Below are 576,716 nucleotides of genomic sequence, written 5' to 3'. Positions count from 1 at the left end.
ATATACACACACACATACATATACATATATATATATACATACACATATATATATATACATACATATACATATATATACATACATATATATATATATATATATATATATGTGTGTGTGTGTGTGTGTGTGTGTGTGTGTGTGTGTGTAATATAGTCCTGGAGATTAAACCCAGGACACATTACCACTGAGCTATATCCCCAGTGCCTTTTTTTCATTTTGGGACTAGGTTTTGCTAAATTGCTGAAGATCTCACTAAGCTGCTAAGGCTGGCTGATCCTTCTTCCTTAGCTTCCCAAAGTCCTTGGGATTCCTACTGTATGATAGTAATCTCCATATCCAGTTCTTTAGCATAACTTTTGTTCTCTTTCCAGAGTTTTTATTGGTGCATTATAGTTGTGGATAATGATGGAATTTGTTGTTATGCATTAATACATGCACACAATATAACAATGTAATTTGGCCAATATCGCTCCCTAAGCATAACTTTTTGAAGAAAATTTGACTAGATATGAAATCTTAGTCATTCTACCCTAGCATTTCTTAAAAACATTTCTCCATTTCTTCAATTGTCTTGATTTGTATATTGCTATCAAGAATTCCAGAGGTGAGCTGGTATTCCTTTCTTTTTAAGTGGCCTTTTAAAGTCTGAAAAACCTGAAGAAAAAAAAATTAATCCTTATAGTACACTAATTTTACTAGAATATATTTCAAAAACAAATTTTTCAGTGTATGAAAGACATTTATCAATGTGTATAATCATGTCTTCTTTTATTTCTGGGAAATTTTCTTAGATCATCATTTTAAATTGTAGTTCACTTCCATCATCACATTTTTTGTTGTTCTTGTTCTTGGACTCCAATTACAACAGTCCCTTTCTCCATGATTCTCTGCATTGCTCTTGATCATTCTCTGCATTGCTCTTGATCATTCTATTCTTTCAGCTTTTTTTGTTCTCATTACTATTTTTTTTTTACTTTTATCAAATGTACCTATTTTCCCGTGGGCACATTGTAATGAATCTGCATTATTGATATAGTTATTCTTTCCTTAAATAATTTCCTTAGTTTGGTCAGCTCTTATTTTTTAAAATTTTTATTTTTAAAAATTTTTCCAATTAGTTGTACATGACAGCAGAATGCATTGTGACTCATTGTATACAAATGAAGCACAACTTTTCATTTCTTTGGCTATACAGGATTCAGAGTCACACCATGCATGCAATCATAAATGTACAGAGGATAATAATGTCCATTTCATTCACCATAGTTCCACGCCCATACCCACTCCCCTACCCTCACACCCTTCTGCTCAATCCAAAGTTCCTCCAATCTTCCCTTGCCACCTCATCCCATTATGGATCAGCATCAACATATCAGAGAGATAATTTGGCCTTTGGTATTTTGGGGACTGGCTTATTTCACTTAGCATGATATTTTCCAACTCCATTCATTTATCTGAAAATGCCATAATTCACTCTTCTTTAAGGCTGAATAATATTCATATATATATATATATATATATATATATATATATATATATATATATATATATTCATTCTTTCTTTCTTTCTACAGTTTCTATATTCATTCATTTATTGAAGGGCATCTCTGTTGGTTCCATAGTTTAGCTGTTGTGATTGAACTGATATAAACATTGATGTGGTTGTGTCACTGTAGTATGCTGATTTTAAGTCCTTTGGGTATAGACTGAGGAATGGGATAACTGGGTCAAATGGTGCTTCCATTCCAAGTTTTCTAGGGAATCTCCATACTGCTTTCCAGAGTGGTTGCACTAATTTGCAATCCCACCAGAAATCCCCACATCCTTGGCAACACTTATTGTTGCTAGTATTCTTGATAATTGTCATTCTTACTAGAGTGAGATGAAATCTTAGAGAAATACAAATAAAAATTGCTCTAATTACTAGAGATGTTGAACATTTTTCATATATTTTTTATAGATTGTATATATTCTTCTGTGAATTATCTGTTGAGTTTCTTAGTCCATTTATTGATTAGGTTATTTGGTTTTTAGGTGTTAAGATTTTTGAGTTCTTTATATATCCTAGAGATTAGTGCTGTATCTGATGTGTGTGTGGTAAAATATTTGCTCCCATTCTGTAGGCTCTCTGTTCACTTAACTGATTGTTTCTTTTGCTAAGAAGAAGCTTTTGAGTTTGAATCCATTCCATTTATTGATTCTTGATTTTAATTCTTACACTACAGGAGTCTTATTAAGGAAGTTGGGGCCTAATCCAACATGATGAAGATTTGGGCCTACTTTTTCTTCTATTAGGTGCAGGATCTCTAGTCAAATTCCTAGGTCATTGATTCACTCTGAGTTGAGTTTTGTTCATGATGAGAGATAGTGTTTTAATTTCATTTTGCTGCAGATGAATTTCCAGTTGGTCAGCTCTTATTTTACATTATTGCTTTATGTGTCTGTTTTGAATCTTATGGTTTGGGTATATATTCACAGATGGTCTAATTAATAACTGAGCATTTTCCTGTTTCATTGGCTCTTTATCATCAAATTCTTCCTCTTTTTTCCTTGCGTACAAAAACCTTTGATTAATACCTCCTATTTCTATGCTGCTACTTGATCTCACAGAGGTACTATTCTCCTCAAAAGTGACACATCCTCTGGTCCAAAGCACATTCTAAGTTCCTACCTTTAATTTAATTGTACTCTTTATCAGGCTTCTTCATAATCAGCCTCACACAGCACTGGCTAACATGTTTCAAATTGCATCCACAGTGGTATTCCCCTCTCATCCTCCTTTCCTCTGTTCAATCTTTGATAATTCTCTGCTTTCTTAAAAGGTTCAGAACTTTGTTCTTATTTTGAATGTTGATTTGCTCAATTTGTGTGAGTTGAAACTTGCAGTTATCTCCCCCTAGTTATGTCTAAACATAAGCTATGGCTAATGCTATTTCCTTTTCTCTTTCTGCATGGTTTCTTGGAGGCTTTGTGAAAAGATATGACTTTGGGATTCAGCCATTATCTTAGAAGAATCACGAAATGCCAAGTAATAGAGCATTAGTACTCAACTAAAATAAAGGTCATTAAAAATCTTTTATTAGAAGAGTTATTGGAGAGTCAGAATGTTAATTGATTTACATTTCAAACTATAAGAAGAAGTGAAAGATCTAACATTTGGTGGTACTTTCAAAGAAGTTTGAATACAAAATTAGCTTAAAATAATCACTTTTTCCACAACTCAACAGATGAATGCATAAGTACAAATATGTGAATTTGGAAATTGTACCAATATTTCAATATCATAAAAGCCAATAGATCAAAATGGTACACAATGTTGTCCCTATTCAGTAGATTATCAATAGTGTCTATTGAAACATTTGGTCTCAGAGTATGATACTAGACATATATCACAAAAGTTCCCATCACCACATAGAAAATGTGGTAATTTATAAATGTACTTAAAATATACTCAGTATAGATTATATTTTAAATATTTTTAAAATATTAAAAATAAACTATCTAAGTAGAACATTATATTTAAGCCAAGGAACATTATTTCTTTTCATCTTTTCTAAAATATTAGATGAATAATGATGAATTGTTGATATTTCCTAGTTACTGTTGCTAAAGTCTGGATTCATAATTTCCACCTCATGATCTGTCCCTTTCCCTCATTCCAACTTTGAAAAAGAATATACTCTGACCATACTTTGCTTTCTCATTTCCAAGACTCTACTTATGGAATTCCTCCTTTCCTGAAAATTAGTTTCGTTCTTCATTTCCTGGTAAAGGCTCATTTATCCACATAATTTTTGTTTAAATTTATTTCCATAAATATCTCTTTCATGTCTAATCTCTACAACTCTAAAGTTTTATTTCTCTACAAGACTCTTAAGACTCACTGTAGGATATGTTAGTCAGCTTTGCATTCTATAATGAAATGCCTGAGACAATCCTATACCTAGAAGATACAAAAAAAAAAAAAAAAAATTCCACCAGAAGACTGCTAGAGCTGATAAACTAATTTGGCAAAGTAGCAGATTACAAAATCACAAACAAAGATCAACAGCTTTCCTATATATCAACAATGAATCTGCTGAGAAATAAATCAGGAAAACAATTTTATTGACAATAGCCTTTAAAAAAGTCATAGGAATAAATCTAACCAAGGAAGTGAAAGAACTTGACAATGAAAACTTTAGAATATTGTACAAAGTATTTGAAGAAGAACTCAGACTATGGAAAGACTTCTCAAGTTCATGGATAGGCAGAAATAATAGCTTGGTCATAATATCAAAAGCAATATTTATATAATCAATTTGGTCATACTATCAAAAGAAATATACATATATATATATTTATATATATATATATATTTTTTTTTTTTCCCAATGCAATCTCCCATCAAAATACCAATGATATTCTTCACAGAACTACAAAAAAGTCCTAAAATTTATTTTGAAGGAAAAAAAAGACACCCAGGATAGTCAAAGCAATTTTAAGCCAAAAAAAAAAAAAAAAAAAGCAATAATAGAGGCATCACAATACCTTAAAATTATACTATAGAGCTATAGTAACAAAAACAGCATGGCACTGGCATAAATACAGACATATAGACTAGTGGTACAGAATAGAAGACAAAGAGACAAACTCATGCATCTTGTTATCTAACCCTTGACAGAAATGCCAAAACATACACTGGAGAAAATACAGCAAATTAAACAAATAGTGCTAGAAAACCTGGTTATCCATATGTAGAAGAATGAGAACTAGGAATTAGACCAGAAATGATACAACTCCTAGAGGATAACTTTGGTTCAAAACTTCAGGGTGTAGAAACAGGCAATGACTTTCTCAATAGGACCCTTAAAGCTCAGGGAATACTTTTAAGAGTTAATAAATGAGGTGGCATCAAATTAAAAATCTCTGCACAATAAAGGAATCAGTTCAGAATGTGAAGAAGTAACCTATAGAAAGGGAGAAAAATCTTTGCTAGCTACTGTTCTGACAGAGGGTTAATATCTAGAATATATAAAGAACTCAAAAAACTTCACACCAAAAACTGAAGTAATCCGATTAATAAATGGGAATGAATTAAACAGATACTTTTCAAAGGAAGAAATACAAATGGCCAATGAATATTGAAAAAAGTGTTCATCATCATTATCAATTAGAGAAAATGAAAATCATAACTACACTGAGATTTCATCTCATGTCAGTCATAATGGCAGTCATCAAGAATACAAATAACAATAAATGATGAAGAGAATGTAGAGAAAAGGAACATGTTTACACTGTTGGTTGGATTATAAATTAGTACAACTACTATGGAATCAATAGTAGTAGTAGTTCCTCAAAAGACAACCACCATATGACCCAGCTATACCTCTGCTTCATATTTATCCTAAAGAATTAAAGTGATTATACGATAGTGATACATGCATACCCAGCTTATAGCAGCACAATACACAATAGCCAAACTATGGAACCAGCCTAGATGTTCGTCAATGGATAAATGAATCAAGAAATTGTGGTATATATACACCATGGAGTTTTATTCAATCATGAAGAAAAATGAAATCACGTCATTTGCAGCAAAATGGATGAATGCAGAGGCCATCATGTTAAGTGAAATAAGTCAAAATCAGAAGGTTATGGGTGGTATGTTCTCTCTCATTTCTCTAGCAGGAGCTAGAGAGGAAAAAGGAAAAGAAAGATGTGGGTGGATCTCATGAAAATTGAAGGGAGATCAGTAGAGAAAATGGACCAAGGTGGAATGTGAAAGGTACGTGGGATGGAGGGGGAAAGTACTGGGGTGTGATATTGGCCAAATTATATTATTATATTGTGTGCATTTATGAATATGTAACAACAAATACCACCATTATGTACCACTATAATGCACCAATATAAGTGTGGGGAAAATATGTTTTTCACATCTAATTTCTACAACTTTAAATTTTTGTTTCTCTACAAGACACTTGAGACTAACTGAAGACTACAACTTGAGACTACAGCTTTTCATTGCTATAATGAAATGCCTGAGACAACTTATAAAAAAGAAAAGGTTTATTTAACTCAAAATCCTGGAGTTTCCAGTCCAAGAAAGTTTGGCTCTGTCACTTTGGGCCATTAGTGGGGATACCAGATGATAATGGTGCAAGTCACATGACAGAGTAAACTTCTCACATCAGGAGCCAGAAAACAGAGAGAAATGAAATTGGGGTCCCACAGTCCCCTTTGAGGGCATACTCCCAGTGATCAAAAGACCTCCTATAAGGGTCCACCTCCAAAATGTCCACAGCACCACCTAAAAGAACATCCCTGAGATCAAGCCTTTAACAAGTGGATCTTTGGGAGACAGGCTTAGACCATAATAAATCATTATAAAATCTTGTTAAAGATAATCTCACTATCAGGTTTCATGTAATAATCCCAATGTTATTTTATTAAGCAATATTGCAGAAAAAATATCTAATAAAGAAAAATTGATCATGTTAATGGGTACCCATGAATCATGAAACTTCCTTAAAAACTTCACAAACTTAAAGTAAGACTTGTGGGAAGTCACAGAGATGTCATTAGTGGCTCACTACAAACCTTGAAGTTATAGCACCATATTTCATAGTAGTGGTCAGCATCAATCATTAATTTATTAGCTATTTTAAAATATTATCTGTACTGTGAAATTGAAGATATTCTTTAATGTTCTGACAAAAGCCACATCCATCCCTTGAGCTGTGTTACTACCTCTTTACATTTCCTCCTTTCCCCACTCTTACCCCATCTTCACCAAATAACTCAAAGGCTAGTAGAGATATTGAGATAGTTGCTCCATAGAGCTAGCACACTTCTCATTCTCTTCTCTTCTATGTATGACTTAGACTTCTTTTTATATTGCTTTTACCACCTGTTCACACTCAGCTTCCTTATTGGAATCATATCAAGTCACATCCCAATAATTTTACACCTGATATTGTGTAAGCATGTAATATACATAATAGGAGATGGGAAAGAATAAGGACATTGTCTAAGCTTTTCTAAATGGAAGTTATAAACTAAGGGTTATAGGCAAAATTCTGATTCTATCAACAAACATCAAAAATTCAAATGCTTCACACCAAGAAGGAAATCAAAGATCAGGGAATCTAGGATCTTAGAATGAGAATGAAACTCAAGAGACTTTCCCACTTTCCAACAGTTTAATTCTGATTTACCTATTTTACAAATGTAACCACCACACTTCCCAAGTACTAAATAGATAATATCTGAGAGGTGGTATCAGGTGAGGAAAAACATCTGTGCTCTCCTATGTGGTTTTGCAATGCTCTGTCCACTCTATAACAATGACCATGTTAGTTTAAGAATTAACTAGGGACAAATAATCTTTTAATAAATTTTAACCTACTAGTATTAGCTGAATCGTGAGTAATTTGATAGGAAAAATTAAAATGGAACCAATAAGAATTATTTCATCAAATACACTAAAAACATAAAAATAATATTAATAAAAACCAATTTAAAAACTATTAAATAAAAGAAAAAACAGGCTAGAAGCATGACTAAGTGATAGAGCACTTGCCTAGCATATGCGAGGTCCTAGGTTTGATTCCCAGCACTGCAAAAAGAAAAAAAAAAAAAAAGAAATATAATATGATCATGGGGCTATGATGTGCATTAAGAAAAAGGTAAAATAGATAATATAACAACATAGGCAAAAAGCAAATATCTGAACAAAAATATTTTTGTGGTGTATAATAACTAGTAATATTATCTAAACTAGATATAATCAAACTAAATATAATCAAAATATAATAAAAACTCAATATTTGAGATATAAAGTACTTTAACCCTTGATATAAATGCATAAAAATTAGGACTTCCTCATTTTGAAACATTCTAAGAAATTATGGGGCTTAGGTGTGACTCAATGATAAGACACTTGTATAGTATGCTCTGGAGTCAATCACCAGTATCATACACATACACAAAATCTTCAAAGAAAGATGTAACAGGGTTAATATGAACTTTGGATATGAGTTATGATGAGGACAAATATAATAAGAAAATAGTTGATTTTTATATGTAATATTAAAAATTAAAAACTTACAAAAAGCACAAAGCCTTATGTAACTGGTAATAATTCAATCATAGTGTATATTTTCATTGAGAGAAGGGTTGTTAAAGCAAATAACATTAGGTTTATCATCTCAGAACTAAATGCTAAATAGCATTATATTTAATGAATAAAATGTATCTAGTTCACAGTTTAATCATATCAACTCAAAGAACACTATTGTTTTGGATATTTTCCTAATGTCAAAGATTACTAGCTAGAATTTTAAAGTCTTATTTGTTAAAACCTTTGAAGACTTTGAACATTTATTTTATCAACTTTGAATATCTTATACAGTATAAAGTGGTTATATACAAATTTGTCGCAGATATAAAGAAATGTAAGGACAAGGAGATCAAAGAAAGAAAAGTCTCTTTCATCCCATGTAATGCAACTTCTTCAAAATGAAAACAATGGAACTGTTTTCTGTGAATATTACAGTTACTTTTAAGTAAGTGATTCTTATAATTAAAACTACTGGTGAAATAAATTATCAAAACAAGTAACCTTCTACCAAATATTGCCATGACACCATGCATCGTGGAGTGTTTCTTTAATTATTATTCTTTGGACAGAAGAATGAAATGCCATACTTTAAAAGGGGAAAAGAGTGCTGTGGTTTTCTTCTTAATACTACAGTGGGAACTCATGATTCACACTATGCTTAAGTCTGTTGTTGACAATATGTGCAAAGCTGATACTTCTTTTCAGATTGAGGCCACTTAAGCAGGCACCATTGATACTTTTTATTAATCTAAAAGAAAGTATTTATTATCTAACATTAGAAAAAGCCTAGAATAGAAGGAAAATATACACTAAAATAACATTTCTAAGCAAAATCTATGAGATATTAAACAAATACAACATTAAATTACAAATGACATGAGTGTATCAAATCTTGGGTGAATTGGGTTATGGTAGTGGTTTTTAAATATCACTTTGAAGCAGTTTCTAGTGTTGTATATGTGTACATGACAGCACTTCCTGAGCTTCCTTTCATAACACCTTGGTGACACTCCCTAATCTGAACCCAAACATGAACTAAGCATTCTAATAGATGAATATTCCCTGTTAGGAGAAGTTCCCTGGAACTTTTCAAACCTCCAAACTCACCTTTCTCTTTCATGTTCTTGTTAAATTTTGTAAACACTCATTTATATTATTATACATTTGGCAAAGTTAACCAAATCTCATATATATTACATAGATTCTAAACACAGAGTTCACAATTGCTTTTTTCGTGTGATAAAACTCTCTTCAAATAAAAACCCAAGGTCCAATACTGGAATGGTGTGAGGTCATGGATTAATCATTACTCCTTGGACAGCTAATTGAGTCAAAATTGTTGCTAGGAACGATCTGACCTTGTTCTCTCAGTTCCCTCACACCCGAGTTCCAGCCAATCACTGAGTACCTCCATTTCCTACAAAGAAGAAATTTCCTGTCTTTGAGGAGCACTTTTATATTTGAGAGCAGTTGGCTTCAAGTTTTTGTTCAGAGTCATTCTTCCATGTCTCTATTACCCCAGGATTACCAAGAATATAGCTCCCCATATGCTGATCCTACTGTATCAGAATCAAACAGCAAGACGAACAATGCAGGAGTGAGGAAAGAATTCACAAGATATAATGCCAGAGTGGAGCCTAATATTCTGGACCTGGAAAATCAGAATGAATATTGACTATTGTCTATGATAAACTATTTTGAATTAGAGTGTTTTAGAATGGTTTCAATTTGCAAATGCTAAGCTAAAGATTTTCATTAGTAGTTAAGTAAAAGGATAGCTTTATTTAATGGGTGATGAGTTTGAAAATTGTCCTGAGATTTGTAATTTAAAACCACTGAGGAGACACTTTAATGAATATCAAACTATATTAATAAGACGAAACATGGGACATAAAGGACCCGATATTACTTAATCTGACAAATGTTCAACTAAAAAGACATGAGTTGCTGTAAAAGGTCAGGAAAGACTACCATGCCTAAGTGGATGGTGATCAAAGGAATTACCTTAAAATATATTATGACAATTTTTCAATTAAAGATCAGCATTAGACATTTATTATTGTGAAAATCGTTTGAACAGATTTAGAAATACTAAATAAATGATAAGAATAATCCCCCAAAGTTTTGGATGTGTATCATTACCTTACTCCTATTTTGTTTGATATTTTTAAATATTCATTGATATATTTGATTGTTTTGGTCAGCCTTTTCACCACTGTAACTGAAAAGACATGACAAGAACAATTTTAGACAAAGAAAAGTTTATTTGGGGATTCAGAGGTCTCAGTCCAGAGATGGCTGGCTCCATTTCACAGGACCTGAGTTAAGTCAGGACATCATGGAGGAAAGACATAGCAGAGAAAAGCAGACTAGGACAACCAGGGCATGGCATCAGAAAGCATAGACAAAGAAAGACTCCCCTTACTACAGACAAACTATATACCCCAAAGGCAAACCCCCAATGACCCACCTCCAGGCACACCCCACCTGCCTACAGTTACTACCCAATTGATCCCTATCAGGGGATCAATGCACTAATTAATTTAAGGCTTTCATAGCCCAGTCATCTCACCTCTAAACTTTCTCACATTGTCTCACACATGAGCTTTGGGGGGATATTTCACATCTAAATCACAACATTGACCATCATAAAAGTCTTGAGAAATAGAAAGACAACCTGATATTTGACTGAGATATCTCAAGTTTAGACTACTACAAATGAAACATGCCCATTTTATTTTTAGTATTCCCCAACATGCTGCAATTTAGACTAAATTATATGAATAGTATGGATATAAATTCCTACTTTATAAAAGAGGAAACCAAAGTTCTTATAAGAATAATAGATAATAGAACTGGCACTGACCAGGAAGCTTCTGATCCTCCATTTTTAAAGGTATGTTCTTCCAAGAAACAGGACTAGATAATTTCTAACGTGTATTTTTATTTTTAAATAGATTTTTCCTAACAGAATGACTACTAATTGGCAACCAAGTTTCAAGACTTGTAAAAGTGTATAAACAGTTACTACAACAAAAAATTTCAGATTTCAAGATTCAATTTGTTACAGTTGATTAAAAAGAGAAAATAAAAGTTATGATAAATTAGAAATAACCAAAAAGAGTCTTTGAGACTCTTCCCAAAAAGAAGTGGCTCTATGTTCACTCAACTTGAATCTGCCTGGGTTTTGTGACTGTTCTGAGTAATAGAATATACTGGAAGTATACCCAAGTCAGTTTCCAGTCCAAGGCCTTAGAAGACTCTCTTGAATTCTTTGTCTCTTCAAATACTTTGGGAACTTTGAACTGCAATGTTGAATCCATCTACTAGAAGAACTCAGTGCTAAGACGAATGTGTTAGGTTGAAAAGTCTCAGAAGAGTCAGACCAGACCAGGAGTCAAATCAAAGGCTTAGGGACCAGGCATGTTTGGTAAGAAATCACAAAACATGTCCAATATCACCAAAAAAGGCAATACAAAGTAATCTTGACTTTGCAGACTATCCCATCTACCAGATGAATCTTAGCAAATGGCACTGTTCAACATCATAAATAGAAGTATGGGCTATATAAGCCCTATCAAATTAGTGAGTCAGAAAATCATGAAATATAATAAATCATTTTTGTTATAAGCATCTAAGTCCTAGGGTAATTTGTTATTTTAGAAATAGATAACCAGGACAAAATGTGATACCTGTAAATGTGTTGCTATTATAAAAAAAAAAAAAAAAGTTTCTAAAACAGAGTATTTGAAACTCAAGTTGTATGGTGGGCAGGAGCTAGACGGAACTATTGATGAACCTTTGAAAGGCCTTAGGGAGACTACTGGAACATTATGGATGATGAGGAAAACATTATTAAAGGCCAATATAAAGAACAGTTGAGTTATATACAGAGAGAGCAGCTAGCAAAACTATTGTTTACAATAGTATGGAAAACATAAAAAAAACTTTGTGATCTCAGAAATCTTGCTAAGATTTGCAGGCTCAAATTTTTCTAACTTCCTATGACAAAATGAAAGATTAAAGAGCTAAACTGCTGAAAAACTCTGGGAAAAAATACTAAGATCTCAGGACATCTTTTCCAAACTAAAAAGTAAGAAATATACTCAGAGAAGAGGTCACATGCAGGTCCCTCTTAGTAACGCATGGTCTGAGGGTGAAAGTGAAGCCAAGAGTGAACGTGTAAAACCCTTTTTTAAGACCTCAGCAAGACTAAAGGTGTTTTTTCATGGTTCCTTTCATTTGGACCAAATGACTACTAAGGACAAAAAGAAAAAAAAAATCTTCTTAGGCAAAACCTGTAGAATATATTTGTTAAAATAGTAGGCTTCCAAAAATCTTGAGGTCATCTTTTTAACTTCACAGAGTGCTCTAAGTATAGAAGAATCTATTTTGAAGATATTTGTGGGTGTAGTGTTGTCTGTTGGAATGAATTGTAAATTAATACACATAAAGTTTACAAAGCTTTTAAAAGATTTATACCAGTTGGACTGGAAAAAGATAGTTACATTACAGAATGAAAAAGGCAGTTGGGTCTCTAATTTTCTGTAGATAAAAATAAAGCTGAGAAAACTACTCAGCTACAAACATAAACCGTGTTTTATAGAATGGAAAGATAAATCCAATGTCCCAGATGAGAATCTTATCCTTCAACAGCACTGGACTCCAATAATTAAAATGGCCACATGTACCTGACTAGATTTCACAATTGCTATGGGCCATACATTACCATATGCTTCCTGTTTTTCCCCTCCTTTTTGAACAAACACGTCTATTGCTCTTTTTAATGACTATATCATCATTGTATATTGTGTGTGGAGAAAAAAAAAGATAATTTAGCTCTTAATCACAGGTTAAGCTCCAGAGAAGCCATACATAAAACTGTGTAATACATACCAGTCCTCATTTCAAGTGGAATGAAATTTTGGAATTCATAATAATACTGAAAGAGGATGAGACTGTGAGATTTAGAAGTGAGTATATTTTCCATGTAGAACAAATATAAACTATTTACAATTCAAGGCAAACCATGATGGATAAAGATGGCTGCATATTTGAAATACCTCTCATGATAAGAGTGGACCTATCATCCTTCTCTTTGAATTAAGTGGACTGTATTATTGCTTTAACCAATATAATTCAATAGAAATGACACTAGGCCTATTTAAACTCAGAAAACTCCTTCAACTCAATAAAATTTAAAAAAGTATACAAATAGCCTACAGCAAGTATATTGTATCTAGTAGTGAAAAGATTAGACATTTTCCCTCTAATATTGAGAATAAGACAATGATGTCCTGTCTTACTACTTCTATTCAAGATCACACTGAAAATTCTAGCTAGTATAATAAGAAAAAGAAACAAAAAATTATACATTTTACAAAGTAAGAAATAAAATAATTTCCACATTGAAAACTCCCAAAGAACCAGCAAAAAAATTAAAATGGGACTGGTTAATAAGTAAACCAACTTCTCAGGACCCAAAGTCAATCTCAGGCCAATTATCACTTTCTTATAAGCCAAAAATAAATAGTTAATATAAGAAATCACATAACATGTTCAATATCACCAAAAAAGGCAATACATAGGTACAAAATAAAAAAAAAACTACATATAGGATTTGTATGTAAAAACTATAAAACATTGATGAATTATATCAAAAAATGTCTAAAAATTGAAAGAAATTCCATGATCATGGATTAAAAGACTCAACATTATTAAATTCTTCAAAATTTTATCTTCTTTTGCAACTTCTTTTGGAGAAATCAACAAACTGATTTTAAACCTTAAATACAGAATCAAAAGACCCAGAGTTACCAATAAAATACTGTAGAAGAAAAATAGTAATAACTAATTCATTGATTTCAAGACCTATTATAAAGCTAAAGTAAATCTACATATACATATACAATATATACATTAAGGTAAAAGAATATACATCCTATAAATAGACTCTCAAAAGTAGTCAACTAATTTTCTTTGAGAGAATGTGTCTCATTATGTTACCTAGGCTAGTTCTGAGCTGCTGAGCTCATGTGATCTTCCTGTGTCAGCCACCTGAGTAGGTGGGAATAGAGGCATTCGCCACCTGTGCCTGGCTCATCTAATTTTTTTTATAAAGTCTTAAAAACAATTCAGTGAAAATATGATAGACTTTGCAACAAAATTCATTGAAATAATTGAATATCCATATAAAAATAAAATAACACAGATGCTATATCTTCCAATAAAGTTACCTAAAAATGGATTTTAGACATCAATGAAAAACTAAAAACAAACAAAACTATTTTTAAATATTGCTAGAGGAGAACATTGGAGAAAATGTGTGACTTCCATTTAGTGATGAGTTCATAAAATAAATACAATATAAAATCATAATCCATTAAGAAATAATAACTTAGACTTCTTAAAATTAAAACTAAAACTTCTGCTCTGAAAACACACTGGTAAGAGAACAAAAATGGGGCTGGGTTTTAGTTCGGCGGCACCACACTTTTCTAGTACACACAAAGCTCTGAGTTCAATTCCTAGCACTGCAAAAGGGAGAGAGAAGAAAAAAAAAAGACAGAAACTGGGAGAAAATATTTGCAAAACACATATCTGATACCAGATTTATATTCAAAATATTTGAGGGTCTCTTAAAGTTCAACAGTAAGAAAAAAGTAAGCCAATTAAAAATGAACAAAAATGTGAAAGGATATATAGGTAGCAAGCAATCATATGAAAAGAGGCTTAATATAATTTGTATTTAAGAAAATGAAAATTAAAATAACAATAAGAAACTACTAAACACCTATTAAATGACTTAAATCCAACATTCTAACTCCATGTATATATGCCAAAATATATTTTCCTATCATGAATATCTAAAAAGAACAAATAAAGTAAATTAATTAATTTATAAAAATCCAGTATTCTAAAAATACCAATTCCTGCAGACCTGCAGGAACTCTTATTTGTTGCTAATGAGGATGCAAAATACTACAGTCACTTTGGAAGACAATTTGGCAGTTTTATACAAAGCTAAACACAGTTTTATTACATGATCCAGCAATCACATGCTTACGTGTTTACCTGATGAATCTGAAAACTCACATACACATAAGAACATGCATGTGAACATTTGTAATGGATTTATTCATAATCACATAACTGGAAACAACCAAGAGGAGCTTCATTGGGGCTGGATAAACTATTTGGATACATTCATACTATGCAATACTATTGTTATGGTCTGAGTGTCTTTCCAAAATTCATATTTTTCAATTTTAACCCTGAATTGATTGTATTAGAAAGTAAGGCTTTCGGGAGGCAATTAGATCATGAAGGGTGGGGAGCATCGTGAACGGGACTAATGCCTTAAGAAAAGGCCTGAGACAGCTGCTTGCCCCTTTCACCATGTGAGTTTGTGGCAAAAAGATGGTCATCTAGGAAGCAGGAACTTGCATTAGATCTGCTAGTGTCCTGTTCTGAACTTTTCAGTTTCTAGAACATGAGAAATAAATTTATGTGGTTCATAAGCCTCCCATTTTAAGGTATTTTGTTATAGAAGCCCAAACAGACCAATACAATCATCTAGTGATTAAAAAAAAAAAAAAAAAAAAAGGAATGAGCCCTTCAACCATTGGAAGACACGGGTGAATCTTACTTGTATGTTGTCAAGGGAAAAAAAGATCGACCAAAAAACTTCTACATTGTATTGTTCCAACATTTGACACCTGGTAAAGACAAAACTATGGTTACTCTACCAAGGGTTGGAGAGGGAGGGTTTAATGAGTGATGCCAGGGGATTTTGGGGGTCATGAACTTAATCTGTATGGTAAGATTATAGTGGATACATGATACAATGCATCTTTCAAAACCAAGAGAACTTTATAGCAACAAGAGAGAAGCTTAACATAGTCACTTATTTAAAAAATAAAAATAAAAAAAAAAAGGAAATAGAAGTCACAGGGCTCCAGGATAGAATACAAATGGACAAAACAATGTAACTGTATTACAGGTGTCTGAAGCCAATTCACTGAAGGGATTGGGGGTAGAGGGTGAGCTTACCTTAGTAACTTGGGAAATGATAGAATCTGTAAGACTAATGGCAGAAGGAACTATGCATAAGCATTATACTTTAGTTGACAAAACTGCTTCCCTGAAGGTATAAGCTTACAATTCTAGAATTACTTTGCATAAATACAGAAACTGAACACATAAGTAAGTGGATGGCAGACAGCGTTAAGTCAGTTTTCTCATTGTTGAAATGAGAGATTATAGAGGGTAAAGGAAGGAGGCTAGAATGAATCATGTGGAAATGGATTGGAGTTGGTTTATGAACTCGTGTTTAACTTAATAAAGAGACCGAAGGTATAGAAATGTTTATAGATATGTATATACATATTCATGTCTCTGCTCAATTGGCTAAGAGGGCCTAGAAGCAATAATATTACTAGAGTAACAAACATGCTTAGGACTCAGATAGTAATTTCTAATAAGATTCTCCAATGAAATTCTAGGATTCTGAGAGAAATGCCATATTTTAGAACTGAGCAGTAAATATACATGATGAATTTGGAGCATGATGTAGTAAAACTCCTCCCCCCAAAAAAGCAAACTAAAGCATCTTACTATGATGGAATAGTCAATGGGAACAGAAGTCCCATTGGCCAAACCTGGATCAACAAAATAAACAAATTAGCATTTCATTATTAACCAGTGTATAAACAACATATCCATAAATAAATACATTTTTATTTATTGATATAAATGATTTCATAAATAGGCAAATGAGAGAATATCCTGTGTAGATAAATTCCATATAATTTATATAATACTCCCTTAAGGAGGTGGTCCCTAACACAAATCAGGTAATCAAAGTAAACATCAATCATGTGGTAAATCACATTGATAGTACATACCCTTCATAAACATCAAGGTATGCATAGCACACACCCATCATATAACCTTGATGTCATGAAAAAAGCACTTTACTTCTGTGTCTTCCTCCTGAAAATACATTCCTTCAATCTGATCATGAGAAAAACATCAGACAAATCCAAGCCAAGATATATTCTATAAAAGACCTGATGAGTACTCTTCAAAACTGTCAAGGTCATTGAAAAGAGGAAAATCTGAGAAACTGACATTTATAGCCAAGAGGAGTCTGAGAAGACACGCCTACTAAATGTTCTGTCGTTTGCTGGATAAAATCTGTAACAGGAAAAAATGGCATAAAGGGAAAACTAAGGAATATGAATGATGTATAGACAGCATTTAATGATAATGTATCAACAGTGTAGTACTAATTGTGACAATGTACCAGATGCTCATAATGAGGAAACCTGAATATGGATTATATGGGAACCTCTGTCATGTTCTCAATACTTCTGTAGGTGTAAAACTGCATTAAAATAGAAAGTTGAATTTTAAAAGGAGCAAGTTTGGAAAATTTACAGTATGTGAATTCAAATTAACATAGGTTGCTAAACTATGATAATAAAGACTGGTGTCAGCATTAAGAGACACATAAGATGATGGAATAAATACACAGTCTAGAAATATATTCACATTAATATTATCAATTGAATTTTAGCAAACTTAATAAGGTAATTCAATGAAGAAAGGGTTTTTTAACAAATGGAAATGGAAGAGTTGGATATCCATACACACATAATACAAAAAAATATTTTGTTTGTGTTTATAGAAAAGTAGATAAATACCCTTACATAGAGACATGTATACAGAGAAATCAAATATCATTTTAACTATTGAAAAAACTATATATGAGCATTCTTTTCACTATTTTTGAAACTTACCTGTATGTCTGAAAGTTGTGAAAACTAAATATTTGGGGGGGGGAGAATAAAATAATAGAGTCAAACAGAGAATGATAAAGGCTGCACTGCTGGGAGCAGTGACACAGCCTGTAATTCCAGCAACTCAGGAGGCTGAGACGGGGATCACAGCGTGTAGGCCAGTTTATAACTACAGAGACCTGCCTCAAAATAAAAAAAATAAAAATAAAAATAAATTTTTTAAAAATTAAATAAATGGATTGTAGATGCTGCTCAGAGCTAAAGCACCCCTGGGTTCAATCCTCAGTACCAAAACAAAACAAAACAAAAAAACCGCTTTATAACACTTCTCCAAATGCCTTGAAATAATTAAATTTGACTGAATTAAATATTCTAGCTACAGCAATCAATGGCTTTAAAATGAAACAAAAGGAAGTGGTAAATGCTGACAAATATGCAAGAGATTAGAGTAAGACAATGACAGAATAAAAATCCATTGAGTTTAGCATCATGAAGGTCATTTTTAACTTACAGGAAAGTAGTCTCCATGGGCACTGAGGGTGGAAATGAATTGTAAGTAGATGGGTGTAAATAAACGGTGAATAAATAAAAACAGCCTAGCAATAACCTCTTTGAGGAGATAGATGCAAGAAATGTTTCTTTTCTAGCAGGACAAAACCAGGAGGAAAGGGGTGCAAAAGTAAGGTTTGGGACTGTGGGGGGAGATGGCAGATTTTACATTGGTTGGCTTCTATTTTTTAGATGGAGAATGAAACAAAGGTCTTCACATTAAATTTAATCTGGAGAAATCGAGAAGCCTGAAGAGTTGGAAAGTTAACTTTTTAGAAGATCATAGTAAGATTTCTGCGCTATTGTGGCAGTCCAGAATGAATTTGTAATAGAATATGGAATATTCATGGATGTACATAAATTATTGTTAATTAGGTAGCAGTGTATGTTTCACATTTATCTGAGAGAAATTCTAACTATGTTCACTCAGAACACTGTATAGAAATCATTACAACAGATTTAATTATCAAACATCTCAAATGTCTTTCAACTATTAGATCGGATACATTCATACAATGGAACACTACTTACCTTCAAAGAGGAAGAAACAAAGTTCTGAAACATGCAGCAACATGGAAACTAAAATGTCTTATGTTAAGTGGAAGAAGGCAGACTTGAAACAATGCACAATGCAGAAATTCATCTACATGAAGTTATAAAATATGCAAAATGATAACCTATAGAAAATAAACTAGTATTGACTTATGGCCCAGGGATGATAATGGAGTAGGCTACATGGGCATTCTTGGGCATTTCTTATATTGATGAAATGGTTTTACCTTTTGATTGTAGTGATGCTTACATGGCTCTATGTGTTCATCAAGTCTCATAAAACTCTACACTAAAAGGAAGACTCTTACTATATGTAAGTTAAATAATTTTGCAGGTTTTTTCTCATTTCAAGAATATGTATTTTTATCTTTTTAACCCAACAAGAGTTTTAATACTAGTCCTAAATTCTTATTTTATTGGTTCTTCAATATTAAGATACAATATCTTAATATTAAAAATGTAGAGTTTTGGACTTTAGATATTGCCTGAGGAAAATAAACAATTTCATGAAATCTGATAAAAGTGGTTTTGACAGTCTCTCAAAGTAGAAATTCCCACTGTCCTTCCAAGTGGATGTTACAGGTGTATCAGGGATGCTGATCTCTTGTAGTTCCAGGGGCAGCTGAGTAGACCTTGGGCACCAGTGTTCCTAAACTAGCCATTTCAGCAGGAAGCAACTTCAACAGTTGACCCTATAGGGATGCACACATATTATCATTGTCTGTTTGCCATGATGTGAGGAAACATGCAAATACCATTTTGGAAAGTGTTGGGGCCACCTCAGAGGCAGATAGTGCAGCAATTCTGACCATTTCATTAAGCCATGGCAGAGCTCCTAAGACAATAGCACCTCAGTGATGAGGGAGTACTTCTGCTCCAGGTTCCTTATGGAAATCCAGTCCAGGTAGCAGAAGAAGGTACAAAAGCTATTATAGTCTATGTACAATATAACAGCATGAGAAAAGCCATACAAGGAAACACAAAGGATCCAATCCAGGCTGTGGTTTGAGGAAACTAATACTCCTAAAATGCTTTTGTTGTTTAATAAGGAAGAATAAAATTCAATGAACTTGGCATTTTAATTCAGTAGATTGGAATGGGGGATTGAGAAACAAAATTAATTTAACAAACAAAAAAGTCATAAATTAAAGGCAGAAAGGAATACATTTTTAAAAGAAAAGATATAAAGATTTTATACACAAAAAAATGAACTTGCAAATAGAGGAAAAATATTTCAAATAAAAATCAAAAATAGATTAGCAACAGTTTCAGCAATAAATAATAATATAAAATTGTCAGTAAAATAGTGGGTTTCCAAGATTTTTAAAAATCACTAAAATTGATCCAAAACCTATAAAACACAAATAATTATCACCCAAAGATATTGGAAAAGGTGGCAAAAATTATATTTAACTTTCCTGTGTTATATAAACTTTTCAAAACACAGAAAATTCTGTCAAGGCTATCTGGAAGTAGCAGCAATTTTTTTTTCTGTATTTCACAAGTATTCTAGTTAGTATGTGTGAGTTTTGAAATCAGAAACAAAACACTAAATTTTATTTTTGAAAGAAATAGTCTTGACTATGCTTCTGTTACCATTATTAATTACTTTGGCATTTGGCTTTTACAACTCCACTACTCAATAAACTAAAATCAAACTACAAGTTTTTAAAAAATCATCTTCATTCTTCCAAGAAGAAATTTGCATCTTCTCAACAAATATATATCACAATCTGCTAAAAGTAGTACACTTTCTTAGGAGTAGAAACTTGTTTAAGAACTTTATAAACAAATCACACTTACAGAGGCCTGGATGGTCATATGTGAACATGAACCACAGGAATTGTCAAATGAATCTGTTCAAAGAGCCTGTCTCCAAGTCCTCCCTCATCAGATAACTGTCAGATGACTGCAAGTGTTGAAATATAAACTCCTTCTGAAATCTAAGTTGTATTTTTGTCAGATTTAAAGAGTTTCCACATTCTGACAAGGCAATGGGAAATTTATTTTTTCCTCTAAACATAATGAACGTGTAAAGGAAAGATACTGCTACACATGTGCTATGCATGCTGAAAGAAAGCCCCTACTTGTCATTGCGGGTGTGGGCACAGTAACATACATGACAGAACCAACACTTCTATATGGGTCTGTACAGTGTCGGTAAAGTAACAATGAAGAAGGTAAGACTCTTTTTTTTTTTTTTTTTTTTTTTGTGGTGCTGAGGATTAAACCCAGGGCCTTGTGCATGTGAGGCAAGCAATCTACCAACTGAGCTATATCCCCAGCCGAAGAATCACTTTCGTAACAGGAGAAAAACTAGGGGAAAAAATGCAATAGCATTATGAAGAGGGAAACACTAGAATCAACTAAACATATCCTCGGTTTTTTATTTCCTATTTCCTCTTTTTAAGCTGAATAACAGTTTTCAAAATTATCTAAGATAAATTATTTTAATTAATGGAGGACTATCGATATCTATAGGTATTGAAGGAAATGGAGATGAGAAGTACAGTAACATGAGTGAAGAAATAATTCCAAGGAATGATTTACATCTTTACCAAATGAGTACCATGGGAGACATGTACCAAGGAATGCAATTACTCCAGGGCCTTGAAGAATTTCAGAAGATGTGCTCTATGTAAACTAAATTCCTTTTCTGTGATGGAAAGGTAGTGCCAGCAAGAAAGTTATCATTGCCTGGTTGCCCATTTCTCAGACAGCTTTAGAGATCCTTCAAGTTGGGGATGAAGATGTGGGAAGTCATTAAGGAAAAAGTATCTGAACTTGATCCTTGGAATCATGATAGGTAAACAGATATTTATCAAATTATTTCATATGTGCCCTGAATATACATCGCTATAAAAACTTTACAAGGAAAATATTTTAGAATAGTCAAACAGAAAACAACAGAAGGGTAGCCAGCCATTGCAGATAGGAAGAGACCATTTGAAAATGGGGGATGATCATTTATTTTCCAATATGGAAAATTTCTGTATGGGATTGGATCTAGACATATTCTATTGCAGAAAGATTATAAGAAGATATAATTTTATAACTGCTGTGAGAAATCATAGAAGACAAAATGTAGCCAAATACTGCAAACAGTTTCCTGATTTTTAAATCAGGGGACAATATGGATTTATTCATTCACCAAATATTAATAAACACAGAATACATGTTAGTTCCCATGATAGATTGGAAACTAGAACAATGAAAAAGAAACATTGATTTTCCCTTGAATTTGACTGAATAAGATAATAGACATTAAAGTTGGTGGGAAATGAGATAATTCACTAGGGTTGGAAGTTAAGTACTACAATTTCTCTTTAAATTCTCAACTGTAAATAATAAATATATAAAGCTATACTAATATTTAATGTACAAATTGACATGAAATTTCTTTTTGAGCCCAAATGTAAGACCTCATATGTGCTGTATAGCTTCTTGAGATAACCTGATAAAACTGTGGGAGTTCAATAAGACAGGTGACCTTGCTCCAATTTGAACTGTTATAATTTGAGCACACTAGTTAAGCATCTCGACAGATCATATTGTCTAGTTTTAATAAAACACACACCAAAAATGAGGAAGAAATCTTAAAAGATTTTTACAAAGTAGTCCACAAACGGCAGGCAATTCTCTTAATATAACTGAATAGTTAGAAACTGATAGTCTAAGATCTTGATTCTTCTTCATTTTTTTATCAGACACTTATGAGTTAAAAATCAATAATACTTCCATGAGATCTAATATAGTAATGTACATTAATAGTATTGATATTGACTAAAATATAATTTTAAAATCTAATGAGAAAGTTTTCTACTAAAACAAAAAAGAAAATAATTAATATTACATTCACCTTTTCCTCATTCTTTTTCTATTTCTGTAATTTGCAAAGTTTTATAATTAGATATCATATATTTTATTATATTTATATTTTAATATAGGCCATATTTATATATTGTGTTAGCTTTTCATCACTGTGACAAAATACCTGATAAAATCAACTCAGAGAAGGAATGATTTATTTTGTCTCACAATATCAGAGATTTCAGTCCAAGGTCACTTGGTGCCATTGCTGTGGGTTTGAGGTAAGGCAGAACATCAAGGTAAAAGAGTGTATCAGAGTTGCTTACCTCAGGGAAGCCTGGAAGCTCTTGCCTAGCATGTGTGAAGCACTGGGTTTGATCTTTAGCATTGCATAAGAAAAAAAATAATAATAAAAAAAAATAAATGTTACCTTAAAAAAACAAAACAAAACAAAAAAAAAACAATATGTCCTTCTAGGACATGTGTCTTGTGGCTTACTTCCTCCAACCAGGCCCCACTTCCTACAGTTTCCATCGTCAATACCCAAAAATGCCAAATTATAATTCATCAATGGGTTAAGCCTTTTGTGAGGTTAGGGGCCTCATGATCTAATAACTTTCTCAAAGGCCCCACCTCTGAACACTTCTGCATTGGGAATCAATCCTTCCATTGGGGGATATTCTAGATTCATATGGTAACATATAATTAAAAAGTTAGTATACAAATTCATGAAAATATTTACTTTATGAGAGGCACATCAAAAACATTTTGTAAATATGAGTTCAAGGAAACTAATATCAATAACCAGGAATATGATAAAAGAGATGTTTTAGGGACATTTGAAAAGCAATGTGAACATGATACAAAGAGTGTAGTAATCATTAGAAACCAACATGACTTTTCTTAAAAAAAAAAAAAAGCACACAACTGACTTCATTTATCTTTTCAATATCATTCTTATATTTAGAAAATAGATTAAATATTACCATATTGTTTTGAGCAAGACACTCAAAAAAAATCAAGATGTGAATAAAATAGCAGACTTTAGATGACGCATGCCAGGAAGAATAGCTTGTATGATAGATAACCAGAATAATCTTTCCGGCTCACTTCCTCTAGACCACAGCCCAAATTTCTTCGATTACCCTGAGAATGAGGTCTACAATCCATTGATTCTACCACCCTTCACTGACCCCCAAGTGATGCCTTCACTACCCTATTTAGCCAGTTTAAATTTCACAGCTCAATCATTACAATCACTCTTACTAGGCCCTTAGCTCCCTTGGCTCTTGCTGGCTTTCTCCACTGAACTTCCACCCTCTACACCTATATCTATGATTGAATCTTAACAAGGCTACAACTGAGCTAGTCTCAATCACATATCCAGTATCACTTTAAATTCATGAACACATATTCTTTAGTACCACAAAAGATCACAATATTTGTACAAATTCTTGTTTGTTCACATTCTCACTCTCTTTAATAAGAGTTTTAGACATTTTTGTCCTTTCCAGTCATCAATAGGTTTTTCTCCATCCCTGCTATGTTTTAATAAATTTGCCTCCAATTGAATTGAGATAACTGGAGTTATCACAACTATTCACATCTATGATCATAAATCCTACTTACCCTTCTGTTAACATAGAAAATTGCCCAGATCCTAGATGTTACCTGTCAAGAATTATGAAGTTTATTTATTTATTATAATTATTTTTATTTTATTTTATTATTTTTTATTAAATTTATTGTTTTAATTTTAATATATTTAAGTTTAATTATTTATTTTACTTTGAGCCTGAAAAGTTAGCTTACCAAAAGTCATGAGAGTCTTGGTTTCTATACAAAGCACAGTTTAGTACTCTTAGAAATTTCAGTACCTCATTCATTCATTGCTGGTAGGACAGCAAATTGGTGCAAACACTCTGGAAAGCAGTATGGAGATTCCTCAGAAAACTTGGAATGGAACCACTATATGACCCAGTTTTCCCACTCATCCACATTTACGCAAAAGACTTAAAATCAGCATACTATAGCAATGTGGTCACATCAATGTTTTTAGCTGCTCAACTCACAATAGCTAACTATGGAACCAATCTAGGTGCCCTTCAATAGATAAATGGATAAAGAAAAAATGTAGCATATATACAGAATGGAATATTTCTTAGCCATAAAGAAGAATGAAATGATAGCATTTGCTAGTAAATGAATGGAACTAGAGACTATCATGCTAAGTGAAATAAGCCAATCCCCAAAAAACCAAAGGCCTAATGTTCTCTCTGATATGCAGATACTAACTCACAATAGCAGCAGGGGGCAGGGGCAGGAATGGAGGTTCACCAGATTGGATGGGGGGGAGGGGGTGGTGGGAAGGGGAATGGGAATGAAAGAGAGAGTAGAATGGATTGGACATAACATTCCTATGTTCATAATGGTTACATGACCAGTATAACTTCACATCATATACAACCACAAAAATGGGAACTTATACCCCATGTATATATGTCAAAATACATTCTACTATCTTGTATAACTAAAAAGAACAAATTTTATTTAAAAAAAGAAATTGCAGTACCTACTCTACATGCATTTTCTTGTGATGTGTCATCCTAATCAGGCCATAGGGGCCCCACATATTTGTCTAAAATTATTTTGGGGTATTTCTGGTAAATATGGTAGTTTAAATTGCAGACTGATGAAAGCAGATTGCCCTCCCCAATGTAGGTGAGTCTTGCCCAATCTGTTGAATGCCTGAATAGAATAAAAGTCTGAGTCAAAAAGAATTCTCTTTTTTTCCCCATTTACTATCTTCAGTCTGGAACTACAACTACACCATCAACTTTCTTAGGTCTCTAACTTGTCAACTGCAGATCTTGCACTATTCGGCCTCCATCATTGTGTGAACCAATTTGTTATAATAAATAAATAAATTTATCAATTCTGTTTCTTTGATACCATGACTAATAAAGTTCCCTTGGCCCCAATTTCCACAGGGCTTTGTATTGAGAATAAGCAACATCTGTATATGCAGTGGGTTGCATTACAGGAAAGGAATTTTGAGTTTAGGGAACCTGAATATTTTATAATGGGATGTGAACAACTTCTCTTGACCTGTACCCAGAGGGAGACATTATCTTTATTATACTGAACAGTAAGAAAATCTATCTAACTTTCTGTGCAAACATCCTTGAAAAAATAGTCCAGAACAAAAGAGAAATATGATACTTTTCTCTCAAGACATATATGAATTTGAGAAAAGATGAAGAATTCATTTCTAACTTGGCCAACCCCTCAACCTACATGTTTACTTTAACCTGTCCCCTATTGCCTACCCAAGAATGTTACACAAGTAATTTCCCCTTCTCCCTCCTGAGTGTTTTTTTTTTCTTTCGTTTTTTTTCAATTGAATCGTTTCTATTTACATAAATTTCTCCTATCTTAAAAAAATGGACTCATTTTCCTCTCATTAACATCCTCATCTCTTTCCTTTCTTTTATACCGAATCTCACAAGGAAAAAGAAAAACCCTATTTAAATTCATTACTCCCAGTTTTCTTCTTCCATTATCTCTGTAACTCATTATAACTAGGTGTCTTCCTTCCAGTCACTCAACCAACCTCCTCTTACCAAGATCACCGTCTTAGTCCATATAGCTGCTGTGACAAAATATCATAGACTGCATATCTTATAAAGAACGGAAATTTAATTCTTACAGTTCTACAGGCTGAGAAGTCCAAGATCAAGATCACAGTGGATTCAATGTCTGCTAAGGGCCTACTTCCTGCTTTATGGAAAAGTGCCTTCCTGCTGTATTGTCACATAGTGGAGAGGGTTGAGCTAGCTCCCTAAGGTCTTTAGTGTATCAACTATGTGGGCTCTGCTGTCGTGACTAATGACTAAGGCTCAACTTCCTAATACCACCGTTTTGGGAGTTAGAATGCCATCCTATCAATTTCTAGGGGACACAAACATTCAAACCATAGTAACCACCAATGACTTTCCTGTTGTTAACTCTGATAACAGTCATCACTTCTCATCTTGGTCTAGTGGCAGCACTTGCATCTTTTGGGTTCTGTGTCCATTTTGACCCCATTATTCTTGGAGCTTTCAGGAAACCATTTCACCACATTTCCACTGCTCTCTATGACCAATATTTCCTAGACTTCTTGGCCAGTTTCACCTCTTCTCTAACTTCTAAATGCGGAAGTGCCCCAGAGATCAGTCCTTAGATTTTTTTTTTTTTTTAATTTCTATCTTCATTCATTCTCTTGATCATTCATCTAGTTTTATGATTTTTTAATAGCATCAACTATATGCTGCTGACTCCCAAAGCTATCTATCTTTCTGGCTCATATTTCTTGCCAGAACTCTAGACTCATATGTCAACATGTTTTTCCTGAATATTCACTTGATCTCTCAAACTTAGAAGCTGCTGGTAGCTCCTGCTTGCCTTGCTTCTATTGTAGTCTTCTCCATTTAGAAGACTTCTCCATTTAGAAACTCTTAAGTCATCCATGACTTCTCCATATTCTGCATTCTATCCTTCAGCTGATGCTTCCTATTTTTCCTTAAAAAATATAGAAAAGATAGCTGATCTTTACTACTTGCACTGTTACATCCTAATCCAAGCCACCAAAATCTCAAACTCCTCTCCCTATCCCCAGAGAACCTGGTCCTTCCTTTGGCTCATGGCCAACTTTTATTTATTTTCAAAAGAATGTCCCAAATGATCCTGCTTTAATGTAAGTCACACTATGTCAATCTTCTTCTTAACTTGTCTCCATGATAAGAGCTCACATCCTTTGCAGTGATGTATAAAGTCATTCTTTTTCCTCTGATCCCATGCTAATCTCCTTTTTTTTTTTTTCATATCACTTCATCTACACTATCCCTGTCTTGCTTCTTGAACAAACCAGAGAGGCTTTACCCTCAAGACTTATCCCGGAATGATCAACCCCCCAAAAGTCAATTAGCACTATACTGTTTCCTTTACATAGTAACCATACCTGGCCATCCTATCTAAAATTCTAACACCTTTCCTCTTCCCTCACAGTGCTATCTCTCATTACATTCCCTAACATTTATTTGTTTACATTCCATATCTCATTTATTTACTATGTTTCTTGCCCACACTAGAATGTGAGCCTAATAAGGGAAGATAAGTTCATTGCTCTGTGCTCAGTACTTAGAATAGCAACTGGGACATGGAAATGGCACTCAACATTCATTTACAATAGTCAGTCATTCAATGAGGAGTTCAACAAACAGGGATGGATTACATTTAGATGCAAAAATCATGGGTGAACTTGGATAAGAATATTCTAAGTGAAATAATTTAGTCACAGGAATACACCACAAGAATCCACAAATGTGACTTATAGAAGCAGAGAATAGAATAGTGGTTGCTAGGGTTGGGGGGTAGAGGGAATGGGAAGATGCTGTTCAATGGATATACAGTTTCAGTTATGCAAGATGAATAAGGTCTACAGATCTGCTGTACAACATGGTACTATAAGTTAATACTGTGTAATGCACTTAAATTTTTAAGGGGCTAGATCTTATATTAAATATTCTTGCCACATATGAGCACAAGAAGGTAGAGCACATGGACAATTTGGGATGTGATGTTTATTGCCTTGATGGAGGTGCTCAGTTCAAACTCATCACATGGTACACATTAAATATGTATATTTTCTTATATAAAAATACCACAATAAAGCTGTTTTCAAAAACCTATCACAAAAATAAAGGAGAAAACTTTATTTGACTTCTCTTGCAATTTTCCACACACAGTTTATTTTGACTCAGTGACTTTGTATATGCATTTTTTTTCTGCCCTACAGTCCCTTTCTTCTCACTACTTACATCATAGGTTTCAATTGCTCCATGAAATCTCTCAGGTTATTAAATGGATGAAATCCTTTTGTAGCATGCCTCTGTAATATGTTCAGACTCTAGCTGTTGCCCTTAGTATGCTATATTGTAATTATTGGTCCTGAGCTGTCTCTTAATAAGCTATATGTTCCTACATGCTAAGATCCATGTTCATAATATGCTGCCTTTCAAATCCCTGTATTCATAGTACATAACTATTATTCAAATGTAAATAAATTTATGATTTTAAAAAAAGCTAGAGTGAAGTAATTTTCCAAGAGCTTTAGTATATGGCAAAATTGACAATAGTAGATATTCATTATCCAACTATGAAAAGTAGATATGAAATACTGTGCCCCAAACACTGCCTTATGAGATAGTGAGCCTCCCATCAATGTGGAGCCTCCCATCAAGAGGAGCTTGAATGGCCAGTGCTCAGGGATCTGGGTAAAAGATTCTCAGATCACAAAGGGAATTATACTGGGAAAGCTCTCCTGCAGGATCTGTAGAATTCTAGTACCTCATTCTCCAATTTTTCTGTTTTTAAATTTATGGTACTCTGAGGTTTTTAGCTTTCTATACTATCCTGATTTAATACAATTTGGATCCAACTTAAGGATTAAACACAAAGTTAAATGTAAATCTATACTGAATACATTTGCTCAAATAGCCTAAATGACTTTATAGTCAAAATATAGTTTATTTGTTTGTTTATATATTTATTTATTTATTTATTTAGGTACCAGGGATTGAACTCAGGTACACTCAACCACTGAGCCACACCCGTATCCCTATTTTGTGTTTTATTTAGAGACAGGGTCTCACTGAGTTGCTTAGCACCTCGCCATTGCTGAGGCTGGCTTTGAATTCCAGATTCTCCTGTCTCAGCTTCCTGAGCCACTGGGATTACAGCATGTGCTACCGTGCCAGGCAGACTATATTTTAAATTTAAAGGTCTCAATCTATTTTCATGTCACATGTTACTTTTTACATTATTAAATTTAGCTTTCAAACAATATTTTGCATTTCTAAAATGTTTATTACTATTAATATTGTCTTTTAGTTCTTATTCCCCAATTTTTCTTCTTTTCTTCCCTCTTTTCACAATTGAAATTGAAATGCTTTAGATCTTTCTATGTAATTTTAAAATGACTTAAAATGATTGAATTTAGAAGCATCATTTAAATACTGAGTGCAATACTTTAGAAAAAGTGCATTCAATCATAATAGTGTTAATGCTTTAAGAGTTTTAATTCTATTTTGAAATACCTTAGTGACTCTTAAAACATAAAAATAATGATTTTATTGATACTTTATCATACACCATATTTTACAAAGTGGTTATTTTTCTCAACTTTGTCCTTAAAAAAAAGTATCAAATGTAGATGCTGCTGTCTTCATTTTATGCTGAGTATTCTAGCACACAAAGGATTAAATGTCTTGTCCAAGATCATATAGAATGTCATGGAAGATTTAGAAGTAGAATTTTTTCCTCATTTTAATCCTGAATTCCATTTAAAAGTTTGATGTCTAATTTTTGGAGCTCAATTGATGGATGGGTAAGTTTTTTTTTTTTATTTTTCCCCCAAGATTTCCCTCAACTTATTTAAGAAAGAAAAGTTCCATTTTATTTTTTCTTAAACTAAATAAAGAAAATGTATGATATGTATTTTAACTAAGAATTTTTCAATTTACTAGTTACCCAAAAGCCCAGACTAGACTCCTAGAATGAATATAATAATCTGTCCTTGAATCACAGTACTCCACTAATATATGTTTTCCATTAATCTCCCTCACTTTCTACTCATCTCCAATAGGATGCCTTCAAATATAAATTCCCATCTGTCAGAAGATCAATCTATTCCTGATTTTAAAGGAATCTGACATAACTTAAAATAATTTAAAGCCAAAATAGTGCACTTAATTTATTGACTGGTTATTTTCTGCTTTTTATTACGAAAAACTACAATGACTTATTTCTTCTAATGTAAAATAAGACAAGTTACTACATATACTTCACTAATTGTTAGCAAAAACTGCAAAAAGAAAAGAAAGCCATAACTATAAGTTGCTAACACAATAAGTTTTCTCTGAGGACTAACTTCTGGAGTTCAGGAAATTGCAGAAACTGTGAAAATATTCCATAAAAGTATACGTCTTATGATTTCAAATTCCATTTGTTTTGCTTAAATTCATACATTTTTCTACTGAGATATTTCTATCACAATAGCAACATATTTTTTTAACCTCACAGTATGAATGGAATGGGAATAAAAATCGTGAACCTGATAACTATATACATTATCATACAGTAAAAATCCAAATCTCCCAAGAATATAGACAATTATTTGAGGAAATTAGTAGAGAAAATTTGAATTGGACACAATAACTTTGTAAGGACATGTGGAATTGGAATATAAATCACATTTTACTACAAGGTATCTTCATGTGATTGCCTGAGACATATACATGATATCTCTCAGATTTTCCCCCTCTACATAAAACCCAAGTAAAGGAAAATCAATCTGTAGAAGGCAGATATCAGTCTGTCCATAAACAAAACTGCTAACTATTTGTTAAGTATCTTAACTTTGCTATGTTAGCCTTCAGCCCCTAAGAGAAATAAAGAAATGGATGTAAATTAAAATGTTGCCTCATGATGGGCAATTTTTTACTATGATATTTAAGAGCTGTAATAAGTGCTTAACTTTTTTAAAATAATTTTTAGTTGTTGATAGACCTTTATCTAATCTATTCAATGGACAATCAATCCAACTAAACCTATGCCAGTCATTTTATAGTCCCTTGTACATCCAGACAGAAGGAAGAAGGAAGGAAATGATGACAACAATCTTCCAATACTTCTGTATGTCAAGAAAGAAGACACCCATGACCAGAATCAACTTCTGACTCCTTAGCAGAAATGTAATCAACAAAATAGGGAGCATGATCATCTAAATAAGGTTTTCATAAAGAAAATGGAATTCAAATCAAAGGCATTCCTGTATATCAGCGACAAATCCTCTAAATGGAAATGAGGACAACCACTCCATTCACAATATCTTCAAAAAAAAATAAAATAATTGGGAATCAACCTAACAAAAGAGGTGAAAGACTTATACAATGAAAACTACAGAACCCTAAAGAGAGAAATAGAAGAAGATCTTAGAAGATGGAAAAATATACCCTGCTCATGGATAGGCAGAACTAACATCATCAAAATGGCGATATTACCAAAAGTTCTCTATAGGTTTAATGCAATGCCAATCAAAATCCCAACGGCATTTCTTGTAGAAATAGAGAAAGCAATCATGAAATTCATATGGAAAAATAAACGACCCAGAATAGCAAAAACAATGCTAACCAGGAAGTGTGAATCAGGCGGTATAGCGATACCAGACTTCAAACTATACTACAGAGCAATAGTAACAAAAACAGCATGGTATTGGTACCAAAACAGGCGGGTGGACCAATGGTACAGAATAGAGGACACAGAAACCAATCCACAAAACTACAACTATCTTATATTTGATAAAGGGGCTAAAAGCATGCAATGGAGGAAGGATAGCATCTTCAACAAATGGTGCTGGGAAAACTGGAAATCCATATGCAACAAAATGAAACTGAATCCCTTTCTCTCGCCATGCACAAAAGTTAATTCAAAATGGATCAAGGAGCTTGATATCAAATCAGAGACACACCGTCTGATAGAAGAAAAAGTTGGCTACGATCTACATACTGTGGGGTCGGGCTCCAAATTCCTCAATAGGACACCCATAGCACAAAAGTTAATAACTAGAATCAACAAATGGGACCTGACTTACTCAAACTAAAAAGTTTTTTCTCAGCAAAAGAAACAATAAGAGAGGTAAATAGAGAGCCTACATCCTGGGAACAAATTTTTACTCCTCACACTTCAGATAGAGCCCTAATATCCAGAGTATACAAAGAACTCCAAAAATTAGACAATAAGAGAACAAACAACCCAATCAACAAATGGGCCAAGGACCTGAACAGACACTTCTCAGAGGAGGACATACAATCAATCAACAAGTACATGAAAAAATGCTCACCATCTCTAGCAGTCAGAGAAATGCAAATCAAAACCACCCTAAGATACCATCTCACTCCAGTTAGATTGGCAGCCATTATGAAGTCAAACAACAACAAGTGCTGGCGAGGATGTGGGGAAAAGGGTACACTTGTACATTGCTGGTGGGACTGCAAATTGGTGCAGCCAATTTGGAAAGCAGTATGGAGATTTCTTGGAAAGCTGGGAATGGAGCCACCATTTGACCCAGCTATTCCCCTTCTCGGTCTATTCCCTAAAGACCTAAAAAGAGCATGCTACAGGGACACTGCTACATCAATGTTCATAGCAGCACAATTCACAATAGCAAGACTGTGGAACCAACCTAGATGCCCTTCAATAGATGAATGGATAAAAAAAAAAATGTGGCATTTATACACAATGGAGTATTACTCTGCATTAAAAAATGACAAAATCATAGAATTTACAGGGAAATGGATGGCATTAGAGCAGATTATGCTAAGTGAAGCTAGCCAATCCCTAAAAAACAAATGCCAAATGTCTTCTTTGATATAAGGAGAGTAACTAAGAACAGAGTAGGGTCGAAGAGCATGAGAAGAAGATTAACATTAAACAGGGATGAGAGGTGGGAGGGAAAGGGAGAGAGAAGGGAAATTGCATGGAAATGGAAGGAGACCCTCAGAGTTATACAAAAGTACATACAAGAGGAAGTGAGGGGAAAGGGAAAAATAATACAAGGGGGACAAATGAATGTCAGTAGAGGGGGCAGAGAGAGAAGAGGGGAGGGGAGGGGAGGGGAGGGGGGATAGTAGAGGATAGGAAAGGCAGCAGAACACAACAGACACTAGTATGGCAATATGTAAATCAATGGATGTGTAACTGATGTGATTCTGCAATCTGTATATGGGGTAAAAATGGGAGCTCATAACCCACTTGAATCAAAGTGTGAAATATGATATATCAAGAACTATGTAATGTTTTGAACAGCCAACAATAAAAAATTTAAAAAAAAGAAAGAAAATGGAATTCAACAAAGTTTCCTTCATTAAGCCTGTGTAGTATGTAATGTGTATGTGTATTTTTTTGCAGTGCTAGAGATTGAATCTAGAGCTCACATATGCTAAACAAATACACTACCACTAAGCTACATACCCAACCCTATATGTGTATATATTGCATTTGTCAGTAAATGGATAGAGTTGGAGAATATCATGCGAAATAAGCCAATCTCACAAAACTAAAGGCCAAATGTTTTCTCTAATATGTGGATGCTAATTCACAATAAGGCGAGGTGGGCACTAGAGAATAATAGCGTTACCTTAGATTAGGTAGAGGGCAGTGATAGGAGAGGAGGGGATGGGATGTGGGGATAGAAAAGATAGTAGAAATAAACAGACATTATTACTGTATGTGTATATGTGACTATACGACCAATATGATTCTGCAACATGTACACTCAGAAAAATGAGAAGTTATATCCAAGTATGTATGATATATCAAAGTGCATAAATTCATTCTACTGTCATGTGTAACTGACTAAAACAAATTTAAAAATTAAGTTAAAAAAAAGAAAAAAAACATACTAATAAAATATATGCCCCACAATTCTTTCAAAACCTTTGGACTAATTTAACATGCTTGCCTATATAAAAAGTGATTGTGTTCAAAATTCTTAGAGCCTAAAAACCTCAAAATTTCATTGAGTACAAAACACAGGTCAGACAAAATACACAAAACAAATCTTATGCAAGTAAGTCTATGGGATTTTCATGTATTTCCTGAAGATAGTATACACCTTTCAATTCCTTATATAACCACCAAAAAGAAAAAAAATGAATCTAAATTAACAAAGTGACACTCTCTGCTGTTTTTGTCTTAATGATAGAAAACAAGAAGGGAATGATTCATTCCTTGGATGTTTAAATCATCCAAAATATCCTGTTCTCATGGTACACTGTGACTCCAGTAAAGATGTATCCTTAGATTCAAGTGGTGTTTTGCTAATTTCCCTAGGTCCTTTGCTTTCTGATTTTTGTTTTATTTTCTTCCCTGACATTTCCTCGGCACTTTCTCCTGCTCCCTCTCCCTCTTTTTCTGCCTCTCCTTCTCCCTCTCCCTCTGTCTGTGTCTCTGTCCCCCTCCCTTTCTTTTCCTTTCCCTCTCTTCTAATTAGGCCACATCTTTCTTCCTATCATTCTTGCTCTAAATATACTTGCTAAGTCCATCGCTGCTACTGCCTCTTTTCCACGTTATCTTTTTTTAGGCACAATGCCAGTGCCATTTTTCTTGTGATTTGTGAAAGTCTTTCTTTCCTGTCCCTGCCCAGGCCTCCTACCCCCTGCCTAAGCTTTTCCTTTTTCCTCTATTATCCAGTACGCTCTCTGTTATATTTCTAGCCCTTAAAGTTCACAGAGCTCACGAGAAAAGAAAACTACAGCTATGGTGAAACAACAGAGGTTTGTCCAAAAACTACCCTTGGTTATTTGGATCTAGTTTCCTATGTTGTTTCTAAACAACAGCTTAATTGCTCAGATGTGAGGGGGGAAAGAAATGCAAAAATCAAGTAAAAGCCCTGGAGAAAGCACTAGTAATCTGTTTCTTCTTAAGTCTCAGGGCCACTCAATTGCCCCATGCCTGCATTCATATGATAAAACAAGACATATTTACATTTTCCCTTTTGCTTACTGGGCAGTTGAATAAAAATATTTCTGTTCACCCAATTACCATTAACTCTTAGTAGCAATATGGGGCAAAACATATGCCATCTTAAACAGCTAGTACTAAGTATAAGGAAAATACATTTAATTTGAAATTAATGGGATGTCCGCAGTCTTCTTCAAAACACTGAGAAAAGTAATGAAGTTCCTGATGCCTGAACTCCTAGTGACACGTGCAGAATCTTATGGGCTAAAGAAACTCCTAGTGGACAATAATAGCCAGTTTAAGTTTTTTACCTTTGACGCAATTCTGTGCTTAGATATGTATTGATTTGAAAGTCTTTAATTATACCACTGTTATTTTGTATTTTGTTTTTCTATAACATCCTTTTGTGTTCTTTTTATGGCTGGATTAGTTACCTAAAAACATTTTCCTTACTCTGTAAGCACAAGGTACCAGGTGAATTTGCCTCACTACTGATCAGAATTTTTATTTTCCTTTCACAGATGAACAGGTTTTTTACATGCTTTGAAAAAAGAATAAATATATTTAAAGTCTTAATAGGGAAATTGATCATTACAAACATAATTGGATCCCTTGCCTTTCTCATTTTTTTACTCTACATGCATCTTCAGTAGTCTATTCACCTGCTGACCCACAGAGAAAACAAAAATCTTTCTGATTATAACTGGATACATTTTTAAAAATTCTATATTTGCAAAATCAAAATAACCAAAAATGATAGCACTGGGAATGCCAAATTAAGTTCTCTGTATGCTATAACCAGAAGTTATCAGTGCAGACACAGTAAATTGAGCTGAACTTATAAAAACATCTTTTTACACAACCACACCTGAATTAGCCTTATGGGAAAGAAGGGAAGCAGAAAATATATGGATGCTGAATAGATCATTAGGAAATTAAAGATGAACAGAATAGACAATAAAAAAGAAAAAAACAAAAAGCAGAAGTACAGCTATTCAATTAACACTGATGTACAACTGCAGTTATATCTATAGTATAGATAGAAATTCATACTCTAAGAATCTTCTAAAGAGAAATACTGCTGTGATAAGAGAAAAGGGAGCATTAACACTGACCAGCTTTTGAACAGTTACATTTTGCCCTATGAAGTTCTATGAAAATTGCACTGTACCAGTAATATTTAATTGTAGCATAAAAATTAAACACCATTTACTTGATATAAAATAGGGATAGTATGTAAATTAAGTAAGTTTCAATTCATGTCTTCTTACTCACATCTGTTGGCAGTTTAAATAGTTTTAGTGTCATTAATTGTTATAAAAGTGCAAGATTTGCTGTATGCTTGCCACTTAGGACCAAAGGCACAAAAGTCTAATTGAACTAAGTAATTAGTAATTTGTCATTTCCTATTGTCAGCAATTACTTTCCATTAGAAATCCTCACTGAAAATTCTAATTTGAAGTGAGGTTTGCATTTTATTGCTGTCCATCCAAATTAGTTTAAAATTGACAGCTACATTTTCATTTAAAAATGTAAAGATATTAAATATTCTTGAGAAAGTGGAGCATACTCAGCTCCACAGAAATGCACGTGCACGTGTATGAGCGCGCGCGCGCGCACACACACACACACACACACACACACACACACACACACTGAGCCAACACCAAAGGAGGTGCTTTTATTTCCCCAAAAGGGAGCTGCAGTGGAAATATCACATCATTGTTGCTTCTATAACACTCCAGGCTTCTGGTTTTTAAATTTACACACAGACCCCTGCCGTGGTGCTCTCACCTGCACACAGACAGACAAGGAAACAGCACACTATTAGACTTCTTTCTGGAGTTTCAGCTCCCCTGGGATATATGGATGTTGGACGGTTTTCCATTTGTTCTTTCTTCATGCTTCACTAGCCAATCAACACTCCCTTTCCTAAGTTCTGAGCACCATATAAAGCAAAGGGGAAACTTTTATCAGCCCTCAAAAATAATACTAAGAAGGCAACTTATAATTAGCATGTGTCCACTGGTGTACTTTAAATTAAGGGCAATTCAGTGAGTCAAGGTTATGCTTCGTTTCTTTTATAAATGTTGCAGACCTGTATATTTTCACTAGATATTCTTCCTCTATTAAAGCATAACATATGTTTCCTTTAAAGTGCAGCCAGATTTCTTAAACAAAGACTAGCTTTTCAATAGTCAAAATTTGAAATTTAGAAATGAATTTTGCATATTTCTCTCTGCCCCATAGTTAAAATCCCAAAGTGTACAGCAGATCTTTAACTAAAAGCCTTGAGTTAATATGTACATACACAAAGGCCCAGTATCTTAGGTGAGACAAACAAAAATTATTTGGGGAAAAGTATATTAATATATTTATTATGATAAAGCTGTCAATGTTCATAAAGAACAGATTTGATTTATTAACCTAGAGTTGGGATTGCATTAGAGGGCAAAAGACAATGAAATTTTACAATTATGTCTCTAATAATTCAATAACTAATAAGACTGGTATTGAATGCATCTCTGTATTAATTTAAATGATAAGGTTACTAATTTCTTTTTCCCTAAATTATGTACATGTTAAAATTGACTTGCAACACTGGAAATGATAATGAATTTCTCTTATTTTTAAAAATGACACTCTAATCATTAATCTTAATTCATATACTTTCACAGAACAAATTTTCTACAGTTACTCATTTGGTAACTAACTAGATATATCACACATCTGTAACACTTAAGTGAACATTAATTAGTGCTAATTTACAATCAAATTCCAATGGAGAAGCAAATTATTAAGCTTTCTGGAACATCAAAAGTCTTCATGACTATTATTATGAAGAATGCCAGAACAACTTAATTATTTCTGCTTATAAATAATGTTTCCCACAAATCTTCAAAATGCATAGAATACTCTAGAAAGAAAAGGATGCTAGTCTCATTGTAATTTGGTTTTATGTAGTAATAATCCAGTTTACTTCAGTAACTGTCTTTTTCTTTTCTTTTTTTCATTGCAGTAGAGAAAAAATTACCTGAAAATCCAACAGAGAATTTTTACATTGGGCTTATTATTAGAGATGTTTTGAAATAGATTTAAGAAATTTTACTATACTTCTGTAAGATTTCACTACATGAATCTGATATTGCGCATAATATTCCACTATATATGAACCAAATATTAAATTATACATTTTCTTCCTCCCATGATTCATATTTTACATATTTCTAAAACAGTATGCTTACATAAGCCGCAGACACAAACTCCTATTCAGCTCATTCTAAAATTGTGTATAATTGCCAATAAGGCACTGAAGAGGAGAGAGAATTAAATTAAAAGTTCAATAAACACTGATCAATATGCTTGTAAATACCAAGTCCATAAAATGATCTTCCCTTTAAGTGTAGTTATGCCACAGGTACATGTTCCGTATTTTGGAAGTTGACTGATCATTTTTAAATCTAGTTAAATCTGTCTCTAATAGAAACATGCCAGAAATCTAGGAAGTCTGCCAGAGAGGATTTATTAAAAAAAGAAGAAAGAAAAAGCAAACACCAGTGTGGATACTCAAACTGTCACTGCCTCCTGGTTTAGCATTAGCTCACAATCAGCTGAATAAAGAAGTCATCTCTGTCTAAGATGTAAATAAATCACAAGCCTCAGTTACTTTACCACTAGCTGTTTGTCATTCAGGAAAATAATGGTTAATCAATGTCTAATCAATGAAGATGTGTAACATATTAGTTTGCAGTCCTTCATCATCCTATTTTCTTGAATTGCCTGGGGGTTTGTGTTCAGTACTTACAGAATCGATTACAATTGAGAGTGATCATTCTGCTCATGTTGAGAGCTGTCAGCTGTGCTTTCCACGAGGCCGCTTTACTCTTGTTTCATATGAGATGCTAATATTTAGCTGCATCTGACAAACTAGGTTCCACAGTGGAACATTTTATGAGAAGTGCTTAAGTAACTAATTGTATCACTACATGTCACTTGATGAAACTAAACTTTTCCTGACTTCACAATAATCATAAGCATTACTGGCTTGCTGTGGAAAATTAAAGGGAAATAGCTGCCTGCTTGAGTCTGATCATGCCTGCAGGGAAGGTCTAAGAAAGGCAACTACCACTGACGCCTTTATAAATAACCACGGGAGGTCGGGGGAAGGGAGGGGATTCTTCAATTTTCATATAAAACAATATTTTTCAACGTAAGCATGGTGTATACTCATGTGCAAGCATACTAGCATGCTCACAGTGTCTCACAAACACTAGGGGAAAGGTGGACCGCAGTCTCTAGACACATTTGTTTTAAGAAACAACCTTTTGTGGCTGTGTGCCTTTAAATTGCAATGAAAACGTTAATTGCCTGACAAGACCGTTTTCCTTACCATTAACAACAATGCATCACCAACCTATATCTCCAGAAGAGAGGGAAAGTACTGAAAAGGGTAGAGGAGGAGGAGAATCTTGATTTCAATAACAAATAATTGTTCAGTGTGGAGTTCTCAGCTTGAATTACTGTTTTTGTGATTTATTTTGGAAGTTATGCAAAAGAGAATCACAGAGCCCAATGTCAAAAACTAATAATAATACAGTATTTCATTCGAAACACTTTTGGATCTTGATAGTATTGATTTAAAAGAACAAGTTTAGTTTTCTCCTAGTTAGTATGAGTTCCAAGAGCACCCTCTAGCGCCCATAGATTTGAAGCATCCTGTAGAAAGTGGGAAAAAGTCATTTGTACGCAGTTCAAGCTCATTGACACTTGCTTTATGGCCAATATTAAGAAACTTTAAAAAGCTTATCTATCATCACAAGTGACCTAAAAAGTGCTCTTAAACTTAAAAATGTTTTAATATAATTCTGTGATCAAGCATACTGGAGAAATTTTAAATGATTCAAGATTTTTTTTTTTTAAGTTCTAATAGTGCATTAACACTATTAGGGTATTACTTTAGTTATACATTGTCAAGTTTTATGGATATTTCGGGATATATTTTAATTGTTTAAATTGCTTGAAGAACTGAGCAAAGCTTAACTAATGACAACACCTTAAAGATAAAGGTTATTTCACACTTGATGCCAAAATGTACAATGAAACATTGAATTTACATTGTTTCCAGGAACAGTGGGAAAAGAACTTTATCTTTGATTCACAATTTTTAATGAATCTGATATGCTAGAATAAGAAAAAAATATAAAGGTGAGTAAAAACGGAGACCATCAAATTATTAAATCAATAAGTTTTTCTTGTTTTAACTCCCTCCATTTCACAAATAATTCCCATTATAGGCTTGAGTACATCAGACTAAAATGGTCCCCCTGGAGAAAAATTAAAGGAGATGTACACAATACTAGGTATGGAGGCATTTTGAAATAGAATTTCATTGTCCAAAAGTACAGATGCAGGGAAGATGTATATTCAATATTAAAGGATGTATATGCATTTCTGAGTTGATGGGCTAATTGTGTAAAAAATGAAGGAATAAGAAATCATGAATTTATAATAATATTTTGATGCAGGAACATACTGTATTCAGATTTAAAAAAGCAATTTAGCTAACCTGATCTAAAAAACAATAGAAATCTCAGCTTTTAACTGAATCAAAAGTGTCAAACCAAGATAGTTTTGTGCTTGGAGAGAAAATAAGGAAAGACTGAGGATAAAATTGCTGGAGGTACCCAATTCTACAGAGATTTCCAATCCACAAAAATGCTAGAATTTCATCAAAATATACTGGATGGTGTTTTCCTCCTTTATACCCCAATTTCTTAAGGAGAAATAGTTCATACATTTATATCCTGAGGAGTTTCAGCAAATTTCACCAGATTATTTCTAATACACATTTCTAGTAACAATTAGAGTATTTCAAATGATAAGAAAACATTATGCACTTATAAAGGATCAGTCTCCAGGAGAGGCATAAATGCAAGTTCTAGCTCATGTAGAATAAGATCCTGATCAAGAAAATACTTTTGGTCAGCATTTCCTAGAAGTTTCTTTTTTTTTTTTAATTTCCATCACTCACATTACTCAGACTGTGGAAAAGGCTGTTAGCTGGATGTCTTATAAGTTGGGCTCACCTATCTGTGCGCAAATATTTATAGTCTTCTTAAATGACACTTTTACCATCTGTGGTACCGAAATCAAGCACATATTCTAAAAAAGGCAAACCAACAAAGAGGTATGTAAAAGATCTTCATCTACCTCTGCACGGCGACCAGGGCGCAGGTGAGCTCGCCCCACGAACATTTGTACTTTGATATGACAGCTGTGATAATGATGAAAAGTTAATGGATTTTTATCGACATCAACCTGATGATCATAGACTTTGTTATTTTTATTATTTTTAAGGAGATTGGTGCTGCATGAATATGAAGGCATATATTCACAGAATTTCTTAGATTTATAGGTACAGGCGCTACAAAGCCTTCTCTCTCCTCTCTGAGGTAGATAAATTGAGTTCCATGCAGTTTACTATGTAGGGGTCTTTCAAATGAGACCACAAAATCTCAAATCCTTCCTCTCCTGTGTGGACATTAAAGATCCCATAGCAGTTTTCATAAGAGTAGGGGCTTGTCACCATGCCACTGTGCAAATTCCTAGGACCTACCTTAAAGTTCAACAGCTAGCTTCTCTCCACAGGATATTAGTGTATTAGATACCCTGAAAAGTTCAGTATATTTACTCAATTTATTAAAAATGTTCTCCTAATGATTCTGAAATATCTTTTTCCAAAGCAAAAAAAAAAAAAGAACCAAAGGTCTCCTTAGGTAAAGTGACAGTAATGTTTGTTACATGAAATCAAACTTCCTTCCAAAATATTTGATTAGTCTCTTTTGAACACAAATGCCTATGGTATTAATTTTATTAAAAAAAAATAAAAACAACCAGTATGTAATAAAAAAATCTTATAATCCATGATCCATGCTTTCTGATACAGGTAATGTAAAATAAATGATATAATCTACAAAACAATGACAAATGAAAGACTTGGAAAAGGTTATGGTTTGACAAGGTAACATTTTTGAAATCTGGACACCAATCAAATTGATGTAGCTATTGGTGATGCAACACTCTCTGACACTAAAGTCTTTACCACTGTCCAAAACATATAGAAGAGCCCATTGTGATTGCTTAATGTCAGCTTTTGTTCATAAGCTCTTTCATAAAACTGAAACCAGGAAAATGATTTAAAGCAGTTCAATTTGTCTATTTACCTTAATCTTTAACTATTCCCATATGTCTGGCTACATGATGTATGACTCTTCATAAACCAATTTTTCAAAGATATACACGACAGAAAAAAGTCAGGCTCCTAACCTTTTATGTGCTGAACTTTTATAGAGCTCTGGAAAACAAAATGCTTTTAGGTTTCAGAAAAGGGGAACAAAAATGAAGAAAGGTTATTTTCTTTTCCATTCTTTTTAGTAAATATTTGCATCAGTGAAGATAGAACATGCACTAATTTCTAGGCATATGAAAAGTCCTTTCAGAGGTTCCTCCCAAACATCATGATAAAGGTTTTTGCTTAGAAATATATAAAGTTATTTTTAAAAAATGAAGATTCATAAATTCACATCATTGAGCTCCCACAGATTCTACAGTTGAGGAAGGAATATTGTGCTAGGTATAATACCACTCAGCAAGGATATGTAAAGAATAAGAAATGAAGATCAGGGATTCCTTGACATGAGGAGTCTGAATATTTAGAATATTTAGAATATTTAGCTTCAATCACAGAAAAAAAAAACAGTACTCAGAAAATTTATTCAAATATTTATATTTGAAATAGAAAGTTCTATGTTTTTAATCACAAGATCATTAAATCAAGTTTCAAATAAATTAGAAGATGAAAATAAAAGAAAATTATATCTCTTTGTCCATTCAAGTAGCCAATATTTACAGGGCACCTATTATGTGCTTGGAGATAGAAAAACAACTGTGAGCAAGGCAAAGTCACAACTTTGTCCTCTTGGAACCTATGTAGTTTCAAACTAAAAACCCAGCTTCAGGACCATTACTATCAGGTTATGATTGTGAGCCAGTCTAGAAGTGAAATTTTTCTAGTACCCTTAGTCCTTAAAGCCTCTTGAGCTCAGTTCTTATGCAAATTTTCTTTCTACACCCTGTGTTATTTTCAAGGTACCTGTAATTCCCCAGCTGGTTCGCTTAAATTAGAAAATGTAGTCTTCTCTCATAGAAAGGCACAAAACCTTAGAATCTTTACAATGAATAGAAAGAGAGAGTTAGCATTTGTTCCCCATCTAATGATCCCACTTCCAGGCACTTTACATATGTTCCACACAGACATGTTCACAATATGCAAGCATTAACATTTTTCACTGCAAACATTCACATCTTTCATAAGCAGATTAAATCAACTAAGTTGTTTTATAGAATAGTATAGTCTTTATCTTAACATTGAAGAAAGTCCAATAGAACAACCAATTAATCTTTAAAATTAATTCAGTGTGGATTAATTAACTGTGTAAAACCACTATTTCTACACTTAGTTAGATAGATAGCATTTTCTTATGCAGATTTTGTGAAGATCTTAATAAATTATTAAATAATAAATCATGAGATTTAATACAACTTCCCAAAAGTAGTAGCTTATATCTTTAAAAAGTAAGCATGTCAACCAATATGGAAAAAAAAATTAACATTCACATTATCATCAAGTATTATTTAAATATAAAAAACAAATTGCATCAAAATATCAACCAGATGCTGTGCAAAGCTTATCAGAGCATGTTATTCTCAACATCACAGTATATCATCTTTGTTTATATATTTGTCCATATAATTTGACCAAATTAGCATAAATACCAAACTTAAATTTTAGAATCAGCTTCTAACATTCAATGAATTTGTCTCATGTATACATCTATCTATGAAACATTGAAAGTATCTTTATACATATGTATGTATAATATTTACTATAGTATGTTTAAGTATACTTGTAGTCCTTAAAATACCAATGAAACTACCCTTAAAATTTTGAAAATTAGAAACCTAAAATATGCAAATTAGGTGCTAGAATTTATCTAATCAGGTGCCATATAAATGCACATCTTTTAATGCATTAAAACTGTGAATAAAAAAACTCTGTGAATGAGGAAGACAAGAAATTTTTATATTGCCACACTAAGAATATTCCATTTTGTGTTATTTTTTTCTGTTGGTAGGAAATCTAATTTCTAATCTCATTCCAATTTTAGGCTAGCAAAGTTGTCATCTTCAAGCAATCTGGAATAACTAAACAAATAAAACCACCTAATAATTAAAGAGTATAAAGCTGATATGTGCTTAGATGAAAATATACTGGCAATTCTCATAATGTAGTAGAAAGAAAACATACTTGTGTGACATTTGGTAAATGGCTTTAATCTGTTTACTTAGAAATCTTGCCACTTAACTTGCTCTTAATCCAATAATACAATAAGGAAAAAAACAATGTAATAGAAATAAGACAGACATCACAAAGTGTGTATTTATAGATGGTTATTTGTTGTTCATTAATCAGATTTTAGGAGAGTGAAGTAGATGAGCATTTAACTATACATACACAATAGAAATATTATGCAACTTTAAATATTAGAAATTATTTTTTAAATACAGTAATTTTAAATGAATTTAACCTCCAACAAACATGTTAGATTTTGCTGTTTAACTCATTTGAACTAATACATTAAAAATTCTTTCACACACACACACAAAAATCTTATTTAAAAATAGATTTTTAAAAAAATTCCTGGCTTTTTTTAATGGCTCTTTTTAAAACTTCAAGTATGCTTGAGAAACTGACTGTGGATCATGTATACAATGTAGGGTCAATGCTGTATTGAATTTCTAGACCATTTTCAGACTACCTTCTGGCAATGGAAGCATTTTGACCACTGACACTCCCTATGGGTATATCTGACTATCCTGGTACAATGCACCATTCCCCATTATTGAATCTACAACAAACTGCTGTAGGTTATTCATTGATTGAGTGTTTAAGTATATTCTTTAGGAGCAAATAGAGAACTAATCTGTAAGCAATCACATAAAATAAAAAAATCAGCAGAATCCCTACTTCAAAGATGCTTTGAGCTACAGCACTTAATTATGTGCATTCTTTGATTATATTGTGTCACATCCAATAAAGATATGTAGGAATTCTATTTCTTTATATCACTGGATTCTTCTCAGCACTTCATTTTACCATGCAAGGAAATTAAGACAGCACCTGCCAAACCAACCCTAACCAGTTAAAGCACCCCCATTCGTTTTTTAAACTCATGTTTTAGGGCCTGGATCAATCATAATACTCACCAGAATGTTTATTTAACCAACAAAGATGCCAACAGTGATTCTATATTTTCTAATACACATAAAACTATCAGGAAATACCTGTATGTGCATGAATCTGCATTCATCTTAACTACATGGTATTTCAAGAATAAGATTAAGGGCCTCTTGCACAGTATTCTTAAACAATGCAGAACCTGAGCGAGCATGTGGTGGCATGTGTGAGAGAGCAGACAGCTCTGCATCCCTTCACAAGGTCCTTCTGTCAGTGTGTATTTAGGACAGCTTTCTAACATGAAATCCGCTCAGCTGCAGTGTCGATTTCAGGGGGTTCTGAGAAAGAGAGAGCGAGAGGCAGAATTCTTTAGCTCCTTAAAATGCATTTTCCTCTTTTCTGAAAACTGAAATGTGTTTCTGATTCTCAAATAGTGACTTTGTGAGCATATATCTGCTGTACCAAACAGATTTCTTTTTCTTTGAATCAGGTTGGTAGGCTTTGAATATTGTAACACATAAGCATTTAGAAATGTTTCAGAGGAGAATAAAATCTTTAAAAGATCTGTGCTTTCAAAAAATAATATAGAAACATGTTTACCACAACACCTGCATTTTAAAGGAAGTAGGAAGAAAGTGCAGTGGAAATATTTTTGCAATCATATATTATTCAAATTTTTTTATTTTATTCTTTTGTAAAGCATACTTTTATTTGGTTAGGTCCTATGTAGGTTCTCAATGAAGCCCCCTTTTGTGTAACAAGGAACAAAAGAGGACAGAATGAGACAGTGTTAATATCAATAAACATTAAAAGCCACAATTTTGTCTAAATTCTTTTTCTAGAATGCAACCAAAGCACTTTTTGAATGTTGATACTTTTTTATTTACTTCATTATTTTCAATATAATAGTAGCATAGGAGGCATGTGAAGAAAGCTATTCATTTGTTGCCTTTATAATACAAAGTTCAGAAAAATGTAGAGCTCATTCTAACTAATGAAATGCTTTGGTATTTTTAGAGATTACTAAATATGGAGGTAATTTATTGTTAATGAAAGCTTTCAGTAATATTGTTTTTCAAGTGAAAAATAACCAGGGAATAAAAAACAATTTTAAAATACAAGCAAACAACAGAAAGAAAGAAATAAGAAAAACACCATGGTTGATGTCACATTACAACTCACCTCTGATAGAGTTTATAGAGTTCTTTAAGTCTAGCAATTAATGCTCCAGGTCAATTACTCTACATGATTTTGCTGTGGGGACCTATATGTGTAAGAGAATGTGTCCCATTCACAAAGGACATTGCACTATGGCACAAGACAACAGAAATGGAAGAAAGTTGCTTATAAAATAGTAAAGAAAATATGCTAGCTTAAAAACAAAATACACTGATGATATGGAATGTTAGTAAAAATGATGTATGTTCTTCTCTCAAGATGCTTTTCTTACATTCTCATAATTTTAAAAGTCATTGAAATAAAGTGGGAGGAAATGGCATGCAAATATTTTTTGCAATCCTTTTACAGTATCATGCAAATTTTTATTCCTTGGTAAATTATGCTTTGGTTGGTTAGGTTTTGTAAGGACACTGAGAGTACTTTCCATCTTGAGGTCAAGCTATTACTTTTATATATATAATAATTTTATTGTATGGAATTTATTAACTCTATCTTTTTTATTCTGTGAAATACATATATTTAACTAAGGTATTCACTCAGAAGGGCATTGGGGAACTCTCCAATAATTTTTAATAGAATCATTTTGATTCTTTCAAGGAAGGGCTTTTCCTCAATTTAAGAAAGATTCTTGCTTAAAAGGTAGCCTGCTAAAGGTTAACATACATGTAGATATGCCATGTCAAACACAATTTTTAAAGTTGCAGCCACCAATGACTCTCAGCTACCGTTGTCCTACTGGCATTTTTGGTTAACAATGTTTATTCCCTTATTAGATTGGATTATTATATGTTATATGTAACAGTCCTTATAAATGATGAAGCTTTGAAAGATTTGAACTGTATTTCATTCAAAGTTTAATTCAGAGAGGAACGTGTAGCAAATGTGTAATCAGTATTTATGGAAGGACAGAATGAGACAGAAAGAGAAATGTAGGTGTTAATGAAGGAGGGACAGACTTGAATAAGAAACCTGAATAACAGGAAAATCCCAAAGATAAAGAATGGTATAAAATATGTAGCAGGACTAAGTTAAACAGCTTTTGCTATCACACATGGGATAGCATTAAGTCACAGACATAAATACGGTCAAAAGCTGACAATTTATCTATTATTAAGAATTTCATAAACAGTAGAGCATGTGCTTTAGCATCAAGGCCCTGGATTCCAGCATCCGCACAGACACTCACATGACAACAGATAAAAGACTTTCAATGTGGAGTTTTTTATGATATAAAGTAAGCTTATTTCATCATAATTTCTCAAGAATGCATTTTATGATAGTGGATTTATGCTTTTCTTTCAAATAAAGAGATTGCATCCAACCCATCACTATCTAGTTTCTCAACCATATTGATATAACTGATTTTCTCTTCATGTAGACTCATAAGAACATCTGTGAATCATAATGCCACTCTCCCCCCTTGGAAACCACTGTACAACAGCAGCAGGCAGCAGCATACCTGGGCTCCAAGTCCTGTCACATGGAAAGACTATGCTAGCAAGAACCTTCGACCTCAGGTCTAACAGGTTTGTAGTTGCAAACATCACCAGTTTCTGCTACCAGGGTCACGAGCACAGAAGCAATTGTCACATAGGTACTGTATGAAAATGAATATTGTCTTCCTGGTGTATTCATTTTTTTGAATTACTAAATATAAGCAGGGCCTTTATAAAGCATTTTTGAAATTTTGACACTCAAATTTCATTCAATCGTAATTTAAAGTTCTATATGCTACAGTTTTCTGCCGGGCATGGTGGTGCACGCCTGTAATCCCAGAGGCTGGGAAGGCTGAAGCAGGAGGGTCACGAGTTCAAAGCCAGCCTCAGCAAAAGCAAGGCTCTAAGCACTACTCAGTGAAACCCTGTCTCTAAACAAAATCAAAATAGGGCTGTGCATGTGGCTTAGTGGTTGAGTGCCCCTGAGTTCAATCCCTGGTACCCTGCCCGCCCCCCAAAAAGTTCTATATGCTACAGTTTTCTGACAAAGAGTAATATATTTTCATCTCAAAGCTAATATGGATTCCAACTCTACCACATGATATGGTTTATGCTTTGGTCTAGAACAGGCATCTTTCATTTGGCATAGGGTCTGAATGCATTGTTTAAAACTGCTTAATATATTTCCCTTGAGATTGAAAAGCTAACAAAAATTAATTCCAGTGTCCTAATATATAGTCAATGCATTTTTATTATAAATAGTAAGAAAATACTTCAAATTATAAAATAAGTTAAAGGCCTGGGAAACAATAATAAGATAACTCTATAAACCCAGAGAAGACACATAAAATGCTTAATTCTATAGGAGCAGAGTGGAGTCTAATTATTTGGAAAGAGGAGAGGAGTATGCTTAATTTCTTTTGAGTCTTCCCAGTTTTACTAATTTTTAGATACTTTGGATAATTTTTAATAAAAATCATTCTTTAGCTCAATTATATCTGACTTGAAAGAAGTGTGTATATACTTTCTACTTCAGTAACAGAGCCTAATTCTCTATATATACAATATATCTTGCTGAATTTGTTGCATTTATTTGAATTGAATGAGGGATTGGGTCACTTTCATCTGGTTTACAAATGATGAGAATGCATGCTGAAAATAGTGAACAAGATTTTGAGAATTTGTTTGTGAAAAGAGAGAGGTTAAAAGGAAATTATTAGTCAGATAAGCTTTAAGCTGAGCTGAGAGAACCTCACTAAAAGATTTCATGAAGGTTTATTTGGTATTGACATATACATGTGTTTCCCTCCCAGCTGGAATGACTCCAAAAGGGCTGTCATGGTTGGTTGAGTAAATAATACATGCTTTAAAAACAATTATAAATCTGTATTCACCTGATGGACTTTGTATTCATTCCAGTCAATTGGGCATATAATACTCATTTAAAAAATAAGTACATATAATGCATTAAAAACTGCTTAAACGCCCATTTAACCGGAGGGGCCAAAACAGCTCTAAAATGGAGCATGTGATTAACACTAATGGAAGTTATGCATATGTAATGAAAGGAGAACCCCAAACCCTTTTAAAGAGGACTATGACAGGAGAATGACAGCTGGGAAACATGAAGATTTAAGACTACTATTGTTTCTAAAGTAGTCTCTGTCCTTGTAGCAACCAGTAACTCCCAGAGTGGTGAGTCTTGGGGTCCAAGGCAATAAATGTACTGATATTTAAAATAAAGCATTGCTAAAGGGAAGAGCATAACAGCCTGATGATAAATAATTCAGCAATGTAATTGGATTGCATCTCTGTACTTAAACAGCTATTTACTTATGACGGTTCCTGTCCTGCTTAGAGGTCTTACCCAAGACTCCTTCTTTATAATGTTAAACACAAGAGACACTCATACCATACTGCATTTTAAGTTGTTAATGAGCCTAATTTGAAAATAATCTCACAATATTTTAGATTAACAACATTTTCTTTTTAAAGAGGGTGAAAGGCATATGCAACAGTTGGCCTAAAACACATAATAATTCTGGCTCATTTCTCTTTTGGTTGGAGTTTTAAGAGAGTATTTCCCAAATGGCTACATAGATGGTGGAAATTCAGAAGCAATTATGAATCTACCTATTGACCAAAAATTTTCTCCTTTAGCCTGAAAAACATGTTTGACATTATCAACATGGGTGCTTTTTAGGGGGTACGGGTTGGTTAGGATGTCCACTGTTGAAATGCAAATATATTACCTAGACACTATATATATTGAATACTCTTCAGTCCATCAATTCAATTTTCAGACAAACCATCCATTACCTAAGAAAACAGAGTGGTCTTGTCTGAGTGTGGGACACAGGAGCAAGTGGCCTGATGCAGAAAAAGGCCTAAGGAATAAATATATAGTGTACTCGCAGGTTATGCAAAAAGGCTATGAACAATCAATGGGCAGAATGAATGCTGAGACAGTCTCAAGAAAACCTCAAAATAGACTTTCATATTCTCATCCATTACCTTGCTGATCACTTTCAAAATTATATCACAATATCAGATTACGTATAGGGAGAAACAAATTTGGATTTCAAAGTGATATCACATTGGTAACTACTTGAATTCCACCCCAGTCCCAGGCTCTTTTCTATTTCAAATACTAACAACAGCGGTTTGAATGTTGCTACAATGCATGCATCTGGAGGACAGAGACATTTGTGTGTATGGTATCTAGGCAGTATTATTGATACAAATAAAAGCACCTGGAATATAGGAGGTTCATAACAAATATTTGTAAATGAATGAACTGAATGAACAAGAGTAAGTATGGTAAGCCTTTCAGAAGCATAGGATCAGAAATTAATATCAAAGTCAAATGATAATGATAAGTTGGCTTCTCACTTAATTTTGTCTTCTAAGATATAATAAAGATAGCTTCAGCTCTAATAGATGCTTTGAATGAGTAATAGCTTTGACATAGAAAAAAGGAAACACAAAGTAGAAAATAAGAAAACTTGCTGCCTTCAAGAGGAGAATGGAGAAGAGCAAAATAAATAAACAAAACCTCAAAGAATGTCTTAGAGTGCCATTAACAGGAGAAGATGGAAATGAAGATCTAAAAACCAAAGTCCCATCAATATCCCTGAATATAGTTCTGGTCTCTGCAAAGACTGGCTTGTTATGAATACTTATTTTATATTCCCATGAGATAAATGCTGCCTTCCGAACTCCCAGTATAGCCTCACAATAAATTCCTATAACCTGAGCCTAGCAAACTCAAGGTCCCAATCCTCTGAGAGACACAAAATTCTGGGTGCTGTGCAAAGGGCAGAAGGCTGTCCTTCCCAACTCTGTTTTCCTTTATTACCCAGGGACAGTCTATGCTGAAGCATTCAACCACTATTGCCTCTCTGTAGTCACCAAATCCTAGTCCCAGAAATGAAATATGAGCTTATGCAACCCTCCAGAGATGCATAAGTGACACCATTTCATTTCTCCTTCTCTTCTGTCCTATGGATATCATTTATTAAACCTTTTCTCTATCAGTGACATAATAAAGCTCTCAAGTGAAAGGAAACAAATACTGGGGGAGTGGGTGATGAAGGGAATACAATGGTCTAAAATAAGAATAGCCTGCTGGATGTGGTGGCACACGCTTGCTTGTAATCTTAGTGACTCTGGAGGCTGAGACAGGAGAATCTCACATTCAAATCAGCCTCCACAATTTAACAAGACCCTAAATAACTTAGTGAAACGTCTCAAAAAATAAAAAGGGCTGGGGATGTGACTCAGTGGTTAAGTGCCCCTGGTGCCCCTGGGTTCAATCCCTGGTACCAAGTGTTAGTAGATTAATTAACTAATTAATTAATTAAAACTTAAAAAAAGAGTAGCCTTTTACTACCCCTCTATGAAGATTATCCTCATCTTTTATATGTGGAAACTTAGACTAAGTTAAGAGATGAAGTAACTCAACTAAGAATGTTGTGAGCATATTCCATGCCTTGGCACTGGAAGCCCAAATTTCAGCCAAAAAGACATGGTCCTTGCCCTCATGGTGCATACTGAATAGAGAGAAAAGAGCAAGTATGATATTAAATTAAACATGCTACAGAAGTGCCTAAGAGAATTCCTATCTCTGACCTGGGGAGGGTGGTGATGGGAGGTTAGAGAAAGTGTTGATTATCTTGAAATACAAGATGAATTGGCAGGCTGGAGCTGTAGCTCAGTGGTAAGACTGCTTGCCTCACATGTGTGAGGCACTGTGTTCAATCTTTAGCACCACATAAAAATAAATTAAATAAAATAATTTTTTTAAAAGATGAATTTGATTTATCCAGTCAAAAAAAGCAATGAAGGTATGTATGCTTGCCTAGCATGCACACCTCTCTGAGTTAATCCCTAGCACTACAAGAAAAATTCAAAAATAAATAAATAAGCAATGAAAAAAGTCCTTGTAGAAGAAACAATATGTACAAAGTCCAGAGATAAGACAAACAATATTATAGGGGTAGAATGTTTCAAAACAGGTACTAAAGAAATCACTACAGACCAGATCATTCAGGACCTTGTAGGTTACAAAAAGGAATTTGGAATTGATCTCAGGTTTAGAAAAATATTATTTGGGGACGATTTCTCTGATTGCAGTATGAAACAAATGAATTTTTAAAAAATAGAGTAAAATATTTAGATGGGATTAAATAGATCATCAGTACGGGTATTCTGTCTGACATAATTGCCAATTTCACATGGTTTACTCTTAATGGTTATGCAGCTGTTGTTTCCACTAGAGGGAGAATAGAGAGATCTAGATGATTTCTATTCCTTCAGCAGCTATTTATGAGAAAACAGAAGCTGAAGATTGACTGGATATAGCTAATAGAGGAAAAAAGGCGGCATCAAGAGGAACCATCCCCAGAGGTTTCTAAACAGAGCAACCATATAGATGGTGATGCCAAATTTCTATGCAAGAAAAGATGTGAAAGAGACCAGGAGAAGACTACAAAGAAATGGATTGATCAGAGGAGTTTACATACTCTAAGAATCCACTATAGGTAGAGTAGAAGAAACGCTTTAAAATGAAAATTCTGATTTAGCAAAATGAGTTTTTTTTTTAAAGGGTGATACCGTTAACAGAGCTATCAACTCTTTTATATTAAAAAAATAAAACCCTTAAGCTAAATTGTCAATCCCTATCTTTCTATAAAATACGTATCTTTCTCAATCCATAAAATATAGGCTTTTATTTTTGCATAGATTCATAATCTGACCTTCTCCAAGTTGCCAAAGCCTAAGAAATAGCTTCAAGACTATAGATTAACCTTTATAGGCTGTACTTGACATGAATTTTTAAGAGATATAGTGTCTTCAAATAAATGATCCCAACACAAATTTAAGATTCAATCAGCATTAATGGTGGTATTAGAAATGATAACTTCAATTATAAGCATAATGCATTTTCCTTTGGGAGATTAATTAATTTAGAGTAGGTACTTGGAGTTTGCCCTAGCACAGCCATACTTCAAGACTGCTTATGACCAAGGAAAGGCTCTTGTACTAGCTTGATTTGAGCTAATAGAATATGTTTTAAAATATTAATTTTATGTAACTCATTTCCATAAATTTATTTTTCTCCAGTCTTCTGAAAAAAAAGGATTATAAGTTAAAATAAAAACAAGAACTAATTAAAGAAATCTCCAATTTGATCTTCATGTGAATTTTATGTTTATGATTTAAGAAGAAATAGCTATGAAAATGGCATTGTGTTACATAAGAATAAAATAAACAGTTTCCCCTCAGTATTATTTTTCACCATTTCACTTTCTGAAAGAAAAAAGTTATTTTAGGAGGTGTACAACTAAAATCATAAGTAATTTTTAAGGATGTTGAGAGCTATGTTCAAAGTGAGGATCATTACAGCTTTCCTGGAAATGAAAACAAAAATGTTTATGACATCAAAATTATCCAAACTGCAAACTCAAAATAATTTTCTTCTCTATTTAGAAAAAAAAAAAATGTGATTAAAAGAAACTGTTGTCAGGGCCATGGTGGGGGTGGGGGAGGATTTGACAAGGTAGAATAGACGGATATACATACATTTCTTTACAGTGTACAATAAAATAAATGGATTAAGTTGGGAATGGTGGCCCATGCCTGAAATCTTGTTGGCTTGGAAGGCTGAGGTAGGAGAATTGTGAGTTCAAAGCCAGCCTCAGCAACAGCAAGGTTTTGAGCAATTTAGTGAGACACTGTCTCTAAATAAAATACAAAAATGGCCCAGGAATGTGGCTCAGTGGTTAAATGCCCCTGGGTTCAATCATTGGTATTTATGAATTAATATAAATTTGGATAATATAAATTTGATAAATTTATATGTTAAATTAACTAGAATTCCTTTAAAGGCTCAAGAATGCTAGAAATTATAGATAACATTTACTAGCAATTTTTATATGCCATATAAAATATGTCGAATGAATTAAGTGCTTTGACACAGATACAATTATTAATCTCAAATAAGAAATAAACAAAACTGGGGTTTGTTACTCATCTGAATTCTCTCAGTTAAGGAACAATAAAGTCAGACTCTTATGCCCATTTGCAAACCTCCAAAACATGAGCTTAACTCCAACATGCTATATATTGACCCTCTTTGAAAATCAAGGGCAACCATTTACCACAATATTTGTATTAGATTAGTGTATTTTATTGACAATATCTAACCAATGAGGGAGGGGTGTCACAAATGCAGGGAAGGGGTAAATATCAAATATTCTTCTGGCTTGATCACTGAGATTATGCCAAGTTCATAATTCATCCATTCAGATTGTGTACCTACTAAATGAAAATTAAACTAAATTATAGAAGGCCACCATTCTACAGAAGTGATATTTTTGGTGGTGTTATTGGTTGTTATGCAAATTCATCATATAATTTTAACCATTTAAGTGAAAAATCCTTCATAAAACTTAACTTTAAAATAGTTAAATATAATATGCATTAATTCATCCAACACATACTTTCTATATAGTCAAAACACCTTGGTAGGTACTTTGAGAAAAATAAAAGTCAAAGACAGTCTATTCTTTCCATGATACAACAATCTACTTGCATGGCTTATAAAAAAATGCTGTTAAATTTTATATATAATTATTAACATTCAAATAATACAAAACACATGCTTTCAGCATAAAATTCATAAGCGATTTATAAACCAGTACAAAATAATGTAATAAAGTATTCACCTATGAAAGCAGAGAACATGAAATAAAGACTTAGCAATGTGTATAGGCATGACAAAGAAAGAGGATTGGAAGGATGGGTTTTCATCTAGAACATCAAAAAAGTGATTAAAAAATGAATGTCTGAAGAGAAAAGTGAAAGTTTTGGTCAGCTTTTTTGCTGCTGTGACTGAAGGAACTGATAAGCACAATTGTAAAGGGGAAAAGGTTTATTTAGGGGCTCACGGTTTTAGAGGTCTTAGTCCAAAGAAGGCTGGCTCCATTTCTTGGGACTCAAGTTGAGGCTGAACACCATAGTGGAAAAATGTGGTGTAGGGAAGCAGCTTACATGAAGATCAGGAAGCAGAGAGAGATACTCTATGCTCCAAATACAAAATATATACCCTATAACCACGCCCCCAATGAACCACTTCCTCCAGCCACATCCCATCTACCTCCAGTTATTACTTAGTTAATCCCATTAGGGATTGATTCACTAATCAGGTGAAGGCTATGACCCAATCATTTCTCCGCCAAACCTTCTTACATTGTCTCACACATGAGCTTTTGGGGGACCCTTCACGTCCAAACCATAACAAGGAAGAAGGCATGAAAATTTATATTTGAAACTAATAAACTTATAGAGGAAGTAAGAATGGAAAAGTTGGTGAATAGCAACTGCCACAGGCCTTGAAGATCATATGATACAGATTTAGATGAAATAAAAACAACTTTGATTTTATTTGGTTCTTCAAATTACTTTACATTTTGGAAAAAAATCTAATCTAATACATTATGCCCCAATAATATTTTTAATACCATTTGCCCAAAGTGCTTGCCTAACATACCTGTCAGATAGATGTTTCATAAGTTGCTCTCCCAATTTCACTCTAAACATAAACATATTCAATGAGATTATCAAACCCAAATATTTCCAGTGCAAGTTGAAAGGTAGCTCTTCTTAGCCAAAATCTTTAAAACACACATACACACACACACACACACACACACACACACAAAGAGAGAGAGAGAGAGAGAGAGAGAGAGAGAGAGAGATTTGTACACACACACATTTTTTTTTTTACATTTTTAGAGCTTAAACTATACATTTTCCTCCATTCTCTTTAATACTACCTTAATGACAGATGTGTCTTTTGTTTCAATTTAATCTCCCTTGTGTAACTTTTAATGCTTTCTGCAAAATTCAACAGTTCAATCTGGAGCCATAGAAATAAAACCTTGATGACTCTTAAAGACTTTAAGATTAATGCAGGAAGAAATTACCTTGGTTAGTCATGCCTATTCTTATTAGTAGCCTGCAGTTTGCCTTTACTGAAGAACTGGTGGGAGTTTGATGTGAAGCCAAACTCAGCGGATCATGTTGTGTGGTTGGTTTTTAATCACTGAATTCAAGGAGAAGCCAGAATTGCATTTTGAATGATTATATGATTGTATATGCTATCAAGTAATAGCAAACAAGATAAAGACATTAATATACATAATAAACAGAAATGAACACCATTCTTCGTATTTAGATTATGTCAACAAAACAAGTAAGTCATTCTATGGTGAAGAAGCAAGTTTAGAGGAATTTTTAATGGAAGCCCACATATAAATGTCATGAATGTCTTTCTAAATAAGAATATTGTGGACAGCTAAGCAACATCAAGACATCTATTACATCGGGGAGCTTGTAATTGTTCTTCCAGAAGTGCACTTCCACTGCAGTGTTTAATCAATTAATCATGCAGCTGCTATCATGCAAACCTCTACCAGGTGAACTGTGAGTGTATCTGCATACTGTGCATGAACTAAGAATGATAACACAAAAAAACAATGTCTTTTTTTAACCTGCTTCCCCCTGTTCAAAGCAAAAATAGCAGAGCCAATTGAAACTCTGAACTAAGAATATTCATACATAACTGAGAGAGTGATTGGAATCTTCTCATATCTACTTTATTTAATATATAATAAAAATACCACTCACATTTTTACCAATGGACAAAAATAATATCTAATTATCTACTGATAATTGCATGCAAGATACAATTCTGAATTTTTTGTGTATACCTCAGTATTCCTACTAAAACATTTCTGTAGTGGTTTTCTTCTAGCACCATTTTGCTTCCAGGGACATTCACCAATGTCTGGAACCATGCTGGTTGTCAGAACTTTGGGGAATGGTGGTGCTATTGGCATATAAGAGGCGTAGGTCAGGGATGCTGCTAAGCATCCTTCAATGTACTTGACAGCCCCCACAACAAAGAAATCCAATCCAACATGTCAGCAGTGTAGAGAGTGACAAACTCTGCCCTATTTTCATCTTCATTTAACAGATGAAAGAACATGAATCTTAAAGAGTACATAGGCTGCAAAAGGTTCAGTGGCAATAAGCAGTAGAGCAGAAATTCCAGCAAAACACAGTTCAACTTCAAAACCTATGTGCTTTTGGTGTGGTTAGGGCTGTAATCTACCCACCCGATCTTCATGACCCATTCAAATTCTTCCCAGCAAGCTGGGAATTTATAGCTAGAGCTTTCTTGTTTCTCCTAACTTTCTATGGTTCTAACTATGAACCTTCTAGAAAGGTTATCTGATTGTCTCTCCATTCCTCCCCTGGGTGTGGATGAGGCCTTCCTAAGGTTTTGCCCTACTGTTACCTGTTTCTGACCAAGCAGTAGAGGATTCCCTGGAGTGGCCTCTGCTGGCTTTCCATCTTCTCTGTGGAATGGAATCCTCTTTGGTGAAGTCATGGACCACTTTTTTCACCTGTAGGAAACAAGCCCCACACTACTTGGGAAATAAAGAGGATTTGGCATTGTCCTTTCCCTCCAGATGCCTCTGCAGTATCAGATATTAGGGAAACCACTGCAAAGTAGTAAAGATTCCTAGAGGAGGAAATATACAATCTGACCTCCAAACCAGACAGCCAAGAGCCCAGTTCATGTTGCCCAGTGACCTGAATGCTCTCCAGGGACCAATTCAAAACAGCCTAACAAAACTAACAGTCACCATGTACCTGGGTTCCCCATGTCCTGGGTTACTTTACTTTTATACCAATTGCGGAAGTAACACACATGTCCCCAAAACAGCAGCTTTGCTAAACTACAGCAACAGGAGCTAAAATTTGTCTCTAAGCATAGATTTGAAATAAAGCAAACAATACTTCCTATTATGTGCCCTTTTGAGGTTTCTTTCTATTGAAAATGGGATGGGAAAGAACATACAAGAATGCACTAGGATATCAATTAGAACCAAACCCATGAATCAGGATTTCCTTCCCAACAGCAGCCACAGATGTTATTGACAGAGGATTTCTGACTCTTTAAATGTACCAATATAATCCAGAGGTGATGGGTCTATCTGAGCTGAAACACATCACTTTCACACACAGACCCCATTTACACATAGCATTTGTAGATAGGTAGATCATGGACTAGTCTTCATAACCAGATCATTGAAACCCACATCAAAACCTGAACTTTAACAAATAATTTCTTTTTAATCTCCTTCATTGAGTCATTCCTCAGATGTGCCCACAACGATCAATATATACAAGGTTCAGTACACATTCCTTATCTCCACCAAGCCAGCTTCTCCCTGGTAAAGATTCAAATGATGATTAAATTCCAAGTAGCAGAATAAGAGAGCAATAGGAACCCTACGACATCAAGATACTTGAAATTTCCTGCATCTTAATCATCCATACCATGGAATCTCCCTTATGTACTCTTACCTCCAATTTCACCTCACCCAACTCTGCCTGGCTTGGCATAGAGTCTGCTTTCATCCCTGCTGAGGGAAGCAGGGACCTGCTCATTGGAAATGTCAACACAGTGCAGAAACTCAGGCATGTTCCCCATCAGAAAAACAATCAAAGATAAGACAATAAGAACCTCCTCTCTGGCCATGCTACTTAGAGTGCTGGAAACAGTCAAGTTCCCTGTATCCCACAGACCATATGGCACGTTACTGGGCACTGAGTGCAGTACCACTATCTAGATGGCACCCTTTCCTTTGTGTGAAAACCCAATCAAACACCTTAGAAATAAATCACAGTGCCTTTCTACTCTTTGAGACTTGGATTCTGAGGAAGTGGAATCAGCTTCTTCCAAGGAGATAAACTGATTTGACTCAAAATCATTCACTTCTTTCTAGTCACTCCAACATGTTCCTGTTTATGTGCACGCATGCACACACACACACACACACACACACACACACACACACACACACCAATCCTCTTATTCCATGTATTTCCATGTATTTGGTGGGATAAAAGTGAGCCAGTGAGGGACTGCAGGGAGGTCTGTCAGAGCTTCCCCCTCAGACATACAAGTCTGCCAAATTGCTGTAACTGACAAGCCATCATTTGCCCAGAGCAGAGGCTGACATTCAGGGTTGCTCTAGAATGTGGACAGGGGTCTTCACAGCCAGGAAAAGACACCCAACTCCTCTGTCTCCCCTCCCCCACACCCTGCTCCGCAGTTGTGGCTCCTCTAAGGCTTGGATACAGGTCTCCAGAGGTGAAAGGAGCGTGGATTAGCCCACTGTGCCGCCTTGCCCACAGCATAGTATAATATTAATTAGTCACCTTCCTTATTATTCAGTCAAAATATGCCAGACTGAAATAAATTACATTCTTAGCACATATTTCACACCCCTGGATCAAGTCTTGCAAGGGTTTTCTTTTATTATTTATAAGATCATGTGCTGTCTTCCTGCAGAAAATGAGATGGTCTGCATGAGGAAAAAGGTAGAAGAAATGCAGAGAAATGAAACAATCAGATATTCCCTAATGATATTTAAAAATAGAAAATTTGCTACTGTTACATACAGCATGTTCCATCTTTTGAGATTTAATGGCTCTCTTGTGGTTTAATGGAGAATTACTTTCAGTAATTGATTATTAAAATTTAAAATTGCTAACCATCTTCATTATTAGATGAGCGAACATGTTATCCTTGTAATTAAAAAAGCCCGAGACTCACTTTCATCCTGTTGACAGAGCGGGCAGACTGTCTCCACACTCAGACTTGATGGTTTCAGGCTTCTTGTTTGACAAAAATAGCCAGGCAGTCATTTGATGATGAAAATGCAGAACATCCACAGAGACTGAGCAGAAAATATAATGAACAAAAAATAAAATAATAAAAAGCCCTACAAGCTAATTAAAGTTTTCAGTCCCTACTCATTAAATGCTATGCATCACTTATGTGATATTTCAGTGTGCCCGGCTCAGGTATCACAGGGCACTGTCACTTTCTCCCAGCCTCCCTCAACGTGCCCTCAGAAGGCACACAGCCATTCCCTCTCCTCATGAGACAGCGCTCACCCTTTGCTATTTCACCTCAAATGTTTACCGTTGTAAATTGTTGATTTCGGCAACATACTACACAAAGTGGGCACTGGAACAATCCAGTACAATGCCCATTGTCTAAAATGTGTATAGGGAATCTCTAGGTTTTTGCACACAGAGCTCCAAGGTTTGACCCCTGCTAAGTCAAAAGAGAAACCCTTCCAAAGTCTACATCCCGAGAGACAAAGTTTTGCCAGTTTCCCACGCATTGGGGATAGGGGATTGCCAGTGTGGAATCTGGTGTTTCCTTTGAAGTTTCACCATATTAGAGTTCCATTTTGTAACAGCAGCAGGCAGTGATTTCCAAAAGGATCTTTTATAACTGGCAATGAAAAGAACCTATCCAAAAAGGCATTTTCACAGCCTAAGTATTAGACAGATGTCAGCCTTTAGGAAAGGAAAATCCAGCATACCTAAGAAATACAAATTTGAGTGAAGCAAAGATTTTTGTTCATGAACAGGTATTCTGGAAATCAGGAACGACATTTGAGTATCAGCATTCCCACAGAGTCTCAATTGTTTAGCTCGTAAAATCCCTGCTTTGAGTGTCAATTTTTAAAAATTGACTTGTCAATGAATTGCCAATATTGTTTTAAGATCCAAGCCCTCAAGGATGTCCTCTCTGATTCAACCCAGCCAACCCTGATTATTCTTGAATGCAAATCATCTCCCTACCCTTTGTCCACATTCAAAGACTAGGATATCACTGGGCAGTATTTAGATCATGCTGTGAAGCTGCTCTCATGTTTTTGTCCTTGTGTTTGTCTTCCCAATTAGATTATGAAACCCTCAAGAGTAAAAGCAATTCCTTTTATTTCTTTTGCTATTTTCACTTACCTACAGTCTCTCACCTGATGTCGAACTTAACAGACACCAGGCCAACCACCCATCTACCACCCATCTTATTTGCTTACAGAGTTAGATATGAAGGTTTGACAAGAAGCTGAGCTCGACTATTCTAATTAAATATAACCTTGAATTTAGGATACATACAAATATAACCTTGCATTAGGACCCTCACAGACTGGATCAGCCTTTCTCACCATGGAATTATTTTCTCAGTACTCCCAAGGATGGTAAATAGCTAGCACCATTCCACATACAGATGAGACAAGTGAATTCACTGCATCACTGAACATAAGGGTTTGAGAAAGGCTAGTCTAGATCATTATTTCAGATTATTTAAACAATTTCACAAAGTCATTAACAAAAAAGAAAATTCCTTCCCTCCCCCATGGACTTTCTGGCTTTGGTAATATGACTATTCATCTTGGGATATAAAATGTCATTCCATTTTTATAGCCATATCACACATCACCCCCTCCTAATCACTTTCCTATACCCCAACATCATGGTACCTTATCTGTTCTAAATTACCAGGTAACACTATCCTATGTGTGTCGATAGCATAATTCACAATTGAGCATTTTCCTACCTCTCTGGGCACCTAGTGGAGTGCTTTTAAAGTATAAGAGATTATAGTATATACTACCTGAATAATAAATGAAACCAAGGGGATGGCTTCACCTTGGATTTTCATGTATTTCTCAATTTTATTTCTTAAATTTAAGCATTGATGAAAATAATTACTCAATCAGGAATTTTAAAACATCTAGAAATTCAGAAAACATTTCCTTCTCATATCAGCATTAAAAACTTATCTCTGCAAATAAATTCCCATCTCAGTTGATGGCAATTCCATAGTTTTAGTTTCTGGCTATATCCTCTGTATCACCCTATAATTCTCTATATCTCTCATTCCCCTTGTCCACTCCATTAACAAAGTGTGTCGAATCTTCCACCAAAATAGATCCAACACACGCCTGTAATCCCAGGGGCTAGAGAGGCTGAGACAGGAGGACTGAGAGTTCAAAGCCAGCCTCACAAAAGCAAGGTGCTAAGCAACTCAGTGAGAACCTACCTCTAAATAAAATACAAGATAAGGCTGGGGATGTGGCTCAGTGATAAGTGTCCCTGAGTTCAATCCCCAGTACCAAAAAAAAATAGATCCAGACCATTTCTCACCATCTTCATCACTAGCAGTTTGTTCCAAAGTATCATCCTCCATCCCCTGGTTTGTTCTATTGTCTTTTAAGCACACTCCTTATTTATCTTCATAAATATCCTCTTGTGACATCACATGGCTCAAAATCATTCTTCTGTCCAAACCCTCTAATGACTCCCCATTTTTATTACAATGGCCTACAGCAGGAAATCTCCTGTACCTCTTCACCATAATATCATCCTTTACCACTTTTCCTCTCCTGTATTTACACTAGGCATGCTGGCTCTCTTGCTATTCCTAACCAAACACCTCACTGTCTCAAGAAAAGCTTCAAGGGTCTGCACATACTCTTTCTTCAGCCTCCATGCTGATCTGAAAATAGAGGTTTGCTTCCTCACTGTCTTCAGATTACTGTTCAAATATCACCATATGATAAGACCTCCAAGAGTTGTATCAATCTGTTTTTTACTAAGAGTAATTTAATCCAGTTAGTTTTATCAAAGCAGATTTATAACGGAGAAATCCTAGAGTTTTAAGCTATTTGCTGATTATCACCATGTCAGAGGAAGATAAAGAAGATGACAGAGTTTGGGTCCATTATGTGGGCACATTATATGGAAATGTTATGGCTTCCTAGAAGGGGACTGCTGGAAATGCATTTTCCACTGCATTGTCTTTGTGTCTCTTCTCTTTCCTCTTCCACATATGAAGAAAATAAAGAAGTGTTCTTAGGAAGCTGCCAACAACTGATAGAAATGGTTTATACCACTCCCACTCTCAATTAGTGACTACATTGTTTTGATTTTCTCTATTTTTCTGCATGGTTCATGAAGGAAGAAAAGAAGAAAAAAAAGGGAGAAAAGGAAGAAAAAAAACATTTTTATAAAGAAAAAAATTTTACTACTTCTTTGTAGTCAAACAGAGTTTAAAAAAATTAAGTGGAAGTGAAGTATTTTCCCTCAAGTTTTGTTTTTGTTTATGCTTATTTTTTTCAAGTTCTTACCACTCATTATAATATCCTGGCACCAATACAACTGATAACAGTCTGTTGGCATTAAAACAATTTTTAGAAAGTACTTGTTTCCCAAATTATTACAACCTTACATGCTATGTGGGCTACACCAAAACTGATTTTTATGTTGAAGGAAAGATTTTGTAGTAGAAACTTTTTCTGTTGAGTGACTTCATATATATATATTTTTAAATTCCACAAGTATCTGAAAATTTAACCTGAATGCAACATTGAATGATTTGCCTCCTCATTTTATAGATGAAGATTCAAACACTAAGTACAATTAAATGGTTTTCCTAGAGCATAGGGTTTGTTACCAGGAGAACTGAGAATAAAATTCAAGTTCCTTGGCTTCTGAATCACTGTTTCTGCTGCTCTTCATTGTTCTGTGTCTTATCAATGATTGTGCCATTTTGGTTCTCACAACAGAAATTCAACTAATATCTTCCCTACTTCCTAGAAAGTTGTAATCGAAAACTTGAAAGTAAATAATAACATGGAAATAATCATAGTCATAATTATGATGAAACAGATCTACCAATTTCCAATTTATAATCTTCAAAATATTTACATATTTATTACCTCATTCTGTCCTTGAAAGAATGTTTCACAAATTATATAATAGAAAACATTATATAAATATTAATAGACAACACTTAAATAATTAAAGATTTTCTTGGATGGTGATGAGAAAAGAAAGTCACCATGGCTTCTTAGATGGATGAATGAAATGTTGCTTTCACCATCTGTACTAGGTTTCATTAATTTGGCTTAACGAATTAACCTTTATATGTATGTGTGTGTGTTTGTGTGTGTGTGTCTGTGTTTATATGCTGTCTGTTCTCATATTCATATTTGGAATTCACTAATGCTTTTTGCCATTTTCCATGTGTCAACATAGATGAAAGCCATCTCAGGGCTCTAGAAATGGCAGATTGTGAATCATTAAGATCAGGCATCAAGACATTGACATGTCATTCACTGGTAACACAGAGGGACAGGATGCCAATAGTACTTTCTAAGTATGCCACCAATGGAGGAAATTCCTAGATCCTTAATAAAATTGGCCGCTATACATAATGGATACTACCAGCCATCATCTGCTTTCTACCACATGGTTTGTCTCAAAATTATGAAGGAAAAAAGATATTGTCCATTTGCTTATGGAATAGACACCCATTTATTCCATGAAATCTGAATGGAGTCAGGCAGGGCCTCTGGTCAAAAGTATATCCCTCAATACCTGCCACACTGCCTGAAATCCTACCGTTATTGACTCATTCCTTTGTGCATTGAATCTTTTATTTTTTAGCCCTTAATCAAACCCATTAAAATGCATAAACCCATAGCACAACCACAATCTCCTCTCAGATCAAGCCTTTAATTTATGGGGACCCAATAAATCAGGAATAAGGAAAGTGATAGTAGAGGGAGTTTTAGAAATAATGCAACATAAGCAAATAATAATTCCATACAAGGGAAATTGGCCTAGGTCCATGCTACATATGAGAATGCTGAAAGGGACTTTTCTGATTGTCTCCAAATGAGCACCAGGGTCCACAGATGAAAAACAAATGACAAAAAAAAAAAAAAGAAGAATGCTTAAACTCTAAAGAGAAAAATCACTAACCCTCTGCATCAGGCAGTCTGATACCAGGCAGGAGCTTGGGATTCTTAAGAAGTACCTGGAGCCTAGTTTCTGGAAAGGAGTCCAGAACAAATCCTCTATTTAAAAAAAAATTAAAGTAAGCTTCCCCTGACAGTGAGAAGAAGGCCCTGTTTTTTATAACCCCCGTGAGTCCCTGTTTGAAATCCTGTATGCCTACCAATGAGTTGTTAAGAGCAGATTATGCAATCATGAATAGTTCTATTTTTTTTTCCTCTCAGAAAAATCAAATTCCATGACAAGCTCACCACGTGGGAAGACCTGACTCTAGCTGACTCAATGTCATTCATGCTTGGATTCCTAAAATCTAGTTGGTTTAACTAATATGTGACCATTAAAAGATATTCAGTTGAATCATTTGTTGTGAGATTAAGAAGGTAAGGTGGACAAAGAAGCACTATGTAAAACTCCTGAGGAAGATGTGGCAGCAAAGTGACCGTGAGAAGTGTTAGGATTCTTCACAGTCATTTCACACTCTTGACAAACTCACACAGGCCTCCCACTGCCGTGTACTAAGGGAAATAAGAATGGGGATGGCCGAGAGCAGGAGGATATTGGCAGCCTACTGTGCAGAGCCAAGAACGAATGTTTCTATTCTCTATTGCATCTGTTCATTTGACCACTAGTAGGTAGAGAGGAAATGTTGCCCTAGATCCTCAATTAAAAAAAAAAAAAAAAAAAAAAAAAACTCTACTTATGATTAAATAAAACCGTGGCTGGGTTTAAAACCGGTTGTGACCCACTTGAATCTAATGTATGAAATATGATATGTCAAGAGCTTTTTTGTAATGTTTTGAACAAGCAATAAAAAAAAAAACGGTTGTGATTTTGTAAAGAACGAAGAAAATGGTAGTGAAAATGCAAAATGCAGTAGACTCCAGTAGATAGTCTTTCTGGCAAAACCCCTTCAGTCATACCAGTCTGTGATGAATCTCAGGAAGCAGCAGCTCCTTTGGACAAAAGATGTTTCACGACCCCCAGTGGGACAATGAGGCCATCAAGGACAGATTCTACAAACCTAGACAGACAGAGTGGGGAAAGGCTCTATTCGCTCACTGGAATTTCCTAGCACTTCCATAAATGTCAATAAACACTGGTCTTAGGGGCATATCATGTTCCAATATATTTTGGTATAAAAGTTGTAACCAAGAGAGTCTTAAAATGAAAGTACTGAAGGGAGATGTGTGAGTCTGTTGAAGAAGGCAGGCCATTCTCAAAGGCAGTATATAACTGCAGGGGGGGTGGGGGGCGGGCTTGAGTGCCCTGAAGCCAATTGAATAATCTGTTTCATTGACACAATTATTAAATCATTGATTAGTGTGCTGAGTGGTCTGAATCTGTTGTCTTTATTACAGGTGAATTGTAGTCATTGCCAGCTGTTTCTGTGGCAAGTTCTTCAGCTGCAGCAAAGCTGGCATTGTGCCCAGATGCAGCCTGGGAGCCCCACAGCTTCAAAGTGTTTTTTCTTTCCCCCAGCGAGTGCTTCTCCCTGTCATTACATGGTTTCCCTGTGCTCTCATCATTACAACAATAGAATCCATAAAACCAAACGCAGAAACAAAGAGATAACTTATTGGCAACTAATGAAACACAGGAAGATTGTTCAAGCGTTGTAAATGCGAAAGGGCTTTGAACCGTTTTAAATGATCCACTCTTATTCCATCGCCCCATTGTTAACACAGGCGTGAAGGCAAGTGTCTCAGCCTCATAAAACTTGTACCATCTTTGCCTTAAAAGTCTGCTCTTTTGTTGCCTCTACTTCTAGAACTCTTTTTGGACGACTGCTTTGCTTTCTGTCCACTTGCCCAAATTCTACCCACCAGTTGAGGATGACTCATCTGGCAGTTTTTTTCTGAAGAAATTTTCCCTAGACACTGCAGACTCGACTGAGTTTTCCTTCCTTTTCATTTCTCCAATAACTTAGTCATGTGTCACTCACATAGTCAGCAGATGCTAGGGGAGGATAAGAAATTATAGAATCCATGTCACATCATAAGTAGTCCAAGGTGCTTCCCTCTGATACCAGATGAGCACTGAGAAATTTTCTCAATCAACTCTCTTATTAGCTTGCTATGATGTGAGGTGCCCTCCAAAAGCTCATATGTGAGACAATACGAGAAGGTTTAGAGGTAAAATGTTTGGGTTATGAAAGCCTTAACCCAATCATTGAATTAATACCCTGATAGGGATTAATTGAGTGATAACTAAAGGCAGGTACAGTGTGGCTGGAGGAGGTGGTACATTGGGGCTGGGTCTTTGGGGTATATATTTTGTCCTTATTGAGCAGAGCTCTCTCTCTGATACCTGGTGAGATGTCTTGAGATGCTTTCCTCCACCACATTCTTCTGCCATAATGCCCTGAGAAATGCAGTCAGCCATCTATGGACTGAGATCTCTGAAACTGTGAGCCCCAAAATGAACTTTTCCACCTAAAATTATTCTTGTCAAGTCTTTTAGTCACAGCAGCAAAAAAAAAAAGCTGACTAAAGCATAGCTCCATCAGTGACTCAGCATTGACACTTGCGACGAAGTCTCTTTTCCATTCCTGATGTTGAGGAAATTGGACAGGCTGTGGTATCAGACCAACTGGGATTCATACTCCAGAACAAAAGCTTATAAAGTATGCAATCATGGTTTTTGCTTTTTTATTTTTAACCCTCTGAGACACAGGGTTTTAATCTATGGAAAAGAAATGGTGGACCCTTCCTCACAGTGTAGTGCATACTGAGCATCTGGTACACAGTATACATCTAATATATGTACATTTTCTATTCCCTGGGCCCCTACCAACACTGTTCATGTATTGCTAACTAGGTCTTATCTGTCCGAATAAGTTTTAAGTCTCTTGGATATAGGGCTACAGAAGCTTATTTATACTAAGGCTAAATGTATCTATCTATAATCTCAGGGTTTTTATCCTATTTCCTAAAATGGTAAGTATTGACTGGAAGAAATTTAGTTGATTTTATGAATGAAAATAGGGGATTAATGAGCTAATATTTTCAAGCAGTTGATACCAGTAATATAATAATTCTCCATAGGGTTTATGATATAAAGATACATAATCGAAAATCCTGCCCATTTATAACCCAAATATGTAACAGCCTTAAAAATCTGCTCGTGGATTCCCGTCAAAATTCTGATTCATGCTTTCAGTGTCTCAATAGGGTCTGCTCAAGTCTAGAGATGAGGATCCTGATATGGTCAGGCATAGCTTTGACAAATGGCAAATGAGACCCACATCCACCATATTAGCCTGATTTGTTCCTGCCAAATTGTACTTGAAAACCACTTTGGACAAGGACTGGAGTTAGCACAGATGTCAGGTTATTCTCTTTGAGCAAAGAACTAGCCTATCATGGACATAAAATTGCACCTCTAACCAGGGCCAGAGGCATTTTTTAAAAATACTTTCATGCCCCCACCAACTGCCTCAATGTGCCACTACATGGGCAGGTTACTATAAGTAGTTCAAAGTATATTAGAAATCAATTTCTTTAATTCTAATATCTATATCTACATTTCATTTCCCTTTCAAAATCAAGCTTACGTACAATTTGTAAGTAAAATTTCTAACTTTCCAAGTTAAGTTTCCTTTGCTTCCTTTCTACGTTTGGCAATTGCAAAACCTTTGGTAACTAAGAAAAAAAAATTAAGTAATCATAGAATCATAGAATTTTCAATGCTAAAAGAGACCTTAGAGATCATTTAGTCCAACCCCCTCATTTTAACAGACGAGGAGACTGATGTCAGTGGAGGAGTATAGCCTCAGGGGTAAACCAGAGTTCATTAACTCATCTTAGAAAGGACCTGTTTTTGTTGTTAGAATAAATGATTAAATGATTCCAATTTCATGCCATCTCCTTTATTCAGAAAGTTTACCATTGCCTTCTCCTTTTGTCCATGTAACCATGACAATTGCTGGAAATAATATAGCTATCAGTATAAAAATAGCCTCATTAGCATCAACAAGGAGCCCGCCAATCAGCTTGGACCTATTAAAGGGCAGATAACTGCCCTCCCTGCCTTGTAGTTTGCTACATACCCACTCTCCCACTCCTCCCTCAGGCTGGCTCTTTCCTCTTCTGAAGCTTCGTCCCTCATAGTTTGACAGCTGGATTTACAAGTGATATCCTACCTGAGAAAGCCCTGTTCTCAAGCAGGCTCAACTGCCTCTTTCCCTGGGATTTCTGGCCTGCTCTGCTTTTGAGATCCCCTGATGCCATGTCTAAAGTGAAAGTGAACATTTTCCCTCTGTGTATAAAAAAAGCAAAGGACAGAGAACAAATGAGTATAATTTAGAAATTGACATACTTATTAGCAAGAAATCTTTAGAGGGGTTTTAGTGTTCATTTCTGTTCTTTCCATAATCTTTCCACCATTGCTTCTCACCCCACATGAGTAATTTGATGATTTATGCTGACTTGTATATATTTATCTGCAATAGAAAATAGTGTATCACAATGTTTCAGGGGCACCTCCCCCTCCTCTCAAAAGAAGCACAAACCAAATAAAATGGAAACCGGGAACAGAACTGGCAAAGGGCAGGAAGAGGGGCTGGGGTTGTGGCTCAGTGGCAGAGGGCTTGCCTGGCATGTGTGAGGCACTGGGTTTGATTCTCAGCACCACATATAAATAAATAAAGCCCATTGATAACTAAAAAAATATATATTTTTTTAAAGGCAGGAAGAGATTTTTAGAGTAATTGTGATCACTGGCTAAATTCATTTTGTCTAACTTTCACTGAAAGAGAAAATTACACTGAGTTTCCCTGTTGAGCAACACGGAAAGAGGAGGAGATGGATGGAAAGACAGTCAACAAGCTGCCTCAAGAGTTAAAAGTTTTCAAAATATATCACAGCCTTAAAGTTCACAAATAGAATAAAGGACTAGAGTGGAGAAGAGTCCAAAAATGGGTCCACCCATCAATGATCACTGATTTTTTAAAATGATGCTAAGAAAACTCAGTAGTAGAGAAAGAAATGGATTTTCAACAAATGGCACTAAAGCAATTGAATATACCTATTGCAAAAATATAAATATTCATTTATGCCTTTCACCACAGGAAAAACGTTTATTCAAAATGACTCATAAATCTCAATGCAAAACCAAAATCTATAAAATTTCTCAAAGGAAACACAGGAGAAAATTTTGTAATTTTCAGTTAGAAAGAAATCCATAAAAAAATTGGTATATTATAATTCACCAAAATTAAAAACTTCTCCTCAGAAAACAGCCACAGAAAGGTGAAACTATTGAAAAATCATGTTCCCAATAAAAGATTTTTAATCAAAACATTTAAAAAACCCTCAAAAATCAGTGATGATAAAATAATGAACTCAAAGGGAGGGGGCTAAGTATTTGAATAAGTACTTCACTAAAGAGGATATGAAGAGGAGGAAGAAGGACACGGGAGTCGTTAGAGAAATTAAAAATAAAATCATAGAGAGATACCACTATGTCACTCTTAAAAATAGCCAAAATTAAAAAGATCAACCACGCCCAGTGTCCTGGGGCATATGGAGCAAGTGGAACTCTCACATGCTGATGAAGAGAAAGGCGGGACACAAGCTCCTTGGGCAGCAATTTAGCAATCATTCGACAAATTAAACCTATACCATATGATCCAGCCCTCCACGCTTATGTATTTCCCCAAAAGAAATGAAAGCACCTGTCTGTCCTAAGGCTTGTGTTTGAATGCTTAGAGCAAATTTATTTGCAACAACTTGAAACAATCAAAACAGCCAACAACAGGTAAATGGAATGATAAATACTGCTGTGTTTATACAATAACTTTCACAGCAAGAAAAAGAAATAAGTTATGGATACCACCCAACAAAATGGATGCATCCAGTAGATACGATGCCTCATGGGGGTCAAAATGTTTACCTTAAAAAGAAATCTCCAAATAATTATGCTACATGAAAGAAAGCCGATCAAAGTACCAGCAAATGAAAGAGTAGATACTGGACAGTTCTACTTATATAAAATGCTGGGGAATGGAAACTCCTCTATAGTGACAGAAAGCAGATCAGGGGTTTGTCTAGGGGTAAGAAGGTACAATGGGAGTTGAGGTGCTGAGAAGAAGGGGGCAGGAGAAAGAGGAGGAGAAAACATTTGGGGGTGATGGATAAATTCATTAATCTGATTGTGGTAAAGATTTCATGGGTACAAACATATGTCAAAGCATCCAGTTTTAGAGCTTGTAAAAAACAGAGGAGAAATGATTAGACTAACTATACCATGGGCTCATTTATTTATGTCATTCCCTTTGATGATAGAGGGCATAGGTCAAGGAGAAGGCATAGGTCAAGGAGAAGTAAAGTAAGAGGAAAGCCTGAATAAAGAATATTTAGCAAAGGCATTACATAGGTAATTGTTGTTCTTATTTCAACTTAATTTGTGAGTCGGGTTCTAGAATCAAGCTTCTTAGAACAGCAATTGTTTCTGTTTTTTTTTTTTTTCTTTAATTTGTCCCTCCCCACTTTAAGCTCTGTCCTCTACTGTGCATTTACTCTGTACCTCGAATTTTACCAAACACTCTAATGCATTTTCTCCCAGCAAGCATTCTTGCACCCATTTTACAGAAGAGTAAACAGAGGGACCTAAGAGATTAAGACCACACTTGAAATCACACAACTAGCAAGTATCAGACAGAACCAGGAGTCACAAGCAGGTCTGATTACAAAACTCCATGCCCCCAAATGTGCTGTTCTTCCTTGATTATTCAGAAGACAGGAGCACTATACTGGGTTTGAAAATAATATGAGATTTTTCTGACTTCATGAATCTATCCCCTAAAGGGGCTTGCCTGCTCGAGTGCATGATCTCCCCTTCATATGGCTCACCAGAATGCATCCTACTCCAAAATGCTTAGCAGAGTTGTATTCTTCAAGGCCTGAGCACACTGAGAAAACTTGCTTTTCCCTGGTAGTAAAATGTAAAGACCCATGAAATTGTGAATAAAAATAAGTGGAGATAAGTAAATACAGATAAGTAAGATAAGACATGGAGCCACTAAAAGATGGCATGTGCAGCTGTACAATTCATTCATGGAACAAGGGCTTGGGGCTGAAGGGATGCCCGGGTTTTTGTACCCCAACTCCATTTACCACCCCTGGACTTTTACCCTTGCCCAAAGCTTCCTTGACACAAGAAAGGGCATTCTCTAAAAACATCTGCATAGAGCTGCTTCATGAACCAGCAATGGCCTTGATGAACAGATTTCCTTTGTTTGTCTTTTGTTCTTCCACTGTCTTCCAAACTCCTGGCCTTACATTACCACTTTGGATTCTGTATTATTCATGTCAGATAACCTGCTAAATAATGTGTCCTAGAAAGAGCAATCTGAACCAAGGTAGTTCACATTAAAAAGAAAAAAATACTGGCATAAATGATAAATGAAATAAAGATTTTAAAGAAATTTTATGGTATTTAATTAATCTACCAGTTTTACTAAGTTGCTTTCAAGTGAAATGGCTCTTTACCAGCGCCTTTTGAAAAGGTTAGAAGTGAATTCCCTGAGCTACAATCATTAGCATATAGATGTCTCTAAGTGTTAATTTCTGTTTTCACTGAATGAATGTAATTTAAAATGAGGCCCTTTCAAATCAGTTAACTTCGGCCATTTGAGAAAGATAAGAAAAATGGACTCACACATGAACCCCCAGCAGAACCTGCTTCTTCGGGATAAGTACTGTATGCCACAGCCACGCACTACTTTGGGAAATTACAGATCTGTTCAGAAAGAGAAAGAGGGTTTGAGGTGAGCAGGTTAAAAGGACCCCAAACATTTGCTTTTGATTTAACTAATCATGAAAAGGAAATTGAAAATGAATGAAGGAATCAATTTTGAAAAATATGGCAGTTCTGTCCCTGTCGGAAACCCAGTAAGGTTGGTAACAAAGCCCAACAGCCCCAGTGTTCTGTTTGGCACAGTGCTTGGCACATGGCTGGTACTCAGTATGCTTCAGCTTAATGGTGCCCTATAAATGAAAAGTTGTGCCTAATAGTTGTGCTGTGAGGATTTTATTCATGCTCTCTTCATACCCTATCTTGCTCTATTTGCCATAACAAAATACCTGAGATTCAGTAATTTATAAAGGATAAAAATTTATTTCTTTTAATTCTAAGGTCTGAAAGGTAGGTAGATCAAGGCATTGGCAAGTTCAGTGTCAGGCGAAGGCCCTTTCCCCAAACACAGTGTCATCTAGGTATTCTCATGGGGTGGAAGAGCAATAAAGAGCCTACTGGTTCCCTCTAGCCATCTTACAAGGCACTAACCCATCCACATCCACCAGGGCAAGGCTCTCACCATTTAATCACACAGCAGAAGGCCCCTCCTCTTAATGCCACCATGAAGGGAACTGAGTTTCAACACATAAATTTTGGGAAACACATTTAGACTATAGAATGACCCCCTTCCCTTTACTTTTAAAATAACTCTTTAAAAATATAAACCAATTCCTGTAATCTTATGCTTACAACTCTTAAACAACTTCTCTTTGTTTTTTTCTTAGAATAAAACCTTAACTCCTTTGCATAACCCACAGATCCACATGACATAGCTGCTTGATCCCCCTCTCACTTGCATCCTGATTAGGCTCAGCCTCACAGTCTGCCTCAGTTTTTGCACGCACACCCTTGTTGTACCTCCAGCCTGCACTGTGCCTCTCTCTGAACAGGACGCTCTTCATGTAGCTCTGCTGTGGACACAGTGTGCACATCCCTCAGCTTTCAGGACAGACCTCACCTTTCTCTGGGATCCTCTTTATCAGTCAACTACAGTGACCCCACCACTCGAAAGGACTGTTATCTCACTACTCTCTTTCTATCACAATACTTATCAAACTGGGACATTGTCTTTCTTATTAAACATCTGTCTTTCTCATAGATGTAACAGCATTGTAAGAAGAGAGAAGTTATCTCTCTGTTCACAGCAATATTCCCAGTGCCTAAGACAGTGTGCATAGTGCCTGATGCTTTTTAGGAGGTCAAAAATATTTTCAGATTTGATGAGCGAATGGTAAACGATAGATATGCCAGTCCCATGTTAGATTTCTAATGGCATATAGACCTAAGAATATACACAACCCATTGCTTAGGTCTGTATCTGTTAGAAATCTAACGTGGGGCTGGCATATCTATTTATTTGCCATTCACTCATTAAGTTAGAAATTAAATTAGAAAGAGTATAAAATGACTGAGTTCAAAATGCTATTTTTAAAGTCAAGTTGTGTCTATGCTCCCCTACTGTACTTACAGCACACTGTAGCAAAATGGAACTTCATATACCATGCTAATCTGCCTGCCATGTTCACACTACACTTACCTGTTTATGAACCCCTCACATGCCCTAAATTAGAAGATGTGTTCAGAAAGAGATCACACCTTTCTTGATTTTTGTACCCTCCATAGAGTTGCTTGCACATAATAAATGCACAATAAATATTTAATTAGTTCTCACCTTTACCACGATTCAGACACATTGTCACTTGAAGTTTTTCTCTAAAATGACTTCATATTCACCATTAATTGAGTCATCAATTGATGACCTTCATACATATATGAAACTATTAGCATGGAGCTCCAATCCATATGACTGGTAACTGATTCTTCTAACAGATCTCTATTAGAGAGAGCAGGATTATCAATTCATTCATTCACTCATTCTTCCTTTAACCTACCCACCCACTGTGTTCTGGACAATAAGTGCTGACTACATCACAATATAAAAAAGGCAGATTAGGATCCCTCTTAGATCTTAGTCTAAAACCACACACAAGCAAGTATAAATAAAACCCATAATTCAAATCGCAAAGAGCTTTATGAAGATATCAATAGGGCTAATGATAAAGAATAAGACGGCCTAACTCATACATAGAACCTAAATTGGATGCCCACATGGGAACAGAGAGAAGAAAAGTAGTTACCAGAGATTGGGGGACAAAAGGTTGCCTGGAAGGTGGGGAGAGATTGGTCAGTGGTACAAAGTTCCAAGTAGATTCAAGTAAGTGCTAAAGCTAAGTGTTCTACTTGCACACTAGGTGACTGAGATTAACAAAGATGCATTTTATACTCCAAAGTAGGCAGAGGACAGATTTTGAACACTCTTACTATAAAGAAATCATGAATGTATGAGATCATGAGATTGTTAATCTTCCTAACTTGCTCATTATATAGTGCAAGTCATCACACTGAACCTCACAAATATGTAAGATTATGTAAATTTAAAAAAATTAAAAAGAATGAGATGTGTAGGGGTCTCTCTGAGACAACATTGAAGAGGAGACTTTAAAGATTAGAAGGAAACATTCATGCATAAATCTGGAGGACAAGTGCCCTAGGCCAGGAGCAGCATGCGTGACAACCCTGAGGTGTGAAGATTCTGGCTGCATAGAGAGAGCTTTGGCATTTGGCAGCACAGTTGAGAGAAGAAAATGGATGGCGATGCAAAGGGAAGCAGAGCCTGTGTCCAGGGGACCTCGTAGGTCACGGTAATAACTTTCTATTGTACTCAGTGCAATGGAAATTCATTGAAGGTGTTTAAATAAAGGCATCACAGACTGTCTTATTGTTTTAAAAGATTTTTCTGACTGATATGTGGCGAATGACCAATTTTACAATAGTCTCTCTGCCACTTGTCAACATTGTATTGTGCGTAACAAAATCTTCTCTTGACTGATGGGACCTCTGCTAATACTCTCAGAAATCTCCACTGAGGGTCCCTCAATTATCTGGGTATCCGATTGCACTGTTGCACTCATCATAGCTTCTGCATGCACAGGGACACAGACACTGGGATATTGCTGAGTCTATTGCCTTGACACTGGATCTATAATGGAGTACTTCATTCTTTTGAGAGGAGGTCATTCCTTTTGTGATTGCTTGCTTCATGTTTATTTTATTTTTGGTTTGTTTACCTAGGTTTGAGTTCTATAACTGTAAGGTCACATGTTTAAAGCCAGCAACTTCAGACACTATAACATCTATCTCCCACTGTATTGCTCAGCCAGTTCTCCCAATCCTTATTGACAAAGACAATCGTGGGTCACTCTGCACACACAGACATATGCGATACACACTTGGGGCAATGGATGAAGGGAACCAAAAGTTTTGTAGTTTTGTTTTCCTTTTTTCAGGGGCAAAACTAGAATAAAACCTTGAAGGTCACATAGCCACTCAATGGCTCAAATCGCCACTCTACAATAGCTCCTTCCTTCTGCTTGAAGAGCTATTTAAAGGATTCAATTCTCTGTATGTCCATCCTTCCTTCAGTTCAGAAAACACCAGCGCATAAAAAGCATCCATTCTCTGTGCTCTAAATAATATCCTAGGCAACCTGATTTGATGTGTCAACTAAGATGACAGAGAATTACCTAGAGAATTCATGATAAAAACATGCCACTAGTTGGTCAATTCAGAGTACAATCTGCTTCATCTGTTCCTCTCCCAGCCTTATTTATGCAACAAACATGTATATCACTAGGACAGTACTGACCTTAGAGGATAAAGATAATAATATTTATAACAGCTAATTTACATTGAGCAATTCAGACACTTAATCCTTCTAGTATAATATAATGATGAATTAACTATTCCCATTTTACAGAAGAGAAAAGCTGAGCTCCACAGCCTATATAAAGTGCCAAGGTCACATTTTTACTATATGACAGACCTTGATTTGAAATCCTAGGTGTGTCCAATCCCAGGTACAAATTCTTAACCATATACAAATCAGTTTATTGCTTTAAGAAGCTCACAGGGGGGACGTCAATCATGAAATCTATTAATGTTCACTGTGCAATATGGTGATCACGACGACGATCTGGTAGATGTTCAGACAAGACTCTCTGGGTGGGAAAAGAGTTGCAAGAGCCAGGGAAGGTATAGCTGAATCCTTTGGTGCCAGTGTAACATGGAACTTTCAATATCCTGTTCTGGAGTTGTCTGTACTTCAAACTGTTGTAGGCTTCTTAGGAAAAAAAAAATGATTCAATATTTCAGCATAGCAGTTTTTCCATATATCAAATGGGAATGATAACTACCTGTATTATATCAGCTCCATGGGATGATTTAATGAGTTAAATCGTATCATGTGCTTAGACCAGTGTTTGGCATATAGTAAGCATGCAATTAATGTCATTTTTTTTTAATCTATGAAAACATAGAAGGTTATCACCGTGGATTAAATGTTGGCAAAAATGGCTTTCTAAAATGAAGGGACACAAATGCCTATAAGGAAGAAAGTGACAGAGTCAAAACCTTGAGACATTCTATAGGTTGGAATTTTGGGGTTTCCGTGTGTAGAGGAAGGTGGTATTATCACAGACAGGAGAGGGAGATAGTATCATAACATCAACAGCATAAGACCTTTGTATTAAAGAATTTGTACTTAGTGTTCTCATCAGTAAAATGGCAGAATTTGATGATATGATAGAGTGACCCCTGGCAGCTCTATTAATAACCAAAATCTATAATTCCTGTACTCTATTATTGTAAAGTGGATGGAATGGACTTGTGAGTCTTTTTTGATCTACCTGGCCACTGGGCACTCTTACTAAAGAATCCTTAATCGGTTGATGTAAATAGTGGACTTAACATATAATATCATCAAGTTTAGTCATGATTGTATCCCTGTAAGAAGATAATGCTGACATTTTGGTAACTTTTGTAGTTTTGTAAAATTTCTGGTCACTGTTATGGTTTAGATATGAGGTGTCCCCAAGAGCTCATATGTGAAACAATGCAAGATGGAGAGATGAAATGATTAGATTATGAAAGTTGTAACCTAATCAGTGGATTAGTCCACTGGCATGGATTAACTGGCTGGTCGCTGTATGCAAGTGGGGTGTGGCTGGGGGGCATGGCTTTAGGGTTTATATTTTGTCCTTGGTGAATGCTTTCTGACTGTCATGTCCTGAGCTGCTTTCGTTTGCCATGCCCTTCCACCATAATGGACCCAGACCTATAGAGTTCAGCTGACCAAGAATTGAACTCTAAAACTGTGAGCAAAAATAAACTTCCTCTCCTTTAAATTGTTCTTATCAGGTATTTGGTCACAGCAGTGCAAAAGCTGACTAAAACAGTCACTAAGCTTTTCCTCACCAAAATGTTGTCAATTTTGACATGGCGTCTTTTTTAAACAAGTCTGTGATAAAGCTATAAATACTCTTCAGAAATAATAATAGAGAGAAACGCTGGGGACATAAAATACTAATATTATTTAATGCCAAACAGTAATGTGTATCTAACAAATATGTACAGTGTGCTTGACATTTCTCCTGGCATCAATTTATTTTATTTAGGGTTTTTTCCCACTTATGGTAGTGCAAGTACATTTAAACAGTAAATTTGCTTTACATTTAAAATGTTCAAACTCAACCTAAATTATATATATCTTGTTTTAATCCCTTGTTGACTCTTTTATGAGAGATAGATCCAGCACCCCATATCTGTTCAAAGGATTGCCATTAGGGAAATTGTTTGTTTCCAGCACGTTCAAGTCCTGAAAAAAAAAAAAAAATAGAGATCGCCATTGTGCTGTAGATACTGCATTATGTTATTTATAAAGTGCTGCAGTGGAACAGAACAATGCCATCCATCAGTTTCCAATCAGCAATGAAGTTGGCAGAGGGAAGTGGGGTGTACAAGAATGCATTGGCACAGACCATTTAAACTGGCAGATTCTAGAGCTTGAACTTGGCAACAGTTTTTGAAACTAATTTATTTGTTATTTGCGGGAATGGGTTACCACTTTGAAACATACTCAAAAAGTTTCCAATTTCAGGACATTGAAGAGTCAAACAATACAACTAACACTCTGTGTGATTTCTTTCCAACCACCCGCTTCCCCCATCCACATACCTGATAAAATGTCATTTCATTCTCTGCCATGGTTACATTTTTTTGCTCATTCTCTATTTCTGTTTTTAAAATTGAATCCTCTCCAAATTCTTTTCCATTTTTAAACACCACCTGCTCTTCTTGCTAAAGTACCTTCAACACAGGTTCACGTTTCTTGAGAGTCCCATTAGATTTGGAAGTGATGCATTCCTGCTTTTTCTTGCTTAGCTTTAAAGGCCAGAGTAGTACTGATTCTTTATTCAAATATATTAGCATTATGTGGACAAGTCAAAATGCCATGGGCACCCATAAATTCAATGCCATTCCAATCAAAAGCAAAATAGGATTTTTCATATACCTTGACAAACTGACTCTTAACTCCATATAGGAGCACAAAATGCTCTAAGACTTGACAAACATTTCTGAGCAAATAATAAGAAACAAACAAATTTTGCTCCACTAGAAATGAATGTTTTTAATTTTAGACCATGGTCATTAATATAATATTTTAGTCTATAAAATGACAAATTGATTCATGGGAATTAATTAGAATCTCATAAACAAAAATACACAATATAAGTGAATTTGTTAAATTATAGAAGAGACTTTGAAAATACATTATCACCAAACAGTTCATGAAATGGCTTCTGGGCTGGAGATGTAGCTGAGTAGTAGAGAACTTGCCTAATATGTGCATGGCCCTGGGTTCTATCTCTAGTACCAAAAAGAAAAAGCTTTTCATAATAAATGATGATGATGATAATAATAATAATAATGATGAAATCAGACTCAAATAGGTGTATGTGTGTATCTATACACATATGCATATATATATATATATATATATATATATATATATATATATATTTCAAGAAGATTGAAACATATATAAAGCCAGGTATAGTGGTACATCCCTGTAATCCCAGCAGCTCAGAAGGCTGAGATAGGAAGATCTCAAGTTCAAAGCCAGGCACTAAGCACTACTCAGTGAGACCCATCTCTAAATAAAATACAAAATAGGGCTCGGGGTATGGTTCAGTGTTATAGTGACCCAGAGTTCAATCCCCAGTATAAAAAAAAATAAAAAGAAAGAAAGAAAAGAAAAAGAAACTTGCATATAAAAACAAAAATAAAAATATTTGTAGTCTTAAGATTTTAAACAAGACAGCATAAGTCCACACAAAGATCTGTAATACAGGTGTTCAGCTTGGTTTTACTTCTAAGAGCCAAACACTGGAAACACCCAAATGGCCATCAGTGGCGAACAGACACATCCATAAAATAGAAAACTTTGAGCACGTAAAGGAATAAACTACTGATATAATCAGAAACAGAGGTAAATCTCAAAATAATTACACTGAGTGAAAGAAGCCAAAAAAAAAAAAAAAGAGTAAAAGAGTACATGTGATACAATTCCATTTACATAAAACCCTAGAATAAGCAAACCAACCTACAGTGACAGCAGATCGGTAGGTCAGTGGTTGTCTGGAGAAAAGGACAGAGGACCATGAGGATAGGAGTACAAAGAAATTTGGGATGTTGATGGATTTGTTCATTCTCCTTATTGTGATGATGGTTTCATGGGTGTGCATATGTGTCAGAACTGATTAAATCATACACTTTAAACATGAAGTTTATTGGATGTCAATTAGACCTCAATAAAACTATCTTTAAAAAGTTAAAAAAAAAATGAGTCATAAAAGAATGGATGAGTTAATTTGGCCAGATCCAGGTCAAAACTAAAACGAAGTTTAGGGACAAGGCACATACAAAGGAGAAACATTTGACACACGTGTCACAAGAAGTTGGATTAAAATATGATTGTACAACTCTTGTATGTGATTAAAACACAGCCAGATAGTAAAATGAGCAAAGGATATAGATAGTCACCAGAAGAAGAAAGTATTTTTAATTATCATAATCCCATGCAAGGGATCACCACATGTAAAATTTGTGAAAGTGATTACCTTTGGGAAAAAAAGGATAGAGAAGGCTATAATGCTTTACTTTAAAAAAAAAATAGCATGAATCAAATATAACAAAATGTTATTTATTAATTCTCAAGGATATGTAAAATATCTGTCATGAAAAATAAAACTGAATTGGAGGAAGTATATCATATTTTTGCTTCTTACATAATTGAGGAGTTAATATTATATCTCTGTTATTGTGTGTTTTGCCTCCCTGAACTAGATCTATGGTTATTTTCACATTGCTTCTTGAAGAAATTATACTTTAAAAATTTAGAATATCTTAAATTTAAAATTTAAGAAGAAACTGATTGTGAGTTTACATAGATAGAAGCTAGCAGGAAAAAAAGGATTATGTTTTCAGAAAGCACTAGTATTCCATTGGTACCACGGGAAAAAAGTGGGGAAAGGCTCTCACTCTGAATTCATTCTCCCCTGCCAATCAGCATAGAGCTATGGCTGAGGTATAGCTAAGCTATGTCTGAGATAGAAGATATTCTACCGACATGCATTTCCTTGCATAAGAATAGCATTACCTTGAAACACTCTGGCATCTGCCTTCCCATTGCTTTCTTTCCTACCTCTAAGGTGGAGTATATCTAGTAATATTTTCACATAGATTGACTTATTTCTTAAATGTATTTCTTAAACACCTTTGTAATCTAAAGAAACAACCAGCTAAGATAAAGATAGTTTTGATAAAAAGTGTAGGAATGGAAAATAACCTGCATTTATTTATTAGGTTGGACTACGTTTTGCTTAGAGGAGAAGATTCCGAAAATAACTCCAGAAGTCTAATTGGTTTTACATAAAATGTATGTTGCTTATGTCATATGCACAAAGCAGATTAGTGGAGGGCTTCTTTTCACCAAGGAATACAGATGACAGAGGCTGCACTATCTTGCAGCTGTGCCATCAAGAAGATGCAACCTTCTCAGTCTATTGGTCAGGTGGAGAACAAGTGTAAAAAAGCAGGCCTTTCACTATCAAGCTTTTTTTTTTTTTTTTTTTTTGTCAAAGGAAGTCCAGAGCCCAGGGAATCTCTCTGTCATGTGCCAGGCATGGGAGAAAATTGAATGTTGGGGACAGCTAGTGATATCCACCAAGGTCTGGGTTGCCAAGGGGCAGCTAGAGTGGACACCTAGGAAGAAGGTAAGGGTAAAGTTAAATGAAGGTTGAGAAGGCAAAGAAAACAAACTATCTCAATATTTGTATCTTTCATAGATACATTTTTATTGACATAGAAAAATTAAGGGAAAAAACTGCTTGAAGTCCAATGTTTTTAGTGTAGAATTTCAGTGAAATACAAGACATATATTTTCAGTATTTTTTTCCTCAGAAAATTCAAGTCAGATGTCTTTTATTTTGCTGATGGATACAATTGACAAATAGATGTTAGATTTTTCATAATTTGATATGAGAAAATACAAAAATCAAAGAAAGGTACTCGTTCTCATTTTTTTCCTCTTCTTTTTATTGAATTCACCATAAGAAAATGAAAATTTGCTAAAGTGCCATACATACTTTGAAAGAGTTTTTACAAAGATCTTTTGAGGGGATTATATTGTTTATCTCCAGTGATGGCTACAGTTTGCACAATTACTTCTAAAATTAATCACATTAGGATGAGTCTTTTTACTCATTTCATTTATTACACTATAGCTACCATAAAATATTTGATTCACTTCTGGTTTAGCTAAATTGTGATCATCTATACTGGCAGTTCTCTATGGGAAGTTGCATAGTAGGTATTTTTAAATCCAAGGCAATTTAACAGAGCTTGTCTGCTTCCTTTATATTTTGAAAAAAAAAAAAAAACTATTGGTAATTGCAAAAATAACATAATCTCTCCTCAAGCATAATATTTATCTATTGGCTCATAATTTGTTATATTCAGTGGAGCAACTATAATGAGTTTATTCAATTTTGCATTCAGAATCAAGATTTTGGGAATAAGTAATCTTCTTACATTACTGTTCATAACTAAAATCCAAAGCACTATTATCAATTTGTTAAGATGGCAAAACCTCAAAGAAATTTCTGCAGTCAGCTAGATCTGTAGCCTTAATTTTGACAGCAGAGATAATTTGATAAACTTCTTCAGGAATATTTTTTTTACACCTAATTTAGACACACTGCATTTATTTTCAAAATTTTCTCTGAAAAAAAAAAAAACATTTCTCAAAAAGCATTCCATCTCCTTTCTCCTTTTTTAATGGAGAAACAAAACTAAGTCAAATGGCAATTTTTGTTCCCTCAAACAAGAGCAGCAGGGCCTTTTAAGGACGTTCATTATTTTATGTGAGATTGTTCACAGCTCTCAAATTTATTGGTACAGCTGTCAACATGTATGTATAATTTGATAGTAATGTTCCAGCTTAACAAGTCCTCTTGGAATTATTTATTACTAAATTTCATTACTTCGTACAAATGTTCAGGCTGATTAAGCCCACAATTTCAGGTTTCACCACACTTAGACCAATCACAACATCATGAGATTGTAAGATTTCAGCTAGCTCACTTTCTACAAGACCTATCTTGTCAAGGCTTCACATATAATTCAATGAAATGTCTGTTGATATGGCTACAGAAAATAGAAAAAAAATTTTTTAAATCACCAGCTGTTCCTGAGATATATTTGCAATCAATGAATGTTGAGAATCACTTGTACATTTTGGACTACCTTTGTGTGGAAAGAATTATCAAATATTCTTCCAAATTTACTCTGCAATGAACATGGTACATCTTCCCTGGAGAACATGTCTTCCAAGACTCAAATCTCTATAAACATGTCTTGAAAAGTATTAATTTTAATAAATACTTTTCAAGCTGTATAAATTTCATACTTATGAACGTTTCAACATGGAATATCAAAATACTAAGATTTTTCTGAACTCAATAAATAGGAAAGAAAAGTATGGATGTCAGGTAGAGGTACAGACCCACTTAAAATCTTCATGGGGAAATGTAGGACAATATCTTAATTTTGAAAACAATGACAGCTAAGAGCAGGTTAACTTTACCCATTTGGAGTGCTTTCATTAAACTTATGAGTCCTATATTCGTACCAACATTATTTTCATATTTATATGCTAATGGATTTGTCCTAATTTTTTATGAGTTTTTAGAGAATAAAGATCTTCTCTTTCTTATGTTTCATTTCCTTAGGGGAAAAAAATCGAAAATAAAACAGGTACTAAGTGGGTGGAAGTGTTCAATAAATATTGAATATATGAATGGAAGTTGAAAAAACAATCACAGTCAAAAGTTTGTGAAATGTTCTTATATTCTAAATTGATTTAAAATTATTTTATAATCCTAAAAAAGAAAAGATTAAATATCTAGAGAGAGAAAAAGAGCAAAATTATTTCTATAATCTTGAAAAGGATTATTTTATATTCTCCCTGATATGATTTAGTTGGAGATATATCAGCTAATATTTACATGTCTACCTTACTAGGTAGCATTGAGAGGACACTGACATGAAATACATTCCCTAAGAGTCTACCTAAAGGGGACCTTATATTCTCTTTCAAACACATGCTAATTTGACAAGGCACTCTTGAATATGTCTTCAGAAATGTAAAATTTTCAGAGAGCTGTTTGCTGTGTGAATCTTTTTTTTGGAAGGCTTCATGGGAAGGATATATTTTAAGTTGTTCATTGAAGCACAGCCAGAGTGTGAATAGCAAAGGAGAACTTGATGGACAAAAACCGACTTCCAGGGGTGGATGTGAGCAGAGGAACTAGTGCCTGCCTAGAAAGAGCACAGTGTTCAGCACAGGGTAATTCAGAGAGGTGTGGGGAGGTTTTCAAGACAGCCTGCAGAATGGAAGAAAATCTTTGCCTGCTACTTTCTGACAGGGGAGTAATATCCAGAATATATAAAGAACTCAAAATATTAAACACACACACACACACAATCTAATCAAGAAGTGATGCATGAACTAAACAGGTATTTCTCAAAAGAAGAAATGCAAATGACAAACAAATATATGAAAAAAAAATGTCCATCTTTAACAATTAAAGAAATGCAAAACAAAACTACACTGAGATTTCATTTCATCCCAGTTAGAATAGCAACCAAGAATATAAATAATAATTAATGCTGTCGTGGATGTGGGGAAAAAAACACATATTGCTGGTGAGACTTCAAATGGATACAACTGCTGTGGAAATCATTGTGGAGATTCCTCAGAAGACTAGTCTACTAGATATTCCACTTCTTGGAATTTATCCAAAAACCTGAAATCAGCATATTATAGTGATACATGCTTTCTGATATTTATACCAGCACAATTCACAATAGCCAAATTATAGAACCACCCTCATTGTCTGTCAACAGCTGAATGAACCAAGACAATGCAGTCTGTATACACTATGAAGTTCTATTCAGCCATTGAGAAGAATGAAATTATATAATCTGTTGGTAAATGGGTTGGACTGTAGAAAATCACACTAAGAAAAACAAAGCCAGACTCAGAAAGCCAAGAGTTGAATTTTTTCTCGTATGCAGAAGCTAGAGAGAAAAAAGAGGAATTTTTTTTTTTTTAAAGAGAGGGGGATCACAGCAAAATAGACGGAAGATCAGTAGAGTAGAAGTAGGAAACCAAGGGGGAGGGAGGAGAGGAGGAAAGGGGGAAAACTGGGGAATAAAATTAACCAAATTAATTCTATACAGGTATGAATATATTATTATGATAATTGTATTAAGTTTTTAAATCCAATTATATATAATTGTGTATATATACATACATATATATATATATATATATATATATATATATATATATATATATATATAATTTGTAGAGTAGAGGAAGGGGATCAGGGAGGGAGGAGGTTAGGAAAAGAGGAAGTACTAAGAAATGAAATAGAGCAAATAATGTTATGTGCCTATAAGAATGTGTCACAAAGAATCTAGCTACTATGTATAATTATAATGCAATAATAAAATCTTTGTAAAATTTGGAATATGAGATAATGAAAGATTATGACAAGAATGGACATGATAAATCTATAAATAGGTTTAAAATTTGTTTATGCAGTACTTTATAATTTATCCTCCTAACCAAAATTTAGTGAAAGATTATTGTGTCCACAAAGAGAAAGAATGAATAAAATAATTTAAAAATACTACTTATTGACCTATTTTATTCCAGGTCCAAACTCTTATGTTTTGTATATATTATCTCAATCATTATGATGATTCTCTCTATAAAGCAAAACTACAGTAAAGAGAGATTATTTGTCTCTTTGTAATAGAGTTAGTTAAGTGGGCTTGAACTCTCTGTCTTTCTGTGCCTAAAACTTCTGGTCTTTTTATCCATGCCACCGCTCACATACATAGTGCTTCCCACAAATTCCTTCCAACTGAAACATTCATCAACAAGGTTCCTCTACACAAAGATCTTATAACCTATTTTTTAAATAAAAAAGATAAAGAGATACATGATAGATTCCCCATTAGACAATTGAAAAACAGCACATCTGAGCAATAGCAAAATAAAGCAGCTTCATCAACATTTCATAAACAAATAAATCTTAAAATATGAAGAAAAAAGGCAACACATTACTTCACCAACATATTTGTTCTAAAAATGCACACTGTTACCTTCTTATTGAACCTAGTTGAAACCATTTTATTATTGCTATTCATCCACAATGTTTACCTACACATGTAATTGTGTCATGCTGATGATATTAGAGCTCATAGTTAAATATTACCAAGCAAATATTATAGTTAGGAAATTAATTTAAAAAATTTCTACATCAGAAGTAGGCTCAATAATCAGCTTCAAACATGTAGTATCCAGGGGCCTTACATGAGAAAAGCTGGTCAATGCTAGGGATAAGTTCAGATTCTTGAAATGACCTTAGAACCATCATTTATATTCACTATGGTTCTTCCATCTTTAAATTAAGTTTGAAAATATCTTCCACAGTTCCCTGTCTTCTATGACAATGCTTCAAAGCCTAATGTATAAACGTTAATGTTCCACTGGTTCTGACTCCACAGTTTCCAAAGTGTAGGTAACTAGATTCAATGCTATGGGTCAGCAGAGACAGAGCCTACTTCAAAGGGCTCTGGAAGAGGCTTAGCAGGTACTTTCTGTGCTCACATTGAGGCATGCACTGCCAACCCCTAGCCAACACATGGTACGTGGAGGCAATTCAATGCAATACCAAGGCCTTAGAAAGCATGGCAACAGCATTATTGACTGAACAGAGCCCTTTTAAAAATTCTTAGGCAATTGAATCAGACACCCCATGATTTGAAAGTGAGCTTTGGATTTCTGTTTTCTCTTCTGTGATACTAGAATAACACAGCTTCTTTTATAGGATTTTTTTCAATGATTAAATGAGATAAACTAAGCAAAGAGTCTATGAACATTTAGCACAGCCCCTCCATCCCAAATAACGACGATTCCTGGTATTGTTTGATTTGCCCTGTAAAACAGGGAAGAAAAAAGATATGTAAGGATTTTAAATGTCTTTTCTACTGTCACACAATGAAAAAACCCTGGACTAACTCCAAATGTATGCTTATAGTAGAAAAGAATCCATGATCTAAAGAAAAGCACATTTTAAAACTTAGAATTGGGGGGTCAGAGTTGCTGAGTGCAATTTCTTAAATTTACAATTAACTAAAAATAGCTTAGTTGTAAGCCCAGGGATCTCCACAGCAGCCCCAATTTGATCTGGTCATCTATGCTTCACTGCTTATACTTCACAACAAACCTTCAAATGGCAAAATTCACTGGAATAATGAAGGTTTTAACTGGAAGCAAAAGTATACAATTCACAAAATGTATTTAATTAGCCCTCAGGCCACTCACTGATTTAATATACAATTTCTAAAATAAATTGTGGAATTCTATAACATAAAATTTACTAAAAATGATATCAACTTTTTAAGACCAAACAGTTCTCACTTTCTTATAGGCTATATTCTAATGAAATAATATTCTTACTTCTTGGCATTTAGCCTGACTCTCTTTAAATTCTCATTTTCCTTACATGCTTTCAAGCTTGTTTTTTATTAATTATACAAATCATGAGCATTAAAAGGCAATATAATAGTTTCAAAAAGTAGATTCAATGACTATCTGCATATTTAATCAACTGCTCTAAATTTTTAATCATTTGAGTCCAGGTTCTTCTCTTGAAGCTTAACTTGATAACAAACCTACCAACTGGTAAAACTAATTGGTACAGAATCAGTCAATAATTTATAAGGAAAGGAAAAAAAAAAAAAAAAAACAACATTGGATTTCATGAAGGTATAAGTCCACCAGCCAGTTATTCCTGAGAGGTAACAGCAAAAACAACCTTGGCTCTACAAATCCATGGCGCAGTAGTGACATCCACTGGCTGTCCCTTAATATTGTGTAGATTCTTTGGACTTTTAGTGTAAGTCTTGTAAAAAAGAATCTGTATGCCCTACATATTTATACCTTTGCTTCATGTTAACTGTAGTTGCATTCACCTATACATTCACTGCATTTAGTGCTTCATGTGTCTCATACTTAAATCTTGAAATTCAATAACAGATGAGAAATATTCTGTGTCTTCAGAGTTAGAGGGACTCCAATAAACCTCATCATTATGAGACTGAAAGGAAACAAACTAAATATAGTGAGAGGGGGAAGCATCTTTACTGGTTGTTTAATCAATGAAAAAAATCAATATTGTCATTTTACACTACCAGAAATTTGGTGCATTGCTCTGTTACTATGATTTTGAAAATAGTGAAGTATTTAGAAAAGATGAGCCATGGACAGAACTTGTCAGGTCCACTAAGGCAGTACTTTCCAAAGTTTAGTAGGTGTTAGAATCTTCTGGAATGCTTACTACAAATGCAGATATCTGAGCCCCTTTGCATAACTGTAGAAGAATCTTCAAGAGACAATTTTGGTGCCTTTGGTTGGCAAACCACATTTTGAGGAACACAGCACTGATAGGCCCTATTATCTTTAGTGTTCCAATACTGGAATCTCATGCACAATGCAGATCACATGCTGTTTTGAATTCCTTATTACTGACAACCTAGAGAACAGGTTCAAGTTTATCAGGGGGACAAACTCTTCAGAAATACTGTATTTTGTACTATGCCACTTACTAATATTTCATCATCTAATCAATTAAAACTTACAAAAATATTTCCACAGATTTTCCAGGCAGTGCATAGAAAACAGGAATAGTTTATGATTGCTTATAAGTAAAAATCAGGTACACTCCAAAGATGAGATTAAATAGATGGGGGGTAACTAGTATGAAATGTTCAATGATAGTACAGAATGTATTTTCACTGTATATTTTAATATGTTAGCAATATCACATCATCTGCTGGTGATGAAACTACAGCTGATGTTTTTCCCAATGTTGCCTAATTTTTCTGTAATGAAGATGTGCTATGTATGTGATTTGTTTTAAGGAAGCATATCCTACAAGTTTTGGGGAAAATTGTGGGTGTCAGGGAGGACTCAATGCTGCATTCAACATTCTTGCAATATTTAACCAATCATCATCATCATCATCACCATCATCATCCCTCTAAATCTCACAACAAAGCTCTCAATTAACCAGAAGCTTCATGGATGATTTGAGTTATTGCACAATAAATTTGGGTACTTACTCGGAAGCTGTGATTTAATAACCTTTCAGTTAATAATTGTGACATGGAGTAAGGACAATTCTGAAAAGCACTGAGGAGGTAAGAGACACAAGGGCAAAAAAGCACAAAGGCTAAGCTATTTTCTATGAGAAACCAAGGAAAAGGTATTAAAGGGATGGAGCTATAAGATGACAAGAACTGAAGAGAGCATCTAGAACTTAGAAGGGAGGAAAACAATTTTTTAAAAATTTTCTAAAGAGACTAAAAATTAACCAAGTAGATTGCAATTCCAGATAAGCGACTCCCTCTTCCTATAGAAAAGTGTTAAAAATCCAATGTGCAGCAAGAAGAAAGTAATATCCTTTCTGAAAACATGTTCAAATAACCCTCAGCCTCCCCAGTACCTGTGTAGGATGCATGTGCATTTAGGGTAATGATGCTAGAAGACGACTGGGGAGTTTGATGCTAAAGCCAATTTGTAATTTTCACCAAGCCTCCCAGGTGAAAAGCTGGGAAAAGCCTGGCTTCAGAAGTTAAAAATAGGTCTCTTTGCACAAAAATTCTTAGGCTCCTTTGAGTTACCAAGACCACAGACTAGGGAGAGAGTCTAAATTTAGATTCTTTTCCTTAAGGAATAGGCAGGCACCTGCCAAGATGCATGTTCATCATCCATAGAGAATTAATGGAAACTAATGAATCTCCATATTTTGGCAGAAAACTAACATGCTCAGGCTCAAACTCTGGATTGTTAGGATAAGACAGCAATAACACAAATGTGCATTTTACCCAAAAAGATTGCCAGGTCACATTAAGAGCCGACTAACAAATGTGGTCAAATTTAGAAAAGTAGGGAGAGAAAATAAACAATTTAAATAATTTCATCCTGTATAGGCAAGTTTGTCTTTCTTCCTAAAATGAAAGGTTGTCAGTTTCTTTTTACTAACTAAAAACAGCATGCCCATTCATAGGAAAGCTACATGGAAGGAAAAGATAATGCAATTTATAAAGTCACCTCCATAACCCACTAATTTTATGTGATAGGGAGAGCCAGGCCAACTACTTCTATAATTTTGTTCAGATTTTTCTAGCATGGACACATACAAACATACAAGCTGGCCTTGAACTTAAATCCTCCTGAATCAACCTCCCAAGGCAAAGAGCTTTTACATGCATACACACACATGTTTTTTCTCATTGTAGTAGAATTTTTTCCTAATAAGTGTAAGCAGATAAATGATCAATTCATTATGATCCCTATCAATAAGTATTTGGTTTGAAAATTTTCACTATTATAAATGGCATTATGGGAAACATCTACTCTCACCCAGTCTCAATCCATGACCCACAAAGCTTTAGAAGGGATCTTATAGGAATAGAAATCTTATTTTATCTTTTTCATTTGTTTGTTTAAAAGCCATTCATGGAATTCCATTACCATTAGAATTAGGCTCACACCCCTTTCCATGGCCTAAAAGATTAGAATGTTTCCTGTATCTTCACTACCATCTTTACCCACCATGCCCACTGATGCTGATCTTTTATTTTTTCCTCAAATGTGACATGTTATTTTTTGCCTTGGGGCTTTTTACACATGCTCTTTCCACTGCTTAGAAAGCTCTTTGCCTTGGGGATTGATTCAGGAGGATTTTAAGTTCAAGGCCAGCTTCAGCAATTTAGCTAGGCCCTGTCCCCACAAAAAAGAACTGGGGATATAGCTCAATGATAAAGTATTCCTGGGGTCAGTCCCCAGTACCATAAAGCAAGCAAGCTCTTCATCCAGAGCTGTCTTTAATCTCTCAGTGTTCATCTTTCCATCTTTCTCCTCAGGTTCAACCTTCTACCATGTTATTGGGCTCTTTATTTCTGTCTCCATTCTTCATCTTTATGCCCCAGTTCTAACTTCCTGTGTAAAACAAGGTCTCAGGTCTTAACTATTCCCTTCAGCATGTGCCGTAAGGCTTCCCCTTCTTATATAAAGAAGTTCTAAATAAAAACAATTCTTACTCTAAGAATTCTCATGATATGTTAAAATCAATTTTTCACCAACATGAATATCCATTCTCCTAATCTCCTTGACCCTAAAGAAACTGTTTTCTATACCTCCCTTGCTGCCTCCCCATGCCTCTCATCCAGTGGCGTGTGATATCACTGACAAGTTCTCCTACACAAAACATCTCTCCATGCCCAGACTCTGGAGCAGTCTCTTCTGGTTATTGCCAAGAATATTCAACAGCTCTCTGCTGGGTTCTCCTCCTGTGCTTTCCTTCTCCACCTTACTCATCAGACCACGGTTGCCCTTCTCCCTCCAGATCATCAGACTCCTTCTAAGATATAATAAACTTACACATTCATTCATAATTTTGAGAATTTCTGATGTGCAGGGCAGAGATAAAAATTTAAATAAAGCCCCCGTCTATGATTTCAAGCAGGTGAAGTGTGCAGGGCAAAATACTGAAGTGCCTGGCTATGGTTTTACTTAACTGGAGTATCAACTGTTTTGCCTATCATTGGAACTTCCCCTAATGCAGCAGGAGCTTGCCTGTGTTCCATTTGCCATGACTTTCCTTTCTGTTATACTGTTCCACACAATTCAGTTACAATGAAGTTATCATTTGCTGAAAAACTCTTAAATTCAATCTCTGTCCTTTCCATGCTGGCTGGCACTGTCCCCTCCTTTTGATGACACTGCACAGTCCTTTCTACAGTGCTTTGTAAATCTAACTCCTACAGCCTTCCAGAAAGCCACTTCCCTCCTCCCATCTTTCAGCAAGTGTAACCAATGTCCCTCTCACTTTGTGTTTATAGTAGAACACTTACCCAGCCCGCCTTCTAGGATAGGCACTTGTACATCTGTACTGTTATTGAATTTTGCATCTCTAAAAGTGTCTTTCACATAACAGGCACTCAATACATGCTGGAGTGAACATAACAAGCACACAAGGCAAGAACATCATTTTCAGCTCATAATCACATTGCTAACATTAAAGGAGCCTGCAAAGGGATCTGGATTCACTGTGAGTATAAAATCAGCTGGAGAGACTAAATAATACACTGTTGAATGATGAATGGATAGTAGAAGAAATCAGGGATGAAATAAAATACTTAGAGGTAAATGAGAACACTGATACAACATATCAAAATCTTTGGGACACTATGAAGGCAGTATTAAGAGGAAAGTTCATTACATTGAGCTCATTCATTAAAAGAATAGAAAGTCAATGAATAAATGGCCTAACATTACATTTCAAAGCCCTAGAAAAAGAGGAATCAACCAATACTGAAAGCAGTAGAAGACAGGAAGTAATTAAAATCTGAACTGAAATCAAAGAAATTGAAACAAAAGAAACAATTCAAAAAACTGACAAAACAGAAAGTTGTTGTTTTGAAAAAAATAAATAAAATTGATAAACCCCTAGCAATGTTAACAAAGAGAAAGAGAGATAAAACTCAAATTACTAAAATTTGTGATGAAAAAGGAAATATCATGACAGATACTACTGAAATACAGAAGATAATTAGAAACTATTTTGAAAACTTATACTCCAATAAAATAGAAATTCTTGAAGATTTGACACATTTCTAGAGACATATGACCTTCCCAAACTGAATCAGGAGGACATACTCAATTTAAACAGGTCAAATTCAAGTATCGAAATAGAAGACACCATCAAAAGTCTACCAATAAAGAAAAGCCCAGGACTAGATGGATTCTCAGCCGAGTTCTACAAGACCTTCAATGAAGAATTAACACCAATACTTCTCAAATTATTCCAAGAAGTAGAAAAGGAGGGAACTCTTCCAAACTCATTCTTTGATGTTAGTATCATCCTGATATACCAAAACCAGACAAAGACACATCAAGGAAAGAAAATTTCAGACCAATATCTCTGATGAACATAGATGCCAAAATTTTCAATAAAATTCTGACTAATTGTATACAAAAACATATTTAAAAGACAGTGCCCCACGATCAAATGGAGTTCATCCCAGGGATGCAATGTTGGTTCAACATTTGGAATCAATAAATGTAATTCATCACATCAATAGACTTAAAGATAAGAATCATATGATCGTGTCAATAAATGCAGAAAAATCACTTGACAAAATACAGCACAACATTCTAGAACTAGTAAATGATTTCAGCAAAGTAGCAGGATATAAAATCAATACCCACAAATCAAATGCATTCCATATTCATAAGTGATGAATCTACTGAAAGAGAAATTACGAAATTAGAAATTACTACCCCATTCACAATAGCCTCAAAAAAAATAAAATAATTGTGAATCAATCTAACAAAAGTGGTGAAAGACCTCTACAATGAAAACTACAGAACACTAAAGAAAGAAATTAAAGACCCTTGAAGATGGGAAGATCTCCCATGCTCCTGGAAAAGCAGAATTAGTATCTTCAAAGTGACCATACTACAAAAAGCACTATACAAATTTAATGCAACTCCTATTAAAATACCAATGATGTTCTTCAAAGTAATAGAAAAAACAATCATGAAATTCATTTGGAAAAATAAGAGATCCAGATAGCCTAAGCAATCCTTACCAAGAGTGAAGTAAGAGGCATGACAATACCGGACCTTAAACTATACTACATAGCAATAGTTACAAGAAGAGCATGGTGTTGGCACCAAAACAAATGTGTAGACCAATCATACAGAATAGAAGACACAGAGACAAACCCACATAAATACAGTTATCTCATACTAGACAATGACGCCAAAAACATTTATTGGAGAAAAGACAGCCTCTTCAACTAATGGTATTGGGAAAACTGGAAATCCACATGTAACAAAATGAAATACAACCCCTATCTCTCACCCTGTACAAAACTTAATTCAAAGTGGATCAAAGACTTAGGCACTAGAACAGAGACCTGTGCCTAACAGAAGAAAAAATAGGCCCATATCTTCACCATATCCTCTTAAGAACTGACTTCCTTAACAAGACTCCTAAAGCACAAGAAGTAGAATCAAGAATCAATAAACAGGATGGGTTCAAACTAAAAACTTCTTCACAGCAAAGGAAACAATCAACATGAATAGAGCCTAAAGACTGGGAAAAAATCTTTACCAAGGAACCTCAGATAGAGCATTAATCTCTAGGGAAAAAAATCTTTAACATTAAATAAATAAAAATAACCCAATCAATAAATGGGGTAAGGAATTGAACAGACACTTCATAGAAGAAAAAATACAACTGATCAACAAATATATGAAAAAATGTTCAACATCTCTAGCAATTAGAGAAATACAAATCAAAACTACACTGAGATTTCATCTCACTCCAGTCAGAATGGCAATCATCAAGAATACAAGCAACAATAAATGTTGGCGAGGATGTGGGGAAAAAATACACTCATACACTGCTCTTGGGACTGCAAATTGGTGCAGCCAGTATGGAAATCAGTATGGAGATTTCTCAGAAAACTTGAAATGGAACCACCATTTGACCCAGCTATCCCACTCCTTGGTTTATACCCAAAGGACTTAAAATCAGCATACTACAGTGACACAGCCACATCAATATTTTTAGTAGCTCACATTAGCTAAGCTATAAAAACAACCTAGGTACCCTTCAACAGATGAGTGGATAAGGAAAGATGGCATATATACGCAATGGAGTATTACTCAGTCTTAAAGAAGAATGGAATTATAGCATTTGCAGGTAAATGGATGGAGCTAGAGAATATCATGTTAAGTGAAATAAGTCAATCCCCCCAAAACAAAGGTTGAATATTTTTTTTTTCTGATATGAGGATGCTAATTCACAATGGGGGCAGGGAGACTAGAGGTACCTTGGACTAGGCAGAGGGATGTGAAGGGACAGGAGGGGGTATGAGGGTTGGAAGGATAGTAGAATAAATTCAGACATCATTACCCTATATGCATATATGACTACACGACCAGTGTAGCCATGTACAACCAGAAGAATCAGAAGTTATACATTTATGTATGATGTGTCAAAATGCATTCTACTGTCATTTATAACTAATAAGAACAAATAAAAAAATAAGAGTTAAAAAAATCAGAGGAGGGCACATTCACATAAAAGTTTGCTAATTCCTCCAAGATGAACCAATCACCTAGAAAGTGTTCTTTCGGCTTCCCTACACTGTCCAGGCAATTACTCTAAAGAAAGTCTTCAACTTTCTCTACTTCCCATCATATCAACCACTATATTTAGAAAGGAAGTAAGACAATATATAAGAATCCCAAATCATATTTTTATCCTTTTAATCACAGGTAAAAGAAACCATGGTCATCTGTGGGATCTAGTATAGGTAGGCACACTTTGATTGTCTACTCAGTCCCACAAATGGATGGCAGGACCCTGCTGCAGTGCTCATGGGTACTTTCATCAAAGCAGACTCATCACAATGACTGAAACAAGGGCAGAGGCACAACATGGAAAGTACAGTGTATTGCTCCTGCAGGAAGGATAGACGAGAGGTAGCACAAAAACTGCACCACATGGAAAGAAGAATGTTGCGAGGTGGAGGACCTAAACATACAATGACTAATGCAATAATAACATACATTAGGATTCTAGACAATGTGTTGAGTGTTTTATTTGAATGATTTCATTTAATTGCCAAGACAGTTTCAAAAGTGGTGGTGATGATGGAAATAGCAGTGCTTAGTGGTGGGGGTAGTTCCCTCTAGGGGAAAAATAAACCCAAAACACTCCTTGACTAAGCTTTAAAGCTACTCAGAATGGGCTAGAATTCAAATCTACAAAGTATGACGGCAGAGCTAAAATTTCAACTCTGGTTCCTGGGGCCCTGTGTATTGTGTGGCTCTGAATTAGAAGGTGGTGAATTATTTATACTTACAAAGGATATTGGCATGGCAAAAAACTGAACACTTGATACTCCAACTGAGAAACAAGTATTTATGACAGTGAGAAATTCATTTGAGGGATTTCTGCTATGAACTTTTAGATCATTATTGTGATGTGCTCCGCCAAAAGGTTGGCCTTTCTTAAGGCCATCACTAAAATCCTTTTTAAATAATGTATAAAAAATCCCTCTAATTTGTGATCTGTGGAATATGCAGTTAGAGACATTTTAAGCAGTACCCCAGTTATGAGTGTTCCTAAAGGTCCCAGAAGGTCTAAGTGTGAGATCCAAGACTGGCACAAGGTGACACACTCTACAAGAGGTAAACATGGAGGTTTGGCTGAGGGAATATTCAGTGAATGTTACAATAACCCTACATTTCACAAAAACTACTCTGTGCCCCAATAGTAGTATGAGTAACACTGTGAATCACCCACCTATTCCCAAATGAATATGGGACAGAAAACTGTAAGACTTATATGGACAAGAGTCAATACAGCCAGAAGTAGACACAGCAAGGCACAGCACAGCAGGGTTTCCACCACATTGATAGTTATGTCTCTATATAGTTCATGTGCTTTGAAATTCTATTTACTTTACTTTACATGTTTAAAAACATTCTATCAAAGGGGTCCGTAGGCTTTACTAGACCACCAAATGGAACCAAGGCACCACAAAGCATGAGAATTCCTAGCAATGGAACAGCTTTAAATCAGTAAAGCCAGCTTGGAATGCCAAGCTGTAACCTTTGCCAATGACAATCATTCCCCCTCAGGGTAATTAGGATCCAGGGAACAGTCTGATCTGCCGACCAGAATACAACCACCACGAGTAGAGTTATCCTTGTTGGTGTTCAAAAGACAGAGACCACATGGATTAATTGATGCTGAGCACCCTGAAACAGAGTAAAATAAAAGTCTACTCATATAAATCGGAACTTTCTAATACAGGTGAAACAAGTAATTATTTCAAATTACAGCACTCCTTATAATTTTAATCTTGTTTGATTAGTTCTTCCAAATGTTTCAAAATAGTTACCTATTCCTTCAATATATGGAAATAAAAAAGAACATCAAGGATTGGATGGCTGTGGCACTCCCTTCTTTCTGAGAGAGTGAGGCATGCCAACTCCCACATATGAACATAAATAGAAGAAAACAGAGCTAATCTGTCATCATTCCCATCCAGACTGGGGCAAAATAATATAACATGGCTAAATCACAATGGAAAGGATTCCAAATGTAATTTACATGTTCTGGGGAAAGCATTTCAACACTGGAGTGCCTGTGAATGTGTCTGATATTCTAAGATTTAATATCATAGTAAATTTACACACACACACACACACACACACAGCCACACAGAGGTAAGTACCCCTTTTTAAAAGAAATTAAGAAAACAATAATTTCCCTCCGTGTTGTGGGTTTAGATATTAGGTGTCTCCCAAAGGCTCATGTGTGAAACAATGCAAGAAATTTAGAGTGAAATGATTGGGTCATGAGAGTCTTCAACTAATCTACTGCATTAATCCACTGACAGGGATTAACCATAGTCAGGTAAGGTGTGGTCAGAGGAGGTGGGTACCTGGGGATGTGCCTTTAGGGTTTATATTTTATCCCTGGTGAGGAGAGCTTGCTCTCTCTCCGCTTCCTGGTGGCCATGGCTTTCCTCCACGACACATTTCTGCCATAGTGTTGTGTCTCATCTCAGATACCAAAGAATGGAGTCAGCTGTCTATGGACTGAGACCTCTGAAACTGTGAGCCCCCAAATAAACTTTTCCTCCTCTAATTGCTCTTGTCAGGTCTTTTGGTTGCAGCAGTAAAAAAGCTGACTAAAACACTCCATGACCCTTTCCTCAGTAATTTTGACTTTTGATTTAAAATTAAAGTAAGCAATTTCATATAAAATCTGAGCTCCCCAACAGTAACTTTAGATTAGCAACGAAGTTAGAAACACAAATAACAAATACAAGCACAAATTGATCAAATTATAAGAATTTAGTATTTTAAATATTACATTTTATGATATTTGTTTGAAATGGAGATATCATGAGAAATATATAATTCATAACACAGAATGTTTCTGTAAATTGGAAATAAATCAGAAATACCCAGGCCCATGATGAAAGTTTAAAAGGGTCAAGTGTGGTTACCTCCCACTATTCCACCAGCAAGTCCTGTGTCTTTCAGGGTTTGTGGACACCTGACCAGTAATTTATTTATTTATTTTAAATTTTTTATTAGTTGTTGGTAGACCTTTTTTCATTTATTTGTTTATATGTGGTGCTGAGAATCGAACCCAGTACCTCATACATGCTAGGCAAGCGCTCTACCACTGAGCCACAACCCCAGCCCCCTGACCTGTAATTTATAACAGTAGATTAATGTTCTAAGTTTCATTGTTTTAGGAGTTAGATTTGCACAGAGAAGTGAAGTGAATATTAAAAATCCAATAAATAATTCTTTTTTAGTGATGATTGATTTTATTCACATTTCATGAATGTGTTCTATTCTTTGTTAACAAAAATGTATAGTTTGTAATCTAAAAGTGAATTACGCAGTTTTGAAATATTGATTTAAAAAAACCTATCTTTCCCACAAGATTGTTACAGTTAGAGGGGATGGGCAATATTTTGTATAACAATGAGGTTTACTTGATGTTTTGTTTCTCCTCTTTTTTTTAAAGAACAATGATTATTCTTCCCACCAAACTGGGAACAAGAATCATAGAACAACAACAACAAAAACAACAATGTCAAAACCCAACCAAACAAACAAAACTAAAAAGAGAAAACATCCCAGATTGTCTTGGAGTGGTAACAGGGAGGTTACTGTCTCAAGTTTTCAAAATCTTTGGCTTCCATATTGATGTTGCCATGCTAAAAAACTAAAAGGGGCACAAAGAGAAGAACAAAGATTTACCTATTAGGATCCTCATAGGTCTTGAATCTTTCTTTCTACCTATTTTGATTGGTTTACTGAATTACTAATGAAAGGATCTAATGAATGTTCTGAAAGAGCATGAGTTGAACATGAAATATTAAGGTGACAATGTTATGTTATCATAGTTTATATATCATAAAGTGTGTGCAAATTATCAAAATTTTTTCAATATTTTGATCATTTTCTTAAAAATAGATAATCTCAGCCAATTATTAAGAAATGAAAAAAGTGCAATTAACAATGTGCCACCAATATGTACAATACTAGTATAGATTTTTATGGTACAGTTAGTAATTCAATGACTTTAATGAAAGTTTTCTAGACAAAAAAAAAAAAAAAATTTACTTCAAAATAATTTTAAGCTGCTACCACAAAGTATGATTTGATCTTTTGACTATAATAAAACCAGGGAACATACAATTTAGAATTGTTTTTAGTTTTATTAACAAGTCATGTATAGTTTCTTTTAATTAATAACTAAAGATTTTTCATGCTTCTTAATATTAAAAAAGTAGTATAACTGGAATTCAGTTTGCAAAAAATCATTCTGAAACCCGATTTCTTCTTCATATTTGGTGTTTGAGAATTCTAGTGCTGTCATATTTTAAAAAGGAGCAGATAAATGTTTGAAGTATGCATATTTGAAGAAAATACAGTAATATGAAACCACACAAGAACACTCCAAGTCATTTTTTCCTAAGGTTTAATTTCAACTTAACAAATTTTAAATGATGATTGTAATGCCAATCCAAGTTTTTGCTTATTTGCAATGCACGAACTATTTTTTATAACTTGCAGGTGAAATATTCCTTTCACCACAGTATGCTTTTACCCTTATTTATGCTCTCTTTTTAATTTTTCCCCCTTGAGTCTTTTTTCTTCAACAGTTTAACACATCACTTCTGGTTCAGCTATAGAGCAATCCTAGAACAATAATGTTTCAACTTGCAAGGAAGAACGCCCTTGTTGAGTTGGTAGAACTCCACCAGCTGGATTAGATCCGTAAATCTAGTATGGCCATCATCTAGCGTGTGGAACATTTCACCATCATCTTCCACCTGCAAGAGGAAAAGCAACAAGCTGGTAAAGAGAGTAAAGAATCCAGAAGAATGATGGTTGTTCCACTGCAAGCTATGTCTTCATGCCAAAATTGACAAGTTTATAAAATTAAGGACTGTGCAGAGAACAGCATGGTATGTCCACTTCTTTTTTTTTTTTTTTTTAACTTCACTTACATTTAAAAGAAGTATCATCTGATCCTTGGATAAGAAACATGCCTCCACTTTCTCTACATCTAATTCTCCCAGAGTTCTGTTTAGTGAGGATAGTTTAACTATTTTGAGTCAATGAACAGAGAGAAATCTGTACTATTCAGTGTAAAAGTAGACAGGAGATTTTAATGCTTCCGTGTATAGAAATTAATTTCTATTTCTAAACATTGTCTATTTAATGCCTCAGTATATTAAAAAATGACTATTCACATAACTTTTATCAGCAAATTCATTCTGAAGCAATGAAATATTATGCTAATGGAATGTCAGTTGACTTTTTTTGTTTGGTGGTGAAGTCTTCTAGCATTAAACGCTCATACTTGCTGGGAACACTGATCAAATAATCAAAGAAGCAGGGTTGGTACTCTATATGGCCTTTGGATGATTTCAAAAAGAGGCAATTCAAAGGAAAGCACCAGAAATTTAAATAAGATCTTCCTGAAAGTAGACTGAATCTGTTTTACTCTGCCTGATTCCAATATGCACGCACATATGTACATATGTGCACATGTTGACACACAACAGCAGAAGCAAAAAAAAAAAAAAAAATCCCAAAGCAAGTTGAGCCAGCCAAAAACAGAGTCACAGATATTTTAAAAATGTTCCCAGGATTATTTAAATGTCCACCAATTTCACAGTTCCTGTGTTTCTATACAAATAATTTAAAACAAATGAATAAAAACTAGCAACAATAATAGCAAAAAATGTCTTTGAGAAAAGAGAAGAGAAAGGGTTTTAAAATAACGTTTTTTTAAGGAATGGTTAGAACTCAGAAAAAAGAATCTTTAGTGGCCTTTTAACAATAGGTGGCATGGGGTCTATACAATATTGCTAAATCATATTTTGTGGAAAAAAGATAAATTTAATTTTTACAATTCCTGTATTTCTTATATTAATTCAGGCTCATAAAACCATTTCTGCCAAACTTAACTCTGGTCAAAGCACAAGCTCCCACATTATATTTAATAAAAGGAACAACAGAAAAACAAAGTTTCCAAAAGCTTATGCATTAAGATCATATCTAATATACGAATGTGAAATCACAAATTACTTACCGGTATAATTTGAAAGTGCTTTATTTTTTGTCCATGACTCATTGACAGGACGAAAGTTTTGGGGTTACTCTGACTATCCCGCACCAAGAAAACTCTAAAGAGAGAGAGGAAGAATTTCAATGTTTCTACATTTACTCACAGATTTCATAGAAACATAGCATGTAACAAACCCAGGATGTGTACTCATAAAAGCTGTAGCTGGGATCTCCTTAACTGTGTATTCAGTGGGTATGATTATTCAACTTGGTGAATGATATGTTACAATATAATCTCATACTACAAAACTGTCATCAGTGCTAATGTAATTTTAATAGGATAAATAAACAGTCTATTTGTGACATTGTTTGCTTACAATACCCAGCATAACATTCTGTTGGCATCAACAGTTCATGTTGTCCTTTTTCCACTGGGAAATTGGGTATTCCCATGTAACTACCAGAAAGAATAAGGGATGAAAAAAAATAAGGGATGAGTGTGTGTGTGTGTGTGTGTGTGTGTGTGTATGGTTAGTTAGGTAGGTAGTTTATGGGTCATGATAGGCCCCTGAAAGGACATAATGATTTAGAGTAAAATCATTTTTTACCCCCTTTTCTATACTTGGTCTGCTTTCTTCTTTTGATTCTGGCTTCTACTGTTACACAACAGAAAATAAGAAATGATTATATCCTTAAAATCCATCTTTAAATTGTTTATTAAATGTTTAAGTAAAAATGTTTCAAGTTAAAAAAATATATACCCAACGTGCACTTTAACCTTGAAGAATGCAGTGGGAAAGCCTCTATTAATGTCAGGTTACAAAAAGAAGACGTGGCCTAATGGTCTCAGAGAAAAAGGCTGCCGGGCATGGATTCTTATTTACTGGCAATGCAGTGAAAAGCCAGTTTTGTATTAATTACTGGCAAACACACTGTGTAAGTGGTCCCCACTGGTGACTCCAATACTAATCTCACTGTGCCTGGGCAAAGAGGCAGCCAAATCTGAGGCATCACAGATGTCTGATGAAATTATCCATTTTATTTGTGAGACTCTGACATTACATCATTGGGAGACAGGACAAAGGGCATTTCACGGGAAAATTAAGCAGTAATTCTTCCCCCTCCCAAGCAGATCACCACTACCACCTGGTGGACCGCCTGACACCTTCACAACTTTCCAAAGGAATACCAAAATAATAGAAGCAGGCATGATTACTCTGTACAATTAATTATTTTCTCCGGGTTACAAATTCATAAATAAAGGGAATTATAATCTTCTAAAACATTTAAATCATTCTTTCTTTTTTTTCTTTTCCTGACCTCATTGGATTGTAACTCTGATCACTGTTCAAATTTATATCCAAAAAAAGACCATGCTCCAAGCAGAGAAGCATATTAAAATCCTTTCTTATTTAGAGTCTGGTGAAATGCTGACTTGTTATTAATAATCTTCCATGTGAAGATGCATTTTTACCCAAATGTCAGTATTAAATCTCCTCAAACCCTTGTCATCATCTTAAGTCAACCTTTGAAGATAAAAGATTCTTTCTCCAGTTGTTTAAACTGACAACGGTTTCATTTCTCACCCAATCCTCAATAAAATGTCCTCATTGTACTGCATTTGGGAAGGAACTTACCAGTATTAAAGTACCTGAAACTGAGTAATGTGAGAAGAAAATCCTTCAGATTAAAAATCTCTTATAAAATATTTTATGCTTCTCTTGTGTACTCCATGGTATCCCATTAAAAGATAACACAAAAAAAATCATCAAAAAGTACTATTTTAATAGATTCATATTTTAAGCTGTTAATATTTAGAGAAAAAGCAATAGGGATGTAAACAGAAATAAAAGCAAACATTCAAAATATATCAGAAAAAAGCTTTCTACTTAATATACCCTGCATTATACCTAAAAAGAATTACAATGTAGAGGATAATGTCATAATGTAAAATTCATATTTTAGAGTCATATTAATTACTTGTTCAAATTAAAACATTGATTACCCAAAAACAAGGTTAGTTTTTTTTCTCTCATGAATTAATATCTAAAATGCTAGAATTGGCACAGAATGGATAACATTAGTACTCATAGTCAAGAACAAAGAATCCTATTCTCTGTTAATTTATACACAAATACTAAGCACACTCTGTGTACTAGCTATTATACAGATATTGCTAGAATTCAGTGATAGCCACTCTTACAGAAAAAAGTAATTTCTGAGTTATGATAAGCCAAAATTAAAAACACTTGGTGTGTACTGAATAAATTATTATTATTTACTGGCAAAATCCAAACCAAATCCAAAATCCAAACCCAAATTCTACTCAACACTAAAAGTATCAAACTTACCCATCCACAAGTCCTTGCTGAATAATCAATCGCTGAGCTTCATCTCTGGAAATCTTGTGGTGAAACCATGGCTGGGACCGATGGATGGCTAAAGAAATAAAACGAATGAATACAAAGGTTTGCTTGCAGTGACTGCAATTTCACTACATATATGCCCCCCATCACTTAGTGACCGAATGTCATTAAAGTCATGTCAAGCTGCCCATCAGCTCAGTGACCATGGCTAGGAGCAGACATACCCATGTTTGTGGCAGAGGTTTGTGAGGAGGCAGTGGGGCTACCGTGACTGCCCAGGCGCAAACATCCTTTTTTCTGATCAAGGAATGGGAAAACAAATCTCAGTTTTGGGAGTGAAACAAACTCAAATTAAAAATTCTTTCAAGAAAGTGAAATTATGAGTACCCTCCAAGCGAGTCCTTCTTCAACTGCAACTGAAAGAGCTTCGGTGGGATTTTCTATAACTCTGCTTTTCTGACCTGAGAAGTCCATTGCTACCAGGGAGTTCTCTGATATACTTCTCTGGAAAAAAATTTTTGAAAAACAAAACAAAACCAGAAAACACTTGCAAGTCATGAAAATCTTCAAAAGTAATCGTTCACTGTTTTGCTGGCAACATGCTTCAATTTGAGACTGGGATTCCTAAAGTGGCTATCAGGAAATTAAAAAGTTAAAAGTACATATTCAATATAAAATGATGCTATGGAGAACTTTGATAAATAAGTTCAATGGCTATTTGTTAGGATAACTGAATTAAGTGTTGAGTAATGTGATGAAAATCTTTGAAAGAAAGCATGTCTTTCCCCTAAAACAAACCTCTTTTGCACATTATCTCCTAATATGGCAAAACTCCAATTGAGGAAGAAATAACCCTTCCTACTGGCTATAGAGAACTATCACTTCTGAACTCATCTCTGTATTAAACTTTATGTCAAATCCACCAACTTTGAAGCCACGATTTTATGATTCAAAATATGTAAAAGCTATAACTTAGATACACATCTTCTTAGAAATAGTACTCAAGTTTTATAAAGGAGCAAATTGGAGTATGTGTTTTGAAAGCTTATCATGTCAAGTTTCATTTCATTTGGAAAATAAAATTTAGCAGAATAATAATACATAATATTAGATTTCATATTAAAATTTTTATGATAGGGCTGGGGCTGGGACTCAGCGGTAGCACATTTGCCGGGCTTGTGTGAGGCACTGAGTTTGATTCTCAGCACTGAATACAAATAAATAAAGGTCTGTCAACAACTAAAAAAAAAAAAAAAAAATTTTAAATTTATGATGTAACATATAAACACGTTTTCCTTTTTGAAGAGATGGGTGGCCAAGTTAGTGCTGCAAAAACAACTCTGAATGACAGAAGCACAGACATGAAAAGACATATTGAAATAAATGTAATCAAAACAATGATAAAGTCAATGTTTTCACTAATTACTTCTTATATTCCTAGTCTCTAAAGGGAAAGTAAAACATATAAATCCTGGATCTTATTTTTATTTTCTTTTTTCTGACGTCCTATTTTGCAATCATCTTTCAAGAAACAGGCATGCTATCCCACAATGAGTCATGAGTACTAAAAAAAGAGAAAATTGCCAAACGCTCTAGTCAAGAGTCTCACATGTCTTATACACTAGGAAGATAACTTAAAACTAAACAAAATAAAAAAAAAAAAAAACTAAATGGAAGTGTGTATCACTTATTCTTCAATAATTAATAAAAGAACAAAACCCAAAGTGAAATTACACTGGTAAATTATGAGCCAACCTGCATCTGGAGACTTGTGGCTTTCACACACACACTCTCTCTCTCTCTCTCTCTCTACCTTTGGAAAAGATACTAAAGTCAAATGTGGGCTTCAAACAAAACCTTATCCTCAAGAAAAAAAAAAATTAGGTTTCTTTATCACTGTCTCACACATCCCATTTTATTAGCATCTGTTATTTTCTCTTCAAACCATGTGATAGTGGCCGACAATCTTATTATGGTCCATCTATATTTCTAGAGATCTGGCGTGCAATCTTTCATTTGTTACAGGAGCCTTTATAACTGACAGCTGCTCTTTCCAGACAGATGCTGTCTCAGTAATCTCTATTTGCTGTCACACCTTAGTTTGCCCTTCTCACCCTGTGATCTTCCGTGCTGGGCTGTGGACCAGTTGGATATACTTTTGCTTTCCCAACATTAATGGAAAGTGTCCGCCTGCCCAAATCAGAGTAACTAACCTGGATCCTAATGATAGATTTATCCTTATAATATCTTTAACTTCACATGCCAAGATGGGTTCTATAATGAGAAGTTCCTGATAACATAAAAATACTGTGAGGAAAAAAATAAAATAAACAAGCTGTTGTTCTCTCCCTACCCAATACAGGGGACCAGATGTACAATAAGATCCCATGTTCCATAATTATTTGACAAACAGAGAATACAAGACAATTAAAAAATTTTTCCATTTGCTACAATAACTACACTAGGAGGAAAGAGGAGTGTAGTAAATGTTTTCTACTGAATGGCAGGTGGTGGATGAAAAATTAATAGTTTACCTTTGGTGGACAAAGAAATGGAAGTAAAGCAGAGTCTGACAAACCCAAAAGGTCATTTTCAGCACAATTTCTTTCACATAGGAAAGCAATGCTGGTAACATTCAGAACTGGCTGTATTTCTCAAATATTTGTTCCTTTTTCTAGCTCTTCTTACGGGATGAACAGGGTAGGCCCTAGCAAAAATGATCCATGATTTTAATTGCATAGCCTTTCTCTCTAAGAAAGGAAGCCTGGGTGTACCCTGGATTACCCAGGCCACACTCTGAGACTGCTTGTATCCACTTTTAGTGAGGTTTACATGTAAAATGGTTTTTAGGCAATATAACTACATGGCAACTAGCCATGCTTTCTCTGTCACTCTATTTGAAGGATCTTGATAAACCTGCAGCTCAGAATGACTGAACAAGAGGGCAAAGAATTCCTCCAGATATGGTTCTCTCATCTGCTTCATACAGAGCCAAAGGACACCCCAGATGTAAGAGTCAAGAGATTATGCAACTACCCCCTTCTTTTACACTGCAAGACACCAGAGATCCAACCAAGATCACACAGCTTATGGTAAAAATAGCAACCAATATGTCCCATCTAGGGTTCTTTCAAGTGCCACATCGTGGGAGGTAAAGGAAAGAAACTGCAGCTTAGCATGTCTAGCCGAGGGTCAAAAGTAAAGACTAAAAAGAACTAAGCAGACATTTTCTCCCAATCTCCTCACTCCAGCCAGGAACATATTAACAGACACTCCATTAAATGAATTACTTCTTTACCCTAAAATGAACCACATCTACCTGGCTTCCTAAAATATCTGCTGACGATTCTCATTTCAAAAGTTGATATAAGTGGCTGTCACATGGTATTATGGCTAGGTGCTCCCTTTGGTATGAGAACTGTTGTTTTGTTTCTCTTTTCAAAACATGGACAAGTTTAAAAGAGAATACTGTTACTTGAGAAAGGTAACTAAATTATTCTAACTTTTCTATGTAACTCACTGAAAACAGTTCCTGAGTAGAGAGCAGCAGAGACAGGTGAGAGGCACCAGCACCATTCAGGTCACTGATTCCTCTGTAATCATCTAGAAAAGCGGGACTCTCCATAGACACAAAAGTAAACACAAATACCTCCCCAAACATCTAGGTCTCCTTCACAGACATTAAGAATAGCATAGATACAGTTCTCAAGTGCTACCTTCTATGATCACAACTCCTGTTTAGAACAAGCCCTTACCATGAGGCACTGGGACCTCTCACCCCTATCACACCTGATTCCAGTCAGATTCACTCAAGGAGCAGTTCTTTTTACAGTTGGGGTTGAATAAGCAAAGACCGGCTAACCAAATTCAGATTTGCCGTGATCAACAGCAGAATGACTTTCAATGGGAAAAGGTAAGAATTATATAACACTTGTATGCTAACAAAAGTAATGAAAATGGAAAGGACTTTATTTATAACACTTTTTTCCTATGATTAAAAGGACACTAAATAATAATTGCTTCCAAACGTTTGGTGCTATTAACACGTCCATGCTAATAACTTTAGATTCTAAAAGAAAATTTGGAGGGATTTAGGAAAGGATTAAGATAATAAAATTCATTATTCTTTTTATATACAGATGGATTGAAAGATAAGAGTAAGCTGACAAACTGTAAAAAATATTCACCTTAAAGTGATTTCTATTATAAAAATTCATTACATTCCTTAGTTTCTTATTTTAGGGTTTAAAAGTAATATGATACAAAGATGAAAAGTTATTCTTCCATAATTTAAAGCAACATAACTACAAAATAGGGGCTCTTTTTCTATATCGTCTATTGGGCTTCATAATCAACATTATTTCATGCCACATTCCTGGAACTGAGCATTTCATCTGGCACATTACATGTGGGTAAATGTACCTTCCTTGGTCATAGTCAGGAAGAACACATTTTTAACCTAAGTGGAAACACAGTTTTCAGAAATGTGCATTAACTGATTTGTAACACAGGCACATACATCTGAATTTCTAATATACTCAATATTAAGAAGTGCAGCAAGAATTGCAGAATATAAACTTTAAGTTCAGAAATAAATTTCTGTGTTAATGCACAGGAAATTAAAATTAAGTGCTAAAGAAGGTAAAAGATGTGCCTGTGTGTGTCTGCAAATAAATATCCAAGTTACATTTGGTAAAACTCTGAGAAGCACTGCATAGTTAATGTAATGCATGACCTATATTTTGACTTGTAGTTTTTGCATTTCCTGGAAAGCAGTCTGCTTTTTAAGGACCTGGAACTTAAAAAAAGAATTACTGTTAGAAAGCCAGAAAGTAAAAGCATGCACATGCGTATATTACAGTTTTTAAAATTTGAAATTATTGGCATCTCTATAATAGGCTACAAGAATCCCAGAATCAGTATTAAAATAAATAAGCAAACCCACAATCAAAGAAAATTAATTTAAAAAACACATAATGCCAAGGAAAATATTCTACAAATTATCTTATTAAGAATCTAATCCTCAAATGATGTAATAACATAGAATATACATTCCTTCAAGTATTTAAAATGTTTTACTAACATAACATTATGTATTATAATTGAATACTTCATATATGTCCTGTGATTTTTATCACAGACTGTACACATATGCTATCCAAATATAAAAAATTCAATATAACATCATATATACAAAGTATAACTTTACTTGACCAAAAGAAAATGGTAAATGTATTGTAGTATATATTTGTAATGTAATAGCAAATTAACATAATATAAATATAAAATAAAATATAGGTTCAAAAAAATCTGATCCTTACCATGGGTGATATACTCTGAGAACTGCAGCCACTTCTGCCTTGATATGGATGCATATAATTCTGGTACAGCTGCATGCCATACTGAAAAATAAATAAACAAAAACATAATGCTACAACTTTTACTTTACTACACTGGTAATTCAATTAAAATATTCTTTCATTAATCATATGTTATCAGTATAAAAAAATAATTTTGTGATTTTCCTTCAAACAGATAAGTAAAGCAACCAAAATTTTGACAGAAAATCTTTTAATGCCCTTCAACGATGCATTTAAAAAGATATGTTTTTTAATTTGTTTGTTTTACTGAGGCTCCCAAATTAAGGTCTTGCTCACCAGTATTACTTTATACTGGTATTACTGTATACTGAGACTTACATTTCTACTTACATACTTTGCAGCAAAATCATTTGGACTGGTACCTTGTCTCATGAAAAGAAGGCTCACTTGGGAAAGGTGTCATGCTGTACATTCCAAAGATTTAAAAAACCTCACATACGTCCTAAGCAACACTGTAAAATTCACTGTCATTCTGATGATTGATGAATTAATTTGTCCCTTTGGTAAAACTATAAATTGGGACCTATCTAGAAAATTCTTGGCACTATATCATTCTTGGTTAAATATTCTTTTAACCAAGAATAATTTTCTCATAATAATTTTGGGCTTCACATTCAGAAAACCAAAGCAGTGAGGAGTCCAGCTGATTTCAGAGTTTCAAAATCCAATGTAGCAGATTAGAAATGTGGGGTCCTCACTTTTAGGAGGCAGCATCTTACAGACTGAGCCAGCTGGCCATAATGGGAAAGTAGGTCTGAATTCTAATGGGATTATTAGTTTGAGAAAAATTAAGACTGCTAACTGCCATGAGCAAACTTGTCCTGAGGAATCCTCATCTGAATCTGGAAATTACTCCTTTAGATTTAAGCTATTTTGTTGGGGGGGGGGACAATTATATTGGCAGCTTTTAAATTATTTATATTTATATATATTTATTTACATTTGACTACACTCCACAATTCTTTCCATTTCATGAAGACATAATGAACTTTATGTTAGGTCTCAGCAGCCCTGTTCCATCTACTGCCTCCACCTTCGTGATGCTGGCATTTGGCAGGGTGGTCACTGTGTTCTATCACCTCAAGGCCCCAGCAGCACCTGAGCCAGCAGGTGGCTGGGTCTCAAATGGGCCTGATAGTGGAAGCAGATATGGAAGGTGAGGAGGATGACTTTGAAGAAGAATGTGCTGCTGTTGATTCCATGTTGGCCTTGATGAACTATCTTTACCACCTGGAGGAGAATGACCATCTTCATGCCTGCCTCCAGGGCTGCCAGAATCCAGCTGATAAGACTACAATTCAGTGGCAGGTCTAAAAAGCCCCTAAAGGTGCCAGCCCTTAGGTTCTTCAAAACCCCAACCAGCCACAACACTGCTTCCTGGGGTCAGGCTCTAGCCTAGGCACCACCACCTAGCTCAAGGTTTCCCAGTGGGTTTGCCTGCCTATGCCACCCTTCTGGCACCTCCCTTTGGTCCACCTGGGCCAGCCCCTACTGACCTGCATCCCCTCTGGCACCAGTTATGGGTCTGTGACCCACATATCTGTCTACACAACTTATGAGCAACACTTACTCTGCCCAGTACTTGAGTGTCTACCTTAAATGGGCTTCCTTCATGCACCCACACACGTGCACAGACACACACACTCACAGACATGCATGAGTGCACATACACACACAAAGAGTACTATATAGAAAATACTGAACAATACCATGAAATCAAATCTTACCCATAGGATAAATTCCATAGAAACAGTTCAACAGTGCTATTTCTCTACTAGTTCCTTGATACCAATTCTAGCAAAGTGGATATATTTGGTAATTAGGCAAACAAACAAACAAAAAAAATTGGGGGGAGGGGATTAAGAGAATCATTATTTCAAGATTTTGCTTCTAACATGAATACAAACCCACATTCATTTAAAATTCTTACTTCTTTATCCAATTACTTCCCAACTTCTAAAAATTATTTTTTAATTCAAGGTTTGAATGACATTAATGGGACCTAATGAAATTCACTTTAAATCAACTCTAAGCCTACAATAACTTTAAAAAGAAGACAGAAGAGCTTAATTCCTAGTCAAGTTCATTATGAAGTATAGATAATAACCTCAAACCAGCACTTTCACAAGGAACATGATGATTGGCCACCTTCTTCATTGAAAAACCTGCTACCTACTAATAAGATGGTTATCTTCCTAGATGTATTGTTCCTGACACCTGCAGGGTTAGGTAGGTACCTAGGTGCCATTGAAGACCTTTAGTAGGCATTTAACTCTTGTCAAGGGTAGTCATGGGCCAACTTTAACATTTCTCTGTCCTATGGAGGGGCAGATAAAAGAATGAAAAGCCATCAGAGTTCTAACTGAAGAAAGACAAAGAGAGAATATGTAACTGGGATACTCTATGTGAGCAATCCACTTTTCTAAGTCTTCGATGTTCTACAATTCTATATGTAACTAGAATTTCTCCAAAGAGAGGCCTGATCTGTTAATATTCAAATGTAAGACAGACTGTGTCACTTTCATGTCTGGTTTCTCATTGGCTATAGGTTAAAGGTACTCCTGGATTGTTCACCTCCTTTTCTGGCATCATCTGGAAAAGTTTTGTCATTGAAATAAACAGGGAACACTGATATGATACACAGAATAACCATCCCAGAAATATGTCCACATCCTAACCCTGGAACCTGTGAATATGTTAGGCTACATGGCAAAAGGAAACTGAGGTTTCTAGCCAAGTGACTGTGGGATGAGGATTATCCTGGCTTCTCCACGTGCACTCAATGCAATTACCGGGAGCTTAAAAGTGGAAGGGAAAGGCAGAAGGGACAGAGCTAGGGAGTTGGTAGCATGAGAAGGAATTGGTGTGATACTACTGTCTTTGAAAGTGGAGGAATAGCCACCAGCCAAGGTGTATGTGTGGCCTCACAAGGCTAGAAAGGACAAGGGAAGTGTTTCTCCCCTGAAGACTCTAGAGGGCAGGCAGCCCTGCCAAGCCTTGACTGTGACCTAGTAAGACTCATTCTGGACTTGAACTAAAAGAGTACAGGATAGTTGGGAGGAGTGTCACATGCCTATAATCCCAGTAACTCGGGAGGCTGAGACAGGAGGATCACAAGTTTGAGGCCAGCCTGAGCAACAGGGGTATAGCTTAGTGGTAGATTGCCGAGTTAATTCCCCAATACTGTCAAAAAGAAAAAAAGAATATAGGATAATAAGTTTGTGTTATTTTAAGTCTCTAAATTGGGGGTAATTTACTATACCAGCTATAGAAATCTAACACAATGAAGCATCTTTGAATTGGAAATCTGACTTGAAAGGGTCTATAAGAATAATCAGATGAGAGGAAAAAGCAAGAAGGGAACAATCTTCCAGAAACTAAGCATCGCCAAGATGGAAGAATTAAAGGAAATTTTTGGCATATTTCATTGATTCTTGCACGTGCATTTCAAAATACAACATTTGTCTCTTCAAAGATGGCACAGAGCCAGACATTGTGTGGAAAGTAACAGGTATCCATGACTCTGAGATGAAAATGATTCAGGAAAGCCAGACTTGGAACAGAAAGAAGTTTTACAGAGATCTTGACTAATTTATTTCATTTATCATTTCATATATACATATGCACATATACATATATCAATGTCTACATATATAGACATGTACATGTATATATAAGTAAGTCTGTGCATGCAAAAGTGAAATATGGCAAATTTCTATTTAAGTCTAAATAAGTCTATAATAACTATTTAAATAAAAGTAAAACAAATGGCAAAAGTGATGTGAAAGTCACCTGTCGTAATTATATTGGCATCATTTTTTTTATTTTTTGTAATATCACAAAGTGTATCCTTGTAAATTCAATGGCACCTGAGATTCTCTGAGATACTGCTTAATGGGTACATTTTGTGATGATGAAAATGTTTTTGAATTATATGGAAGTGATGGTTGCACACTTTGAATGCACTAAATGTCAATGAATTGTTCACATTAAAAATAGTTTGATTAATTTTTAATATCAGAATTTTACCTCAACTTAAAAAATTTTTCAAAATAAAAATTTCCTCCAAAGCTAGTCTGATTACTAATCTGATTATGATTGTTCTATCCTTCTTTACCCTGATCTCTCTCTTACCCAGGATGCTAGTAATGATTTGAAGAGCTACCAAGTGGCAAATATGGAAATGGCAGCAGAAATACTTCTAGTTCCAAAGTGGACCTAGAAAATACATAAGCTGAGAACTTGATTATGAAGTGAAGTGTACACTCTTCAGCCTAACGAAAGGACAGGACCCAGAGATTCTACAAGACTCCATTTCTCTGATGTTAACTTCTAAATATATCAAAAAGCTAGTTTTAGTACACACACTGTTAATAATCTAAATCTTTATGTGGTAATAAGTGAATCATATATATATGCTATGCATAGAATGTGAAATCTGTAAGTTAATAAATTATATTAGTGATCAGGCATGAATTATAAAGAATATCTGGGTAAATGCTGAAGCTTCTATTTTAAACAAAGGATTAAGAAAAATAGTAATTTGTATACTTTGTCAACTTTGGCAGTAAATGATATAAATAAAGTGAACAGACATACTCTTTGTATTTTACTTTTTCAAAAACAACAACAAAAAAAAATTCATGATTTTTACCCCAATTGTGATTATCAAAGTAGTGTCTTTATAACGAAATGGGTAATTACTTTTATAACTGTAAAGTTGTATAAATTTACTGGCATGTAAGTTTCAAAATAAATTGAATAAACATGTGCTTTCAATACATTCTGAAAGAAATCAGTTCTATATCTCTTTTCTACATGTATCTACCTTTAGAAGGTTCTTACTCATTTCCAAATGCTCATCAACAAATTATGCTTATGGAAGTTGTAATTTCCATTTAACACCCAAGTGGATGATTTAAAAATATGTTCATAGGAAAATTGTACAATTTTTTTGATGTTCTACTAGAAGTAAATTGTAATTCTTAAGCTAGAATGTAATTTATAAAACACTTAAATGGAACATAAAACAATTGCATGAAACATATCCAGGCAGACATGTTTTAAACACACTTCACACTGAATTGTAAGCAATGTTGTATAAACACAGACTAAGTTGTATGTGAGAGACATCCATTCAGTTATACTGGCTATGGATATAATACTCTTGCAAAAATAAAAAAATAAAAATCAGAGAATTTCTAGAAACAGAATATTACTTCATAAACAAAAGATAAAGTATTAGCCCATTCCACTTTACTCTGCAAGTGTTTATCTTTTAGATTAAAAAATACATGCATTTGGTGGTGGCTATTTTTCTTCTTTCTCATGTAGTCACAAAGATTCATATTAGGACCCACTCTTCTTTGCATTTTCAACTACAGATATTTTCAAACTTTTATGGTACTCACAGCATTTAATAGAAATTCATGCCTCCAGTGAGATTACCTTAAGCAATCTAATCGCGGTCACCCAGCACGTCCTACTCTGCTCTTCTTCTGCACAGAGCATTTTCAGGTCTCGGGGCCCTCCTGCTTTGTTAGGCTAGAAGGCCACAGCACATTGTTTATCGTTAATGCATATCTTGAAGGTAACACCTGTTGAAATAAAAGCCACTAAAATTCTCCTATATATAAAAGAAAGCTGTCTCTTTTTTTAAAGAAATTAAAAGAAACTCAAGCTTACCTAAAAGGCTGAGGCTTGCTTTATTGATCTATCAAAATATTAAGCCTGTACCTTAAAGCAGAATCCATAGTTAGTCGGTGCTCCGTGTTTTTTTTTGCCCGCCAGTGACACATAAATATCACTAGTGCCGAATTCGCTGAAAAACTGCAAATGCCGTGGTTCCTTAAAAAATATATAGGAGTGTTGAAATGGATACATGTTTTGAAATATTTCTTTTTGTATGTTTATAATGTTACATAGTGTATTCCTTGGGCAAACATTACCTAAATACAATTTCAATGTAATATGACAAAAAGAAAAGAAATTAAAAAAAAAAAAACAAAAAACCTATGTCACTACACCCTTAAATAATCAGGAACTTGATACAGTTTTATTAAAATTGACAAGTGACAATTTCTTTATAATGTAACACACACATATGTGCGGGCATACACATACACATTCTATTTTAAACTCTCTATTCTCTTTATTCATCATTTCCAGGATTCAGAGAGAGAAGATAGGAAACAATGACTTTTGAACATGTTTCCCTAATCCAGGTTTCAAATTATGGTATCTCTATAAAGGTTTGAGCTTCTGTAGAGTTAGGAAAAAGGTGAAAGAGACCATGTTTCCTGCTTCATTAGGCTACAACCATGCCTCATAGTTGTGTACTACGTAATACACCGCAGGAAACAACCAGAAGGGTTGTGTGACTATCTTGCTTTACAAGAAGGAAGCTCCTATGGCTGAGCTCAGGGAAATTATCTGGCAGTGGACTGTGTCTGATTTTCAAGGCAAAGTGGAAACATGAACAGCTATTTCTTCTCTGGGAAATCTATGAGATTTAGAGCTGGTCATGGGAAATCACTAGGTCATATTATTCTGTGATAGGTTAATAACTTGGAGAAGTACTTAATTCTGAAGTTCAATGTATAATCAAAATTGGACAAAACGCATCTGTTCTCTAAAACTTTGCCATTAGCAGTATGGTCTCAGACCAGGAAAATCTTTATCCTCTAGGATCTTTTTGAAAATACAAATTATCAGGTCCCACCCCAGACCTAGTGAATCAATATCTGCATTTTAACAAGATCCCGCTGATCCCATATGCACTAAATTTTAGTAGCAGTGTGGGCGTGGGCACGCGCACACACACAAACACACACAGAATGAGAGAGAAAACATTCGGCAATATTAGCAACCTTATCCAAAGACAAAGAAATTTAATTGTCATTTATAAATAGGCTTTCCCATCTCTGACAACTAGTAGAGCAAAAATTTCTCTGTATGTCTCTGTTCTTAAGCATTTTAATCTAATGAATGACCATAGTTCTTAAAACAACTGATAAATAAGGCAGAAAAGAAAATAACAAAGATGTAGCATAGGGCCAATGGAAAAATGGGGAAGGAAGGAAAAATGTACTCTTACTGTTATGTTCTTTTTTTTAAATGTATTCCTTGATAGACACTGATTTGCTAATGTCTGATTTATATGAACATGGGATAAAACCATCCCTGTCCAGTGATGCTGTAGAAGTCAATATAACTCAATCATTCAAATGAAAGGAAAACCAAGCTTGAGAAACACTGGAAGGCAGTAAGAAGCATGATGAGTCTTTTGTCTTGACCAATTTTTGTTCTTTTATTTAAGGCATAACACTACAAGCCTGGGTTGGCATGGTTAGCAGTACCTAAACATGTATATGAGGGTATAAGGGAAGAGATGGAAAGATAGGTAGAGATTTCTCTGCAAATCTAAGTTACAGACACATCTCCAACACTTACAGTAGAGGTTATTAACTCCCAAACAGCTGTTACATCTTTACAAAGTGAAATTCAATCAAACCTCCTCCTCGAGAAGGACAGGACACAGCCTCCATACCAGGTAAAAATGTTATATTTGACTTTAGATAATCTGCACATTTTGTATCACAATCACTGAAGAGATCTAACATCCTCACATTTTTCCTTTGGCAGAGAACATAAAGTCATTTCCATATATCAACTGAAACATGAGCTAATTAAAAGAATATTATGTACTGATGGATAGCAAAGTCAGACCCTGAATCTGGTAGAAGGAATACGGCCTGTTCTGTTATATAATTAATGAGTGGGAGGGGAAAGGAAATGAAGAGTAAAGTGAAAATAAAATGGGCTGTGGGTTTTAATGAGAAACCTGTTGAAGAAGTAAGAATATAGGAGTTAAAGAGACATTATCACATCTTCCAGTCAAGAATCACTGGGGTAAGAATGAGATAAACATGACTGACTGGATTGAGAAGCCATTTCTCTCAGTCTCTCCTTCTTCCTCTTTTGCAGAACTAAGGATTGAACCCAGGGCCTCATGCATGTTGAACAAGTGTTCTTCCCCTGAGCTACAGGTCCAGCTCTAGAAGCCATTGTTCTCATAAATTAAAAGTAAAACGTTAATCCCAGCACACATTTGTTTAAAATATACCTGTTATGTTACTGTATAAATTAGGAACATTTAAGAAAAGAGCAACCTCATTGAAATGGTTAAGATGGAGCTTAAAACCTTAATAATAAAAGTAGACAGTTATTCATCCTAACATTATAATGGAAAAATTTGTAAACTAGTTTAAAATGCCCAAGAAAAGATAATCACAGAATAATGGATTCATCCTTCTGGAACTAAGATTACTGTTTCTTAGAGAGTGACTTCTAATGATTTTTTTTTTTTTTTATTGATTTTATTCCTTTCTTTATTTCTTTCTCCAGGAACATTTACCTAGGAACATTATTAACTGCTTCCTCTTCTTTTATATCAGCCTGGCCATGTGCCATTTAATCTGGCAGCCATTCCTCTCTTCTCCCCAGTGCTGTCCATTCCAGGTCAGATTCCACCACCTCCACCATGGATTACTGAAATGATCTTCTAATTAGTATCCACACCTCTGGTCAATTTCTCTCTCCCTTTTTCCTCCAATACTTCCTCATTGCCTCCCCTGTTTCTGACCCCTGTTTTTTCTCTCTCCCTCTATCACTTTCTCTTCCTGATATCTTAAACTCCTCTCTGTGCCTATCTTAATCTTCTTAAGATACTCATTTGATCATTTCTCTCCCTTGTTAATGCTATTTCAATGGCTTTCAGTGGTGGGTTGAATGGTGGCCCTCCTGCCCCAAAAGAAATGTCCATATCCTAACCCTGGAAACTTTGAATGGGACATTATTTGGGGAAAAAAATAAAAAATAAATAGTCTTTGGAGATGTGGTTAAGATAAGGATCTTGAGATAAGATCATTCTAGATGATTCAGGTGGGCTTTAAACATAACTAGTATCCTTATAAGAGATACAAAAAATTAAAGAGAAGGACAAGTAAAGACAAAGGCAGAGATTAGAGTTAGCCACAAGCCAAGGTATATCTGGAGTTACAACTGGCCAAGACTAAGAATTTAAAAGGTCAAATGATGAGAATGGGGAAAAATTGTCAAATAAACAATAAATGAACATCTCCAGGACAAAAGAAGAATATGAGTTTGCAGATTGCATGTGTATGCAGACAATCAGGCAAGATTTAACAGACTTATTTCAACAGACCTAGAAATACAGCAGGAGAAATTGCCAAACACAAATAATTATAAGAATAATCATTTCAGAGAAATGACAGTTCATCCAAAAAGAAGGAACAGTGTTGTTACTGACAGTAACAAATTCATGAATACAAAATTAAAATACCCTCTTATGAAAATCTTCAAAGGAATATTACTTGAAAAATATCAATACATTGCATAAAATATCAACACTTATAAACCACAGACTATTAGGGGTCATAGACTATACACAGAAACATAGAATAGATAGCGCTAAAAGCTATGGAATATACATATGTCTGAGAGACCATATGTGTGGGTGTGAATATCTCCACATGTATATCTTTGTAATGGTGTGTGTAGGTCCAAACACACCAACAAACAAACACATCTTTCCTGATCATAACATCATAAATTCCTCTAGGAATTTATCATCTAGGTAAGGAAAGACAACAACACACACAAAATAACTAAATAGTAATAAAGGACTCAGATGGGTGTTACTAACTGTTCTGTTGATGTTGATGAAGAGAAGGTCAGAAGTGAGCTAGACCATTCTTATGACTGGGATATATGGAGAAGTTGTAGCTGGGCACAGTGGCATACTCCTGGAATCCCAGCAATTTGGGAGGCTGAGACAGGAAAATCCCAAAATCAAGGCCCACTTCAACAACTTAGCAAGACCCTAAGAACTTAGGAAGACCCTATCTCAAAATAAAAATATGAAACTGACTGGGGATGATTGAACACCCAATCTTCAGTACCAAAAAGAAAGAAAAAAGGGTGAAGGTGCAGGGAGAAAATTAAAGGTATAATCTATGTTGGACCTCAAAACCTTCAGCCTTAGATAAAGAGAAAGGAGTAAACTCGGGTGGGGAAAAATGAGCAACATATGTAGTACAGAAATAAGAGCAAACAGATATCCTCAAAGATATATAGAAACTAGTGTGAAATAAAACTGAACAATTTTTAAACAGATCATGATAAATCTTTAGAATACAAAAAAATGTCACCACCTCCTGATATCAGGTAATAAAGTCATAAATATAACGAAGTAAAAAGTCTGTTTTAATTTACAGCTAATAATCTTACATAACATATCACAGATACTTAATTTACCTTTGATGTTCCTTTAGTAGAAAAATATAAACCAGATCTTCTTAGGAGGAAGTAAATTTTTTTCCAGGACTTCTTTCCCTGTTCTTTCGCATGTAAGAAGCCGTGGATTTCAGGATATGTGCTTGAACTTAGAAACATCTGGAAGAAAAATTAGACTCTCTCCTAATATTATGGAAACGATGATTTTGTAGCCTTTTACCAATCAAATGTAAGAATGAAAAACTAAATAATATCAATATCAAACATCAAAATTATAAACTAGTTGATTGTCTATTTGTAAAGCTGGATATCATCTATAGGGTGAAGTCCTATACTTCTCATCCTTTCCCATGTTTTTGTGTGTGAGTTGACAGGTTTACCTATCGATTTCCTTGTGTTATACCATAGAAGACCACAATCCTGACTTCAATTATTCAAGACAAGAAGTTGAGCCAAGTTCACTTTGCTGATGAGAGTATACAATTTCTTATCTTCCATAGTTCTGTCATCGGACAGTATGACAGGCTGGGTTTTTTCCAAAGAGGACTGCAACCATATTTCCCATCCCACGTGTCCTTCTGCAATGGCATCTTGGCTATAAACCATGAAAAGGCGGAGTTTGTTTCCCTGAATCAGTGTAAGCCTGTCACTGCTTGGACCAAAATAAAATTGTAGAAGTAACCCTTTGCCAGTTCTAGATATGTCCTAACCTGATGGCTTTCAAATCAACTTGACTTCTGCAAGTCAGATGCCACACAGGAAATGTGATTATCCGGAAACCCCATGGGTGAGAAGCCCAGTGAAACTGGAGAAGCTCTGGAGGACGAAACACCACACAGAAGGAGAAAGAGAGGACAGGAGTTGAGTGTTACCGCATGTGTAGTAAAAGGGACAGCTTAGAAGGGGACCTTGAATCTTCTCTAACCACTGAGTCAAAGTGCTTCATAGATGAAGCAAACTCTTCTTAAATTCCTGCCCCTCAAAATGGTTGGCAAAATGCAGGTGGGTCCTTTAAACCATTAAGGTTTGGAAGACTGTGTTATACAGTAGTAATTAACTGAGATGGGGGCACACATTGGTCAGGGAAAGGAGAATGGAAGGGAGTCACTCTGTGTGCGTGGCCATGCTCAGTGTCCTTAATAAGACACTGGAAGTGCATTAGTGTCTCATTAAAAGAAGAAAATAGAAATCCCTATGAATAAACAAATGGAAGAACTGAAAGTAAGAGAAATTATTAACTAAAACAACGTACTTTATTTTTAAAGGCTATTCAGGGAAATGCCAATAATACATATTTACATTTTTTAAAGTAATTTACTAAATTTTTTTTTAATTTAATGAGCCACGGATATTAATTAATTGACATGCAAAACAGGCAAGTAGGTTTTTTAGTTTGAGTGCTTTCCAAGTTATTAAACCAAACCAATTAAATTTTAAAAAGAGAGTCATGGAGGTCACACTAGAAAAAGAAGAAACCTTTTAAAAAGTGGAAACATTGCCTCAGTGGAGAGAAGAGGTCAGGGGCACATGCAGGACTATCTAATTCCAAAGCCTACAATTTTTCTTGTTTTTATAATTTAGCATTAAAGCAATATAACTATGTTAGAGAAGGATTTGGGAAAGGAGATAGAAGAAAACCTCTACCCCACCACCGAGTCACAATACAATGGTGAAGCCTGCAGGGAGCTGAGAGTTGGGAGTCCTGAGGTTGTCATTTACCCTAACATTCAGATGGGGGGGGGGGCTCTGTGAAACCCAGCGGCATAGAAGCAGCCTTCAGAAAAACATCTGGGGATTAATCATATTTCTAAAATATTCTGAAGCATGAAAATAAAGCATGCCATATTGAAAAGCCCACAGGAAACAAATCTATGGTAGATATGCCTGACTAATATATTAAAATCATATTGTATTGGAAATATTAAAAGTTATCTTTATGAAATACCAGAGAATACTGAGTGAGTTCAGGAATGCCTAAAGCTTAACTTCAATCCTTATGAAGACACAGCTCAATATTAACCTGTGAAAAACAACTGCAGAGCTTCTGATACCAAATCTACCAATCTATCAAAATTAAAATAAACTGTTCATTTATTGCAATGACAATATCTTAGGAAAATGCCCCCTCAAATAACTGCTAGTTTGGAAGAAATGAATCTAACAGACACAAAAGTAAGGAGATTTTTAATTAGATAACCAGCATTCATGATTCAGCTAAGAATATCTTACAATTCTATGCCAGTATTTCTGTCACAGCTATTACAGATGCTGGTATATGAAACAGATATATCTGTATATCCCTCCATTCATTTGATTGCTAAGTATTTTATCACAAATAGAATTGAAGGTGTTTAATATGAATGCTAATACTATGTATCTATTGATAAAATGTCTTCAATTTACTGAAAATTTTGATTTTTCAAAGAATAACATAACCCATACACACATCACAAAGCAAAACTCTAAAGTTTCCTTTCATAGCATACATTTTTAAATGTTTAAAATCCTTTGCAAATGGCCAGAACTGGGAAGAAAAATATTTTTTAGGGGGATATACTGATTTAGGGCATTCTTTACCCAGCTTTTTGTTTGGTTTGTTCTTTGTTTGTTTGTTTGTTTGGTTAGCTTTTTGCCCCCCCCCCCAAAAAAAATTAAACATTCAAGTCAACATGTCAAAATGTGAGCATGCTTTATAAGGACCTAAAAGTTTCCCATTATTATGCGATTTTTTACGTATTTTAATGGAAATATATATTTACCTGTAAAATTTGTGTTGGGGATATTTCACCATTGTTTTCAGTTGCAAAAGACACCATATGCTCTGGAAAAAAATACTGACAAAAAATAAAGGTTAAATTATCGCTAAACCCATGCTAGAAAAGTTTCAATTATGACCAGTATAGAAACCTAAAGCAGAAGATCCTTAAGCCAATGTATCTAAAATCCACATTAAGTGCTTCTGAAAATGCTGGTCCTTGGACTGAACCCTCAGGCATCTTCCCAGGTACAGCTGGGCCCAGATGACAATGATGCAGAGAGATGCTCCGACCTGGAGTCATAGGACACTGCCCTCAGGTTGACAATGAGCTTGTTCCCACATCTCTTCTCCAAGTCCTCCAACTATTCTACCAGGTACGAAAAGACTACTGACCCATTTTACAAAATCAAGGCTCACAGAAGTCAAGGGCAAAGGCTGTACCCAGGTTCACAGTCAAGAACATAGAGAAACCAGGACTCAGTGTGGGAAGTAAAAGTCCAATTCTTTCCACCTACTGTTTTTCCAAACTTGTTTAATCATAAAATTCACCCACGGCAGTTGTTTAAAATAGGAATTCCCAGACCTCATTCCTGGAGTTTCTGATTCAGTAGGTCTGGCCAGGTCTTGGAGTCTGTGTTTTTAATAAGTACTGGGACTCCCTTAGGTAAATTTTATGATCAGACAAGTTTGGAAAAATATATTCTACTATATTTCCTCTAGGACAGGGTTTTTCAACAGCAGTTCTACTAACATTTTGTCTAATAATCCTGTGTTGTGGGGCTGTCCTGAGCCTTAGAGGATGTTCAGTAGAATTCTAACTTTGCCCACTTTGGCACTGCTCCTGCTGACCCCCACCCCACCCCCAGTCCTACAACCAAAACTGTATCCAGATATTGTCAGATCACCCAGTTGAACCATTGGCTCCAACTATACAAAGTGAATGTCTCGTCTTATTTAAATTACAAATAATAATAATAATAATAAAACAGAAATGAGCACTAAACCATATTTCTTTAAATACAACTTTTAAATTCTAGCTTTTAATAAAGATTTGCAACAAGAAAACACTTTCCCTTCAAATCTATTTAATTTTTATTAGAACTCTTATTTTCTTTGTCAAAGATCATCCCATTATGTTTCTATTAATAGGTTAAAATAAAAGAGAATGTAAGAGGTCTTTCAGGGTTTGAAAATATTCTATTATGGTGTGTATCATATATTTTTCATAAAGGATCATTTCAATCCAATTATCCAAAACTTAGTGTAAAAATATGCTACTGCTGCAGAGACAAAAACAATTTAAAATAATGAGCCCAGAGGCTATTCTGACTTCTCTAGATCCCTAGTCTTCATTAGAATGTGACATACATTTATTTTCTTTTAAAGAGAATTATAATGAAAGTAGTATTTGCTAGATAATATGCTACCCTTTATCTCATTTCTATTTAGCTCAAAAATTATTTCACTAAAAACAAAATAATTTGAAGCATCAAGATTCATGTCAATCTTAAATTTCTGGCTAAGCTACACATTCCCAATGATTACCAATCTATTTTTGTTTTAGAAAGTTTCTTATTTAAGTTTCCTAAATATTGTGAAAAAAAACTTAAACTACATTCTGGAATACATTTGAGGACCTATAATAATTTATCTCAAAGTCAAATGTACAGTTGCTTTGTCTAGTTTTCCTCTAAGGCAAGAAAAAAAAAAAAGCAATAATGCCTCCAAAGTAGGTTTACCTATATTTTTTAAGTTAAATGACTAAATGCATCTCAATTGAGATTCTGCCAGTAAGGCTAAAGAAATGTTTTATATGTGTCTGAACTTCTTGTATCATGGTGACTAATCATTGTTAGAATAAGAAATGTCAGTATAATTTTAAAGGGCCACAATCACTAAATGGAACTGTATTTTATTGATAGTGACCATATTCTTCATGTAAAATTTAACTGATTCATTTAATTTTCATTGACTGTTAATGGAGATTTCACTTACCATTGGGTTTTTAAAGAATTCATATTTGGCATAATTTTTTCTAAAGTACAGCTTATTTTCTTCTTCCATTCCCCAGTTAGACAGCACTTCGATCACCAGCTCATGGTCTTCTAGTGTTCTTTCTGTGAATAATGCTTCAGTGAATATGTTAACAGATAAACAGATACAAACACAAATAACTACAAACATTTAGAATAGATTTTGTATACATGTCTCATATGCATAGAAAATTTCAACTCAAATCCTAAATATCCAGATTGATAAAAATTTCTCATCAATTTTGAATTAGTAATTCAATTTTTATACCAAAGCAGTCATCTGAAAAGAAAAATTACATATCACAACGTACATTTTGCTAATTCTCGATTTCCTTTTATTGCTATGCAAATTATGATATAAATTTAATAACAAATCTGCATTAAGATACAAAAGCTATTCTTCCTCCAACTCATCATGGTGCCAAAATTAAAATATTTGTTCCAGGGTTGAACAATTCACCTCATTAAGGGATGAAGAATTTTGACAGATTCAACACACATTTAAGAGGCATAATTTGGGTAGACGAGAAAAAAAAAATTAAAATAGAGGCTTTAAAAAGAAAATGTTAATGAAAGTAAATACAGATTTTTTAAGAACCTCAATTCCTTATGGTACTTTGTACTTTCAAAACTAATATTAAGGAAAATATATATTGTATTAACAATAAAGATAATTAGGTAAGGGGGGAAGCACTGGGTAGAAAAGACACTTGAATGATTGAAGCAATGGCAACTTAAATAGGTAAAACATAATATCAAATTCCTATTTCAATAAGAAACTGTAATGATGTTCATAATAGTATTATTTATAATAGCCTCAAACTGGAAGTTACTGGAAAGTCTAGTGACTTGCATATGAATATGACGTGAAAATAAATAAGTTGTATAAAAGCATTCCCAGAAACGTGGATTAATTTCAGAAACATTAAGTGAAAGAAGTCAGGCACAAATAGTACATGCTGCATGATTCCACTTATATAGATTCAAAACAGGAAAAATTATGCTATGGTGACAGAAATGCGAACAATGCCGATACAGGATAAATGAGGCATGCAGGGAACCACTGGGGTAAGGTCAGTGCTGTGTTTCTTGATCTGGGTGTTGATTACCTAGCTACATGACACTCTCTGAGAAGTCATAGAGTTATCCACGTTAGCTTGCTCACTTTTCTTGATGTGTGTCATAATTCCATAAAACATTGGGGGAAAAAGTAACTGTAAAATTATTAATGCAAAAGAGGAAACGGAGAACAGCCAACAAAAGAATAAGAGATTCTCTGCTTTTTTAGTATTTCTAGGACCTTTTTGAAAAGTATCTATGCCTCAGAAATTCAACGCTCAGTAGTGATCTGTGACCTACTGCACCTGAACCCTTGAAAGTAATGTCATCCTTAAATAGAAGCTTATTCATCTGAAAAGAAGTTCTTGACAGAGTACTCAATGAATATGGATGAGTTTGAGTTAAGTGTATATCAACACTCTTGGTTCTGTTCTTAACTCTGATTGCTCCTTTTCTGTCTCATTGACTGGCTCCCTTCACTGCTTCTCTTTCCTACGACTTGACTTAGTCCTTCACTCAATACCTTCCTTTGTCCTTCCTCAAACTAATTCACTCCCTCCCCTTTTTCATCACATCTGGGAGGTTCCTTGAACTGCAATGTCTGCCCAGAAGTACCTTCAGCAAAGGTCCAGTCTTACCTACTGACACTCTCCACCAACTCAAGCACAGTTCACCTGAAATGAAAGTTAGTATGGTGGTTCTTCAAAATAGTAAACATGGAATTGCCATCATACAGCAATTCCAGTTCTGGGTGAGTACCTCAAAGAAGTCAAAGCAGAGATTTAAAGATATTCGTACAACAATGTTCACAGAAGCACAATCCATAAGAGCCAAAAGGCTAAAGCAACCCAATGTTCATCAAGAGATGAATACATAAACACAATGGAATACTCACTTTAAAAAAGGGGGTGAAGTTCTGACATTTGCTACACCATGGATGAACCTCAAAGTTACTATGATAAGTGAAATACTACAATCAGAAAAGGTCAAATACTGTAATGATACCATTTACACAAGACATCTAGAACAGCCAAAGACAGAAAGTAGAATGGAGCTTGCCAGGAACTGGGGGTGAGGGGGACAAGGAGTAATTGTTGACTTGGTGTAGAGTTTCATTATGGGAAGATAAAATGTTCTAAAGATAAATAGTGGTGATCATTGCATGACAACATAAATGAATTTAATTCTGCTGAACTGCACATTTAAAAATAGTTAAAATGGTAAATTTTATGTTATACACATTCCATAATTTTTAAAAACACCTTAAAACAAAATAAATTCATCTTTCTTTTTATGTCTTAGATTTTTCTCCACTATGGTAAGTGTTATTTTTACCACATTCTCTCAAAGAAATGTAGAATTAAGTCACACTTGCATTTTTCTCAACCTCCTCTCCAATATCCTTTACTCCTGATATCTCCAGCTACCAGGTGTTCTTACTCCAAGTGTCACTCATAACCAACAACACACACACACACACACACACACACACACAAGCTTTTCTACCATCACTGCTATTGTATGGACCTTCATTTTTTTCTTGTAAAGTCTCTTTTTTCTTGTAAAGTCTCCAAATTTCTTCCAATCCAACCTGAACACTGTTATCACAGCAACTTCTTGCCTCCCAAGATAGTTGTGTAAATGTGAATCCTGCTTAAAAAATTTGTCTGCTTCTACTTGTTACAAGATAAACCAACGTAGTTTGGTAGCTGTAAGTTATTCATCCATTCAATGAACAAAGATTTACTAAAGGCCTGCAATTTATTAGGAACTCCTCTTAGAGCTGAGATTTTTATAGTGGATAAGTCAGTAAGAAATAATTGCCTTCATGAGGCTTTGGGGAAGAAACAGATGATAAATAAAAGGTAAATCTTAAAAAGGTGGCAATAAACTCTACAGAGAAAAATGGAACATGGAAGAAAGAAAGTGCTAGTGCTAACTAGAAAAGGGTGGAAGGAATCCATTCCCAATAGCTTGCCACAGAAGGGCTTATTGAGAAGGGAGTGTTTAAACAAGACCCAAGGAGAAGAGAGCATGAGCCCAGGGGATACTTAGAGGAAGAAGAACAAAGCCACTGAGATGAGACCAAGGCTGGTATTTCTGGAGCTCGGCAAGGAGGTTAATGCCGAGTAAGCACAGGGGACAGTACCAGGAGGAGAGGCCAGAGAAATAATGGAGATGAGACGGGAGGCTGTATTGGGCCCTGCAGACCTTAGTAAGGACTCAGCTTTTCCTCTGAGTTACGTGAGAAATCATGCTGAACACAGGGAAAACCTGAGCTGACATGTTTTAACTGGATCATACTCGCTACTGAGTGAAGAAGTGACTTTAAAAGTTGTAAGGGTTGAAAACACACAGTCTATTTCATAGGCTACTTCAATGAACCCAGAATGAGGGTGTGGCTTAGATGAACATAACAATAGTCAATTTTGTAAAAAACAAACAAATAACAACAACAACAAAAAAAAATAGGCAGACTCTGGATCTATTTTGAAGATGGAGCCAACAGAATTTGCTGGAAAATAAAATAGGAGTGAAAAAAAGTGTACTTAAAGAAGACACCAGGTTCCGGGTATAAGCACTCTGAAGGGCTGTATTATCAAGACATCAGACGGGAAGTTGCATCCTTAACAATCTTCCAATCCCCACTTGACTCTTATTTCTCACACAAACCCTGCTGGGATTTTAAAGTTTATGAAACACAGGTATGCACTAGTAAGTACTGTAAGTGCTGGAAACTGTATCTATGATCCTTGCAACTACACTGAGAGAATGTGCAGGAAGGAATCAAGATGCTGGCTTGTTTGCTTTGCAGACCTGTTTCTTTGCAACCATTTCTATCCCACCAAGGAAATATCTATGTTCTGTCTTCAACATACACTTTAAAGAAAGGAAAAAATGACAAAGAGGCATTTTTTTCTTGGTTTTTGAGCTTCAAAGTAGACTTTATTGATATTTGGCAAATATAACTGCTTAGAGAGAATAAGAGCAAGGCCAATTCTCCGTTTTCTCTTACAGGGATGCACCCTCTGCTTCCTGGGAAAGAAACTAGGATAAAGGAATTGACAGGGGATGGGGTGAAAGAAAAAATTAGAGATAGACAGTAACTGTATGGTGCTAGTCCCAAGTGACTCTATATCCTGCCCCTTTCCAGCACTAGAACGATTTTTGGTTGTTAAAAGCCCAATAGATTTAAACATGTGGTGTGGCTCAAACCATAGTCTAAAGAATATATTCTCAAAGGGCTGGGGATGTAGCTCAGTGGTAGAAGGTTTACCTAGCACATGTGATGCCTGGTAGGTTCAATGTACACCAGCACAGAACAAAACAAAACAACTCTCCTCAAGAAGCCCTGCATCTAGCAGAGTGAGAAGCAATTGCTGAGTCAATGTTAAGTCTAATCAAAAAGCATGGTCATCTCAAGTGCCCCAGAGGGGAGGGAACACAGAGAGCTAAGAAAAAGCCATGAATATAAGGGTCTTTATGCTTCAGGCAGTAACCTTGGAAGGAGCAAGAGTTTGCAGACAAAAAAGAATTGGATAACAATCAGACAAGTACCTCGTTTGGGACTTACTTGCCCGACCACAATGTCAGAAATGTGAAGGTGGGTCTCAATGTTCAACTCAGAACATTTTAGACCTGTATGCAACTCACTGATAGAATCTAAATTATTTACCCCAATAAGTCTAGAGAGTGAGCAAACAACAGAAAACTAAATTGTCTGCAAGGGCAGGAGAATCAGAGTGCAAAATTAGTTCCACTTTGTGAAATAAAAGTTGCATTTTGGCTCCTCTCAGTCTGAGAGCTGTTTCACTGCTATATTTGATTCTTATAACACCTTTAAGTAGATGAATAGCGGCCCTAAAGATATCACATCCTAATTCATGGAACCTGTAATTGTTACCTTACATGGCAAAGCTTTTGTAGATATTATTCAGGGCTTTGAGTTGGGGAGAATATTCTGGATCAATCAGGTGGGACTTAAACCGAACCAGAAGCATCCTTTTAAGGTACAAGCAGAGGAGAATAAACACAGACAGAAAAAGAAAATGCAATAGGATCACAAAAGCAGACATTCAAGAGGTGTGACCACAAGCCAAAGAATGCAAACAGCCACCAGAGTCTGGATGGAGCAAGGAACAGATTCCCCTTAGAACTCCCAGTAGGAAAATAACCCTCCAGATTTGTGAAACTAAACATCCCTATTGTTTATGTCACCAAGTTTGTGGTAATTAGTTATAGCACTCTTAGGAAATTAATACAATAATCTAATGAGCAAGCTGTATTTCCATTTTACTGATAGTAACTGAGGTTCAGAATAGCCAAACTTCCCCAGGTTGAATAGTAGCAACATATCTGACCCCATCTGATGCTCTCTCCCCTGCACAGCGTTACTGCTACCTGCCTGGAGCTTCCCAACCAAGAGACATTCCCTGCCACCTCCACTGTGTCTATTTATATCACACGCATTCTTTCTGTATCAGCTAAAATCAGTTTCTTGTTTTCTTGCAGTTTTCATTGCCTCAATTTCTTTTATTTTGAAACAAATTCAAAATATTTGCTAATTAATTGAAAATAAATAACCACATTTTAAATGTAAGGTAAAAGTAATGGGCAACATTTCAAATTATATCAATCTTCATCTTCCATGAAAGTAATTATAAATCTTTTCAATTTGGACTGCATTAAAAGGTAAATACAACTACACTTTCATCTCCCTCCAGTCAGAATGACAATTTTCAAGAACAGAAACAATAATAAATGCTGGCAAGGATGTGGGGAAGGTACACTCATACACTGTAAGTGGTGATGCATATTAGTATAATCACTCTGGAAAGCAGTATACAGTAACCTCAAAAGACTAGGAGTGGAACCGCTACATGACCCAAATACCCGCCACGTTGGGAATTATCCAAAAAAAACTAAAAGCAGCATACGTCAATGTTTATTCACAATAGCCAAATTCTGGATTCACCCAGATGTCTACTGATAGACAATTGGATCAAGAAAATGTGGTAAATATACACAATGAGGTTTTATTCAGTTATAAAGAAAAATAAAATCATGGGGTTTCCCAGTAAATGGACAGAAATGGAAAACATCATGCTAAGTGAAAAATGCCAAACTCAGAAAATCAGTGTTAAATGTTTTCTCTCATATGTGGAAGTTGTAGCAAAATAAGGGAAAGAAGGGGGGGAAACTGAATGTCATAAACGCATAGGGAAGATCAGCAGTACAAGAATAGGAGTACAAGAATGACATTGAGAGGGAGGGAGGAAGGATGGGAAAAGGGAGAAGGATGGAATGAATTTAATAAAATCAGATTATATCCACATATGACTATACCACAGGGAATTTCACCTTTATGAAAACACCAATCAAAAATAAATAAATAAATAAATGAGCAAAATGAAGATCAGCGTAATAGAGGAAAGAGCACAAGGGAAGTGAAGAGGGGAGTGTAAAGAAAGGGAACAGGGATTGAAATCAAATTTCATGCACCATGCAACTTGTCAAAATGTCTCCAACTACCATGTAGAACCATAATCCTCTAGTTATAAAAAAATATAAAAAAGTAAATACAAAAAGATTCAAAATCAAGCTATAACAGATGTGTGAACAGCTATAACAGATGTGTAACTAAAATAATAATAATAATAATAATAATGATGATGATGTAATGCCCATGGACACCAAAAAGTGTAATCTGATAACCAGGTTTTTTTGTTGTTGTTGTTGACCACATGGAAATAAAGGTCAGAATTCCAGTCTAGAAAGGAAAAATAAGGAATAAAATCTTTCAGAAAACTTCACTGAATGTTTAAATAATGCCATTATTGGCATCAGGAAAATATTCTCAATATTAAGAAGAAAAAAAGTCTTCAAAAATGTCATAAACTAGAATACATGTAAGAAAATAAAAGATGTACTTTCCATTCCTTCAAAGAAAATTTCTGGTACCATCCTACTGAAAATTCAGATAACAGAGGAAGCAAATTAAAATCCAGAGGTTGAATACAATTGGGATTTTTGCCTCATACATAAGCCTGGTGTTGAAAATAAAATTTTCCTGATACAGAATCTGGCTTTTAAAGTCACATTACATTAAATATTATTTTTAATGTACACATTATTATCTCAATTTGGATGCATTGTCACATATTGTCCCCAAAGCAATCTCATGACATTAAGTATTAAGGCTATAATAACCCAATAAACCCAGGTGGCATAATTGATTACCAGTAAATCACATTTTACATTAAAAATAGTATCTGTTATTTAACAAAGACAGCTATCTAAATACAGGCCTTTATAGGCAGAAAATTCAATAGGAACATACAAGATGATGAAGTGGATTACTTTACCAGAAAAGAAAAACACTTAAAGGGAAAGTGAAAAGTTGCTGGTCACCAGCTTTATCTTGCCCAGCCCTGGATATAAAATATCATTACCAAGAACTTAAGGAAAGTGCTGGACCAGCCAGCTTCTTATCAATAAGCTTTCTCTTGACCATCCTTTAGCATCATTCTAAATGCAAACAAATTTTAACCTATCAAGTAATCCTACTAAGAAACTTACAATGTATTTTTCTAAATACCAAAAAGAAACAAATTAATCCTACAACCAGAGGCTCTTTGCTGCAAAGTTCAAAACCAAGATGAACTCAAACATGGAGTTATTAATATTTGAGAAAAGACCCCAGGTAAGTTTCACACAAATTCAACATAATTGTTTTAAATACTTTATTTTTTGAAAACTTCATGAATTTCATTTAAAATATCATATTAAAACATTATTAAGACTTTAAAGACACATTTTTAATCATTTAAATCTTAACCTCATATTTCCTACCCCCAACTACCTGATCAATAATTGATTAATTCTATTTTTAAACATTTTTCTGAAATTATTTTCCAGACATTGTAAAGTGAATTATAATTATCAAATATTACATATATGTAGGCAGAAAAATAGGAAGAAAGTCTTCTTAAATTACTTGAAAATAGCAACTATGAAGGGTGAAAAGGAAAGAAAAGATTCAAAGAGTTTAAACAGCTTCTTTAAAACAAAAACAAAAACAAAAGCTTCATACTGTTTTTAAGTTTTAGTTTTGTTTCAAATATATCAGTGAGCTCTAATGGTAATAGGAAAAGAAAACTGTACCAAATAATGATAACTATGTGTAATTCTGTTTAATTTTCAGGAACTTTACTTCTAAAAAAGAAAAGGAGAAGAAGAAGAAGAAGAAAGAAAAGTTTCTTCTGAAACTGTTGATTTAACTTCAAAGTCTTTTAAAAAAACCTCAATCCTCCAAGAATGGAAAGTGCTCACCTGTGACCTTCTGCCTGGATTTCTTCGCTGAATCTACTGAAAGTACAGCGTGGGGCTCAAATAGAAACCTGAGTCCCTACTCTTCTCATCACTTGATAAGAGAAGAAACAAAAGTGGCTTTTACCTCTAATTCGCCCAGAAAACAATTCTTTGTGTACCTTTGTTACAGGAAACTCCAGGAGACAAATGGTCCTTGTACTTCTCTGCACTGGGTAGAAACTACATACGTTTTTGTCAATCTTATTTTCAGATAAAAATGAACAGCCTCTGACCAAGCAAAACAAAAACTGAAGAAGCAAAGAATAAAACAGGGCTCAATTTCTAAAAGGTTCCTTAACCTAAGAATACTACTTAATACCGCCAGGATCTCCCAGAAAATTGCCACTGCCAGATTCATCTCCCCGAGTGTGATAATAGGAAAATTGTGACACTTTGGCTTGATGACTATAAAAGCCCTGTAGTTGGTTCTCCAGTGAATTGAAATACACTTTGTATTAACTCAGACCCCAAAATCACCACTTACATTCATAGAAAGCCTTATTCTCCACAAAATGTTTGCATATATGTTATCTGAAGATGACTGGGTAAATATCAGAAGCTCTATAAACAGCTTCCATATATTCCAAGCTATCCAGTGCATCCTTAAAGGATTCAGAGTAAATTTCCAGCTGGGCATGCCATGTGGTTTCTTTGGCCTCCTTTCTAAGCCTCTTCCATTTCTGTATTTTTGCAATCCATTCTTTAAATAATAACAATTATTATTATTATTATTATTAGTAGTAGTAGTAGTAGTAGTAGTAGTAGTAGTAGTACCAGGGATTGAACTCAGGGGCACTCAACCACAGAGTCACATCCCCAGCCCTATTTTGTATTTTATTTAGAGACATGGTCTCACTGAGTTGCTTTGCTGAGACTGGCTTTGAATTTGCGATTCTCTTTCCTAACCTCCTGAGCCTCTGGGATTACAGGTGTGTGCCACTGCGCCTGACTCTTTAAATTATTTGATATAAATATTTTACAGTTTAGTACAACTTAGTTTAAAACACACTTATTTGTCTTTGACCATAAATTTCAAAGATGTATGTAAGTGCAGAGTCCTTGTTCCCATAGAATTACTGTCTAATTTTAATAATATGATTATCATTAAGATAGTTGTAGGAAATGGTATAGAATTTGGCCTACTTTGGGGCTTCAGGAAGATAACTTAGCTAAGTCTTTTTAAATTTCTTTATTTTAAAATTGTCTCTGTTTCTTATTTTTCTTATTTTCTTATTACTAAAAGGATGCATTTTTATTAGAGAAAAGAAAAGTGGTAGTCACAATTCATGTTTAAATATATCAATCTGGAATAACCTCCTCTTGTCTTTTTCTCTGGTTCTACAAGAGGGTATGTGTGTGCATTTTTCATAAAATTCAGGAAACATTATATATTTGATATGCTATTTTTATTTAATCATCATTACAAATTGTATATTTTCCCACATCAGTGTTTAAAGAAGAACTTCAAAAACATAACCAAAAGCTATATGATCAAAAATGTTGTAGCTCATGAATATACAATAATTTATAACATTCTTCTATTATACCATTAAGCTTCACTTTCCTGGTTAATTGATATTGTAAATAATTTGCTTTGAATAGCCTAATATCTAATTCCTATCCAAAGTGCTTGTTTCTCACTCCTGCAGATAGCATGTACTTGTGGGAGCAACACCTCCCAGGACACAAAATATTGCCAACACTCCTAATGCCTCCTATACTTCTGTTTTTCAGGATTTGCAATTTCCCAAGGGATGTATGAGAAGAAGTGGTTCCAGCAAATGTGCTGATCATCTCAAGAAATAGCTTCAGAGCACCTGTAGTGTGCATCTAGGGGGAGACACATCTGTGAAGGAGGTAGATGTGTCTCCCTACTTGCTCTCAGATGGAAAAAGTGACTATGATAGGTTGAATGCAAGAGGCTCCCAACTGCTTTTTTCTTTTGAACCTCCTCAGACTGTGGTACTATGTTAGCTGTCACTCACCGTGAACAGCTGAAGGTTTCATTTTTACTTTGTTTTCATAGGTATCTTAAAGAAAGGGCTAGCTGAAATAACTAAGCCTTGGAAAATGCATAGTAGTAAGTCAGATAAACATGGGCAGAAAAGGGATTCCTGGGAATCACAACAGCAGGAGCAAGGACACTGAGAAGAAACTGCAGTGCATCAGAAATTTGTAGGCAGTTCTTGAACTGCAAACGGTGAGGCTAGATGTGACATGGGCTGCAGATACAAGGGGCAGGCAGGTCACAAGGTACTATAAGGCCCACAGAGGAACTTGGCCCCATATGGCATAAGAATCATGTCTGCCTTCAGATAGATAACCTTGGTACAACTAGAAGAAAGAGAACCAGGAACAGAATCCTGAGGAGAGAACTGGTGGGATCTGAACTCAAGCAGCCGAAGCTATGAGAACATGTGGAAGGAATATTGGCTGAATCAGGAGGTGCATGCAGGCAGAGCAATTGGTATTCTTGTTGCTTAAGTATTTTTTTCATTTCCAGCCTTACGTGTGCTATCGGGACACTATGGTCTTTTAAAAGCTGCAAGATCAGGGCACATGGTTCACTATACAGGAGCCATACATCACATGTTCCAAAGGCTTCAGGACTTTTTTTTGCTGGTGATAAAGGTGACCACAAATCTGAGAGTCGGTTAGTTATACACAGCACAGAAAGCACAGCAACCTATCAGCCCCAGAAAACAAGAAAACACTGCCTGTTTTGTTAAGAAGGAAAAAAAAATGTGAAGGAGCAACTTGAAAGCAGGCAGCAGTGAACTGTCCCCTCCCTGCACTGTACATTGCTTTTGTCTTAAAGAGATCACGTGGACGTGGCTGCACACATAAAAACGGTTTCATTAAAAGCCTCCAGTCATTCATTTTGCTTATTAAAGCCACTCTACAATGATATCCACAATGGAAATCTCAGCTGTTCCTAGTAATAATACTAAAATACAATTAATTCCTTTTCCCAAGGAGTCTATAGGTATGTGCTGGAGGTATGTGCTAATTGCCACTGCTTCGTACCATGGCTTCAATTAGGAATCAAAATGGGAGCAAGACAAACATGGATCCCATTAAGTTCCAGAGGACTTGAAGCTGAAGTCCACTCCCCCACCAAGTTCCTCTTACAGTAATTATACAAAAAGAGTACTCCATCGGAGGAGCTATAGTGACATCCAGTGGTTATTGAGCAAAGCACACCAGTTACAAAATCTGGTATATTACAACATAAAAGAAGGGAAAATATTTGCTGATACAGTGACATTTAAAATTCGATAGCTATTTTTGACTGGAGAGAACTGTAGATTTGGAATATTTGTCATAAACAAATAATGAGAAGCCAAAAAATTCAATGTCTATAAAATAGTGTGTACATCTAGAGTCACAGTCTAACACGCACTCAAATTAGGCAATTCAGAGAACAAAATTGGGGTATTTAGTTGCTTTAAATGATTTATTCTGCCTATTAAAATTCTCAAAATCGGGCTGAGTGGATACTCAATGGCACAGTGTGAGTTTAGCATACATGAGGCTCTGGGTTCTGAGCATTAGCACCAAAAAAAAAATTCTCAGCAGCATATATTAATAATTATGACCAGAAGATATGACGTGTCACTATTAAATTCAAAGTTCCAAACATAATATTACTATTAAGTTATACAAATTCAAGAGCAAGCGATTTCCAACATGATTTCTCATGTTGTTCAGATAAAATAAGTTATCAGCCTTTTTATAAAGTGAACCAGATTGGCTCAGTTTGATCTCAGTAACTTTAGTACCACCTTGGAAAGAAAGTCTATGTGAAAATGTTCTTGGAGTTCAAGATTTAGATTACAGTATGCCTGAGTGACAGAGATGTAGAATGAGACAGAAAGAAACTCACCACATAATCCTAGGAACATGAGCTTTGACCAACTGGAGCGAGAGAAAAACCCTCAACTCTCTTCTATTCTGAAAATCTAAATGTTCTTCCCTATAAGGTCTCAAGATCTCTCAAAACCACTAAATTTCATAAATATGCAGAATACGTGTAAATGGGGCACAATGGGTCATGCACAACTAGCACAAATGAGAAAGAGAGGCAGGGATAATTTCCATAAGCCACAGGCAGTTTGCTGTAAAAGCAAAGCAAAGTTGCTTATCCTCCAAGGGTCAAAACTTTAATTCTGGCCTCTTTTGTGGATCCAGCCCAGAGTCTCACACATGCTAGGCAAGTGTTCTGTCACTAAGCTACATTTCCAGCCCAGTAGTATATATTTAAATTAAATCAGATCATATTGCTTTCTGGGCTCAGACACCCCTAATTGCTTTCTCTCTCTCTCAGGATAAAATCCAGGCCTGCTTCATGCCTATGAGGCCCTATAGGATCTGGTCCTCTGGTGGCTCTGTGCTGTGTTCTGCCATTACATTCCACTGTAGTGACACTACTCAAGGTACACTGGCCTCTGGGCTGCTTCCTGCATACAAGCACATTGCCACTTTGGGCCCTTTCCATTTCCTGTCTCCTGGATCCACAACAATCTCCCTCTGGCCTGCTAGCTGTGTGCTTCAGGTCTGCACTCAAGCACACCTTCTCAGAGAGGTCTTCCCATGCCTCTATTTAAAGCACATCTCTCCCACCCACCTCCACTTGCTGTCCTTCACCCAATCTTCCTTCCCTGGAGTTTATCGACACCTAAGAGAGAACAAATATTAACATTCTTATCCTTCTTTCCCTACTACATACTGTGTCTCCAGGATCTACAAAACTATACAAAAGTCAGTATAAACCTGTCTGTAAATATTTGCTAAACTGTTTAGGGAAGACAGCCAAGGGAAGCTGGGGAAGTTCCTATGTTCCTACATTATGTGGAATCTATGAAGTGAAATGGGGGGGGGGGAAGAAAAAGAACACTCAAGGGTTTTCTTTTATGCACAAAAAAATAAAAAGGAAAGCAGTCTACAAACGTGAAAACAAAAGGAGAGTTTGTTAAAATAGGAAAACTATTTAAAGACATTTTTAATGCTAACAGAAGTTATTTCAGTGTTGTAAAATTATGGATAATTATGTTTAATTCTTAAGATTATTGTTTATTTCTCAGTTATTTACAGTGAACTGATTTATTTTTGTATTTGAAAATATTTTTTAGGGTTAAGGGTGTAGCCAGAGGTAGAGTACTTCTCTGTTTTGCACAAGGCCTTGGGTTTGGTCTCCTGCATCATAAATTTTATCAATGGAAAACTTATCACTCTAGTCCAAAAGAGGTCAAGGATGTCTCCTGAACAACATGCAGAGCTAACTAGCTGGTCACCAAACTTTTGGCAAAGAGTTTGTCCTTTGGTTCTTTATATCAACGGCACTCATTAAAGACTTATAGGGAGGTGTCAGGAGTCATTCTATTGACAAAGGATATCTGTCACTGCATATCATATTTAAGGAAGAAATAATAACCTCATTCTACTTCTTTTTATTCATTTAATATGCAAATGCAAAAAAATGTTTCTTAATTCCATTACTTGATTAAATATATATTGCAAGAGTATTTATAGGTTTGTCAAAAGCACAAACAATAACAACAACAAAAACATTTCAAAGACATATTTGTTTATATTTGGTGTTCAGGAAAACCACACCACCTCCATAATGGTTATTTTCCTATTACACTGTTAGACAAAGAACTGGAGGCTGTGTAATATTATAAATGTTAGCATTTGGGTAGAATTTATGTTTGCAACTGTTTTGCTTTAATAAATAATATGAATGCAAAAAAAAAGAAAATGCCAGAACTAAAATTCCTTCTCATTGTTTGGTCTAAAGCACTGTTGATGAAACCAGGAGATATTATGCTCAAATCTCTGATTTTATTTCAGCAACTTCTAGAAAACACAGTAATGGAAAAATACATTGATATTATTATATGTTTAAATTTAGTATGTAGCTCAAATTAATTTTGCAATGTTCCATTTTAAGCTTTTCCAATAAAAGACTTGTACATTTCATTCTTTAGTATAAATAATTTTCAGTGTTCTCAATGAAAACTGCTACTCGATTTGCAGAGCAGATCTATGTTACTGAACTTGAAAGCTATTTGCTAGGGATAAATTGTAGTGATTATAACCAAAAGAATAATTTTAAAGTTCCCCTCCAAAGAAAAGAGGATGAGGTACTATGGCTATATGTGATGCTAAATAAAGCTATATTCTTGTCAGTATAAGTAAATTAAATAATTTGGAGATATGGCAGATATCTTTTGAGAGCATCATAGTTTGTGAGATTGATTATCACAAAGAGAAGTTAAATTAGTCAGAAAGGACAATGAGGAAAATACACAGTGAGCTTTCTCTGTCCTAGGAGACAGGGAGCCGAGCTGGCCACTGCAGACTGCTTCAGAACGCAGGCTCTCTGGCAGGTATGTAACCATCCTCACTCAGCTGTCACCATCAGCTGGCACTGCTGCAACTCATCAGCTGTCAACTGCAGAGGTGCTCAGGTTCCAAATCCCCATGGAGACTGTGGAACTATTTTAGCTTCTTTTCCACAGGTTTCACTCTGTCCTCTCCTCGGGTTTCTGACATGTCCCAGGACAGTCCTCATCAAACCCGAAGTCTACCAACACTTTTTAAGGGTTCAGGGAATGCAGGCAGCGTGAGGTACATCAACTTCACAAGGGTCTCTTCAATATGAATCCTCCTAAGAACACACTTCTGCCAATATCATTTTTTAAAATTCTGTTTCATCAGAGAATGGCAAATCTCTCATCTGACTAGAACCTTACTTTGGAAACACTTCTCTGGGGTGTAAACCCTGGAACCTATCAAACAAAGGGACAATTTTGTATACTGGCAGTCAGATGAGAAAGTGAATGACTCTAATGACTAGTTATAAAATTCTTTCACAATTCTTCAGACAAATTGAAGGAAGTAATTGAGCTGTCAATGATAAGTTATTTAAAATGATTTTGATGACTTATTACTAAAGTTTTTAATGTATAATGAGAAGGAATTTGCAATAGGATGAATAATAGCTCCCCAAAATAACTCCATCTGAATTCCTGTGAATGTCACCTTCTATGAAAAAAAAAAAAAAAGACTGCAGATGTGATCAAATTAAGGATCTTCAAAATGAGATTTTCCTGGATTATCTAGGAGGGCCCTTATAAGAAAGAGGGATTATATTTGGTGCAGACAGAAGAGAAGGCACGCAGACAAAGATTAGTGTAAGGCAGCCATGAGCCAAGGAATGCTTACAGCCTCCAGAATCTGCAAGAGGCAAGGAATATACTCTTCCCCAGAGTACATGCCTGCTGACACCTTGATTTCAACCCACTGTTACTGATTTCAGATCTCTAGAGGTGTAAAAGGAAATTTTCTGTTATTTTAAGCAACAAAGTTTGTGATAATTTGTTATAGCAACCACAGGAAACTAATACAGAGTTCAAAGAGTTGAATGGTATTGTCATAACAAACTCCTTCTGTTCTCATCTACTTATCTATAAACATGTTTTTTAAAAATCAATATCTATAAAAATAAATAGGGAATAAAACTATTGTTGAACCCTGTCTCCCTTTAGTAATGGATTCTTTATAACTTATTAAAAGAAGCTTTAAAAACTCTCCATGGTTCATAATACAAAACCTCATTTCCAATTAAAAAACAGAAGTTCAGTGGATTAGACAAAAGGGGAATGAAGGAAAGGGAAGAGGATAAGAATAGGAAAGACAAGTGGTTTAAATCTAACACAACTTTCCTATGTACATATATGAATAGAACACAGTGAAACTCAACATTGTGTACATCCACAAGACTAGCATCTGAAGTAGAATAAGACATACTCCATGTTTGTATAAATAGGACAAAATAGACTCTACTGTCATATACAATTTAAAAGAACAAATAATTTTTTTAAAAAATTGAAAAGTTAATCTTTATACCCTCAAAATGTAAAGAAGTTCTCTATACTTTTCAAGTAAAATCTACGGTGCACATCACTATTAAGAGAATGACAAGCCGGGCACGGTGGCACACGCCTATAATCCAACTGGCTGGGGAGATTAAGGGAGGAGGATCGTGAGTTCAAAGTCAGCCTCATCAAAAGCAAGGCACTAAGTAACTCAGTGAGATGTTGTCTCTAAATAAAATACAAAATAGGGCTGGGGTATGTGGTTAAGTGCACCTGAGTTCAATCCCCAGTACCGCCCCCCCCCCAAAAAAAAAAAAAGAGAGAGAATGACCATTGGGAATTGAGGGTATAGCTCATTGGTAGACAGCATGCATGGCCCTGGGTTTGATCCCCAGCACCACAAAAAGAGTAAAACAAACAAGAAAGGAGGGATGATGGGCAATTATAAGTTTCCACTGTGGATACTTATAATTGCCCATACTGCCATCAACATAAAAAATAGTCCAAATAACATTCTGTTTTGTCAACTTCTCAAACAAAGTTTCATTGTGTTTCCAAAGATCATTATTAAATTTCTTTCCTTCAATTTGAACTCAGAGCTGGGCATGGCCGTGTGTGTACCACCTATACTCTTGAAGTTGAGGCAGGAGAATCCCTTGAGCTCAGGAGATCAAGATCAGCCTGGGCAACATAGTGCAACCCCACTTAAAAAAAAAAGAAGAAGAAGGAGAAGGAGAAGGAGAAGGAGAAGGAGAAGGAGAAGGAGAAGGAGAAGAAGAAGAAGAAGAAGAAGAAGAAGAAGAAGAAGAAGAAGAAGAAGAAGAAGAAGAAGAAGAAGATTTAAACTCTATGGTTTAGTTCTAAAATTCTGGTATATCATTATTTAAACAAGGAATAATGCTAAATTTATAATATTTCTATTCTTGTTTCCATTTGGTGATACTTTCATGACCAATCACCAACAATGAAAAATAAAAAGTAAAGAAAAGATCTGATCATATTCCCTTTTGTTTACTTTTATATATCTGAAGAAAATCTTTGCCATATGACCTACAGGGCACAAAAAATGATGCAAGATTATGATTCTTTAAACTTACCTAGACCTATATGAGGCAGGTGTTCAAAAAGGGTCCAACTGTGGTCATCGATGTAATGATTCTTCAGGATCAACAGCTGGCAAACATCTCGGGCAGTTATGTCACTGGGTATCTCTAAAGCCCTGCTGGTTTCATCTTCACTGTACACTTTAATCACCTGTGTAAGGAGAAAAAAAGAGCTAAAATATTCTTGTTTGTTTTTTTAAAATAAATTTTATTGCATACGTTAAAGGTATACAACATGATGTTTTAAGATAAATATAGTTAATTAAATAGTTATTATAGTGAAGTGAATTAACATATCCATCATCTCACATGGTTACCTATTTCTTGTTTATGGCAAGAACAATTTAAATCTATTCATTTGGTAAAAATTCCAAATACAATGACTAATTTAGTCCTCATGATATACATTAGACCTTTGGAAATGTCCACATCCTATATATTTGTTAGTTTGTATCTTTGATCTATGTCTCTCATTCCCCTTCTCCTCACTCTGTCCCTGTTTCTGTATTTAAATTTCTTAATAAAAGAAGATACCATGTGCAACTGAAATCATGCAATATTTTTCTTTCTATGTCTGGCTATTTCACTTAGAATAGTTTCCACCAGGTTCATACATGTTGTAGTGAATGACAGGATCTCCCTTTTTAAAGCTTAATAAATATTCCATTGTGGATTTTTATATGCATATACAACTGAGTATATGCACAAATCCACAGTTCTTTTTATCTATTCATCTTTGATGGAACATTTAGATTGTTTCCATATTTTGGCTATTATTATTGATAACGTTGCAATAAATGTGGCAGTGCAAATATCTTCAAGAGGTAGTGATTTTATTTCCTTTGGGCGTACCCAGAAGAGAGATATCTGGGTCATACGGTCATCCTGTATTTAATTTCTCTAGAAACTTCCAAACCATTTTCCAAAATGCCTGAACTGGTCTAAATTCCCACCAATAGCATAAGCATTTCCCTTTCTTTATATCCTCACCAATACTTCCTTTATCTTCAGAACAGCCATCCTAAGGGCTTTTTGGTGATATTTCATAATGGGTCTGCATTCCCTGATGGTTAGTGATGATCTGCACCTTTCCATATCCTTGTTGGACATTTTTCTGTCTCCTTTGGAGAAATGTATATTCAGGACCTTTGCCCATTGTTTTTCTGCTATCAGGTTGTAAGGATTGTTCTTTTATATATTAACCTTCATCAGATATGTGATTTACAAAGATTTTCCCCAATCCATAAACAGATTTTTCACTAAAATATTTAATTAAAATAACATTCTAATAAGCCAGTTTACTAGTTGAGCTGATTATACTAATTTTCTTATACACTGAATGCTACCTATCCAAAAGTTATTTGTCAAGGTCACTTTACCCAACAAACTCCACATTTTTTGTATTGTCTAAACTAAAAGCCATTCAATGATTATTCAAAAAATTTTCCCCACCACTTTGCTCTATTTAAAAATCTATATATCTCTTATCAATACTTTAAGTTTCCCATTCCCTATTCATATCTTGTACATAATCTCTGTAATGTTAGTGATTTATTCCCAGGTGCACTTATGTAGTATGGAACAAAATCAGACTGTTTGAAAACATTTTTCCATTTCAGATATAGAAGTTTGGGCAAATACTGGATAGATGCTCACCACATCCTTTTTCTTTACTCCCTTGCAATTAATGTTGCCAGGGGATTGAGTTTGAGTCAGTGGAATGTGTGCGTAAAAACTGCTGCACTTCCAGGATGCCATAAAATTCTCCCAAATTTCATCCCCTATTCCCTTTCACCCCTCCCCCACTGAATGGAAACAGCTGTGTGGATAGCCCAAGGGAAAAGGAAAATCATGGGAAAGAATGAGGTTTTGTCCTTAAATGACTTCGAGGAAGATGTTTAACTGGGAAAAGTCATTATGAAACACTAACATGAGCAAGAGATAAATTTCTATTGTGCTGACTCACTGTATATTAGGATTTATCTATTAGATCAGCCAGTGTTACCCTCAATTATACAGAGTCAGAGTTTTATATAAAATACCCCATCAACATTTATCAAGCTGAGCTCTGGGCTCAAGAATTTCCAATTGTAACTATTCTATGTGTTAATTAAGTAAAAGAAGATAAATGTCTATGACAATAGTATGGTAAGATCACATATAAACACTCAACTGGGAAATGAGAGGAAAATTCAATATATGAAGTATGTCTATTGTAAGAACATTGAAATATCTGAATTTTTAGAAATTTGAACAAATGCTAAACAAAATGATATTCAATTTTGTCCTATCAATTATTTTTTAATTATACTTAATGACAATATAATGAAATAATTACTTTCCTACAATGATGGGAATGATATAAAGTGGTAAAACTATTTTGTACATCTATTAGAGAATATTTATTAAAAGCATTAAAAAGTCCATTCCTTGAACATAGTAATTGCACATAAGCAAACTATCTCAACAAACCTGTGTTAAGTGTACAAAATGGCTTTGGGCATTGACATGTCCAATGAAGTATTATTTAGAATTCTACCAACTTAAACATTCAACAGTAAAAGAAAGGTAAACTTTCACAGAATGGAATATTATATGATCCTTAAAACTGTTATCCAAAGAAACTACTTAAGAATGTGTACAAATTCTTAAATGGAATAGTACATACTTACTTGTTGGCTTTGGGTACCTGGCACCACCCCTCTTTATGGCACCATTTTGATTTCCTTTTAAAGTACCATGCCCTCCCTCACCTGAAATCCTTGTGGTTCTGGCAGCTCTTCCTTCAGCCCACAGATGGTGTGCTGGAGCTGCTGCAACTAGCCTACAGGAGCTGACTGTTAAACATTCAGGAATCATGCAAGTCAGGCATCTTCAAATCAGCCATGATGGAAGTATTTATACTAAAGAAACTAATAAATGCCACAAACACTAAGGCTTTTAAAAAGCCTTTTTTTTCTTTCTAATTTTTAAAGCCAATTTATAAGTGCATAACTGCCTCCAGTCCAACCTCTGCTCCAAGGTGGAAGATTATTTCCTAGTTTGACCAATCAGTATCCAGATGCCCCTGACAGCAGTTATTATTTAACAGAGGCAAATGACCTACTCAGAGCCAGAGCCAATGCAAATTTCTGTTCCATAACCATAGAAGGGACCCTCTTTTCCACTGGGCTTAAACCTGGGAAGATAGTAGGCCGAAGCTGTGACTGTTAGTCACTGTTGGTATATAAACCATACTGCAAAAACTTAAATGCTTGTTTCACCTCAAATTCTTATGTTGAAACTCTAATCCCAAAGTGAAGGTATTTGCAGGTGGGACCTTTGGGAGTGATGAGGTCATGAGTGTGGAGCCCTCCTCTATGGGATTAGTGTCTTATGGAATAGGTCACTCTGTGATAAACACTTGCAACCCATTCTTTCTTGATTACACATGTGATATCCTCCACCTGGAATATATTTCAATGCTTCCATCACCAATAACATGTTTCCTTTGGCCAATTCCTACATAAATTTGACCACAGTTCCAATAGAACTGTCTCCAGAAAGTCTACCCTAACTACCCAAGGCTTTATAATATGCCCTTTCACGTGATTTTGTTTTGTAATTATCTGTCTGCTGTCTTTCTCCTCAGCCACGCTAACAAGCTCCTTTAAGGAAAATCTCCATTTATTCACCATGTATGACTGTATCATGGGGAACTAGCCTGGGCAATGCTGGCTTAATAAAAGTCTTCAGAGTGAGTGAACTTTGGGCTCACTGCAAACCTGTCAGCATTTTGCCCATAACAAGTACTCAAAACCTATTTATAACATTTACCTTAGAAATATTTTCTGTCATGAAGTATGTGATTTTTACTTGAAATTTCTATGCTTAGAAAATTAAACTTCTTTTCAGTAGAAACAGAGAGGCAATTTTTCATCATAAAAAAATTTTAGGTAAGAACTGACTCCAGGTTGCAAATCTGGGTTTTAATCTTTGAGATGGCTATAAAGTCATATGAACAAGATCATGAAAATATGTTTTTGAAGCCAGTTATGATTGTCTCCGAATCTGCATTTACTTTTTTACCTAACACATGCAGGTCACTAAGATGCCAGGATCTTTCTGTAGTCTCAGCATGGCCCAGGTTTGCACCTGGGTAGACTATGTTTGCAAGTATTGCATCTGTGCTAGAAAACTGGTGGCATTCTAAAGGATGCTCCCACTATACATTCACGCTGTTGTAGTCAAACTGACTGGACCAAGCATGGTGGGTGCTTCTGACAAAAGCAGTGTAAAGATGCCCACTTCCGAGAGGACAATAGGCTGCCACTCTGGACTGCTCCTTCAGGTGGAGCAATGGTAAGTCACTGCTGCAGCTCCTTGCTGCACATACCAGGCCAGGAATGGAGAGAATGACCAGTGGCTACTGCAAAGGTTCCCTTCACCTCCTCACTATTCCCATGTATTTTCTTGCAGGAAAAGCTCATCACCTGTGATCACAGAAGCATGCCTCTTATTTTACATGCTCTGTCTTCTACTTTAAAGAGGCTAAGAACATGTAAAACTAGGGCATTCTGAAGCCTCAGCCAGAATAGAAAAGAGGGTAAGAACAGAGCAGGAGGTAAAATTGGGGAAAGTGAGAAATTTAACTAACCAATCGGGAAATGTCATTGTTTTGTTCAGACTATGTTACTGCAAATGTGAAAAAATAAATAAATTGCTGAGAATTGAAAGACACAAATTTAAGAGGGTGTAGGCCAACTTAAACTTCTGGCATAAGCACACATATTCATTTCTAAAATAAATAAAATCTACTGAGAGAAAAACTTAAGACTTTTGTTTGAACTCCATTTCAAACCCTTATTTTTAAAAATCCTATTTAATGCTGATATTTATCCAAAATACACATTTGTCTATGAATGGTATAATTATACCTAGGTTAATATTGCACAGGAGTAAATCCTGTCATCTCTGAGATTCATTCAGTGGATCTCATTATGAAGACTTTTTTCACTACCAGTGGAATACCACTGTTAAAAACTATTTTATTTATATCCATTTCTCCCTTAAATATGTTAAAAAGGAAACATCAATCTAAGCCTTATGTCTCTAGAAGAGTTGAGTGTTCCTTTTGCAGAAAGTATGCTCAGTCTTCCTGTTTCAGGAAAAAAGTCAACTCATCAGAAACACTATCTGACTAATATGTATTAATGCTAACTTTCATGATTCTGTAAAAACCAAAGACCTTTTCTTAAGAATCCTTATAATGAAATATCAGTATACTGTTTCCTCCACATGCTGTCAGAGAAAAAGATTTTAAGTTTATATAATCATGCTATTTAATAAAGGGATATTATATATTTCCAGTTCAGTGGTCCAAACTTCCAGTTTGCTTTATAAAGTGGGGAAAAAAATAAAAAGTATGAGAGTATTACTCATAACACTTTATTTATAAGATTATTTGAAATTGCATGCCAACAGGAAGAAAATTTTCCTGGGCCCCAAATAATTTCTAGAATGAACCTTGTTTCATCGATGGAGCAGAATGACTAATAAGGGAAGTACAGCTCAGAAAACATCTGTTTATTACATCCCACCAGCATGTAGACAGGGCTCCCAAGAAAGCCTGAGTGTACACACCAGCTAAGTTGGGAACTCTTTGGTGCCACTGTTTTGCTGGCAATCATGACAATCTTGACCTGCAGAGTAGTTTACAACTTCAAAACTTGCTCTAGGGGCTGGAGTTGTGGCTCAGTGGTAGAGTGCTCACCTAGCATGCATGCATGTGGCACTGGGTTCGATCCTCAGCACCACATAAATGTAAAATAAAGATATTGTGTCCACCTAAAACTTAAAAATGAGTATTTAAAAAATAAATAAATAAACTTGCTCTAGGAGCATGTGGCAGGTAGCAGTGAAAAGTCAATAGCCATAGGAATCCCTGAAGGGATGTGCTGGAATGTGGGTGGAGCCCACCTGTATTTGGGCACAAGTCCTATTGAAGAGGTGTCTTTATGCACTTTACATACCAGCTCCTCCACTGGACTGCCCTCCATAGAAAGTAAGTGGAGGAAAAGACTCAAAAGTGAACCTATTTTTAAAGAAGAAGACAACAATATTACTATTCAGTGAGAAAACAAAAAAATTATAATGTTCAGGGAGAAGTTTGAAGGCCCTAAAGTCTCCAGGTTAAAAAGATAAAACATTTATAGTGTAGGCCATAGGCCATTTCTTTAAAAAAATATATATATTTGAAAATAAGCAAAAGATAGAGAAATTGAAAGTTATTTCAATAAGCCTAGATGTGCTCCCAGAGCACGCTCAGTATCTCTCTGTAACAAACAATCTTCTGAAATTTTGACTCCAAGAACGAATTGTTTGGAAAGCTGTAAGGAAAAGCTGATTAAAGACTAAGCAAACAGCTTTTCTTCTCCTCCCTGATGACCCCAAGGAATGCGATGAAATGGGATAGGCAGCTCCTGTCAGTCTGGGTCCATTCTGGAATATTTGCAGTGAACTCAAGAGTTCTCAGCTGGTCATTCAACAGTTCCACAGAGTAGCAAGGGGGCTTCAGACCTGCCAGGACTGGAAAGTAATTAATACTCCATAGGTTTGCCCCACTTATTCTTGTTTCTTCAGAGGATAGTACAGAGAAGAGGGACCCATTGTTGTTCAGCAGGAAAAAAAGAAAAAATAAATAAACAAGCACAGAGTAACCATGAAAAAAAAAAAAAAAAGAGCAAGAATCCATATGATGAAATGAAGGAAAAGAAAAAAAGAGCAAAGTGAAGAAAAAAGATATTTGGGTCATAATTAGCACTGGTTATCTTCTGTATCAAAGTTTCCATTTTAGGAAAATTAAAATTTAATTTTAAGTTAATATAACTAATTAATATTTAGTTTTAAAAAATTTAAACCAATTAAATATGATGATATCATATTGAAAAGTATATATTGTTATGCAAAAACATAATTTTGTTAATTATTTCTTATATCTATTAATGATATGTACTATTAACACATAATTAATAGGAATTTTTAAATAAAAAACAAGTCCCAAAGAAACTTCCCATGCTCAAGGCTACAAAGCACAGCTTATTTCTATTATTCTTTAAAAGTTTATCACCCAACTAAAGTAGGATTCTAATGTTTTAAGATTGTTTTGTTATTGTTTTTAATAGATAGGCAATGTACCTAAAGCATGTGAAATATTTTTATAACGAGGTCAGAGTAGCCCTGGATTTTTATATTTTTCTAAATAAGGAATGCAGTGTTGTAAGATAAGAGGAGACATTCTTAGATATTTTGAATTAAGCAATTCAGTGTGTTCCCTCGAAGGGAATGGGAAGTAACATATTCATTATTACTTATTCCAAATCTCTAACAGTGTTTTTTAAATGTTATATTTTAGAAACAAAGACTGTTCCAAAAGACCCTAATAGTTCAAGAAAAGCTGTTGCTTTCTTATTGCCATTCTGTATTATTTTGCGAGCTGTCAAATATTTACTAAGAGCAAAATAGTACATAGTGTAGAGAAATCAGGTAGCAAGAAAAGTCTTAAATTCTCCCTTTCAAGGAAGATATTCAACAACACATTTTACATGAGCATTAACAATACCCGTGTAAGTAGCTGATTCAAAATAAATACTGTGACCAGTATCATGATTATAGGAATTGACTGACACAGCAGGTCCATAGCCTTAATCTACCCTTCAACTTTATTCCCTACAATCTCTTCCTTATTCTCTCACTCCAACCACACTTTTTTTTTTTTTTCTGTTTCCTGAAAGACCTATGCTCCTTCCCAACATAGGGCCCTTGAGCATGCAACTACTTCTGCCTAAAACACTGTGTCCTTGCCTTCTATTTATTCTCCTCCCTCAGATCTCAAACAAACCATTGTATCTGTGGGAGAGCTTTCAATGACCCTCCAAGTGTGGATCCAGGCCCCTCCATGTCCACACATGTACAACTATGTAATCACCATCTATAACCCTTGCTCTTCAGACTGCTACAATACACCAGGGCTCTGGTAATGTTGCTTCCTATGATATCCCCAGCAGTTAGCACAACATGGAACCTACACTGGAAATCAAAATATTGCTCCAGTGTGGAATGAAATCATGATGTATAACCCTGGGTGAGACAATACTAAGGTTCCTAAAATAGCAGCTTTGAAACCTCAAGAAATTTGGAAACTGCTAGGGAAGAAAAGATACATGTTGACCAACAAGAAAACAAAGGCATGTTCATAAAATTTGCAAATGAAACTGAATTAGGTGACTTATGGCCCCTTTTAAGACTTGGATCCTGTGATAATTAGAGAAGAAGGTAGGAAAACATCTGAGGATGGCAAATATCATGAGCAAAAATAGCAAGGAAGAAGGAAAACCAATTTTGACAAGAAGAGTTAACAGCCTACCTTGCAGACAGGGGAAGGACTGTGTTACCAAGAACAGGTGAGGAGGTGAGGCACAGGGCCAGCAGCCCCATGGAAAGGGCCTTCACCCAGGGCTGGGCACACTGGCTTCCATCAGCACAATCTGATGAAGGGGCCGCCACAGAAAGGGATCATTTTAAGACGAGCAAACTACAGGGTACATTTTAAAAACAGTTGGCAATGGAGAATTAAGTTTTAAAATAACAGTTTTACATGAATATGATTACAAAGTGGAAAGAGAATAAGGATAAACAACCTTATGTTGACTTAATCATTTAGGAAAGGGCTCAGCTACAAGCAATAGAAAGTCTACACTACAGTGGGTTAACCAGATTGAACTGCTTTCTTTTCTCCTCACAACTGAAAGCAGAGGCAAGCAGCTCAAGGTTTAGTTAGGCAGGTCCATCTAGCTCCCAATAACTGGAGCTCATTCTGCTTTTCCCTGAATCTGTTATTAAAGTCACCAGATGGATAATTCTCACAACACCTCAGTAAAAACACTGGCCTCGTATTTATTTGCATGTTACTAAGTTTCAATAGGAAAAATACAAGGCATGCCTCAATAAAGAGATGCACTGATTCAGAACTAGACGCCCATATTACTGGGGATCCAAGGAGAGTGTCTAAGAGTTCTGGATATGAATTCCAAATGCAATGACGGAGTTTTATGGTGTACTCTAAGTTTCCCATCCAGTCATCAGGCTGAAGAATCCAGTAGCCTCACTACTGGAAATCCCCTAAACTTGGCAAGCAAAGGGATTAGTATTGCCACACCTGACAGCTTGGGTCAGTGACACTGCAGAATCATGACATATCTAGGCTTCCAACCAAGAGAAGAAAAACAGCCTTCAAGCAAGGAGAGGCTCAGAATAGTTCCTTAAAGACCCACCAAGCCACTCAGCTTCTTCTTCCTGGTCTACCTTTTCTGATCTCCTTATCTCAGGCCAGATCCCTGGTGAGGGCTCCTCCCTCAAGGTTGTCTCCTACAAGGGATAGAGAAACCCTAACTCAAATGGGGGTTCAATTTTACAGAGTAACTGGAAGCCCTTTCAGTTTGCTCTGTTATGCAACAATAACCACCCAAAAAAGCGGGGGTGGGGGGGTGGGGGGGAAGCCTAGGCTGTAGCTTAGTGTAGAGCACTTGCCTAACAAATGTGAGGTGCTGGGTTCCATCCTCAGTACCACATAAAGAATAAATAAATCAAATAAAGGTATTGTATCCATCTACAACTAAAAGTATTTTTAAAGGCAAAAGATAGTGATCCAATTTCATTATTAAAAAAGCAAATATTAAAAGCTAAGTTAAAAATTATCCTGTGCTAACCCCCCCACACACACATATATTATTTTTAAGTATATAAATTCAATATGAATAACAGAGAAATAAAGAGGGTGTCAAATCACAAATCTCGCACTAATGTTCCCAGTGACTTCATCAAGGAGTGTTCTCTGAACTGTCAGTGTTTTTACAACTTAGGCAATTCCTGCTGAGAGGCCAATACTGACTAATTCATCTTGAAATAAATCACAAAACAAAAAAACCCAAAAACCAAAAAAATAATAATAATAATAATAATAATACCTCACAAGTGCTAATGCTTATTCATATTTAAAACAGAAAACCACTGGTCATGCTTATATTTGATGCAATGTTATTACAGTATCTCATTTCAGCTTTTAAGCAATAGTTTATTCCCAGAATAACCATAAGATATGTCTAAGGGAAAAAGTTAAAAACAGGTTCACACAGTGAGAAAAAAGAACAAGTTGGGAGGGTGGAGGGAAAAGTGTTTAGACCAGAGAAGAGGAAAACATAAAGAGAGAAAAGTACTATTTAAAATTGTTCAAGACACATCAGACTACTGCAATTATTGAGCAGTCTGGCATCAATGGTAGTACTTTCAGAAACTATCTTTTTTTCATTGATTTTTTTTTGAATTTTTTTAATATTTATTTTTTGGTTTTCGGCGGACACAACATCTTTGTTTGTATGTGGTGCTGAGGATCGAACTCGGGCCGCATGCATGCCAGGTGAGCGCGCTACCACTTGAGCCACATCCCCAGCCCCTTCATTGATTTTTTTAAAAACATATTTTTTTTTCACATTTAACCTCTCTGAAATTTGGATATAACACACTATCAACTGTGTGTTATACTTTAATCAGAAGACTGTAAAATAATGATTTTTTTTGTAATTTAAGGTATCCGATCAATCAAAGATGCTAAGTTCAGTCTGTTTGGAACACTTGAGGGTATTACTTTCTAAATTTTATTATAGTATGTAACACCACGGCGTTGTGATAGCATTAGTACAACTGATGTATACCCATTTTGTCATTTTAATCTTATTTTTCTAAATATTTATTTTATATCACTGAAAAACATGTATATAGTCCTATAAAAGAAAGGGAATCAATACTTTCAGAATCATAAAACCTTAAGGGTTAGAAAGCTTCTTGTAGAACATACACTGAAATCCTCTCATTATATAATATAAAGAAGCGAGGCTGGAGAGGGTCCACTTTGTCCAGGAACCTCCAGCTAGCCAAGCCCCTACAAAGCCAGCCACAGAACCTGGCCTTGGGATCAAACCCAGGGCCTTGTGCATGTGAGGCAAGCACTCTACCAACTGAGATATATCCCCAGCCCAGCTCAGCAATTTTTATGCTGCTTTAAGCTGCTGCTTCTACACAGCATATTGGGTAAAAGTATTAGATAACTAAACACTAGAATTTAAATATACATATATGTCCCTAAGTACTTAGTTTTAGGAATGTTTAAAAATAAAAGCTGTTTTTCTTTTCTTTTTCTTTTTTTTTTTTTTTTTTTTCACTTTTTTTCACCATCTTGCCAGAAAAATTGCAAATACTGAAACAACCAGCAGAGGGAGATTTTATTCTCAGTTGGTGCAAATAAAGAATGAACATACCTTGTTTTGAAATTTTCAATCATAAAATTGTTAAGGCTATGGAATTCCTGTTTGATATAATTACAAGTTTATAACAAAGTTGAAATATTTTTTTTTAATTCTTAACTAGTTGGCTTTTTAAGATAAATGATTTCCATGTATTTTGATATATGTAACATACACACATATTAATGTTGTTTATGTTTATAGATACACACACATTAACGTCTGTTCGTGTGCATTTGTGCTTGTGTGGCCTTACCAGGCAGGAATCATTACCAGGACTCAAACTTGAGGTTCTCCTGGAATTTAGAATGGTAATGTCTAACTTTTTCTTCAAATCTTGAAAGAACTACATAAACTGATTTTATTTTAGAAAATACAAAATAATAGTCCTAATATTTTCTCAAATACACTTGAATGTGTATGAACAAATATGCAGGAGCCTATATCATGTATGAATAATGAGGAGGTGATAATCACTTTCTGACAATGCAGTTTCTGCCAAAACAATTTTTAAATTCTCTTTTGGAACTCTGTTAAGAATACGCATTTTTACTACTGTACAGGGGCAGAAATCTTTATCCTTTCAGGGAGTTTAGTTTCTGAAATTACCAAAACTCTTGCTTCTTTCTTCTGCCAAAAAGAGATTCTTATTTTTAAGATTTGGCTTAGGGTACTGGGACATGGCCAGGAGAGCCAGCCCCACAGACTGCCCCAAGCAACAGTCTGAGACCGTTCATCAGCCCAGCTATTTTTAATCTGCCTTGGCTGCCAAGCATGGGCATTATAGTTTACAAAATAATATGAGACCCAGTGCCTATTTTCATGGAGTCCAGTCCAGGTGCCCACAGTGGCTGGGAGCCTCTGGAGTCCACTCTGTGATCAGATCCTAGACCACAGGTTTATTATCAGCTGTGAGTCTTAGATTCCTCATAGGGCAAAGTGGGAAAAACACTGGCAAACTGATAGCATCCAGTGTTAGGGATTATCATGATAAACTCTGGAAAACAATAAGGCAGTTAGGAGTAAGTTCCAAGAGACCACTTAGAGACACATTTTGTTCTAAGACACTGATATGTCCGTTCAGTCATGATGTCTTTGAGGCAAGTTTGAGGGCACAGTAAGGAAAAGTAAATAGGAGAGAAAAAGGCAGACTGCAGGAGAGGTGAGGCGTGCCCCATGAGTAGGGCACAGGTAGAAGAAGAGGCATCAAAGGCACGCTGTGGAATGGGGGCATATGTGTCTCCTCTGAGAGGTGCCTCCTGTGCTGGTGAGCCAGAGGCCTGGATCCCAGTCCTGCCTCTGCCACTTATTAATGGGAGCTCAGGGAAGACATTCAACTTCTCCAAGCCAATTTTCCTCATCCAAAACGGGTTTGGCCACAAACCTTGTATGGTGCTTATGAGGATGAAAGAGAATGTACAATCAGTCCTGAACAGACTGCAGCTGTTGTTATTTTTATTGGTCTGTGTGGAGCACAGTGAGTGGACCAAATTGCCCACAGCAGCAAGCTAGAGCTGGATAAAGGTGATGGAAAGTCCAGAGTGGGAGGCTTTTTACCTCAGGGATGAAATTCAGGGAAAAATGAAGGAAAAGCAACATGGAGACAGATGTCGAGAAGAACATACCAACAGCAGGTCAGTATCACAAAAGCCCAAACTTATTTTTACTGAAACTGTTTTTATTCAACTAATGGTTATAACCAGTTGAGTATGCCTTATCCAAAATCTGAGGTACAGAAATGTTTCAGAATTAGGATTTCTTTTTATTTTGGAGTATCTGTATATACATGAGGAAACATTTTGGGGAGGGGACCCATGTCTAAACACAAAATTCATTTGTGATTCACACACACACACATGCACACATAGTCTGAAGGTGATTTTCTATAATATTTTTAATACACTTGTGTTTTGACTATGACCCATCACACAAAGTCAGGAGTGGAATTTTCCACTTGCAGTATCACATTGTCTCAAATCATTTCAAATTTTGGAGCATTTGGATTTGGGATTTTCCGATTAGGGATGATGAACCAGTAAATACTAATTCTGTTCCTTCTCAGTGCTAGACACTTGGGTCTGGTGATGATCAAGGGTGATACAGCCCCCACTGTCAAAAAGCTAACCTTCTAGTGCCTCCTCTTATCTGCTGAACCAAGTCTTCATGCCAGATACATTTTTCTCTCCCTCAAATAAACAACCTAAAATTCCCTGACTAGTACTCCCCAAGATTTTGAAAGGAGGAATAATCTAACCACCTCTCATGTTGATTTAAAAAACAAAAAGTCCTCAGCACATATTAATTGGATTGAATTTCAAAAATTCAAATTAGAGTCCTTCTCAAGTTAAAGAAAGGGAGCAGTGGGAATGAGCATTTGAAAACTATACATTCTTTCTCTCTGGTGGGATTAAATGAAAAACAACCACTTTTTTGTTACATTCATTTGCTACAAGAAAACTTTTGTATATCTACTTTCGAAGTATGAAGTACAGAGAATTTAAATTCTAGTAATAGGGAGATCTATAAGATCTGAAATTAAGAAAAACATGACATTGCATAGGTGGAAGGAAAAGAGGAATTCACATTTTTTGCTCAAGTACAGTTGCATAATTATGTTTCATCCCCTCAAGTATTCTGTGAGGATGCATCAATATTCTTAAGATAGAGAAACTGATTCTCAGAAAGGTTTAAAAGAATGCACTCAAAGTCACACTGCAGATTAGTGACGGAGCTGAGCTCAAACTGAGGGTTTCGAACTCACAACCACACAATCTCCACTAAGGCCCCCTTCCTAAAACTCACTTCTCAGGAAAGAAAACATTTTGTGAAGAACAAAAACAGTACTGCGTGGCAGTCTTCCTGGGTAAATTCTCAACTAAGTGACCCCAGGAAAGGAAAGAAATCAAGGTTTCAAAAGAATGTAAACTCTGTAGGAAGAGCAGTAATGATACTCACTACCTTTCACCACCATCTACCAGGCAAGCACACCATCTAAACTCAACCAGTGAACTACCATTACCTCCTCCTCCCAGGAAATCTGCTTTTCCCCCTGACCACACTAGTGTTCCCATACAAGTCATGGAGTGCATTTGTTCAAAAGCATAATTATATCCTATATTGGGCATCATAATGTTAACATCAATGAAACAAGACTTCCAAGGCACATGTAGTAGAGATGGCTAGTTGCCCACAACAGCCTCCCTTTCCTTTTCCATCCTATTAAATCTTGATTCTGCTGAAGAGGGCTATATCCTGGACTCAGACCTGCATTTCCTAACTTCCCTTCATGTCAGAGTTCCCTGGATGACACAATCCCACCTGTAAGTAGAAGCTCCTGGTTATTCCAGTGAATCACTTACATGGAATAAAACTAGCCAGCCTACCCTTGTTCCTTCCCACTGTCTGTGCAAAGACTGTGCACAGGGTGGCTGGAGATATGCATCTCTCTCTCTATAAAAGGTAAAAGGACCTAGACTAGGAAAGAAACAATAAAAGCAAAAAGGAACCTGGTTGCCTAAGGACACTGTAAAAGTGCTACATCAGCTTTGGCCTGATCCTTCTTATAAAGTGAAAGAAAAATAAATCTCTTCCTTGTTTAATCTCTGTCCTTTCACTCTTCTGGTTAAATGAAATTAAATTCTGCCTATAACTGACAGAGTACTTTATTTACAGCTCTGCTCCCTTAAAAATAGCAAAATCTAATTGTTAAAAAAAAGTTTTGAAAAACAAATATTGCAAGGAATACAAAATTAAAAAGATACTGGAAGACTGAAAGCCAAATGTGAAAAGCCAAGAAACATAAAATACACATCAGAGACAGCAAATACAATTCAAATATTATAAAAGTTAATATTAACAATTGGTGTCCAAGGGAGGTAGTTGCTAAATTGACAAATGATGTGTCCATTGACTCTGAATTAAAACACTTCGAAGACAAATATGAAAAGAGTCTTAGAAGGCTTTAGGATGAGATCAGAGCCTGAGATGGGATGTAGATAATAGCAGTTCAATAGCAGCATTAGGAAAAGCAAACAGGAGCCTGGAGTAGCTGTAAGTCACAGAGCACAGCCCTGGGAGTAGAAGTAGAGACACAAATGCTAAGTGTCTTGAAGTGCAAGGTGGAAAACTGTGTCAAGTGGAAGCACCCCATAAAGGTGGGCAGGGTGAGGGGCATCCAGGCCCCCAGAGTATGCACTAAGCGGGTTTGCACTGATTTTGTACCTACTTAAAAGTTTCTGGGATAAACAGTAACACGATGATCTGCAGTCTTTCCTCTTCAAAATGATTTTTGGAAAATTATAGCATTGACTCTGATCATTTGAAGAAGATAGTTCTAAACTATTATCCTTGTATGAATGGGGAATTAGATCTTATAAATGATATTGCATTATACTATATGATTTTCAAAAGAACTTAAATATTAAGAAAATATATATTATGAAAAATTTGGCTTTTTTCTCTTAGATTTTTGAAGATTTCTGTGTGCTTATGACAATCTTGTGTAAATGTAATTTGGATAAAGAATGTAAATACGCTTGTAAATAGTTTTCAAAATAATGCTAATCTAATAGAACCATGGAACATGTCTACCCACGGAATCAAGACATGGACATCTAGCCTTTATTCTACAAAAGAATATAAATGTAATAATGTGTTTAATTTAAACTTTACAGTGCTGGAGTCTTTTGTTGTTAACTCTGGGACCTTAAAATGTTTTCTTGATGGTATGTGCCAATCTGGAGTTCCAGGTACACATTGTCTTTCCTGATCTATTTTGCTTCTCTACCCCTCTTTTTCTCTCAAACACACACACACACACACACACACACACACACACACACACACTTCTACACAATAGCTTTCTACATAAAATGTTTTCTGGAACATATGGGAGTTGGTGGAGGTGCAGAGGAAGATGAAAGGATTTGCCTAAGCTAATTCCAGACTTGAAGTTGGTAATTATACACACCATAAGGCAATTTCATTAAACATATTAATTTCAGGAGGTAACATGTATCTAAGAGAAACACATTGGAAGTCACAAGACCCAGATTCTATTTCTAGCTTTGCCATTGACCTTCTTGGTGACCTTGCTTAAGTCACTCAACACCCAAGAGACGTAGTCTTCTTATTTAAAAAAAAAAAAAGAAGAAGAAGAAGAAGAAAGAAAAAGCTAGAACCTAGCAGTCATCTCAGAAAAATGCTATGGAGTAAAAGATTCATTCAGCGTGTTTTGGTCGGGGATATGATGAAACCTTCTTCACTAAAACTCTGATTCACTAGAATCCAACAAATCAGATCCTAACAGAATTGGATGAAGTAAAAAATCATTTCCAATTTACTTGACAGAGTCTTCCAAAATACTCTATTCCTTAAAGATCAAACTTGCTCTGCCACAAAGAAGAATCATACCATGTTAAGTACCATGTTTAAAATTCACCTTCCCCACTACTTCCAAGAGAATCTTACGGCCATTTTGATCAGACACAAGGGCTGATAAGAAAATTGCTCCCAACTGCTTTTGAGCACTTTCAAAAATATTTTTGGCCTTTCAAATGATTAAGATTGTGATTGGAAAATTACCTTGCAAGAGCCACTCATTCAGGATGAGCGATCTTTTTGCCAAATCTGTGAGAAAAGCACAGAAGACAATACAGAGCCACCCAAATACTCTGAGGAATGCTTGCATTTATTTGTGAGATCTTTTTAAATCATACATACAGAAAATGACAAGTTAATTATAATTGTGAAATAATTTCCTATCATGAAAGAAACAATAATTGTAGTCATGGTGGACCAGCGATTTAGTCAGAAAAATATACAAGATATAAAGATATTCAGGGAAAAAAAAAAAGAATAGTCAGATGGATCATTTGAGGGTTAAAATGTCAAGAGAAAGAAGCAGCCTAAGCACTTTAAGCAAATAAAGATGCATTAAATTATATAAATATTTCATGGTATACTCACCAAAGAGAAACAAATTGGAGTTGGGCTTAGGGAATTTTGACTTATGTAATTATTCTAATGGAAACCTGACAAGAAATTTATTATTAAGAAAACAAAGAGAAATCATAATGATGTGTCCATTAACAGCTCAGATCTAACATCAAGGATAATCACAACTTTCCAAAGTAATCTCATTTTTCTCTTTACAAAAGACCAGAAGCTCTTTTGCAACCAATGTTTACTCATAACAATTTCTCCTAGACTAATTGCTCAAAGTCCCCCAAAATGATGGCATTAAAAAAAAAAAAACCCACACAAGAAATTATTTAAATATTGACTATGACCATGAAAATACAAAATGTATTATTACCCGATTCATAGAATTATAGACACAAATATCACTGAAAAAGATGGTTTACTAAAACTCCTCAGTGATTTTCGCACAAGTAAGAATGTGAAGACTCCCAGAGTTTAAGTGATTTGCCCAAGGTCATGCAGCTAGTAAATGGCGAGTTCACAGGGTATGCTTTCCCTCATACCAACATATCATCAAAAACAAGCCACATGATAGCAATTTCTTGCTTAATCTAAATTTCAAAACTAACTGGATTAAAAAAAACTCAAACATAAAAACACACATTTGATATATGCTAACATACCTTTTTACATTCTCAGGCAGATGGCCTATATTGTCATTACTAATGCACAGCTAAATACAATTCACCATAACCAGTCAACCTCAAAGCAAAATATTTTCAACTAAATTTACTTAATATGAGAGAAAGACATCAAGAAAGACAGAGAACACATGTTGGAAAAATTACCAGATAGCTATTTCAACGTGAAGTCAAATGTCCCTAGGAAGTAAATAGTCAACTGATAAGAAAATAAACTGAAAACCTAAAAACTAAAAGCAATAAAAAAGAGACACTTGAAAAACAAAGCACCTAAATGTTTGATGGCTCGTGTCTCAAAATAAATTAAAACATGACCTTTGACTTAATGGAATGCTCTTAATAGTTAACAGTTAACTGGTGAAAGTCAAGTACAGAAATAAACATAACAGTTTCTAGTGTCACCAAAACCATTCAGAAAGCATATTGCCTAAAATGTGCTTTCCTTTTCTAGTGCTTTCTCTTTCAATGCAGCAGATTTAATTCTTCCAGAGTTTAGTGCAATCCATTTTGCTTGGTGTATTTACAAGAGCAGTTTAATGTGGCTACATTACGCCGTGCGTATTTTGCCTTATAAAATGTAATACTGCAAGTAATAGATGACAGTGATCTTTACAAAAACTAATAAATATTTTCATAGATGGAATCAATTGCATTAATAATTAACGAATTTAATGGAAAGTTTTTCTTAAGCAAACAGAAAGAAACTCAATAGAAATGGGTAGAAACTTGATAATGAACTGGTACCACATGTTTAAACAGGAAAACAAGTATACAATCCATTAAACAATGAAGATGGATGCATTATGGATTATACTGTGACAAAGAAACTGTTCCTTAGTGAACAAACATAAGAAATAATAGTTAGCAGCAGATTTCCTATTAAAGATTAAAAGGCCTGAAGTTACAGTAGAAGACAGAGAAAAGAATAGCTTCAGTACAGTCTCTAAGTTACAATGACCTTAAATTGAGACCTATGCTTTCACATAGAGGTATTTTTACAATAGCGATGCTTTGTCACAGCATTTTTTTGCCCGGTTCAATTCCAATTGTATGTTCTTTAAATGCCAGTACCCCCAATGAATCACAGTCTGTCTTAAGGATACCTAAGTGTCTGACATATTAATAAACACACAGTAACAGAGGGGGGGAAAAAAAGCAGGAAAATTTAAAGAAAAGAAGTGAGAAGAAGTCACGTACCCTTTTCTGCAGAACAATTGGCGTTATTGCAGGCAGAGTGACTCTTCTTGCACTCAAACTCATGCCTGCTCTTCCCAGAACAAGCCCCTCTCACAGATCATGGACAAAACGAAAGAAATCTTTTAACGGTTACTCCTTGAGAATCTCAAGGCTCAGTGCAAAGAAACAACCAGGGAAGTAATAAATGTCACCCTGCTTATGTGATTCCAATCTACCCAAAGCCAATTAAGGATGACTGCGGGACAGGGCAGGGCAGCAACCAATCAAAGCCAGGAAAACTCTGCCTTTGTCCTTGGAAACACATTCTGATACTTTTGTTTATGATATTTAAAGAACCAGATTAACAGGCATCTAGTTCACTTAACGTTTTTTTTTCCAAAACAGTGCAATTCAATGCCATCTTTGTTGACTAGGCAAGTTATGTTTTCACTAAAGCATTTCAACATATGGCAGATAAGAAATTGTTTACATTGGTCTCTTTAAAGTGTATAAATATGTAAATGAGATAAATTTACTTATGCTATTCACAAAATTAATGAATGGATCAACTGGAACATATTACATGAGGCACAATAAATAATCCTGAAGTTAGAACTGGTACAAAGTGTTAATTTAGATGTTATAATAGAAAAATTGTAATATATATTGATACATGTCATGTCTTGGGTAGCTAAAACTTTTATATTATGGACATTTCAGCATCCCGGAGGTCACACCTATTGAATATTACCTATTCAACATTATCTTAACAAACTAAATAATAAAGTTATTAATTTGATAATTTTATTTAAATGGATCATTAAAGTACAATAAATCTTAAGCATGTGTTTTTAAAAAGCACAGATCTGTGTAATTTAACATGTTTCATTCCATTAAAAGCACTTAAAAATAGCCAGAGTTCAAAAAAAATAAAAAGCCCCTGTTCAATGGTATCTTAAACCTTTAATAACCATTTTTTTCTTCTTACACTAAAATTTTTATCCTAGTATGGGGGTTAAAGGAAGTTCACAATTAAAATATTGATCAATACAAGAAAATTTTCAATAAAGTCTAAATAAAATATTGCCATGTTAAAATTAAGCTGATCTTTTACTATTGTAACATTCCTTTTGGACAGACACCTTGACAAGCTTTACTGAACCTACTCAGTGCTTCTCAAGCCTGACCCCACGAAGGGCCCCAGGCTTCAGCAGGACAGGCATTCCCTCCAAGTTCTAGAGAATAGCGTGATTGTTGTAGTAACAAGGGAAAAAGGAAGATTCTGGGCAACCCAGACACAAACTTTCCATTTCGTTACCCAGACTGCACTAGGCAGGGTTCGCTTTACTGCTTTATGCTTCAGTGTGTTTTATATGCATAGTGAGCTCACATTTCTTAGTGGAAAGAGACAGGACAACTCCTGGTACCCTCCTTAGCATTTCAGTTTATTCCTCAGCATGGTGGTTCTGTGGGGTACAGTTAATATGAATAGTCATATAAAGTCTCTTTGGGGGATATTAATATAATCCTTATTCCATTAGGGTTATCATGGCCCTTTAATGATAATTACCCAAAATATAAATAAATAAATAAAAGTCTACTCATACAAGGATGAAGATCACCACTTGGGAAGTAAAAGATATTGGTCTGTAAGCCAATAATAATGAAGCCCACAGTAACTATATAATTACCAGAATACTTATCATAATGTTTGATTTTTTTTCTCTTTTATTTCTTAATTTAGGACTGAATATTACAAAAAGTTTCTCTAGTCTCAAACATCTTATTTGGGTTCCACTATAATCAAAGTCATTTATTTTACTAAATCATCAAGCAATGAACCCATTCTGTGCCACACTATGTTAGATAGTAAGAACATACTGTTGAGTGAGATATAGCTGTTTTTTCATGGTGAAATATTACTTTTAAATTAAAAATTCACACTCTTGCAGGTTGAGATTGATAGTAATCAAATGCCAACCACCAGAGGTGCACAAGGAAGACACAACTACACATTAGAGTAGATCCAGGCAGCCTTCAAGACAGAAATGACATTTTCTTTGAAAAATAGGTTAGGGAGAAAGAATGTGCAGAACTTGATGTGCATACAGAGTGAAGGTCTTGAAGCTGACTTCAAGGTTTGAAGTCTGGATGATTGAGAAGTTAGAAATGCTGTTTTATGTCATACTTTAGGACCTGCTAAATGCTAAAATGAATCCTTCATGTCAAAACAGAACACAGGTCCCATTTCATTACAGTGCAATATACCTGCTCTCTAAGGGCTTTAAAAACATCTGACAGAAAACTAAATTCTGAAGAGTGAGAGCTCTCTTTGCAGCAACGGAAAACTGCTGTTTCTAAATTTTCGGTGAAAACCCTGAAGAACAACATTTGGTATTTTATAACACTATGTTACCAAAAAGGCGACTCTTTGAAAGATGAAATTGACACATACATTTGTGCTTGTGCACACTGCAAGACTAAGGGGATGGCAGCAGGGTTAAAACAGGTGCAGTCTCATTTTTCAGTAATCCTTTTCAGGTGTTCATACTGACTGATTGTTCTTTATCTTGCTTCCAATTTATTTTTGACACTAATTCAAAATTAAACCTCAGCCTATCCTTTTTAGCATTTATTAATTATAAATAACTTTGTCACAAACTAGCCTTGTCACCTGAGCCTTAATTTCCTCAGCTCCAAAATTAGGATAAAAAACTATGGTCAACACTTCAGAATTTCTGTGAAGATCAAGGAAATCAAGTTAGTATAATAGACTAAGCAGGTGCTGAAAAAAAATGCTCGAACTCTTAGTACACAGTTAGATTAAGACTTTTAGATAGATCTTTTGTCTCCAAAAATGAAATTTTGACATAATAAGAGGGTTTTTTTCCTACAACTGAGTCAATTACAAAGTATTGTATACTAGCACTATATTTTGAGTTTTGCTCAATATTTGAGTAGATTGAGAATACATTTTGTCACTCAATGGATATCAATATTTTAATCAATAAAAACAAAATAGCCATTATTGTGATTATTACTAACATGTATGTGAGTATCTAGGATGTGCCAGGTGCTGAGCTGTTTTCCATTTTACCCTCACAGCTATGAGGAAGACACTGGTGATTTATTTAATAAATAATGAAACTAAGACCAAAAGAACAGACAGCTAAGAAATGGTGTCAGAGCCCAGCATGTACTGCAAAAGAACGTGCCTACATCCATGAAGTCCATAAGCCAATAAGCCAGGGTCACAGTCCCATCTCTCCAAACACTCCAATCTACCCCTCCACAATATTCAGTCTCATATTGTCCACATACTTAGAAACAACTCTGGCATGAAAGGCCATATTCATCCAGCCCTATGCATTTGTTCCATTAACATGCTAAACAAATATATATTGAGGGCCTTATTTTGTATTAAGCACTCTGCTATTTGCTATGAGAAATTCAAAGTTACTCAACTTCTAACTCCTATTTACCACAGGATCTGACACATAGTGACAGGTAAACGATTAGCCAAAATAGGTTCCAGGTGGGATCTCAGCAGAAAAGGAACATTCACCAGCCAATCTCTGGTTCCAAGCCCATCTTTCAAGCCTCTTCATCCACTTGAGTTCAACAAGAGCTTCCTAAAGTTCCTCCAAACACACCTATATCCCCATCTATTTGTAATGATGTCCATTATTTCACTAACCCCCACAAATCGTTCATGGCTCAAGTCACACCTCTTTTGAAAGTTTCATTTTTCATGCATCGTTCAAGAGTCTCTCCTTTCCATTGCAATCTGAGAACTAAAAGGTATCTAGAGGGAGGGAAACTCAGGTCCACTAAACATGAAGAGCTAGGTGCTACATATATGCTATTTTATAGTATTTTAATAAGCCTGCAGAGTAGGTATCACGTAACATATTCAAACCATCTCTGGTTATTTCTGTGTTATTGTTTTACTCCTTATCATACATCATATTTGAACTTTTGAATGTGGTATGTCTAACTTCTCTACCCATTAAACTGTCTATTTAGTGGCTTTATATTAAAAAAAAATTATAAGGCAAAGGAATGCTTTTTTGATTACCAAGTCCTACAGATACTTTTTTTAGCCAACCAATCTTCTGCTTTACACAAAACACAACTTTCTCTTTTTATCTATCCCTGTGCAGTGTGTTAGTATATTACCCATTTGAGGCAGCTACCAGATTCATCCTCTCCTTCCAAAACCCAGATCAAAATTCATGCCATCAAGAGTCAGTCTTCCATCTAAATTATATCATTCCTTGTTTTGTACTTTTTTGTACTGTTTTGCAGACTTAAACTTTTCTGTTTCTCATGTTTTTACTTGTACTTACTCATTCGTTGTGCTTTGATAACTTATAAATCTCTTCTTAGTTCCTTGTTTTTTTTTTGGTCCTAGAAGAACATAATCCTTCATGGTGGAACCCAGGCTCTTGTTTCCTTTGCTTCTCCCAGAACACCTAGCAGAGGGCCCTCTGTACACAGTAGGCATTATACTCATGTACAATCAATGTGTAAAGAAACTAGTCACTCCAGTTACACAGTGGAAAAGCCTCCTTTCTCATCTTAACAATTGTTAGCTTTATGATTTATTCTGAACAAAAGTATATGGTCTTCTTTCCAGGAACAATGAATATTCTTTTGCTACCTGACATAGTACATTGAGTGGTCACTAGAATGAACGCTAAATCAAGTACTATCCTGAGAACACCAATTTCAGAGAAAGCCTTAAAATAGATTGTTGTGGCAATTAACATATAGCCTAAATCATTAGACATAAACTCAGAATCCCTAGTTCTATCAGCTCCTATCACTCTACTAAGACACTTTATTTCCCTAAGGATGTGGCATGTACTTGACAAGCTTTATCTTATCCATTGATAGTCCATTCTCCCTTTCACCCCTAATGGTATCTCTTTGATCAGGAATGTCTAGAAGGTCTCAACCATTTAAACAATTTACAGTGAAAATTTCTTCTTTCAGAGAAATTATTGAATAACATTTAAGTCACAGGAATGATACATATCACCAACCTACAGTTCATTCAAGTGTTTTAAAATATGCCTACCAGATCTATACTGGAAGTTGTTCCCCTGCCTTTCAAGGAACTACTAGGCAGGATAGATACTGCCTAGAAGAGGGCAAGTGGATAATTAAAAAATACTTATGACAATGTGCTAAGTTCTAAAACTGACCATAAAGAAAGTGCTAGAACCCTAAAAAGGAAAGAACTTCACTTTATCATGAGATACCAGACAAGTGTCCCAAATGGACAAAGGATTCAGAACTGAAAGTGATTCCAGGTTAGAAACAAAGAAAACAAGCAAACCTATGTACAAAGAGGAGCCTGGGAAAACATGGAGGAAGGGGTAAGATGTGCAGGGTCACTCTCTCATGCTGAAGATCTTGACCTCGCCCTGGAGGGCAGAGATACTTGATTAGGGATGAATTTTATTTCAGTGCAGAAGATATTCATGATTTTTCTAGGAATGCTAAATAGAAACAAGAATGGTCAGCAACACATAGAAGGGTCTGAGAAACGGAAATTACCAGATCAGGAAGGCAAACTTTCAGAAATGTCAGGCAGGAGGAAGCAGCAGGATCAAGTGGTCAAATATATACAAAAGTCATCAGTTTGTTTTCTGAATAGTATGAGCTTCCAAAAAAAATACAAATAATAAACAGAGAAGACAGAAAAATATAAACATTTTGCCTACTCAGTCTTCAAAATTTCTTTACTTTAAGGCTATTCTTTAGAAAAGTTATCAGAAATTTCAGAGAGATTAGATCAAAAGAACAAGCAAAGCAAGTGCCTGTCTTTCCTTATGTTCTCCCCCAAACTTAAAATACCATGAAGAAAAAAGGAAGGAAGAGGAAGAGGAAAAGAAATAATTTTGTTGTTAAAAGAGAAGAACTTTTACTTGGGGGCTGGGATAAAAAAAAAAAAAAAAAAAAAAAAGATACTCTGAGTTTAGACCATTAATTAAAAGAACTTCTAGAAACTAGAAAGTTATTGTGATTAGATTGCTCAAAAATATGTGAATATCAGCCAGAACCTGTACATGTGAGAACTGATGGCAAGGATAGGTCCAGAGAACCTGTATGAGAGGCAGGATGTGAGAGAGACCTGCAGGAGGAGAAGGTGGGCAGAAAGTCAAGACAGGAAGACCCCAGCCCTTTCCTGTCCCTTTAAACCTCACTCTAAAAATCACAGGGTGCCTTATAGGAAGGCAGTAATATGAATGCAGAGGCCAAGGGAACCTGGGGCATCCTAAAAAGATACTGCAAAAGGCTCAAATAGGAGTTCCACATGGCTAAAATAAAAGACAAAAGACAAAATGAAACATCAGCAAACAGAGTGCAAAAGATTCACTGTACACCAGATTCTACAGAGAAATCCCAACTGAGGTGCATAGATGCAAGAAATAAGACAGAAATTGAAGCAAAAAGAAAAAACTGTTTCAAATTTAAGAACCACTAGACATAAACTGAGAAATCTAAAACCAAGTAAAGAAAATCTAAGTGCACATCTCTGGAATCACAAAAGAAAAACAAAACATTGGAAGAAAAAATATATATATAGGATAAAACAAAAGAAAACTTTTGCAATAAAAGACCAACTGAAAGGTCACACAGTTCCCCAGATAAACTGTCAAGAGTAGGACATGTCCTGTTAAAGTTACTAGAACTCTTTGAATAACAAGGCAAAAAAGTTCTAGTAACTTATAGGGCAGAATAGAAATCAATCTCTTTTGCATTTGTCTAAAGCAACATTCAAAAACAGGATTCAGTGGCCACCACTGCCTTCCAGTTATTCTTCTGGATGGAGGAATGTTCATGAAATTGTGGAAGAAGAAAATATAGATGAGGTTTTTAAACCCAACCAAACTCACTAATTGTAAAGACAACAATGTTCAAAAATATATGAACATATAAAATCTTGTTCTCATGGTGTCTTCTTGAGAAATTTACTAAAAGATAAACTACAGTCATCCAAGAGATGGCTGGAATAAATACTAACAAAGAGTGGAAAGACTGGCATAAACACTGAAACTAATTATGGCACTAAATTCCAATCAAATGTGTAATTATGTTGCTATTAAAAATGTAGGTAATTTAAGCCATAACAATATGGAAATGATAAAATTTACTAAAAAATAGAAAAGCTGAAGAAGCAAGAACATGGTCTGTAGTATATATAGCATTAAGACGACTCCTTTAGTAACTAAGACCAAAGATATTTAAATCTGATAAATCACAAAAGAATATTAAATTATTTGTCTTATAATGCTAAAGTCAGCTGGCAGAAAAGGATCAGTGAAGAGAAAAAAATATTAGTTTTATTAAGGATCATCAGTGAGGAAAACTGCATGATCTTTAAAGCAACAAGGAGCTTAAAGGTTTTTCTACAGTTACAACAATTACTACGTTTAGAATGGAAATAGAGACTATTCTAATAAAAAGAGAGCAAACACAGAACTAAGAAAGCAGAACACCTTGTGAAATGTTGTTGAAAAAAATCTATAAATTGGAGAACGTGATATAAAATAAAGTACTAACACCAAATTTATGTTGTTCAGACTGTTAGAATCAGACTCACCCACGGAAAGGAAGCACGCTTTCAGTTGCATCACAGGCAGATTCCACTCCATTCTATAATCACCTGACTGTTGAATCTTGAGAACAGAAGGACAGTCAAAGAAAGACATGAGATAAAGAAGAGAAGAAGAAAGAAGGAAAAAAGAAAGGAAGAAAAGAGGAAGGGAGGAAATGAGGGAGGCTAGCAGATTCTACATCAGGCAATATTGAACTTGGGATAAAAAGAACCAAACAAGCAAAGAAGAAAACAGTACAATGTTGCATGTGATTCACAATTAAATAATGATATGAATATCTAGGTATTATATGATACACATTTGTATCACAAACTCTATAGCAGGTATAAAGAGATTCAAACGGTAATACATTATTCTTAGATTATTATCCAACCCTCTCAAAGCATGGATCACAAAGGGATTAAAAAAAAGTAGATTAAAATATACTGAAAACATAAATAGGTTGACATAATAAAATAGATTTAATTGATATATATTTAACTGTAAGGTAAAATCATAAAATAAACTTTCTCTTTAAGAAATCGGCCTTAAGAAAGGGAAAAAAAATGTGGTCTCATTTCAGTAAATTCTAGTAGTGAAAGGATTATAGGCTACTAAAGTTTCTAAATACAATGCAATTAAAGAAAAGTCGCTAAGAAAATCTGTAGTTAAGAAGCTCCTAGCATCTGAAAATTTTAAGACCCAAATAACTGTCAGGAAAACAGAAATTCTAAAATCTATGCAATAATAAGTATAATGCAAACACTATGTATCATATTTTATATGGCTAAAAAGGTTCTAAGACTACAATTCACAACCTTAAACACATACCTATTAAACAACAAGGAAAATAAATCCATTAACATCCAAAATTAAGAGAATTTCACTAAATTAAACTTGAAGAATACAAAAAATATTGATGTGGGTAGAAACAGAAATTAAGACTTAGGGGAAAAAAAGAAAAATAATAAAACTAATAAGTAAGTCTCAGATTTCTTTTTTGCGTAAAAGAATAAAACAGGAAAATACTGCAACAAATCTGAGGCCTAAAAAAGGAGAAAATGCCAATATGCAAAACAAGAAATAACCAAAGAAAAGATGCTAAAAGAATTATAAGAAACTACTACCCCCAACTTTATGCAAATAAAACCTGATGAAATGGATATCTCCATGACAATATAATTTATACACATCCACTCCAGAAAGCAGAAAATTCAAAGACACCAATTACCATAGAAGAAATACAGAGAAAATTGTCAAAGAGATACTTCCCCCAAAAGTGACACAGTCCAAACAGTTTAAATTACAAAGAAATTTCACATAGCCTTAAGAAACGGATAATTTCAATACCAAATTGTTTCAAAGCAAAGAAAATGTCAAATTATCACCAAGAAAGTTAGATTAGCAACGTCAATAAGAAAAGCATTTCCTTACCAGATGTGCTTAGTATACAAAGAGACTATAGTCATCCAACTAATTGCTTTAAGTGGGGGAGGGGAGGAACAGGAAAAAGAAGGAACTGCAGAATGAAACTGAACAAATCATGTCATGTACATATATGAATATACCACAGTGAATTTCACCTTTATTAAGTCGAATATCTATAAAGTACCTATTTAAAAAATCAATAAATATTCCAACAGAGTAGAGGAGGAAGAACAGGGGGAAGAGGAAGGAAAGAGAATTACTAGGGACATGAAATGGAGCAAATAATACATACATGTATAATATGTCAAAATGAACCCCAATATCATGTATACCACAATGCACTAATACAACCATTTTTTTAAAAATAAAATGTACAAATGTCCATCAATTATATGAAAAAGTATTCATAATTTTTAATCATTAGGGAAATGCAAATCAAAACTACATTGAATTTCCATTTCACCCCAGTCAGAATGGCAATCATCAAGAAAACAGGATGCAGGGTAAAAGGAACTCTTACACACTTTTGGTGGGAATATATATTAGTACTATGGAAATGAGTACAGAGGTTCCTAAAAAAAACTAAAAATTAAACTACTATATGATCCTGCTAAATCACTTGTCAGTATTTTAGCGGCAAAAATTAAAGTTAGATACTTTATCCATGTACAACATGGCACAATTCACAATATCCAAGTTATGTAATCATCCTAGTTGCCACAGATGAATAAAGAAAATGTACTATATTTGCACAAGGAGCAATATTCAGTCATGAAGAAAAACAAAATTATGTAATTTGCAGGAAAATGGATGGAACTATAGATAATCACATTAAGTTAAATAAGCCAGACTCAGAAAAACAAGTATCCTGTTTATATGTGGAAGCTGTGGGGGTGGTGAGAAGGACAGAATGAATGTAGAAGTAAGATCATTAGGGAAGAGGAAGAGGACCAGGGTAGAGAAAGGGTGGTAATGGGGAGTGAAAAACTGATCAAATTATGATGTATTCAAGTATAATGTACCAGAGTGAAACCATCTGTTGTGTACAATCAATATGCACCAAAAAAAGCAATCAGAAATTAGTATATTAAGATCCAGGGGCTGGGGTTGTAGCTCAGTAGTAGAGCACTCACCTAGTATGTATGAGGCACTGGGTTTGATCCTCAGCACCATGCAAATAAATAAATAAATGGAATGAAGGTATTGTGTTAATCTATAACTTAAAAAAAAAATCTTAAAAAAAAATCCAACTTTAGAAACTAAAGAATGTGACCCAGAAAGGCTTGTTTTCGCATATGCCTTTTCTCTGTGTTTAATGAAAATGTACCCATTTATGTAATCATGAAATGAATACACACTCTTCTGCTTCACCTCACATCCTCTCCAAATGAATTCTTGTTGATTTAAGGAAAATAGAAAAGCTTGTCTTTTAAACCAACATGGATGAACATGCAGGAGTTTACATTAAGTGCTGTAAGGCACACACAATGAATCATTGACTGCTACATCTTACTCACATGAAGAATCTGAAAAAGGTCAACTTCAAGATGAACAGAGTAAAATGATGGTTACTAGGGCTGTGCTGGTTAGGGTGCAGGTGTAATGTTGGTCCAAGACAAAAAAAAAAAAAATGTAATTTCATAGGTATAAGAAGGTCAGAGTTCTACTCACAACATGGTGAGAGTAATTAGTATATTGTATTCTTGACAAATGCTAATAGAATGGATTTAAAGTGTTCTAACATATTCTAAGTACAAAATGATAGTATCATGAAAGAATACATGTGTCAATTAGCTATATTTAGTCATTACATCTTGTATATATACTTTAAAACATCATCATACACATGGTAAATATAACTTAATTTGTCAGTAAAATCAATAAATAAAAATATTTTTAATTTTTTTAAAATAAAATAAGGTTTCTGACAGATTTGGGTATGTAGTGGTTGTAAAGGGAAGTGTGTGTGTGTGTGTGTGTGTGTGTGTGTGTGTGTGTGTGTATACATACAAAGCTCAACAGTTGGTACTGAAAATTAATGGAAAAAGGATAAAGCATTCCAAAAAGTCTTACTGTAGCCATTTGAATAAGCTAAAGCTTCAGACTTTTCACCTATTACTATACACTAAAAATAGCCTCCAATATTTTAAAATTATAATGAAATTTCTAAAAATTAACTAATTTATAAACATGTAAGAAGATATAATTCAAAATTCTTTGATAATTTTGTAGTGGAAAAATTCTTAAACACTTTACCTAAGATCTAAAATACATTTAAAAAATCAAAAACTTAACTTATAAATATTTAAATGTATACAGCATTAAAAACCCAAACATAAAATTCAAATGCAAAGCAGATTGAGAAAAGAAAGAATAGTCAGAAAATCCAAGCATTCTTAAAAATGTGCAGAAAATAATTAACCCAAAAGGAAAATAAATGCACAATAAACAAATCTCTCTCTCTCTCTCTCTCTCTCTCTCTCTCTCTCTCTCTCTCTCACACACACACACACACACACACATACACACAATATACCACTGAACACATTCTCTTGAAAAGATAACCTCACTAGTAACAAGAGAAAAGCATGTTAATTATTGGGCATCTTTACTAGTTGGGACAAAAGTTAAATGATGATAATGTTAAATGCTGGTCCAAGTGCCAAGTGACAGTGGTATTCTTCAAAACTGATAAAAAGGATATAACAGACATTATGGAAGGAAATTTAGCAGCAACTATGTGTACCTTAAGAAGCCCTGCCCTTTCATATTATCACTCCTTTTCTGATTTTCTTCTCGACCCACTAACGATCATATTTAGAAAGGTATCTGGAATAAATAATGTTCACCATATCATTGCTTACAAGAGAAAAATTTAGCAATAACGAATATATTGAAAATGGGCACATGTCAATAAAATGTAGAGCATTCCAACTATGAGATATTAGGTGACAATTGAGAGAACTAAGGATAAACTAACAAAAAAGAGTGTCAAATGTATTATTACATAAAATTTTTGAATAGTTATTAAGTATTCCATCATTTGTGTAAAATCAAACAAAACACTGTATGTTTTTACATATACACAAAAGTGTAGATAAGCCCATAGAAAAAGAGCTAGTAGAATCCATACCAAATTTTTAACAATCTTGATCCCTAGGGAGGGAAAATGAGATTGAGAAAAGATATGATTATGATGTGGCTAATTTTAATGTACTATCTTCATTTTTATGTCATTTATTATTTATGGTAAAACTAAACTTTAAAAAGTCTTAAGATCACTCAAGTTAAATGGTGAATACTTAAAAAAAAAAAAAAAAAGCAGAGTTCCATGATTTCAGACTGCTAAATGATCCACAATAACCTCTTAGGAATTCTCACTGTATTCTTTGCTCCTGAACAATTACCTATGGTATTGGCATTTAATATGTTCTATAGTACTCATTTTTTAAAAAATATTCTCTATGTAGGAAAGCAGCACTTATGTAATCAACAAATATAAGAATTGTTTATAAGGTCGTTTCATGTAACTGTGTACTTAGTTACTTTCTAAACTGTGTACTTTGTAAACTCTGTCAAGTGGTCATTTGACATGCCTGAAAACTTCCAGTAATAGAAAGGTTAAGTATGGCCTTGTGTTGAATATCTCTGTACCCTGTAACCACTGGATTCTTGTCCCATGGCAGCTCTTCCATTGGCTAGATGAAGGTGTGCTTTTTCTCCTGTGAATCCCCTAGCTGTGCCTAATTCTTCAAGAAACTGAAGCAAACTCTATTTTATAAAGAGGAAATAGGAAAAACATTTTGTTTGCACTACCAGACATACTGCCATCCTATTTTGTGTGTCTTCCACCTTTCTTCTTACCAGTTAAATTAGAAAGATTTCCCTTCTTCCCTCTAGAACTGTTAGGATTTGGATGTGTGAGATGATGGAGGAATGTTCTGAGGAGAAATGATTAGAATATGAGAGCTGTAATATGATCACCAAATTAATCCATTTGATGGATTAATCATTTGAATGGATTACTGTGTGGTAACTGCCTACAGGCAGGGCGTGGCTGGAGGAAGTAGGCCAATGGAGGTGTGCCTCTGGGGTTTAAATTTTGTCCCTGGTGAGTGAAGCTTTCTCTGCTTTCTGGTTGCCATATTTTGAGCTGCTTTCCTATACCATGCCCTCCTGCCATGATGATCTGCCTCACCTTGGGCCCAGAGTAGTGAAGTTGGATCACCATGGACTAAATCCCTGAAACTTTAAGCCAAAATAAACTTTTCCTCCTCTAAGCTGATCTTGTCAGGTCTTTTGGTCATAGCAAAAATAGCGAAAAAACTGATTAAACACTAGAACAATTGTGTTTGGTCCTTGCATCAGGCTGACTAACACCCCCACCCTTTGTCTTTGCCCTGGAAGCTGTGAATATGTTATCTTCCCTGGGATCTCTGCAGGTATAATTAAGTTAAGAATTTTGATAAGGGAAGATTATCCAAAATTTTTCAAGCAGGCTCAATGTAATTACAAGGATCCATTTCTGGCCTTCAAAACTGTATGATTAAAGAAAAATGTGTTGTTTTCAGCCACTAAATTTACTGTAATTTGTTACAGCAGCAATAGAAACCAATACATCCCCTTTTCTTTCCCAGCTTCTTGGAAACTTCACTTTAGGAAGTCTTCTCTGTACTGGATATTTAACCTTTTCTCAATAAGATTCCTTGCACTGGCATTTAAACATATGCAAGCTTCCCAACTTAAAAACAAAGCAAAACAAAAAACACTAAAATTTCCCTTCAACTAAAATACCTTTCTTTTCTTTTTAAACCAACTGCTAGTATCATATTACTATTGTTATTACTATTATTAGCATTAACTTGGGAAGATTGAATTTGATCCCAGGTCCTATATACTCAAAATGAGGTTTTTATAAGAAATGATCTTTAAGATTTTTTTTTCCATTTACAAAGGGAAAAATAATTAATCTAAACTTGAAAAGACATTCATTTCCTGAAAAAAAGGAGCATATTTGTATATTTAACAGACAGCTGACTGGCAACAAGTCCCTACAATTTAAAACTTCTTTTCAGATGGAGGGCTTAAGTACCACTCTCTTAAATGTCATCATCATCGCAAAAATAAAAAGGAATATGTTGACTGGCTACAAATCAATGTCATCCTGCTGACTGAAGACAAAAAATTATGATTGATCTTCTCTTACATATTAGAAGTCACACATAACGAACCTCCATGCAATGTCTTGCCCTAGTCTTCTCCATACCTATCAAGAAACTTCCAGTGCCTTTATAAAAGCTACACATTTCCTAACCAGGAATTCTGCAACTTAGGTATTGGATCTTTTAGTATCTTCCCTTTCAGCAGTGGGAAAGAAGTAGAATAGATAACACACTGTGAAACATATCTTGACCCTCAGATTTATTACCACTGATTCTCAGTGATGTCAGTTTATTTTCAAATTATTTCCAAAGGAATAACAAGTTTGATGGTATAAGAAATTTCATTAAAATACACAATATTTTCAGTCGAAAGCAGCATTACAGTTGATTGTCTTTTTTTTTTTTTTTCATATAAATGCTTGACAGGAAAAGGACTGAAAGCTGAGCAAATATTTCCCCAAAATCTGGCAGTAATCCTATATCATCAGCAAGCCCTCATAGCTATTCATAAAAATCAATACTTAAAATCTGCTGAGAGGAGGTTTTATGGGTTCCTATCACACACAAAAATAATAACTATGTGACATGAGGTTGTAACAAACATGTCACAATAAATACAAAAACATCATGTTGTACATCTTCAGTGTACACAATTTTTGTTAATTATATCCCATCAAAGCTGAAAACAAGGAATATCAGGAAATGACCATATAGATAATAAAAAACAAACTTTAAAGTCAAGGGTCAACAAAGTAAATTTGATTACCAGTCAGCTCCATTAAAAAAACAAAACAAATTCTAAATTTACACAAAACATTACAATGCAGCAATGGCTGCAATGTGTCCAGTTCCTCATTCATTCAACCATATTCACTGAGTACAGCTTACACAAGAGGTACTACTGGGTCTTGGAAATCACAGAGGAGTATAACACCAGTCCTGCCTAATGTCATTTAAATAGGTTAGGTTAGTTGTTATAAGAAATGCACAAATCATGTGCTTTGGGGCATAAAGAGAAGAAGAATATGGAGTGACAGAGATTGGCAAAGGCTTTATAAAAGAAGAGGCTATGGAGATGGGCCTTAGAAGAATGTTGGGCCTTCTAATATGTAAGAGAAGATCAATCATAATTTTAGAAGAATTTTAGAAGAATTAGAAGAATTTTACTGTTAGAAATGGGAGGTGGGGAAAATTCCAATCTAAAACAACAGTGTAAGATAGATCAGAGAAACAGAATAATATATTTGTATTAGACTGAAGGAGTATGTAGAGAAGGGGATACAAACTAGGAAAGTTTAATTGGAGCTAATCTTTTGAACAACTTGACAAGTAAGCTGAGAAATCTGATATTAATTTTGTAACCAATGGAGAGCCACTTAAGATTTTTAAAAGCAGTGTGACCTGACCAGAACTGTTTTTCTGGAAATATTAACTTGGAAGCCATTCATCAGATGAAGCCACATAGAAATCTTATAGATGCCACTGTTTTCTTTGATAGACTCTACCTTAAAGCAAACTCTAAGAATCACCCTTTTGTGTAATATTCTACCTCCATTTCCATGTATACTTTGTTTGACCCATTTCTAGATGTTGACCTCTGTATTTGACATTTAACACACAGGCTACAGTATCCAAAGAAGCTTTCAAAAATGAGCCAGTGCTACCTTGGAGAAGACCAGAGTCTTGTTCAATAACCTTCATGCTAAAAACAGCGTAGCCATCACTTTAAGAGCCAGAAGTCTATATTTAGATTCAAGTGCTTTGATCAAAATGATAAGCTTACAGAAGCAAGACTTCTGAAGGAGAGAAAATAATTACCATATTGGGTACTGGCCTCCCTGGGGTTATAATTTTCACTTTATAATAATGCAATTGATGATCAAAGATGTTAGAGGTTAACTTGCTTAAAACCACAAGGCTGACATAATGCTTGGCAAAATTTGAACCCAGAAGGGGAAAACAGAAGAGAGAAAATAATGAAACACATAATATTCTCTTAGCTGAATAAAAAATAATGTAGGTTTGAGATTAAATGAGCCTACCAAGTACAAAGCAGGAATAGTTTTTATAAGACAATTTTTAACATATTGTAATAAACTACCATAATACCAACAAGAGAAAAACTGCAGATCTTCCAAAGAGAATATTAAAAACTAATAAACAAAACAAACAGGAATCAGATTACAAACTTTTAACCTGCAAAACTGGACACTGGATGACAATAAACTCATATCTTCAAAGTTCTATGAGTAAAATTATTTTGAGCCTAGAATTCTATGTCAAGCCAAATAATTAAACAAAAGTGAAGGGCAAGTGACATTCTTTGGGGGGAAAAAAAAAAGACTCAATCACTAATGAACACCCTACTTCAGATCCTGTGCCAGGGACTTACTATCTCGGGTGGATTATTCTGTCCAAGACAGTTTCTCTGAATAAGAGAGGTGTCCTTGAACTAATATACATTTTTTTAAATCCCTTGATTGGAAAGCTGAATTCCCCAAACATGTTTAACTGCAGTGTTTCTATAGTAATTGTCTTTAATATAGGGAATTATCTTTAATATAGATATTGACATAATGTTATATTGCTTATATCTGTCAAATCTCATACCACAGACTAACAACATTATTGCCAATAAAGGAAAAGAGGGAAGGAGGGGTTCAGTTAATCAATTAGTTTAAATCCAATAAGAAGTTCAAGACAAAGGTCTTCACTCATTTTTATTTTCCCCAGAGTCTATTAACCTTACCAATTAGAAACTGACATTTAAGATGACCTTCCTAAGCAATGTTCATCTAGATATAGGGACCAATGGGAAAGAAAAATTGCCTAGACATACAACTTTTCTCACAGAAGTAAAAATATTACACAGGAGATAGGAGGAGCCCCTGCAGTCCACATACTAGTGGAGCACAGAAGGACCTTTCCAAAGGTGGTATTTGTAATGGCAATTTCTGGAGTAAAACTCCAATTTGGAAGAGAATCCCTGCACTCTTTTAGGCTTTCCAACCCACTCATTCCTGTCCTTCCACATCAGAACCATGATGATCATCAAAATACTTAACCCAAATGGAAAAGTCAACCTCTTCTCTATTGTTAACAGGTAAATCTGTGTTCCCACTTTTGTTAAACTCTTTATAGGTAATAGGATTTAAACCTGTAGCCACCTCTTTAAAACATTATGCCACATGGAAAAATACTTGATTACTTCAGTGGTTCATTTAATGGTTTCATAAAGAAAAGAAAACTAACAGCAATGCCCAGCCAAGGGTGGACAAGAAATGCATAAATGTTGCCAATGTACCTCATCTTAACAGCAGCATCCTTATGTTCTCTCATTAGACTCTCCTGAGCAGATTGACTAGAACTACTGAATTAAACAAGGGCCAAAGAATTTCTGTACTCAAATCAACAGACCATCTGGTCTGCTATGCTGTTTCTGCCAGTGGTCACAGCAGAAACTTTGAAAACGCAAATGTGGACATCATTATAGAGTTGTATGTAGGTGGAGAGAAAAAGTATTCTTAACTGTAGTTGTGGGAGATTATGTATTTTTTGACCTCAAGTTCAACTATTGATGAGGTGTGACTATGTGATAATGATAGTGATTTAACAAATATACTAGAACATATGAGTGCAGCAGATGCGTGAAATCCTTCAGAAGTGACTGTCACAGAAGTTATTTGGGTAGATTTCATCATGTGCCGTTTCATTCCAAGTTGTTTAAAATAAACCTATATTTTTTAAAAATTTTCAGGCATCTTTATCCATTTGATAGTTTATTAACAAAGGGAAGACCATTACCTTCTGGCATAAGTGGGGAGAAACTACAGCTATTTTTAGTTAAATGGTTCTAAAAATCAATGCAATAAATTTTGAATGCTCAGCTGGCTGCATGGAAGGTTATTTTAAGAAAAGATGGCTTCTGTTTAAACTTCCAAGAAACCTTTATTAGAATTCCTAATTCAGAAAAACCATTCCAGAAATTTCTTTTGGATAACATTCATTTACAGTAGTAGTTGTTACTATAAATCTGGCATATTGGTTGCAAGTCAAAATCGATGAGGTAGAATTATAGTTTTTGTATGTTGAATGTACATACCACAGTACATGGAGGTCTCCTGTGGTCAATGTGTACACTTACAGACGTTTTATAAGTGTTAAAAACATAAGATCAGTAATCAACTGCTATTTATAGATGTTTTTAGTTATTATATTTTTGCTTATAGGAAACCATTTTACTAGGATGTATTTAGTTAAAATCACAACTATAATACGTTATGTTTTGGAAAAATACTATCCATGTGGTTCTACAGAAAAAGTTTTAGACATCTTAAATCATTATTCTAAAAATGTTCCTGTCCTAATCAGTTTGGACTGCTATTACCTACAGGCTGGGTAGTTTAGAAACAATGAAAATTCATTTCTCACAGTTCTGTAGACTGAGAGACCAAACTCAGGAGGACAGCATGGTCAGGTTCTGACAAGGGCCTAACATGGGTTCCACACAGCTGATCATTGTGTCCTCAGGAGGCAGAAAGCTTGCTAACTAGCTCTCTGAGTCCCTTTTATGAGGGCACAAATCAGTCGGGAGAGTCCCTTGCTTATGACCTAATGACTTCCCAAAGGCTTCATCTCCTGATACCACCACATTGGGACTTAGAATTTCAACATGAATTTAGGAGGCACCAAACATTAAGCCCATAATATTGCCCCCACACAAGCAATTTTTATACTCTTACTTGAGAAAACCAAGGTATACAGGTCATTCAAGAAACTCAGGTCTCATTGTCTTTGTCATATATTCCCCAGTTGGGTGCTCATTCCCTAGAACTGGCTTTAAACAGTTTTTCACTTTTTCTCAAAAGCAGAAAATCTCAAGGAATTAAGATCAGTCACCAGTGGGAATGCTTAAAGTATTATTATTAATCTCTAAAAACAAAAATAGCTATTCCAAAACTCTGAGTAGTAACATAATCATTAGAATCATTTCCCAGTGACTACCTTGAATGAGACCATGTTTGTTTGGATGTATCAATTCTGATATGAAACAAGTAAATTAATAAGATGACCTTAAGCCTCACTCAGACGAAGAAAACCCAACAGTTTGGAGATAAAAATCATTATTTAGATTTTAAACTAGCACAAACTGACATTCAATTATGCTCTATATACAGCACATAGCAAGCGCCCTGACACCAAATGAATCCTACAACACAAAACCTGTGTCCTCTACAGAATTATTTCCACTAACCTATGGCTGAAACTAATTCAATAGTGCTTTGTAAAAGTGATTTCATATTTTTTAAAGTTTCACAAACAAGACTTAATCATGTTCTTCCCTGAATAAGCAGAAAAGATTAATTCCATTATTTTGATTCAAAGTGCTCTGAACATACAACTGCACTGGTCCCAATATTCTAACTCATATTTGCAAAACAGGACTTGCTTTATTTTGAAAACAGTTAAATCACATGTGTATATAATATGCCAATATTTGGCTGTAATCCATTATCAATTATGTTGTTTATCATACAGCAAAATTATTCAATCTGATGAATTTCTATCAGCCTCAAGAAACTGCTTTCAGTTCTAATATTAAGCTTGTTGGAGATAATAATGCACAGAAATTTCTGTCTGTGTATTTATCTAAGAGTTTTTCCAAAACCCAGAAGCTAAACAGATAAATTGGCAGTTAAAAATGCTTAGCCCACAAAATCTTCTATGTAGAATGTAAAGACTTTGTAAGAGTAGGGGAAAAAGAGCACATGGGAAGATGACATGAGCATTTATTTCCATTGTCATCTTCTCATCAAGGTACCTTCCATCCCAGCCTGTTAAGTAAGGTTTTGACTGAAACATTGAAATTACCTACTCAGTGACAAAAGTCTTTTTCAAAAACAAAAATAAAAATCACCATTGCCCTCACATTCCCCTAACTAATCACACCTCATTCTGAGGCTCAGTCTTAAGGCTCCTTAGTGTTCCTTATAATCTTGAATAAAAGTGATCAGCCAGGAGTGGTGGCATGTGCCCAGCTATTTGAGAGACTGAGACTTAAGGACTACAAGTGCAAGTCTAGTCTGGGCAATACGATGAGACCTCCCATATCCAAAAATAAATAAAATAATTAATGAATAAAAAGAGGTCAAGGAAAAAGGCTATTCTACTAAGGTCCAACAGCAACATCATTGTCCTATTATTTTGCAATTCTCAGACAACAGTAAGAAAGGAGAGAGAGAGAGAGAGAGAGAGAGAGAGAGAGAGAGAGAGGATGCGTGCACCTGCTTATACAGTGTCACTGAGTCATGGTCCAATTCCTCTTTTAGTTTTTCATATTGTGAGCAGGCTGCCATGCACGTGAATGAAAACCACATGGACAGAGGCTATGTGAACACAATATGTGTACTGGCTGATACCAGCTATGACTGGCACCTCAGTCTGTGATGCCCACGAGGTAGGGCCTCCAGCTCAGAGGCAGCTTATTCAGGGTTGGGTCCCAAAGGTCTCACTGAGATCAATAGACTATAGGCAGTCTCTGGGCCATTCGAGAAGTGTCTGCTGAGACTCCCAGAATAACAGAGAACAAAGGCGGGCTTGCTTCTCTTTGTTCACTTTGTATATGCTTTGAATATAGAAGAACATGGTGCTATATAGACAATTTTTTCCACATACGGAAATAGTATTTATGAACACTAGTGTAAGTATCTACCTCAGTGTTTCTTTCTTTTCAGGGTTGCTATGCTTCCATCTCTGCATCTCTACTATGTCTCCATATCCTTACCTCTTTGATCTTTTATTCCTCAATATTTTTAATTCCCCCTTGATAAGCCTTGTGTTTAAAAAATATGTGGTTGCAAGTGCAAAAAATATCTTAATTAATGCAAATAATTTTAATTTATACAGTAGTCCCCCTTTATCAAACTCCCAGTGTATGCCTGTAACTGCGCGTAGTACTGAACTCTATATATCCTGTTTCTTCTACACATGTAAACATATGATAAAGTTTAATTTATAAATGGTATGAGTAAGAAATTAACAATAACTAATAATAAAACAGAACAATAATAACACACGATAATAAAAGCTACGTAAATATGGTATCTCAAGCAAATGTTTTATTGTGCTGTAGTTTCCTTTTTCTTGCAGTGATAAGAGATGATATAACCTGTGTGATGAGATAAAGTGCATGACATAGGAACTGCTAGATAGAATTAGGCTACTGCATAAAGGTTACTTGAATTGTTACCTAGACAGTCAACATGATAATTGAAAGGTTGTTAAATGGCTAATGGGTCAGGGAATATATACAGTGTGGATACACTGTTCAAAAGGATGATTCACATCCCAAGCTAGAGAGTGAGATTTTCATCATGCCACTTAGCACAGCGTACACTTTAAAACTAATGAACTGTCTATTTCTGGAATTTTTATTTAATATTTTTAGGCCAAAACTGACTCAAGTAACTGAAACTATACAAAGCAAAACCTCAGGTAAGGGAGGATTACTGTAAATGGTCTGTATTTTTTTAAAGTAAAGTGCTATTATATAAGGATTTTGATAAATTGTTAAGAGACAAAGAGATGTATGCTTATAGCTATTAATATTTATATAATACATGAGGATGAAGAAAGGTCATTAGTGAGTCCCTACATAGACTGAGGGAGGTATCATGGGAAGATGCATAAGAATGGGAGTGAAGCCTTTCAAACAATATTTTTTATGTTTTTAATTCTATAAACTTTATTTTTTACCTATTAAAAAAGTAAATTTAATACTAAATTAAGTGTTAACAGACAATGTTTATAGTCACTCTCCAATGCCAGCACTGCCAATAGCCCCTGTGCAGGAGGAGACTGGGGTAATTAAGGAGGTCTTCCTACTGTGGCTCCTAAAAAGCAGAATGCTGGCAAATCCAATGGAGCAAAGCACCTAAGAAACAACTGGCTACAAAAGCTTCTTTCAAGGTGCGCCCTCTACTGGAGGGGTAAAGAAAGCTCATTATTACAGGACTGGTATTGTAGCATTTGGTGAAATCAGATGTTATCAGAAGTCCATTGAATCTGTGATTCACAAAATCCCCTTCCAACGTCTGATGCGAAACTGCTCAAGACTTCATAACAGATCTATGCTTCCAGAGCTCAGCTGTTGGTGCTTCGCAGGCAGCAACTGAGACTTTTCTGGTTGTCCTTTATTTATTTTTGGTGAGGGGAAATGCAACTTTATTTTTTTATTTGTTCTTTTTAGTTATACATAACAGTAAAGTCTATTTTGACATATTTATACAAACATAGAGTATATCTTTTTCTGAGTAGGATCCCAGTCTTGTGGCTGTACATGATGTGGAGATTCACTGTGGTGCATTCATACACATAAATAGGAAAGTTATGTTAGATTCATTCCACTGTCTTGTCTTTTCTATCGCCCCTCCCTTCCTTTAATTCCTCTTTTTTTTAATCCAATGAACGTCTATTCTTGCCCTTCTACCCCTGATGTGTGTTAGCTTCCACATATCAGAACAAACTTTAGATCTCTAGTTTTTTGGGATTAGCTTATTTCACTCAGCCTGAGAGTCTCCCTCCAGTTGCATCCATTTACCAGAAAATGTTATAAAGTCACTCTTTTTAACAGCTGAGTAAACTTTCACTGTGTATATATACCTCATTTTCCTTATCCATTCAGCTGTTGAAGAGCACCTACATTAGTTCCACAGTTTAGCTATTCTGAGTTGAGCTGCTATAAACATTGATGTGGCTGTGTCACTGTAGTATGCTGATTTTAAGACCTTTGGATATAAACTGAGTTGAGTCAAATGGTGGTTCCATTTCAAGTATTCTGAGGAATCTCCATACTGCTTTCTACAGTGGTTGCACCAGTGCCTCCAGCAGTGTATGAGTGTACCTTTTTTCCCAACATCCTCACCAACATTTATTATTGCTTTTATTCTTGATAATTGCCATTCTGACTGGAGTGAGATGAAATCTCAGTGTAGTTTTGATTTGCATTTCTCTAATTGTTAGAGATATTGAACATTTTTTCATATATTTTTTGACCATTCATATTTCTTCTTCTGTGAAGTGTCTGTTCAGTTCCTTTGCCCATTTACTGACTAGGTTATTTGGGTTTTTTGTTAAGTTTTTTTTTGAGATTGTTATATATTTGGGAGATTAATGCTCTATCTGAGGTGCAGATTCCAAAGATTTTCTCCCATTCTGTAGGCTCTCTCTTCTGGCTCTTGATTGTTTCCTTTGCTTTTTAGTTTGATAGCATCCCATTTATTGATTCTTGATTTTAGTTCTTGCCCTTTGTTGAGGAAGTCAGTTCCTAAGCTGACATGTTGGAGAGTTGGGCCTTGTTTTTTGTTTTTTTTTTTTAGTAGGCAGACAGTCTCTGGTCTAATGCCTAAGTCCTTAATCCACTTTGAGTTGAGTTTTGTGCAGGTGAGAGAAAGGAGTTAACTTTCATTCTGCTACATATGGATTTCCAGTTTTCCCAGCACCATTTGTTGAATAGGCTATCTTTTCTCCTATGTATGTTTATAGTGCCTTTGCTTCTTATGAGATAACTGTATTTATGTGGATTTCCTCTGTGTCTTCTTGTCTGTTCCATTGGGCTTCATGTCTGGTTTTGTGCCAATATCATACCATTTTTGTTACTATAGCTCTGTAGTATAATTTAAGGTTTGGTATTGTGATGCTTCCTGCTTCACTTTTCTCACTAAGGATTGCTTTGGCTATTCTGGGCCTCTTATTTTTCCAGATGAATTTCATGTTTGCCTTTTCTATTTATATGAAGAATGTCATTGGAATTTTAATAGGAATTGCATTAAATCTATACAGTGCTTTTGGTAGTATGGCCATTTTGACAATGTTAATTCTGCTTTTCCACAGACATGGGACATCTTTCTATCTTCTAAGGTCTGCTTCGATTTCTTTCTTTAGTATTCTGTAGTTTTCTTGTAGAGATCTTTCACCTCTTAGATTGATTCCCAGGTTTCCTTCTTTCTTTATTGTTTTTTTTGTTTTTGTTTTTGTTTTCTCTTTTTAGGCTATTGTGAATGAATGGGATTGTTTTCCTAATTTCTCTTTCAGCTGATTCATCATTGGTGAATAGAAATGCATTTGATTTATGGGTGTTAATTTTATATTCTCTTATTTTTCTGAGTACATTTATGAGTTCTAGAAGTTTTCTGGTAGAGATTTTGCAGAAAAAATCATTTGATAAAATACTGCATCCATATTCGTTCATAACAAACTATGGATAGTAGAAACATACCTCAATATTTTAAAAGCTATATATGTTAAACCCAAGACCAATATCATTCTGAATAGAGAAAAACCTGAAAGCATTCTCTCTAAAAACTGGAAGCAGTCAGGGATGCCTTCTTTCACCACTTCTATTTAACAAGGTCCTTGAAACACTAGTCAGAGCAACTAGGCAAAAGAAAGAAATTTAAGGGATACAAATAGGAAAAGTAGAGCACAAACTATTCCTATTTGCCAATGACAGAATTGACCTTTTTGAAGACACTAACCTGTGTGCTATCCATATCAAATGTGTGACAATTATGCCAGAAGACATCCAACTAGCATACTGCATATGTGGAGAACTTGCTTAAGAATCCACTATGATGGTAAACATTTCATTCTCAAAAAAAAAAAAAATTATTTTCTCTTCTTCTTGTTATTGATAGTTTTGAATGTTAAGATATTTTCCCCCCATGGGGTCAAAAGGTACCTAGGTATATGACTGTGAGTGGAAAAATAGTGAAAAGAAATCAAGTATTAGCTATTTTTCCATTTTGATTTGTGTATGAATTTTTAATATAAATGTGGGAATATAAAGAAGTAAAATGCAAGTCAAAATGTTTCAGCAAACAAGTTTCACCAGTTCAACTTTATAATAATTATAAATAAAACTGTTAAATTTTTCTGGACAATGCCAGCATTTGGATATTTTTAAACAAGGAAATCTCTTATTAATGGCAAAATAAACAAATACATGTGTTTCCACTTGACTTAAATTTTCAAAATAGCAGAACGATGCCATTTCTCCTCCTCTTTTCAAAGTCATCTAAAACAAGAACAAAAAACAAGACACTAATTCCATCTACAAAGAGACCAGTAAGGTAACATAACCATGATCATTAATATGTTAAAATATACCGGGAACAATGGTAAATTCTTAGGGAAATGGAGGAGGTCAAGACTGAGAACAAAAGCAAAGAGAAGTGATTCACCATGTGCCTGAAACTTTCAGGAAGTTGAATTATAAGGCAGGCAAGGTGTGAGCCTGAGAATTTGTCTAACTGGGTCTTCATACTCCCATGTCCCTGTCACATCTTGCAGAGTTAGGCCACCATCTCTACCAATACCCAAGGGAGAGAAAGAGAGAATTGTAAGAAAAGTATAGCTGAAGAGGGTTCAGAGTCAGAAAAGGCTGGGGGTGAAATCTGTATCCCAAATTATAAGACATCCACCCTCCATGTACTCTGTCTTCAACTAGCTCTCACACTGCAGTTCCTAGGAGTACACTCCCAAACAAAGGATCAGTGGATCTATGTGTGGAAGAACTAAACAGCTCAGAGAAAAGCATTAGGGATATAGTCATGTTGGAAGTTTGTTTTATACTGCTCTACCATGAAAGTTACTAGCCAACAAACAGAGCTTTCAGTCACTGTTTCATGAACTCATTTTGAAATATGAATCTGTAGCCAAAAGTCAACACATCTAATGAGAATCTCTTATCAGAGAAGTAAGGGAGCACAGCAAATCAACAGAAAAAAAAAAAAAAAAAAAAAAGACACAATGAATGGGAAAAAAAGATAACTTCAAAAAACCATAAATAATCTCCTGAAAGAGTTGGCAGGGACAACATCAAAATATTATAAAAATAAAATGTAACATTTAGAAATAAGAAAGTATGAAAAAAGTATTTTCCTTAACTTTTAAAGATATAATTACTGAAACAAAAATGTTACTTCAAAATGCAAACATAAATTAAGGATATTATCCAGAAAGTAGAAGAAAAAGACAAAAAAAAAAAGTTGAAAGAGAATAAATGATAAAAAAAAAAGTAAGATCAATTCAAGAAACTCAACATCTTGATTCATACGATTTCAAATTAGAGAAGAAAAAATTGAAAGTAGGAACATACCACAGAAATAATATAAGAAAAAGAAAAATCAGGATTAGTCTCCAAATTAAAAGGTTTACACAGTGCCCTGAAAAATGAATTTTTTCAAGTTCCACCCAAGACAAATGAAACTTCAGAACATCAGTGATAAAGAGATGACCCTAGAAACTTTCAGAGAGAAAACAAACAAAAATAGATCTCAAAAAGGGAACTCTTTAAAACAACAGTATGTAAATAACTAACAATAAAGAAATGCCTTCAAAAGAGTGAAAATGGCTAAAACTATATTCAGCAAGACTACTACTGAACTGTTAGCTTTATATCAAGGCATTTTCAGGCTGGTAAAGACTCAAAAACATTACTCATGATTCCCTAGCAAAGTACACCATCAAGAGAGAAAGAAGTCATAACACCCAGGGAGCAGGGTATTCAATACATGTGAGAGGCAAAAGGAATTCCCAGAAAAAAGCAAACAATTCCAAGGTGAGAACAGCATGGTGGTAGTCCTGAAGACAGACCCCTCCAGACAATTTCAAGAGCAATGTCAGGAGAGGGGAGGCACCCACAGACTCCCTGCACAGCTGCCACCTGGAAAGCTATATTAAGAATGCTTAGCCAGTTTCTTGGGAGGGGTGTAAAGATTTGATCAAAGGATCGAAGAAAATGCAGCAAATAAAACAGGGCAATTATTAACCTCAGGAAAAACAGGTTTCAGAATAAAGGAAATATAATCATAATATATTATGTAGCGGTGAATGATATTTGCATAGTCGTATTAATGGAATTACAAAATATTGTGATGTGACTTGCTGTCAGTAGGGGAAGTGGGGAAGATAGGCTGTCAAAAGAACTTTTCAGTTACAGTAATAGGAAGTCATTAGATAATACCTAAAATATCTTGTGTTTACAGTCTAATAAAAAAAGTTTCTAACTTATGCTGACACACAACACAGCAAATGTATATTGATCAAAGCACTCTTAAGAGGAAAAAAAAAAGAGTAAATCATCTGGACTATCTGACCTGATACAATTATTTTCTGGCAATAATTCTATCTGGAAGACAAAAGATTTCATTTTTACAAGACTTAAGTCTGGACTTTGTAATCACAGATTATTTTGATACAAAATAATTTCATGCATCCACGTGTCTGCGGTTACATTTAATCTTCAGGGTACCACATGAGGGAAATGGGTATCATGTATATTTTGCAATGAAGAAACATGTGAAGTGTCCACTGACTTTCTTGAAAACTAACCAGCTAATGAGTGTCAGAGCCATATGGACAGCTAGCTGTCTAAGGTTCCTCCAGGATGTGTGCTTTCCTCTGTATATTTTCATGTTAAGTATAGACTTGTAATTATTTACTCAAGGACTTTTAAATAATGCTTATTAGGTAATAATAAGAAATCTCTGGACTCATCCTTAATTTGACAATCTCCAAGATGTTTCTTGAAGTAGCCATAATTAAGATCAGGAAGAAGCAATCAATTTATTTTTAAATTTCTTTATAAGCAACCATAAGGCTATATGCTTTAGCACAAATGTTTTCTACACATTTTAACTTACTCGATGTTCTCCTTTAAACTTCTGAAACAAAAGCCAATTTATAAAGGAAAAACAGCATTTAGAGAAGAAAGAAGAGTAGAGTTCTACTCTAGTTCGAGGTCAGACTTCACATTAAATATTAATATTAGTTTCTGCCAGCCCTCACTTAACAGATCTTCATAAAAATAATTTTACTCCTCAAATGTCAGATAATAATATCAGACCCATAAGTCAGTTCTTGTCTGTTTCATTCACCAGAGCCCAGCTCAGTTATCTGTACATGGAAGGAACAAAGCATGTGTCAGATAAATCAATGAAACAATAGAACAAGCCCAGATGACCAAATAACTTGAGAGCATGCAAAGGATTTTGCAATAAATCAATGTTTATGTAGCCAAAGGGACATTAAGAATTTTTAGTTTGGAAAGACTACTCATTCTTTCATTCAATAAACATATTAAAATCCTAGCATACCCTGGGCTCTGTGCCAAGGATGAGTGAGATGTAACCCTTATTCTTAGCAGTCTGATGACCCAGTGGCTCAAAAGAGTAGACAGAAGCCTGAGGGCACAGACCTTATGGACACTGTGAAAACAAATGCAATGGATATAGCAGAGTGCAAGGAGCATGTGATCTATTCTCCTTAAGGAGATTGGGACATGCTCTTTGGGAAAGGTGACAGTTCACTCTGGGATGACAAACTCTGCCTGAAGGGGAAAGAAAGATGTGCAGTGAGACAAGACAAGACAAGACAAGGGGAGAGAGTCAGGAGTCAAATCAGAGGAAGCTGTAAGCAAGAAAGAGCTCAGGTGCCTCTCAACAGGCAGGAAGGAGTGACTCAGAATGAACATGAAGGAATGCCACGTTAGGATTTGGGTTTTTGAAAAAAGTACCAAGTACTAAGTACTCCAGCTATGACTTAGAAAAAAAGAGAAAGGTTCTCTCTGGGAGACCAGTTGATGACACCTAGAGTCAATGGTGTAGAAATATGATCACAAGTCTAACAGAAACATTCTCAATGAAAACATAAAGACTGCATTTGATATTTGTATATAAATATGGACTTCCAACTTAGAGTACACATAGGTGTTCCACATTAGCACAACTACAAATTAGTTATTTTCAAACATAAGGGATAAAACAGTTAAAAATCACATAGCAAAATTTTCTTTTTATCAAATATGTAATAGGAATAAGTCAAATTTTAGTAAAGTGAAAAGTCTACAGATCATTTTAAACACTAACTTCCTAAAAAGTTTGTTCCAGTGAAATCTAAGTGATCCTGAACCCTAAAATAAGAAGAAAGTAATTAATACTCTTCAAGATATTAAAATGTCAGTTTTCTTAAAAGGGGGGAATTAAGAACCAAAATCTTTAACAAAAAGTTTCCTTAAATATTATTCTAAATTCCTCCTAAAATTACTATCTAGGATTCTCACAGAGCTATGTTTTCCTTCTTGATGACTTGAAAAATATATCCAAAGTATATTTGGTCTAAGAAGACAAAAATAGCGAATAGTTTAGAATGGCTAGAGGAAAAAAAGAAAGCTGAAATGCACAAAGATAATGTGCTGTGGAATAATTTGTTCTTTGACTTGGAACTTCTTGGCATCTTATTTTTACACTGCAAATCAGACTCAAAGAAACAAAAATTCAAAAATTACCTTGAACTTTTTCAGCACAAGCTTTGTCTTATCTGGCGAAAGCTGGAATGTCACAATGCAAATTATTCTGCTTGAGTAAATATCTATGGTTCATTTGTCACCCCAAAAAACAACTGAAAAGAAAGATTCCTAGGTCTACTCCTTAATTCTTGAAATAACCTATAGACCTGCATCTACTGCATCTAAGAAATGGAAGCATTTCAGCTCCACTGATGGTCTCCTGACAAAACATCCAGCAGCACCACCAGAACAGCAGTGAAAGTGAAGAGAAAACCAAAGGCAAAGTTCAAAACTTACAACACGCAGGCTAGAAACAGCAGCATGCAGGCATTCACGGGATGCTCAAGTGGACAGTGCATTTCACCCTCTCACAGCACAGACACACTCACAAGAAAGGTCACAGCTGAGATTTTAATCTTTTTTTCATTTACACAAGAAATACGGTAAGCATTAGGGATGATAAATAAAAACTAAATGCAGTCCCACCTCTCAAAAGTTTGCAATCTAGTAGAAATACTTTGTCTTACTTATATAAGCAGTAAGATAGGGAGCAATGCCACCCACCTTCCCTAAATCTAAAAACAAACTGAGAACTTTATACCAGTTAATAATTCCCAAGGCATGAAAGAAACTGTGTTGATTTTAAGAGAAATAAGACAATGGGTGAAGAGAAGAGAGGGTGAGAGAGAAAGAAGAAGAAAGACAGGAAGGAAGAAATGGAAGAGAAGAGAAGGAAGAGGATATAAGAGGGCAAGAGTAAAAGACAGGAGGGGAAGAAAGAACAGAAAAGGAGAAGGAGTGGAGATATGGGAAGGGAAAGAAAGGGGAGAGGCAAAGGACTAGAGAAGAATAAAGAAAAGAGAAGGAAGGAAAGAAGGAAGGAAGGAAGGAAGGAAGGAAGGAAGGAAGGAAGGAAGGAAGGAAGGGAGGGAGGGAGGGAGGGAGGGAGGGAGGGAGGGTCAGTCCTTACTATCAGAAATAGGAACATAGGAAAACACAGACTTCATCCTGTTCTCAAGTGAATTTACAAGTGATATCTTAAAAAGAGGAAGGTACCAGGAGGGATGGACAGAAAAGCCTGTAAGCCTGTACGCCCAGCAGAACACACTTTCCTTTCATACAGAGCCTGCTGAACCTTCTCTCCCATTGATGGACAAATGAGAAGTTCCTCTGATAAAAACAAAGTGAGGCACTGAACTGGTGGGTTTACAGATGCTAAGCAGTAATGTGGAAAGCATTTGCCCATAGAAACTGATAAATATGGTGATTATTTCCAGTATTACACTTAAGGTATATTATGTTTGCTTCTATGGGAAAACACATTCCAGGTCTCCAAATTAACCAAAAAATTTCAAAATACAAATTGCATAAATATTGAGATTGACTGTATATAAGCATGCATTACTAATGTGCATCACTAATTTAGTAAATATTGTATTTTATTGAGATAGGGTCTCGTTAAGGTGCACAGGCTGGCTTCAACCATGTGATCCTCCTACCTTGATCTCTTGAGTAGCTATGTGGAATTTAGCTTTCTATAATAGTAGTTAAATAGTACAAAATGATTGGAATGAGTATTTCTGAAACAAATTATTTTGATTCCTTTTTTGAGATGATGAAAGTTCTTTCTGATATGGTAGGTAGCCGTTCTTCGGGTGTTTTTAGGTTACATGTCTATGCCTATCCTTACCAGATGAAAAGTACAAAAAAATTATCTCATAAACATTAATATATATGTCTACTAGTAGCAAAAACAATAGGCATATATTTCTAGCTATGATTGTAACTGTTTAGATGACCTTAAACATGTCACTTCATTTCTCTGGAATATAGTTTTTCCCTGCAAAAGAGGGGAGTTAAATTGTTTTCTAAGATTACTTTTAGTTGCAATCATCTACTTTACACTCAAGAATTGAGTCTGTGTTATGATCCTCTTTTTAATACATAATAAAGTGTCCTAAAACACAGTGCCTTAAAACAACAACCTTTTGATTATATCTCATGATTTTGTGAAATAGGGAGGGGCTTATCCGGGCCATTTTTCTGCTCTAGATGGTATCAATGAAGAGTCACAGGCATCCAGTAGGAGAAAAGGCTGGTCTGCAGCATCCTAACTGCTTCATTCATGTCTAACATCTTGGTAGGTCTTTGGCTGCAAAGCTGGACTCAGCTGAGGTTATCAATCAGAAAACCTACATGACTTCTCCAGAATGGAGGTTCCCAATATAGCTAGACATAGCTCAAATAAGGCAGCTCAGATTTCCCCCCCCCCAAAAAAAAAAAAAAAAAGTATTACCAAAAAACAGGAAATGGAAGCTGCCAGTATTTCAAAGTCTTGGACCAGAAACTGTCACACTGTCATTTCCAATGAAGTATATTGGCCAAATAATCAAAGCCCTCCAAGATTTCAGAGGAAACACACATTCTACCTCTCAATGGGAGTGCAGCAAAGAATTCCCAGACATGTTTAATCCATCATAGACTGCATCCAGGGATTGACAACAAACAGTGATACTCATTACTTGTCCAGTGTGTCATAGTAGATAGTAAAGAGATAAAAAGGGATAACAAGGAACAGTCCCTAACTTCAACAAAAAAAGTTCACAGTTTAACAAAAAGAATGATAAATGAGCCATTCCTTTTTCTGTTTAACCTAACTCAAGATGATTTATTTTACTGTAACTAACAGAGAATTGATAAAAGCACATATGGAAAGATGCTACATAAAAATAACATTAAATCATAAACAAAATGTTTATATATGCACTAAATCTGGAAGAAATGAGGAAAAATGGTATAATAGTGTTTGCATTTTATATACATGTCTGTATATATACGTTCAATTCTTAGGCAAAATACTATAAAATTTTATTCAACAAATATGTTGTAGGAAATAACTTATCAATTCTAGTTTCATAATCAACTAGCCCATTAGCATATCAGAATCTTAATTCTTAGTTCTTAGAAACCTTAACATAGAAGACATGCTAGTTGGAGCCACTGTTCATCATCTAGAACATGAATCTAATTCAGATTCAAATGAGAAAAGAAGTCATAATTATTTAAATACATGTTTAAAACATTTTTCTTTAAATAATGTCCTTAGGAGAACTTTGCAGTACTTTCTCCAATATATCATTAATTTCAAACAATATTTCTCTAGTAATATAAATGAAATAAATTAACAGTGTGATCTGGAATAATTTGTGCTAAAACAATCAGGTCACAGTTTCCTGGTGTCATTTAAAATATGCCCCCTCTGCTGTATGATTTTGGAACTACTCAAGACAAAAAAATATATATTTAAACAGCGCCCCCTATGTGAGATATTTCACAACCACTTCAACAGTCATGAAGCAAGGACAATTCGCAGTGCCAAGGAATTTCTTTATTAAACAATAAGTACGCTTTGATTTTAAATGCAAACAATTTAAAATTCAAGCAAAATCCACTTGGCTTTTAGATAAGCAAACATATTTAGACATGTGTTATCCTTTAGAAAAATGTTATAGAACCACAAATATATATAGTATGCGCATGTATGAGTAAATTTTGCTTCTATAAGGGTGACAGATTTCCAGTCTTTTCTCTGAAGGAGATATGTTGTGGGTCAAAACTCTGATTCAATCCTATTATTTCAGGATTTCTTCAAAAGTCGCCTTGAGTCAAACTGCATTAGAGTTATAAGAATCTCCCAGCAGGTGCTAGTTAAAATTTCTAATACCTCAGCATAAAGAAATAGATTCTCAGGGCTGGGGATATAGCCCAGTATTAGAGCAGGAGCATACATGAGGCCCCCTTGGTTCAATCTCCAACACAGAAAGAAAAAAGACAGTAAAAAACAAATAAACAAACAAATGCTTCAGGGATAAGACCCAGAAAACTTTATTTACATAAAAACTCACTGTGACATGCCTACTGAGGCTAGAGAATCACTGCCCTGAAGTATAAGATGTAAGATAACTTTTCTAAGAACAATGATCATATTGATAACAATGGTCAAATTTTACTTTTAAAATGGACTTTAATATCTAAGTATTTGAATCATTTTTTGATTCCATGCTCTAAAAAACAATATTCTCTCTACTCATATTTATAACCCATCATTTATTCTAATGATAAGTATCTAACTTGCAGGACAAATCCACTCCTAAATCCTTACTGTTTCTGTAGATGACCCGGGTTCTGTCCAAAGGGAGAAAAGGGTTAAGAAAATACATTTCTCTTCACTTCATTCACTGTGTTAACTGTTCTCTAGACCACTAGACAGGAATTTTACTGACTTAAATCTCATTTAAATCCCAGACAAGAATCTGTCAATAAAAATTAATTAAACACCCCAGAGTACAGCTAAGCCCTTTCAGTTAGACTATATCCCGATCTTAGAATAATCCAAATTCTCTGGTAATTTTGAAAATCATTCAAAACTCTACAAATTAAAAAAAATAATAATAATACAAATTTCTGACATTTCTTAAAACAATAATTTTTTTTTTCATATTTCTTTAAGTCAGTATAACAATACCATAGAAAAAAATACCTGGAGGTAAAAGGAAATCAGAATATATTAAGGTTGGGTTTGATGTGTGGTTTAAAGGATGTCTCTTTTCGTCACTATTTAAACATTTGCAATGTTAAAAAAAAAGAAGTAAATTTTTTTAATATAATTTTATTTTCAAGTAGAATTCTAACTATCAATTTCATGTCAGGTGAGAACTATCATTGAAATCTGAAAATCTGGGATCAAGTTCTGACTTTGTTAGGCATTATCTATATGATTTAGTCCATGATCTTGGATCCAGTTTTTTTTTCCATCTACTAACCTGGGAAAAAGCTAAGTATTCTACTGACTATGCCCATATGTTAAAAGAATAAAAATGACAACATATTTGAAAGTACATTGAAAACTGTGTCACTACTAATATAAAGGCATGATATATGTTCCTCATTAACCAGTGTGAGAGAAAAGATGTTGCACTGTTTTAAACTACTCAGGTAGAGTGTGGCCAGAGGAGGTACGTTGAAGGGGGCATATCCTTGGGGTTTATATTTTGTCTGTGGTAAGGAGAACAGTCTCTCTCTCTCTCTCTGCTTCCTGGTGCCATCTCTGAGCTGCTTTCTTCCACCACCATCCTTTCTCCCTGTTCTTGAACTCATGAGCTTAAGTCATCCTCCTGCCTCAGTTTCCCAAGTAGCTGAGACTACAAGCATGTGCTTCAACACTCAGTTTAAAGAAAGTTTTTAAAAGCTTTGGCAAAAGAATAGATGATTAGTTTAATAAGTGGTATTTGTATGAGTGGATATTCATATATATATGATTCATATTGTGTATATATATATATATATATAAACATATCATGCAGCATTAAAGACCAAAGTAAGAAGGAAAATGTTAAAATGACTAGATGAGAATACATTCACAAGACAAAGGAAAAGAATTCCTTAAATAAGATGCACAAAAGTAGGTTTAACTAAACTAAAATAAAAGTGTTCTGTATCCAAAGAGACACTGTAAACAAAGTTAAGGCAAATCACAATTAGTGAGAAAACAGAATTGCAACATTTATAGTTGCCAAAAGACTACTATCTGTACCACAGAAAGGACTCTCACCGATCATTAAAAAAAGACAAATGACATAGTAGAAAAATACAGATAATTCACAAAGAAGAGGGGGAAATGGACAGAAGTAAAGGAAAAGATGTTCAACCTTACAAAAAATCAAGGTGATACAAATTAACACAGCAATTACATTTCGTTAAACATTGGGAAAAACTAAAAATTCTGAAAACATAGAGGCAATAGTGCTGGTGAGTGCAACCACTTTGGAAAACAAGCCACAATATCTAGTAAAACTGAACAGGCACCTGCTCAACAGCTGAGCAATTCCCTCCTATACACATACTGTAGGGAAACCTTGCACACAGGACAAGAATATACATACACACAAGCTAAGTTATTGTGATGGAGAAACAATAAGTTATGATAACTATGTACAATTAAATACAATTAAAGTTAGATTTACATTCATTAATATGGATTAATCAAAAACATCAAATGAAAACAGTAAGTTGCAGAGCAAAATATTTTGAATACATGATTAAAATGTTACAGTGCTCTATGTTTTGTAAAGGTATAAAAATGCGGAAGTAAAGGATACTCATCAACCTCAGAACACCAGTTCCTGTATAGAAGAAAGAAAGGAGAAACAAAATAGAATTGGGAACAAAGGCACAAAGAGAGGGCAACCACATACTATATGAACAACATCTTATTTCTAAAGAAAAAAAAAAGTTATATCTCTACATGCTGGGAATTGTTTCATGGGAAAAATGCACCTCACACACTACAAAATGATAAACTTCAAAAACAGGATAAGTTAAAGAAACCAGACAAAAGGTTATAGGTTATATATCATATGAATTCACTTTTATGAAACGTCTAGAATTGGTAAATCCATAGAGACAAAATGTAGACTGATGGCTATAAGGACATGGAGGGGAATATGGGGAGTGACTGTTTAATGGAAACAGGGATGCTATTAGGGTATATAAATGTTTTGAAACTAGACAAACACAATGTTGGCATGATACTATGAATGAATGTACTAGATACACTATAAACATGGTTAAAAGCTTAAGAATATTTTTAGAGGTTAGTTTTATGTTTTATAAATTTTGCCTCCTTAATTAAAAAAAAAGTCAAAACATATAATATTCCTAGGAACAGAAGAAGACACAAAAAAATCAGAGTAACCAAGGAGGAGAATCTCAAAGTGGTCATAAAAGAGATGATATGGCCTGAACAACTACAATGCCACACAGGTCATGTAAGGTGGATAAAGCTCAGAACTGTCTTCTCAACCAACTGGATGAGGAGAGACAAGAATGAAAGATGCTGAAGGTGAGATAAGGTTTCTGACTTTCTAATGTAGGGAGAGAGCATTCCATTCCCAATGAATGGAAACAGAGGGTAAAGAGCAAGTTTAAGAGGAAAAGTATTCGTTTTGTTTGGAATATGCTGGGTTGAGATGCACATGGGCTTTATAAGTGAAGGAATCCAGCAGGCAGCCCAGGATAAAGTTCTAGTCTAGATTTATAATACCACGATTGAGGCTATGGAAGTAGATGAGCTCACCCAAGCAATAAAATGAAAATAAGTTTTAAGACAAAGCTCTTAAGAACACCAGAACTAAAATCCTACAGCAGAAATCTGCAGGAGGCAGAGGTCAGCAAAGTGTTTCAGGATGGAAAGAACAGTCAAAAGTGTTCCAAACTCCTGAGACATTGAAATAAGAACTGAGAAATAGATCTTGAGGAACAAGGTGGTCCTCAGAGACTCTGGTGACAGTCATTTCCTGCCAAGATGCAGAAAAGTTGAGTAGAAAACACTATTCAAATGCTTAAAAAACCAACGACCTCAATACAGATGCAGGTACCAGTAAAATCAGAGACTCTCTTGAAAGAAAGAACTTTGGCTAGAGAAGAAAGGAGAGGTGATTTAAAAAAAAAAAAAAAAAAAAAAAAAAACCTCTCTAGAGGGTTACAAAGACTCACTTCTCACAGAACCGAAAACTACACTATTGCTTCTCAAATGTTTTCACCAGAACTACCCAAAATGGGCAGCGGGGATTGGGGAGGTGAGGGGAGTGGGGGCACCACTGCACATCATGTTAAATCATGTTAAGTGGAATAAGCCAGACTCAGAAAGTCAAGGGTCATATGTTTTCTCTCATATGTGGAACTATACCGAAAAAAAGCAGAGGAAAGGGATCTCATGAAAACAGCAGAAAAACCAATAGAGGACAGGAATCAGAAAAAGGGAGAAGTGGAGGGAAAGGAGAGGTCCTGGACAATGAAGTCGACCTAATTATGTTATGTGCACATACAAATAAATCACAATGAATGACACTATAATATATGATTACAATGTATCGTTAAAAACGTATTAAAGTAATTGCACAGCCCTTTCCATCTCAGGGTAGACAATAATGCAAAGATATTTAATTTATTCTTAAAAAATCATGTAAACTGTGATTCTATTCAACTACAGGAATGTTTATCTTCATGTAAAAATGTTTCCTCTCATTTTCAATTAAAACTAATGTTCCAAAAGGTGTTTACCAAACAACTTCAACTCCTCCATGACCCTCCCACAGTCCCCACGTGAGCCACATGTATGCACTCGTCATATATTCCCATTATGAGAAATATGGAGGAGGTTTTTCATTTCACAAGAGGGAAATCCCCTGGAAATCTCTTTGAAAAGCACCTGACAAAGTACAAGACCCATAAACTCTACATGAACAGTAAACATTCTTCCCTTTACTATTCTTAAAACTATCCCCAACCTTCAAATTATACTCCAATATCGTGGACTTTGGTGGGTAAATCAGTGTTGAGAGACTTTATACTTCCTCTTCATCTTTCTCAACTAAAGAATCATAATTTATTAAGTATGTTATACATGGAGGTTGACCAAAAACCTTCAAATATTTAGTCATTTTTCTCTGAACCCCTCCCATATCTTTCCCAAGGTGCAGGCATGGTTTGTAAAGGGGCCTTTATGCTTTGGGGACAAAGGCAGGTTCAGCCTAAATGAGGTCATTAAAACAAAACATCAAGTTCCCAGTGCCCTAAGATTCCAAGCCAATGACCTACAGAGTGTTCCAGCTGATCTTAATTTCCTTGGCACAGCACGGTCAGAGTACTGTAATATAATGCAAAATGGCTCTAAAAAGAAACCAGATACTGGCCAGAGTCTTGCCAACACACAGTTAAATAATACCAAAGTAGCCCTTTCATCTGAATACTGTGCTTCACACGCATGTCACCCTTCCCAAGAATGAAAGCAATCTTACACTGTGAATGTGAATTGATTGAAAAACTTTCCTGGACTCAGCCCCATAAAGTATCCTTGCTTTTTAACAGGCATACATGTGCTGGTAGACTGAAAATACTTACAAGGAGGACAAAGAGACAAAGAACAGAACTTATTCTGAGCAAGCATAATCCAAATTTAGAATGTGCTTATAATGGTAAAACAAAACTCAAACGTTTATCCTGACAAGGATCTCGGTACCATCTAACAATATCAGACCCCTCCCAGAAAATAAACTAAACTTCACGTTTCTAAGTTTCTTTACAAATTCAATATCATTTATATTAAACTATCAGTATATTCCCAAATATTCTCTCATTTAACAATCATTTTTCTGCTCCTTCCCCAAACACTTATCCATTCATTCAGCAAAACTTTACCAAGAGCCTGTTAAGTAACATGTATTGCTTGCCTGATGGAGACTGAGTAAATACAACTTGATAAAGCAAAGTTCCTATCTTTGCAGAGCTTATGTTCCACAGGGAAAAGGCTAAGAGTAAACACATATATGTATTAACATGTGATATGTCAGATGACAATAAGTACTAAGAAAATTAGGTTGCATAAATGCTATTGTTTGGGATTCTCATGTCCTTCATATGTATTAAAAGTTTGGTCCGCAGTCCATGTGCTATTAGGAGGTGGTGGAACGTTTGAGAGATGCAGCCTAGTAGGAGGAAATTACACCACTGGAGTCATGTCCTTGAAGGGGAGATTGCAACTCCAGCCCTTTCCTCCCTCTCTCTCTTAATTACTTCCCAGTCACCATAAGGTTGTAGTTTTGCTCCATGAGAGCTCCTCAGAACAATCGGCTGCCTTGCCACACACTCAAAAATCATGGGATCAACTAATCATAAGCTGAAACCTTCAAATCTGTGAACTATAATAAACCGTTCCTCTTTTACATTGGTTATCCCAGATATTTTGTTACTGTAATAAAAAGCTGACTAATACAGTAAAGGAGAGAGGGAGTACAGAGGTGAGGAAAGATAATGTTAACCTCTAAATTTCATCTGAGCTAAAATCATCTTTAATTGTCAACTGGTGAATTATTTAGGGCCTCCTATAACACAACTGAAAACAATAAATTGAAAACACATAACTCAAAAAAGGTTTGTTACCCAGTCAGATTCATTCATTTTCTCAATTTCATTAGCAAAGCTTTACCATTAATGACTTAGTACTCTTTCACTTAAATGCATTTTGTTTAAACTAATACTCTTAGGAATATCTGGATAAAATGTGTTAATTTTATCATACCTTGAGCAAACCAACATACTCGAAGGCTTTTGCAACTTTTTTTTCAAAAGTGGCTTTTGTCTTAGCTTTGAAATGAATTTTCATCAAAAGTTTATGATTTCAGATTTAGCATATTCAGTTTAATAAAAATGTCAACCACATAATTAAAGTTAGTCCTAACATATCAATCAGCCAAATCAGACTCACATTCTATCAGGTAAAATTTAACTTTAATTTTCAATTAAATAGAGATATCAATATCATTCCAAGAGAAAAATTACTATAAATCATTGAAAAAAATAAATCATGGGTTATATTTTATAAGAGAAATAGCTGATTGCAGTCAAAATTTAAAATAATACAGAACCAAGCGTTCTAATGAGATGAAGTGCTAAAAAGTACATAGAATTCCTTTGGTAATTGTATGAATGTACATTTATATGTCTGAGTTTCAGCTTTAGACCTAATTAAATAAAAACCAAGTATGGAACTAGAAATAGCTCCATTAAATAAAGTACTGATGATGATAAAAATTTCTTACATTTTTAATAAAAACAAATTCAGTCTAGTCTTTAGCATATAATTTTTTAAGAAGTAGAAAATATTAAAATACTATATTATAGATTATGACGAGAACTGACTGGAATGGAAATGAATAGTTCATAACATGATTTGCTAAAACAAATTTACCACAATATTGAATTAAAACTAAAAAACTGAAAGAAATCATGTATGAGTTTTATCACTGAGTTTTACTCAAAAACCTGAAATTGTTGGTAGTCCCAGGTATTAAGAGTATTAGCTAGGATAACTGTTATGGTTTAGATAGAAGGTGTCCCCCACAAGCTCATGTGTGAGACAATGCAAGCATTTTCAGAAGGGAAATGATTGGGTGTGGGAGCCTTAACCTAGTAAGCACATTAATCTGCTGATATGACTAATGAGGAGGTAACTGTAGAAAGGTAGTAGCACCTGGAAGAAGAAACTCACTAGGGTTGTGTCTTTCGAGTATATGTTTTGTCCCCAGTAAGCAGAACTCTCTGCCTCCAGGTTACCATGTCCTGAGCTGCTTTCCTCTGCCATATTCTTCTGCCATGATATCTGATTCACACTGAGCCTACACCTATGGAATCAGCTATGGATTGAGACCTCTGAATCTGTGAGCCAAAATTAACCTTTCTTCCTCTAATTGCTCCTATCAGGTCTTCTGTTCACAAAGACGCAAAACTGACTAGAAGAAAGAAATTGTAACTAAGACCTCCCTGCCTGCCACTGCACTCTGCTAAAGAGAGCTACCATATCTAAGGTCAGGCATTTCCTAGGCAGTCCAGTCTCCATGCCCTAATTTGGAACAATTCTGTAGGGCTATCCAAGACCCAGAGTTCCTGGGATGGGTTGGGGCTTTTGCTACAGCTGCAGTGCAGACTGACTTCTTGTGTCCATTCCTGAAGTTGTTGCTTCCAAGAGCTCTCCCCAGGAAACTTCCTAAATGCAAACCTGTTTTAAGTCAGCTTCCCTGGGAACCTTATCTGATGTGCTAATCTATATCATATCATTTTCTTTCAGCTACTGATCCACCCTATCTATATATTAATCCATAAATCCATCTATATATAATTTTTTCTTGCACTACTAGAGGTTGAAACCAGGGCCTGGCACATGCCAGGCAAGTGTTCTACCACTGAGCTACATCCCCATCCCATTTAATTTTTTTTCCATTTAATTTTAAGATAGTGTCTCACTAAATAACCCCAGCTATTCTCAAACTTCTGACCCTCCTGCCTCAGTCTTCCCAGTAGCTGGGATTACAGGTGTGTACCACCTAATAAATACGTATTAAGAATAGTAGAAAATATTTTGAAATACATGACAAAAGGCCATTTTCAGGAATCAAAGTTTCTCATTGATGCAGTTTTTACTTTGTTTTTAGGAAACTCTTCCTTGTGGGTTATATCTTCTCTGACAACAGCCTGGACCTGGAAAAACTCAAGTCAAAAATAGAAAATTGAAGAGTTCAAAGCCAGCCTCAGCAATGATGAGGTAATGAGCTCTGTCTCTAAATATACATAATTTTTTTCTTGCACTACTGGAGGTTGTGCATATAGTGAGACCCTGTTTCTAAATAAACTACAAAATAGGGCTGGGGATGTGGCTCAGTAGTTGAATGCACGTGAGTTCAATCCCAGGTACCAAAAAAACCCCCAGGTTTGAGGCATAAAATGATAGGAATCCCTTCTGATTCGTGATGCTTTAATTAATCATTAAAGGAACTTTCCCTGAGTGTGATGCACTAGAAGGTTACATGCCCCAAGGTATCAGGAAAAACCATGTGAATGTGAACACAAATGGGTTCTCTTGAAGACACATTTTAAGGAAAAGTACACATAGAAGATGAAGATCTGGAAACTGGTTTTCTTAAATCTATGAGTTTGTGTACCCCTTTGGGAGTGTTGGCATATATTTAATAGGTATATGTCTCTCCATTTCCATATAATGACCACTCACCTAAATATTTCATCAGTGAAATGAATACTGAATAATTAAAACTTGCTAACATTTACATTGGTCTGAGAGACTCAAACCCACCTGATACTTCCATTCAAGATTTTCTGTACAGATTTTATAAATATACAGAAAGCTGAAAAGAGTATAGAAATCCACTGAGCACACTTCACTTACAATTACACTAAAGAAAAATACTGCATAAAGTCAGAAATGTCTCCACTAGTTTCATTACACTTGATTAAAAATTCCTATGTGCTAAATTAAAGCAAAAAATTTAGATTGCTAAAATCCAATTAGTCCAGGATCCTCATCTATAATTTTACTTTTGTAAATAGAATCTTTCAATAGAATTATAAATATTTTTAATTTAATGAAGACCAGGAAGATAATTTATTATGATTAGAAGAAATATGTTACAATTTGATAAAATTGGTTTAATTATGTACTTATTTTCAATAATCCATACACTCAATCATTCTTTGAACATAAGAACCTAAATCAATGAACCATTTGGAAGGGAAAACAATATGTAATTAGACCAAACAGATAAAGAAAGAAAACAATTCAGATTATGGAAAGCAATACATAATTAAGCCAAATAGATAAGTAAGGCAAGTCAGATTATGGTAAAAACAACAAAGGAAATAAACTGAGAAATGTAATAGGTTTTAAAAACTAAAAATAAAAAAGCAGGCTACTTCGGGAAATCTGGTCAAAAACGTGTACCTTGCTCAGATGTTCTTATGCTAACACCTAAAGAATAAGGAGGAGTCGACTATGTAAAGAGTCAGGAAGAATTTCCAGGCCCAGAAAATAGTCAAGCCAAAGATCTGATATAGAGGGGCGGGGAAAAAAAAAAAGCTTGTTTCAAGTTCACAGACAGGATGAAGCTTCAGTATGATAAACAGAGGGTAAAATGCACAGGAGGTTTATAAAATAGACAGGGGTCAAACCATCTAGAGTCCTATAAGCCAAAGTTAGAAACAGAGACTTTTGTAAGTTATCAAAACTTTTCTACAAGGGAATGACATGACATGATCTACATTTCTAAAAGTTCCCTGTAATAACTGTATGGAGAATGGACCAAGATAGGCTAATATAGAAGCAAAGCCATGTATGGCTTCCAGATATGGTTCCTGCAGGGAGAAAGACAGTAGCTTAAATTAGGATTGAAGCAGCCGAGATGAAAAATATATAGATCCAAGTTGGCTTTGTGGAAAGATATAACAGTGAATAACAAGACCACAAAGTGTTCCTCTTTGGTTTTGGCAAGAGGAATTCAGAGAAGGACTGAGGATGTGATTATTCTACACACTTTAGCCAAGTAGAGCCAAATGCAATTGGACTGCCACCAGCCTCAAATGCTCACATCTTTTTTTTTTTTTTTTTTGGTGCTTGGAGATTTGAACACAGACCCTCATGCTTGCCAGGCAAGCAATTTACCATTGAGCCACATCCCCAGCTCAAATGCTCACATCTATCACATATTCTTATTTCTAAGTTTAAATACTTGGTTCTGTACTTCATCTTCACACCTCAACCTGGTCCCTCTTAGATGTGAGACACTTCCTGGTTCACTTTTTAATATATAAACCTTGACTCTGATGCACAATCTTTAATTTATCCAAACCCTCCAGTTCCCATCATTTCCATGAAGGTGGCCTTAGTGTTCCTTCTCCAAGGCACCCCAAATGTGCTCTTTATCAAAAGAGATGTGGTGATCATATGGGAAGATGTGCATGGAGACTGAGAGGGAGCTTCTACCAGTGAGACCAAAGAAACCTTCCACAACTCCTGTATCTAACAGCATACGCGTTATTAGTGCTTCAAGAGCCATCCAAATCACTTGCTCTGGGAATAGAATAAAATTATACAGCTTTAGGACCCAGAAAGTGTGGGCAATAGTCTGTTATCACATAACCTAGCAGTCGTAAAACAATGCTAAAAACTAGGCTGACTGACTCCCAGATCACTATCTTTCAATCACATCATAATGACTCACCTCTTTCCACAGATAACAATATTAAAAGTGGTACATAGGATGTTTTATAAGTGTAATATTCTTTAGAGCTATTAAGGGTTTAAAAACCTTGAGAGTGGCCTGTCAACCCAACCAGAACATACAGCATTACATCTATGTGTGTGAATAAACCACAAAATTATTAATGATATTTTGAAACAAAAGCATTTATAAACTGATTAAGAAATTAAAACTCCTATATGTGTTTATTTTCTCTCCAGCTTTGAAAAACATTAAATGTTCTGGCCAAAAGAAAGGACAAGGATTCTCTTCCTATATCAGCTCATTTGTTTCTCTACTAAATTAACTCTGGATACTTCCCTCTCTCCTTGTGGCCACTTCCTAGGGTCTCCCTGGAGCTACACTTCATCAAAAATGCTGAAGAGACAATTCCCAGTCCCACTTATATATGTAATCCTGCTAACACATGTAAATGTATACTTACACAATAGAACATATTACTCTTCCATATGAGCAGACATTTTCTAAAGTAATATCGGTAAGATTGCAGAAATCTTTTTATATTAATTGATTCACATTTATATTAATCCATGGATGACTACATTTTCCCCTTCTTGATAGAACATTATATATGTTCCCCAGGGAAAAACAAAGCAGAAACTGGGTTTTCAAAAAGTGAAAAAATAAGCCCATACTGAAGATAAAGGTTGGACTGCAAATGTACCCTGAGAATTAACCAAACTGGAAGTAAAAGCTTGAAAAATGGAAGCTCTGCTAGAGGATTTAAGTTTTAAAATAGGAAGAGGCAGCTGTTTTCTGCTACAAATGAAGATAATTAGCATGAGGTTGAGAGGATACTGAGTGGGTAGCTCCTGTCATCAATGGCTAAGGAACCTCACTAAGATGTACATTCAGGACATCCCTGAAGAGTGACATCAACTAAAAACATTGTCTAGTAAATATGTGTCATTAATTAAATAAATTGAGGCAAAGAAACTGGATACCCTGAAACTGATGGGCTAAGTCAGACAAATTCCTGTGTCATCCTACATCACACATATATGAAAAGAATTAGTTTGTGTGCCCTCTTATTTTTGTTTGAGATTTTTTCTCCCAGGACACTAGCTGTCCACTGTCTCTTCCCTGCCTCCAAATGCCATGCCTACTGAATCTGTACCTCCTCACGGAACCTCCCATACCCTTGTTGAGCAAGCACTGGTCCACATCCCTGCTGTTCCCTTGGTCACAACTGGCAAGAGTGGGACACACAGAGCTAATAACTCTCTCCAGATACAGACTCCAGTCAGTAATGAAGTACTGATCCACTAATGTTAGAACTTAGGGGTGTCCACTGGCAAGCAAAACTACATAGAAATATCAGAAAATGAAAGGGATCTACAAGAAGCAGAGACTATGAGGTATGCCTGTTGGAGTATAAAAGAGAACAGAGAAAGTGGTTTTCATGATTGCTGACTTTCTAATTCTCAGTTCTAATCTCTTATGAGACCATTGAACTATTGACCTTTAGGTACTAAAATATAACCTCTCAGGCTAGTTCATTTAAGGCTCTGTTTCCTCCAGTCAATCAATACATGGCTAGAATAGCTACAAAAGTCCATTTGCAATATTCCCAGTTTTTCTCATCTAAATAGATTTGTCCACAGTTTTGAAAGGTCAGAGTCTAAAAGTGGTAGAGATTAAGAGCAGCACTGATTGATTCTGTACATATGTCAAAAAGAAAAACATAAGACAAAACCTTCTGTCCTTTCCCAGGACATTACTACTCAGTGAGTTCTGCAAGAGATTCAAGTATTCTGAAGACAAAGATCATGGTTTAGTAACCGAACTTTGAGAAGCATTGCTGTAAAGCCTACTTTAACATTACTACAAAGATCTGTACACTTATAACTTCTCCAAAATAATTATATTCATCAAACATCTGTATTCAAAAGTAGCAAATTGCTCTTAGAAAGATAGATTTGTTTGAAACCCTATTAAGAGCAAGTATTGTTTTTGTTATTCTCTCTGCATATATATTTGTGTTTCATTTCACATTAAATGGGATTTTGTAAAACAGCCTGGAGGGCCAAAATACAATTTATGTTGTTGTTTCCATCTGAAAATGAATTTAAACTCCCAAAGAACTAATTTGCAGACTTTTGAAACATATCCAGTTTGTAATTTGAGGATTTCATTCGCCATTCCAACTGAGAAAATTTGATTATGGATGGTTTTAGATGGTACCACAGCATTGTTGTTATTTTTGTTAGGGAATAATGGCATTTGGGTCTTATTTTTTTAAATTCATTTTTTCAAAGATGTTTATAAAACTAGGTAGAGTTCTAATGACAAGATATCCATGATTTCCTCTAAAACATTTCAACAAAGAAAATGAAAACTTACAAAAGGAATATATAAAATAAATGGTGCAAAATCTTGATAATTGCTGAGTCTGCAAAACTGAGAATGTGGCAGATTTTGTTTCTATTTCTGTGCATATTAAAAAAAAAAGGAGTATATGAAAACTCAATTAATGTAGCAGTCACCCAAGATTCCTTTTAGAGCACACATACAGGCTCAGCACAGACAAACCAGAATAATTACTGACATCACAAAGAAATGACATAACAGGCCTTTTAAATTGGGGACAGAGATTCATTTATCTTTTGAAAGTCCCTGACAGACAAAAGGAAATAAATTAAAGTCAGAGCACATGGAAAACTAATTCCTTAATTATTTGGAAGACATTGTTTTTCCAGAATATACAAAAAAGTCTTAACTCACTACAAAGTAGTCCAGAAACAGTGTGTGAGAAGCAGAGCACACAGAGACATGATACTCTTTTTGATCTCCCTCATTTCTACTGCAGAAGGATGGGCAAACCAATTCCAGTTTTGCATGTTCATTTTTCAATCTTAAAAGGTAAGTGGCACTTCCTACTGTTCTCACAATATAATATCCAGTGGATCATAAACTATACATAAAAGCCAGTTATTAATGACACTCATAAGTATTTCTTGATATGTCCAAGAACTTGATAGATTTTTCACATCAATCTTAGGGATGGGAAAGCTAAAGAAAAAAAAAAAAACACAAAGAGATAGTTGCATTTCAAGAAGTGGGTGTGGGGGGGAATAGAGAAATTCCAGGTCCTTAGACAAATATTAACAAATAGCATGTGTTATTCCTCGTATTCTTGTATTATTAGTAGAGTTGTAGCTAATAATGCTGATGTATGCTTATTGCTATTACAACTCTTATGGCCCAAATTTTGTTTTCTTAAAAGATTTCAGTCAAACCCTCAAGAAATGCAGATTTCAGGTTGAAGTTATGCCACTATTAGGTACCTAGCACTTCTTAGACTCAATTTACACATCTGTAAAAGAAGGGCATTAGACTAAATGAGCTTGAAACTCCCTCCCAACTCAAATATTCCAGAACACCCTGTTTCACAAAGCTTAATCTTTCACATGTTCAGAGACTTTATTCTGAATCAGTTATACTATATAGTCCCAGAAAGCAATTAACTAAACTTACTGCACAAACTGTGTCCAAGCATTAAAATGACCCAGGGACTGAAAAGCTTGAGACAAGAGGGCTAAAGATCTCTTACTCCTTACTTTTCTTCAAGTAATAGGTGTTTAGAGTCCATTACTAAAGCATGATTTCCTAGCAAATTTCAATCAGAAATTAGAAAAAAAAAGTTTAAAAATAACTTTTCTCATGCATGTATATAAAGGAAGGTACACTCTAAATCTGCACTATTAGTAAACATAAAGATATAGGTTGAGCACTATATGTGACCAGCACTATAAAAAGAGGGAGAAAGAATAAAGAATATAGATTCTGTCATTCTAGCTCTCGTTTTAAAATAATAATACTGAAAGTCTACAATATTGTATTCCTTGGGGCATTTTATTTGCAAAAAGAGATAAAACATATCCTATTTGTGGCTTCAATGTACTTTACTACTTATGGTCATATAGTCTGTTCCATAAAATGATTTTTTGACTTTGGTTTTGAAAGACGAAATTAAATTTAATATTTCTAGTCTGGGTTCTCTTAAACTTTCTGGTCACTTATTTGTAAATAGCAAGTAACAATCTTCCACTTTCCCTATTGGGAGAAAAGAATTTTTAAAATGACTGGGATGGTTAAAAAAAATCAAAAACAATATAAAGAAAAGTCATCTTCTCCTAAATGATTTCCATCATAAGTGATATTTGATAGAATAATACAATTACATACAATCCCTTACATCATCCCAACTAAAAGCTAGAGATAACTGGGCCAGGAACACCATCTTGTAAAAAAGATATGTGTGTCACAACAATACTGAGCTTGGGAAATTACTGATAGACTCATGTGTTCTCAAAACCTCCCTCATTCCAAAGAACTGAGCATGTACAAAAGAATAAAAACAAAAGGGACAAGTTCTAAATGCAAAGTCTAGGTGGGGGCAAAAGGAAATATCAAAGAAAGAAAAGGAACCTTTCTTTTCTGCAACCTGGGGACACTCTTCACAGAAACCCAGCCTTGAGCCTAGGGAGAGACTGGCAAGAAGGGATCCTGTAAGGTGGAATATCCTTCTAGGATCAGTCACTAGAAGTCAAGCCAGGACCCTGTGCTCCTACGTGCACATGCAGTGATCTTTCTCCAACAAGACAGAAGAAGCCTACTGGAGCCAATAACAGCCTAGCATCTTTTTCTCATTTTCCATTTTGCTAAACCTGACCTACAAAAACACTGTTCCCTAAATCCCCCTCTAGTCATGACTATCCACACTCAGGGTACATCCTCTTTGTTTTGCTGGTTCAAAACTTGGAGGCAGTATTTGACAAGAGATGAATTATTACAAAGGCACTGATTTTTTTTTCTCAAAATATATAATGATTAACATCTCTTGGTTGCTTGGTCATTATTATCTAATTTGCATGAGTCTGTCTCATGAGAAATTTGAAAAGAAAGAAAATCATAAAAATAAATTCTATCTTCTAATCATCACTTACATGTCATATGCACTCTGCAGCCAGAGCCTTCAAACTCTGGAATTCACTGAAAGGAAGAGGACAGGTTGAATCCTAAATTCAAATTACCTTTTGCCAGATTCATTACATCACTTTCCTTTAGTAAATAATAAGGTTGTCAAGGTGGGGGTTTAAAATGAATATGAAAGAAAGCATTATAAGAGATCAGCCAATCCCCTTTTCACTATCCTTTCCCACCCCCTTCCAATTCCTGACTTAAAATCAATGATCTATTATCACTCATAACTCTCCTTCCTTTCCAGTGAATGAAATCAGCTTCTAGACACTGCACTTCATATATATTATCTCTTTTAACCTATCTCAAGACTCTGTGAAGGAACTTTTAACACTCCCATTATACAGCTGAGAAAACTAAGGCCCTAAGAGGAAAGCAAGCCCAAAGGACTACGTCAGTCAATAGAGTTATTTAGCTTAGGCCACACTAATTCTTTAATATTGTATAATACTGAAAATCTTAAAACTGTATTGATTCAGAACTCCTAAAATACTTGAATTTGAAAATTTAGAAATGCATACCTGTTTTTTCCTTGAATTCCCTTTGGATAACAGGCCCGATGACAACACAGATGTAAATGGAGAACAGCACAGCTCAGGAAAAGGGTTTGGAATAGATGGCATTTCCAGAACATCAAGATCTTTCTTTTTTCTCCTACACCGAGAGAACATAGGATGTAATTTACATAAAGCAGAATGTAAAATATAATTGCTGTCAGGATTAAAAAGTGTTGTTAAGGCCAACATGTACCACTCTATGACAATGCTAATAATATATCAAGTGTACTGGAAAGGTCTGTGACATATTTTCTGGATATCAAAATAAAGTGTTAATTGATACAAATAAATCTACAATAGTCCTACTTTTTTTTTTTTTTTTGCCTTTAAAAAAAATCACAAGACATGGAAACTCCATTTCCTGCACTTTCAATAATCTTCCTGAAGCAACATTATGAACTATATAAATATTAGTGCAAAATTAGCATAAGGAGTTAGACATTGTTAAGCATACATAAAATTGACAACGCATATAAATTACATTTAGTGAATTCATCTCTTTGATATTTTACCAGTCACTTTTGGAAGTTATGATTTATTAATTATAGCTGCAGTTCATGTCTCTTCAAAATTTCATTCACAATGTTGCCCACACACAGTCTGTTGATTTTTCAAATGCTTATAGATACTAAACAGAAAGGCAGTGCTTTTAAAGGGATAAGTTAATAGAACTTGTTAGTATAACAAGTCCATTGGAGAGTAATTTTAATTTCACTGAAGTCTGAGCACTTTGAAAACCTGAAGGGGGGAAAAAACGTACCATTTAAATGTATGAAAATAAAGATTCATAGATTTTCATGCTGTTGTAGTCTTTTTTTTTTTTTCCTTCCAAAAGTATGTGCAAACTCTAAAGGCACTTTGTGCTGGATGCAATGGAGATTGAGAAACCTTTTAAAGCCTCTATTCTTTCCTGCTGAACAGTAAAGACTGCTCAAATGTCAATCCATGCTTTGCCTCTCATGGGTCGCTGTAAGATTCTATGTGGGAGGTGAACTCATTAATGCTTTGATTTTTAAAAAATATATAAAATTAAAAGGACTGTATATTTTGAAGACAATGCTGGGTCACTAGGCAGGAGCAGAGGGTGGACAATCTGGAGTTTGGCCTCCTAGTTCACACCAATGGACAGAGTCGAGAAACACGGAGAGCTCTCAATGAAACGGTGACGCTATTTATAATAAGGCGCTGCAAGATCGCAATGTCCTGCTGATCTGGTAGAAGCAAGCTCAAAGGGAATTGTCTTCAGAGACTTTCACAAACTTGGCCCAGCTCTGAGCACATGGCTCACCCCTAGGACCGCCTCCTCACCCCCTTACCGGCTGCCAACCCAGGACACTCCCCCGCGCCCTCGGAGGGGTGCCTACCTGTCTGCAACACAACCGCGGGTCGCGTCCGGAGGGGGCAGGAGCGCTCGCGCGTGGAGCCAGGGGGCTGGCGCCAGGTCGTGGGCGTCGCCCTTCCCCTGGGCAGCGCCGCACACCTGGGCGGCCAGCGGCGAGTCCCGGGCAGCCGCCCTGCCCGCGGCGTTCTGCCCATCTTGCAGGGAAGTGGTCATTGTCGCCAACAGGGGGTCGTGGGCGTCATGGGCAACCCAGCGAGTGGGGAAAAGGGATCGGGCGGTGCGAGGCGAGGTGCCGGCTCCGCAGCTCGAGCGTTCTGCAGGTGCGGTGGCCTTGCCGCCTGCGCTCACGGCCCCAGAGGTTCAGACGCTCGGCCGCGCTGTGTGCGAGGCGGCGGGGGAGGGGAGGGGGCGGAGGAGGAGGGTGGGGAGAGGGGAGGAGCGGCCGGTGGGTGGGGGCCGCGGGCGCCGGGGCGAAGCGAGGAGAAGCAAGGCGCGGAGGGGGCGGGGAGGGCACGCGAGCGTCGGGATCGCCCGGAGCTTGGCCCGGTGCGCTCCGGGGCGCTGGCGCCAGTCCCCAGCCGCCGGCTAAGGGGCCTCGGCTGCTAGTCCCGAGGCCCTGACCGCCGCCTCCCCAGGTGGGCGCCTGAGCTAAGGCTGAGCCCGGGGTCAGAGCGGGCCCAGCGCCGCTGGGAGACCTGGACAGAGTTGAACTGTTGCTGGCACTAGGCTAGACCTGGCGACCGCCTGGCAGAGGTCTGGGCAGCGCTGACCTTTCGACCCTTTCATTCTTTTTGCTCAGCGAAGTGGGATCACCTAAGCTGTCACTGGGCCGCCATGACAGGCCCCACCATGCCAGGAGGGGGCTTGGGACCTGGTTTGCCCAGTTCTCTATGCGTCTCTTTCCAGCACTCCACCGCCAAGGGTGGGGGCAGGGTGGGGAGGGGCAGTGAGGGATCAAGGGTGCTATCATTAAAAGAAACAACTGAGGTTTGAGAATTCTCAGCAAAGCAGGAGTAAATGTGTCTGGAATGAGATTATTCATTTTCTTTTTATTTATTCATTTTTATTTTGGGGAACTAAGAATCAAACGGCTGGGAAGGGGGCTTTACCACAGAGCTACATCCTCAGTCCTTTTTTATTTCTTTGTGTATTTATTTTATTTTGGGACAGGGCTGGCTAAGTTGATGAGGATCTCACTAAGTGTTGAGGCTGGCCTGGAACTTTCGATTCAAAGTCACTCTGCCTGGCTTTAATTTTCTTTTAATGATAGCAGCCTTTATTTAATGAAACCCATTCTGCTTTGTCCTATTCCATCCCAGGATATTTATTGTTCATTACATAGATGTTTACCTCATTTTACACATAAGCAATATGAGGTTCAAACACCTTCTGCAAGCATATCATGTCCTGGGAGTACCTTGCGCGAAGTAGTGCTAATAAGTGGTGCAGTCAAGATTCCAATCCAGAAACTTGCTTCCCCCAAACCCAAACTGATTGAAATCTCACCCTGTGAGATGCAGAGCCCTTCATGCAGGTGTCCCCATCCCCATGCACTCTTGAGGATTTCCAAATGTTTTACATACTTTGTTCTTTGACCAAATTAGGTAACATCTGTCCCTGGCATCTGTTTCACCAGGTTTTCTTAACTTCCACAACCTCTGCCCAGAGAAAAGTAAACACTGCCTCCTGAAGAAGCCAGAACCCCTTTCCTTAGCCTGATGCATCCTCCCTGTCCATGGCACCAACCCAACCACTGGTGACACTCAATGGGCCTGAACTTCATGGAGGAAACCTATGGTACTCCATGAAGACAAAACCTTCCAGTCAAATAATTTAAAGAATCCAAGATCTTCATTTTCCTAATATCAAAATTAAGGCCTACAAAAAGGCAGGAGGTACCTAGGTCCATGGAGGTTGTGTTCCCTGGGATGTTTTATGGAAAGGCCAACAAGACCAAGTGGTGACTCTGCTGAGGGATCAAATGAATACTTTATCACGGTGATAGCTAACACTTATTGGTGATGTGTGTCAGGCAGAACCCTTCCTCATATACAATTCTCTGAATTGTAGTGTGGATTTTATGTATGGATTTTAAATGAGTTTATGTAAAACCCTTCAGATATATTGAGGTTCTTCCAGCACAATCAAAATGAGGTGTGTATTTGCAGATAATCTGAACTAAAGAAACAGAGAAAGCAACCAACTTTATTCATTATCATTATCTTGCTTTTAACCTAAAGTCTTGTTTGGCCATTTCATCTAAGAATGATAGGTTTTGAGTATTGTAACAGCAGTTAATCAATGGCCAGAGTTTGTTCCCTCCCCACCCACAAGTTAATTCTCTCTCTCTCTCTCTCTCTCTCTCTCTCACACACACACACACACACACACACACCTCTATTTTTGTTTCTTTGTTCATTACTGTTGTTGAAAAGAATATGTAGAAACCACATACATATTTGAAATTACTGGAAACACAATCTTCTAATAGTGTATCCCGTTCCACTTCCAGAATAGTTTCTTACCCTCAAGGCACAGTATTCACTGGTGACAATGATGTATCACTTGTGTCTCCACTCTACACATTCTACTAGTTAGTAAAAATCAGGAAAAGAACAGGTCTCTGAGCATTGTAGATCAGCATTAAATATTGAATTTACTCTCAATAATACCTTAAGGAGCTGTACCAAGAATTATGAGAATTAGCTCATTCACATTTTTTAAGCAACAACAAAGGAACTAGTTTTCATATCTGAGAGGTTTACATGAAATGAGTCTAAATAAAGGACTAGGCAGTATAAAAGGTACAGAATGTTTTCAGACCTAAACAGGCATCTTTCTATGAAATGAAAGTTAATGAGGAATTATTGTGGATTTTTCTCCCCATAACTAGCAAAGCTTTCTGGAATAATAAAGCAGATATGCTGGTACCAAAGACCAATACCACTCCCCTGGGTAGCTGTTGCCCCTTTGGACTTGAGCCTATAAAACTGCAGAGGAAGCAAATTTGTCTCTTGGCCCTTGTACCATGGGGGATCTTTTCTACCCCTTCTACCTCCTTGACCTGCCCCTCCTCAGGAATCACAGCCATCCTAACCCTCAAGGAAAATGTGTCTTTTTTTCTCTCCCTCTCTTTAGGAAAGATGGCCCATATACAGAGAAGTTCACAAAGGAAAACCCAGGACAACTTCTCACAAGGTCATCATCAGCTGATCATCATCAGCTCTCCAGATCGCCTTCCTCACTTGCCCCTCCTGCCAAGCCATACTTCCACAGTAATCAAATCCTTCTTTTCATTTATGGTTTAGGGTATCCTTCGCTAAACACAATAAATTTGGTTTTATAATTTTGACCTTTGAACAAATGTAATCCTACGCCTGATCCTTTATGTTTGATGTGGTTCCCTTACCACCATGTTTTCGATATTTCACATGCGTCATTTGCAAGTAGTTATACTCCTTTTTTTTTCTTCCATACTATATGAATGCCACAATATATTTATATATTCTACAACAGATAAATTTTGGGGCTATTTCCAGGCCTATCGTTTTCCTTTCTTATAACATTCTTATGAAATGTTCATATAGAATATAGTGGCCTCCTGAGAAATGGGGAAGTTTCCCTCTTTTATTTTCTTGAAAATTCTATTTAAGGATGTTAGTATTCCTTCCTTAACAGTTGATCAAGTGTGTTTGTAAAGTCATCTGGCTTTGTAATTTTATCTGCGGAAAGTTTTAACTCAATGTTTTTAATAGCTACAGGACTATTCTCCATTCTTAGTTTTCTACTGTCAATTTTAACAAGTGGCGTTGTCTAGGAACTTATCTACATCTAAATTTTTAAAGGTTTTAGCCGAAAATTATTTGTATTTTCCCTTTAACTGTAATATCTGAAGTACTTATTGTGCTTCTCTCTTCCTTATTACTAACATTAGATATCTATCTATGCTTTCTCTTTTTTTTTCTTTATTGAATTTGGCAGAATTTATTAATTTTTAAGCTTTTCCACTTGTGTTCTATTTTGTTAATTTCTATTCTTCTCTTTCCTATTTCTCTTTCTACTTTCTTTAGTTTATTTGCTATTTTTTTCTAATTTTTTACAGGAATTCTTAATTCTCCAGTATGAATGTTGTCCTTCAAGTTTTAATATATTTCATTATTATTCTGTTCAAAATATTTTATTGTTACCATTATGATGGAGATTGTTCCAGCTGTCATTTTTTTGTTTTGTTCTGTTTTTTTTTTTTTAATGTAAAATGTAAAACCTTTTATTACAAAATACACTCTAAATGATTTTGGTCTGTCCCTTAAAATTTGTTGAAAGTTGCTTTATGGCCTGGCTATGGTAACTTTTTTATATTTTGCATATGCTAAAAAGGAGTTTCTGCAGTTGTTTGATTTATTTGTTGTGTAGAGTTCAATTTGGTCAGTTTAATCCATTTGCCCATTTATTAGTTGGTTTATTTGTGTTTCTCCCATTCTGTAGGTCCTCTCATCACTTTCTTTTCTTTTCTTTTTTTTAAATTTTGACACAGGGTCTCACTAAGTTGCTTAAGGCCTTACTTAGTTACTGAGACTGGCCTCAAACTTGCAATCCTCCTGCCTCACCCTCCCAAGACCCTGGGATTACAGGCATGCTTCATCACACCTAGCCTCTTTTCACATTCTTAATTGCTTTCTTTGCTGGGCATAAGTTTTTTGATTTGATGCCATCCCATTTATTAGCTCTTGGCATTATTTCCCTGAGCTTTAGGGGTCCTACTGAGAAAGTCATTGTCTGTGTCTATATGCTAGACTGTTGACCCTATATTTTCTTCTACACGTTGCATAATTTCTGGTCTAATTCCTAGGTCTTTGATTCATTTTGAGTTGATTTTTGTGCAGGGTGAGAGAAAAGAGTCTAGTTTCATTCTTCTACATATGGATTACCAGTTTTTCTAGAACCATTTGTTACAAAGCCTGTCTTTTCTCCAATAAGTGTTTTTGGGCACCTTTGTCAAGGATCAGATAACTGTATTTGTGTGGGTTTGTCTCTGTGTCTTCCATTCTGTACCATTGGTCTCTGTGTCTGGTTTTATGCTAGTACCATGCAGTTTGCTATGCTGTTTATGTTCTCCACTTTCGTACTGATTTTTTGTTAGTTCTATTATTTTCTGAGAAATTTCATATTAACATTTCTTACTGTTTAATTATTATTTATTTATTTTTGCTCATTTTGAATTTTGAGGTTATATTGGGGGGATAAATTTTAGTATGTTATTTTTCTTATTTACAATTTACAAGTCATCTTGGCAAGTTAAGACATTTAATATTTTGAAGTATCCTCCTTCATCTCTACTGTTTTTCCTTTGAGTATTTACCTGATATTAATACAGTTTGGCTGGTGTTTTATGTACGTCTTTACCCATACTTTTCACTATTGATATTTTCATATCTCTGTTTTAGAGAAACTTGTCTCTTGTAAGTGACATCTGATAAAGGCTATTTGTTTATTTGTTTTGTATCCAATTATAATCATTGCTTTTAATGAAGGCTCTTAAACATTTTCAGTTAAAAATGCTCTGTCATTAAGTGCTATCTCCAACTAGTGCTTTGTTCCTGTTCCCCTTATTTCTTATATTCTTATATTGGATTATCATATTACTCCATTTCTCTCCCTTGAATCATCCAGTTGTTTCATCAAATTTCTTTCCCATCCCTCTTACCCTACCTTGAGCCCCAGGAAGATATCCTTTATGGGTAACAGCAAGCACTCCCTTACTTTCTGACTTGTGGTTTGGTTTGTTAAATGGAATGGACCAGCAAGAAACTGAAGAGTGGGAAGAATATGTAGTTAGGAAATTTATTCTCTTTTCCTCCTCCTTTTCAGGTTACATGTTTCCTCTTCTGCAACGCATCCACAGCACATAAAGGTGTGGTCTAATCCTCTTCGTGCAACCCTACAGAATTGAGGTGCAGGGAACTGTACCAAGGCTAATATGGGGTTACTGTCAGTGCTATGAGTGATTACAGAATAATGTTTTATTGCACATATATAAATTTTTTAATCCATTCACCAGTTGGACATTTGGATTGTTTTCACTCTTTGGCTTTGTGAATAATGCCACAATGAACATTTGTGTACCAATTTTTGTGTGGACATATGTTTTCATTTTTCTTTGACTTTCAGGGTCATGTGGTAACTCTGTGTTTAATCCTTTGAAGAACTGCCAGAATGTTTTCCAAAGTGTCAGCACCACTTTAATTTCCCACCACCAATGTATGAGGATTTCAATTTCTCCACATCCTAACATTATCATTGGTCTCTTTGACCAACGGTTATAAACCATTCCAGTCGGTCCAAAGAGGTATTCCATTGTGTTTTTCATTTGTTTACTTTTGTGATGGGATCTCCCTATGTTGCCAAGGCTGGCCTTATACCCTCAATGCTCCTGACTCAGGCACCAAGTATCTGGGACTATAAGCACATAACCACATACCTATCTCCCACTATTATTTTGATTTGCAGTTCCCAGATGGCTAATAAGTTGAGCATCTTTTCATGTGCCTTTTGGATATTTGTTTATTTTCTTTGGAGAAATGTACACTCAGATCCCTTGCCCATTTTTAATTAAGACATTTCTTTTTAATAATGACTTTAATTATACTTAATATATTCTAGATACAAATTCCTGAACAGATTTCTGATTTGGAAATATTTTCACCCACTTTTGAAGTTGTCTTTTCACTTCCTTGATAATATCTTTGAATCATAAAAGTTGTAATTTTCATGAAATATTTTTCTTTTTTTTTTTTAATTGTAGTTATATATGTAGTTTTTTTTTTTTAATTTTTTATTGTGGGTTGTTCAAAACATTACAAATTTCTTGACATATCATATTCCACACTTTGATTCAAGTGGGTTATGAACTCCCACCTTCACCCCATACACAGATTGAAGAATCACATCAGTTACACACCATTGATTTACAAATTGCCATACTAGTGTCTGTTGTGCTCCACTGCCTTTCCCATCCTCCACCCTCCCCCCTCCCCACCTCTCCCCTCCCCTCGCCTCCTCTCTCTCTACCTCCTCCACTGTATAACCCTGAGGGTCTCCTTCCATTACCATGCAATTTTCCTTCTCTCTCCCTTTCCCTCCCCCCTCTCATCCCTGTTAAATGTTAATCTTCTTCTCCTGCCCTTCGTCCCTACACTGTTCTTAGTTCCTCTCCTCATATCAAAGAAGATATTTGGCATTTGTTTTTTAGGGATTGGCTAGCTTCACTTAGCATAATCTGCTCTAATGCCATCCATTTCCCTGTAAATTCTATGATTTTGTCATTTTTTAATGCAGAGTAATACTCCATTGTGTATAAATGCCACATTTTTTTTATCCATTCGTCTATTGAAGGGCATCTAGGTTGGTTCCACAGTCTTGCTATTGTGAACTGTGCTGCTATGAACATCGATGTAGCAGTGTCCCTGTAGCATGCTCTTTTTAGGTCTTTAGGGAATAGACCAAGAAGGGGAATAGCTGGGTCAAATGGTGGCTCCATTCCCAGCTTTCCAAGAAATCTCCATACTGCTTTCCAAATTGGCTGCACCAATCTGCAGTCCCACCAGCAATGTACAAGTGTACCCTTTTCCCCACATCCTCGCCAGCACTTGTTGTTTGACTTCCTAATGGCTGCCAATCTTACTGGAGTGAGATGGTATCTTAGGGTGGTTTTGATTTGCATTTCTCTGACAGCTAGAGATGTTGAGCATTTTTTCATGTACTTGTTGATTGACTGTATGTCCTCCTCTGAGAAGTGTCTGTTCAGGTCCTTGGCCCATTTGTTGATTGGGTTGTTTGTTCTCTTATTGTCTAATTTTTTGAGTTCTTTGTATACTCTGGATATTAGGGCTCTATCTGAAGTGTGAGGAGTAAAGATTTGTTCCCAGGGTGTAGGCTCCCTATTTACCTCTCTTATTGTTTCTTTTGCTGAGAAAAAACTTTTTAGTTTGAGTAAGTCCCATTTGTTGATTCTAGTTATTAACTTTTGTGCTATGGGTGTCCTATTGAGGAATTTGGAGCCCGACCCCACCGACTGTAGATCGTAGCCAACTTTTTCTTCTATCAGACGGCGCGTCTCTGATTTGATATCAAGCTCCTTGATCCATTTTGAATTAACTTTTGTGCATGGCGAGAGAAAGGGATTCAGTTTCATTTTGTTGCATATGGATTTCCAGTTTTCCCAGCACCATTTGTTGAAGATGCTATCCTTCCTCCATTGCATGCTTTTAGCCCCTTTATCAAATATAAGATAGTTGTAGTTTTGTGGATTGGTTTCTGTGTCCTCTATTCTGTACCATTGGTCCACCCGCCTGTTTTGGTACCAGTACCATGCTGTTTTTGTTACTATTGCTCTGTAATATAGTTTGAAGTCTGGTATCGCTATACCGCCTGATTCACACTTCCTGCTTAGCATTGTTTTTGCTATTCTGGGTCTTTTATTTTTCCATATGAATTTCATGATTGCTTTCTCTATTTCTACAAGAAATGCCGTTGGGATTTTGATTGGCATTGCATTAAACCTATAGAGAACTTTTGGTAATATCGCCATTTTGATGATGTTAGTTCTGCCTATCCATGAACAGGGTATATTTTTCCATCTTCTAAGATCTTCTTCTATTTCTCTCTTTAGGGTTCTGTAGTTTTCATTGTATAAGTCTTTCACCTCTTTTGTTAGGTTGATTCCCAAGTATTTTATTTTTTTTGAAGATATTGTGAATGGAGTGGTTGTCCTCATTTCCATTTCAGAGGATTTGTCGCTGATATACAGGAATGCCTTTGATTTATGCGTGTTGATTTTATATCCTGCCACTTTGCTGAATTCATTTATTAGCTCTAATAGTTTCTTTGTAGAACCTTTTGGGTCTGCTAGGTATAGAATCATATCATCTGCAAATAGTGATAATTTAAGTTCTTCTTTTCCTATTTTTATGCCTTTAATTTCTTTCGTCTGTCCAATTGCTCTGGCCAGTGTTTCGAGAACTATGTTGAACAGAAGTGGAGAGAGAGGGCATCCCTGTCTTGTTCCAGATTTTAGAGGGAATGCCTTCAGTTTTTCTCCATTCAGAATGATGCTAGCCTGAGGCTTAGCATAGATTGCTTTTACAATATTGAGGTATGTTCCTGTTATCCCTAGTTTTTCTAGAGTTTTGAACATAAAGGGATGCTGTACTTTGTCGAATGCTTTTTCCGCATCTATCGAGATGATCATATGGTTCTTATTTTTAAGTCTATTGATGTGGTGAATAACATTTATTGATTTCCGTATATTGAACCAGCCTTGCATCCCAGGGATGAATCCTACTTGATCATGGTGTACAATTTTTTTGATATGTTTTTGTATCCGATTCGCCAGAATTTTATTGAGGATTTTTGCATCTAGGTTCATTAGAGATATTGGTCTGTAGTTTTCTTTCTTTGAAGTGTCTTTGTCTGGTTTAGGTATCAGGGTGATGTTGGCCTCATAGAATGAATTTGGAAGTTCTCCCTCCTTTTCTATTTCCTGAAGTAGCTTGAAAAGTATTGGTATTAGTTCTTCTTTAAAGGTTTTGTAAAATTCTGCTGTATACCCATCTGGACCTGGGCTTTTCTTAGTTGGTAGTCTTTTTATGGTTTCTTCTATTTCCTCAATTGATATTGGTCTGTTTAGGTTTTCTATATCCTCCTGACTCAATCTGGGCAGATCATATGACTTAAGAAATTTATCTATGCCTTCACTATCTTCTAATTTGTTGGAGTATAAGGATTCAAAATAGTTTTTGATTATCTTCTGTATTTCTGAAGTGTCTGTTGTGATATTGCCTTTTTCATCCCGTATGCTAGTAATTTGAGTTCTCTCTCTTCTTCTCTTCGCTAGCATCGCTAAGGGTCTGTCGATTTTGTTTATTTTTTCAAAGAACCAACTTTTAGTTTTGTCAATTTTTTCAATTGTTTCTTTTGTTTTGATTTCATTAATTTCAGCTCTGATTTTAATTATTTCTTGCCTTCTACTTCTTTTGCTGTTGTTTTGCTCTTCTTTTTCAAGGATTTTGAGATGAAGTATGAGATCATTTATTTGTTGGTTTTTTCTTTTTTTAAGGAATGAACTCCAAGCAATGAATTTTCCTCTTAGAACTGCTTTCAATGTGTCCCATAGATTCCGATATGTTGTGTCTGTGTTTTCATTTATCTCTAAGAATTTTTTAATTTCCTTCTTGATGTCTTCTATAACCCATTGATCATTCAGTAACCTATTGTTCATTCTCCAAGTGATGTATGCTTTTTCCTTCCTTCTTTTATCGTTGATTTTCAGTTTCTTTCCATTATGATCAGATAAGATGCATGGTATTATCTCTACTCCTTTATATTGTCTAAGAGTTGCCCTGTGACATAATATATGATCTATTTTTGAGAAGGATCCATGTGCTGCTGAGAAAAAAGTGTAACTGCTTGATGTTGGGTGGTATACTCTATATATGTCAATTAGGTCTAGGTTATTAAAAGTGTTATTGAGTTCTATAGTTTCCTTATTCAACTTTTGTTTGGAAGATCTGTCCAGTGGCGAGAGAGGTGTGTTGAAGTCTCCCATGATTATGGTATGGTGGTCTATTAGACTCTTGAACTTGAGAAGAGTTTGTTTGACGAACATAGCTGCACCATTGTTTGGGGCATAAATATTTATGATTGTTATGTCTTGTTGGTGTTTGGTTCCCTTAAGCAGTATGTAGTGTCCCTCTTTATCTCTTTTGATTAACTTTGGCTTGAAATCTATTTTATTTGATATGAGTATGGACACTCCTGCTTGTTTCCGAAGTCCATATGAGTGATATGATTTTTCCCAACCTTTCACCTTCAGCCTATGTATGTCTTTTCCTATCAAATGCGTCTCCTGTAGGCAGCATATTGTTGGGTCTTGTTTTGTGATACATTCTACTAGCCTGTGTCTCTTAATTGGTGAGTTTAAGCCATTAACATTTAGGGTTATTATTGAGATATGGGTTGTTCTTCCAGCCATATTTGTTTATTTCTGTTACTAAACATGGTTTGTTTTCCTCTTTGATTATTCCCCCCCCCCTTTACTGTCCTACCTCCCACTGTTGGTTTTCATTGTTATTTTCCATTTCCTCTTCCTGTAATACTTTGGCGAGGATGTTTTGAAGAGATGGTTTTCTAGCTGCGAATTCTTTAAACTTTTGTTTATCGTGGAAGGTTTTAATTTCATCCTCCATCCTGAAGCTTAATTTCGCTGGATACACAATTCTTGGTTGGAACCCATTTTCTTTCAGTGTTTGAAATATGTTATTCCAGGATCTTCTAGCTTTCAGAGTCTGTGTTGAAAGATCAGCTGTTATCCTGATTGGCTTACCCCTAAATGTAATCTGCTTCCTTTCTCTTGTAGCTTTTAAAATTCTCTCCTTATTCTGTATGTTGGTCATCTTCATTATAATGTGTCTAGGTGTGGATCTCTTATGATTTTGCACATTCGGCGTCCTGTAGGCTTCTAGGATTTGGGATTCTGTCTCATTCTTCAAGTCTGGGAAGTTTTCTTGTATTATTTCATTGAATAGACTTCTCATTCCTTTGGTTTGGAGCTCTGTACCTTCCTGTATCCCAATGACTCTTAAGTTTGGTCTCTTAATGTTATCCCATATTTCTTGGATGTTCTGCTCATGGTTTCTTAACAGTCTTGCTGAGCTGTCTATGTTCTTTTCCAGTTGAAATACTTTGTCTTCATTGTCTGATGTTCTATCTTCTAAGTGTTCTACTCTGCTGGTAGTATTCTCCATTGAGTTTTTAAGTTGGTTTATTGCTTCCTGCATTTCTAGGATTTCTGTTTGTTTGTTTTTTATAACCTCTATCTCCCTGTATAGTTGATCCTTTGCTTCCTGGATTTGTTTGCGTAATTTGTTGTCGAAGTGATCTTTCATTGTCTGATTTTGCTGTTTAATGTCTTCCTTGATACTCCAGATCATCTGAAGCATGTATATCCTGAATTCTTTATCTGACATTCCATCTGCTGCAGCTGTTACCTCTTCTAAAGTTGCGTTGACCTGCATTGCTTGTGGTCCTTTCTTTCCTTGTCTTTTCATACTGCTTGCGTATCTTTCCTGCAGGTGCGGGCGGCGGCTCTGCTCTCTCCTTATTCCAATTGGGGTGTCGTGGCTACCACGCCGGCAGGTCACTGGGCCTGTTCTGGGAGCTGGCGGCAGCTCTGTTCTGCCCCTACTCCAATTGGGGTGACGAGTGTACCACGCCGGCAGGCCACCGGGCCTGATCCGCCGGTCGGTTGCAGGTTTGCCTACCCTGCAGGCGCGGGCGGCGGCTCTACTCTGCCCCTACTCCAAATGGGGCGACGTGTCTGTCGTACTGGCAGGCCACTGGGCCTGTCCCGCTGGTCGGTCGCAGATCTGCCCACCTTTTGGGCACGGGTGGAGGCTCTGCTCTGCCCCTACTCCAATTGGGGTGTCGTGACTACCCCGCCTGCAGGACGCTGGGCCTGTTCCTGGCACGGGCGGCGACTCTGCTCTGCCACTACTCCAATTAGGGTGGTGTTTGTACCCCGCCGGCAGGCTCCTGGGCCTGATCCGCCGGTCTGTTGTAGGTCTGCCTACCTTGGAGGCGCGGGCGGCGGATCTGCCCTGCCCCTCCTACCACGCCTGCAGACCCCTGGGCCTGATCTGCAGGTTGATCACTGGTCTGCTCACCCTGCAGGCACGGGTGGTGGTTCCGCTCCGCCCCCACTCCAACTGGGGTCATGTGACCACCACACCGGCAGGGCCTGATCCGGGCGTGGGAGAAGGATCTGCTCTGCCCCTACTCCAGTTGGGGTGACGTGTGTACCACACTGGCAGGCCACTGGGCCTGACCCGCCAGTCTGTCACAGGTCTGTTTACCTTGCAAGCGCGAACCGCGGCTCTGCCCTGCCCCTCCTACCACGCCCATGTACCACTGGGTCGCGGGTCTGCCCACCTTGCGGGTGCGGGTGGTGGCTCCGCTCCGCCCCCTCTCCAATTGGGGTCACGCGGTCACCACGCTGGCGAGCCGCTGGGCCTGCTCCGGGTGCTGGCGGCGGCCCGGCTCCTTCCCTCTGGCTCGAGGACAAATTGAGGAGACTCGGGTGACTGTGCCTCACCCCCCCTACCAGGAGACCAACTGCTTATGTCACCACTGGTATTGATGAAGTTCCCTCCTCCGCCGCTTTCTGATGACATCAGATCTCTGCCATGTTGGTATCCTATGCGAATGGCAGCATTTCGTTCCCCTTGCCGGGCAACCAAAGCACCGGGTGAGTCCTGACCGGCCCTCAGCAGGACCCGGACCGAGAAGCAGTTTCCGCGGGCTCCTAGCCCTGGGCCAGGGAAGTTCCGGGAGCCGGAACTCGGCCGCTCCGTGCTCGGTATAAGCTCCTATAAATGTAAGCTCCAAGAAGCAGTCCCCGCGGGCTCAGTTCCGGGAGCCGGAATTCGGCTGCTTAGTGCTTGTTGTATGCTCTGATAGGAGCAGGGTCCAAGAAGCAGCCTCCGCAGGCTCAGCAGCCCTGGGCCAGGGAGGTTTCGGGATGGTTCCGGGAGCCGGAACTCGGCCGCCCCGGGCTCGGTATTCACTCCGATAAGATCAGGTTCTAAGAAGTACCCAGGCGCTGAACCCTAGCAATCTGTCTGCAAGCCGCAGGCGAATTGCAGCCTGAAATTACCTGTTCTATGGCTGAATGAGCTGCGGTCAGTCGAAAACAGGGGTGGTGACGTCAGTTTACCAACATGGTGGCTGCTGGCCTCCTCTGTGGTCTGACCGGTGTGGAGAACCGAGATGGACCGCTTCCTTCCCCCGTCTCGAACCCAGAATTCAGCCCTGAGTACGGTGCTCGCGCGGCTGGCAGAAACTGCAGCGCTGTAACCCTGCGTCTCTATCCCAGCGCGCGCTACAGATTCTAGCCGCGGGGCGATTTGCTGAATAAGCAGTGTTACCCTCCGTGCGACAAACCTCTCGCGTTTGAGTCCCCGTAGCTGATCCTCGTGCGATGGAAAACCTTCCTCCAGGTTCTGGAGCACCCCACTATTGCTGGAAATTCCTAACAAGATATCCTTTAGCCGTCCTGACTTGTCATACTCCCACACAGTGAAGCAGCACACGGGGGCAATGCACTCCCCTCGCCGCCATCTTCCTCATATTTTTCTTTTAACAATTGTAATTTTGTGTCCTATCTAAGAAGATGTTTCCTACGCCAAGGTCACAAAGATTTACTCCTGTGTTTTTTTGTTAAGAGTTTTATAGTTTTAGCCCTTGTCTTCTGGGTTAATATTTATATATTACAAGACATGAAGGAAGAGTCCAACTACATTATTTTGAATGTGTTCACCTAGTGGTCCCAGCGTCATTTATTGAAGACACTATTTTTCTCTTTCAATTTCTTCAGGCCCTTGTCAAAAATCAATTCACTATAAATACAAAGTTTTATTTCTTTACTCTCAACTCTGGAACATCAGTCTTTATTCTTTTTCCATTCCACATTATTTTTATTTTTATATATTTGTAGTAAATTTTGAAATTAGGAATTGTGAGTCTTCCAACTTATATATATTTTTTTAAAGATTATTTAAGCTATTCTGGGTCCCCTGAATTCCTCATCAATTTTTCAGATCTGCTGGTCAGTTAATGCAAAGGAGTCAGCTGGGATTTTGATAAGGATTCCTTTATCTGTGTTTCAAATCCTAGAGTATTTTCCTCTTAATAATATTAATTAAGTCTTCAAGTTCTTGAACACAGGGTATCTTTCCATTTGGTAGGTCTTCTTAGATGCTTTCAACAATGTTTTGTAGTCTTCAAATGATAAATATTGTACTATTTTTTTAAACTTATCAGTATTTGGGGGGTTTTGATGTAATGATAAATGAAATTTGCTTTCAGTTTAGGATTATTAAAATCTAGCTCATAGAAATAAAATTGATTTTTTATATTGATTTTGTATCCTACAACCTTGCCAAACTCATTTATTAGTTTTAACAGTTTATTGCTATTGCTTAGTGCTTCAGTAGGGTTTTCTAAATACAAGATCATGTCATCTACAAACAAACAATTTTTGTTTTTTTATTTGTTGTTTGTTTGTTTGTGGTGAGGATTAACTCAGGGGTTCTCTACCAATAAATAACATTCTCAATCCTTTTTTACTTTTTATTTTGAGACTGATTGCTCTCTAAATTGCCCTGACTGGCCATGAATTTGTCCTGCCCCAGCCACCCAAGTCACTAGGATTACAATTTTAGTTCTTCATTTCCACTCTGAATGAAACTTATTTATTTATTGTTCTAATAGCCCTGGTTAGAACTTCCAGTGTGATGTTCAGTGGAAATGGTCAATACAGATTGTTTTAGTTAGCTTCTTCATGCTGTGATCAAAAAACATGACAAGAACAATTTGGGGAGGAAAATTTAATTTGAGATTCACAGTTTCAGAGGTCTCAGTCCATAGAAGACCGGCTCCATTCCTTTGGGCTCAAGGAGAGGCAGAACATCATGGCGGAATAGTGTGGCAGAGGAAAGCAGGTCAGGACATGGCCACCAAGAAGCAGAGAGAGAGAGCTCCACTCTTTATGGACAAAGGCACTACCCCAATGACCCACCTCCTCCAGTGTACCCTACCTATATATAGTCACTGCCCAATTAATTCCTATCAGAGGATTAATGCACTAACTAGGTTAAGCCTCTCATAACCCAGTCATTTTACCTTTAAACTTTCTTACATTGTCTCACAGGAGCTTTTGGAAGATACCTGATCTAACCCATGACACAGATTCTGTTGCTTCTATCTGCTCTTAGGAGGAAAATATTCCATCTTTCAGCATTAAATATGATGTTAGCCATTGCTCTTTCATGAATGTCTTTATATTTTTATTATGAAAATGTGCTGCATTTTGTCAAATGTCAAATTTTCTGCTCACATTCATATTTATTTATTTATTTTTTTTTAAATTTTTTATTGTTGGCTGTTCAAAACATTACATAGTTCTTGATATATCATATTTCACAATTTGATTCAAGTGGGTTATGAGCTCCCATTTTTACCCCATATACAGATTGCAGAATCACATCAGTTACACATCCATTGATTTACATATTGCCATACTAGTGTCTGTTGTATTCTGCTGTCTTTCCTATCCTCTACTATCCCCCCTCCCCTCCCCTCCCCTCCCCTCCCCTCTTCTCTCTCTGCCCCCTTTACTGACATTCATTTGTCCCCCTTGTATTATTTTTCCCCTTCCCCTCACTTCCTCTTGTATGTACTTTTGTATACCTCTGAGGGTCTCCTTCCATTTCCATGCATTTTCCCTTCTCTCTCCCTTTCCCTCCCACCTCTCATCCCTGTTTAATGTTAATCTTCTTCTCATGCTCTTCGACCCTACTCTGTTCTTAGCTACTCTCCTTATATCAAAGAAGACATTTGACATTTGTTTTTTAGGGATTGGCTAGCTTCACTTAGCATAATCTGCTCTAATGCCATCCATTTCCCTGTAAATTCTATGATTTTGTCATTTTTTAATGCAGAGTAATACTCCATTGTGTATAAATGCCACATTTTTTTTTATCCATTCATCCATTGAAGGGCATCTAGGTTGGTTCCACAGTCTAGCTATTGTGAATTGTGCTGCTATGAACATCGATGTAGCAGTGTCCCTGTAGCATGCTCTTTTTAGGTCTTTAGGGAATAGACCGAGAAGGGGAATAGCTGGGTCAAATGGTGGCTCCATTCCCAGCTTTCCAAGAAATCTCCATACTGCTTTCCAAATTGGCTGCACCAATTTGCAGTCCCACCAGCAATGTACAAGTGTACCCTTTTCCCCACATCCTCGCCAGCACTTGTTGTTGTTTGACTTCATAATGGCTGCCAATCTAACTGGAGTGAGATGGTATCTTAGGGTGGTTTTGATTTGCATTTCTCTGACTGCTAGAGATGGTGAGCATTTTTTCATGTACTTGTTGATTGACTGTATGTCCTCCTCTGAGAAGTGTCTGTTCAGGTCCTTGGCCCATTTGTTGATTGGGTTGTTTGTTCTCTTATTGTCTAATTTTTTGAGCTCTTTGTATACTCTGGATATTAGGGCTCTATCTGAAGTGTGAGGAGTAAAGATTTGTTCCCAGGATGTAGGCTCTCTATTTACCTCTCTTATTGTATCTTTTGCTGAGAAAAAACTTTTTAGTTTGAGTAAGTCCCATTTGTTGATTCTAGTTATTAACTTTTGTGCTATGGGTGTCCTATTGAGGAATTTGGAGCCCGACCCCACCGACTGTAGATCGTAGCCAACTTTTTCTTCTATCAGACGGCGCGTCTCTGATTTGATATCAAGCTCCTTGATCCATTTTGAATTAACTTTTGTGCATGGCGAGAGAAAGGGATTCAGTTTCATTTTGTTGCATATGGATTTCCAGTTTTCCCAGCACCATTTGTTGAAGATGCTATCCTTCCTCCATTGCATGCTTTTAGCCCCTTTATCAAATATAAGATAGTTGTAGTTTTGTGGATTGGTTTCTGTGTCCTCTATTCTGTACCATTGGTCCACCCGCCTGTTTTGGTACCAGTACCATGCTGTTTTTGTTACTATTGCTCTGTAATATAGTTTGAAGTCTGGTATCGCTATACCGCCTGATTCACACTTCCTGCTTAGCATTGTTTTTGCTATTCTGGGTCTTTTATTTTTCCATATGAATTTCATGATTGCTTTCTCTATTTCTACAAGAAATGCCGTTGGGATTTTGATTGGCATTGCATTAAACCTATAGAGAACTTTTGGTAATATCGCCATTTTGATGATGTTAGTTCTGCCTATCCATGAACAGGGTATATTTTTCCATCTTCTAAGATCTTCTTCTATTTCTCTCTTTAGGGTTCTGTAGTTTTCATTGTATAAGTCTTTCACCTCTTTTGTTAGGTTGATTCCCAAGTATTTTATTTTTTTTGAAGATATTGTGAATGGAGTGGTTGTCCTCATTTCCATTTCAGAGGATTTGTCGCTGATATACAGGAATGCCTTTGATTTATGCGTGTTGATTTTATATCCTGCCACTTTGCTGAATTCATTTATTAGCTCTAATAGTTTCTTTGTAGACCCTTTTGGGTCTGCTAGGTATAGAATCATCACATTCATATTTAAATGATGTCTTTGTGGGCTATTGTCTGCTGCTATTTTCTTTCAACAAAACTTTTAATATATCCTTCCATTTTTCTGGTTTTATTGTTTATATTGAGCAATCAAATGTCAGTTTAACTGTCCTTTGTTTTGAAAGTAAATTGTCCCCTTGCCAGATTATTCTTAAGGTTTTCTTTTTTTTTTTTTTTAACAGTTTTACTGTGAAGGATTTAATGAGGATTTCTTCTCACTTAATCTTAAATTTTGTAAGTGCTTTTGAGTCTGAGACTTAAATTTTGCCCATTGAACAAAGGTTTTTAGGCATGAACTCTTTTTAAAAAATGCTTCTCCCTATTTATTCTCCTTTTCCCAAATTTTTCTTTTCCAGTTATACATATCTTAGACTTTACACTGTGCCTTCCTTGTCTTTTAGCCTTTCTCATGTTTTACTAACTTATTTTTCATGCTTTATTCTAGGTGTTTTCTTGATTTACTTTCTTCACCTGAGTCCAATTTGTTAATAAACTTATTGGTACATAATTTGGGTTATTCTATTTTTAGTTTCTAAAGAACTGCCAAACCTATCAATTTGGTCTTTTATCCCCTTGAGTATAATATAGTATTAGTTGGAATATTACTAATAACTCCAGTGTTTCGAGCCCCTGAAACACTGTCTTTTTTCTGTCTGCTATTTACACTGGATTTTATTTATGTCATGTTGCCTCTTTGAGCACTTGATTTTTTTATTTGTTTATTTACTTATTTATCATTAGTCTTTGCCTGATAATGTGCCACATAATTTTTAGAAATAGTCTAATGCCAGCTCCCCCTAGAAACGATTGTATTTGCATCTGCCTGTTTCACAGAAGCACTAGACATCTGGAGTTGCCTCTTCAGAAGATGAACCAAAGCTCTTAGTCCTCCAAAGACTTACCTACTTGCTGTGGTCAACTGGTCAAGCCCTTATGTAAATGGAGCACAATCTATTGGCAATTTAATTAGTTATTTAATACATTAAGTGGTCCCCGTCCCAAATGGCCATTTTAAATAATATTTTAGCCTAACTAAAAATGAAATCTCTAGGAGCAATAATTGAGTTATAGGAAAAGCTACCTGTGCTTTTTATGAATTCATTAAATCGTATCCTAATAGACTTCAGTTGTACTAGAACCTGATTCTTGTAAAAAATTTTAGCATACTTATTAATTCCCAAAATGCCCTAATTAAGCACCTTTTCAGTAATACCAAGGATGTTTCAGAAATTTATAATTTTCTTGCCTGCACTGCCCTTGTTTCATGTGAAGAAGGAATTTGAGACTCTAAAGCTGTCAGTCTGACACTTTTATGAGCTACATTCAGCAGAAGATTTTTTTTTTTTTTTTTTTTTTTTTTTTTGGTGGAAAAGAAAACTACAATGGTACTCCAGGGAGTGAGCTTTACTCCCCAGCCCTAGAAACACAACTTTTAGTGAGTGTTTCTCAGCACACCTGTGCATGCCTGCCTTTATTAGATTAAAACAATCCATACTTTTGGACCTCAGAACTCCAGATGGCTCTCAGTGATCCTGCTAGCAGCTTTTAATATGAAAGTGTGAAATATAGCTATTTCATATCTCAACTTTTATTACTTTCATTGCTTGGGTGTAGTTCTTCTCTCACTGATTTTTTTTTTTGAAAGATGAATATAAACAAATTAGTATCTTGTATTTTAAACATAAATCCAAGGACTAACCTTTAAGTGAATGTCTTAATGGAGCATCAGGATTAGATTTTAAAAGAAGAAAGAAGCAAAAACAGAAAGATTGGGATAGTGGCAAGATAAAAACAGAAATGAATACCCCCTAAAGGAGTGTTCTACAGAAATCGGAAATCTCAGGCAATGGTTTTTAAGTCAGGATCATGTCATTATTTTAGACCCAGGGAAATAGGACAATATACCTAAAGAAATACTAGTGTATTCCTTCTTCCCTACAAACTCTCCTTTGGCCTCGTGTTCTGAAGAATTTGGATTTTGCAATGAAAACAGAATATACCTGCAAATATGGAACACTAACATAATAAAATTCAGTCATTGTGGTACCCCATTTATACCAAGTGTAAGTCTTGCATTCTGTAGGTGAATAACCCTTGGCTTTAGTTTATTTTCCTTTCCTTGTCCACGACATTGGTCTTGACTTCCTTCTGTGTATTTTCATTATTTCTTCTATTTTTATTGATATCTTGCTGTGTTTGTGAAAGTTTTAGAATGAACCTAGTGATGGGCAAGTAGACATGTACTAAGCACAGTTAAGAACTTATGACTACTACATACTCAAAAATTTTTTGAGGGTCTAAAAGGCCTGGAGAGTGAGTGTAGACAAAGCCAGAGAAATATGATTTTATGAAAGCTATTTTGCTTATGTACTTTCTCTTCTACATGTGTCCAGTCAATATGTCTTGGAGATTTCTTTCTTTTTTTATTGGACACTTGAATAAGAGCAAGATAGAAATAAAATTTCAGCCTCCCCTCTGGTTACAACCTAGTTCTAGTGAAGTTAAATGCCATCTGAAGCCTGCCCTTCACATGCCCTCTTCCATTCCTTATAAGGAGGCTGATCCGGTGTGCAGATGACATCAAAACATTATATATGATCTCTGTTTAGGGAAAAAATTGGGTGCTTCGTTACTGTCTTAAGCATCAATTCAGAGTATAGTATCTACAAGGCATAGCATGGCTAATGGTAAGCCTTGCTTCAGCCTAACAAGAAATTTAGATTACATATTAACAAACACATAATTTTATAGGAGTGTAATCCACAACTTAAAAATAGATGTGGAATAATGACCTTTCTTTTGGCTTGACACTATAATCTAGTCTTTGACTCCAAACTGGCTTTGTCTAATGGCAGATACTCGATTGAGTTCATTCTCTCATATCCACTGACTTCCCTTTGCCAAATGAGGGTGCATAATTCCTACTCAAAATTTATTTCAGAGTTGTCTCTTCCTCTTGCAACAACCCCAGCTTCCCCGTAACTCTTTGTGCAGAGATCTGTGGAAAGCATGTCCATCTCTCCCTTTAAGAAAAATAGGTATATTTTGAAAGTCTGCCCTACAAATTCCTAAGGAAAATAGCAGAAGGAGATCATTCCAGGGCTTCTGGGCCTGATAGTCCATATGCTATCTCTATACAAGCTTGTGTTTAAAAGGAAAGTTCCTCAATTGGAAGTAAAGAGACCAGTTAAGAAGTCCTTAAAATAGTGCATGTGGTGATAGTGAGGGTGCAACTGCAGCAGCAATGGAGAGAGAGGGAGGATTCAAGGAAGCCCGGAGCTTCAGAAATGAAGCATTAACAAACAGAACTGGAGGAGTTACACTGATAATGCAGGAAGTTCAGGTTTTCGATTTTAAGTGTATTACGTTTGCATTGCTTGTAGGACATCCAAATGTAGACGAGCAGCAGGCAGTCAGAATGTGAGCCTGTAGATTGAAAAGTCTCACATATGGTCACCTTTTGGGGATCCTTCTGGAGAGAGGCAATAATTGAAATCCTGGAGCAAATGAGATTATCAGAGGCAAAGGTACAAAAAAAAATAAAGGCTTGAACAGAGGGCACAGGCAGGAACATTTAGGGGGCAGAAGGAGAAAGAAGAAGCCTCAAAGTAGACAGAAAAGGTGTGGTCGGAAAAGTAGGTAGTTATTACTTCCCTCAAGGGGTTATTTCTGCTCATTTCAAGACTGAGAACTACTGTCTTAGTTTAATGATAGAAGACGATGAAAATAGCCAGAAGGAAGGAAGTTGGTAAATAGGGATTAAGCCAAGGCAAATATGATGAGCAGGATAGAATTTTTTGTGACCATTGACTTTTAAAACCTGGGTTTTTACAATACTACTTCAAACTCAGCTTATTTTCCCAGACTTTTCCTTTCATCATAAATAAAACAATAAGGTGGCTAAATCTAAGTAAATGATATAGTGAATTGTTATTGTAAAGCATTGAAGAGTAATCTTCTAAGCCAAGTTTCAGACTTGCTAAATATGTGTATTGATTTATTAATAACTGAATTTATAGCAGACACTGAATTGAAAATGAAGTAAGTGAATTAACTGACTTTTTCTCAGCTATTAGGTGCTCATTTATTTTTCTAATATAGATGGTCCCTCACTCTGGATGATTTGGTTTTATAGTATGTGTGAAAGGGATATACACATTTAGTAAAACCCATACATCAACTTTTGAGTTTTGATCTTTTCCTGGGCTAACAGTATGTGGTAAGATCCTCCCCTACAAGGTTGAGCAGGGGCAGTGAGCTGCAGCTTCCAGGCAACTGAGCAGTCATGAGTGGAAACAACCGGTACTCTATACAGTGTGCGCATTGCTATGATGTTCATTATGTTAGGTATATTTAATGCAGTTTGGATTTACACTATTTCTACCTTATGATATACTTATCAGGACACAAGCTGATGGTAAAGAACGTATGTATTTAAAATTACATTTTATGACTATATTGTTGTAAAGTAACCATATTAATATTAGTTGCTTTATTCAGTATAAAAGTTCATGGTTTCCTTCTGATTTTAAAAGAAATCTAAACATTTTTATGAACTCCTAAAAGTGTTGTGGGCCTTAGGTATGATGCCTGCTATGCCATATGGATAAACTGGCTCTGGCACCAGCGCCATAAGAGATTACATAAAGCTTCTAAAAGGCACATCGCTCTACCCAGCCTCATATTTAGATTTCAGTTTCATAACTAGTACACTATTTGTTGCGAAAGAGCCACGTATGAGGACCAGGAATACTTTCTGGGAAATGGCTAATGAGCCAGAGAGTATATTTTCTCTAATCCTTCAAAAATAGAGTCTTCCTATTTGAAAGATGGCGGATTCTTCAGAAGAGCAGCCAGGACAAGAGGAGAGAGAGAATATGGATTGGAATAGCAGCTGGTAACAGGTGCACAGCAAAGGCAGAATGGGCACAGATACTACTAGAATCAATAAAATAGGCAGTGAGGGTCTAACCATTAATAGACCATTAATAAAATTAAAAACCAAACTCCCTGGGGCTGGGGCTGGGGCTCAGTGGTAGAGCACTTACCTAGCATGTACAAGGCCTTGGGTTTGATCCTCAGCACTACATAAAAATAAATAAATAAAATAAAGGTATCATGTCCAACTACAACTAAAAAATTTTAAAAAAATTTTTAAAAAAACCTTCTTGTGGGGCCTATAAGTCAGGTCCACACCATCCTCTCCAGCCATGGCTACTCTCCTGTGTTGTGCTGTCTTCCTAAAATGCCTCAACACAACCATGCTCAGTGCACTCCAGTTGGGTGACCTTTGCTGGGACACTCTTTCCCCACAGGAGGGTAAAGCCCAGAGTCATTACATGTCACTTCCTCAGAGACCCTTCCTTAACAACCCTTCCCTTGCTGCAGTGTCACAGCACCCTGTTTTAGGTTCTTCACAGTATTTACCATTGCTTGAAGCCACCTTGGTGTTTTATTCATTTTTTTAATGGTCTTTGTTCTCACATGGAGCATGTATTCCTCCTGCAGAGGCCAAGTCTGACTGGTTAACTTGTAGTTCCTCAGTGCCTAGAACATGCCTCGTATTCAAGATATACTTATTGAATGAATAAGTCAAGTTCAATGGCACAGCTCCCTCCCAAACCCTCTTTCTTTTACTTCCATTCAAGCAACTCAGTTCATGGCTCTGACTTTACTCTATTACCTTTCACTTTTCATTTTTAGAAACATAAAGTCTATGTTAGATATATGTTAGATAATATATTAGAAAATACAGTCTTAACAGGATATGATATGTTGTACAACTAGGCAGCTACCTAAATGCTTTTATTTTTATTTATTTGTACTAATGCACTTCACATGAGTATGTATTACAATATTATTAACTAATAGAAACTCCATTGTTACCTAAAACCTCTTTGTGCTACACCTTAAACGTGGGTAACAGTATGGGTAAAGTGACTTAATACATGCATTGCATCCACTGATCGTGTATCTGCATTCCCAAAGTACAGGTGATAACACAGAATATTTAATATTTAAATTACAAATAATGTCATTTATAGGGTCTATCTCTCAAAAAAATGTTTAACTGCTTCAATGCATACATTAATTCTCTTTTTATTATTTTTTATTTTTTATTGATTTTATTTTTTAAAAATAAATGACAGCAGAATGTATTATAATTCTTATTATACATATATATTTTTCATATCTTTGTATAAAGTATGTTCACACCAATTCATGTCTTTATACATGTACTTGTTTTTTTGCATTATAATTCTTATTACACATACATACCACAATTTTTCATATCTCTGTATATAAAGTAGGTTGACACTCAATTCGTGTATTCATGCATGTACTTGGGATAATGATGCCTATCACATTCCACCATTTTTGTTAATCCTCTTCCTTTTCCCTTTCCCTCCCTCCCCTCTTCCCTATCTAGAATTCATCTATTCCTCCCATGTTTCCCCTCCCTACCCCACTGTAAGTCAACCTCCTTATATCAGAGAACACATTTGGCATTTTTTTTTTCGGGATTGGCTAATTTCACTTAGCATTATCTTCTCTAATGCCATCCATTTACCTGAAAATGCCATGATTTTATTCTCTTTTATTGCTGAGTAAAATTCCACTGGGTATATATATGCCATATTTTTTTTTTAATCCATTCATCCACTGAATGGCATCTAGGTTGGCTCCACGGTTTAGCTATTGTGAATTGTGCTGCTATAACATTGATGTGGCTGTGTCCCTGTAGTATGCTGTTTTTTAAGTCCTTTGGGTATATTTCAAGGAGAGGGATTGCTGGGTCAAATGGTGGTTCCATTCCCAGATTTCCAAGGAATCTCCATAATGCTTTCCATATTGACTGCACCAATTTGCAGTCCCACCCACAAGCATACATTAAATCTCTATGAGACTGTTGTGGTAAGCCTACTCTATTAAATGGTCACTAATTAGTAATGCTCAGCTTAAAAAAAAAAGAAAGATGATTTCTAAGTTCACATAACCCCATAGACTTATTTTTAATTCAGTTGCTAGCTCTTTTGACTAAAAGCACTTCATTTTTCTACCCTCTTTCTCACATTCAATTGACTTTAATCTTCACATGCACCGACAAACTCATTGACCAAGAGGTATTTATTTTTGTTGGTGTTGTGTTAAAGTACTGTACCTGAGTGTGTTAGTCATCTCACTGTTACTGTAACTAATACCTGAGACAACCAGCTTTTAAAGATGAAAGTTTATTTTGGTGGTTCCAGTCCTTGATGAGGTATACACATTGCTTTTAAGACTCTGGTGGGGTTGCTGAATAGCAATGGTAGGGAGAAAGTTGACAATCTACCAAACTGTGCTATGTTCATGTATGAATATACTACAATGAATCATTCACACACACACACACACACACACACACACACAAACTATTACAATGCACTAATTAAAACAATAATAGAAGGGAGATGGTAGAGCAGAGCAAGCAGTTTGGGGGAGGGAGCAAGAGTGGGAAAGGGGAGGCACTGGGGAATGAGATTGAAAAAATTATGTTATGTGCAAGTACAAATATGGCATAATGAACCCTGTTGTAATATGTGTGTGTGTGTGTGTGTATAATTATAATGCATCAAAGAAGCAAAATAACAAAATTTTAGAAAAGATATTAAATGATAGGCAGAGCATTTGGATTTGTAAAAGTTGAAAACTTGAAATTATATTTACTCTCATCTTTCTCCCTGTGTCTCAATTTGTAGAGAAAATAAAATACTTTTTGTTGAATAATTCCTTCCTGGAACTCTTCCATTTGTAGTAATGACAGTCAAAACCCTCTGAAGGTATGTTAAGAATAGCAGCTGAAACCTCAAACCGAGATTTTTAGCATTTATTTTTTTATAATGTCCTTATGCTATTTTTAAACCTAAACAATTTGGTTTGGAGGAATGAGAAAGATGATCCTTAATGAGAGGGTGACTTTTTTCTGACAATGAATGGATTTTCATGTCAGCTCATCTTAGGACCTAGTTACTTTCTCAACTATTGAAAGCAGTTTTTAGTTTGTCTCAGAATTTGAAATATGAATATACTGAATATGGCTGGGACATACATGGCTTAAATTTTAATTTTTTAACGTTTATTTTTATCTGTCTGTGACCTAAATTATTGTAAAAGGAAAGGAAAATTTGTAGAGGATGAACTACATAAATTAAAATAGACAAAAATAAATTAATCTCAAAATTTATCCTCAAGTATCAGTGATTTAACAAAACAAAGATTGATTTCCATTGTATGTTGGTAGAAGTCCTGTCCCACATAGTTGCTTGGGGATCCCAGTTGGTAGAAATGTCACTTGCTGCTGGACCATCTAGAAGACATGATCTACTTTGTCCCTGCATCAGGGAAGAGAGTGTGAAAATCAAAGACTGGCTGTTATGTGCCTTGACACATTGGAAAGAACTGCTCATGTAGCTCTACTGAACAGGAGTCTAGGCAATGTGGTCATCCATGTATCAAGAAAGAGAGAGACTGTATTCTAGTGGACACTAGTAAGGTCTACCATGATTAGATACCAAGAGAATGTGGTTCATATATATTTTTTAATCTTCATAAAAGCTTTAGGAAGCAAGATTATCCACATTTTGTAAATTAAAAAAAAATCAGTATGGTAAAATAGACAGAGGTTTAGGTCAGAGGTCCTGGGTTTGAATCTCAGTTCTAGTGTCCACTGGTTATGAAACAAAGCAGCTGACATTTCCCTATTTGCATAATGGTTTCCCAGACCTCTTGTTAATGTTAAGTGCCCTTCCCTGCCTTTCTGTAGCAACCCATGCTCCATTATAATGCTAAATTTCTTGAGGAAAAGGCTGTCATGATTTTTCTCCTTGTGCCTCATCCAGTAACTGGTGACTAGAAAGTAATGATTATTGAGAAAATAAATTCAAAGACTTAACTTTCTGGTCATTTTTTTGGATTTAGAGTTTAGAGGACAGTGATGTTGATAATGATACCAAATACTTTGCCTATTATAGAAAATCAAGAATTATGTACTTTACTAAATTCTTAATTTTTAAAATCCCTAATAGATTTACTGAATATTATGAATATTATTACATGGTAACAAACTACATATTAAAACACATAGGTATGCATATTTACTAATGTATTAGTTTTGTAGTGCTAGGTAATATACAGGCATGAGAAGTGGGAACATTAAGTTAAGGGAATAATTCTATAAAATGGGCCCACTGTGCTGCCCCCCACATGCTTTCTTTCATACAGCCCCTATCTGGTTTAAGCCAATAGGATATGGTACATTGCTCAGCAAACAACTTGTTATCTGTAGGAGAAATGAAGGCTCGAAAGGCTCCTTCCTGTCTTCTCCCTACCAATAAGGAGAACACAAATTATGCTGGAAGGTGGGGGACTTTTATGACCCTTACACAGACCAGATTCCAAAACTCAGGGAGTTATGATAATTAGAACCATAATTAGCATGGGCCCAGGTGACCCAAGTGACCCAGAATTGACTTGGATCTTAGAAGTCTGGTACAGTCCTGCTGTCAGTCAAGAGTTAAGATATGGGCATGAGATATACGGTCAGGAAATTTCCCTGGGACACCCAAGAAAACTGAAGGGCAAGAGCGGTCCTCTCTGAGAGGACCCACTCTCTATCTTGAGTGCCCCCTTTTTCTCTTTTCCTATCCCATCTAATATCCTCCTGCCTGCTATTCTGAGCAACATGTCTGAAATCCCTCTGTTGTGAGACCCAGTAACCCACTGAGGACTGCCTAGGCTGCCTCAGCTCTGTGCAGATCTTGCTCTGCAACAATAGGGCTGCCAAAATAAAGTGCTATACATTGGAGGCTTAAAAAATAGGTTGTTCCAGAGTTCTGGGGGTTACAAATCTGAAATCAAGGTGTCAGCAAGGTTGGTCTTTTGGAGGCAACTGAGGGAGAATCTGTTTTGTGCCTCTCCCCTGGCTTCTATTGGTGCCAACAACCCTTGGTATTATTCTTGGCTTATAGATACAACACTACAATCTCTGCCTCAGTATTCACATGTTTTTTTCTCTGTTTCTCTCATCTCTCCTTGTAATGGTATCAGTCAAATTGTGTTAGGGCCCGCACTAATGACCTCATTTTAACTTGATTTTATCTGAAAGACCTGCTTCATAATAAGGTCACATTCACAGGTATACAGGATTAGGTTTTCAACATATATTTTTAGGGGACAATTCAACTTCTAACAATTCAGAATAGTGTTTTTTGAATATTTACATCAACATAGATATGATCAATAGATTTCAAATAAAAATCCACATTTCCATGTATGTTTAAAAATCAGAAGATTTTAAACATTTTTTTTTTTTTTTTTTTTTTTTTTTTAGAGAGAGAGAGAGAATTTTTTTTAAATTTTCGGCGGACACAACATCTTTGTTTGTATATGGTGCTGAGGATCGAACCCGGGCCGCACGCATGCCAGGCGAGCGCGCTACCGCTTGAGCCACATCCCCAGCCCCAGAAAATCAGAAGATTTTAGAAGAGAGAATGTGCATTCCCACATGGCACTGATGCTCTGAAACTAAGAAAAACTGCCCCTTCACTGGAGGACTGTGCCTTTCAGTTTGCTACACTACCCGCTGGTTACTCATATCTCCTGGCACCAATGCCAAGTTTCAAACTCTGTATCAGATGTTTATTGTGAAAGTATCAAAATTCCAGAAGTCTTACTTTACTTAGCCCACTTTACTCATTACATTACCTCTCTGGCCATGATGGTTTATGATTTTTTTAATACATAATGTAAAAAATTAGCTGTACAAATAGAAGTTTACTAAAGTCATCTTACAATTTTTATAGACTTCCAACATTATCTATTACCAAAAAGAATTTATTCATGACAAACCAAAGTTAATAGTTACTTTTCATCAAAAGCAGCTGAAATGATGTTGGCAATAATTAAGAAGAGACATAGGAAATAAATTAGATGATCCACCCATGGGAAAGATTAAAAGATACAGTGTTAAATTTTTAATTGTGGTCAAAGCACTAAAAATTTCTCATTTTTAACTATTTCTAAGTGGAGAGTTCAGAAATATTAAGAACATTCATAATCTTGTACATCTATTATAATCATCCATCTCCAAAACTTTTTCATCTTGCAAAACTAAAACTGAACCCATTAAACAATAACTTCCAATTCTTCTCTCTCCCCAGCCTCTGGCAACCACTATTCTACATTTCTAAAAAGTTTGGCCATTTTAGATACCTTGTGTAAGTGAGATCATGCAGCATTTGTGTTTTTATGACAAACTTGTTATACTTAACATAATGTTCTTCATGTTTAGCATATAAGAGTATTTATTATTATTTATTTATTTGATACTAGATATTGAACCCATGGGTGCTTAATCACTGAGCCACATCCCCAATCCTTTTTTATATTTTATTTAGAGATCATCTCGCTTAGTTGCTTAAGGCCTTGCCAAGTTGCTGAGTCTGGCTTTGAACTTGAGATCCTTCTGCCTCAGCCTCCCAAGCCACTGGGATTACAGGTGTGCACCACCACACCTAGCTAGGATTTATTTATTTATTAAGGCTGGATAATATTTTCCTGGTATGTATATACCATATTTTCTTTATGCATTTATCTTCTAATGGACATTCAGGGTGCTTCCACTTCTTGGTTAGTATGATTAATGTGGTGATGTATATGGATGGGCAAAAATGTCTTCAAGATTCCGTTTTCAATACTTTTGTGTTTATAAGTCAGAATTGGAATTGTTATATAATATAGTAATTCTATTTTTGATTTTTGGAGAACTTTCTATACATTTCCATAGTAACTGTACTATTTTGCATTTCCACCAACAGTGTACAGGGTTTCAAATTCTCCTCAGTCTTGCAAATCCCTATTATTGTTTGTCTGTTTGTATGTTTTGTTTGACAGAGGACATCCTAATGCTTTGAGGTAGTATCTAATTGTGACTTTGATTTGCTTTTCTCTAATGATTAATGATGTTAAGCGTCTTTTCATATGCTTGTTGGCCATTTGTTTATCTTCTTTGGAAAAATTTCTATTCAAGTTCTTTGATCATTTTTAATTTGGGTTGTTGGATTTTGTTGTTCAGACAGAGGCATTCTCTATGAATCTAAACATTAAAGCCTTATCAGATATATAGTTTTCAAATATTTTCTCCCATTCCTTAGGCTGCCTTTTCAGTTTCTTTGGTGTTTCCTTTGTCATGCAGAATTTATTAAGTTTGATGCAGCCCTTTTGTCTAGTTTTGCTCTTGTTGCTTGTGCTTTTAGTGTCATATCCAAGAAATCATATTTAATGTCATTAAGATTTCCTGCTGTTTTCTTCTAGAAGTTCTATAGGTTCAGATGTTGCATTCATATCTTTTATCTACTCTGAGTTAATTTTTGTATGTGTTTTAAGGTATGAATGACTGCATTTTTTTTTGCATGGGGGTTTCCAGTTTTCACTAAAACTATTTGTTGAAGATACTGTGCATTCCCCCTTGTATAGCTGATCTTTGTGGAAAATCATCTGATCATTGTCCTTTGAGATTCCATATACTTTAATTTAAAAAAAATGAGGAGGATTAGTGTTAATCCTTTAATTGTTCAGTGAAATTCTCCAGTGAAGCCATCTGGTCTTTGCCTTTTCCTTGTCTGAGATATTTCTAATTTCTCTTATGATTTCTTCTCAATTTCAAGATGTTTGTGAATTTTCCTTTTGCTATTGATTTCTAAAGTTTCGTTGTTTTGTCAGAATACATGCTTCATATGATTTCCATCTACTTAAAAAGGTTAAGACTAGTTTTGTGGTTGAATTCATGATCTATCCTGAAAAATAGACCATTTATAATAGAAAAATAACATGAATTCTGCTGTTGTTGGGTAAATGTCCTTTGTATATCCGATAGGTCTGATTAGTCTATATTATTGTTCAGTTCCTTCAATTCCTTATTGATCTATTTGAACTATTCCTTATTGAATTACTGATATCTCCAACTGTATTTTTTTGTGTGTGTTACTGTCTACTTATATGTATGTATACATATATATATATATATACACACACATATATATACACATATATTTATATAATTATTCTTACTGATGAATTGATATTTTTATTATTATATAATATCCTTCTTTGTCTGTTGTGATAGTTTTTAAGTTAAGGTTTATTTTCTTTGATAAAATAATGGCTACCCTGGCTTTCATTTGGTTATAGTTTACATAAAATAACTTTTTTATCCATTCACTTTCATCCTGTGTGTACTCTTATATGTGAAGTCAGACTCTTAAAGATATTATATAATTGGGTCTTTTTTTTTTTATTAAGCCGTGGTGTGTCTTTTGACTGGGGAGTTTAATCCATTTACATTTAGAGTAATTACTGAGATGCAGTAAGATAGCAGAGTAAACTATCCAGTGATCACCACCCCCCAACAAAAACATCAATTTAGACAACTATCAAAACATGAAAAAAAAAAAAAACTTTTTTCAGAAGATTTAAGGAAACCAGGTGAGAAATCACAGTACTTAGTGTTAGCATAAGAATAAGAAAAAAAAAATGCATTGAAACGGGGAGGGGAAGAAGGACCCACAACATCACTTCTATAATACAAGGTACCAAAACAGGGAGAGAGACACTGTCTGCTTGTAGAATGAAAAGGATATTTATGTAGGACTTTGCCTTGGAAAATGTGGAGCCTGCCACAGGAAAATGCAGCACTGTTATGTGGCCACTCTGACTAAGGAAACAGATTCAGGGTTTGGCAGGTGGAAGAAAATGCAAAACACATTAGGATAAAGAAGACATGGTTTATTCAGTGGTAGCCATGGCCATTAGCCAGCCCCCAATTCAGCTTCAGCCCCCAGCCAGTTCCATTTTAGCCCCTCTTATGCCCATTTCCATAGGCCCTTTTTATATTCAGCCCAAACAAAGAAGGCACATTGTGAACAGGTTACATAAGGGAGGGCACATGCTCACAAGTTAATGTTTATGACCTTGAGTATATACACTGAATCACAGTGTATATACTTTGGCTAACCATACCACATGCTCTGGCTACACACTAAAAACATAACATAGCCTGCTGGAAGTCTTGGCGAAGGAGCCTAACTACAGCCATTTTGGGCCCTGCCCATACAACCTCCAGACAGAAACCCTTGGTTCCTAATTCCAGGACAGACAATGCCTTTAGACCTGCCCTGGTGCAAGCAGGAACCCATGGCCCTCATGATATATGATAAGTAACTGATAGACGTGAGTGATAGGGACATGAAGTTAAGAATGTGCTGGCTTGCCACATATTTTCTCTTTTTTAAAAAGGAATTTTTAAAAAGACCATTCTGGCCCTTCTCTGGCCTAAATCAAGAGGATATGCTATAGTCCTTGGCAAACAACCAGTTATCTTTGCAGCTATTCTCTCAAGGTTCCTCCCTGCTAATAAGAACACAGTTACCTTGAAATTTGTACTTTTATGGTCCTTATCAAAGCCCACTGACCATAAATCTGTAAAAACAAGTTTCAATTCAAACTGGTCAGCATGGACCAAAGTGACTGAGAGTTGCATTTAGATCTTTAGAACATCATTTAATAGTAAAATTCTCCCTTCCCCCATAGGTTTCACTTAAGTACCTGTACACAATACCATGTGCAGATGGTCTGATGCAATCTATTGTGAGAGGTGGTACATGGATAGGACTTTCTAGAAACTTCCCCAAAACCCCCAATAAAACCAGGGAACAAACGGCCACCATGTCACTGTCTCCTCTTAGAGACAACACACACTCTCTTCCTCCCTATTGAGAGTGCTTTCTTTCCTAATAAATTTGCTATACTTTTACTACCTTTTGTGCCTTGCCTAAAATTCTCTCCTGTAAAAATAAGAGCCAAGAAACACAATGCAATCCCTGGATAACTGCTGGTAACAATATGAACTTGAGTGCTAGTCTCTTTCACTGCCAAATAGCTACATCAGGCAGGGGCAGCCGGGTCATATTTGCCAAAGGCCTTAGGCACATTCCAGTGCCACATTGGTTTCAGTGGCTATAGGTTTCAGATGCAGCTCAGTGCTGCATCAGGCTCGGTGTCCAAGGTTTCTGGCCTTGGCAGTCCTAAACTTAGGTTACCCCCTCAAATTACAACCACTGAAAAGGTCAAAGACTTAAAGAGGGACCTCACTAGTAAACCTAACCTGAATCTCTGGGCAGAATGGAGGAAACTCCCAAACAATGCCAGACTATGAAGACTATGTTAAGTATATATATCAATGTTTAGACATCAATGTATGGTCTTGAGGATCAAGACTAAACAAGAAAAAGTGATATTACCCAATGGACAAAATAAGATACCAGTGATTAACACTAACACAATGGAAGTGGAAGATTTCATGACAAAGAATTCAAAATACGTGTTTCAAGAGAGCTCAGAAAACTTGAATAAAATGTAGATGACAATTAAGAAATTTATTAGAAAATTTTAACAGAAAGTTAGTGGAGAGGGAAGAAAAAGAAACCCTGAACTTGAAAAATACAATGAGTGAAATGAAAAATGCCATAAAGGGATACAATAGTAGAATTGATCAAGTAGAAAAAAGAACCTATGAACTAAAAAACAAGTTCATTGAAAATATATAGTTAAAGGAGAAAAAAAGAATGAAAATGATTGAAAAAAGCTTGTGGGATTTATGGGATAACATCAAAAAGTTGGGATATTTAGAAGAAAATAATGAGATGGTAGTCAAAGGAAATGGTTACAGTTACATAGGAGGGATAGATTTCAAGAGACTTCATGTGTGTTAGTCTACTATAGTTAATGATAAAATATTCTTAAAAAATGTTAACAGAGAGGATATTATGTGCTGTCACCACAAAGATGATAACTTAGTGAAATAATGCACTTCCTAATTAGCTAGATTTAGTAATGCCACAATGTATGTGTTCATCAACATGTCATATTGTACATGAAAAACATACAATGTTTATATAAATTAAGATAAACAAATTAGTTAAAAATAAATAACAATAGGGAAAACTTACTACTGTCATTTGTTGTTTTCCTTTTGTCATGTAGGTATTTTGCCTTTTATTTTCTCTTTTGCTGTCTTCCTTTGGATTTAGTTGATTTTTTTTTTTTGCAGCAACTTCTTTTTTATTTCCCTTTATGCAGGTTCTAGAGATTTTTATTTAATATTACCATTGGAATTATGTAAAATATAATAGTAATCTCTTATGTGCTGACAACAATTTAAGTTCAATTATGTAAAAAATTTATTCCTAGCTGGGTGTGGTGGCACACAACTATAATCCCAGTGGCTTGAGAGGCTGAGACAGGAGGATCTCAAGTTCAAAGCCAGTCTCAGCAAAAGCGAGGCACTAAGCAATTCAGTGAGGCCCTGTCTCTAAATAAAATACAAAATAGGGCTGTAGATATGGCTCAGTGGTTGAGTGCCCCTGAGTTCAATCCCTGGTAGCCCTCTCCCAAAATTTACTTCTTCACATTTCCCTCCCCATTTTACTTTGTAAATGTCACAAATTACTTATTTTTATATTTGACAGTATCGATACAACTTTGTAGTTATAATTTAATGCTTTTATTCTTTGTGCTCTATACCTGGATTAAAGTGACACATGCACCACCATTACAGCATTACAAGGTTCTATATTTGTCTATATATTTACCTTAGCAGAGTGTTTTAGATTTTCATATGCTTTCATTTTGCTGTCTAGCATCCTTTCATTTCAACTGGGAGGATGCCATTAGCAGTTCTTGTAAGACAGTTCTAGGTACAATGAACTCCATCAACTTTTGTGAATTTAAGAAGGTAGTTACTTCTCATTCATTTTTAAGGTGAATTTTATTGGGCATAGTTTTCTTGGTTGGCAATCTTTTTTTCTTTCAGCACTTTGAGGGATTCCACTCCCTATTGGTCTGGCATGTTTGTTGCTAAATCCATTTATAATATTATGGATCTTCCTTGAATATAATAAGGGTGTTTTGTTTTGTTTTATTGTTGATCTCAAGATTCTCTGTATCCCTGCCCCTGCTCTGTCTTTGATATTTGACACTTTGTGTATACTGTTTCTCATTGTGGGCATCTTTGGATTCATCTAAATTAGTGTACTTTGAGATTCTTGAATTTGGATGCACATTTTCTTCCTCAGATATGGGAAGACTTTATTATTATTATTATTATTATTATTATTATTATTATTATTATTATTATTATTTAAGATAAGCCTTCTGTCCCAATCTTTCTCTTTTCTCCTTTTGGAACTTCCACAATGCCTTTACTGTTCTTTATAATGATGTTTTATAAGTCCTTAAGAATTTCTTCACTTCTCTTTATTCTTTTGTTCCTCTTATTTGGTAATTTCAAATTACGTTTTTGAATTTGCTGGATTTTTTTCCTTCCTCGTCAAGTCTGCAATGAATTTTTCAATTCAGGTTATTTTATTCTTTAGCTCTAAAATTTCTGGGTTTTTTTTCCTGTTTCTGTCTCTTTGTTGACACTTTCATTTTGTTCATTCATTGTTTTCCTATTTGGGTTTAGTTGCCTGACTTATCTTATGGTGCACTGACCTTCTTTAAGACAATTATTTTGAATTCTTTGTCAGGCAATTCACAGATTTCTGTTTCTTTAATGTGGACACGTTTTCTTGCTTCTTCATGTGCCTTATTTATTGATTGATTAATTGATTTTTGCACATGGAACACAACCACTTCTCCCAAGCTCTTCATGCTAGCTTCATACAGGGGAAGATCTTCACCAATCAGCTAGAGCTTCTGGTGGTGTTGCAAAACTTTTATGGGGCTGTTTATTCTCTAGACTTACACAAGTAATTTCCCAATTAGAATGGTTTGTTGTTTTTTTTTAAAAAATCAGGAATTTTTAACCTTTTGTTCTCTCTAGTGTCTAGTATCTGTCTGCAGTACTGTAGATTTTCCGGTGCTGCCACTATGTACTGACTCTGTTTTGTTCTTAGAATCGCCCAAAAGCATCCAAAGTGTGCTGGTTCCCTATCAACGCTCCACGTTAGCAGATACAGAAACCAGTTTTGCTAGAAGCCTCACCCAGAATTGGAACATTGGTTGTATAGTCAAAATAATCTCTTTTCTTCCCCAGCAAGAAGCCAAAATTTGAGCTTTTCCTTCAGATCAGATACCATCAGCTTGGAGAAGGAACACTATAACATGGGGGAAATAAAATGGTTTTTCAAACTCATGTCAAAGTTCTTGATTCTGTGCTTAGCTGTGTTGCTTTTAACTTTCTAACTGATTCCTAGCATTATGGTAAAGGCTTTCTGGACTTACAATGTTTTAAGGCAGTGTTTCTGTGAGAGAGTAAGTCCCGGAGCTTCCTTTTCTGCCATCTTGCCAACAACACACCTACTACTATTAAAAGTCATACCAATTCACTTTAAAGAATACACAAAAATAATTTATAGATCAGAAAATAAAATTTCCCAAAGGGACTCAAGAAATGAGGTTTTAATAGAAATTCCATATAGTATTTGATGATAATGGGCTTAATAATAAGGCAGTAGCAATGGGTTTTTAAGATAATTAACATATAAGGTCAAAAGGTTTATTTTGGCTCAACTTTGGAGGTTCAAGTTCATGATTGATTGGTTCCGTGGCTTTGGACCTACTGCAAGGCAACACATAAGAGCAGGAGTGCATGACAGCAAAACCACTCGCCTTATGGCTAGGAAGCAAAGGAGAAAGAGGAAGGGTACCACACTCCCCTTCAAGGATGCCCATAATGATCTCCCACTGGGCTTTACCTCCTAAAGGTTCCACAGCTTCCCAATAGCACCACCCTAGGGACCAAGTCTTTAACATATGAGCCTTTGGGGGACATTCAACATCCAAACTATAATAGATCTAAAATGGCCATGAATATTTTTCCCCAGTCATTAAATTTTACATGTTCACAATTGCTTGATCTTTACTTTCACCTCTCCCACAAAATCCTATCATTTTTCTCCTGCTCCATCCTCTGTCTTGAATAAAAACAATATTGGGGTATTTCACTCAGCTGAGCTTCAAGCATCCTGCATATCTCTGTCAATCACATGCAATCAGTGAACTATTCTTGTCAAATACATATATCCTCACAAATATGTTGGGAGCTGGGTGAGGTGGTGGACACTTACAATCCCCAGGCTGAGGCATGAGGATCATAAATTCAAGGCCAGCCTCAGCAACTTAGTGACTTAGTAGTGACGCAACTTAGTGACTTAGTGACGCAACTGAGCAAAAATCTGTCTCAAAATAAAAACTAAAAAGGACTAGGGTTATGGCTCAGTGTAAAGTGTCCCTGAGTTGAATCTCTAGAACCTAAATTAATAAATAAATAAATTGGGACAAATCTATTTCCTTTCATTGATTTTTGGTGTCCCTGTCCTCATGAGGCCCTCTCCATCACACATCTTTTATAAAGCTCCACTATAAATAATTAGATGATTACATTAAAGTTAGTTAGGCCTTCAGTATCTGCCCTGTGGATTATTGCTCTTCTTAGGCTGGTCTCCTTGCAACATGAACCCTCTATACTATGTCCATTCACAGTTCTGTGTCCTAAATAAAATATTCTCTCTATTCAAATGCATTTCAGTACCTCCCTTTTCATCTTCTATTAATCATCCTTCCTTTAAATCCCTCATTCTACTTCCTTAGTGGAGCCTTTCGGATTGAGTTATTTTCTTCTGTACAGTTTATGTCTTACTGCAATTGCTTATCAAATACTGATCCCCATACTCATAACCTGGAAACTTGTGAGAAATCTCAGAAGTAGTGGGGCACAACCACAGGGATTACTTACTCCACAGTGACTGAATCACAGTCTGTAATTTCAGGAGATCCCCAGGAGGTTCTTATTCACAGAAGTTTGAGAGAGTCTGCAAATGACAATGTTTTCAAAGCTTTGGATGGCTGTCTTTTACACTAAACTCTTGAGTTCCTCTAGATCAGAGCCATTTATTTATTTTTGTGCCTCCTTACAAGATGTCAGTTTATGCCAAGAATTGCATATATGTTCAATAAGTGAAAGAGACAAAATGGAAACAAATGGTTCAGTAGTCATTTAAGTAGGAGTGACAAAACCAGGGTTCCGTGGATGCCTCTGTGTTCAGAGATTTTTCTACCATCATGCTATGCCACATACAGAATGATACACTTACAACACAGCTATTTTAAGTGGCAAAAAGGACTCTAGAACATGAGTTCCTCTTGACACTTCGTTGAATATCTTTCCATTGTGTCATTTGGCCTCTATCTGTCAAGAGAACAAATGGATTGAACTTCTGTTCTCCCAGTTCAAATTTTAAAGAGCATCTGCCATGCTAGAAGAAAATGTATTTGTATTTCACAGTGTGCTTCAATTTAGTAGTACCTGGACTATAGTCCTATAAGCCAAGTTCAATGTACATGTTTATTTCAAAGTAAAGACAGAAAAAGTAACTAAAAAACAAAAGCAAAGAAGTTAGAAATTACTAGAATACAGTCAATTTACCAATTTGATTTTTACTATCTGGTGTAATAATTTGCTGGTAGAATTGAATGTATTTTTAGTATATTTATTTGAATGTGTGATACATAATGGTTACAGATTTCCATTTTGAGTAAGATATATATATATATATATATATATATATATATTTCAAATTCCTCATTTGCTTATTTATTCAAAACATGCTTGAATATTTTGAGTAGGAAGCATATGTTTGTATAATTGCCACCAATATATTTTGCTTTGCTTTGTTTCAGTTTTGAAATAACAACTTTATCATGCCATAAGTGACTTAGTTATTCATTGTTGGTTTATTATTATATTTTCATCATGTGTCAAGTACTGCTATCAGGAAATTCTAACTCCAAGGATCTTACAAATGACTGGGGGACATAGCCAAAGAAGCAAGCAGCTGCAATGGACTTTCAGGAAGAAAGGAACACAGCATAGTTGCTGTGGTCTGAATGTTCCTGTTCCCCACAAAACTCATTAAAATTCTCACCCCCAAGGTAATGGTAGTAGGCCGTGCGTGGAGCCTTTGGGAAATGAATAAGTCATAAGAATGGGATCCCCATGAATGGGATTTGTACCTTTGTTCAAGAGACCTCAGAGAGGCCCTCATCCCTAGCAATGAGGTATTTTCTGTGAATCAGAAAGCATATCCTTACCAGATACTGAATCTTCTGGTGACTTGATCTTAGACTTTCCAGCTTTCAGAACAGTAAGAAATAAATTTCTTTTGCTTGTAAGCTGTCCAGTTTATGATGGGTTTGTTTGTTTATTTTTTTAATTTAATTTAATTTAATTTTTTTTTGAGGGGGAGGCAGCAGCCTGAATGAGCTAAAACAGTACTAAAGGCCATCTAGTAAGAAAAAGGACCTGGCCCAGGTTTGGAGACCTGGAAAGTATTTGCAGAGAAGATGACAGTGAAGCTAAGTTCCAAAGAATGGATAGAATTTAATCGGGCAAATTACATAGGGTAGGATACTCCAGACAGAGTAGAGATGCACATAAAAAGACTTAAGAAAAAAGAAAGAATGCAAGGCTCAATATAACTATAGGTAGTTCAGTAAGGGAACAGCAGAGCTTTGCTGGTACTGGGAAGGGAATGGTATGGAGAAGGATGAGGGTTTAAACCAAGATTAGGGACTGTGCTGAGCTCTCTGTAAAGGGATGTGGACATCCTTCTAAATAATAAGAGTAAATGTGACACAAATTTTCTAGCACTTACTATGGGTTCTGCACTGTTCTAAACTTTGCCAAAGTTGCACAGCTGGGAAGTAAGCGAACTGGGCTCTGGAAGGTGATGGGAATTAATGATGTAATCTTTATTTTGTTAAGATCAGAATGGCTCAGATGTGAAGGAAGAATTTGGAAAGACATTTTAGTAATCCAGTGAACAGGCTGAAAGCCTGAACTAAGTTGAAGCAATCTGGAAGGAAAGATGTGATGAGTAGACAAATATTAAGGGGCTAGCATATGATTCAGTGATTGGTTGAAAACTTTGAAGACCAAGATGGGCTTCTCAAAACAGTGCTTGCATCCCATGTTTTAGACATAGGTAATCAAACATATATGCTTCTCTGTAATGGTCTTTTTTAAGGGATACAACAAGGTTGATTTGAATATATAATGTGAAATAAAAACATCAGAGATCATAGAAAGGAACATAGAGTAACAAGTGATTTTTAAAATGACTGTTATTGTTAGAGCTGATAGAATGTCCCATGGAGGTTGACATAATGGAACCCTCCAAAATGACGTGTATTTTTTTCCAACTTTATTATGTTAACTTGATCTTGAGGCTGCCAAATAAAGGCCACTGAAATAGTTCTTTCATAAAACCTATTATGTTCACATAATTCAATGCAATCTATAATTCTGTTTAATTGTATAAGAATACAAAGAACACAAAAGCTTTTGTTTTTGTCTACATATTCATAAAATGTTGGAATTCAGGCAATGCACAATATAAGTTAAAGAAGAACTTGGTGTTATGAAAAAGAACTAAAAATTTTCAAATAACTCTTACTAATGAAATTCACAAATCATCTATCTATAGTAAATTGTCAATTATCCAATAATCTCCAGTTGTGTTTGTGTGACAAAATACAACCACTATTGGCTGCCATAATTTGGGGGTTGGTGTAGTTGATTAAAAGGAACTTCTGAATGCGTATTTCTGCTCTGTGACCATGGAGCCAGTCCCTCAGCAAGATAGTCATTTTCAGTCTGACTATAAGCTTCACGAAATAAAATCCTGTTTGGATCTGATATTAGTTTGAAGAGACTAGAGCACACCCATGATCACACCAAGTACTTTCACTGGAACTTTCCCTTTAGCACAGACATAACTCAGGCAGGATAAGTAAAAACCAAAAGTCCCTGAACATCATGTTGCTATATGAACAGCCATTTCTGAGTGCTTAGTTCAAATCTATTATTTCTCTGTCATAATCCTATATAGAAATTTGGATCCATTCTACAGCCAACTGCATAGCAAAATCTGCAAGTTTTGGCAAAATATCTTTGTCTAAAAGGCGAACCTGCCATCTCTGAATTCACAAGACATTATTCTGTTTTGAAAGTTCTGTGTCATTCACATAGATGGGAGCTATTGCACATGGAATCTCTGAAGATTTTCTCTTGGTTCAGTATTGGTCACCAAAAGATGGATCCAGAGGATTCCCTGTAAACATTTCTCTTGAGAATCTCCATGATAGATACACTGTGAAAGGAAAAGACAGCCAAAACTCTGGAGTGACATCACCTTTTCCTCTAGGAATATTGTGGTCTTTCCTAAAGGAGAATGGAAAGATCTTGTTTTGGCTGGAAATATTTGGATCATCCTCAGAGGTAACATCCTGGCCACTGAAGCAATGACTCAGATGAGGTGAATTAAGTGGAAAGTCCCCAAATTTCCTCATAGAGACCCTTGAAACTAAGACTCTCAAGATGGATTTCTGTACCAAAGATGCACACTATCTTGGGAAGTTAGTGGTTCCTGAGTTTGTTATTCTTGTCTCTTGGCTATCTCAAGAGAGTCAGGCTTGTTAGAATTGAGGAGGTTAAATAAGACTAAGAAAAAAAATTTGAGATTTCTGCTCCCACATTGGAAAATTAGATGCAAAACAATGAAATTTAACTGTTTTTAATAATTTGTAGTTATACCTGCTTGTACACTCACATGAAACAATCCATTGGAACTTCAGAAAAGCTAACCAACTTAGTTCATAAAGAGCTCTTTAACCATTGTAGTGGGTACTGCCAAGTCCTAGGCGTATGACTCCACCATGTGGATGAATCTCTGCAAATGACACTGACAATAATGTTTTTATAAAGAAGGAGGAGAAAGTTGAAGTTATTATGAAGTCTAGACATCAGTGGTCCTACTCTCATTTCATAAATAAAAGGAGAAATAGAGAAGTTAATGAATTACCCAAAGTTAAATGCACAAGGGCTAGAACCTTGGGACTCTTTTTATTAAAGCAGCTGTTTGAACTAAATCTTACTGTATTTCACCCACTCAATAATTTTTGTCATTAAATAATTGGACTGAGCATGTTCAATGGATATTTACTTTTATATGTGCACAATCTAAACTATTTTATATTTGGGAGAAATTCTGTTGAGTAAATGCAATGAGGGAAGGTTCCCCTTCCCTCTAGAGAATTGGAAAGAATACTTATCTTCCGCCCTCATCCCAAGAGATAAGATGCAGATATGTCACTTAGGTTTGACGACAGCATGCTCTGTGCAGGAACGTTGGATCCATAGTAAGTGATGTAATCATGAGCAACTTGGGTTTGTTCTGTAGGCCCCAAGGCCAGTCAGGCAAGTAGCCAACAGAAGTACTAGGTGTTCATGGCAGCAGTAGCAATGAGGATCCAGAGGTGTTACCGCTAGTGGCAATGACCTATCAGGCTATTTCTGAGATGTGAACTTAGATACATTTTCTGCTTCCCAATTTCTCATTTAGTCCAATTCTTGAGCTTGGTTCTTTAATCCTCCTGTATACTCTCTGAACCTATAGTCTTTCAACGACATCCTTTTCTGGTTATTAGGACAAAAGTCTGTTTTTCTTTAAATCAACACTTTTATTTACACTGAAAATATTAGCACAAATAAGTTGCAAAATAGAGCCACTGAGAAACTGGGAGAATCCAGGGTTCCTGTCTGACCTTATTAAGGCTAAAATAATTTCAATTCCTCATCATTTTAGGGATGAAATATAGATCTAACTGATCCTAACATGCAAAAATAAAGCAGCCAATTATAGCCTGTGGTTACCTGGAATGAAATCCTACTACTCTCTGGCTGTCAGGGTGTGTGATTACCAAGGGAGGCAACATAGGTCTTAGTCTTTAAATCAACCCAATCTAGGTACTGAACATGTGGTAAAGAGGCCCTCAGATGGTTCCAGCCCACAATCAGAGTCATCCCTAGGCACTGAGACTTCTGAACTGAGGCTTCAGACTTCATAGAGCAGAGAGAATCTATTCACACTGTGTTCCACTTGAATTCTTGATCTACAGAGTTCATGATTATAATAACATGGTGTGAGTTAATTTTTCATGCAACAACAATTATCAGAAGTAGAATCTATACCAATTTAGTGGATAAGAGGTTGGTTGGAGTCCCAAGTACTTGCAAAGCACTGGATTGGAGGATTATGGAGGATGTTTGGAAAAGGAGTATTCAGAAGGAATATAACTGCTCATAATGAGTACAAAAGGTAAATACAGTTGGCCCTCCATCTCAGCTGGTTCTGTATACTCAACTTCAAGCAACCACATATTGAGAACATGGGAAAAAAGAAGTTGCATATGTACTGAAAATGTGCAGACTCTTTTCCTTGTCATTATTTCCTAAACAGAAAATGATTATTTATACAGCATTACATTGTACTAGATATTACAAGTAATCTAGAGATTATGTAGGTTATATTCCAGTACTATATCATTTTATACAAAAAGTTGAGCATCCATGGATTTGGTATTTGTGGGGTTAGGAGAGTCCTCTAACAATTCTCCCAAGGATGCCAAGAGAAGACTGTATAGTTCTTGGAAAATTATATGTCCATTAAAAGACCTATAGTGTAGACTAGGGATGAAGCACAGTGATAGAGCACTTGCCTAGCATGCTTGAGGCCTTGGGTTTAATCCCATCACAAAAAAGAAAAGAAAAAGAAAATGGGACAAATAATATTTAACCAATAAAAAAAATAATATAAAAAACTAGTGTGAATAAGCTGACACATTCAGTAGCTAGAAGTTACCTTCTCAGCAATATCAGTAGCCTCATGAACCAAAGAGTCTTTTGGAAGGAATGAAGAATATCCCTGGTTTCCATAACCTTAACAAAGGGTCCACTTTCTAGTAGCAATAACCAGCCATGAACTGTTAATTGGCATTATACTAGAGGGACCAAAGAAATACTTGGTGCCAGGTTGTCCATGGTAACTACAGTATCAGTAGAAGGAGCAGCATTTTTCCAATTTCAATAGATATTTCTTCTAGTTTTGTATTTTTGTTTGTGGGTTTTGATTGGGGGAGGGTTGCTTTATTTACTTTTGTTTTAGCTTTCCCTGATTATTATTATTTTTTTCTGTCATTACATTATTTGCTGCAAGACCATGGTATCTCATGGAATTTCCTCAGTTTAAAGGAAACAAGTTTCTTCTTCTTGTTTTCTAGAGAAACAAGCAAAGTAACAGGCTAATGGTTAAGGATTTCACTGGTCTTATCATATACTGCATGACTCAGAAGGAATTAGTTAATAAAGACTTGAATGAATTTCACTCAAAGGTCAACCACTTGGGTGTCAGAGGTGCTGACCTGCAAAATATCATTCAAGTTCTGAACCACATGGAGTTCTTTTCCCCTTCAACTATAACACACAGGTCTGGAATCCCAGGGTTGGAGATTGCGAACGAGGGTCTTCATATTACAATCACTGATTCACTTTCCAATTATTTGCTTTCTGTCCTTTTGATTTGAGACCCTTATAGAATAGCACCAAAAGAGGAGAAATTCTCTGACCAGGTAACACAAAATATTCCTTTAAATGGGAAGCTGATAGATTTAAGTGTTTTATATTCTATGTAAGCAGGTGGGAAAAAAAGATTTATTAATATTATTAATTTGTTACTGTGTTGGCTCATTCTCCTTAAAGGAAAGTAGAGTTATTGCTGCAATAGGAAGAAAATCTCAGTTAGATTCTACAACCACCTGATTCAGGTAAGGCCACTGAGATTCAGATCCCTCACTGTGCTGGATAAAGAACTCTCACCCGCAGGGATTCAATTTTAAGGCAAAGCAAAGTGTAGTAGAGGAAGGGAGTTACAAAATTCCATTAGCCCTCAGCTGGAAAACAAGTCTAGTAATACCAAATACCTTTGGCTGTATTTTGTTGCTATGTTATTTTATTTTTATTTTTGTCATTTTGCAACCCAGGACTGACTAGTACAGCTTCTTAAATGGTTGTAGACTCATATTTTTCTGGAAAATGATAACAAAAACAAAACTCAAATTTTATGTATAAGTTTATATCTTATTGGAAAAATACAAATTTACATCTATTTTTAATTAAGTTATATTATTTCAAGCAATCCTAGCTCTTAGAGATATACTTTATTTCAAGTAAGTGGGCAAATAAAAATTTTCAAAATAGTTTATTTGATGGAAACATTTAACCAAGTAGTGATTTAAACCCTGGAAAGTGGTTCATTTCTGGGATCTTACGGTTGTAGAGACTGTACCTGGGAAGTTATAGGTTTTTAAGATGACCTTTTTTTTTTTTTTTAATTAAAAATGTTTTTCAGTTTTACATAAAATCTTTTCTGTGCCAACCATAGAATAGCATTTCAACTTGTTTCTACCATGAAAGTGAGTTCTTTTCTTAAATATTCTTCATAATAAAGTTTTGAGTCTGGCACTGAACATTACTACTTCAGTACATTGCACTAAGTAACTTATCATTAGGGAAACCTGTCAAAGTTTAAGCAAATGTCGTTATTGAAGAGACTATAACTCACTATGGTGTTACTATATTAACATACAAATATTTTGAGTTGCAAAAAATGACCAATAGCTATAGGATGAAAATAAGCATTTTATAAATGTTAGAATTATTTGCCATAGAACAGAAAAACTCTGGACAAGATTTGGATCACACAAAGAAAATAATAAAATGATTTGAGGTTGAAGTCTTCCAAAATAAATTGGTAGTTATGGGAAAATATTATTTCAGTGTTTATAATTTGTTACAGAAAAATGTTCAATCAAGACCCCAAAATGATTAACCACAGACATTTTAAGCATATTCAAACATTTCTGCACAGATTGAACAGGATGTAATTGAACATTACACTAAGCAGTGCACCACTGCTGCTCCTGTGGGAATCACAGAAGTTTCTCTGATTACTGCCCTTTCACTGTGTATTAATGTAGATGTTATTATAGGTATTTTCATATGAATCAAATTGTAAATTAACATCAATGGACCACTTTAAAGAACGAAATAGAGTTTTCAAAATGTCATATCTATTTATTGTGAATTAATGCACTGTTTGGAATTTAATTTATAAATAAGTACCTTTAGGATTACTTCAAATAAAACCATCTGTTTGGACTAAATCATTTCCCCATTTTATCTCTTTACATTTATCAATGCATGAATTTATTGGCTGTTAAGATGGCTATTCAGTTTTTTTTCTAACATAAAAAATAAGTAAAGACAATAGATACTTCATAATCTTGTTCTTTTGGGCTTCCTGATACCCACACAATTTTTTTTTTAATTTTTTATTGTTGGTTGTTCAAAACATTACATAGTTCTTGACATATCATATTTCACACTTTGATTCAAGTGGGTTATGAACTCCCATTTTTACCCCATATACAGATTGCAGAATCACATCAGTTACACATCCATTGATTTACATATTGCCATACTAGTATCTGTTGTGTTCTGCTGCCTTTCCTATCCTCTACTATCCCCCCTCCCCTCCCCTCCCCTTCCCTCACAAATTATTTAGTCCCTATTTATTTATATCCCAATTGTACCAAAAGCAATGTATGGCAGATTTTTGAGAGTTTTTTGAATACATAAAGGTGAAGACTTTTATGTTAATAAGTACATTTAAAAGAAATAAAGGAAAAATTAAGAATAGAAGAGTTTGAAGGAGCCAGGAGTGAAGTAGGCATCTTAAAACACACACTTGCTGGTGATGAGCTGCAAATTTGGCTCCAAGCTCTCCAGCAGCCAGATATTCCTTAAATAGCTTGGGGCTGTCTTCACATAGAAGCCAAAAACTAGTCTGAATGACCTTGAGGCTATTCAGCCTTGCTTAGTAAGTATAAGAAGATTACAAGTAGATTGTCGTTTATGCAATAGGTTTGTTACTGAGAAACTGTGGACAGAGAAATTTTGCATATGGAATCATGTTATAAATGCACTGATAGAGGAATCATAAATGGCTCCTTTTAAAGAAAACTTATAGGGGAGTCCTATAACATGGAACCAATAAACAACTTTTCTCTACATTTAGTATATTTACACTTTTAATAGTGTGCTTTTTAAAGAGCCACCAAATAATATTATAGAACCATCCTTTCATCCCAGTATTGTAGGGAAACAGCTTTCCCAACCATCAGCATGGCGCTCAAGGGCCTTCCTTTAACTGCTATCTTGACTGACCATTTTACCTTTTCTTTCTTTTTTAAATAAATAAATTAGAACGATAAACAATAAGTGAGAGTAAAAATCAAACCAGACAAAGTCCTAGCTACCTAGTGTACTCCAACATGGTTGATAAATAGAAACACAACTCAGCTATAAGACCATGCTGATGGTGAGGGAGCTGTTGGTAGTACAGAAAGAAAAGGACCAAGATCCCTGATTGCTGTAGTTAAAAAAAAAAAAAAAAAATCATGATTTAATCTAGGTTTGAAGTGAAATCTGACTGTAAATTGAAGATCCTGCTCCTGAAGTGTTCCCGATCTCTTTCCTCCCTAGGGAGGCCAGCTCACGGGCAAAATCCTTTAGTTTGTGATGTGTTTGGTTAGTTGGTTTGGGGTACTAGAAGTGGGAAAAAATTTGCTTGCTTTTCCAATAACAAAGAAACCTCTTTGTCCATTTATCTATCCATTTATTTATTGTGCTTATAAATTCTTTTGCATTCCTCAAGCAACAAAGAAATTCAAGAAGAAAAATTGCACAGTTTGTATTTCTATTTTAACACCGTTACTTCCATGGATTCAATCCCTTTCAGTTTGCTCACGTTAGATGGGATAATCAAAGTATACGGAGAGATTATCTGGTACTCTGCTTTTTAATTTTTCTCTATTTTTAGGCAGTTCGTGTTTATAATTATTTGAGAGAGTAAAATATTGCAGGGATGTTTATTTATTTTGTCTCTTGTTAAACAATCACTTTGCTCCTTAGGTTTCATTTATACTTAACATTACATTTGAATTCTCTCTGCATTTATATTTTTTTTTCTTTTTAATTATTGCCTTAGGATAAATTCCCAGGAATGGGAGAACTGTGCCAAACAGTATGAACATTTATAGTTCTTTGCAAATGTTGCCAAATTGTTTTCTAAAAGGAATGCACCAATTTACACTTTCCTCAGCAGTATCTGAACATAGCAGTTTTTCCCCAAAGTTGACAGTAATTTTGCTCTATCGTTTGTCCATCCTGTTTCCTCACTAAGTAGATGAACTCAGGTTACATGGGACTTTTAACTTCATCTGGAGTGACTGAAGAATCTTGTTTTCAAGATTTTTGTCTACAGACATTATGACATCCATTCAATGAAATATTATGCAGGAGTAAGTAAGGAAAAACATGAACACCATAAAGTCTCATGAAAAACTTTCTGGAATTCAATTCAAAAGAAAAGGGAAACTTCAAGGTTTGGGCTTGTCCATGTGTGTTTTCAGCCCCATGCCATCTGAAAGACAAGTGTGTATACTCAGCCTTGTTTCATGCCAAAGACTTTCTTACAACACAGTCTGTTTCCAAGAGTAATACAAATATATTTTTCCAAGAACACTGTTTGCTGCCCAACCATTTCTAGCTACCTACGAATTTCAGAGGAAATGGACCAGATGAGAGACCTATAACTTTACTGGGTGGGCATAAAAGGCCAATTTGAGACCTCCCAGTTCATTCTATCTAAAAAGATAGGCTATCTACTGATTTATTTTCCTGGTATTTCTCTATCTGGTCCTTCTCTTACTAATTGCAAAACATGTGCTTTTTTAGAATGCTTGATTTTGACTGTAATGTTGACACATATTCCTGGTAAATATTACCATCTTCTAAATCTATTTACAAATGGATTTGGGGATGAGTTAGATTGTATTTAAACCTCAGTTTTGCCACTAAACTGTGATATTTTGCCTATTACTTAAGCTGGCTTTGACTTGGTTTATTCATCTGTAGAATGGGAATAATAATACAAATAGTAGTATGTGTTTCATAGGTCTATTGTAAGGATTAAGTTGAGGTATGTAGGGCCACATAATAAAGCATTAAATAAATTGTCCATTTTGTTGTTATTATATAAGAAATCTGACTTTCTGTACTACACATGTTCTAAAAACCCAGTCACACTATCTTGCTGGTGACCTTCATTTCCCCTCCTTGAATTACTGTTTTTCCATTTAAAATATAATACAGAAAATAAAAATAATAATAACAGCTCTTTATCAACGTATGTATGGCACATGGTACTGTTTTTATGCATTATCTCACTAGTCCTCATTATAACCTTATGAAGTTGGAATAAGTCTTCAGGTGCAGTGACAGATGGTTAGAGAAATTAAGTAATCTGCCAAAGACCAAGTACTAAGTGACAGAACTTGAACTTGAAAGCAGTCCTGATTGTCAGAATATGTGCAGAAAAAGAGAGAAAATGTATCTCAGTGTTATTAATGATTGTCTCTAGATCACAAAATTAGGAGTGATGTTTTAAAATATCTATACATTTATCTGCTTAAAGCATATTTCTTTGATAATGAGAAATTATTTAAATAATTTCAAATAAAGATTATAGCATTTATAATTCACAGTCAATAATAGTCTTTGAATCCATTTCACAGGCAGTTCTACTATAGCCTCCTAAAAAGGAATACGATATTAGAACCAGAATTCTACTTTTTGTTAGTGAAAATGTAATATGCACAGATTTTTTTAAAAAAATTAACTGTAATCCAACATTAATTTTATGTTGACATTTGAAGGGCTCCTTGCGCTGGCCCTTCATGTTGCTGAGGAGACAGCCCCCACCCAATGTGTTTGCATGGTGACAGGCAACAGAGGCCAAGTGGAAGCAGAAATCCAACCTCCTGCCTCAGAGGAGGCAGGTTTGTCCCTCACTCTCAATCTCTTCTCAGAATTTGCAAGGAAAAGAGAAGAAAGAAAGGCAATGTGTGACAGATTAGATTTATGGTCAACTAACATTTACCCTAGGGCTTGCTAGGTCAAATATGATTCTAGTATTATTCTTTTCATCCTCCAAGGCCAGTGCAAAATAGGTACTATCCATCCCACCTCAAAGATGAGGACAATGAAGCCCAGAATAAAACAGTGTCCTGGAAACTGCACAGAGGGAAAGTAGCAGAACAGGGACTGGAACGCTGGAACCCAGAGCTCTTTTCTTTAAAAAAGCTGCCAATAGGTTTGTCACTCCCAGTTTCCAGAAGAAAAAGTCAGTTAGTAATCTATTACTACAATAATTATATGTAAGAAATATCCATAAATTGAATATATATAACAAAAAATAGTAAATAAGGGAGTACAGGTCTATTTGCACATCAGTTCTACACTTTCTTTGCTGTTTTTATGTAAAAACTCGTTCTTTGATTACGTGCTTCAGATTAAAATAGTGTTTGCGAGGGCTGGGGTTGTGGCTCAGCGGTAGAGTGCTTGCCTAGCACATGCAAGGCCCTGGGTCTGATCCTCAGCACCACATAAAAATAAATAAAATAAATGTAGTGTGTCCAACTACAACTAAAAAATAAGTATTTTTTAAAAGTTTAAAAAAATAGTGTTTGCTAAACCTACTGTCCCCCCTGTGCTGTGAAAGTTGACATTTCATTTAGTGACTCAGAAAAAATAAATCTCATCTACAAACGAATTGTTAAACTCAAAATATAGCTATAACTAGAATCACATTCCATGGGTTACTTGTTAATTATTCTCTCCTCGGAGGTCTTAGGAAAAGTAATGATAACCAGTTCTGTGACCCATCTCTAAAGCTCATCATTTTTGATGCTTCTGTCAATTTATTATTTTATATGTCTGTCAACATGGAGATTAAATGTAGGAGAATGTGGACATATATTGCTTTCAGAACTTTATGAGGATAAGGACATTTAGACAATGGAATGTGTTGTAAAGATTTTTTTTATTTTCCAAGAGGCTGAGCCATCATTTGCCTGGAATGGTTTAGGACAGTTCTGCCTGGAGGCAGGACTATGGACTCATTAACCTCCTAGCCCTGCAACTCTGTCAATCTCAATTCTCACCACGCTTTCAATCAGATACAGCTGCCTCTAGTTTCATTCTGGTTGGTTTCAGTGTGGCTGTGTGCTCTTGCAATTTTCTGGGTTGCAGGAGAAAAAACATCTTCAATATGTGTTTATTGCGGTGCATGAGGCAGTGTGCATGGTTTCTTTACCAGAAGTCTTAGCATAAAATGTATCCATAGACGAATGCACTGGTATATTGAAAAGTGTCCAAATACAGAGGATTCTTATTATTTCTCTTTGCATATAGATGAACACACAGCTGCGGTATTCTCAGGGGGCCTAGAAGTTGACTTCGTCCAAAGGAATGACTGTGCTATTTTCGCACTTTCCCTCACATTATTTCTCAAGGCTTGAGGGAATTTAAATGTGACTTACTTGGCAATGACAAGTTTCTGTCCCCTCGGTGCCTCCCGAATGAGATCATTTACACAAGTCACTTCTTCATAGAGAGACAGTAGCACTTAAATGGAATCCAGATTTGGAGAAAGGGCAGGGTACCCCTCCTCCCAAATGGCTACTTAAAAAAAAAAAAAGTCACTATTAAATTTACAGTACTCATGTAATGATTCATTTAAATATGTTTTCTGGAAAAGATAAGGGTCTTTTAAAAGAATGTTAGTATTACAAATGAAGGACTTGAGGATCTGCAAAGTTAATGATTTGGATATAGTCTCCTGGCAAGTTGATGGCATTACCACAATTAGCACCCAGATCTCTGGTGTCTTAATCCAGAATGCAGCCCATCCCCCCTATACCATGTGTTAGGCCAGATCGTACACATTGCTGAAGGGATCAGATACTAGCTATGAAATATCCTAAATAAATACTACTGAATTTTTATCATGAAATATAATTTTGAAACAAGCAAACATATTTATAAAGTACTGGTAACTAATATCTGTTATTTCTTATGATCCATATAAGAGTTTTATTATTAATGAAATAGCAAAATTGGCCTGTTCCCTTGTGGAAATCTATTAGAATGGAAACAAGTAATAATCAAGCCAAGCTAAAAAATACATAATGAATACAAATTCAGAGACTATTGGCAGAGTTATTTGCCCTCATAGAAATAACAATGAGGGCCTGAAAGAAAGGTCAGGATTGGTTGGAAGCCTACTACTTTACACAGTGAGCAACTAATGAATGTTTTAAAAATTGATTAATAAACTCATAGTTAGGAATTTCTCATTTTGTAAGCTACTTTTACAAGTATTATAGAAGAGTTTGTGCTTTTTAATCTATTTGTATGTATTTATGGAAGACTAACTATATTTTAAAGGAAATCTTTACAACTGTGAACAAATTAAATCTAAGTAACCCAAATTCCCTAATGTTTATTTAAAATTTAAGGGAGTTCTACAATAATTATGTTAAGATTGAAGCTAGGCCATTGTCATACTATTATTCTATGAATACTAATTGGCTACCCCTATTTTCTTACAATATTTGTAGGAAGTTGGGTCAGTATTTCTAATGAGAATGCAGGAGAAAATTAAAATCTATTTCTCATTTAGCAAAATTATAATCTTACAAAAATTATAACCTCCTGTCTCACTCATGCAATCTTTCAACAAACATTTATTGTGTGACTCCAATGGCAGGCAGAGCCAAAGTGCCCAGTTGTGTGTTCTGGTTTTCTGTTTCCTAATTAAGTGGTCTTGGGTCACGTGTTTCTGTTTCCTCATTTGTAACATGGAAGTAATAATGAAACCTATTTTTATTATATATTAAATTATTAACTTCAATAAACCCTTTAGAAGAGCATATGGTAAGGGGAAAAAACCACTCATTGTTATTATCACATATTATGGATAAGAGTTGGAGGATAAATAAGACAGGTTTCTACTCCCCTGGAAAATGAAGGTTAATGGGAAAGTAGTCTTTAAATAAATACCTATATAAACAAATTTTAAACTATGTTGAATGCTAAGTTAAGCACAGTATAAACAATACAGCTCAGATCTAACATCACTCTCAATGTTCACATGTAATTTTCTTCTGCTATTGCAACCAAGGGAAGCTGCACTGCACTTCACTTCTCCACATCCTGGTGAGTCTTGAAATCTTCCATGTTTCTATAACAAATCACACACTTTCAAGTGAATAAAAAGTGAAATTTTATATCAGGAACATTATGTTGGGCAGACATTCTCTTGGAACAATTTATTCTTCTGTTTGTCTTCTCATTTTCCCGTGACCACTTAAAAGTTTCAAGAAACAATCCTAATTTCATTTTGCTACATTCCTTAAGGCACAAATCTCTGGGATGCTCCGGGGACCTTTGTCTGGATAATGAGTACTTCTGGGAAGAAATGAAAAGACCAACTGCCAGTGTTTGTTGAAGATGGGTTCAGTTGTTCTTCACATTATGCAACAGATGGCATTGACAGACTGATGAGTAGGAAGGAGGAAACCTACATACCATCTACTCAGCCACTGTTATCTCACTCTACAACAGCACATCAGAACTCACACATTCATTCTTTTTCTAAACCTTCTTAGTCTTCTAGAACTGAGCTAATTTGGACTATCTGCAAAATACTAAGCAGACATAGGCAAAACTTGTATTGCACTTTGCTTTATTGTGCTCTGAAGATAATACTCTTTTTTTAAAAAAAACAAATTGACCAATTTATGTAAACCTGTTTATTGGTGCCTTTTTCCCAGCAGTTTATATGATAGTATTTTTTGTAATAAAGCATTTTTAATTAAGACATGCATTATGTTTTAAAGACATAATGTTATTGCATACTTAACAGACCCAATATAAACATAACTTTTATATGCACTGGGAAACCAAACATTTCGTGACTTGCTTTATTACAACATTCGCTTTATTGCAGTGGACTGAACCTGCTATATCTCTGTGGTTTGCCTGTACTCCTAAATACACTTGGTATTTTGGCCCAAACTCAGATATCAAAGATGTTGGAAGCACAGATTTTTAATTCATATTTAAATGAATGTAGGCTTGTTCTGCAGACAGCTCATCTAGACAAGGATATAAAAGAAAGCTGTCAAAGAATCTTCAAGAAGTCATTTCTCTTTTTTAAAAAAGAAAATAAAACAAAATGATTTTAAGATTCCTCAAATCAAGACTGGACAAAGAGGGAACCAAAAGTTCCAGGGTTACTAAAAATGATGTACTTTGCCTTTGGTACTTGTATTAAATGTCTTCTTATTTTTGGATAAGGTTTTGGAGGTCTCTTTAAATACAGAATAATAAAAATATTGTGTTGCTTTTTTTTACTTCTTGCTTAATGTATGTCCTTTAGGATAGATGAATAGGAAACTTGGGAGTCCCTCCTGGAGTTGGAGGACACTGCCTGCAGCCAGGCAAGGTGCAATCCAGCACTCTTGTGGTTCTATAGTCAAGTATTAAAGCATTTCCACCATTTGGTACTTGAGTGCACTAAAAATAGGCAACCCTGAACTATATGCAGTTGAAGGACAAGATAAAAATAGGAAATAAATTTGAAAAATAATTGTATAAATAGAGTGCTGGGATTAACAACTCAACCCACAGGATTGGATTCACTAATAAGATTGGTTATTTTTATTGAATATAGGAAATAGGATACCATTTAAATATTTAAGAGAGAAATGTTGGCGATAGAAGTATATTCTGAAATGAAAAATGTTTATATTCAAGCAGTGATGGTTTATACTATAATTTAATTTAGAATAGAGTTTCTGCAATATTTTCAGCTGGGATTTATTTTTATTTTGTTTTTTGTAGTGCTGGGGATCAAACCCATGGCCTCATGCACACTAAGCCAGGGCTCTACCATGAGCTACATCCCTTTATATTGATTAATGGTACTCCTTCCACACACACACACAAAAAAAAAAAAAACTTAAATAATAATGTTTATTAGATATAATGCATAAAATTTATTTTTTAGATGTAGCTAAAATCCATTATTTGGTTGTCACAGCTTTGGTCTTGTATTTAAGAACATGTCATTAGCTCTAGCGAGAGGCCAAGAAGTGGAAGCATTCCATATTGTTTAACATAAATTTAGCCACTATAGAGGTGGTATTGAATATTCAAAATCCTTCATATCTTCTTAATATACTATATTTACAATGCTGGTTTAAGAAATTCTGAGATGGAAATCTGTTCTTTATTAACTCTGGCCTTGTATTTTAGTCATCTCTTTGATTTTACCTTCTGTTTTCATACCAAGAATACTATGAATTCTTAACTCTGCTACTCCTTCCTTGTCTTTCTCTTAAAATACCACTGTCATAACCTTAGGGCCAGAACCTCATCTATTCACACTTGGAGTCTGGCAAAGGCTGCTTCTGAATATCTGCTTTTATCCAATTCTAGTGAATAACTTCAATACATCATTGTTACCTTTTTGCTCACAAACTTCAGAGGACTAGTGGGTGAATTTTAAATTCTTAGCCTGGAATTCTAGACTTTCTCAATCTGTTTCATTTTTAACTGTAGTAGTTAATTATGCATTTGTTTTTATTTAATTTATATCATAATGAATATCCCTGAATCTACAAATTCATGTAACAGAATAATAACACATCACCAATAACTTACCTATGTTCTTGTGTATCCTAAATCAATTCCCCTTCTTCTCTCTCATTGGTAACCACTGTCCTTGAAATGGGTTTTTACCATGCATCACTTAAAAAAAAATATTTAGCATGTTTATGTACATGTAAATAGGCCATTTAACTTCACAAAAGTTTATTGTACTACACTTTGCCCTTTGTGGCTTGCTTTAAAATGTTTTCCTGGACATTTGATCACTAAAACTCATCTGTTTTTGCATGTGGATATAGATGATTAGTTTTCATATAGTGTCACGTTTAGCAAATATACCACAATATCCAAATATCCATTTACTTGACAATTGATACTTGATTTTTTTTTATTTCTCCTGTATTATTACTATTATTATTTTGCTATTACCAAAGTGTCTGATGTCTACTGCAAACCTTCATGAACATGTCTCCTGGAGAACACACTTGCTGTGGTTTCTCTTGAATATAGGCATTGTGTGAAACTGTTCAGTTTTAATTTGTACCAACAATGGTCCTGGTAGGAGCAAGATCAAGTTGTGGAATGGGTAAAAGTTTAATGAAAGAACTATTATGAGACAATTAAGCATGCAAGGAATAGCAAGAGCAAGGAAACAAAACTATTCCTAGCTCGAGGAAGCAAAGGGAAGGAGTTTATACAAGGAATCTCAAGTGAGTAGCTGTAGCTATAGGAGAGGATTACTGAACAGAGCTCTCGCTATCAGTAGAACAGAGGTAACAGCTGGTTGAAAAAAAGGAGATGATCTCACTAAGAACCCTGACCTGACTTTCTACCTTTCTCTCTCACGTCTTTCCAGGGTCTCTCATTGGCTGAACCAAGCTGGAAGCCAGGACTCAAGATTACCCACTTTTGGAGGCTATAAAGCTCAGCTTCCAAGAACATAAAACGGGATGAAGAAGGTTCAGACTAGATCCAGAGAGGTAAATGGGTATGTGCAAAATTTATATATTATACAATTCCATCTTGTTTTCCAAAGTGTTTGTACCAATTTATACTTCCACCAGCAGTGTACAAGAGATTAAACTGATCCACATCCACGTCCATATTTGGCATCATTAGACTTGTAAATTCTGACAATAGCTGCAAATGGTACCTCCTGTGGTCTTCCTTTGCATCCCTTCAATTAAAGGGTAAAGCTATTCTTCATGTTTACTAAACAGACACATTAACAAAGATCCCAGTCACACATTATAGAACTTAAGTTTATTCTAAAACTTATATGGAAGAGCAAATAGCCAAGCTATTTCTGAAGGAGAACGAAAAGGAGTGACTTTCTTTTAAGATATAAAGGTTTATTATAAGGCTATAATAATATCTTGACCAAAGAACTAGAAAAAAATAGCCCCCCAAACAAACTTACACATGTAGGGATTTATATAAAAATTATGGAGATAATGAGCCAGGTCACTGAGGAAAGGCACAGATGTCTACATAACAAGCTGAAAAGAATGACTATTCATCTATAAGTAAAAAGGAAAGCATATGGCTATTTCACACCATACCAAAAAAAAAAAAAAAAAAAAAAAAAAAAAAAAACTCTTCAGATGATTTAAGACCTTGAATTTGAGAAACAAAATCTTAGAATAGTGAGAATAAAATATCCATGAATACCCCTTCTGACCTCAGAGTAAAGAAGGGTTTCTTAAATATGATACAAAAAATCTTAACCATGAAAGACTACACTGATGTGTTCAATGACTTTAATAAGACTTTTTCACTTAAAGAACAGGAAACAATTAACAAGGCCATAAGCAACTTAGTGAAACCCTGTCTCAAAATAAAAACTAAAAAAGGGCTGGGGATGTGGCTCAGTGGTTAAGTGCCTCTGTCTTCAATGTAAGAAATAACAGGGTAGTATCAAGAAAATATGAAGATCTTTCAAAAAAAAAAAAAAAAAAAAAAAAACTAATGGGAAAATGGACAGCTTACATTTCTAGTATACTTTTATGACCTCATTTCATGAATTATCACCAACCCATAATTCTTGGAGGACGAGAATTATGTCTTAGTCATCTTTGTTTTCTTATCACCCAGCATACTGCCTGGCAGATAGAAAATGTTCAGTGTATGTTTTAGTAAACTTTTTCACTGCTGTGACCAAAAGACCTGACAAGAACAATTTTAGAGGAAGAAAATTTTGTTTGGGGAACAATTTTAGAGGAAGAAAAGTTTGTTTGGGGGCTCATGGTTTAAGAGATCTCAGTCCATAGATGGCTGACTCCATTGCTCTGGGCCCCAGATGAGGCAGAATATCAGGGTGAAAGGGCATGGTAGAGGAAAGCAGTACAGGAAATCAGAGAGAGACTAAACTAAACTCTCAAAATATAACCTTGAAGACACATCTCTTGTGACCACCCATACCCTGTCTGCCTACATTCACCACCCAGTTAATCCCTATCAGGGATTAGGTAAAGGCTCTTCATAACCCAATTATTTTTCTTTAAGCTCTCTTGCATTATTTCACACATGTGATTTGGAGGGACACCTCATATCTAAACCATAGCAGTGTATGTTTATCAAATAAACAAGCTAATTGCCATTCCAGAGTAATGTGTGCTCTGTTAACAGAACTCACTATATGCATACCTCCCTCAGAGTCTCTTTGCTAATATTTCAACTTAAATACTTCACCTCTTATATTCACATTACCAACTCATCCTTGGAAGTCCTGCTCACTCTTTTCCCTTACATCATAAAAGTCTTTGCAACCCCTCACATTTACCAGCTATTCCTTTGGAACTATCAAATTGTATTACTCCATATTTCTACATCCTTTTCCTGATTCTTAACTCTTTGAGAGCATGGCCATACTACTTTAAACTACCTGGTAAAACTTTATGAGATGCTGAACTAATATTGAGGATTTGGCATGATATGTGGTATAAATTTCCAGCATCCATCATGTTTAAAAATTGCAGAATGATCTGAGAAATACTGGTGTCCTAGTCCATTTATAGCAGATAGCACAGGCTGGTCAATTTATAAATAGAAGTTTTTATGGTTCATGGTTCTGGAGATTGAGAATTTCAATAGCATGACACTGGAATTTGGAGAGGGCCTTCATCCTTTGTCATTCCTTTGTGGGAATGCAGAAGATCAAGCAAACATATGAGAAAGAAAGGGGGTCAAACTAACCCTTTTAATGGGGACTCACTCTTGATAATGGCATTAAGCCATTCATGAGAGTGGAGCCCTATGATAGAATCACCAAAGTTCCCACCTTTTAATACTGTTTCAATGGCAATTATATTTCAACATGAGCATCAGAGGGAACATTCAAATCATAGTCACTACATTATGATCTTTCCCAGGTTAGGCAACTGAGATTAGGTTGAAAAGATTAGGAATATACTCTGTAAGATATACTCATTGCACAGAAGGAAAATAGTTTGAAGACTAACTGTTCAAGAACACACTCGATACCTGGAACAAGGCAGCAGAATTTGGGGCCATAGTATCAGATATGTCTTTAAACCTAGCACCACCCTGAGTGAGTTACTTAGCTACTGTAAGTCTCTTGCCTCAGATGGATGATAAAACTTAACTAAATGGTCACATACAGAGTAAAGGGTGCATAGGTCGTACTTGAATTTTTTTTTTTTTTTACTTCTCCGCCCAGCTTAAAAATGATGCTATGATAGGTAGATCTAGGAGAGTGTGTTTTGAAGATGGAACCATAATACCCTTCAATAAACACTCTTCACTTTGAGATGCTTTTGCCAAATTGTTACTTGTTTCACATCATCCATACTGATTTGAATAACATTCTTAGTTGGTGGAAGAGAAACAAATGGACACAAATTAAATCTGCTACCATTCACTTGAATAGTGTAGTTTACACTAAAAAGTGGCTCAATAATTTATTGGCTTTATTATGAATAATATCAAACATGAAGAGTTAAAAATCATGTACCCACCACCTAGATTTAGCAACTTTTATAATTACCATGATAATGCTGAGGTTAATGAGGACATCAATAGAATTTATGAATATGATTTTGTGAAGGCTTGAAGGTATATGAAAACCACCAAGGGAATTCACCAAGAGTTTCTTCTCTGAACTCTCAGTGAACATTGTATTGGATTGCTCTGATGGTGAACTATCAGAGAGCACAAAGATTTGGCCACTCTTCTGCATAATGCCACCTCTCAGTTTGACACAGCTGGGCCTAGGCTTGCTCTCTTATGTGACAGATGCTACTTCTTGCTTCCTTTTATTCTTTCCAGATTTTCAATGACATAGTAGTGTTGCCGGATTTAGCAAAGTAAAATATAGCATGTCCAGTTAAAATTGAATTTCAGATAAACAATTTTTAATATAAATGTATCCCAAGTATTGCACAGGGCATACTTATACTAATGAATAATTCATTGATTATCTGAAATTCAAATTAACTAGGCATCTTGTATTTTATCTGGCAACCTTATGAAATAGACAAGTCAAAATCTTCTGAGGAGGCTGTAGATAACTTTGGGGATCTCAAGTTTCCAGGTCTGAAGGCAAAATGAAAAAGTAGGATAAAGAGAAAGAAAATATTTCTGTACCACAAATAAGAATATTTAGGATTACTTTTAACTTGCTGGAAGCTAGACATGAGTGTCTGTGGTGTATTTGTGTTAGATTTAGTAAGTACTCTGGGGATTCTAGGGGAGACAGGGTATGTGAAGTTGAATAGGTTGAAGGCATTTTTTGATTAGGGTTGTGTGTTTAACAGGGAATACTGTACCTATTGCCACATTAATGCTCTATACCAACCAATGATGAAATCTCAGTGTTGTAGGAAGGGTGTGGGCCTGTGGCTAAGTTGATCTTGGATGGTCTGGCTCCTATATGGGGGTTTGGCTACTGAATGACCTAGGTTGGCTTCAGTTGTGAGTCCTGCTTCCTGTTGAACCACTCAACTACCCCAGAGATGTCTTTCTCAGTGCAACATTTCATGTATGTTGAAAACAAGCAGAAACATGCAAACCGTTGAGACCTAATCTCAGAATCTGTACAGTGTCATTTTCATCTCATTCTAAAACCAGCTTCTCTATGTGGGAGGAAATAAGCATTACCTCTTTAAAGAGAGAAATGCAAAGTCCCAGGGCAAAGTGTGTGGATGGATGAATAAGAGAGAATTTGGCATATCACTTAATCTATCACAAGGGGTATGCAGGAATGTAAGTATAAATTGGGGTGTAATTGCTTGTTTTGTAAATTTGTTTGCACATGGAGTACCTTTTCTTCTCTATGTACTGGATTTTAAAAAGAATTTTTCTAGTTTGTGCAGTAGCAATACCAACATTCCTATAAAAATTAGCAAAATGTTCTACAATTCCTAAAATGCTATCAGAAAAATTCCTTTGAGTGAGTGCATGGTGGCACTTTTTCTTGCATTAAGCAAAATACATCCAAATGAAGAGTCTGTGATATTAAGGATGGAGATTTGCAGAAGAGTTGGTAGCACTGAGAGAAAAGGAAGATTGAAGATCCAGAACAAGCAGGTTACTGTTTTGGTGTCCTTTGAAATCTAGCACCATTTTCTTCACCATCATTTGCTAAGTTTAGTCATTAGAAAGAGCAAACTGGAAATCAGACGTGGGATTCTGAGACTTGCCTGGTTGTGTAGTCTTTTTAAACCCACAATATCTTTGGGCAATTTTTTTGTTCCAAATGTGGATTGAATAAAAATCCTGTGTAAACTCTAAAACCCTAAATAAATGAGTAACTTTTACACCAAAGATAATCTCGAAGAAACCATTTTAACTATGGATCTTCATTGTGTCCTCTACTTGTAAGTTCCCTTTTATTGAAATTAATGGTAAAAAGATGGGTTTGGTTCTTAGGTCTATTTATCCTACCAATTGTGGGTAGAAAATGAACTGGCATTAGACAATTTTATGAGTTAGGACTCTTAGTTTCAGATACAATCAACTTTAAGACTCAGGAAAAAGACTGGTCTCATTTTGGGGACTTGGATTGAGGAGCAGAGCGAGGCTTCTCCTGCCAATGCCTGGTGGCCCAGGCCTGATCTAGCAGTACACCTTAGGTGAAATGTGAGGGAAGATCACTCCTCAGAACAATTCCTGTTCACTAACAGTATTAAAAATAAGTACATTTTAAAAGGGAATTGCATGTGAAACAATTTCTTGCAACCACCCCTATAACATAGGTATGTTAACTCAATTTTGCAGAGAAAATAATTTGCCCAAGAATCCCAGGATTTACAAGTGGCAGACCAGAGATTTAAACTCAAGATCTTGACTTCAGCAAGTACTGTGTAGTGCTGTAAGAAAAATAACAGGAGAATTGCTAACTAAAATATGACAGATCTGTGGGTGCAAAATCTTTCAGAACCTTGTTGGAATAAAAGGCAAGTTGCTAGAATATCAGTACATGACTCTATGTCAAGAAAACACACAAATGCAAATGTTTGTCCCAAACAAACCTGTGGACATATATTGGATATAAATGCATCTATCTAGGGATTCATATCAAAATATTAACAGCCATAATCATCAGAGAGGGATGTGAGATGCTGGGGACAAAAAAAAAAGGGGGGGGTGTTTCATACTTTATTACATATAAAATATAAACTGTAATTTTAAACTATTCTAAATAATCTCATTGAGGGAGGAAAGGCAAAAAACAATGTCTAGATGCCAAAAATTAAATATGAAACTCAAAAGTTTGATTCTGGACCATTCCCGTTTCTCACTTTTACTGTGACATAAGGAAATGATAGGTGAAAACTGTTCTCAAACTTCTCAAATGAGATGGTAACATCTTCTAAAATGGTGTAGACAGGGAAACTTTTTAGATCATGTGTGTATTAATGACTCATATCCTCCCAAGTCCCACGTGACCTTTAAAACATTAACTGCTTCCAGAATATATAAAACCTAAAGTTGAAACACTTGTTTTCACAGTTTATAAAATAAAATACAATTGATACCTCCTGTAAATCTCAACTTCATCTTCCTTTGTTGGTTCCTAAAGTAACCACTAGCAAATAAATGTGTGCATATTTTATTTTTTTCTATCTACACAGCCACAATATCATTTAGCATATTTTATGCTTTATATAATTGGTATCATAAAACACACCTTTTCTCAGTTACTTTTAACCATCTTTGCAGATCCATGACTCTAGCTTGTTCGCTCTGACTGTTGCACAGAAGCCTCTCATGTGAGTGTTCCCAGTGTTGAACACTCATTAGGATCACCTTCTGTTGTATACAGGCTGCCATGAGTGTTTTTGCAGATGTGTCCTTACACACACTCACAAGCACTTTTCTGAGGTGACAAGGGAACTTAGTTTACTAGATACAGTAAACTGATTATTGTGCCAGTGTCTCTCCACCAACAGTAAGAGTTCCCACTGCTTCATGTAGTTAACACTTGATATTTTGAAACTTGCATTTTTTTTTTTTTTGCTAATTTGATGTAGTAACTTGCCTTTTAGTTACTATTTCTCCAACATCAATGAAGAATATTTTTTGTATTGGTTTATCAGCCTTTTAGATTTTCTCTGCATTTTTGTTTCATAAAATAACCCTTTATTTTGAAAATATCTTTTGGCTTTTTGACTTTTTATGTGGTGCTGAGAATCGAACCCAGTGCCTCAAGCATGCCAGGTGAGCGCGCTACCATTTGAGCCACATCCCCTGCCCCTCGTGTCTTTCTTTAATGGCTATACCTTTTCATTTTATCTCAATATTTTTCTTCACATGCTCAGGTCAAGTGAATATGTTCTTTTTAAGTTTTAAAATATGACTTTTAAAAGATAAATCTTTAACTCAAACATATGATTATTTGAAGTAGGGATCCAATTTTTTCCCCAAGCAAATAACCAATTAAACACAATTTTTCAAAAATTAACTCATTTATCAGGAGTGATGCTAAGCATTTTATGTGCTCAGTCCCCGGTTTTACAGTAAGAATGTCAGGGCTTAAATGTGTACTCAGGAGCCCCAATAAATGGTAGACCATATAGTAATTGTTTGTTTATTGGCCAACAGAGATGTGTTTCATCAGGTGAGGCACATAAATATGCTGATTGGCACAAATTACATTTTTAACAAAAGGCACCCCCAATATATAACCTGCTTTTATTAAATAGGAAAAAAAATCAATACATTTTAAAGAGTCATATATCCCAACAGCTTTTGTGAAAACCAACAAAATGTCAGCTTGTTTGAACAAAGCTTTTAGAATGAGCAATTCTTCAAGCAGGGAAAAGACACCAATAGGCTCTATTCCCCAGGCTCTGTTTTGCTTTACCATTTTAGTATTCATGTAAATATATATTATTATTTAGAATATTAGCATCTGAACTAAATAATGACCCATTTTAATTAAAACCAGGATGTTTGGAACTTCCAAATAGTCTGAAGTTTTCCAATATGGACATAAACTAGCTCCTATTCCTCTTTCTATATTAAATGTGTCACAATATAACATTTTCACAGGAAGATGTTTAAGGCTCTGGCACATAAAATATGTAATTTGTGTGATAAATTATATACAGAAAATATTTAAAATTCTCCTGTGCAACTTGAGCTCTAAACATTCAAAAACAAAAAGTGTTCCAGGTTAATAAAATTTTAAAATATATTTCCTCTAAATTTGACACTGATTTGTAATTACATAAAATACATATGTCTTGCATAATGTGATTCCTCAAATGAAAATAATTGAACAGAATATATTTGATACCACTAGTTTTCTAGATCATCCTTTCTGCACAAAAATAGTCTTTCATATAACTTATAAATGTTTCCATTTCAACTAACACTGACACAGCAAATATCAGATCTGTTTTCTTATTCATGTGTCACACAAATATGTCTATAAATCTTAATTTATATTTGTCTCAGTAGACAAAAGCAATAAAGAATGTCAGTAAGAGATATCAATAAAGGGTGCTTATTTCTCATTTGAAAAACAAAATGAAAGTCATTTAAACCTTGTTTGAAAGTTCTAAAGCAGCATATTTAGCTCTTAAAAAAAAAAGACCAAAACAATAATTATAAATTATAAATTCTAATAATTCTTCTTTTGGCATGAAAAGCCAGAGCACAAATTCTTACACTTTAATAGGTAATATATTAGTGTACATCTGAATATACATTTGCCAACATTCTCCGTTGGTAGGAAGCTGGTCTGTGAAGTGGAAGCAGTGAAGTTCACTGTGGCGGGGCCACACTTAATGGCCATCCTGGGCATCAGAGGACATGGAATGGCTGAGTCCCGACCTCCCATTCACAGATATCGTATTTGGTGGAACAGTAACCTAAGAGGAAGAAACACACTTTGCACGCATCAATTTAAAATGGGACAGCTGTCAAATTTTCAACAATTAGCACATTTTAACTTCTTTTTAATTGAAAGTGTTAACATTCAGCATTTATTATTTCAATAAATTACAAATAACCAAGGATAAATGTTCACTCTACCATGAAATGAAAAACCAGAGAGTTGTTATTTCCACAACAAACAAGTTAAATAATCCATTAACACATCTTCGGCTTTATAAAATTACCAAATCAACATAAAGGACAAGAGCACAAACAGACTGCAGGCCAAGCTGTTAAAGAGCATTTTTAGCTAGATTAATTCTGGCTCCCCAAGAGTGCTTTGGAAAATGCAACCAAGGAAAGTAAATTTCACAAAGGAATGATTTTACAATTTTTATATTGATAACATGTATTATCTTGATGTTTCATTCTCAGTGACCTCTTATTTATTAAAAACAACAATAAATGGTTTTAAAAAGAACTTTTTCATCTGTAGGGCTAAGAAAGGTCAAATCTATGACTCTTATGCCACAACAATTGTGGAGGTTTTGGGATTTCTTTTTAGTAAATAAACTCCTAAGTTTTGGAATTCTTTTGAAAGTCTATTTGCAAACTGTTAGTGAATAAAAACACTAAAGAATTTTCTAAATAGCTCAAAATTACAACTTAAAAGAATGTAAGGAAAAAATCATGTGGATCCTGAATAGTGGAACTATTTTGAACATAAAATGAAAATGTTTTTAAAAACCAGTTTATCTAGACTATAATTTGGCTAATTTGGCTTCATAACCAAATGCTATCATTTCCTCATAAGACAAGAATTGAAGTAACAATGCCTGCAGATTCGACCAACAAAGTAAGCTGGTGAAAAGGAAAAGAAAATTTGTAAATTTAGTTTGGATTTGGTTTCCTTGTATTTCATTTCTTCCTTTTACTAAACAAAGATTAAGTAACTTTCAGTAATGAAATTTCTTGTCAGCCTTGAAAATCCAAGATGGAGCCGAGTCGTTGATACTACCTGCCTGGGGCGGGGAGGAGGGGGTGGAGAAGAAGAAATGCTGCTGCCAGGGGAGGGAACTCATCTGCACCCTCTTCAGTGTTCAAATGGGATTCCTCTCCAAGTACAGACAACAGACAAGTAATGACATTTTACTGTGTAACCTTGGCCCCAAAGTCTCCATGTGTAGAATTAGTTTTTGTAATTCATGCCAAAATTAGAGTCCTCATAGTTCTTTGTAAGAAAAAAAAAATTGTCTCATGTACTTAAAAAGACATACTGATGGAGCTAAATTCTTAGAAGTAAAACATGCTCACTGCAGCACCATGTATAAATCCAATTTAATGGTTATCAATAAGTAGCAAATAGGTTCTGTTATACTCATAAAGGTTAATATTATGTAGGCTTAAAAACAATAGGATAGATCTATATGTAATAAGATGGGAAGCTTCAAAAAGATCGTCTTATGAAATATTCCATTTTGGTAAGCTAAATATGTTTATATATTATAAAAGTGGCCTGGAAGGTTAGCAATCTATCAAGAGTGGTTACTTGTGAAAGAAAAGAGCCATTTGCTTTGATGTTTAAATTTTTGTTTACTAAACTTTTAAATATGAGAGAACATCCTTAAAGAACTATTCTATAAATTCTAGGAGGCAAAGATCTTATCTATTTGGTTACCATATTATATCAATTTTTCAAGCGCCTGGCACAGTGTAGGACTTAGTAAGTATTTCTTACTGTAGAGAGAGCTATCAACCTGAAATCTTTTGTTCAAATCAAACCAAGGAAACAAACAAAAAACAGGCCAGTTAAATAAACAAAACATGCCAGTCAGATTCTGGGTGACTTCCCCAGTTTTTTACCGCCCCGCCCCCACCCCAGGCCTCTACCTATCCAAAGTTAAAATTTTCAATCTGAGGAAATATTTATTATCAAGGGTAAAACATTATTCATCAGTTTATTTTCAAACTTTATTTTTACAAAGCTATATTCTCTTTGTAACAGTATAACGACCTGCTTTTTAGTCAATTAGGCACCCTACAGTATAAAAAGCATCCAAAGAAGTTCTTGTGTCAATACAGGCCAACATTAATCTTATTCTCTGTAAATAACTTTATAGTTGATATATAAATCTCAACATGAAACCCAATTTGTGAACTACTGAACTAGATTAATGCTTTGTATGAAAACAGGACTGATCTCTGTGATTACATGGTTGAATGGAGACAAGGTGTGGAAAAACCCTCCAAAATGTGAAAAAAAACATGGCATGTTAACAATCCCATTTACACTACAACAATCAACTAACTAATTGTTCTAATGTGAACCAACCATTCACAGGTTAATTATTCAGGTAAGAAAGAGAGCCATAAAGCAGGTTGATACCTGGAGTTAAATTGAACATTTGGGTGCCAAAATAGAGGCAAGCACAGAGCCAACTTTCTGATGAGCGATCTAAACCTACTGTCAAAAATCACTGGAGATTTTATTTGGCAATATCATTGTTGTTATAATTTTAAATGTCAGAATTTAAAAGAAACTAGGAGAAATCTTCATTACATGACAAAAACATGGAACTAAAGCAAGTATTACAAGAAATGAAGAGCCTGTGTCCATTTTCACTACCTTTTGCAATTTTTTGAAATACAAGTCAGAAAAGTGCTGTGAAGGTAGACATACAGTCCAATGAAAGCAAATGAGAACAACTTACCAACACAGGTCAAAAGAAAGAACACTGCCAGCCCCCTACTGATCTGACTTTAAAAATGGGATATCTTATCATGTATTTTTGCATTAATTTGTATTTCATATATATTGCATCAAGTAGTATTTATCTTGATAGTTTTTAGGTTCCCCATTATATTGAATGCCTATTCTATAAGCCCTTAACAACTCCTCCTCTTTTCCTCTTGAGGAACCATAGCCATGATTTTTATAATTACTACTTTGCTTTAATTTTTTTAAAATTACTTATTTATTTTTGGTGCTGCCGATTGAATGTAGGGTCTTGCTCATGGCAAGCATGTTCTCTACCACCAAGATACATCCCAAGCCCCACTTCATTTCTAAAGAGGACCACACCTATGCATGCATCACCAATATACAAGTTTTTAATACTGCTAAATATCTCATGGATAAATTTGTGTGTGTGCTCCTCTTATAATGTCATGTTTGGCTCTATTTCATTCATTGTATTGCTATATGATCATATAAGCTTTGAATGCACTGTTATATTTTCTATTATCTTTGGATATTAGAGTTATACTTATTTAGAGCTACTGCATATGACACTACATGAACACACTTATATGTAAGTCCTGGCACACAAAAACACAATTTTCAGAATTATATGACTAAAAATAAAAATGCTGGTCGTCAATTTTGCATATTGAAAACAGTATTAGATCTTATGACCATTTTTTTTGTGAAATAAAATGGGTTAATGTATGAAATATTCACTGAAAAAGATTTAGGAGATCCCACTCTACAGACAGAGCTATCAATAACCTCCTAGTCCAAGAGATGAAATTTTAAACTCAATAGAATCTGAAATAATGAGTTTTAAATAGGATACAATTATAGGATCATCATTTCAGCCTCCTTTCTGTGTTGATCCACATCCAGCTCATTCTGGAAGTAATGAGAGTTTTCTGTGTGAAAGCACTGCCAACTCAGGGCCAGTAACACACCAAATACACAGCTGCCTGCTGTACGATTCTGTTGGCTTAAAAGGCATTTCCAACTTAATGCACAGTATTTGCAGTTAGTTCAATGGAATTGATTAATGTATTCACCAACTAAGTTCAGTGGCACTGCAGTCAATTTCTGTGTGGTTACTGGTTCTCCTGGGGGCTGATGTGACACTGTTTTTCAGGCCTAGGCTGTGAACGTGCAGAAGATAGAGGCTTCATTTTATTCATTTTTGCATTCCCAGTATCTAGTAAAATATTTGGTACTTGGAACTTATGTGTTTGAAATTGCTTGTCAGATTTATTGAATTGAGAAAACTATAGCTGCACAGTGACTGGTTTGAAACTCATCTTTAATTTACCAGATGAGAAATAGAAAATTTTTCAAAAATAAGACTGTACAGTTTATTAACATGAGCATATTTCCCCCTTTAAATGTAAATTTGTCATGATCTGTGAAATGCCAATTTCAATATTTAAAGCTATACCAAATTTTTATGCTGCTTGGCACCTAAATGCAGCTCCCCACCTGCCAAAAAAAAAAAAAAAAAAAAAAAAAAAAAAACCTATGAAATTCAACACTAATCCCCCTGAATTATTTGTTTCCTTCACTCTTGAAAGCACTGTTTCCATGTTTACCCAGATCTGAGCACCGTGTCTTCTGGGAAAAGAACATCTGTCATTCAAACACATGGAGAAAACTGGCTAGAGCAGCTGAGTATGGCAAGTGCTGAAGTCCTTGAGACACCCAAGTTGCCTTTCCCTTTTTTTTTTTCTATTTTTGCAGCATTCCTGCTCCTTTGCAGATTTAATTTCTGTTGAGCTCAATGTTTTGCTCAACAAGTCTCTTAACTCTTCTCTAAATAGTTTCTAAAATGTTTAGAAAAGGAATTCACAAAATCAAATACCTAGGGAGTCAGTGGAATCCCGAGGACTTTCCTTCTGTCTTCAGTGTTGAGGTATTTCTAATAGGATGACTACTGGGGAAACAAGCAGTAGGAATGCAGAGATGATTGACTCTGGGAAGTCTTGGTGCAGTTTTTGCTCAAAGTTCACCATGTACCCTTTCAGGACATGAAGGATATAGAGTGAAGAAACTCACCCGCAAAAATTTCCTTGGGACACTCATTTAGCCTTTGCCCTGAAGAAAGACACACCCTCCTCTCTCCTGCTTTCTACACCTCCATGAAGAACAGCTAGACAACTATGGCAGGACATTATGCAGACTGTGGTTTCTGTATTAGTTCTCATCTACATTCTCTAGATTTTTTTTTTTTTTTTTTTGGTGGTGGTGGTACTGGGGTGACCTACCACTGAACCACATCTCCAGGCCTTTTTTAAATTTTGAGACAGGGTCTCACTAAGTGGCCCAGACTCAAACTTGAAATGCTCCTGCCTCAGCCTCCCAAGTAGCTGGGATCATGGGTATGTGCCAGCACACCCCAATTCTCTTATTTATTTGGTGAGGATGGGGGGAAACCAGGGATTGAACTCAAGGGCACTCAACCACTGAACTGCATCCCTAATCCTATTTTGTATTTTATTTAGAGACAGGGTCTCACTGAGTTGCCTAGCACCTCGCTATTGCTGAGTCTGGCTTTGAACTCACAATCCTCCTGCCTCAGCCTGCCAAGCTATTGAGATTTCAGGCATGTGCCACCATTGCCGGGCTCTCTTATTCTTTTGATTAAAGCTATATAACTCTTCTAACTACACCCATGACAGTTATTTTGGAGAAGCTATGTCTAGAAACTTGGCGGTTCCCATCACTGGAAGTCCACCTTTTCTGGAATAGGGAGCAATCTTCTAAAGAATATTAATGTGCTAACATAATTTCTTAAAATAAGACATCGGAGCACTGTCAACTATATATAATTATACATAATGAACCAAAAGTCATGTTCTGCACCTGGCTCATGTTGTGGAAAATAGATCCAACATTTTAAACTATTTATAAGACTCTGGACTCTTTCAGTTTATAATTCAAAAATGACCCCTTACATAAAAGAGTAAACTTCTGGCCTCCTCTCAATTAGGATTTAAATGCTAGAAAAAAGTTTCCCTCAAGTACTAGTTTGACAATGTTGAAAATAAACCCACTGTCACCCATCTGATAAAGAAAACTTACCCTTTTCAATTTGGCAGCAGCCTCTCCAGAACGGATTGCAGTCAGTAAACTCTGTCGGATCTGTTCTGGGTCAGGGCTTTGGAATGTTAAAGAACTTTGTCTCTTAAGGGTGAATGATGGGCAGTCAGCTGGAGTTGGTGTTGGAGAATTTTGTTCATTATGTGCAGAGTTATTTGGCTACAAAAATAAATGCATGATATTTATATGAATTCCAAGGGAAGAATAGTTCAATTTTATAAAACATTTTCATCACCAATAGTTCTTTAAGAATCACCATTTGCCCAATGGGTAATTTAGATATGGCTGTTTCTTCACCCAATAAATTCTCTTTACTGCCAGAGCTGAACTAGAAGATGATGACATTACTTTACTTTCCCTTCCCTTCAACAGAGGAGGCTAAGGAAGAAAAATGGTTTCTCTCTTTCATGGATACAGTTTACTGTGTGGAGTCAAATAATGCTGATATTTCCAATACATGGAGTTGACTAGAAGAGCCAAACTAATAATCAGAAAATTCTACAAAATTAAAAATAATCCATGTTCATGGTTTCAATATACAGGTTGGAAAATGATTATTTTTGAAAGCACAAATATTGACAATTTCATAGTGGTTAAATCTAATGTATCTTTTAATAAAGGAATATTAATTACTACATGTAAATATGTATTTTGTGTTTCAGGAAGTCATGGAGACTTTGTGTTGGCTGTTTTATTTTTCCCATGAGGATAAAAATAAACATTAGTAACTTCCAAATTGAAGAATAAAAATCTTAAACTTCTTAGGAAGGAATATTCAGTATCAGAATTAACTGCCAAATCAAGTAATCTTAAAGATGTCTTTTTCCAACTGCCATAAAAAAATGAGTTAAATATGGTTTGGACAATGACTCAAAAAATGCATTATATAAATCAAAGTTCCATTGTTTAGGAATGGTATTCCAGTTTAAGGAAAAAATGCAGGTTTTATTCCCAACTCAAGAATTAAAGTCTATATCATGTATCACTTCCTGATGCTTTAACAAAGTAATAAATGTAAATATTTTCCACTTTAAATATTGCTTTAAAATTACTGAAAAATATGCACTTGGCAGTATGGTTCATGTTCTCTTACTCTAAGAATGTTTGAAAAAGTAGTGTAAAATACTTCTGGAACTGTCACACAAATATGAAAGTATTCTTTAAACACCATCAGAGTAAATGTACACAAAACATTTCTTAAAACTCACATGCAGATTATCATGAGTCACACTGTGAATTTCACACCCTCATTGCCTATACAGTCTGAACCTGGCAAAATACACCATTTAGTTGACTAAGCATCAACTCAATGACACACTTTTTGGTAAGTTGTTAATGCTAGACAGTAGTTAGATGATGTTTTAGTCAACACATGTGTAACTGGAAAAGGTGACCTTAACAAAATGGGGAATTAAGAAAGTTACACTTTAGAACTGATTTCAATTTGAAATAGTTACATGCAAAAATGTATGGTCAGCTGTGAGGTTGAATGTATATAATAGAAAAGGCACAGCCCAGGTGTTCGGTTACTTTATCTAGTCTTTGATACTGCTGTTTCATATAACCAACACTGTTTATATTGCATTATATAGTACTATAAAACTTGAAGAGAAAATGAAGTAAGCCAGGACATCCAGAAAAATTTAAAATGAATTAGCAAAGAAAGTAGTTCAAACTCTAAACTAGTAAATTAACAAGGCCTATGAATGAAGAAAATTTAATATCATTACTAATAATACAATTATATAATGACAACCTTATAGTAATATCTAATCAAGTTATGTGAATTATACACAGTAAATAATATTATATGTATTACTTTCTTCCCTATAGTAGCATGATATCCTATTAATAAGAATTCAGAGTTCTGTAATGCACAAACACACCAACATGCTTGTTATCCACTATTTTAACCAGGTTCCATAATAATCTGAATACTTATTTTTTAAAAGGTAACATTTACCTTATCCATCATATCAATTTGTGGGATGTCTGCACACCTGTGTACACAGCAAGTCTTCCCATCCTCTGTGTGAGCTGGAGGTTGGGTGGATGCACCCACACTGGGTGACTCGGGCCGTGCCTTACTGAAAGACTGTGACCTCTTCACAACAGCAAGGGCAAATGGCGAAGGAGCAGAACTTGAGTATGGTCTTGGGGCACCAAAAGTTTTCAAAGTCTTCAGGTTTACTGCTGCTACCTGACTAGCGGGAAGAGGCATAGGCTTGGGAGCTACCGGAGGAGGAGAGGTTTCAGCAGGTTTCTGGTTGATGATGTCATCCTCCATCTTTTTAATTTGGGGCTGTGGAGCTGGGTGAGTAGTTTTACTTAAGGGAGGAAGTGTCTGTTCTGAATGAGGCAGTGTGTCCCTTTCCATCTCTTTTTTTGTTAGTTCCTTGGGGGCAGGATTAGGGACAGTATGGACATTCTTGGCAGCTGCAGATGTCACATACTGACCTGATACTCTCTTCTGCATCTGCAAGAAAAAAGAACTTGGTTTGGCCTGGGGATTTGAAATCCGAGATTTAAATTTCGATTCCAAAATATTGTTTATTTCTTCCAAATTTGGCGCAAAAGGAGCTGTGCCAGTGTCTCTAGTCATTCTGGGAGGTTTCAGAGGATTAGTCACAGCACCATCGGGTGCGCTCACAGCCCTGTGCAACTGTTGCTCTGTTCTCAAGTTAGGCTTTGGTTTAGGGTCTAGCTGTAGCTCCCCTGGGCCTTCAGAAGTAACAAGGTCTTGTGTTTGCAGGGCAACCTCCTTCACATTCCCTGAAGTATGAATCTTTTGATCATCTTTATACCCTATGGTTTCTGATTCCCAGTCTTTCAGTATATCCAGGGATTTGGGAGGTACTATTTTGTAAGTAGTCATTCCAATTTTGGGTATATACTCTCTTGTAATTTCATTGGAAGGTTTTGGCTTGGGATTATAGTCTTGTCTATAAAGTGGCAGATTCTTTAGGTAAGAAGCAGATGAATATTTATCAATTCCATCTACAGGAGACAAAAGATCATCATTGCTTTGTGCACAAGCTGGATCTTTTATGGCAAGTCTGTCTTCTGAATATACGACTGGGGTGCTCTGAATCCTCAATTCTCTTGAGGTAATTACAGAATTTTGTAGATTCAAAGATAGGTGTTGAGTTGGTTTGTTATTTGAAGTTTGCACACTTTCATCAACTTTGAAAGCAGACAAATTATGATCTTGGTGATTCCCCTCAGAACTGTTGCTGGAAGGGATTGTCTGAATTGCCGCATCTTGCATTTTCATCTTTTCTGCACCAAGCTGATTCAGTTTGTGGTCTGGTACTGATGCTGCTGCTAGATGATTTTCCTTGGAAGTTACAACATTAACAGTTTTATGTGCTTGATATCTTGACTGTCTGTCAACTTCCATGACTGCATCCTTATTTTTTGCTTCCCCTTCTACATTGATTTCTGTTCTCATTCTATTTTTCATAGTATCTTCTGTATTTGTTGTAAGGACAATGATTTCATTCTGAACTATTGAGAGAAAAAATAGAAAAACTCAAGTTTACAATGTTTGCCTCATCCAACCTATAATCAGTTGGTTTGAATGCTACAGATAATCTTTATATCACTAATTATACAAATTCAGGCAGTGGCATACAGAGAAAGCAGTAAGGGCTGTACACTCAAAAGAACCTGAGTTTGGAACCTCTTTAACTAATGTGGCCACATGTTAAATTATAATAACCCCTCACAGCTTTATTTTGCTGACACATAAAGAGGTGAAAATATGTTGGTTAGTTTTACAATACTGTGGATTGAACCCAAGGTCTCAACCTTGCAGGTAAGTGCTCTACCACTGAGTCCATCCACAGCCTTTTGTTAAATTTTTAAATTTTGAGAATGCTTTAGTAAATTGTTGAGGCTGCCCTCAAACTTGTGATCCTGAGTGGCTTGGATTATAGGTATGAAAATAAGTATTCTAAATTATAGATATAATTATATGTAAATTATACAGATACATATGCACACACATCTACATATATGTACACATTTATCACTTAGGTAATATTTTAAGATAGAATATTGTCTAGAATAGGCAATACAGAGAAGGCAGCTATGTTCCTTTTATAAGTAAAGATTTCATTTTTCCATCATTGTTAATGAAGAAAGAAATTGATAAATTCAAAAATTGTAATTTTCCCTCCATTTAGAATCTTTTTTCCATAGCCCCTCATGTATACTTATATTTCATACCTAGTACTAAAATAATCTCAGTAAATATCATTTTTAATTAAGGCAAACAACAGAAAACATTACCTTTAAGAAAGTAAAGAACTGGAGTTATAGCTCAATGGTAGAGCACTTGCCTAGTATGTGTTAAGGCCTTGCTTGGGTTCAATCCCCAGCATCACCAAAAAAAAAAAAAAAAAAAAGAAAAGAAAAAAGAAAGAAAATTGAAGTAAAAACAAAAAACAGTCTATTTGATTGTCATGTTCATTGGGTGTCCTTACTAAAGTCTTTTGGAGGAATTTGGTTTTAGTCATAACATGGTTGATTTCAACCTTATAAAAACAAAAATGTTAGTTTTGATTTTTCTCTGTGGGGAAAAAGTATCTTTATTCTTCTAGAGTTGTAGCCCAAGAGATCTGTGACAGTTTCCTTCTCAGATCCTGTTGACTTTTCCTCTAATTCTAGTTCATATGACCTGAAAATGCAAATAGCCTGCCAATCCCTGGGTTAGTAGCAACAGCTTCTACTCCACAGGATGGCAGAGAACTGGAATAGCATCTGGAAGTGTGCAGGCATTATGAACATGCATCCATACCTAGTAAGGACCTGTTCCTCTCTATTCAAATGCTCTGAGGCATCGTTTCTCCTGCATGATGACCAGTAACCTCCCTTTTCAGATATGGGAATGGCTTGCATAGCACTAATAAGTGGCGGGCCTCAAAAGTCAACTCATGAAAGACGTCAAGTATTTCTCTATAGTTTTATCATCACCCACTTTTACCTAAAAGAGGATGAGATCAAACACAAGCCCTAAAATTGGAGGAGCTACAGTAAATAGTTTCTCTGAAAACAAACAAACAAAACCATACAAGTTATACCCAAACAAAATAAGTCATGATGTCAGGTAAATTTTTATGTAATTTAAAAAAAATTCACATTTTTAAACATTGCTTAAATGTACTATTATTTGGTCATGGCAGCTAATATTTGTGTTATCAGATTACTATATCAAGTATGTCATTTAAAAATATAATTTATTTTTATTTTTCCCAAATAAAATTCAACTGATTATCACATTATGTTCACTATTTGAGTGACTTCTTTTCTCAATGACCAAGAACTGAAAACTTTTGGGATTTAAAAATTAAGAATATGTAAGATAAGGAAGCAAAGAAGAGGCACATTTCTGCTTCTGCTCTTAATTAACTTGGTTAAGTATTTAATGTTTATATGGAAAGCACTATTCTGAACACTATTATGAGCACAAAAGAATGTAAGACATATTTTTTGGCAATAGAAAATGAGCCTAAATGCAATTATCAAGAATACAAGTAACAATGATTGTTTGCGAGATTGTGGGGGAAAGGGTATACTCATACATTGTTCAAGGAACCACAAATTAGTACAACCACTCTGGAAAGCAGAATGGAGATTCCTCAGAAAACTTGGCAAGGAACCACTATTTGACCCAGATGTCCCACTCCTTAGTATATACCCAGAAGATCTAAAATCAGCGTACTACAACGACACAGCCACATCAATGTTTATAGCAGCTCAATTCACAATAGCTAAGCTATGGAACCAACCTAGATGTTCATCAACAATTGAATGGATAAAGAAATTATGGTGGGTAGGGGTGTGTGTGTGTGTGTGTGTGTGTGTGTGTGTGTGTGTGTATGATGGATATATTATATATATGTATATATGATACACACACACACACACACACACACACACACAAATGGATTATCACTCAGCCATAGAGAAAGGTTTTATGACATTTGCTAGTAAATAAATGAATCTGGAGACTATCAAGCTAAGTGAAATAAGCCAATCCCCAAAACCAAAGGTCAAATATTCTCTCTTATATGTGATGCTAACCCACAAAGAGGGGAGGGGAGGGGAGGGGAACAATAGAAGTTCATTGGATTAGATAAAGGGGAATGAAGGGCAGGGAAGATAGGAATAGGAAAGACAGTAGAATGAATCTGACATAACTTTCCTATGTACATATATGAATACATCACAGTCAATCTCAACATTGTTTATGTCCATAAGACTGGGATACTAATTAGAATAAGGTATATTCCATGCTTATAAAAATATACAAAAATAGATTCTACTGCTATGTATAACTAAAAAGAATAAAAATTTTAAAAAAGTAAATGAGCCTAAATATATTTGCTTCTTTCTTGCTGTTTCTTATTTTCCACTGAATATATTTTGAAACTGGATATTATCCAGTTTCAAAAACAGAAATATTTTCCAAGAGGAAGTAAATCAATGTAAAAATATAAATTAAATTATATTAAATCCTCCTTAACAAACACTAATTTATTAGTCTTATATTCCAAATTTGTTTTTTATATTTTCATTGGGTTAGACCTACTGAATCATTGAATTTAGCTCTAAATTTTTCATCAACATTTCACAATTATTCCCCATGATTTCAGGCCTGGATGTTTAGAATCACCACTGAATTTATTAGCTAATTCCCCCTCATACATATCTGACAAGAGTCTTACTTGGTCTGTGAATGGCCAAGTTATTTTCCAAGGGTGGCCAGTAGAAGGAGAACGTAGCTTCTGTACTGCAATGTCCTTTCTCTACTCAAAATTAATATAAACCTCTACAATCTGACCAAAGGATGGTTTAAATAAGTGTATACTGTAGGTGAAAAGAGAATAAAACCACTTTAGGGATAATAAATTATTTATTTTTAAAATCACCTAAAGTTGACAAAAGGTCATTGCAAAGTGTGTGCAAATCAAAATAAATATTACGTAAATGTACTGTGACCCCAGCGCTAACTTGATGTCAAAATCTTTGAAAATAATATACTAAATCATTTTTGCTAAGAAAGAAGTAGCTTTTAAATCATGATTTCTCAGTAGGAATGCTACTGCCATCACAGTATATGAAGGGAAAAAATAATCAAGATATAAAGAATAGGAAATGATTTACACATGGAGAAATGACATTCTCCATGTGTCTCAGAATGGGACTGAACATTTGAAGTAAAGTCAATCAGCAGCATACACATTCAGGTTTACATATACATACCATAAAAAAGAAACTGGCATAGATATACAGATATCATTGGGACTATGACTTCTTATTCAAATATGAATATTATAGTCTTATGTTTTTTATGAATCTTAACTGGGTTTTGTATGTTAACATGGGTTGGGATATCAGCATTCATAAATCACTTTCTTCTTATTCCCTTGAAATATATCATTGTGCAAGATCAATTTCTCTGATACAAGATGATCCAATTCAATTGAGGAGTCAGGAATACAGAACTGCATGGCTTCTAGGAATCATGTAACAAAATTAACAAAGTGGTAGGATTTAGATGGAAAATTGTTTTCTCTGCAAAAATGGGATGAGCATAGACCAAATGATAGAATGGAGGGAACTACATCATAGGAAAAAGAAGAAACTGTCTTGAGATGGGAATGAGAATTGGGGAAAGTGTAAATAAGATTACATAATTAGATGGTTTGAGCCTTGAAAATCAGGCAGATGAGTTTCATCCAAAATATAGCAAATTGAGTATGATGTAAAATAGGATTGTGCTACAGAATTAAGAGGAAAACAGAAAAACAGAACAGAAATAGATGCCTAGAGGACATTGCTTTTAAGATCTAAGGTTGAAGCTCAACAATCCCTAAGACTTAACATCATCATCAAATGTAACGCACTGGATAGCTAAGAGCACACTTTGGAGTAATACGGACTGAGTTAAATTCTAGGTCCATCACTTATTAGTTGTGGGAATTAATATCTTTGTGATTCAATCTTCAATAAAATGGGACTAAAAATAATGTAACCATAATAGCCTGTAAATGAGGTGGGTATTAAATGAGTCAATATATAAGATTAAATGAGTTGATGTGTGTTAAGGATAGTCCTTGGCACATCATTGTCTACCAATGTATAAGCTGTCAGTGTTTATAAAACTCACCATTCTCTTCGCTTGGGCCCAAATCGGACTTCAAATTTCTTACACTGCGGGCTATCATATCTTCATTGCTTGTATCATACACAGTACTGTGTGACTCTCTGGAAGATATGATATTGTATATGTGTATACTATTCAAACTCATACAATAAGAAAACAGGCAATAATTTCCAAAGACAGATGGACTGAAATAATCATCTCTTTCTGCCAAATACTGAAAATTTAAAAGCAAAGAAAAAATTACAACTGAGAGGAAATGTTTCTGTGAAACCTAAGTTTTTTTTTTTTTTCATATAGTGGTCCTATTACACAGAAAGATATAAAAAGCTTGGGAAAATGGACTCATTACTAAAATAGTGTCTTTATTTTGATATTTTTGGTTATTTGTCTTTTAAAGAAAAAGGAAATTTAATGAAACATTTTTGTCTTCCATCTAGCAAAGTCAATTACGTAAATCGTACTTGAATTGACCTCACTGATTTTTTTCTAGTGACAGAATGGTTTAATTTGGAGACAATCCCATGCAAATTATGTTAAACCTCTGATGAAGATGATTTATTTTACTTGGCTGATTTCATCTTTATTCATGGTGTTGCATCTCAAACATAATATATGTGGAATTCACTATAGCTTTAGTTACCTAGGATAATATGGAAAGTGCCTTTCTGCATCATAAAGTTGACTGTAAAAATAATACTGGGGATTTGAACTTATACTCTAATACAGAGAATTCTTTTCATATGCCAGTGAGCATTTGATAAAAATTAAATGTTTCCTTTAAGTCAAATAAGTAATAGGCAAAATATACAAAAACATGCAAATTATGTTATGGCTTATATGACACAGGGATATTGAACTAGTAAATCTGATAGACTTTGAACACAATTACATACAAATAGATATGCTACTAATAAATATTTTTATCATGATGATGATAAGAGTGGTAGAATCTAAACAAAAGAAAAGTACTAACTAAAAAAGAATAGTACTAACTAAACAAATTGCCAGCAACACTCTGGCATTCAGACTACTTACGGTCCATCTGTGTTTCTAGTTTCTTGGTTTTCTTCCTTGGAGTTTGGAGAGGCCTCTCGGCTATTGATGCCAAGGGCTGAGTCAGAATCATTTTTCAGTGTATTTGTTATATCAGTAGATGCAAAAGGAATGTCTGGTGACTTCAGAGAAATATTTTCCACCTCATCTTTAGGCCCTTCACTCAGTTCTTCCTTTTCTTCTATTTCTTCCAGGCTATAATCAGAGCTTATTCCAGCTACAAAGAAATGCATATATCATCCTGAATATTAATTTATTTCATTTACCCTATGTAATACTAGCAAGGAAGGAATATTTAATAATTAGCTGAAGTCTTTAATCAGGTTCAAAATTAGTAGTGAAATGTTTTTCTCATGTGAATAATCATGTTAATATATAACAAGATTGTCTCACATGCATATAATCCTAAATACAATTTGCTATCACTCTAGGTTTTATTCATAGAAGATGATTTAGCATCATAAATGTCAAGTTAAATATTTCATTTAAGAGTACGTTTTTTAAAATGATTTTAAATCCATGCTGTAAATCAATGTAACTTAAATACAAGTTTATTTTAATGCAAATTAAACAAGCATGAGATTTTTGCACATAGAGTTTGACTCAGTAGTTATTAGCACTAACTATACCTGAAAATTATCTGAACCCCTTTTGAAAATACTCAAGCTCATACCCTACTCCTTAGCTATTAAATAAAAATCTCAAAAGGGTGGAGCCAAGAATGTTTAAGGTTCCTCCGGTGATTCTACTGTGCAACCAGGGTTAAATGATCTAAATGTTTAATATGTTTTTAACCTGGAAACAAGTATGAAGCACTGATAATTTTTACTACCACCCAGTTTGATCCTCAGAGGCAACTTCCTCCAACACATGTTTCCTGTATATTGTCAGAAAGCATAACATGCACACATAAGCAGATATCCATATTCACATTTCCTTTTTTGTTGGTTTATTTAATATAAATATAAGTATATTATACCCAATGTTTCGACCTAGCTTTGGATCTACTTATAATACCTTAAATATCATATACTAATATGTGTAGTTATCATTTTTCAACAGTTGTGGCTAATTTTTCATTGTATAAAAATGTGTTTTATCATTACTTCTTAGTATTGACAACCAGTGGTACTATGATAAAGTTGGAGACATCCTTAGCAGTTGATGTCCATAGTTAATGGTCAAGATGAGCTGTGAAAATAAATTTAAACCAAACACTAAGGTCCTGGAATTTTCTTAAATAAAATTAAACATCCAAGTAAAGTTTTATTTCTAAAGGAGGGAAATATGTTACGGCATTGGATTATAGTGATCAGCACATTCACAAAATTTAATAAAAATTTTAAGATATTTGAAGCTTATACTTAAAAATATAATTTTATCTCTTAATGTGGAGATAGAAAAGTATGTTCATTGTGCTTCTTAAGAAACAGGCATTGAGCCTAGAGATACAGTTTAGTTAAAAGCTTGCCTAGCATGCTTGAGGCCCTGGGTTCCATCCCCAGCCTCAGGCAGTATTGCATGACTGTAGTCCCAGCACCTCAGGAGGCTGAGGCAGGAGGACTGTGTGAGTCTAGGACTTCAAGGTCAGTCTGGGTGACATAGCAAGACCCTGTATCAAAAAGAAACAAATATGGGGTACTTTAAATTAACAATAAAAAATGCCCCCATTAATAGAGTACTAAGAAGTATTTAAAAATTTAAGTGAATTTTTATATGTACATATTTTGGCAAATGTTGCTTTATCATGACATGTGCAATAGCCATTATGATGCCTTGTGCAATATTATATGTCTATAATATCATATCATAGTAAGAGTGTATTTATATAAGTTGAAAACTGTGTACTGAGAAAAATAAAAGCCCATGATGGTTCAGATGTAGAAGTGTTTTATACATGATTTTTCAGTATGTATTCAGCTCTTTTGAAAATTATATTAACTGATGTGCTGTTTAGCAAATTACCCATCATTATCCCTGTATTTCTCATGCTGTCACAAGTATTTCAGATACATAACTTTTTTTTTTCCCCAAGTATGAGGTCCTCACTGAGAAACTGGTCTCAATTAAGGTATAAGGCATGAGTAAGATGTTTCAAAAATTTTTTCGAATTTTTCTGGGATGATTTGATGGTTGTAAACATCATACCAGCTTGCTTAAATATATATTTTTATCCACTTGAAAAGCATTCCTATTATTAAAAGTCTTAGAAAAGGCAATAATTATTTTTTACCCGTGCATGATAATTATTCATAATGGCATGATTCATTATGTCATGTGCCTACACATTATGCACATAATTTAATCAATCTCATTCCCTACTACCTGCCCTTTCCCTCCACTCCTCCCTCTCCTTGATTGGCTTCTCTAATGATCTGCCTTCCATTACTATTATTTTAATTAGTACACTATAATTATATATAAAGGCAGGATTTATTGTGGTATGTTCATTCGTGGACATAGCAAACTTTGATTGATTTCATCCACTAATACTTTCCATGCCCTCAGCTCCTCCCTCCCTTTCCATCCCCTTCTTCTACTCCCTTTCATTTCCATGAGATCCCTTTTCCCTTCTAACTTCCATATGTGAGAGAAAACATACAACCCTTGTCAGAATATCTGAGTCTGACCTATTTCACTTAGAATGATATTAAGAATTTCTAATCACCCAAGAGAATTTTCAGTCTGTTTGATTAGCACAGGTAAGCTCACACTTTGAAAAAAAAAATCAAGTTTATTTAGTATGTGCCAAATTCTAGCACTAAAATAAAAAAAGAAATGGGGAAGGGGCTGTGAACAATGAATAAGTTTCACAAGTGTTCTATCAGAACTATTTTATTTCAGGTTTAAAAGTTCTAAAGGCAGCGTATTCACTTTCAAAGAACATGGTGTTCTAAATCTTAAAGTACTGTTAAGAATTCTCAAGAATAAATATGAAAAGAAATTATTTAAATTGTTTAAAAATCATTTGAAAGTATAATGATTGAAGTTTCTTTTATTTTAGATAATTTGAATATTTTAACTTATTTTTTTCAGTCCCTTTAAAAATAGCAAATACTGACTGAAAAGAATATTTTTTAATTATTTAAGATTAAAAAACAATTAACATATGGAAAAGAAATGTAGCTACTTAAACTTCCAAAAGACATTTTTGTAAGTCTGTAGCATTTTACTTGTGAAGTTATTAAAGTTTAAAATTTAACTAGGACTTTTAAGATATCTAATATATTTTTTGGGGATCATAAAAATGGCAAAGTAGCCTGTTAAATACTATTCCTTTGCAAAAATATAATTGTGTTAAATTAATCCTATTCAAATACAATCCCTTTTTTCTGTTATTCGTTCATTCAAATATGCTATGTCACAGCACTGTTGATGCTACTAGAATTGTTTTTCTTTCATCCTTGGAAAATAATTTCCATTCAGTAAAATTCACATGATTCTTTGGATTTTGATGGACTGATATAGTTGTGTAAATACAATTACCACCACAATTAAGACACAGAAAATTCTATTAGTCACCTAAACTTCTTCACACTTCCTAATCTCTGGCAACCATTATCCCTATAGTTTTACCTTTGCAAAAGTGTCACATGAATAAGAATGTAACATCTAGGCATTTATATCTGGGCTTCCTGACTTAACATAATGTTTTAGATTCAGCCACATTGTGAGGATTCACTGTTGTTCCTTTTTTATGGTTAAGTAGAAGTACTGTATTCTAAGACATGGATGAACTACAATTTGCCCATTCTTCAGAATGGGGACATTTGAATTCCTTCTCATTTTTGGCAATTCTGAATCTAAACTATATTATATATAGTGAATTTATTGAAAATAGTAAGGTTTAAAAGTTCCCTCAAAAAAAGCAGGAACTCAAATAGAAGGTAAAACTCTACAGAATTCCTAAGTTTATTAATCTTACATTGCATCATATTCATTTATATAGTTTACTATTGTAAACTCTAACCATGGATAAAATTTCAAGTGAAAAGAAATTCCAATTTCTTTATGAAACATTCTTACAGAAAGGCTTCACAAGTAATCAAGTCTATAATGGATGATGTCTTAATCTGCATAAAACAAAGCCACAATCAGGAAAGGCCTGACACCTACATGTCAATGATGCTATGGCTGCCTCAGGCGTTCCAGGGCCCTCAGAGAGAGAGGCTTCATCTGTCAGTTTGGGAACCGTGCTCTGTTCATGACTGAGGAGCCCAGGGCCCAGGTAGGCTTCTGCCAAAGAAGCAGATTCTGTAGAAATGGCACTTAGACAACAAAGTTAAGGCAAGCAGAGACCAGAAAGCATTTTCGAAGAAATCAGATTTCTGAGCTCACAATTATCCATGCATTAAACAAGAGGATGAAAAGAGAACAAAGGGAGAGAAACAGATACCGAGCAGAGTTTGAATAGCATGCACATCTTTTTCCAGTACTTCAAAATCTTCTAATTTCACTATACATATGCTAATGTTATTCATTACATTTCCTTTGTAGAATAAGATGGTATCACTGATATTATTCTGAAAAAAAATCATTATTAGTTATATAATATTTTAAATCACAAACACAGGAGTAAAGAATTCTTATATATATTAATTTCCAAATTCCTATATCATAAAGATTAAAGATTCAGATTAAAATTTAGGTGCTCCTGGACTAATTTGTGAAAACAAACTCTAAAAATTAGGTAGTCATAATAAGTATTTGTTGTACTTACCAAATTATCCCCATGCTAAGGTACTAGCATATAATATTGTATTTCTGTATCACATTTCCAATCTATTGTATTCACTTATGTCTAACAAACGCTAAAGGTGAGAAATTTTATTGTACATCTTTTTATAAGGGCCACTAAGTAGCTATTATTGAAAATATTGGAAATGGTATTAGATTGAATCATTCTATTTTTACTGGAATTTTACTTATTTGAGGAGAACTGTTAATGCAAGTTATATAATAGAAATTATTTTCAGGGTAACAAATTTTTACCATGACAGTAGGATACCTGGTCATTGAATTCATACCTAGAAGCATTGCTTAAAGAAACTATGCTTATATTTTAATGTAAATTTTTTTCCCTAAACATACCAAACGTTTCTAACTATCATGTGTCAGTACTCTTGGGAAGGAGGTTAACAAATGTCGACCTGACATTCAATAAGGAAAAACAAGAGACCAAACAGGGAAAGTCCTCCAGGTATAATTCTAGAACTGAAATGTTGATCTTGTGCCAGTTTCAGACTCTAATCTCTACTCCTGGGGGGAGTAAGGGAAGGAGAATTCATTTCACAAAGAAATAAATTTGGGAAATGAGGTCAAAGAATCTGATCTCTTTCATATAGAGCATTCTAATTAAATCCATTCCTCAATTGTCATGGAAATTCTTTTTCAGTACTGACACAGAATGGAGTCAAGGTGTCATACCTGGGCTGGATGGCCCCTCAGGGGAGCTTGTTTCCAAAGCACTGTCTGGAGGAATCCCATCTACTAACTGCAGGGCTGAAAGGAACAACACAACTTATAAACAAGCCTCATACATAAAACACCTTTACAGCTTCACTGTAGCTTTTTTTTTTTTATACAATCCAGAAAGAATTGAGCTCTGACCTTGCTAAAAGTCATTTTACTACCCAACTGTGAAATGACAAAATTCCACTTAGATTCATTCCTCTTACTATATAAGTCAATCCTGGAGTGGCAATGTTTTCTAAATAAGTTTACAAATTACAATCTGCTCATTTTAGGATAATGAAGCCATATAATTTTGTCATTTTATTTTGTGTTGCAGATTCATAGAAAGCAGTCAAGTGAGAATAATCAGGGACTATTTATAAATCCTAAATGTCATTATTTAATAAAAAGACAAACATATCATTTCTGTTTGTATTAAGCAGAACATAATACAAATGATAGTGTTAATGGGAAAAGTAACATTACCAGTCACTTGGCCATTTCCATCACTGGAACTCTGGGCTGCTTTGGAGGGTGGGGAAGGTGCTTTTCGCTTTGTTCTCCTCAAAGATGAAGTCCCGATGGAGGAGCTACTGAGCTGCAGTGAGTCTGTTCTCACCATGCCTGCTTCACAGGGACTCTGTAAAAAACAAAACCACCAAACACAATCTTATATTTAGAAATTAACTGCAAACCTTATGAAGACACAGATCTTTATAACAAATCCATCATCTACCAAAATGAAGCACAATAGTAATTTATTCAAAAAATAGTTATGGAACAAAAGAAAATCTGTGAAGTAAGGTAAAATGTAAGGAAAAATAAAATATGGCCCTCCTCAACTAACTTAGACTAGGACAGGGGACAAATATGAAAATAAATTGAAATGTAGAAGGCTTTTGAGAAATACAGTTAAAAACTAACTTTTACAGAAGAATCAGAGAAATTATTGAATGTAAAGTAAGGGTTAAAAAGGGGAAAAGTACTGGTACACTAATAGCTGGCTTGGTTAATCTATCTCTTATTAGCACCAGTGTATCAGTGGAAAATGTTTCAAGAATTTATATTTACCCAAGATAAGGTCCTTGAGGTCACAGACTACAAATGGCTACTGCTCACCTTCCTGGAAGGTGAATGTCTGCAGACCCTAGGACTATCCTGCCTCCTCAGGCAGATTGATGCCTCCTGGCCTACTGACACGCCATCTTTGCTCTTTCACTTATAACAAAACTTAGAGTTGTTCATAGTTTATTTCTGCAATTTCTCTTTTCCCATTTGAGTTTCCCAATTAAACTTTTACCAACCCTTGACCCATTAACACTTTTCCTATCAAAATCACCAATGACCTTGACCACAAATAAATCAGTGGTCATTTCTCAGAACTCTTTTTTTTTTTTGGACCTGTTAGCAGCAATAAACACACATGACCTTCCTTCTGTAGTGCTTTTTCTTACCCAGAACACCACATTCCTCACTCTCAACAGATCCATACTCTGGCTGCTCTGCTTTCTTGGTTTATTACTTTTCATCTTCTGACCAACATTGGTGTCACCAGAACTCTGGCCATATTCTTGTTAATATCTATACTTAGACTCTCTCTTGATGATTTGTTACCTTTAAGTTTTATATACATGTTGATGGTTGTAAACTCATGTCTACTCCATCCAATGACCTGTTTTGGTCTCCACATCAAGGCCACTTCAACTTAGCACGTCTAAAACTGAAATCTTGGCAGTCATTCCTTCTCTTCCTTCTACCCCAATTTCTATACTTCTCATGGTCTTTATCTCAGCAAAAAGCAAGTCATCCTTCTGTTTGCTGTCATCTCCTCTCTCATCATCCATAACAAGTCTATCCTGTTGGCTCCTCACTTAAAAGGCACCCAGCATCAGCTTGACTTCTACCAGAGTCTGAATCATTGACAACACTCTAACAGGGCTCTATTTCTACGCTGCATGCCTACTGTCTTTTCTCAACATAGCAGAAAAAAAGGATCCTGTTAAAGTGTGTAAGTCATTTTAGGATGTTTTGTTCAAAACCTTCTAGTATTTTCCTAATTGGCACAGAAAATCTAAGTCCTTTTAATTGATGACCTGGTTCCTAGATGTCTCTGACCATCTGTAAGGACAGAACAGCTCACTCCAGTCACACTGGCCTTTTTGCTGCCTCTCATGTGTGCCTGGAGTGTTCCTGGGGTGGCTACCCTGGCTGTTCCTGTACCTAGAATGTTCTTCCTTCTGATAGCTTAATGTCTTCCTCCCTCATTTCCTTCTGGTTATTTCTCACATGTCACCTTCCAATGCCTTCCTCCCTGACTCCAAAAGTTTCTATCCCATTTCCAAGCTTTATTTTTTACTATCAGCCTTTAACAGCTTTTGGCTTATTTACTGGTTTATTATCTGCTTCCACTGGAATTGGCTGTAAGAGCAGGAACTTGTTTTCCTATTTTGCTCATTGCTGTAATTCTAGAACAATTGTTTGGCACACAGAAGTTTCTCAATAAATATTTAAGTGAGTGGAAAATGAATTCTATATTCTCTTCTTCATGGGTAAGAAGTCTTGATAAACTTGGACTAGATGTTTGTGTACATTTGGGTCATTCCAATCTTACAGGACCATGTAAGTACATCCAAGCAAAATAATCCAATACATAAGAAGTTTTCTGTCTTTGTGCTTTGCTACACATCCAGAAAAAATTGACAAATTTGCTATTTCATAACTTTCTAATACTTCTGCCAGAGGGGGAAAAAAAAACCTTCCCCAAAAGAAAAAAAAAAGATTTAAAAGCCATCATCACTGCCAACTGTGTGAGATACTGAAGACAGCGATGGATCACTACAGGGATAGAAACACAAGCCCACATGGCAGATGCTATACTATACAAACCCCTCATTCATCATTCCTCTTAAGGAAGGAGAGACAAGGTGGCTGGTGATCTCACCATCCCACAAAATATTAAACTTCTACCATATTAGTTGGTATATAGTTACAGCTAGCCCTTGCCATCATATTGTGCTGTTCCTTCTTCAGAACTCAGACCTCCAATAATCTAGCAAGAAAAGAAAATCTGCCACTCAAATTCAGATTTTGATTCTGAGTCACTAAAGTCAATTCTGATTAACTATAGTGATCATTCCCCCCACCCCAGGAGGTCATGGGATGGATCCCCAACAGACCTCCTAAATAATTCAAGAGAAGGATCCTCAGTAATAAACAGCTGATAAAGAAACATAGTGAGGAATTAGCAGTAAATATTGATTTGAGTAGATTATAATGCCTCTGTGGTCTGAAACTTTTACTTGATCTCTTATAATATTAGCAAATTCAGAGAAACTCAAGGAGATGGTTAAATGCTAAAAGAACATTTAAAAATATTTGTCTAAAAATCAAAAGTTGTTATTTCTTGAGAAACTGACTTCAGTATAGCCTTATTCAAGCATCACTCTCACTGCAGACCTGGTTTATTAGTAATAATGCGGTAAGAGCACAACCAAGTAATGACATCTTTGATTTTCCTCCTTAATTTCATGTTTCTCACGTTTTGACTGATTGCTTTCATGAGGTATATAATAAAAATACTTCCATCTTAGGCCATATTCTCAATCACTGTCACTTATAGATCTCACCTATTACATGCTAAAAGCAGTCATGATATGAACTTCACAGACAATAGTGTGTAAGAGCTAAAGACTTTCATAATACAGTAAAGCAGACAGCATAGAAATTTTAAAAAGAGAGGAATTTTTATACTCACAAATTCATGTGAACCTATCCATAACTCAAAGACAGAATACCCACATATTCATATATTTATCAGTCTGGAGATCCTAAAATAAGCTAACATTTTTGTACAGAATATGTATGTTTCTCTTAATAAGGAATTTAAAACTTGTCAAAATAAATAAATAGCATTTATGAAGACAACTGAGGGAATGCAAAGCCCTGGATACCCTGGGAAGCATATATAGTAAAATCATTCTACAAAACACTGGTATAAATGGATGTACATTTCTAGAGTTGCAGTTTGAACCACAGACTCTCAGAACAAGGACATTAGGAGAGACATCATTCTTACTAATTGATACGAGGTAGAACTTGTGCCTGTCATAACTAGATTCCATCCTATGATTAATAGTGAAAACTTGCTAAATAAAGAGACAAAATATAAATGTAACAATTGGTATAAGAAGATCCAAAAGCAGGAGTTCTGAATTAATAAGAATTGTAAGTTTAGATAATCAATACAAGATTAATAATAGAAATGTAAATTTTGAGATGTGATACTAGTAATAGAATTTAAGAAATAGCTTTATATTTTCAGTCGTCCTATAGGATACAGAAGAGGTTAGTTGTTTTTATAAAAAGAGACTCTCAGAAAAGAGCTTCAGTCAGTTAAGATAACAGCCAAAAAAAGTTACTAAAAGTCAAATTTGAAGTTTTTTGGGGTTGACTAAAATATCACTACTAAGACGACCTGGAGAAGTACTTGGTCTTTGAGGAAAAGATGTTCTGTATCTACTAAACATATCCTTCTCTTGGGTGAAAATCTGCTGGAAAAGATGGAGTATTTACATTAGAACACTTAAGTATTTCTTGGTTAGACTGCAGCCAAGAAGGCTGGTGTGTACTCAGATATGTATACTGTATATATATCCTAATACAAAAGATTGGAAAGGCTCCAAACACACACACACACACACACACACACACACACATATTTTAACAGTGGTTGTAACAGGAATACTTACAGCTAGAAAGTAAACTTCCTAAATTACCACAGTTATTTAAGTAATACACAAGTTTCCATTTAGAATTTATTCTCCTGTGTCCTTCAGGATGTGCTCCCAATAGTCTCCAAGTAACCCTACTTTTGCACTGATCAGAATTCAATCACCTGGTGTGCTGAATGTGAATCTGTTTAAACCAGAGGGAGGTTCATAGAAGTTTTTCATGTTGGAAGATAGCCCACCATAATGATGATCCTGGGGTCAACACTAGGGGCAGAACCAGGAAACTTGCCATTTACTGTCTCTGTGACCTTCAATCTCCTCATCTATAAAAAGTAACCATATCTATGTTAAAAGGTGCTGTGATCCTTAAATGATCCACAGCATATATAAAATGGTGCCTAGTACACAGTACATGTTCCATATATATCAGCTGTTATTACATGACATCTGTTTTAAAGCATGTGAATGTATTCCGTAAACAAAATAAAAACATGATAGTTATTAAGGTTAAAGTGAAATGTATGGATATAAAAAAAAGGAGGTACTTAAGACTGTCTTTCTCTTTGGTGACAGTGGCAGTGGAAGTCCTACTGGAAACAATCTCAGTTATGATCAACCTTAAAACCCAACAGTGTTCAATGTTCAGGAACCTGTGCTTAGTCCGCTGAGTAAGCCAAATTCACTGTTCTAAAATTCGCCACCTTTAATCACTTCAAGTTATTTCATCATACCATGAAGGACTTTAATAAAAGTTAAATATTTAACACAAGTTTGTTAAATGCTGGTGATGAGTATGTGAATATGCATTAGAGTATATAAATTTGAACAATCTAACAGGCGAAGTTTACATGAAGAATTAAATAAAGAATTGCTTATAAATGTTTACCTTTTACAACCAGCATACATTTCCTTTGGTCAAATTATATATATATATATATTTTTATATATATAATTTGACCAAAGGAAATGTATGCTGGTTGTAAAAGGTAAACATTATAAGGTAAACATTATAAACATTATTATTTTATATATAAAATATATATATATATATATATATATATATATATATATATATTATTTTAACAGTGGTTGAGATTAATTATTTTAAGTCTAAAGGGTTTACAATATGAGAAAACGGGTTTCTATTTACCAGGAGAAACTGCTATGGTTAATCATTAGAGATATTCAATTATTTACTTTAGTTAAAGCTACTGATAAGTCTGTCTGCCATTAGTGACCACTGTACCTGTAATAGAAACACACATCACCAAACTTTGTGCTCTGTGAAAAGGGAAACACTACAAGGAAAAACAGAATCCTCTAGCAAAAAGGGCAACGTCAGGTTGAAAACCAGGCCAGATAGTTAGTGTCCCATAATTCTCATCCAAATCAAAATTCACTGGTTCAAATGAAACTAAATAAAAGCTGAAAACAGAACTAAATAGTGTTCAAAAGACTGATGACTAGCTGAGGACTAGCTTTGCACTAGTTACTAGGTCACTTATTAATCATTAGGTGAATCATAAGATGTGGGTCACTGGAATCAATGCATTCTAGATAAGAGTTAAAGAACACAAAAAGAAAAAAATTGAATTAAGGGATATAAACAGTAGCCTAATTTTAATAATGTTATTTAATATATCTATTAGGAGTTTTTTTATTATCTGTTTACAATATTATTTTCACATGTGGGGAGGAGCGGAGTAAATAGAGAGAACCTAAGAAATCCTGTAAAATTATAATTATATATATATATATATATTTTTTTTTTTTTAAGGGACAGATCAACATTATTCTTCTCCAGCTTATATATTCCTAGTAAATACTATGAGATAGTATGAAATATTTTAGCAAGTTAATAAACTTGAATATCTTAGCAACTTCAGTAACTTGAACACATCTTCAGGAAACTAAGTCTTTGACCACTTTTTAGTGATACCCATGTGCTCCTTCAGGAGTCCAGGGAGAAAGATGTCCATTATTCAATGTCTTAAGTTGCTTCTGTAGTTTGGGTTTCATAAATCCTCACAGAGTTGAAGTAGGCGTCACCATCCCATTACCACTGATCAAAACTTCCCATAACAAAGCCCTTTCGTCCAATTTTAAAAGACAATAAAAGGATTAAAATAATTTTACAATACTAGAGCTGGAAGACACTTTGATGAACATAGTTACAAAACCTTATTCTACAGAGGAGAAAACCAAGCCACAGAGAAGTTCAATGAAGATGATGATGATGGGAAAAAAAAAAATGACAAGGACAAAAAAAAAAAAATCATAGGCCCAAGAATAGAATGTAACCATTCTCCAAACCACGTCAATTCCTGTTCTGCCACAATATACTTCTTTTTCCAGCCCTTTTCTATGCAAAGAAGAAAAAAAATTACAAATTTTACAACTTGGTTTTTATGACCTGAAAACGTTTTTACACTTCTCTTGAGGCAACATGCATTTCATTTCATACGCCCTACAATTTTCTGAGATAGCATACAACCAATTCTTGTTATCGAGAATCCTTTGCTTATAAGATTTTGTTAAAGCCTAAAGATGAGGGCCTCTCTCAATAGTATATCTTGTGGGGAAAAGACAGGATGAACCAGAAGAGCGCAGAGCCCATGATCAAGCTTAAAGATAGGGAATGGTGGTAACTCTAGTCCTCTGTTATCATCTTAGCAGATATGAAACACCTACAGGTAAACAAACTGGGGCCAATTCAGTTGATTCCAAAAAATGCACCAAAGATGTATAGCTGGCTTCATTCCAGACAGTGTCCCACCTCTATAAGCTTATCATCATCATTCTAGGAAAGACGCCCGCTTCTCTCTGCCCTGGCTTCTGTTAACACAAACCAATTACCACTGAAAGGTGAATCTCTCCACGAGGTACAAAATACACCATGGCAGACAGGCTAAGCAAACTTTGAACCACAAAGACTGGTCCAGAAAGCCTCCTAACACTGATGATTTTCAATATGGTTTTATGAATATCTTGTGCAATTTTAGAGAGAGACAACTGTTTTGCATATTAATAGATAAGGAAGAGAAATCCACATTAATCCCAGAACCCGTTGTTCTTTGAATAATATTTTTATTTAAAATTTAACTTTATAATGAGCATAGTTTTTTTTTTTTTTTTACTTTTCGGTCAGAACTAAAATGGGCAGAAAACTAAAAAGTAGTGATACAGAGGGTTATTGTGGAGATTAACTGGGTAATATTCTTTAAACTTGATATGGAATATTAATAGTCAATATATAAGCATTCACCATAGCTTTTGTTACTGTGACCCTTGAAATGAACCTTATGAAAACCACATTGACAAAATATGCTTTATATCTGGGAAAGATTAAATATACTGTGCCAGTGCATTTCTCTACTGAAACGAGTCATATTTTTGGAAGTACAGACAGCTGTATTCCATGTATCAAACTACAAACGCCATGGTAACCACTGTTCCTAAGCAGTTGTAGAATGATGTGTGTGGTCCACTTTCTATATGATAAGAAGAGAGTGGAGGGGAAAATAAAATGTTACCCGATGATCTGGATTAAAAAAAAATGGTATATTTCTTAAAGATTACAAATACAAACTTTACATATAGAAGAGTACAGCCTTAATTACTCTGCTGAAAAGAAGTAGGATTAAAATCAATTAAGTAAAATGAAAACAAATATATACCTACTCATACAAGCAGATACATCATATGCTTGTAAGCCATTGATATAAAAGTGAGTAAAATATGAAGACAGCACATATTTTAAAAAATTAAGTCACTTATTAAAAATGAATACTCTAGGTATTAAATTTCACTTGCATAATACTAGATGGCAAAAAGTCTCAATTGCTCAATTTTTTGAGTGTTTGTGGCAGAATGCAAAAGGAGACAAAATGAAATATCCACTAGAGATTGTTCCGACTGTGTTTTCAGCCACAACTCAATATCCCAAGAAAATGGCATACCATGTTAGTGGTCAGTGGAAAAGCTGGTGGCTGTTGTATACACATAGCTCTAAGCAGCAAAGACACACCAAATATGTCAAATGAAAAATTCTCCAAAAGGTTCTATGAATTCTGAATCAAGATTATCCACAAATTCAACTCTTTTACCTCTTCTTCTAATGTAATAAATCTAGTTTCTGCACATATAGTGCAGAAACTAGATTTCTGAACTTAGTTCCAGAATTATAAGTCACTTTCAATTTAAGTCAAGTCACTGCATTTTTGACTTCCTGTTTCACACATGTTTGTCTTACTATATATAACTATATACATTTTCTATACTAATGCATGGGATATGGTTTGCATAAATAACAGAATGAGTCAAATATTTTATATTTTGTCACAGAAATGACATTTTGAATCATTAGAACTACAAAATGCTCCAAAAGTTCCATTAAAAACTGCCAGAAAAATTCTAATTGGAAAGTTTTTCTTTTCAAATGAACATTTTTGTAGATAGGAATATATCTACCTTTATAGGGAAAATGACATGAGGCCTGAAATAATGAGAGAAAAAGTACAGAAAAATTTAAGGACATAAAATTGACAGTGAAATATGTATTCTGTAAAATACATTCTTAAATGGGGAAAATTTTAGGTACAGAACTACTCCAAGAAAAATTTCTACTATCTTACTAATTTTAATCTTTTATGAGTCCTCTTTGGAAACTGCACAATCAGTTGTCAAAATCAGCTCAGAAAATCAACAGCCTGTAATGTGAATAATTTCAGTATAAGTTCCAAAACACAATCCAAATATCTTAATTTGCCAATATTGAGAAATGTCTTAGAGGAATTAGGCAAATTATTAAATACGGGCAGCCAAAAAAAATATAAAAGAGATGTGTTTGACAATTTTTTTTTCCAAGATACAGATGAACTAACTTATTGGTAAGCCTTGACTGTGGCAAACATAGTATTAGTGACTTTAAAAGAACACTAAAATGAACTCAAAACTCAAAATGGATAAAACTGCTAATTATAAATCACTGTCAGACATTACTGATATTTATCTCTCTTACTCTATTTTCTGTCACTTTACTCATCATACAAAGTAAGCATTTGTATTTCTAATATAACGTAAATATTTCCAATATTTTCTTTCTACTTTAGTAGTTTGGAAGAAAAAAAAAATGGAAAAGATTACAACACTGTACTTCTGTTAAACAGCGCACCCTTGTGGTTTACTTTGCATCACAATGAAAATCATAGGATATAAGTGTATCTAAAATTCTTTTCATACTTAAGAACAGATTTGTACAAATATTTTTTTCTTCCAGTTACATTTTCCCCAACATGCCTATACTTTCAAACACATAAAATAGTGACTTTTTAAAATTCAAAGTTCAGCCAGGAGTGGTGGCATCTGTAATCCCAGTAACTCAAGAGGCTGAGGCAGGAGGATTGTAAGCTCAAGACCAGCCTCAGCAAGTAATCAGTAAACTAAGTAATTGATATGCTTTGCTGAATTTTCTGAATGTCTGTATATAAGTAATATCAATCCAATGGTTAATTATATTTATATGCACATTATAATATATAATATAATGTTTTAGCTGTTCATCCTTGATTTTTAAATATAAGGTTGTCAAAATTCTGGATTTTCTATAAAAGCTTAAGAAAACATTGCTAAAAGCCATGTGGTCCAGTTACTATAAAACTAAATATAAGCAACCTATGTTATCCAAGTGTTTCAGAAAATTCACCAGATACAAAAATGAAATACTAAAATTTTGTGATATGACAAATTCTCATTGTATATAATATACTTGGATATGTGGAAGCTCTACTTATTAATGTTTGTCAGTTCTCTGTACTATATCACCAATTCTCTTGAATACCTACAGTGTTATAGGATTTTGCTGGAGAATACAATTCCTGCCCTATAGTTGGAAGAGGACAAAAGGAAAATTTAACAGAGCTTTAAATTGTTAAACGATGACAATTTAACCCTAATATTTGTCTTTAGAGGACAGGATAATTAAATCCTGTTATATCCATCAATGTAATATTATTCAATCTTTAAACAAGGGAAGCCCTTTATGTTCTAATAAGGATATCCAAAATGAATCATTAAGTACCAAAAGTGAGGAATAACATGGTGTAAGTAGCACATGACCACGGGAAAAGAACAATAGGTAGTATGAGTATTGACTTGAATGTGCATACATTATCTCTTGAAAGATACTCGAACTGTCGATATTGGTTGCCCTTGGGCAGAAGAATTTAGTTGAGGACAAAGCAGAAAAGGATGATTTTCACTGTATTCCCCTTTTTATCTTTAGCATTATGTAATATATGAATATACTACCTAAACATATACATAAAATATAAAAAGGAGACATGTTCAGAGAAAGCAAAAAGTATTCTATGCTAAAATCTGAAAAAAAAATTCTTAAGTTAAAAAAAAAAAAGGATCCACTGAATGAGTTAGTAGGAATGAATGTAAGGAAAAGGCACTGAGATGCTTAGGCAATCAAGAATTCATATGTGTGCATACATGCACTTTCGTAAGTGCAATAGGGCCATTCAATTATGAAAGGAAAGGAAGCAGGATTTCACATGAGAGACAATAAGTCAAATCTTGTGGTCAGAGTTAAAAGCATCCTGGAAATGACGAGGATTAAGAGTTTAAAAAGTTATGATCAGTCTGTAAAGAAACTTGAGACCCAGAAAATCAATCACAGCAAACTGAGGTTTCTGAACTGGGAAGTGATAATTAACAAATAGAAATGTGGCAGCTTGCTTCATTTAGAGCATCCTGAGGACAAGTTCAATGCTATTTCTCACCTTAGTCTGCCTAGATTTTCTTAGGAATGACTTCAGCAAAGGAAATGGAAGACATTATGAAGGGTGACTATGTGAGGAATTGGTTTCTAAGTAGATGTGAAAGAATAAGGAAAAAAGTCAAAGATGATCTTTAGCTTTTCAGTCTAGGAGGGAAAAAATGATTTTGGTTTTAAATATGCTGGTTTACAGGTATAATGAATCACTAAGTAACAGTGAGTTCAAGGTACAACCAGAAGAATACCAGGATTGGAGTTACAATTGGAGTTACTGATAGATTGGTTTCCTAGAACTGCTATAACAAATTACCATGACTGAGTAGCTTAGATCAACCCAAAGTTGTTCTTTCATGGTTTGGAAGGACAGAAATCCGAAAGCAAGGTGTTGGAAAGGCAATGATCCCGTGGCTTCTGCTGGCTGCTGGTGCTCCTTAGCTGCATGCAGTAACATGACACCACCTCTGCCTCATCTTCACCTTACGTGCCTTCTCTCTGGACTCATCATTGGCATACTCACCAGTGGATTTGGGTATAACTTAAAATCAAGATGCTCTCATCTCTACACCCATAAGTACATTTACAAAACACTAGTTTTAAATATGACTTCATTTATTTAGGACCTGGACATAGGGGGACACTATTAAAATCACATAGTGAAAATTATCAGCCCATGGATTTAACAAAAGAACAGATGTGCTGCCTCCTAAAAAGTAGAGTGAACATAGTGAACCATGAATTCAGGTATCTCCAATTCAGACAATGGGTGAAAGAGTGACAGCAAGGAAAATAAAAATAGAATGGGATTAAAGTATAAGAAGTTGGTTCCTAGCAGGGTACCATGGTATACACCTGTAATCCCAGGGACTCAGGCAGGAAGATTGCAAGCCCAAAGCCAGCCTCAACAACTCAGTGAGACACTGTCTCAAAATTAAAAATAAAAGGGCTTTTGATGTTGCTCAGTGATAAAGCATCATTGGTTCAATCCCTATTAAAAAAACAACAACAACAAAAACTGACTCCTCCTGGATCTGTGCAAGGTACTGAGGTACACAGTGAGATGCAGCAGAAGATAGAAAAATCAGGACCAAAGGGTGGCTATTCCATCAAATATGGCCAGGAATGTAAGGAAAAGGCACTAAGATGCCTAGGCAACCAAGAGTCATGTGTTTGCATACATGCACTTTTGTAATGAATAAATAAAAAATGTTTCTTCAGCTTCTCTAGGGAAAAACAAATAATTCTGGGTTCTGCTGAACAATACATCAAAGAACTATCCAGATGTCCGGATCAAAAGAAAAAATAATTAGAAAATTATATAAAGATGTGTAGTTTGCCAAAGGCAACATACTAAAAAAAGATTACTTAACACAGGGCACCAAGTGGTCATAGAGCAGAGGTTGAGAATCAAAGAAATAACTTTCAGTGAGGTCACTGGTAGCACAGTCCAGAATTTTAAGAGACAACCTAGACCTCCTGGGGATCCAAGTACAAAAGAAGTTCACTGGAATGGATTGAATGAGGACATCCAGAAGAAAGATTTATAAGCAGGGGCTATGATGATTTCTATATACAGAAAAAAGATGCTTTGGTAACTACTTGAGAGTATAATAATTTACACACTTAGGATGTAATTTTAGGGTAAATACAAGTATAAAAAAATCCTCAAAATGCTTTTTGCTATGAAAAAATGCAAAGCAGCTACAAGCACAAAATGAAGTCTTTGACCCTGACTTGGTTCTAGATTTCCTTGCTGGTTCAATCTGTTCCTTGCACACACCCAGGCAAGCCATTGTATTCAGGATCCAAATCTCTGAACAGGGTCCTCCACCTGACTGATGGACTCCCACACTCATTTTAAGACTGAACTCAACGATCACCTCTTCTGCAAAGCTTCACTCAACTACCAAGCTGTAACTCTGGAAAACTTTGTCAGAAAAATGACTCCATCATAGGAAAAAAAAATCCTGATTTATGAGATTTTATACCACAAACATTAAATTAGACAAGTCTTAATAGAAATAAGAGAGTTGATTTTCTAAGTAAAAACTTCATTAAGCATTTCTTTAAAGATGTGTTTCTATTCAAATTGCTATGTTCTAAAGACACACATGATAGTTTACAAAAAAATATAATCAAGTTGCTGGGTTTTTTTAAATTAAGAAAGTACCCAAATGCATATTATTAGGTGCAAGGGAAGAGTTCATTTCTTGAGGCTAGAATTTACTAAACTTCTGAGAAGAAAATAAAATCCTTCAACCAGATATGAGAAGACCACCTGTTGTCTTGAATACTTCAAAATAAAAATTGCTCTCAAAGTCATTTAAATCATTGTGTGATTACAAGCAACATAATACATCATCTTATGTTCAATCACATTTACTTGAAAATTCGCCCACCTTCCACATGAATAAAGCAAGAATGTACAGATTGCTTAGTCATAAAATGTTGTTTGCTAATAGATTCCCAAATTTAGGATTAAAGGGAACCAATAATAATAGGGGAGTAAAAATAAGACAATAAAAAGGAATAATAATAAAAAATAAAGCTTAAAGGAAAAGGTACACACAGAACAATACTTTGAACATAAGAACACATAAAGGTAATCACAATATGTTCTATTAAAAGGCTCATTTTAAAAAATAGAGTATTGATTTTAGGTAGACACCAGTATTTCCTCTGCAGAATCTCAAAATTAGATCAAGAAGATATACAAATTAGAAGCCCATGAATTAGCACAAAGACTGTTGTTTAAAAACATTTTCATTTGAAAATAAGCATTTTCATCTGTAATATATGCATTAATACTTAATGTTTATAGACCAGCTATTTGCTTGAAAAAAAAGCTCCTTAAAATAGCAACTTATTCTTCATTGCATCAAACTACATATAATCTTTTCCCAGTACCAATTTTAGTTAAGTATTTATTCATGTTATTACATATTAATAACTGTCACTAACTTTCTTGGGGGTCTATGTGAAAAAAGACAAGTTAGGTAACCTTGTCTCATCCTGTAAAAGAAAACAAACCTACTCACCTTATCAGTCTCCTCCACACTTGTGGATTTCACCACACAAGAAGCTGGCCTCGCCTGGATATTTGTAAGGTCCTGAGGGGCACTCTGAGATGCTGGCATTGGAGGCAATGGAGCACGCCTCTTCTTGGGTGCATCCGACGGCAGGGTGTTTGAAACATATGGTTTGGAAATAGTATTGGACCTTGTAAAAGTTGGGCGGTGCTTATTTACTAGAGGGGTTGCAGGAGCACTTGCAGTCTAATAAGAAAAAGACAATGTCTATATGCAATTTCAAGATAAAAACCACTTATTTTATACAAGATTTGAAGACTCTTCTAAGATATTGCATAAGAAAATACTTACTTGCTCCCTCTTTTTCTTACTACGTTGAAAAAAACTAAAAAATCCTTTATTTTCTTTTTCCTTCATAATGTCCAGGTTTTGTGATATTTGGCAGGACTCTAAAAAAGAAGAAAGTCATCTTACTTTGGTACAGAGAGTTGAATGTTCACTTCCAAGTTTTTCTTTTCTTACTTTCCCTCTAAAACCTTATCTAATATGCTAGGCATGGAGGTATATGCCTAGAATCCCAGCAATTCAGGAGGCTGAGATAAAAGGATCACAAGTTTAAGGCCACTTTCAGCAACTAAGCAAAATCATCTCAAAAATTAAAAAAAAAAAAAAAAAAGAGGGAGTAATTGGGAAGGTAACTCAGTGGTAAAGCACTCCTAGGTTCAATCCCCAGTACCAAAAACTTTAAAAATAAATAAAAACAAAAACTTAAGTAGTAATAAAAGTTGTCATTATAATCTGAAATGAATCACTCAGGACTACTTTTATCAAATTCTCAAAGAACCAAATATTCCTGTTTCACAACATAGGAAACTTAAACTAAGATATACTCAGGATCAATAATCACAACTAAGACATACACTCAATTCTTTATGACTCAGCCAGGATTGCATAATTACCAACATTTCAGAAGTATAATGAAAGCAGTACTAAGATGTAATTTTATAACTATGAGTACATACATTAAAAAAATCACCACAGCAACCACAAATAATTTAATGATATTTCTCAGGGCATTAGAAAAACAGGAGCAAACCAAATCCAAAATCAGTAGCAGGAAATAAATGAATAAATATAATGAATAAATATATAAATAAATGAAATAGAGACTAAAACAACAATAGAAACGATCAATGAAACTAAAAGTTGGTTCTTTGAAAAGATAAACAAAACTGACAAAAACTTAGCTAAACCAAAAGAAAGAAAGAAAGAAAACCCAAACAAATAAATAGATGAAAAAAGGATAATATAACACATAGCACTGAAATTCATAGGAGCATTAGGAATATTGAGTAAAACTACACACCAATACACTGGAAAATCTAGAAGAAATGAACAAATTTCTGGGCCCAGATGACCCACCACAATCAAACCAATAGGACATTAAAAAATCTAAGTAGATCAATAATAAGCAATGAGATTGAAACAGTAATAAAGAGTTTCCCAACAAAACAGTAAAAGAACCAGACAGATTCATCGATGAATTTTTACCAGATTTTTAAATAACTACCACCAATGCTCCTCAAACTATTCCATGAATTAAAAGGGAAAGAAACCCTTTCAAACTCATTCTACAATGTATCACCCTGTTTCCAAAACTTGATGAGAACACAATAACAACAACAACAAAAAACACTATAGACCAATGTCCCTGATGAACACAGATGATATATATCCTCAATAAAATACTTTCCAATGGAATTCAACAGCACATTAAAAAGAGTATATATCATGATCAAGTTGGTTTCATTTCCAGGATGCAATGATGGCTCAACATATATGAATCAATAAATGTAATACAGCACATAAATAGAATCAAGAATAAATATCACATGATGATCTCAATAGATGCAGAAAAAGTCCTTGGTAAAACTCAACAGTCCTTCATGATAAAGTTCTGAATAATTAAATATAGAAAGAAGATACCTTATTATAATAAAAACTATATATGATAAACCCATGTCCATCATCATTCTGAATGGGGAAAAACCGAAAGCATTTCCTCTAAAATCTGGAAATAGAGTATCTATTCTCAACCCTTTCATTCAGTACATTGCTTGAAATTTTAGCCAGAGCAATTAGGTAAGAAAAATATATAAAGTGATATAAGTAAGAGAGGAGGATGTTGAATTATTCCTATTTGCAGATAATACAATTCTATTCTGAGAAAATCTTAAAGATTCCACCAAAGGACTCAAACTGATAAATAAATTCAGCAAAGTAGTAGGGATACAATATAAATATACAAAAATTAATAGCTTTTCTATATATCAGTAATGAATGGACTGAGAAAAAAATCAGTGTTTCTTATACAAGGAGGTGAAAGATTGCTACTGTGAAAATTGGAAAGTAGTGAAGAAAGAGATTAGAGAATAGAAGATGTAAAGATCTTCCATGTTCATGGATTGGAAAAATTAATATTGTTAAGACAGCCATAGTACTGAAAGTGATCTACAAATTCAATGCAATCACAATCAAAATACCAATGACATCCTTCAGAGTTTTTCACAGAAATAGAAAAAAAAATCCTAAAATTCATCTGGAATGAACAAAGACCACAAGTAGTCGAAATCATTCTGAGCAAAAGGACCAAAGATGTAGGCATTGTAATCCTTTATTTAAAAATATACTATAGAGGCCCTCATCATTATACAAAATACATGTACGAAGATGTGAATTTGGTGTCAACATACCTTATATACAATCAGAGATATGATAAATTGTGGTATAAAGGTGAATTAAGAATTGTAATGCAAAAATAAATAAATGACTAAACAAATAAATAAATAAGTAAAGGACAGAGCTATTTTAATTTAAAAAAACCTGGTATAGGCATAAAAACAGATATATACGGATACAACAAAAAAGAATAGAAAGGGGCTAGAGTTATGGTTTAGTGGCAGAGCACTCGCCTAGCACATGTGAGGCCCTGGGTTCAATCCTCACTACCACATTAAAATAAAGGTATTGTGTCCAACTACAACTAAAAAAGTAAATATTTTAAAAAGAGAACATATATAAGATATATCTCCCCATTTACATATAATACAATTATCAGTACAATTACAATATAGATAGATAGATAGATAGATAGATAGATATAGATAGGAATTGAGGATCCAGAAATAAACCCATGTATCTACAGTCAGCTGATCTCAATATAAGTGCCAAAAATCATACACTGGAGAAAAGCCTTTTCAACAAATGGTACTAAGACACCTGGATATCCACATGCAAATGATTGAAACTAGATTTCTCTCACTCTGAAGAAAAATCAACTCAAAATGGATCAAAATCTTAATGTAAGACATGAAATTTTGAAACTACTGGAAGAAAACATACAGGAAACACTTCAAAATACTGGAACAGGCAATGATTTCCTGAATAGTACTCTGATATCTCAGGAAACAAAAGCAACAATTGACAAATAGGATTACCATAAATCAAAACTCTGCTGCACAGTAAAGGAAACCACACCAAGAGATGAAGAGATAATCTATAGAAATGGGAGAAAATCTTTGCCAGCTATTCATCTGACAGAGGATTAATCTTCAGAAAGAACAAATATTCCAATCAGTAATTGGACCAATGATCTGAACAGACATTTCTCAAAAGAATACAAGTAAAACACAATAAATATATGTAAAAATAATATCTTTAGCCTTAATAAATCACAAAAAACTACATGGAGATTCCTGTCAACATATTCAGAATGGCTCTTATCATATAAATAAACAAATAAAAATAAAAACAAAAAATAAAATAACAAATGCTAGTTGAAATGTGGAAAAATATGAACCTGTATAAACTGTTGATGAAAATGTAAATTAGTATAGCTGGTATGGAAAATAGTTTACAGATTCTTCAAAAAACTAAAAATGGATTTTCCACAAAATCCAACTAGAGCTGGGCATAGTGGTGCATACCTGTAATCCCAGCAGTTTGGGAGGCTGAAGTAGGAGCATCAAAAGTTCAAGGCCAGCCTCAGTAATTAAGCAAGGCCCTAGCAACTTTGTGAGACCCTGTCTCAAAATAAAAATAAATAGACAGGGGATGTGGCTCAATAGTTAAGCACCCCTGGCTTCAATCCCTAGTTCCCTCTCCCGCCCCCACCACCAAAAAAAAAAAAATCCAAATAGACAATTCCTTAGTATTTATCCAAAGGGTAAAAAGTGGGAAGGTGATGAATTGAAGTGGAAAAGGAATTACTGGGAAGGGGGAAGGATACTGGGGGGTGGGCAAAGAGCAAGAGAAAGTAGAATGGAGGGTAGACATGATCAAAATATGATACATGTATATGGAAATGTCACAGTAAAACCCATTACTTTATATAATATATATTGGTAATAATAATAGTAATAAAAAATGCACAAGATGATCTTGAAACAATTAAGAAAACTGAAAATCTATTGGAGTTCATGTTAGAGGGACTCAGGTTGGTTTCTAACGGCAAAAATCAGAACAAATTTGGTGTCATGATTCCATAAATTGAAACAAATCACATATGTTTCATTCTGTGCTTTCATAAGGATACTAAGAAAATAACTCTTCATCATGTTCATGCTAGAGAACAAGTCCATTATTTAAAAAAAATTCAGTGAAGAGAAAGAAATTATCATACTTTCATATGACCTTTTCTGACTGAATTTGATCTAGGGAGTCAAATTGCTGATATGAGAGAGTTTGTTTTGTAGAAATATCTGAACAAACAGTTTAAAGTAATGTTTATATATACTATTGTCCTTTATCAATCACTGTTTAAGATGCAGACAATAATTGTTGTTGGCTAACATCAGAAAAGATGATAGCATGTTACTGTCTGTTAATGGTAACACAAAAATAATACCTACAAAGTTTTCTTTCTTTTTTCTCTATTTTTTGGAGGCAGGGTCTCCCTATGTAGTACAGGCTGACTCCTGGGCTCAACCAATCCTTGTACCTCAGCCTCCAGCGTAGTTGAACTACAAGCGAGTGCCACCATGCCTGGCTACTATATTCTTGCCAGAGATATGTCACTAAAACCTGATTAAGGCTCTAGATTTAATAGTCAAATTTCAGGAAATAGAGGGGACAAAGAAACGTGTGACAAGGATACATCACCAAAATTCTGAGTAAGACAAACTATAAAACAAATGACCTGGTTTTGTCAACAAACGAATTGCAAATAAAAAAAAAAAAATAGGACAGGAATAAATTTCAAAAGCATTATTTTACAAAAAACAAGGGTTTTGTAGCAAATCACAATGTAATATCAATGACATTGAAAACAAAGCACTGTGTGTCAAAATTTGATATAGCAGAGCATAGTAAATATACATTCTTAAATATTTAAAATAAATGTTCAATAAATGAAATAAATCATGATAATGTAGGGACTTCTCTAGGAAGGCAAAGATAGTACCAATAAATATTAATGCAATATGTCTCGATAACATTAAAGAAAAACTATATTCCACAAATTAAAACTCATATCTGATAATCCAAATATTAATTAAGTAGCATGCATTCTGCATGAAAAGCCTAACAATAGTAACAATTAATAATGATGAACAGGTGGATAGGACTTTATGTTTAAAGAGTTTTTCATAGGCCCATTTTACTTCTTAGAACATCTTTTTGAGGGAGTTATCATTAGTTATAATTCTGAGCCCTTCTTATTTGAGGAATGCCAGCATTTACCCTATAGATATAAAGAAATATAAGCAATGTTATCACTCGAATTCACATCTAAGGAGCCAGGTGATCAGAGATTTGAATAACTTGCACAAAGATACACAGGTTTTACATGGTAAAACTGAAACCAGTATCTATTTAAAGATTTTGTAATACTTGTGGTTTTTCTTTTTTATGCCACTATTTCATTTTAAGATAGAATCCCCTACTAAATGAGTATATATGCACACACAATTAAGTTTAGTTAGAAGAACAGGTGGAAAATTCATATGGTGGCACAATACAATAAATATAATCAGAGTGCCAAGCATGGTGGCACATGCCTGCAATCCTAACTATGGAGGAGACTGAGGCAGGAGGATCACAAGTTCAAGGTCAACCTGGGCAATGTATCGAGACCATGCCTCAAAATAAAGCAATTCTAACAAGGGCTGGGGATGTAGCTCAGTGAAGAGCACCCTTGAGTTCAATCCCCAATACTGGGAGAATATTTATTTATTTATCTCGAGGGTATTTCAAATGATGATTTTTCCAGACATCTTGTCATCCTCTGCACTAGTTAACCCATCTTCCCTAAAGTTATAAGTAGGGATCACTACAAGTCAAAGTGAAACACTAAGACAAGTGAAAATTTTAGCCTATTTTAAAAAACAACTCAAATACTATAGTTTGCAATGATACCAAACAACTTAAGAGCTGAGGACACTTACAGCACTTTGGATTGACCTGTAGACACTGTAAAAGAAGCTTTCTTAATCTTATCCAGAGCATTCAGTCATCTGTAAAATCACATACTTCCATTGCTGGAAGGGATAGTAGAAATCTATATATTCAACACTTTCAAAACGAAGAGGTACAAAGGATTATGGAATTTGCTTAGGGTTAAATACATACAGAGTGGCAAAGTTAGGAGCAGAAGCCAAGTGCAAGTAAAAGTACCGTTTCTGGAAGGAACACAGAAACCATTTTTTTCAATTTTTGTTTTATTAAATTATTATAGAAGTGGAAGATAAGTCCAGATATATAAGGCTGTTCCCATCAGCTTGCCGAACTGGACTTATAGCCAATGTATGTCAGAATTAAAATGCCTGCTTTCTAATTCTTAGCATATAATTTAAGATCATAAGAATTTTCATCTCCTTTGATTGTGCTAGCCTTCATGATGGCCATTGATAATAAATATTTACTTGTGGGCTTAATTTTTGGAATTGAAAGTATCGGTGTGCTTTAAAGGAAATTTGGAAATAGTCAACAAAAATGATTCTAATAATACAATAAGAGAGAATGTGTAGCTGTTAAGTTTTTTAAAAGTAGTTTGGTAATTATTAGAGTAATCAATTACCTGAGCCTATTCTTTTTTAATGGGGGAAAACAACTTCCAGAGTTTATTATTAGACAATTCTTAATAAAGTTTTTTCTCTATGAAAATTACATGTTCATTATAAAATCCTATAGCATAAAGAACTATGAAAAGTCAACCATAGTCCAACTACCCAAAGGTAAACACTATTAAAAAATTTTATCTATTTCCTTTCAGAAATTTCATTTGTTTTTTTCATATTATATTAAACACATTTATATGCTTAAAAGCTAATTTTAGCATAAGCACTTTCCATGTTATTATAAAATGTTCACAAATGATTTTAATGACTACAAAAAAGTCCTATTATGAATATACCATTATTTTTCTGAATAGCTGTTCAACAGAAAAAAATCTGAGATCCTTCTATAATATCATTGAAGTACTACCACTAGTACTCAATAAAGATCCAAACAAAATCACTTTTTCTTATATAAGAGTAAGAATTACGTTTTCTCCTACTTTTAGGATGATATAATTTTTTAAGTATTTGTTGCAATAAAATTATCATAATTAAATTCAGAGATCAAAACAGGGAACATATAAATTATTTTTTAGGAAATAAAAGCAAAGTCCAAGTTAAAAATCTCTTACAGAATGTATGTTAGTAATGTTAAGAAAACGGGAAAAATTAGAAGTTTATTTTCAACATACCCAATTTCATGTTATAATTTATAGTTTCTACTGATTTATGTGTCTTACCTTGTAGAGATGACTTATTGAAGGCAGTAACAGAAGTGGCTACAGGAGGGGGCAAAAGAGGGTAAATTGACTGTGAAGATGCTGATTATTCAAGTAAAAAACATTACTGAGTTGAGAAAGTAGTCTCTGAATTACATAATGCTAAAACACCAGCATGTTTGAAGGTCTCTGTGCAGAGTATGTAATTGTTTGCTTCACTAAAGTTTTCTTTATCCTAGTAAGACATATTCATGTTTGATAAATACGTTTGCCTGGGTGTGTAAGATACCAGACAAACCAGCATCATCTAAAATCTCCAAAACTTTTAATACAAAACATTATTTCTATAGATTAAAACTGCAAGATGTTTGGAAAAATTTTGAAATTAAATTGATTCATTTTATAAGCCAGTTTATTGTGGATGTTGACCTTAGGGGGGAAAAATAGGCAAGAAATTTCCAAACTTGTATAATTAAAACCTCATACAAATTCTACAGTAACTCACACTTGATTAAAACAATGAGTTCTCATGTAAATTTTGTTTTCCGTTTAAATCTAAAACACAAAGAATTAAGTTGAATTTTGAAAAAAAAAATGTGGATAATAGCTACAAAATTTTTATTCCTATTTTAGTAACTGAAATCAAGTTGTTTTATATTTAAATTGATTTGTTTTATTTCCAAGTGTTTGTTTTTATTTAGTGCTTTCTTCTTATTCCCAACAACATGAATTTACTTCCCTCTCGTCATTATGAACCTGAGAACACCTGTACATAAACACAGCACACACATACACGTATGCACATTTTGTTCAATGAGTAAAATGAAAGGTCTAACTCACCTCTGCTGATATCCATGGCATATAACTCCCGCAGTCCCAGGTCATTGAGAGATTTTGTCAAGTCGAGGGGCTCCTGGGACTGGTAGTCTTTCATCAGCAGTGTGTGCAGTGGGTCAAACTCACACTTGCTACATATGACAGGAGCCAGTTCCTGAAGGGGAGCATGTGGACTGACTCTCACTATGGCCTTCTGTGTTTTCTTGAAATTGATCACTACTCTCACAGTTTTCTGAAACATGGATTAAAGCTAGAGTTACACCATAATTTATTAAAATAAGCTTTCTATAATGTCTAAAATAATGAGTTTATTTACAATTATATATTTATAAACAGTTCTTTCTTATTCTCTTTTTCATTAGTGTTATTTCCTATATCTAAAGCAAATTCTAAGAAACAAATATTAGTTTGCATATCAAACAATCTAAATTGGCCAGGTTTGTGGTGCTCCCTTATAATCTCAGTTACTCAGGTGGGTGAGGCAAGAGGATCACAAGTTCAAGACCAGCCTTGACAACTTGGTGAGATCCTGCCTAAAAATAAAAATAAAAAGAACTGGGGATGTAGCTCCATGGCAGAGAGCCCTGCATTCAGTTCCCAGTACTGCAAAAGAAATAAATGATTACATAATTCACATTAAATAATCCACAACCCTTGTATAATAAATTAAGCAGATTTAAACCAAAGAAGAGAAAACCTCATGTCCAGTGTTGTTTTTACATTGTTTACTTTAAAATTAACAACATACATAATGATACAGAGACCACCCATGTTTTATCCTATTCTTTATTTAAGGAATATTTATATTTTGAATCATTTGTCAGTTAGTTGCCTCAACTAAAAGAGGAATCTTTTGAAAAACCACTAGAATATTTGTGTCTCTCTATTCAAAGCATAATAAATTAGAAAAATCATATAAGGAGTTTAGCACAGTGTGTGCCACAGAGGAAATTATGAAAATACACTTTCTCTTGTGATTAGTTTTTGTTGTTACTATTATTATACTTTGGTTATTTTTAATATAGTAAAGATTATTAAAGTATTCCTATATATATCTATGCTAATAATTCAAAATTATTGAAAATCTTTATCTCATAACTTTGATGTAACTAAATTAAATCCTATGTAAAAGGAACTTAGCAACTAAATATAATCTAGTTCATAGATATCAAAGACATTTATTCATAAAGACACCACATATAATTGAGGGGCTCCTTTATATAATGTGCATGCTACAACATAAATAAAACTACTTCCATAGTAGTTTAAACAGCAGGTTAACAGATGAATAAACAGCAAGTAAATCCAGTAAACATACACCTAGACAAAAAAATAATTTTGTGTAATATTTTAATATTCAGTATTTAATTACATATAAAAGAAAATGTTTTGTTATAAAAAACCCTGTTGACTTTGTAAAAACTTCATAATATGAAGAAATATGACAATACATGTGTTCAAGTCACATGTAAATGAACTATCCACTTAAGATATAAAATTTTATATTTTATGAAGTAAAAAGTTGTGAATATTCATAATAAAAGATTATTCATGAAAACCATAAACTTCTACCCCACTGTTTATACCAACAGAATAATTTTTTAAAGAATAACTGATTAAGGGCTGAGGATGCTGCTCAGGGACAGAGTTTGTCTAGCATGCAAAAAGCCTTCTTGAGTTCCATCCCCAGCAATCAATCAATCAATCAATCAATCACTCTATCTCTCTCTCTCTCTCTCTCTCACACACACACACACACACACACACCAGAAATCTAATAACTAATTATTTTAGAATCGTTATGGTTTGAATTTCTTAGTTAAAATTCATATATTAAGGAAAACTAAGTCACTGTGCAGCATAAATAACAATATTATTAAATGACAACTGCCACTTACTAAATAGAGAAACCAAAATATAATAAATTCTTAAGTTAATTTTCATTAAAAGATTCTAAAATCTTCCATTAAACAAAGAATTTTTAAAAGCATAGTTTAAAATCCAGCATGTACATAATTTTCAGGCTCTGATACAGCCTATCAATCACTTTATAACATTCAATTTCTAAAGTATTCCTCCAATTCTAGTTGATACAGGATCAATAACCAACTGGATTCTAAACATTGTGGCCCAAGAAAACATAATAACCATTTTCAAGTTGACTAAAAACCCAATTTTTATCTCCTTTGGAAAGAGCTAATAACTGAAAGATTAACTTAATACCTTGGCCATGAAACATCAAAATCAAAAATGCAATCCTTACCTCGGGTATTATCGGTGTAGGTTTTTTCTTGTCCAAAATTTTTGGCTTTAAAATTACCTTCTCTACCTCCAACATTCCTATTGGTGTGTTTGGCTTAAATTTAATGTGATTCTTTTCAGCAGACAGCAGATCGATGGTGTAGCTTGATGGATTTAAATGATACTGGGCACAGAGAAATATCAGCAAGTCCATCATTGGTTTGCTGTAAAACAAGAGTAATGCTGATCATAGGGTCCACAAAACCACCACCTCAGTAACTGTTAGCTATTGTTTTGAGAATTCTTCACACACACAGGCAGGTGCCTTCAATAGATAAAGTAATGCTACACTGTAGTATTTGTAAAATCAGCTTAAAATTCTAACTATGTTTTATCAAATAAAATTATAATATTTTCCTAGGTAGCATTTAAGAGAACTTAGTTCCTAAAGTTGCTTTAGCAATTGCCTATATGCTTTTGTCAATTTTTTTTGCATTATAAATTTCAGGAGGAGATGAGTACTCATTAAGAGTCAGTCAATTAAGACTAGTCAATTTACTAAGCACTTCTTTAGAAATTTATTTGGAATACTGGCAATCTTTAGCTTACGAATTGGCCATATTCCAAAGTTCTCATAAAATGAAGTATGTGAAATCACTACCATTTTGGCTTTGCAAAACAGATACTTACTATCTACAAGGAAGCATGCAAAATCCTAAAGAGTACATATTTCTTAAATCATTCAAAAATATTTGTTTAACATTTCCTAGGCTTTGCATCCTAATACAAATATTATGGTGCACCTGTCCTCATAGATCTAACTCAACTACATGAGCTAGACCAAGTGTCAGCCAACTACAACGTGCAGGTCAACTACACCCACAGTCTGTTTTTATAAATAAGTTTTACTGGAACATAGCCATGCCTGTTTGTTTCTATAATGACTCAACCTGCTTTCGTGTTACATTGTGCAGATTGAAGTATATGTCTAATATTTTTACTATCTGGCCTTTGACAGAAAAAAATTTATGGGGCCTGTGTTAGACAATAAAAAAGTAGTCAAGTAAATGCATGAAATCATTTGAAATAGTGACCGAGTGTGAAATACTAATGGTAATATAGGATCTATTTCTGTAGGCACTTTCATACCCAACTTGAGATCTAGGGACACTTCTCAATATTTGGCTTCCCTTTCAACAGATGTTACAGACTTGTGTTTTCACTAACACCATCCACAGAACAATGTGGTCTCTGGGCCTTTCTTAATTGTCAGCCCTAAGGAAAACAAACTAAAAAAAAATCTTTTGTATCATGTGTTTTCCTCAAATGCCTGGCAATCCTTAACTGTTAGTTCACACTTAATAATAAGGCACTACAACACTGTGTAAAAGTCCTGTTTTTATGGAAGGAGGTATGGGTCCATGTGCTTCACTTCAGGGTAACCTGACTGCCAGCCATTCCCTACCACTGGAAAACATAAATGTCAGCAAAACTAGAGATAAAAACCTAGCTACTGGTGTTCAGAAATTTTATAGGAAAATGAGGTTAGGAATCTCAGCATTCAGTGTGCCATATAAAACTTAGTACATCTGTTTTCATATAGCATCTCACCCCACTCCCCCAGGAGCAGTTCCCATTTTGTGGTCTCTGCAACTTAGTGTTTTCAAGAAAAGGAGTTTCATGCAGAGGTGGGGAAGGGTCAGTTGTTTAGCCCTGTGGGATCTTGAGGTCAAACAACACTTTATATAAATGTTCAAACTGTCCTCTGTATTCACCCCATCATCACACCCCCTTTTCTGTGGTTGTCACAAGTTCCTAAACCATGCCAGACTCCATGCCAGAAAGAGGTGCATTTCTTAATGGTGCCTCACTTTCCTCCTCCTCCCCCACATTCAGTACCATTTCACTGGTACACATACAAGAATAAATAAAAGACTATTTTTTTTTTTTTTAAAGAGAGAGAGAGAATTTTAATATTTATTTTTTAGTTTTCGGCGGACACAACATCTTTGTTTGTATGTGGTGCTGAGGATCAAACCCGGGCCGCACGCACACCAGGCGAGCGTGCTACAGCTTAAGCCACATCCCCAGCCCAAAAGACTAATCTTCTTAACACAAAGGATTCTCTGGAATATGTATCAGTCCTCAGAATATATCCGCTATATCTTGATTTTGATGCTTGTGCAGTAACACTTTAGAGTTTTATGTCCTTCTCAGAGTTACACACTATGGAATTTGTCTCTGACTACCCAGATTGTATTTTGGATAGTATACTTTAAAATTCATCCAGAGAGACAAGTACACTGACCTTATAAAAATTTGTGTTTTTTTTGGTAATACAATACTTTGAGATCAAATGATGCCACATACTGATTCTCAAAAAAATGTAAAAAAAATGTGCTTTCACTGATAATAAAGTTAAGGTGGATTAGCTAATATCTAGGTAAAAAGAACTATAAATAGAATTATACTGAAGGAGAATTTTCATTGTGAATCAAATGTACAGTGGTCTGCAATATGTAAATGGTGATATGTAGATATTATATTTGTTTTCTCTTTATATAAATGTGTCAAGTAATAAATGAAAAAACACTAAAGCTTGCAACTCAAATACCTTTTACTTTCTAAATAGTTGTTTAGAATCTCTGCCAGAAATATAAACTAAGTTAACAGGGCAAAAATACTAATTACAATTTTTTTAAATCCCTATTTTAATCCTTATTTTCATCCTTTGGTAGCACATGCTAACATAAGACTTTATCATAATATTTGAACTCAACACTGCTGAAATAAAAATGACTCTTTGAAAGCCAAATGAAAATCACAGAATATCTTTATGAGTGTATTCTCTCATTCTGTAATTCCAGGTTCAATTCTTTATGATAATTCCAGAAGCCAATTTTGTCCTGAAAATATTCCTAGTCTTAGATAAATACAACATACCAGAAAATTCTGCCATAGGTACAAATGCATATACAAATTTAATACTGCATGATAGTGGTCTTTTAGATTTCTGGAGACACTAACTAGTCATCTAAAATTTGGGTTTCTACCTTATTTTTTAAGCCAAGTAAGCTCCAGGTGGACTTTATCTATAAGCATGAGGATGTGCTCTAGGCTAAAGAGAAAAATAAAAGCAGAAAAGAAATCCACCCTTATGTAGTTTATATTCTACAGCAATGTGTCAAATAGAACTTTCTGCAGTTATGGAAATGTTCTAATATTTGCAATCCAATAAGTGACCATACAGCTGGTGGACTAACAAATTGAATTTCAAATTTCATTTAACTTAAATTCAATTTATAAGACACGTGTAGTGAATGGCTACCATTTTGGACAGAGTAGTTCTACTACATTGGTTCTCAAAATGTGACCCATGGACCAGTGCATTTCTGGGTGCTCAAAATGTGTAATCAATGCAGGTTCTCAAGCCCCAGCCTGGACCAGGGAATCAGAGCCTGTGGTGAGGGACAGCAGCCTGTGCTTTGACCAGCACCTCATCCCCTTCTGAGGCAAGCTGCCATTTACAAAACACTAATCCAGACAGAAGAGAATAAAAATGTACAATCTATGGGACATCATATAGTGATAAATATCGAGATGAAAAGTAAAAGGTCAGGGAATGCCAAACTGAAAAAAAAAAAAAAAAAATGGCTTTAGAATAGAGGCCTGGAGGGAATGGGATATCTGGAAGAACTGCATTTCCCTACTCTGCCTGGATTACTGAGGCCCTGAGGCAGGACATATTTATGAGTGTATTCTCTCATTCTGTAATTCCAGGTTCAATTCTTCATGATAATTCCAAAATGTATGGGATTAAAATAAAAAACAAAAACCAGTGGGCTAAGGTGAAAGCAGTAGGAATAAAATCAGGGTGCTAATTTTATGCTTAAAGGCCTTTCACAGAAAGATCTGAGATCTTATGGTGTGAACTAAAAAGCCTGAGAGAGTTCGGAGGAGTGATGTGATCTGCTTTATGTTTAAAAAGATTATATTCCGAACGCTATATTCAGAATAGCCTGGAGAAGCAGTTACATACAAGAGTGTTGCCAAAATTTAGGTGGGAGATGGTAGTGGCTCAGACAAGTCAGAGTCCACATATATTTTGTAGTGAGCTAGTGGGATTAAAGCCAAAGTAGAAAGAGGACTGAGCCAGTGTAGAGGTCGGATTGCAGGGACATCAAAAAGTGGCAGCGTTGCTGAAAGGGCCCAATAAGATCCCTGAAACACAAACGTGCAGAGATTGCTATGTGATAGATAATCTTACTAACCTCTCCTTTTGATGACCACACACCATCGCTAAGGTCATCATGACTTCAGGAGGGGTGAAGTCAAGAGAATGGAGACCAAAAGATAAGAAACTATGTAGGCAAAATACAAATAAGTCAGAGCCAGCGGTGCCCTAAACTTACAGTAAGATCACAAAGGGGAATGAACCTTCCACAGCAAGTGGGATAAGGGTCCAGGCCAATCTTATCCAGACCTTCAGGACACAGTAAGCTCAAGATGCTATCTGGGATCCATTTGTACCTAGATAGGAATTCCTCTATAGCAGGACCACATCTCGGCAATCCTTATTCCCAGCACCTAATATGAGGCATTCAGTAGGTCCAAGCTGTTGTAGGAGGGGTTTACAGGCATCAGTGATTATTTTCTCATAACATAAGTCTGTTTGAACCTCAGTGTTCAAGACACAGAGCAAACGATGTACAGCTGGCGTCTCTATGGCACCTGACACATGAAAAAGCACAGCAGTTGAAAGGAGATTTACAGGAACACATACAAAAACTAGAAAACTTTGGTTTCTATTTATTAACAAATTTGAGTAACAGAAGCTATGCCCTGTTCACACAAAGGTAGGCCAAGACCTTTCTAAACATAGTCTCAGACCAGTTTGAAAGCAAGATATTTTTATCTAGAGCTCCAGTATGGGGCACTAATATGAAACAGTTGACCCTGACCAGAAGATTTTGAGGATGGAAGTTTCTCACTGTCCAGCTCTACTATTAAGTACAACATTCTCTAAAGCAGGTCTGGTGTTCAATGGCTGCTGGGGTCAACTATTCACAAATTGCACCCACAGAAAATGAAATCATCTCTTGAATAGAGTTGTTTAGAATTTTCTACCAAATTTTCTGCCAAACTACTTCTGCCTAAGACAGTACCTTAGGTCATGATGATAACTACCCGACCCCAGCTGGCTAAGAGATCTACCATGGATCACCACAGGGAAGATGCCTGTCCTCCTGTTCCCTGAGGTAGGAGTGCACCCCAGCATTCCAATCAGAAAGCTGAGGCAAATTATTAAAAGCAGAATGTATGAACTTGATCATCACTTCTTCAACTATGTCTCAGTCTTTCCCTTGTTCTTATTACCATATTGCTTTGAATTGTAGTTCAATGTATTATTTAACAGGTTTGTGTGGTATTAACTTCTGTTTACCTCTTGCAAAATTATGATATTCTGGAAGGCTATTTATTTTCAGATTTCTTCTTTGAAATGAATAAATCCCTATGAGATTTCCCACCTCCTTTAGAAATAAATAACAGTCCTTTGTATTAGAGATTCATATCTATTATCTCATTTGAGCTCACAACCCCCATGAAAGCTTTTCACTTTATGAATGGAGCAACTAAGGTTTGAGAGGTTACATGACCAGCTTACATACAGAGTTCAGAGTATAGTTAGGATTAGAATTTCCTGACTTCCCAATGCAATATTCCTTCAGCTACATTTTAGCCCTCTTGTACCTCAAGTATTGCCCATCAGCACAACAGATAGGGTTTGGAATAGGATATCTGCTATAAATTTTACTTTACAGATTAATGACTTCACTAAATTATCCCTAATCCCTCTGTGACCCTTTTGCATTCATGACACATGGTGGTGGAAATCCTGCCCTAGTTTTGTTACCTAAGGTTAGGATAAGTCTTTTATTTCTGTGTTTAAAAGATCTAACTCTGAATCAAAAAACAGATCATGGTTCAATAAAGAGCTTTGAGAACAACAAGGTATAGCAAAAACTACTTCAGTGAATTTACAAACACTCCAGGTACTTAAACAAGGTCATTTACCAGTAGGATAGCTCTGCAACTTATCCTCACTAGGACACCTGGGAGCAAAAGGGGGCACCATTAGTAATGGCCAGGGGATACCAGGTGCCAATGGGGACTGTTCGAGGAACATGGGAATGCATAATGATAAGGACTTATTGCAAAGAGATGGATTTCACGCATCTGATAAGTATCTCTAAATAAAAATTCTTTTTTATTATGATTCTTTCCCAGTATCTAGCATTATATTTTACACATTTTCATTAAATCCTCAAAACTGAGTTGAGTCCAAATCCCTTATAAATGCAGACCAAAAACCCAATCAGACTTACAAACAATAGTTTGGACATTCTTAAACGTTCCTGATGTTGAGCCATGTCTTCTCATCCCTCCTAGTTCAGGATGAAGCAGTTGTCCCCGACTCTCCATGTGTACAAGAAATGAAGTGGAACTAACAAAAACACACACCTAATCCCAAAGTTGATAATGCTTATTAAACTATGCTACAAGGAATATTGTAAAGAAAGTAACACAAAGAATTAAAATTTGAAGCTCATACATAAGACCATAACTAAACTGATAAAAAATTCTTATATCTATTAGTAAACACAGAATGTTGCTAAAATGTGAAAAAAAAAAAAAATCTTCAAACATCACCGTTTTACCCCGGACTCTACCTGGTCATTTATCTTGAATTTGATATTTAGAGGTAATTATAAATAGTTACCTTCATAAATACTTTAAGAACTTATCTGCTAAACATGCATACACACCCTTATGAAAACAAAAATACTACAAATACATCTCATGGCAATAGGGGCAATTTGAACACAAAGGATGAAATGTTATTGACATGGAAGTTGTGAGTCATTAACTGGACAAAAGCAGGTCACAAAATAGATTGCACATTATAATGCCATGCTGGCGTAAAAAAATTCTACAGTGTATATACAGGTGTATGTACATACATGTGTATGTGAATAAAAAATTAGATACCATAGAGTTAATAGTTGTAATCTGTCTACTCAATAATTACATCATATTTTTAATTTGGAGGGCTTACTTGTATTTTCCAATTTCCTAAAATGTCCAACTATCGCATTTTTAATCATAAAAAATTGAAAGCTAAAATTAAGAAGACTCATTGTTACAAGGCGTACATGCCAGGAAAGGGAAGAGGGTAGCCCTGCTGGGAACAGCATTCCGAGGACATGTGTGATCCGTCTGCTGCCCCATTCTCAAGCCAGCAGAGCACTCAACCAACAGAGGCTTGAGGGCTATAGAGGACAGCAGGGCAATAACAGAGACTAATTACAGCATTTTTCAGTCCCACCAATTAAAAATGCCAGCAATGCTCTTACACTTAAATACTTTAATAGTTAAAATTACAAATTTTCTTTTCAGCAGCAATGACTGCATAAGACTCTAACCCCAGATTTAAGTATTCTTGTAGCTATGAACATGAATATATATATATTAGTGTTTTTAAAAATTAACCTGTTATAGACATGTATTTACCACATATCTGTCATCATTTGGCACTTTTCAATTAATGATTGAACTTTTTCAATTCTTCTAAGTTCCTTGCTATTGTATTACTGCTTTGTCCTGTTTTAACAAAAAGGCCCTTCAATGATGCAGTAGTTATTATCTTGCCATTTTTAAGTCTACTTGTTGCCAATAGGTGGCGATGTACTCCATATAAAATGCTCCTGAGTTCCATAGCTGACCTACCCAGTGCCAGTCAAAACTGCTGGTGGTACTGAACCTGTAAATCAGGGTACCCCCCAAACATGTACAATATGTCTCTGGGTCATTTTAAAGGAAAAGCTCAGAGAGGTGAGGTGACTTGTTTGAAATCACACAGAAAGTCATGAAGGAACCTGTAACTTCTAGTTGGAACTTGAAGCTTCAAGTTCTACATTTTCTTGTGTTTTCATATATGATATCCTCAATTTTGCTTAAACCAAAACAAATTTCTATTTATGAAAAAAGAGAAAAATATCCTCCTCTTTTATATATGGTGTTTTTTTTTTTTTTTTCCCTTTCCCCTATTGTATGCTACTTTATCCATGAATGTTCTCCCTATAGGCTAAAAAAGATAAATGTCAACTTTTTATCAAATTTTCCAAACTCAACATTTTGCTTTAAAAATACATCCCAGAGGAAAAATGAACTAAGGCTTATTCAGTGAGTAATAATTACATACCAAGCAGAAACATAACCATAAGGATCTAGAATGATACAAACGTACCCACATATTCCCTTATTTTCTGTAGTGTCTATATTAGTTTAGGCTGTGAACTACATTTTTCTAAAAATTAACTTTTTCCAAGTGCTAGCAGAAAATTTCTGAGGGGGACAGCCTCTAGGCAATTTGTCTATAACAGCCATATTTTTTAACATTCACTTTTAAATAAAGCAAGAACTGCTTTGGTGAAAAAGGTAATTTACCAGTATGTAGACACACACACACACACACACACACACACACACACACACACACCTCTATACTACAGTGAAGTTATATATAAATAAGATGCTTTAACTCCTCTTTCCTTCAGTCATCCATGAGATCATCAGACAGCAATGTTCAAGCATTTGCAACCCAGCACTGCAGTGGACATCAATGTGAGAGCAGGATCACAAAACAAGATGGCAGAGAGCGTAACTTCTAGCCTCTTGCAAATGTTGTTGAACTAGCAGAAGGCTACCAACCTAATTTGGGACAATATGCTTTTAGTTTCCCTTGAGCATTATCTATTACTACCTCCAACCTTATTGTGTTCCCAAATCTGAGTAAACTTCTGGTGAAAATCAAGATAAAAGCAAGGGCATTCTTCTGAAGATAATGCTATGTACTTGCATTTCCTTGAATGGAACGTTCTGGAGGGCCCTCTGCATGAAACACACAAGAAATCGAGGGGAAAGTTCTAAAATTCTCCCTTAAGAATTCATTTTTGGAGAAAAAAAATTCTGAAAAGTTAAGTGATCAAAATATATATTTGAAGGATTCTAACTACATATTTCAATGTAATATTAATACTATTTTCACAGCAAGTACATAATCAATATCACCAAAATAAACATATAAGGAACATTCAGATAAATTCAGAAAAGTTGGTCTCAAAAATTTATATTAGAGGGCTGGGGATGTGGCTCAAGCGGTAGGTAGCGCGCTTGCCTGGCATGTGCAGGGCGCTGGGTTCGATCCTCAGCACCACATAAAATGAAGATGTTGTGTCCACTGAAAACTAAAAAAATAAATATTAAAAAACTCTTTCTCTCTCTCTAAAAACAACAACAACAAAATATATTAGAGGCCCTTCAGAGTCTCTGATCTAAAAAGTTCTCATGCATTTAAACTTGTTTAAAATTAGCTTCCCCTAGTCGTCCAAATTCTTTTCTCATTCTGTAGATATTTTTCCGATTTCTTTTATAGTAAAAAGTCATAAGAAATTTATCTTTGTCATTATCAGTCTTCACATTAATTAGCTAATATTTTTCAGCAACAGAATATCTGTCTCTGTCTGAACATTTCTTCTTGTTCTGTTAAGCACTTCTTTAAACAATAGATCAGCAGTAGCTGCGACTTTCAAGACAGCCCTAATCATGCTCTTAAAATCTCTCAAATCACACCCCTAAATCCAGCAAATTACACTGTTGGAATATCCCAAATTGTACTCTATAACATCTAGACTCACATTCCTAAAGATATCTCAGAATCATACTCCTGAGATAATCAGAATCACACATGAACACTTAATATAAAAAATTACTCATGAAATCTTCCTAGGTGATAAAACTATTAGAAACCAAGCTGCTAAGTCAAACCTTATGGTAAATACACTGATGTCAACTGAATTCTAACCCCAGAAAAATTTCTCAGTCCTAAACAAAAATTTTAAAATGGAAAAAAAAAAAAAAAATCAGACATTCCAATTCCAGGCATGCCTACTTCATTCTCTACCTGGAGAATATATCTTTCCTTAAAAGATTTTGGAAAAGCAACTACATGTAAGGATTTATTTATTTATTTATTTATTCTAATGAATTTATTAAGTGCCTCATACATTGTAAGAAATTGTTAAGCATTTTGAAGAAAAGGAATGACATCCTCTCATGGCCCATATGGTTTACTCAAAAAGAAAATGCATACACAGGACAGTATATGAAAACCTAGTATCAAGTCAGAAGATTCTGGAAGCCAGAGCTAACAATTGATTCTGGAGACATCAGGGAGCCTTTATATAAAAAGTGGCATTTGAGCTACATAAGCTGACTGGAGAATATGAGGGTGGTAAGTTCCATGGGGGTGGGACAGATGTTCATAAAGGTATAGAGATGAAAACGGTAAAGTACCATAGAAGAACAAAGAATCATGTGGTGAAGCTTAAGCTACACAAAGGAGAGTAGTGAAGCAAAAGCCTACATAATGTCAGAGGAGAAGAAAATCACATGTCCCAATCTCCACACTTGGTAGATTGGACTTCCTTATTATGGTATCAAATTGCTGTCCCTTGCAGTCTTTTATCAAAGGTAGTCCCACAAACTGAGAGGTGCTTTAGTCAGATTAATCTGTGGGTTTAGGTAAATGGAATGATCCCAGGGTGAAGGAAAGCAACTCCCAATAGAAAATAGAGAAAAAAGCAGGCTGATGATGTAGGTCAGTGGCAGAGCACATGCTTACCTAGCATGCATGAGGCCCTGGGTTTGATCCCCAGCCATAGGCAAAACACACAGGGAAATCAACATGTGCCAAGCACTGATAGTAATACATTTAATCCTATCAATATATGATGTCTTTTTTAATCCTAACAATTCAGGCATAATACATGTGTGCAGATAAGAAAACTGCAGCAATTCAATGATTGGTGGCCCAGAAATACAAAGCTGATTGATGGAAAATTACTTAAGTTTAAGGAGTTAGGACCTAACCATGCTGCAAGAGCAAGAAAAGGGTGAGGAGAGTCTAGGGTCCTGGTGAGTACAAATGCAGGACAAATGCCTGTTGCAGAACCTATCAGACAAAGAAAATCTGGATATGACGAAAAAGCAGCAACATGAAGAAAGGACATAAATTAGACTTGAAAGTTTGAGGCGCAAACAAGAAGCAGACAAGCTACATGTTAAAACATTGAGGAAGGAACCTCACATCTCAGTAATGGACAGTTTTAAAGTGAAGCAATGCCACCATTCCCTGGTGCAGGGCAAGTCGACCATGGATGGAGGTTCCCAGAGTTAAAGACAGTGTAAAGAAAGTCTAAGATAACTGTTATGGGCAGCAGGATGGAGGGGGAAACCATGATTGTGATATTGAAGTCACTAAACTTAAAAAGAAAAAAATCTAAAGATCTCAGAAACTGGTTGATAGACATTAGAAAAGACAGCAACATATAGAGATGACGGGTACACCCAAGGACAAATATGGAGGCTCATTGGTGTTAACTGTAAGTGGCAGTGAAGAACTAGAAAAAATGTTTTTCTTTTTTTTGTTTAACTTACTTTTAATTCAGGGAAAAATAAGAGAAATTGTTTTTATTATGCTTAGTAATATCCATTCTTATTACTGCTTTAAAACTAGAGTAACAATAATATTTTAGATGATGGCCATTGTCTCCAATTTCCAAGATGCTTTCCTCACCAAGAAGCCAAAATGCAGGTGCAGGCAAGATCCCACCATACACATTCACAGGTCTTGCAGCCTTGCAAATAGGGTTTCATGTGTGAGCTGTAGACCTACTTTCACTACAAACAATGAATGGTAAAATGCAACTTACTCAGATTTAATTAATACTATGTTTAATTTGCTAAAGCTGAACTATTATATTTCATCTATTTTAAATAATTTGTTAAGTTACATATGACTCTAATAAATCTTAAGGTTATTTTGAATGAGTTTTCTGGACAAAACTGGAAATAAGAATGCAATATTCAATCTATTGCCTACTTATTCTTTTGTTTTCCATATATTTTTAGATTCCTAGATATATACACACTCACTTGTACTAAGGTGAATTCAGTTTTCATTCTAAAAAGTACTCCTGGATACAATGGGCAGCTAAAGGTAAAAGGTGGAACAAGATCAAGGATACAGTTCATTTATGTAAGTTTCCACTTCATAATGAAATGGAAAATTACACTTGGCTTTGTTCCATTTTTCCAACATTTATGCAGGTATTTAAAGTTATCGGCCTCATAAATCACCTTCTCACTTCTTGCTGGCTTAAAATTTGATTTTAGATTTCTATTTAACTCAGGTTTTTTAGCCAATTAAATCAAATCAATGAAATTTTTAAAAATCTTAATTTTACAGATATATTGGACTATTTCAATAAATAATTACATTTTAAAATAATGGCAACATCTGCAAAATCAAAGCAGCAGCTTAAAGTGGGAAAAATATAGGGAAGGAGAAGACAGGTTTTCTTTCAGATCATTGGCTTTATCAGCTTAACTTACAAAATCAGTATAAGTGATTTCTCTAGGAAAGAATTATTTTTAAAAACTTACTGAATAACAAGTTAAAATCCAAAATTCTAAAAGTCACTCGACTGAGTTGGAATTCATAGCATTGATATTAAAACATTGGCAGAAATTTTATTACCCTGTTAGCATTTACTTTGTTAAAGAAAAATGCTTTAACATTTTTCCTTCATTCAGTTATGAAGGAAATGTTTAGTTAAAGACAAAAATGTGAAGATACGTGTCACAATACCAGGTGTGGTGGCATATGCCCATAATCCCAGCTACCAAAGAGGCTGAAGCAGGAGGATTAGAAGTTTAAGGGCAGTGTCAGCGACATATCAAGACCCTCAGAAACTTAGCAAGACTCAGAAACATAATAATAATAAAAAGGGCTCAGGATGTGGCTCAGTGATAAAGGGTCCCTGGTTCAATCCCCAGAATCACAATTATATTATATTATATATATATATAAATAAACATATATAAAATATAAAATATATATATATATATATATATATATATATATATATATATATATAAATGGAAGTCCTAGTACTTTAATTTCTGCAACATACCTGCCATGAACAGTAGTAGATTTGATGATATCCCCAGGTAGAACCACGGAGAGTTCAATGTCTTTATCTATCATGTTTTCTTTCTGCTCCATGATGAATGCAGCAGATTCCACTGAATTCTCAACTGAAGAGGCATCCATGTATTTGATCTCCGCTGGAGGAAGTGGTGCCTTGGCTTTTGGTTTCCTCCTAAAATATAAATAAAAACAGAAAATAGGATCTATATTAAAAAGTAACTTTCTAGCATGATTTGATTTTATAAAAACCAAAATGCATATACAGATTTTTCACATACATAAAGAAATGCACCAAAATGTTAACCATTAATTTATTAGAGATTGGTAAAGGAAGAGAAATTGCTTTTCCCTAAAAACATGATATATTTTATATTTGCCTCTATTCCATTCAGTAAATATGTTCATCACCACATACCAAGAATGTAATTTATTTTCTTGAAGAAGACTAAGTTATAAAGATCTTTGATGGATTGACAGACATATATAAAATTACCATAAAATTTGGTGACTGATTCACAATAGGTATGCAGATGGATAGCTGAAAGTAATGAGAAGAGAACTCGATTTTCCTAGGAATTCATAAATGTTTTACAGATGGGAAACAAACTGGATTTGGGGGAATGAATTGAAATACACAGTAAGAGTAGAAATAATGGTGGACATTTCAAGAAGAGGAAAGCAAATGGAGCCATAAAAAAAAAAAAAGGAAAAAAAAAAAAAAAAAACAGTACTGGGCTGGGGTTGTGCTCACCTAGCATGCATGAAGCACTGGGTTTGATCCACTTCTTTAGAATTGAAGAGTTGGGTAAAATGCCACAGAGAAGTCAAAGGAGATGAGAAATCAGTGAATTCCACTGGAATTCCACTCAGAATCCCACTGGTACCCCACTATGATTATTGGTCTTTTATCATTCCTTAATTCATGTTGATTGTTATGTTTAAATTTTTTATTTTCCCTATCTATACCTTTGGCTTGGTATAGGGAAAATAAAATTCAATTTTGTTATTGTTTCAAAGCATCTAATCTAAACACTAGAAGGGAGGCATTTAAAAATTTTTCTGTACTCCATAATAAGTAATAGTCTTTTAAAAAACATATTTATTAGTTGTAGATGAATACACAATATCTTTAGTTCATTTTTATGTGGTGCCGAGGATCAAATCCAGTGCCTAACGCATGCTAGGTGAGCACTATACCACTGAGCCACAACCCCAACCCCTAAGTAACAGTCTTTCATGTCCATGTAACCATAAAGAAAAGCTAACTAGAAAGTATGATGAAAGAAAAATTCCTTTTATAATAGCAACAAAAATAAATTTTAAAAGACTTACCAAGTCTCCCCACCTAGTAAATCAAATTTCTTTCAGTTTCCTGGTATCCAATATCCCTTTTGTCACTTAATACATCCAATCCCTAAAAATTCTGTCAGCTCTGTAATATAAACCCAGGATCCTCCGCAACCATCTCCCCGTTTTGCTCTTCCTGGTCTTCACTTGGAAAGTCCTCCTCATCCTCTTCACCTTTACATAATTATCAGGGATTGAGTCAAATTCCTGGAGCAGTCTCCCCCTTCTCCTGCGCATGCAGTAGACTCTGACTCACAGTGCTGACGTTCTGTGTGTGTTGCTATCTCACGTCCTAAAGTACTTGGAGTGTGTGAAGAAAACCCATCTCTAATCACTAATGATAAGCCTATTACGAAAAAGGAGAACAAAGCACTGGTTGAAATATCATTTACATCAGACTTCTATTAAGAACACTAATTTTACCTATTATGACCTTAATTAATAAAGAATTTGTCACACCTTTGGTACTGAAAAGTGGAAACTACCTGAGAATGAGACCGAGATCCTGTCATAATGAATTAGCAATCCAGTAGGAAACATGCAAAAGGAGCAAAGCAAAAGACAAAGGTTCTGAAAGAGATGGGTGGCTGAAGATCCAGAGCAGAGAAAGTCAGCTCAAACTCTCCCTATAGGGTGGGAGGCAGGAGTCCAGATGTGCTTTAAGGGAGAGACTCAGCTCTTGAAAGAAGAATTTGGATACGCAGAACCTATAGGATCAACCATAGACTCTCAATCGTGACCCATTCACATTAAAATTAGAAAAGAGTCTACCTCATTTGCTTCCTCCATAGTCTAATCTAATGAAAAGAATACAAGGCTGAGGCCTGGATTTGCCCTGAATCCTAAGAAGCATTAAGCTTCTAACTTAGGTGGCCATTTATTCACCAGCAAAATCTTTTAAATACATTTCTCATGTTTCCCAGTATTCCTAATGTTTTAGTTAGATGCTTTGATACAATAACAAAATTAAATTAAATGTCACTATTAGGATTGGGTAACTAGTCACCTCATGAATGGGTGAGCTGGAAAAAGATGAGAAGGGAAGAAGGGAAAATGAAAACCATAGGAAATCTTATCTAACAGATAAGCACCTGAAAGATGGGGGCCTGGTATGTTAAAACCTCCCACTGGGTGGAGTGCCATGCACACCTGTAATCCCGGCAATTTGGGAGATGGAGGCAGGAGGATGGAAAGTTTGAAGTCAGCCTCAACAACTTACCCAGTCCCTAAGCAATTTACCAAGACCCTGTGCCAAATAAAAACCAAAAAGGACTGAGAATGTAGCTTAGTGGTAAAGTACCCCTGGGTTTAATCCCCAATGCCAGAAAAACAAAAACAACCCGCCTCCTTACATCTCCTAAGATAAGCTATTGTTTCAGGATCATGTCACATCCTACCAGGTGGGCTAGACTCTCCAGCATCCCAGGAAACCATCACTGGCAACTAAAATATCAAGACCCTCACAAAGAAAGCTTGCTGAGGGCTATTTAAATAGTAATGAACAGGTTAAGGAGGCAGGAAATTGAGGCAAAACTTGGGAGATTAAATTTCCTTAAGATCCCAAACTCTGGTTGAGCATGGTGGCACACCCCTGTAATCCTAGCTGTTTAGGAGGCTGAGGCAGCCTCAGCAAAAGCGAGGTGCTAAGCAATTCAGTGAGACTCTGTCTCTAAATAAAATACAAAATAGGGCTGGGGATGTGGCTCAATGGTCCAATACCCCTGAGTTCAATCCCCGGTAACAAGAGAGAGAGAGAGAGAGAGAGAGAGAGAGAGAGAGAGATCTCTCCAACTCTGAGCACCCCACACCATCCTCTCTTGGTAGTGATTCATGCACTTCTCATGTGGTCAGCCAGAAGTCAAGAGATGGGCCTGGGCAGCACTCTCTGGAAACTGGAGGGCAGGAGGGGCTCCTTATCCCTCTTTCCCCTTTCTTATTCCTTCTAATAAACTTATGATTATTCTGCACAGCATGTCTGAAATCTTTCTGGCACAATTACAAGAACTGGATTTGAAGAAGGGCTCTTCAGGGTTGTCTCAGTTTTTCTGCAGGTCCCTGCTCTCTAACATTCTATTTTAAATGTCCTAAAACATTTTTAAAATACCAAAACCTTATTTAACTCAGAATTCCACTGGTACCCCATTACTATTATTGGTCTTTTATCGTTTTGATTTACACAGTACTTCAAAATCCAGTGTACACTGAGATCATCACATCATTACAGATCCTTAAAACGGAGGAAACAAAAGAAGTTCAACAACACAGAATTATAATCAAATCTCTTCTGGGTTTAAAACGAAAACAGACAACAAAAAAGAATAAAACATTACCTGAGACACAGTATGTCCTTAATTGGAAACTGGATGAGACTCCATCGTACCTCACTGTTACTATATTTAACAGACTTTTATAGGATTCTTAAATTCACTTAGAAATAGTATACAAAATGCAGCTTCAGTATAAAAGACAAAAATATAAAAATCAAATTTATGTCTTAAAATAGCTTTGTTTTCATCACCGGGAGCAGAACCCAAGGGTGCTCTAAAACAGAGTTACATCCTGATCCTTTTCAGTTTTTCAGACAGGGTCTTGCTGAGTTGCTTAGGGCCTCACTAAGTTGCTGGCCTGGCCAGGAACTTTTGATCCTTCTGCCTCACCCTCCTGAGTTGCTGAGATTATAGGCATGCACTATCTTAGTCAGGGCTGCCAAAACAGTAACCTTTTAAGTATTATGGTCTCTGAACCAAAAAGAAAATCAACAGCCACCCTCTATCAAACAAGATTCACTGTGGTCAGCATTGATAAGGCAGTCCTTCAAAGTAACTGGTAATGTTTCACAGGCCCTAAATTATATTTCAACTGTAAGATGGAGACCAACTTCTCGAAATTTCTATTTCTCTATCTGGGTATAATTAAACGAGGGAAGATTTAGTTAAAGTTTGCTCCTAGGTGGGCCTAACACTGTGCTCTTAAAAGAGTCCAATTAAGAACTACAAAGCTCCCTTTTCTTGGCGAGTCACTTTTCAAATCTGCATCATGTTATGTGACTCAACCAATGTTTCTCTTGTCAAGGTCACTATGACCTAGGTGGCTCCAAAAATCACAAAATTGTCTTTGTCATCTCAGTCACATGGAACACCATTTCACAACTGCCCAAGCCCTCTTCTGAGGATTCTTTCCTGGGCTCTTCATGTGACAGCACAGTCTGTCTTCATTCCTCACTAGCATTCCTCATCCACTACTTTGTCTCAAGGTTGGAGCACCCTGGGGTCCCTTTTGGGCTATTTTCTTTTTCCACACTCCTCCAGGTGATTTCATCAAGCCAGATGGCTTCAGATATCATCTATGTTTATGGATGGCTCTCTCTCCAATTCCCACCTCCAACTCTGCCTTGTGTACTGAGCTCTGACACACTTACCCAAAATTCTCATGGTCATCTCCATTTGTAGGTCCCACAGGTATCTCAAAATTTATATAACCCAAACCCTTGATTTTTCTCTCCACCTCCAAACCTCATTCTTACATACACATCCTTCATTAATTCCCTCTCTCTGCACCACCAATCACCCACATAACTCAAGTAAAACTCCTGGGCATACATTGAATTCTTCTTTGTTCCTGATTTCCTACTTGTAATCCATTACCAAATCTCTTAGGCTCTTACTTCTAAGACATATCCTGAACTGTATTCTTTTCTTTGGATTCTCTGCTACCACCCTGGCAATTACGCCACCATCTCTTGCCCGGACTGTTCCAATCATTTACTTCCGTCTCTTGAATTTCATTCCTCGGCCGTAGAGTGATTTTCTAATATGTAAATCAAATCACATCATCTCTTATTTTTCACCAGCCTTCCAATCCACTGATTATACATCCAAAACGTATGGGTTTAGGAGATCCCAAATGACCTGTCCATGTGGTTTCAGTGTACAGTAACAGTTCCTGTAACCTTAGAAATGCAAATTCTCAGTCCCTACTCCAGACCCACACAATCAAAAGCACAGGGGGAGGGCCTCTGCCATATTTGACAACTCTCCAAATGATTTTAGATGCATGCTAAAATCTGAGAACCACTGAGCTTCCTCTGCCAACCTCTGAACTTTCCACTCATTACTCCCATGTGTTAATTCACATTGGCATTCTTTGCCCTGTCTGAAGCAGACCTGGTCTCTTCACATTTGAGGGCCTTGCATAGCTCTTTCCAGTCCCAAATGTTTGTTGTTGTTGTTTTGTTTGGTTTGGTTTCGGTTTTGTTACCCAAATGCTTTTAACCATAGAACTTCAGACAGTCTGCATCTTGAGCTCAAACTTTAGATAAACCATTTCCTCCTCAACCACTCATTCCCACCCATCTTGGCCTACCCTTGGCACCATTTAGTTTCCACCACATTTATCAGGATCTGAATTCATCTGATTCCTTCTTTCCTGTTAGAATGAAAATTCCATGAGGGCTGGGACCTGGCCTGTCTCATTCTCTGCTAGCACCAAAATATTTAACTGACACAAGATGGGATACCCCTTAAGTATTTGTTGGTTTAAATGAGGGAAGACTGGGGGAAAAGGGTTGCATTCCTTCCATGACTTTACTGGAGAATAACACTTGGTGGGTTGCTGAGAGTCAGCGTATTCTGTAATATACTGTGAGCAGCTAAGAAGTATAAGAAGTCATTCAAGTCCCAAAGAGACACAGATAGGTAAAAAGTTCTCAGTCCTCAAGAATATACCCTCTGCCTCTTTAAGGAAAAAAGGATAGGGGATTAAATCAGGAATGGCAGAATTCCAGAGTAGAAAGTAACTTTCCCTCATTCTGCCTAGGTTTTCAACAACTTATATGAGGTCACATAACCCATCTGTGGGTTAGGATATTAATGTTCTTGCTTTCACCTCCCATGACAAAAAAGGAGCACAACTGATATCAAGAAATAACAACCTAATTTTGTGTTAGCCTTTCACGTTTGAAAACAGAACTCATCTTTCAGTTACCTTTGGCATAATGTACCAAATAGTGTGTATTTCACATAAAAGCAAATGTTTATCCAGTGCCAGTGCCTTTAAGCCCCCAAAATAACTTCCTATAAGAATCGGGGGAAGAGTAGATTTAGCAAATATCATCAACAGTTAACCCTTGGATGTTGACTCTGTGTTAGAAACCGTACTAGCCAGGTGTACTAGCATGTATCTGTAGTTCCAGCTGCTCAGGAGACTGAGGCAGGAGAATCAATAGAACCCACAAGTTTGGACCAACCTGGGCAGCAGAGTCAACTTCCTGAGAAGGAAAGTATTTTCACATGCACTAACTCATGCTTACATCAATAAAAGAGGTTAATACTATCATCTTCATGTTCCAAGTAAAGGATCTGGTGTATAGAGAAGCCAGATATTTGGCCTAATATCATATACCTAGTAAGTGACGGAGCTCAGACTTAAACCCAAGTTGTCTGCCTCTAAAGCTGCTGCTGCTCTTAGCAATAATATCATATCATTCCTTTGGGAACTCAAACCTTCATATAACAAAAAAAAAAAAAAAAAAAAAAAAGAGCAAAAACCAAGTTGTAGAAGAGAAAAAAAAATGTAGTTATTGAATATCTATTGCTAAGACCTGTGCAGATGTTTTTTAATTGAATCTCATGAGGCAGTTGTCACTGCCCTATAACTGTGGTTACAGATCTTTAAAAAAAAAAAAAAAGGTCCAAATGAATACAGAATATGGCACAACCACAAATGCAAACCCACCAAATCCTTCCTCTGAACAACGTTAACAAGGGCAGTGTGAAGGAGCCGTGACACATAAGTAGGAATGCAGGTGCCAGATGTGCACACACAGCAGTCACACCAACACAGGCTGCTATTTTCCCAGGTGGAGTTAATGAAGCATTGTGTCTACTGTAGTGGACAGCAAAAGCCCTGGTAGTCTTCCACATGTGCTGCCATAAGTAAATCACTAATTTCTTTGATCCTACATTTTCTCCTTTCTAAAATATAGGTATTAGACTCCATGGTCCCTGGTCCCTTCACCTTTAATACACAGATTTGGGTATAGTTTTGTTTAGACATTGAAAATGGAAACAAGATTATTAGAACTGGGTCAGGGCATGGTGGCTGAGCTGACTTACAAACAGTTCATGGAAACAGCCACATGGACAGGATGCCCAGTCCCTCCAAGTCCTTCCTACCCAGAGACATTTCTAGTATTGGTCAGGAAAGGATCTCTTCTGGGGCTCACAGGAAACGAAAGCCTTCAAAAAGGGTTCCATTTCCATGGGCCTCTCTCCCCTTTGGCATACACACTAGGAAAAAATGATGAACAGAATGACCAACTAAAAACAGAATGTTAGAAAAGCTCTGGTTAGTTTCCCATACTTGATTATTTTACATTTCAACACCAGGAATACCAAATTTCTGCCCCAGCCATTATTTTTTTGCTGGTCACCCTTCCACTCAAGCCTGACCAATAATCCAAAGTCAGCAATTGTTACAGTGGTCCTTCATGATCCATGGGAATTGTGGATCCCCCTGAAGATTTCTAAACTTACAGGTCTTCATGTCCCTTATATGAAATGGCATGTATTTGCACATAATCTATAGGTATCCTCCCTCATACCTAATATCTAGGTTATTATAATACCTACTATAATGTAAATGCTGTGCAATTATTATACTGCCTTATTTAGGGGATAATAAGAAGTCTGTAGTGTTTTGTGCAAATGTAATTATTTTTGCTGAATGAACCTGTGGCTGAGGAGCCCATGGGTATGGAGGATACATTATACCCATGTTTCTTTCAATGTAAATCTTTTTCCCCAGACTGCACATAAAAAAATGCACAGATTTTTATTATCTTATTTTCTATTTCCCTGATTATTCCAAGTAATTTTTTTCTTTTCTTCTTCTCTTTTTTTTTTTTTTTTTTTGGTACTGGAGAATGAACCCAGGGCACTTTACCACTGACCTATATCCCCAGTCCTTTTCAGTTTTTATTTTGAGACAGGGTCTCACTAAGTTGCTGAGGCTAGCCTTTTACTTGTGATACTCCTGCCTCAGCCACCAGGCCACCTCCCTCCTTCCTTTTGCATACAAATTTCTAGGATTTTGCTGTCCAATGTGGTAGCCATGTGGCTATTCAGCAATTAAAATGGGAGTACTGTAACTGAGGGACTACATTTTTGGCTTATTTTAATTTGTATTTAAAAACAAGTATTTTTCAATAACTAAAACTCTTAAGTATATTTGGCACTTAAGTATATGAATGTATTTTTCAACCATAAAATGTATGATTCTAATCAAGTTCTTTCATTGAAAATACACCATCTGAATTTAGATAAGCTATAATGCTATATTTCATAGACTTGGTATAATAAATATCTATTAGTTCTTTTGTATATTATATATAAAATAATATTTTTGGTAAACTGAGTTAATTGAAATATATTACTGCAGCTGGCCAACAGTCACTCCAGTGAGCTTGGAAGCAGATCCACCCCTATGGAGTCTTGAGTCCCAGCCCAAGTCTCACCCTGCAATCAGCAAGCTAGAGAACCACCTTTCTGCAATCAACCCTAGACCTCAGTTTGAGCTGAAGGTAATATGACATACTTACTGTACTCTAAAGCATCTACTGCTCCAGGCATGAGCTGCTTATATAGGATAACTTCTCTTTAACAGTGAAAATTTTGCCTCTTCTTACACTTCAACCTTAAGAATACTTGTTTTACACACAGAAATCCAAGTACTAGGTACAGTGGCACACACCTATAATCCCAGAGACCTAAGGAAGGAGAATTCAAGTTTGAGGCCAGCCTGGGCAATGTAGCAAGACCTTAAGCTACTTACTGAGACCTTATCTCAAAATAAAAAATAAAAAGGACTCGGGATATAGGTCAAAGGTAAAGTGCCCCTGGGTTCAATCCCTAGTACCAAAAGAAAGGACCAAAGAGGAAATGAAATTCCACTACTTTAAATTATTTTATTATTATTATTTTTATATTTAAATAGTTAACTCTCACACTTATCAATGTGTAAATGAAGTGGGGCAAATCCACACACAGACACATTTATATTATGGTCGAAAAAGTAAAGAAGCAGCCAAGTAACTAACGCAGAACACAAATGAAGCCCCTCAAGTAGCAAAGTTTCCAATATACATCATCTTCTCTGCCAGAAAATTTTTTTAAACAGAAACCATGAATAGAAATTTTTTTGCACTTTTGATTAGTACATTATCTTTATCAGAGTATGCTCAATTATTTCTTCAAAAACAATTCTCTAAAATACAGTTTTCATTATGTTTAGTCATTTTGTTATATTACATTCACCTCAAACTCTTCCCTGGTACTACTTTTAGGAACATAGTAATTATGTAAAGTGGAGCACAGGAACACAATAGAATTTCTTTGTATCACCAGGCCTTCAAGGATAAGTTCTGCATGAGTAGTGGGAGTTTTTGTTGTAATTCAATTGTCATATCCAGAAAGCATAACCTGCTCTGTATTCTAATTCATGCAGCAAAAGGGTCAAGTAGGTAATAACAGAATTCTTTTAACTTTATTTAGATTTCACCTGAAAAGCTGGTATTGCTTAATTCAAATTAGATAGTTTAGTGTCTCTAAAATGTCTTGTCTTCTTAAACCATGTTAAACAAATGGACAATATTAATTATTTTGCTATACTTTTTATGTATACAAGAAAAATCACTATGTGGTGCAAAGGTAGTATAACTTACAAGTTGTTCTAACTCATACTTAATTATAATTTAATATTCTTAATATACACAAGACCAGCTTCTGATCACCTTACCCTAAATATATGTATGCACATATCTGTGTATTTGAGTATATATACATTTATATACATGGAAACTAATAAACTAATGGACATGTACATATACGTGCAGAATGAACTAGTGAACAACACAACAAGCACCCAGATTTCTTCGGCTTTCACTGGTGGTATACTCCAAATTAACTTGCCATGTAACTTTTTACAAAGCAACTTTTATTTTTCTGTTTTTAGTTTTTATTTTATTTTTTTTAATTTTTTTATTGTTGGTTGTTCAAAACATTACATAGTTCTTGATATATCATATTTCACACTTTGATTCAAGTGTGTTATGAACTCCCATTTTTATCCTGTATTCTGTTTTTAAACACACATATTCCAGTAAAAGAAATAAAATTTCCTAAAAATAATTCTGGTGAGTAAAAGCTTAATATTCCCTATGGTAGTATTCTGATAAAGTGCTAAATAACATGATTTCTCCATTCTCTTGCCTCTCATCAACAAGTAATGTCTTTGGAAACTGCTTCAACATCCCAGTCATTTACTAATAACATTTCTAATACCAAAACCCTGGTTTTTATTCATCATTTTGCTTATATATTTGGAATAGCTTTTAAAAACTGCATAATATGTCATATTTATGTAAGATGAAAGGCTAATAGTTATCCCTCAGTATCTGCAAGGAGTGGTTCCAGGATGGATGATCAAGTCCCTTATATATCTGTGCCCACCCATCCTTCTAATTTATGTCAGCTCTAAATACCTAATGCAATGCAAATGCTATGTAAATATTTCTTATATTATTTAGGAAATAAGAACAGACATCTATACATGTTCCATACAGATTTTCCCTCAAATATTTCAATTTTAGGTTGACTGTCCACAAATGCAGAGCCCATGGATACGGGTAGCCTACTGTAGCATTTCTAATGTGGAAAACTATTATTCTAATATCTATATTTTTGAATCCTTGCTTTAGATTATATTTATGTGTGTATGTATGTATATGTATACATACATACACACACACACATATATATATATACACACACACACGTATGTATGTATAATTTCATGCTTTTTTGATGGGGATATGTGGGTGGCATGCCAGGGGAAAACAAAAGTACCGAGTTCACTAAATACTAAATACATACATTATAATTTCCCAGTGACAGTCTTACATCATTCCACAAAGGCATAGGAATAGGGTAACATAGATACACATCTTCAATTAAAAAGAAAATATCTACATCTTAATCATCAAGAGTTATTGACAGGACTCAAGATCTTGAGAGATCTTGGTTGATGCCTGGGTTGCATGATTTGGTAACCAAGTCATTTAATCTTGCCAGAACTTCAGTTGCAAAATTGGACAATACATCTTGAATCACCAGGTCACTAGGAGTTCAATGGGTAAAGTAGCTCATTATCTGTCACAGTGGTTCTTAAACCTGGCTGCACAGTGGAATTGCCTGGGGAGTTTAAGAAACTAGATAACTAGGTCTATCCTATTCCCACAAATTGATTTGTCTTGTGGGGATTTTTAAAATCTATGCCAAGTGATTTTAAAATGCAGCTGAGATAGAGAACCATTGGTCTAGAATAGTGCTTTACCTATAGTATTCTATTAGAGTTAAAGATTTACCTTCTTGGGGACTTTGTGAGTTTGTATATACTTCCTGATGGTTGCTACTTAGGTGAATCAAGTTCAGGAAAATTCAAGATCTCAACTAGTGGATGCAACAAACCTTGAAAAATCTCTAAAAGCAATAACTTCTCTAAATTTATATACTTTTGCTTTCTTTTATCAAAGCAAGAATTTCCTTATGAAATGTCTTTGGAAACTGCTTTTCTTCCCTTATGAAAGGGAAGAAAATGTGTTCTTCCTTATGCATTTTTTTTAACTGAGAAATGTACTTATTCAGAAAATGCACTACTATGTTTACACAAACCTCCTTCTTCTGCCCTTACCACTCCCCAGAACCACCAACAGACCAAGACATTAACTGTTCCTGTAAATTAACAATTAAGTTTTTTATATCTGTACCATGTACAGATATGGTCTCATATCTATACCATCAGTTTGCCTTTGGGTTCTCCTAAATACCTTCATGGGGAATGTTTACTTTATGCACACTTAAGAAAGTTAAATGTCAAGAAGAAGAAAGGAGAGTCTCTGTCAAAAGGATATACCAAGAGAAAAGACATAAAATTAACAAATGAGCAAATAAAAAAAATCAGCTTGAAAACAATACATACAGTGAGGCACAAGAGTACACAGTGACACTGTGTAATGAAATACCAGATGAGGTTCTTAAGTGCCAAGAAAATTAAAAAAAAAAAAAAAAAAAAGGCTAAATCAACTGAATGCTTACCTAGTTGCAGGAACTGCAATGATGTTTTATGTATGTCATCCCTAACAAATGCTATTCTTTTTGAATAAGACACCACAATAATGCATAAGTGTTTATAGAAATTACCAAATAATTTTTTCTAAATAACAAATCGAAACCCTGAAACCATATCCCAATGCTCATTTGACTCCATGCACTCTAGGCAAAACTTTCTGCCCCATAAGTCACAAATATCAGCAGCAACTACACTCAACATCTATTGAAAGCTTCTTTTGTACATTATTTGTTGTCTTGTATCAAGATATATGGAAAGGCCATTGTAGTACAGGAAAATTAACCTTATAAGGTAATAAAAAGTGATGAGATTAACACATTTTTAATTAAAAAAAAACACACATGGGTGAGATAACCATAAACAACTTGGATCCTTTTCTTTTTGCAACACTACGGGTAGAATCCAGAGCCTCAAGTATGCTAGACAAGTGTTCTACAACTGATCTACATCCCCATTTTCTTTTTAAATTGATTTTGAGACAGTGTCTTGCTAAGTTGCATGGGCTGGTCCAAAGTTTCTGATCCTCTTGCCTCGGCTTCCTGAGTAGCTGGAATGAAAGGCATGTGTCACCATGCTCTGCTTGGATCCTTTTTTTTTTTTTTTTAATATAATTATTAAATAAAAATAAGCTTTATCATAAAGGCTTTTGTATATGACTCTACTTTTTCAAAAAGGTTAATAATTATTCCTAAAAATTCATGGAAAAAGTTACTAACTAAGTTAAGACAAAAAATTATCCAATATTTTATTTTAGTACATTCTCTGATGCAATAATCTAATAAATATAAAGAAAGAAACTTTCACCCTTAAGAGTTTAAAAGTTCTTAATTTTTTTTTTTTAATTTTGAAAAACATGGTTGGTAATGAAGTAAAAAAAAAGCTAAACATGAGAATTGATTATTAAAATATATGTACACACACATATTAAGTCCTGGGAATGCAGCATCAGCCAAGCAAGCACACTTTTAGATCAGCGAACCACAGGATGAAGGCAAGAGCTGCTTCAAGTCACAATCTCAGCAACCAAATACAAAAGCTGTTAATCATTAAACATCATTAAGTCATCACCCTGTTAAATCTGTGCTGGGGAGTGGTGTGCATTGGGATAAGCTGCACTCAAGCATAATAGTCACAACATAATGAAAAAGAAAACTCCTTGAAATGAACTTTCTTAAATAATTTTCTTGTTGCAAGTTATGACAAACACAAGCTAGAAGAATGACTTGAACATGGTATCAGTTTAGAAATATTAAAATCTAAAGGAGCTCCTAAAGTTATGACTTAAACAAATGTAAAAGGGTTTAGATGAAAATAGAGAAAAAAATCTTTGAGGCCAAGGGTTAGGCAACAAGTGACACCAAAAGCACAATTTATCAAAGAGTTAGGGAGAAAATATGTGTGTGTGTGTGTGTGTGTGTGTGTGTGTGTGTACGCGCGCGCGCGCACACGCGCGTACTCTGTATATGTGTGTATAGTATATGTATCTTGATAAATTGCTGTCGTCAAAAATTCAGTTGAAGCCCCTGTTAAGAGGATGAAAAGACAAGCCACAGACAGGAAGAAAATATTTATAAGTCACAAGTCACATATCCAACAAAAAGGTATATCCAGAATAGACCAAGAACAGTTTTAAAAAAATTGATTAAAAAAATTTTTTTGAACACTTTCTCGAGGAGGATTTATAATTGGCTAACAAACATACAAAAAAGATGGTCAAAATCATTATGTTAGGAAAATGCAAATTAAAGCTGAGATTCTACTTCATGTCTGAATTAAACTGATCTCCCCAATAAAGGTCACTTCTGCCTTTCCATCTATAAAATGAGGGGCTATCAGAAGACCTCTGATGATCCTTCTATGCTAACATTTCTTATAAAATGATATATGTAGGCCAAGATTTTTTTTATGGTTTTTTTTCCCCAAACCTAACCCATGCAACCCCAGGCAACCACTAATATGCTTTCTCTATATATTTGTTTTGGATATTTCATATAAATAAGATCATACAATATATGTTTTTTGTATCTATCTGGCTTCTTCCAGTGAACACAATGCTTTTAAGTTTCATCCATGTTGTAGTATATAGTCATACTTTGTTACTTTTTATTAATAGTATGCCATTATATGAACCTGTTAGATTTTGCTTTATTCATTTCCCAAATGAAGGACACTTGAATTATTTCCACTTTTTGACTACTGTGAATAATGCTGGTGGGAACATCATGTGCTAGCCTTTGCACACATCCGTTGCAACTTGAGTACAAATTCCTTGGTAGTTAAAATGTCCCTTAATTCTTCTAGTTATCTCACATGAAATTCAACAGCACATTTTGGATTAGCTTATCAGAGATTATTTTTGATGCATTTAGCTTTGTTTTTATAGAAATCTCTGGTGAAGTTTTCAAATTGGATGTTTTAATATTGAGTAAAATCTGTTGTTAAAATAATTTACTGTAAACACAGGCCTTAACTGGTTAAGAAGTGGTCATGATGGCATTTTGATAAAATATGGCAGGCAAAAATAAGAAAACTAGAAAGTAGCCTATGGTCTTTGGGGGTTCACTGTGCAGAGGGTGCAACAAAGCATCTAGGACACTTATTGGAACAAAGAAGATATTGTTGAATGAATGATCTTCCACATACAAGTACACTCTGTGGTGTTCAGATACTTGCTAAATAAAAATAAATTTAAAAAACTAATTACTTAAAAATATGCTAGGAAAGGATTTTTGGTGTATTTAATGTGAAATGGGTTTCCTCTCACCATTGGACCCTGATTATACAACAATCTGGTTGTCTTTAAGCAATATAGAAAATAGACAACAGGATTCCTAATATTTGTAGCACATTAAAACAGTTTTCACTTCTTCTCATTTACTGTAAAGTTATTTACCAATTACTAATACCTTAACACGGTTAGTTTGACCTTGTTGCCGCAGAGAATATTTTGTACATATTTTCTCCAAATCATCAGCAATTAAGAATATATTTTATCTTGCTGTTTGTGAAGGACAATTTATATATTAATTGAAATTACCTCATTTAGAAGTACTATATGACCATACAGGTAACTATATGTAGGCAAGAACTCAAGGAGGTGAAGAAACTCAAGTTTTGCAACACATCCACACACAAGCATTTATTAAGCACTTATACTAGCTTTAGAATGGAGAAGTACATTTCCAGCATTCAAAGAAACACCAGTTAATTATTTTACAATGTCAATCAATTTTAAAAGTCCTGAAAATTAGTCTGGTGTGATGGTGCATGCATATAATCCCAGTCACTTGGAAGACTGAAGCATGAAGATTGCAAATTAGAAGCCAGCCTTAACAACATACAGAGACCCTGTCTCACAATAATAAAGAAGAACTGGGGGATAACTCAGTGGGAGAAAAACCCTGGGTTCAATATCCTGTACCACACACATATACACACCAAAAATATCCCCAAAGTTACTTTGTTTCTCCCTTTTCTTTATGTGTCTTTAGTTTGGTCAATGAGTGCTATTGAAACACTCAAAAAATATAAATAGTTAATTATTAACCTAAAATGGGTAGGAGATTATGCATGTATTGAAATCATTATGGCAACAACTCTGAGGAGTTGCTGTTTCTATTTCACAGAAGGAATGAAAGCTAAAGAGCAAAGCTTTGTCCTCAGTCATAGTGAAGTGCATTTCTGGATTTTAAACCAGGGTAATTTATTTTCAAAGGTCCACTTGCTGTCTCCTGTGACATTCTGTATATGTACCCCCTACTGTGCATACCCAGCACTAGCAAAAACACCAACCCAAGATCATGAAATTCTGGAGTGGCAGACTGAAAACAAAAACACCACTAAGATGCACCATTGATTATTTTCTCTGAAAAGACATCTAAAAGAAGCACTAGACAGAAGAAGACCATTAGACAGGCACACAATAAAGACTATTCATTAGAACCAAGCTTTCATGATCTGTGAAACTGTGATGAATATTCAGAAACAATGGAAAATACCTCATTGTAAAAGTAAATTATGTTTTTATCATCCCAGTTTAAACACCCTAAACTATTACCCCAGGCCCTCCCAACTACCATTATATTTCAGTTCCCTAGAAAGGTAGCTATTATAAATACTGTTAAAAAAAAAAAATCCATTGCAATAATTCTTTCCTGAAAACCAGAAAAGGAAGTGACAAAGAAGTATTTGGTAGTCTCATTTATACAAAACTTCCCTGAAGAAATTGGTAGATCTAGGAACAAAGACATATGCTTGCCAAGTAGCTGTGGTGGTCAATACAGATGCAAGTCTTAAAGATTTTGTCCAAAAATTGATCTTCCATATTGAAGAGAAACTTAGAAGCACAAAAAATGCTAACACATTGATTTTTGATCCTAAAATAAAAATAATACTTATTATAATTTTTGAGGTACTGGAAGTTGGACCCAGGGTCTTGCACATGGTAAGCAAATACTCTATTCCTGAGCTACATCCCCTGCCAATTATAATAATCTGATGAAAAGATCATAACTTTCTTTTAGCTCAAAATTTCATAAGCACCATTCACATGTTACTCCTACTATATTTTAGAATTCTACTGCTTTTCTTATAGAAAAAAAACTATAATTAAAAACTTATCTCTGAAGTAAAAACTAATCCTTTATTCTATTTCTCATTGCTTATTTTCATGAATTTGGTCAGATACCCATAATTTACATCCACTTCAAGAAAATACAGTTCATTGACAACTTCTTTAAAACTCAGTACGAAAACTGGAAAATCACCTTTAGTAATTCTAAAAACAAGACTCAAAAAACAAATGCAATGGGTCATCATTTTGTATTTCATCAAATTTTTTTGTTCTTTAAAGAACAGGGTAGAGGCACATGCCTGTAATCCCAGGAACTTGGGAGGATGAGGCAGGAGGATCAGAAGTTCAATGACAGCCTCAGCAACTTAGCGAGGCCCTAAGCAAATCAGTGAGACCTTGTCTCTAAATAAAATACAAAAAAGGGTTGAGAATATGGCTCATTGGTTAAGTGTCCCTGAGTTCAATCCCCAGTACCCTCCCCCTCAAAAAAAGAAAGATGCAGTAATGCTGTTTTCTAGAGTTTCTCCTTAGCAGGAAAACTCTACTTTGTTTCAATTCAGACACCTACGGAAGTACACGATTACAGTATTCCTAAGAGTATAAGTTTGAATCTAAGTACATTTTTGCAAAAGGTGAAAACCCTTAACAAACAATTTGCCAGTGATGAGGATGGTAGTTCAGTGGCAAAGCATCTGCCTAGAATGCATGAGGATCTAGGATCTGCCGCAGAAACAAGCTATTTCAACACACAGGATATCACAATCCACATGGTTGAGATTCTATGACATAACTGACAACAGACTGAAGCAAAAAAAACACAAAAATGAGTATCAGGCACAGGGTTGTGTCAAAACTGACACAGGTTAGGAAAAATGAGTTTCCAATTGTACATCTCTATTTATGATTGACAGACCAACCACCCCGTTGTATCTTTGAATTACAATCCACTTTACTTTGACAGAGTTAAATGGTGATAGGACAGCATCTAAACATTTCATTGAAAGTTACATAGCCATATAACTTTTTCTATTATAAAAAGTCAACCAAATTTAATTCTGATGATTAATGTGCAATTGTTTCAAACATAAAATGGAATATAATTATACTCTTTTAATATTGAATGTATAATGTATTGGTGTTATTTATTCCATATGGTTTAGTAATTTGATTTTTAAAGAACATATGCTTAGTGGGAATAAACAAGATACCAAGAGGTACATTCTTCTCTTCCTTACTAGTGACATCATTAAATCTATTTATATAATTCATTATTTAACCTCATGGCCTACATGAAAAAATGGATCTGTTTAGTTGTTAATCTGTTAATTCTTAGTGTATTCAATTAACCAGCAACAGGTAGTAATTTGGTATTATTGGGATCTGTATTATTTTTAAATTTTATCTGTATTATTTTTAAAAAATATTTATTTTTTAGTTGGACACAATATCTTTTTTTTTTTTTTGTATGTGGTGCTGAGGATCGAACCCAGGGCCTCGTATGTGCTAGGTGAGCACTCTACCACTGAGCCACAACCACAGCCCCAATCTGTATTATTTTTAAAATAAGGTGAATTTTTGTTGTTGTTGTTTTGACTTACATGAGCCTTAAATGTGATGTTTTCTTTATGAGCAAAATTTTAAAACTATAAATTTCATGTATTCATTTTTATCAGATATTTCAATTGCGTAAATCATATTTCTATAAGGTATTTAGAAATACAACCCTTGTTTACAAAATAAAACAACCATTTTGACTCTATTGCCTAATTCTTTTCCAGATTTTACGTATACTTTATTTATAGTGATTTTATAATTGAACATTTAGGCTCTCTCCTAAGTATAAACAAATACTTCCTCCCTTCTCCCTCATATAAGGATTTCATAAACTTCCTTTTTCCAGTTCTGGGGACTAAACTCAAGGTTTTCCATCCCTGAACTACACCCCCAGCCCTTTTTATTTTTTGAAAAATGTACTAGTTAACTCGCTGAGGTGGGCCTTGGATTTGTAATCCTTTTGCCTCAGCCTTAAACTTAACCACTTCTTAGTAAGAGTTTTTAAAATAATAACCAGCTATGTTTTAAGATATAAGAACACAAGACAATATTAGCTCACTTTTTCTTTATCTTAATTTAAGTACTCTGCACTTCATCAAAAACCATTTGCAGTTTCAATTAAAGGGAGCATTTTGACTATTTATAGATATTTTATACCAAAAATTTATGCACAAAAAATACATTTTCACATTCACTTACTATTACATAATACCACACATCTATTTTGAGGAATGACTAGGTCTCCTATTTAACAAGAGAATTAAGTTTTAGCATACAAGAGGCTGGGAATGTTACTCAGTGATAGAGCACTTGCCTAACATATGCAGACCCTGGGTTTGATCCTCAGCACTACCAAAAGGTTTCTGCACATATATTAGTGCAGAAGTACAGTTCTATAAGCAAAGAGATGAATCAAGTTGCATTTTTTAATGAGTTTAGCAAATTTGTATATAAATTATGCACCAGACCAGAGAAAATTTCTACAGGCAACCAACCCCTCTCATACAAAGCACAGGCTAGCAGTTAATATTCCATTCAAGGTCTGCTTTAGCAGTTATGTATTCAGGCCGTCTTTAAAAAAAAAAAAAAAATAGCCAGACACAGTGGAGCACACCTATAATCCCGGGGGCCTCGCCAGGCTTAGGAGGATCTCTAGTTCAAAGCCAGCCTCCACAAAAGCAAGGCGCTAAGCAACTCAGTGAGACCCTTTCTCTAAATAAAATAAAAAATAGGGATTGGGATGTGGCTCAGTTTTTGAGTACCCCTGAATTTAATCCCCAGTAACCTCCCCCGCAAATTAATACAGGTAAATTTAACTAAATGCAATTTTATGCATTATGTAGAGGACTGTTACAGAGAGTACCATGTCAAGATATTACAGGGCAAAGAATGTCCATGTAGGAATCAAAAGGCTTAATTCTAGTTTGAATTTGTTTTGTAACTTAATATCTCTGAATCTCCCTTTAGTTATTTACTGATGTTATTTAAATGAAGAAAATATTCAAAGTCTGTATAGGGGTTTTGTATTTTAAAAAACTGATTATACTTCATAAAAGTTAAAACTCTAGATAAATGTAATTTATCATATTGTTTTTTGAAATGCTCACCATAATTTGAACTTCATCATGTCTTAAAGCTTAGAAGTGTTTCAAGTAACAGCATAAAGAACAGCAATAATTATAAATACACAGAATTTAATGGATTAAATGTAACAATTTTTTCTCCAACAAGCATAAATTACATCATTATATACATATATGTTTAATGTGTCAAGAAAAATAAATTATGTGATATCAATTCACAAAACTATAACCACTTCAGCTTTTTCTACAAAACACAGAAAAAAAGGAGTTCTTAGATATACTAAAATGTTTAAAAGAAGTAATACTTCAAAGGACAATATCAGACATTTTTAAAAGCATCTGATTAGAAGATGTTAAAGTACTTTAAAACTGTTTTAATTCATATCTACTTACAACTCCTCCAGAAGGTCTCTGTGAAACAGCACTATTCTGGCTGCTGACTTTTAGAGAATGCTAAACCAACAGTCCTGTTACCAACTTTACTGTTTATCATGTGTGTAAGCACCAGGCACTTCTTACCTCTGGCAAATAAATAAAAGAAGGAATTTATGAGTCTTACAAAATCCAGGAATGCTCACGTAATATTTTCACAAGCTCTTTTTCTGAAGAGAAATGTGTTTCACAAGGTAATTTTCAAAAGTAGGTCATTTTCAAACAATTTGAAAATTGGAAAATTCAGTATTTTTGTTTGTTTTACAAAGTTATAAATGCTTGCAGATTCTTGACATACACAAAATATTTTTTAAAAATCTCATTAAATCATTTAAATTAATCATTGATTTTAGTATTAAGAAGCACATCTATATAATATTAAAGAAAACCCCTAAAATTATTTGTAGGGTGATAAGTATGAAGAGAGCTGGGTATAAGAATTCGGAGAAAGGATCAGGCATTTAATATTATAAGGAGAAGGAAAGAGGTAAAGTTCCTGGCAGCCACACTAGGATGTCTCCCCATTGGTTCAAGATGATTTTCTGGTCCAAGCATAATTTTCTACCATGTAAACCTCAATACAGTCAATGGAAGTTGATACCCGAGTTTCATGACTTTACCTGCACTTACAGGTAATGAACAAAGTGAAACCTGCAAGACTAGATTTCAGTCAGTCCTCCTATAAACCTAAATACATCTTTTCAACATTTCATATTTTTTCCAGGATATTTAAAATCAGACTATTCAAATATGAGTAACAGAAATTTTGATGTTTAAAATTACATGTCTCATTACTTCCACTAAGGAAAGCATTATTTCTTCTTCTACATGTGTAATACTGACTGATAGAGCTAGAGCCTAAAATAAAATAGGAACTCCCACTGGGACTTCCTTTCCAGCCTTGATGAAATTGAAGGATTCTCTTATACAGACCTATTTTGTATCTGTAGTTCTCTCCACAAATAAACAAACCCTCTTTTAAAAGGTGTGTATACAAATAATGCACAGCATTAAGACTACTGTAATATTGTACTGTACACTGAAAATTATTGTGAATATATTTCAGGTGCTCATATCATAAAAAAGAAAAAGGGATAACTATGAGATGAGATAGATGTGTTAATTTCTTGGCTGTATTAATCAATTCACTATGTATATTATAACATGTTGTATGCCTTAAGTATATGAAATACATTTTTAAAACAGATCCTATTTTCTACTTTTCTACCTCCTTACTTTATATCCTTTCATCAGCCCACTTCATTTGGCTGCTACCTCTAACTCCATGGAGACTGTCCTATATCTTCTTTATCATCAGTGATTCTCATGTTGCTGTGGATATTGAAGAACAGGACTCTGTTCTTATCTTACTTCTTAGTAGCATTCTAAATATTTTGATGTTGCCAATCTTGAAATCTCTGTCTGGAACTAGACTTATGTGTGTACTACATTCCACTTTGCCAGAAATAGTCCCAATTTGCTTCTATTGTCCCTTTAGTAGTATTTACAGCCTTAGCATCCCTGGTCCCCTTTACTTTCATGGGTATCTCAGGTTGCATAATCAATTATAGGGATGACCCTACTGGACTATTACTAATTTTTTAATATCTCCTCTTGGCTATCCAATTAGGCATCTCAATCTTGAATACCAATACTTCTTCTCTCCTTACTCTTATCATCTACTTTTTACGGACAGTGAGTGGATAAGAGTTGCCAATAATAGTCACACAAATATAATTCTGAGGCTTCTGATAGGATATTCCTATTGGAGATATCCTGATACATGGAGAAAGTCGACAGACCAATCATGGTAAAGTTATTAAGCATTGAGCCCTTACCAAGTGGGAGATTGTTAGACCCTGAAGGAACAAAATGGCAGCTCAGACAATGGGGAAACTGATCCATTTCCTTCCTGGATGTGTCCTAAAAAGGATGTTGTTGCTAATGCAAGAGGAGGAAGGAAAAAAAAATACTAAAAAAGTCTTAGGACTTTAAAGAAAGGAACTTTCCAAGGAAACTTGTATAGGCCATGATGAGGAATTTCAACTATCTTATAGGTTATTTATAGTCAATAAAATAGGGTAATAATATTTGCACACAAAATATCATTATAATGAAAAAGGAAGATCCTGAATGAAGAGGCAATATCAGAGACAAGCAGACCAATTAAACTGTCAACTATCCTGGACCTGATTACTGATATGGCCATTAGCTGTATGTGTGCTTAGGTTAAGTTATTTACCCTCTTAGATCCTCATCTACAAAATGAAGTAGTAATAATACTTCAAGGGATTGTCATTAAAATGTAATTGCATTCCTCAACCTGGTGCCTGCACCATATACATAGCTAACACTGAGAGTTTTGATGTCCCAAAAGAGAACATAGCAGGATTTTGTAACAGACATTTTTTAAAATAAAATTATTTCCATGAAATTCTCCCTTAAAAAAAGTTCAAATCTACAAAATTAACTGATCGACTTAATGTGTTCATTTTGTTAAAGCTTCTGAGTCAATCACATGAAAAACTTTTGAGATTTTTCATGAATGCTTTTTTTCTTTTTTTGTTCCTTGCTTTAGTTCTATAAATTTATTTTAAAAGTTACAGATTTGCATCATTATTATAGAGTTCCCATATATCCAAGCCAGTTTTTCCTATTATGAACATTTTATGTTAGTCCCTACTATATTTTTACATGCTTTCCTTCTGGCTGATATGTCTTGTTAATAAAAAAAAAAAAAAAAAAAAAAAAGAAATATGTTAATTAATTTTTTATTTATATATGGCAGCGCAATGCATTACAATTCTTATTACACATATAGAGCACAATTTTTCATCTCTCTGGTTGTATACAAAGTATATTATGAATGCTTTTTTTCTATACCACCTTGTATTTTTTCCCCTTCAAAAATAATGAATAATTAAACATTAACTGAAGACCTAATTATTATTTTCCTTGGCTCTCAAGATAGTGGACTATGAGTTCTACAAAGACTTAGATATTATCATTACCACAAAGTATAGGCAAGAGCTGTAGCATTCCTATTTATTCAGTAACCACTCCAGTTTTGTGTATTTTCAGTTCTGTGCCTTATTTAGAAACCAAATGATGTTTGCCCTGGGTGGTACTCCCACCAATGTATTTGACAGGCAAAGTGGAAATCCAAAAGGCAAAGAAAGAAACAGGCAGAGTGGAGATGCTGTGTTTTCTGGGAGACAAGCTGTCACCCTGTGAGGTCTCTGAGCAAGGAGTAAATATTATCCTCAGTTGGTAATTTGCTCTTGCACTTAGTCAAACCTTAGAACAGACACCCTCTAATACCTTGCCTGTGTGGTGCATATTTTCCCTTGGGTGTGTCCTTACTCTTTGGAGAATTTTAAATACACACATATCTCTCCAGAATTTCGCCAGCAGTGAGTAATGTGTTTCCCTAATATTCTAAATTTTATAATGTTACATCTTAACTATAAAAGTGATTTTTCAATACTTTAAAATTAAAAGAACAAAAACAGTGCTATTATATCACAACAAACCCCCAGAGAAAACAAGCATTATCTATATTGATATGTTATTAGACCTTTGTAAAACTATATATAATCAAAAAGGCTTTTATTTTTTTAAGTTACCTTGTATTTGTCTGATAAAAGCAGCACAAAATGGCCCATGCTCAAAGAAAAATGCACTTATGGAAAGAGGTTGGAACAGTTCTGTGAAGGGTTGCTAAAAATAAAATTGCTACTAACAAGTTGTAGAAGTGTTGGGCAAACACTGAATTTTTAGATAAAAGATTGCTTAGGGTGTCATTGCTGTGGTAGCAGCAGCTGATGTTACTGTGTGCTTGCACTAGACCAGGCACTCTGTACAGCACTTCTCAAGCCCTCGGGTTTCCCACCACAGACTCTCTCAGAATTTAGAAGGTACTTCCAGTGAGCTGAGCCTGAGAACTCTGGAGCTGAGTGGCAGGATTTGAACCCAAGCAGCGTGCCTGTCAAACCTACACTCTTTTCCACTAAAAAACCAATTTCATTCCAAATATGCTCCAAATTACAACATCCACCCTGATTGTTTCCAAGGCCTTATCTGTGAAAGTGCTCAAAACAAAACACACAAGGAAACCATGTAAGAAAACAATAAAGTAGATTTATGTTCAACAACCTCAAAATCACAGGCAGGTATTTCAACTGTACTACTGCTTTAGAGAAACTATAAACATGTTTCCCTAAATAAAATTATCAACATATTTAATCTTGAAGACTGATCAAAGATGTGGACTGTCTCTTAATGGTTTTGTTTTTTGTTTGACCTCAGATTATACAGTAGTAAAATAAAAAGGGAACTTTCATCCTGGTAACCTAGGATAGTTTTTATTTGGACAACACCTTTAATTCCCCAGTTATTTTGAATTGCCTTTTATACTTTGCAATTTTATATTTCCATAGATTACAAAAGTGTGAAAAATCTTGACAGCCAGCTTGATTCTTACAGTTAATTCTCAATGTTAGGAAAGTTTAAGAAAATGTCTTTTGGTTATTACTACCTATAGTTTTATGAGTTTCATTAACTCTATTAATTACCAATGTTTTGCTAGGCAAGGTGTTGTACATCTGTAATCCCAGCAGCTGGGGAGGCTAAGACAGGAGGATCCTGAGTTCAAAGCCAGCCTCAGCAACTTAGGGAGTCCCTAAGTAACTTAGTGAAACCCTGTCTCAAACAATAAACAAAAAAGGGCTGGGGATGTAGCTCAGTGATAAAGTATCCTTGGGTTATACCCCCGTTAACCAAAATAAATAAATAAAAATTACCAATGTTTTAATATTAGGTAAGATTTTCTGAAGAAGAGTTATACATTCCTAAAATTAACTTTATATTGGTTAATTGAAAAAGAAAAAAACAACTCTCCTTACTAGAAAACTAGTAACAAATTGAATAGAAGAACATTATAAATAAACCAATAAAGTTTAATTTTATAAATAATAAAGAACATATAATGTTATTGCCACTTTTTTGCAAGCTATGACATCAAAGAATTCACACTCAAAAAACAAAAAACAGCAGATTAGTAGTTACCATGGTTTGAGGCAGGATGGAACAGGGAGGGGCTGCTTCATGAACACAGGTTTCCTTTTGGGTTGGTGAAAACCTTCTGGAATTGCGTCATGGTAGAGTTGTGCAACACTGCACATGCACTAGATGCTACTGTACTGCACATATTAAAGAGGCTAAAATGGTAAAATTATGTTACATATATTTTACCAGAATTAAAAAACAAAATGACAGATATTTAAGACTGCTCTTAATAAAACAAGTAGATTTCTAGTCAAAAACTTATTCTCTGGGGCTGGGATATAGCTCAGTTGATAGAGTGCTTGCCTCGCATGCATAAGGCCCTTGGTTCAATCCCCAACACCACAAACAACAACAACAAAAAAACTTATACTTCATCATAGTGAATAGTATAAAAAATCCTATTAAATTATCATGCATTAGATATTTGACAAGCTTATTTGAAACATTAAAATACTCATTACAAGTATTATTTTATCTCCTAAAAAAACTAGAGCATCTCCAAGATGTATTAAAATGGCTATATTTAAAATGTTACAAAACTTTGGAAATATTAGAAAGTATACATAATTTTCATATATACACGTTTGTATATATGCATATGTTCCAATGTATGCATGTATAACTTTCCTATATACGTGTACACACACACACACACACACACACACACACACACACTTGTTTTCTGGTACTGAGTATTGAACCCAATGGCACTTTACCACTGAGCCACATCACCAGCCCATTTAATTTTTTGAGAAGGGCCTGGCTCAGTTGCCCAGGCTGGTCTTTTACTCACGATCTTTCTGACTTAGCCTCCTAAATTGCTGGATTACAGTTGTGTTCCCCTGTCCTCTGCTCCAGTATTTTGTCATAAATTACAAAGAGATCATGCTTTCACAAAGTGATTATGATGACTACACTTTTGTGTTTTTTTTTTTAATTCCACAGTCATAATTTAGGAATTACTGCCCAAATTCCACTGGTCTTTCAGAAAGGCAGGACATATGCCCCTCAAGTCAGGGTATGGCACTGTCAAAGACAATCCAGGGAATCAATGTTGTCAGTAGTTCATGTCCTGGCTGGGTTTTCCAGAATCAAACATTAAAAACTCACCTTCCATTCCAGACATTCAGTCCTCTATATTTAGTGGTAATTATGTCAGACATTTTCATGTTTGCAAACAAGAAACAAAAATGAAGTTGAAACTACCAGACACTACTGATAGGAGTGGGTACTGTCATATTCTTTCAGAAGTTATTAATTCAAGCCACAAAGAGGTAATGGTAAGACTTAAATCCAGCCAAAGAAGCAACAGATCCAAGTGGACCAAAATCTTCTCAGACTTCCTTTCTCTATTCACCTCATGATAATTTCTCTCATATCAGGGTATTTACAACACTTAGATGTAATTTCACTCCCATTAATTTTACAAACTACCTAAAATGCTAGGTTTCCTTTTATACATATTTTATATTCTCAAACAGAGTATAAGGTCCTTGATGAGAGTCCAACCATCACAGTGTGCAGCACACATTCAATAAGCTCTTGCTATGTATGTAATTCTGGATCATCCTGTTCTACTTAAGGCACAATTCACAGGTCTTTCTTGGTCCTCCAAGTTCCTTATACACAGCTGAAGCAATTAGAAAATGCTAGATCCACAGAGTTGCTTTGTGTGGCTGCTTCTGTGAATTCCATGGTGAAGTGTCCACAGCAACCTGCTATGCTGTGTACTGTATTGTCCCTGGAACAGCCTTTCTAAGGCTAATTCCTCTGAGAAGATATCCCTAGCTCCCCTCCCAATTACATGCTGTCCTCTGCTCTAATTACTAAGTGCTTAAAGGTAGCTATTCACAGGGAGTTGGAGTGTGAAGAAAATGTGCCGTTCTCACTTTTTTATTCCATTGGTATTTGAATGACTGATTTTAAAAATGATGGATCTGGACATAAAATTAAAGTGCTATGGCTCAAGTGTATCCTCCCAAAATTCATATGCTAGAAACTTACTCTTCAATGCAATAGTGTTGGGAAGTGGGGCCTAATGGGAGGTGTTTATGGTAATGTCACTATAAAAAGAGCTTAAGACCTCAGATGCATGCTCTTGACTCCACCTTCCACCATGTGAGGATGAAGCAAGAAACCCTCACCAGATGCTGGCACCTTGATCTTGGACTTCCCAGCCTCCTGAACTGTGAGAAAATAAATTTCTGTTATTTATAAGTTACCAGTCTGTTTTTCTGTTATAGCCCCAAAAACAAACTAAGAAGGGTACTCTAGACATTCACAAGAAACTTCCAGGGAACTCCAAGAATGAATAGAAGTAGTCAAATATCTAAAGTGTTGGATTTGCTTCTCTCTCTCCTTTTAAAGAAAAACAATAGACAAAGCCCTTCATGAGGAAGCAGGACCATAACTTTCAGCAGGGGGTCAATACAGGAAGTTAGACTAAACAATTTCATATGAGCCAGGAGGTCCAAAACTGAGAGACAATGTACCTACTGATAGTCACTATGGTAACGCAAATAAACCTTAAACAGATATTCTAGTCACCATCTAACTGTTCTAATTGCTGGGGGGGTTTTGGAGGTGGTTGAGACCACAAAAGGAAAAAAAAAAAAAGAAAATTTAAAAAAAAACTGAGGATTTCCCAGGAAGAGAATAGGAAATGGACTTAGGGACATGGGCTACAGCTGATGTCTCCTTTGATATGAAATAAAAAGCTAAAGGAAATTTCTTTCCCCCCCCCCAAAAAAGGGGGATTTTTATAGCAGATAGGTATAAAACAGGTAGCTGAAGGTGGTAAAGGAGTTGAAATGAAGCAGTAACCCTAAAAAAGGGGGAGATAATAAATCTACTTCTTAAGATAAATATGTCTTAAGCTCAATTTACAATTTTAACTATAAAATATTTCCACTAACAAAGTGGAACTGCCACATAGAGAAATTAATCAAGAATATTTTAGTGCATGGATCAAAACTCCTCAAATCTAGAGGACTCTTCCTATGCTATGTTTGAAGCCATTTTTGACTGCCTATACTCTACAAGGTATCTTTATTCACATAAAATGCAAGGGACCTTATTAGATAGCACAGGCACTATAATGAATTATGCAGTCCTGCCACAAATAAAAAATAACAGATACAAAGCATCTTAAAAGTTATGCCAAATAAAAGAAAGGGATGAAGACCTATACCCCTGGAGATGAGGGGTGGCATGGGCTTAAAGAATGTGAACTTCAGATGTTGAGAGGAATGAGATATTTCTTGAAGACTGGATATATGGATAAAGGCAGGCAAAATAGGGCATGATTGGAGAAGCAGCAGCAGCAGCTCAGTTTCAGGGTGGTCCAGGACAGAAGTAGTTCACGTGAGTTTTAGTGATAACACTAAACAAAAATAAACCTTGAATCACACCATAACAAACCTAGATATAGGAGTCTTCCTATCAACTCCATCTTGCTCAGGTTTAAGACTCCATCTCTGCCCAGAGTGGCTTCAGTGTCACTTTCCCAGGTTCCTTTTTACACCCCTTTCTAAAGATTTCCATTGTACTTCTTGAACCATTATCAAGTTCCCAGAAGACCACGTACACCATTCTTCACATCCTCCAGAGGCTCCTCTCCCTGCTTTCTTGCCTTATTGCATCGTCATGCACCTCCAGCATACACTTCTCAGAGTATGCTTATTCTCCCCGAGCAGCTCTGGGAACACAGCCTGCATTTTCCTCAACCCATGCTGCTACTTCCACATCATATATGATGCTAGTTCATTAACCAGCATTCCTCCTCCTCCTGAGGGTCTCACCATCCAGATATGCTGCCTCTTTATCCACTTAATTCCTAGTTGGCTTCTACAAATATTAAGGAATTTGACATGTATCACATACCAAATTTATCCATCCTTATTGCTGCCATTACTCTGTGCCACAGTATGAAAATGAGGTTGCTTAGTGCCTTGCTAAGTTGCTGAGGCTGGCTTTGAACTCATGATCCTCCTGCCTCAGACTTCCCAGCTGCTGGGATTACAGGCATGTGCTACTGCACCTGGCTGGGGATTCCATTTTATTCTTGATTCTTCACATGCACACACTCTCTCTCCAATTTCTGGCTGCCATGAACTAAGCAGCTTTTCTCTCTCACACCCTTCCATGATAGTCTGCCTTCCCTCATGCCCAGAGCAATGAACTCAATTTTGAATGAAACCTCTGAAAACCTGAGCTCAAAATAAAATTTCCTCCTCTCAATTGTTCTCGTCGGGTATTTTGGCCAGTGTTGAAAAGCTGACTAATACACTCTGTAAATGCTAGTGCACATATTGATGGTTCATTGAACATCATAACTATCTTGTGCACTAGCTTCTTCATTACCACAAGGACAGTATCATTGCCTGAAACATCTGCACATCAGAAATACCAAAATTATAAAATATAATGGTGTGAGCTGGGTGTGATGGTGTGTGCCTGTAACCCCAGCAACTTGGGAAGCTGAGACAGGAGGATCACAAGTTCAAAACCAGCTTCAGCAACTTAGCAAGGTCCTGTTTCAAAAAAAAAAAAAAGAAAGAAAGAAAGAAAAAAGAAAAGAAAACCAAAAAGGGCTGGGGATGTGGCTGATTGGCTAATTAAGCACCTTCAATCCAATACCCATTGCACAAAATATATGTTATAAAATGGTATGACTTGCCAAATATAAGTTCTGGAGAACTAATGTATAGCATGATGATTACAATTAATATTGTGCTGAATGCACAATATTTGCTAAGAGTACATGTTAAATGTTCTCATTACATACATACAAATGGTAACTATACAAGATAATAGATGTTAGACTTAACTTGATAGTGGGAATATAGGTTCCCTATCAGTCAAAATGCTTAGGATCAGAAGAGTTTCACATTTCAGAACTTTTTAGATTTTGGAATATTTACATAGACCTTACAACTTAAGATATCTAATCCAAATATCTGAAATCTAAAATGCTCAAAAATTGGAAACTTTTTAAATGTCTTATAAGGCACTCAGAAAGGTTTTGTAGCATTTCAGATAATGGATTTTCAGATTAAGGACTGTCAAACTATAATTTCACAATGTAAACATACGTCAAAACACCATGTGCCAGGCACGGTGCACCCTTGTAATTTAGATACTCAGCAGGAGGATCACAAGTTTGAGGCCAAATTCCCTGAGCAATTTAGTGAGATGCTCAGCATCTTAGCTGAGACCTTTCGTCAAAAAACTGGGGCTGTAGCTCATGGTAAAGAACCCTTTGGTTCAATCCCAAGTACCCTCAAAGAAGTGATATACTTTTAATACATACAATTGCATCTCAGTTAAGTTAGAAACGCCCTGCTCAAGTGATCAAACTTACTCATCTTCTGAATATAACTATATATGCATTTTCCATACCTGCATTCCCTGTTCTAAGATGTTCGGTCACCACATCCCATGTATCACAGACTATTTGATGAATCACCAGAGTTACCCTATCACCTCCAACCTCAATTACTGTGTTAATCAGCTTTCCTGTCAGTGTGACAAAATGCTGAGAAAATCAGCTTATGGGGGAGGAAAGGTTTATTCTGGCTATGCTTTCAGAGATTTCAGTTGTTTGGGGCCTACAGGGACACAGTAAATCATGATGGGAGCCTGTGGTGTAGGCCTGTTCAACTTGTGGTAATCAGGAAGTAGAAAGAGAGAACAATGGAAAAGGTCTGTGGTCCCAATATCCCCTTCAAGGGTATACCCCCAATGACCTAAGGACCTCCACTAGACCCCCATGTCCTAAAGGTTCCACCACCTCCCAGTAGCATCACAGGAGACCAAGTCTTCAATACATGGCCTAAACCTTCAAATGGTAGCACTGGGCATCCTCAATATGCAGCTTATCTGGCTACTAAAACCCCAGCTTGGAATTACTATAATAATCTCTCTTCTATTTCCATGAGGCTTCTGAGTATTGTAAAATTATTCCATTATTGATTTCATACTGGTCTTCTGACTTGGTTTTCTAAATTTCTATAGCCAAACCTGAAATGAACTACTAGAATTTGAAAATGAGAGGCAGGCTTTTTTATTGTACAAAAATTGCTTCCCTAGCATCCATTTCATACTTCTCGCACAGGCTGGCAGACCTGGTGATTGATTCCAAGAAGCTATGCATATAAGCAAGTTCTGATAGACTTAAACCCACTAGCAAGACCTTATGATCTTACTACCATGATTGGCAGCAACACAATCCAAAACCCACTAGAGTTTGGCATTAATGTGGCCATTTATTGCAATTACTTTGGGGACTGGATTAAAACTGGTCCATAGTAAGCCAAGAACTCCTGCTTGGTAATCAGGGGAGTAAAGACTTTGATGTGCAGATGTGACATTTGGAACTGTTACATCTTTTGTATACTATGCATCAGGAAACAGTTTCAAAACCAACTTTGCACATTTTTTATTTGAGGGGGTAGAAGTATGCTAGGAACCAAGCCCAAGACCTTGCACATGCTGGTAAGTGTTCTATCCTGGTGCTACAACTTGTTTTGTTTTTGTTTTTATTTAATCTAGATAGCGGTGATTTAAAAAAAAAAAAAAGATTCCTTTCATGGAAGTTGTGCAAATATTACATGAGGTAGATGCAGGTCTGCCTCTACGTTGTCCAGATCCACTTTCTTCCTCCAATATACCCAATCAGCAGGAAAACAGAAAGAGGACGTATTATAATTTAGGCTGACTCAGTGTTACAGTTGGTGACATGTTGGGCAACATTTTGCTTAGAGGGAAAGAAAAGCCTGAAATTGAGCTAGATAGTAAAATGACTGATGCTGGTATTTAATCAGAACAGAGGGAAAACATGCATAAAAAGACAGAGAACAATTTGTTTAAATGTTCAAGAGATACACAGGGAAACAGAAAAAAAATTAGGAGAAAAGGTAGGAAAATAAGAACTTTTAAAGCAATTAAACTTACTGAGTTTATTGTTTCACAGGTATGACAATTCCAGTTAGTAGCAAAAGAGATGATTTAGGGGAGTTTAAGAGTTTAGAAGTTTAAAATGAGCACATGCACATTAGAATAGGGCATTAGTTTAGTCCTATATCCCATTTTAACAAAGATCCTAAGGATAGAATATTGTAGAGGGCCAAGAAAACAGTGGGAAAAGATGATCAGGTTAGTAACTGCCACATATGAGTGTGGCCAAGGGTGTTTGCTCAGAAACAATTAATTAATTAATTAATCTAGTCAGAATTTTGGGTTGGGTCTAGCCTGTCTTAAAACAATGATAGGCTATAAAGCAAAGATGGAACATTGAGGAAGCCAGTATCTCCTCTGTGCTAAGGAGATGAGTATCTTCCAAAGGAAATGCAATCACATGAGGCAGCAGAAGTATCTGTCAGAGGGTTCAGAGGGTTAGCTAAACTAATGGTTTTTGAAAGTCCATAGTTTTAGCATTTGTATTATTTCTATTCAGATTTTCAAATAGGTGAGAATATAAGACTTAATTATTACTTAACTGTCTGAAAACCTATAATCAGCAAACATTTCTCAAATCAAAACCTACATTGTAATTGCAGATATCCTTCCTACAATTACCCCTTCTGTAAGACACTCTTCAAAAATAATAATTAGGTGCAACTGGGTAATTCTCAATTAAGGCTACTACTTATTTTTCTGCCCTTAAATTGATAGAAGTTTTACACATATTGCTCTGATTACATATCTGTGAATGCTTCCAAAACAGCCAGCTGTTTTTTCAGCTTACCATTTTTTCCCTTCCTACATTCAGATGCACTGAAAGGAAACAGATGAAGGAGATGAAAATATAAATGAAGAAAATAATTGAAATACAATTACTCTTTGTAATTAAACAGGAACAAAAAGCCTTGTTCAGTTGTTTCCCTTAAGTTATGCACTGGTATCGGATATGTGCCCAACAAATAAAAAGTTTTTAACAAGAAAGGAAAAAAATGGAAAGACTACCCAAGGAACTCCAATAATAAAAACTTGGTTTATACAAGACATCATCAATCACAAAGGGAAAATGCCTTGGAGGACTACCTCCACATGAGCCAATTAAACCTTTGATAGTTTTAGTCACTTGACCTAAAAACAGTGCCAAAGGATACAACCCTGCCTTAGAAATAACTTCCTTCCTTTTGCACACTTCTGCATACCTTGAAATATCAGATTATAATGTGCTCCTCAAAGGATAACACCTATCAGAAATCTCCAAACGATATCTAATTTTTTTTCCATTCAGATAAATTACGTAAATACATACACATGACTATGTATTCTACACACAGACTTCATTCTGTGCAGTCTATTGTTAAAGTATTCCATAAGATAATCTCCCAGAAATACAATGTACTCAGAACACTCTCCTAGAGTTACATATCTGCTTTTTTTCCCCTGGCATTATCTGTGGTATACTTTGCTCTACTTGCTGTAATAGCCAACTCCTCCAGCACACACATACAAAACTTAACTCCATATATTCTAATTAGTCATTCAATAAGTTAAAATATTTAGTTTAATAATTTAAACCGAGTATGAGAAAGTAATAACGTGAATAAAAAGGAGAAAAAAAAAAAAAAAAAAAACTCTTGTCACATATCTAACATACTTAGATCACTGAAAATCAAAAGTTGAAAATCTTCCCCATGACAGGACAAGACCAAGGGTGACATTTAATGAGGGCTGGGGTGAGGTAGGTCAGGAAATGTAGGAAATGTAACCATGGAAACAAAGCAAGGTCTTGCCTCATTGCTCTGATTTTTTTTTTTTTTTTAAAGTGGTATGTTTAACCTCCATACCAGTTTCCTTCCTGTGTGCCTTCCTGAATGGCAGAGGCCAAAACCCTAAACACTCATCTTCCCAAGCTGCCTGGTACGGGGCGGGGGGTGGGTGGGAGGGGGGGCATCTGTTAATGAGATATGCAGGCACAAGATCAGAAATGAAGAAGTGAACTCCACAGGGCCTTTTCTGCAGCAGTACTCCATTGTATAGACACTAATCTCAAGGTTATAAACAAGCAAAGCATGGGATACATATTTTTTTGGGGGGGGGGGGGAAGAGGGATACCAAGATGCAGCCAACATGCATAGAGTGGCTTCCAAGACACCATTTGTGATTCCTGGATCACAGCTATGTTCTAGATGTAATTTCTCTACCTTACTGATGGTAGCAGAGGCAGCAGGTCTCCAGTTGGCCAGACAAAAAATGGCATCACAGACCTGAAGGTCCTGTTGCCTCCAACTACCATTCTCTTTATAAGCATCAAATCCTTTATATTATGTTTAAAACAGCTAACTTTCTCTCTTATTTTCTAAACTAAAAACGATGATTCACACTTAATGATATCAAAACATAAGTACTCCATTACTTTATTTTCCCACATGTGTATGGTGTGGTGGGGTCAAACTCAGGGATTCAAGCATGCTAACCTCTCTACCACTAAGCTATATTCCCATCCTCCTTATTTTGTAGAAAATATTTTTTATTATGTAATTTTGAAGCCTAGAATATGGCTTATACCAAAGGCCCAACAAATTAGTTCAACTCCAAAATAAAAAGATTTTCTTTGGAATTTGAATGAGCCCAAGGAACAGACTTTATCTGGTAAGGAAAGTCCATTCAGGTGTGGTTGCATTCTTCAGTCTTCTCTGGAGATAGTGAGATTCCAGGGAGGGGATGGAAGGCAGTTCTGTTCTCTTAAGCAGGTCTGGTTTCAATGCAGATAAGAATACAACAGAGTAAATCCTCCTTCACCATCTTTCAAGGGCTTTTAATTCAGAATAGTGAGCATATCATGGTACCCATATTTAGGGGTAAAATTTCCTGGGCTCCTTCACTATGTTGGGCTCTGCAGTTAGACCTCCAGGATTCAATAATCCACAGCCTCTTGATGAACACACAACAAATGCTGCTGTAAATAAGGAATAGATAGATGTGCTACCAGAACCAATCCCCACTGGCTCCCAAAGGAACCAAGTTGGGGCTTTGGCTACTACATAATTAGAAATCACTAGCTTTTCATAATAGGGTCATGACTAAGAAACCATCAAAGTTGAAAAGACTCCAGTACAATGTTACCTTGAACAAACTACTTAATTTCCAAGCCTCAATTTCTCAACTTTCAAATTGGGCAGTACCAATCACAGAGAATTTTTGAGATTACTTATAAAAAGCGCCTGAAGCATTTGAAGTCATGAAGGAAAGAAAAAATGATTTTCCTTTTTCAAGTCACCTAAAGGTTTTTTCGTTCAATAAAATCTCTAGCATTAAATATTTATAACATCAATTTTACTTACTCTTTGCATTTAGAGAACACCCGAGCACATGTTCTCCCCCTACAGACACTGGTCCTCCAACAGGCCTGACTTAAAATAAATATTTGGGAAGATTAAGTGACCCCCTCTGCTCCACCCAGGATTAATTCCCCTTCTCTGGCCCACTACATTCTGGAACCTCTCCTTGGAATGAACATTCCATTGGAATACACACCCCACAGTTCCCTCTCATCAACATTCCTACCCCAAAATTCCATTCTACTTCCAGAGATTACTACCCAACTGGGGAAAAAAGAAAAATCGTATCCTGCTTTCTACTTTCAAAAAGCTATCTTGAGGTAATCAATTCCTAGAATCCGACCAAGAGGCAAAAACTCTTAAATTTATTCTATGGACCAGACCCCCACCAAAATATGATTCAGACCTTTGAGATATCCAATCTACTCCTACTGGGGTGATTTTTAGATTGTTTAAATTGTACAAATAAATGGAATTTTTTTTTTTTTTTTTTTTTTTTTTTTTAGCTGGAACAAAACTCTACTACATAGTAGTGGTTTATAAACCATTTTAAAGGAAAGTTTTCAGACTTTTAAGAAATTATTTATTTATTTAATTGGTACCAGAGATTGAACCCAGGGGCATAGAGCCACATCCCCAGCCCTTGTTTTATTTTCACTTTTTGAGAGGGGGCCTTGCTAAATTGCTTAGGGCCTAAGTTGAGAGGCTGAATTTGAACTTGCTATCCTCCTGCCTCAGCCTCCAAAGCTGCTGGGATTACAGGTGTGTGCCACCACACCTGCCTTAAGAATTTTTTTTTTTTTTTTTTAAGAACCGAATACCATCTATATTTCCATTATTATCAAAACTGAACTTTTGGGCTGGAGTTGGGGCTCAGTGGTAGAGAGCTTGCCTATGACATGCAAGGTACCAAGTTTAACCCTCAGCACCACTTATAAATACATAAAGATATTGTGTCCATTTACAACTTAAAAAATTACAAAAAAACCCTGAACCTTTTACAAATCTGGTGATTTTAGTTTAATAAAACTTCAAATGTTACCTTGACCTACATTTTTTAAGAAGCGACACTTTTTATGATATTGTTTTACAATAATTCATCTATTATATTGCCATCTTCAAAAAGCTAAATGTTTGAAATTGCTAGTGATCTGAAATCATGTTCTATTTTGAGAGATTTTTGTTATAATTTCCATGTTAAGTTCTCTGTGAAATTCCTTTCAAACATTAACAAGTCTAACATGGGATAAGGAATGAAATACTTTTTTTTTTTTTTTTTTAAGAAAAGTAAATTTCAATGACCGATGAAGGATGGCAGGGATGACAGTGTTCTAAAATCTAGACTATGAAGTTTTGCCTGGTGGTTAAAACAGCTTTTACATAAATCATTTAATCCTGATTGGGATTCACTCCCACCAATCATGGTTTTCTGTTTATAAGCACAAGGCCATACACACTTAGAAAAGACAGATGAATTTAAAATGAAGTCACAGCAGAGCTTTCTTTTTCAAGCAAAAGAATCATCTGACTTTTAATGTACCAATCCCTTTGAAAGGAAAATTCAAAATTTCAAAACTGAAAGCCAAGAAGGTGAGCCGTGGCCTTTTCTTCGGTACGCTGATTACAGTAGTACCTATTCTTACATTATTACAAGGCTTAAATTATGTGTACCATAAATCACTCCATAGATATAAGGGGAAAAAAATCTACCTCTAAAAGCTCTGTATGAAGTGTAAGAACAATGTCTTAGAGAGTTTTCTTAAACCTATAAAAGGTCCTGAAGTTCAGAAACATGTAAGTAAAAGTTCATTTCATACTATTTCAATAGCATGGGGACTATGGCATGGTTATGAGGCTAGGGAAGAAGAAAATAAAATCAGGTGAGAGAAAATGTGGACAGCGCCCCTGAAGAGTTACTGTTTAATCCTCTATTTAAAATTCTGACATTTCAATGAACCTTTTCTAGGCACAGCGACGGCCCAGCAAACTTCACACCATTTGACACATTCCACTGTTCAGTCAGGTGCAAGCTCCTGAGCTATGCATAAGAAGAGAGAAGAAGGAGAGGAAGGAGGCGTAAACTGGGGTCTGTACAATTCCTCCAGTTCTTCCCTCACTGGACCCCTAGATGCCCTGGTGTTTCCCTACTGAATCAACACCCTTTATACCTAAGAGAAAAGACATTGTTAAACTCACAAATCCTTTCCCCGCCCAACACACACAGTGTTCAAGATTTAGTATTGTTAAGAAAAGAATATGAATTTTAAAACCCTTTAAATCATTGCCAACAGCAGGAGCCAATGAAAACAAAAGCGAATTGTGAGAAACACTTATCACAGTTACCAGTCTTCAGCAAGCCCACTTCCTCCTAGGGCTCTTCTCATCTTGTCTCTAGGGAAAGTTAGTTCCACATATCAAGTAATCAAATATGTTTATTTTGAAAAGGAAACTACCCTAAAAGTCTCTTTTAAAGTTACTCCTTTATAATAACATTCTAAAAGGGGAGGGCTTTAAAATTATATTTTTTTAAAAAAACATAGTATTTTGAAGCACTCAAAAGGTTAAACTGAACAAAATTCAACAGAAGAAAATTTGTATAAGCAGAGATATCTTACATGGCAAAATAATTTTTAACCTTTGATAAAAATATTCAATTCCTCTAAAGTTTGGTAAATTAAAATCAATTAAATGTCATTTAAAATTTTCAATAGCATTACTATCCATTTCCATTTGTTCATTATATTTCGCTAAACTGATTGTAAATATCTTCCAATTGCTTTTTACCCCTGGAGTAGCTAAACTGACCAATGACCAACTCTACCTAATTAAATGAATTCTCTCCAAAATTTTAAGCAATACCTTCATCTCAGCCTCATACAGACTTTAAATGTCCTTTCAAAAAATAAAAATAAAAAAATAAATTTAAAAAACCACACAGAGAACATACAACTTCAGTATCTAAGGTATTTTATTATTTTTGTGAGATCAAAGAACCCATATTAATAAGTTAAAAATAACATATCTAGACTTAGAGAAAGCACAGAAAAGCAAAAGAGTGTAAGAACAACTTTAAAGTGTAGATTTTCCTTTAAAATTCAGTTATTTCAAAGTTACTTGTAAAACCAGCTTTTACAGAAAATGTGTAAGCTTTTTGTCAGGCTGAAAAAATTCTAATTTTTTAATATGTAGTGATGTAAAATACAATAAATGCAAGTTTGGATGACTTGGAAAGAAGCACTGATTGCTCTTGTGAGTATGCCACATGATGGTGGCCCTTCGGGACACTGTGCCTCCTAATGGGTCATACTGTGACATGGATAACACCATCTACATGTTCCAGTCAAGTCCTATTTAAATTAAATCTTGTTTATCCATCTTTTCCGAACTCAAGGATTTAGCAACATGCTATCATCATCACAAGGAAGCAAATGGAAAAATCCAGAAGGTCCAAAATTTTGTAGGAGAATTAATTGATCTGGTCTATTCAAAGAGTCAGAGCTGGAATTCATCAACAGAAGCAGAAGCCATCGACAGAGAATCAGCAGTCCAAGACTTAGTTTCCTGTGAGACTAAGAACCAAAGAAGGAAAATGGCCTCTCAAAAGTCACAGAATAATTGGAAGGGCTGGACAAGAATCCAAGCCTGTAACCTCAGAGACCAGGGATCTTCCTTTTACACTCTTGGGAAGCGGATCCTTGGATCTTTGCCAATTATCTTGTGGGAAGAAAATGCCTAACATCAAGAAAGGCCAGAAAGCTCCCCTAGATGGCTGGGAGTTGACTGAGCCAACACTGCAGGAATTAGGTCAAAAGAGGAGAAAAACTAAAATAGAACTTCACTAGGCAAAGATGAAAGTGAAATATCCATGGCCCATCTTCAGGATCCACCACCAGAAAACCCATTGTATCTTTTTATAAACTGAAAGCCACAAGCAAAGAACTCTGTGAATATTAAAGAAAGCTACACAGAAAAAAGCCTGATCATAAAAGGGAAAAGTGGGGTTATGAGAACATATGCTACATGCAGTATATTCAGACTGGGGACACAAGTGGAGGTGAACTGCATCATCACTGAGTACACACATTGCAGCAACAGAGGCTGCTCGGGCTGAGTCCCTTGGGCCCAGAGTGAGTCCCTCCTCCAGCCGGGCTTTGGCCTTCACAGATACTGTGCACCCCTTTCCTGGGAGCAGCTATTTCACAGAGCAGAACTAGACCGGCGCAGGATCGTGGACTTTGCAGGTCCAGGCTTTGTTGTTCATCAGCTGTGATTTGTAAAAGAAGTTTAAAATTAAAATTAAAAAAAAAAAAAAAGTCATGATGGAGATTACGTGGAGTTTGTAGGACATGACCAGATGAAAAGAAATGTCCCCAAGTAGATCCTAATGAGGATGAAGTACCTATATATGTTTTGGGATCAATTAATTCAACGTGTGAATGAACTGAGTATGTAAGCATGGACTTACATAAGATGAAAATAAATTGACATAAAAAAAAAATGCTCTTCACTTTTCTTAGTTCAGAGGATTGATCCTTGGGTGCTTAACCACTGAGGAACATCCCCATCTCTATTTTGAGACAGGGTCTAAGTTAGGTCTAAGTTGCTAATTGTTGAAGCTGGCTTCTAACTTGCAAACCTTCTGCCTGGCCTCCCCAGGAGCTAGGATTACAAGCACCCAGCAACAATTCATTTTTAAAAACACAAATTACACAGAAATAAATCAGTCTAGAATTCTACAGATTGAGATGCAAGTAGAAATAATCTCTGGATAGAAAAATGTTACTTTTATCTTACTTGTATTAGTTAATATCTTCTTAATATCTTTCCACAATATATGTACTATTTATGATAAATTATAATAAATTTGTATTAATAATACTTTATTTTAAAAACCTTTCAAGGCAATCAATATATTACAAAATTTGACAAATTGAGATAGAGTTGCAAGCCCCAAAACTGTAGAAAAGGGTTTGGCAAATAAAACTGTCTAGTACTGCCTAAAACTTCTAAGTCAGTGCTATTTATAAAGCTAGAAGAAAATGAAGCATTCCAGGAAACTTGCTGAGGTCATCAGTCACGGCTAAAATGTCAGTGTAATTGAAAGTTCCCTGATGGGCAGGCAATACCATAGTAGACAAGGTTGGGCTTCCCTGCTGGCTCAAATATGCCATGCAAGGTGAGAGAGGTGGTGGCAAGTTAGAGAGGTAAGCTTGCAGAGTCTCCTCTAAGTCACAATCCCAAACACCATCTGTCACCAAGACAACCATCAATAACTTGGAACCAGCTGCTGCAAACCCAAAGTGCTTCTAGCATATTTAGGGGATATTATGATCAAAGTTTAGCAAGTCTTTGTGTATCATCAGCATCATTTAAATTCCCTTAAGTTTTATGAATCACTCTTTCAGAAGACAGAGCTGCATGCAATGCAAAATGAGAATCAAGTTCACATTTTGTACATTTCTAGATTCAATATACTGGCATAACTATTTTTTTTCAAAAAGGAAGATGCTATGTGTATTATTAATTCACTACCTCTCAGCTCCAAATAGACCCTTCAATGTATATACTATGTGATAAAACAACTGATTTCCTTTAAATATTGCTCCTTCAAAGCAGGAATGATGTTAAGCTTTCCCTACAGAGGGAACTAGAAAGAACTATAGAGGAAGGGACTTTCTGGAATTTCCAACCTGGCCTGAGGTAGGGGTGGGGAGTAGAGATGTAGGTGTAAAGACATCCAGCAGAGCCTGCCCTAGCAGTGGACACAGAAGGCAGTCCCTCTATGATCTTCCAGCCTCTACCTGGAAGTAGCCTTTCTGCCTTACCCTTGACACAGATACAAGAGCCCTCACACAGAATGCTCTGAAGGCCTTCTGCCTATGGAATTTGGACTCCCTTGTTAGGGCCCTTTAAGACCTGCACACAGCTGCCTTGACTCAAGAAGGCTGCACAGAGCAGTGAGTGTTTCCTTCTACCCCCTCCTCCTCTGGTCTCTGCCACCCATACCGCCCTATCCCCACCATCCAGCAATGGAAAGGATTTCTGCCCGTTTCTGGTGCTAATAGTTCCAATACATATCTATGCTACTGGTTACTGATTGCCTGCTCCCTACCAGCATTCCGGAGGGTGGCCTATTTGCCCGACAACTCCAAAACAACTTCCACACTGGCTATACAAGCAAGTTCCCAGTGGGCTGGTACCACAGTATCTTTTTTTTTTTCTCTACTTTTTTTTTTATTGGTGCATTATAGTTGTACATAACGGTGGAATTTTTGTTACATATTAGTACATGCACACAATATACATTGTGTATGCAATCGCATACAAATTGGCCAATATCCCTTCCCAAAGTCTGAACCCTTTGCAAGTTTGTCCTTCTTGGTAACTTGGCCTCAGGCCCAGTTACCAAGAGCCATATAATGCCTCTTTATGTATTATACTCTTTTATCATAGTTAATAATTCTTTGTGGCATATTTTTTAAATTATTATTTTTGTTTTAATTAGTTACACATGACAGTACAATGATCTTGACATATCACACATTTGAATCAGACAGAAAAATGAGAAATTTTATCCTGAGTGTACAGGTTGCAGAATTACATTGGTCATGCAGTCATGTATATACCCACAGCAATAATAATGTCTATTTTATTCTGATGTCCTTCCATTCCCCTTTCCCCTCCCCCATAGTTAATAATTCTTATATAAACTTTCTATTTAGCCTACTATGTGGTTTCTCTTTTTTGCATCCATACTGCTATGGATGCCAAATAATATGGTCTGTTTTCTCAGGCATGAACACTGAGAAATCCATGTAATCACCACATAGCTTATTACTATTTCTTCTTCTTTTTTGGAGTAGGGATTACTAGTGATTGAACCCAGAAGCATATTTTCACTCAGCCACATTTCAAGCCCTTTTTATTTTTTTTTAAATTTTATTTTTGAGTCAGGGTGCAAGTTGCTGAGGCTGGCTTTGAACTTGTGATCCTCCTGCTTCAGTCTTACAGGTGTGCCACCATGACCAGCTTCTTCCACTTCTCTTATCAATCCAATACCTTCACATGCTTACCCTATACACTAGAATATCCAAATAAATACACTATGTGTCTCTAATGACACTCATGATGGGTCCTAAAACATTTGTATCATTCCGAGATGGCATTCACATAAAGAGGAGAAGTTAAAGTAAAATTTTAAACAGAACCTGCTAAACCACAGATGCAAAACTACTGCTTTGACAAAAACCTTACCCTAAACCCATTACTACTTGTTATCTCAGCTTTAAGAACAGGAAAGCAAACTTGGGTCCTCTGGCCCAAAACATTGTACCATATTAATTAAGCTAATCATTTTTCTTGTTACCCATCACAGCTGAACATTAGCAAGTGATCTTTCATAAAACTGAGCTATTAAACTAATCTTTCACTCTCACTAGTGTACAATGAAAGCACTATTTCTTGATGATTATGTAACTATGTGGCAAGCACAGTTTTGGGACCCTTTACAAACATTATAGTTGAAGTCAATCAAATAAGCCCCTGAATTAAATAAATCAACCATACCTAGAAGACAGAAGAGAGTTATTGAGCAATGAAACCATCATGTTAGTGACAGAGCTTAGATTCAAAACCATATTTTTCTGAACTCAAGATTTGTGTTCTTTCATTTCATTGTGACTGTGCACCTCCTTCCTAGCCTTCATCAAAGTGAGGTATAACTAAAAAAAATAAATAAAAATTAGTAGCTAGTCTTTTGAAGAAGTTCTGGTCATACATCTTGGGGCTATGGTATACTTTCCTTCCAAGAAGAGGATATAGAGCACTTCCTATCTTTATCACAAACACAAAATTAATCTTATCTTTGCTTTCTTCTCCCCCACATAAGAACATGGAATACCAAATACAGAGGTATCTAAATATTCTCAGATTGGAACTGAAATTATGTAACTCTCCTACATTTTATGTTGGGCTACAACATAGTTAAAACTTACACTGAAAGGATCAATTATTATGGGAAATCCATGGTTATACTAGAATCTGCTTGGCCTACCCAAAATAAAACTGAAACACAAAAGTGGCTAATGAATTAGAAAGAAAATATGTTTGTTCCAATTTCAACACAAAAGCTTTCAATGCTCTCACTACAGAATTTCTAGATAAATTAGCCAGGCATGGTGGCACACACCTGTAATCCCATTGGCTAAGAAATCTGAGGCAGGAGGATTGCAAGTTCAAAGCCAGCCTCAGCAAATTAGTGAGACCCTGAACAATTTAGTGAAACCCTGCCTCAAAAAAGAAAAAAGAAAACGGACTCGGGGTGTGGCTCAGTGGTTAAGCATCCCTGAATTCAATTTCCGGTACAAAAAATAAATTAATAAAAACAAAAGAAACATCATTTTTTAAAGCAGTGAATAACATATACACACATATGCATATATACACACATGTGCATGTACACATGTATTTAAGTTAGGGAATTTACTACTTCTTTAAAATATCCGCCTTTAGCAGGGGGAGGTGGCAACTTCAGGGACTAGAGAGGCTAAAGCAAGAGAATCAGTTTCAAGGCCATCCTCAAACTTATCAAGACCCTGTCTCTAAGGAAAATGTAAAAAAGGTCTGTAGATGTAGCTCAGAGGTTCAATCCTCAGTACTTCACTCCCCACAACCCAACAAAAATACCTTCCTTTAAACATATTTAAAAGTTACACAAAATTCTTTAACTGTATAAAAAATTTCTCACACACATTAAAAAAAATGTTTAAATGTCAATTTTCCTCTTCTCCTAAAGACTGCCACAGCCTCCAGAAGAATCAGTCTTAAATAACTCAAACCTAGTTGTTCAAATATAATACCACTACATCTCCTTCTTAAGAGAAATTATCATAAAAGTAGGACTCTGACATTACATATTCAATTACAACTACTCAAGTACTCAAGGCTAAAATGTTATTTTTTTTCCTTATAAAGGCTTTAATAAGACGGTAAATAACAACTGGGTAATCAGAACTGGGCAAAAAGTTGCATTGTAATTTTCCTGACAGGAAGTAGACAAGAGAAGGGTGCTACACACCTGGATGAATAGATAGACTGACTGCTCACAGCCAATAAGATTGTAGATGTTTTTAAAATTAAAGTGATGCAAAAAAGACCAGTCTTGGTTCCAATTTCAGGTAAGATAAGGTAAGCTACTCTATGCTGTTGCTCCAACAGAATGCAGCTATTAAAATCCAGACCGAATATAGGAAGCAACAATTGTGACATCTGAAAAACAAATTGGAGTAACTGAATTAAAGCAGCTGTGTTAATCTTTTTTTTTTTCTCTCCAGTTATCCCACTCTTCAAAATAGCCTGAAACCAGAAGCAATAAAGAATGAAAATATGAGTACAAGGGGAAGTGCTATAGCTCAAGGTCAAGGATCAGGAAAGGGGTCTAATGGACAGAAAGAAGATGTTCTGTTGTTTTCTTGAGCAAAATCCAAAGGTATGTCTACATAATAACAGAGAACAACTTCATAATAGCATGAAAATGAAGTCCTTGATTCTTACTCCATCAAAAATCTATATAAGATCTGCATTCTGAAAACTAACAAGAATTAAAGACATCAAAGGTAACTAAAAAGAGGTACACCATATTTATGGATGAGAAAACTCACAGTAAAGATATCAATGTTGATCTAAACACTTAACAGAAATCCTGCCAAATCCTCATAAAATTTTTTAGATATAAACAAGCTGGTTCTAAAATATATAGTAAAGCAAAGGAATTGGAATTTAAAAAAAAAAAAAAAGTTCTGAAAAAGAAGAACAAGCTGTAGCAGTGATACTATTCAATTTCAAGATTCACTATTAAGTTATGGTAATCAAGACAGTATAGTATTGACAAATAAACATATACCTAGATCAATGGAACAAAACAGTCTAGAAAGAGAGCCACACTAATATGAACGCCTTATTTTTTTTAATAAAATTTCAAAGGTAATTCAATAGAGAAAGAACAGTCATTTCAATGAGTGATCTTGAAATAACTGAACATCTGTAAAAGGAAGGTAGACTGTAAGCTTATGTCTTAAAATTAAGTCTAAATCAATAATGGATTAAAAACAAAATGAAAAACTAAAACTATCTTAAAAATAGAAGAATATCTTTATGGTCTGAGTCTTAAACAATGAGTTCTTAGGACACTAAAGTATAAAATCATTAAAAAAAAACCTCAGCAAACAATTTTATCAAATTTAAAAACTTTTGCCTTACATACTATAGTATTAAGAGAATAAAAAGACAAGCTTCAGTTTAGCAGAAAATATTTGCAAATCATGTCTCAAAGAACTAGAATATGTATAAAACTCTGAATATTCTGATGTGAGAAAACAACCAACCCAGTTTAAAAATCAGCAAATAAATTCTCTAAAAGGGATATGCAAATGGCAAATAAGCACATGAAAAAATCAAGTACCATTAGGGAAAATGTAGGTTAAGAACAAAATGAGATATCATATTAGAATGGCTAAAACAAGCATGAAAAATACCAAGTGTTGATGGTGAGAAAAAACTTTCACGCACTGTTGGTGAAATGTAAAATGGCTATAACCACACTGAAAAAATGTCCTACAGGTTTCCTATAAAATTAAACATTCACTTGTCATGATTCAGCAATCCCTCTCCTAGAAAGTTATACAAGACAAATGAAAATATAGCATTCACTCAAAAATCTGGACATAGCTGTTCTACTCACAATGACCGCCTCCCCGTCCAATGGAAAACAATCCAAAGAGCATCCATGGAGTAAATGGAGAGCTATGGAATACTACACTAAAGCAACAGAAAGAAACAACTGATACAAACAAAAGTTGAATGAATCTCAACATCATCATGTAGAGTGCAAAAAAAAGGGTCTTCCAAGGCTGCATGTTTATGATTATGTTTTTAAGACAGTCTTAAGTTAAACTATAGTGACAAAAATAGATCTCCAGTCACCAGGTTTAATTGCTGGATAAGGGTCCAGCTACAAAGGAACAGCAAGATTTCTGGAGAGATGGAACTATTCTGCATCCTAATAGTGATGGAGTTTTCATGAACCTGTGCATGGGTTAAAATTCCCAGAACTGTATATCAAATGAAAGTCCACTTCATTGTGTTAACTTAATTTTTAAAACTGTAATAGCCTTTATTGATATCCAGATTATCACATAATTTCTTACTTTTTCCTGTCCCATTCTATTTTAAAGTAAAAATACCCATAATGAGAAGGAAATTGCATGATAACATTTATCTGTATTATCTGCATATGCTGTATATTTCTAGCAAAAGGGTGGCTCTATCTAGTACCAGCTCCCACAGACAGTCATTGGAATCACATGTCTTATTTCTTAGGCATTCTAAAGAAAGGAAGAAACTACATAATACTGTATTTTTCTGCCTCTTTGTAGCTACACTTGAAGTAAATATAAAATGCCATTTTAGCTTTTTATTTCAGAATCTAGAAATAGAGTTTAGCAACTAAACCAAAGTTTATGCAAAAAAAGTTGCAAAACACTTAATGTCACTTGTATTTGTTATATAAAATCAATTCTCAATGCTATCATAGATAGCAAATTGATGCTACAAATGAATGCTAGTAACAAGGAAAGTATATTTCTGGGGAAATTAAAATTAAGAAATCTCAAAAAAAATAGATGACTTTCAGTTTTGTCAATGTCACAAAATTTGGCACAGTACCTTGCCTATGGTTAAGTATAATTTATAAGGTATCATCTAATAACAGCTTTTAATAGAAACATCTAATATAAGCCACATATAAACACATACCTCTATAATGTAGGTGTAGATTTAACAACTCACACACATGAATGTGTGTATACATCTGACAGTGATAAATCTGGGGAGAAGGATAGGTGGAATGTGGAAATGCTGAGTTCTCTTGGGCCAATGCAGCAGGAAAAAAACACAAGGACTATGGAGTGGGCTCACAGCTTTCTCTTGACTCAGAGAAAGTCTCGACTCTGAGTCAAGAGAAAGCTGTGAGCCCACTCCGTAGTTCACCACATCATTCACAGAGGCTGTGGAGCTTCTCAAGTGAGGCCCATTGTGATATGGTGACAGAAGTCAAGAAAAATATGCTCAGGGATGTAGATAATAGGAAGCCTACAGCAGTGTTGAATTCTGGGACAGTTTAACACCGAGAGATTTTAGTATTTGAAGTACCAGTATTTTGGTACAAAACTATTTTTTTTAAAGTCTATACATTCCCTGAGAGACATTCATTTGAAGGTTGATAAGATTTTTCTTAAAAAAAAAAAAATCTTATCTAAAATCTGCACAATCTCCTATATGGTATACTGTGTCAAAAGAGTAAGCAATAAAATGTTTGGAGCAAGCTAGAAAGCAACTTTTACATTAGCTTTGTTAAGTAAGTTTATGCGTATATTTTTCACTTTCAGTAAGTATACTAGCAACAATTTAAGATGCTTTAAAGTTTTTAAGAAACAAAGTTTGGCAGACAAAGCCAGCACCCCTTTTAATCATCATCTAATACAATAAGATAGTAATATATCTTTTGTCCACTAATACCATACAGGTTCTTTGCCCATATCACTTTCCTTCTAAAATAAGGTTTCAAAGAATTTTTCTAATCATAAATATATACTATACACAAGGACAGTCAAAGTGTGCTAGATATACTCGAACTCTGTCTCAATGAACACAAGTAAACACTGATAGTGGGCCATATAAGGGCACACTGCACCCAAGTTAGGGGCCAAAAAGATCTTCTGCAAGGAAGTGACAATTTAACATACCCAAATAATGAGAAAGACATAACCTAATGAAGGGAGGAAGAAAGTTTTCTACATACCAGTGAGAAAGATCCTCTAGGGTAATAGGTGATAAGGCTAGAAGAAGGCAGGACCCCTATCAGGGTGTCTCACAACACTAAGATTTATCAAAGCAGGTGACAGGAAGGCTTCTGGAACTGGCAAGGACCAAGTCTGCACAGAAAGCTCAGAAACCCCTAAATGAATATTACCCCTAACACATGCACCCCAGTCTTAATCAGTGGTGGAAGAATGGTCTCAGAAATGTTTATCACAACTGGCCATTTAATAGTAAAACACTGGTTAATGATAACAACGCATCATAAAAACCTTCAGAAGGAAAGGAGAATGTTTTATGGACCATTTGTTTTCCTTGTGTGGCAGTTTTAAGTTATTCATTTTTAAAATCAGTACTTTTTAATGGAAAAAAAAACTTGACCAAAAATCTGTCACAGAATTTTGAGACCCATTAAAACAAATGTGTAATGAGCAAAAAATGAACATTAAAAAAAATAAGAAAGTTACAATCAGAGATGCATTTTAGAGTGCTTTCCTTGGCTGCAATATGAAAAATGATCTGGAGGAAACCAAGAGCAGAGGCAGGAAAACCATCTGGAAAACTTTTAGAACAATTCAGATCAGCAACCTATAAACATATTATTGATCATACAACTCTATAAGAAAGAAGCTAACTCAGCAACTCATTATCCATAACATGTTCTGCTGTATTCATAAGCACATTAAAAATGAGATTAAAAAATAAAAGTTAAATGTTTAATGTTTTATTAATGATATATTAGAAGGGAATATAAATATTTCAAGTAGTCTAACTGTTTTCTAGGGTTCAATTCTTGTCAGATCTGATTGTTTCTTACAATGTGGCTGGCAAAAGTTTACATGTGTGATAACTGTCAATTCTGTTTTCTTATTGTTCACTTGCACTTGTGTTTTCATTATATTCAATGTGTGATGTTTTTGCAGACATGTACAACTGCCCACCACAAAGATTAGTTTACATGCAATGTGATGTATTCAAAAACTGGATATAAGTAATACGCAATATGCTGAATGAAAATGAGCTGTGCTGGCAAGGTGGCTGGCTGCCTCACAGGTCAATCACCTTGGCCTCTCACTGCTAGACTCCAGCACCACTCATGGACTCCAATGCATACAATGAGTGACCTCTGAGGGCTTACCTACACTTTAAATGCACAACTTGGCTTCTACTTTTAATATTACATAGAAGTTCTGATATTTTCTTTCTCTTATCACTCAGTCATTTTATATTGCATTCTCCTCCTTTGTAGATTTGACTGCTCTGGAAGACAGATGAGGACCTAATGTGGCTAAGGGGGAAAGAGGCAGATTTTTCCACATTAATTTTTTAAACTGGTAGACTATTTTGGAGCACTTTTAGATTTACAGAAAAACTGATCAGAAAGTATAGAATTCCCACAAACTCCTTGCCCCCATCCCCAACACACAGTGTACCCTACTATATACATGTTGTGTTAGTGGTATACTTTTTATAATCAATGAACCAAAATTGATACAATAACTGAAGTCCATAGTTTCCATTAGGGTTCACTCTAAATGTACATTTTTACAGCTTTTGAAAATTGTGCTTGTCATAACTGTATCATACATAAGTTTCACTGCCCAAATAAATAATAAATAAATAAATAAAATAAAAATTCATGATCCACTTATTTGTACCTCTTTCCCCATACCAAACCCCTAGCAATTGATCTTTTTGCTATCTCCCAAGTTTTTTTTCTTTTCCAGAATGTTATTAGTCGGAATCATACAGTATGGAACCTTTTCAGACTGGCTTCTTTGACTTAATATGCATTTAAGGTCCCCCCATCATGCCCATTGCTTGAAGCTGAGCTTAGCCAGGTGTGGCGATGCATACCTATAATCCCAGGAGCTTGGGAAGCTGAAGCAGGAGGATCACAAATTCAAAGCCAGCCTCAGCAACTCAGCAAGGCCCTAAGCAACTTAGTGAGATCCTGTCTCAAAATATAAAAATGGCTGGGGATGTGGCTCAGTAGTTAAGCACCCCTGGGTTCAATCCCCTAGTACAGAATAAGGAAGAAGAGGAGGAGGAGGAGGGCCCACAGTAGCAGCAGCCAGGAGAAGAAGAAGGGGAAGGTCACTTTCAAATTCAAATTCAAAAGGTTACTTTCTCTTTCCGTAAATAATTCATTGCATGGGAATCCCACATTTCGTGTATCTACCTATTAAGGAACATCTTGGTTGCTTCCAAGTTTTGGCAACTGAAGTGCTATAAACATCTCTGTGTAGACATAAGTTTTTGATTCATTTGTGTCAATACAATATGATCCAGAATCCATGCTCTGCATGAGTATGGTTAGTTTTGAAAGAAACTGAAATTGTCTTCCACAGTGGCTTCCCACCAGCACTGAGTAAGAGTATTGCTATTGCTCCTGTTGCTCCATGTCTTACCTGGCATTTATTGTTTTTGTTATTCCAACCATTAGGTACTTTTTAATTTTACATCCAAGCAACTTTCTAAATGGTTTCATTTGTCTTAAAAGTTTTTTAAATTATTTCCCTTGATTCTCTATTCTTAGTTGTTGTATATCTATTTAATAAATAAACAGAGGAAGAGAAAGAGGAAAACAGGGGATTAATGAAAACCTAATGGCCCTAACTAGAACTTTCAGGGAAAAGGCAAAATAGTAATGATAGGCATTTTTGACACAAACCTAATTTCAATGATAAAGGTGCTAATATTTAATATTTCATCATTAAGTATTATGTTTGCTGTTGGCTATGTATGTGTGTGTATGTATGTATGTGTGTGTGTGTGTGTATTTATTTATTCAATCATTTATTCAATATCCTTCTGCTACTATGTCTTTGTTTTTAATTTTCCATCATCTTCTGAGAAGAGTCATTCAGTGACTGAAGAACCAGACTTCACTTTGTCTCATTGGAGGAGAAAATTTATATAACTATAAAACTTATAACTACATACAGAAGAGAAGTTTTGACAACACACATTTCAGCTCTGTGAAGAATGTCATTATTTGAGCTCTTCTAAGTACATCATATGCTCTTTCCCAGTTTTTATTTCCTTTCATGGGTTTCACCATATTAATGTTCTATTATTTTCTTATATATTTTAATCACCTTCTTTGTTGCAATAACAAACTGATGAATTGATCAGTATTATTTTTAATGTATTAGAATAAAAATGGTCATTAATAGGGAAATATATGAGTTGTGTGTGTTTGTGTATATGTGTGTGTGTGTGTGTGTGTATATATATATATATATATATATATATATATATATATATATTTTTTTTTTTTTTTTTTAATTGCAGTTGATTACAGTTTTAAGGAATACTTAAAAAAACAGGAAATGTTACAGGCAAGAACCCTCTCTTATTGACTCTTTCCTTCCCAGACACTAGTATTGGATTGATCCTGAGCAGGTGCTTAGTACTAATGGACAATCCCATAGTCATGTTCCTGGATTGTCTCGGAAGTTTTCATGCCCCTTACCTTGGAGTCATTTCAGTATGTGAGATGAACAGTCAATGTAACTAAGAGAAACAGCAAGGCAGGTAAATTTCAGTGACTTCTAGGATAAGTGTTTTAATATGAATTGGGAATCACCAGTCACTTTCCATAGATGACTAGGGACTGACTGTACCACAAAATTTGAGTTTGAAATGCCATAACTATGGAAAACCCTGAGTATGATGTTCCTTTTATTAATTAATATATGTGAATACTTTTCAATTTACTAAGCAATTCTTGAAAACCTGCAGTAATCTTATTTATAGTTATTTAGGATTTTGACAGCTATAGTCATAGAATGGTTTCTTTTTCACTTTTGTGCAAAATTATTTTAAATGCTATTAGAAATGTGTTCACCATATAAAATAAACTCAAACTTTCTAGCTTCTTCTATGTGCCGTAAGGCTGTAAGAATATGCAGGCAATTGTGGTAATGTACACCTGTAATCCCAGCAACACAGGAGGTTGAAGCAGAAGGATCACTAAGTTCAAGGCCAGCCTGGGCAACTTTACAAGGCTTTCTCAAAAAATAAAAAGGACTGGGGATGTAGCTCAATGATAAAGCACCCCTAGGCTTAATACCTAGTTCCCCTGGTTCAAAAAAGAATGTGTAGGGGCTGGGGTTGTGGCTCAGTGGTAGAGCGCTCGCCCAGCACGTGTGAGGCCCTGGGTTCGATCCTCAGCACCACATAAAAAATAAAGAGATGTTTTAAAAAAAGGAATGTGTATTACTTAGAAGACTGAATAATGCACTGTGTCTGATCCCAGAATCATTTTCTAAAGAAAGGAGTTTGATAGCTTCACAATTTTCTATGACTGATTCAATGTTTCTAATTTTTTGATCCAATTTTTAATTTAGATTCTTTCTTGAAAGTCATCCATTTAATCTATAATTTCTAATATAATACCATAAGTTACATCTGGAATTTTTGTAACCACCAGCACAGTGGAACATGTCCCAATCCTAGCGACTTGAGAGACTGAGGCAGGAAGATTCCAAGTTGGAGACCAGCCTCAGCAACTCAGCAAGACGGTGTCTTACAATGAAAAATAAAAAGGGCTGGGGATGTGATTCTGATGAAGTGACCCTGAGTTCAATTTCCATCAACCCCCCTCGAAAAATAGAAATCTTATAACTTAAGAAGTCTTGGAATCCATCATAATATCTTTGTTCTCTTTTCATTAGATTTTCAAAAGGCCTATCAACTTTCCTCCCCCCAAAAAAGTTTTTCAATTCTATTTTTGTTAATCATTAATTCCTACTTATATTTGTGTTATTTCCTTCCCTTCAGTTCCTTATATTTTATATTAGTATTGTAAGTTGAGATTATCTCAATTTTCACTTTAAAAATCAAAATTATACATGTTTAATTGCTTCTAAAGTACAGTCTATTACTAACATTAGAAATATCATAAAATTGCTATTTTAATGTGTTCTTTGTTATTCTAAGCATGTAGGAGAATTTATTATTTCCAAGTCATTGAGTTTATTTTTGTTTGAATTTTATTTTAAATTATACCTTTGGATCAAAGAATGTCTATGTATTATTCATATTTGTGGAAATGACCTAGGTTTTCCTTCTGACCCAGTCTATAATTAGTTTTTACAAGCTTGTGAAGTACACTAAGCACATTTTACTTTAATTTGATACGTTATGATCTCTCATAACCTGGCGAATATCATTTTTCATGTTGTGCATTTGCAGGAATACACAGCTGTTTAGAGAAGTACTGGTAAGTACAGGTCCTTGTGGCTGGGTTTGTGCAGTTTTTGAGTCCAGTTCTAGCATTTTCTCTGCCTTCTTTCAGTCATCACTGCCTGCTGTCAGCAGTCTACCTCCACTATTCCAAATCACTACTCCTAGCATATGCCTTTGGTTTTGAAACCAAACAGCTACATTTTAGGATTAAATGTTAAATAAAATTAATAAGGTTTAAGCAAGAAATTTGTTAGTGCCCTCAGAAAAAAATGCTTGAACTTTGTGATCCCTCCTTTAGCTGCTCTGAACTTATTTTATTTACATCCTTGTTTTCTATTCAATTTTCAAGGACAGTGCAATTTCAACTACATTTTAAAAGTACTTACACACACTGACAAAAAAAAAAAAAAAAAAAAAGAACTGTCATTTTTCAAAAAGAAAAAAAAAATGTTAAAAAAATTGTCTCCGTAACACAGAAGTCCACAGTGTTTTATAAACTTTTTAAAATCATTACATTTGAAAGAGATCATCATGAAGTAAAATTGTTTAAACTAGAAATATCTGGTTTGTTGCCCCACTCACATAGTCTTAAAAAGAAGGAACAATGTTTCTTTTTATAGACAAACAATGTGGTACTTTCTACTACATTCACTAAATAGTTTCAATGTACGTTAGAAAGCAGCTAGACTAACACTTGAAAATTTTAAATCATAAGACTATGTCCTCCTCAAAAAATAACAATATATGAAGTAGCTGAAATATTGCTTGTCTACAATAGCATTTTGTTGACTTGGGAATAAAGTCTTTCATTTGTATAAGATATGAGTAATATTTATACTTGAATTTTAAGAAAATTAAACTCCAACTATCTGTTTCTTCACATTTCTGTAAAAATCAGAGTTGAAAGATATATGAAGTTTATATATTTTATTGTTCTAGTGGGCATTGTTAGGTAGTAGCTAGCAATGAGCAGTGAAATATATGGTAAGGTCATAAAGGATTCTTTAAATTACTTCAGGGTCCTTCTTTATGATAAGGTCATAAAGTGTTCTTTAAATTGGGGCTCTTCTTTAAACTTGAGTTTGAATGCCATAACTATGGAAAAACCTGAATATGGTGTTCCTTTTATTAATTAATATATGTTAAGAAGCCAATGGTGGAAGTTAATCTATAGAAAACAAAAGCAAGGGAGCTATTTGTAAAACATATCAAGAGAAAAAGATTAATGAGACTAACTCTTGACAGGATCCACTGAGGTTGATGTAAAGCTAGGAATTATGGCTATAGTGTCTATTCACCTATAGGGAAGAAAGAGTCCTTTAGTAGCACAGGCCTGCTAACTTTGACCAGTTATTGACATGGGATTGACTTATAGATGAAGTCCCCCTAAATAGGATGGCCACCATGACAATCCTGGAGAGGACCAACTAGGGTCAAAACTCCTCCACTGCCCTAGGTGAAGGAGGAGTTGAATACCTGATGGGCAAAGGTTGCTGAAGGAGTACTCCAGTTTTCAAGTTAACCATACAACAATTATAAATCTGGGGACAGCATTATCTTTGTGGTTCTCTGCTTGGAGACAGCCCTCTGAGAGATAAGAAGTGCTTTCCACTTAAGCCTCACTTTGCTTTTATTTTACTTTCACCTATAATAAAGTTAACTCTTGCATGACTTCTGGTGTCTGACTTTAAATTTTCTTTCATCAGAACACAAGAACCAAGGTTTGGAGTTTCAGCTCCCTGCTTTCCTTTGACAGGTATGTTTAAATTTAAGCCATTTAAAAAATATGCAACTACAAAGGAAATAAATATTCATTAAGTATCAAAAAGAATGACTTATTACTGCATTATGTAATAAAAATATCCTAAATAGTGAGACCCCTGTTTCTAATGTCATTTTGGGAGTCACTATTTCATCTGTAAAATCAGGAGATTAAAACAAAATCTGTTTGTGGTCTAAAATTTTATAGGATTAGTTGCTTAAACTACATAAAAACTCAAATACAGAAGTGATTTTCAAAGAATTGTCAAGTTTCACAGGATTAAGACAATCCAAACACAAAAATTACAGGAAGGTATTATCTGCTAAGTAACTGACAAATCATTTAGTGTATTTTAGATTTGGGTTTTAAAGAATATAGATTGTTCCAGGCATGGTGGTACATGCCAGTAATTCTAGAGGCTCAGGAGGCTGAGACAGAAAGATGTCAAATTCCAAGCCAGCCAGGATAACTAATAAAACTCTGTCTCAAAACAAAACATTAAAAAAAAATGCTAAAGATGTAGATCAGTTCAATCCCCAGCACCAGTACCACAAAAATAAATTAATTAAGTTGTGACAAAATAAACTTGTAGTTCTTTAACACAGAACTCTATTGATACACCTGCTACAGGAGAAGACACAGCATATTCTTGGACCACTATATAATTGTACTTTGTTATATTTAAAATTTAAATATCTAAATAAATCATCACATTTAAGGGACTATAATAATCAGTTTCATTAGACATACCACAAAATCTGTGATTCTCCAAATCATCAAAGATCTAAATTCTTAATGCTTAATTTTATTCAAATTCCCTACAGGAAATCCAGCTGTCAAATTTGGTTTACAGTGGGAATTTTACAAAGAAAATTCCATTTGAACAAAAGTGATTTAGAAGAAACATAAAGGAATGAGGAACTATGAAAACCAAGTGCCTTGCTTCAACCAGTTTGTCAGAAAGTTCTCCTGACTCTGAATAGAGACTGCTAAACTTGCTGTGACATGTCTACTCCTTGAGGAGCAAACAAAATCTAGAATTAGTCAAATCATAAAATGGCAACCCAAACTTGAATAGACATAGTCTACCTGAACAAAAATCCCCAGGGGCAACCATAGAGCACTGCTGATTCCAGAAGTATTGGATCTCACCGTGCATTTATTTGTACATTTCTTTTTAATGCTTGCACAAGAATGATATGATAATGACAAATTAAAACTCCTTTCGTTTTCAGTAAATGTAACATCAAACTTAAGTGGTAGTGTACTGGAATCTATATCTCAGCTGTGATGATAATATTATTACCGCATGTATTTGTGAAAACTTGGCTGAACTACATGTTAACTGAGGTGTTTACCTAATTTAAATTATGCATTTATGAGATTTTTTAAATATTGTATTAGTTCAATTGGCACTGCTTTTTTTAATTTCCTCTTTGTAGTTTATAAAATGGTTCCTCTGAATATTTGATGGCCTAAAGATTGACATTAGTGGGCTGAAATGAAATTCTTTTGTGTCTGACCAGTGTTCTATGTTGGGTTTATTTCCCATAACTAAACATAAACATACTCACCGATTTTTCACAATTTTCTTGGTTCTAAAACTACTGACTTACAAAACATATTCTGACTCCCAGAAAACATCAGTTATATGTTTTAAAATTTTCTATCTGAAAGATATTAAGGATGGAATCAACAAGAGATAAATGAAAAAATGGCACACCCAAAAAGTACATCCAGGTTACTGTCATCAAGTTAAGACCAGGAATAAATCAAGAACCTGAGCAACCATCTGCAAAAGTTCAGAGGGAGAAAAATGTTTTCATTTATATTCTCTAAGTTAAACTCTAGAAGCATCTAGATAGATCAATCTAAATTCATATTTTTTTTTCCTGAGGTTCAGTAGTTCTTATAGACCTGAGAATATAAAACACATTTGGTTTCATTCTACAATGAATATACCTGCAGCATGCTCTTGATTTCTCACAGCCCCTCCCTTACTTGGTCAGATGCAAATTTGTGATTGCCATGATAACCCATTTCAAACTGAGGCTTTGAAATTTTCCTCTGACATCACTAGTAGCTAAACATATTTTGAGACATATCTCACCAACAGCAAGCACCAGATATAAGAGAACTAAATCATTTTATTTCTGACACATGTTTTACTTAAGAAAGTAGGTCAGCCAAGAATATTTGAATGCCTTTCAATTTCAAATGCCTACTTTACAGAAAAACTGAAATTGTTAACATATATAGGATTTTTTTTCAGTGTCACCTTTCTATAAAAATTTGAGTCAACTTACAAAAATGAATTAACTGCCTAAGTTGTACTAGATATTTTGATTTATGTATTGAAGTAGGTAAAGCATATATCTTCAGAAGATTTTGTCATCTATTTAATTTACATCTGTTATTTACTAATTCATATCCTGGAATAAGACATTAAAGATAACTTGTGGCTGGGTGTGTACCTCAATGTTACGCATCTGCCTAGCATGCTTGAGGCACTGAGTTTAATTCTCAGCACCACTAAAATGAGGGGGTAGGGAAGAGATTCAGATTTTATTTACACAGAAAAATTTTCCATTAAAATGTAAACAAATAATACCTGGCACTATAGAGACAATGAGGCTAGAGGTTAAGTGAATCACAATGGTTTCAGACTGGTTTTCCACTACCTTACATACCTTTAACTCTGGCAAGATCTCACTTTTCTCTACCTCGATGTTGCCAGTTGTAATGCAAGCATTTTGGCACCAGTCTCTGAGCTGTAGGGTCTGGCAGTGCACTGCTATAATCCCACCTATTCTGGAGGCTGAGACAATCGGATTGCAAACTCAAGGCCAGCCTCAGCAATTTAGCAAGATTCTGTCTTCAAAATAAAAAGGTTGAAGATGCATCTCAGTGGTAAAACACTCCTGGATTCAATCCCCAGTACCAAAATAAACAAATAAATACATAAAATTAAGAACATGTTAAGCTCTTGGTAAATGCCTGGAAAACAGTAAGCTCTTGATAATAGTTGGCTAACTATTATCATAAAATAATTAGAGCCTCAATCACTTTTCATATGGAATGGACCTTGTTTTTTGCATTGCTATGCAGTTGCACCCACTGTACAGCAGAAAAAATTTAACTTTTTATATCCCTATTAGTATGGCATAGACAATTAAAGTTCATTTAAGCATACTCAAATATATTAGGCTTAATTATTTACTTCAAAGATTTCTCTTATTCCTTTAATGTCTTTTAGTATATGAGATTAAAAAATGAAATTTCCAATTTTAAAAAACCTGAATTTTAAACTTTTCTAGAATTTGACTTTAAAATGTTATATATACTTCTAATCATAATTCTAATAGGCAGATTGTGAAACATATTGATATCTGTGGAAATGTTGAAGCTGCCACGTCGATACAAGTCTTTAGTGTATTCAATTGTTACTTTAAAATGATTTTTTTTTTTTTTTTTAGAAGCACAGCTAAACAGAATATGCTTTAAAAAAAAAAAACCCACACTGTCATGAAAGACCTTTGTTTAATCAACAATGAAGATTTCATAATGATGTACTGACCAACTATTGGAGAAACAACAATGTACGGTTCAAAAGACCTCATGGGAATAACCAAAAGGTACAAAGTTATAAAGTGAAACTTATGGGTGAGAAAGGATTTTATCTCAAGTCACGGTTACTTAGTTTAACTAAAGAGTTAGAACCAACATTATTCTCTTATGTAACCAGCTCCCATCATCTAAATAGAATATCAAGGGTGTTGGTTATTTCCCTTTGCCTCACTGCAGAGCTGGGAGCCCTTTCAGGCACCAAGGGTTGTGGCTCAGAGGTAGAGTGCTCACCTAGCACATGTGAGGCGCTGGGTTTGAGCCTCAGCACCACATAAAAATGAAATAAAGATATTGTGTGTCCACCTACAACTAAAAAAATATTTAAAAAAAACTAATGAGTCAATTATTAAGTGAAAGCCTCTTCATCTCTCTTAAGAAATGGACTGTAAAGTAACAAAGAAACATGACTTCCAATGTAAATTGTTTACTACTCAACATTACAAATGAATTTATTGGGCTGCTGGAACTCCTCCTACAGTTTAAAAAAAATCTAAAAATCTAAGTAATTTTCTTTCATTGATCACATGATTAAGTCATTTTATAAAAGAGGAAAAGGAATGGGAAATCAGATTTTAGGATCCTATGCCCTTTTTACACAAACGGTTTTTTTTTGTTTGTTTGTTTGTTTTAGAGAGAGAGAGAATTTCTTTAATATTTATTTTTTAGTTTTCGGTGGATGCAACATCTTTATTTTTATGTAGTGCTGAGGATTGAACCCAGCGCCCCGCACATGCATTACCGCTTGAGCCACATCCCCAGTCCCCACACACAGTGTTTTAACCCTCATTTTACAGGCAAGGGAACAGAGTTTCTGAGAACTTAAGTAACTTATCCAAGGTCATTGAGTAAGAAAACAGCAATATCCTTGCTTCAGACTTTCATCTGTGTGACAGTCTAAACGAGTAGGTGGAATACTGCTTCATAATCTCTAAAGGATGCCTTCCACATGCTACACACTAAAATAATATATAATTTGAAGAGGTGGATGAAGTAGTAAGGTACCAAGTAGGAATTACCATGGAGAAATTGCTTCATTTCTCATTGTCTCAGAATGTATTTTTCATCTGATAAGTAGGAACAAATAGAGTAGCAGCACCCATAAAAGGTTGTCATAAGGACAAAAGCTATAATATATTAACATAATTAATATTAAGACTTAGCATCTAGGGCTGGCGATGTGGCTCAAGCGGTAGCGCACTCGCCTGGCATGCTTGAGGCCCGGGTTCGATCCTCAGCACCACATACAAAGATGTTGTGTCCACCGAAAACTGAAAAATAAATATTAAAAAAAAAACTCTCTCTCTCTCCTCCTCCTCTCTCTCTGAGTCTTAAAAAAAAAAAAAAAAAAAAAAGACAGCATATAATAAGGTCTTAATAAATGTTGGTCATTTTTTGTATTATTACTTTTGCCATATATAAAATCAAACTCTTTACTCTGGAATGGATCATCAATTGAGCATTGTGTGTCTCTTACCTCCTGTCCTGACAGAGTCTGGTACATAACAAATGCTCAACAAATAAATAAATCGTATAATAATTCCCCATTCTCACTTATCTCAATGTATACATATCAATGGAGAGTAAAAAAAAATGAGGCATAATAAATATTATGATATGTTTTCAAGCAATTTTCAAACAGAGCATTACTACTATTCTAATTGGTTAAAGATCCAAGGATCTTTAATCAATTAGAATAGTTTCTCACCAAACCATTCCTTTTCACACAGCCTCAAATATATACCTATATTCCTCTACCCAACATGTGCAAAAGGGAGAAAAGAGAAAAGGGGGTTAGAAAAAACAGGCAACTATTTGAGAAACAAAATTTTCCACTGTACCTTTGTAAACCATCAAAATTAAAGGCAAAGCAATTATCAAAAAGCCATCAAAAAAACAATGAGAAAGTGCTATTGTACACCCCCCCCCAAAAAAAAAAAAAGAAAATGAAAAAAATCAAAAATCTTGCTCTTAAGAGCGGAGAGGAAAACATAGCTTATAAACAATAGACAAATAGAAGACAGAGCTAATACAAGCTCCAAGAGTTAGAAGCAAAGTACTGTGAAAGCAAAAGTTTAGAAGAATTCAACTCATAGTTCCGCCAAAAGAAAAAAAGCAAAAGGTTAGAAGAAATATATCTAGCTTAAGGATCTGGGAGAGCTTCAAGAAGGTGGAATTTGGAACTGGGCCTTGAAAAATGTGTGATTCCTTCAGGCAGTGAGTTGGGCCAGTAGAATTCCACACTGAGGAAGCACTGGGCAAAGGCAAGGAGGAGTGAAACTCTGGAATCCACAGCAGCTGCACTTAGCTTCCCATCTCTAAGAAGAGGGTGGGTAGAGACAGTGGGAAATGAAGCCAGGAAGGAAAGGTGGGACCAGGCATCCATGTGCTCTTGATGCCTACTACAGAATCACACCTTCATTGTATAGGCTGCAAAGACACTTTTGGGGAAGGGCAGAAAAGCTGGTAATGAGTTTACCCATGGTTTATAAAATATCCTTGTACTGGATTAACTATTAAAAATTAAGTAAATAAAATAAAAACCAGGGGCAAGAAGAGGTCATCAAATAGCCTACTCCTAACCTAGAACATTAAGAAATAAATATTGAAAAGAATATCATATTGTAAGAAACTACAGAATTTAGCAATTTAGCAATTTAGGGTAAAAGAGCAAAAATCAAAGCAGATTAAGTGAGGTTAGGACAAGAGTTTCACCCACATGTGTGACCAACCATCCTGAGTTGCCAAATGCAGGTTCAATATGATAAGGGGTAATTACATTAAAATAAGAGAGGTATCTATCTGGTAACAGCAGCCATTGTCTCAAGGTCCTTGCCATGTGTGGAAGTCAGGTTGGGGACCCAAAGTTCTGAGTGGGTCTCTGATTCACACATGGGTCATGGTCAGTTATGGAAACCACAGAAATAAAGATCCGGGTTAAAAGGGAACAGAGTTAGTGAAAGTTAGGGACACTTGACAGTGCTCAGCTCAATGGACTGTGGTTCAGGGCAGAATGCCAGTGAGGCCTGAGTAAGACTCCAGGGACTCGAAGGGAAGGCCATAGCCTCATGATGCTGAGAACAGTCAATGACAGAGCTTCAGTGGCCAGAACAACCCCAGCCCCCCCACCCTACTGGTGGAAGAGGATATGTCTAGATTAATTCATCAACTTGCCATGCCAAAGCTAAACATCTTCAACACCGAGAACAGCTGAATAGAACCCAAACTAAAATTATGATGTATAAGTGTGTGAATATGTAACACAAATGCTGTTCTGAATCCATAACCTAAATCCCTTTATATGAGTGTAATGGTATGTGTCACAAAACAAACAAGGACAGCACACAGACGAAAATGCTATTTCTCCAAAAACAAGACAAATGTTAAACAAAACAAAGTCTGTCTGTCCATCATCATCTTTGGAGAGCTTATGTAACTGAGTCCAGTTTCACCTACCCCTGCCCAGTCCATGGGTTCTGTTCACATTAAACACTCCATATTCCCTACCATTTAGGACACTCTAGTGTGTTAATGCCTCCATCTGGAATCTGTTCCTTTTTTGGCTTGACAATTTCCATATATCCTTCACCTTCATGGTAAGACCTCTGGTGCCCTCAGGCAGAACTAACCACTGAAAGGGTTCCTATGGAATCTTCTATAATACTTCTCCAGAAAGCTCTACTTGTCCTTCAAGATCAGCTCAAGAGTTAACTCTTCTAGGATGACCCCCAAAGCCACCACTGTCTGACTTTTTACTGGCCTTGCTATAGATAGTATCATATCACTTGGTTATCTCTACTCCCCATTTCTGAACTTCTCATGAGTCACATTTAAATCTGTCATGTTATGCCCACTACTTAAATTATTTTATGCTGGAATCTAAGCTATCAAAATATTGAATAATTAACATTGTATCAATTGATATGTTGTCATATATATGCTTTCATGTATTTTTAACCATTTGAATGGGGGCATTAATCCTTATTTCATGTGCATGGTCTAGTTATGTACAATGGTAGATTCTTTTACAACTATAAAAATATAGCAGAAGTGTTTTATTTCCTTCAATGTAAAGGTGGAATTCTAATGAGCTAATCTTCCACATATGCTTAAGATGGAAATCAGGGGTTTCAATTATATTACGCTATTTGTGCTTACCTGCTTAAAAGATACCAATTCTGAACAAGACTGAAGTGTTTGTTTATCCTCAGCACCCAATATGAAGAATTTTTATGACTTTCTTGACATCAACAATTATGCAGACTATCAAAACCTACAACACCCTTTGTGTTCCAGAACTTTCCCTTCATTCCCAGGCACCATCACTTTAATGCTCATTGTTCATTACTTCATCTCTGACTTATGAAAAATAACACTCTGATAATAATAGCTACTAAGTATCTGCTTATGATACAGATAATTCTTTCAACAGCCCATGTTACAGATGTAGATTATTTCTAACCCCAAGCTCTATCCACTTCACCAGTGGCTCTCAACCTCCCCCATGATCAAACTCACCTAGAGGGCTTATTAGAATGGATGACTGGGATCCATCCTCAGACTTTGTGATTAAGTAGATTTGGAGTGGGCCAGAAAAACTACATTTTTATTTAGTTCACAGTTGATACTAATATTGTGATATACCAAAAAAAAAAAACAAAAAAAAAACCTTCAATTTGCTTCTGGCAAATATTTAATCATAATTTTAAGATAAGGGAATTTTTAAGCCTATAGTATAAGCATTTCTAAGCAAGGCAAAGGAAAATAAATGGGGTTACCTCTAATATAATGAAACCAGAATGCTAAAACTGTTTCCAAAGTGCTTTGAGAACTACTTCACAAGCCCATACTAATAGAGCTACATTGTTGAAGAGGCAATTCAGTAGCCATCAAGATGATTTGCTCTTAACAAAGGGCACCCATGAAGGGATACCCATCTCACAGTAAAACCTGGTGAGCTGTGACAGAGAGTGAGACAGCAAAAGAAGAATGTGGGGTTAGGACATGCTCCGGAGTAAGAAATTCCAGTACAGTAGGAATAACAACTCCCTAAAAATGTATATGGAACCTGAATTCAACTAATCAATTCTCATTTATAATTCTAAATTTACTTGAAAAAGCAAATGCCTGAAAACAGCCAAGAGAATTTTAAAACGAAATTTTAAAAGAATATTGATCAGTATGACTTATCTTACCAGACAGACCTTTAAAACACACTATAAGACACCTCAAGTGAAATATTTTGGACTGAGAGAAAAGAACAATCAATAGAGCTAAATTAAAAGCCTAATAATATATGAATAAAATGAAGTTTAAAAGGTGTGTTTTGAATCAGTGCAAAAATATCAATTGTTTATGAGATAATGTTAAGGCAATTGTTTTCTGTTCTTGTTTTTTTTTTTTTTTTTAAATTTAGACCCTATCTCATACTAAGAAAAAGAATGTTTCAGTTTATTTCTGGCAAGTACTTAATCTATTATAATTTTAATATAAGGTTATATTTTAAGCCTTATAAAGAACAAGCATTTCTAGCCAGGCGTGGTGGCACACACCTATAATCCCAGTGGTTCAGGAGGTTGAGGCAGAAGGATGCAATTTGAAGGCCAGCTTCCTCAATTTAGCAAGGTTCTAAGGCAACTTATCAAGACCTTGTCTCAAAATAAAAAATATAAAAAGTATAAGCATTTCTAGGAAGATAAAATAAATGGAATTACTTCTAAATGAAACCAGATGTTAAAACTGCTTCCATAAACAAACCTACATGATAAATTTTAAAACTGGGAAAATTTTTAGAACACAAGAAAAAGTACCAATAATTTTTATATACTAAACTTTTGTAACATCAACAAGAGAAAGATGACTACATGAATGTAAAAGAGATTGTGTAAAATTTGTACATGAAAAAACAAATTAATGTTAAACATTTTAAGAATTTCTCAAACATAGTCTAATATAAATTTAAATAATTACATATTAAATTAGAAACCATCAAGGTTTGACATGTAGAGAGTGCCTTCCCCCCCCCCCAAACAAACAAAAAAAATGGAAAAATGCAATTTTAGCTCCACCACATCAGGAAGTATGCCCAAGTGTCAAAGTGAATGTGAAGTAGAAAAGGAAATAATTGTTCAGAAAGTGGATGTTTCCACTGTTCATAATCCTTAGACCAGGATTCCACTAACTTTGATTTAAAGGGCATCCTGGACTTAAAAGCCAGGGAGATTTTTAAAGGTTTTCATTTAGTTATGTCAGGGGAGGAGGGGGAAAAAAAAAGGAACATGTTGCCAGGCATGTTGGCACATGCCTATAATCCCAGCAGTTTGGGAGGCTGAGACAGAAGAATTGTGAGTTCGAATCCAGCCTCAGCAACTGTGAGACACTAAGTAACTCAGTGAGACCCTGTCTCTAAATAAAATACAAAATAAGACTAGGGATGTGGCTCAGTGGTCAAGTACCCCTGAGTTCAATTCTCAGTACCAAAAAAAAAAAAAAAAGGAAACATCTACTTTTCCCCTTGATTTTTTTAAATCTCAAAAACAAAAAAACCTCTAACTCTTTCTATTCAGAACCGTTTGGTACAAAGAGCAAAGGGCTATTGTTTTCAAAACACATACCATCAGAAAACTGGGTGTTCAGCAAACCTTTAAAATTACGTAGTTCTCCAAAATCACAAAAACGGTGTGACATGCTTTTAGATTATTTAAATAACAGTAAGTTTCACTGGATATGCCTGCATTTAGTAGAAAACACACCTGTTAAAAGGTGACCACACTCCAGTGGGCCGTCCCCTTGCCTAATCATGGCTTCTTCCTTCCTGGCTTTGAGAGATTTCCCCTAGTTTTGTTTTTGACCAGTAATACCCCAGCTGGATGCCTTGAATAAGAAAAAGTACAGCCATCTGCTCTATGATCAAAATCATCACCTATCTTCCTTCAGAAATAACACTGACAAGTTTTAATTAGACAACTCATGTGGAAATGAATCTGGACTGACATGAAGACGGCACCAGCGAACTCAAGGAGAAGGAGCACCTTCATGAAGATGTCATCCCCCTCTACACCCAAGAGAACTGGCACTGTCAAGAAAGCGAAACTCATCAAGAATTTAGAAAGGAAATGCGTAACCCATTCAACCAGGATCACCTTCATTTCAAGACAGGCATTACCAACAGTACTGGTTCTACAGTGTTTGTAGTCTAGAGGGATTATTTCTAGTTTACAGATGTGAAAATTGTGTGATGAATGGAAGACTATCCAATGATTATTTCCAGCATGTACAAGGAATGGAACCTGAATCAGGGATATGAAGTCATAAAATGAAATCTACCTTTTTATATAACAGGGGAGGACTTAGAAATAAAGGTCTTTTCATTTGGAACCATTGCTAATAATAAAGTCAAGTGAAGAACATATTTGGTTAGTTGCTTATTTTCTTTCCTAGAGGAAAAGGTAATATAGTTTTATAATACACTCATTCTGTGCTTACTGTCTCCACATCTTACCTAGTACAGCCTTTTCTAATGATTGCTATGGGCTGGAATACCTGCTCAATAGAGAATCACATTCCAGGAATTAATGAGTTACAAAACAGCCTTATTTGTATTTGGAAAACAATGATCCTCAGCCAAGTATCAACTACTAACTTACTGAATAGAAACTAAGAATGGGCAGCTCAAAACAATCTTGAGAACTTTTCATATGGCTGATGTTCAAAAACATGAATAACAGCTACAGACATTTAATTGTTAAACAAAAATCATGTTCAATAAGTTATTACTTTGTCAGTATTTCAAGACTTTATATAGAAATAATTTCAATTAGTCCTAAACATGAGCTTAGGAAATAGATAACTCGTCCTCATTTTCAGATGGAAAAACATAAAAACAATAACATAGACACAAAGCGGTTAGGTAATTTGCCCAGTATTGTAACTGTTCCGCAGGCCACTCTTGATTGTCACAAGTTTGAGGCACCAACAGGGTGTTGTTGCTAGGGTCTGGTCAGATGAAGAAAACGCTCCACTGTAGTCTTATGTCAGACTGACACTGAGCCAGAGGCCCCGAGGGCTGCAGGCATGGAAGGAATGGGCCAAAGCTAACAACCTGCAACTGCCTCAGCCACAGCAGTGTTCCTCAAGCCTCCTGGGTTACAGAATATTCCCTTCCGGAATTTTCCCTTCCGCACCTCAAGGGCCCTTGCAGTCCACTCCTACTGGTGAGGAAGCACTCTTCAGACCTGACATAAAAATCTCAGGCTGTGAAAGGCAGTTTTGATACTTGTTTCTGGTCAACAGAAATCAATATAACTTCCCAGAGTCTGATGAGAACTAATTTCAAGGACAATTTTGATGGGGGTAGGAGGAGGCATATACACATTCACATGTTCTATTATCATGTAAACTTTCTGAAAAGATTAAGACATCTTAGGAATCAGACATAATATCATCCAAGATGCAAAAAAAAAAAAAAAAAGAAAGTATTTGAAACTGCATAGTAATTGGCATTTCAGAGATTTGGACTTTCCTTATTTAAAACAGAGGGAGTATTGTTTATACTCCCTTGGAGGTTATTCAAAGATGTGTATTTTCAATAAGATTGAATCATGTTTTCATTCCAGCCAAGTGATTTTATTCCATGAATATAATTTCCATGTACTGTACAGTAACATTTTCAATACAATTAGCAGCTAATGCCCAGACCGATGTCTAGAATACAGTTGGCTTTCAATAAGTATTTGTTAATTAAAAAAAAAAAAAAAAAATCAGTGAACTATTGATTGGAACAGGAAGATTTCTTGTTCTTACAATGGATTACTCATTAAATAGCTTCAAACGTATTCCTCTCCAACTAATCCAAGTTTATGCCTCCCTCTCAAATCCATCCCTGTCCACTGGCCCAGATTCTTCACCCTTTAAGGGAGCCTGAAAACTCCCAAACCTTCTACCAAGACCACAGCAAAGATAAATTGGAACACATCGAGTGTCCAAGCTTTCCCAGACCCCAGGTCTGGCCTGAGCATAAAGAAAGGCACACCTCTGCCCCAAGAAGGCAGATACACACAGACACCTCACTTGAGCTCATTCCAACAGTTGACCACTCCTATTTCCCTAAGACTGTCCTTTCTTTGGTATTTTATCACCGATGACAAGTCACAGGATGAACACCCAGATTTCTCTGAAACTTATAATGGCATTCACAGTTTCTACCTGTGAGACAAACTCTTGGTTGGTTTCCTCATTCCTGGCAGCTTCTAGAATGACTTTCTACCAGACCTATAATTCATGTCCTTTTCAGTATTTAGTTGAAAACAGCCCAAATGCTCAGTTGATGAAAGGTTAAAAAGAGTAGCATAAACACAGAGATATACATATGTTTGCTGTGTAACCATTTAAAAAACATTTTTAAAAAACTTCAAATAATCGAAAGGAACTCCAATATAAACCTCAATAATAATAAATATGGTTCAAAATCTATATGCTCACTAAAAAGTCAAGATGAATGCATTCTATCTATAGAATTACCTATGCTATATCTGAAAGAACAAGTATTGCAATATATAAACCAGTCTTATTTTGGTAAATAAATTTGAGAAATGTTATATATGTTGTTTCAATTTTGGAAGCATATTATGCATATTAAAACCTCTCCAAACCCCTTGAGAGAAGAAAGCAGTTTAATCCAGACTTTCCCCAAATTATTCAACCATTGCATTTTTTTTAACATAAAATGTGCCAACTTGGATCTTAATCAGAATACACTTTGAAAAACACTAAAATGCGAGTCATTTGCATTATTATCTCTAGCTGGCATGGATAATGATTAACATTATTTCTTTCAAATTTTCTAAAATAAGGATATTGATTTTATAATCAAAAAAGAAAAAGAGGGGGAAAAAAGTAGTCCCATCAAAGTTCACTCTTGCTATTGTTTATCATATTGCCTTTTTGCCCTGACAGTTCTCCCAGGTGGAATGCAAAGTGATCAAGATGCAAATGGTTTTCAAATAACATCTACGTTGCAGTCTCAGAAGCGTACACTGGACAAGTTACACTTTAAGCTTCAATTTCCTCTTTTGTACAATCTGGATAACTATTTATTGAATAAACGGAGTGGCACATGTCATCCATTTGTCATATTACCTGGTGTCCTTCAATAAATTCTCATTGCTTTTATGACCAGCATAATACAAGTTACCACCACTGTCTTTAAGTTCTGTTTCCTTAATTCTTTTAATTACTGGCAATCTGAGTGAACTTACAAATATTCATTCAATCTCTAAGCAATTAAGATTCTGAACCGTTCTACATACCACCTTATGAAATACATTAATTTAAAAAGATTTAGCAGGAGTGCCCTAATGCTTTAAAACTTTCCAAGTGCTGAACTTAGAAAGACTAAATTATGTCCACGCCTATGTCCATTATATTTACCAAGAAAAAGTAGATTTTAATTATGTCAAGAAATCTTAACTGAGAATTTGTTTGATATCACATTTTACTTAGGAGAAATGCAAAATATTTCTTTATTACAATAACGATAGATCCAGAAAAATCCAAATCAATGAACCTCTTCAACTGTGCTTGCTCTAATAAAAGCTCTTAGTCACAGGCATGTAGGGTTAATTTTCAGGCTACATAATCATGCTGCCACCAGAGCTGAGAGTCATCACTTAAACAACCTGAGGCAAAAAGGCCTCCCACTCTTCCCTCTGGTTCCAAAGGACATGGTCACTGTTATCCTGAAAGAAGAAAAAAGAGAGCTACAGATTCTTCTTGTTCTCATCAATAACTGAAGTCAGCATCTAGATTGACAATTATACAGTATTATGGTATAGTACAAATGCCTCAATTTCTTGTTTACAGGAGGAAGATGATCAAATTTTAAAAAGAAAATTCTCTTCCAGTAATGATAACCTATGATTAGAATGGTGTTAAGTTCCCACTTTTGATTAATCAAATTTTTTATTGTTCTAATTAGTTATACATGACAGTAGAATGCATTTTGACATACCATACATAATTGGAGGATAACTTCTTTTGGTTGTACATAATGGAGAGTTACACAGGTCGGGTAATCATATAATAAGTACATAGGGTAATAATGTCCGATTCATTCTACTATCCTTATCCCCACACCACCTCACCTCCCCTCCCTTCACTTCCCTCTATCTAATCCAAAGTACCTCTATTCTTCCCTAGCACCCCCTTATTGTGAATTAACGTCTGCATATCAGAGAAAACATTTGGCCTTTGGTTCTTTGGGATTGACTTATTTTGCTTAGCATGATATTATCCAGTTTCATCCATTTACTGGCAAATGCCATAATTTCATTCTTGTTTAAGGCTGAATAATATTTCTTTATCCATTCATGTGTTGAAGGGCACTTAGGCTGGTTCCATAGTTTAGTTACTGTGAATTGAGCTGCCATAAACATTGATGTGGCTGTCTCACTGTAGTGTGATTTTAAGTCCTCTGGGTATAAAACTAGGAGTGCAACAACTGTATCAAATGGTGGTTCCATTCCAGGTTTTGGGAGGAATCTCCATGCTCCTTTGCATAGTGGTTGTGCCAATTTTTCAATCCCACCAGCAATGTATGAGTGTACCTTTCCCCCTACATCCTCCCTAACGTTTACTGTTGCTTGTATTCTTTATAATTGCCATTATAACAGGAGTGAAATGGAATCTCAGTGTTTTGATTTGCCTTTGTCTAATTGCTAGTGGTGTTGAAGATTTTTTTCATATATTTGTTGATTGATTTGTATTTCTTCTTCTGTGAAGAATCTGTTCACTTCCTTAGCCCATTTATTGATTGGGTTATTTGCTTTGGGGTGTTAATTTTTTGGCCCACTCTCTTTTTAATAATGAAGCTCTTATGTATGACTTTACAATAGAAAATTTTCAGGGAGGCTGAAGCAGAAGGATCACAGGTTTGAAGCCAGTCTAAGCAACTTACAAAAGCTGTAAGCAACCTAGTGAGAACCTGTCTCAAAAAACAAACAAAAAAACAAACATTTTTTTAAAGGGCTGGGGATGTTGCTTAGTGATTAACCACCCTCTACTTTAATCCCTAGTATCAAAAATAAATATGTTCAGTCACTATCAGTCTCACCAAAATTAAAGAGATGCAGTTAGAGACAGTCTCATCCTACATAGTAGAAAAGTGTAATTGTAAAAGGAAAGGCAGTTCCCACAATAGTATAGTGAGGAGACAACTGGAATTATATTTCCCTTGATAACATGTTCCTAATCTAAGCAACCTTTTTCACCTGTCAAAATTAAGGTGATTTTCCTTAAGATTAGTTTATATTTTGGATTCAGTGGACCCAATATAAGTTCCCTGCATATGGCATGGGGACTTTCATAGTAGACTTAAGAACCATTTAGCCTACATCATCCTCTACTTCCATGGAGAAGCAAATCAATCAGGGCATTCCTGTCTCTCCTTGGTGTTGAGTGAGTGCAATGACTATAGCATTCCAATGGACTGCTTTCTAACAATGTGGATAATATGATGTAAAATTTAACAAACACTGAATGCCTCATATGGGCTGCTCTTGGTGCCACATTTTCATTCTGTATTAGTATCCTCTTCCATCATGGAGGAAATTGAGTCTCAGGGAGAAAAAAAAAAAAAAAAAAAAGAAAAGAGAGTCTCAGGAAAGGGAAACAAAGTACATGAGCCAGTGAGTGACAGAGCAGAGATTCAGGTCCAGATCTTTCTCCAAGCTCACTCTACAACAGCTGCCTGCCAAGCACTCTCTGCCTTCCGGATCCACCAGTTTTATTTGAAACCAAAGCAATGCTGTGAAAAGCCAGAGAGCCAGTTCACTAGTCTGCTGCATCAGAAGATCATTATGTAGGCTGCAAAGTTAAAGGAAAAGCAAGCAGTAGGCTCAAAGTGCTTTGTGGAAAATTATCACCTATCATGTTATCATTTCTTGACATTTTTCTTATTTATTTTAAAGATGAATTCTAGCTTAGAATTTCTTATTTCAGGACAACATAAAATACCAATTTATTCCAAAAGTATTCTTTGGGGAAAAAATGGACAAACCTGTTTTATTCTGTACTCTACATGTTTTGCACCAATTTTGAAAAAATTAGGAAGTAAGAGACTCACACAGTTTGAAAACTCTAGGGAGACAGAAAGTTCATACCAGCTTTTCTTTTCTAGATGCCTATTTGGCAATTTATCTTCCTACATTCATAACATGTCTAAATTCTCAGTCTTTCTTTCTTGAGCTGGAACACCCTCTATTATTCAATTTTAGTCTTTGACTTATTATTGTTTACCTCAATAGTCTAATTTCCTCCACTAACAGAAGTCCTGAACCTTCATAACAAGGCTGTTCAATTAGATTTAAGGGTGTTGACCCAAATGAGTAAAAATTCTTATGTGCTAATTAATAACATAATTAATGACTAATCACTTCATTTTCAAAATCTATAAATCTATTTAATAAATAAAATGTTGTTCTACTACATTATTCAAAACAGTAATATTTAGGATCAAAATAAGAATATAGTCCATATATCCCACTAAATTACACTGCCTGTGAAGGTCAAACATTTAAGATAGAAACAACATTACTCAGAATTTTCACTTATACTACTAAGGAAATGCTTATTTTTCATAAATCACACTGCAGCAAATGTTAAAAGAGAATATCAAACCATGAATGAAATATTAAAATAGAGTGCTTAGAGAAACAGAACTATTTTGACACTGCAACATTTAATGTGATTTTAGCAATAATCCATTGGTTAGGGGCTACAAAAATGATTATTCTATACTTAGCTCAATGCTTAGCATAACTGAGCTTCTACTACTTCAATGGACACGTAATTCTCTTCCTTCCATCTCCCAACACTGACTTTAGTTAACATAAGTTCCAATAATACTATCCAATAACTGACCACTGTGTGTCTAGATATGTTATAACTAAACCTGTTGTTAATAATAACTAAACCTTGTTATTTACCCAAAAGAAGCAGTCAAGAATACCACAGACTACTCTTCATTTTACAATTGTAAACTGCCTAAGGGGTAGGGTTGTGTGCTGGGGATAAGGACCATTTATACAAATCACAGTTCATTTCTACAAAAATATAGTACACAGTGAGAAAAAAAAATAAAGTCCTTTATGTAAAGAAATAACTGCTGAGCTGGTGAAAGCAAAGTACAAAGCAGTATTAGTATTAGAAAACAATATAGACCCATTTGCTCACTATGAGGAGATGGAACTTTCCCACAAACTTTTCTGTATAGTTTATTATTTAAATTGTTTCTAATGTGCATGTTAGAAATTTTTAAACAGCTATTAGAGCATATATTGTCAGGATTCCAAAGAAATGGCAACCCTGATTGTCTCTGGGGAAAAAACTGCGTGACAAAAGCTAAATGGCTGGAAGGAGCTTCTTCCTCATCTTCCTCACTGCTTCCTCATCTTTCTCTTTTGAGTTCTGTGCCATTTGAATATACTGCTTACTAGAACCACAACTGATGTGGTCCGTCAACATCCCTGAACAATTACTGTCATTGTCACAATTCTCAATTTAATTTTGGATGAAATCTCTTCCCCCAAATTCATATATGGCACTTTTGAAAGGGTTATATGTGGTCGTGGGCAGAAATCATCCCCTAAGATCACAGATCTGTTTCATGATCAGTTTCAGAGTTACAAAAAGAACATAAAAGATCAAAGCCTTCAAACTCAAACTGCTTGTTTAGTGGCAGCAGTCTAGCATTAGCTAAGTGGCCTCTCCTTTTGCCTCCCGAAACCATCTTCATTTTTCCATTAACTGAACATATTTCCCATGCTACTTTGTTCCTTTATCTATATTCCCAAGTACAAATGTTATTATCCTTACATTTCTAATGAGCAAAATAAATACCTACTTAGCTAACTAAAGAAGGAAAAAGAAAATTCTCCCCTTGGTGATCCATGAAGTAGTGTAAAAGTATAAGTAGACCACAAAGAGCTCAGAGAAAGGGAGGAAATGAGAACTATACATAACTCAAATACACTCGATGTATTAGATATAAAATAAAAAGAATCAAATTTATATGAATGGGGTTATTATCCAAAACTCCAATTTTTTCCCAATTTATTTTGAAAATACATTTTTTTCCCTTTGGAGAGCCAATTTTAGAACTTTAAATGCACATGTAAGTGAAGACAATTTCTCATTAGCAATTTTAAACATAAGTAGCTACTTGATTCTCTAAGATTAAGGTAGAGGGAAAGAGCCTCTATCATCAACTCCCAAGTACTCCCTTTCCTCCCTCTCTGTGCACTTCCATGAGGATATCTGGCATAGATCCATATTGCTGCTTATCATTCTGAGGAAAGAATCTTAGGGCCACAGAATCCACGATGGCTCAGCATCTGAGGGGTGACTGAATTGGGACAGGTTCTTCACATATTGCCCAAATTGTGCTACAGAACGAACAATAGTTCTATGAAGAGAAGGCTTTGCCTGATGCAAAAGCACAACATTTCTCAAATACCCTTTAACTATGGAAGAGAAATGGCTAAGTGCTTGAAATTGTTTAAAAATGCTTCTTTATAGGAAATCATTCAAAATACCCAGTGAAGACTGAGAGGTAGTAAAAGATGTCAAGAAATACTTTTCACTGCACTATTTACTTCCTGCCTCCTGATCTATGTACACCTTCAAAGCAGTACATCATCTCTTAATGCCCCAAAGCTATTCCTTTGATGCCTTTTCATATTATTCAATTAAAATTTTTTTTCAGTATTGGGAATTGAACCCAGGGACAGTTTACTACTAAGCTATAGCCTCAGTTCTTTTTACTCTGAAGACAGTGTTTTACTAAGCTGCCTTGAACTTGCAGTCCTCCTGCAGAAATCTCCCAAATTGCTGGGATTATAGATGTACTCCATGGTGCCTAGCAATGCCACCAATATTTGTGGTGCCTTCATGCATGTCCAAACCATTCAAAATATCTGTGGGATTCCAGAAAATTGGTCTCTACCTTGGGTTTTATGTAATAAAAGAAAACTATGAATACTCAAAATCTTACTTTCAAATCCCCTAGTGCTGCCAATTTTAACTTTTAATGTGCTCAATATCTGGAGAAATAATTTTTAAAAAGGATTTGAGTTACAAAAAGTTGCTACAAATATTCAATGTCTCTGAATAACTTTTAGCATTGCCATAAAGTCAAGTTTGCATAATCTGTTTAGTGCTTAAAAGTGACATACAAAAATATAAATCCAAAAATATCGAACCTTAAATATGTACATAAAATTTTGAATGTGATGAACAAGTTCTAAAAGTTCCCTTAACTTAAAGGTATATTATTAATAACCAAAAACTGCTGAAAACATGTCCCTAGGTTTGCAAGACAAGCAACAGACTGCAGGACTGTAATTTTTTTTTTTTTTTTTTTTGCATCACCTAAAGGTCAGTTTCCTATATACGGATACATAAGATCATAAATAGAAAATGGGAATTATTATTGAACATTGCCCCTTTTAGAACAGACTATTTCTAAGATGACCTGTGGTAAATTAGAATAGACTAGAAGTGGAAATGGGTTCTAGATATAAAATTTGTCCCAATTAAAATGTTGGGAATGAGAGGAAGAGTACATTTCACCTACTAGACCACTACTGTTCAGTATTTTTCATTCAAATGAAGGCACTTTTCACTCTTAAATGGGAAAATTAAAAGTTCATAGATAATAAATTCTCACAATAAAACTTACTCTAAGAAAAAATTGAAGATAAAGAACTGATAAGGTCAAAACAAAATTTTAAAAAATAGTTCTTTTTCACCTGCTGACATTCTTCTCTGCCAATTTCAGTTTTGTTCTCTTGAAGCCTGGCAAAAATGAAAGCATCTAGCTGCTCTTGGGAATGGAGAACAACATATCTTCTGTAGAAGCAAGATACAGGAAGAATCCACGAGCAAAGTCTGATTAGACAGTAGTTTCTGCAGCCAATAGCTAGATTACTGTCACTTGAGAATGAGAGCAGCTACAGAGCAAGAAACACAGATGCTATCCTGTCAGACAGCAGCCCCCTCTTTCCTAATTCTGTGAAAGCAGTGATATAGCAAATGACAATCAGGTGTAAAAGAACAAAAGAAAAAACGGGTCACCCCTATCTCTGATGTTTCGCTTTATTATAATTCACATCCACTTTAGCACAAATGAGAAAGTAAATTCAAAGGCTCCTATAATTATCTTGAATACTGACAACTCAATTGGTCTAGAAATATGGCTTGTCCATCAGGCCTGGAAATGGTAAGGGGGTAGTCATGTTCACATTCAGCAGCTCAGTTTCCTGTTTTTCCAGCACATCTGAACTGACACACAACTGTAGCAGCTATAAAACTTTGGCTCCTGCCACCACTGTTCCCCTTGGGCTCTTTTTTGCTACTTCTGTTTCTCCAGAAATAATACAATTGTGTGCACATGCACAAAGACAGATTAGAAATGGAAATTCTCAAAGATTAGCAATAAATGTCTCACATAGGAGTATCTTAAGTCCTTAGAAATGTATCATTATAAGTGGTGAGAGGCACTGAGTGGGGGCGGAATGCTGGGGAGTGATACTGGCCAAATTATACTGTTATATTGTGTGCACTTATGAATATGTAACAACAAATCCCAACTATATGTACAACTACAATGCACCAATAAAAATGTGAGGAAGGGCTGGGGTTGTGTCTCAGTGGTAGAGCACTTGCCTGGCATGTGTGAGGCACTGGGTTCTATTCTCAGTACCACATACAAATAAATAAAATAAAGGTTCATTGACAACTAAAAAAAAAATGTGGGGGGAAAAAAGAAATTTTATTATTGTAAATACAGAAGCTGATGTTCGGCCATGAAGTGAAATGATATATTTAACAAATGTACCAGAAGACAGAGAAAATTATTTTGTATTAATCCCTCAAATCAGTATGAATGTACTTTTTCCAATGATGCTATCATTATATCACATAGTCTGATGCCTTTGGCTTTTAATCCTACAGTCAACCTACATATCATACAAAAATTATAAAAATCATTATTTTATAGGTACAACTAATTCTGAACCCAAGTTGTTATAACTCGGATTCTTATTCATTTCAGAGGCTCACCTTTGGCTATTTTCCAAAAATCAAATCCCACCCCAAATGGCATTCTTACTCTTTTAAATACATCAAAAATTTTTTTACAAAAAAAAAAAAAAAAAAATTTTTTTACAATTCTTTGGGAATTACAAAGAAAGATCAGGCCTATTCACTCATACTTTAAAAAAAACTATTTACGTTATCCTTCTACCTCCGGTTTTGATTAGGGAATTCAATAGAAAGCAAGGGTAATTAGAGGAAATTAAAATGAGGGATTCAGAAGATCATTCTCATTCTTCTCTGTAACCACTTCCCTTTTTTTTTTTTTGGGGGGGGGGGGTGTTACCAGAGATTGAACCCAGGGGTGTATAACCACTGAACTACATCTCCAGCCCTTTTAAATAATTTATTTAGAGACAGGGTCGGCTGAGTTACTTAGGCCTCACATAAATGAAGGCTGGCTTTGAACTTGCAATCCTCTTGCCTCAGCCACAGGTGCCACCGGGCTTATAGGTGAGTGTCACCATGCCCAGTTCCATTCTTATTGCCTCATAGCCACAAACATGAAAGCCTTCATGGGGCTTCATCTTTTTTCCAGATAGTAGGCAAAGCTGACCCAATTCTGTAGTATGCTACATTTTTCCTCAACTTTCTGATAGTCTGCCTGAGGAGCATGTGTCAACATGGAAAGGCAGAGAAGAAATCAAGATATTGCCTAACATGGCACCACAATAAGTAAGGACCCAAAAAGCTTAGTTTATTTATTGCCTATGAAATTGGGTAATTTTGACTTTTGTAAAAAGCTACATAACAACTATTAAACATATATATTAAAAGCTACAAATAGAACTAAGTTTTCCACTTCCTAAGGGTTGGGCTGTTTCTCCTGCCTTTACATTCTTCTTACTACTGAAATAACCACCCCAATTACTTTGGTAAAATACTCTAAAATTTAGTTCCACAGCTTTTTTATGTTTCAGGTCTACAAAGAGTTCAAAAATATTTGAGTTTATAAATAGCATTGTGAACTTAAAATCTAGGAAAAAATAAAGCTAATAACCCAAGCTTACTGACATTTCTCAAAGATAAGCCAGTCCTTCAGAGCCTTTTCCAATGGATTCATTCCTTAGACATGAATGCAAAACTGAAGACATTTGGCCCTTTATAAATAGTCATGGGAAACTTCATTCTCCCATACTTTTAGTTTGTTTTTACTATAACAGATGGGGAAAACATTTAGCAAAGTCATAAAAAATTCTCATAGCTATCATACTAATGTTAGAACACTAAAAGCTTAAGAATATGAAATATCCTAATAACTACCACCAAAACACTACCAGAAATTATAAGGACATCTTGACATAATTCATAAAATAGGTACAGACTCAAAAATCTGGATAGGAACTCCTTCCACCTCTGGCCCACTTCTTCCTAGGCCCATTTGTGTCTATATAACCATATCAGTAATTTTTTTTTTAATAAAAATTTTTCCAGCACAAAGATCCTGACTTCTTTTCAAAATATATTGCAATATCTTTAAATGTTAAATTCTGAAATTTTAACAACAAAAAAAAAGTTGGGGAGTGGGTGGGTACCAGGGATTGAACTCACTGAGCCACATCCCCAGCCCCATTTTGTATTTTCTTTAGAGAGTCTCACCGAGTTGCTTAGCACTTTGCTTTTGCTAAGGCTGACTTTGAACTCAAGATCCTCTTGCCTCAGACTCCAGAGCCACTGAGATTACAGGCATGCACCATGGCGCCCAGCTTAACAAAATTTTAACAAATTTTGCTAAGGGGCCAAACCTTGTCTTAACTTAAGAAATCAATCACCAACATTCTGCAAAATTCCGTATTATGAGATACATTTTATTTCATGCAAAGAGAATATAAATCATCTTGTTCCAAATGACATTAAAGTTTAATACTTAGAAGTCTCCTGTAGTAAATGAAATTTTAATTTGATAATCACTATTCATTTTTTATAAGTTAGTACTAATGGTCAGCAAACTTTATCCAGATAGAATCAGAGGGCAAATATTTTTATTTTTGAAGGCCACATGGTTTTTGTCTAGACTACTTAATTATAATGGGAAAACAGGTAGACAGTAGGCAACTATATAGGTGTGACTGATTACCTCTTAAATTCCTTACAAACACAGGTGTTAAAAATATCTGGGAAGGCTAAAACTTAATTTAAAAGATACACATTTTTTCCAAAGATGATATGTAAATGGCCAAATGAAGACATATGAATAAAAATGTGCAAAGAATCACCAATCATTAAGGAAATACAAATCAAACTCAGGGTGAGATACCACCTTACACCTATTAGGATGATTACCATACTGGGAGGAGATGGTGTCTAAAAAATAGCAGTTGGTGAGGATGTGGAGAAAGTAAAAGTCTTATACACCACTGGTGGGAATGTAAAATGGTACATCCACTGTGGAAAATGCTATGAAAGTTCCTCAATAAGTTAAAAATAGATGACTTTACTAAATGATCTACCAATTCACTTCTAACACTGTACCAAAAAATTAAAAGCAGGGTCTCCAAAAGATACTGGTAATCACATTCATAGTTAAAACTACTCACAATAAGTAAAATGTGGAGGTAACCCAAGTATCCACTGATGAATGGATAAACAAAATGTGGCCTTTATATACAATGTAATATTATTCTGCTCAAATAGGAATAAAGTACTGATACATGCTACAATATGGAGGGATACTGATGACATTGTGCTATGTGAAATAAGCCACTCAAGGAAGACTGCATTACTACAGTGATACAGCCACATCAAGATTTATAGCAGTGCCACTCACAATAACCAAGTTATAGAACCAGCCCAGGAGCCCTTCAATAGATGAACAGCTCAAGAAAATGTGGTATATATACACAATGGAGTTTTACTCAGTCATAAAAAAAGAAATTACTACATTTGCTGGTAAATATATGGAACCAGAGAATATCATGCTAAGTGAAATAAGCCAGATTCAGAAAATCAAGAGTTGAATGTTTTCTCTCACATGTGGAAGTTAGATCAAAATAAAGAGGAAAAAAGTGGCAGGAGTCATATATCATAAAGAGGGAAAAATCAATGGAGTAAGAGGAAGAGATTGAAGGGGAGGCAGGAAGGGGCAGGAAAAGGGAGATAATGCAGAATGAATGACAAAATTACACTATGTGCATGTATAAAACACCATAACGAATTCCACCTTTATGTATATCTATAAAGCACCAATTAAAACTAATAAGTTGAAGATCTACCAGTAGAGGAAGGGAAATAGAAGGGGTAGGGAAGGAAAGGGGACACTAGAGACTGAAATGGAGTAAATTAAACTCTGTGCGTGTATAATTATGTCAAAATGAAGTCAACTTATAACGCTCTAATAAAAGCATTAAAAAAATGTAGTGGTTGTAAATGTAAAAAAAAAATAAAATAAATAATTACTTGGGGTGAGGGGAGACTGCATGCTTCCTCTTATAACCCAGGGTGGTCAGAATCAGAAAAGTAGAATGGTGGTTGCTGTAGGGGGATTGGGGGATGGAAAGTTCCTGTCTCATGGCATGGAGCTTCAGTTTTGTCATATGAAAAGAAGTTTTAGGTTTCACATAAAAGAAGAGCTCATGAGTTTTTAACTATTAAATGAAGTCTTAGTAACATGAAGAATGACATTACTATATAAATATGCCTAGCATATCAATAAGATAAGGTCATAAAACTGTTATTTAGTTGCCCTCTAACTCCTTCAGAGGAAATTGAGACTTTGAAAGAGAGGTCTAACATTGCTGTGCTAAAAATTTCATTTTTCTTATTTGTAATCAAAAATCCTAATTTTAAAATTTTGCTGTAAATTTTAAGGCCACCTAATAGCAAAAATAAAAACACTTTGCTACATGCCAAAAGAAGGCTGCTACTTTGCATGAGTTAAAGTAAATCACCAAACACATAAAAATGTTAAATATGACTTTGAAGATATAACCTAATTATTTAGTCTTAAGTACTAGATTTAAAAAAATTTATTTGAATTGATTTTTTTTAAAATTTAAGGAATAAATAGTTTTTAAAGGAAGTATAATACACATATAAGACCATTTTATTTATTTATTTATTTTTAGACATTTAGTATAATCTGTCATAGCAAACACTGGGTGACTATAGGACTACTGATGAAGCATAGGGGTTGGGGGCTGGAATTTTTCTAACATTCCTCCATCATTCAGAGTTGTAACCTTGAATACATTAATTAAGCCCTCTGAGACTCAGTTGTAGCAGCTGTAAAATAGTTAACATACCTTCTCAAAAAGCAGTGACAATTTAAAAATAGTAATAATGTAAGAAACATAACTGAAATTTTTAAAAAGGCAAAATAAAGCCGAGTTCCATAAAAATCATTAATAGCCTTCATCCCATTTAAGGTGCATTCCGTTTTCAGTTGAGAGCTAGTTAATCAGTGATTCTCAGAATCACCTGAGAGGTGTTATAATCCTAGCCCTGTCCCAACACCAAATTAAAACTGGAATGGGCCAGGAGTGCATACCTGTAATCCCAATGGCTGGCCCGGGGAGGTGGGGGATGCTGAGGCAGGAGGATCACAAGTTCAAAGCCAGACTCAGCAACTTATTGAGCCCATATCTCAAAGAATTAAAAAAAAAAGGGCTGGAGATATAGCTCCTTGGTTAAGCGCCCCTGCCCTCAATTCCTGGTACCCCACCCCTGCCCCAAAGAAAATCAGAATGGGTAGGGTTAAAAGCATGGGTATTTCAAAGTTCCCCAGGTGATTCCCATGTTGATATTAATGCATTCAAAAAAAAACAGCTAACAAGGACTCAGTGAATTAGATGAGTAAAACTTTAGAACCAATAATGCACCCAAATAACAGCTTAAGAAAGCAGCTACTAAATCATTTAATAACTTCAACTAAACAGTTCCAAAGTTATAGAATTGCAAGAGAGTGTGTTTATCCCCCACTATTCATTCCAGATTTTAGAATCAAAACATTTCATCCTCACAGCAATGTCAACTAAGCCTTTAACATTTAAATTTCAAAAAGCCAAAACAAAACAAAAATGCACACGTAGAAGTAGATACTAGTGTTCTTACCTATGTGCCCAAGTCAGCAATTGTGTTGCTTTTCCTAAGTGGGTAATGTCACATTACTAAGTATGTTATTTATATAAAATTTGAGCAACTCCATGTTTTAGTCAGCTTTTTCTCTGCTGTGACTAAAAGGACCCAACCAAAACAATTGTAGAGGAGGAAAAGTTTATTTGAAGGCTCACAGTTTCAGAGGTCTTAGTCCATAGAAGGCTAGCTCCATTCCTTGGGGCTGGAGGTGAGGCAGACCATCATGGCAGAAGAGTGTGGCAGAGGCAAGCAGCTTACATGATAATCAAGAAGCACAGAGTTCCCCACTTGCTAGATACAAATATATAGCCCAAAGCCACGCCCCCAATTCTCCCCTCCTCCAGCCACAACCTACCACTTCAGTTACCACTCAGTTAATTCCTTTCAGGAGATTAATTCACTGATTGGGTTAAGACTCTCACAACCCAATCATTTCTCCTCTGAAGCTTCTGGCATTGTCTCACACGAGACTTTTTGGGGGACACCTCACATCCAAACAATAACATTCCAGTACAATAGGGAATTACTACCAGTGGATGCCTGGAATCTCAGACAGTACTGAACTCTATACAGGTTTTTCTATGCATACCACAAAATTGTTCAATTACAAGTTAGGCACAGTAACAGATTAGCAATAACTAATAAAACAGAATATTACTGTAACAAAAGTTAATGTAGTCTTCCTAAAAATGTCAGTGTACTTTGGGTTCAAGGAGAAGCACTTTACAGTTTGTTTGCCGCCTGAATTGCCAGCATCACCACTCTTCCACTTTGAGGCCGTCGTTAAATAAGGTTTACCTGAACTCAGAGCACTGCGAAACCAAGTCAGCCAATCTGATAACAAAGAGAGCTACCAGGTGACTAATGAGTAGGTATTATATACAGCATGGATATGTTGAACAAAGAGAGAATTCACATCCTGGGATGGATAGGACACTATGGAGCAAGAACACATGAGATTTCATCATGCTGCTCATAATGGTGTACAAGTTAACACTTAATGATTATTTCTGGAATGTTCCATGTAATATTTTCAGACCATGGTTAGCTACAAGTAACTGAACGAGCAAAAAGCAAAATTGTTGTCCTGTCATTGGATATCCATGGTAGAAAGAAAAATCACTTTGGGCTGCCACCTTTAACTTCAAAACATTTTAACTTTTCAACCAGTCTCTCCAATGGAGTTGCCCTCTCAAAAGTAAAAAGAAAACCACCAACAACAACCAACCTAGTATTTTCCACTTAGTAAGAAACAAATAACGCCAGATGTGGTGGCACAGGCCTATAATCCCAGCAGCTTGGGAGACTGAGGCAGGAGGACAGCCAATTCAAAGCCAGCCTCAGCAATTTAGTTGAGATCCTGTCTCAAAATGAAAAATAAAAAAAAAAAAGGGCTCAGTACTTGAGTACCTCTGAGTTCAATACCTGCCCCCTCAAAAAAAGAAACAAAATACAATGTATAACCATTTTTATCTAGCTTACTATGCAAATTAATCCAAATTTAATATATGTGAAGACGTAGATAAGACATACATGACTATATATTACACATAAACTCAGGGGCACTTTACCACTGAGTTACATCTCTAGATCTTTCTTTCTTTTTTTTTTTTTTTTTTTGAGACAGGGTTTACTAAATTGCTAAGGCTGGCCTCCAACTTGAAATCCTCCTGGGATTATACGTATGTGCCACCACACCAGGCTGGAAAATTCTTTAGACAATTATGTGAATATTTTATTAAAGCAAATCAAAAGAAAAATGATTTGAGAATCAGGCATCTCCCAGAACAAGAGCAGGTTCCAAGAACTCTAACCAGCAATATGATCTAACAACATTTATAGAAAAGCACAAGTGAGGCATAGAAACAACTAACTGGCTACAATCTCTTCAATCAACCAGTTAAACTTGTTATATCTTAACTAGTTAATGGTTTACAACTTAATCAGTTAATTGGCTACAAAGCCTTCTGCAACCAAAGCTGTTACTGTGATTACATACTATATTGGTTTGGACTGATGGGCCCAGTACAGGAGCCTACTCAAAATCAATGACCTCTTACCAATATATTTAACAATACATGTATATAAAGTTTCATACAAATTTTAACCTCAAAGAAAAACTAAACCTGTTATGATTTGATGTTGTTTGATGTTAAAACTCAGCCCATTTCAAATGTCCATGACCAGGCCTGTGAGATATAAATATATGTTGAATACCTTTGCAAGCTATTAAGAAAAAACTAATCAAGAATGCTGAAGGATTAAGGCAGTGCACTAGAGGCCAAGGTAAGAATTCAGAGGATCACAAACTGTGATGAAGGCCAGGCATTTGCCAGCACACAATCCTAAGGCGAAAAACTTCTGTATACCAATACTTTCACTAAAATTAAGAACATGCCATCTATCCCAAGTAACTGATAATAATGTTTGACGGATGCTACATGTGAATTAAATGTGTGAAGCCACTGAACAATTTTTAAACTATTCCTTGCAATGCAACAATTAGAATGTTCCAAAGAAAAAGCAGCTGAGGGGCCATAAAAAATTAATTTTCCTAAAATAATCAGTCATGCCCTGAACATGCTAACTTACAGAAATTATGCAAGTGGGGAGAAGGCTATCAAATAATATCACCTGAAATGTATAAAAACAGAGAACTACACTATTTTAGTCCATTTTCTTTTGCTATGAGAATACCTGTAACTGGTCACTTACTTTTTTTTTTTTTTTTAAGAGGTTTATTTAGCTCACAGGTTTAGAGTCTGAAAGTCCAAGATCAGGCAGTGTCTCTGGCCTTGGTGAAGGCTTTCTGCCTGAGTCATATTATGGTGGACAACATCACAGTAGGATCCTGTGCAAAATGTGAAAGGAGCAAGGAGAGAGGCAAGCTCACTTTATAGAAACCCACTCCCATATAGAAGCATTTACCCCTCTTTAAAGACCTAATTACCTCTTAAAGGAACCACCTCCCAATGCCTTTACATTGGGGGCCAAGATTTCTGCAAATGAGTATGTAGATGACCATCATATTGAAACCATAGTACTGAGTTAGTGATTCAACATAGAAAAATCTACATATTAACAAATTATCTATCATTTTATGGTCAAGAGAACACGGAAAGTAATTAACACAATGATCTAATCAACTAAAGCCATAGGTTTTCCTTCAGGTTCTGCTACTAATTTTCTCTGAGACAGTAGCCAAGTGTATCTGGTCTTTAATTCTCATTTGTAAAATATGCAGTTGCATTCATTTTTTTTAAATGATGTGTATAAAGATGTAAACCTTGGAAAACCAAAAAGAACTTTTGAGCAGGAATACCCAAGGATACGGACTAAACCTAGGCCTTACAGATTATTAGAATTATGAGTCATTATATAATGTTTTATGTAAGTATTTAGCTCTAAAACCTTACAATTATAACACATTAAGCTTGTTCCTTGTCAGTTCCATAATACTCTTATCGATAAAATTTTCCACAACTTAAATCTTTTTTAATGTTCTAGGATTTATATAACAAAAACAATACCGAATACTCAACAAATATATAACAGGCCCTTGGCCCTTGAAATATGCCACGAGACAAGATAGACAAGTACAAGAGACAGATTAAGTAGAAAAATAAAGCTTTTTTTTATGTTTCCAGTAGTGATGATATCTCTAATGAGAGTATAAAATAAAAGGATAGAATTCGGGGTATTATCTTAGGTTGAATGTTGAAGCATTTTTTTCCAGGTGTCTCTCCTTTAGTCTGGAGAGGAGGTAAGAACTACATGTACATTCTTTTAAAGCAAAGAACTTGGTTGAAACTTTAAAGTCTGAAAAGCAAAACTGGAATTATCTTACTATACCTGTCGCTTTCCCTTCATCACAGACCCATCTGAACCCATGCAAAATGTCACTGATTTATGAACATATGAGGGTATTTTGTGTACATTTTAAAAAAAAGTAGCTTAACCTAATCCATTTCCACGTACAACAATGCAATTCTGTCTTATTTCGTGGTGCCCAAATTCAGTATTCTGAAACCTGATGCAAAAATCTGCCCATTTATTTAGAGATCTTGCTTTCATGCTAAGTTTATGATTGTATCTCTTTTTTCATATATCCTAATGTTAGAATAAATGAATATCTTTCATATATTCCATTCTAATCAATGGAAAAGCTAGGGAAAAGAGAGAAATGGAAGTCAACAGCAACAGGGCTATTTGCATGGGGAGAAGGTAGCAATTTGAAGGAAAATGAAATAATTCATACACTACATGTTTCCTCTACGTAAGCATTACACTAAATATCTTTTATATTAGTCATGTTGCTTTGAGACTTTTCCATGTTTCCTGCAGACAACTGCCAATGTTCGAATGGTCTCTGATGAATAAACATGCTGTGACTTGCTTCTAAGGAAACGTCTGTCTGTCATGTTCCAGGGAAAAATGACTTCTTCCCTCTTAAATCAGGGGGGGATAAAACAAGGCACAATTCTCATTCATTAGTAACGAAGTTGATTTTCCCCTCAACTTTTCTATTTCTGTCATGTTTGTATCCTCTGTAGGGCATTCGTGCATTCAGATAAACCAAGAAAGAAAAGAAACTGAGATGAGGGAACACTTGTAGGAAAAAGTTACACTTTAGCAATGGGGATTCCCACTTCAGAAGCTCAACCAGAACACGTTTCGCCTTAACTATTTACCAAGACCAAGGTTATTTTTCAGGTTCTCATCTCTTGCAGAACTACCTGTTCTCATTACTGTTTACCCAAACGCTTAGCAGGGTGATTATTAGCATATTTGGCAGGAAGACATGCTTCATTTAATATTAACTCACCATGTGACAGCCCCTTCCCCTCCAATCTTTCCTCAAACACGTGAGGATAAAAAGAAAAGTATAGTTGTTTGCAATCTGACTTTGCGCTTGGCTTTGGCATCAGCAATTGGCCAAAGGCACACACACCCCCAATCAGAGGCAAGCACCCCGCCCGCTCCCGGAACTGTCATGCTGGCTGACAGCTGGCACATCTTCCAGTTGCCCTCCACTTGCTTTCAGAAAGACCCTTCCTTACAGTCACCTTGACATGGTCGCCTGCCTCTGCCTCGGTCTCAGTCCTTGGCCAAGGAAACTTTTTTTTTTTTTTTTTCCTTCCCAGGGCTCACAGGTATCGTCCACTGCTGCTCCAAAACCCCAACAAGGGGCCCTTTGTTACAATATTTTCTCCCGGACTCCTCACCCAATTCCTGGCATTCAGCTGGCCTTCCGCAACCCAGGACAACCCCAGTAAGAAGTAATCAAAAACTACCCAAACCACCACCTCGGGCGGCCTCCGAAAAGGCAGGGAGGAAGCAGCCTCCCTGGCCGCGTGTAGAATGGCCAGTGAGTCAGGCCGATGGCAGGGCAGCGAGTTGCCAGCCAGGTAAACCGGTGAGGCCTCGCTGCCCTGGTCCTCGCCCTCCAGGGTGAGCGGTGGCGCGACGTTCGGGGCTTACCCAGCCGGAGCGGCGAGCGGCGTGGGCGCCGCGGGGGCGTCCTGAGCACAGGGGGGTTGGCTGTCCATCGCCTTGCGGGGTGCTGCGCGGGCTCCAGCTCTGAGGCGGCGCGTCACTGCTGGGGTGGGAGAGGCCGGCCGGTCAGGGCGGGACGCGCGCCTTCCCAGGCCGGAGCGGGGCTGGCCAACTGTCAAGAGCCCGCCCGACCCACTTCAGCCCGGGGCGGGCCCGCCTCCCGGGTACGCTTCCACCTGCGGGACCAGGTTCCCAGCCCGCAGGCGCCACCGCAATCCCCACCGATTCTAGCGGCCGCCGAAGCCGGAGGCCAATACGGCAGGAGGCGGCGCTGCAGCCCCCGCCCCGTGGGGTTTACTGGGTAGCCATTTGGCGCCTGTCGTGGAGGAAGAGGAGCTGCCCAGGCTGGAAAAGAAGCGGGGCCAGGCGCATAGGCACCGCCGCCACGCCGGCAACGGAGCCCGGGCTGCTCCGGCAGAGTTTGCACAAACAAAACGCCCAGGGAAAACTTTTCCCGAAGAAAAGTTGGGAGGGCTAATCTTTCTTTTCCCACCCAGGGCTCCTACTTTCTTTTCAAAGGAGACAGTGGCTCGCCTGTTCTCTCTAGCAGCTTCCTCTCCTACTCTTCCCTCCCCCGGCCCGCGCGCTTGAAGCTTGGCTCTCAAGCCAGGACTTGAATGGAGGGCAAAGCTGCAGCGTCTCCGAGGCTCAGCCCAGCGCGGGCCGGGCCGGGCCGCGTCCCGCCTCCCACTGCACCGAGGGCGGGAAGCCAGGCGTTCGTGGAGCGCTACGGAGCCTCACCCCAATTCGACTCACTCACCCTGCCCCATGTCCCTGCCCTGAGTCCGGGAACTCGCAACCTTCTCCGCCGCACCGCCTCCCAGAAGTGAGGAACAGGTCGGCGGCATCGGAGCGAGGGAGGCAGCGAGCCGGAGAGAGGAACGGGGCGGGAGTGTGCACCGAGCGAGTTGGAATTTCCTTCCCCCAGGGCTTCAGGGTTTTGGGGGTACTGCTGGGGAAGCCAAACGGAAAGGAAGCTCCGATGCGGAGCGTTCCCATTCCCACCGCTAGGGCGTCGCTTCAGAAAGCCTGGCGCGCCCAAGCTTAACAGGTGGGGAGAAAGGGAAGGTACCTGCACTTGGAGAACCCCAGAGCGATCGCTGCGGAAGTACAGAAAGCAACTCGCAGAACAGGGCCTGCAGCTTAACCTCCCTGAAGTCTGACCTTCGACATCCAGTATTTGGGAGTGGGGGTGGGATGGGCGGGGGTGTTACCTCTGTGTTACTATTGTGTTAAAACACCTGTGACACTGTGATCTTTCTAATCCTGGTAGGTTTAACTTTGCCTAGTCTTCCGAAGCATATTTTTGTTTTGATTTAAACCTGTAACAGCTGTGACGTGAGGACTGAACATTATTTGGTGTCAATCTATAAACTAAGAGTCGGATGATAGATTTCATTCATCTCTTGTTAAGTTTTACAGGAGTAAAGGAATCATGTAGACACAGCTGTGTGCCCACATTGCATGCTCTTTGGATGATTCTTTGCACCTGACAAAACAGGTATATTTGCATATCATTTATATACTCTCAGTGCCAGTTGTTTTCAGGTGTAAGTCATTTTGATGGGTCCAAAAGCTTGCTTTCAGAAAATAATGTGAAACTAAGAAATTAACTGGAAGCTACAATTTTAAAAATAAAACTATTTGGAATGAAGTGTTGGAGAAACCCTCTATGAAGGAACATCCAGAAGGGGACCTCTGCTGTAATATTATATCAATTAACAAATCTATTAGCCACTTCACCCTGATAGGATAACAAGAAGTACAGTTATGAAAATTTAAATTGATCCGTGTTAAACTGATATTTAGGACCCATGCTTGATGAAATGCCTCTTTAGCATTTTATCCATTGTAGCAACCAAAAATGTTGCTGAAATTAAAATTCTAAGTGCTACCTAGTAATATGTCCTATGTCTATAATAAGCAACCTTAGTATGTTTCCAGTGCATAATATAGTTTAGTTCACACTTGCATATGAAATGAAAATAAAGTGACATTTAAACTACAGTATTGGAATCTTATCACCAAAAGTTGCTTTTAAATATTGTGACTAGTATCAAAGAAATTCATTTAAATGCCTCTGGATTTTAGACTTAAACAATAGCTCAGATTAAACCATTTCATGAATCATTTCATGCTCTAAATGACTAGATTTTACAGTTGCTTGCACAGACAATGATACACATATTGAGTAATAGTGAAACTAATTAATGTGTATCACTCTCAATCATAAGATCAAGATTAGAACATTAATTACTTTTAATCATAATTTATGACCTACTAGTAATATTATGGACCCCATTAGGCTAATCTTAAACATAAAATATTTCTGTAACATTTCATAACTGCTAAAAGTATTTTCCATGCCATTTTCCTGTCCTCCTTCTTGTCCTAGGCTTAGGGAAGGATTATACCCTCTACCCCACTGAAGTTAGAGATGACTGTGTGACTTTCTTTGGTTTCCTGGTGAAGTCACTGAAGAATCAGTTCTCATGTCTTGATACTCTGTCCCCTGCTGCTGCAATGTGGAAGTATATTTTAAGATGGAGGTTGGACAAGACTGAAGGACACTGGAATGCTAAAACTACTGCCCCGAATACAGCTGCCAGAAGAGTTCTAGAACATACAACAGGATCTGCATAAGCAATACTAAATTTACACATGGTTAAGTCACTGAAATTTTGACAATTTTCAGAACGAAGACTAGACTTGATGCTTTCATTTGGTACTAATCTAACTCATAGTCTGATGGTTGCACAGTTTATTAGCAAAACCATAATCAACATTGTGAGCTTTTATACATAGTGGTGGAAAACTTCCCCTTCCCAATTATTACTTCTTGTTATATAGAACTGTTTCAAAATTCTACACGTTGTGAGGATTTTTTTTATCAATCTCCCTGACTGGAAATCTCCCCTTCCCCTCTCCATCCACTCATTTTTAGTGCTTACGTCAAGTATTGTCACCTAAGGAAGACTTTTCTGATTTCCCTTCCCTTTTTCTTGAACCCCCCCCATTAGAATATTCGGTATAGCAAGGCCCCATGACACTTTGTTTCAGGTACTCTTCCACACCGTAGCAGAATTAAAAGGGTTTGAACTTAAGGGGCCATGTCTTATCCCTGTCTTCTGATAGCCTAGCCCAGAACATAGGAGGCACTTTAAATGAATGAAGAAATGAAGGAATTCCTTAGGATTTCACTCAGCTGACTCCTAAGATGTACTTAAATCAGGGAAACACTTTTCAGCACAAAGGGGCTATCAATCATTTAAAATGGAACAGATGGAAGGTGAGTTTGCCTACTGGGGAGAGAAGACTTATTCTCCATAAGATTAGTTGATGGAGTTAATCCAAAATCATGAAATAGAAATAAATTCCATTAAAATATATATATAAAAATATGATATTTTATTATATATATATAAATTTTATAATCTAGGTTGAAGAGTCCAGCTCTATAGAAATAAAATAAGTTCACATTCTTAATAAAGAAGTGGACAGACTCTGGTTAAAGTGGGCAATGCAGAAATTCTTGGAAAAATAAAATTAGGATTTGAATAAATATTTTTGTAAATTACTAGAAGAAAATTTTAATGTTCATTTTAAGTCTTTTTTATTCAGCTATAAGTGCTGCTGGAAAAAATGTATTTAAAATTGAAAAACTGTACTTCAGAGGTGATTAATATCTTCCTATGTAATTCACCTTTGCCTCTGAAGAGCCTAAAGGAAGTGACTGTTTTATGTATTTCTGTGTTGTGTGCATGTGTATGATTTTATATTGCAAAATCAGAGAGGTTGAGTAACAGTGATCAGTGGATTTGGGTTTTTCTTTTTTTTGCAGTACTCAGGATTGAACCCCAGGGTACTTTACCACTGAGCTGCATCCCCAGCCCTTTTTACATTTTATTTTGAGACAGGATCTCTCTAAATTGCTAAGGGTCTCATTAAGTTGCTGAGCAGGCCTTGAACTTTTGATCCTCCTGCCTCAGACTCTCAAGTTTGTTGGAATTACAGATGGGTCCCACCGTGCCCAGCATCAGTAGTGTTCAGTTTTAATGAAAATTTTACTTCAGGCTTTGTATCTCATAGATACTACTTAATCTCAGGCTAGCATGTATTAAAGGATGGTCTTTATAAGTTAAATTGATAAAAATGGAGTGAACATGAAGTTCAAGAATATACACACAATAGTTTATTATAATATCATGTTTGTATAGTGTTTTTATAATTTACGGAGTACTCTGTATCGATTAAAACATAGAAAGTGTTGTTACAATTCAGTGTCACCTATACAAATGCTCTATGAAAGACCTTTTTAATCCAAGTGCCAAAAGCCATTTTCTTTGGCTTCCAGGAATCCTGGGCCAGATCACTTAATCACTACTCTGGGCTCATCTTCTTTCCCTTCCCTTCTTATTCCTATTTATAATCTCATTTTAATGCCTTTCCCCTAAAACCGTACAATTATTTAATAAGTGAGGACAAATAAGTTCAACAAATATAATTGTTGAAATATTCTAGTTTTTTAAATACAAAATAGCTATTAAGAAAGATTATCAATGGTTTCATTGAAAAACATTTTTCCTTTTTTACATTGAAGACAGAAATATACAAAGAGAAATAGGAAATAGCATTGATAGTTGTAAAATGACCATATATCTAGTGTAATGTCCAGTGCACATAATTATAATACAAACTTATACACTGAAATTACTTCAAGAACAACTGTTAATTAAAATTTTAGAGGCAAATAAAATAACTGAAGACTATGTTGTTTATGTAATTTTTAATAACTATAATTATAGTCATTTTTACCCTCATGACAGCTATCAAAATATGTAATAAATGACATACTCAGATGAAGTGGTAATGATGCAGCTATTTATATTATCAAGTTTTTAGTGTATGACTGCTTCATAGTATTTTCAGCCACAAGTATGGTTTTGGATAGTAATTGAGAATAGAGAATATTTTTATATAATGATTTTTATATTGTTACACAGAAGAAAAAGAAGTCATTTGGCTACTATATTCTTAAAATATAAGCAAATCTCTTATTCTTCTCTGAAGTTTAATATTTTCTTATATCAAAGTTTGAAGAGAATATTAATATTTTTAATAAAAATGTAAATTAGACTGTTTATGATCCTGTTTGAAATTATAAGTGTATTATGCATTTTCTCTTTGGGGGGTCATTTTCAAGCAAACATTTTAGAAATTAAAAGTACCAAAATATATATGCTTTAGTCAATTTTAATGATATTTTTTAACTTGTCAGATTTTATATTTGAAAACACAGAAAATCATTTTACATTTTCCTAAAATAGAATTTCCAAGCAGTGTATATATTCATGAATTAAAATTTTATTTCAATAAAAGAAGTATTGAAGTGTAACACCTGCTACATCTAAAATCGGGCTAGGAGGAAAAAAGGTGGTAAGATATTGCCTCTGCTGTGTCTCTACATATTGCTATGGAACAGTGGGGCTAATCAGTACTATTTTTGTAGCTCTCCATTAATATCTAAAGAAAATTGGTCAACAATCACTTTAAGGTCCTCTACCTCTCTTCAAAAAGATAAATGTAAACATTTACAAAATCCTAATTATCAAAAGAATAAATGCCTGATTTTAGTATGCTGCTAATAAATAGCAGTGTATTTCTATATTATCATATATAATTCTAGGCAAAGACTTTGAACATGAACACATTCCGGGACAGAGATGAAACCTGTAGAAACATGCTTAGGCCTGCAGACATGCAAAGCATGTAGTACTATGGACCTGCAAGGAAGACAGAGTTTTCAAAGCAATTCAGATTTCCAACTCAGATCCTGATATACAACACCGAGTTGTCTAAAACCTACATTCTTATTCCCTGTTTAGGGTATCTTTTTGCCTAAATGAATTTCTTTTCTGAATTCTATATTTGTTGCTGAGTGGCAATAATTTTCTTATGCATCAAAAGTAAATAAACCTTTTTATTACATTAGTGTATCAGTTTTGTTAAAAGTACCCTGATGATTTAAAATTTATATACCATTCAAATATGGGTAATTTTGTGTTTTTTGTTTGTTTTGTTTTTGTCGTTGTTGTTGTTACTAGGAATCTAACACAGGAGCAATGTACCTCTGTACTATATTCTTAACCCTTTTAATTTTTAAATTTTGAGACAGGGTTTCACTAAGTTGCTTAGGACCTGGCTAAATTGCTGAGGCTGGCCTTGAACTTGAAATCCTCCTGTCTCAGCCTCCAGAGTTGCAGGGATTAGAGGTGTGTTGCACCGTGCCCAGTTCTTTTTTTCTTAAAAAAATTAATAAAACTAAGGGGAAAATGTCAATTTTTGTCTATTTCATTTGATATAGTTAACAAAAATTAGGCGTTGTATTTTGATATTACCTATTAAATTCTTACTATAACTGGTAGTCCCATTTCTCCCTTTATGAGTCTTTTTTCCCCTAAATATGGAATTCTTATTTTTTCATGCAAAAAAAAAAAAATTTAACAAACACAGAATATGATAAACCCCCATCCATCACCTAGCTTTGGGAACATAAAACATAATACTGTATCTAGTATTTCTATTTTGTCCCTAGGTAAAATCCCTTGGTAAAAATCTTGCTTGTCAGTGTCTCTCTGTCTTGAAATGTACAACTTTGAACTAGGCTGCCACTGATCAGGATTTCCAGGCATGAAAAGTAACAAGTCTCAGCACATTTTATCCTAGCAAGGCTCCCTACCCCCACCTAATTATCCAGCCTCCTGGGAGGCTGAGCGTGCCTGTGGTTAACTAGGCACCACACTGGTTATAAGCTCAGGCACTGGAGCTACATAGATCTGGGTTAACATCTCTGGCTTTGCCACTCACTTTCTGGGTGATATAGGAAAGTTTGTTCTTGGCAAAGAAAAGTGCCCAGTGAGGATAGAATAGGGGTTCAGTAAGGGTACTGAAGGCACTTTTTTTTTTTTTTTTTTTTTAAGGAATTTTACCAAAGACATCATGCTGTGCCTTGGTTAAGATTGAGTCTGTAGAACAGAAAACTGCACCCAGCTGAATGCTACAGTTTCTTTCTCTATGATGACTCAACTGTGGAATATTCAATTTTCTTATCACGATAATGAGCTTAGAAATAACTTATGATCTCTCAGTTCTTTATTTTTTTCTTCATCTATGTTGAGTAATCAAGTTCATGGATTTAAAATGTATTAAATTCATATATAGAGAGAGAGCCTAATAATAACAAGACGTCATGTTGCATAGTACTTTCACAGACTGAGTCTAATTTGAGACTTTTAAAAGCCTGCAAAGATATTCATATATTTATCATATCATTCTGAAAACTGAACTAAGTGACATGCCCCAAATGCTGTTACTACAGTTGAAGTTTCTTAAGGTTTTTACTTTTTATTTTGCAATAGCATTATAGTTACCTTGCTGTAAACATGGCACCTTAAAAATGTTAACCCATACCAAACAAAAATTATTATGTAAATGACATGCTGAATATCTTTTCTGATCTCTGAATTTTATGACACCTTCAAAAGTACTAGCTACCTGAATCTGCCTTGTCCCAAAGGACTCACTTCAGTCTGGGGGAAACTTCAGGGATATGAATGTATTAAGTTTCACCAAATGAATGTGAAAATCAGGCACAGTAGCCTATGCCTGTTATCCCATGGACACTGAAGGCTCAGGTAGGAGTATCACAAGTTTGAGGCCAGCCTCAGCAACTTAGACCCTTTCTCAAAACTAAAAAAAAAAAAAAAAAAAAAATAGAAAACAGCTGGGATTCTCACTCTGTGCCCCCCAACTCCCACTACCCAAAAGAAAATGGAATATGAAGAGCAGGGAAGTAAAACAGAGGGAAAAAATTCAGGGTTGATCAGAAATTCAGATGTATTCTGGAGTGGAACTCAGGGCCTTAACTATATCATAAAACAAAGGTGCCCTACAATGTAAAGTTTCCTTATTAATTGTTTATGTTCTATTGTGGGGTCACAGAACCACCAAAAACATTCTAAAAACTATAGAATGTTACAGGCTAGATTTAAATCAGATTCCTCTGTATTTATATTAAGGACCATTCTGTGAGGGATTTGCAGTTGAAATAACTATATATTTCTCTCCACTAACAAGATAAAAGGAATCTACTTGGAAACATCAAAGGCAACCAGACAAGGAAAATAGCTCATAAAATATTTTTTTTGGAAATTTGATAGTATAAAAGAACATATGGCCAGAAGTCAACCTAGCATGTAGAAATTATTGATTTTTAGTATACATGCGCTATATATTTTTTTAATGTAGCATTAGTTTTTAGCTATTTTGCCATGGTGACTGCGGAAGAAGAGGAAAGACGTGTTCGAAAAGCAGAAAAGATGGCATGATAAACTTACTGGAATTCAGGTCTTTCTTTTTCAATTAAACTCATCCAGTAATTGGGAAAAGTCATACCTATTTTATAAGGTTGTTGAGAAATTAAATGAGATAATAGAGTTAACAGACATGGCAGAATATCTAGCACATGAGGACACCCAGAGCTCTGGAAAGGGTCTAAGTCTTCAGATAATGAGGTACTAGAAAAAATTATGCATATCACTGTTGACCTGAGTATTTTCTTTGGGGTTTATAGTGTTTATCAGGTATCACGAGATACGTAGCAAGAAAAAATTTACTTAGAGGAAAGGGAGCAGGGGAAGGGAAGAAGGAGGAAGGGGAAATACTGGGGAATAATATTGGCTAAATTTTATGTTATATTGTATGCAGTACAAATATGTAACAATGAATCCCACCAGTATGTAAAACTATTGCGCATCAATTAAAAAGAAAAAGAAAGCAAAACAAACTAAAAATAAATGAAGTTACTTGAGTTAGGCGATTTTACTGTTTCATCATTTTTATATGATTGAATATTTTCAGGAGATACTGTGTATGTTTTAGGAATAGTAATGTATATTTTCTTGATTTTTATAATTTTCTGTGGTCTTAATTGAAGTGGAAAATTTTGGTCAGCAAGAAATAAATATGCTCATACAGAGTTCTGAGAATGTACTAAGTAAATATATTTCTACAGAGAAAATGGGATTAAGATGTTCCTTCTGTGATAAACAAAAAATATAAAATCATGTCAACTTTCACCTCTGAATTCCTTGACTTTACAAGGATTATCTGTGATAATCATTGACCTTTTATTTGGAATGCTACTAAAATAGAATTTACATCTGGCAGATATAAGACCACTTTTCTCTCTATGTATTTGATTTGGAGTAAGTATTGCCTTCTCACTTCAGGCGTGATTCTTAGGCATGTTATAAATTTTGCAATCTGTCAGTGCCATAGAACACATTGAGCTGTAGCTAACGCTATTTCAACACCCAAGAGCTGCCTTCCAATTCTTTCTGAAATATCTCACTTTTTTTTTTTTTTGTAACAATGTCAGAGAAAGTAGAGGAATTTAAGAAGTTGATGGAACATACTCCTGGTGGTTTTGGAACACAACCCTTCCATTTGTGAGTTCTGTGCTTCAGTTGACATTGGTTATAGATGTCTAGCAAAAAAACAATAAATTACCTAAGTCATTTCAGCATTAGCACATCTTTTAAATTTCAGTGTCAAGTCAATCCAGTGAAACTAAGCATTCTGCAGTGATCATATTTGATTAGTGGAAATTTATAATTTTATATCTGATAGAAAAATTTCAAGTTCTTTTTTTCATCAATAAGATGGTGTTACTATAGTATGATAATCTGTTTTTCAAGGTTTGAATGACAAGTATAGCAAATTATCATGCTCTACAAAAATAGTCTAACAGAAGTCATGCAATATTAAATCTAAGACTTTACAAATCATGAGCTTAAACTATCCATTATATTTATCAGAAAACTGAGGCTTATAATAGTATTGAGAGATTTAATAAATAAAAATATAGGATGTCCAGTTCATTTGAATTTCAGACAAAAGATAGAAAATGATTTGGTATAAGTAAATATTGCAAGGGAAATGCCTCTGTCAAAAATTTACCCATTGTTGACCCCAGCAGAGCAGTGTATGCCTACAGTCCCAGCTACTGGGGAGACTGAGGCAAGGAAGATGACAAGTTCAAGGCCAACGTGGGTAACTTAACAAGACCCTCTCTCAAAATAAAAAATAAATAAATAAAAAGATTTAGAGATATAGCTCAGAGTTAGAGCACCCCTGGGTTCAAGCTCTAGTACCAAATAAATAAATAAATAAATAAAAATAAAAAATTATTCACCATTTATCTGAAGTTCAAATTTAAGTGGGTATCTTGTATTTTGTCTCTCAAGCCAACCTGTACAAGTATCATAATTTGTTTCATCTGCTTATTTGTTTTAATCCTCTTGTTGTACACTAGATATCTAGACTGACTTGTCCTACATAATTGTACCTTTATACACATTGACCCAACCCCCACCCCTACCATGTGTCCTTGGTAACCTACATGCTATTTTTTCCCTATGTATTTGCTAATTTTTTAAAATAGGAAAAATAACACAAAATATTTATTTTACACCTAAGCCATGTAGGTATTAGACTTCATGTTTTGTATTTAAGATTCCACATGTAAGTGAGAGCATGCAATATTTTTCTTTCTATATCTGACTTTTGCACTTAGCATAACATCTTCTAGGTTTACAATTTTCCAATTGGTAGGAAATCTTTGAGGCTGAATTAATATTCCTTTGTGGAATTATTATATTCATTAATATAATAATTATTATATTATACTTAGGTTGTTCCTGCTTCTTGGCAATTGTAAACAGTGCTACAATGATGTCGGACTGCAGATATATTTACCAGGTGGTGATTTCATCTCTTTCAGATGTATTCCCTAAAGACAGATCACTGGGTCATCTGGTATTTCTATTTGTAATTTTTTTAGGAGCCTCCATACTGTTTTCCACATTAACTGTACCAGTCTTCATTCCCATCAGCAGTGTGCAAGGGTTCTTTTTCTCTGTACCCAGACCACTGCTTGCTATTTCTTGAAGGAAGCTATCCCAACAATTGTACAACAGTATCTTGTGGTTTTGATTTGTATTGTTTTCTTGATATTAGTGATGTTGAGTACATTTTCATATACCTGTTGACCATTTACATGTCTTCTCTGGGGAAATGTCTATTCAGGTCCTTTGCATATTTTTCAGTTTATTTGGCTTTCTTTCTTCTTTTATCTTTTTCCTTATATTTTTTACATGACCTCCTTATATATTTAGGCTTTTAACTCTATATATGGTTTGCAAATTTTTCCCCCAAATGTAGGCTATCTTTTGTTGCTTCCTATGCTGTGCGGAAGCTTTTTAGTTTAGTGTAGTCACATTTGTTTATTTTATTTATTTATTTTTTTGGCTTGTGCTTTTGATGTTCCATCCAAAAAATACCATTGCCAAGACCAAAGAGAAAGAACCTTGCCCCCATGTTTTCTTCTGGGAATTTTACAGTTTCAGGTCTTTAGGGGTATGATAATTCTTTTCAAAGGGCATAAGCCTAATTATGTACCAGTGAACAAACAAAAACTGAAAATTGCATCATTTACAGGTCACTTATACAATATATTATGTTACATAGTAAAAAAAAAAAGAGGAACTTTTTCTATACAGTAGAAAAATAAACATATTTCATAATCACACTTCAGTAAGAAACTAAAAGTAATCTAACTAATTAAATGGAAAATTTTGAATTCATTGCCTCTAGTTACCATTCTCTAAATTACTTTTTTTCTCCATATGAAAGATACTCTAATGTACTCAATTGGTAATTATTATTATTCAAGGCCTCTATTCCTCAAGACATGTTTTTTGAATACTTCTTCTCAATAATTAAAGTTATTTTAAGTGTAGTAAAGAGTCGGGATTGTAACTCAGTAGCAGAGCACATATTCAGTACATGTGAAGTCTTGCATTCAATCTCTGACAGGACACATGTGCACATATACATATACATAGTAAAATCTCAACTAAGAAAAAAATTAGGATCAAAATCAATCACTTTATAGGGCCTGGGGATATAATGCAGTGGTGGAGAGCTTGCTTACTAAATGCAAGGCCTTGGGTTCCACTGCCAGCAATGCAGCAAGTGAGATATTTTTAAAAAAATCAAATTTAGAACCATCTCATAACTTTTATTCTGATTTATACTTGAAGTTTTAGATTTATATGCACCTTATAATATCCTTTTAGTCACCATAAGCTACCTATTTGTTTGTTTGTTGTACTAGGAATTGAACCCTGGGCCTTGTACATGCTAGGCAAACACTACTACTGAGATACATCCCCAGTTCTTTTTATTTTGCTTTGAGACAGGGTCTTTCTAAATTTCCTAGGCTGGTCTCCAACTTATGCATCCTCTTTCCTCAGCCTTCTGAGTAGCTGGGATTCTAGGTATGTGCCAGCTTGTATTCATTTTTGTGTGTAACCTAAAAGCAAATCTAAGACTTTAGCACTGAAGCGTGAGTATATTAGCCACCCTCAGTCACAGAGATGGAAACAGAGATTTCCCTTTAAGGGGTTTTCTGGAAACCAAGAAGGGAGATGGGGGGCTTTGAATTAGCCTGACCTAATGAGGTCACCTTGACCCAAAGTTCTTAGCTTCTCCATTTCTCTTTAAGTATACTTATCTTTTCATTCTAATTTAATAGAAGTTTCTGAAATCAGCCCCATAAGGTCCATAATAATATACTCTTTTTTTTTTTTTTGTATAAGACATCTGTAATCATCTCACTTTTTTCATTCCAAATCCATTGTCTTATTTTATTCTTATTAATCTTGCTAGAAGTGTGCTGATTTTTAAGACATTTTTTAATAATAAACTTTTCATTTTGTTAGTCTTCATTGCATGGTTTATTTAGAAATTTTGAAATGTAAAGCATTGCTTTTCCCAGTTCTCTAAGAGAAAGTCAAATAGGATTTAGATGATTGTTTTTCAAGCAGGATATAGATGATGACTGCCCTGAATGGGAAGTCGGACCAATAGATACCCTACAAATCAAAAAATCTTTGGTTTTAAGAGTTGTGTTATTTAACAAGATTAGTAGCGATAGCACTCCAATTATAATTTCCTCTTAAAAAGTACTCCTTAGAAATATGAAACAAGAAAATATACTCAAATATAAAAAACTTAAAATTCTATAAAAGTGACTTATTAAATATATAATGTACAGGTGTCATCCAACAATCCATAAAGAAAAAAAATCTCCTACCAATGTTATAGTAATAATAATACATTGGGTATTTCTTATATTTATTTATAAGGTGCTAAAGAGCTATATATATTGTAAGGATGTAATTAATTCTTGCAATCTACTTATAGGGTTACAAGGAGGCATAAATATTCTTCTCTTGAAGATGAACAAAATATAGCTCAAAATTATTACATAATTACCACAAGCACAAACAAATTGGTGGAAGTGCAGTACTTAAGTCCTCACACTTTTGTAGAAAACACAATTAGCTTCTGTTAATACCAAGTACTATTTTTAAATTACTTAAGAAATATAACTATTTTCTAGTTATTTTATATTAATGTTATTAATAACAATAGTATTAGAATCACTATAAAACAATAAACTAGAACTGCATTGGAACATTCTTTAAATATCTCTTTTAAACAATCAATCATCTTGCCAGGCATGGTGGTGACAAAAGTGCTCCTGGATTCAATCCCCAGAACCATAATAAAACCTGGGAATGTAGATCAGTGGTGAAATTTTACCTAGAATTCCCAAAGCTCTGAGTTTAAGCCTAGAAAAACAAAAACAAAAAAAGAAAGAAAGAAGCCATGTCAGAATAACCTCACTACTATTTTTGAAGGTTGTTAGACTTTGAAATGGGTCTCAAGATCAACAATATATTTTTAAATTCTTTAAGAAAGGATAAATGGATAAATCACTTTTTTAAACTGTTCAAACTTCCAGAGCCAATAGGTTGATATAAATTCAAAGGTTTAATCTATCCTTAGTCACTAGTTATATTTAAAAATTTTGCTTAAAGGAATATTTCAAAGATGAATATAGCCAGGTGTGCTTGCACACACTTGTAATCCCAGGAGCTTGGGAGGCTGAGGCAGGAGGATGGCAAGTTCAAAGCAGCCTTAGCAACTTAGTGAGATCCATCTAAAAATAAAAAAGGACTGGAAATGTGGTTCAGGGGTTAAGTGCCCCTGTATTCAATTTCTAGTACCAAACAAAAAACAAAAAAGAAAGAAAGAAAAAAGGAAAAAGAATATAGATAAAATCATGAGTTAATCATGATTAATAATGAATAATCATGATTAATAAACCCTTTCCAATTTTTTTGTACCTGGCTGAGCAATAAAACAACTGGGTATACATGTTAAAAATATTGATTCATAAGCTTCACATACTCTCTAGTCCTGCCCGCCATCTCAAAATATGAGAACCTCTGAGCTAAGCCTTAGTTTAAAAACAACAACAACAAAAAAATATTGCCACTGATTTGTCTCTACTGAGACAGAAATTAGGGAATACACTAGGTGATTATGAGCCTCCTGACTGTAGACAGAACTTCTTAAGGACGTCAGTGTGCCTGGGGCCAAACAGGGTGATTAGGTCCCTCACATGATTACTGAATTGACAATGTAAAAACCAGGGTAAAGGGCTGCCTTCAAGCAGCATGCTGCCTTTCACCAGTGTGGTGAGAAATACTCAGGAGAGCAGTAGCTAACAAATCCTTAAGTGCAGTGAGTGGCTCAGAAAACAAACCCTCAACAAGCTCTGAAAAAAGAAGTCCAGGGGATGCTCTGTTGAGGAGTGAGGTCAGCATAGATGGGAACTTGCATAGATAAAAGCTGTCTAGGCATTTTGTTGTTGTTGTTTGCTTCTTTTGACTTCATTCTTTTTTTTAAAAAAAAATTTATTTGTTCTAATTTGTTATATATGACAGCAGAATGCAATTCAATTCATATCACACATATACAGCACAATTTTTCATGTCTCCAGTTGTACATTTTTGACTCTGAAACCGCATGAGCTAAAGTGCAGTGGTTGAATGATCTTTCAGTTTAAGAGGCAACATAGAGTCTGGTCTAAAGGAGTATTTGTTGTTAGAAAATGGAATGCAATGATGTCAAACTCCAAGGAGTATCCTGAATTAAAGGCTGAAATATGTATATTATACAAAAGACTTGATTCATTTTATAGGGGATAATATTTTAAAATGTGTAGTAAATGAACAAATATTCAGGAGACAGCCTTTAGAGTTTCATATATACCAAAGAAAGGTCAAAAGAGATTGCTGTCTTCCTAAAGCAGGCTTTTTTGGGGGGAAAGTTAAATGAGGCTTTTTTTTTTTTTTTAAGCTCATGTACATTAATGTTTCATAGTGATTAAAGTTCAGAATTATGTAATTTATAGTGAATTTTCATTGCTATTATCTCTTGGTTAAAGTGAAAAGAAAGCACTCTTTAAATTGCCTGATATTAGAAATTAATGTGCTCTATAACATTTTTGCATCTCATCTGTTTGTCTTTACTTTTCTTCATCTCAATGTCTCTTCTGGTTTTGTTGTTTTACCTCTTTTGTCTGGATCACTATTGCTTGTTCTCTAGGCAAAGTACTCCAAAAATGACCCTCAGAGGATACAAAGGATATTAAAAACTAGCCATGTAAACCATGAATATTTTCTCTCTAGAATATGTAATGAGCTTGAGGCAAAGACAGGTAGAATCATGCATATATTAGTTTCAAACTCAAGTTATTCAGACATTTATGATTCCTAGGGGAGAAAATCCTACAGGAAAAAAAGCAAATAAATTTTCATAAAATCTTTAAGATTCCTTCAATATTACTGCCTTGCCATATTTGAAAACGTAGAAAAACAATGGAGAATTTCCATTTAAGAAATCTCCATGTTCAACTAATTTTGCAAGCTGTGACTCCTTAATAGAATTCAGACTTGTCCTTGTTGGCCAGCTCTGTGCTGACACATTGGGGCTGCACTCAGAGAACTGTGATCTAAGGGAAACTCAGATTCAGCACTTGAAAGAGCTGCATGTAGGAACAGAAAGCTCTGATGCAACTGTATACAGTACAAACACAAAAAGAACATTTAATAAGTTGGCTGCTTTGCACTTCACTCTTCAAGCAATCTTCAGGATTCTTTCAATCAGTCTCAAGTTATCTCTGTCTTCTGCAAAGAAATCAAGAAAATAAAAACTTGGTAATAAGAAATAAAAATTTGGTAACTATTATTGCTAGATTCCAGGAACTCTATTGAGTACTTTATAGATGATATTTCATTTAAAAATTATAAAACAAAGTCTTGTTAACATTAGTACCTTGATTTTACTGATGAGAAAATTTATATTCACTATTGTTATATTATATATTTGGTATGTACACCTGTAAATAACAAGTGTACGCCACCAGTATCTTTTTCTTTTACAAATACAAGGCAAAGAAGAACATTATAGTAGGCTCTTACTAGAAGAAGTTGAGAGTTTTTTTGTATAAATCATAGAAGCTGACTCATAGCATTTCACATCAAAGCAAAGAAGGCCATGGCCTACAATAGACAAAGAAAAGATCCTTCACCAAAACTTTTCATTTCTGTTACAAACTCATTCTGGTGTGTTTTCATCAAATGTTCACGATTGCATTTACATTAGACATTTAAATAGAGGAAGCATTGGCCAGATAAAAGAGAAATGACATTTATTCTTTTCCAACTTCTGATTGAGTTAAATATACAATTTAACATATTGCATAATTCTGGGCTTAGTGCCACCAAATAAGTTCCATAGCTGTCCATTTTTTACTGAACATACTCATACTTTTACTATAGTATAACTTCAAAGGTTGTGCAGTGAAATGTTCCACAGTGGCCATTGCATTAATTTATAACCCAAATCACTGATCTGTATTAGAAAAAGGCCTAATCTTTCTCAAGAAGTTCATTGAACTTCTGTTACCAAGATTTGTCTCAAATCCACCAGTCTTGATACTGAACTCACATAATTAAAAGGAATTGTTATTTTAATTTGAACCTCTACTTAAGGTTTTCTTTGTAATACAATAAAAAAACTTTTGGGTACCTTCTTGTCCTTTTGATATTTTTCCCATTAACAAAATATGTAAAATTAATTTTTCCTCTCATAAGTAAAAAGGAACTTCTACTAAAAATATCTAACTCAATAAATATGTACAAATGTTTTTATGTATCAATTGAAAAACAAATTTAAATTTAAAAATATATTTGATGGTTGCTCAACAGTGCTATACACTTAGAGACACTTCTTTAAGAAAGATTATGATAACTTTTCTTTATGTGGTACTGTAGCACACGAGGCATTATCTATTTGAGAAAGCAAAGTTGTTCAAATATTACTTTGTATTTACTGTACAGTTAATAAGTAAGCAAACCTATCTAGCTCCAAGGATTCAGGATAAAAATAAAAATAAAGTTAAGTCAGTGATAAACTCAGGCAGATATTTCTGACCCTCAAGCTTAATACCCTATTTCTTCCAACTTGAACATTTCCCTACACTAAAAGTTTCTTGCTGTGTGCAGGATACATGTGAAAATGAGTCATAGTCACACCAACCCTGATTTGTACCTGCCAATTTATGATTACTGGTATTTAACATAATTATGAAAAATCATGATTCAAAACTAGAAAATTACACAAGGAAAACAGGCCAATTCTGATATGTATCTTGGGTAACCAAGAGAACCAGTCTTTTGTTTGCCTATAAGTTATGTAAATATTTACACCATAAATGGCTCTAACACAACTGAAAGTTAACCCTGGTATAACTTTACCTGTAGTTTGGGATAATAATCTCCCCCATAATAATTATCCACATTGTTTAGTTATTAACTTCTTGCAGGAACAAACTAGAATTCTATTAAGACAAAACAAGGTGCCTACCTCATAGTTAATATATTTTTATTAGCTATATATGTTGTACATGCATACCTGCAACTTCTAGATCCTTTACCTGGCTTAAGGTCAACTTATTTTTCTATGTTATAGCCACAAAGACAGCAAGATGAGGTGCCTTCCAGTTTAGCTATGTCTCTCCTACCTCATGACCATGTAATTATACTATGGTGCATCAAGATGAAATAACTGGCACATCAATGACACAGAAATAGCCAGTGGCACTGGGAACATTTCTCTTAGAGCAGTTGGCTAAATGCTCCTTATGTGTTTCAGTATTTAAAAAAAAAAAAAAAGTTATTTTATAATTTTATAAAAATAAATATAAAATAAGCTTGCTAGCAATGAAGATTAATCCTTCTCACAAATTTAAGCCCCCTTAATGTTGCTGTGCATTGCCTGTAATTCCACACTAGGGCCTTGAGGCAGAAGTATTTACATTGTAGGACACAGAAGGATAAGTCAATTCTGTTCCCTCCAAGAAGCACTACTTCCCATCCTTTTCTCTCTTTGCTTCCCTCCCTCAGTTCAATCTCCTATGGCCGTGAGTTGGGTTGGTGGAAAGTAGAGGCCTAGAATTTTTTCTGTATTGTTCTACAAGGGAGTCCATAGGTGCTCAGTACAATTTCTGAAATTCTTTAATGCAAAGATTCCATTAGTGTGCTTCCTTTCTTCATGGCATGATGCAAGTGTCTTTGGTGCATTTTTTTTCTCTGCTTCTTTCCTCTCATTTTCATCCTATTACAATTATAGGTTAGATCTGAAGGATTTACAGTTCTCAAGTGGGCAAAACACAAAGGAGTTGCTGGTCGAAGTTTACCTGATTATGCAATAGCAAATATTCACTTAAATAGCCTGGTGGAATTTAGAACATGTTACTTCTTTTTATGTTTGTGCCTTTAGTTGTGACATGTTTCCAAATTACAAAGGACAAGTACAGTTGCGATAAAAAATTTCTGTTTCGTAGTCTCAATATTATTTTGAAAAAAAAAAAAAAAAAAAGAATGATCCAGGTAGGTCAGAAGAAGCAAATTCCTCTCTACAACTTAAATATATCAAAATATTAACATCCATAATTTTTGGTATTTGAGTTTTTCCTCTTACTTTTCTCGAGTGATGACATTCTTCTCTTGTATCCTGTGCACAGCCTGCACCACACCATTGCTGTCTGCACATATACTTATCTAGACACCATACTTGTCTGAAGGCATTGTGTCTTAATTCACTTTGTGTAACTGACGGGAATTGCAGAGGGAAAAAGACACATTTCTTTTATTTTTTATGAACCAAATTGGATCTCTTCCAACCTTTCTATCCCACATGGAGGAGAATCCATCATGAGTCAACTCTTGGCTTATCCCTGCACCAGCTCCCACTAGTTGGAGCAGAACACATGGTCTCAGGCAACAAGAAAATTAGGGAAGGGCTCTCCTTGGCTTGCTTTCATCAGTAGTGTTACTGCAGATTCTTTCTGCCCAGGCTCCTGCTGCTATGAAGGACTGTGGCGCCTCAGCATGGGCCAGGAGACAAACTCACAGGTTGTTTCTGTGTATTATCTGATTTCAAAGACTATGCTTCCTCTGGCCTTCCATTCTTGAGTAACTAACACATACCCTCTACCCCCAGGTTCCTGCCACCTAAATAAATTTTACAATTCAAGTTCTTCTCTCAGATTAGGGGCCACAGGGCTTAGACCACTTTCCCACTCCAGCTCAAAGCACCAACATCAGTGCACTCCCCTTTCTTGAATAATTTTATTTAATTCTCTTATGGGCATAACCTTCGAGAGCAAAACAATAGTGTCTCCCCACCTACCTCCAGAAAATCAGAACTGAAAACCAAGGAACCTAGGAGTCTTCCTTAAAAGAAAGGAAAAGCAAATGTGTTTATTTTATTCATGAGCCCTTGTCAGATAAAAAATATAAATTATTTTATTAATAGGGCTAGGGATGTAGCTCAATGGTAGAGCACTTGCATAGCACACATGAAGCTCTGGATTCAATCCCCAGCACTGCAAACTGATATCCTGCCCTATTTTATTTTTAGCACTCCACTAGTGTTTGGCAGATAGTTAAAAAACTTATTTTCAAATTAATGAAAATGTTTTTGCTGACTAAGTTTTTCTCTCATTTTTGGGTCCATTCATAACACTCCTGTATTTTTTCAGTTTTAATCTGCAGTTTAAAGAAGCTTATTTATTTTCATTACTTTGCCCAGCAGCTGTTTTTGATAACTTCCAAAGCTATCAAATTTTTTCCCATTTTCATATCTCTAAGACATATCTTAAATTTTAAATTATGAAAAAATTATGAAGCTTCACAAGTTAAAGTATGTGTTCATGACTATTTTCCTATAACCCATTACCAAGAAGTCATTGTCTTTTGATTAATTAAAGACCTTCAGCTTTTGAAACCAATGTCTTTATTTATCCTTCCCATTATTGACCTTAAATCTGTTATATGTTTGGTTTATATGACCTTGCATGTGATGGCATTGAACAAATAATTACAGCTAAAATTGAGCAAGCATGTATTATTGTAGTAGGGCATACCTCAACAAAACTTTAAAAAAAATTAATTTTAGCAAAGCATATTACCAGCCTCTTTACCTTAGAAGTAGAAATGACTGATCATTGCAGTGGTCACAAAAGATATTTTAGTGTCTTCATTTCCCCAAACCAGGAGATGAAAATATGTTTCCATAGCAACTTAATTCTACTGAAAAAATCTCTTTGTCTCAAATAAGGCCATTTAATAATGTTATCTTGGAAAAATATTCTTACTTGGCTTCTGTGGTAGCATAATGAAGATCTAAGCATCTGTATTTTATGTCTACATGCTTCTATAGTGTACATTTTCCTGCCTCACATCAAAATTCTGTAAGTGTAGAGGCCCTGATTGCTTTTTATGTTGTTTTATCTCTATCACTATGAGTTCGTTAAATGAATGAATTACTGTGAGCGAATGTGATTTTCTAATGCATACAATTTAAGCATTTGAGGCACACTGAAACTTATTTACTCAAAGAATTCTCATTTTCATGCAACCCATAACCTCATTCATGTTTTTAGAGGAACAAAAATAATCTACTGTATGATCTTCCCCCCAAAATATTCTTACTGTACTTTAAAAAGCAACAGTTAAATGTCTGTAACAGAAATACTATATTTGACATTATGTATGGCAATGTGTACCCCTGCTTAGTCATCTCCAGACCCCGGTAACAGAGCAGCTTGCATTTTGAGCACATGCCTGAGATCCCTAGATCTCAGTGTTTCTTCCAACTAGTAGAGAAATACATCACCTCCCTCAAGTCTAAGCCGACTACTAGCCAAGTGTTTCTTTAAAATAAAGAGGCTGTGGCTGGGTCTGGGTTCTTTCCAGAGAGGAAATGGAAAGAGAAAGCTCACCTCTTTCAGATTAGGGAAGTGCCTGGGGAAGACTGTCAAGAGGCAGAAGGAAGTGTTCACCTGTATGTCTTCTCTTAACAATTGGAAATTCCAGAAAGGTAAATGTGTTAGAAACACTCAGGAAAGTAAGAGTCTGAGAACACTGAGGGAAACAGCCTGTGTCCTTAGGCCTCTAGTAGGAGACATTCCAATGTAATGCAGTGGGGTGACCTTGGAGAGTGAATGAATCCAACTTGATGTCCCTGCCTTCACGTAATTTCTTGGCCAGAAGTTTCCAGAGGATGCTGAGAGAGTCTGGCCTAGGGTCAGGATAAAGAGCTGAGCCTATGTGCTTCACTAAGCATCCTGCTGTGTTTCAGTGGTAACAGGGAACAGAGATCAGCCCAGCCCAGCAGGATCCATAGACAGCTCCCATGTGGATCTCTGGTGCCATTTACCCTTTGTTCTCTGAGTTCACACAAGCCCCAACACGCCCAGAGGCCATACTGAAGAGTCAGAAATGAGAAAAACTGAACATGAACCTGAAAAGGATTGAATCATTTAAAAGTGATACATGGATTAGCAAGATTGCTTCACTGCCCTCCTGCCGTGTCACTCACAGGGAGGGAGTTCATGAGGATTAGAATGATTCAGCCAGGCTTCCATTAAGCTCACAGAAGCATCAAACAGAATGTGGTTATTCTTGATAGGGCAGAGAAAGGGATGGTCACCCCTATTTCTTTCAGTTTGGGAAGAAAAAAAGAAAAAGTACCAGATTCTCTTGATTCTGTGCAGATGTTTCCATCCTCACCCTCCTTGTTTATCTGTCCCCTTCCAGCTCTCTTGGCAGTGAACTTGACAGGGTTTTGCTGTAAATTGTGATAGGTTTTTCTGAGAATGCAAGGGTAGATTTTTTGATGCCTTAAATTTTTTTTTTTTTTTTTCTGGAGGGGGAGTAGTGTTATTACTAAAAAACCCTCCAGTGGGGATTATGAACTGAAGTAGATTTCTATACATGTATAAATATGTCAAGATGAATCCAACTACTACAAAGCTCTAAAACAAAACAAAACAATAACAACAAACAAACAAACAAGTAAACCAAAAAACACTCAAACTGGGCATGGTAGTGTACAACTGTACTACCAGCAACTCCAGAGGCTGAGGCAAGAGGAGTGAAAGTTCCAAGCCAGCCTCAGCAATTTAGAGAGACCCTTATCAACTTAGTGAGAGCTTGTCTTAAAATAAAAAGTACTGGGGATACGGCTCAGTGTTAAATTCCCCCTGTGTTTCATTCCAAATACCAGAAGAAGAACAAGAGGAGGAGAAGGAGGAAGTGGAGGAGGAGGAGGAGGAGGAGGAGGAGGAGGAGGAGGAGGAGGAAACACTTTAGCAGTTGCCTGTATCTTACCAGAAAACCAAACCATAAAACCAAAATGCCAGGTTTTTTTCAAGTGTATGAATCATTTCTTTTTCCTTTTTATTCTAAATGCCTTCTAAAGTTATTTTGGTTCTCTTGTATTGATTTCTCTCTCAAAGACAAAAGCCATGACATCTATAGGAACTTTACTAAGACAAAAAGAGAAAGGTGTATCATTACACTTAGTTCTAATTAACTAGAGAAGAAAAAAGTCAATAAAGAAATGGGTGATTTGGCCTAGCACAGTGGCAAATGCCTATAATTCCAGTGACTCAGGGGGCTGAGACAGGAGAAACATAAGTTCAAAACCAGCCTCAGCAACTTAGCAAGGCCCTTAACAAGGCCCAAGCCCTTAGCAACTTAGTGAGAACCTGTCTCAAAATTAAAAAAGAAAAAGGGATGGGGATGTGGCTTGGTTGTCAAGCACTTCTGGGTTCAATCCTTGGTACTAAAAACAAAAAAAAGAAGAAAAAGGGGATGGGGAAAGGGAAGAAGAAAAGTATGAAAATGTAATGAATTTCCTGTAGTGTTTACAGGAAATTAATGTTGATAGCCAAGTGTTCCACAATTTAAGGTGACTGATTTTAATCACATTGTCAAAGGTTAGCTACCTTTTCTAATTTAAAGAAAAAAATCAGTGCAAAAATAATTGGATCTTGAGAATGTGTGCAATATTTGTGCAAAGAGTGGTCTTTTATATAAATTCTAGGATTAAGCATACTGTAATAGTACTTTGGGATACATTTTGTTGAGCCTTTAAGCATCTCTGATATATTATACAATGAAGAAGTCCAATGTCACATGTTCTTTTCCTAGAACATACATTACACTGGGCATGGTCACTTTGTATAATCTCTAACTTGACAGTGAATTATGGACAACAGGATATGGAATAAAAATATAGGATATAAAGTAATGTAATTTCATCAGCTCTATTTGAATCACAATTTATTGTTAATAGGCTACTGAGAACAATTAAGAACATTATCTTTGTCACTGAGAAGCAAACAAGATCGAACAGGGGCTAGAATCTCAATATCCTCTTTAAGGGCACACCCCCAGTGACCTAAATGACCTAACTTCCCTCTCTGAGCCTACCTATCAAAGTCCTCAACATTTCTCAACAGTATCATTAGCTGAAGAGCAAGCCTTTAACACATACATCTTTGTATGTGTTACATCCAAACCACAGCAGTATCAAAATACACAGCTATTTTCAACTACTTGAAAGAGTATCTTCTGTATCTGCAAATCTGATTCATGCACAGACAATAATTTATTGCCTGTTAGTAGCTGTAATAGATGAGAGTATGGTTATGGTCTTGAGACAGTCAGGGACTACTATGGGGGTACAAAAGCCTGGGACAACAAAATAACCTCTGGGTGCAATAAACTATTAGTCCTGTAGTATGGCATGCTGCCTCTTTACCTATGTGCTTTTTTCAACAGACTCATCATGGGACCTTGATAGAGCCACACAAGCAGGATGTTTGCACAAGATGAAATGGCTACCTGGGAAAAATCGAAATAAACTTAGTGTCACTTAATTTCAGACAATTTAAATATCACTGATTTTGGAGGTCACATAGCTAGGCAATGCCTTATGAATTTCCACTAGCTTTGCTGTGGATAACACCTCTGATGTGTGGGTTAGGATGATAAGAGTTGCTTAAGGTACTTTTTGGGAACTCGAAAGTCATGTTTGCTAAAAACACTGACTCTTTTTGTTGTTGTTCACAACAAAACTTTAAAGTTCATTTGAGCAAACAATGATTCATGAAGCAGGCAACTCTAAATCAGAGGTAGTTTGGGGACTCCACCGAGTGAAAGCAAGGAGACAGCTTTTATAATGCAAATAGGGAAGGAAAGCAAAGAAAATGTTTGATTGGTTGTGGTTATGCAGTTGCCCTATTTAGCTTATCCTGTTGGAGAGTCCCTTGTTATAAATAACTGTAAGTTAGTTGATAGATTCTGATTGGATAGCCTTAAGTTTCAGTTTTCATTAATAAAGGCACTTATAAGAAATAGCTCAAGCTAAGTTTTTAACAGTCTCTTTCTTTGGACCTGCAAATGTCTAATAAGTGACTGGAATGTGACTTGTGTCTTCACATTATCTCTATACCTTTGCTGCCTTAACTTTTGGGTGAAGTTCTACTCAGCTCTGCATGTAGACATGGTGATAGCCTACTCAAGCTGGTATGCGTTTTCTTCTATCCTGCCCTTTTTCAGCAGTTATATTAGCCCGAGCACCTAAAGTCTTTCAATCCTACTGGAAGGCCCAGATGGAGCCACATGGCGAGGGTATTTGTACAGGATGATAGCACCAGAGTACAAGTTGACCATGAATTCCCAAGATCCATTCTCGTACACAAGAAGAAACATCTTTTGGATGTTTGAAAGTCATGTGCCCCTGGCTGCTGGAAATTAACAGACCCTAGCCTACCCAAGCAATTCATTAAGAGTTTGCTTTGTTCAGGGAGCAGCCTACTTCCTTAGTCAATGCTATCTCTCTTCAGCTGAAGCCCCAATAATCCCCTTTGGCTGAAGCCCCAATCTCTGTTGAGTAGATAAGGGTGATTAGGTAAGAGATGATAGAAAATGTATCCTGCCTATTTAAAGGCTTTTTGTTTGTTTGTTTGTTTGTCAGACTGTCTATTTGTAAACTCAAATCAATCACAAAAATATTTCATTCCCTCTGGGAAAGAGGTCTTTGAGGTCATATAGCAGTGGTCCACTTTATGCTTTGAATATATAACCCTGGCTGCTCTGCCACTGCAACTTATTTTTAAAGTGGAGATGTTTCTTTCTCTTCCTCTGTCCCTGCTCCTACCTAATATCTCCCCCTCCCTCATCTCAGGGGAAACAGGATTACATTTCTTCCCCATCCTAGGCAGAGTTATCTGTCTTTGTGTACACACCCACTATAGGAAGGAAGTAATCCAGACTTTGGGGATACTTATCAGAAGATCTCAGAAATGACTTCTCCCAAATTAACTAGCGAATTAGGATTCCAGACAGAAAACACATGGAATGTAGCCTTTGAGTCACCTCTTTAAAAGCCCCCTGTTCCTGCTGATGGGCAGAATCACAACCTTTGGGACAGTAGTCCTATGTGTTTTTCCTTTACTAGCAAAACAATAAACCTTCTTTATCCTTTTTCTCAAAATCACGTCATCATTATTGGATTGGCATCAGGGACAAGGACCGAGCTTTCGGCAACAGTAAAAACTAACTCATGAGTTTGGTGTGTTTTTGTGTTTACTTTAACCTATAGCAGAAACTGCAGAGCTGGAGCTATGAGTGTCCAGCCTGTCTGTAGTGGTGAAAAAACTTGGTGCTCATTGACTGAGGATGGAATATTTTTATAGCTCTGGAAGGTATTAAAATATTTGGTATAAAATTTGTTATAATAATAGAGTTCAGTTTTTATTTCTTATTAAGGACAAACAGATGAATCTAAAGTTACGATAATTCCCAGAAAATTAAAAAAAAAAACTAAAGTTCTAAAATTTTAAGAAATTTAGATTCTGAAGAAAAAAAGCCCTTTTGACAGAACTGGCAAGAAAGAAGCCTTTCTATATGAAAAGCAAGTTTATATAATCAAGGTGACTCTAAGAACAAATGAAACTAGTTTAAACATTTCAGTATTTAAAAATAGCAGTATATCTATATCATTTCTCTGTGGAAGTATAATATAAGCATGCCATTTATTTGTTGGTTTATTTATTTATTTAAGATTTGAGTTTGTTTTCTAGTGAAGAGACTAAACCTAGATTTCCTTAACTCCTTTTTCTGTTTATTGATTAGATAAGCTAATATTATTTCCATGTATTGTTTACAATTTTTTTTTTTTTTTTTTTTTTTTAGGACCTGGAATTGAACTCAGGGGCACCACTAAGCTACATCCCCAGCCCTATTTTGTATTTTATTTAGGGATGGTCTCACTGAGTCACTTAGCACCTCGCTATTTCTGAGGCTGGCTTTGAACTGGAGATCTCCTGCTTCAGCCTCCTGAGCTGCTGCCATTACAGGAGTGAGCCACTGTGCCAGGCTAGTGTTTACAATTTAAGAAAAAAAAAAAAATTAAAACAATTATGTATTCAAGTAAATTGTATTATAACTCTAACAAACTTAAAAGTTATCTTTTGTATCAGTTTAAACATAATTTCATATTCCTGAGTTAACTTCAATACTTAGAACTAATATTAAAACTAATTACTTAGCATTATTTGGAATTCTTTTTTTTTTTTTTTTTTTTTTTTTTTTCTGGCAGTACTGGGGAGATTTAGTCCAGGGATGCTCAACATTCTGGATCCTTTTTATTTTTATTTTGTAACAGAGTCTCACTAAGTTGCTCAGGCTGCCCTGGAATTTGTGGTCTTCTTGCCTCAGTCTCTCAAGTCACTGGGATTACAGGTATGTGCCACCAAGCCCATTTGGATAATTTTTAAGTAATATAGAATACTGAAACACTGGCCAACAATTTTTATTTGTTAAAGAGTAAGCTACATTTCTGGATCAAACTAGTATACATGCTGATTTCTCTTACTTAAAAAGGACCCAGATTGTATTTGTGATTTTCTAAAATGCTTGGGAATGAAATTTCTCAATTACTTACCCCTCCATTATTTCTATGTAATGGCAGTTAGTTATTTTCCTTAGAGCGTAATTAATATTGGTGATGGAACCTGTACTAGAAGTAACAGTGGTAGAGCACTATGATTGTGAATCAAGATAATGGAGACTCTTCTAGCTGACAGAAGGAGAGGAAGAGTAACATCATCCTAATGTAAAATGCCTGTTCCAAAGTGTAAGAAGATAGTGAAAAATAAACTCAAATAGATGTAGACCATTGTAGGAGGTTTGTAGAGAGTAAATTTTAGTTGCTTTGGTTTGTAATTTTCTGTAAATGATAACTGTGAAAACAAGCATTGTAATATGTTAAATCTTCTGCAAATTTGCTCAGGTCTAATGAGTTTGTTCATAATTTTTTTTTTTTAATTAGAAGCTTGTGAATAAGTCTCTGCCAAATATTAAAATTATGAAAAGCTAGAATTTGGTTTATTCTTTCTTAAAATTGCAAGCAAATCTTAGAAAATTCTGTCTGCTTTTAACAGGAGGTGATAAAAAGTTATTTTTTTGTGAATTTGCTTAGGGGACAGGAATCTGTATGTCACCTTGATAGTTTTTGAAAACTTATGCTGCTGTTCTTTATTTTAAAATATCCTTTGTCATTTACAAACAAAACAAATCATAATTCTTATTTTAATTTTTTTATTTCCTCTTTTATTCATAGGTAGCCAAACAAAACTATTTGCTCTTCTCAGGCATCTATAATTCTTTTTTAAGTGACCAAATATCTACTACTAGTTTTTTTTATTAACCTTCCTAAGATCACATTCTAAAATAAAAATAATAATGTTTTCAATATGTACTTTAAATTATTTTGCTGTTTTGGAGATTTCCCAGGGCCATGGACAATTCTATTTTTTTCTTTTACTTCATAAAAATTGGATGCTATTATTTGTTTTTGCTTGTTTTACTGTGTGTTGTGTGTGTGTGTGTGTGTGTGTGTGTGTTACTACAGATCAAACCTAGAGCCTCACACATGCTAGGCAAGTGCTCATCATTAAGCTAAACCTCAGCTCCTCCATATTATTTAAGGAGCTGCACACTATTATAAAATCTGCATGGCAATAAGTAGCACGCTAAGGACAATTTCTGCCTTCTGTAAATACTAGGAATATAATTATGCTATATTTTTAATGTTATCAATAAGAATATTTATTACACCATATAAGAAGGCTTGGAGAATTGTCAATGCCCACATTGTCATAATATGTTCTTTCTCTTAAGGGAAACATTGAACAAATCTGTGTAAAGTAGTTATGAGTGACACCCCAACAAAGGGTTTTCTTCTTTTCCAGTTCTGATATTGTCAGTTATAATAAGTTAACTGAAAAATTTAGTCATATCATCCACATGTAATTTCTTCTTTTCTCTCCTCCTGGTTTAAAGGCTTTGCTGTAAACTACAAACTTAAAAGAACATCTCAGAACCTTGTGAAAAAGGACCGTGTGGTGGGCAGAATCTTACAAATGCTACTTTTTACTACAAAAATTCTCTTATGATCCTCAGGACTGTGAAATGATACAATAACAGGCCTGTAAATATATTGTATTATATGAGGAAGGGGAATTTGCAGGTGTAATTAAAGTTACTAATCACTTAAGAATAGTCGGATGTCTCTAACCTAATCACAGAAACCCTTTAATGGCAGAGAGTTGGACTGGGGATATAGGTTAGTGCTAGACCACTTACCTGAAGTGAACAAGACCCTGAGTTCAATCCCCAGCACTAGCTATACAAAAAAATAATAATAATACAATTTCTCCTGCTGGAAGCAGAAGGGAAAGTTAGGGAATAGTTAAAGTTTTAGAAGGATTTGCCTCACTGCTGGTGCTTAGAAGATGGCAGTGGGATGTGGCATGTGACAAAGGTACAGACTTCCTCTAGGAGCAGAGAACAGGCCCAAGAGTGATAGCCAGCAAAGAATCCTTTGATCCACAGTCTTGTGGAACTTCATTCTGTCAATGATCTAAAGGTGCTTGTAAATGACAGTCTTTCCCAGATAGGAGCCCATGCTAGTCACCATCTTCATTTCAGCATTGTGAGATATGAGCATTGTACCTTGCTGAGTCCACTAGGACTCTTGGCAGACAAATCTGTAGATAATAGGTGGAGGTTATGGGGCAGGGGGAGGGTTGATGTTTTTGTTTGTTTGTTTGTTTTGGTACCGGGGCATCCCCAGCCCTATTTTGTATTTTATTTAGAGACAGGGTCCCACAGAGTTACTTAGTACCTTGCTTTTGCTGAGGGCTTTGAACTCAAATTCTCCTGACTCAGTCTCCAGAGCAGCTGGGATTACAGGTATGTGCCATCTCACCCAGCGAGGTGGAGGTCACTGTAAGATGCTAAAACCATGGCAATGCAGCAATAGAAAACTACTATGGCAAACTCAACCATTTACTCTTAACTATTGGTACTTCAAGATACAGGCTATGGGTTTAGGATATGGATCTTATAGTGTCACCCTTAGATAACAGTCAGATGGTTCCAGAAGCCTGACTCAGGACTTTAAATAATTTTTCAGTCTAAAAAGAACAATCTACAAAAACAGACTATTGACCTAATATCCAAGGTTTTGCCTGGTGCGGTGGTACACACCTGTAATCCCAGTGGTTGGGAGGCTGAGACAGGAGAATCTCAAGTTCAAAGCCAGCATCATGAATGGCAATGTGCTAAGCAATACAGTGAGATCCTGTCTCTAAATAAAAAGTACAAAATAGTGTAGAGAATGTGACTCAGTGGTTTAGTGCCCTTGTGTTCAGTTCCTGGTACCCCTCCACCCAAAAAAACCCAAAATTTTAAAAGGAGGGAAATGTAACTATTGATATTAATTTTAATGTTTTTTTTTCTAATAGATATCTAGGAATTTCCTTTTTTTCTAGATCTCTACCCCTCAGTTTACTAGAATATACTTTTACAAACTGAAATGAAACATGTTTTAAATGGTAAGTGAGTCTTCCCAAGGCCTCAGAATTGAAGAGCAAATACTTCCCGAGTCTTTTTGCTCTTTTTTTTAAAAAATGACAATATAGTTAATCATACAGACACAATAATATGTCCCCCTTTTTACCAGGGTATAATTAGATCAATTGACGGTGCACCCAAGACCATTCCTGGAAATGTCATATATGAGAAGTCTCATTTTATCAGTCTGACAAGCCTACCTTGAAGGACTAATGGTTGTACATCATTATTGAACTCTGTGTCCATTAAACAATCTCTGAAAATTGGTCTGATATGTGTTTAAGAACTTGTAGACTATAAATAACCTTACTTTCTGTTTGGCAAGCCAGAAAACTCATCATTTTTTAGAGACCTTGAGGAAAGTTTAATTTATAGACACTACAGAGTTGTATTGAGATGAATTTCTTGGGTTTTGTTCCTTAGCCTCAGACTAAAGTATCCCAATATCTGGAATAATAGAGGCTATCTTGAATTCTGTATGAATTGTTTGTGGAAGTTAATTTGTGGCCTGGTGGTTGTTCAACACTATTTGGCTCTCAGTGTGCTGACCTAAGTGGAGGTTGATATGGTTAATTAACACCTTGTGCTACCTTCACAGGTCAAGATAAAATGAGACAAGCCTCCCTTTGTTTCCAACAATAATATTTGAGGATTTTGTTGTCATCATTGTGTGTATATTTGTAAACTTAAGTGAATTGGAAAATGCTTTATTACTATTGAAAAGAACGAGTTTTTGAGATCTGGACTGGTGGCTGATTTTTGCAATTTCTGCAATTTTGGAACTAGGTTTTGCATCTTCTGTTTCCTTTATTAATGAGCTAAATCAATGTACAACACACATTTGTATTATTCATTTTTTCAACTTTTTAAAGATGATATACTATCAGAAATATAATGAGATCCAGGCTCGTATTCATATTTAACTTTCTATAATTTTATTGTGCTTGATAATCTTTAACTTTGGGGTGTTATTTCAATAGATCAATTATATAATTTTTCTAAGTCATTAGTTTTTAAAATCTTAAGGGAAATAGTCTATTAGAATTTTATGATTATCTTGTTCTTGGTCTTAGAAAATTCTCTAATATTAAATTAGAGGAAAAGATTTTATTTCTCTAAATCAACTGGTTAATTATTACTGTGTGGACATAAAACTTACTAGATTTATTGTTTGATTATTTGTTATTTCCTTACTTGTCTTAAACTTACAACAGTATTTTCAAATCAGTGAATTCACTACTAAGTCTGATACCTGCGTTTACTTATAATCATTTTTACTTTTAAAAAAATCCCCAAAAGTGCCTGCATTGCAGCTCAGCTTAGCACAAGACACTGGGTTTAAATCCCAGCACCAAAAGAAAAGAGGATCTCCAAAGAAAATGGTTTTTGAGTGTGATATACTACCATTTAGAAACAATTACAGTTGAGTGCAAACTGGAGTCAGAGAAAGGAGAGAAAGTACCAATGATTGAGTATAGAATGTGGTTAGCAGAAGCATTATGTAGAGAATAGTACTAGTAGTGAGATTATATTTATATCTATCTATCTATCTATATTAGATATATAATTTAAAATATGCATATATGTGTGTGTGTATATATATATATATATATATATATATATATATATATATATATATACACACACACATATATATACATACATCTTTTTTTTTGAAACTAGGGTGTTGCTATATTGCCTAGGCTTGACTTAAAATTTCTATTCTTCTGCCTTATTCTTTCAAATAGCCAGCATTATAGGTATACAGTGCCAGTGAAAAGACTTGTTTTTTGTTTCATGTGCTTTTTTTCCATTTTTTTGTTGGTGCATTACAGTTGTACATATTGGTGGAATTTGTTGTTACATATTGTACATGCACACAATATAACACTATAATTTGGCCAATGTTATTGTGCAATATTTCCCCTTTCCCTTCCTTCCCCCTCCCCTCCTCGTCCTTTCCTCTAGTCTACTGATCTCCTTTTGATTTTCATGAGATCCTCCCAACCTTTTTTTTCCTTTTTCCTCTTATATGAGAGAAAATCTGACCCTTGACCAAGAAGACATTTAAAAATAAGTTGTTTTTCATATGGCAGATTACCTAACCATTTGATATAAACTGCATATGGAAAGAGCAATGAAATATGTACATATCTCATTTTACCTTTGAATATCATATTACAGATTGCTTTTAATTTTAGAGGATATATTGAAATCAATAATAGTATTTTAAGTGGCTTGAACACCTACATGAAATTATATTTTGTGAAATGATATTTTAATTAATTCTTCCTTTCTTATTTTGGAAATAGCTTTTACAAGGTAGAATAGTTGGTCTTGATTAGTCAATAAGCTTTCAAGAACATTGATTTTCCCAAGTGAGTCTTAGATTTCAATCTATAATTTAACTAATTGCTGAAGCATTAGCTTAATTGCTTAGCCAAGAATCTCTCTTAATTAGCTACTTACAAACAAAACAACACCAGGATATAACTCTTTATTTTTCTTTCAAAAATAGCAGTTAGATTCAGCAAAATACAGGTTAAGTTCCTTCATCATATGACCAATGCAAGAACTGAGATTCTCTTTTATATATTGTGTTGAACTAATCTCTTCCTAATAAACACAGTTAAAGAATCTTCCACTAAATTAAAGCAAAGATATTTTACATTGTTTTTAAGGAAACAATTTCTGTTTAGAAGCATGATATTTATTAATGGATATCCTGATTCATTCGTTTAACCTCAAATCACATGATGATATTTATATGATATATGATAAATATATCATATTTCCATTAGGAAATATTTTAAGATGTCAGTTCCTGCTTTGGATGTTGGTTGACTGGATGATTAATATGAAGGAAGTTCATCCTGAATTTCCTTGGAACCATGGAAAAAGAAGAAAGTCAACTGAACTGTGTTTATTTTTTCCACATACACATTTTTATATTTAATAGCCTCATGATTATGTTGAGAGCCAATATTTCCATCATTCTAAAAGCTTATTTTTCTTGTCCATATATCTTTTGTCAGAATGGTAAATTTTAAGACTCTGAAAAGAGTTGAAGTTCTATTCCTATTATGATCAGAGTGCAGTAGCATCTGAGGAATTGATTGGGTGCGTTGGTTTTGAATGAGTCATAATATTTTAAATTCAGAACTGTTTAGGGAGGTGAGGGATGATGTCTCTGCTATTGTTGTCAATTAGAAAATCTATTTATTATTAAGCTGATATGCAAAGAATATTGGGATTTTATCTATGTATAATGAAGTTTTCCTGAACCCTCTTTTACCTCAGTGAATTGAATGATTGGGGTAATCAAAACTTCAATTTTCCAATTCCAGGTATAGCTTAAGTTTAGTCAGCTTCTTTATAGTGAAAACAATTTAAGGAAGCATTTAGTCAATTCAGAGATCAACTCTTTATTAGGACTATCTGTTCTGTGCCTGCCTCCTTCATAAGAAACATTAAGATGGACTGTTTAAGATGCTCATTGAAGGAGCAAATGCCTCTTAGTCTTTGTGCTGGTACTGGATTTGCAACTATTGATAACCTTAACTTGTCTATTCTATTGATATCCTTAACTGTTGGTATCTTTCACTTTTCAAATTTCTTGCTGTGATAATGAATGAAATATACAGCTAGGAAATGGTGGTCTGTTTGTCAATTAAGTCAGAACCTAATGATTTTTCCTTTCACTACATCCTGTCTTTGGTCTTGGTTGGCACTGTAGATCCTGCATTTGCTCTGGGCGTGTCTCCCTTTTGCTCCCAGGTGCTCACCTGGAAATATTTGGCTATAGGAGGACTTTAATCTCTGCATTGTAACCACTTTAGGTGAGCACCCAGCTAATCTCTGAAATGTCAGTAGTTCCTCCTTCAAATAGGTTAGAGCTTTTAGAAGTTTTTGTTCCTTGCACAGGCTTTGTGGAGCCTCAAATACTACCCACAGAGTAACTGTAAAACCTCTTCCCTCCACTGCCCCAACACTGTTATAACCCTCCTCCTCTTGCCTCAATGTCATTGAGAGACTGATTCATAGTAACCTACTTCCAGAGTACCAAGTAGGAGATGGAACCAAAGCTTTTCCAGTTATTGGTTTTCCTCTCAACTTGATTAATATTTCACTCTCAGGGGTGTAGGCAGAACATCATTTACGTCTAAAGGGCTTTTTTTCTCTTTTTTTCCCCACCATCACCTGTTCTGGAAGGGAAAACCTTTCTTCTTCCTCTATGAAAGAACTTACAGATTGCATATCAAGGATTTCATCTTCTTTATATATCTTTATCAATCATAAAACCCTGCTATTTAATCAACCTGAAATTGTTCTTAATACCCTTAATGGTGCAAAAAAAAAAAAAAAAAAAAAAATTGAAACTTGTGTGTGTGGGGTCCTCAGTATTCAACCCGAGTACCTTGCATGCTAGGCTAGGGTGTTAAACTGAGTTACATATCCAGCCCTGGAACATTTTTTTTTTTATTGTTGTTGTTTCAAAACAAATTTTGATATTGAAACCTACTGACTACCTGTATATTGAAAAGTTACATTTGGTTTCAAAAGTTATTTTCTTTTTTCTTTTCTCCTCCCTCCATCTCTTCCTTCTTTCCTCGTTCCCTCTCTTCTCTCTCTCTTTGCTGTAATCATAGGTATCTAGGAGGCAAATGGATGCCTCTGAGAACGCCTATTCTTTCATTTAGCAACATTCTATTGAGTGTATCTTATATGCTTGGCAGTTTCAGATGCTTATGTGCTGGTGGTAAAGGCAAACAATAAATAAGAGAGAAAAATAAAGTATAATAAAATAATAAATGACAAGGAGAAGAATGCAGCAAAAAAAAAAAAGTGATTGGAAATATTGGAGGGGGTTCTGCTACTTTTTTTTTTTTTTTTTTTTTTTTTTGTGAGGGAGGCCTCACTAGCACATGACTTTTAAGAAAAATCTTAAGGAACTAAGGGAATTAGTCATCCAATATATGGGGAACAATCATTTCAGGTAAAGAAAATTAGCAAGGACAAAGGCTTAAGAGCAGAAAATGTGTTTGCTTGGACAAGAAAGGAGTAAGAGATGCACTTGGGCAGGTAGCAAGGAATACTGTGCAGCGTCAGACAGAGTGGAGGCCAACTTATTGTTTCTTCCAGAGTACCCCTCCCCCATTCCTAGCTTCAGTCCATTGAGACTGTACTCCAAAATTAACCACTTTACTTAATTAAGGCTTTATCAGAGGTTCTGCTTTATGGAGAATCCATAACAACATTTTTTTTTGTATTTTCTACTATTTCAGAGGCACAAATTAGCTTATATATCCTAAGCATCCAGAAAATTCGCAGATGACAGACCTTCCGTAAATACGTATTGAAGTGGATGTAATTTGTTCGCCAATAAATAGTTAAAGATTGGAAATTTGGAACTTCAACAGGAAAATCCAACTATCAAAATATAGATTATCTCATAGGTCACTGAACTAGGCTATCGGAAGTTCAAACTGAGTAGCAATAGAGAATGGGGTCAAAGGGCCTGTATTCAGGGGGCAGACTGCTTACATTGTATGTCACTTGCTAGCTGTGTAAATTTGGAAATGTCCTTAAGCTCTCTGTGTCTCAATTTCTTTGTCTCTAAAATGGGAATAATAATAATAATAATCTGAAACTTAAAGGATTGTGAGGATTAAATCAGTTCATAGGACATCCACATTTATAGGACATACATGCATATAAGTTCAACATACATGTTTTCTATACTTATTTTTATTTTTAACTTCTACCTTAGCATGGTGGAGACCCAGCATCTAATTAAAATGAGTAGGTATTGACAGAGTTTAAAGAAATCTATTTTTGTATATTTTAATTGAAATAATATTTAATAAACAAACAATATAGAAATATATAAAGTACTATTATCACAGCCCAAAGTTTCATTTTATTTCATTTGAATAAAATTTGTTTGCTAAAAATATTAGCCTTTATAAATGCATGAATAAATCTATGATGAATATTAAAATGTCATCATATACTCGCTTATCCTTGGGCCCCAATGAAAGATGTAGACACACCAGTTTATCTTGCTATTGTTACACTTATGGACAAAGCATCGAAATAAGTCTCAAAATCCTGAAATGTCATCATTTGTGAAGTTGAGATTGCCGTGCTTAAGCCACCATGTTTGGGAGAAAATTAAACATGTTTGTGGAGGGGGCTAGCACAGGCCCAGGCATGTAGCTGAAGATCAATAGCACTAATTGAAATCAATGTTAACAGGAAGAGCACTGACATAATCCTATGAACATCCCACACACCCCTGAGTTTGGTGCTATGATTTTCTTTAAGAGAATCCAAACACAGTTGCAGACTTACAAATATTTCATTAGTACTTGGTAAGTGGAACTCACTTTCATGAAAATAAATGTCCCCAGATATAGATGTTAGATATGGAAAGCTTTTCATTAGCCACAACAGCACTAATTACAGGGTTATTTCAGCTGCATTTTAATTTGTAATTTAATTTCTTATGTTGTAATGAGAACTACCAAAAGCAACCTAATCCAGGTTCTTTGAATTCTTTTCCTTGGCATTATGTTCTGAGCAAATGGTTTAATAAGCAAGCTTTTGGAAAGTATGATACCTTGGTCCAGACACTACCTGTGTTTCACAATTTTTAAACTTATACCACAGGCTAAGTGTGACTTACAAGCTAATAAAGATAAGGTGACAAAGAGAACACTAGACTTAATGTTAAAAATTAATCTCTAACTGAGTGACCTTGACTTAACCCTTACTTTTTAAGTCCATAGAACACATGGTAATGGGAATTGGGCAGGGAATTATAACAGAGATCTCCTATTTCCTTCGTTGGTATTTATGCCAATGAACTGTACAAGAAAGGTCCCATATATATGCAAGTCATTATTTAGTCAACAGTTGGGGGCCTCAGAATTAGAGTCAAAGACTAGCATAGTACTTCCATTATTTGAAGGAGGAAGGAGAACCATTGACTTTTATTCTAGATAGCTGCCAACTTGAGGATGCACCACAAAGAAACCTTTGCTACTATAAGGCTATTTTTTGGATATCATTATATAACCAACTTATTACTTTTACTGCTTCTAGAATTAATGCCATAAGCTCATGGGACCTTGTAACTATAACAGGTAATAAAATTCAAAAAGATGAACAAAACAAAACTAATAGCCCTCTAATAGGAGTTAATTTACAGCCACTTTGACTCCTGGAACTATTTAGTCCTAATCACATACTGCATGCAGGATACTGCAGCAGAATAAAATTGTGCATTTTTTGGTCATATAAAGAACTCAAGGAATACCTTAGACAGATGGAATGGAACCTTAAAGAAGATACGAGACAGCAAATTCAAACAGTGAAAGAACACTTTGAAAATGAATTACATAGACAGATAAAAGAAGAAGTTAAGCATCTTTATCAGGAGATTGAGATTATAAAAAAAAACCAAACAATAATTCTAGAAATGAAGGAAACGATAAACCAAATTAAAAACTCAATTGAGAGTATCACTAACAGAGTGGAGCAAGTAGAAGCCAGAACATCAGATAATGAAGACAAAATATATCATCTTGAAAAGAGCCTAGCCAACTCAGAAAGGCTGGTTAAAAACCACGAGAAAAACATCCAAGAGATATGGGATAACATAAAGAAACCAAACCTACGAGTCATCGGGATAGAAGAAGGTACAGAGATTCAAACCAAGGGAATGAGTAACCTGCTGAAAGAAATAATAACAGAAAACTTTCCAGAAATAAAAAAGGAAACGGATATACAAATTGTAGATGCATACAGGACACCGAGCACACAAAATCACAGTAGACCAACGCCAAGACACATTGTTATGAAGATATCCAATATACAGAACAAAGAGAAAATACTAAAAGCTACAAGAGAAAGGAGGCAGATTACATTCAGGGGTAAACCAATAAGGTTAACAATGGATTTTTCATCACAGACGCTGAAAGCGAGAAGATCCTGGAACAACGTATTTCAAACACTGAAAGACAATGGATGCCAACCAAGAATTCTGTATCCAGCAAAATTAAGCTTCAGGTACGATAACGAAATAAAAATCTTTCATGATAAACAAAAGCTAAAAGAATTTGCAGCCAGAAAACCAGCATTGCAAAGCATCTTGAGCAAAATACTACACGAGGAAGAAATGAAAAACAATAACCAAAACCATCAGTGGGAAGTGCCTCTATAAAGACAGAGGGCGGGGGGAAAGCTAACCATGGAGAAACAAACTAAATTAAAAAAAAAAAAAAGAAGAAGATAAATAATCAAAACATGGCTGGAAGTACAAACCATATATCAATAGTAACTCTAAACATTAATGGCTTAAACTCTCCAATAAAGCGACATAGGCTGGTAACATGGATTAAAAAAACAAATCCAACAATATGCTGCCTCCAGGAGACACATCTGATTGGAAAAGACATACACAGGCTGAAGGTGAAAGGTTGGGAAAAAATATACCACGCACACGGTCCTCGTAAGCAAGCAGGGGTGGCCATCCTCATATCGAATAAAATTGACTTCAAGACTAAATTAATCAAAAGGGATAAGGAAGGACATTATATACTGTTAAAAGGAACCATTCACCAACAAGACATAACAATTATCAATATTTATGCACCAAATAATGGTGCTGCGATGTTCATAAAACAAATTCTCCTCAAGTTCAAGAATCAAATAGACCACAACACAATAATTATGGGTGACTTCAACACACCTCTCTCACAATTGGACAGATCCTCCAAACAAAAGCTGAATAAAGAAACTATAGAACTCAATATCACAATCAACAACCTAGACTTAACTGACATATATAGAATATATCAACCATCATCAAGTGGATATACTTTTTACTCAGCAGCACATGGATCCTCCTCAAAAATAGACCATATATTATGCCATAGGGCAACCCTCAGTAAATATACAGGGGTGGAGATAATACCATGCATTTTATCTGATCATAATGGAATGAAACTGGAAATCAATGATAAAAGAAGGAAGGAAAAATCCTACATCACATGGAAAATGAACAATATGTTACTGAATGATCAATGGGTTACCGAAGACATAAAGGAAGAAATCAGAAAATTCTTAGAGATAAATGAAAATACAGACACAACATATCGGAATCTATGGGACACAATGAAAGCAGTTTTAAGAGGGAAATTCATCGCTTGGAGGTCATTCCTCAAAAAAAGGAAAAACCAACAAATAAATGAGCTCACACTTCACCTCAAAGCCCTAGAAAAGGAAGAGCAAAACAACAGCAAATGTAGCAGAAGGCAAGAAATAATCAAAATCAGAGCGGAAATCAACGAAATTGAAACAAAAGAAACTATTGAAAAAATTAACAGAACTAAAAGTTGGTTCTTTGAAAAAATAAATAAGATCGACAGACCTTTAGCCATGCTAACGAAGAGAAGAAGAGAGAGAACTCAAATCACTAACATACGGGATGGAAAAGGCAATATCACAACAGACACTACAGAAATACAGAAGACAATTAGAAATTATTTTGAAAACCTATATTCCAATAAAATAGAAGATAGTGAAGACATCGATAAATTCCTTAAGTCATACGATTTACCCAGACTGAGTCAGGAGGATACTCACAACTTAAACAGACCAATAACAATAGATGAAATAGAAGAAGCAATCAACAGACTTCCAACCAAGAAAAGCCCGGGACCGGATGGGTATACAGCGGAGTTTTACAAAACCTTTAAGGAAGAATTAATGCCAATACTTTTCAAGTTATTTCAGGAAATAGAAAAAGAAGGAGCTCTGCCAAATTCATTCTATGAGGCCAACATCACCCTGATTCCGAAACCAGACAAAGACACCTCAAAGAAAGAAAACTACAGACCAATATCTCTGATGAACCTAGATGCAAAAATTCTCAATAAAATTCTGGCGAATCGGATACAAAGGCACATCAAAAAAATTGTGCACCATGATCAAGTAGGATTCATCCCTGGGATGCAAGGATGGTTCAATATACGGAAATCAATAAATGTTATTCACCACATCAATAGACTTAAAAATAAGAACCATATGATCATCTCAATAGACGCAGAAAAAGCATTCGACAAAGTACAGCATCCCTTTATGTTCAAAACATTAGAAAAAATAGGGATAACAGGAACTTACCTCGACATTGTAAAAGCTATCTATGCTAAGCCTCAGGCTAGCATCATTCTCAATGGAGAAAAATTGAAGGCATTCCCCCTAAAATCTGGAACAAGACAGGGATGCCCTCTATCACCACTTCTATTCAATATTGTTCTCGAAACACTGGCCAGAGCAATTAGACAGACGAAAGAAATTAAAGGCATAAAAATAGGAAAGGAAGAACTTAAATTATCACTATTTGCAGATGACATGATTCTATACCTAGAAGACCCAAAAGGGTCTACAAAAAAACTACTAGAACTAATAAATGAATTCAGCAAAGTGGCAGGATATAAAATCAACACGCATAAATCAAAGGCATTTCTGTATATCAGCGACAAAACTTCTGAAACGGAAATGAGGAAAAACACTCCATTCACAATATCCTCAAAAAAAATAAAATACTTGGGAATCAACCTAACAAAAGAGGTGAAAGATTTATATAATGAAAACTACAAAACCCTAAAAAGAGAAGTAGAAGAAGATCTTAGAAGATGGAAAAATATACCCTGTTCATGGATAGGCAGAACTAACATCATCAAAATGGCGATATTACCAAAAGTTCTCTATAGGTTTAATGCAATGCCAATCAAAATCCCAACGGCATTTCTTGTAGAAATGGATAAAGCAATCATGAAATTCATATGGAAGAATAAAAGACCCAGAATAGCAAAAGCAATTCTAAGTAGGAAGTGCGAATCAGGCGGTATAGCGATACCAGACTTAAAACTATATTACAGAGCAATAGTAACAAAAACAGCATGGTACTGGTACCAAAACAGGAGGGTGGACCAATGGTACAGAATAGAGGACACAGAGACTAATCCACAAAGCTACAACTATCTTATATTTGATAAAGGAGCTAAAAGCATGCAATGGAGGGAGGATAGCATCTTCAACAAATGGTGCTGGGAAAACTGGAAATCCATATGCAACAAAATGAAACTGAATCCCCTCCTCTCGCCATGCACAAAAGTTAACTCAAAGTGGATCAAGGAGCTAGATATCAAATCAGAGACATGCCGTCTGATAGAAGAAAAAGTTGGCTACGATCTACATATTGTAGGGTCGGGCTCCAAATTCCTTAATAGGACACCCATAGCACAAAAGTTGATAACAAAAATCAACAAATGGGACTTACTTAAACTGAAAAGTTTTCTCTCAGCAAGAGAAACAATAAAAGAGGTAAATAGGGAGCCTACATCATGGGAACAAATTTTTACTCCTCACACTTCAGATAGAGCCCTAATATCCAGAGTATACAAAGAACTCAAAAAATTAAACAATAAGAAAACAAATAACCCAATCAACAAATGGGCCAAAGACCTGAACAGACACTTCTCAGAGGAGGACATACAATCAATCAACAAGTACATGAAAAAATGCTCACCATCTCTAGCAGTCAGAGAAATGCAAATCAAAACCACCCTAAGATACCATCTCACTCCAGTAAGATTGGCAGCCACTATGAAGTCAAACAACAACAAGTGCTGGAGAGGATGTGGGGAAAAGGGTACTCTTGTACATTGCTGGTGGGACTGCAAACTGGTGCGGCCAATCTGGAAATCAGTATGGAGATTCCTGGGAAAGCTGGGAATGGAACCACCATTTGACCCAGCTATTGCCCTTCTTGGACTTTTCCCCGAAGACCTTAAAAGAGCGTACTACAGGGATACTGCTACATCGATGTTCATAGCAGCACAATTCACAATTGCTAGACTGTGGAACCAACCCAGATGCCCTTCAATAGATGAATGGATAAAAAAAATGTGGCATTTATACACCATGGAGTATTACGCAGCACTAAAAAATGACAAAATCATAGAATTTGCAGGGAAATGGATGGCACTAGAGCAGATTATGCTTAGTGAAGCTAGCCAATCCCTAAAAAACAAATACCAAATGTCTTCTTTGATATAATGAGAGCAACTAAGAACAGAGCAGGGAGGAAGAGCAGGAAGAAAAGATTAACATTAAACAGATAGATGAGGTGGGATGGAAAGGGAGAGAAAAGGGAAATTGCATGGTAATGGAGGGAGACCCTCATTGTTATACAAAATTACATATAAGAGGTTGTGAGGGGAATGGGAAAATAAACAAGGAGAGATACGAATTACAGTGGATGGGGTAGAGAGAGAAGATGGGAGGGGAGGGAGGGGGGATGGTAGAGGATAGGAAAGGTAGCAGAATGCAACAGTCACTAGTATGGCAATATGTAAAAACGTGGGTGTGTAACTGATGTGATTCTGCAATCTGTATTTGGGGTAAAATTGGGAGTTCATAACCAACTTGAATCTAATGTATGAAATATGATATGTCAAGAGCTTTATAATGTTTTTAACAACCAATAAAAAAAAATTAAAAAAAAAAAAAAAAAAAAAAACAGGAGACTAGACAAAAAAAAAAAAAAAAAAAAAAAATTGTGCATTTTTGCATTGATACGAATTAAGTGCCTTAGGCACAGAGGGTATCAAATTGAAGGCTGTCACAAACTTTTGTGACTTCATTTAGGGGAAAATTGATTGCCTATAAAGTAAACTGAAATACTGGAGGGAAATACATGAAACCTCTTTAAAAGGGTCTCTGAGCCTTAAAGTGAACTTACATTTTACATGAAATAAAACTGAATAATTAACTGAAAGCAATTGTATCTGCAAATAACTTTTGCTAAAATCATTTCAGGAGTAATTCTTCAGAATGAATACTTCTAGAGTCTAACTTTTCTGTCCTGCCACCTTGAGAATAGATTTACACAATTTGACGTTATATAAAATACCAAAACCTAAATGACCAAAAGTCTGAGAAAAGAAATGAAAGCACCAAGTTAATTCTAGACTGTTTGGGATTATCATTTTTCAAAGGTGTTTCCTGCCCAGTTTCAAATGTCTGGTGCTAAAAATGATAAGCAAACAACTTTGTCAATAGGCCATTTATGTCCCTTACTCTGTTATTCTCAAAGTAACAGTGTCTTGATTCCAGCAGTGATTCCCCAGCTTGCCGAGTGTTGGATTTCCATTGTGACTGTTAGCAGCTGAAACTGAGCCCAGAGCCTCTGAGGTCAGTTAACTCATCTCTCTGCCTCTAGAAAGGGTAAACTGTATCCAAACATTTCCTGATGAATAATTTTGCTTTCTAATCAGAGCAGTAAAAGTAAGGAGTGTGAATTTCCTCCAGAAACCCATTTGCATACTTTCAGACTATTTCTAAGCTAATGCATTGCAACAGCAAATACAAGTTCTGAAATGGATGTGGGTGGGTCCTCCCACACAGAGTAGGACACGCCTGAGATTAGGTATGTGACAAGATAGATTTGCTAACTGCCCTGAGAAAATTCTTTTTATGAATTAAACAACCCCAAAGAATATAAGAAATTGCTAACTCTATTTTATGTTAATCAACATTTCTATTCTCAGTATTTTTCCATATCTCCTCACTTTCAACTTCCCTCTCCATTCTTTCCTTTCACTTTTTTTTTCCCCTTTGAGGTTCTTTTTCTCCCTAGCCTGTTCCTACCCTCCACAATGGGTAATGACCTATTCAAAGTTTAGCTCACTAGCTTGGCATCACCTTTGTCCTGACCTTTTATAATTTATGAAATATCAAATTCTGTAATTGATGCTTCAGTAATGACTCCTGAACCAGCCACACTTTTCCCTTCTATTCTAACATTGTATTTCAGCTTTTTATGGCTTACTTGGATGTCAATCAGACCCTATGACTCTTCTGGCTTTTGTTTCTCTTTAGCACCCAAGGATGTCTCAAGTACTGCTGCCAGAGTGGTCTTGAAATAAAGCACAGTTCAGATTTCATCCTGCACCAAAAGCTTTGATGTTTCCACTCTATCTGAAGAACAGCTTCCAAAATCCTCGATGTGGTTCTTATACCTCTCTCTTCCATCACTGCCACTTGCCAATTGTGACCTATCACCTAACATGCTTGCTAAACTATACAGAATGCCTTAACACCCAGTAAATTTCCTGGGGTAATGTTTTCTTAATTTCATATCTTTGCGATGTTATGCCCTTCATATGAAATTTTATTTTCCCAATACTTACCTGTTAAAATCTAATTCCTTCCTTCCTAATAAATCAGCTAATTCAACAACCAACCAAGCAACAATAGCAGCAGTTCCACTTTACTGTGCATTCCTGACGTGTCAGGACCACACTGAATGTCTAAGTACATAGTCTCTAATCCCCACCAAACACCCATCAGGAAGTTGTTATCATCACTGTTTCACAGGTGAAGAAGCTGATATTTGGGGATGTCAGTAACTTTTATCTTAGGTTGTACAGATAAGTGAGATATACAGTACAGTTAACCATATCTTGGTAGTTACCAATCTAATTATCTTCCTCCCTTTTTTTTTTTTTTTCTTTAACAGAAATCTGATTTTTTTTCTTGCAATAAGTATGTAACAGTCTGATCAAATAAAACATTCCCAAAACAAAATAAAAAATCCCCTATGTGTCCCAGCCTCCTTTAGGGCAGGGAATACGTGGCCTTGTGACAGCTTTAGACAAGGGGATGAACATAGCAGTTTGTTGGGGATAGGTGGTGCAATTTTTATTGTCTCATTCTTGGTGCTCCCTTCCTCCTTTCCATTCTTTTCTCTGTTCTATAGGAAGCAGTGCTGAAGCAGAAAAACCATCTTGAGACTATGGGGTAGAGAAACAAACACTAAGGAAAGTAGAGCAAAACCCATCATTTGGGTGATGGGACTAAAATTCAACGTGGTTGACCTGTACACTGAGTTTTCTGTTGCTCTTCCCCGAAACACAATCCCTTGTTGGTGCATGATAGTCACTTCTGCCACATCCTGATGTTTCTTTTAACTACCTAGCATTGCTGCTTTCTTCCTAAAGAAAATAACCCTCACCTGAATCCCTATCCCAGCAACACATTCTTTTTCCTCTGTGCTTTCATAAAATTCTGTGTTACTATTATTCTTATGACCTCTTCTTTTAATTTGGAATTAATTTTTTTTGTAGCTGTGGATGGACAGAATGCCTTTATTTGTTTATTTTTATATGGTGCTAAGGATTGAACACAGTGCCGCACACATGCTAGGCAAGTGCTCTGCCACTGAACAACAACCTAAGTCCTAATTTGGAATTTTAAATGCAGATTGAGAATTCCTTAAGGATACAGTTTATGACTTCCTTCCTTCTATATTCATAAACCTGTAAATGAATGTTTACTGTGTCTAGCACAAGTTCTTCCCCTTCTGCTCAGACTCATTTTTCCCTACATGCCACCATTGAAGCTCTTGAGACTGCCACTCTGCAGGCAGCAGTGGCTGTGTCCTCTGTCCCAGACATGAGAGCTTCAGTTTCCTCATTTCCTGTGATTGATGGTTGAAATGTGAATTTCCTTTAGGGAAAGCCCAAGTCTTTACTAGTGAACCCTTACCAGTCTATCACAAAATAGCTCAAATAATATTTGAGTTATTCTGATAATATCAGAAACTTTGTTTTATGAATGCAGTCATGATTATTGTCTAGTATAGTGGGTAGAGTATATTTTGGATATTTTACATTGAGTTCCAATAGCTGGTGAATTTTCTTAACAATTCTGTAACATTGCTATTGCCAATTTTGTCAAATGCTGGTGACACTGAGATGTCATGAGTTATCACGAGTAAATGAAAATTTAAAATATAGTGATTCCAGTAAGTTGTTAAATTGATAAAAATGTTTAGGTATTTTGTTGAGAAGGAAGGGACTGGGTATCAGAACTAACTTTGGAAGTTGATGGAGTGTTAGAAATTAGTTTTATACTAAATCACTAAACATGAAGAAAAAAAAGTGAAGGGAATGGGAGAGAAATAAGAACAAAAGGATAAATTAATAAAGAAAGAGGAGATAAGAAGAGAAAGATCTTTCCAGCATAGAATACGAATTGGTATAAGTGATTTGTGTCAATATTTAATTGAAGTCATTTGAGTGACATCCTTGTATTTTCATACAGTATATAAACTGTGCTCTGTGCTCATGGGTAGGAAGAAAGATCAAAAAGTGTGTTTTGAGGAGAAGTTGTTTAGTGATTAAGTGGGAAGTAGTAAAAATCAAATATTTTTTTCATACATAGGAGCAACTTAAGTAAACCAGGTGTTATTACACATTGCTTATGTTCTATACCATATGAATTTTTCTCAGCATCTTGTTTATTAGTTGGTTTATAATTTTATAACCTTTTTTATAAATTATTATTAACCTCAAACTAGGATGGGCTTTTATAATATAGTGTAATTTTAAGCAGCTGTAGTAGAAATTTATGCAATATTTATCAATTTTCATCTCTTCAGAATGGTACTTTGTGCATGTGCTCCATGGTATGAAGAGGACACAACTTGAAACTGCACAGCTATTTGTCCTTGGAATTCAGACACCAAGAGCTGCCAACTCTCCCTGACAGAGGAGTTTGCTCCGCTCTTTTTTGGCTTCCAGTAAAGAAGACAGGGCTGTATCTTGTCTCTCTAACACTTAAGCCAGTTCTAGTTCTTTCCTTTGAGGACAGGACAGTCATTTGATCTTTTCCTGGAATCTTAACATGATAGAATAGATACCAACAAGAAAGCAACTAGTGAAAAGAAATTGAGGAATGCAATTTGTTTGTTTATTCATTTATATTCTCCCTGTGTGGCCTGGGCTGGCCTCAAACTTCTAGGCTTACGCAATCCTTCTGCCTCAGCCTCCTTTTTAGTTGGGACTGCAGGTGCATACACTGTGTCCAACTAGGAATGTATTTTAATGACGACATTTATACATAAATGTATAAAAACAAACAAATAAAGACATTCTGTCCATCATTAATGACTGTTGATTGACATTTAAACTTTTCTGATTGGCTACATGTAGATGTGATAAACTCTCTACACTCTTTTCAATCCTAGCATATTTTTGAGGCCAGTTATTGAAAATTTGAATATTTGCTTTGTATTTTTTGATGTCTTTGGAATGTACCAATTACCATAAAGAGCATAACTGATTTTTGTTAAGATTTAATTAGTGATGTAAGTGACATCTGATGTTGTCCTAGGCAGTTTATGATCAATGCTCTGTGCTCTTGGGTATGAAGAAAAAGCTCAAGGTATGTCTTTGAAGATAAATTTTCTAGTAGTTAAGGTACAATAAGAAGTTGGATGCATCTGTGTGTTTCAGAAGGATGTATTCATTCTCTCCCTCTCTAGCCATGTCTTTTCTTGTTCCATGCTAGCAGAGAGTCCTAGATTACACAGCCTGCTCTTTCCTCCTTGGTAAGTGTCCTTGACAGTCCTCATTGCTTCCTTCCTACCTCTCTCAAGCTCTGCTATTGTAGAATTGATATTAAATGTTTACTTGATCTTGTATGGTTCCAGTCAAACAAAGTGAGACGTATCTAGTTTAAAAGTAAATACCGAATTCTTCCCTAGCCCCGACACTACTATGAAGTGCACAAGAATGATATAGGGCAGATATATTTGTAGTAATTAGTATAAACTATCTTATTTTTGACACTTCTCTGTTATTTTTCCAGCAAAAAAAAAATACTGTTAATTTTATAACAGAATTTTAGCATTATTTAAAATTATCTTGAAAGCTCATGGTAGATAAAGCATCCAAGAGAGTTTTTCTTCCCTTTCAATATCTATGTAATACTGCAAATAGTGGACCCTGGTCTTTGCCAGTGTGTTCTACTTTCTGCACTTTACAAATATTACCAATATATGAATACAACTATGAGTATTATTCAGTGTTTAGCCAGGGGAATGGAACTCACTCTCAATCTTTCAAATTGTGGGAATAATTAAATACTGGGAAATTATCACTGAGGTGATAGTAAGCAGAAGAGCTAGATGAAGGGGTTAGGCAGCTGGGAACCATACATCACGAAGCTATAATTCCTCTTGGACTGGAGGGACATCAGATGAATATGTGGTTTCTATAAACCAGAAACTGGACTTAGGTGGAGCCGGAACTATAATGATGGGGTCTGAAGTTGCTGGGGAAAGTCGGGAGGGTGGGGGATGCTGCCTAGAAGGATCTGGAACTGTGGAGGATCCATGGGGACCACCAGAGATTCCCTAAGGCACAGGGAGAGAAAGGAAGAAGTACTCAAACTTCTCCCTATGAGGAAAAATCTGTTAGGAAAAAAATCCTACTTGTATCTTTTAAAGACTCTGTGTTTCGACTCTGTGGGCAGGAATCAGCCATGAACTAAACTGAATTTTGCTGAATGAAGACATTCATAGTGTGGCAAGACCAGAGTCAGTAAGCAGATAGAATCTGAACACAGATCTTATTTACCAAGGCTGATTCTTCCAATTCTTCTTTTTACATTATACCTTAATGCTTTGTGCAGATTTTGAAGAGCTACAATAAGTGTCCATCTATTTACTCTATTACAGAGACTATAGTTAATAATAATAATATTTCATATTTATTCATATTTTTATGTGAAAAACTTTCTTCTAAAAGCTTTATACATATTATTTTAATTCTCAAAACAACCTCATGTGCTACTATTAGCCCAATTTCTAGAAGAGAGATTATCTAATAGGCATTCTGTTATATACAACTGACACAGCTATATTTTGGGGTACAAGAAATGACCTTAATAACTGGCTCTGCTATGTGACTATTGTCCTAAAGATGTTTTTTTAGGAAAAAATGCTTGAAAAATAAAACCCTATTTTCCCATAGATTTAAACCATATGCCATCCCTGAAAACTAAGCATCCATCATTTTTTTTTTTTCCTTACACCAGTACACTCTGAACTTGTCTCCTCATTCTCATTCTTATCCTTTTTATCAGGAGAACCAGATAGATATCCTTTCAAAAATACAGCTCCTCTTCTCAAAGTCCTCTGATAGCTTCCCATTGTTACTAAAATACCATATCATTTAAAAATACTGTACTATGTGGTTTTAGTAGTTGGGCATAGGTGAGTGTGTTTGAAGTGCTGGATAGCCTTGTATGTACCTATCTATCTCCTTTTGGAGAGGCACTGTTATTGCCTCTCTTATTCTCAGAGGCCGTGGGCAAGCCAAGTACAAAGCCATGGGAAAGCCAGATAAATCATCCTGAAATTATCTGACAGCTTATGCTTATGAGAAGAGTATTGATTCTTGGCAGCAGAGAGCTCCAGAGAGGCTACAGACTTATAAGTTGACTCAGCTCACTCGTGGAGACCCCCAGAGGGCTTACATGTCTGCTGCATCTCCTTGCAAAGCCGCACCCATTTTGTAATATCTGTCAATGGTGCTATTTGTTTTGGCCTTTCCTGGATAAATTTGGTGAGCAGCCAGGGCAACAAAGGGCATTCAGATTGGAGTTGGAAGAAGCAGCTGGGGTGAATCTCTAAGTGGTAGAGAGGAAGTAGGGCAAAGGAAACTGGCAACCACACATATGAGCTAAACTTACCAACTTTCTTGCTTTTATTTGAAGAAACAGAAAAGCTCAAAGAATGTTCCAACAGGCCTTAACATGCTGCAAGAAATGCTTCATCCCTGGGGTGATCCACCTTTCATCCCAGTGGTAAGGAATCATGCCAGGACTTCAACCTAATTACTGCTCTTGACATTTTTTTTTTTTTTCTCTTGGCAAAAATTATCTGAAGAATTTCAGATGTGTGATCAACAAACAAAGGACAGAGTAAAAAGCTTGACTCTGTATTTGGTCCATCTAGGATGCTCATATATCTGAGAAATAAAAAAGAAAGAGTAATTGGCATGAAAACACCAGGAACATGTATCAGCTGATAAATAAAGAGCGCAACAAAATAACCTCGGAAAAAAAACTTTATGTCTCATGGACTAGGTATGCCCAATCAAAATTACTAGAATAACTCAAGAAGAAATTTTTTGGTTTTTAACTGTTTCACAAAGTTAGCAAAGGTGGGCTTGCATGAGGACTACAATATTAGAAGTTTTCATATTTTAATCTAAATAACTTGCCATAATTCTCAAGACTATTAGAGTCCTATGGGTTCTTTAAAAGAATGTTGAAACCTCTTTCATTGCTTTGGATTTTATGCAGCCACATCATTACTGAAGACATTTAACCTGATTTTTTTTTTTTAATTCAAAGGTTATTCACTATGACCCTTCTTGCTTTGATTTCATGCAAGACATCATTAATTATGTGTGCTATTAGAATGTTAACACCTCTTTCAAATCCTCATTATGTACATCTGCATTTAACTATGTATTTTTATCTGAATCAATTAAAATGCTTCATAGGTGAAGAAAAAAAAACTCATTTGTTTTATTGCACCTTGGAGTATAAGACATCACAATCTAGTACCTCATAAATATTTTTCCTTCTTAAGTCATTGCCTGGAAAACACATTTGTCTAATTTTTTTCTATAAAGGTAAGATTATAGAGACTAAATTTTGTAGATGTTACTGAAGTCTTTTCTCCATGAATAATCATATGCTCACGCAATTGGAAAGTCTTCAAGCAATGTCAGTGTAGCCTGAATCTAGATTAGTCTTGACTGACTTACAGTTACTTTATTGCTTAGGCTACCTAACCCAGACTATCCACTTTCTTGCAATGGTAGTCTGTCTCATGTCTCATGCTAAATTATTTTTTCCTATAAAGTTTTATTTGATTTCCAATATCCATTGGTGAAAATTATGCCTATGCTTTTATTTATTTATTTTTGTTGCCTATTCTTGATATGGGTTTTGATCATAGAAGACAGAAAAGAGCTGGTCAAAAGAAATTATATGATAGTTATTACCAAATAAAATGTGTGTGGGAGCAAAAGTATGGTGATATTTTGCTATTTTAGTTCTTTTACTGCTTGTTGAAAGTTGACATAAAGAGGTCACATGTTTAATTTATTTGAAAAAAAAATTTTAGAAATGAATAAATTTGTAATAGTTTTCTATAAGTGACTGAAATTCTTACATGGTAGCATGGCCGATTTTTAAAAATACAGTGTTGATATGAGAACACAACTATTTTCTCAGTAGAAATGTCCCATTTTTAAATTAGCTCCATAAATCTTATGTTCTTTCCAGTGAATTAAAACAGGTTCATATTTGAAGTATGAAGAGTCTGAAATTGAAGTCAAATGCACTCAACAGTGTATAAAGCACCTATCTGCTAAATGCTCTCCTATTAAAAGCAGTGACCAAATATTTAAGAAGATTGCTAGATTATGACAATAAATATAAATCTCAAGCACAAATCACTAATTTGCCCATGTTGCATTTAGGGAAACCAAGTCTGTTTAATATTTGCTCTGCTTATCTATGCTTCTTTTCTCTTAGGGTTATTTACATATAAATATAAATTTTAAATTTTGATATGTAATAGAAGCACCCAAACCTTGCATCATATTCTAATAAAACATATCATGAGACATTTTCCCTACCTGATCAACATACAGCTAAATAAAACCTATTTATTTTTATAATTTTTTACCATAAAACATTATTTATTAAGCAAATATGATTGGTGCTTCAGTATTAGCCCTTTTGCTAAGGAGAAAAAGCAAAGCTTGGGTTGCTCCAGTACAAACAACCAGAATTCAGACTTTTTTCTTTATGAGCTAATGTAGATGATATCTTGAAAAATCTACAAAAGTTATTTCCAAGGATTGACTGTAACTAAATGTTGGTATTTCCACAGCATGGACTCTTAGGTTGAATTCCCCAGAAGCTGCCACTGAGATAGGGATCCATGTGTACCAACATCTGAATGTGTACTAACATCTAAATCTGTGATTTGTCAAGGAAGACCTCTTGGGAGAAGCAGATTAGAGGGTAGAGGAGGTGGGACAGGGAAGGGGAAAGAAGACAAGCAAGAGACATTTCAGGTGAATTAGGAGGTTCACGCTGATTCCTCGGGGAACCTAAATTACATCTTAGGTTTGGCCCACTATGAGGCAAAGGCTAGACTGTCAAACTCCAGTACAAGTCAGTACTTGGTATGGGTTTTCCCAGGAATGTGGCTCTTCTCAGACAATTCTGTTCTTCTATTCCTGGAGCTTAGGCAGAAAGGGCCTCTCACAGCTCAAGGTCAGTCCTCAATGGGAGGCAGAACTCACCAGTCCAAGGGTATATTCAGAGCTTAGGCATTTTCAAAGAAAATGTGCTTGCAGTTTAGAGTGGAGGGGATGGTCAGGAATCACCAGGTACATATGATAGGAAGTATAAGGAGCATAACACTGTAAAGGTTTGAAAATAAGGAAATAGAAAAAAAAAAATGAGATAACTACTAGAAACCTAGAACATATTCATTATGGGGAGATTCTTAGCTCAGGTAAACTGTGTTGTTGTGTGAGCTCCAGAGGAAGGTTGGTCTTAAAACTCTCAGCTCAGATTTGAAATTACCACAACAGTCTCCATTTGAGTTCAGTGAACTTGACTTGGGCCCCAGGCTGGAAAGGAGCCTGAATCTCTAAGGGCCTAGAAAATCTGTAGAAGCAAAACTCAGAGGAGGCCTGGAAAGATGGTAGGCCTAGCAAGAAAGGACAATGACCCTGGGTTAAGGCCAAAGGAGGGGCCAGCTGCTTCCAAGGGAAATAAAAGTGAAGTTGTCCAAGAACAGACTGTTTAAAGCTTTAAACCTGTGCCAAGTTTATTGAGGAATGTGAGACTGTGTTCGTACAAATTACCTCAACACTATAAAATTTGTATTCTGAAAATTTCTCACGCTGTAACAGAGATTCAGAGCCTTTTCAAATTTTCAATCTATGATTCTGTGGTTTTACATTACTTGTATATGTTAATGTATCTTGAGAATAGTGTGTTGTAGTGAACAGCATCAGGTTTGGGTGTTGCTAGAGAAAAAAAGAAAAAGAAAAAGACAAGACTCTTCCCTGTGTGGCCTTGGTGGGAACCATCTTGCCTTTGTGATTATAAAGAAATTTGTCCAAAATAAGAATCAGAAGGAACTCATTGTGGAGGGACTACTATTCATACCTTGTACTATTTGGACACTATATGTCTTTTAGATGCATTTTCATACTATATTTACAAAAATATTCATAGCAGATAATAAGTATAGATATTCAGCATTGTTAGATGGTAAGCTTGCTTTGTCCATATTCTAGAAGACTCAATTCTTAATGTTAAAAAAAAAAAAAAAAAGAAATAATAGAAAGCTAAGAAAGAAGAACACTTGATAGTATTTTTACTTTCACTTATTTTTTAAGACGTTTTAAAAGGAGTTATAGAGTCCTAAAAAAATCAAGAGGAAGGTACAGAGATTCCCATATATTCCTATGTTAATCATCTTTTTAGCACTGTGACAAATACCTTAGAAAAAAAAACTTCAAGAAGGAAAGATTTATTCTGGCTCATAATTCAGAGGTTTTAGTTCATGGTCAGCTGGCTTCATTTCTCTGGGCCTGAGGTGAAGCAGAATATCATGGCAGAAGGTTATGGTGGATTAAGCTTCTCAGCTCATGACAGCCATGAGTAGAGAGGGAGAAAAGAACTAGAGACAAGATATAGTCTTCAAGGGCCCACTTCTTGTAATGAGGCCCCACCTCTATAGATTTAACTACCTCCCAATAATCTAGTTACCTATAAATCCATCAATGAATTAATACACTGATGAGGTTAGAGTCTTTATGATCTAATCACTTCTTCCTCTGCCTTTTTAAACCAGTTTTAAAACACATAATATATTGGCTTCCTCTAATCCTCCAAAGAAAATGAATGAGTTTTGTTTTGTTAAACACATACAGGGTGTATTTTTAAACCACAGCTATTATTATTCTGATTGATGTTCATATGCCCCAGTTTGACTCACTAAAGCAAATCAATTCAAGTTTACCTCCAGACTCTTTTGGAAGATCATTTTTCTGTTTTCTATTATCAAATGATAATCCATTCTTATCTTGCAACTTTTCGGCCTACTTTTGCAGTGAGCCATCTCTTCAAAGGGTCCTGATTTCTTTTAGAGGAAAGATATTTGGAAACCATAGTCTTGGCAGTTGTGTTTAGTGTGTTGTACATTGACCATTGTTCCCAGGCCACTGATGTGAACAGAAAGTAAACATGCTTTTAATTCTTTAGAGAAAAAATGTTTTTTAATTTATACAGATATTTCATAGTCAATATTATGGCTGCAAGAATTTTACAAAATTTATTGATGTTATATCTGTATCTCCTTTGTCCCATGTCCACACTCTGATTTGTAAGGATACCATCTCATTTACTCATTTGCTTTGAGCTGCATTACCCACAGATTAGCCTTGGGCTAACCATGACTATACCACCACAATTATCAGCAATAAGATTGTGAGAAAATTGTTGTTTTTAAAAAGTATGTTCTTTTTGTTTTCAAAGCATATCTCTTTGGGGAGGTACAGTCAAAGTCTTTATTTTTTAAAACCATTTAGAACAGACCCCATTTGTTGGTTAATATTTTTCAATGGTATTATATAGTATTAATATGTGTCAAAACAGACTTTTATGTATACTTGTGCAATTTTAATAACTATAGCTTAAGTAGATTTCAATTTTGCAGCAGCAAAAAAATCAGGAAATTTAAAACTTTTAGAATTCTTTAAGTAATTCTATGTCTGGAGCTTTGTATTAATAAAATAAAATATGGTATACAGCTCTATATGAAAATGTGTTCATTAAGGTTTTTTTATAAAAAGCATGAGGAATATCCTAAAAACAGAGTGATAGGACAATGATTACGAAATATATGAGACACGAAATGTTATGCAGCTATTAAAAAAAAAATCAAGTTTCCCAAGGAAACTTTTACTGACAAGAAAAAACACTCATAACATGATATTTGATATTTAACATACTGGACCCAAAACTTTACATGTACTATTACCTCAATTTTGGAGATAATATACATAGAAAAATGATTGGATGATCACAAACCAAAATATTAACAATGTGGTAATACTTTTCTTATTATGGCACATTATTCCATTTTATATGTAATGTACATTTTATAATTTTATGATAAAATTCTTATGAAGACAAGTCAAATTATGGTTATTTTAAAACTAGAAGAAAAGGCATGTAAAGTATTACTTTTGAATTGAAGAATGATATAAAATTATTGAAATATTAAACCCAATATATTTGTCTATGTAAATTGAAAAACAAGATGAAGTAAAATAATCATTAATAAACTTTAAAATAAGTACCAAAATAATTCTTTGAAGTTATTATATACATCTTTATAGAGGTGTGATATCAATAATTTATCAAGAAAAAAAAAGCCCAAAGCCTCAGTGAAAGAAAATAAGTAAAGAAATACAGTACATAGAATTCATTCAAATGACCAATAAACAGGAAAAACTATTATATAAATCTAGTATTTAATCTTTTTTTTTTTTTTTTTTTTTTCATTTTACGGTGAGGAAAGTGAGGATCAAAAAGGTTAAGTCACTTTCATGTATAATGACAAAGCTGAAATTCACCCTCACTATGGGCTCAGAACTCCTGCCCTGTTCCACAGAACTGAGGATGCAAGCTGTGCCTCAGCTAGATCTGTTTTCTTGTGGCTCACCATTCTTTCCCCCAGCTTTATTGACATATAATTGACAAAATCTGTATATATTTAAGGTGGAAAGCAGATATTTGATATCCATATACTTTTGAAATGATTATCAGAATCAAGCTAATTAAAATACACATCACTTCATATAATTATTCCTTTGTGGAGGGGGCATGAGGACACTTAAGAATTACTTTCTTGACAAATATAAAGGATAGTCTAAAGTATTGTTAACTACATTCACAAATGGTATCTACTGGATCTCCAGAATTTATTCATCCTGTGTGCCTGAAATGTTGTACCCTTTGGCCAATTATCCCTCCAGTCCCTTCACATCCAGCCACTCAGCCCCCGACAACTCTCAACTTTTATGAGCTTTTAGATTTCACATGTACTTAATATTACACAGTATTGTCTTTCCTCATCTGGCTCACTTCACTTAACTGTAATGTCCTCCAGTTCATCCATGTTTGCAAAACACAGGATTTCCTTTTCCTCCTCCTCCTTCTTTTTTTTTTAATAAAAAACAAAACAAAACATTTTTTTCTGTTTTATCTTTATAATTAAGTTCTCGAGGTTAGAATGAGGACTAGTCTCTCTTCTGTGAATACTAGACACTCACCAAGTTTAAATTGTATGACTCAGTCATTGTTTGGTTCTATGTAGAGTGTACATTTTTATTAAGCCTTTAATGTTAACAAAGTAATTACATAATCACCATTATTAGAGTCAAATGCATTTTAAGCTATTCTTCAGTCTAACTAGCAAAGCATTTCTTTTTTTTTTAATTGGTTGTTCAAAACATTACAATGCTCTTGACATATCATATTTCATACATTTGATTCAAGTGGGTTATGAACTCCCATTTTTACCACGTGTACAGATTGCAGAATCACATTGGTTACACATCCACGTTTATACACACTGCCATACTAGTGTCTGTTGTATTTTGCTGTCTTTCCTATCCCCTACTATTCCCCCTTCCCTCCGCTCCCCTCCCATCTTCTCTCTCTACCCCATCTACTGTAATTCATTTCTCTCTCATTTTTTTTTGTAAAGCATTTCTTATGATATTGAATAATTTATATTTAACTGACAATCTAAAACTATTTTGAATAAAAAATTTTAAGGACTTTCATACACTTATCTATTAAGTTGTTTCTGTTAGTTCAAACATAAATACTATGATTAGGTTTTCAATATTTATTGCAGTGATATTTCTCTTCATTATCTACTTCCACTCACTTATTTAGTGACAGATATGACCATAAATTCAAAGTACATTCCCTGATTAAAAAAAATAATTCTATCTGATCTATTCATTAGGGATTTTTACATGTAGCCAGAAAACAATAGGATGTTTAAAAAAATTATATATATATATATATATAATTTTTTTTAGCTTTAGGTGGACACAATATCTTTATTTTATTTTTATGTGGTGCTGAGGATCAAACCCAGTGCCTCACACAAGCTAGGCAAGCACTCTACCACTAAGCCACAACCTCAGCTCCGATAGGCTGTATTTTTAATTTTTTTTTTATTTGTAGTATTGTGTTAATCATAGTTAAAAAGAAATTGCTAGTGTGACCTAAGGGAGAGTTATGACTAGTGTCTTTATTTTGAGGCAATGATGGGAAAAAAAGTTTTTTTTTTAGTCACGTAATTATAAGTAGAACAAACTAAATAGGCTGGTCATCAAAGATTATTGCACATTCTCTTCAGTAACAGAATCTCTGGCGTAGACACGATATCCTCTCTAGGAAGTAATTCTGTATTGAATCAAGTTTCCTAGCTGATTCTGATAAGCTCCCCTACCAAAGGACAAGGCGCCATTTGTTATCCCAGGGCTTCTCAAGCTTCTCCAACTTGAACATGCACACAGTTCACCTGTGAGCCTTATTAAAATGCAGATCTGGTTGGGTAGGTTTTAGGTGCAGCCTGAGAATCTGCATTTCTAATAGCACGCAAGTGATACCAATGTTGCTGATTCCAGACCATACTTGGTGGATTTGTTTTATTTTATTTGATGTACTGGATATTGAAGGTAGGAACTCTCTACCACTGTGCTATATCCCCAGCCTTTTTCACACTTTTTTAATTTGGAGAGAGGGTCTCCTTAGTTTGCCAAGGCCTCAAACTTGTGATCCTCCTGCCTCAGCCTTCCAAATCACTGGGATTACAGTCTTGTGCCACACTATCCAGCATAATTTGTGAGTTTAAAGTAGTAGAAGCACCTCCCAGCTCTTAATCACCAGTGTATGCAGCACATCTGTGAATGTATTGTGGGTTTGATGCATTTGTCTTCATCTTTTTTGTGGCTAGATTCTGTTCTGGTTTTAGAGAATCTCCTTCTATTGAAGGATCACTTTCTACAATTATTAAACACTTTGTGTAAATGTTTCTTGCAAGTGATCCTACCTTTAGTAGAGAAGTAGAAATGGAGACAAGAAGGAAGAGAATAAGAGTCTTGCACACTGGTTAGCAGTAGCCCGTAACTCCTTTGCCTGAGCCCAATGGCAGAATAAGTGAACCCCCATCGTTCCTCAGGGCCTCAAAACTGGAAACCTGATAGTTTATGGTGCTGTTCATGTCTGCTTATTGTCTCCAGTGTTAGGTAGTAGCTAGAATGAGCAGTGAAACGCAGGCAAGGTCACAAGTATTCTTTAGGGTCTTCTTTAAACAAGTTCCAAAGTAGACAAGAAAGCAAAGGATGATAGATAATTTGTAGAAAATAAACATAAACAAGGGAGCTAGTTCTAAATCACATCAAGAAAAAAGGATTAATGAGACAAATTCTTGGGAGGGTCATTGATGTTGAGGTAAAGCTAGGAATTATAGCTATAAATGTCTCCATTTGTCTGGAAAGGAAGTGTCCTTTAGTAGCTCAGGCACACTAAGGTAAATTTTGACCATATATTGATCCCATTGCCCACATTAATATGGGACTGATTGTAGATGAAGTCCCCCTAAATAGGATAGCTGCCATGACCATTCCAGAGAGGAACAACTAAGGTCCCAAACTTCACCACCCTAGGCGAGGAGGAGTTGAACACCTGATTGGCAAAAAGTAAAGAAGGTGGTCCCCAGATCTCCTGGTAAACGTCAAATAGTAATAAATTTGGAGACAGCCTTGTCTCCTTAGTGGTTCTCTGCTTGGAGACAGCCATTTTTCTCTTGAGTGCGCTTTCTGATTAAGCCTGACTTTGCTTTTACTTTAATTTCATCTATAATAAAGTTGTCTTGCATGGCTTTTAGTGTGTGACTTTGAATTTTCTTTCGTCAGAACACAAGAACAGAGGTTTGGAGTTTCAGCTCCCTGGTTTCTTATGACATCTAGGTTGTGCTCCCTTCCCTTTCACACCCCCACCTCATGCTTAAAATCATCTCTCATGGGCCAATCATAAATTTTTGAACATTTATTTTGTACAAGGTAGTTTAAGCTCTAAAAGGAACAAATGGTTACTGTTAAATGTAGTTTAACATCTACATATTTTTAAAAGACATGCAACAATAAATAACAAAGGAGTTCCATAACAGCTGTATTTTATCTCAACAGTAAGTACAAGGCATAACCTAAAAGCTTAGCATTAAAGCAGACCTTAAAGATTATTAAATTTAGTTCTTACATAGCACACGCACTAACTACCATACTGTAGGCAATTATTGAACCTCTGTTTAAATTATTCCAGGCACAGAAGTTTCACTAAATTCTAGAGCAGCTAGCTCATGCCAATATTGGTCAGCTCACATGGTTAGAAAGTCTTTATTCACACAGATTGTTCCTTCTATTTCAAATGTGTAAATAATACCCAGAGGTTGCAGAGGGAGAAAAGTTATTGTCTACTAGAAAAGGCTGGAGAGATCTCTTAGAAGAGTGAAGTATTTGGTTGTAATCTTGCATTCTGCTGGAATTTATGGAGGTAGAGAGAGGTGGGAGGGCAACATTCTATTCTCTTAGAATCATACTCCCTAATTATTAATCTAGATCCTGTAATTTCTGCTCCAGTATTAATGGATGTCTCTCCTTTAAGCACGGAAGAGGAATCAGCAGCATGTTAGATTCTGTCATTTCGTAGATAATATTTGAGAAAACTAGTAGATTTAGAGATTTCCCTCACTCATGAAACAGATGATGATCCACCCACTACAGCTGGGCCTGCTCTAATCTGATTCTGAAAGGCTAGATTTATCCAGAGGGCAAACAAAGCATTGAGACACACAGCTGTTGTTTGGAGAACAGTATAGTTTGGGGGTGAAAAATTAAATGACAGACAATAAGCTATTGATGCCTGGGGAGCCTCAACTGTGTGGCTCCCCTGTGTGCTGAAACCAGGGGGAACTAGTCCATCCCTTCCAAGCCCATCTAGATGGGATGGTTCCTATTTTAAAGTCATGAACCCAAGTTTTGGTTTTATACAAAGCAGAAGTCTTCTGGGTTTCTCTTTTGATGGAGAACAGAGTCACCAGAAATCTAATTGAGAATGTAAATCTCAAAGTACATATTGCTAAGAAGACAGAAAGACAGGCATATTAACACCTTCTCTCTGAAGTTTTCCTAGGTAAGCATTTTTGTTGGGGGAAAAAATTACAAGATGTGGGGTACGTACACACACACACACACACACACATACAGAGAGAGAGAGAGAGAGAGAGAGAGAGAGAGAGAGAGAGAGAGAAAGGGAATGTTGGATACCATGAAAGAGATATCTCTCAGGGCCTATAAGTACTGGGACCTTCCTGAGGAAGGTAGAGGGAACTATTTTCTAGTTAACTTTAGGAAATGGATGGTCAAGCCCCAAACTGGTTGAAAGCCATGTTCCTGGAAGACCTTTTGTTGCAGCAACTCTACATCTTCAGAGGCAACAATAATGAAGAAGAAAATGCACACATTGCATGAAGTAAATGGCTTTTATGGAAAGTAATGAAGAGGTTATGTTCTGCATCCAGAGTCTTATAGAGGCTTCTAGATATGGCAGCATAGAGAAGTGTGAGAAAGACAGCCAGATTTGCAGAAATTATGGCGTAGGCCCTCAAAACTGTGGAATGGGGTTAAAGAGCAAGTTTAACCAGACCATTAGAGGACAAAGGGTCCTCAACTGATATTTATATGAAATTATTTGTTCCTAGGAAACTTTTCACCTGAATCTAACATTTTTTAATTGCTTTGCTTTCTTTTTTAAAATCTACTTTAAAAGGTCAGTCTTCTAGAACAGAGAATATCTCCCACTGTGTTTTTACAGTTGAATAGTCCCTTCTACAAAGCTCTAGGCTTCTCTAAGTCCTGTTTTTCTTAATGTTTAAATGTATTTTCCTTCTCTTGTCTATTCTTACAGCCTTTTAAAAATATGAACTCATTTAGAGATATTTTGAGATGTAGAACACATGAAACCCAAGTCATATTCCTCAACTTTGTTTCCATCTTTCACAAAGGGGAATAGTATTTAAAGGTATAGCTTAGCAAATTCTTAGGACTTCATCCACATGCAAAAAGTATGCAAGAAAATTCCAAAGCTATCCAAAGTTTCCCTGTCTTGGGTAAGATTATTTTTAATTTTACTTAGAAGATACTTTAGTGTTTTCTTCCCACAACCTAAAAAATTTAAGAACAATGTTGTTATGTGATGGTGGTTGACTCCAAGAAGCCTGGACTGAATTCCTTTTTCTGGAACTGGCCTTACTATGCTCTGGCAAAACAAACCTAAGGAAAAAAAAAAAAAAAAAAAAGAAAAAGAAAATGATAGTGCATAGCTGCCCCTGTGCCTTGGAAATAAAATTTTCCAAAGTCTTTCAAATTTAAACTAGAGACTGAGTTGTTGCCTGAGGTGATTTTCCTAAACTGTCCCCTTTTTGTTCCTAAACCACCTCCTCTTTTGTCTGCTGAGAACTGAACCTAAACCATGAACACAATTTGGTTTTAAGATTTGATTCTTTCTTTATAAGTAATATTAAATAAAGGAATTAATGTACCTTTCTCTGGTGGAATATAAATTTAAATATGCATTAAAAATGTCTAAATTAGATAACTTCAAGACTTCAAGTCACTAAGTGTTTATTGAGCATCTTGAATGAATAAGTATATGACCATATGATGTCAAAAATAAAACTAAATATGACATGACTTTAGGTCTCAAGGAGTTTATGATTAAGAAAGATACAAATAATGTTCATTTATTAATTAATTAAACAAGTGAAAAGGTAAGGGCTGATTTGTATGCACTTTTTGAGAATATTCAACATGCCCGGTGTGGGGGTGCACAACTGTAATCCTAGCAACTCTGGAGGCTGAGGCAGGAGGATCACAAGTTCATAGCCAGCCTCAGCAACTTAGTGAGGCCCTAAACAACTTAGCAAAACCCTGTTTCAAAATTAAAAAAAAAAAAAAAAAGGATAGGAATGTGGCTCAGTGGTAAAGTGCCCCTGGGTTCAATCCCCACTACCAAAAAAAAAAAAAAAAAAAAAAAAAAGCCACAAAATTTCTCTGAAGGTTCTATGCATAGTAAAGCAAAATAGGAAACCCAATTATATAAATCAGCTTGTTAGATAAATGACTATATCACATTAAATTTCTACTTTACTGAATGATAATCAATACAGCTGGAAAAATCCAATAAAGTGTTTTGCATTGTTCTTAGTACAAATATCCAGTTTCTCTTTTGCACCATAAATCTCATGTTAAATATTTTAGAGTTTACTATATTCCAAGGCATCATGCCATGGGCTATAAAGAATGAAAAGAGGCTTTAAAACACATTCTCTGTTCTCAAGGAATTTTTAGTATAGATTGCCCCACAAGGTTCCTACATGTAACAACCTCAAGAATTACAAAATTTCAAAGGAGGGAATTTTGTAAATTGTAATTAGGTTGTCAAGGATGTTGCATGGAGAAGACAGAAGGGTTGACAGAATTTCTGTGAGAGTTTTGGGCATTAAAGATGAGAGAAAGACAAGAATTCAAGGGCAAAGCAAAGGGCATGCAAAACATTTTCAGTGTAAAGACATGCTTTAGTTATGCTCCAGTAACTGTTCCTTCTTGCAGTGATGGCTGATAAAGCCAGACCAGCATGTTGAGGCCACATTATGAAAGCTTTGAAGATAGGCTACCGAGTTTGTTCCTCATCCCACAAGTTTCATGGAAAGCTTTTGAGTAAGCAAGTGATCTTATGCAAAGCATGCTTTAAGAAGGTAATTCTTGAAGTAATACAAAAATCATTTTGGAAGACGAAGAGCCTGAAAGCATAATGCTCATTTTAGAAGTCACCATTATCCTGGGTGCTAGCTGGTGAGGACAGGAATCAAATGGGTGTTAAAAAAGAGGATCAGACTGTCTAGTGTGTGTTTGTTTTTGTTTTAATGGACATCCACTTACACATTGCTACAAATGAATAATATAATGAAAATGCCAAAGCTAAATGTGCTGATAATTTTCCTTGTTTAGTAGCAAACATCAGTGGATCAAGTGTCTTGTAAGAGTATATCAGTTCTTCACCTGCCTGATGTTATCAAGAACATTGTTCAAGCTGGGCGAGGTGGTACATGCCTGCAATCTGAGCCTCCTCAATTTAGCAAGACCCTGTCTCAAAATAAAAAAAATAAATAGGGCTGAAAATGTACTCACTGGTAAAGTGCCCCTGGGTTTAATCCCCAGTACTGGAAAAAAAAAATGGAACATTATTCATAACCCAGTTTTACTCATGTTCCCTGAGTAATATTCCAAGTGAGACATCCTGTTGAGTTTATCCTCAGAAAACTTGGTGTACTCTTGAGGAACTGGTATATGGTCTCCCTTCTCTCAGTAATGGCTATAAAGCTCAGTCCCTGAATGCTGGCAGGCTGTAACCAGGCTTTCAGTTTAACCACCACAGCTGTGTTGACTTTAGGCTTTAATTTCTGTGTTCTCCTTTGTTCTCAATTTTCCTCCCCCTTCCTTCCTACATCTTGCTCGAGTTTTGCCCCAGACTCTAAACAGATGTCCCTACCTAGCACCTTCTTATGTCCAACTTCCAAACTTATTAAAATGTGGTCTGTTGAACCAACAACATTTTCAGAAATGCAGTTCTCAGGCCCCACTCTAGAGTACTGAACCAGAAACTCTGTGGGGAGGCCCAGAAATGTGTGTTTTCTCAAGTCCTCGAGGTGATTCTGACATGTGTTGAAGTTGAAAAACCATTGCTCTGGAGAATCATTGCTTTCTCTCCTGGTCTATGTGTTCTCTAGCTCATGGTGTCTCCAGTTCACTGGTAAATACTTTATGCACTTTTAAGAGTAAGTGTAAATTTCTAAAAGAGCTTATCCGATTGGGAAAGTTAATTTTCTGGGCACAGTCCATAAAGCATTTATGGGAACCATGCCCTTTGCAGGCCTCCCCTCCTTAAGAAACAGACTAGCACTGCTTTCTTGAGCAGGGATGGGGGGCAGCAGAAAATGAGACAGAAGTCATTAATTAAGAAAAAGTATACAGCATGACTCCAGTGGAGGACTTCTTGGGATTTTCTTAGTTGGATAATCTGGATCTGGACTTCTTCTGGGAAGGACAAGAGGGAACAAGCATTTCTTGACACCACTGGAAAGAGTTCAGAGGCAAGACAGTTAACCTGTACTGATTTTTGAAGATGATTCAGGTAAGGTTGAAATTAAAATTCTAAGTGAAATGGATAGGGACCCAATTCCTAAACACAAATGACATCCAACTAATATCTTTAATGGAAGCATATGGCAAAATGCTTGCATTAACACATACTATTGCTTTCTGCCACCACCTTTTTTTTCCTTTTTTTCAGTACTGGGGATTGAACCCAGGGGCATTTAACCACTGAGCTATATTCCTAGCTCTTTTTATATTTGATTTAAAGACAGACTCCTGCTGAGTTGCTTATGGCCTCGCTAATTTGCTAAGTTGCTGTCTTTGAACTCTCTATCCTCTTGCCTCTGCCTCTTGATTGGGAGTCTCACCTTAGCTGGGATTACAGGTGTACATCATAGTGCCTGGCTGCCACCACCTTTTTAAAACTAAGAAATGCTTGGTAAATTTTAAAGTAGTAACAGCTTCAAAGAGGTTTACTTCCTTCAGGTTACTTTGTTAGGGGCAAGAAATAGTTAAGAATGAATAAGTTTCAGTGGAAATCTCTGATTAAATTGAGGCAGAAAGTAGATAAGTGTAGAGGTTCTGCTTTGTTTTGCCACTATGCTGTTCTGTTCAGGGAAAAACAAATAACCAAATATTCTTGTGAAATAGATGTGAGTTCCTAAGATTTATTCACTCATCAGTTTAAAGATCTTGATAACCCATGTTCCTGATAACTAGGTCAAAGACAGTCTTGTTCTACAGGTGATTAATAACAAACAAATTAGATGCTGCATTTAGTTCCTACCAGGAGCTTTTCAAATACTTGGAGAATCAAGAATAACATGTCCCAAAGTACAAGATAATAGATGGTTAAGTGCTTGATGACGTTATTCTTGATGTGCCTCTCTGTACACTCTTGAATATCTCATCTCTCGTGACTTTAACTACATGGAACAGTATTTCTCAGTCTCAAGAATGTAGGAATAAACTGTTGCAAAAATGTCTCACGTTCCCTTATTATGGAAGGAAAGTATTTTTATAATAATTTTACCTAACCTAAAAATAGGCAGAAGTAGCTTTGTCTCATAACTTAAAGAACTGTAAGAAACAAATTTACAAGTTAAATACAGAAAAGCTATACAGTCAACAGGATTTTAATTAAATTAGTGACTGTTTTATTGAAGTAAAAGCCACAACTGAAGCCCTAACCAGCCAAGGCTCAGGCTCCTGGTACTCTTTAGGGCTTTCTTAGCAGGAGTCATGTGATGACAACTCAACTCTTGCTACTGTATTTAAACTACTGTGAAGCTATTTTTTATATACATGGTATGGATTTTGGATTTTTTTCCCTTATTTCACCTGTGGAATTGTAAAAACAAATTGTGTATATATTAATTCTTCTTGTCGTATTTTTTTTTCCTTATTTGGCAATAATCAATGTACAACTATGTATGGTCAGTCTGACTGAAATACAGATGAAAGGTAGGGAATATAATTTGGTTGCTACTTGATATAAGGAAGTCATTCAGATGGCCCAATTTTTCTTGTTGCTTTTTTTTTTTTTTTTTTTAATGAGAACTCTAGATAGGGCAGAGGGGTTGAAGGGGAAGGGAGGGGGCATGGGGTCATTAATGATGGTGGAATGTGATGATCAATATTATTCAAAGTACAGGTATGAAAACACGAACACACACAACCAGAGATATGAAAAATTGTGCTCTATATGTGTAATAAGAATTGTAATGCATTCCGCTGTCATAAATAAATTAAAAAAAAAAAAAAGAGAGAAAGATTACGTTTTTTCCCACAGAAGTCAAGGACTACTGCTTGTTCACTGCAATAGCTCATCGGTGAGTTTTCCTGACTTTGATATTAATTGCAGGGACTATCAGTATAATTGTGATAAATTATAGTACAGACTATAATGAAAATGAAAGCAATGTTGCACTGGTTTTTTAAAGATCATCATCAATATGAAAACGTGAAATTCTCATTAAAATGTATACAAGTCTTCAGTAAAAATTCAGGGCATCTGTGGTGGACACAGCTGTCCCTTCCAGACCTCCCCTAAGAAGGAAGCTTGTGGTGCCCCAGCTATCAGCAGAAGCTAATCTCCTGCTCTCACTTCCTGTCCAGTGCTCAGCTGCAGAGAGCTGCCTAGCCCAAGGGCTCTTCCTTCCCCAGGTGTCCATTTGCATTCCCACTGATGGAGGCAGCAGTACTAAAACTTTGGCTATTTACTCTGAACTGGGAGAGTTCTGATGGGTCCTATGTGCTCCAGATTCTCCATGAACTCCAAGGAGGCTTCGCCAGCTTGCACTGCAGTTCTATTTTTCCTTTCCAATCCTGTTTCTCTCTCCCTCTCACTAGTTATGATTCCTGGTCAATACCCTGCAGGACAAACCCCATTTCAGCAGCTACTTCCAAAGGACCCACTCAATAAGAGCTTCCAACATGTCTCTGAGGAGAGAGATGTTGCCTCTTGTGTAGCTCTAATTCTTACTGCAGCTTCTAGTCATGCAGCTCAGCTTCTCATTGTATCTTCCTGCCAGCACTGCAAATTCAAGAGTTCCAAATTTGATGCACAAATAGTCTTTAAGGCTTACGCTTCAGAACAATGCATGTGTGTGTTCTGTTTTTATAATAATGTGACCATCATATTCCCACAACATCAAAAATTGGGAGGTGATTTTGCTTCCTCAGACACCTGGGTCAGCACATCAGATCTATTATTCAAGCTTCTTAACAGTGGGAGCATTTTACTCCAGGGATCCACTTTTCCCCTAAACAAGGGATGCTACTAAAGTTATAATAGCTTCTGTTTGTTCTTCAGATAGTCATTCTTTTTAATTGTTTAGCTTCCCACTAGCTTCGATTCTATATACTTTAAAGACATTTTTTTTTTTCCCTGTCCTGAAGGACACATACACAAAAATCCCACTCTTAATCACCTACATATTTTGGAGCACAATATCTTGGCTCACATGTTAAGTAAAAAGAGTAATGCTTTGATGAGATTGCAGCAAACACTAAAGGCTTCACTTTTCTTTCCCCAATTAGCATCAGTGTACTGAGGTCAGTAGAATGAAGCATTTGTTCTAGTTTACAGTAAAATATATTCAGTTTTCTTTATCTTTTACATTGCACTGAAGAGTAAAGAAACACAAGTCTTGATAAATGCCAAAATGATAATTTTATCATATAAATAGAGACAAATGTGAATATTATTAAGTGGTTTAGAAGTCTATGAAAACATGCATATTTTTAAAACTGTCAACTCATTGAAAGAAGCTGATGTTTAAAATGGAAAGTTGTGTTGTCAGTTGAAAGTGAGAATCTGAGATGTTTGTGAAGGAGACATTGTCAGGAAAGCAGTAGAACATCTCCTGCCCATGGGTACAGTCCTGAGGATTTGTGATAGCCATGATGAATCCAAAAATCATGACCACAGCACCAATGGGAAGCATGACACAGGACACAATCTTATCTGAGTGTGTCCTTGGTTCTTCTGACAGTTTCAGATAACATGCTGAGGGGATGATAAAAATCAGAGGAGCTGCACAGAGCACACCCTGTGAGTTGAAAACAAGAAACAAGATAATGTTACTAGATGGAAACATTCTTTGGACAATTTTTAAAAACATTTTCAAAATGTATTTTTCATTGCACCTGTTGAATCAAGCAAAGGAAAGAAAAATAATTCCAAGAAAGACACAGAAATAGGTTTTTCCTTTTCCAAAGGAATATTTACAAATGAAAATGATAATATATAATAGTACATCAGACTTAAGACCAGATGATCAGAAAATAATATAGAAAATGAAACATAAATAGACCAACTTCTAGCAAATCTGCAGTCTCCCTTTATTTCAGTCACGTCCTGTATCCTTATATTATTCTTTTATGGTATCCACTATGTCTTTCAAACCTGAGTGGTCTGTTTGTCATTTGTGTACAAATGGGGACTTTGAAAAATTGTATGGGCATATTGTCTTCCTCTAAATCTGTGCTTATATGAAAGTAGTGCCTGTCTGTGTTGAGAAAGGAAAACTATAACCACAGGGCATTTAACATGGAAGAACATTTCTAAATCCTCTTTCAAGCAAAATGAAATGCATTAATTACCCTAGAAAATTGACAGCAGAACTAAATGACTATAACTTGCCCCTACATTAGCTATAGATAAATTTAACCTAAGGCATAATGTCAGATTGAAAATAATGGGTAACAGAGTTATAGAAATACCAACTTATAGCAGGGTATGGTGGTGCATGCCTGTAATAACAATAGCTTGGGAGGCTGAGGCAGGAGGATTGAGAGTTCAAAGCTAGTCTCAGCAAAACAGGTACACTAAGCAACTCAGTGAGACCCTGTCTTTAAATAAAATACAAAATAGTGCTGGGGATGTGGCTCAATGGTCCAGTGCCCCTGAGTTCCATCCCTGGTAACCCCATCCCCAAAATGCCAAGTCATTGACTTCAGAGGAAAGGAGACTTCTCCCTGAATAGTCCTAAACCTCACTAGACACTTTGCAAATGATGTAAATGTTGAAATTCAATTCATTTTTGGTAATATATTTTTCCTAATTATTCCGTTTTAATGACATCATATATTAAATAGAACATAAAATTAATAAAATATATTAAAATATGGTGAATTTTATTCTCAACCCACAAAATAAAAGTTTTCCTTTAAAATATGTGGGGGTTTTTTGTGTGTATCTTTTAGATTTATCCATAACAAAGTGTTATGGATACATATGGATAGTGAAATGATTATCATAGTAATGCAAAGTTCATGACTTTTATTTTACATAATCACTTTTTTGCATATGTGAAAAGAACAGCTAAAATATACTTAACAAGCATCCCATATACCATACAATTTTATTAACTGTAGTTCTTATGTTCTACATTAGATCTCTAGACTTGTTCATCCTGTCTGCTACTTTGTGTCCTTTAAGCTTTATCTCATTTCCTCTCTGCTCTCTGGTCCTGGGTAATCACAGTTTTATTCTCTGTATATGTATATTTGACCTTTTAAAAATTTTTCATATATAAATGAGATCATGTAATATTTTTCTTTCTGTGTCTGGCTTACTCACCTAGCCTAATATCCATTAATGTCATGGCAAATGGCAGGATTTCCTTCTTTTAAAAGGCCTAATGACATTCCATTGTGTATATATTCCACATTTTCCTTATCCATTTATCCCCTGATGGGCATTTAGGTTGTTTCATATCATGGCTGTTGTGAATAATGCTACAATTGACATGGGAGTATAGAAGTACAGATATCTTTATGAGATGGTGATTTTACTTCCTTTGGCTATAAACCCAGAATAGAAATTGCTGGCTCAAATGCTAGTTCTGTTTTTAATTTCTTTAGGAACCTCCATAATGTTTTTGATAGTAACTGTATCAATCTACATTCTAACCAACAACATACCAGGACTCCCTTTTCTTCACAGCCTTGCCAATATTTATTGGTAGAATGCCAGATTGAAAATAATGGGTAGTAGAGTTATAGAAGTACAAAGTTATTAGCCAGGTGCAGTGGTGCACACCTGTAATCCCAGCAGCTCAGGAGGCTGAGGCGGGAGGATCTAGAGTTCAAAGCCAGCCTCAGCAAAAAAGAAGTACTAATAAACTTTATTTTATTTTATTTTATAATATTCATTCTAGTAGCTCTGGGGTGATATTGCACAATGATTTTAATTTGTATTTACCTGAAGATTAGTGACATTGAATACCTTTTATTATTGGTCATTTTTATATCTTTGGAGAAAGATATATTTAGGTCATCTGTCCATTATTTAATATTTCTGTTATTTTTAGATTTTCTGCTACAGAGTTGTAAGAATTCTTTAAAATTTTTGTATATCAACCCCTTATTATAATACTTTTTTCCCCTAGTGCCTAGGTTGTTTTTTCATTTTGTTGACTGTTTCTATTGCTGTGTAGAGGTTTTTAGTTTTCTGTAGTTCTATTTATATGTTTGTTTTTTTTTTTTTTTTTGTCATTGATCCTGAGTTTTTGCTATGATATCTAAAAGTAAATGACAAAACCAATGTCAAAGAGTTTTATCCCATGTTCTTTTAGGAATTTTATGGCTTCAGCTCTTACAGTTGTTTTTTAAACCTTTCCAGTTGACTTTTGTATTTGATAAGGGTCCAATTTCATTCTTTTGAATGTGGAAATCTATTTTCCCAGCACTATTTATTCAGGAATTATCCTTTTCCCATCATGATGACCTTGTCAAATACTGATTTAACTATATGCTTGGATTCTGTTCTGCTCAATTAATGTTTCTATTTTTATCCCAGTGCCATACTATAGCTTTGCAATATCTTTTAAAATCAGGAAATGTCATTCCTCTTTGTTTTCCTTCTTTGTATTGCTTTAGTTTATTTGGCTCCATATAGGTTTTAGATTTTTTTCCTATTTCTATGCATTACTCCATTTGAATTTTGATAGAGGTTGTATTGAATCTATACATTGCTTTGGAATATACACATTTTCACAATAGTAATTTTTCCAATTCATCATCACAGAATATCCTTCTATTTATTTGAACCTCCTTAAATTCCTTTCAACAGTATTTTATCTCCTTGGTTAAATTTACTCTAAATTGTTATTTGTGTAAAGAAATGTTCCTGATTTTTGTATGTTGACTTGGATTCCTCAGCTTTACCAAATTCATTTATTATTTCTAGAATTTTTTGGAAACCTGGCACAATTGCACAATTGTGTCATCTGCAACTATAGTTTTACTTCCTCCATCCTGATTCAGATGTCTTCTATGTCTTTTTCTTTTCTGATTGCTCTTTCTAGTATTTCCATTAGTACGTTGAATAGAAGTGCTGAAAGTGGGCATCTCTCACTTGTACTGGATCTTAGTGGAAACACTTTTAGTTATTTCCCATTGATTATGATCTTAACTAGGAGTTTTTCATAACTGTTCTTTATTACATGGAGAAACTTTCCTTCTATATTTAAACTGTTAAAAGTTTTTGTCACAAAAGGCTGCTGAAGACTTTGTCAAATGCTTTTACTCTGTCAATAGAGATGATCATGTGGTTATTAGCTTTCATTTTGTTAATGTGAAATATAACATGTTATTGTCTTAAAGATAAAAAAGTGTTAAAAATACATAATCAATAACTAAAAATGCAATATTGATTCATAATTAAATACAAGATTTCTTTAAAATGTTTTTCTATATTTTAAAAGGTCATTGTGTAAATTTGTAAGTATATATAAGCATAATATAATGAAACTCTATGTATCTATAACCTATGTTTTATGAGCTCTTTGGAAAACTATATTCACAGATTTTTCCCAGATTCAACCAAAGCAAACTGAATTTGAAGTTGGATGATGAAGAATAACAAATTATATTTAAAAAAAAAACTTTACCTATTTTCTCAGTGTCACCACTTAATCAAATTACTGTGTGTTCCACATTAAGCACCACTTATATTATTATAGGTGAAATATTATTACTATGATTTCAATAGTACACCTCTTTTTGTTTTTTACAAAACCAAAAAAAAGAAATCTAAATTGTCAATTACATGTTTCACATTATCAAATCAGACTAGTTAGGGAGTATCTAAAGGTCTGTGGAAGAATAGTAGTGACCACACTGCATGGAAAATATTTCACCAGTAAGAGAAACACAAGAATGAGGAATGAGTAAGAGAAAACAATATTACATTCCAATTTAAAATATGTAGACAAAGTACTTTTGCAATTTATAGTGCCTGAATACAAAAGAATACCCATAAAGGTACACAATAAACAAAAGATTACCTGTCATATGGCTAGAATTAAAGAAATGCTAGGCAAGAACTCTACCACCAAGCTGCCTCCCCAGCCTCACAGTGCTTTTCTAAGTTATAGAAAATATTATAGAACTCAATCTGTGCTTATACTCTATGATTTCTTTGAAGGAAGAATTTCTGAAACAAAGTAATTCAAATCTGTGTATATACTGGTTTGTATATGTAGTCTCTTCTCATTGTAGGAACAGATCTGGAGCTGCAGAGTCTGAAGGTATCATCAGGATGACAACTGCTGTCAGCTGCTATGGAAAGGCTGCTGTCAGCCCTTGAAATCTTTCAAACCTAACTCCCTGGGCAGGGCAAAGAAAGGGGTGTTCTGTTTATGTTGTAATTCATAAGAGGTGAGAAAGTAATAATTACAGAGAAAATTACATTGATGATGTTTGTACTGGAAGGAGCCCAGTTGATTATCACGTCTTGAATACCAGTTACTTTCTGGCAACTTGAAAGTTCAGTTTTGCTAGAGGTTGTTGCTGGATTCAAGATCATCAGTAAAATTATAGTGCATTTCTATCTGCTCTATTTCCCATAAATTAGTCCAACTTATTTCCTTCCTTTAGTGTAGACCTGTTTGAGGATACATTACTGGCTTTGGAATGATTTTTAAAATTGCTTGACAGTTTGTAAAATCAGAACTACTTATTAAAGAGAGAGTAAAACATGGTTTTATTTATAAAGACAGAACAGTGCTATCCACTGGTAATAGTACAACTGATGCCAGGACATTTTACCATTTGCAACAGGGAAAGAACAGAAAGTGATGAAGAATTTTACCAACTATATAGATGGGAAAAATGTCTGAATTCTCTTTTCTGAACAAAAACCTCTCAAATTGTGCAGGGAAGGTAAAAAAATAAATAAAATAATACTTATTAATCTTTTAAATTTCTATTTTTAACCAGTTCAGACACATGAAATTTATTTCTATACCTTAAAAAACAAAAACTGTCTTTAGCTCAGGATCTGTCAACTTGGACTATGTCTTGCTCACTCTGATGATTGTATTTTTGTATCTGGTTCTCACTGGGTATTTGGTTTGCTTTATTACTTCCATGCAAGCTTCACACAATGCCTGTTGAACTGGTTACTCTGGCCACAGGCACCAGCTGTTCCATTTTTTTTTTTTTCCTCTCTTTGTGCTGCTGCAAGTAGAAACCCATAGGGCCCAATTACTGTACATGCCTCTTTTCTATAATAGCAATTTCAGTGCCAAGATGCTGGATTCTTATTACCAAGAATGAGATTTACATTCATTTTATTTGCTTTTAAAATTAATCCTTTAAAAGTGAGGGTACATTTGCTTTGGAAAAATATTTCATTGTTTACTGCCATGAAAATGATGAATTAAACATAAAACTCTAAATGAGGTTTTAATTTTATTGAATAAGTAATATAACCCCAAATAATTTATCCTTTGATGTTCAATTTTACTAAATATCATTTCCCTAATTTCACAAGTTTTCTTATTCTAATATGTATCACATCTATGAAGGTCATTGTTCTACTTAGTGATAATTGAGAAGCCATAATAGAAAAGAATTCCTAAAGTACTACAATTATTAATGAAGATGACAAGGACCTGGGTTCAGTCTCCAACAGCCCCCACCCCAAATTATAAATTAAAATGAAAGCTATTAACTATAATTTAAGATTAAAAAGTTTTAGTTTTATTTTAATCCATTTCCTGATATTTTAAACCATATTAAAGTCAATTCATATGTATTATGAATCACTCTGAACCTTATTTGCAAATGAACTCAATGCATAGATTTTTAATTATAAAATGGGTAAAAAAGCAGAATTATTTGACATAATTTAATGCCTGACATGTAGAAAATCTCAGATGAATGCAATGATTAAATGTATGGGCTAGAGAGGATCCAAATACCTGTGTTCAAATCTTGATTCTTCTACTTAGCTTGTATGGCCTCAGATTGATTATTAATCACTGGGCCTCAATTTTTGCATCTGTAAAGTTAACATGATCAAAGAAGATAATGCATGCAAAGTACTTAGCCCAGCATATGCACATGTTAGCTCATATTATCCCTATGCAGTAGAACACAGTATGCTTTAGTTAACTCCTCACATGTCACATGTTACAGCATGTATTAGTTACTGACAGAAATGATGCTAAATTTGGCTGGATTACTCATCGTCAGTGTCCACACAAAAGGGAGGTGGGGAAAGAGCAGAAGATGTTATTGTGCATACCAAAAACTTTTATTGATGGACAAAACACATATTTTCAGATGGTCTATAGAGAATGGAGATTCTAGATTTTACTAATTTCTGCAAAATGCTTTTAAAACAGGTGTCATTGTCTTGGGTTATTAGGTTATAGCCAACAATATAACACTTTCCTATAATTGTTTTGTGTGTATCTCTCTATATAGGTTAAAAAAATCTAAGAATCTAGAATTATGTTTTAATTTTTTTAAAGTAGTCTTCCACAGAAGCTCAGATTTTGACTTTTTAATATTTACAAGGTATTCTCTGACTATAATAACCAAGACCTATCTTAATCACAAATGTTTTTAATATAAGTACAATAGTGAATATTTAGTGTTAATGTGCTAAGGATTTTGTTGCACATGTGTCATGAAAATTAGCAATTAAGTCTATGTAAAGCAATGGTTAAATTTACAAAAATGTATCATTTCCCAAAAATGAGCCATATGTATGTACTTGGCTAACTAGAGACAAACAAAACATTTCTTAGTTTACCAAGATGTGGTTGCCTGTTTAGGCAGCTGATAGATATATTTTTCCTCATAACAAAATTCTACAACATTAAAAAACAAAACTTGTGAATTCAAATGAGACGTTTCATAAAACAAGAGAAAACAGGGTGGGGGATCATGTTGGTCATATCTACAGCATAGTTGAAAGATCACTACTACTATTAACACCAACACTTTTTGTCATACTTTATTTCCTGGTACTACACTAAACAATGTCATATGTGGGAACATGGAAATAAGTCCTGATCTTTGGTCTCAAGGGGCAATCACCCATGCAGGAATTTGAACACACTGTTTTTATCCTTATTCCAAGTATCATGGAAAATGAAGAAGGTGGCTACACATTGTCTTCAAAGAGCTTACAATTTGGTAGGGAAGACAAATTTACAGATGGTTCAAATAGCACATGATATGAGATAATATACAAATGAAGTTACTTCATTAAAGTTACTGCATCAAGGTTGCTACATGAAATAATCTTGAGTGGACCTACTAGCCCTGTCCTATGCAAAATTAGGAAGCAGATTAAAGTTGCCTTTGGCATTTGTCCACCTCCTGGTTGGTTGGTTGGTTGGTTTGTTCTCAAGATGGGGTCTCACCATGTTGCCCAGGCTATCCTTGAGTTCCTGGGCTTAGGCAGTATTCCTCACTCAGTTTACCAAATAACTGGGACTTTAGGCACACCTCATTGTGTGCTGCTGGGCTTTGTTTTTCACCACCAGTGAAAGGGCAATTTCCTAGTGCCCTGAGGTTTTGAAAAGCTGCATATTCTCCACTTTCCATTTACTCTGTTCCCAGAAAATTCCCAGAAGTGTGTTCTTGACAGAATCTCCTATGGCCTTTTCTGGGAACTTCAAATCATAATGGCATCTGGAGGGAAAAGTGTCTTGGGCACTAACAATAATACTTTCTCCAAGCCCTAACTCTTAACGTAATGTGTGAATGATAGCTTGGGATCCTACCTATAAAAGTCTGCCCTCCCATGGTGCATAACCTAATAAATCCTAAACGGTGTGATTTCGTTTAGAAATCTGTGCTGTTTCTGCTTAGAAATTAGAACCAAGGAGTCATGCATAATGTGCCCTTCTATCCCTCTGCCTTCTAATTAAACCTGTCACCAAATTATGACATATTTTCCTCAAAAATGTCTTTAGATATCCTATCTACTTCCCTATCATCTTCATCACCTACATAGCAGTTGAACTTGTATGTTTGTGAGAAAGCAAGGATCCCTTCTGATTTCCTTCCATCACTCCTGTTTTGTGGCACGTAAGAAGTAAACAATAAATATGTGATCTGTGAGTACATGTGTTGTTATTTGCACTCGATTGTGAAGCCTTTGTGATATATTGAGAGAAATGAAAGGAAACTGGTCATTGTAGGAAAAGGAAACAGGTAAGACAAAGGACAAAAGAAAGAACTGATTTGGAATATATATATAAGCCATAAAAAGAAGGTTGGCTGGTACTGAGGGTAGATTTTACTAAGTAAAGGGGAAATAGCTTTTCATAAAAGCAAATATAAACTCTGTTTATATTTGCTCTGGGAGGAAAGTGGAGATATTTGGGGCAGGATGCTAATAAACTGAAAGTAGAACTTAAATATGTTCTAGTGGAAGCAAAAAAAAAAAAAAGGATCAATTTAGATGTAGTTGTGATGAAGATCTCAATTTGAATGGTGGCAGTAAATGCTACAAAAGAAAGATCTGGAGAGAGAAAAATATTAAAAGAAAAAGAAATTTGGCCTGGGTAAGTGATTATACAATATGGATATAACTCTCTTCCTTTAATATTTTCAATGAATTTCACTAGGTATATATTTTTACTCAGAAAAAATATTCCAGGTCCATTTAATTGATATTTTTTTCTTTTAGAAATGTCTATATATCATACAACCATGACCTTGCACTCTTGATGTTTTCAATTAGTTGATACTTTGTTGTGAGGGGCTGTGCTGTGCACTGTGGGATCTTGGTAGTACCCCTCACCTTCTCACTAGATGCTAACGGCACTGCCCACCTAGTTAATAGTACACCTCAAGATATTGGCGGGGAGAGCAAAGTTAACCCCTATTTGAGACCCACTGTTTCAAAACTATATAGTCCTATTAAGTGCAGAGTATCATTGTTATAAATATTTACTATTATATTACAAACATGTTTTCATTCTAATTCAGAAAGTGACAATTCTCTTAGGAAAATACATCTTATATTAAATAGAAACATTTTCACCCACCCCCAGAACTGAGTACTTTACCACTGAGCTACATCCCCAACCTTTTTTCCTTTTTTATTTTGATACAGGGTCTCCTCTCAGTCATCCAGGCTGGCCATCAAGTTGTGTCCCTCTTGGCTCAGTCTTCATAGTAGCTGGATCAGAGGTAAGTGCCTCCTCGCCCAGCGGAACCATTATTTTAAGAGTTTTAGGGGGCTGGGATTGTGGCTCAGTGGTAGAGCACTTGCCTAGCATGGGCGGGACCTGGGTTCTATCCTCAGCTCCACATTAAAAAAAAAAAAAAAAGGCCTTATGTTGTGTCCATCTACACCTAAAAAATAAATATTTTTTTAAAAAAAGGGAGTTTTAGGATGGAAGAAGTAGATCTTTAAATGTACTTACATTGAGTTCTAAAACTATTCCAAGGCAATCAATCAGCAATGAAACCAATGTGGCTATCATAATTATAACCACTGTTATAAGCACATGGAAAAATGATGAAAGAGTCCCTCCAAAAAACACGTTGGCAATGACCTGCCAAATAAACAGATTATTTTGAGAGGTAGTCTTCAGACATGCAAGATTTATTGAAAGAGTATTTTGTAATAGCACGTAGGAGTATATACAATATTGTCATAAGACAATCAAATTTTGTCTCTATAAATGTTTTATATTTCCAAATTACTTACACATAGACACATAATGCAAGAACAAGTATTTTTTGGTGGTGCTATTAGTCAGTCAGTTGATTATATTACAGATGCAGAGCATGACACACCAGGGTTTAAATACATGCATCTCTCAAGAATAAGCAAACCCTTAGGAAGTTACCTTATCCTTCTTCTTGAGCCTAACAAGGTTACTACTAAAACAAACTGCAGATGCTATTTAGATTACTTGAATGGCCTCTGAGGAAAGTATTACCACATTTCCTTTTAATGATGCTGGATGTGTACTATCCTTTACTAAGAGGAAATTGATTCTACATAAATGAAATCCTAATTGTTACAATTTAAGTCCATGATATATTGCTTTTCCTCAACAAAAATAGAGAAGAGTTTATCACTATTTCTTAGTAATACTCAGATCAGGAAACCAATTGACAGTCTCCTATGTAATATATCCCACACTGTGGTATAATTTACAAAGAGAAGATGTCTGGGAGATTCTTCCTTTCTCTGGAATTAATATCCTCACTAGAAATTGACAACCCATCTAAAGAAATGAATGTATACAGGAGGCTGAGGCAGGAGGATTGTGAATTCAAAGACAGCCTTAGCAAAAGCGAGGTGCTAAGCAACTCAGTAAGACACTGTCTCTAAATAAACTATAAATTAGGGCTGGGGATGTGGCTCAGTGGTCGAGTGTCCCTGAGTTCAATCCCCAGTACCAAAATAAATAAATAAACAAACAAACAAATTTATCAATTTGTGATGGTACAAAAAATATCAAATAGCTTTTAGAACTAGAAAGAGCTTCAATCATCCAGATCTGTCTCCCTTCAAGTAATCTTCTTTACAGCATTCCTGAAAAGTTCTGGACTCACCTTGGCTTGAGATAGGGATTGAAACATGGATAAAATTTGAAGCTGAATTGTCAACTGAGTCAATAGCATGCAAAAGAGCAAAGAGGTGAGAGTAGGAACAAACCTGTGGAGGGAGACAGGAGACTGAATAGAGGAGTGACTGTGCAGAAGATCAGGGGCAGAGATGGCATGGTAGGAGAGGGTCAGATGCTTAATATGGTAAAGAAGCAGCTCTCCAAGCTGTGTTACCTTGGTAGGTAACATTCCCCAGAGGCCAGATGCTGCCGTGGCTCTGCTAAAGAGTTGAACTAATAACTCTAACTGATTATAATTTGAACAGTCTTCCAAATATTATCTTATTTAAAATCTATTATCATCAAAACTTCTAGTATAGGACTGTGAGAATGAAAAAAATCTGGGCAGACTAGTGAGGGATATTTATTAGGGACACACAGCCTTTTTGTTCCCTTTATATGTGGCTGGATATCTTACCCATGATTTGAGATGGTTTCATTATATTAGCTCTGTGTGTGTGTTTATGTGTATAGAAAGAAGTGAACGGGTGAGGTATATATGACATTCCTCTGCCTAATCTTTACTACGATGGCAAAGATCTTGATTTAGTTCTGTCTTCCTGTCATGGCAGCTGGAAAGGAAATTCAGGTCCAAGTACTGAAGACAGAGGCTGCCCAGGTGAAGTGACTCAGATGGTCCACACACAGTTTACCAGAAACCGCATGGGAATGCACCATCTGTTCTTTCTGATCTAGAGATCAAATCTGAACCTCAAGTCCTGGGCAGATGCTGCAAGAATACCATTTCCTGCATCTAATAATAGTTAGAAAATTTCTAAAAGGATCTTACATTTTAAAAACCTGCATAACGTATTAGTTTATTTGACTTCTCCCTCTAGTCAAGGTAGAAAATAGCCTGTGAATGCCACATTAGCAAGTGAGCAGAAATGCTAGTAGCAGAGGACACACACAGTGCTGCCCTCTTCCCTCTTTCAAGTCCCAATGCTCGTCCTCACCCAGCACTGCCCATGGGAAGGGAAGCTCCGGGCTGTCCTGAGGGGCTTGCTGATTACTGAGTGCATTTAAGGCTCTGTGGACGTTTCACTTCATACATTAGACCCATTCACATAGTGCACTGTGTAAACAGCCCCCAGGAATAGATCCTAAGACTAAGCCCTTTTCAGTATGACTCCTGAAAGAACCACTGTGCCTCAGGATCATGTTTCACTGCTAACCAGTGCAGTGGGTGTTTAGCTGTCAGCAAAAGGGATTCCTGACAAGCCATGCTATCCCATTTCACACCAAAAGGACTCATTCTGTTTCAGCTAATCTTTCTCCACAAATCCAAGTGGATTATACAACATAATTTGGAAATGAATTTATAAACAAAAAAATTGTAGAGAAATAATATACTGTATGTTTACATTATTTATATAATTTTTGTATGTCACATATAAATGTATACATATAAATATATAAATGAAGTATATATGTAAAATCATAGGTTGATGTTGCATTTTGATTCCCCACAGTCTATAAGACATTTTAGTTTTTTAAAAATAGCAAAACCAATTAGAATTCAATGCACATTGATTTACAAAATGTTTTCCCAAAACTACAATTTTGAAAAATGCTTTTTAAACCTTGGTACTTAATTTATTTGTAAGAATACTATTTTTAACAAAGCCAATAAGTATGGGTTGGGGATGTGGCTCAAGCGGTAATGTGCTTGCCTGGCATGCGCGGGGCGCTGGGTGCGATCCTCAGCACCACATAAAAATAAAATAAAGATGTTGTGTCCACCGAAAACTAAAAAATAAACATTAAAAAATTCTCTCTCTCTCTCTCTTAAAAAAAAAAAAGCCAATAAGTAAGCCAGGTGCAATGGTGCAAACCTATAATCCCAGCTATTCCAGAAGGCTGAGATAGGAGGATCACAAGTTGGAGGCCAGCCTCAGCAATTTACCAACATGACACCCTGTCTCAAAATATGAAGGGCTAAGGATGTACCTCAGAGATAGTGTACCCTTGGTTCTACACATGGTATTGGGAAAAAAAAAAAAAAAAGAAAAAAGCCAACAGCTTCAGTTTAACTATACTAAAGGCTGGCATTCACTTTAGAATGCAGTTATATAAACATTTGTGCTTATGCTTATAAATATAATTTTTACTTCTAACTTTTGAAAAATTAATCTTATACTCTAATATTCTAAGTTGAGAAAGAAAATTTTATAAATTACATCATTGTCGTGTCCTTGAGAATTTTTAGAATAAAATTATTTATAAATATTCCTAATTTAAGTGTAGTAGAGAGAGAACCTGGATAAAGTATTAAAGAAGAATCATGCTTACCTCTCTAGTTACAAAGCATTCAATTGGGTATGTCAAAATGACAGTTATGCCATAGCAAAACCTTCCAAAGGTTACCAGGTCATCACCTCTGCAATAATTTTCAAATAAGTCCCCTAGAGAATAATATAAAATAAATTTATGTATTTATTAGATACTAGATTTTTGAGGTACATAACAAATGAGATATTTATTATTATAAGTCAAGCTCTATAATCTTCATTTCAGTTAATTAAAGGAATAGATTACCAGGTCCAAATGTGTTTGCATTCAGTACCATATAGCTATTTATTGATATTAAAATTAATATGTGTCCCATTTGATGAGAAATGCAACACTAATCGTTTTTTTTTTATTATTATTATTCCTATTATTTGTTTTTGGTGGATTTGCCTCAAGTTTGAATCAAATTCTAAAAAACACTTTTATCCATTGTCTTCTTACATTAGAATCAACTCCCTAAATTCTTGCTCACTGGCTTTGTAAATTTGCTTCTGGCCTTTGTTTGTGGTAAGTGACTGAATTACATATATAAAAAAATCTATTAAAATAAACAAATTTCCCTTTGAAGTGCTATTCTTAGATCAAGGACAAATCTGAAAGGAAGAGTAGTCCAGTACATCTGGGGAGTTGAGTTTCCTGCACACGATGCTGTAGGGGTTAATCACAGTCTTGGGACCACACCAAGGAATTCTAAACATATTGTCTTTTATGTCATCCGATGTGCCTGAGTGTAAATGCACTGTTTCAAAACTGAAAATATGGCTGCCTCCCAGAAAGAACATTAAATTTAGTTCCAGACTAAATAATGAACTATATACCTTGAACCAGTTCTTTAGATCCCGTATGTTTGCAGAAATTGATGAAGAAATACAGGAATCTAATTAGGGCAGAGAAGTCATCAGCCAGAAACACTCAGTCGTGTTTATTTCCTGAATAACATGTTTATTTCCCAAATAACATGCATTTGGATCCATTTATTTCCCAAGTAGTGTGCTTAAATTTGAAAACTGCAATTGCCTTTTTTTCAAGAGCACTGAGTACAAAACTACATCAAAGTCACATATCTCACTACTGTTTAAAAAGAAAACAAAATAATACCTTTGTACTCTTTTCTTTAAAAAGCTAAATACCCTAAATGAACTGCCTCTTCTGGAGATCCATTTAAGTGACCCCCTCAACTCCCCCATCAAGTAAAACAAACATACATTCCTTTCTAATGTCCTTTTTTGGGCAGAATGAGTTTGTACCACAAAGCAGCAGTGACAGGGAACTGCCTGAAAATTGATTGAAAAGGCTCCAGATTCTCTGAAAATAAAAAGGGTGAAATTCCCCATTCACTAGCCTTCACTAATAAATGGGCCCCACGCCTTATCAAAAGTCAATGAGAATGTCAGCAATAATCTAGAGTTCCTACTGCTTCACAAGCTGGACTTTATCTACTCATCCAGGGGAGCAAAGCAGCACACAGTTTGTACAAACAAGACCTGATTTGCCTAAGGAGAAATGACCTGAAGGACCAGGGTCAGTTTATTCCAGTTTGAAATGAAATATATTTTAGGGAATTATAGCCAGGGGAAAAATAAGGACAACAACCACCACATCAAACACCTGTCAGCTTTGTGATAGAAAGATTTAATGAAATCTGAGCAATTACCACTTATTTTTTTTAAAAAAAGAAAACACACACACACACACACACACACACACACACACACACACCAGGAAGGTATGACTAGCAAAAAAAAGGTTTATGTTTTACTGAAGAGGCATTTAAAACCCAAGGTCCCACACAGACCAGAACCCTTAGGCCATTCATCTTGACAAACTGTGTAGCAATAGTGACACATGCCAATGTTTCGAAATAGTTTTTATCAAGACCTTCAAGGTCACTTTTAACTGCTCTTTACTGGCACACACAGGTATTATATTTTGGCTGCATTGGTATCATGTTATTCATTATTTATTAAGCCATCGTTCTTCATTTTCTGAGAAATATCTGTGTACAATCACAGTGACCTGTAACCTCTGTTAAAAAAAAAAAAAAAAAGCAGCCATTCTCCCAAGAACATTCTAGTGTCACAGAAAACTAAGCCCAGAGGAGCTGGAGGTAAGAGACAGCTTTTAGTGGGTCATGGTAGACCAAAATGGAGGAGGCAGGAAGAGAATGGAAAGAAAATGGGACTTGGATGTCAGAAGACTTTTTCTCTAATTTGTCACAAACCAGCATAGGCAAGCTACTGCAACTCTTTGTGTCTTAAAAGGAGGTAAAACTAGTTATTCCACTTAACCTTCCAAGGGTTGTTTGAAGGTCAAGTGAGACACCAGACCTGCAAAAGCTGTGAAATACATGAATCACAGCCTTGGCCTGCTGTCAGACTACCCTTCGTATTGCACTCTTCGGAGTGTAATGAATGAATGAAAAGGTCAAGGGCCTTTTAAGAAAGGATGATTCAGTTGTTGGGCCTGGGTGAAAACAAGAAAAGAGAAGTAACTTTGGAAGGAGGAAGGGAAAGGACTGCTTTTATGGAAAAGATGATGTTTTGTAATTAAGAGGAGAATGGAACAATTCAATAAAAATGCCCTACAGGCTGGGAAAGAAAAATAAAAAAAGTCTGGATTAGAATTAAAATGATGCAAGCATCTAGAGAATTTGTTAATAGAGAAGCAGGCAACTTGCTTAAACTAATCACCCAGGTGAGGTAGGGGATAAGAGAGGTCAAATTAAAAAAAAAAAAAAGAAAGGAAAAATCAACAGAAATAATAACAATGAGAGTACAGTAGGAAGAAATTTGAGCAAAGAAAGGATGTTCAGTGCTGTTAGGTGATTCAGAAAGAGTCAGGAGACACAGAACCCAGACGATTATTAGCTTTGAGCACGAGGAGGCCTTTGTTAGTTGAGTTTGAACATGCAGTAGAGTACGGGGAGGAAGGACCTGAACCTGGAGTGAAGATGGAAGGAGAGATTATGGACCACAGAACTAAGATTAAGAGTTTAGAGGGGAAATCTGAGGAAACAGCAGAGAGACAGGAGGGTAGAGCAAAGAATGGGTGGAAGAGTGATTATTTCAAATATAACATTGGACAAATTTGTACTAAAAATTGAGTAGAACATTGGGTGTATTGGTACCAATCCACAAGAGCACCAAAATACCATGGAACTGAATCTCTCATTTTACCTTGGGTAAAGCCAGTGAAAGTCAAATATCCACAAGTAGCAAAGAGCACACAGATAAATACAGAAACCAAGATGGACATATGGATGATGCGGGACCATTTTGCTACTGTGGCTTCTTCCAAAGAACCATAGACTAAGAAGCAGTTATGGTGGCAAATAAATGCTGTAACACAAAAAAAGAAAAAAGGAAGCAAGCATTATTGAAGTAAGCCCAGGTTTTTTTTTTTTTTTCATTTATTCTGTAATTTAGAGATGAATGCTACTTTAGAATGTCAATCAACTGATGTTCAAAATATTATTTTACTAAATATACAAGAAAATAATTTTTCTAATGAGTCTAGAAATGAGAAACTTCATTCATATCAGACTTATGTTGTATCTTGTCTTGATATAAACCAGACTATCCAAACTTCTCTCCCACTTTCCTTCTCCTAATGACCCTTCCCATCTAAAGGAAAATCTAAACAACACCATAATTATCAATGCATGACTTCCTCTGCCATCTGGGACACAGAGTTGCTTTAGATATCCAGCCAATTCTTAGTACATTGTGTGCAAGTTTTGAAGAAGTCCATAATACTTGCTAGAATTTCAAATTAAGAAACAAGATAACTATAAGGGTTTCTGCATGAGAAATGGATTTTTCCAAAATGAAGCAAATCTTAGTGATGAGTGAGAAAAGTTTGAGCATAAATTAGATCATACACTGCTAATAGGAAGTTTAAAACTTAGGATACCAGACGTCCAGGTATTTTTATTAAATAGATCTTTTTCAGTGAATAGATGACTCGTTATTGGGAAAGGGCCTTTTGAAGCCATGTACTCACCAAAAGACATGACCCCAACAGCCTGAATGGCATTGGGCTTTGCAAATACCCAGGCATCTTCCATTTTGGGTCTAGAAGAGAACCAGTTAATTTGATAAATTATCTTTAAAAATGTAAACATGGATATATTAGAGAGCAAGAAATGGTGCCACAAATAAAAATTTGGGGGCCTATAAGCCCCAAATAAAAGGGGCCCCCATGAATCTTATTTAGTCATAAATAAATTTCCTGGGATCATCAATACAATCTCAACCCCAGTCCTTTAAAATGCATTTGTAATACTTGTGCAGATTCTATTTTATATATATGTAAAATAGCCACTGGCTATGTAATTTTATGGATTTGTTTGCTCATCAATTTAACAACAAGCCTTTATTATGTACTCATCGTTGAGACTCTCATTGAGGGAGATATATAAAATTAATAATGCCCAATTGCTGCCCTTGATATTCCCCTCCTTACTTTTTCAGGCTCCATCTACCCAAGGTATATTTAGCATTACGGTTGAGGGTGATGCACATGAACTAATAGTAACTAAGAATGTACTGAGTGTATCCTGGGAACTCAACTGTGTCATCTCATTTAACTTTTACAACAACATTGAGTATTACTCTCATCATTTAACAAACGAGGAAAGTCAATGCCTGGGTGGTGACATAATTTGCTAAGCTCCCACAGATAATAAGTGAGGAAGTTGGGGTTCATCTTCTTGGTAAACTTTATCCTCATCTGTCTCTTCCATGCTGAACTTTCTTCCAGTGACCTCAAGTTTCCACCTGTGGTTATATTCCTCAAAAGGAGTTTTGGAAATATATACACTTTAAAGAGCTTGAAGCAACCTGTATCCTAGCAGAATTAAAATATTCAGTATGAGCAGGAGTTTGCCTCCCTGATTAGAATCCTCTTGTACCCAGTCAGCAATGATGAACAGCATAGGCTCTAAGATCAAACAGATAGTCTCTGTGTTTGTCTGACTTCTTCTATTTATTATCTATGTGAACTCAGGCTAGTTACTTGATCTTCCTGTGCTTTGATTTCTATATCTATAAAATGGGGATAACAGTAGACCTAAATCATTGAATTATTGTGCAGATTAGAGAAAATGTGTAAAACTTCCGAAAGAGAGACTACAACATAGCACATGTTTAATAAGTGGTCATTTTTATCATCATTTTTATTAATACCTTTATTATCATCTATAGTTATTTAAGAAAAGGTAGCCAAAAAAGGGCATGATGGCAGACACCTATAATTCTAGAGACTTGAGAGGCTGAGGTAAGAGGATGGCAAGTTGGAGGCTAGCCTGGGTAACTTAGGGAGACCCTGTCTTTTTTTTTTTTTTAATGCAGCAAAAAGTATAAAAGTATGGCCAACTTCCCTAGAAAGGAAAAACTTGGATAATACCTAGAATAATACATTAAGGTAGAAGAGATGGGCACGGGAAGCATACTTTAAAAATGAAGGCACTGGGGCTTTAAAATTTTTAAAAAAGAGAAATTCCAAAGATTAAAATCCACCTTTCCTAATTTTGTTATTCATTCTTTATGTAAATGGGACACAAAATAACCTTGTGTTTTTTGCCAAAGTTTGTGGGATTTGTGAAGGATATCACCTTTCTTTCCACATAGGAAAGGAGCTATGATAGGAAGGGCTGTGGCAAGGGAGGCCCCAAGGGTGCCCTGACCTGCTCTGATTCCACTTGTTGGAGCGGGAGCTGCTGCCACCTGCTGCCCGCACTGCTGCAACTACAGTCAGCATTAGCAATCCCAGCACACCTGTTAAATTCCACAATTAATGTGGAAAACACACACATTTTGTTTATCATCCTTAAAAAATAATTTAGATCAAGGACAAATAACCGTTATGGAAATTTGAAGGCTGTCTAAATTTCTAGGATGTTATAAATGATATCCTTTTTCATAGGGTTTCTGCTTATGAAAAATACTCTCTTTTCCCCTTCAAAACAGATTGTGATAGTGTCCTGCTTTTAAAACTTCTATTAAAAATAGAAATGGAAGAGTTTGAGCTTCATTTTCCTCCTTTAATTCAAATTTTTTTCAGGTCCCTATGGTTTTTTGAAGATATTTCTGGCGTGTACAATAATACCTGAAGATGATTTTGGATTTTCTCTGTTAATCTTTTTAACAATATTTTTTTAGTTGTCAGTGGACCTTTATTTTATTTTATATGCTGAGAATTGAACCCAGTGCCTCACACATGCTAGGCAAGCGCTATACCACTGAACCATAACTCCAGCCCCTCTCTGTTCATTTTAATGATGGTAATTTTTAAAGATGGGAAGTGCCAAAGAAGATATTAGAGACAGAAAAATTGCATGTTGCCCAAATCTAGAGGAAGAGAAGAGATATTGAATGTGACTTTTGAATCATTTATAAAATAGTAGAGGATTGAGTACTAGGGGAAAAAAATGCACACCCATACATACACACACTTGGATATTATATGTGATTGTGAAATAATCATAAACTTGTGTGCTATAAAGCAATTGTTAAATGCTAAATGTACAAAAAATAAAATATATGGAATAGAATATTTAGGTAAAATAGTAAGTTATAGGAAAAATGTAAAAATTATTGCTCAGTAATCATCAATATTTGTTTTACAAACATATTGACTGGTACTACATGTTGTCAATAATATGTGCCTGTTAAGGGTATAAAAGCATGAACACGAATGAAGTTAACCTTAGCACATAATAGTAATCTCTGGGGAAACAGAAATGAATCAACTTTTAAATATGATCATCTATTGCCCATCAAGATTGGATGCAAACATAAAAAAATGATTTTTGTCCAAGTTCCTGTTTCCTGAACTGTATGTAAGTATACAGTATTTTCTAAATAAAACCCCCCTCTCAAAGATGGAGAGGTAGTTCAATGGCAGAGGGCTTGCCTACCATGTGCAAGGCTCTGGGTTTGATTTCCAGCACTGCAAAAACAAAACCTCTCTGGATCTTAACCTAGTATTTTAAATTTGTTTTTAGTTGTATAGATGGGCACAATATCTTTATTTATTTACTTGTTTTATGTGGTGCTGAGGATCTAACCCAGGGTCTCACACATGCAAGGCAAGTGCTCTATCACTTAGCTCCAGCTCCAGCCCCTTAACCTAGTTTTTAACCTTGAATTTCAATGAGTATTCTAGAATTGAAACTTGATACTTCTTGTTTTCTAGTTACTTATTCATTCATTTAACATTCAACAAATATTTGTTGACCACTCTGTGGTAATCATTGTTACAATCTTTGGGAATACTGAAGAGAAAAAGACTAAAGACAAAGAGGTGAATTATTTTGGTGTATATTCTGCATCATAGAACAACTCTGTACAATGGTATTTTCTGTAATGATGGGCATGTCCTATATTCATGCTGTGCAATATGGTTGTCTGATATAGAAGTCAAAAGTGGCTACTGAGTATTTGAAGTTATGGCTAGTGTGACTGAAGAATTAATTTTTAAGTTTATTTAATTTCATCTAACTTAAATTTACATAGCCACAAGTGCCTAGTAACTATTGTATAGGAAAGCACAGATATAAAAGGAGTCATGTAGAAAGTCTAAGATAGCCTAAAGGAATTATACAAATTACCTAAAGAAGTTTCATTTTTCCTGTAACATAGTTTGTTCATTAATTTACAGCTTACTATTTACCATTTGAAATTTCCAAGTGACAACTAAAAGAATGGAGTAGTTGTGTGTAAACATAACTAACAAGTGTACTTTATTAACTTCTAGAGACCATGGATATTTGAGAATTTGCCAAAAAGAAAAAAAAAAGGAGGGAACATAATTTAAAGTGTAATTACACATATAGTTATATGGTAAAACAGTACATAGGAGTCATACTTTACTATAAAATATGAATTAAACTACTTCATAGTTAAAAGATTAAATTATGGAATAAGTGCTTGATTTTATTTATTTAAAACCAGAGGTGCTTTACCACTGAGCCACATTCTTGGTCCTTTTCATTTTTTATTTTCAGACAGCATCTTTCCTCACTAAGTTGCTGAGACTGGCCTCTAACTTACCATTCTCCTGCCTCAGCCTCTCGAGTTGCTAGGATACAGGCATGTGTCTCCATGCCTGGCTAAGTTCTTTATTTCAAAGAATAAGTCACAATAAGTTACCTTTAAATAAGGAATATTTTTCAGTTGATTATTCAAATTCGACCATATTAATTAACCTAGACTTTTCAGAAATATTTCTTTTCCACAAAAAGTCAGAAGAAACTCCTAAATAAGAACTTCTCTCCAATTTAAGTTTGTTCTAGATTATTCTATTAAAATTCATTTCCCTGAAGAATTGAAATCAATGGCACTTGCTGGTGTGTGTCTAGAGTTAACAGAAGCCAACAGTTCTGGAATTAGCCAATTGAGCTCAGTGTTGTCTAACCTGCAAGTGTGAGTGTTACCCATCTATGAATGGAAGCTCTTTATCCACATTTTGCTCCACCTGCTTCTTTAATTTAATAAATGTACTTGCTGGGTAAAGACCAAATAGTGACTAACATAATCAAAAAAGGAACAACTAAAATAAGAATAAACTTAATTTTCATTGCAAAGAACACATTTTCTTTATGACTAAGAAATACACAGCAGATTGTAATAGAAAAAATACGGACTTTGGGCTCAAAGAAACTTGGATTTAAATTTTAACTTTATGATTTATTAGCAAGTGACTTTTGGCAGATTGCTTAGTGATACTGTTCTCAATATTGATAATGCTGTTTTATGTATTAATGTAAGAGTTAAATGAAAAGATGAAGGAAAGAAAGTGGTACACAGTGGATAATGTTAGATGAGTCCCTCTTTTCCTTGTTCTTTTTCCTTGCATTATCATTAAAGTAATAATCCATGTCTAAATCTAGGTGTAAGGATCAGCAAATATGGGAAATGAAAACTTCTTTATAGTATTCATAATTTTTTCTTCAAAAAAAGAAAGGACCTTGGGCAATGCAAAATAGCTTATTCTTTTAAAAATAAGGGATTCTGGAAAAACATCAAAAATTTGTCTATCTCCCTACATACACAACAATCGCATTGGTACAGTCTACCTGACATAACCATTTTAGAACTCTGGAGCCTATTGAAGCTTGAAACTTCCAGAAGAAGCATTAGATGGTAATTGAGGTTACTTTTAATCAAGTTGAGTTTTCACCATGGGAGCAACCACCCAAGACCCATACCAGGCAGACAGCCATGCTCACACATGTTCTAGGAGGACCTTGCCTGGAGCTTGTGGGAGCCAGAGTGGACAAAAAAGCATCATGTGTTCCAGATATAGGGATCTATGCTCAGATTTCTGATTGTTGCTTCTGATGACAAAAGTGCTGACAAAAAGGTGGCAAACCATGATTACTGCATCTCCTCCCATTGTGGCAAGCCACTTCCTCTTGTCTAACAGGACTTCCACAGCATTTGAAGAACCAGCACCCACCTTCTCTTAATTTTTGTATGTCAATAAAAAATATAAAGAACAAAATCATCTAATTACTGGATCATCTACTTCCTTTCTCAACCTGTTAGTTTATAGCTGCAATTACCCTACTTCATTAAGACATTAGGCAAAAAATTAAAAATAAGTATATTTTGTGAAAATATTGTTGTGGCAGCAGTTGAGAATGGAAGGCATTACAGCCAAGTAGAGGGAGCTCATGATGAGAAAGAGCTGACTTGCTGCATACAACCCTTTGAGTATAAACTCAGAAACATCAGAAAGCTACCAAGGATACTTCACCAAAAGGTAAAAATAAGAAAAATGGAAGGTCCTGGATAGAGGTCAGTGGATGGAGGTAAGAGATAAAGGAACTCCTAGGATGACAATGGGAAGAAAACTGAGACTCCAGTCTCTCTGGAGAGAATCAGTACAACAGAATGAAAGCTTTTGGAGGAAGCTCTCCAATAAATAAATGAATAAATAAATACAATTAATAGGTATCCATATGTTTGAACATTTGAAAGAGGAATAACAAAAATGATCAAATTTAAAAGCTAAATTGGACACCTAGCTAAATGGGTCAAAAATAACTGAGAGCAAAGTGCTCATTGTAGGAAAAAAACTAAAAAAAAAAAAAAAAAAAAAGAAAGAAAGAAAAATAAAACTATTTAACTTTAAAAGCTGTGCTATGTCTTGATGTACTATGATATGTATAATATGTATATCTAAAAAGAAGAAAGATAATTTGGGGACTGGCTTATAACAGTTTGCAGCCTTAGTATGGCAAATACCTTTAAAAGATTGCTTCCCTTATCCTCCAAAATCTAAGCATATGCTAAGTCACATACTTGAGTTTTTGTCTTTGTCTTCTGTTGTTGTTGTTTGGTGCTGGGGATTAAAGTCAGGGCTCTCTTGTGCTAGGACAAAGGAGCTTTAGCTTTGAGATACACCTCAACCAGCCCCTTTTACTTTAAAAAACCCTTGGTGTGTACATATGGTAGGGTGATGAAGGTGGAGAAATTGGGGAAGTTGAATTCGTTTTGAGAAATTGTCCAAGTTTGCATTCCAGGATTCAGGCTCTCATCCTGTTTTGAAATACAGACTCCTCCTCATCTCCACATCAGCTGAGGAGCAATAAGGCCAGGCAGTAGGAAGCAAGTCCTATGTATGCCTCCAGTCTTCACCCACTCAGGAAAACAAGCTTTAGAGTGACTACTCCTGAGCCTTAGAACAGGAGGCCTCTACATCAGGATGATCAGACAACCTTATGCCTCTCTCTGGCACATCCCCACGCTCTTTCTGGCTAAACAGAAGCAACCTCCAAACTATACAGTCCTGGCAGAGCCTCCATTTTCATTGTAAGTTTTATATGTTAACCTCCTCAATCACACATCTGAGAGTTAAGTGCTCTGGGTGGCACATGAGGCTCTTGTTTCCTGTCAGACCACAGGCTGTTCATGACAGGCAGATCTGAGCACTTCCTGCAGCTCTGGCATTAGCTGATAGCTCTCTGCCACTTCCTTGCCTGGATGGCTTGTATTCTGTTCTTTAGACAGTTGTGGTTTACAGGAACATAAAAACCTGACCGGGAAAATTCTTCTTGGGGAACTTTAACATCAAAACTGATGCATTTTTCAAAAATAAAGTTTAAAAGTTGGTTTTGATTTAAAATGTACCTAAATCTTCAAGCTGGCTTTTTGCCATAAAATAATTTTGGTTTTTAAAATATGAATATGTTCCAATTCCTGTGTCAACCCTTTAAAAATTGTCTTTACCTGTTTACTATTGTTCAGAATGAACAGTGGAGTGTGCGTAGGAGAGAATGGGATTCACTTCTTTCATATGATAAAAATTTGTAAGAATTTTGGATGTTGTTTTGGTTTTCTATTGTGTCTTTCCACAAAACAATTAAAATATGATGTGAATTTATATTAAAAATTAACATAATTTTAGATGTGAGCTACTGATAATTATTTTCATTGGGGTTCTACTCATGTTTTAACTGCTTCACCCCACCAGACTCTCCAGATACTCTAAAAGTTCCATTTCTAAAACTCTGGATGACTTCTTCTTCCCCCATCTCTACCCCACAAAAGTTACACAATATATAGATATCAAAATATCAAAAACTTACTATATTTTCCCCAAATCTGCTTCTTCTCTGTCCTGGTAAGGAAACTAAAAGAGGGTCCTGTCCTCTACATTTCCATAGCACCCTGCTTATAGCCCTGTCTATTGAGACCTGGATATGGTGGGCATGCCTATGGTCCCAGCTTACTTGGGAGGCTGAGCAGGAGGATGGTTTGAGCTCAAGAATTCAGGGCCTACCTGGGCAAAGTACTGAGACTGCATCTCTCTCTCTCTCTCTCTCTCTCTCTCTCTTTTAATTTTTTAGTTGTAGTTGGACACAATACCTTTATTTTATTTATTTTTATGTGGTGCTGAGGACTGAACCCAGGGCCTCATGCATGCTAGTCAAGCTCTCTACTGCTGAGCCACAACCCCAGCCTTTGAAGTTATATTTCATGGTGCTTATTTGTTCTGCTTTACCATCGATAAGCTATAAGAGAACCACAGAAAGGGGCAGGGGTATATTTTCTTTTCAGCCCCCAAACCTAGAAGACTGACTGACCTGCAGTCATTTATTTAATAAATACTAATTGATTGAACAGACTCTTGCATTTTCTCAAATTGGTGGCAAGTTCTGGACCATCTACTGATCTACTTGTCTAAGCCAGATTGCCCCTAGGTAACTCCTTCTCCCATGACCCTTTCTGTCCCTAAGTCTTACTAACTTCATCAGCTTGAAATTAATTGAATATTTTCTCCACTTCATTTTTATCCACTTTGCCTTTATAATGTTCCAATTGTCTTTTGCCTGGACACTTGCTATGGATAGCCTCCTAGGTTTTTACACTCCTATCTAACTTCACCTCTGTTGCAAGAGAAGTCCAATTAAAATGGAGACTTGACTGGCCATTCTTCTGCTTAAGAACAGTCAATGCCCATTCAACTAAAGAACAAATCCCAGTTTCTTATTACACATAAAGTTTTTCCTTCATGTTGGTCTCTGCTAAACTCTATAAGTTCCTTTCCTTTTATATTCTACCCAAACTTTGCACCCAGAATCACCAAATTCTAGGTACTTCTTAAATATAGAAGCTATATAGTGGGTGGTGATAAGGTTATAGGGGCTGGTGGGAGCTATGGTTTAAGTAATCATGTCCCCTCTAAAATTAATGTTGTGGGCTGGGGATGTAGCTCAGTAGTAGCATGTTTGCCTAGTATGCATGAGGCCCTGGGTTTAATTCCCAGTAGTGTTAAACAGATAAATGAACAAATAAAATAGGTAAAATAAAATACTTGTTGAAACTTAATCCCCAGTACATCATATTGAGGTGTGGGGCCTTTAAGTGGTTAGTAGGTTACAAGGAACCCTCACTTTGTAAAAGAACTTGAAGGAGTAAGTTCAGCCATTTTTGTTGTTCCTTCCCTTCCACCAGGTGAGGACATAGAACTTATTTCCCTCTAGAAGAAACAGAGTTCAAGACACCATCTTGGAGGCAGAGACAGCAATCCTAACAGCCACTGAATGCTGGTGCCTTGATCTTGTGCTCAGCCTCTAAAACTGTGAGAAATACACTTCTGTTTTTTAATAAATTACCCAGTCTGTGATATTTCTGTAGCAGCAAAACAGACTAAAACAGTGGGTAAGGACAGCACAATTTTCAGCAATTTTTCAAAAGTGACAATATGGAGATTAGTCATTGTTAAAATCATATAACATATATATGAGCAATATAAGAGCATATAGAATTCTTGACAAAATTATCAAGGCATTCGGGATACAGGGTACCTAACACAAGAAGGAGGAAAAAGGAAGTACTAGAATGACAGAAATAGACACATTGTTTAGAAAGGAGTAGCATAAAGTTATTTTTACAGGCTAGCTCCCCCGACCAATGGCAGTGTGTGCCTGCTGTCCAAATTCCTCCTAACATTGGAACCTTGAACTTCTGCCACTGCACATAGTACATCTCTAGATGTACTAGATTTGTGCTAACAGTAGCTTCCACCCCACCCTCATCCCCTTTTGACACAACCAATGCCTTTGTGTTTTTTTCCAAGCACCAAATCACATATTGTCTTATCCTGATATATTTACCTGCCTACACAGGTTGGATTAAGAGCCCTTCCTCTGCTTCCATGGCACCGAATAATAATATATTGAGATTGTCTTTATATGTTTATTCTATATAGAACTAACCACTACTTTATATGTTTATTCTATAAAACATAAGGATGTGATGTCAGGGACTGTGCTTTCTTCATCTTTGTAGTCCAAATATTTACAAGAGAGACAGGTGTCAGTTGGCCATTTAATAAATTCCTACTGGCTCCAAGAAAAGTCTATTCATTTTTTGCTCTTTGTTAGTGAATCTGTACCAGAGACCAGTTAGATTTCTGACTGGAATAAACAGAGAGCTGTAAACATGACTAAGACAGTCATTTATAAAAATACCTGATCATGAGTAAAGGAGGACTTGACATTGAGCCACTGAGGCTGTTCCTGTTGCTCTTCTGATATTTGGAATGACTGGATGAATCCTCCTTAAGCACATACCATATCGCAGATGTTTTTCCTATGTTCATATAGTCTCAAATCAAACAATAGTTCTGGGTGATGTTTTACATGGGCAATTTGTCAAGTGAAATACACCACTAGCTCTAGCAGTGAGGCAGAACCTAAAGTCAAATGATGTTTTAGCAAATGAGTTAGCAAATTTTGCAAAGCATTGGAACTAGACTTAGGAGAATTTTGTTTGACATGATTTTTTTTTTTTTTTTTTAATCGTCTCAAGACAACTTTTATTATCTCATTACTTTGAAATTTTGGTCAGTCAATCCCCAAGTTACATTGACTAAATCCAGAAAGCATATGGATTCATTCAAATATTCAACTGATAATTCAACAATTCTTTGCTGAATTCTAATTTCATGTTAGGCACTCTGCTGAGTAATAGGTATACAGTGTGGAAAAGCAAATGTGATTTCTGTTATCGTGGCACTTGTGGTATGTTGAGAAAAATAAAATACAAAGGGAAATGCATAAAATATGAATAAAGACAATTTAACAGAAGTATCATTATTTTATTCCTACGTGTGGCTCCAAATGTAATCAACTAGAATATTCAAGTCCTGAACCTATTCCCATTCATCATACTCTCAAGTAATAATCTCACTGTTGAGATAATTGAGGCTACTGGGTACAGACACTCAAGTCTCCTACTATGATCTTCAGAAGGTATCCATGTTTTATTCTCCATATCCTTATTCTACTGTTTCAAGAAATGTACTAGCTCCTTTCCAATATTCTAAATTTCAATCATTCAAGATTTCATGGAGGACTTGTGGCTTCAACTTTTGACTTGATCTATAACATGCTCACTATCTCCCATGGTAAAAAAAATACATATATATATATATATATATATATATATATATATATATATATATATATATATATATATATATATATAAAATACTCTTTTTAAAAAGTACGTTTAGAGCTCTGACTCAAGACAGTTTTACCATACTACTTTTATTCACTGATGCTTTTCATCAAAGAAGAAAGAAGAAGAGAGATAAGAGGAAGTGGAGAAGGGGAAGGAAGAAGGAAAGAGAGAAGGGGAAGATTTGCCAAATTAATTTTTCTATTATTTTCTTAATTCTTAATTCTCTCTCAGTTGCTTCCTCCTGTACCATTTGACTGAAACTCCTATCCTCTGAAGAGGATTTCTGTGGTTTGCACCACATAATGGCCACTCTTCTAGCATCACTGACTTGACTTCTTTTGGGATCACCTTTTGTTTTTTCTACTCTTTGGAAGGGTTGACTATATTCTTAACTCCAAGAATGGGCATGTATAGTCCAAACACAAGCAACTCAACACAAACTGTGATGACTGTAATGATGAGGTCTGAGATCATCCTGGGTCCTCATTAGAATCCTCATTAGAGCCAACCACCACTAATTCTGGGAAGTGAGGCTGAAGGAACCCTAAAAGAGAAAGTGTTGAGAGCCACAGCCGAAGGGGCCCCAGCAAGCTTCCAGCTGCCAGCTGATGATTGGCTCACAGTGGCCCCAGCAAACTTCTAGCTGCCAACTGATTGGCTCCTCTGTGGTGATGCTCATTGGGCTGTTTCCCCGCCCTTTTAGACCACGGAGCTGCTCATTGGGGGACTTTTTTTGGCTCTGCCCACACGACCCAGCCAATCAGCCTCAAGAGCAGGAGGAGTCGGGGAGGTTGAGAGGCTTGTGGGAAGCCGGTGGTGGCAGTTGGGCTCTGAAGGTTTTTCCTGAGGAGCTGTGTGGTTTGGTGTGTGTGTTCTAAAAATAAAGTTTGTTTCTTTTGACAAGTGTCTTCTGAATTGTGCCCAGCCAGACTGCGGCATTTGGTGGCCCATAAGGGGAACGAACCCGTGACCTTGGCGTTATCAGCACCAAGCTCTGATGAATCCAAATTTTAAAAGTTTAGAGTAAAAAGGGTTATTTTAAGTTTATCTTTGGGAAGGGGTATATATTCCCCAAAGATAAACTTAAAATAACCCTTTTTACTCTAAACTTTTAAAATTTGGATTCATCAGGGCTTAGTGCTGCGGAAAGGCATATGTGTCCAAAAAATGTACATAAGCCCAAGGTACTTTGGAAGGATATTCTAAAAGGACAATGGAAAGGTCCTGACCCAGTAATTGTCTGGAGTCGGGGGTCTGTCTGTGTGTTTCCACAGGGAGAACAGCAGCCGATTTGGATTCCAGAAAGATTAACTAAAGCGATTTCTACAGACCAAAAACAAGATGATTTGGCTCAAATCCATAACAACTGATATCCAAAACTCCAGTTTGGCTATTCTTACATCTGCAACAGAACCAGGATGCTTTTTTCAATATCTATTTTATTATTACCCTTTCCCACATCATGAAGTTGGTTGGACACTTACGCCCTCTGGTAATAGAAAGGTGTTAGTAGTAGTCTCCTGTTGTAACTTTCCCCCTGATGGCTTTTTCTGCTCTACACTTTCTTTCTCTGTCTGACTAGCTCAAGAGACCTTCTCTTTTACTTGAATATTTCTACTATAACTATAATACAACCCAAGAAGATAATGCCAAACAAAACTGAAACAGAGTGAAACAAAATTGGAACAACAAAAAATCATTATAGCCTTTCTATCCTCCTGAAATGTCCATCCGTCCTTTCTCCCTATCTGTTCCTCAGATGTGAGTGTTTTTTCTTCCATCTTACACATCTCCAGGGACAGGCAACTTAAAACAAAAGTGAAGCAAAACAAAAGAAGAATCTTAAAATGGCTACCCATCCTCTGGCCCTGCCCTCAGGGGCGAGCAGTTTACCTTATCACTTACCCTCAGTTGTTCCCTGTTCAAGCCACCAAATGCCGCAGTCTGGCTGGGCAAAATTCAGAAGCCACTTGTCAAAAGAAACAAACTTTATTTTTAGAACACACACACCAGACCACACAGCTCCTCAGGAAAAACCTTCAGAGCCCAACTGCCACCACCAGTTTCCCACAAGCCTCTCCCCCTCCCCCACTCCTCCTGCTCTTGGGGCTGATTGGCTGGGTCACATGGGCGGAGCCAAAAAAAGTCCCCCAGTGAGCAGCTCCGTGGTCTGAAAGGACGGGGAAACAGCCCAATGAGCATCACTGCAGAGGAGCCAATCAGTTGGCAGCTAGAAGTTTACTGGGGCCGCTGTGAGCCAATCATCAGCTGGCAGCTGGAAGTTTGCTGGCAGCTGGAAGTTTGCTGGGGCCCCTTCGCTGTGGCTCTCAACAAGAAAGCTCTTTCCCTTTCTATGGACTTGGACTTCAATGGATATAGGTTAAGACGGCTGTGGCCATTATGACACAGTGAGGAAAATCTTTCAGATACAAGAGCCAGAACAGGAAGCAGTGAAAAGAGAGAACAACAACAACAGCCCCAAATCAGAAAACAAAAAACTATACCTGATTTCATTATTTGAGACCCTACATCCAATCATACCTAATTACAAAAAATAATCTTGAACTTTACAGTTGAATCAATAAATTCTCCTTTGAGTCAACCAGTTCATAATCCTGTGGTTGTCATTTGCACAACAAAAAGGGCAATAATTTATATATCATCAAAATTTTCAATGGCCAGTATTTGGCAGAATGAATTATTTCTTTCTTCTATTATGTACTCTTTATCTGCCTTTACTCATATTTTAAATGATCCTTTCTTTAAACCCCTCTAGTGCTTTATATGTAGCATTAAATGGTAGAATTTCGGGGTTAGAGTGGATAAAGGGTAAGGAAATTAATATGTACTGATATTCTCTGGAAAGGCACACTGCATATATATAAATGCTTGTTAAAAGTTCAGACACACGAAATTATGTTTAGAATTCCACATTACTGATTGAAATGCTTTTTTCTAACTTTTTAAAATTGTAGATGGACACAATACATTTATTTTATTTATTTATATGTGGTGCTGAGGATTGAACCCAAGGCCTCACACACGCCAGGTAAGTGCTCTACCACTGAGCCACAGCCACAGCCCAATTAAGATGCTTTTAAAAGAGATGTCATAGGAAGGAAAAATAGTTTTAAGTTTGGAACTGCATATTTTTGTTCCCATTCTGAATGTAAAAATTGAATATTAATGAGAAAATAAATGAAGGATTTTGCCACCGAATGCCTCTTACTCTAGCTAAGAAAAAAAAGTAGAAAAAAATAGGAGAAATGTATTACTGCATTTTTATACTCACACACTTTCTGGAAAGCAATTAAATTTCCTTGCCACCTCAGTTTTTAGAAAGCAAAAGGTTAGAAAACACAATAAAATTGAACATAATTTCCAAAAAGTACTGGAAGTCATTGGACTGTGAGATATTTGAAATCATATCAAGAAGCAGGATTTATAGCCCTATGAGTTATGGAAAAGGAAATTGAATTGTGTTTTATTTTTAAAACACAACCACTAAAAAGATGTTTCCATAGTAACAAGGTCAATACCAGTGGCCATTACAGACCTTCCTCTTTTCTGATAGCGGGTTTAAAGATCTTTTTCAAATACCACTTTAAAGGCCCTATGAAAAAACTACAGCTTTTCTGATCATTCATCTGAACCAAAAATGAAGAAATCACACATGGTGTATTGAATTTCTCATGTTTTATGGATTATAAGCATTCATAGCTGCCATATTTTCAGAAAGATTCTTGCTTGACTAGCCAACCCCTGAACATGGGATTTAATTAGCCTGATCTTAAATAGGGACAAACAGAAGTTGTTTGCAGTAGTATTCAAACAGAAATAAAAGGTGGCACAATATTTAAAAACATACTCTTTTAATATCTAAACGTTGAGAGAGTTAAGTAAATAGCCCCTGTTATTAGAAAATTTCAAAGGTTCAGATTAAGTATGATATCACTGCTAGAGGAAGATACCGTCCACATTTTGTTTATACTGCTGAATTTAAATAGCTCTTAGTACACAAAATCAATTTATTTAACACCACCAGGACGTGGACTCTGCTACCTGTTTTCTCTGTATCAAGTCACACTATTCATCTGATAGTCATTGTATAGCTTTATCATCTTCACTAAATGTGAGCCCTTGAGAGCAGATATATTTTACTTTGTGTTCATGATAGTACCTCACATTTCACTTATATATAAAAATACTGAGAAATAGTGGTGAATGAATTGTAAAAAATAATCATACAACAGCAACTAAGAAAACACAAAATCTCTGCTTTAATTTTAGAAATGATGTGTCAGTTGATATACTCATGATTGTAATCTCTTTAAACCAAGAGCTTTTAATTCCTGTAAGCTGAGATCCTTGTTCACAGAATCTTCAACTGTTAAGTAATGAATTCAATTGCCTGTCCCTTAGGTCAGTTCTGTCAGAATCTCTGCAGGTGGGGCCTGGAAACAACAGATTTTAAAGCTATTCAGGGGATTCAAATACGAAGCCAGAGGTGGAAATCACTGATTTACACTCTGCTTCTGGGGCACAATTAAGGATTAATTTCTTTACTCCCTAATTTAGCTACTTCCCCCCCCCTTTAATTTTGCCTCAAAGTATTATGTATATCAAATATAAGGCTGGGCCTCAGTGGTAAGAGTGCTCACCTAGCATGTGTGAGCCCCTGGCTTCAATTCCCAGTACCAAAAGAAAAAAAAAAATCTAAATATATGTCTTCTTGTTGTAATATGATTTGTTCCTTAGAATAATTTTTAACAATAAAATGTTTCAATTACAATGGTTTGGTTTCATATAATTAAAATTTTGGCCAAATTATTATTTATTATATTCTGTTGAATGCTTTTTGTTGCTATAAATTTAGAGTTTGAAAAGCAGAGTTGAATACTGAACCAATATAATAGATACTAAATAAATATCAGTAGAATTGAATATATGCTTTTGAACTCTTATAGCTCTTATAGATTCCTTTCTTGGGCCTGTAATGCCTTTTACCCCCTTATCTATCTAGAAAAATTCCATTTTATCTTTCAAAATTCCCAGATCATATTTTCTTCCTCCCGGAATCTCACCTGATCTCTTAAACACTCTCTCTCGGTGTTTCCTCTGCCCCTTTCATGGTTCTACTTGGTTACTTATCACGTATTTATTTATTTATTTATTTTTCTGTTTTTGCTTGTTTGTAAAATAAATCCCTTCTCCATAATTGACTGTGAACAGCTTGCATCAGGTACTGATTTATGCCTTTCTACTCTTTTTCTCTCAGAGAATGTTACAGTAACTGGAAACAACAGACACTCAATAGCATTTCATAATCTCTACTGTTAGAGACTGACTTGAATTCCCTCCAAATTCATGTCAAAGCTCTGACTCTGAGTGTGATGAAATTTGGAAAAGAGTACTTTGGAGGCAGTCAGGGTTAGATGTGGCCATGAGAGCTGGCCTTCATGATGGCATTAACCTCCTCGTTAGCAGAGGCCACAGTGAACTTGTTCTTTCTCTCTGCTGTGTGAGAACAGAGAAGAGGAGGAAGACCCTCACCAGAATCCAAACTCACTGGATCTGATCTCTGACTTCTGCCCTCTGTTTAAGGAACTCATTCTATGGTGTTTTGTGATGGTCTGACCTAACTAACACGACTATGAATCAGGATTAAGTAATTTGAAGAGAAAATTAATATCAACATGACTGAGAGTTATACTTTCTTTAAGTTTTCTAGAAGATAAGCATTTTATTTTGTAAATCAAAGGCCATATTAAATATAATTGGACTATATTTAATACTTTCTTCCAAATAAACTTGAGATTTAGTGTTGTTGTTTTTACATTTTTCTGGTATACTAAGAATTTTTTCATAAATACATACAGTTGAAATGAAGTAATTTTGCAGAGCAACAATCAGTCTAATTACCTTGTGGCCTGCATTATCAATTAGAGCTAGTCACCAGGTATTCTTTTCATTTTTTGTCATAGATACCACTCATTGAAGACTCAGTGCCCCTTGCACTGCTTCAGACATTATGTCTTAAATTTGTTTTACTTTGCCTGGTTTGGTGCAGACAGAATATTTAAGGTGTCATGAAAACTCCCTAATGTATTATTTATTCATTCAATAAATATTTATTATGCATTGTAGAAATCCAACTCTGTTTAAAGACTACTTTAGTTGGTTTCATTCCAGCAAATTCTTGGGACTATAAATGTAAGTTACGTGGCCCTTACCTAGTGAACCTGTTCTATAAGTAAAGCATAAAAACTGTAGCTTAGGTTAGCAGTCACACACTTGAATTTCATGGATGAATAACATTTTTAACATTTGGGGAACTAATAGCAGTGTGCCAATATTTTACTTGACCAAATAATAACATTTAAAACAAATACCACTGCCAACTATCACCATTAGTTAACAAATGATGGAGCATTTATTTTTATTTTATTTTCTAGTACTAGGGATTGAAGCCAGGGGTGCTTAACCACTGAGCCACACCCCCACCCCTTTTTATTTTGAGACAGTCTCACTAAGTTACTTAGAGCCTTGCTAAGTTGCTGAGGCTGGCCTAAAACCTGTACTCCTCCTGCTTCAGCCATCCAAGTCACTGGGATTACAGATGTGTGCTGCCATGCCTCGCTGATGGAGCATTTTAACACAAAATAATTAAAGAACATAACCTTAGAAGAGAATAAAAGGCAGTCTTGAAAGTGACTACATTTAACTTAATAGGGTAAAACACTATATTCTTTATTCTCATTTTGGCTTAGACTGCCAAAACTTTGTTAAAAATAAATCCATATCTACTTTGTTCCCGTTTTCCATCATTCAAAACCCCTTTCTTATTCAAATTCTTAGGACTGGTCACTAAAATCTTCAGTAAATTTGTTTTAATCCCTTCAGTCTTGTAGGGTTCAACTGAATAATGCATGTTTACTTGCCTATACTTATTTTCTGTTAGTTTTTCAAACACTAAAGATAAATGGTGTTTTTGATTAAATTTATTTCTATATTTTCTTCATGTTTCTGATTATATTTCTGCATTGATAATATATCATTTAAACATCTATGTAAAGGCTATAAATCAAAGACTAACAAATGTAACAAGACTTACATGTGTGGACCCAATGAAATTGCCCTTGTCATTACAATTCCAAGAATTACAACTGTTAAAATTGTAGAAATAAAGGAGATCTGCAAAGAAAAATGTAAAGATTGTTAGTATAGCATACAGATTATTTATTTTTAAAATATTGCATCTTTTTCCTTTTTACTTGGGTAAACTAATGCACAGTTTCTTTTTTTTAAGTCTAATTCTTTAGTCATATTCTTATATGCTAGTGTTGTTAACCTCAGGCATGTAACTTCTTATCAAATCACAGTTTGGTCCCTCACCTCCAAATAGATATTCAAGTACTAAATATGACTATTGTTATAATTTTGCAACATGTCTTTAAACATTTTCAGTGGCTTTCTGCATAAAATATAAAATTGTACTTTTTTTTTCTTCTGTTTCTGGGTCTGTTCTGCTCCTTCGTTTTTGTCACTATTTTAACTGATTAAAATATCAACTGTTCTGTATGTATTTCTGTTTATTGAAACAAAACTGTAGATGTCTTAATAGGAGGTATTTGGTTTAAGGCTATATATTGTTTGCAATGGGTGTTGTTATTATTTATCTTTCCCTTAAAGGACAGGTACTGGAGACCTTTAGGGACCCTATGGGTTTACAGGATAGAAACTCTATTGCCTCAAATCCACACTGCTAGATGGATAGACACACAAACAACATGAAAAAAACAAGAGAACAAACTTCCCTACACAAACCAAGATGCTCCAATAATAGAATCCATTGACACTGCAGTAAAAGAAATGTCAGAGGTGTTTAGAATGTACATAGTTAAACTGATCTGCAATGTAAAGGATGATATAAGGAGTGAAATCAGAGATAAGATTAGGAGATGAAAGATCACTACAATAAAGAGATTCTAAAAAGAAATCAAGCATAAATCCTCAAAATGAAGGGGCAATAAACATCATTGGAGAAAAGATAGCCTATCCAAGAAATAGTGCTGGGAAAATTGGAAATCCACATGTAACAAAATGAAATTAAATCCCTATCTCTCACCCTGAACAAAACTCAACTCAAAGTAGATCAAAGACTTAGGCACTAGAACAGAGACCCTATGCCTAATAGAAGAAAAAATAGGCTCAAATCTTCATCGTGTCAGTTTAGGAACTGACTTCCTTAACAAGACTCCTAAAGAGTAAGAAGTAAAATCAAGAATCAATAAATGGGATGGATTCAAACTAAAAGCTTCTTTTCAGCAAAAGAAACAATCAAGATCATGAAGAAAGAGCCTGCAGAATGGGAGAAAATCTTTACCACCTGCACCTCAGATAGAGCATTAATCTCCAGGATATATAAAGAACTCAAAAAACTTAACACCCTCCCCCCCCACAAAAAAAATAACCCAATCAATAAATGGGATAAGGAACTGAACAAACACTTCACAAAAGAAGAAATGCAATTGATCAACAAACATATGAAAAATTGTTCAATATCTCTAGCAATTAGAGAAGCGCAAATCAAAACTACTCTAAGATTTCATCTCACTCCCGGCAGAATGGCAATTATCAAGAATGCAAGCAAGAAACAATAAGTGTTGGCAAGGATGTCGGGGGGGAAAGGTATACTCACACAAATTGGTGCAACCATTATGGAAGGCAGTATAAAGATTCCTCAGAAAACTTGAAATGAAATCACAATTTGACCCAGCTATTCCACTCCTTGATTCATACTCAAAGGACTTAAAATCAGCATAGTACAGTGACATAGCCATGTCAATGTTTATAGCAGCTCAACTCACAATAACTGAACTATGAAACCAATCTAGGTGTCCTTCAACAGATGAATGGGCAAGAAAAATGTGGTTTATATACACAATGAATTATTATATCAGCCTTAAAGAAGAATGAAATTGTGCCATTTACGGGTAAATAGATGGAACTGGAGAATGTCTTGCTAAGTGAAATAAGCCAATCCCAAAGATCAAAAAGCCAAATGTTTTCTTTGATATGTGGATGTTAATATAAAACAAGGGGAAAGGGTAGGGAAGCATAGAGATACTTTGGATTAGACAGAGGAGAGTAAAGGGAAGGGAGGGGGCATAGGAATAGGAAGGATAGTAGAATGTATTGGACATTATTGTCCTATGTGCATATATGTTACATAACCGGTATAACTCTACACCATGTACAACCAGAAGAATATTCCATTTATGTATGATGTGTCAAAATTCATTCTACTGTCATGTCTAACTAATTTGTACAAATAAAAAATAACATATAGCTCACATATTGAAATAATATTTTGGATGTATTGGGATAAATAAAATATTAAAATTTTTAAAAGGAGGGAAATGTTCAAATATTAATAATAGAATAAATATCAGTAGCTTTATTTTCATGAGGACTTTGATTTCTGTTTTTGGATAATATTTCTGTCTACACTGAACATGTAAAATGAAAAACAGTTCCATCATTCAGAAAATTCATACACACACACACACACACACACACACACACACACACACATCCCATTTTGGTACTCTTATTTATTTCTGAATGACTGTTAAAGATGGAAGATATGTTGGAAAGAATATTTTTTTCTCTTATTGGTGCATTATAGTTGTATACAATGGTGGGATTCTTTGTTAAATATTTGTACATCCACACAATGTAACCAATATAACAACATAATTTGGCCAATATCATTCCTTTGCAGTTCCAGAATACTCTTGAATACTGTCTCTACCCTCACTTTTAAGTGGAAAGAGAGAATTCATCACTGGGTATATAATAGCAAACCTCACTTTGAAAAGTAAAATTCAATCAATTGTTGGAATTGTCGAAATAGAATATAAAAGTATCATATAAATAGTCCTTTAAAATATTCTTCATCAGAATGCATGGAATCATGGAGACAGCACCAATGGTATTTTCGGCAAAATATAAGTATTCCTTGAGAGTGAGGGTATAAAATACAGTCAGAAAGTCTAGTTTAAGCAAATGAGCTTATGTGATGAGTAGAATAATTAGGTGCTTGGCTTCCCTAGAAAGAGTTCAGTATTTATCTTTAGCAATAAGAATAAAACATTGGCCAAATTCTCAACAAGTGATGAATCAACACATTGACATTTAAATTTACTGAATGGAAAAAGGCATAAAAGACATTATAATCTACAAATAAAAATATTTTGTGCCATTGAATGATTCATCCTTAGTACTAGGTTAATTTATTTTATTTTAAAATTTTAGCTAATACATGGAAACATAAAAGCTGTACGTATTAATGGGGTACAACACAATGTATAATATATCTATATATTGCATAATGTTTAAATCAGGTTAAACATAATTACCTCTTCAACCATTTCTCATTTCTTTGTGATGCTTAGTTTAGTTTTGAATTGTTTAAACATGGAACACTTTCCCAATAATGGAAACTTGCTTTAAATATAGTTCTTTATATTTCTAAATTTAATACCTGTTTTCTGATACCACTTAGGGTATCTATTTTGAAAAAGAAACAGGAAGAATATATTTAGTTTACATTCATCAACTACTTAGCCATTGGTTCCCCCAAACAAGCTAATGATTCAACCACGGTTTACTCTAGCATAATCACAAAAACACTATAAGAAACTAAAAAGAGTACTGTAATTCAGAACTTTGCCAACTAGATGCTAGATCAACAAAATGAATGTTGGTAACAAGGTTCATTTCTACATCAATTTAATATGTAAAACTTACCTTTCCAAGCTTTGCTATATCTCGGTACAAGGATAAAGGCAGAGTAAAGGTTACCGTGGAAAGCACAATAATGAAGTGACGACCAATAAATACATTCTCAGGGTCAACTAAAATACAACAAATAATATTTAGTGTTTGGAGATACAAGTAGCACATTGGTCACACAACTAAATAGGCAAGCAGTTAATTATAAAAAAAATGACTGAAATAATATAAATTATCCCTAAATGAAAATGATTTTAAACATATGTAAAAATAGAAATAAATTACAAAAACAAAATAACTTATGGGTATACCTAGGCCTGAAATGAATTTATAAAATTTCATATTCATATTATTTTGGTAGTTCCCTAATCAGTTTCTCTGCTCTTCAAAGCAAATAGACTCATGGTCTCTGAATTATTCTTAATAACCATGATATGGTGAAAAGTTGAACAGGAAGTGGGATCCTGGTGTATGTTGTAAAGGTCTGCTTGAGAATACTGTAGCAACTTTTTTGTAACCATCTCACCCTGCAAATAATGATAATGTCCCTCTCTTGGGTGAAAGACACACTTGTCTTATGTATATCCATAAAATGGAAAGCCCCTACAGAGGCCAATTACTGATACAACTATAGATCTAGACAAATCTAAAACACACGTGCCAAGGAAAAGAAGCCAGTCTCAAAAGATACATGTTGTATGATGCCATTTACATGGCATTCTGAAGAAAAGCCAGACAGGGAGAGAAACCAAGTCAGTGGTTGCCAGGGGCTGGAGATGAGGGCGCTTTTCACTAGAGGGAGTTGGGCAGAACTTTGGAGGGTGATGGAAAGGTTCTGTATTTTGTTGTAGCTGTGATTATATGACTATAAACATTTGTGAAAACTCACAGAATCTACCCTAAGAAAAGGATTAATTTTATTGCATTAAATTATAGTTTGATACAAATAATGGGGAAACTATTTTAGAAAAGATATAGTATAAATAGGATGTGAAAAATGTTACCACAGAGCTGTGATGTGAAACATAAGGAATTTAAAATGTAGACTATTCTAAGTATATGAAGAATAACAATATTTTTAATTGGCTAAATAAGAACTATGTATAAAAATAGATCAAAAATTAGGATCAACATTGGTCATGGGAACTGCAAGATATCTGAAGTAATCCAATCCTTCCACCTTCAAATATTTATTTATATATTATAATGAAACACATTAACTATATATAATCATATAAAATAAAGCAATTTAATTCTTCAGAAGTCTTATTTTCACTTACCTCCAGGAATTCTTTGAAAAACTTTGCTCAAAGTATCTCCAGCTATTATGTTATAACTTATCATAGCTAAAATATAATTAAAATAATAGTCATTAATAAACCACCACACATCTCATCTTGAATATTTTCAATGTAATCAGTTATTACTTTCCAAGAATTGACATAATCCTACCTTTTAAAATATATATTGTAATTACTAATATGAGCCACCATAAAAATAACTATTCAACAGATTTATGGTAGAATATCAATTTGCATTACAAAAAAATTTTCAATTTGCAAATAGATTTTCCTCAGAACACCTTTAAATAATGAGTTCTGGTAGTCATTTAAAATTTAAAATGCAATTTATCTTGGTATGAAAGTTCAGTTTCAAAACCTTTTTTTTAGGAATACATGTACTGCTTAAAGTGAGGAATAATAATAGTAAATTTTGAAGGCACCAAAATATTCCTTCAATTGAAATTGTAAGACATTTGGAAGAAATACAATGTTGACCTTTTGTGGAAACATAAGCAGTTAGACATTTGGACAATAACTTTTGTGATAATGATTTAAAAAATGAAGTCTATTTGGGCATTGGTTTCTATTAACATTTTACCATTTAAGAAGTGCCAGGTAGGGGCTGAGGTTGTAGCTCAGTGGTACAGCACATGCCTGGCATGTGTGAGGCCCTGGGTTCGATCCCCAGCACCACATAAAAATAAATAAATAAATATAAAGGTATTGTGTCTATCTACAACCAAAAATAATTAAGAAAAAAAAAAAGTAGTGCCTGGTAGGATTTTCACCATTGTCATAGAAATCTTAGATAGCATGTTTGTCTAGTACATCATTTTACAAATGCTTATGGTTTCACAACAAAGAAAAAAATATACTGAGCCTTAGAAGAAATTTGTTATGTCTCTCATTCATTTCACTTTTAATTACAAAACATTCTATAGTTTTGCCAAATAAGAAAAGCCCAACCTTAACTAGATGAAAAACATTTAGAGAATTGACCAAAAGGACCAGAAAATAAGGAGAAAATTAGTGAAGATGTAAACATTTAATTTGGAAAATATTTCAACTGCTAATTTTCTTTAATGATTCTTAAATGACTATTAAAATGTTTTTATCCAGAAGTAACTATTTAATACAAATCATTGTCGTATTCATCTTCATAATCATCTTACCTATAAACGGATATAAAAACTGTAGAACAGAGAGGAGGAGATACCCCGGAAAACCAAAGGTTTTGTTAACCAAAGACTGGTAGCTGTCTGTTCCAGAAAGGGCCCCTCCTTTTATCAACAAAATAAGGGAAAAGTCTGTGGCAAAAAAAAAAATAACAATTAAACAAATGTCAAAATACATTTGATAAAATAGGTTTTTTTTACTTATCACAGAGATAAAGGGAATTTTTTTTAAAACGTTTAATGGTACAGCATTATCATGACTATATATATAATATTATATATATAATTACCTTTCATGAACTGTCATGTTTTTAGTGACATATTTTTTAATCAGGCTGCATATGCACTTAACATATCCAGACAGTGAACTGGATAGAAGAGGGATACAGACTGGAGTCAATGTGTCAGGATTCCATTTTACTTTTCCAACCAACAATGTAACCACTGTTACCAGAATGTGACAACTCTTCAAGCAACAGAACACAGGGACTTAAGAGTTTCATACATAGTCAATGTGTAAATATTGAGAATGGACGTGCTGTCGACATTTTAGAAAATAAATTTTAGGAGATTCAGAGTATTTGTTGTATAACAAAGTAACTTAATTTTTTATATATCTTGGTTAAGAATATTTTAAAAATTCACATTTTAGGAATTCCAGTTCCAATTTTAGAATCAAAGTTAAAAATAGAAATTACATTTAAAACTTACTTTCTCTATTTAACTTGATTGATTGATTTTATTTTATTTTTACTTTTTTACTGAAGGACACTATAGCTTTATTGAGTACAAAGACATGTACAAGGTGTGGTACTGATTCTTTATTTTATTTCCTTTTATTTTTTTTTTGAGTCACTGGAGATTGAAACCAGGGTTACTACATCACCAGTCTTTCTTGTTTTTTTTTTTTTTTTGTTGTTGTTGTTGTTTGTTTGTTTGTTTTGTGTGGGTTCTCATCTTGCTAAATTATCCAGGTGGTCCTTGAACATGCTATCCTTCTGCTTCTATTTCCTTAATAGCTGGGATTACATGCATGGACCACCAGCATGGCCCCTGGCCTGGCACTCTTTTAATCTCTCTCTCTTATATTTCCATCATGGCAATTTCTTTTTATCTTCTAAGTAATTTGGAAAAGTATTAGAATACAAACTAGAAAATACAAATCACTGTGGTATGGTTTCCACCTTGATTTTCTCCCCATAATTGAAGCTTCTTTCCACAAGATCAACAGTTTCCAAGTTGATGAATATAATTTCTTTTCTCCTCCCCCAATCTACAATACCACTTGCTCTTTCTGACTTTTCCCCCTTTCTAGTTATCACTTCCCTTTAACTCATCCATCTTGCCTCAGTCTTTGTGACAGCACTTTCTCCTGGTTGTCCTCCTACCATTCTGGCATTTATACTGGTTTTCAACAGTTTTTTGACTCTGCTTCAAACCCTGTATCCCTGGGATTTTTGCTCATTCTTCAAGATGTCTTCCTGTGACCTTATCACATCCCTGGTTTCAATTTTCATGCACATGTTAGTAATACCTAAATTTGTGTTTCCAGTTCAGACCTTTCAAAACTCCACACTTCTATATATAGCTGCCTAATACAAGTCTTACCTTCAAGATGTTATAGGCATCTCAATATTAAAAAGTCCAAATGCTAATCTGTGCATTTGTTCTGGAACTTGATTCCTCAACCATGCTTCTCCAATTGGTGAAAAATATCAACAGAAACTTGAGACTCCTCCTAAACTCTTCAGTATTCATTACTTGCTATATAACTTTGGTCCCCAAATCCAGTAACTGTTGTATCATAAATATTGACTAATATCTCCTCATTGTTAACCTCTAACCTCCTTTATTATAGAGCTTTGGCCTTACAATTTCTTTCCTGGATTGCTGCAATGACCTCTTTACAGTTCTCCCATTCACCAAACTTGTCCCCAGTAAAATTTTGACAACCCCCCTCCCCCAAATGAATCTAACCATAGTTTAAATCTAATCAGTCTTCTACTTTAAACTCTCCAGGGATATCCACTAGTGCTTTGAATAAAAATAAAATTCTTTCATAGGCAGAAAAACCATATGTATTTATCTGTGCAGCCCTTCTTGAGTCTTTGTAAAGCAAAGCAATATGCCCATCTTGAAGAATGATATAAGGATCATGGATTTTAAATGTCTACCACAATGTCTGATATGTTAGAGAAGTGTTTTAGTTATTGTTTTTGCTGCTGTGACTAAAAGACCCAACCAAAATAACTGTAAAGGAGCAAAGACTTATTTAGGGGCTCATAGTTTGAGAGGTCTCAGTCCATAGACAGCCATATACATTCCTTGGGGCTCAAGGTGAGCCTGAATATCATGGTGGAAGAGTATGGCAGAGAAAGCAGTTCACATGATGATCGGAAAGCAGAGAGAGAGGTCTCCACTTGCCAGATACAAATGTATAGCCCAAAGCTACACCCCAATTCCAACCTTCTCCAGCCACACCCTACTACTTCAGTTACCACTCAGTTAATTTCTATCAGGGGATTAATTCACTGGGTGAAGGCTCTCACAACCCAATCATTTCTCCTCTGAATATTCTTACATTGTCTCAACTGTGGACTTTCGAGGGACATCTCACATTCAAGCCACAACAAGAGGCTAACTAAATTAATGAAAAGTTGTGCTATTTTTACTTATTTTTAACAGGTTGCATATGGTGGTTGAAAAAAAATCATTGTGGGGGTTGAATATTAATGATAACAACTACAAAATAGTGGCCAATACTTTTAGAATGCTTTTCTGTAAGCCAGTCCTCTTCCCAAAGATTTGCATATTAACTCATTTAATCCTCACAATCATGCTAAATTGGTATTATTATTATTACAATTTGATAAATGAAAAAAGTGAGGCTTAGAAGTTTAGGTAAATTGCTGATTTCCCCATTGCTAGAAATGGAGGACTCAGGACTCAGGACGTGGTAGACTGGAACCAGAATCCATGCACTTAAATTAATATCCCAACTCTGTCACAAGTAACTGCAGACCTTGCATAAACCATTGGAATCTAGTGAAGTCACAATTTCTTCCTTCATAAAAGTAAGACATGAATACCTACCGCATGGAGACAGAAGGATTTAATATTGTGGTTTTATTATGTTCATCATAAAGCCAGTCCTCAGGAAATGGTAATGACTATCTTTATATGAGAGCAACCTCTCCAACTTCCTCTCTCCACTTAGGAACATCAACCCTACACTTTAGCCATACTGAATCACATTTCTATCTGCTTAGAATACCCATCCATTTTCTTTACTAACTTACATTTTTCCATAAACACTCAGTGGACATCTCCTCCTTCCCAGAATATGCTTATTCTATTGAGGCTATGTTAATCACCATGTATTTTCATGATGTGTTATAATTATGTGTTTTCTGTCTGTCTAATACATTACAACGTGAGCTCTTATAACAGCATGGATATTGTTCATCACTGCTCTACTGGGTGCAGTATCAATGCCCAGCACATTGGTGATCTGTATATGTCGGATAAAATTAACTAATCCAATATACTAGGGTTGCTAATTGTTTAACTATTTGATTCTCATTTAATGTGATAAATGACCTAGTAATGAGACTTTAAACTATCATTCAAGCCTAAAGCATATCGCAATTAATTCTATTTCCTTTACTGAAAACCAGGAATGACTTCACTGAAGAGTTAAATAATGCCTTGCAGGACAAAAGATAGGATTTTTCCAGGTAGAGAATAAAAGGAATGTCAGGCAGGAGGACTAGCATCAGGAAGGCAGTGTAAAAGCATATTTTACATGTGGGGAATGAGATCGTCCAGAATTGCTAAAAGAGAAGGTCTGAATGTGACAGTATTAGTGACAGGTCATTAAGTAATTAGAAATGAGAGTAAAAATACAGTGACCAAATCATAAAGGAATCTAATTGCAATGATTTTTTGTTTTTGTTATTATTACAGAGTTGTGGAGAGTTTAAAATGGTGCAGTAGCCGATATGAGGATGTTTTAGAAAGATAACTCTTAAGCAATAAGCAGGACCCATCAGAAAGTAGACAGACACTAGAAGCACAAAATACTGAATATCTACTTATTGGCCAAGGAAGAGAACCAATGAGGGTTTCAGTCACTGAGAGGAGGCAAGGTTCTGGGAAAAAACTGTATGTTTGAGATGAGAACGTTGAGAGTTTTTATAAAAGTTCAAAATGTATTGCTTAAAGTTAACAATTTTTAAGAATTAAGTCCACAGAATATAAATGCTTTTGTCTGCTTATAAAATACAGGCTATAAATATATTCCCTTAAAAGTTTAAGGTATTTCAAGTATCAATCACTATAATATTTTGATCCCCCTTTAAATACATTATAGGCACATTTAAAAATAAGCTATGAATGAATTAAAGTTGTTTAACAGGCAAATTTTCTTTTAAACCATTATGTATATATTCTAAGTGTAGATTTTGCTTTCAAAGCCCAAGAAACAAAGTGAATCATAACCTATTAATTATTTGGCTTTTGTGTAATAATCCTTTATAAAAAATTATTCAAGTATTTGAATCATGCAAGTACATGAATAAGTTGGTAATTTCCATGAGCTTCGTAATATGTGACTTTGCAAAGGACAACTCATAGTCATTGTCATGGGTTTATATGTATCATTATTTGAAAGTCACTTACATTATCATTTATTCATGTATCATATGATCCGATTTTAGTAAACTGTTCACTCTCCTTAAGTCCTGAATTCTCAGGTGATATATATTGCTTGGTTTTCTATCTACTGGTTGACAGTGTGTGTAAATGTTTATAGTGCACTTAAGTTATTGTATGCCTGGGGGGAAATTGTTTGTCAGTGCTGATTGACTGGGAAACAGGAAATTAAAAAAAAAAAATCTCTTGAATGAGTTTTTCTAGTGTGATACGTGCTTTAATAAATGCAATCCAAATTTTAAATGCCAGCAAATCTTAATGAGCACAAAATTGTGGGTCCCCTGCCACCAGGTAATGAGTTTTAAGCTACAAACTAAGAGCTGTAGAATTGGAAGCAGTTTAGGTCTTGGGGGTGGGTAGTGGGGAGAAGATGGTAGGGAGGAAAGTGGTCCAGTAACTCTGCATCTTTGAATTTGCTATCTATTACATGCTTTACTGCCTCTCAGTTCAAGGAAAAATAGCAGTATTAGGGGCTGGCCTTGGGAGTCTGAGATTTTATAAAGGATGGAATCTTGGTCAGGGCTTCCAGATGCAAAGCTGAGACAGTGGTTTTGGGTCAAGAGCTCCAGGAGGATTGGAGTAGAAGGACAAGAAAGAGAAGACAAATCTGCAAGGATGTGTTCCTGGTTGAGACCAGCGCACCCCAGCCCTGTGGTTGTAGAACTATGGAGCTCCTACCATGTCACATATTGGACCTTGTGGAGGTAAAAGGGGAGGCAGAGGCTGGCTTTTGGATTTCTGTCAGCTCTGGGCTGATGGCTATAGGACAGTAGTAGTTGGGGGTGTGGTGGGAGTCATAATCTCACAGGAAGGTGAAACTCTTGAGTCCCACACTGCAGACAGGGTACAGTGAGTTTTTTGTACTAGCTAGTAGTAGGATACTTGGTCACCACTCAAAGTGGTCACCACAGTAGTGATTATTACAGGGGGTGTCTATTTAGATCAGCTGCCTTTTTCTCTCTGATCCTAAGGTGGAGGAAAGATGCTGTGTTTGTCAGAAGGTGAGCTGGTTGGATGACAGGCTGGGATAAAAACAATAGGAAGAGGAGATGATTATGAGTGATACAGCCTGCATTTAGATGGGGAGTGGCAAAACGGGGGCGTTAATGAACATGTTGCATGGAGAGGGGAGCAGAAGAGAAGGGATTTAGAAGCACCTTATTGCTGCATTTAAAGGCAGTGGCAAGCACTGAGCAGGGGTTGGGTGGAGGGGCAGTGGAGGTGGGGAACCCTGCTGGTTGAGCTCTGGGCTTCCAGGTGGACCTGCACAAACACAGCTGATGGGGCTCTCATTCACAGGCACCTGCCCTCAAGTTTGGCTGCCTGAACTTTGAGAGCATCATCTTTTCTTAGCCTTAATCAACCTTTGAAATGACTTTCCCATCTATTGCTTTCTGGATGAAGTGACAGAGGCACATGAATAGGATTTAGGCTTGGTAATATATAATGTTCTTCTACTTCTTCTAATCTGTTTAAAGGATTAGGATGAAAAGTAAATCCCCTCAGACATAATGCTTAAATTCTTTAGGATCCTTTGATATGCTTCTTAATTAATAAGGAAATTCAATTGCAGAGTATTATTTTGTGTGTAAAGGAATCATTGCACAATTTAAGTTGCAGTAATAGGCAATTATATAGCATTTTTACCTGTAATATATGAAACCCAGAATAAAAGCAATATTCCCAAAGGAAACCCAGCTTGCTTCATTGAATAAGGCAATCCTGGAAAAACACAAACACCCCAACCCTCACATTAATAAGACATGTAGAAATACAGAAATTTCCCTAATTCCTGTATATAATGTTAAGTTAAATTTATATATTTATGACATAGTTGTAAGCAATATACAGTCCTAAAATTGAATGGTAGCGTATTAATACTTATTTCAGAAAAAAATACTTTTAAGTTAGGGACATGTCAAGAGAGCAAATTTATGAGGTGATGAAATAAGAATTAAAAAAACAGAAAATGAAAAATAGATGCCAGTTCCCACAAATAATGTGGGTGAGGATGACATATTCCTGGAATATAATGGGTAGTAATGGCCCCAAACCCTTTCTTATATGGACAATAAGGAACAAAGCAGGGTTATAGGATATTAAGAAAGACTCACCCTGGAATCAAAATGCAGCAACCATATAGGTAAAAGGGAAGAAAATGTGAATGCAGAAGTGTTTTTTATGAAGTTAAAGGAGATATATAAAATTATGTCTCATTTTTTGGAGAAAGTGAACTCTTTTAGATTATGAAAAATAAGATATTGAAAAGAAACATAATTTAAATGCTTATACCCAGATGTTTTATTTTCTGAAAAATATAATTTTAAAAGGCTGCTGAACATAATTAAGTAGTATTTTAAATGTTGCTGGCATAGGTTAACTTAAAGCATGCCCATCAGCAATTAACTCTAGAACTCTGCTACACAGAACTGCCATACCTCCATGGTACAAGGAGGTAGAATTTTACATAAGTTTTTGCCCCTACTTTCTTCTGCTTTATCTCAGATACCTCCAAATCATGTATCATTTTAAGTAAATGTCCATATATGGATGAAAGTAAAATAAAGAAGCATATCAACTTCAACTTGTGAAAAAGGAAGAAAAGTAACTCAAGATAACAGATAAGCATAAAATTTTCAGTAGATTAACCTATTAAACCTTTGTAGTAAAATGTTGTATTCTCAATGAATAATGCAGTTTGCATTATTTTGTTTTCTTTGCCTTTTCTGAAATGGAATGTTCTCAAACAATGAAAAGAATAATAAACACTGAAAATAACAACTGCTTTTGGTTACTTTAATACAATGCACTTTTTTTTTCAGAATTTTTTTCCTTGCCTCAAAAACATTGGGAAAATATGAACTGTTTCTTTATTTTAATTGATTATTTGGCTCCTCTGCTAAGAACAATGAACAAACTGTGTTATTGATTAAATGATATTTAAAATGAACACATCACAAGTTTGCACTTTAAAATCTAACATCATTTAGATAGATAAGGAAATATTGTGTGGATTTAATTTTTCATGTTTTCACATTAAACTTTTCTACTTGTAATATTTAAAAAATAATATTTAAAAAAAGGTTTGAAGGTGATTTGAGTAATGGTTGACACTTCATGAATAAGAAAGAAGTGAATCAGACAATATAATCGATTGATCAGGCAGCCTATTAAAAAAGAAGAAAGAAAGAAAAAACCCAGGCTTGGTGGCATATGCCTATAATACTAGCAACTTCAGGGGCTAAGGCAGGAGGATTATAAATTTGAGGCCAGTCTCAGCAATTTAGCAAGGTCTTAAAAAAAAAAGAAGAAAGAAAGAAAGGAAGGAAGGAAGGAAGGAAGGAAGAAAAGAACAAATAAAAAAATTAAAAGGGCTGTGCTGTGCTGGGTATGTAGCTCAGTGGTAAAGGGGCCCTGGGTTCAACCCACAGTACCCACAGTACCCAAAACAAACAACAAAGTTCAGCCCTTTTGCTTGTGCAACTCCACCATGCATGTGGAGAATGCTATCACCTGTGGAAAGAGTGTGAATCTCAACTCCATCCTCAGGATAAAATAGTTGGAGGCATATTTTTACAATGCGGGATAAAAATAAAGGAAGATTTTTATGGAAGAAAATTACAAATTTTCTTAGTTAACACTTTCTCCTTTAAAAAACAATCAATGAATACTAGCAGTATATTGAGTCTTAGATTTGATCTTTTTAATTTAAAACCCCAAACCAAACCAAACAGAACACAGAACACTTACCTATTATACCAGATCCTATAATCGAGTTGACAACATTAAAAACAGCAGCAGACTGACAAGATTTCCTTGTATGCTCGTGTTCAGAAACAAGGGTTTCTCTGTCATCTAGATCTCTCTATTTTAATAGATTAAAATGGTGATTAAACAAATATTTACTAGCTTGAAAAATTGGAAAATATCAGACAAATATCCAATGCAAAATTCTACCATGATACTAGTAGTAATAAGTAATATGAAAAACTATAATAAACTAATTATGAGGACAATAACGTATAACGTTTAATAGTAATTCAACGGAGCTTTGCAAACAACTCCATCCTCAAGTGTCAGTTTGCAGCTGCCCCAGCTGGTCCTTGCAAATCCAGAGTACAAGTCTGTGGGGAGCCAGCAATGAGATTGTGTGAAATAAAGAGGTTATTGAAAAGTACTTTCCAAGGAAGAAAGTCAGATTAAGTCAGATTAAGGAGAATAGTTTTCTCCTGCAGAATTTTTCACTAAACTAAGACCCCAGATGAATGTAGCTGACCTGTTGCAGCATGAATGAAATCAGAAGAACTGGCTTCAGAGCTTGACCCAGTTGCCAGTTTTACCTGCAGCGGGATGAGGGGCGGCTGTCCCTGGTACCCCATTGCGCGGTGATCCTGAGCAAGTGGAAGGTTCTGGGGCTGTGCAGTAGGCTCTCGCCTGCCCAGCCTCCCCCACCACCTTGCATACAAAGGAGGTACCCGCGCACCGGGAGGGGCTGGAGGGAGCCGGTTCGCTGGCTGCCCAGACTGTCTTCACCCACTGCCGTGTTATAGACCTGAACTCTGGGTCCTCACAGTCCCGGGCGGTTTCCCAGGGGAGTTTGCCCAGCCACAAGCACTCTCCTCCTGATAACGGGATGCTGCAGAAGTTTCTGACCTGGGCAGCCCTCTCCCCACCCACTCTGCATCTCTCTCCTCCTCCCCTCCCACAGGGATGACTGAGAGCTACTCTTAACGAAGCTGCAGAATACAACTTGTTCCACTCATTGCCCTGCCCAGATTATACGGTTATGATCTGATGCCCAGGTAAGAGCACAGTGGCACCCCTGCTCCATGGAGCATCTTTCCTGGTAGCTCTTCCTTCTCTCTACACCTCTTCTAGGGCAGAGATGGCAAATTAAAATGTAGGACTTTAATGGTAAGTGGAAATGGAAAAAAGGACTCATTAGAAAATAAATAGGGGGGAAAAGCCAAAAAAGTTCCTAGAACTTTTAGCAAACTTGATTATTGTGCAAGTCTTGATCAAATGCTTCCTGGTAACTCTTCGGAAAAGGAGACTTAAAGAAAAGGAGGCTGGATTGTTACTGGATTCAGGTAAGAAAACCAAGAAAGGGAAAGAGGGCTATCTGGGGACTGAAAAGGGAACATACCCAGATGTCTGGGCTAGCTCTGTTCACCTCTTTGTATTACACATGATGAAACTGAGGCCCAGAGTATTCAACCACACAGAGGCAGATTGCACAGAGCGGAGTTTCAGGGACAATGAGGGTGGTAATCATATACAAGTATTTATCAAAAAAAAAAAAAAAAGAGAGACTTTTTTCATACATATTTATTTAAAATAGTGAAAAATTAAAAACATGGAAAAACTAAAGAGACTTATAAATTACACAAACTCTCTACCATCAAATTAACAAATGCTAACATATTGTCAGGGTCATGAAAGAAACTGAGCCAGACTATCCAACCAAATTGCTCTCAAAATTTTGATCCACAAAAAATGTGGGTTAATAAATGTTTATTGTTTTTTGTAGACCACTAACAGTTGGGCTTATTTGTTACAAAGTTATATATATATATATATATATATATATATATATATATATATACACACACACACACACACACACACAAAGTAATATATGTATATTTTTCATATACAAAGTAATATATGTATATGTATATATACACATATGTAACAATATGTACATACATATGTACAAACATATGATAGAAATACATGATATATAATATGTATGATAGTAATATATATATACACACATACATATTTAACAGTGATTCTATTCCTATGTTAATGATATTTCTTTAAAGAACCTTTCTTATAATTTCAAAAATATTGTTATGTAGTATAATTTCAAAAATATTGTTATGTAGTATAATTTCAAAAGTGCTATGTTCTCAATGAGATATTTTCAAGAAGAAAGAAAAGGACCCAGAGAATCACTAACAATCCTCCCATGCAGAGGTAAACACAGCTAATGTGTTAGAACCCTACAGTTTAGTCAGATTATAGAGTGTTTTTTTGAAGGGTAAGTGCATATTCACTTACAAAAACAAAAACAAAATCAGTTTTATTGAGTCTGCTTTAGTCCCAGAGGCCATGGAAACCAGACTTTCAGGAACAGGGAGAGACTTAATTTGAGCTTTTTATAGGATTGTACAATTATATAGAGATATAGTGATCCCACATTGAAATATTGCTTTTCCTCATTATTTGGTTGCAGTCCAGGCAAGTTGATGTCAAAGAACACCTTGCCTTCTTAGAAATAATCAAAGGCGATTGTATCTGGATAGCAATTTGAATTTAGAAAGTTCTTCCTGATGGGTATTCGGTTCAAGTAGGTTCAAGTAGGGATGAAACTAAAGGGAATAACTTTCAATATACAACTTTATAAGAGTTTATTTTCCCTTAATCTTGGAAAGGTGTCTGTAAGAGGAGCAATTTTGTATTGTTAAAAGAAAAAAAAAAACAGATGCTTGATATTTTTCACAATATTGGAATATTGGATTACTGTTACAAATAGACCACTAGTATGCAGAGTTTCGAACAATATAAACCTTTCTCTTTCTTAACTTTATAGGGATAGGATTCTCAGTCTTTGGAGAGTCTGGATTTTTGCTTAGATACTTTCAGCTAAATAATGAAAATGTATCCTTTCTCTTCATGGATTAATCATTTTTCAAAGTCATTCTTGTAACTTTTCTGGGATTTTTATATTACAGTAAGTACTATTTTAGTCCTGTTGCACCATGTTGTTATTATTATCGAAATGTTCAAGTATTTTGATATATTTTTATTGTATTGTTGGAACCACTATAGTGATATTCCTGGTTAGGAGTCAGGATGAGGATGGGGCACTGAAGAATAAAAATTAGGGCAACTGTGAACCTTGCCTTGCCCAACCCGTTTTTAGACTTCTTGTTCCAGTGTAATTATAAATAGCATCTTTTTCATCCTCCAAAGTATCCTGGTTAGATGATACGTACATTAGTTGGCTTTTCGTTGTTGTAGCCAAAATATCTGACAAGAACAACTGAGAGGATGAAAATTTTATTTTGGTTCATGGGTTCAGAGGTTTAGTCCATGGTGAGCTAAATTTTTAATACCTTTATTTTATTTATTTATTTTTATGTGGTGCTGACGATGGAACCCAGTGCCTCGCACATACTAGGTGAGCCTTCTACTGCTGAGCCACAACCCAGTCCTCATGTTGGGCTAATTTTATTGCTGTGGGCCCAAGATGAGGCAGAACATCTTGGGGGATGTGTACAGAGAGAAAGAGGGAAACAAGAAGGAGAAGGAGGAGGAGAATACGGTGAAAAAAGAGGGGGAGGAGAAAAGAGGAGGAGGAGGAGGAGGAAGAGGAGGAGGAGGAAGGGGATGCAGGGAAGATGCACCCTTCCAGGTTGCAAATCCAGTGATACCCCTCCTCTACCACACCCCACCAGGCCTCAGTAATCATCAGTCTGTCCATTCAAACTAGGATGAACTGATTAGGTTACAGGTCTCACAATTCAATCATATCACCACTGAACATTTCTACATAAACACAGGAGCTCTGGGGTGACACCTCATATCCAAACCATGACAATAGGCTACAATATTATGTTACAGAGGGACCAAGGTAATAATACTATTGCCTAAAATCTTCATAGTACTTCTCAGTTTTCTGATGTAATCTCCAAGCTAAGAAAGAATGATAGGTCTTAAAAAAATGGACTTTTGGTTAATTCTTCAGCTAGTATACAGCAGATTAGAAGCTCAGGCTCTGGAAAAACCTTTGAGTCAAAAGTTTGCATCAAAGTTCAAGGAATTGTGGCCTGTTATTTAACTTTTTTAGTCTCAAATGTACTCCTTTCTAATAGGGGAAGACCAACGTACCTTTCTCTTGGTCATAGTTATGAGAATTAAATGAAATAACCAAATTTTATTAGTTTTTTATAGCACTAGCAATAAAGTATCATAAAGTTGGTGACATAAAACAACTAAAATATATTGTTTCATAGTTCTGGAGGCTGGAAGTCCCAAATCAAGGTAGCAGTGAGGCCACACTCCCTCCCAAACCTTAGGGTTGGACTCTTGTCTCTTCCTTGCTTCTGGTGGTCTGGGGGCAATTTGTCATGTCTTGGCTTGTGGATGTCCCACTGTAACTCCCCATCTTCACTTGACATCCTCCCTGCCTGCCTTCACACACTCCTCCCTGTGTATGTCTATGTCTGTGTCACAATTTCTCATTTCCATTAGGACACCAAACATATTGGGTTAGGGCCCACCCTAAGGACCTCATCTCTACTTTACTACACATGCAAAGACCCTGTTTCCAAACAAGGTCACATTGTGAAGTACTAGAGGTTAGGGCTTCAACATGTCTTTTTTGGGTGTTGGCACCATTCAACCCATAAAGCTATTTTAAAAGGATTTAGTTAATTGTTTGGCATATGATGAGTTCTCCATATGTGATATCTGCTGCTACTTCTAAGCAGAAAAACACTGTTAGGTCAGTATTGTTTAAGGCAGACAGCCTCTGATTTTTGTCTAGACTGTGGCTGCCTAAAAGAGAACTGAAATTCATATCCTCACTTGCAGCTGGTTGTTGTCATGTCACAAATTCTGACTAAGAGGATGCAGATGAAATGTATGTCTTTAAAGAGAAGGATAATAATACCTTGACTTCTCCTTTGTCATTCTTTCCTGATGAAATGTCCAGACACATGGCAGAAGGTGGAGTTTTATCCCAGAGCAGTCACCTGCTGGAAGCTTCATATTAAAAATGGCTAGATAATAAAATAAGGGACTGGGTCCCTGGTGGATATGCCAGATCTAGATTGTTCACGGGGATGTGAAAAGGAAATAAAATTCAATCTTGCTTAAACCATAGCTATTTTAGTTTTTTTTTTTTGTGTGTGTGTGTATGTATGTTTTGTCCCTTATAGACAATTGTAACCCTTTTTAATATGCTTCTGGGTACCAAGTCTATTAGTCTAGTAGTAAAATAGGAGGAATTTAGTTAAAGAACTTTTTTTAGGTGCTGCTCTATACAAATATGTAAGATAGGATGAATCCTAAAAAGTTCTTTAAATTCCTTTCAGAAGTAATAGAAGGGTTCCTGTGTTCCATCAACAACTAATCAAAACCTATATTAATAAATATATACATTTTATCAGTATATGCACAAAAATAAACTATGAATTGTTGCCTTACTAATTACCTGATAAAAAACCTTGGCTTACAGAGGTAGGGAAATACTCTGTCAGTTTGGTATGGATGCTCTTCTATGTGTCCTATGTTTGTACCCTTTGATTCTTACATTTCTGGTCAATATTGCTGTCTAGGTCTTACTTTTGGGATCTACAGAGAATTCTTAGTCTCTGATCATTAGCCTAAGGGCTGACCCAGATACTGCAGCTCTGGCTCTGACTAGAGCGTACTCTCATTGTCTTCTACTCTACTGTCTGCATTTTCTACATGTGTGATAGAAAATGCAATTTGAAAACCTATTTCCACCAAGATATTTTTTTTTTGATACTGGGGATTGAACACAGGGGCACCTTACTATTTAGCTACATCCCCAGTTCATTCAATATTATCATTTTTTAAAATTTTGAGACTGAGTCAAGCTAAGTTACTGAGGGCCTTGCTAAGTTACTGAGGGCCTTCTGAAATTGCCCAGACTGGCCTCAAACTTGGGATCCTCCTGCCTGCCTCCCGAATCACTGGGATCACAGGCCTGTACCACTGTGCCCAGCTTCACTGGAAATCTGAACTAAAAGTTAATCCTACTTGTATAAGCTCATATTTTCATTGTAAGATCATGAAACACCTCCCCAGCTCCAGAGGCTGTAGATGAATGTCTGCTATGAAGGGTAGTCATTTCACACTCATTGTAAGGTGAATAATGTGGTATAAAACAATAGGTAAGAAAACTGAGGTTTATCTTCAAACCATACCACCTTTTATCACTCACTAATTAAATACACCAAGGACAGGGTTGAAGAAATGAAATGAAGAAATGAAATTGGGTGCCATGTACACTTCAGTGTCTTCTGGTCAAGGAGATCTATAAAGGTTTTACCAGTATAAATAAAGCCTCAATTAATTTTTTTGATCCTTTTTTTTTTTTCATTCTGTTTGAGTCAGTTTCCATTTGTAACATTTCAGTCTCATCTCAATTGAATTAGACTGGGAAGAAGGATATTGCATACCCTTAGGATAGGCTAGTTAGTGTACCAGAATTCATGAGATAATTACTTAGAACCACTTCAGCTAAATAAGTTGCACAGCTGGAGAAGACAGTAGGGTGGAAATTTGGCAATAAAAGGATAAGGGGCAGCTGAGACTGTGTCTTCTTTCTGGGCTGGAAAATCACCTTCTGATGCCTAAGGCTTGCTGGACATACTCCTTGTCACAATGAATGGAAAGTGGGACAAAATTCAAAAAGTGATCAAAGAGACTAAAAAGAACCTTGTTTCTAGAACCACAAGATGGCCCTTAGTGTAGAACTATGGGGCTGGCAAACTGTGGCCAGATTCCCAGCTCTGACTTTTATCTTTCGTTCTGGCCTTAGGTAATTAAAAAAAAAAATGTTCTTTTTTGATATACATGACAATAGAGTATATTTTGACATAATATACATACATGGAGTATAATTTATCATAATTAAGATCCCATTCTTGTAGTTGTACATGATGTGGAGTGACACTGGTCATGTATTCATATATGAACATAGGAAAGTTATGTCTAATTCATTATTTCTTTCCCATTCCCATTCCACCTTCCTTTCCTTTCTTCCCCTTTGTCTAACCAAATGAACTTCTATTCATCCTCCCCACACCCACTTATTGTGAATCAGCATCCGCATATCAGAGAGAATATTCGGCCTTCGGTTTTTTTGGGTTTGGCTAATTTCACTTGGCATGATAGTCTCCAATCCCATACATTTACTGGCAAATACCATAATTTCATTTTTCTTTATGGCTGAGTAATATTCCATTGTGTATATATGGCACAGGTTCTTTATTCATTCATCTGTTGAAGGGCACCTAGATTAGTTTCATAGCTTAGATATTGTGAATTGAGCTGCTATAAACAATGATGTGATTGTGTCACTCTAGTATGCTGATTTTCAGTTCTTTGGATATATGCTGAGGAGTTAGGTAACTGAATCAAATGGTGGTTCCATTCCAAGTTTTCTAAGGAGTCTCCATACTGCTTTGCAGAGTTTTTGCACCAATTTGCATTCCCACCAGCAAGGTATGAGTGTACCTTTCGCCCACATCCTCACCAGTATTTATTGTTACTTGTATTCTTAATAATTGTCATTCTGATTGGGGTGAGATGAAATCTCAGTATAGTTTTTATTTGAAGTCCTCTAATTGCTAAAGATGTTGAACATTTTAAAAATATATTTATTGACCATTCATATTTCTTCTGTGAAATGCTTATTTAGTTCCTTTTCCCATTTATTGATTGGGTTATTATTATTATTATTATTATTATTATTATTATTTTGGTGTTAAGTTTTTGAATTCTTTGTATATCCTGGAGATTAATGCTATATGTGAGGTGCAGGTGGCAAAGATATTCTCCCATTCTGTAGGATCTCTGTTCACATTCTTGATTGTTACCTTTGCTATGAAGAACCTTTCAAGAAGAACCACCTCATTTATTGATTCTTGATTTTACATTTTGTGCTTTAGGAGTCTTATTGAGGAAGTTGGTTCTTCAGCTGACACAATGAAGAGTTGAGCCTACTTTTTCTTCTAGTAGGCACAGGGTTTCTGGTCTAATGCCTAGATCCTTGAATCCTTGAAACACTTCAAGTTGAGAAAGATTCAATTTCAAGCTACTACATATGGACTTCCAGTTTTCCCAGCACCATTTGTTGAATCAACTATCTTTTCTCCAACGTACGTTTATGGTGTCTTTATCTAGTACGAGATTACTGTATTTATGTGAATATGTCTCTGTTCTTTCTATTCTGTTGGTCTTCATGTCTATTTTTGTGCCAATACCATGCTGTGCCAATACCTGCTACTTTGCTGAATAAGTTTATGAGTTCATAAAGCTTTCTGGTGAGGTTTTTTTGGGTCTTCTAAATATAGATTCACATTGTAGACAATTAGGGATAGTTTGAGTACTTCTTTTCCTATTTGTATCCCTTTAATTTCTTTCATCTGTCTAATTGCTCTAGTAAGGGGTCAACGAGTATGTTGAATAGAAGTGGTAAAAATAGGCATCCTTGTCCTGTTCCAGTTTTTAGAGAGAATATTTTCATTTTTTTTTTCCATTTAGAAAGATGCTGGCCTTGGTTTGGCATATATAGTTTTTACAATGTTAAGGTATATTCCAACGATCCCTAGTTTCTCTAGTGTTTTGAACATGAAGAGGTACTGTATTTGTCAAATGCTTTTTCTGCATATATTGAGATAATTTAATTTAAGTCTATTGATGTGATGAATTATGTTTATTGATCTGTATGTTAAACATACCTTGAATCCTTGGAATGAACCCCGCTTGATCATGGTGCACTATCTTTTTGATAAGTTTTCATAAGCAATTTGTCAGTATTTCATTTAGAATTTTTGCTTTTATGATCATCAGAGATATTGGTCTAAAATTTTTTCCCCCATGTATCTTTGGTTTTAGTATCAGGATGATACTAGCTTCATACAATGAGTTTGGAAGGTTTCTGTCCTTTTCTACTTCATGGAATAATTTGAGGAGGATTGGTATTAGTTTTTCCTTAAAGATCTGGTAGAACCTAGCTGAGAATCTATGTGTTCCTGGGCTTTTCTTTGTTGGTAGGCTTTTGATGGCATCTTCAATTTCATTGCTTGAAATTAATCTTTTTAAATTTTTCATCTCCTCCTGATTCAATTTGGGTAGGTCATATGTCTCTGGAAATTTGTCAATGTGTTCAAGATTGTATGTTTTGTTAGAGTATAATTTTTCAAAATAGTTTTTGATTATTATCTGTATTTCAGTCCTTTGTAATATTTTCTTTTTCATCATGAATTTTGGTAATTTGAGTTTTCTCTCTTTATCTTTGTTAGCGTGGCTAAGGGTTATCAATTTTATTTATTTTTTCAATAACTAAATTTTGTTTTTGATGATTTTATTGAATTGTGATTTTTTGTTTGTTTCAATTCCATTGATTTTAGTTCTGACTTTAATTATTTCCTGCCTTCTATTACTTTTAGTGTTTATTTATTCTTCTCTTTCTAGGGCTTTGAGATGTAATGTTACATTATTTATTGGGTGACTTTCTATTTTTTTTAAGTAAGTTTAATTTTTATTCTTCTATCCAATACATGGATATATGGATACATTTTCCTTAAAGAGCTTGCAACTCTAAGGCAATATTCTTGGGTACATATTATATAAAGCAACAGCAAAAAAAAAATTGAATGCAGGAATGACAATTGGACTGCTAAAACATAATTTAATATTTATGAAATTGCACACATACCAATAATATTCTATGCCTTCTAATCTCTTAGTCCAACTATCTGAAGTGCTTTGCTGTTTGTATATTGGATAGCCTAATGCTCTACATATATTTTGTCATATACAAAGCCTTTCTTCTAAGTTAAATTTAATAAATGAACATAGGATTTACATATAGGGATTTTTGTCTGGTGTATGACCAGAAAGCACATTTAGTTTTTGATCACAGTATCTGCCCACTTATAAACATTGCCCCCCCCCCCCCCAAAAAAAAAAAGACCTTGATGCCATCTGACTGCAGTAATCTTGGGGTCCTTCAGGGTCCCCTGAGATCCCCCAGAGGCAAATAATAAATGAGCTCAATGCAATGAACTTTCCTCTTAGAATTGCCTTCATAGTGTCCCAGAGGTTTTGATATGTTGTGTCACTATTCTCATTTATCTCTAAGTACTTTTTAATTTCATCCCTGATTTCTTCTGCTATCTACTGGTCTCTCAATAGCATATTATTTAGTCTCCAGGTGTTAGAATAGCTTCTATTTTTTAATTTTATCATTGATTTGTAATTTCATTTCATTATGATCTGATAGAATATTAACTATTTTTTTGTATTTGCTAAGAATTGGTTTGTGGCATAAAATATCATCTATTTCAAAGAACAATCCATGAACTGCTGAGAAGAAAGTGTATTCAGTCACCTCTGAATGAAATATTCTATATACACCTGTTAAATCTAAATTATTATTTGTATTATTCAGTTATACAGCTTCTTTATTTAGTTTTTGTTTGGAAGAGCTATCCAGTGATGAGAGGGTTGTGCTAAAGTCACTCAATATTATTGTGTAGTGGTCCATTTGATTCTTGAAATTGAGAGGGAGTTTATTTGATGTATGTAGATGATCCATTGTTTGCAGCAGAAACATTTGTAATTGTTATGTCTTGTTGATATTTAATTCCCTTAAGTAATATGAAATGTCCTTCTTTGCCCCTTCTGATTAACTTTGGCTTCAAGTCCACTTTGTCTGATATGAGGATAGAAACACTTGCTGGTTTACAAAATCCATGTGAATTATGTATTTTTCCCTATCCTTTTAGATTCAGTCTGCGGATGTCTTTTCCTAGGAGATGAGTCTCTTGGAGACAACATATTGTTGGGTCTTTTTTTTTTTTTTTTTAATTCGATATGACATTCTATATCTTTTGATTGATGAGTTTAGGCCATTTACTGCGCAGTCTGGCTGGGCACAAACCACGAGCCACTGAAGCAGGAACAAACTTTATTTTTGAACTCCACCAAAACATTTCACACACGCGCTCCCGGGGAATTCTCCCGAATGCCACGCGGCTCGTCCAGGAACCAACAGCCGGAAATAACCTCCGTAAATCCCTCCTCCTGCACTTCCCCTACCAATGGAAACTCTCGGGGAATCCCCGGGAATCCCCACGAAAACTCCAAAGTAGCACAAGAACTCAAAAGTAGCAGCTGAGGTGGATAGTAATGCCTCGCCTGTCAACCAATACTGTTGGCAAAATGCCAGGGGCCATACCAACTCGGCTGTGGCTCTCAGCAATTTACATTCATTGTTATTATAGACACATAATTTTAATTCCTTGTCATTTTGATTTATTTGATTGGAGGGGGAAGGGAAGAGTCAGGTGGGTTTCCATAACCAGTAGTCCCCTATGTAAACCTCTCTCCATGTTTGATTTTCTCCTGGTCACTTAGGTACACTCTATGTCATGCAGTGGGGGGGTTGCCAGAACTGAATTTCAGGCAAAATTTGGGTTTGCCAAGAATCCGCTCTCCCAGCTCCAGCTCCCCTACTGCTACTGCAAAATGGTTCCTTCCTCTGTTCTCCACATGCAGCCAGGAGAGAGGGGGCTTCATTCCACACAAGGATATTGTTTGTGCATCATGCCTTTCAGTTTAGTCGGGCAGGGTCTTTGATCTCTAAACTCTCAGTACTCAGACACCTCAGGCCTCCTAAAATGTAGGTTACTTTAATTCCCTTATCCCTCCATTTTGCTCACAGAGGCACTGCTCTGGCTGGTGCCTCTGGCAACAGCAGTGGCTGTAGAGGCTGGGGATTTCTTCATTATTTTATTATATCCAATATCCTGAGTCCCTGATTTGCTTTGAATGTCCAGTATTAAATTCCAATAAAGTACCCCATCTCCCCTTTTTTTTGTTTACCCACTTTGCTGTGAAGCTGCCATTCTGCCTTCTTCATTTCATATCATGGAGCAGCCAGGAAAGTGACCGTCTCTATTCCACCATCTTAAAACCCCTTAGATAATTGTTTTGCTCCTAAAATAATAATACTCAATTCTTTACTTCATGGTACAGGTAAATGCCATCATGTCTGTGGGAATAGTAAGCTTCTTGAGGGAAAGGATCACATATACATTGCTGCTGCTGATTTTATTTTTATTGACTCATAACAATACTAGTGCTCATTAAAAAATATATCAAATGAAAGAAATGCTCTCAAGAGCAATTAACTAGTAAAAAGCTTTGTTGTTAAGTGACAGTAAGTTTAATGTGGACAGCAATAAGGACCACCAGGAGAATAGTTAAGTCATGGAATTATTATGCTTATTTGCTTCTAGAGTCTCTGAGAGAATAAGAAAGGCCTGGATCATCTCCATTTATTAACATAACCAGAGTATAAAAATTACATTTTAGAAATGGATGACACAAATCAAAATGATGCTGAGATTTCATCTCACACCAGTCAGAAAGGCAGTCATCAAGAAAACACATAATAAATGCTGGAGAGGATGTGGAGAAAAAGAAACACTTTTACATTGTTGGTGGGATTGTAAGTTGGTACAATCACTATGGAAATAATTAAGGAGATTCCTCAAAAAATTAGGAATGGAACCACCATATGACCCAGATATACCATTCCTCTGTATTTATCCTAAAGAATTAAAGTCAACATACTACAGTGCTGCATGCATATCCATGTTTATAGCAGCACAATTCACAAAAGTCAAACTATGGAATAGATATCCAACCCTATGAATGAATAAAGAAGAGGTATACATACACTAATGGAGTTTATGCATCTATAAAGAAAAATAATATTATGTCATTTTCAGGAAAATGGATGGAAGTAGACACCATATGTTAAGCAAGTTGTCAAATTAATAAGGTTAAGGATTATAGATTTTCTATCATATGCAGAAGCTAGAGAAGAAAAGGAAAAGAAAGATGGGGGCAGAGCTCATGAAAATCCCAGGGAGATCAGTAGAGAAAAATGTCCAAGGATGGAAGATGAAGGAGAGGAAAGGTGCTGGGGAGTGATTTTGGCTAAATTATGTTGTTATATTGTGGATTGTGTGCAGGTACAAATAGGTAACAAAAATTCCATCAGTATGTACAGCTATAAAGCACCAAATAAATAAATAAGAGAGAGAGAGAGAGAGAGAGAGAGTGAGAGAGAGAAATGGGTGACAAAAAATTGTGATTCATTTTTAAATGTTTCCATTTAACATTAAATTTGCTTTGCTTTTAATCCCAAACATAGTGTATTGTCATTGTGTTATTGATATAATAATGACAGGATGTGATAAAATCTATTTCCTCAAAGCTTATGAAATTGGATTCATATTACTTATTAAGTGGTGGAATTATTATGCTTTGAAGTTGATTATAAATGAAAATGTTAATTTTAGTGTATTTATATAGCTATATATAACCTCATATAGAGTTAAGTTAATAAATCTGAGGCTCTTCAAGCACTGAAGGCTCAAGTCAAATCGCCCTTCTTAACTCTGTGGCAGGCACTTTTTATCTTATAAATATATTTTTAAAGAGTGGAGGACACCTATGAGACTAGCAGTGAAGGCATAAATTGTCTACTCAATAGGATTAGTCTCTCATCCCCTATAAGGAGAGGGAAGAATGTAGTAGGCTCCCATGATCAACCTTCTGTGGTCACATATTGTAAAGATCACCAGTGTTGATTAGAAAAACAGTGTAGAATCCAGTGGATATACTTAAGTTTCATTTTGTGATCATTACTAGTTAACAGTTAAGATTATGTATTATGGCACTCTATAGGTTCTGATAACATCACTCTGCACTTCAGATCTAATCTTCATTAATGGATGACTATCTTAATTAGGAAGTATAAATGATATAATAAATAAGTGAAATATATGTATTTACTAGTATAATTTATAGGAAGACGTGATAATAAGAGGGTGGGGTGGGTTGTCAGAGGCATTTGATGGAAGAATGGAATTTAAACAGAATTTAGCCTAGTGAAAATGAAATTTAGTTTTGAGTGTTAATACCTTTATCTTGTATCTAAAAACCAACTACTGTACCTAGGTACAATGTGAGAACATGTGGGTTATCTCAACTCATTTCAAAAAGTTCTTTTAATTAGAAATTTGAAAACAATTCAACAATGTAATGGGTCTGAGAAAAAAGTCTAGTGCAAATTTTAGGTATTTGAAATAAACTACACTAAACAAGGAAGGTGAGGATGAAAGCCATTTGTGTTGGTCACACCACACATGGACTATTATTTTCAGCGATAAAGGACACCCAAAATGGGACCGTTACAGAGGAGAGAAACCAGAAAAATGAAGAGATACCATTATTGCATTTTTTCATTGGATACAATGCTCATACATTATGTCCATGATGCTTTAAGTAGATGGAGAAGATAAGATGCAGAGGATTGATGGGTTACTCAGTATGAGGAATGTCTTTAAAATTGAATTGCTTAGAAATGAACTGGGATGACTTGAATGATAAATTCCTACTGGAAATATTTAAACCAAAGCATGACCATTGGTCAAGAAAGTTGCAATGTACCTTTGTAGGTGGTGATGAAGGAAAAAATGGGTGCTAGGTGTTATTGTTTTCTGGAAAGTAACAGAAACTTTCTTGAGTTTCCTTGAGAGTAGAGAGGTTAGTGGTTAGAAGAGTTGGATCTAAAATTACAGAAATTGTTGAGGTTCCTGGTTGCCCATGTCTCTGTCATGACAGCATGATTTTTTTTTTCTCATGAAATCCTGGTGTCACTCTGTAGAACTATACCACCTTCTCTTGCAGCAGACCAGCTGTTACTCAGTTCTCCCAGGGAAAGTCAAGGAAAGGAATCTGACAGGCTTAGTTAAATACCTTCACCTCTGTTGAGCACAGCCTCTTGAGATACACCTTCCCCTAAGAGGCTGCCAGCTGTTAAAAGTTATATTTAGAAACATTACAATTCTAAAGATTTTATTTGAAAGTGATTCATGAATCTGGTAGTGCCCAACCACAAGTGGTTTGACCTCTACAAAAGAGTGCAAGGCAAACGCTTTCATAAAACAAGAATCAAGACAAAGAAAATATTTAATGGTTTAAAGTGAAACCATAGAGTACCTAATGAGATCCACATCACTCAAATGGCCTCAACAGTGTGCACTTAACCACTTACTGATGAGTTCTTTAACTTTTGTCTTTTCCAGCTTATCAGTGTGAGCCACAGGATTTTGGACCAGGACATTGCTTCCCCAGTGATGGTAGATCTCATCATATCTTCATTGTACTTAGTTCTTATAACTTCCACCAGCTTAACCAGAGCTCCTTTGTCTCCTGAGTTAACTCATGTGAAGGCAATGGCAGTGCATATCTCACTGTGAAATAGACATCTCAGTCTACCCTTCTTTTTGATGATGCACTGGAGGACTCCTGTCTTATAACACAGGGAAGCAGGAAGATAGCTAGCTCTATGGGGTTCAAGCTATGTGCAGTCACCAGCTAAGCCTTCTCATTCTGCACTGAGGTGGCAAAGGACAGGTGGTCTCTTGATGGGGACTTTCCTTTTACCTACAGCTTCTCCTTAGCATGGCTAATGGTATTCTCTTACTTTTTATTTGATCTGTACTTGTGAGCTAGCTTAAGCAGGTGGGTGGCTGTATGGCCATTCAAAGCCTGGGTGAACTGGTTAATCACTGGAGGCACTTTCAGCTGCTTATAGAAGATAGCCCTTTGCTGTTGCAGCCAGATGTAGCAGGGTCATTTGAGAAAATGGGTCAGGATTTTTTTGAATTGTATGTCCTGTCCAATGCCATTATTGGGCTTTTTCTCAAATGGGGGATTTGCCACCTTCTTGGTTTCCTGCTTCTTTAGGGGAACAGAGGCTAGGGCCACTTTCTTCCCCGTGGCCTTCTTTCCTTTTGGCATCCTGGGTGGCTAGAAGAAAGAGAGAGCAATTAGTTATTTTAACATAGTGTAGGAGTGAGCACTCCTTGGGCCAGGTGTCAATCCTTCATCCAATCAATGGCTGAAGCACTGGACCAGTGACTGTGGCTTCCCTGCAAAGCATGGGGAAATGTAGATAAGGAAACTCATTTGATCTAAAGATAGGTCTGGTCACTGGCCTCCACCTCAACTAGTATAAATGGACACACTGGATAGTTTTAAGTTTTTTATGACCTTATTTCTCAATTCCATGATAGAATGTAAACTGAACCTTGGTTGCTGGAAGATGAGGGGCGGGTATAGCAATTCCTGATATGGGGAATGAGGCAGAAACATGTATTATTAGGGTAAATAAAATAACAAGGGAAATGAGGTGTGTGGAACCAGATAAAGGTAAATGCTGATTAACTTTATTATTTCTAATTGCTTTTTTAGTTTTCTACATTGTCTTTTATTACATATTATACTTCTGTTAACTGTGGCAGTATCGTGGGCATAATACCAAACAAAAAAGTAGCAAAGTTAATCAATTTTCAAAGATGGAAATTATTTTTTAAGTCACAAAGAACTTGCTGGGTTGACTGCCTCATGCCTGTAAATCCCAGAGACTTGGGAAGATAAAGCAGGAGGATCACAAGTTCAAAGCCAGTCTCAGCAATTTAGTGAGGCACTCAACAATTTAGTAAGATCCTGTCTCAAAGTTTTTTTTTTTTAAAAAGGCTGGGGTTGTGGCTCAGTGGTTAATCACCACTAGGTTCAATCCCTGTACCAAATACACACACACACACACACACACACAAATTAATTAATTAATTAATTAAAAATTAAAAAGCACTATTAGTGTTTGATCAGTCAAAAATGCTATGCTGTAAGTGACTTCATTCTTGAGTGATTGATATGTTTACAGAGAAAGTCATGTGAGAAAATGGAGTGAAGCAAGACGTTTTTTCTCTTGATTATTTTTGGCATTTTAATCTTTTTAAAAGGCATTTGTTTTTTAATTTCAATTTATTTTGCTTTAGTTTTCTTTCTTAGCTGTATTTTTTCCCTTCACAGCTATTATAACCTATTTCTTACTTCTTACTAACATAAGAATCTAAGATATTTTCTAAAAAAAATGTTAGTGTGAGCACAGTGACCACTTGCCAGAGAGTAGTCAGAAACTCAGCCTTATTTTTAAAATAAGTTTTAAAGTAGTTCAGAAAAAATTTTCATAAGAAATCTTTTAGATTTGTCAAATCTAAATTTAGCTCACATAATGATCAAAAAGCAGAGAGAGACTCCACTATCCAGATACAAAATATATACCCCATAGCCACGCCCCCAGTGAACCACTTCCTCCAGCCATAACCCACCTGCCTCCAGTTATCACTCAGTTAATCCATCGGGGATTAATTCACTGATTAGGTCAAGGCTATAATCCAGTCATTTCTTCTCCACAACTTCTTGCATTTTCTCACCTGCAAGCTTTTGGGGGACACCTTGCATCCAAACCATAACACATATGTAGTAGATTGAAACTGAACCCCTATCTCTCACCTTGCACAAAATTCAAATGTTTCAAGGACCTAAGAATTAGGCCAAAGGACCTGAACAGACACTTCTCAGAGGAGGACATACAATCAATCAACAAGTACATGAAAAAGTGCTCACCATCTCTAGCAGTCAGAGAAATGCAAATCAAAACCACCCTAAGATACCATCTCACTCCAGTAAGATTGGCAGCCATTATGAAGTCAAACAACAACAAGTGCTGGCGAGGATGTGGGGAAAAGGGTACACTTGTACATTGCTGGTGGGACTGCAAATTGGTGCAGCCAATTTGGAAAGCAGTATGGAGATTTCTTGGAAAGCTGGGAATGGAACCACCATTTGACCCAGCTATTCCCCTTCTCGGTCTATTCCCTAAAGACCTAAAAAGAGCATGCTACAGGGACACTGCTACATCGATGTTCATAGCAGCACAATTCACAATAGCAAGACTGTGGAACCAACCTAGATGCCCTTCAATAGACGAATGGATAAAAAAAATGTGGCATTTATACACAATGGAGTATTACTCTGCATTAAAAAATGACAAAATCATAGAATTTTCAGGGAAATGGATGGCATTAGAGCAGATTATGCTAAGTGAAGCTAGCCAATCCCTAAAAACAAATGCCAAATGTCTCCTTTGATATAAGGAGTGTAACTAAGAACAGAGTAGGGACAAAGAGCATGAGAAGAAGATTAACATTAAACAGGGATGAGAGGTGGGAGGGAAAGGGAGAGAGAAGGGAAATTACATGGAAATGGAAGGAGACCCTCATTGTTATACAAAATTACATACAAGAGGAAGTGAGGGGAAAGGGAAAAATAATACAAGGGGGAGAAATGAATGACAGTAGAGGGGGTAGAGAGAGAAGAGGGGAGGGGAGGGGAGGGGAGGGGGGATAATAGAGGATAGGAAAGGCAGCAGAATACAACAGTCACTAGTATGGCAATATGTAAATCAATGGATGTGTAACTGATGTGATTCTGCAATCTGTATACGGGGTAAAAATGGGAGTTCATAACCCACTTGAATCAAAGTGTGAAATATGATATGTCAAGAACTATGTAATGTTTTGAGCAACCAACAATAAAAAACAAAAAAACAATGTAAAAATAACAACAACAACAACAAAAAGCTGATGCACAGAATCACATCCTTTGGGACAGGAGTCCCCTGTGTTTCTCCTTTGCTAGCAAAACAATAAACTGTCTTTTTCCTTTTTCTCAAAAAAAAGAAAAAAAAGCCAGAGACCCTGTGCCTACTAGGAAAAAAAAAAATAGGCCCAATTCTCTATCATTTCAGCTCAAGAACTGACTTCCTCAATAAGATACCTAAAGTGCAAAAATCTAAAATCAAGAATCAATAAATAGGATGGATTCAAACTAAAAAGCTTCTTCATAGCAAAGGAAATAATCAATAATATGAACAGAGAGCCTATAGAATGGGAGAAAATCTTTGCCACCTGCACCTCACATACAGCATTAATCTCCAGGATACACAAAGAACTCAAAAAACTTAACACCAAAGAAACAAATAACCCCATCAATAAATGGGCAAAGAAACTAAACAGGCACTTCACAGAAGAAGAAATATGAATGGTCAAAAATATATTTTAAAAATGTTCAACATCTTTAGCAATTAGAGGACTTCAAATAAAACACCGAGATTTTGGCTCACTCCAGTCAGAATGGCAATTATTAAGAATACAAGTAACAATAAATACTGGTGAGGATGTGGGTGAAATGTACACTATATCTTACTGATGGGAATGCAAATTGGTGCAACAACTATGCAAAGCAGAATGGAGATTCCTTAGAAAACTTGAAATGGAATGACCATTTGATCTGGTTATCTAACTCCTCAGCATATACCCAAAGAACTGAAAATCAGCATACTACAGTGACACAATCACATCAATGTTTATAGCAGCTCAATTCACAATAGCAAAGCTATGAAACCAGTCTAGGTGTCCTTCAACAGATGAATGAATAAAGAACATATGGCATATATACACAATGGAATATTATTCACCCATAAAGAAGAATGAAATTATGGCACTTGCCAGTAAATGTATGGAACTGGAGACTATCATGCCAAGTGAAATTAGCCAAACCCAGAAAACTAAAGGCTGAATGTTCTCTCTGATATGTGGATGCTGACTCACAATAGGTGGGGGTAGGGGTGGGGGTGAGTGGAGGTTCACCAGATTGGACAGGAGGGAATGGGAAATATAGTAGAATAAATTGGACATAACTTTCCTATGTTCATATATGAACATACAACCAGTGTAACTCCACATCATGTACAACCACAAGAATGGGAAATTACACTCCATGTACTTATGATATGTCAACATACATTCTACTATCATGTATAACTGCTGAAAAGAACAATAAAAAATGAATTTTTACTTCACAACCAACTCTGAAATTGTTATCATTCCATTTTTGATCTATGGTAAGTTTTGTTTAGTTCATTTTACCTGTAATAATTTTTCTTAACTATGAACTGACATCTGTAATTTATTTATTTTGTATCAGGGATTGAACCCATGGGTGCCTAACCATTGAGCTACATCCCCAGTTCTTTTTATCTTCTTTTTTGAGACAGGATCTCACTAAGTTGTTTTAGGGCCTCACTAAATTGCATAAGCTCTCTATGAACTTGAGATCCTCCTGCCTCAGCCTCACCACATGCACCACCACTTGAACTGATGTGATTTCATCAATTATAAATTTATTCAGTAGAGATTATTGTCTTTAGTACTTAGCGTAGTTCCTTGTACATTTGTACATGTTCTGTTCCTTGAAGAAGCAGAAAGTCCAGTCCCTAGGATCAATTTTGTGGTGAGCTCAGATCTTGTGGCTGGTCACTTGGGCCACATAGTTCTTCTGGTGAGCTGCATTTTGGGTGCAAATATTTAAAATCTCTTTTTTCCCCCCATTTTATGCCATCAGCTAGCCCAAATAGAATTAACTTCATACAGGAATCAAGGAATTCCATTTTTTTTTCTTTGTTTTCCTCCTTTATTTTACACTGCATTCCACTAATTTTCTTAACCTATTTTCACTCCTCTTTCTTCCCAAAGACTAGATTCTATTTGGATGGGGTCCTGTAAAGTCTTTACTGTTTCCTGCCAGGAGAATTCTCATTTGCACAACAGAATATGAAAAGGCTGACTGTTCTTGACACTATTGACTGCTCCTTCCACCCAACATGTGTGCACAGTTTTCCTCACTATTTAAATATTTAACACCTACCCTACCCACGCACACACTTTAAGGAAGAGAACACCAGCAGATGCATCTTTAAAAAATGGCTGTGTTCCCAGTCATAACTGACTGACTGAGGTGATGGAAGGTTCCAGATTTTCTGGGTGATCTGATAGAAGACAGAGAAGAGGAAGATGGGGGTAGGGGGTGGTGTTACCTTGTTGGCATGGAAGTTACATTGTCAGAACAAACATACAGTAATTAAAACATAACTTTATTTTGGTCTCTTACTTCTCCATTTAAAATTCATTCAGGGAGAGAATGTCCCCTCCATAATGAATGACATTTCCCATAGCCCCCATGACAATTGTGTAATAGGATCTAGGGTCTCAGTGGGTTAAAAAGTTTCCCAAGGAAGTAGGTGGGAGCCTGTAACCTGGGAAGGCAAGAAGTAGGAGGATTGGTTAACTTTGGTCTTCCTGAATCCTTCCACTTTTCTTATTTTTTTTTTTTCAAACAGATTTTGGCAGCTCTAGCGTTTGAAAGTCTGAGAAAGGCTGTTCTTTCACATTCGAACATAACTGGTACCTTGTATCCAGGCTTCTTTTTCAAAGGTGAACACATTCTCTTTCCCTTGTGAGTTGATTTCATGAGTTCTGAAACAACCTTTAACCTCACTGGTGCTCTCTCAACTCAAATTCCTATTATTTTACCCCGTTTGCTCACTCCCTCAGAAGTTCTTGGAAATCTGGTAGTGCACATTTTTTGTGTACATTCTATGAGTTTTGAAAAAGGTGTGCATACTTGTACCCATCTCACCAATTAGGAAAAAGACTTTTCACACCACTACAAAGAATTTCTTTGTACACCTTGCAGTCAATCTTTCTCTACCCCTGAGCCCAGGTAACCACCAATCTGCTTCTACCTTTATAGGTTAGATTTTCCTATTATAAATTATCATGCAGATGAAATCATATAGTAAATAATAATTTAGATTTTGCTTTATTAATTTAGAATGATGATTTTAAGATTCATCCATATCAACTAGTTTGTCATTAATTCATTTTATTAATTAATATGAATAATATCTAATTAAATTGATACATAGCAATTTGCTCATCAATTTACTTATACATTTGAATTGTTTCCAGTTTTCAGCTACAATTATAAGCCTGGTGTGAGCATTCATGTCCAAGTCTTTGTGCGGACAATTGTTTTCTCTTGGTAAACACTTAGTGGTATTTTGGGTCATGTGGTAAATATATATCTTGACTGTAAACTGCTACACCATTCTCCTCTCTCACCAGAAGCATATGAGTGATTCAGCTACCTCAAGTCTTTCCCAATATTTAAAGTGGACACTTTTAAAATAGTAGACAATTTAATGGGTATATAAGTGATATAAAATTTCAATTTTAATTGGCATTTCAATGATGACTTCTAATATTGAACATTATATATCTTATTTTATGAAATATCTTTTCAAGAGTTTTACATGCCATACAGACAACACTTAATGAATATTTGTTGACCTTACATAAGTTGAATGCAGAAAACACAGCTCACTAAAGGATTTCAGTTGAGTTTAAATTGTTTCTTGGCATTTTTGAGGTTCTGTGCAAGTTACCAATTGAAGAGTTAAAGGCAATTTTGAAGAACTTAAAAGAAAGTGTGCATTCTCACCTGCCTACCAAATATGGCTTTAGACAATTTGTTCAAGGTCACATAGTAGGTAGTGGACAAGGATGAGAAACCATATTTTGTCATTCTCAATTTAATTCCCTTTATATTTAACTCTGGATAAAATTTTAAAAATTGATTTTCCTATGTTATTTTATTGAATTTATGCTTGATTCAATTACAGTTTCACCACAGTTATCTCTTCCTGTTCATCATTACTAAGTTTAGCCCCGTGATAAAGACCTAAGCATTCCCCAAATTTATTTTCCTTCATGAGAATGTATTCCAAGTTCCAGACACCTGAATAACAAATGAATCTTAGGTGATTGTTTGGGAGACTTATGTATTAGGTAGTATCTTTGTTTCTTGCATTATTCTTTTATAAGTGATGAAGTGTTTACCAATTCAGAGGTGACTTGTCTTAAACAAGAAGTACAAGAAGTACGCTGTGTAATAGCCTGAGTTCTATAATTGCATTTAGGTGTGACTCAGATGAGCTCTATGTGTGCTGTGTATAACTGGATGATAGGCTGGGCTACTCTTTTGCGTAAAACAGGGCATCATTTCCATTTAATAGCTTTGTTAGGATTAAGAAGATAGTGAGAAACAATTCAATAAAAGCCCCTGGTTTTTATCCACGGAAGTTCAGATAAAATTTGCCTGAAGCAAAATTATATTTAGGCAAGGAAATACAGGAAATAGAGCATATTAATATGGCTTGTATGTCAAAAACAGGAAACTCCTGTAAGCATCATTGATTTGCCTATTTCAATAGATATTTTTAAACCAAAATCCCCTTTCCTAAAAAAAAAAAAAAAGAAAGAAAGAAAGAAAAAGAAGAGGAAGAAGAAGAAGAAGAAGAAGAAGAAGAAGAAGAAGAAGAAGAAGAAGAAGAAGAAGAAGAAGAAGAAGACCTTATTTAGCCCTTGAGGCACAATCTACTTATTATTCATTTTTAGCATGGTACATTACACTGACAGCTTATTTTTAAGTCTGAATTTTTCTAATTCTTAAGTATTTGTTTTATACCTACCACTTTTTCATTGAATTATAGTGTATAATGAAAAGTGGTTTCTTAAATCACTGAATAGAATATGTGGTAATCAATTTAGTTTATAGTCCATGTTCATGATTCCTCCAAGATTCTATGTTTTGGTAGTTTAATCACAGTTCTTAACAACCATCTTGAAATTTAGAGATAAAAGAAAAGTCTAATTTTGGTATCCTTAGTCACAAAAATAGTTATGGAACAAACTGTAGATGAAGAAGATAGATGAGTTTTATAGTAGTTGAAGAAAATTTCCTAAAATGTTCCTGTTTCTCCCTACATTTATTAGGGGCTTGATTTTCAGTTGGTACTTTGCTGGTATTACTGTACTATCATATTACATGTCTGACACTTTTCACTGCTGCTTTTTGAATGTCATCGAGTGACCTCCTTTCTTATTTACCACATCTCTATGAAGCAGTTAATATTATCCCCGATTTAGAAATATTGAAGGTGAAGTGCATCAGTTAAGTATAGAAACGATCCAAGATTAAACAGTATGTGCTTAGTTAATTTTGTGAACCCAGGCTTGAGGAATTCTGAAGTCCATGCTCTGTCCAATACCCTTGTAGAAATTTACTACATATCTTATAAAAGCAGACAATTGCTGTTACCAAAATTTTATGTTTAGTATTTACAAAGATCCTTGAAAATCCATAGTATAGTAGATTTTTGGTTAACAACCTCTGTGTTTTTCAAAAGAAATCATTTTCAAATATTTGCCCAGTTTTTGAATAGTTAAAATTAGATTGCTAACATTTATTTGGTTTAAATGAATAACTTTATATTTAATTATACTGTAAGGTCAGTGACGTTTTGATTTTTTTAAAACTTATACACACACACAACACACGAAGATTATATCTATAACATCATATTGAATTTTTTTCACTAGCTGTTGAAAAAGAGATCATTAATTTTTACATTGCATTGCTGTAATCAAAATACCCAGTGGAACAACTTAGAGAAGGCAAAGTTTATTTGAGGTTCACTCTTTCAGAAGTCTCAGTCCAAAGACTGCTGACTCCATTGCCCTGGACCCAAGATGAGGCAGCACATCATAGTGGAAGAACCCAGTGGAGGAAAGCAGCTCACTTTATGGTAGCCAGGAAGCAGAGAGAGTGAGGGATAGAGGGTCAGCTGGGAAGAACAACCTGTCCAGGACAGGCTCCCCAGTGATCCCCTTCCTCCAGCTACACCCCATCTGCCTAAAGTTACCACCCAGTCGGTCCATTCAAAGTAGAATTGACTGATTGGCTTATAACTGTCACAATCCAATCACTTCAACTCTGAGCATTCCTGCATTAACCCAGGAGCATTTAGGGGACACCACACAACCAAACCATGACAATGCTCTATAAATCTAACATGTAGAATCATAATCCTTAATTCATCGATATTCAAGTGTTCAGTATTTCAGTACATATAATTGTTTTCATATCTGGAATGGGGCATCAAAAAATTTACTGTGACAGAAACTCAAACACAAGGTTCCTCTACACATCACCTTCCTTTTTCTTTGTAGGTGTTGCTGTGCTTTTTAAGTATTATGAGGTTTTGGAGAAGAGATTTTCACTATAATTTGTATTAATTCATGAGTGAATAAAATCTAAATTATGCTTTAAAAATACTCTGAGAAGTAGGCTAAGGAAAAACATTGTAATCCTCTTATAGATTTACTCCAGGTTTTTTTATTTTTAGTGTTAATAAAATAATAATATGGAAGCTACTTTAAATCCTTTTGAATCGAGGTGGGTGGGATATAAATAAGTAATCCAAGTAACAAGATATTTTGAACTATTGACAAGGGTTTGATCCTTCTTTTAGGCCTGGTGATCCTGAAGTAATTTTATCCACACGAAAAAAATTCAAAGCATTTAAAAGATCTCGCTATAATTACACACTTCATGGTGGCAACTATTATAATAAAGCTCAGCTAATTCGTTCTTTAGTCACATGTTATCCATTAGCTTAGCATTCTTGGATATCTTAAGATTAAGGTCTAATGAATAGCTTATCTTCATTTGATTGACAGGGAGGACTAATGCCTTCCACAAAACAAAAATTCCCTTTTCCTTTCATGACACTACATTCATGTGTTCTTGCCATAAGTCCTTCCTCTTCCAGGTGCCTAAAACTGATAGAAGAAAAACAATCTATAGAAAATTAGCATAATTTTTAAAACAATGGGAATGTTTTGTTTATAGAAAGTAAATTACACACATATTAGAGAGCTTATGTTGTCTTTTTTATAAACAATGAACTAGGAGTTCATATAAACTGGGAGTTTTGTATTATACATTTTAAGTTATGAGAGTACTATACAGCAGCTATTCCCCAGTGAAGGGGCAAAATATCACACACACACACACACACACACACACACACACACACCTGTCATAGATGTATTCTAAAATCTGATCATCAGTCAGGATAGGTTAGGTAATTGCCTAGTAAAAACTCATTCCCAAATCTCAGTGCTTGTATAACAGATGTCTAGCTCTTGCTCACAGTAGATGGCTCAAATTTGCTCATTACCCATCATGTGGAGTCAGGAGATCTCTGCTTATGGTGTATTTTGGAGGCTCATTTGTCAGGATAACCATTGCCTAGAAAATTGTATGTCACTATGCTAGAGACTAAAGTGAGAACTAGGTGGGTTTGTCATCAACCACAAAATTCTCTGGCTCAAAATTGGCTTGTTGCATCTATGCATCACTTCTTAACTAGGAAGAGTCATATAGGCCCACCTACCACCAAGGAGATGGAAAATACAATCTTAACATGTGCATGCAAGGTAGGAGAAGAGGAAATGCTTGTGCAGCAATGGTATTATCAAAATCAATATGTGCAAACAATTTCTGCTTAAGTAAATATAAGTATTATTGCAATGACGCTTGTCAAAAAAAAAAAAAAACCCTATACGATTGGGTATAAGTTCATGTAAATTATGTAGATTGGTTACAGCTTACTACAAAAGATGAGATTCATAGTGCTTAATAAAAATGTTATATTTATTGTAATATCTGAGAATTTTATCTTTTATTTAATAAAGAAAGAAGAACAGAACAAAGATCAGTTTTACTCAAGCAGTTGGTTACAAGGAGCTGAAGGAAGTTTGGGATAATTTTCAGACACCCTGGGACAGAATTATTCAATGGAAGTGTGCACTGTCCTGGCTCCAGACTTAATTAGTGATATTTGGGTACTTCAATCTTTTTTTTTTAATATACATCATCAAAAATTCGAAGCTCCAAGCACTGAGAATCATTGAATTGAAAAAGGAATTTGTGATAGGAGGAAACAGGGCCCATCCTCTAATAAGCAGGAAAGAAACAGGAAATTAAGTTGTCAGGAAGGCACTAGCAAATGCTTCAGAATATAATAATCTTCCTTTATAATTTCAATAAATACTTGATTTTCCCCATTTTTATTCCACTTTATTTACCCTCAATATCTTACTGGGTTTTTCACACAACTTAACTCAAAAACTTCATGATACGAGATAAAAGTTGTTCTTGAAAGAGTTAACTTGACAAATGCTAATTTCTTTTTCTCCACCTTATTATTTTGAAGCAACTCAAAATCACAGACAAACATAAAGAACAGAACAATGGATATCCACTTACCTTTTACTTACAGTAACCATTTATTTGTACTTTTCTATATTTCTCTCTTTTCAACACACACACACACACACACACACATATCCAAGTGCATATATGTACATGTTTGTGTGTAGGTATACATATTTACATTCTTTTATGTATGTATATTTTTATATACATATACATTAATATTAGCCTTTTGTCTAAATTACTTGTGAAGAAGTTTAGATGTCATGGTACTAAATTTTGCCCTAAATATTTCAGTATGTATTTTATAAGTACATGGGTATTCTTCTATATAAGCATAATTATCTACATTCAAAATTTGACTATGATGAAATTAAACAGTTATTGAAATGATTCATTTAAAATTTTCTCTTATTGTCCCATTAATGCCCTTCATAGCCACCTGACTTCCCCCCATCTTTAACCCAATCAAAAATGAAGCCCTGTGTTTAGTTATAGTGGAGACTATTATTGCTCCAGGGACATAGATCTGATCCTCTCAATCAGGAAATTATCTCAGGCTGCCAGAACGTGCTTTGCTTGCTGGGCTCACAGATTGCAGGAAGTACAAGCATGGGCTGGAAGGGTTGCTCCCAAGCAACAACTGATGGGATAACTCCAAGGTCATGTAATTTCCCCTGGGGCTTGGAAGCAGCTTTCTGTGGGGTCAACTAATACAGGCTCTGGCCTGGCCACTTTTTCCTCTCAGCCCAGCTTTCTCAGTTCCTGGCCTGTTTTTCCTGGGAACTCCTATAAGGAACAATTTGGTTATTTGTCTCAGGTTCTGCTTTTAAATTCGAGCAATTTCCCTGCTATAGATATAAATCTAAAAAGGTGATTCCTTTTACCAATTATTCTCAAATTGAATTTTTCTGATTGTTTCTTCATGATTAGATTTAGACAAAACATTTTTTGGCAAAAAGACTAGGTAGAAGATGATACGTCTTGTTTTTGAAATTCTAAATTCTGATATTGCCTTTCTTCTAAGAAGTGTATTGGCCAGCTTGCAAATGATATATAGACATCCATTAAAAATTGAATTCATTCCATTTTATACAGGTTTTTAATTTCCTCTCTTGAGTTCCTCCTACTTGACTTACCTGTCTACAGGTTCATCAAATTATGTTCTTATTCGTAAGAAAAGAAAGAGAAAACCTGGTGTGGCAAAAATTGACATAAGTCAAAGCCTGGTGTGGCAAAAATTGACATAAGTCAATTATCTGAAGGTTTACTATTAATATGTTTTCTGCTTAATGCCATTAGATATACATATTCTTCTGATATAAATCCATTAACACGAATTATGGAAAACAAACTTAACATTTTAGCTACTTAAAATTTCATTTTGTTTCAGCCACCTAGAAAAACATTCCTAACTTCTAGAAATTATTAGGCATTTTCCCCTCACATCTTTTAAAAATTTCAAACCTACCATCACTTCTGTCCCAGATGTGACACTTTTCAGAGCTCTAGTGAGCTAGTGGGATTTTATCATGTGTCATGTTCTTGAAATGGAAGACCAGCAACAGGGGCTGTTCCTCCTCCTCCTTTTCCTCCTCCTCTTCCTCTTACATTGATCCCTTTCCCACTCACCCCTAAATTAGCAGACCATGATTGGATGACTCATGACTAATCTAAGGGTCAGAGCTTCTTTCCTGATCCCTAGAAGTATCCTGAAAAAAACTCTCCAATAATTGTATGTTTCAAGTAACCTCTTTAAAACAAAAAGGTGGTGGTGGGGGGGTTCTCTCTTTATCTTTAGATTCTCTTCATTTCAAATTAAATGATATGTCTTTTCTCCAAACATTCAAACTGAGTTGTTGTTTTTTACTTCTTTGTGGTATTACTACTTTAATTCAATGCATGCTATATATTTGATGGATAATGAAGGTGAATGAATATTAAAATTTCAAGGGAAATAGGAGTTTCACTAATTCCACTTAAGCTAGGTTCCTACCAAAATGAGCTTGGATACATGTAAACGTGGGAAACGCGTTTGCAGTTTGCAGGCCCTACAATGTCTACCCTCTAGGTTCCTCTTTCATTCCTCCCTTTCCTCTTCTCTCCCTGCTTCCTCCCTTCTTTCTTCCCATTCCTGTTCCATTCCTCCCTTCCTCTTTCCAGCATGATATTTGAAGAAGAGGCTTAGCAGAAGAAAACAGGATTCCAGCAGACTTAAATCTTCTTTGTCTCTAAACCACTACTAACAGCAATATTAGTCATCGCTCCCCTAGCTGCCCACGGTGCTATTTAAGCATCCCTCTTTGGGTGTGTTTTTCTGTTTCCTTTTTCACTCCATAGTCACGGCTGTGGAGGAAACATTCTAGGCAACGCCTCCCACACACGAACACATAAATATTTATTAGCTTTTTATTTGTATAAATCTGTTCTGTACAACCTGTACAGTTTTCATTACTGACATTCTCCTTTATTATTTCAAATGTAAGTTCATTTTGGTGGTTAAAAGGGACACATCTTTGTCTGTTCCTGTTCTGAATGGTAGAGGTCTTAAACATCTCCGCCAGTGAGAAAGTGTGCTTCTTTTTAAAACATTTGAGGGCATAATTATGGCAATCTCCTTTGCTAAACTTTCTTGGTAACTCATATTCCACTAGGAATTATTTAAAGCTACCTTAAGTCAGTTGGTTGGTTACATTTCCTCTTTCATTTGGTATTAATTCAATAAATATTGAGTGTTTCCTATGCACCAAGTGCTGTATTAGGTACTGGTAATGATTACGAAATGGACCCAATTCCCAAATGCTTCACAACTTGAATTAAACAGAAAACAATTTCATAATAAATAGTAGACTCTTATAAAAGTGTGTGTTGAGACCTAAAAGTGTGTTGAGACCTTAAAGTTTGCCCTTTCTGTGTATATGGGTACAGTTTAATCTCTCTGGCCCCTAGTTCCATGAGGAATGAAATGAAATAAAATAAAAGGGTTGAATTAAATAACACAGCCCATGGTGTAACAGTACAAAGTTGTGGTAGCATAGGGAATTCTGAGACTAGACATATTTGCCCTCAGATCCATCCCCAGCTCCCTCTTCTGCTCTATGCAGGAGCAGTACACCCCCATACCCACTCACCCCAGCCCCAGGCTGACTCTCCCAGGCTCTCTGGATCTTCTGGAAGGATGAAGTCAAAGGGAGACAGGGTTACAGCCAGGGTAAGGGCATCATCCTGCAGTAGGGGACCAATGAGGCAAGGCACCAAAGATAGCAGGAAACAGTTTTATTTGGCTGCAGCCAGGTTCAGAGGGTACAGCTTTCGCTGTAATTAAATAATCCCCTGAACTCTGAGTTCAGGTAGTTCTAGAATTTTATACCCAGAATGAAAGGGGAAGGGTTAAGAAGTTCACAGTTTACAGAAGTTCACATAAAAGCAGCTTTTTCTTTCACTGTTCTGGGCAAGTTAACCCTTCAAGGACAACATCTGAGAAGGGGAGAGCTTCTTGTCTCCTTTCTTTCCTCCCGCTGCCAGCTGTTACCATGGAGCCCAATTGGTTACTTCTCTAAGAAATGTAGACATCTCTGTGAAGCTCCAGCTCAAGGCCAGAGGACTTGTTAAAGAATTTGTCTTTATTTTATTTTTTTTAATCACATTTTGCATTTGCAAACACACTTCTATAAACTACTATACTGGATAAATGTTTGTGAAAAACTAGTAAAGGGACATTCAGCACCTGGAATGCTGAGTTCTTCCAGGCCAGTGGCCAAGTAATATAGAGCAATAGGAAAATAGAAGTTTACCTACATTGAAGTCTTTTGTAGACACTCTTTTGCTGATAGACCTAAAATCTTAACAGCTTAGTTAAGATTTTCTGTGGAGGAGGGATTGCCATTACAATCCTTAAAGAAGAGGAAGACAGGAAGACATCATGTCCCTGGAATGTCCCTTTTGTTCTCAGGTACCTGGTCAAGTAAGGAAACAGAGCAGGCCTGGGCCAGGAAGGCCTATAAACTAGCAGGAAACCAACTTTCTCTCCTGGATGCTGGGAACTAAGGCAAGATGGTGTAATCTGTGGAAAGCTGCCACTGCTTCTGTAGCCTAACTTATAAAACCCTCCCTGAGGTAACAGGTGCAGAACTGAGGGCACTATGGGAAGGACATACATTATCCATCCAGCTGGTAACCTCTGGACAAAATGCCATGAGGGAGAGGAGGTGTTCTTTTCTGGTGGTGTCGTGAGGGAGAGGAGGCATTTCTTTCTTTCTTTCTTTTTTAAATTTTGTTTTGTTATTTATTTATTTTTATTTGTTCTAATTAGTTATAAATGAGAGGAGACATTTCTTGATGAGCACTGTGATGGATAGAAGTGTTCATGTCTGGCCCCTGCTACTGGCCTCTGACAAAGTCATCTTTCCAGCTTGTCACCACTGGACCTTCCCCATAAACATTTCCTCATAAATCTTATGTCTTATCCTCCACCCTTGCCCCTGCCATCTCCAGGTGTCTTCTTTGATCTCTCAGTAACCTACTCCACGATCCTAGCACAATTGGTCAGTGGACATTGGTTACAGTAGATTGAAGGGCAGGATGAGGAGTGGACTTGAGGGAATGAGAAATCAGGACAGCTCCTTCTCCTTTCAGGTACAGGGGCTTCTCTGTGGCTGTCTCTCCTCTGTGACTGCATCCCCCCACTGCAATCCAGGCCCACTTCAGTTCAAGTTTCTACAAGGTGGTCATCTTGTTGCCCATAATTGCATGTTTTTCCTTTTGTCCCTCCATCCTCAGGATCATAAGGAGTTCCTGCTTATGCCAGCCTCCAGGGTAGTTTAAGGCACTCTGTTAAACCCAGTCTCTTCCTTCACCATGGGTCCCACTCCTAACCATTCTTTCATTTGTGATCACTTAATATGGGTTCTGTTTCCTCAGTTAGAGGTAAACATATATAGTATTTATCTCTTACTTACACTGGGCCAGTGAAAATGCTCTAAACAAGTATAGAAGAAAAATATTAGCATAGATACATTAATTGAGCTAATACAAATTAGATCTGATGATGGACATAAGTATCAATAGAAATGTTTGTTTTATGACCCTTTATTGAAATATTAAAGAAAGATACAAGATCCTTTTTTTTTCTAAATTTAAATCTTCAATCTTTTTAAAATTTAAATCTCTTGCAAATTAAGGCCTACATAGATCAAGGTAGAGGAAATGTTTAATGAACAAAATTACTCTGAATACTTCTTGGTTCTTAGAGTAAGTGGCTTTATTACAGCCTCTCTCTATATATCATATGTTTCACTCTTCCACCCAGTGTGTTAATTAAAAAGAAAATTATAATGTTGAATGTTATAGCAACCTAATGTTCGGGCAGGAACAAAAGATATGAGTCCTCTTCTTAAAGACATGACTTAAGCCCCACACTCTTTTTGCATTTCTTTTATCTTCATTTCTTGTAGGTTAAGATACCTTTTATTTTTAAATTTTTTTTAGCAGTTTCACCAAAGAGAACAATAATCCGTACTTTAGGAGGTGATTTTACTTTAAAACAATAGGCAGTTAAACTCTTTTTGTGGGGAACTAATTTTTATTTAATTTAGTCATTAAGAAAAGAAGAAAAGGGGCTGGGGCTGGGGCTCAGAGGTAGAGCACTCGCCTACCATGCATGAGACACTGGGTTTGATCCTCAACACTACATAAAAATAAAATGAAATTATTGTATCCACCTATAACTAAAAAATAAATGTTAAAAAAAAAGAAGAAGAAAAGGGAATGAAACTTCTCCATCAACCTCCCCCAACTTTGTTTATAGATGTATGAAGAGGAGAGGTTCATAATGATTGTGTATGAAGAAAAAGAATGATACCATGCTGATACAGTGGCTGTTCAGAGACCAACAAGGTGAATATTCACTGAACACACCACTGTAGTAATTTCTTGTGGCATCTGACTTTAAACACATACTAGATGGCTTAAAACAACACGTATTTATTACTCACAGTTCTGGAGGCCATCTGGGGACCTGGTGGAGGCTCTGTTCCTTGCCTTTTCCTGTTTCAGGTGGCTGCCACCAATCCTTGGCTTGTGGCCACATCACTTCAGCCTCTGCTTCCATGATCGCACTGCTTTCCCGTCTTCTGTGGTGAGATTCTCTTTGTCTCTCTCTTTTTTTATTGTTGTTTTATACTTTTTAAAATTAAAATATTTATTTATTTGAATTTGTTATACATGATAGCAGAATGCAATTCATTTCATATTATATAGAGAGAGCACAATTTCTCAAGTCATTGATCGTACACAAAGTATTTTCACACCATTTTTGTCTTCATACATGTACTTAGGGTAATAATGGCTAATTCATTTCACCATCATTCCTATCCCCTTGCCCCCCTCCTCTCCCTTCCCCACCCCCTTGCTCTATCTAAAGTTCTAAAGGCCTACCTGGATGATACCTGGAATAATCTCCCTATTGCAACATCTTTAACTTCATCTGCACAGTCCCCCATTGTCATGTAAGGTAACATACATAGATTCCAGGGATTAGAGAGGGAACACATTTAGAGGGCATTATTCAGCTTACTATAGTCAGATGAAGTGCATGGAGAGGGTGGTATGAGTTTTATTTGCATGTGGTCTCTAAGAGTCTGATGAGATGCAACTAAATTATAGTTAAATGCTGTCTTCAGGGTTAAGATCTTAAAGGACTGGAAAATATTGGCTACTTATTTATATCTTGGATGGTATGCTAGATATGGAAATAATATGCCCTTTGGAGTGTATGAATCAAAGGGCCAAAACTTGATTAAAACCAGTGTGATCAATGATAATTTTAGTTCCAAAGATGTTATGGAAAA

The 576,716-nt window shown here is 35.4% G+C and overlaps 3 protein-coding genes, 1 long non-coding RNA gene and 1 pseudogene across 14 annotated transcripts; 1 reads left to right on the top strand and 4 right to left on the bottom strand.

The window, feature by feature from the left end:
- Nucleotides 1-100,021: 100,021 nt before the first annotated feature.
- Grb14 (growth factor receptor bound protein 14) lies at nt 100,022-212,960 on the bottom strand. Of its 3 annotated transcripts, XM_071619124.1 has the most exons (14): nt 212,590-212,960; nt 211,190-211,322; nt 142,336-142,492; nt 124,888-125,009; nt 122,894-122,968; nt 120,156-120,293; nt 115,554-115,664; nt 115,266-115,361; nt 109,758-109,838; nt 104,824-104,940; nt 104,661-104,733; nt 104,422-104,509; nt 102,096-102,189; nt 100,023-100,827 (listed from the first exon to the last, which is right to left on the bottom strand). In XM_071619124.1, exons 1-14 carry the CDS (start codon nt 212,778-212,780, stop codon nt 100,681-100,683), a joined length of 1,623 nt encoding a protein of 540 aa, XP_071475225.1. In that variant the 5' UTR covers nt 212,781-212,960; the 3' UTR covers nt 100,023-100,680. The 3 variants fall into 3 exon arrangements, with proteins under 3 accessions (XP_071475226.1, XP_071475225.1, XP_071475227.1); XM_071619126.1 differs by lacking the exons at nt 211,190-211,322; nt 212,590-212,960 and adding an exon at nt 161,498-161,644 and having other exon boundaries at nt 100,024-100,827; XM_071619125.1 differs by lacking the exons at nt 115,266-115,361; nt 115,554-115,664 and having other exon boundaries at nt 100,022-100,827.
- A 563-nt stretch (nt 212,961-213,523) lies between these two features.
- Nucleotides 213,524-382,300, top strand: LOC139707650 (uncharacterized). 2 transcript variants are annotated; one of them, XR_011709115.1, is made up of 4 exons: nt 213,524-215,842; nt 269,159-269,290; nt 345,451-345,592; nt 382,034-382,300. It is a non-coding gene; the product is annotated as an uncharacterized lncRNA (long non-coding RNA). The 2 variants fall into 2 exon arrangements; XR_011709116.1 differs by lacking the exons at nt 345,451-345,592; nt 382,034-382,300 and adding an exon at nt 278,624-278,685.
- Nucleotides 276,339-425,182, bottom strand: Cobll1 (cordon-bleu WH2 repeat protein like 1). 7 transcript variants are annotated; one of them, XR_011709114.1, is made up of 16 exons: nt 424,861-425,182; nt 336,650-336,838; nt 323,575-323,776; nt 321,315-321,543; nt 320,496-320,534; nt 313,052-313,149; nt 312,710-312,946; nt 298,647-298,800; nt 298,134-298,208; nt 296,823-296,942; nt 292,689-292,923; nt 291,657-291,754; nt 285,444-286,987; nt 283,463-283,639; nt 282,243-282,314; nt 277,573-277,640 (listed from the first exon to the last, which is right to left on the bottom strand). XR_011709114.1 is itself a non-coding variant. In XM_071619117.1 (15 exons), the coding sequence occupies exons 1-15, from the start codon at nt 424,926-424,928 to the stop codon at nt 277,554-277,556; spliced, it is 3,552 nt and encodes a 1,183-aa protein (XP_071475218.1). In that variant the 5' UTR covers nt 424,929-425,182; the 3' UTR covers nt 276,339-277,553. The 7 variants fall into 7 exon arrangements, 6 of the variants coding, with proteins under 6 accessions (XP_071475218.1, XP_071475221.1, XP_071475219.1 ...); XM_071619117.1 differs by lacking the exon at nt 282,243-282,314 and having other exon boundaries at nt 276,339-277,640; XM_071619119.1 differs by lacking the exons at nt 277,573-277,640; nt 282,243-282,314 and adding an exon at nt 282,339-282,398.
- A 67,601-nt stretch (nt 425,183-492,783) lies between these two features.
- Nucleotides 492,784-543,527, bottom strand: Slc38a11 (solute carrier family 38 member 11). Of its 2 annotated transcripts, XM_027946157.2 has the most exons (12): nt 543,489-543,527; nt 542,899-543,013; nt 540,796-540,870; nt 534,433-534,567; nt 533,258-533,323; nt 531,993-532,099; nt 528,292-528,371; nt 510,202-510,272; nt 509,376-509,537; nt 506,200-506,312; nt 502,711-502,842; nt 492,784-493,077 (listed from the first exon to the last, which is right to left on the bottom strand). In XM_027946157.2, exons 1-12 carry the CDS (start codon nt 543,525-543,527, stop codon nt 492,784-492,786), a joined length of 1,389 nt encoding a protein of 462 aa, XP_027801958.1. The 2 variants fall into 2 exon arrangements, with proteins under 2 accessions (XP_027801958.1, XP_027801960.1); XM_027946159.2 differs by lacking the exons at nt 533,258-533,323; nt 542,899-543,013; nt 543,489-543,527 and having other exon boundaries at nt 540,796-540,856.
- A 14,499-nt stretch (nt 543,528-558,026) lies between these two features.
- Nucleotides 558,027-558,801, bottom strand: LOC114101140 (large ribosomal subunit protein eL8 pseudogene; annotated as a pseudogene).
- Nucleotides 558,802-576,716: the final 17,915 nt, after the last annotated feature.

This window comes from Marmota flaviventris, chromosome 11 (assembly GCF_047511675.1).
Source record: "Marmota flaviventris isolate mMarFla1 chromosome 11, mMarFla1.hap1, whole genome shotgun sequence".
NCBI classification, from domain to species: Eukaryota; Metazoa; Chordata; class Mammalia; order Rodentia; family Sciuridae; genus Marmota; species Marmota flaviventris.
Note: the sequence above shows the minus strand (reverse complement) of the source record. Positions and strands in the feature narration are given on the sequence as shown.

What these genes read in the sequence shown, in the direction of transcription:
- Slc38a11 (XM_027946157.2), bottom strand. Translation starts at nt 543,527, where the DNA reads ATGGGGTACCAGGGACAGCCGCCCCTCATCCCGCTGCAG. An exon ending in CTGGGTTTCATATATTACAG is followed by an intron (nt 534,568 to 540,795) that starts GTAAAAATGCTA and finishes TTTTTGCCACAG; the next exon opens with ACTTTTCCCTTATTTTGTTG. An exon ending in ATTTCATTGGGTCCACACAT is followed by an intron (nt 510,273 to 528,291) that starts GTAAGTCTTGTT and finishes GTTCTCTTCTAG; the next exon opens with ACCCAAAATGGAAGATGCCT.
- Cobll1 (XM_071619117.1), bottom strand. Translation starts at nt 424,928, where the DNA reads ATGGACAGCCAACCCCCCTGTGCTCAGGACGCCCCCGCGGCGCCCACG. An exon ending in GTAAGAAAAAGAGGGAGCAA is followed by an intron (nt 312,947 to 313,051) that starts GTAAGTATTTTC and finishes TTTTCTTATTAG; the next exon opens with ACTGCAAGTGCTCCTGCAAC. An exon ending in AAATTGATATGATGGATAAG is followed by an intron (nt 283,640 to 285,443) that starts GTAAATGTTACC and finishes TTATTTTTGTAG; the next exon opens with CCAAATAACTCTGCACATAA.
- Grb14 (XM_071619124.1), bottom strand. Translation starts at nt 212,780, where the DNA reads ATGACCACTTCCCTGCAAGATGGGCAGAACGCCGCGGGCAGGGCGGCT. An exon ending in CCTGCCTCATATAGGTCTAG is followed by an intron (nt 125,010 to 142,335) that starts GTAAGTTTAAAG and finishes CATTATTCACAG; the next exon opens with AAAGAACACTAGAAGACCAT. An exon ending in CCCCAACACAAATTTTACAG is followed by an intron (nt 120,294 to 122,893) that starts GTAAATATATAT and finishes TTTTTCTTCCAG; the next exon opens with ATGTTTCTAAGTTCAAGCAC.